We start from the raw sequence: 492,922 nt of genomic DNA on the forward strand, positions 1-492,922 counted from the left end.
TACTGCTAGTGTCATGTCCCATCGCCCGGCAAGGAACTGGCACTAGTAGTGATGCGACTGCTACCAGTACCATCATCGTCCTCGGTGGACTAGAACCGAGCACACTCAGCACTTTCCCAGAATCCTTCTCCTGAGAGTAGCCTGTCGTCAACGTCGACGCCAGCATCACCCTCACCATCATTGCTAGGAACAACAACAACATCTAAACCATTATCACCAGTACCGAACAGCAAAACCATCAACATCACCACTTCCAATGTTATAGCCGGTACTATAACAAGGGATCGAAATTCAATAAGAAGGTTAGTAGCTTGGGTATTACATCCTTTGGTTTTGTTTAATGTACGGAAAAATCGAGTGCCACATCGTTAAGCTTTGATGAATTAATTAAATTACTTACAGCCGGTCGGAGGCTGGTGTAGGATAGTATAGATTTAGATGACCTTTCAATTCGCAAAACATCCTTCCAATCAACGAAAGTTTATTAATTAAATCAAGAAATAGACCTAATTAATGTAAGTTTTGCCGCTTCTAATTTGCTGACTTGAGTATGGATTCATATAAATGATTTTGAAAATAAGACCTGATTAATTCTTGGATATTTTGTTTCCCTATAGACCTATGTGGAGTAAGTCAAGCCAAGAATAATAATAAGAGTTAAGACAAAACGCTTGCAACGACTACCATGCCCAAGTAGCAATTTAAGTTGTATATTATAAGGGTACTATAAAACAACAACTACCCAAGTAACATCTCAATAGCCTTTAAGCTTTCATTATAATTTATTGAGGTTTTATAACGGCAATAAACAATCTAATTAGTTTAAAGACAGCATTTACTAGTGCTAAACATTCTTAATTTATATATTACACTCCTGCTGTTTTATAATATTTATAAATATAAAAGCAAAAACTCGCTGGTTTTAAAAATAAATTTAATCCAGCACTCTAAACCATGATAAAACTGGATTCAATACCATTCATAAACCTACGAGATGTTTGTTTATGAGAGTAATGATACAATACTCCATAAACGTAAATTATCAATATGAATGCAATCATAAACCCATCTGGTTTCAGGTGAGAGCAAAAAGCATTTACTGTTGCTTTCTAGGCTAAATAAAATGTATCATAAAATCTCTCACCACTCTGTTTGCACATTGAACTCGGAAAGATGGATCCGGATCGAGAAAAGCTAAGAAAAGTCAAAACAAGTGGTACTTTCAAGCGCAAAATCAAACAAAATTTGTTTAACATATACAATAGTGATTTGACATCCTGTCAATCTAAATACAATCGAAATCTACAGCATTTGTCATCTAACCGCTCCGTTCTACCACCATTTCAGTCACCTCGATCTGTTAATTCGATTGAGCCTGTAATAGGATGGGTCACTCAGTTGCTGATCAGGATAAAATAGTGGTCAATAAGCTTCGTGACCCCTCTGGCAACCCACATTAAGAAGAACTTGATGTTCAAAGTGATGAAGAGAGTGCCAGTAGAATAGAAAATGAAAAACATGATTTTTCAAGTGATGAGAATGAAATGTTGGCCAACATTCGTAACTGTTCTTCGAACATGGGCCGTAAATTTCCACATCAAACGCAACGCTTTGAAAGAGCTACTAAGCATTCTAAACATCAGCCTTTGTAATGTGCTACCTCGAGATCCTCGTACTCTCGTGAAAACTCCACAGACTGTTTCTATCAAAAATATCGCGGGAGGGCAATACGGGCATAATGGGCTCAAATCTCGCATTAAAAAAGGTTTTCAGGGAGAACTTTTTTTTTATGATTTTTCAATGAACATTTTACGATGAATTTGATCTGGCACTAAAATCTAAACCAATATAAGAATATCTTTTTTTCATTTTTAAGCATTGCTAACTGACATGATTCAATACAAGGCTGCAAAATGTGTGTCGATGCATGTTGACATGGCTAGTTCTCAGCAATGCAATGACCAATCGTTATGATTCAGCCACTAATCGAAAGATATGGCTATCTAATTTTATTTTGAATAGACAGAAACCCAATTGACCTGTGGTTGGCCAACCGGAACGCAAAAACCCGGAAAAGTCCCGAGCAAAATGCGTGTCGATTCATGTTCACATGACTGGTTCTCGGCAATTTGGTTACCACATCTTAAGATTGAGCCACTACTTGAAAGGTATGACTATCTACTTTCAAACGGAACAGACAAGGAACCGATTTGAGTTGTGGGTGGCCAATCGGAACGATAAAACCTGTGAAAGGTGGCTCTGTGGAAATTCGGATTCACCGGGAAAATGGTCAATTCCTGAAAGTAGACCTAGAGATCCGCGATTTTTTTTTATTAGTTTCATACAATCATGAGCATAGAGGAAATAAACCTTCACCATATGGATTCTGCAACCAAGTGGTCCGAAAACGGTCCTGTGGATATCCGGAGTCACCGGAAAAATAGTTATTTCTTCAAAGTAGACATAGAGAGCCGTGTTTTTTTTTCCTAAATTTGCTTACAATTATGAGCATAGAAGAAATTTGTCATCATCATATCAATTCTGCTACTGGGTGGCCGGAATACGGTCCTCTAGATATCCGGAATCACCAGTAAAAAAGTAAATTCTTAAATTGCATACAATCTTGAATATAGAGGAAATATGCCATCAACCTATCGATGCTGCTTCAGGGTGGCCAGAAAACGAGCCTCAGGATATCTGGATACATCGCGACAGCGAAAATCGAGGAAAGGAGGAGCGCATACTGAATTACAAAGAGACTTTGAATTATTCCTGCAAAAGGGCAATCAATCTAAGCAAATCAAAATCTTCCGCATACAACAAAAAGTAAGAGTTGCACTCGGTCAAACCTTAAATGGAAGTGTATTTTTTGCAATTTTCAGGTGTTTCAGCGTCACAGCTTGCAAAAACCGTATTATGTTTGCATCAATTATGAAGGAGAAAACTTATGGAGAGGAGAAGATTACTTATGCTATTCATATACGGAAAACTCATCAACATGTCGAGAAAAATGTAACACTTGCGGAAACACCATTTGCTCTGCACATCGATCATGCTATATTGAATATAAATGTAAGGAATGCTGTGAATGATGACACTGAGAAATTTTCGATGTGTTTTTTATGCATATAAGCAGATAATATTTTTTACTGCACTTTGACTATATGTTTTTAGTATTACTTCTACATGAAGTCAACGATTTACATAGTTGAAGATGCTAATTTCAAATAACAGACTGTAGTGGTAATTTTTATACGATAGATGGAGTAGATGAAAGCATAGAGTTGATAGTTCCGTTAGAGTACGGCAGTGTGAAGATTGTATATAGATATTAGACAAGCGAGCTAGGATAACTTTTTAAGGAAGGTACAAATCGGTTTTTTCATCTCTCTTTACCAAACTCCCCCTTTGGAGAGGGATGGTGAGGGGTATATGTCCTCTATACTCAAGAGTGTATGTATTTTGGAAAAAATCGCGAATCTCTAAGACTACTTTTGAAAATAGGTAACTTTCCCGATGAATCCGGATATCCAGAAAGGTGTTCAATAACCACCGGGGGACCAAGTCAATATGCCACTGAGATATATCTTCTCAACTAAGAGTTCTTCACATTTCCTAAAAAACGCGGATCTCTAGGTCTATTTTCAGGAACATACCATTTTTTCGGTAAATCCGGATATCCGTAGGACCATCTTCTAGCTATCCATTAGCAGAATAGATATGGTTATGGCATATTTTCTCTTTGCTCATGATTGTATGCAATTTAGAAAAAAATCGCGGAACTCTTGGCCTACTTTCACGAATTGACCGTTTTCTCGGATATTCCGGATATCCAGAGACCCCTCGGTGACAGAATCGATATGGTGAAAGCATATTTCATCTATGCTGATGATTGTTTGCAAATTAGAAAAAATCGCGCAGCTGAGCGGTTCCATATCATTAAAGCAACGAGCTCTCTAGGACTACTTTTAAGAATTGACCATTTTCCCGGTGAATCCGGATATCCAGAAAGGGATTTAATGGCCACCGTAGGACCAAATCAATATGTCACTGAGATATATCTTCTCAATTATGGGTTCTTCACATTTTCTAAAAAAGCACGGATCTCCAGGTCTACTTTTAAGAATTGACTATTTTCCCGGTGATTCCGGATATCCAGAGGACCGTATTCTGGCCACTCGGTAGCATAATCGATATGTTGATGTCGTATTTCCTCTATGCTAATGATTATAGGCAAGTTAGAAAAAATCGCGAATCTCTAGGTCTACTTTCTGGAATTGACTAATTTCCCGGTGATTCCGGATATCCAGAAGACCGTTTTCTGGCCACTTGTTTTTAAATCGATATGGTGCTAGAATATCTCCTCTATGCTTATGATTGTATGCAATTTATAAAAAAATCGCGTAACTCTAGGTCTACTTTCAGGAATTCACCATTTTCCCGGTGAATCCGAATTTCCACAGAGCCACCTTTCACGGGTTTTATCGTTCCGATTGGCCACCCACAACTCGAATCGGTTCCTTGTCAATTGATGCTTCCTTTTGATGCTCAGAGTTTCGTAGTAACGTTTAATCACACGACTCACCGTTGACTGCACGATTCCGAGTTGTTTTCCGATGTCCCGATGAGAGAGTTGAGGATTTTCCAGGTGCTTGCGCAAAGTCAATTCGCGACGTTGCTTTTCGGGTGACGCCTTTGTTTCCAACTTTCGAAAAACTGACAGCGATAAAAATACAGTGTAAACAATACACTTTGAACTACTTCTACCCAAATTTTCAAGAGAAAATACCCTAAGGGGAATTTTCTACAGCGTTTTTTCCGAGATGCATTTTGATGTGGGACACCCTTTATGCAGCCGATTTATGTGTTTCTGCAAATGTCTAGTAGGTATTAGAATTAAGTTTATGTGTCATTGCCATTTATTTATTGGTTTTTGTTTGTCTTGTCCCACCGTCTCGATGAGTCTCATCGTCGCCAGACTGGTCGAGCTGGTCGAACGCCAGACGCATCTAGAACCGCACTTCCGTTCATACTGGCCACAACGCTCTGATGAGACAACGAAACTCCACCCCAAGCTCTTCCACTGATCCTATCCTTCGACTATGTAGCCTTCTAAGCCGAGAGTATTCGGCCCAACTCCTTACAAATAAACGAAGATTACAAACTAAAACATATATACGTGTCTCATTCACTCCCCCCATTAATCATGAGCTTTAAAATTTTACAAAACAGTTTATTTTTACCAGAACATTAAATCTTAGTAGCTACGTAGTAATTGAGCATTTTCCAACGGTTCAGACCTTTAATCGTTTTAACGGTACGATTACCTTTATCCCAATCCCAAGCAGAGTCTCAATGGAACTACTGACTTCGTTGCACTTCGATTGATTGCTGAATATTTCGTATTTTTCTACTGCTTTTGCCTGCTATCGATGCTATTTGAGCCTACTTCACCTAACCTTCCATTTATAGTTAGTAAATTGGTAAAAACAAATTTCAATGTATACAATAATCATGGTTTTATAATAACTGTAAAGATAATACAAATTGAAACATTGAAATTCATTTTTCAGAACGCCCACAAGGACAACAAGAACCGGAAAAGGACATCCCACAGCCAGAATTGATGTAAATATGCACGAGAGTTGGGAGCAATCGTTCAGTATGTATACCCACATTTCGGAAGATACCTACCTTGTTAAGCAAAACCGAGTGGAGACTAAATTGTTGCCAGCCAGCCATCCAGGGACGAGCAGTCAACAAAAAATATGCAACATCCTTGTATAATTCATAAATGCAGCTCTCATCGTTCGCCAGTGAACGTTGTCGATGGAGCGAGTACCGACCCATTCATACATCGCATCAGTAGCGCCTGTGATGCGGTTGCTGGGTGGTCCGAAATGATGGAACAACTGACGATACCGAAATCGGAAGTGAAATTCATGTCACTATCTAACGGCATGATAAATCTTCGAAAAGAACATATGCCGTTGGACACATCAATTTAGTTGGGCCAAAAAAAACCGGGTGAAAGTGTGACACAATGTTGTTAGATATATGTACAAACTTTTGAAGCAACATACTGAGATTCAAATCACACGTCAAAATCAGGCAGCTCTCATGACAAGAATAAACACACTGTGTTATCAATGAACCCAATGGCAAAAGCAATCATCACCATGTGAAATCTGAAATCCTGATTTCCTGAAAAACAGACTTAGATAAAGTATCTTTCCAAGCAGTGTCCTCTTCCCAGAGTGCGTTGTATGTGTATAGTGAATTTTGTAAATATGAAAAAAAAGCAACCAGAACAATATGTAACACTATGTTCAACCATGCAGTTGAAATCAATAGCCGAAGGTGAGCCAAACGATAAGACACAGCATTTAGACAAACACACAGAGATAGACACATTGCATACATACATACATTACCTACATACACCAGTTCGAGGCATACACAAATGAGAAAGGGTATTGTGCATAATAAATAGATATGAGGTGGAAAATTAATCGGTAATCTAGTATTCAAATCTTGTTATTATTCAGCCTAGCTGCTGCCAGCTCGGCTGTGAAATGATGACAGTGCATGTGAGGTTGCTGATAATATCACAAACTGGACAACTTTGTTTACCGCCAGCGTTTTGAATTCATAATTGATATTTATGCAACAAGTCGTACATTCATTCAACGAACGAGACTTGCCCTATTGGACATTTACGACGAAGGCTGAAAAAATCGAATTTTGCATTTTTTTTTGCAAGCTCAAAAGAGTGCCAAAAAGTAGCACTTTTCGGCACTGATATTTTAGTTAGGAGAAGTAGGCCATTATGTAATAATTTTTCGCTATGGGAAATCATTCAAATTTGCATTGGAATTTGGCCATGTAATTTGTATTAAAATTACTATTTCGTTATTTTTCAATAAATCTGAGCACGGAAACGTTACTTCAAATCAAAATGACGTCCGAGACAAAGTTGCTGCAAAATAGTTAGCTTTTTTAGAAAAAACAATACATGGGTAAAAAATCAGAAATTTTGATAAGCTTAATTTTTTCCTTGATTTGTTTTCCATCGATCTTGTTTTCCGTCGATCTTGTTTTCCGTCGATCTTGTTTTCCGTCGATCTTGTTTTCCGTCGATCTTGTTTTCCGTCGATCTTGTTTTCCGTGCTACCGACGCCAGGGATGCAGCTCCCACATTTGGACCCTACCAATCGACCCATCAACTCATGACCCGGGGACCAACGGGTTTACTTCCCTTTCGAAGGAAGGCGTGATCAGAAATTGTATGCCTAATAACATCCCGGCGGTGCCGACTGGGATTGAACCCACACAGCAAAAAATAAATTTTAATATCACTTCAAAGTGGATGCACTTCAATCGTGTCAAAAATATGGTGTAATATTACTTGCCGAAAAGGACAAAATTATTATTAATACAGTGCATGAACTGACATTACGCTGATTTTATTGCATTTGTTTATTGTTGTGGCCATAAAAATTACAAGAGATTTTTGACATGGTGGAACTGCATCCTCTTGGATGTAATATTAAAATTTATTTTTTGCTGTGCAGGCCTGCTGGGGTGAGAGGTAATCATGCTTACTAGAGTCGGTGAAATCATTGATATTATTGATCTTTTCTGATCGATAGAACGGAAATGGGCGATTACGACGAAGTAGCGCTCTACCCTATGTCTTCAAATCTACAGGCAAAAAGTGTGCGCTTGACGTGTTCTTCTTCTCTCGCAGAAACGACAGTGCAAAAACTATTTCATTATGGACGACGCAGTCGACTGTCAAAATAAAAGATAATGGACTCCCTGTCGTAAAAATTCTCGTGTTTCTATACGTTCGCCCGACCAATCAGGCGCTGGTTCGCGTTTAACAGAAAATTGGTTCATAAATGTCCCCCTTTTGTCTCCTCTTTCTTTTACGGAAAAATGCACGTTGGCACTGAAAAAAATATTCCCTTAAAAATCCAACGAGACTTTGTGAGCGTGATGTTACAACGATTTTTGCCTTTTTTTTTTACAGTGTTTGTAGTGTGACTGAAAAAAATTAAAAGTAACCGCTAAAAATTATTGCAGATTTGGAATTTGTGAAAAATTTCCTATAAGAACTTATCAAGAATCTCTGATTTGAGTAGATCAAAACATATTGGTTAGTTGTATGTTGAGTAGTGTTGTTGAGAAGTGCAAAAATTGTAGTGTCACGCCGAGGGGAGCGACTCTATCTACGATGCAGAAAAGATTGTGTTTTGCTGTGGCTAGCTGCACGCACGCTGAGTAGATAGAAGGATGATTTATGTCGATTTTGAAGATTTCCTGCAAAAAGATGAAGCACGATGCAAGTAGATGCGAGAAATGAAAGATGATTTTTCGAAGATTGATTCGCTAGGGTGAGATTTTTTGAGCATCTAGAATTGAGATTTAGATGTGTCGCCCCCCTCGTGTCACGCAACATATTTGCTTATCATATGATTTTAAGATGCTAAAATTATAAAATATAAATCTTTATTGGAAATGTATCATACTTTCCAGATCTGCAATAACATTTGAGTGTTACTTTTCCTTTTTTCAGTTATAGTACAAAAGCTATCAAGAAATCAAACAAAAACGTAAATACATCCATGTGATACATGTGATACAGAATGTATCACAAGCAGCGTTGCTTCAACTCACTTCACTACAAAAAATGTTTTTCATCATTAAGTAACCAGTGGTGTGTCTGTCTGTCTGAGATTAGTGAGATTGTCGCGATTAGTGTTTCGTATTTTATGTATAACAATATGCCAAGGTTTGAATACAAGCTACCAACACCACCCATCGACCACAAAATCACCCACTGGACAGTACACAGCCACACCATTAAACCACAGGAAGATCATCTACCTACCTACCACCAGATGGCACTGTTTACTGGATTTGGAGGTCATTAGGAGGTGGCATAATAGGGCCATGATGAGGCGAAATAGGGCGGAAGGACGATGACTCATCGAGGAGGAGAGAGAATAGGTCAGCTGCCATCGTTGAGAATGATTTGATTGGCGATACTCAACAGCGATACTTCGTAAAGCAAGTTCAAGCAAGTTCAAACATCAGTAAAAAACCGTGAGGACGTGAAAAAAAGTGAAGAAGGAGAATGAGGTGCAGAACCATCCAGGACCCCGTAGTTTACCGCTGGCCATTCATCCACGGCGTGGTCAAACCCCGTAGTGTCCGTCGTTCGGCATACGGCGCGGTTAGACACGGAGCATCTTCCGATACGAAGGTATCCGGGAATACAAACCAACGGCCCATCGACCGTTAGACGCCACTAGTATAGTGAGGAGAGAGAGAGATCAAGAGCCGTCACGGAAAGTACCGAAGTACGCGACCGGCTTGCGAACCAAGTCGAGGGTTCAAAGTCGAAGGAAAGGAACCGACTGGACTGTGAAAAGTGCCCAGAAGGAAGCTGAGGAAGGTGAAGGAGTGGCTGTGGAAGGACCAACAGTGGGCCCGCACTGAAGAACAAGAAGAAACGTTAAGCGAAACGGGTAGGAGACGGGTAGGAATGTCTCTTAGCGTTCCGTATGCAAAGTTTTTGAAAATTATGCGTAAAATCCAAATAAAAAATAAGCAATTTCACCAACTTGTAAAAACCAACAAAAATTTCAAAAATTATAGATTTTTTTTTAAGAAAGTTACCAGCATACACTCTTCACCAAATATTAAAGCATTTTTTCAGTTTTCTTGAAAAAAAAAATTATAAAGATCGAAGGGGGGGTGTTTTGAGATAATCATCGTTTTACGTTTTTTAAATACTAATTTACTAAGTTTTTCTTTCAGTGATTTTTTTTTCCGCAAAGATAATTTAACTACCTAAAACTTTTTCTGATATGTCATTTTGATCAGATCAATAGTTTTCAAGTTATGATATTTTGAAAAAAAAATAATCAATTTTTTTATACGCCCTTTTTAAAAGTTACTCTGGAGGAAAAAATAATATTTAAATGAAAAATGCAACCATTAGTAGCAGCGAACACGTGAGCAATGTTTCATTCAAATCAGAAGGGGCGAGACAAAATTGACATTTTTTTTAACGATTTGAGCTAGAAATGCTCGTAAGCAAAAAAAAAACCGAAACAGAATAAAACCATATTTTCGACATTTTTTTCTTTAACTCCATATAACTTGGAACCAGTAGACAGTGGAAATTTAACGTCTTTGAAATAGCTGTTTATTTTGTCAAGATAAACAACTTTGCCCAAAACATCAAGTCTTCAAAACGTCAGAGAAAGAAGTTAGATTGTGGCACCATCTTTGCGGAAGAGTTTTGAACTATTTGTTTATGTCAATAGATGGTCCTTATTATGACGAGAAATTTTGCCGAAGACACCAAGTCGCGGAAATGCTTCGTTTCGGAGTTATTAATTTTGATCCGCTAGGTTGCATTCCTGACCCAGTGTGCAATGTAAGCATTAGACATTTTAAGAAATTGCGCTTGGTGTTTTTCTTGCCTGCTGTCCTCTGTCGCCATATTGTCATTATGAAAATGCCATTAGCCTTGGAATAAAATCCAAGAAATTTCAATAAAATAATGGCTAAATAAGAAATCCGAAATGATTTCCAGTGTGCATTGGTATGAATTTATGTATTGAGATCAATTTTCTGTAAAATTAAGGTAATTCCATCAAATTCATTTGATTTCTGAAACAATCTTTTTTGTTAACTTGAATTATTTTGGAGGCGCATTTATTTAACGCTCATATTATCTCAATATACACGATAACATTTCAAGCGCATATGTTTTGGAACTTCTAAAAAGTCATATATTTTCTTTAAAATTTTCACTAATGTCGCCATGAAACAAAATTGATGGCATGGTGATCTTGACACCAACACTCAAACATATTTTTACCGCTAAAGATTTCCATTTGGAAAAAAAAGTTTCAGCAGAACAGAACAACAACAAGCTAATTTATGGCGGTTGCTTTGAAGCCAATAAAAATTAAATTGGCTTTATAACTGATGTTCACCAAAGCGTAATAAAACTGCTTGGATACAATATTGCTCGGCAATATGATTAATTCTCACATAAATTTCTTTCGTCTTCTTCTGGAAGTTTGACCATAAGCCAAAGGTTTTTTTGTTCCACTTCTATTATAAGTTTTTTCCGAACTTCTTCTGGCTTTCCCTGGAAATTGCTCCTTCTGGAAATTTACTTCCGATTCCCGAAATTTTCTAGCTTCCTTTGGATGTGAAATTCGATTTTTGTTTTTCCGACAGTTTATTTAAATTTTCGTCAAGTTTCTCAATTCGTGTCTTGGAAGTTTCCCGGATGTTTTTTCCAACTTTTCTTTAAACTTTCCTCGAACTTCATCCATGAGAGCTTCTTTCGTCTTTCCCTGGATGTTTTTTTTTCAGATTCGTTCAGAAGCTAATTCAAACATTCCCCGGAGTTTTCTTCCGGAATTTTCCGATCATAGTTCAAAAGCTAAAATTTTGCTTTGCTTAACGGCTTTCTCAGTCTTAAAACACTGCAACGCCTACAATGTAATCTGCCCGACATTTTGGCCATGGGTTGTGGCCTTTTTCAAGGGAAAATATTGTTTGTCGTTATTGTCAATGTCGTTGTTGTGGCTGATTTTCCATATTGTGGGTGCATTTAATAATATTTAATTGAAAAAACTACTTGGTCACAATTGTGATCACCACTTGAGGACAACGATATTTAAAAAAAATAAATTTAAAAAATTAAAGAGTGTTTTAAGATCGAGAAAGCCATTATAAAACGCAATTTCCCTCAAGTCCCAGTCGTCACCATCGTTAAAATTTTCGCTTTCAAAAACGGCAAAATATAAAATTAATTAAATACTAAATACCGATAAATTCAGATTTTTTAATACCTTCGATACCGATAAGCTTTAAAACAATCTGGTAACGCTGTTGGGCGTAAAAAGGGTCATGGGGTGAAACAAGTTGAATAGAACAAGGGAGATAGGTCGATGTTTTCTGAATCATCTTGCCCCTTGAATGCTGCACTTTACAATATCCATTATGTTTTACTGAACAGGCATCGAATGAAATTCCATAATTGCTGATCTCACCTTGCTTGAGTCATCCTCATCCGTTTCACATCGCGCACTTACCTCGAATTTGTTTGGAAATCTGTATGTTAATAGAAAATCTTTGTGAAAATAAATGAATGAACAATTCACTAACATTGCCTGTTGTTGAGCTCCAGACATGGACACACAATCCGGCACACGAAAAGAGCCACCAACCGGCCGAACCACCAGGAAGCGCTTAACATATTAATCTCAGTCCCAAATAGAAATCGTAAAATATTAGAAACATTTTAATCCTACCCATCAAATGAAACCCAAAAAAATCATTACTGCCAGTAAATAAACTTTTTTGATGAATTTACTGACTTATTCATCAAAATACTGAAAAACTCAGCGAAAACAAATGTAAACAAATAAATTACTGATAAAGACAGCAATTTTTTTATGACTTAAACAGTAATTTTTGACAGTTCAGAGTTTTTCTGCGATTTACGGAGTTTTCAGTTGAATTAAAAACTACTGGGTTGATTACTGAAAACTCTGAGTGTACATTCCCTGAAAATTTCATGACAATCGGTTGAGAGACTTATTTTTGACGAATACTACTAAGCGATGCAATTTAACTGTGGACACCCTTTAATACATTAAGCTAGTCTATTTATAATTTACAAAGCTGTGTGTGGAAAGTGCTTTCATTCTCACTGGACAATCATGTGTCACCAAGCTTGATAAATGCAATCCTACGCTGGGATGTATGGTGGAATTGCCGCATATTTCCGGGATCGATACTAGAAAGCAAACTAAATTAGGGTAAACGCACCAATAGTGGAGGTACGTTAGTGTAATGTGTTCCTATAGTGACTTATGGAGGCTCCATAAGCCACTATAGGAACACATTGCACTAGCGTACCTCCACTATTGGTGCGTTTACCCTACCATCATCCGAAAAGCGAGCGCCAAAAATCCGCCCCCAATTAACCCCACATTGAATGGCATTCAGAAATCTTAAATAACGGTATCACCCCAATCATATTTGCGTATCCAACAGGCCCTGGAAATAGTCGAATTTGTGAACCGTGTGCAAACATCTTGTCCCATCTTTTTCACCTTCTAAAAACGCTCATCATATAGCGACACCGAAGCACATATCGGTATGCTGTAGCACATGTTTTAAAAGCCTATACGTGGACGACCTACATTGCGCTCCAGCATGGCTCCATCGAGAGATCGAGTTAAAACGACGACATTCTGAGCAAATAAAATTAGATCTCCGTGAATGGGCAAAAGTTTCCATAAGCAATATGCTGTTTTTTCTCCTTTCTGCCGGTTCAAGTCAGCAACAACGTAGGAACTGTTCCCGTTCGTGACCAAATCTAAATCAGTGTTGGGATGGGTATAGGCGGATGGCACACTCTCTGGTCTCCTCAAATGGCCCAAGCCAGCAAATGTCTCCGATCTACATCCATAGGTAGTGTTATGCCATGAGTCGACAGCTGTCGCACCATAGCAACCTACATATGCAAGCAGTGCCGACTATGTTGCTGGGGGTGTTGTGCTATATCGAATTAAATCCGTTTGTATATTTACACAATTAAGAGTAAACTTCTTCGGCTGGAGTGGCCTCCACTTTGGGGAGGTGAAATACCCGACGGCAGCTGCGTAGACCAGATAATAGATTCAAAAGAGCACACATCGTTTTCCAACTGATAGAATTTCCCTCTCTAGAAGCGAATGCAGATTGAGAAAGGTTTTGTTGCCGATTATCACTCGTTAGCAAATATTTGGAATAAATAACAATAAAGACCAGAACGACAGCTAATGGATGTTAATTTTATCAGGAGCAATCTATTTGCTTGTCCACTCTGTGGGACATTGCGATCATAGTTATATAGATGGATACTAGTCATGAGAAAAAATAAATTAAATGTAGGTTGGATCATGAGAAGTTGATCTTCCAACCGTGCTTGCGTCAAGTGAACAGATATATCCGTGAGGTGGATGAAGTGTCATTTAACTTTTTCAACTGATGTTTGCTTGCCTCCCCTGCCTTAGATAGATTGGCTTTAGATGCCATTGGGAAATCAAACATTAACATTACGTTTCCTTTTTTCCATATCATATACGGAAGATGTGAACATGGCGCTTGTGTGTTAATCAAACTTGGTTCCGAAGTTCGATGAACAGTAGCATATTGATACAATGAATATGCTACAACTCGATATTGAAAGAACCATCGAGTTATAGAGCAACAATCCCATAGGAAATCATCATCAGCCAAGAAATTCATTTTTACTATGGTTCTGTAACTCCATATCGAGTTAGTGGACATCAACTTATGGAAAGTTGATTGTATAAGGTACACTGGGAGAAGAGGAATCATTGCCTTGTGTGACACAAGTTTAATTTTTTTTTAATAATTCGTTTATTTTTCCAGGCTCATTTTCTGTAGCTTTGCGGAGCCGATATTCATTGTTTAGATATTAAAATTACTTAAAACTAACGTTAGTAAAGCGGGGGCCGATTACTCGCGGCTATCTCGAGGTTAGGGGTAACAAATTGTAACAAATGGGTGGCAGGGTAGGGATTGTGAACACAAGGTTTGGAGAGCAATGTGCTCTTGATCTCGAACTAAGCGACACTCTGATGAAAAAGACAAACATGGGGGTACACCGATGGGCAGCTAACAACTTGGGAGAACACAAGATGACACTAACTACTAAATCCTCAAATCTATCCGTTTTAAAAACACATAAATTAAATTCAAATAGTCGAGGTCTCGGCTCGCCAAGACATCTCTAACGGGTATCGCGGGTTGTTTTCCTCGGGCCCTGAGGGATGTAGATAACTCAGATCTGGCAACACGGTGTAAGGTACATGACCAATAGAGTGATGCAAAATTTTCGCTCCACAGCGTTCAAACGGTTTCAAATCGGGTCCTGATTAGCCTACGAAAGTTTAAACTCATTTTATAAGAAACTGACTTTGCACAAACTAGAGTCGGTGTATAATGAGTCACGCCAAGAGTGAAGCCAAGTCTACCTATTGAACTGTCAAACCGGCTACCTATCGTGCAAAGTAAACAAGCATTACGATGCTATGAAAGGTCCACGAAAGGTATTGCAATTAAATATTAAATATAGCCGAAGAAATGATCATATACACGCAGTGAGCATTACATTTGTCATGCGATACGTTTTGTAATGATCAGTAATGACAATTTCTACTATTTTTCCTTAAGATAATTCCACAAAATCACTGATATAATGATTTACTACAGCCGTTATTTTTTTTCCTCGCTAGAAGTCATTTGAAGTTGATGCAAAAGTCCTCTGTTGCCAAGTTAAAAGAAAGGGAATCTTTCGAAAACCGTGATGCGAGTTCAACTGTTTTTCTCTTGGCGTGACTCATTATACACCGACTCTAGCACAAACCATTTGAAGTTTATATGGAAATTACTATGGGAAAACAAAACTTTTTGCTCATTGTCTTCTAGCCTTTTTACATATTGTACTGTTAACCAATTCCCATAAGAATTTTTATCAGCTACAACTTTGCAGAAAATCATTTTTCAGCCAAACGGCAAATTAAATAGTTATTAATTGTTTAAAAGACTGATAATCTTATGGCAAGATTAAGCAACTGTATTGTGGGCAACACTGTATTCTGCAGTGTGACATAGCAGCCATGATTTTTGTCCTCTATTCTACGCGCCATAAACAGCATTGTTGCCTGCTGAACAGTTGATTGAGCATAATCATAAGACATCAGTGACTTGAATCATTAATAATTTTTGTTCCTTACATTTGATCGAAAAGTGGTATTTAACAAAGTTATAGCTGAGAAAATATTTTCAACAAGCTCAGCTATCATTTTCTAAAGTAGAGTGAACTGGTGAATTTTGAGATCGATATGAACCGAAATTATGGTTTCTCCATAGTAATTCCCATATAAACTTCAAATGGTTTGTGCCAAGTCAGTTTCTCACTAAATGAGTTCAAATTTTGGGAGGCTAATCAGGGCCCAATTTGGAACCGCTTGAGCACTGTGGAGCGAAAATTTCAAATGTTGCATCTGTCTAATGACCAAACAACATGCTCGATATCGTGATAACCACTGCCACACGCACATAAATTGCTGTCTGAGAGCCCTATTCGATAGAAGCGCGAGTCTAACGAGCAGTTATTGGACATAAGCCTTGATATAACGCGTATAAAGTCGCGGCTCATGTCCAACCCTTTGAACCATGGTTTGTTCGACACCTGTGAGGGAATAGAATGTTCTCATCTTCCCAATTCACCATCATTCCATTTTTGTTGCCAACTGATGAGGACTTGCTGACGAGCAATGGAGAAAAATTCGTTGAAGGCGATTTGTCGCTCAAAAATATCGCCCACCTTAGCCAATGAGTCCGCTTTCTCATTACTCGGAATTGAGCAATGAGATGGGACCCAAGCTAAGGTGATAGTATAGGAGCAGTTAGATAAAGCACTCAGTTTAGATCGTATTTCAGGCATGGATTACGAGGAGTGCTTCATCGGCCTCATTGAACGAATAGCCTCCAATGAGCTAAGACTATCCGTAAAAATGAAATAATGGTCAGAAGGTAGTGAGGCAATTCGCTCTGCTGCGTAAAATATAGCTGGGAGTTCCGCAACGTATACGGAGCATGGTTTCTGCAGTTTATAGGAGGCGCTATGAAATTGATTAAATACACCAAATCCAGTAAAAACATGGGTGTGCTCCCCACCAAGTTTCGGTTATTGTACAAAGAAAATTAATCCTTTGCTGGCATTTTTGTTTCACATACGCAATATGTTTTCCCCACGGGCTTTTGGAATCGAACCAGACACCTAAATACTTGAAAGATATACTTTGAGTGATTGTTCTACCCTTTAGTTGAAGCTGTAACTGTGCAGGATGATGCTTCCTAGAAAAAACAACCAACTCAGTTTTCTCCGGAGAGAATTCGATACCCAGCTTCATAGCCCAAGTAGACAAATTGTCTAAGGTATCTTGCAATGGTCCTTGCAGGTTCGGTGGACTTGGCCCTATAACGGACACAACCCCGTCATCTGCAAGCTGCCTTAGCGAGCAATTTTCATCAAGACAACCATCAATGTCTTTTACATAAAAATTATAAAGAAGGGGGCTTAAACATGAGCCCTGGGGGAGACCCATGTAACTAATTCGTGAAGTTGTCGAGTTTCCATGAGAGAAGCTCATATATTTCTCAGACAACCAGTTGCTCAAATAGTTGTTCATAATTGGTGAAAGCCCACTATCGTGGAGTTTATCCGATAGGACATCGATATAAACAGAATCAAAAGCCCCCTTAATGTCCAAGAAAACTGAACCCATTTGCTGTTTTTGCGCATAGGCCAGTTGCTGCTTAGGGCTACAAAATGGTGAGTGACAATCTGGAAGGAGCGATATACCTAGCTCCGGTCCTCACAAGTTCCTACCTCACGCCTCCACGAGTCATATGATCACAAAAGACTGCTAGCTGAAACATGGACACAGCTGGTTGGCGTAGCCTGGGCAATGTTGTCAATCCGACAATAGCAGAGTGAGGAGGTGCGACGCGAACACTGGCGCGGTAACCATAGCACGGTGATAGAGGAAATGCTTCGCCAACCCGAGCGTCTGTTCACCATGGAGGTGCGGCTCAAACAGCGTCTGACTGGCATCCAGCGGCTGAATAAGAAATGCTCTTCCCCGGAAGCTACACCTAAGATGGCAGCCCCATCACGGCGGATAGGAGACCTTAGGCCAACCACCTACTGTCTCTGAAACCTTTACAATTGTTACAGAAACCAACAGAGAACCAGTTGAATTTCAGTTGAAAGCAACGCAAGACAGTCGCTCGTTCCTTTGCCTCTCCGAAATCCAAATTGCGTATCTGAAAGCAAACCATTCGACTCGACCCATTTGTCTAGACGAAAAAGAATCATTTTCTCCAACAATTTCCGTATACAGGACAGCATCGCGATGGGACGGTACGAGTTATAATCCGACGCGGGTTTACCGGGTTTTCGAATGGCGATAACTCTTACTTGCCTCCAATCATCCGGAACAATGTTGTGCTCCAGAAATTTATTGAATAAGTTCAACAAGCGTCTCTTCGCGACGTCGGGGAGATTTTTGAGCAAATTGAACTTGATTCTATCCATTCCTGGAGCTGAGTTGTTACACGAGAGGAGAGCAAGTGAGAATTCCACCATCGAAAATGGAGAATCTATTTCGTTACTACCCGACGGACTATCACGACCGTTGGTTTGAACCGACACCGAATCCAGGCATACTTTCCGCGCGAAGCTGAATATCCAATTGTCTGAGTACTCCTTGTCTTCGTTGACCGGTGATGACGCGTTTCGCATTCTCCTGCCGAAATTCCAGAGCGTTCTCATGGAAGTCTCTCGTGACAAACCGTCAACGAACCGACGGAAGTTTTCTCGAGGTCGGTGTACCGCTCGAAGTCCCCGACCTTACCGTGTTTGCAGAAACGTTTAAACGCGGCGGACTTCTCGCTGTTTGCGTCGGTGCAATCCTTATCCCACCACGGAGTGAGAGGTCGTTTGCGAACGGAACCACCCTGAACTCGTTTCATCTGTGCTTGAGAAGCGCAGTCAACGATAAGTCGCGATAAAAAGGAGTACTCGTCCAGCAGAGGGAGTATCTCAACCGATTCAATACCACCGAGAACCGTGGCCGCAAATTTTTGCCAGTCGATGTTTTTTGTAAGATCGTACGCGATGTCAACCGAGCAAGTGAAAGATGAACCATTGGTAATAGAAATTTTGATTGGCAAGTGGTCACTACTGCAGGGATCTTGATTTACTTTCCACGAGCAATCCAACGATAGTGAACTCGAACTGAGGGAGAGGTTTAATCTACTTTCTCTTGCTGGAGGTTTGGCCACTCGTGTTACTTCCCCAGTGTTTAGAATTGTCATATTGAAGTTATCGCAAAGGTCGTATATCAGGGTTGAGCGGTTGTCATCGTACAGTTCCCTGTACCGTGGGAGTTAAAATCTCCTAAGATCAACCGAGGCTCAGATAAATCTGAGCAGATATCTGAGAGACCTTGGCGAGAAATCGCAGTTCTTGGAGGAAGATATACTGAGGCTTTTGCCTCGAATATTTACCTGACATGCAACAACTTCAATGCCTGTCACGGGAGGCAGATCGATTTTATGAAAGGAATGGAGTTTATTAATCCCGAGAAGCACTCCTCCATACGAGTCTGCTCGATCAAGGCGAATAATGTTAAAATCGTGGAAAGGGAGATCGGTGTCTGAGGAAAGCCATGTTTCACAAAGAACAAATGCATCACAAAGTGAGTTGTGAAGTAAAAATTTGAATGTGTCAAGTTTCGGTATAAGACTTCTACAGTTCCACTGAAGAACAGAGATCATATCCCCGACCTCATTCGGAAAATTATCCATCAAAGGATATAATCGATGCAAGGAAGGACCACCTAGAAGCTAGTTGCTTCAAAAGAGTTTTCACAAATGGAAGCACTAAATTAATAATGTTCCTAGTTGAGTCAGAGACGTTGAATATATTGAAGACGCTCTCCACAATTCCAGAAAACGTGAACATGGCATCATGTTCTTGCTGATTATTCTGACTGAAAAACTGGGATATCTGAGGTTTTAGATGATCCCGGAAGTGGCGGAAAGTCCTTGTTAAAATTACAAGATTTAAATCCCGGTGGTGGAGGTTTCGGTACATTTCCGCTACCTCTTAAATTTGTCAAGGTAGGGTGGGAGTCCATACGAGAGGTCTTACGGGGATTTTGAGTGACGTTTTTTTTAATCGCTTTCTCGTGTTGCCTTTAAAGACAAAGGGACTACCTACACCAACCTCTGAGTCAGAGCCCTGATCATCGTCTGGCAAACTGGAGTATGTGTTTTTGGCAAGGACCATTTGCATGCAGCTCGCCACATTGATCGCAGCTCGGTTTGTTGGAGCAGAAGTCAGCGGTGTGACCAAGTTGCTTGCATTTTGAGCAGTTCATTACCCGCGGTACAAACAAGCGTACAGGCAGTCGAACCTTCCCAATTACGACGTAGTCAGGTAGCGCCGATTCTGAAAAGGTCACACGGAACGAGTCTGACAGAGAGTACGTTTTTTCCGTGCCAATAAGAGACACTGATTGCATTTGGATGCAATCCAGAATCTTTACTTTCGGAAGGGGACGGTTTTTAAAAATACCGAAGGATTCGGCATGAAGGAAATCTTCGCAAGTTAAACTCGCTTCGATGACGACTCCTTCGATTTCTACGTTGCAACTGGGGATGTAGACTCGATATTCCATCGTAAAAAGCTCATAGGCAACAATCCGGTTTGCCTGCTTCGGGTCATCAACGGTAACGTGCAGTTTGTTTGGCGTCACCTTTAAGATATCGGTTACGGCCGAAAAATGTTTTGTCAGATCCTTCGAAATCCGAGAAATATTCAAAGGTTTTTGTTTGGACCGGAAAAAAACAACCCACGGACCTTTTGAGCCGCTTGGGTAAGCTTTATGGCGGGGGGTCGCAGAAATTTTTAAGAGAACGGTTGGAGTAGGGGGAATAGGTGGACGAGGGGGCAATGGTGGAGAAGGGAGGGGGCAGGTGTGCAGGAGGCTGTTGTTTAGACATCACCTTTGGGTAAGCTCCAGTGCTCGTTTTGGGGTCCAAAGTAGAGTCCCCTGAGGTATCAATTTTATCTTCAGTGAGAAGCAGATTTTCTAATGATGGAGATTTAACAGATAACGGAGATATCTGCTAGCGAAATACCCCCGCCATCATTGGTTTCATCCATATCCAAGTCTTAGGTACCCCCGCAACAGATTTCGACATAAACAAGAAAAATGAATATGCGTAAAGAAAACAAAAAAAAAATAAAAAATAAAATAATAATAATATAAAAAATATAAGAAAAAAATTTATCCCGAAAATATAACGGTAAAATAATACTTAATCCAAAAGAGCAAAAACAAAATGTGCCAGGAAAGTTAATGAACACCATAGGGAGATTAATCAAACAGCAAAAAAAAACAGTAAGTGAAAAAAAAAAAAAAAAATGAAAACTTTTTCAGGAAAAAACAAAAAGGTGTCAGAAAAGTTAATCAACACTTTAGGGAGATTAATCAGATTGCAAAAAAAAATTGCAAGTGAAAAAGAAAAAGAAAAAACATGAAAACTTTTTCAGGAAAAAAACAAAAAGGTGTCAGAAAAGTTAATCAACGCTGTATGGAGATTAATCAGGTTGCGGAGAACGGAAGATAACCGTTTGTTACTTAAAGGCCGGCGCACAACGGATACGTTTTCAAGTTTTTTGACAGTTAGCCCATGCATTATCCAGTCGGTGCTTTGTTGCAAACACTCGAGGGCAACAATAGAATCAACAATCAATACGAAACTAACGATTTCAAATTGGCTCACTACTTGACTAGCCTATTGGTCCCAAGCAAATCGACTAACGTACCCCATTCTAGTATAAATTCCAGTACTACACTATGTTTGTTTTGATTCGCTATGAAAGTTTGACAGATAAAATGAGGCGTTAGTGGATTTTCTTATGTTTCGAGGGGTGAATCGATTAGCTTGGGACCGAAGATAGTACCAGAGCTGAGCCAAAAAGTTGAGTTCGTTTCTTAAGGACCTTCTGGTCTTAGAGTTACCTCTATGATAGAACCATAGAGGTAACTCAGAGAACCATAGACTAGTAGGTCTCTAAGAAACGTGCTCAACTTTTTGGCTCAGCTCTGGTACTATCTTCGGTCCCAAGCTCGGTTCCAAGCTAATCGATTCACCCCTCGAAACATAGAAAAATCCACAAACCCCTCATTTTATCTGTCAAACTTTCATAGCGAATCAAAACAAATAAAGTGTAGTACTACACGGATAGAAATCTCCTTATACCTTTTGGCAAATTTCCATTGCTGATTATTCATAAAATGTATAAGTCAACTAATAAGCAGACGCCTTGCACAAAGTTAATAAAGATCATGTGTCAAATGAAATGTATAAGCAGTCACACATACCTTTTATGCATTCTAATAGGACCTATGTGGTTTGTCTTATGGAATGTATAAGGCTGATGCTACCGGGGACCAACGGCTTTACTTCCCTTCCGAAGGAAGGCGTGATCAGAGATGTTATGCCTCAGAACATGCCGGCTCCGCCAACTGGGATTGAACCCAGGCCTGCTGGGGTGAGAGGTAATCACGCTTACCACCACACCAACGGCGCCGTTAAATTTATTTTTCGTCAACCGAGATTTTCGGTAACTTTGAAAGATTGTGGGCAACAAAAAGAACTCGACAGTGAGCATGCATAAGGGCGAATACGCGATGATCGATTCTCTTTACCGATTTTATCTTTGCATTGCTACAGCTAAGCGAAACAATTTTCTAGAATTTGTTCAATGCAGAGTAGTAACAGGTTGTATTGGCTATCAAAAGCAATAGCAAACGCACCGAGAAACGTTAAATCTAGCAAGTTATTAACAAAAGAGAAAATCGACGAAGAGAATCGATCATCGCGTATAGGCCCTTATGCATGCTCACTGTCGAACTAACAACAGCTCGGTTATTCCTCTTTGAACCGAACAGACTACCGAGCGTTCAGCAGATAGAAACTCGGTTGAAATCAAACCGAGTTCGGTAATATTTTCTAAGTGTGTACACGAAACGAAAATCAATTATTTAATTCATGTGTTTCACTTATACATTTTTGCCAAAGCATCAGCCTTACATTCCATAAGACAAACCACATAGATAGGACCTATGAGAATGCATAAAAGGTATGTGTGACCGCTTATACATTTCATTTGACACATGATCTTTATTAACTTTGTGCAAGGCGTCTGCTTATTAGTTGACTTATACATTTTATGAATAATCAGCAATGGAAATTTGCCAAAAGGTATAAGGAGATTTCTATTCGTGTAGCATGACAATCATTCTGCAGAGAGTATTACGCATTTCAACTGAAGGCCCTAATAATTTTCATCCTCTAGCCGAGAGGAAAATCATTTGATTTCAATACAACCGTCATCCGATTTCGATGTTTCGTTTTGAACGGTCGGTCTAGGGTTTCATTCGATCAGAGGATTGTGTTTGTGTACAGTGTAGTCATTATTGGGTATTTTGCGGTTACCGTGTAGTAAGTGTCTCGGCTCAAAAAGCGGGCTTTTTCTACTATCACGGTCAACTACCGATACTCATCTGGGGGCAACTCCGGCGTAGTTATACGTTTTTCTTGAATTATTTTGGGCAATTGCCGAAATTCTTTCAAAGACATTGCTAAATTCTATTTTCTTGTGCATTTCATCCATTTCATACCAAAATTTCGCAGAGATACTGCAGTTTAAACTTTATTTTTGTCATGTGACCGGTAATCGGTATCATCCCGGTACGGAAGGCAAAAATAACATGCGCGCGGGATTGATAAAAACCAAAACAAAAAGGTCGTTTGACGTTTCCACTGTCAAGACAAGTTTTTCACTTTTTCAGGATTGAATCAATCGCAAAATTTAAGTACGGATTAAAATCGCGTAAATCCTGCTTAAATTTGTTCGCCGAAATGTTGTGAATATCATAAACAGCAACAGGGAACGAGGGTGATAGTTTATGAATCGGAATCGTTGTGAAAAAGCTCGGGTTTATCGGGAAATTGGATTCGGAAAATTTCGCCCTGTTTTGAAGTGATTGTGTTGAAGAAAGGGAAGGAAAAAAAAAGTGCCATGATTTTGTTTCGACCACGACGACGGAATAACATCAAAAGGATAATGAATCTGTTCCAGATTTTACCGGCGCTGGCATTGGTCGCGTTATTGGTAGATTCGGCATTGGCTACCGGAAATGGACCAACCGTTGCAGCTGGTTTAGTTACGGACGATTTATCGGCTAGCAGGCAGGATCAAGAGCAGCAGCAGCAATCGATGTCCCAGCCCCAGTCGGAAATGAAATTATGTCCACGCATGTTTCGGCATGTCTTCGATGGATATGTTCCTAAGGGTGAGTGTAGGTTGCATTTGTCGAGGGGAAAGGATAACAGCCTTCCGAACAACGACGGATGGAACCAGCGGGAAATCGTAGCTGTTACTGAGGATTGCTTTGAACAGTAATGCTCACCAACTGCTGCTAGCTAGCAGCCAGTGGGTGGCTTGTTGATATTTTATCGATTAGTTAATGGTTGTTTACGTTTGGTTTGAAGCACATCATATGGGTTTAATTTTGCTTGAGAGCAGTTCATTGCGTGTCCGCTGTGTCAATGCATGTACATATTTATGTAGAGGATATTTTTATTGGTTAGCATCCATGTTACGCTAATGCCGCGGATACACTTAGATGACAAACTATGAGCATGATTTGTATAATAATTACGAGCACTATACAACAACTAAACAAGTGTGACCATGAGGGCTCATAATTTATTATACAAATGATGCTCATGTTCATAGTTTGTCATACAAGTGTATCCGCGGCATAAAGGTCACGAGTTTGAATCTCTTCCCTGGACTAAATGACCTATTGTGTGTTAAAGTGACCAATACTAAAAAAGGATCTGAGTCCAAAACGCAAACCGGTTGGATATGAGTTTTTCCAATTTGAATGAAACATTACTCAAATATTCGCTGCTACCAATGGTTGCATTTTTCATTTAAATGTGTTTTTTTTTCACAATAACTTTTGAAAAGGGTTAATACCCCCTCAAATATACAATTCTTTGCTTCGCCGACAACCATTGTAAGGCGTTTAGCATCAAAATTGAGGAAGTGAATCTATTGCATCTCGAAATCAAACGCATTATTTTATTCTGCAAGCGCCCTAATCTCGATATTTGTATTTCATTGGACAGAAATAAAATGGATGGGCAAAAGTCTAGATGAGGAGAGATGATTGATTTGTATAGCTGTATTTTACTGGCAATAGTTAAATCGTTTTTCAATCGACATAGAATTCTTGATGACATTGTCAATGTGAGAGTTGAACTTAAGTTTGTCATCAATAATCACGCCAAGATATTTAATCTTTCGAACGCGATCAATAGTCTCATCATCAATTACAACAGAGACGTTCTCATTTACTCTATTCCGCGAAATTACCATAAATTTAGTTTTACTTGTATTCAATTTCAATTGCTTATACTTCAACCATCTACTTAAAGAACGCAAATCTTCATTTATGTGTAAAACGGCATCATCTAAATCCTTGAATAACACAGTATCATCTGCAAAAAGATTAATGTTGCAAAATCGTAAAACACGTCGCAAATCATTAATATACATAATAAATAACAGGGGCCCTAATACTTCCCCATGGGACTGGAAACAGAATCATCTGTCAGACAAATTACATATTGCACACTCTGTCATATCTATCCACCTATACACATAAACTTTACATGCAACACTACAGAGACACAAGTAATAACAAACGAAAGCAGAAATTTACAAAGTCGCAGCTTACTAAAGGGTGCCAATAGCATGCCGGCGAAGGAAAAAAACACAAAATTGAACAAGAACCAGCTGCAGCAGCAACCGTTCTCCTACTTATCCACTAAATGATCACTACGGGGCATGCGTAGGATCAATTCTACCGCGGCACAAGCACAATTTCACACTTAATTAATCGAATATTTATCACAGCACTGCGAAATAAACTATAACCAATACCATAATCAAGTTTGCTGAACCAGTTCTATACACGAAAAAGTGAAGGAATATTATTTGCCAATACATTTCAACCAATATGCCCGTATAAATTTTAAATCATAAGCGCCAGCTCGTGTTACATCCCAGTGAGCAGAAATTTTCAGAAAAGGGTTTTCTCACCTAATAGCACATATCTAGGGGTTGACCCGTTGAAAAAAATGATAAAAAATTTCCCCCATGTAAATGTGGGCCAGTCTAAGGAACATGGTATTTACATGCTCAAAATATTATCAGCAAAAAACTTACGGTGCGCACCGTTCGATTTGACTACAAATGTAGTGGAAAGCAATCGAAGAAAATGGTTTATGTCAACAATTGCATAACGCATGGTAGATTCAACCATTATAACGATTACTAGCAGCCGATAATCTCAACTACGGTTAATGGTCAAAAATACTATTTAATTTCTGGCAAGTGCATGGTAATTTTTAGTGAAATTCTATAGAAATTGTCGTAATTTCAACTATTTTATGACATGGTAGCAATAAACATAGTAGGGGTATTCACAAGGTGCATCGTAAATGCGTAAACTTCCATTACACTTCAATGGACCCTGGTATTTTTACGACAGTGTGTATGTTTACGATGCGCGTAGTGAATACCCCTAGTTCTCTTGCACGAATTAGATACTACACAATTATGCTCAGTGTATGGAATGGCGTATAAAAATTGTATGCAGATCTTTTATTTATTTTTTTAATAAATAAATTCGACAGTGAGTACGCATAAGGGCGTAAACGCGATGATCGAATCTCTTTATCGATTTTCTCTTTACAAAGCTACACTGCCTATAATCCCATTTTAGTCCCATATGGAAAAAGTATGCATTGAGAAAATGGTACTTGAAGTTACGAAGTGCGAATCCCATGTAAATAGTTGAAAAATCATAGTATATTTATTAATATTTTTTCAAGTTAAAATTAGCTGCATTAAAGCTTGCATGTTATGTTACATCTGCGAAAAATATGGTAACTTGAAAAGCAGAAATGTAACTTCACCTCTGGACGATTTAATTTATGGATAGGACTGATCACGGTATACATAACAAGGTAGGCTACTCTCGACAGTAAATATAAAGTTTGGATGTAAACATATGACGTCATTCCTATCTTTGGGCAGCGCTGACCGTAGTAACGCGAATCGTGAAGTGCGGGTTTGATTTCTTGAAAATGGTGAAGTGCGCTATTATTAATTGCCAATATTATGAAGGGAATAAACTGTGTTCGGTACAGTTAAAGTATTTTTGGTTTCTACGTGAAGAAAATTTGAAAGCAGTGTGGTTGAAAGCCTGCGACAGAGATTCAAATTCGCAACAACATTTGAAAATTTGTTCGGAACATTTTTGTGAGCAGGATTACAGGCTGATGGATATCTTGTTGAACACGGAGTAGCCAATTCGAAGGCTGAAACCAGGGGCCATTCCTAGTCTGAAATTACCATCGCAGAATGGAATTGTTCCATTTTTAACTTTGCAACAGAACTCCGTAATAAGGTTTAATTAAACTTAAACATAAATTGACCTTAACGATATCTTCTCCTACTCTCAGCCTGCAATCGTCAGAGGAATACACAAATGCCTCATGGGAATATTCTCTCCATGCTACCTCGGCTTTTATTGAAAAGATGTGGCTGTTCACCCGGTTATGTTTCATGTCGTTGGTGTCCAATCTGGTAGTTGTTCAAACGGGGTAAAGGGTGTCCACGATGAAATTGCCACACTATGAAATTGCTCTAACTTTTTAACCGTTGGGTAGAATTTAATGAAAATTTGGGTGGATTTAGTTCATAGTGCATTATTTACATCCTGCAAGTTTTAAAGTCCTGTGATCAAAACTCGCGGAAATGGAGTCGAAAGAACAGCTCGTGCGTGATAAAATCTTGCGCATTCATTACGAGAACAAGGATCTCTCGCATCGTTCCATCGCTAAAACGTTGGGAATCGCGAATTCCACGGTGTCGCGTGTGATTAAGCGGTTCGAGGAACGGTTGACCACCGATCGGAAGCCCAGAAGTGAAGGAAAAAGTATTCCGTACAACACCAAAAATCACAACCGCGTAGTTGGGGCCTTCAACCGAAATCCGAACGCCTCCGTTAGGGATGTGGCTAAGAAGCTGCACCTAAGCCGAAGTTTTGTCCAGAAGGCCAAAACTAAGGCTGGGCTTCGAACGTTCAAGGTACAAAAGGCCCCTAATCGCGACGAGAAGCAGAACAAGTCCGCCAAAACCCGTGCCAGGAAGTTGTACCTCAACATGCTGACGAAAGTTGAATGCTGCATCATGGACGACGAAACATATGTGAAGGCCGACTTCAAACAGATCCCCGGCAACCTGTTTTTCACGGCCAAGGATAAGTTCAGCGTTCCGGAGCATGTCCGCTCTCAGAAGATGTCCAAATTTGCGAAGAAATTCCTGGTTTGGCAAGCCATCTGCACGTGCGGGAAGCGGAGTGCACCTTTCGTGACCCAGGACACGATGAACGGACAGGTGTACATAAAAGAGTGCCTCCAGAAGCGGCTGCTTCCTCTCCTGAAGGCCCACAACGTCTCAACAATCTTCTGGCCGGATTTGGCCTCATGCCACTACTCCAAGGACGTGCTGAAGTGGTATGCGGACAATAAGGTCAATTTCGTGCCGAAAATGTTCAACCCTCCCAACACTCCGGAGCTCCGCCCCATCGAGAAGTACTGGGCGATTATGAAGCAGCACCTTCTTAAACGACCTAAGGTAGTGAAGACAGTCGAGGAACTGAAGAAAGTATGGGTTTACATGCAAAAAACGGTTGATTCACAGGTTGTGCAGAATCTTATGGCCGGGGTTAAGGCCAAGGTGCGGGCATTTGCGTATGGACTGTAAATAAAATACGAGTAAAATGGTAAAATGAAGATTAATAGTTATTTCTCAATCCCTGAAAATTTGATGGCAATCGGATGAAAACTCGAATTTTGCGAATCAATTTTGTGTGTGGCAATTTCATCGTGGACACCCTTTAATCAGTAGATCGACAGTTTTTAAAAATGTAGCTATGTGATACTAAAACATTACTTCTAGGAAACTTTTGGAAAGTTCTTTTAGAAGCGAGAATTCGGAGTTGAAGAAAAAGAGAACCGAAGGAATGGCAATGGCAGCGGAAGCGGAACGGCAGCGGAAGCGGAACGGCAGCGGAAGCTGACCGGCAGCGGCAGCGGAAAAGCCCGATCTGAGTAAGCCTGCTTGTCGGATTGAAAACTAGTTAGAACCAAATCGACTTCGGTTAGGCTTTTTGATGTCATTTGTGACAACTGTCAAACTTTCCGTTTCCGTTCCGCTTCCGCCCACATTGCGCTTGGGCCTTAAGGCATACATCTTCCTGCTGCAGAAGTCCAAAGTATTGAATGGCAATGTTTTCAAGATATTTTCAAAGGGGCAGCTGCGAAAATTAAGGGATCCTCATCAGCGACGGGTTCAGTGGACACCAGATGACATATCTCATGCAATATCGTTACATGCTGCTGGTACCAAAGCATACCGATTGCTTTGGTCACGAGGATTTCCTCTACCTGCAGTTTTGACTCTCAAGAAATTAGCAGGGAAATTAAAGATATTTTGAAACAAGTGCTGCAACGGCGCCGGTGGTGGTGTAGTGGTAAGCGTGATTACCTCTCACCCCAGCAGGCCTGGGTTCAATCCCAGTCGGCGCCGCCGGGATGTTCTGAGGCATAACATCTCTGATCACGCCTTCCTTCGGATGGGAAGTAAAGCCGTTGGTCCCCGGTTCATGAGTTGATGGGTCGATAGGTAGGGTCCAGGTGTGGGAGAGCTGCCTTCCTGGCACGTCGGTAGCATTGGTGCTCAGCACGGAAAACAAGATCGACGGAAAAAACAAACCAAAGGAAAAAAAAAAAAGAAACAAGTGCTGAACCTTTTGGAAAACAGTGAATATTTCGAAAAAGAACGGGTTTGCGTTTTGTAATTCGATGAAATGAAAATCAAATCAGTTTTGAGTACCACGGGAGTTGCAATACAGGTTTGAAACCATCGAAGTACGACCAAGTAGGAATGGCTCGAAGTAGTCGAGTTGTTGAACCTCCAGCCAAATGAACTAAAGATTTGCCATAAAATCACGTTAATCCATTTGGATATCAAAGATGCTGCCCGTCAAAAGGTAAAATACGCGGTACAGCTATTATCAAATTCCGTCTCACAGACAATTAGAAGAGCTGTAAGTTGAGGCGAGATAACATCTCAAGATGCTTTTAAAACTAGTGATTTCATAAAAAAATAATGAATGATTGGTTTGATTTATTCAGTTAATCGTCGGCAACGAGGGTTATGAGAGAAAGGCTTAATTATTCGATCATACAAACCAAAAAAACATAAGTGATTCAAATGAACTGATTTGCATCTACGAGTTCCAAATAAATGTGCTCTTCTACCATGCCAAAAGGGTATTCTCATGAACAATGCAGCACTGCCCGAGCAAAGCTGAACATCAAATTGAAATCAAAATTTGCTGTTATGATGTAACTTATTTTGAATACTCCAGTTGATCTCATTTTGGTTGACTTAACGGTTAACACAGCAAAAATGAGAGCAAAATTTTACACTGTTGAAGCAAACGGAAAACTAATCCTGCTTTCAATGAAATCAATTTGATTACTGATTTTGCATTCATAATGTTTAACTGAATACGGGCCTAGAGTAAATGGTTACCATTCATGTTTCTCAAGCTGAAAGACTTAGGCTCCAATCTCACCGCGGGCAAGTCACGAATGACCTAAAATGTGTTAAACAAATCAGATAAACGATAATCATTAGTTCAACGACAGATGAATTTCAATTAAATTTTAAACAAGACGTAAACAGCAGAACTTCAAGTTAAGTTGCTTTCATTTAAAACGTCTTGACTGCATAATGAAAGCACAATATGATATCAGACTTATGTCGCAACATTTGAAATCAAAATGAGTTTTCATTATGATAGGAACTGCACACTTTAATATCGATTTGCTTTCATTTTGTTAACCGACTTTGCTCGGGTGGTTGGTTTGTCAGAATGTCTCTTGCCGTAATCCCTATTCTTAACAAGAAGAATACAACAAGATGATCTCGAATGTTTCTTTGGTACCATACGCTCAAATAGGGGAATTATATGATCATCCAACTGCCTTAGAATTCACCTACAGGTTGAGAAACAGCATTTTAGGTAAAATGACTTTATACTTTTCGTAGTGAAATATATTCTCACTTGAAGTAACATCCTTAGTAAGCCTAGACAGACTATGCTAGATTAATAAGTGTACCTAATTAATTATGCGAAAATTTAAAAAAAAATATGTTTATCAGGTCGTTCTGATGCAACTCAACAAGTAAACAACAGTAACGTAGAGGAAACAAATGAAGAGTATTATGAGCAGCAATTTACTGGTTGTTTGCTACGAAATATTGCGAGTCATGAAGTAAAAGAGACTGGATGCGAATGACCGCTAGACGACAATATTAGTGCTGATTTGGAACAGGAAAATGATTCATCACACTGCTAAGAGTTTGAAGAGGATGCGATTGAATATATTGCAGGATATGTTATCAAAAATCTCAAACTTAAAATGTCACCACCGGACGAATCCGTTTTCCGGGTGGATCAAGTTTCCAAAGGTGGTTTGATAAAACCAGACCGTAGTTTTACCATCAAGATGATGTCATTAGACAACGTATTCAAACGAGTTCATGGTGACACGTTTGATGTAGAGAAAAAAGCCATTGAATTTTGTATGAACACATCTAAGGATGTAGATTTACCAGATAATGCTAAAAGATTGATTTTCAGAACACGCTTGTATATCCGTATCAAAAGTCTAAACCGTAATATTGCAAACGCTATGAAAGCAAAGAAAAGGAAAATGAAAAAGATCGTTGCTTAGAACACTCTTCACAGGAAAGAAGAAAATGTTTGCCATTAAGTAATTAATTATGAAACCTTGGAAGAATTTCTAACATGCATCGTACTGGTGACGTACTTAATCAACATAACCAAAAATATAACGGTCGTTTAGGATTATAATGAGCTGACTTTTCATCGGAACTACACAAATATATAACGGCTCCCTAGAAAAATAAATCATTATTTCAAAACGGTTAATCGTTTGCAATTCCATCATCAAACATCATAAAAACCATTAGTGCAGCATTTAAATTAAACGTACCAGACACAAATCACTATATTTTCCAGGAACAACATATTTCATGCATAGAATACAACATAAACAAAATTTATTCAATTCACTAACTACGCTTCTACACTGCTTCCTCTTCCGCTTGTTTTCGAGATGGATAGCAATGACGTCATCACGCAAGTGTCATTTTCCGGAATATCTCATCTCTATTAGTGTACACCGTGTGACTGATATGCGATTACTTTGCTTGATGGGACAAACTGACTTCATGTTGTTTTCACATTTTCCATGATCAATGTCCGTAGTTTTATAGCATAATATGAAAGTAAATGCCAATCGATGGTGGATAGCGTTGTTATCTCAAAATTGGTGAAAATCCATATGGGACTGATATGCAATTAAAGGCAGTAAAGCTAAGCGAAACAATTTTCTGGGATTTGTTCAATGTAGTGCTGTAACAGGTTGTATTGGCTATCAAATGCAACAGCAAAGGCACCGAGAAACGTTAATCCAAGCGAGTTATTAACAAAAGAGAAAATCTACGAAGATAATCGATCATCGCGTTTATGCATGCTCACTGTCGAATTGCCAGTTCCTCCACTACTGGCACACCCACTCTATAGGTCTTATTCCGATACACACCGTACAACCGCCAATAAGCAGAACTATTGTAACATCTGACTCCGTTCCATTCCAGGTAATCGCGAAGCGGGTAACTACACTGAGTTCAGTAATGCCATGGACCTACAGTCCTGCGTGGACGAGTGCTGCGCCCTAGGAGATAACTGCAACACGGCATTCATGTTCAACCGGACGTGCTACCATGTCAAGTGCCTGAGCAATGAGCTATGCATGCCAGTGGTAAAGAAGAAGCTATCGACCACGTTGAAAATGGTGCTGGTTAATCCGGTCGGCGAAGAGGGCCGAACCTGGGCCGACATTCTGGATACGCAGGAAACACGTCTGTTCGGACCGGAACTGGAGCGAGTCGAGGGCAATATCATGAACAAGTTGAAAACGATGTACAACATGCAGCGAAACCGCGAGGAGTTGTCGGAAGGAATTTACAAGTTACCATTAGCGAACCCGCTGGAGTACGACTTAGGAAAGTATCCGGAGGCTTATATGAACGATCCGTACGGCGACGATCCCATTATGGCGGCGTCCAAGTTCTATCCGGACGACAAGGGTTGCACGGTGGGGATCGATAGTTCCTGTCCTGAACATGAGGTTTGTGTGCGATTGCCCCAGTCATACGGTATGGGTGAAAGAGTGTGTGATTGTGCAGAGCATTATAAGCGGAACAGTAATCAGCGGTGCGTGAGAGTAGATATACCGCAAACTCTGACGGCTCAGAAGCTCATTATGAACAACATTCATAGTGAGGCTGGAGAAATTGACGAAGGTAATACCGAGCCAGCCCTGTCGAATAAATTGACCGTTTCCGTAATTTCGAAAGATGTTCGTCTCCCGAACAATGAGGCAATCTTGACGGCTTACGTGATTCCGGATGAGGTTTCCAATCAAGATAAGTACACATACTCTTGGTCTTTGATTTCGCAACCTTCCAAGGGCGACAGCAATGCTACGATTACGGATCAAACCAAATCGCAAGCAAAGTTGTCCAAGCTTACCGAAGGACTGTACCGGTTCAAGGTTACCGTAACCGGTCGGAAAGGCTATGGCGAGGCTTATCCAAACATCACTGTCCTTCCGGAGCAGAAAATCAACAAGCCTCCAGATGTGGTGATAACTCCCACGGAACAAACCGTGAAATTTCCCAACCACAAAGCCATCCTGGACGGTAGTGCTTCAAAGGATGACGACAAAATAACCATCTGGCAGTGGGAACTTGTCCAGGGCCCGCTTGGTTATCAACCGGAGCTGCCAGCCGACAGCACGCTCCAGTTGAACGACCTCACCATGCCCGGAAAGTACACCTTCAAGCTAACCGTGATCGATTCGGAGAAGCTTTCCAACAGCACAACGGCCACGATCGAAGTGCTGAAGGAGATCGACTACCCACCGGAGGCGAACGCCGGCCAGAATGTGATTGTGTACCTTCCGAACAACAATGTCACACTGAATGGGTCGCTCAGCAAGGATGACCACGGGATTATCGCTTGGGAGTGGACCAAGGCCAGCACGGATCAATCCAAGGCGGTCGATATGCAAAATACCAGGACGCCCTATTTGCAGCTGTCTAACTTGGAGGAAGGAGTCTATGCCTTCGAACTCAAGGTAACGGACGGAAAGAACCAGAGCAGCACTTCGATTGTGCACGTGTTTGTTAAGATGCCCACCAATATGCCACCGGTTGCCAATGCGGGAGCTAATTATACGGTCACTTTGCCGCAAAATTGGGCAACCCTGAACGGAAGCGATTCGAAGGATGATCTACGGATTATGAGTTGGAACTGGCGGCAAATTAGTGGACCAAATACTGCATCGATCCTGAATGGTAACAATTCGGTAAGTGCCACACGGAATTCCTGCATTGATCCCTTCTAATGCGTTTTGTATTGATTCTAGATAGGAAATGCTACCTCGCTAACCATCGGTGACTACATCTTCGAACTCACCGTAACGGACGAGGTAAACAACAATGCCACCAGTCGGGTGAAGATTACAGTGATTCAGGAACGTAACACGGCACCGGTTGCGAATGCCGGCGGGGATCAGAGTGTTACACTGCCAACAAATGCAATTGTTCTGAACGGTACCCGCTCCAACGATGATCTAGGAATAGCAAACTACAGTTGGACCCGAGAGCCGGGTAGCTTAGCCATCGGGACCATCGTGGATGACAGCGATCGGAAGCCCGTGTTGATTGTAAGTTCTGCATCCATAGCACTACATGCTGCATTTCTTTCAACTTCATCAATTCTTTAGCTCACAAACATCGTTCCTGGTCGATACGTCTTCAAACTAACGGTCTCCGATAGTCAAGGGCTTTCCGGTTCCGACACGGTCAGTGTAATCGTTCATCCGGACCCGCTCGTCATGAGCTTGGTGGAACTGACGCTCACCATGGAAGCAACCGTCTTGACTCAGTCGGAACTGGACTCCCTGCAGCAGAAATTGGTCCTCTTGATAGGTGATAACACCGCTCGGTTACACATCCGTGATCTAAAAATTGAACACAAAACCAGTCAGGTCGTAATTGTGTTCTACGTCGAGAGACACGTACGTCTTCAAAACAAAGCTGCATTCGATTTCCAGGCTAATCTCGTTTACTTCCAGGACAAAGATCAACCGGACGTCATCCCCGCACTGGAAGTGGAGAAAATCCTCAAGGAAAAATTCTGGCGAGACTACACCATTCTCGGAACGTCCGTGGCCGGTATTCGGACGGCCATCTGCCAGAACGACTGCTCCGGCCACGGAGTGTGCAACGCAGAGACACGAGACTGCATGTGCCAGAGCTTCTGGATGCCGGATATCTTCTTTTTCTGGGGTGTGGCCGAAGCGAATTGTGGTAAGTAATCACCCCCACGGCGCATCGGTATTCCTTAATTGTGATGGGTTTTTTTTTTCTCAGATTGGTCGATCCTGTACGTCATCATCGGTGTGTTCATCGTGTTCCTAATACTGTCCGGCATCTGCTGGGGAATTACGTGCCTCTGCCGACGATCGGTAAAACCACGCACAAGAAATAAAACCCAAAAGTACTCCCTACTCGGCACGCACGACGATGAATTACCCACGTGTAAGTATGCGCCGTTTTTGTCAATCAAATTCCGCGACATAGGAATACTTTTTTTGTCCCCTGGCCTGGGGAATTATGCATGCAACACGGCCGATGAGATTTGAGTTGATGAGTCGTAAAATTTAGGAAAATCGAGGAAAATTTTACAACACGGCCGCAGAGAGTTACTCAAAATTACGTCGAATTCGACGCAAAATTGCAAAAAGTTACCAACGATGTAGTAAAATACGCTACAAGGGGAGGGAACTGTGCTTCAAGAAACTTAAACAAACGTTAAACTTTTGTCTAAGCTGATGAAACACCAACTTTAGACCCCGATGAGTTCCTGCACTTGCACTGCGATTTAAAAGTAAACTGAACTCAAATTTGGGTTGATCTGATTGGCCGCTTGTAAAATTTTCCTTGCTTTTCCTCAACATTCTGCTCAATTATGATGAAAATCGACGAAAATTTGTTTAGTATACTAATAGAGTCTTTCGAGCCTCCTCATATTCAAAAAGATTTTCCTGGAAAATCGAGGAAAATTTTATTCAGCCTGAATAACCTACAAGGCCAACTAAACAAACTCAAATTTGAGTTTCTTGCACTCAAATTCGCAAAAACGGTTATCGACGGTTAAAGCCATTGTTTACAAATGCAATAACGGTCACCAGCTTTCACTCTGCCAGCAATGAAAACAAAACTTCTCAGAGAACGAGTCTCTTTTACTCAGTTGTAAATCACTTTTACTCATTCGTATAGAGACATTTCTAAAAGCGTAGGCCACTCAACGCATGAGTAACATACGCTTTTATAAATGCAGGGTGTCGACTACCTGGAAAAACCTGGAAAGTCAGGGAATGTCAGGGAATTCTATTTATGATCTGGAAAGTCAGGGAATGTCAGGGAATTTTAGTGTAGGTCAGGGAAAAAAAATATGTTGATCACATTGCAAAAAATCATGTGTGGGACACATAAAAACAATCTTTAAAATTTTCTCAGTGCATGACGTCAAAGGTTTTTGGGAAGATCCCGGGCATCAGATCTGCTCGCTGCGTTTATGGACGCCCTTGCCGGTATCTCTTCGAACAAGCTGCTGCAAGTGTCCATGAATGAGCCCAATGTGAATTGAAGCTACAGGTACAAAAAGGTGGCGAGAAACTGATAGATCTGGGATGCTGTGCACACTTTGATTATTTTACCAAAATCTGTGAAATTTTACCGAAATCTCAACAGCTGAACGTTTGGTAAAAAATTTGGTGATTTTTCACAGATTTCCTGTAATTTTTCAACGAATATCTGTGAAAAATCACAGAAAATCTGAAAAAAATCACCGAACTGTTTACCGAACGTTCAGCTGTTGAGATATTGGTAAAATTTCACAGATCTCGGTAAAATAATCTTAGTGTGTGGGCTGTATATTATGCATAATGCATTCAAGGATAGTGTTCGTACACTCAAAAAATTTCACACGTTTGATGGAAGTGTTTAAACACTTGATTTTCTAAATGCACAATCACATTTGCTTTAAGTGTATTTCACCTTGGTTCAATGTGTTATACACGTTAATTTATAGTGTTTCAAACTTTGAAATGTTGAAAATCTTTCACTATCTATTCAAGTGTATTGCACATTGAATCACGCTACTGTTCAAAACAGATGGATTTAAAGTGTTTTGCATTTCAATACGATGTGAATTGCTTGCTCAGAAAGGTAAACATCGATAACAAGAGTTGTGACTTTATCCTATCAACCTGCCTCATATATGAGAACAACCGTGGCACAGTGAGATCGAACGAAGACTCCGGCAGCAGCATACCCCTAGAGTTCATGATCGAATCCCAAATCAGACCCATTAAAAATATATGTGAAAGCTCTGGTGTTCAGGCATGGTTCATAGCATAAGATTCACACATGAAATGGATGTGTTTCACAATATGCGCAAAATTAAGTGTGAGACACAGAATGATGACATGTGGAATTTTTTGAGTGTAGTATCAGTTGGGATGCTGTCAAATATTTGCGTGGTATCTACAATATCTTCAAAGATGTACCAGCAAGACGAGCGTTTATCACGATGTATTCTGGATCTACCATATTCCCGCTAAAGTTTTGCGGTGACCGATGGTTGGAAAATAGTGCTGCTGTTCAGAGGCCAATCAAAATTACACCGCAAATACGAAAAATTTAATCAAGGCGTCCAGAAAGAAAAAATCGAACCAACGACAGCTTCCTACCAAGACGTTAAAAGCGGTTTGAATGACTTGCTACTGATGGCTAATAGCAACAATCAATACGAAACTAACGATTTTAAATTGGCTCACCATTTTAGTAGCCTATTGGTCCCAAGCAAACGATTAACGTACCCTATTCTAGTCGAAATTCTAGTACTACGCAATGTTTGTTTTGATTCGCTATGTAAGTTTGACAGATAAAATGAGGGGTTATTGGTTTTTCCTATGTTTCGAGGGGTGATTCGACAAGCTTGGGACCGAAGATAGCACCAGAGGTGAGCCAAAAAGTTGAGCACGTTTCTTCGGGACCTACTTGTCTTAGAGTTACCTCTATGCTAATAGTACGTTCAGACTACAGATTTATAACATGTTATAGCACTATCTTGACGGTGGTTTCTGTGTTGAAATTATTTGACAACTGTTATAACATGATATAACTCTGTAGTCTGAACGTGGTATTACGCTAGCTTTCTTCAAATCAGTTGCTGTCGAAGTTGAGCCATTTCAATGTGAATCTCAGAAGGTCAACCCTATGGTGCTTTTTTTGTGCAACGCGATGTCTCAAATGGTTAGAGGCATTATGGAAAGGTTCATTAATATTGATCATCTGAACATCTGATCATCTGCACAGGTAAATACACATTTGATCAATATGATCGCAAAAATGAACGACGGTACGTTTTTTGGCACAGGTCGGCGTATTCAGAAGTATTGTTGGTTGTGAAAATGATTTGCTGCTTATCGCATGGCAACGCCAATGCAGAGAGAGGTATTTCGGTAAATGCAGAATATCTTTTTGAAAACATGAGGGAAGAGTCAAGGCCCAAGCGCAATGACAGCGGAACGGCAGTGGTAGCGGAAAAGCCCTATCTGAGTAAGCCTATTTGTCGGATTGAAAACTAGTTAGAATCAAATCGACTGCGGTTAGGCATCTTGATGTCATTTGTGACAATTGTCAAACTTGCCGTTTCCGTTCCGCTTCCGCCCACATTGCGTTTGGGCCTTCAGTCGTAGCGCGACGTCAGATCTATGATGGTGCTACTCATGCAGGCGGGTTGGAAAACTTACAAATTTTGAATGAACTTATTCAGCGAGTTCGAAAAATCGCATTCGCTTTCCATTGAGACAAGGATCGCCGTATGAAAGAAGTTCTCGATTCCGAGACCTCAAAATGCTCAAATAGAAGCCGACAGTTTGCAGGAGAAAATTGTTCTGCTCAAATGATAAACATTTTTAAAAGTAATTCGAAAATAAACACAACACTTGCTATTTCTCGTTGTAATGTGAACTCACTGAGGGAATAAAATGTTAATGATAATTAAACTTAAATTATTTTGCCATGTCTGCGGTTGTCATATGGAGTTCCAGAGAGTACGAAACTGACTAATGCATGAGCAGTCCATCCTCAGGTTCGGTTGCCAAAGCAAGAATAATCACTGCTCTGTTATTTTACAATAATTTATATGTTAAGAGAAAGGATCGTCTACGGGTTGATTTTTATTTGGCTGTGAAATTATGAACACAAATTGAGAGCTTGGTGACATTGATTAAATATTCCTATTATTACTTAGTAACGAACAGTGAGTCTAGTTGTGAGCAGTAGTTATTCATTATTATATTATAATATGTATTTATAACCCTAGACCTATTCACATCCTTCGTAGGTAGTCGGTCATATGTTCTGTAAAAATTGTGTTAGTATCAAGTTCTGTTGTACGTGCCATGAGTATGCAATTGTTGATATTTTCGAAAGCTTGCCCTGCAGCTCATTTTAAACTAACCTTAATTTACACTACGGTATAATAAATCACATCACGTTGTAGCTTCTTAGGTTAAAATAACAAAGTTTTGTGGACTGGAATTTTTCTGAAAACCGACTGGAAAGTCAGGGAATTTTATTTTCGACTTTGAGTCGACACCCTGTAAATGTCTCCATACGAATGAGTAAAGTGACTCACTCTTTGAGTAAGATTCGTTTTCAGTGTTCGGTTTTGCGATTTTGAGTGAAAAACCACTAAATTTTGAGGGGATCTCATCGACCGTGTATGTAGCCGTGAACAATTCTCTACCTAGCAAGGTTCATCTCTTTGCTAACCAGTTCGCCATAATTTGTGAAACCCTACAATGGTGTCATGACAGTACACGGAGAAAAAATACAACCCAAAATTTGAGTTCTTTTTATTTAATTTTGAGTTTAGCCTCTCACTTGCACTCGTTATTGTTGTCAAAAAAGGTACGAGAGATTCGACCCAACGATATAGTTCAGCCCAATAAGTTACTTTTGAGTAAATTGCGTATTCTCAAATTTGCATAAATTAAACTCAATTTTTGGGAGATTGATTGATTTGATTGGTTTTTGGTAGAATATACTTTAGGAGTATGTATTATTTTTTTCTGGTGTTAAATGAAAACTACTATATGTGATTTACTCAAATTTGGGTTATTGGGCTAAACCCGTGAATTGAGGGAAATGTACTTAATTTTGGGTAGTTTTTCATCTCCGTGTACAGTTTGTCTACACAGAAATTCAAAACAACCCAAAATTAAGTTCTTTTCACTCATCTCCGGCTCAAAGTAGTTTGCATTTAAGCACGGCAAAAAAAATTACCCATCGCTAAGTTATTTTCAATTTTTTCTACCCAAAATTAAGTTCAATTAACTCAAATTTGGGTATATCGCATATTACTCAATTTTGGCTTCTCGTACGGAACTAGATGGTTGAGTCGAATCTTTCGTTCTATTTTTGACAACAATAGCGAGAGAAAATGAAACGGGCTGAGGTGAAATAACTCAAATTTGAGTTTAAAAAACCCAAGCGGTGGGTAGTTTTGTTTTTCTATGTACAAGGCGAATGAGAACAGACCAAATTTGAATTACTCAATCGCCAAAAGTGCAGGAACTCAGCGATGAGTAAATTTGCCTCATGTTTTCTGTGGAAAACCTTGAAATTTGGCAAAAAAATTTACTCAGTTCAGCAATAGCACCAATAGAATCCAACAGAATGAATCCAATCTTTACATATCAGGCATAACATTTGATAACGGCACAAAAGCATTTGTAAACAAACTTTCTAAGGCCCTTTACACGCGAACCAAAGTACGCCCACGGAAACCAATACCACTTTCGGAAAAGTGATAGTTGCCCCTATCCGATGATGTTGTTGGTTTGCATGGGCGTACTTTGGCTCGCGTGTAAAGGGCCTTAGAAAGTTTGTTAACAAATGCTTTTGTGCCGTTATCAAATGTTATGCCTGATATTCTGGAATTTGTTCCTGAACAAACTGGATAAACTTGAGGCGAATTTACTCATCGCTGAGTTCCTGCACCATGAGTAAGCAAAACTCAAATTTGGGGTGTTCTCATTTGTCGTGGAGTAAAATTTTCTTCGATTTTTACATGGCCGTTCAATCTACTCAGCGAAAGTTTGACTTTTACTCAGTAGAAGTTATTCTCTCTCTCTCTCTCTGAGTGAGATTGAATGGCGGTACAGGAAAAAAAAAATTGGCTCTGAAGAAAATCAAGACAATTAACCATTTGTCAAGCAGTTTAGGCGTGACCAGTATTTATACAAAACTGGACCAACTAATTTCTATTTTTTATGAATCGCACAAATGTTGGCTACTTTTCTCGAGGTTCTAGAAGAAAAAATCTCAAAATAATGTTTTATTTCAAAGTTCGAGTGGTAGTAAACTCATTTTAACTGCTCGAATGAAGTGGTTAATTATTACTCCTAGACTGAGTAATACCCCGAACAGACTATGGCTTATTTCACTGGAAATCCTATATATGAGTGCTCATTGCAAGGCAGCCTATATTACATTATATAAGCCATAGTCTGTACGGGGTATAAAAGGTCCAGAAAATGTTTGAAGAAAAGCTAGGAACATTTCACTCCATCTATGGCCCCTGGCAGAATGAAAGCTGGTAACCGAGCTAACCAGCAAAAGGAATAACAATTCAGTGCTAACATTTCAAAGGACCGCAATTGCATTTGTAAACAATGGCAACAACCCTCCAAATTAACAATACTAGCTGGTAGAAGAAACATTCCTCTACCTGCGGGTGTCATTAATTTTCATGAGTTAGCTCTTATTCGAGAGAAATTTACAGTTAAAGCCATTGTTTACAAATGCAATTACGCCCCTTTGAAATCATGGCACAGAATTACTACTACAATCTTTTGTCCGCTCGGTCACCAGCTTTCACTCTGCCAGCAATGAAAACAAAACTTCCTCAGAGAATGAGTCTCTTTTACTCATTCGTATACACTGTACACAAACATCATCCTCTGATCGAATGGAACCTCAGACCATTCAAAACAAAACACCGAAATCGCTTTTTCGAATGATAGCTGCAACAGGATGACGGTTGTTTTGAAATTAGATGATTTTCCTCTCGAATACAGGATGAAACTTGTTATGAGAAGGGATAGGGCCTTCAGTTGAAATGCGTAATGCTCTCTGCAGAATGACTGTCATACTAAATGGAAATGCATATGGTATTGGTTCAGCCCCATAACGCAAATCATTCAAAACGATGATGTAAATAATTCTTTCGAACGTCATTTGCTGATCTGAGCTGACAAACGAGGTGGAAGCATATGCATCGTTATCAGAGCTGTTACGAACATAGGTAAAGGATGAAAACCAATGTTTAGCTAATTTGTGGTGAAGGAGGTTTTCTCCATCACGAATTTTTTTAGTATCCATAATGGAAAGGCTTATTATGGCTATTCAGGATGGAATTGTAGATAATCAAATTATAAATCTAATTAAAAGCACTTGCATGTCAAACTATTCTTAAATGTTTGTCCTTTGAGCGTCGTATGTTTTATAGCTAATTTTCAAACGAAAATCATCCTGTATATGGATGACAGTCATATGGATGTTCATCACCTGACAACGAATTCAACCATAAGAAAATCATCCGAAATTCGAATGCATATTGTTAAAGGGCTCGAGCAATGCAATAATCATTCGAAGTTTTGTGGATGTTTTGTTTCAGTGTAGATACATGCACATGAGTAACCTACGCTTTTATCAATTTCTTTACACTGATAAATTGAACTATTCCCATTTTGCTTGAAATTTAATCAATTTGACATTAAACTCCGTTTAATCATATCTAATGATTACAAATTAATTCTCTCTTTCTGAAATATAAGCATCTGATATTAATCCTAGTTTAATCATGGTTGTTTAGATTGTAGATTATCTTTTTTTGAATAAATGTCAATCATTTTTGATTCTATTTTAATAATTTTTGATTGAATTTTAATTTTTTGACGTAGGACTACGTCTTTGATTTCTATATGGGGGTACACTTTGTGAAAACCGAAAATGGAACATGTAACAAATTAAGAAAGATTTTGAACGTTAATAACTCAGCTGCCCCTGGTCCAATTTCAATAACTTTATCACCAATCGATCAGTAATATGGCTACGCATTGATAAAAATGCTTCCGAACGTTGATTTTCAACAAGAAACTATTGAAAAACTGGTAAATGTTGAGCATTGTCCAAAAGCGTCGAATTAACTAACAAATCCACCAATTACCTACATGCATATGCTGCTTCCCCAGCACAGTCGTCAGAGAGTAGTAAGTAGACGAAACAAGTCGAAGTGGCATTCGCCTCCGATCCTCGGGCGCGTGCGAATAGGGAGCCATGTTCAGAACCAAACGCAAATTCTTCGAGATAACCACCATCCGTCGTCTGGCTCGCCGTGGCGGTGTCTGACGTATCTACGGTTTGATTTACGAGGTGTGCTGAAGGTGTTCCTGAAAAATGAGATCCGTGATGCTGTCACCTACACTAAACACGCCAAGCGTAAGCGGCCATGGATGTCATCTACGTTTTTGAAGTGACAGAGACGCACTCTGTTTGGTTTCGGAGGTAAATCATCACCAACATTGGAAACAAAACGGCTCTTTTCAGGGCCACCAATCTTATTACAGAAAAGAGTAGGAATAGAATTCATCTGCCTGTTTGTCCATATTCAGAACCACCGACCACACAAAATGCTCATGTTATCAAACTGGAAGCAGGGATACAAATTATTTTGATCAACCTTGATCAACTTTGAATCGCCACGGTCGGATATTTTCGATGGAAGAAGCAACAATCTAGCATCTAATTCGACGAAGACGGCAGGAAACATTTCTGGATCAACAATAGAATAGGGCCCATCAGCATTTGTAAACAAACCGTTCCAAAGCCTCACAAATCGAAGGCCGCTCACACAAACCAACACCAACATCTTGTAGGTAGAAGTTTCCCCTATCCGATGATGGTGTTGGTTTGTGTGGGTGGCCTTCGCTTTGTGAGTAAAGGGCTTTGGAACGGTTTGTTTACAAATACTGATGGGCTCTTTTCTATTGTTGATCCACATTTGTGTAGCCGAATATTTACGAAAGAGAGTGTCGATGAAGAGAATCGATCAATGTAGATAGGACCTATTGAAAAGTGACGCGAGATTTGTTTTCCGTACTGAGCTCCAATGCTACCGACGCCAGGGAGGCAGCTCCCAGAGATGTTATGCCTTAGAACATGCCGGTGGCGCCGACTGAGATTGGACCCAGGCCTGCTGGGGTGAGAGGTAATCACGCTAACCACAGACGCCAATATCTATCACGGCGAATGAGAACGACCCAAATTTGAGTTTAGTTATCTCAGAAATAAGAAATAAAGTGCAGGAACTCAGCGATGAGTAAGTTTGCCTTATTGTTTCCCAGGTTTTCCAGGGAAAAATTCCCGAATTTGAGAAAAGTAAAGATTGGATGCACTCAGTCTGTTTGTACTACTCCGAGACTGAATAAAATTTTCGTCAATTTCCTCATTTTCTGGCAGATTTTTGAGGTTTTCCACACGAAATCATGAGACAAATTTACTCATCGCTGAGTTCCTACACTTTTGGCGATTATGAGTGAACTAAACTCAAATATGGGTCGTTCTCATTCGCCGTGTACGCAAAAAGAAAATAGCCAGTGTCGCTACTTGATAGCAAACTACTTATAATGGGAGGAGTCTTTGTAGCTTTTATACCACTTGGTTGCACATTATTCTGCTTTAACCTAAAAAAATATAAAGCAACGCTGCTGTCTGGTATCAGCTCATTTTCGCTTCGGACGGCGTGGTCAGCAATAGCAGCAGTAGGTCGTGGCAAAGGAGATGCCAATCGTCATCGCAAATTCTTCGAGATAACCACCATCCGTCGTCTGGCTCGCCGTGGCAGTGTCTGACGTATCTCCGGTCTGATCTACGAGGTGTGCTGAAGGTGTTCGTGGAAAATGAGGTCCGTGATGCTGTCACCTACTCTAAACACGCCAAGCGTAAGTGGCCATGGATGTCCTCTTCAATAAAACGGCCCTTTTCAGGGCCATCAAGCATACATCAGTAAAGAGTTGGAATAGAATTTAGCTGTGCTTGTTTGTCCATATTCAGAACCACAAGCCCCCAACGACCACACAAACTTGGAAGCAGGGGTGCAATTGATTTGGATTGATTCTCGTAATCAACTTTCTTTTTGAAAAAGATTACTACAAATTTGGATCGCCTACAATTCAAAAACGGAAAGAGTTGAGATAATAGATATTTCAGGCATAACATTTGATAACGGCACAAAAGCATTTGTAAACAAACCTTCTAAGGCCCTTTACACGCGAACCAAAGTACGCTCACGCAAACCAACAACATCATTCGCGTGTAAAGGGCCTTAGAATGTTTGTTTACAAATGCTTTTGTGCCGTTATCAAATGTTATGCCTGATTTGATCAATTAAAAGAACTTAATGCTCTTCACATTTATTCCGTCCACTAGCGGTCCTACGTCAAGCTTCCGTTCGTGCCCCTAGGCACAGACCCTTCTACTTTTTTTGATTATATATCAGTATTGAAAAAGACTAAAATTTAATACTGGAAAGATTATTTCGATTTTAATCATGCATGACTACTGCCGAAGTAATCATGGCTCGGACTCAATAAGGTGAAGCGGGAATCTGCAAGCTTTTTTGATTTAATTTATCTTTGAGTGTATACGAATGAGTAAAGTAATTCACTCTCTGAGAAAGTTTCGTTTTCAGTGTACGGTTTTGAGTGAAAACCCACTTAATTTTGAGTGATCTCATCGACCGTGTACGCAGCAGTGAACAATTCTCCTTACCAAGGTTTATGTCTTTGCTAATCGGTTTGCCATAATATTTATGAAACCTTACAATGGTGTCATGACAGTACAGTTTGTGTACATTCTGTTAGCATTCGGTTATCCGTGTACGATGCGAATCAGATTATCGTGGGTTGCACTGTACTGTGACCGCTTGGTTTACGTTTCGAATCGTTTATTTAAGTTTATGAACATTTCAATCTCTTAATCGACTTTCTCTTTTGATAACCTCGGCTATACCAACAGATTTCACGATATTTTGCAACATATTGCTGCGGATACACTGGCATGACAATCTATGAACATGAGCATTATTTGTATAATAATTATGAGTAACCCCAAAAACCCCGCGGCAATAGTTTGATAAAGGAGATTCTCATCTAGCATCCAAAACATCAAATTCAACAAAGAATTTTGTAGGTACATGAGATTTTTCCTGTAATTTTTACCATTGTTGCTAAATGAAAATTTAATAAGAAGCGCACTGCCACTGTTAAGTTTCATAGGATTTTGCAACTTGGATGGAACACCCCAGGGGATATGACTAATGTTGGCATATGGATCTAAGATTGGGCCCATCTCTAAAAATCTGCTATTTATCAATTTTATCTAGATGAACACGTCATTGGGACTGTAATAATGGATATTTTTGGTCGCTATTGAAAATTTAGTCGATTGCTAAATTTATGTATGGGCCCAAATTAGGGGTATTTAGGCCGACATTACATCCATTTCCCCTATGTAGTTCATTCTGATCCTTCTCTCGGCGGGGGATGAAATAATGCTGAAATGACAGAATAACGGGATAGTGCGTAGCTCACGTATCAGGTCATGCATCGCTAATGAAATATAGCGACCGAGGATGACCTCCGTAGTGTAGCTCTTTTGTAGTTACTCTGGTCTCTCTTCAATTGTCGAATAAATCTTTCGCCTTTTACTAAAGATTTCCGTGGAGAGGGACACTCTAATGAGTCTAAATTAATTTTTATATCGTCTCGATCCTTAGCTGGGTCGAGCATTATCCATAAATAAAAATCAATTCAGTGCTAACATTTGAAAACGGCGCAAAAGCCATTTGTAAACAAATGGTATGTGGGCCCTTTACTCACTACTTGAAGTACACCCACGCGACACAACAGCAACATCGGGTAGGGGAAATTTTCCCCTTCCTGACGATGCTGTTGGTTTGCGTGGGCGTTCTTCGGGTAGCGAGTAAAGAGCCCACAAACCATTTGTTTACAAATGGCTTTTGCGCCGTTTTCAAATGTTAGCACTGAATTGGATGATTGCCGTATTTCTACATTATCACCAGCATGATACAATCTTTCCTAAGTAAATTCACTTAATTTCCACTTTCATCCTAGTGGAAATCGCACAAATTCACCATTTTCCGAAAAATGCAGCTGCACAGGAGGTAACCTCTACCTGTGGGTGTAAACTTGTTGTGCCTAATTTTCCATGAAAACATCTCCGATCCATACCGAAATAATAACAGTTAGTTTGCAAACACGTTTTCTTACACGATTCAAGCAAAAGTTTCCACCGGAAATTATTATTTTTTTATTTATGTACCGATTTGCCCCCAAAATCGTCTGTTTTACTTGGAGAATTTGGAAACTATCCTCGTTCTAGTAGTTCTCACTTCGAAATGTAGGTGGCGAAAGCTTGGAAAAGTTTCACTGCAAGACGCCAATTGGTGAAATCACCTTTGAATATCACACATTCCGTGAATTTCAAAATTTGATCGCATACTCTTAGAAGAATTAATTTATAAATGGATGAAATGTATTATTCGTGGCTTGAACGGATGCTTATTAATTTATTGCTATAATTTTGGTCTTCATTGGAGAAGCCTGTATGAAGTTAGATTTATTTTAGTAGGGTTAATTGCCCTATTTTCAGCCTATTAAGCACAACCCGCACCCGCACTTAGTCTCCCTTAATCTAGCGCAGTTTAGCACCAAACGGAATGTTATTATTACTGATGGCTTATGGCTTCCACATTTATTTACCTTTCCGTACGTACCGTAAGATTTGATATATATAAACTCAGGCATAACATTTGATAACGGCACAAAAGCATTTGTAAACAAACTTTCTAAGGCCCTTTACACGTGAACCAAAGTACGTCCTCGCAAACCAATACCACTTTCGGAAAGGTGAAAGTTGCCCCTATCCGATGATGTTGTTGGTTTGCGTGGGCGTACTTTGGTTCGCGTGTAAGGGGCCTTAGAAAGTTTGTTTACAAATTCTTGTGTGCCGTTATCAAATGTTATGCCTGAACTAATCGTTGAGATATTGTCAAAAGTCTAAGGCCGCGGCCAGGGTAGACGCGACGCGACCAATTCAAAAGAATCTTATTATTTATTATTATTCCCTGCGTGAGTCGCATCGCGTGTCGCGTCTACCCTGGCCGCGACCTAACACTGCTTCTTGACGCCAAACTCGGCCTACGGATTCTAAACTCGGCCTAACGCATTGAAACGCCAAAGAATTCACTTCGGCCTATGCGATGAAGATAAAACGTGATTCGGCTGGAGCGCTTCTTTTGTTTTTGGGAATAATGGGTGCAAACCTTCATATCACGCGTTCTCATTAACTTCGTTCCGTAGCTTATTAACTAAAGTATCGTACCAAATGCATAATTGACTTGTTAACTCTGAAATCAAGGATTTATTTGAAGTTTTCTGCTCGATAGGCCCAAAATGGGCGATTAGGCCGAAGTAGTTCTCTACCCTATGTGAAACGCTCGATTTTCAACTTTCTACCTAATGGATGAATTTTAGTCAAATTAGTGGCAGATGAATGATCTTTATTACGACTAAAAATGAATAGAATTTCAAAAAGTTATGTTCATTTTATTTCAAGAAAATAAAGGTGTTTTCCTTAAATTGCCCTAACTTTTTGTAAACTCAACCAAATATGCCTAATACTTAGCCAATAATTGATAAATGTATGTTGAGTCAGCTACCAAAAAATCAGGGACGTATCTTTTTATTTTGAGCTTTTACAGCGGTTTTTCTAAAATTTAAGTACTGCTGTGCGATCAATTTTGAGATACACTGTATGTACATATTTAGCTGCGCTTATACAGATTTTTCTCAATATTTTGAACAGATTACAGATTTTTCACATAAGCGGAATATATTTCTAACCCTGTGAAAAAAAAACACTAATTTCTCGAGAATCGTAACACACCCACGCAAACTAACAATGCCATTCGATAAAGGAAGTTTGCTCTATCAATTGATGGTATTAGATTGCTATGATTCTCGATAAATTTGCGTTTAAACCATTGTTTACGTTTGTTTGTTCCGCCTATTTCGATTGTTGGTCTAGTATTCATTCCGATCAATAATCGTTTCTTCCTTATGAGCAGCTGCAAGCACCAAACCTAATTCGCATTTTTCACGCAATATATTTCTCGATAACTTTTTCAAAGGGACGTATCAGCTTTTGTAAACAATGCATTTGATCGTCGATTTGGCGTAACTGGGTAGCTCGCCCACGCATGCTAACACTATCATCAGATAGGGGAAATTTTCCATTCTATGTAAGAATTATCATCTACACAACACTCCTTGAATTCAATCTCTGCAATGCTCTTCAAATTATTAATAGCTCATGCAGTATAACCTAGGAATTCTCCGGAAATTTCTCCGAAAAATTCACTTGGAGTTCTCTTCAGCATTCACTTTGTATTCTCCAGAAATTCCTATATTCCTTGAAATTTCGTTGGAATCATCCTCAGAATTCAATTCCCACAGAATTTTCCTCGGAATTACACTGGAAATGCTCCTCAGTAAGAAATCCTTTGGAATTATTCTAAGAATTTTCAATTAATTCATGTCAGAATGCCCTTTGAATGTTACTCCTTCCCTTGGAATTCTACTTATTTTGAAAGTTTCCTAAGAATTCGCATGTAGTGGAGTAACAAATTCCATAGATTTATCATTAAAAATTATTTGGCATTCGAGTCAGAAGCCTCCTGAAATTCTGTTCCGAGTTCTTTTCCAGGAATTATTTTCAGATTTAATTGTGATCCTCCGTTTAGCATACAACCGAAGTATTCTCCAAAAATTCCCAAGGATGTATTCTCTGGATTATTTGTCTTTCTTCTTGAAATTGTCCACAGAATTCCTTTAAAATTCTTCTTCGAATTTTCAGAATTCCTTAAAAATTAAGTTCCGAAATTCGTGTTAATTTTCATTCAAATTTCTTTCGAATCCTATTCAGAGTTTACTTGGCGAAGAACTACCATAGAAGTAACTCTAAGACCAGAAGGTCCCGAAGAAACGTGCTCAACTTTTTGGCTCAGCTCTGGTACTCTCTTCGGTCCCAAGCTAATCGATTCACCCCTCGAAACATAGGAAAATCCACTAACCCCACCAACCCCACAATTGCACTTGATGTTTTCCTCACAGTTATTCCCAGAACTCCCTTGGAATGAGTTCCTTAGAAATTATCATCCAATTTCATGAGTCTTGGAAATTACGCAAGGTCCTTAATCTTGATGTTTTTAAAATCTTGGGAAATACTTAGGAAATATGTTCCTGAAATTTCTCGTATTATCATTATTTGAAAGAACAGAAATTCTAAAAATGTTTGTTCAAATATAAAATTTGTGAAAAATTTTCATATGCCAGAGCCTGAAAAAAAAACAATTCAAGTCTCTAAGTTTTTCATTTTTTTTCCTGAGGATAAATCCGCTCTGGATCTATTAAACTTAATGAGTGAAAGAAAATAACGAGGAAATTAAATAGTAGCATAATAAAATGTATTGTATTCTTTAAAAAAATCTTAAGTAACAAAATTTGAAGATTCCCCGAGGATTCTCGGTTTTTAGGATTTTCCATAGTAGATACCGCGAGTTTCTATAGTAATTTTTCTTCATCTTCTTCCTGACATGAGATTAAATAATTGTTGACAATTGGTGTCTAATATTAAATAACTTTATTTATCCTTCTATTATTTGCTGACTATTCTCTTTTTCAAACAACCAAATTTTCGTCGCGAGTCAAGAAATAATTTTCCGGAATTTGGGCTCATGACCATTCCTCCTAATAACCGCTCGGCCTAATGGTCATTCGGCCTAATGACCATTCGGTCTACTGACCTTCGGGCTAATAACCCAGCATCCGCCCTGAGCATTCAATATAACCAGGGATGGAAAATCATTTACATTCATTTCGTGAATTCATTTAAATTCATTTGCCTCTAACTTTTTTCATCAACAAAAATTCCATAAAATAGAGTTTGAAGGTTTTGTAGGCTTTGATATTAGGTACATTTTTTGTAAACAACTTAAATCTGTATCTCTTATGCATGATGAATCAGAGCGATAAGAACCCACCTTTGTTTTTCAGTGAATGTAAATTGCATTCACTGAAAAACAATAACATGTTCTGCCAGGTCTATTTCGTCATGCATAAGATATACAGATTTTAGTTATTAACAAAAGTTGTAGTACAAAAGCTTTATACATCATTTTACGGTATTCTGTTGATGAAAAAAGTTAGAGGCAAATGAATGTAAATGATTTTCCATCCTTGAATATAACCTGTTTGATATATCTCATGATAGGTCCTGGCATAAATTAAAGCAATGGGCCATTTTCCCGAAACACCAGGAGCATGTTCGGATGTGGTTGATGGGTCCTGGGTACTCAATTTGATCACCAGTAATCATGTCTTACTTTTTTTTTACCATCAACATCAAGGCATTCAGAAGCTCTACCTTTGACATATCGAGTTATAGAATCAAAATAACACTACATAGATCATCGGCCAAAGCAGACATCGACTTGTAGAAATATCGACTTATGGAGAGTACGATACATGGAAAAATTAAGAAGCCGCAGAATCCATCGAGTTATAGAATATCTAGTTGCGGAGGCTTAATTGCCCATAATGCAAGTCAGTCCCATCTGTAAAAAACTCTGGAAATGAGAAAACGGCGTTCAAAGATTTTTCGAGTTTTCTGATATGACACTTTAGAGGGATAAATTAAAAAATAAACGTACAACGTGATAGAATGCATCTATGTTTACCCAAAAATATGAAATATTGGAAAAATATCGTGGGACTGACATGCGATTACATTTAACATCAATGAGAAAAATAACCGCAAGTCAGTCATAGTGCTTTGACGAAGTCGTTATTATCGATAATATCGATATTGGTCATTGAAAATATCAATATCGGTTCGATATCGGATTTTGATTATCGATATCGGATCCATTACCGAGGTTGCAATCCTTGGCAGAAGCTTCAGTGCCGCCTGGTATAAATGTGGAAATCTGCTCTGCTGCTGCTCCCAGTACCGAAAAATGTCACACGTCATTGATTCGATTCCACTCCTCATGTCAATTTCCTTGCGAATGGAGTCTGGCGTTCGCATTTTTACCCTTCGGTTGTTGTAACGTTGAACCACAGACAAACAGACATAACACTCACAATCACATTCATCGCAAATAATGTTTTAGTTGGGAATGTGCTTGCATTTGTCATGGTGGTGCCACTGAAGCATTGAGCAAACCACCACATTTCGAACTTATCAGTGATGCCAGTTCTTTTTCACGTCTAGTTAGTAGATGTCAGCTCTTGAAAATGATAAGTGGTCAAGGTATCCCACTGGAGCCACATACCACATCTGACGAATACAGAAAAAAAAAGTTGTTGAATATTACATCAAAAGTGCTGCACATTAGTCATTCCGTTCCTTATATTACGCTGTACGATTAACACAGAATTCGAGAGCAAATCATGTTGATGACTGTAATACTCTATCAACTTACCTTATCCCTTACCCCTTTTACCAGTTATTGATGTTCAATACTTCATCATGAATTTCATTGATTGATACATATTATATTGTTTGTGTACACATTAAAGTGATGAGCGGTGGTAGAAAGAGAACTAATTAATGATGCATTACCCTGTTTGAAAACTTATTTCCAGCAAAAGAAAAAGCACAGTAAACAAACAAAACAAATCCCTGAAAAAAAGTCTTAGTTTCTGTGAATTTTTCCTACGGATCCGTATGTCTGCAGAATTCAATTAATTCTATAGATCTAAGGCAAATTTCGTAGAACCGACATCACTGACTTCCATCTGTTTTGTTTTTATTCAACACAGCTGAAGCGTTGACAGACCGATGGAAAAGCAACTGGTGAAAAAATTGCATGAACGAGGGATGCTCTGGTTGCACATCAATGCTTGGGAATGTGGATGATAGATGGTGTTAGTGCGCATGCAAAATACGCTTGACGATATTTTTCGAAGAATTTTCTTCTAAGAGTTATGTCTGTTTGTCTGTGGTTGAACCATTCCTTCGTGGTAACTTCATACCCCATTATCGGTAGGGATCTTCCTCGGCGGCTCCTCGCCAACAAAAACCATGTGGATGATTATTTCCGTAGCAGCGTTGCGTTCATCAGCACTCTTGAAATGAACATCTTTAAATCGAGGATCCAGAAACATATTTGGTCCATAAACAGGCGAGGCTCGGTAGCTTTCAAATCGGGATTGGATTTCTCTTAACAATGATGCTTGGAGGTTTCTTCCAACCGACTTACTGTCGCATAATCTTAAAAGCTCAAATCTTCAGTTACTTCATTAAGGGGCTGTAGTAGCTTGATGACTTCCTCCAGATTTCTTTTTCTCTCCAATTAACCAATTCTGAGGAGCGATCTTGGCCCGACATAATGATCTGTATGAAGTTGTACAGCTCTAGAAACCATTTAACCCACATCTATGACACAAACGTCATTCCCATATACTTTGCGTGAAGCCGAAAAATCCTGGTTCTCTGGTTCGATTGAACCAGAGAACCAGGATTTTTCGGCTTCACGCAAAGTATATGGGAATGACGTTTGTGTCATAGATGTGATTTAACCATGATAAACTCCGAGTTCCATCTGGTAGGCACAAATGAAGTAATTTTCAGAGGTGTTCTTTTAGCATAATCTTCAATCTGTAGCTTTTGCAGTTTATCTTTTGCGATTGTTGATCTCCGAAAAAAGCAACTATCTTCTTCACTTTATCTATCAGTTCTGATAGAGCGTTTGTAGTTTCAATGGATTTTTTCGCAACGAGACTGATTGTTACACAGCTAATATGTTTATCTTCAGATAATGTATCCGCAACAGATTTTAACATATTAGACGCATGGTCTGTAACAATCATGCCCACATGTTCTTTGGGTTTAAGAACTTCCTCAAAGCAAGTTGAAATGTATGCACTATTTGTGCCGTTCATTCATGATATAAACGCCCAAGTCAATCGTTTGAAGGGCTCAAAAAGTGCAAGTTACTCCCAAATAGCTCCTAGTAGTATGGCTATCAGTCCAGATGTCGGCAGTAATGGTCAAGTATTTATCTTGAATTTTTGTTTCGACACACTCGACCACTTTCGAATACTTGTCGTCAACTAGCTTTGTCATGAGCTTGCGGTTGGGAATTTTGTATTTAGGTGCCAGAATTTTCAATAAATTAACAAAGAACTCGTCTTCTACAATCGAGAACGGTTGATAATCTTTCACAATCATGAATGCGATCGCTTCGTTAATTTCTCTGGTTTTCGGTCCATTAAGTTCCCATTATTAATAAAATAACACGAGCTTAATAATCGTACTATAATATTTATTATTTGATAACTGGTTCTGCGTCATATATATAGAAGGAGCATACTACCATTTCGAACTCGAAAAAGCGATCCAAGACTATTAGCGATCCAAGATATATTAGACAAGAACATTTGTAAGACGGGCTTCAACGTAGAGTCGTGTTCTTTCTCTGTAGTACCATGAACAAGCAAATCATCCATATACACGATCACCACTTTTATCCCCTTGAACAACGACGTATAATATCTCTTGGAGACCAGTTTCATCCCTATCATCTTATATTATCATGCATACCGAAAAACCTGGCATAGTGGGAAAAATGGTTGGTATCAGCAAATAATCTGTCAAACTACTACAACAAACCATACAATACACAACACGATTTCTCGAATATTCTACGGAGTTCTTGGAAGATCTACGGTCCTTTCAGATATTTTACTGACTTTTTAAGTACTACGATTTTATAAAAAAAAAAAAAAATAACATAAAATACCTGTCCAAAGTTGCGTTTCTTTAAACATTCGATCTATTTTGGATGCCGATGTGGATGGTTCTGCAGATGCGAAGCTTGTACTGGGAGTAGGAGGTTGAGCCAAATCTTGTTCCTGATCCTGACACTTGGACGCATTTTACGACCGTAGCGTTTTGTCCTTCTGCGGATGCTTCTGGAGATGAATTTTCAAATTGGTGGTACTACCGCGACGTGGAACTTCTGGACCGCATATTTTACACTTAGCGGATACTGTGGACGTTTTCACAAAATAATTCCAAACTTCGGACATCTTCAACGAGAATTACATAAATATGTAAATGACTTCCGATGACTATGGAAGCAACAAAAAAAACTATACATTAAAACGAGCACGGAACAGAAATCATAACAGTCGCTAGGGTCGCTAGTTCGTTTCGTCTGTACACGAGGAAGTCGAAAAATGTTGAGATTAATGATTCATTGATTCCCTCATAATGTGTATTCATCCTGTATTTATCCGATATAAATGGTAGAGTAGTGTGTCAATAGTCTTCTCTTTCATTACTGCGTAATTAGCGTTGACGTTGACGGCATTTGCTCAGCCGGGAAACTCTCTTTTCACCAACTGTTTCTTATTGACGTGTGAATGAAAAAAGCATAAATCTTCCCTCCTTCATTTTCTGACATAAAAGCGCCATCAAAAAGAGTAATGTCATCATCGCCAATATTATAAACAGTGCTACCAGCAAACCGATATTAAATTCAGATTATCGTCGATATCGGATTTTGAAATATCGTTTATCGTATCGATAATTTGATCCCTATATTTATCGATAATATCGGATTTATCGATGTCGTCACAGCACTAGTCAGTCACAATTCTATGACGATGCTGCATTAGTTTAGCACAGTATTGAACAGTAGAAAGATACCATGGTCCCATAGAACGGTATTGAATGTTTCTGGATTTGTTTCACTGGTTCCAGAGCAGTGATCGGAACATATTCCGCTGAGTATGGCCAGTATGGGTCTTCATCAGACCAGAGCTTTTCATAAACATGCCAAACCCACCATGCGATAAATCAATACACATGAGAATTTGAAAATAAGATCAATAAGAGTCATGATGAGTGACCAGCACCATGTTGGCCATACCCGGACATGTTCCGGGTATCCCCGGGGAAGTGGTAAATCCTTTTTGAATCAAAATCCATCAAGCTATACATCAAATCACATGATAGTTCAAAGCCATATCCATTGACGGTTAAACTGAGTATCATAACAACTATATTGGCCACATTCGGACATGTTCCAGATGCCCTAGGAGAAGTGGACAAAATTTGTCTTGACACAAATCTCATGATGCGATGTGTTGTCTAACATTTTTAACATGTATTTTTTTTCTAATGGGACTGACTTACGGTTACTTTTCGCTGTGGGACAATTTGACTTGGTATTGTTTTTCATTTTTCTTGAAGAAACCACCTTTTTTCAATAGCACATCTCAAAAAACATAGAAAGATAAACTGAATAATGATGTAAATTCAAAATTGATAAAAATGCAGATGGGACTGACTTGCGATTACCGGCAATAACTGTAGAATTTTTTTGGCGGTTACCGGCAGTATAAGAAGTATTTAGGACTTCATTTTGTTTAGATTCCTGGCACCTTGAAAAAAATTTAAATTTATAGCTAGACAAATTTTCAAAATATACTGATTTAGCAAATTTTTGTTATTTTATACTTATTAAAAAGTGTGATAAATTGAACGTAATAAAACAAACTATTGACTCCTAGAACTAGATTTCTCTTCGATTGGAATATTACCAGTTCATTCAAGATTTTGCGCTCCTCTACTTCGAAACCGAACAATCGGTATCAGATCTTTATTTGTAATTATCCGTAAATATTGCCAAAGCAAATAAGCTACACATAGAACAACATTAAGCATTAATAGACCTTTTGTTGTAAAATAATGCCCCTGAAAATAGCAGCAGTTCTGTTAAAAATTAAAGCATTTAATTTCAGAAATAAATAAATTACTATAGTAATATTCAAACTATACATGCACTACTCCATGTGTCGCATCGAAAATGTGAATTGCCGTAATCGATTTTTTTCCCTTCAATTTCCAGTCAATCGCGCCGAGACGGCGCTATCCGATTCGGAAACCGACTCGGACGTCCTGTTCGAAAATCGTTCGAAACAAAATGGCATGCGCACCCTGGGATTGCCCAACGGAGACGCTCGGAATGGTCACGTCAAATACAAAACGCGCCTTGGTCGACGAATCAAAACCTAAATTGATTCCAAACAATGGTTGGATTGAGAACAACGTTTCCCCTAAACAGTGGGCGAAGCCTATAAAGGGTTTGTATAAGCATTTTGATCAATGGAAGCTATCAAAGCAAATCACTTTATGGCCTTGTGCTTTGATTATTACTGCAACACTGCGAAAGAAAACGGAGATGGAACTGTGAAGAATAAAAATTAGCATTTAGATAGTGCCCTTACTTATCATTTGCTTAAAGTAACTATGTTGATATAAATACTTACCTTGTTTTGCTTGTGATTTTCAATGGTAGGATTTCCTATTGTTTTACATATATGTTGCCGTGCGTACTGGTAGGTTAAACAGGTGATTTAGACTAAAAGTATTCTTCAATCGAGGATAAAATGTGATTTTGAAAGCCATCGAGTAGTTGTAGTTTATGGGTTTGCAGATGTGTGCAAAGGTGATCATTACAATGCTTAGAACAATAGACTGTGACATCACAGAAGTAGCATTGCTTAGGCAAAGAAATGAGTATAGCCAAAATTACACCAGTTTGATACATTCCCCAGGAGAGAATTAAGCATTCGGAAAATGTCATTATTTATTGCACTTGTGTTAGACAAAATATAAATTGAACAGTTTTAGCATGGATTTTATGATTTATTTAATACTGTATGCATACAGCATTCCAAGACTGCAAGTGTTGAACGAAAAAGATTCAATCGTTCGCCCTTGATTAAAACCCTGTAATTAATAGGCTGAGTAAAAAACGAAGCAAAATCAGTGAATTGTTTGAATGAACACCTAAACTTCTAGTCCAAACTAAGTTTGTTACGTAAAACGATTGAAGATTTTATGTATTAAAGGAAAATAATAACCTGTAAGTTGTCCCACATTATTCTCTTAAAAAATGTGTAAAATTCTATATAATTTTCATGTTAACTGAAGCTGTATTGTGTATTAATCCATTATTGGTTTGGTTTATGACCCGTGAGCCAACACCCGTTTACCACTATGTACTTACTGATAGCGAACAAAAAAGAAGAAGAAGCAAATACACAAGAGCCGAAACAATTTGTAATGAAAGAAGAAGTGAACGTAAGATGCTAGTATTATTATACAACTATTGAAACCTAACAAATTGAAAGATAATAAAACGTATTTTAAAAACCGGCTAAAATACAGTAAACAGTGATGAACAAATCTATTGATAGTGGCTTAAACTTACTTATCCGAAAGCAGGAACAGTTCTGTGTAAATATTACAGCAAAGTCTGATTATGAAATTCCGGAGAAGTAGGAAGACAATAGCAGCACCGGTGGTGTAGTGGTAAGCGTGATTTCTTCCCACCCCAATGGTTAATCGTTTGGGTCATGGTGTTTTGTTCCCTATTTTATTTGCCTCTATTTCGCTCTTAGATCACAACGTTCCACTTTCTCCCTTCCCCAAACTATTATGGATGAAAAAGAGCACCCATCCCATCAGGTAATTTCTCGCGAGCGCAATTCAAAAGATTTTCTAAGACTGATCATGATTTTTATAGTGTGAATAATGAGAATTGTATGAAGAAAAAACGATCCCAAAAGAAACTTCCCTAGCAATAAAACTATTACTCTGTGCTAATCTGAGTTATTTCAAAATGGGAATCCACAAACAACATAGTCAGAAACTATACCCGATCTGAACAAACTGTACCGAAATCAGAAATCAGAACAGCTAAACTACTCGGTAAGATTTTGGCATTTCTATTTAATTGTATTAAGCTACTTTATATCAAGCTCTTTTCAATAATGAATAATGCAGAACAAGTTTAAAATTGTTCTAGAGCCAAATTGGCTTTGAAAGGAAGGTCAAACTACCACCGAACAGCTCAGCCGTTCTGAATCCTTCAAGTATGAACATTATGCTTTCCCTAAGCGTTCCCTCCGCGCTCTGCCTCTGTTAACCCAAAACCCCAAACTGATTCAAAGATTATAATATAGAGAGTATAAAATAAAATATCCACCGGCACTGTATTGTCCATTCAGAAATCATTAGACCCCAACCCACTTACTTGGCCAGACTTCAGCATCAACCGGTGGGCAGTGCACTCTACACTCCAAGTTCCCTTTGTTTCAAATTCATCTCAAAGCTCATACTTTACCCATTGAGTGTTATGAACCATGATGAACCAGCCTCTGGCTGAAAGTCTCGCTAATAAAGATAAACTAACCCATTGGCAAATCAATGTTGGCACTCGTGGAGAATAGACGAACTATGAAAGTGATGATGGTTTCAAAATTTTCCACGGGGAGGTATATTTACGAGTGCAATCTTAAAATGCTTTTATTTTGCAAATGGAGCATTCTATTTAAATTTGGTTGCTGCTACAGTGGTTTCAAGAGAAAGCAGTGTAGTAATTATTGGATAGCCGGGAAAAGGTTGAAAAGCGCTTTTTAAGTTCACACGCAACTTAACAGCACGATAACAGCTATATAAAAGTGTAAATGGATATTAGACTGATACAAAATCTGAAATTTTCGCTCCACGGTGCTCTAACGGTTCCAAATTCGGGTCCTGATTAGCCTCTCAAAATTTTAACTCATTTGATAAGAAACTGACTTGGCACAAACCATTTGAAGTTTGTATGGAAATAACTGTAGGAAATCCTAATTTTTATAATGAATAAATGAAATGAGTAATGAATAAATGAAATGGGTAAAGCATTTACATTACGAAAATTGTTAGTTGGGATGTGCTTTTTAGTAGCTTTATGTCTCCGGATTTGATAAATCGTCAGTCGTAGTGACTTATTCTGGTGTTCGAGGAACCTTCGTCGAGTTTGAATTGTTATAGCATTAACTTGATCACAAGTGGTTTGTTGTTATATGAGGGATTCGGCTGTTTTATAGCGAATTCGTTTATTATTCAGTTCTAACCTGGATCAGGTATCAGGATTGGGTCTGCTTGTTTTCTGACAAACGTCAGTTTGCTCGTTTGTTTTAAAACCTAGCTCAGGTTGAGGTTCGCACTGACAAAAAGTTCGGTTTCGCACTGATAATAAACGAATTCGCTATTAGACAGTTGTTTTTATTTTCCAGGTTCATTAAGGTCATATTAAGGAGAACTATAGTCACATTGTTTACGTCGTCGGTGCCGGGTTTAAATGAGTACAACAATAACTCGAATATAGATAAAACTTACTGAGTAGAACATCATGAGTTTAATCTCAAGCCCCTCCATATTCAAGATTCTAGAATCGCTTTATTTGTTAATTTGATTACATCACAGACAAACAGACACAACACTGGCAACTTGTTCATCGCACACGCATTTAACAGTCAATCTATAGTTGGTAGTTGGCAGTATCGCCACCTGTGGTTCGCATAGTCAATAACCCTTGCGTTTGACGTTTACACACTACCGCCATCTGTTCAGCGTACTACCCATCACAGTATACTCAACAGGTGTAAAGTTGAAGTTTGTTTTGATAGTAACACTGCTCATTCGCAGCCGGTTTCTGATTGTTTTAGTCCATTCAAAGTCACTTCACTGAAGTTATTCGTGTACCTCTGTAAACTCTAGTTTTGTGAATTTACGTGGAAAGTGGAAATCAGTTGATTCGTGTTGACTTTATTTAGTTTTACCGTATATTTGGTGTTGTGAAATTGCCAGTCATCCATAGAATTTTCTGTTTGTTGTGCTAGTGGTGTTGCAAAAACCACCTTTCGATCGTTCGTCTAACATTCGACGCGCCACCTACATCTGGATTTAGTAATCTGCTTATTGGGCATTTTACGCGTATAGGGCATTAATTCCGTTCAACGAAATGACCAGTACAAGTGCGTGCGACCGCTGTGCCAAAACAGTGAAACCGGACGAAGACCACATCGAATGTATGGGGTTCTGCGACCAAGTGTATCATGTGAGATGCATTAACTTGAACTTGCCGTTCGTCAGGATTCTTCGCGAGAAAATCAATTTGTTCTGGATGTGTGATGAATGTAGCAAGTTGATGAAGTACGCCCGATTCAGAAACACTGTTTCATCCCTCGGTAACGTAATTTCGACGGTGATAGGTAGTCAGCTGACCGGCTTATCCGAGCTGAAAACCGAAATGGCCAAAAACAACAATCAGGTCGCTCAACTCACTCACATAGTTAATGCTGCTACCCCAGGTACATCTGCTAGACCGAATCATGATCGCCTCTCAAAACGCCGTCGAGGTGATACGGAAACACCGACTAAACCGACTACTGGAACAAGAGTCATTGGAACTAGCGATACGCTCGCTGTCAATGCTCCATCAAGCCTGTTTTGGGTTTACCTTTCCCGGTTTCACCCCAGTGTTAAGAGAGATGTGGTTGAGAAACTTGTTCGTGATGGACTGCGAACGACTGAACCAGTTAAAGTCGTCTCTTTAGTGAAAAAAGCCACCGACCCACTATCGATGAACTTCATTTCCTACAAGGTCGGCATTCCAATGAAACTAAAAGAGAACGCTTTGAACCCTGAAACTTGGCCACAGGGGATTGTATACAGAGAATTCGAGGATACTCAGGTGAAAAACAATGTGTGGCTACCTCCTGATATCCCAGCACTCCCTGCTGTTCCAGAGACTATTCCGGGTGGCTCTCCAACGGGCACACCGTTTGGGACACCAGCACCTCTCGATATGCCAGTCCCTTTAGGTACACCCAGTATAACAGTCACCCCTTAATCCCCTCATCTGACGAATCAACAATGCCCCCGAGACGCACCGTAGAAAGTCTGATGGAAGCCCCCGATCGCCCCAACACAGTCCCGCCTACCGCCGCCTTCGTTCAACATAGTCGTCTCGGCCCTGTAGTTGGTGGTGGAAAGGGGGTCTTCCACCATGCTTGCATAGGCAAGTACCTCTGTGATTTAAGTTTATCGTTGCGTGATGAGTTCTCCCATACTCAGGTTATTCTGACCCCGGTCCAAAGCGAATTTTCGGTGATGCCCTCTGAAAATCTATTGAGGCAAATTACTTCTCAACCAGGACGCAACGTAGAAAGCATTTTGGGAGTCCCCAGTTCCTCTAAATCAGTCGCGCCTATTGCAGCCAGCGTTCATCCAAGTCGTCCTGGCCCTGAGTTTAGATGTGGATTGAGGGTCTCCCAGCCTGCTATATTAGGCAAGTACACACTTACTAGCGAACTTTCACTGCCTGATGATGATCATAATTCCAGTGCCTTCAACTCACCTCAAACATCTGCCAGTCGGCAACATGGAGCCACCACAGTCAACTGCACTCCGGGACGCATTCTTGCCGTCCGCCCTGAGGAAGCCCCTATTCCACTCATCGCAGTCGAGCCCCTCCTGCCAGCAACCAGCAGTTGTCCCGGCCCTGCGTTTGAGATGGGAGAAGGGATCTTCCACATTACTGTTATTGGCAACGGCCCTACTCGAACATCCTTCCTCCGTCAAGTGACATTTACCAGCTCCCAAATGCAACTACACGCTGAACCTTCCGTTGTTCCCGAACAGCGGAGGTCGGACATAACGATTCACTATCAGAACGTTGGTGGTATGAACGGCCTCGTGGAAGATTATCATCTGGCCGTCATGGATCACTGCTACGACATTTTAGTTTTGACCGAAACATGGCTCAATTATTGAACCATTTCAGACTATGTCTTTGGTGCTGGCTACGAAATATTTCGCTGCGATCGAAACACGAATAATAGTAGGAAAACTCGGTTATCGAGGACGATTCCTGGAACAGGGTTGAACAAATGTGGGTGGCTATTCAACTTGGTGATCGTCAATTGCTACTCTGTGCAGTGTACATTCCTCCAGATCGAACCCGTGACTTGGAGCTTATTGACGCACATTGTCGATCCGTCTTGGCCGCTTCAGACAAAGCAGGCCCTTCCGACGAAGTTATTGTTCTTGACGATTTTAACCTACCGAACATTGCATGGACTCCAACCCATAGTGGTTTCTTTTGTCCTGATCACGAGCGTTCATCTTTCCACGTAGGAACCATCCAGCTCCTGGACAGTTATAGCATAGAAGTAACTCTAAGACCACTGGGTCCCGAAGAAAATCATTATTATTTTTGGCTCACTCAGTACCAGAACAACGGTCCCAAGCAGTCCCAAGCTATTTCACTCACCCCTGCATGTTCTGCATGAATCCACACACCCCTGATGTTATCTGTCAAACTTTCATAGCGAATCAAAACAAACATAGTGTAGTAATAGAATTTCAACTAGAATAGGGTACGTTAATCGTTTGCTTGGGACCAATAGGCTACTAAAGTGGTGAGCCAATTTAAAATCGTTAGTTTCGTATTGATTGTTGGTTATAGTACCGCAATTCTGTCACAAATCAATGGCCTGTTGAATGAAAACAACCGCACCCTGGATCTCTGCTTCGTGAGTGCTCGTGATACAGCTCCTTTCCTCTCCACGGCACCCGAACCTTTAGTCAAGGTAGTGCATCATCACCCTGCTTTAGTTATCGTGATCGAAAATAATATTGTCCATGATTTCACCAGCACTCCAAACGCTGTGTCATATGACTTCCGTAGAGCTGACCATTGCAGTATCGTCCATGTGCTGTCTAATCTAGATTGGGAGCATATTTTGGATCCTGTAAACGTCAACATTGCTGGACAAACCTTTTCTCACGTCTTGGCATATGTCATTGACAGACACGTTTCCAAAAAGATCATCCATATCGACTCTCGCGTCCCGTGGATGACGAAAGATCTTCGCTCGTTGAAAAGAACTAAGAAGGCTGCTCTCAGAAGATTTACTAAACTCCGCACACTGCCACTGAAATGCTACTATGTCAGACTCAACCACGAGTATAAGCGGTTAAGTCGTCTCTGTTTTCAACGCTATCAAAGGAAGATTCAACGGCGGCTAAAATCACACCCGAAATCCTTCTGGAACTTCGTAAATGAGCAACGCAGGGAAGTCGGCTTACCCTCTTCCATGATTTTTAATGGTGAAACTGCTGGAAATCAACAACACATTTGCAACCTGTTCTCAGCCAAATTTGCTAGTGTGTTTGAAGCCGAGCAACTCTCCGCTAATATCATTACTTCCGCGGCCAGTAATGTTCCTTTGATCAACCAAACGCTCAGCATGGTCGAAGCCACTACAGATACGATTTCTAGAGCAGCATCTAAACTTAAGACTTCAACTAAGGCTGGACCCGATGGTGTTCCGTCGATTATTCTTAAAAAGAACATCACTTGTCTTTTAGATCCACTGCGCCGCATATTCCAGCTCTCTCTTTCCAGCGGCATCTTTCCGTCTTGCTGGAAGACTGCGGATATGTTTCCTGTTCATAAAAAGGGAAGCAAACGCGACGTAAACAACTACCGGGGAATCACGTCGCTGAGTGCTGTATCAAAACTTTTTGAATTGGTTGTCATAGAGTCCCTAACTGCGCATTGCAGGCAATATCTAAGTACAGATCAACACGGATTCATAACTGGGCGTTCCACAACTACGAACCTGCTGTGCCTAACGTCTTACATCACAGACAGTTTGATTGCTCGGACCCAAACGGACGTTATCTACACAGATCTTACGGCAGCCTTCGATAAGCTGAACCACGAAATTGCGATCGCTAAGCTTGATAGGCTAGGGATCGGTGGAAATCTTTTGAGATGGTTTCGTTCATACCTCACGGAGCGCCAATTGACAGTAACTTTGAGTACTTGTCGCTCAGCTAGCTTCTGCGCAAAGTCCGGTATACCTCAGGGCAGCCATCTGGGACCATTGGTATTTCTCCTCTACTTCGACGACGTTCACCATGTTATCACAGAGCCACGATTATCGTTTGCAGACGATCTGAAAGTTTTTCTGCGCATCCGCTCACTCGCCGACTGCCGTTCTCTCCAAAATCAGATTGACATCTTTGCTGACTGGTGTAGTCTAAACCGACTGGTGGTCAACCCACCTAAGTGTACAGTTATTACTTTCTCACGCAAGAAACAACCGATTATTTTCAACTACAAACTACTACACAGTAAAAAAATATGAATATTACACGCAACGTAAATTATGCAAACATGTAAATAAATAGCAACGTAATCTTTTTGTACACATAATTTTGAGTAAAAAATCACGCACACTAAAAGCCATCTTTTTTTACTTAAAAATATATCGTTCTTGGTTGAATTTTACCCGAATGTAGGGCTTTATCATCGGCATGTAAAATTCAATCTTCAAACATGTAAATTCCCAGGAACCAAACCATATGTTTACACACCAGTGTAATTTTGAAGCAACCTTCATCTAAATCTGAACATATTTTTTTTATCAGTCGTGCTTCGTTGGTGTCAATCGTTCTTCAAACGCGCGTCGCGTCATGTAGTGAAAAAAATGTCCGCGATCAAGTGTAATTTTTGTGAGTTGCAGATTTCTGATATTGATTATTTAATCCGTCACTTGCGCGTCCACAAACAGTGGACAATTACAGAGTGTGCTTTTTTATGTGGAATTAGTTTTAAATCGTTTCGCGCGTACAAAAACCATTTGCGACACCGCCATTTTCGGATGAGAAATCCGATACAGAAGCTGTTCGAATGCTCCGTCAATTCATGTGGTTTTATTGAAGCTGACTTCAAAATAATGATGAAGCACTTGAATCAGCATTTGTCAGCAGGGCAACCCGTTTTTTGTCCCTTCGGATGCCGAAAAGAAAAGCCTTTTTTCACCGTCAACAGCCTCAAAATCCACAAAATGTATTTCCACCGGAATGGAAATTCGAGAGGAATTGATAAAAGCAAAAGTTCCAAGTTTCAAGAGCCTTTTTTATGTGGGGAAGACCCTGTAGTGATAGATTCCGGAAGTAACGGGGAAGAAATGGCGGAGAGTGTTGGAATAATTGAGAACAATGATCCTTCGAGCAAAATCGTTTCTTTATTTGGATCTCTTTTCCTGAAATTGTTGTCGAAAAACCATGTTACAGATACAGCTATTCAGGAAATCGTTTCCGCTTTAGGAGAAGCTGCCATTTTGCAAGCTGATTTCCACAAAAACTGCTCTGATGTAACCGTCAACGATTCAGTTTGTTTTGAAAACCAACAATCATGCGAAACAAATCTTTTTAAATACATGTTTGGTGCCAAAGGTGTTTTCCGGTCATCGTACATGCGGAAAAAGTTCTTTCGTGACAACTACAAATTCGTTCCTCCGATTCAGGTGTCACTCCAAAGAGATCAAGAGCACAAGGAAAGTTTTTATTTCTATGTACCAATCTTAGAAACTCTGTGTACAATGTTGGACGATAAGAAGACGTACGAAGCAGTGTTTCGCCAAAAACCTAAAATTCAGGGTAATCTACAAGACTACGACGATGGTTTAAAGTTTAAAAAAAGTTCATTTTTCAATCATAAAACTTTAAACATTTTTATCTACCAGGACGCAGCTGAAATGGTAGTCAATGCCCTCGGCAACGCTACATCTCGTCACAAGCTATTGTGTGTTTACATGGTGCTGGGTAACTTGGACCCACATCTGCGTTGCCTCACCGAAAACGTCCAACTTCTTCTGTTGTGCAAAACCAAAGACTTTTCTTGTTTTGGAGGAAACCGAGTCTTTCGAAGATTCATTGAGGATATAAAAGTCTTGGAAGATGAAGGCATCGTTGTACACGGAGGGGGTTTTGCAGAGAGGGTTTATGGGTCAATTTTTACCACTTTGAATGATAACCTTGGCGCTCACCAGCTTGCTGGTCTTGTAGAAAATTTTTCCAGTAGTTCCTATTTCTGTAGAAGTTGCTACGTGGAGCTGAATGAGTTCAAAAGCGATTGGGTCCAAGAAGCTGAATTTAGGACACCCCAGACTCATCTGATAGATCTTAAAATGATCGAAAATAATCCATCCAGTGTTCCATATCGAGGTGTCAAAGTGAATAGCATTTTTGATGAATTGAAACACTTCAAATTTTTTGACTTTGGAGCACCTCCCTGCGTTGCACATGACTTATTTGAAGGTTGGGTTAACTACGACTTGTTCCTCATACTAAAACGTCTGGCTAAGGAGAAAAATATTTCGGCACATTTCCTCCAAGGCCGAATTAACGATGTTGCTGCAAGGCTAAAATTAAATACAAAAATATCTATCGATTTTTCCAGAAAAGCCAAAAATTTTAAGGCAAAAGCCTGCGATATTTGGCATGTTGTACAAATAGTTCCTTTTATATTTCTTAAAAAATCAGTTGACCATGATTATCCAATGCTAAAGATGCTTATCTTGATTAAAAATATTACGGATATTGTCACATCACCTTTAGTGTCTATAGACCAGACTTTCCTGTTACACTCCTTTATAACGGAATACTTAGAGCTGAGAAATACACAGTTTGATACTCCTGTTCGGCCAAAGCACCATTTCACGACACACTATCCTTGGTTGATTCGATCGCTGGGTCCTCTTATGTCCTATTGTACACTGTTTTGTGAGAGAAAGCATTGCTTTTTCAAGCGGGCGTTGCGTAGCACACTAAATTTTAAAAATGTACTGAAATTCTGTAGTGAGCAGCACCAGTACTACCAAGCTCTTCTACATGGACAAACAAACAGATTTGAGTTGAAGTTTTTGGTTAATAGCTTCGTGGAAAGCTATGAGTATCTCCCCCAAGATGTACAGCTTCATTTACATAATTTTGCACTGATAGGTGACCAGTTCGTATACGCCGAAGACGCGGTGTACCGTGGACATAATTATTCACGAGGCACTTATCTGTTTTTACATCATGACGATTTCGGTGAATGCTTTTATGCACTTCATATAAAGCTAATTTTGTACAACAAGGTTGAGGGTCAGATTTGGTTTTTTGGAAACAAACAAACGGTAAAGCGTTTGCCGGAAAAGGGGATCATGGAAATTTCAATGCATTTGTCGGTGGAAGAGACGATTGCAAAAAACATCAATGATATCGTCGATCCAACTCCTCTTACGGTCTTTCATGAAAACAACAAACACTATTTGTTTATAAAACACACCATACCTATAGCATAACTGCAACCAAACATCTACCACAGCGACATGGATAAACTTGTGATCTTCAAAGTCTGCGATGCTGCACGAACAACTCGTTTGGTCATTGCTGCTTTTCCGACACTCGACAGTTTACTTGAACAAGGTAAATATCTTAAAGAAAAAAAATATAGAATCTGTTAGTAACAATACTTTTATTTTCCTTCGTCTTTATATCTAGGCTCAATTGCTTTGCAAAACGATGTAGTCAGCGTATACACCGAAGTTGAAGGATGCCGTATCACGTCTGACTTAGCACTATCTGTGTTGCATTCCAATTTATTAATGCTACTCGGAATGAACGAATCGTGGAATCCTCAGCAAATGCAGATCATCAGTTCGCCAGAGCAGGTTGCCGGTACGTAACACTTTATTTATTCCACTTTACTTACTTGCACCTAGTACACTTCAATGAAATTATAGTATTGTGATGCTATCATACAGATAAAATTCTTCTTGTGCTGTGAAAGCCCAGAAAGTAAACAAACACTCACTGACTATATACTTCAGGTTCAACCTAGAGTGCTCTTTGTTTGTGTTAGTAAATATCGCAAAATATCAGGCCTAACATTTGAAAACGGCACATAAACATTTGTAAACAAACTTTTGTGAGCCCTTTACTTGCCACCCGAAGTACGGCCGCGCAAACCAACAGAATCATCAGCAAGGTGAAAATTTCCCATAGTACTTTTGGTTGCGTGGGCGTCCTTCGGGTGGCGAGTAAAGGGCCCCCAAAAGTTTGTTTACAAATGTTTATGTGCTGTTTTCAAATGTTAATCGAGATTTTCCATATATGGATTCCATATATGTATGCACGGCCAATCATACCAACTCAGCGACTGAGATTAATTGACTCAGAGAATTTTCTTTCTATACTAAATTTACTTAGATTTGGAATAAACTGCATTTACTTATAGCTTGTGAGTAACTGTCAATTAATCTTAGTCGCTGAGTAGGTATGATTAGCCGTGTACGATTTGACCGATTCGACCGATTCGACGGTTCGTTTTGATACGTCAACTCACGTTGTCAGGTCTATTACTATGAGTCTCTATAGTGTGGACTAGTTGCCTTGGTTACCGTTGTGTTGTTGAATTTGATCGACATGACGTTTGATGTTTTTCTCGTTGTAATCAATTTCGTAGTGCAGATCTCCCAAACGTGCAGTAATAACTCCTGGAATCCAATTGTCCATTCGACCATTCCCAGGCTGAATACACGGAATGACGAATCGAATGCTGCTCGTTGTTTTTCGTCAATTCTGCAACTGATATCCTGCGGTCTGACGAGATCTAATCGTGTCCGGATACTTCGGTCCAAGAAAAGCTTCGATGGACATTCCCCGGTTTCGCTGTGTGGTGCTTTTCGGTATTGGTGAAGAAACTCGTTGATGTCCGCTTTCAAGGAATTTTTCGTTGTGCTCATTGCCTTGAGAGCCTGCTTAGTTTGTCGATAGTTTGTGGAACTTCACTCCACTCTTCTGAAGAAATTCCGCAGCCGTAAACTGCGGACCGTTGTCCGAAATCAATGTGATTGGTGCAGAATATGCAGAAAACAAATTGTCGAGCAAGTTGATGGTGGCGGCTGCTGTTGTCGAAGTGATGAATTTAAATTCAACCCATTTGCCATAGGCATCAACGATTATTAGCAGCATTGTGTCCGCCACTGGGCTCGCGTAATCGATATGTACACGCTCCCATGGACCGTTCGGATACTCCCATTGATGGCGGCTGAATCTTGGTGGTACAGGTGCGTGGCGAGCAAACTCCACACACGAACTTGCTGTTCGTTCGATATCTGAATCAATACCTGGCCAGTAAACGAAGGATCATGCCAGACCTTTCATTTTAACGACACCCAGGGGTGCTACGTGTAGATCGTTCAAAATCGCTTGTTGGAGAACCGATGAGACAGAGATTACTCTGTCCTCGAACAGTAAACAGTTTGCTGCTAGTGTGTATTTCACTTCTGGAGCCTTGTATTCTGATTGCGCAAGGTTATGACCTGACTCCAGTTCTTGCACAATTTGTCCGAGATAAGAATCTTTCCGTGTCTCCCGTGCTATGTGGTCAGCTCGCACTGGTAGTTGCTGTATTCCATGTAGAGCAAGCTGGTCGAATTCGTCCTCAACATTTCCTCCCCCGTGGACAGACAGGCTGTTAACTCCGGATTGCATTGATGTGCTGGATATTCGGGAACTGTAATCAGCGTTCGTGTTCTGGTCTGTTGGGTTGTAAACAATATCGATGTTCAAATGTGCCAGATAATCAGCGTAATTCGCCATCCGACTGATGAAAAGTGTTGGAAGGGATTTCTATGGATGCAAAATTTGCGTGAGCGGCTTATGGTTCGTTACCAGGGTAAATTTTCGGGCGTACTGATAATGGAAAAACTTCTTCACTGCCAATGCGATAGCGAGAGCTTCGTTATCGATCTGAGGGTATCTTTACTCTGAGGTGAACATCGTGCTGCTCGCATATGCTATCGGCCGTTCCATTCCGTTGCTCAGTCGGTGTGATAACACCGCACCTAGACATGTTTTGCTAGCATCAGTTGCCAGAATTAGTGGTAATGTTGGGTCATACTGCATCAGAACTTGTGGTGAGGCTAGAACATCTTTCAAGTCTCTGTACGGCTTGTCAGCTTCAGATGTCCATTTGAACATATCCCCTACAAGTATATCACGCAAACTTCTAGCTCTAGAAGAAAGATTTGGGATAAATGCAATATAATAAATAGGTAGTCTCACCCAAGAAAAGTTGTAATTCCTCTGGATTTGCCGGTCGTGGTACATCCCTGATGGCTTCAATGTGCTTATCCGATTTGTGCAGTCCGGGACGATCGATTTTATCATCCAGACATTCCAGAGATGCTATGGCGAAGACGCACGCCGATCGGATGAGCCGCAGTCCATTTAGCCTCAATGTGTCCATAGTGACCGTGAGATTGCATGGGATTGTCGAAATCGTTTGCGAAAACAATTATATCATCGTAGAAGCTGACGACGACGTTGTCCAAGGCTTGGAGTACTGTTTCCATGCGCCACTGCCAAATTGCAGGAATATTGCAGCTCCATAAACTGCTCGGGAAGAACGTATGAGTCCATGTGTCGGCGTGTCAAACATTAGCATATGACTATACTATTCATCGATTGGAAGGCGCGTATAAGCGTCGGTGACATCCAGATGACAAAAAAGTGTAGCTCCTTTCATTCTGTTGAAAATCGTGTCAATTCTAGGAATCGGATGCTCATTCACTATCATCCTCGGGTTGACAGTGGGTTTATAGTTCCCAGTGATCCGTATGTTGTCGTTCTTCTTAACGACGATGTGGGTCGGCGATGACCACTCGGAATAGTCTGCTTTTTCGAAGAATCCAGAAGCGATTTTTTTGTCAATTTCTGCAGCATACCGATCACGTAGTGCAAGATCACGTAGTGTGAGCTGGTAGTAAATTTGTTTACAGCGGTCATTACCATTTTTTTTAAATAAATTTGGCATATTGGGACTCGAACCAAGGAACTTTAAATTCCATTTTATTTTTGTATTTTGAGTCCTCTACCACTACTCCACCTGTACTTACTAGTAGATGACGGCTTAGACGTGTAGTGATGATATCTACCCGCAGACAAGCATCAATAGTTTTCAAGTGTTTATTGTTTTTGTATTAGTGTTGTACTATGTTGTAATGTTTTTATTGTTTCTCTATTGATATATTTTATGTTGTTTTAATTTTGGTTTACTTTAAATTGTATTGTATTGCCATAAAACCTATTGTACATTTATGGTATGAGTTAAACTTTTATTCGCTTAAAAAAACTCTGTGTACTCGTTGCATATGACTATTAAAAATGAAAAGATATAACATCTTTTTGTAACAAAATGCGAAGTTTTCAAAAGTTTCACGGTACTGTAAATGTACATTTAAATTTATTGTTAACCATAACGTTTATAAAACGGTTATAATTTTAACCATAAATTGTATCACATGTTTTATCCGGGATGTGCATCTTAGCGTGTAGCCATTATGGCAGAATGCATAATTTCTGACAGATTGTATTACCTCCCTCTCTACTTACCTTGATTCAGTCTGTTTTTTCTTGTTTTGCATTTCATTATGCCACCAAAGATTTTGACAAAAACTTGATCTTTTCATATACATTCGAGTATACATTTGGTTTTATTCACTGAATAAAGTTGAAAACATCCTTTGAAATTTTTAACTTTTTTCCTCGTGAATAAATTTCAACAACTTTTTTACCAACTTGTATGGTAATGTTTCAACTAAAAATATAAAATAATAGAATTTCATTTCGTTCATATTTCTTCAAGAAATAACAATTTGAAAATGGAGGAAGAATGGGAAGTGTTTTACTAAAACCAGTCAAACTTCAAACAACCTCAGCCAATCAAGCTCAAAACTATACAAATAACCATTGCATATATGGTCAATCAGCTTTCAAAATTTTATAAGATTTGATGCACGTTACTATATGTCTATATGTGACTAAATGTCAATACCGGTTTATGTATTCTTGTCCGACTCTAAGAAAGGTAAAGGTTCATGGTGACAGTTCGTGACAGCTTGCATTTGGTTCGTTTTGACATTAATATGTTTCGAGTCTGTGTCTCCCTCCCAGGTCCATACTAGCGAACTTCGATTTTGTGCTTTAGCGAAAATATATATTCACGCTAAGATCAGTTTACCCAGACGGTACAAAGAGATGGGTAATTTTTTAAATCCAAATATGGGTTCTTATGATCCATAAATGATTTATTTTTATGCAAACTTGACCTAAATTTATCCATATTTGGGTTAAAAATTTACCCATATCTGAGTTTGTGCAGTTTACGCCCGATTTGGGTAAAGTAAACCTACATTTGGGTTATCTGATCTTAGCGTGTAGACAAAACTGTACGTCTTACTTAGCCTATATATATATGTTTTTTTTTTTTAATGTTTTGAATGTTATTAAGTTTTTTCTTTTTCATTTGCTAAATAGGTGACACTTCCTTGAACTCGATTCCTTATTCAAATGACGAACGGCAAACATATGATCAAAAGGTGGCTCCGTCAACTATTTCCTTTATCGAATACTCCTGAACAATCGGTACCGACCTCTGTAATCGCAGCCCCCGATTTTATTGCCATGGATTTGCCAAATAATATCGAGGAAGATGAGCGAAGTATCTCGGAGCAGAACACAATAATTAATACGTTGATCAGCATAACTTCTCCTGGGAGTGAAATTGTAGATTTCGAACGACAGTCCGTCATGACAAACGAGAAGCAAACAACAGAATTGAGTAATATGCAAAGAGAATCGTCTGTGGCCACATCAACCATAGCTGAGGGAACCGATGTTCCTCAGGCTGAGATATCGGAAGCAGTCGATGAACAGTCGGAGTCTGAAGCTAATTCAGATCATGAAAATCAATCACCGAACAAATCACGCAAAAGGAAACACGACAGCAGTGGAGTGAAACTTCAGAGGAATACAAAGAAGCATGCCGCAACTGAATTGAAGTTTAGATCGTTCGTCATTAACTGGGACAAGATAAGTGATATTCTGCTGATAAAACTGCAAAATTTGCAACAATTTAAAAATACGAACACAGGAAAGCCAGTTCCACAGTCACTTCGGTTTTCAAAACAAGATCTGAGTAGTTTTTTAAACGAAGTTGTAAATCAACTGAGACTGATAGATACTGATATCCGTGCCGAAACCATGGCGAACGTATCGAAACAAATTTTGCATAAATATACTTGTCTCGACTTTTGTGACGACGATGGATATGGAGGCGGCCAAGGGTACATCGAATTAAAGTATAAAATGATTAACAGGAACAATTATCTCAACCGATTTAACGATGAAGAAACGTCAAAGCCACCTTTGCCTCTGAAGAAGAAGCGGAATATTCGTGCAGGAACTGATAAAAAATATTGGGAAAAGAGCTCTAAGGAGTGCACCAAGGAACTGTACTCGAAGCTTTTGAGGGACGAGCCTGATCTGTTAACAGATGAAGTTTTGGAACAATCGCAATCATTTGTGAGACACATGTTGGATGAGCAAGGCGAATTGAACTCTATCGTTGCCCAACTACCAGTACTGAGGCGACGTAAGCTACTGAACTTCCATTTCCAGAGAGCGACAGGTGTAGACGTTAGTTGCCTACGAAACTATGTTGCTTCCAAACGGGAAAAAATAATCGATTACTCTTTAACTCTCCGTAAACGCATACAAATCAAGGACGATATTGAGCTGTTTGAATTTCTTTTTTCGCTTGTTGGGGAGCAGATTGAGCAGCTTGTGATTAAAAAGGAGGTAAATTATATAAATTTTTGTGATAACTTTTCAATAATATAGATTTCCCTTTTACAGATTGGAACTCGTATCAAAGATGTCGTTTTGGATGGTCCTGGGCCGGTATTAGTTGCAATAGGTAAGTGTCAACTGCAGTTAGCATCGTTTGAAGCATTTTGCATGGTTTATTAAAACAATCTCATTGGAAACCATTCCAAGTATTTTTTGGCTACAATAAGGACAGCAATAGTGCAGTCCATTAGCGCGTCCGTTTTCCAAGCCGGATGTCAAGGTTCCGGTTCCGGTTCCCGATACAGTGAACACGTGTAAGTGTATTTGATCAATTATGTTCATCGACTTTTTCTTTCATTAATAACTGAGCTGCAAACACAATCCTTGATGCGTTTTCGTTATGGATGCTAGATGAGAACCTCCTATATCAAGCTATGTGGCAGAAATAACGTGAAATCCTTTTTTAAATCCGTGGTTATCAAAAGAGAAAGTCGATGAAGAGAATCGATCAAAGTCACTTACACCCCTTTCCTTCTAACTCCCTCAATTATCTTAATATTGAGGCATGCAAATTGCACGACTGTATTAATTGAAGGGGTTAGAAGGAAATGGGGACTAGTGACAATGCAGACAGACATGAGAAACTGGTAATAATCGATACTTGATTATTGTCTTATACAGTGCCGTCCCGTTTTTGGCAACACGACCTCATCAGCTATTTCTTTCCTCAAAATTGTTCTTGTACTATTAAGATAATTTTTCATGAAATACAAAGTATCAAGGATCTCCAAATAATGGTTCAATGAAGTCAGAAGTTTAACAAATTGTTAGATGGTTTTTCTAGAAGAGAAAAAAGACTAAAATCATTTGTTGCCAAAAACGGGAAGGCACTAATAGTAATATTTTAATTTTATTTTGATTGTTACTTGCATCGTTTTCTATCTGACCCCACTATATCAAGGTCCTAAGTAACATTGATCGATTATTTTCATCGTCTTTCTATTTCGTTAACTATTTAACTACAAAACCGTTTCCTGCCGTGTTTGTCGTATTAAATAATAGACAATAGCTTCTTTGGTTGAACTGTGTGTTAAAAATAGCTGGAAATGCCTTTTCAAAGCCGTGGGGATGCAAAAAGATAATCAACGTAGAGAATCTGTCAATCAGGTCTTTACAAATGCAGTAGTCGAAAAGCTACCTTTTGATAAGTGTCCTGTTTGGATCAATCTGTGGGTTCACCTTATTAGAAGTGCTCCATTCCTGCCGCTTAAAGTTGTCATTTTAAATCAAGTCAAATTCTAACCTTCATCAAAATTAAAAATTGAATAACTTTACTATTTTTTCACCCAACAAATATTCAGTCGGTATCAAAAAAGTCTTCTTATTGTGATTCATGCCTTAAGACTCGAAATAGGACACATGGATCACGAGCTATTCAAAAATTGCTTGGGGTACCAACGTGAAATAGCGTATTTCACGTTGGTACCGCCAAGGAATCCTGGAATATTTCTGAAATCATGTGACGTTCAACGATGCATGAATCAAAAGTAAAAGAATCAAAAGTAAAAGACAATTCAACCAATATGTTGGAAAAATAATAAAAGCTATTCAATTTATAATTTTGATTGATCGACTTTTAGGCCGGATAAAAGTTAATCTCTCAATGGTCTTCGCTCATGGAAATGCTTATATGGCTATAAAAACACTTACCTCCAGAGATATTGTTCGATAAACCAAAAGTTGAGCGTCGGTTTTTCAGTTTTGTAAATCGATATTTATAACAGTGATACAGCGTTAGCATTTAGGACATACTCAGAGAGTGACATAACATTGTTTCTTATTTTTACAGATATTGACGGTGGCAAAAGTATGTATTACGTGTTTGCAGAACGGACGAGGCTATCCGAAGGTACTACGGACATTGTCACAGCTTTGCAAGACGTCATGACTGTACACTTTGTTCACAATTTCATGTATATGAAATGTGTTTCAAAATTCCTCGAGCTTATTCAGGAGTACTTTTTGAAAATTATTACGCTCTCCGGATCAAAATCGAATGCCGTTCGAGTTGGCCAACGACAACGTGTCGTGAAAAAGGTCATAACTGCATTGTCTAATCATCGAATTCCACAAGCTGAACCGTTAAATATTTTATAATAATGATTTGATGACTGATTCTGTAGATGCTTGTTTTTTTTTTGCTACATCAGTTTTTTTTAAGTTAAAATAAGTTCTTAGGAGCAAAATAAATATAATAAGTAATAAAAACATAATTCCAAAATTGTTCTTGTTTTCTTAAGAAGCATTCCGAAATAAATCATTTTGGGGGAGGTTATTTTAAGAACTTTAATAAATAAATAAATATTCAATAAAGTTTTTACACGCTTTGTAATTGAAAAATAAAACCGCATTGAAAATTCAAGCATGGCGTAAATTTAGGCTCATGTGTAAATTTAAATCGAATAAAATTTAATCTTAAATCTAACTTTAAATTTACATTTAGATTAATTTTAAGGCAAATGTAAAGTTAAAATTGCGTGTAAATTTATAGGAATAAACACGGTTCATAAGTGTGCGTTAAAAAACATGTAAATTTACAAAAAAATTTTAACTGTGTAGGCACGACTATCGAACGGGTGCACTGCGTGAAAGACTTAGGCGCTTTTCTAGACTCAAAGCTGACATACTCACACCATATATCGTATGTCGTCGACAAAGCGTCCAGAACGCTTGGCTTTGTCTTCAAGATTACTAAGAACTTCACGGACATTTACTGCTTGAAATCGCTCTATTGCTCTCTCGTACGATCTACGTTGGAATACTGCTCTGCTGTCTGGAGCCCGAACTACAATAATGGGGCCGAGCGAATTGAATCTGTTCAACGACGTTTTCTTCGCTTCGCGCTCCGTAAGCTGCCTTGGAGATACCCACTTCGTCTTCCAAGCTACGAGAATCGCTGCCAATTGATCAATATCGAGCCCTTACGTATCCGAAGAGATGTTTTCAGAGCCTTAACCGTCGCCGATACTCTGCAAGGAAGAATCGACTGCGAAGCAATTCTGCAACAAGTGAACATTAATGTTCAACCTCGATCACTACGCAACAGTCTTATGCTGAGACTTCCACTTCTTCGAACTAATTATAGCATAGGGAGCGCTATTTACGGCTTGCAGCTAGTGTTCAACCGAGTAGCGTCGATGTTCGATTTCCACTTGACACGGAATATGCTTCGCCGAAGATTCTCTGCCTTTTTTGCTGACCGAAGGCGCTTGATACCCAACAGCTAAGTGTAAAATTTAATTTTTAGTAACTTGACAATGCTTTCCAAGTTATTTTCGTTTGTAACTGTAGTAACTGTAGTATATGTATGTCGTCTGTATAATCTGTACTTTTTTTACAACACATCATTGGGACTATTTCTAGTCTGTTGATGCAACCATAACAAATAAACAAACAAATAAACAGATCCCAAGTAACCAACAAGCCCGTTAATCGCCCTTTTTGCTATATAAGGCTGCTATACGACTGATATAAAGTTCGGAAACCCTATATTTACCTTATATCGCAAAAAAGGGCGATTATCGGGTAGTTAGCGGGCTTGGTGGTTACTTGGGATAGCGGTAGTGTTTTAGTGACGATGTTTTACATTGAAAAATATTCAATGTGTTATGTCTGTTTGTCTGTGATTACATGTTAATAACAACAACTGAATCACACGTTAATGTGTTGAATTATACAGCCATTCCATAGCAAAACGATACAGTGGGTCTCAGAATTTCGTAAAAATTGGAAGTTTTGTGCTTATCGCAAAGTATTAGACCCGTTTTTTTTTGTCATTAGGGTGACCGTTTCCATGTTAGGGTGGTCCGAAAAATCGGTTTTTTTTTCAAAAATTTATATCAACCACAGGCCGATACTCTAAGGAAGCCTTAGCGTGAGACTTCAAAGGCACAAATGTCAGCTTCCACAAAGCATACAAATTTGAAATTGCTACTCTCTGTTTGTAGTAGCACAGCAAACAAGGAGTAGCAGTTTCAAATTTGTATGTTTTGTGGAAGCTGACATTTGTGCCTTTAAAGTTTCACGCTAAGGCTTCCTTAGAGTATCACCTTAAAGATTAACATATCAAATAAAAGATAATTAAATATACATTTTATAAAAAAAAAATATATTAAAAAAGGGATCTTGTATTGTAAAGCATGTGTTTGTATTTGATTTTATGGTTTTCATGGCTTGTAGACAGAGGGTACAATATGTTTTTTAACTGACAATAACGGAGTAGCAAACATCGCCGGTCAATCATGCTCACAAGTTACTTCAGGTACGAACAAACTTACATATTCTCAAATTTTATCACACAGCATATATACAGATACCTACATACCTATTCACCATAGAGAACAAACAACGATACAAAACCAGAATATCACCTTCTATGAAAACAAACAAAAATATCACCAGTTAACAAATTATTATTCGCAAATCATGCCAACGCCAAGTGCACCTTCTGATATAAATATGCAGATACCTCTCCAGATGTATGTACAACCCCGAAGGACGGCGAGACCTGCCTCTTGTTTATCACCCAAACTGCGACGCGTGTCTGTCTGATGGTGACGACAACGTTGACTTTTTTTTCTCACAAGATACCTAACAATTTATACCTCTCTTCACCTGATTGTTTTTAACCCCAACCGTTCGTAGTTGTTATCACGTAGTCCAACTATCTACCGAAAGCCGGCAATCCCGGTTTCCGATATTATTTGCCAAACACCGGGATCACCATTATTTGCATAAAGCTAGTATCCAAGCGAGAGTCAAATAAATAGCCAAACAACAACCACAATCAACAACCGGCAGCAGGAATCCGGTTTGATTAGTTTTCAGTTTCAGGTAATCTCTATATATGCGACTGGAAGAATTCCATCCAAACTGAAATCAGGACTGCACGGTGATCAGTGCCGAACCCGGCAGTGGCGCGATCAGTCGGATTTTGTTCTTCTCTTTCCGTGGCAGGTTCAAAGTGAAACGTTTTTGTGGCCTTTATCACTTGGTGCAGTGTGTTTTAGTTTAGTAGGGAAGCAGGTGCTGGTAGTGGCCTTTCTTCGTTTGATAAGAAACGATGCCAGAGTATACGGTGGGTTACAGATAAGAGGCTGAAGTTTTCAAGTGATATGTTATTTAGCATTATTTGATGTTAACACACAAATTTACTTAAATTAAAAATAACTGTAAAATTCTGGAAACGACATACGCAGAACATTTGATAATGTTCGAGAACTCAATCAACAGACCTATTCTGCGCGGCTGGTGAGGGTGACAGTGAAGTGACAATTTTCATCCCGAGTGAGGTGACTCTCCATTTGATTTACTCAAAGAGTCACCTCATCCGAGATGACAATTATTGTCACTTCACAAGGGACAGCGTGTCACCTCACCTTACTCGCCGCGCAGAATAAGCCTGTAAACCTGTTCATCAACATGTTGAATTGATTGTGCCCGGTCAAGATCTAGGTATATACGAGTAAAGATTTAGTTGACTGGATAGTGACGAGCCCCTACTAGGTGCTGTGGTTTTTTCAACAGCAAATGCAGTTAAATAGTACGAAATCGTACATTTTCTCTGAAGTAAACTAGGTTTAACAAGGTCTATTAGATGTATAATCCTAAATTTATTGCATAACACATGTGTTAAAGTTAAAAAAAAATACTGACGATGTATCTCGAATGTTTCAAACCGGTTCTCTCTTTTCGATGATAATTTATTTTGTTAGAAACATGAGACATTCAATAAAAAAAAACATCTCGTGTTATTGATGTGTGATGTGTGTGCCGATGATCTTGGATCTTATAAACACGGCATTTGATAACGTTTTTGTTAGCTGCAGCTTGTCTTTTGTGTAGGAATGGGAATTTGAGCGGGGTTCTCTCTGTTTATATTCTTTAGCATGACTATGATTGCCCTGAAAAGAATCTTTTGCTATGAATTTTAGTTGGGACATGTTCAGAAATTTAACTCTTTTGGAAAATCTTGGAGGCCCTGAAAAGGGACGATGGTAGTATAGGCTTAATCAGCAAATCGGACCGGACAATCCTATATTTTTCGGTTCAATGATTGGGCACTCGCAAGAGTCTCGGCCCGTCTGCTGTTGGGCAGGGGTTGAACTGGTGTCTGCACTGGTTAATATCAGTGTCCACCCAGTAGTAGTAGTAAAATTATGTTTATTTCTGCTGATTATGGTAGTACATTGATTTATCATTTTAATTGATTAGCCTACCTGGCTCTTCATCTTTGTTTAATTTGATATTCTAATTTAATATTTGAGTTTTTCAACTAGTTTACAGAATATCCCTTTGGGGATGTGTTTTATTTGAATTGAAAAAAGTGATGACCTACCTAACTACGAGTATAACTTAACCTAACGTGCTAGATCACGTATGATCTAATGATTTGATCTCAGACAGGTGTCACTGAACCTTTCCAGGATGAATTCTCTCCGTTCTTCTAATGTCTGAATTCCAGCCAGGAGGTGGATCTCAGAATTTCTAGTCCGCGGGGAACTGTTTAGGACCATCCTAAGGATCTTGTGCTGGATCCTTTGGAGTTTAAGGTGATGGCATTTTGCGCAACTCTCCCAGATTGGCATACCGTACTCGATTACAGGAAGGATGATTTGTTTGTAGACAGCAAGCTTATTTTTCAGGGACAGGGTTGACTTCCTGTTGATAAGTGGATACAACGATCTCATCAAGATGTTGCACTTGGTTTTTGTTTTGTCAACGTGCTCTCTGAAAAGAAGCTTGCTGTCTAGTGTTAGCCCGAGGTACACGACCTCTTTGGACCATTCCACCACTGTGCCGTTCAGGCAGATCTTGTTATTCTCCGACGGAACAAGTCTAGGAGATTTAGAGTGTGGAAAGATAATGACCTGGGTCTTTGCCGCGTTGATACGGATCTTCCAGCTGTTGAAATATTCAGACAGGACGTGCAGGCCTCTCTGAAGTTTGGCAGTCAGAGCTCCGATGACCCTACCCTTGTAGACCATGGATGTGTCATCTGCGAACAGAGACAACGATCTACCATCAGGGAGAGCCGGGATATCGGAGGTGAACAGGTTGAATAGGATGGGGCTAAGGATGCTTCCTTGTGGAACCCCGGCACCGATGTTGAAAGCATCCGATGTGATGCCATTCAGAGAGACTCGGAACGTCCTGTCTGATAGATAGTTGTTTATGATCTTCACTAGGAAGATTGGAAGACCGTACTGCTGCAATTTGAACACCAGGCCATCATGCCAGACATTGTCGAACGCTTTTTCAACGTCCAACAACGCCATGGCAGATGTTTTCGAAATGTTTTCGAAACAGACTTGTTCCGTCTGAGAATGTTTATCACTCGAGTCAGCTGGTGGACGGTCGAACGACCTTTCCGAAAACCAAACTGTTCCTCGAGTAAGATGTTCTTTTGTTCGGCAGATATTTGGAGTCGGTGGTAGACTGCTCTTTCGAACAGTTTTGATAACCCTGAGAGAAGGCTGATTGGTCGATAACTTGAAGGAGAGGACGGATCCTTCCCAGGTTTCCGGATGGGTATGACTTTAGCTGACTTCCAACACGAGAGGAAGTAGCCAAGTCTGAGGCAGTGATGGTTGTAGAATCTGGAACTCAAGTGTTTGAGTTCCAGATTCAGGATGTTGTCGAAACCTGGGGCCTTCATGTTTTTAGAAGATTTGATATAGGCCAATATAGGCGTACTCTCGGATTCCTCTGGAAAAATGTTAGGAATCTGATAAAGATTGGTTGCATTTTCAGCAACCTCAGATTCATGAGGGCTGACGATGTTTTGTCCGAGATTATGGGAGCTGACAAAGTGTTCGCGGCAGCCTTCTCTTCAGGAGTTATCAGATGAACCACTGGGTCGCCGGGACGATCCAGTGGGGTCAGTGGGGGAATGGGCCTAGGCTTGTTTTTAAGATTTTTTGTAAGTTTCTAGAATGTTCCGTCTTGCAGCGATGGCCACTCCTCCACCTCCAGAGCAGGTGCGATCAAGTCTGACGAGCCGGAAGTTGGGAAGGAATACGTTCAGTTCGGGCTTCAGATGCGTCTCGGTGATGATAGCAATGTCGACCTCCTTGGTGTTGAGGAAATCAAGTAGCTCTCTATGCTTGTTCGTCAGTGAGCAAGCGTTCCAATTTGCAATTTTTATAGCTTCACGGTCCATACTTGGTGACGAGTGACAAGGCAGCATGAAGCTGTTCAGATCGAGTCTTGCAGGTGCGCAGAATGACGATCACCTCTGCCACCAGCGTTACTAGTTCCTCTGATGTTAACGGAGATTCGTCAACTGAATCACCTGAGGCAACACGCGCATACGATAGTCCAGGCGCCGAGACAGAAGCTTGATTTGGCAGAGCTGCAGCAGCAGTGAGGCGATGCTGAGCTGAGAGGCGGCTCGTTGACTGTTGTTGAGAGGTAGTGGTGGAAGATTTGGGACCAGACGACGAGGATGGATTGCCGGGTATTGTTCGTCCGTGATGGCTGGTGGTGCACGTTTATTTCGATGCCGGCCTGGCTGGTTGCTAGTAGCCACCGTCTTCCTCATGATGATGAATTCCGTTCGCTTGGGACAGTCCCGAGTAGTGGCACGGTGAGTTCCGCCGCAATTCACGCACTTCGGGTCGGTGTCATCAGCTTGAGCACAGGTCGCCGTCGAGTGGGCCATAGCACACTTGTAGCAGCGTGGTTTCATATGACAGTTCTTCGTGCCATGGCCGAAGGAGAGGCAACTTGTGCATTGGGTCACATCACGGTGTTGCGGCTTGTAGTATTCCCAGTCGATAATGACCTGAAACAGGTCACGTATGTTGCTCTTGAGCGCAGCAAGGGTGGTGGAGCCCTTCGTGAGGTGGACCAGAAACAGTTGGTCACGATAGTTGGTATTGGGCATAGGCCGTCGATTCATTGGGTGTACTGCCTCTGGTTTCAATCCGAGCCTCACCAGCTCATCTTTTACGGTAGCCGCTTCGTACGACGGCAGACCACGTAAAACAACCTTCAATGGTTTCATCGAAGGCAAATCGTGAGTGTAAAACTCCACTGTGCTGTTCTTAAGCAGGTCACCGACCGACTTGTACTGCTGTAGGCTGGAGCACATGATCTTTGTTCCAACGCTACAGATTTTGAATCGCGGGAACAATTTGCGTTTTGCCAGCTTATCCCTAAGCTGGGCGACGTCCTTCATCGGGATAAACAGCGGGGGAATCCGCTCCTTTTTCGCAGTTTCAGCGGCGTCACCACCGCCATTTTCTACTCCGAGCACCAAGAATTGGTTGCTCTGTAGCAGCCGATTTGCTGCGTCATCCGAAGCAGCGCTGGGATCCGTTTGGGCCTTCTTGCTAGGGCCCTCCGATGCAGGAGCAGTGAGGTGGGAGGAGAACGAACATCTAAACAATTAGTGAGTAAAGAGCTCTAAATTTAACGTGACAGCACTGGTAGTAGTTGAGCTTAAGTTAGGCTTCATGCTACAAAAATCCCTGTAATATCTCACACTAAAGTTTATGTTGCAAGGTACATATTTGATGAAATTCAGTTGTTTGATTTTGCGAGACAGAAGGGGGTCTTATGAAGGCCACATTCCCGAACGCAAGTGGATCATGGCGATCACGTCAAACTATAATGCCTAAAATGAACCACATGCCCCACACAACCCCTAGAACGGCTCTCCATGCTGAATCGTGAGTCCTCCCTTTTCCCATATCTTTGCATTCAAAATAATAACCCAATGCAGGTCAATTGAATATGCCTAAATGAATTAGTTACAATGATAGTAGGTATAAACAGTAATGACTAATTGAACAAAATAAATATTTACCTGTTAATAATGATTGAGATTGGTGAAAAGTAAGGGAAGTTGTTAGTTGATTTTAACCATCACAGAGTTTCATAATAGCGCGATGGTATATTATTATGATGCTGATTAGACGAATCCTGCGAAAGCATCATCCTGTCCATGTTGATGAGATGACTGTGCGTTTCTGTAGCATTATTCAACATCTAATGTTCCTCTCAAAAGACGACCAATTTCCCCAGCTTGGAGTACTCCTCAGCATAGAGTACTGAAGCCTGAGCGTAACGCAGTACAGAGACAACTACGTCGTCACAGAACAGCTGACTTCAAGCGTGCCAGTATCGCTTACATTAAACTTAACAGTGCCTTGTACAAATCGCACGTCCTCAGAGTCCAGTGGAATTTGCGGCGTAACCCCCGAAATTTTTGGAGCTTTGTCAACAGCAAAAGGAAAGATTCGAGTATACCGTCCTACATGTTACTCGATGGGATAGAATCCACCTTTCTTAGCGAAGCGTGTGAGATGTTTTCTAAACACTTTGCTTCTGTTTTCGATAAAAATATGATGTTGAAGCTGAATCTGCTACCTCTGATACGCCTAGTGACTTAGTGGAAGTGAGCACATTTGAAGTAACTCGGGATATGGTACTTTCAGCAGCAAGGTGACTGAAAGCCTCACTTTCTCCTGGTTCAGATGGAATTCCGGCAGTGGTGTTCTGCCGTTGCTCAGCTGCCTTAGCAGAACCTTTAGCAGCCATATTTAATGCATCCTTTGAGCAAGGAAAATTCCCAACATTGTGGAAGCAGTCGTATATGTTTCCTGTTATCAAAGCTGGCAATAAACGGGATATTAAGAACTATCGAGGTATCACCAGCCTTTCGGCAGCGTCCAAACTGTTTGAGATCATCTTGAGCGAATTTGTCCTGAATCGCTCGAAGAACTACATTTCAACTGACCAGCATGGATTTATTCCCGGTAGATCGGTAGCTACTAACCATTTGGATTTCACCAGTAAATGCATCACCGCGATGGAGGATAAGGCACAAGTCGACGTCATATATACTGATCTGAAAGCTGCGTTCGACAAAATCGACCAGAAGGTTTTGTTATGCAAGCTTTCCCGACTAGGAGCGTCTGAGCAACTTAGGTCGTGGTTACATTCCTACTTGACTGGGCGAACTCTTCGAGTACGACTAGGATCTTGTGTCTCTTCTACGTTTATCAGCACCTCTGGAGTACCTCAGGGAAGTAACCTGGGTCCACTTTTGTTTACATTATTCTTCAACGATGTAGCAGCTTTGTTGGGAGTTAAATGCAAGCTTGTGTATGCAGATCATCTTAAGCTATACGTCATAGTTCACTCGATTGAGGATTGTCATCGCTAGATTTGTTTGTGGATTGGTGCCGTCGCAATAAGCTCATCATCAGCGTTCAATAGTTTGTTGATACCAGAACAATCGGGATATCGGGAAGGTCATTCTTGTGAAACCGCGTTGAATTTGGTATTAGCGAAGTGGAAAGATACGACTGTTGCTGTTTTTTTTGGATCTGAAACGCGCTTTTGAAACAATTTCTACGCCCTTATTGTTAAGATCAATCAAGCGCTTTGGAATTACGAGTGCTGCATATAAATGGTTTGAAAGCTATTTGTCTGATAGAACTCACCGGACTGTTCTTAATGATTCTGTTTGCAGTCCCGTGGGGAATAACCTTGGAGTGCTCCAGGGAAGTGTATTAGGGCCCCTGTTATTTATTATGTATATTAATTACTTACGACGTGTTTTACCGTTTTGCGAAATTAATCTTTTTGCAGATGATACTGTGTTATTCATTGCAGCTAAAGATTTATATGATGCCGTTTTACACTTGAATGAAGATTTGCGTTCTCTAAGTAGATGGTTGAAGTATAAGCAGTTGAAATTGAATACAAGTAAAACTAAATTTATGGTAATTTCACGGAATAGAGTAAATGAGAACGTCTCTGTTGTAATTGATGATGAGACTATTGATCGCGTTCGGGAGATTAAATATCTTGGCGTGATTATTGATGACACACTTAAGTTCAACTCTCACATTGACAATGTCATCAAGAAAATTGCCAAGAAGTATGGAATTCTATGTCGACTGAAAAACGATTTAACTCTAAGGTGAATCGTCAACTGAGATTTATTTCGAAGATTGCACGAGATTTCAAAGACCATAAAGGCACTCCCCCCTATTCTGCGAGTCACGTGACTCTCTCTCACCGGTGAGGTGACTCTCCATTTGATTTGCATGGAGAGTCACCTCACACGAGGTGACAATTGTCACCTCACCGGTGAGAGAGAGTCACGTGACTCGCAGAATAAGGGGGACTATATTGCTCTTTAGTTCAGCCTATACTTGAGAATGCATCTGTGGTCTGGTCTCCATATGAGCTAGTGTGGAATCTCCGAATAGAACGTGTTCAGAAAAGATGTTTGAGGTTGGCTTTGCGCAGCCTGCCGTGGCGCGATCCAATGAATTTACCACCTTATGCAGACCGATGCATGTTATTGGACCTGGACACATTGGAACACAGAAGAAAAATGCAACAAGCCTTATTTGTAGCGAAACTGCTTTCACAATTAAACTTCCGTGTTCCTCAAAGGATGTTGCGGCAATCATCCTTACTACAACCAAGATTCCATCAGACTGCATATGGATACCATGAGCCAATGTCTGCGATGATTCGGGCATTCTCCGCTGTGGAAGAAGCAAATGAATTCGGAGAAACATCGAACCAATTTCGAAACCGATTGAGAAGATTGGGATTAATTTTGTAATCTGTTTATCTGTAGCTTTTTGGTGTATTATCCAAGTTTTATTCATTAAGACAACTACTGTCAGATGAATTACAATAAATAAATAAATCCTCGTCGTTAGAGAAACCTCTGAAATCCGGGATGTTCAGTTGATCATCGCTACTTGAATCACTGAGAGTATCTTCCGAGTCTTCGTATTCTGATTCCACCATTTCAGTAAACAATCTTGTCGTGGCTGTTTTAAACTCGCTTCATTAGCCACCACCAGTTATTAGCCACCAGTCGTGTAAGCGGTCACGGTAGTCGACACATTTTCTGTGATAATTGACTGCCTTTGCCTCCGAGACTTGCAAAGCAAGCTATCATAGTACAGTACCAAACTAAAATGTCGTATGACAGGCTCTGTCATACGACACTGTCGCCGATGACCGTCACGAATGTATGTATTTTAGTTTTTCTCATAATAAGAGCTGTTAATGGTGTGCTTGTGTGAATTCTGAAAATAGCAAGCAATGATGTCCTAGTAATAATATTTCTGATCAGAAATGGGTTGATTTACACCAAATTGAGGAATTACAACGAAATCACACATTTCATATGATAGCTATTTTGATAATTTTCTTTTAGCTCGAATGTTATTCTACCGCTCGTGTTGTGTGAGAGAGACGACGGTAGAGCATGAGTGTTCGAATACAAACAGACTGTCGCGCACGACAACGAAGCGAGTGTAGTAAAAAACGGCAACTGTTTCAACCCCTGTTAGCCACCTATTGCCAATAATCCACTGAACGACCGTTTCCTTCTACATCAAGCCTTACGCTGGTTTTCCATGTGAAGCATGGTCTTCCATTTTTCTTCTTCTCCAGGATCCCATATAAAGGGCATTTCTGATAATCTCTTATGATGGTTCTGTTTTTATGAAAATAAAATGATGTTTTATCCCTCTATTATGGCTATATGCTGATCCAACGTGCAGATAGTTAATATCGTTGTCTTCTTCAAAACTTCATCGTCTTGATCTAAAGAAAAGAAAATCGCCACTCGATCAAGCCAAATTCAAAGGTAGTACCTGTGTGATGTCGAATTTCAAAAGTTTTAAACCAAATAAAAAAACATATTTTTTTGCAGCCATTAGACTCAATTATTTAGAAAAACAATTCATAGTTAAAATCATAATTCTAAACTACACAATTATTTAATTTTGGCTAGTAGTTAAATTCCAACAAATTTTTGGTCCGCTACATCACAACTGGCATCACTAGTTTGCATCTTTCAAAATGTAAAGATACAGAAAAGCTCTGAGACCTAGTTGCAGTTAAGTAATCCTCAAGGTTATGCCAATGCTCAGAGTATTTGATGACATTCAGTTTTTTAAAATAAATTTCTTAGTACCTACCTCCATCAAATTTGAAAAAAGTGACCTCAAAAACGGTATTTCATAGAAAGAGAGAGAGATAGAAAGATTAGTAATTTCCATTTAATTCCACTACCCCTTATTAACTTATCCTTGACAGATAGGCATATTCCGTCTACAATGTGCAGACTTCTACAGTGTCTTGTACTAATACTCGACAAGGTATTTCATAGCCTTATCCAATTTCCTTCCCACAGTATCTCTCCGGTTTCGGATCGCACTTCTCCTCGGAGGACCCGCGCTGTCCGAATGCGCTTCCAGAGGGACAAAATTCTCCGCAGAAATGTGCCTACGGTCTGTATGCTGAACAGCTGTCCGGCAGTGCCTTCACTGCCCCTCGAACCGAAAACGTCCGCAGCTGGTTGTACCGGGTGCGCCCATCGGTGATCCATCAGCCGTTCGAGAGGTACGACGTTGCACCGTTCTTCCGGGGAAAATGGGACGAACAGCATCCGAATCCTAACCAGATGCGTTGGAATCCTTTCGACATTCCTGGTGCCGATGCGGAGGGCCAGGTGGACTTCGTAGCAGGACTGCATACTGTTTGCGGTGCCGGGGACACCAGGAGCCGCCACGGGCTTGCAATTCATGTGTTTCTGTGCAACAGATCGATGGAGGACAAGGCTTTCTACAACAGCGATGGGGATTTCTTAATTGGTAAGTTTGATTGGCGGAAATAGTGGCTATGGAGGTTTTAATAATGGTCATAATTAGTTCCCCAGCAGGGTCCGTTGGATATAACTACCGAGTTTGGGAAGATGCTCGTCAAACCGAATGAAATCTGCGTCATACCGCAAGGCATTCGTTTCAGCGTGGCAGTTGAGGGACCAACTCGTGGCTACATTCTGGAAGTGTACGATGGTCATTTCAAGCTTCCGGATCTGGGGCCAATTGGGGCGAATGGGCTTGCTAACCCGAGAGATTTTCTCACACCAAGCGCTTGGTTCGAAGATCGTACCGTTCAAGGATTCAAGGTCGTTTCCAAGTATCAGGGTGCGCTGTTTGTGGCGACTCAGAACCATTCGCCGTTCGATGTGGTGGCATGGCATGGGAACTATGTTCCGTACAAGTATGATTTGGCCAAGTTTATGGTCATTAACTCGGTCAGTTTTGATCATTGCGATCCGAGCATCTTTACGGTGCTTACCTGTCCGAGTAATCGATATGGGACAGCTATCGCAGACTTTGTCATTTTCCCGCCGAGGTGGTCTGTGCAGGAGAATACCTTCAGACCACCGTACTATCATCGTGAGTATTCGGCGCCAGATTACTGTTGAATGTTTAAAATAATTGATACAAACTTTTCCAGGCAACTGCATGAGCGAATTCATGGGTCTGATCTTCGGGCGTTATGAAGCCAAGGAAGGAGGCTTCCTACCAGGTGGCGCCTCACTGCATTCCATGATGACGCCGCATGGTCCCGATCGGAAGTGCTTCGAAGGTGCTTCCAACGCGGAGCTCAAACCGGAACACATCGCCGACGGAACACAGGCCTTCATGTTCGAATCGTCGCTCAGTATGGCCGTCACCAAGTGGGGCGAAGAAACGTGCCAAAAGCTGGACGCAAAGTACTACGAATGCTGGCAGGCGCTGGAGAAGAAGTTTAAGATTTGAACAAATTGACACAAGGGCAGGGATTTCGGCATGATCCGTAGAAGCTTCTAGGAGTAACATTCACGGTACGAATTTCTCAAGGACAAAAATCGAATTTAATTCTCGGTCTCACTTTCTTTCTCAGTTTTGTTTTGAAGCAAATTTATAAAATTTATCTTTGTTTTACGGTATCTCTTGATTCGCTGTTAAGGTTCTACAAAGGGTCATTATTTTGTTTACTTCTTCTTTTTGAAATATTCTTCGATCATCATTTTCTAAATGTATTGGTAAAATTCATTGGAAGTGCATGTCCCCACGCCTAAACTGCCATTTTTTTTATAAATATCAACTGGTATGGTGAGGAAAACTTAACCATCTCTTTTCTTCCTTCATTTCAATACAACAGCAAATGTGATGTCACACTATCTAGTGGATAAGAATGTAGCAGACAAAATATAAGCACTGCCAGACTGCGCTGTATGCAAGTTTGTTTACACCCCTGAGCGGGAAAGTGTATAACAGGCTACGTGCACTGCTGCCATCAACCCTGTTAGTGTTGAATTCAATCTTCTGTGACTTTTTTAATTGGACCGGTAAAATGTTTTATGTAAATGGTCATTTATGTTTTATTTAATCAGGTTTTAAATTTATCCACCATTAAATACATCCACTCATCTATGTTAATAAGGCAGACTTCGCAGTTAATTGTTTTAATAAACTTAAATTCATTGCTAGAGGAAATACATCTGGCACCGCTGTTTCAATGATACTTTCACGATTGCTAGCAAAGCAGTAAAGTAGAAATGGTTTTCTTTGTGATGAATTTTGTTCACCAAGAGTTTTGTGAAGCAGTTGTTTTGAGTTTCGTGTATTCGATTGCGTTTAATTGTGCTATACTTCGAAGAACACAAGTAAGTAAATACAGTGAATGTGTTTTCCCCAGGAAATTTTCGTGTTTTACCCACGAAATACATGTTTTAAATTTTCGTATTCATAATATATGAATGTATGTGTAAACTAATGATGATGATTTTATGATATTAAAAAAAGAAGAAGAACACAAAATTACTTACCCTTTGTAGAACCTTAATACTTATAAGAGTTTAGCACACCGTTTGTTTGTGTGCCTGCGTGTGTATGTGTGGTTGCATGGTTTGTTCACTTTACAATTACATTGTTCTACGTTAAGAATACACTTCCGCGTGCGGTTCGCTTAGTTTGTCGCGTCTCGTTACCATTTGAACTATAATCTCAAGAACGGTTTATTATTTTTTTAATTATAATTATTCCATAGCATTAGGTTCTAATCACTTTTGTCTTCTGTTTGTTTAGTTGTTAAGATCAATTCAATCAGCAATATGGTGTTAATAATAATCACACATTCTTAAGGTTCAGTAATCTCCGGTAAGTTTGTTTTACTTTTATTCGATTATATTACACCTAGAAGTAGCTTCACTGTGAGAAAAATAAAGCCATGGTTTCGTGCTTATTCTCAATTTGTTATTCACTTTTTGTGTGTTAATGTATATGCGTGTGTTGCGTGTGTGTCGGTGTGTTTGTCTCGCATGTGCAATTTGTTGAATTTCTCTAATTCTAAAATAAACAGAAAGCTCGTAAAAAATAAGAAGAATGGAACAACATCCAAAAACCTGCGCAGGTTAATGCTGAGCTGCTGACTGTAATCACCGGTAAGTGTGTGTGTGTGTGTGCATGTGTGGGTGTTTGTGTAATTCAAAGGTGCTTTTTCTTTACGGAATTTATTCCCTATTTGCTACAGATAATCGGAACAATTGAATCGATACTTCTCGGCCAACTTCTACTCAATACAGTCCTGTGTGTATAGTTTTCCCTATTGTTTCCTAATCATATCGCTTTGAAAGCTACTGTTTTCTTCTTTCAAGTTTTGCTCATTCCGCAATATATAAATCCTTTTTTTGTTTTCAAATGTTTATAGAAAAATAAACTGACTCCATCATCTTAGTTGTCGAATATATTTCGCTGATGCATTCTTGATTTTTGATGCCATCAATTATAAATATATAAGTACGTGTGTTCGTCTGTGTTAGTGTGTTCGCTTGGCTCTGTGAACGGATTCAATAAAGCTTTCTAAAAGAAAAAAAAAGTGTGTCTAAAAGCCCTAAGCTGCCTTGGCGCACGTGTGTATCTATCTGAAAATGGACAATGCTCGTTTCTTGCTTTTTCATATCATTTCAGTTGCTCTCTATATGTCTGATGTACTCTCTCATGTGTGCGGTTTTATGGGACATAGCGAAACGATGGTCAAACCATACACTCATTTGGAACTTGCAGCGGGGAATGGTGTGTTTGAGTGCGTGTGTGCGTGCGCGCGCGTGTGTGTGTGTTTTTTTGTGAGTGAGTGATGGACGCAAAAAGTAGCAATAGCTTCGAAAAATAATGGTCAACACTTTAGAGCAAGAAACAGCATGTTAACTTGTGTAGAGAGTGCAGAAAATGTTTGCAGGTTCGCTTACGTAGACGGACTTTAGAAGGTGGCATAAATTCTGAGATAGATTCCAGATTTGCATGGAAAGAAACGTCAACTTACTAATTGAGAATAAACTAAACACACTACAATTTACTTTACGATACACATCTAAGAGGGTAAGTTTTCATAATGCATTTAAGAATTATTATTAAATGTTCATATATTTTCTGTTCAAAACTGATCAACGAGTAGTAAAGGCTTAAAAACATAACGTGTTATACCTGATCCAAAGTTTGTAAACATTGTAAACTGCCCATGAAAGCATAACAGTCACATCTGTGCTTGATTTCCTATCCTAATGGGACAGTTATACGTTTATGGGTAGTAAAGTAAAATACAAATAAGCAATAATTTTAACTATTATTTGAATAATTATGTTTGGTAACGTAGGTGTCACTCCAAACAACTTCCATTCCAATTTCAATTGAATTTCCAAAATCCATTCCTCTACCTAGTAGTAGTTCGTTAGTTTTCCAGTTCTCGTATCGTGAGCAATGCACACTTATAGCGAATTTGTTTATTATTCAGTTCCAACCTGGATCGGGTATCAAGATCGACTCTGGTTGCTTCCTGACAAACGTCAGTTTGATCGTTTGTTTTTAAAACCTACCTCAGGTTAAGGTTCGCACTGACAAAAAGTTCGGTTTCGCACTGGGTTGGAACTGGTTCCAACCCCGATAATAAACAAATTCGCAATTAGAAATAACTAATTTTACACGCGACGGATTCCATCTTTGACATAAAGGATCAGACGTAAACAAATATTCCATGTAAAATTAAGTGCTCCGAGACTGAAAAGTTCGTTACTGGACGAAAACAACTTTTGATTTAGTTGAGTTTCGCGTCTGCTATGACTCAATTTTATGTCAAAATTGACGTTCGTATGTGTCAGTCTCAGCACACCTAAATTTGCATGATTTTTTTTTTTCTAAAGACGTTTTGTAAACAAACCTTGTAAGGCCATTTTCTCGTGAACCAAAGTCTGCAAAGGCAAACCAACATAATGAACAGGTAGGGAAAATTCTCCTCTACCCGATTGTGGTTTAGGTTTGCGAATGAAGGTTGCGGTTCGCGAGAAAATGGCCTTACAAGGTTTGTTTACGAAATGAAGTTAAGGCCATTTCAATTGTTGGTCTTGAATTGTCAAATTTACGTTAACGCAACGCAAACGGATCTAATGTGGGTGGCCCTTAAGTGTGTGGGATCATCACCATCACTCTATTTTATGGGAAAATACTACCAGCACCGGGAACCTTGACTAAGAAGCCCGCATTATTGCCTAAGGATATGGTTCACGGAAGCCTTATTTCAGGCACACAACTGAGGATCTACAAGACGCCGACGTAAGCAGCTCAAAATGTTAGAGTACGGCGGAACAAAAGTTCGACCTTAGTTGAAAAAAAATTATTGTCGCAAGAGTTGGAAACCGAAATAACTCACTCACGAAAATCGATTTTACTCTCGTTCTGTACGTTAAACATCATTTCGCATCTAGTGCGCATTATAGCGCATAATTCAAAGAATGCAGCGCACTTGATGCGAAGCTATGTTTAACGTACAGAACGAGAGTAAAATCGATTTTCGCGAGTGGGTTATTTCGGATTCCAACTCTAGCGACATTATAACGTTTCAAAATACCAAGCACTTACACGGCCAATGAGAACGACCCAAATTTGAGATTAGTTTACTCATAGATCGCAAAAAGTGCAGAAACTATGCGATGTGTAAACTTGCCTCATATTTTTCCAAGGCTTGTCCAGAAAAAAAATCCCGAATATGGGAAAAGTAAAGGTTGCAACCAGGGCTGGCAAATGTCATGTTCAATGAAAGATTTCACGCGATATTTACAGAGATGCTGCTGTCACTATCATTGGATGAGAAAATCAAAATCTCATCGAATTTGTTGTCATGACAGAACGTGACAGTGTTGTGATCATCGTAATTAGTAGCTCATGTAATGCTATTAAAGTTACTTGTACCGAGGAAATCTTAATAATATATTCACACTACCGATTACATGCGGTTGTTTGCTTAAATTTATCTAAGGCTCTGAACCATTTGGTGGATTATTTTAACTTTTGGTTAAAATTTGACAGATGGAAAATTATCGATTAACCCTGGTTATTTCTGACAGACAAGAAGTTAAATTTTGACAACCGTGGCTCGAAAACCGGTCGATCGACAGCACAGGGATTTTCGAACATAGAAAATAACTTTCGAAATGTCACTTTTAACCACGAGTTAAATTTAACTCGGCAAATGATTTACAGCCTAAATCAGTTAGAAATGCACAGCAAAAAATAAATTTTAATATTACATCCAAGAGGATGCACTTCAATCATGTCGAAAATCTCATGTAATTTTTATGGCCACAAAAATAAACAAATGCACTAAAAGCAGCGTAATGTCAGTTCATGCACTGTATTAATGATAATTTTGTTCTTTTGGAAAGTAATATTACACCATATTTTTGACACGATTGCAGTGCATCCACTTTGATGCGATATCAAAATTATTTTTTTGCTGTGTGTTGATATCAAAACCGTATAAGAATTATTCGCATGAAAGCTAATGATAGGTAGTTTCGTCTTGTGATAGTGAGAGGACCTGTTTTCTCATCGTCACATGACGGTCGTGATATTTACCAGCTCTGGTTACAACCATTGGATTCACTTAGTCTATTGGCACTAAATACTCCTAGACTGAGTAACATTTCCGTCAATTTTCTTCATTTTCCAGCAGATTTTTTAGGTTTTCCGCAGGAAAACATGTGGAAAATTTACTCATCGCTGAGTTCCTGCACTTTTTGCGTTTATGAGTAAACTAAACCCAAATTTGGGTCGTTCTCATTGGCCATTCAAGTAAATTGAAAATCATATAGTTTTGCTAGAGTTCCAAGAATTTTTCTAAAGTTCGTAGAACTTACCAGCAGGCTTGCTTCCACTCACTTGCTACAAAAAATTGTTTTCCGGAATTATGAAATTATTAGATATTATAATGATAGTTAGTAGTTGTAAGTCACAAGATAAGGTTGTAAACTAGGTGTTTGACACATAAAACCTGTCATTATTGCTTTCAGTGCGTCGCAATCAGCGATTTTACGATTCGTGAGCGCTCACTCTGAGTGAACGCTCACGAGTCATAAATTCGCTGATTGTGACGCACTGAAAGTGAAACTGACAGGTTATATGTGTCAAATACATGCCTTCCAACCTTCTATTGTTTCTGACAAGTATAAACTTTCATAATAGCATCCAATCAATGATGCCATAATTCCGAAAAAAAATTTTTATAGCGAAGTGAGTGGAAGTAACCCTGCTTACCAGGAGGAAGCTCGCAAAACGTCCCTAAAATTTTACAGGGAATTTACTTAAAGTTCGTAGAACTTCTCTAAAGATCGCAGTATTTCCCAGAAGTTTGAAAAACTTCTCGACGGCTTGAAAGTTTGCAGAATTTGCCAAAAGTTTGTAGAACTTCCCTGAAGTTGAATGAACTTCTATGAAGGTTGTTGAACTTCCTCTGTTTCTCTGAAGTTTGTAAGAATTTTCAGTGCTTCCCAGAACTTTATTGAAGTTCATAAAAATGTCCATGACTTCGGAGATCTCCATTGAAGTTGGTAGAAATTTATATGTGTTCTAAGAAGTTCTCTAAATTTCGCAGAATTTCCTTAAATTGCACGAAAATATCCCGAAGTTCGCAGAACGCCCCTAAAGTTTGCAGAACGTTACTGATGTTCAGAGAATTTCTTTTGGTTTAAAGAAATTGCCGAAAAAATGTAGAATGTCAATAAAGTTTGAAGCAGTTTCCTAGATTTCTCAGAATCTCTTTGAAATTGGATTTTGCATAACTTCCCTACATAGCTTTCCGGATGTTTGCTAAATGTTCCTAAAGCATGCATATTTTTCCTGAAGTTCGCAATACTTTCCTTACATTTGAAAATCTTAACTGAAGTTCATAGGCTGAAGTTTGCAGAAACGCCTTTTAAGTTTGCACAACTTTCCTAAAATTCATTGCAGTTCCCTGAAGTTGGCTAAACTTTTCTATAGTTCCCAGTACTTCCTTGGGAGTCCCAGAACTTTCCTGAATGCTTGCTTAGAAAAAAAACATGGGAACTGTATTGAAGCTCTGGTACTTAATACAAAGGTGACACACAACTTCTTTTTCTTCTTCTTCTTCTTCGCATTTCAAGCTTATTGCTTATCGCATATTAGATTATTGCGTGCAATCAACTTAGTGTTCTAGATGCATTTCCACAGTTATTAATTGAGAGCTATCGATACCTGTACCACCGACAAACCTGTACCATTTTTGCATTAGTATGATTGTGTGGCAAGTACAATCATACTCTATGTCCAGGGAAGTCGAGAAATTTTCCAACCCGAAAAAATCCTAGACCGGCCCATGAATCGAACCCACCTACTCGGAAAACCATTGCACAGTGGTCCAGGATTGGAATTTAGTAAGACAAAAGTCCATAGTACTTTTGTTTTAGGATTTAGGAAGACACCAATTCAGTGGTTTTTTTTTCTTAAAATTATCCTTCTTTTGGTGCCTTCAAACATTAGGGTGATCCTTTAATTTTTTGAAATCCAAAAATTAACTTTCTTATTTAAAAAAAAATAAAGACACGCATTATTCAAAGAAGTTAATTGAATTAATTTCAAGCAACTTTGTTGAAAAAAGTTTTTTTGTATCTCTTACCGTTTTCATTTTAGAGATTTTTTTCTGAACTGCGTTAGGGTGCACCCAAAAAAATCAGTTTTTCAGCTCTAACTTTTTTATTTCTAATTTTTCGTAAAAACTGTTTCCTTAAAACTTAAAAAGTACCAAAATTGATGAAATTTTGGGTATGGATTCCATTTTTAATGCAGATTACGAATATGCATTTACCTCAATACCCTTAAAGAACCCAATTGGCGATATCTGTCGAGGCGATTCATTGGTACAGATGATAAGTCCGGTTCAGAAACAAGGTTCAATTGTTGGCCGATGATAAAATGTCCGGGTGTCAAAGCCTCGCAGGAATCAACTGAGCTTGAAAGCGCACACAAAGGTCGTGAGTTCAAGCATGCTTCAATCTGGGTTAAGACAGTGGTCAACTCTTTGAAACTCAAAACGTTGGTTCCCAGTACAACGCGCAAGTGTTTTTTCATGCTTTTTACTGCTCCTTCCCAAATACCGCCCATGTGGGGGGCTGACGGTGTGATGAAATTCCACTGTACTCCCAAACTGCTCACGTATTGGTCTACTTCGGTGTTGAATGTAGCTGACGCCAAAAGCTCCTTTAGCTGGCGATCGGCACCAACAAAATTTGTGCCATTATCAGACCACAGTTGACTGGGCAAACCACGACGAGCGCAAAAACGTTTCAAAGCTGATATGAAAGTTTTTGATGATAGATCGGTAGCCGCCTCCAAGTGCACAGCTTTTGTTGCAAGGCACACAAAAACTGCTATGTAGCATTTAACGGTTTTCACAGATCGCAGTAGGCTGGCCTTTATTGTGACAGGCCCAGCATAGAGTCGGTGTATAATGAGTCACGCCAAGAGTGAAGCCAAGTCTACCTATTGAACTGTCAAACCGGCTACCTATCGTGCAAAGTAAACAAACATTACGATGCTATGAATGATCCACGAAAGGTATTGCAATAAAATATAAAATAAAATTGAAGAAATGATCATAAACACGCAGTGAGCATTAAATTGTCATGGGATACGTTTGCTAATGATCAGTAATGAGAATTTCTACTATTGTTTGATAAGATAATTTGACAAAATCACTGATATAATGATTCACTACAGCCGCAATTTTTTGTTCTAGCTAGAAGTCATTTGAAGTTGATGTAGAAGTCCTCTGTTGCCAAGTGAAAAGAAAGGGAATCCTTCGAAAACCGTGATGCGAGTTCAACTGTTTTTCTCTTGGCGTGACTCATTATACACCGACTCTAGCCCAGCATAGTCCACGCCAACGTTTTCAAATGTTCGACTGGTAACAGTTCGCACCGCAGGCAAACGCTTCTGATTGTAAATTAACAGGGACTGATGGTTGAGCCTCGAGTTGAGCAGCGTTTGCATTCTCGTCCAACAGCCGGGAATCATTTGCTGACCACTTCCGAAGATGAAAACCTGCTTCCGATGTAATTCGAACGATGTCTTTCTTCAACGTGAGTGCGTCTTCCAATGTTGCAGCGCCAGAGAGGAAATCATCAACATAAAAGTTTTTCAGCACTCGATCAGCTGCTACTGGAAACTGCGCACGGGAATCACGGGCAGCTTGTCGTAAGGATTCGATAGCCAGAAATGGCGCACATGAAGTCCCGTACGTAACTGTCAGCAACCGGTAATGTTCAATGGGTTTATCGGCTTCCGCTCTCCATACAGTACGCAAGTAATCAACATCGTCTCTGTGTATCCATATCTGTCGATACATTTTTTCCGCATCCGCAATAAAGGCGAAAGCGTAGCTACGAAAACGGGTGAGGACGACAGGCAAGTCCTCGGTGACCTTCGGTCCAGTCAACAGTTTCTCGTTCAAAGAAATTCCGGATGACGATTGACACGAGCCGTCAAACACGACTCGCAATTTGGTTGTGACACTGTCTTGCCGCATGACACCGTGATGTGGAAGGTAGAAACTTTTCTCCGGCGAAACGTTAACCTCGTCGTCTGGAATCCTCTCCATGTGACCACGATTAAGGTACTCGGTCATGAACTCACCGTACATCTGTTTGAAGCCTGGATCTCGAACGAATCTCCTTTCCATCGCCTTCAACCGCTGGACTGCTGCTGGCATCGATTCACCTAATGCAGGTTTGCTTTCGTCGAACGGTAAACGCACTGTAAATCTACCAGTTTCATCACGTCGATGCGTAGTATTAAAGAAATCCACTGCTTGCTGCTCCTCCTGTGTCAAAGGTTTCGGTCTGTTGACCTCTTCAACTTCCCAAAATTTCCGGAGAACCTTGTCGATGTCCATGTCCATGCTGAGACTGATGATGGCCGTGTTGCAATTCACCTCGCTGGCGTCGAAAACTTGACCGGCAACAATCCATCCAAAAGTTGAGTTGATCGCCACTGGAAGTCCCGATCCATCTTTTACCTTGCCATCTTCCAAAATAGCCAAGAAAACATCAGCTCCAAGAATAATATCGATTCTGCCGGGCTTGTCAAAATGTGGGTCCGCTAGCTGCAATGTTTCCAAACATTTTAGCCGTTCAGGATCCAATCGCTGGTTTGGTACGATCCGCGGGAACTTGGACAGCACATAAGCCTTGACGTTGACCACCGAATTGTAGCAAAAGCGAGAAGAAATTTCGAGGTCGACAACTCCTCTGGTGGTTTCCGATGAGCAGCTTGCGATTCCGGTGACAATCAGATTAGCGTTGCTTCGCTGCAATCCGAGATTGGTCACGCAATTCTCCGTGATAAGTGATGCTTGTGAACCGCTATCAATCATCACTCGTACTTCCTGGCACTGACCATCAATTTGCTTCACTCGTACTAATGCTGTTGGTAGTAGGCCGATGACAACTGATGGTTTGGTCTCAGACAATTGAAACATAGTTTCGCCTGCTGCACTCGTTCGCGCCTTTCGTTGACAGAAGATTCCTTGAAGACGGTGCACTCATAAATCCAATTTTTTCCAACAATTCAATCACAGGGTTAGACAAAGTTATAATGGAGCGCATGCATGTGATTTTGATTATCGTGAACAGCCGTAAGCAAATCAATTACAAAGCATACCATTCTTACGCAGAAGAAACTCGTAGGCTATATGTTATTAAATATGGATGGTATCCGCTGGCACCAACGGTCCATAAATTATTGATTCATGGACCTACACTGATCAAGCACATCATACTACCAATTGACGAGTGCACGGATGGATTTGAGTTCACTCACTCGACAAAAAGTGACACAACAGCGGGGCCCTGTTTACTAAAAATGAACATATATGTGTTCATTTTTAGTAAACAGGGCCCCGCTGTTGTGTCACTTTTTGTCGAGTGAGTGTACTCAAATCCATCCGTGCACTCGTCAATTGGCATGTGCAGCGAAGAAGCGCAGGAAACGCGTAATAAGTCGATTAGGAAATTTCGAGAATTTCAAGCACGAAAGTTCAATAGGCTTGTTAATATTGAAGGTGTATTTTTGAGGTTGCTTTTGACATCTCACCCCCTGATTTCCCTTAGAAATAGAGCTTCACCAAATCAATCTACTTTAGAATTACCAGATAATGCGAAATATCTGCTGGTGAATTAGATTAGTATTATTTTTAATTTTCATTAAATAAATTGATTAATTAATAAGGAATAATAACACTTAGATAAGAAACAAAAACATAACATACATAAACTCGAACGAATACTGAACACGACGTACTCAAATGATGGTCTCCTTTCTAACCTACTTGACAACTTTCTATATTACAAGAAGCTAACATTTTATTGACCGGTCATTTCATAACCTTTTCTTGACTGTTTCCTGTTAATTTACAATTTTACATAAAAAGGTATTAGAAAAACTTTTGCAGTTTAGCAAGACACACGTTTTTCTTTTAAAATATCGTTTCCTCTATTTTAGAAAGATTTATTACCAAATTTATTTGCAAAAGTGAGTGAACTTAAATAAGTTTAACTTAAGATAAAGAAAAAAAGTATCTCCAGTTTTCTCATATAATATACACTAAAGTATGCCCTTTCAAAATATGGCTAAAAAATGTCTGTACGTCTGCCCCATTTTGAGTGGTTGACATTTGAAAAGGGCCTATTTTGTATAGAAAATCTTCAATATATTTTGATAGTCGAGAAATACAGATTTTATTTCTTGAGCAAAGTTGTGTATTTTGACGAGTTCTAAAAGTTTTTAGGAAACAGTTTTTACGAAAAATATGAAATAAAAAAATAAGAGCTGAAAAACTGATTTTTTTGGGTGCACAAACTTCACTGAAGACACCAAACGCCTAAATCCTAAAACAAAAGTACTATGGACTTTTGTCTTGCTAAATTCCAATCCTGAACCACTGTGCATTGTCTCTGACTCAGCCTGTGTGTTGAGAGCATTGGAAGCATCCAAAATCCGTCACCCGTGCGTACAAGTAATTAGGACAGTGGTCGACCGGAACACAACCTTGTAGTCACTGTGGAATCAGAAGAAACAAGCAAGCGGACAGACTGGCAGCTTTAGACAGAGAGTCTGCCCTCACAACAAGAGAAATCCCTGCAGCTAATTTCAAGACATGGGTCAGACGTGTAGTTTGGAGTGCATGGGGGGCTGAACGGCAGGAGGATAGAAGCTCCTTCCTACGAAAAACTAAAGGAGAAACTGGCGAATAGGAGTGTGTCAGTGACATCAAGCTAGCCCACAACAAACCAACAAACTTCCACATTCCCTGTGATATTTGTGCAGTACATCTATCAGTTGAGCACTTATTATGAACCTGCCCGAATTATCAGCAATACAGACAGATTCAAGGCTTAGTTTGCAGTCTACAAGACGCTCTTTGTAACGAGCCAAATAGAGAGGAGGCTCTACTGGCTTTCGTGAAGGATTCCGGAATCTACAATCAAATCTGATGGACATCATGCTACAATGCCACGTTTTAACCAAGGCACATGATAGCAGACCCACCCAATGAACCTGGACAATGAACAAAACATAAATTAATCACGACACCTTGAAGAAGAACCTCGCTACGACACCGGACGACGACTAAGGAACTATCAATACTTGATATTTTGTTAATTTGTTACAATGTTATTACAGGTATACCTCGATATAACGTAACTGTCCCTTTAGGCTGTCATCGTCCATTTCTCACAAATATCAACTCAATCCTCGACTCAATCATACAAACGAACATTACCAATAGATGGAGGATTGTCTCATCTATCAGATGGTGTTTTTACTCTGTGAGAAAACGAGGCATACCTGTATGTCAATTTGTTACAATGTTATAACCAACACTAGGGGGAGGGGGCACTCATTTGAAGCCCTCTCCTCTTTTAAAGAGGTGAACCAGCCTCTATAAAAATGCAAAAAAAAAATGGTAATGGAGATAAACATATAAATCCGGCGATTTACGTTCCTTTTCGTTGATCCCCTCCTAAGCTGTAGCCCGTAGCCTCGCGTATGCCGCGAGTATTCGCCCCCCCCTCCAGCTGAATTTAGTTTTAAGAAACAATGTAATACGCAAAATAAAATGAATTACGGCTCCGCAAAGCAACAGCAATTGAGAAATTTAAAGCTAAGGTATAAGATGTGCATTATGCCCCTCCTTCCCCAGGTAGTATTTGTCATCCTGGCGGTAGAAAGCTTAATTCAATGAATTAAATAATGAACTTTACCGAAACGTTAGTTTTACGTTCTAAATAGTTGTTGTGTGTATGTGTTATCATTGACATGCTTTCACAAAGTAGGTATTAATCAGGTAAGTAGTTCATATTTTACAAATTTCGTTACGTTGCTCAAAGCAAGCCCGATTGTCGATTTAGTTTTTTTTTAATTTTTTGTATGTATTTCATAACCGTCAATAAAGGAAACAAAAAGAAGCTATGCTTCTAAACGATTAAAATTTCATTGTGTTCTACACAGTCCGATCAGAGAAGGAAATGTATGCCTTCATGTGACAAACAACTCCTAAAAAACACAATGTATTAAAGTCACTATGTGTGTTGCACCTAAGGCAAATTTGAATAAAGCTAAATTATGTTGATTCGAGTTCTTCTCTTAGTCTCTGGGACTTTGTTCACACTTAAATAATGGTAACCTGTTAACATTCAGAAATTCGTAAGCGGTATCCGTAGTTAGTAGTTTGTAATGTAATACTTAATTTGAAGGCAAACATGATTTCTTTTTCATGGTTTATAGGTTCGTTCTTTTGTAGCAATCGGCATCCAGTGCTGTGCGGTTGCAGTACAGATAGAAGACATGGACTAGAGCAAGAGAGCTAAAACTCAACTAATACGGTATTTAATGACTAAAACAATGATTGGACTCCCAGATTGCACATCGGTTCCATTTGGTCAAAACAGTTGAAAACGAAAATCTCATGGAACTGATCTGCTACTTACTAAGAGTCAGTGGTGGATGATTTGAAGCACGAAACAGAACAAACTATTTGCTTATAGTGACGAACTGCTTGATTACAACTGTGCTGTGTAAGCTATTTACTAGTGTTAAAGTTTATTGCAGTATTGGTTTAGAATTAGACTAATTGAGTTAGGTGTCTCCGTGTGAGTGTTACTCATTTTGTGTGATAGTTGTTGCTTTTGGGTTATAGTTATTCTTGGATGTGTTTTGGTAAGTATTTCACTCTTGTTCTGCTCTAAATTAAGGTTTTTACTCTTCCTGTTGTCGTTCTAAGGTTAGCTAAGTAGTTTTTGTTTGTTCTAGACTAGGTAAAATTAATTGATAAATTCTTAAATTAGCGCAACTCGAACAAATATCAGGTAAACTTCTACAGCACGTCAACGGTCGGGCGGGATTCTATGGGATCGTAAAACTTTACTCGCCTAGAAACGGGAAATTCAATGACATAAAAAACATTATACTTGAAAACTCTAATGTTCGCTAGCGATAAAAAAGCGATAACGTAGGTACAGGAGCAAGCCGAAAAGGGTTCTTACCTGGTACTGTTCTTCTGTTTCGATGAGTCCCTTCACTGCCACTACTTGATACTGGGGAGCCCTCATGGCTGCCGAGTTTTTCCGAATCAATCGAAGCGAATCCTGCGAAGAACCAAGCGCGGCAACCTGTCGAGGGCCATGGCTTGGATCCAGCACCAACAGAGAAAGTCCTGAGGTACGTTGTTCGATACCAATGATCGTTCTCGAGTGGCCTAAAATCAAATTTTGACCAAGCATTACTAACAATTGGTCAATGAAGTAACCTAGTCAACACAACTACCTTGATGCTGCAAATACAACGGCGGCGTGTGGATCCTTGGCTCTTCGAAATAACGCAAAACCCAATTGAATAACTCCGGATGGCGCCCGTCGGGCGAGGTTGGTCGATGGAAGTCTACCAACTCGCAACGGATCCGAAGCCACGATAGGACGGTAACGATTTCTGTGGCACCAATCCATTTCCGAGTGTTGTACAGCTTGCAGCCCAACTGTTCCGAGCCCTGGATGTCGAATCCCTGCGCCCAGGCTGCTTCAACCATACGCTGCAGCCGCGAGATGCTCGGCATAGCCGTGCGTGCTGGACCGTGTGATCCCCACGCCGAATACAATGCTTCGTTGTAAGCGGTGTTCTGTTTGAAACGAATATTCAAAATGTGGTTCATTATTAGTGCATACCTATCATAATTGAAAACTCACCTGTAACAGCGACGAAAGCATCATTTGCAGATTCCTATAGCCACAGCCCCATCCCTTATCTCCGTAGCTGGAAGCATAATGGTCAACGCTCGAGCAAACGTACGTCTTCAGCACATTCGGCGAAGACGATGACAACGAGAGCACACGCGGCGAAACCGATTTCGTGCAGGACGACCCGTCATCAACTCCGTGCGATTCGGCCGCTCGCAGTCCCACTTGCCGTTCGTAGTAATCCGCTACGCTCATCTCACCGGCGTACACTGCCCTCTGCATGGCGGCCGCCGATTGCTCCCGAAAGTTGCCCTGATCGTCCATGCCGTACTGCGCGCGAAGCATCTCGAACTCCCTTTGCTCGCGTAATTTTTGTGCTTGTTTCTCCAGGTCCGGTTCCTTCGAGCTCGGATTCTGTGGACTCTTGGTAAAGTGTTTTTCGATGTGAATTTCCATATCGGCTGTTTTCATGTGGTCGAACGAAATACCGCAAACAGGACAGAGACTTCCGGTGAGGCTTCCGTTCACAGTTGCGGCAGCCGGAGTCCCACCATTCGGACGATCTGCTTTGGCCGGACTCAGGATATCGCGATGTTCTATGTTTACGTGCAGTTCCAGATCCGATCCGGATTCGAATGTTCGCGCACAAATAGGACACTGTAGCGCGCTTAGTGTATCTACGTGAGAATTTCCGCTGGCTCCATTGTTTACGCTTGGGCTCAGCGGATCGAAGTGCGATCGATTTATATGCTCTTCCAGAACTGTTGGGTTCTCGGTCGTGTAGGGACATAACAAACATTGCAGCGGACTGGGTTTCGTAGTGGTAGTTGCGATAGGTTTGTGTGATTTGAGCTTGAGTCCTAATTGCGATCGAAGCGGAGATCCTTGGCCACCTGCACCTGTCCCGTTGGCACTGGTAGTGCCACTAGCGCCAGCAACGACTCCACTGGTACAACCTGCACCACCACCATTCATAACTGCCTCCTTGCCGTCGTTCACCATATCACAGCTTTTGTTGCTTGTACTAGTTATCGTCACCTCAGGATGCTGCTGATGATTGTTCAACAGGTGCTGTTGATTGACCTTACTGCTAGCACCTGACAAATGGTTATTGCTACTACTACTGGCACTCATACTACCGTTACTAATTCCATTCTGTTGACTATCGATACTGGACTTGCTACTAGTGCTTGTCGCCGAAGTGCTCATCGAAGAACTGATTTTGCTATAACTACTGGTACCGTTGAGCAGCTGCTGTCCGTAGGAGCTTGTAATTGCAGAGGAACTGCTCTGAACTGCACCATTGCTCATGCTTGCTTTGTTGTTGGTATTTGAAACCGGTGTAAGAAGCTCGGATGTTATCGATGGAGATAGTCCACGGCAGTCAGAGATGGAATCAGAATCGCCGTCAATGCTGTAAAGAATCTACCGATTAAACTTCATAAAGGATACATTCTACGTGACGTTACAACGGTTTTCGCCTGTATTTTGACTGTAACTGACAAAAAAATATATATGAAAAGTAACTCCTGGATATTATTGCAGAAAGTGCGTTGAATTTCCTATAAGAATTTATCTAGAGATTCTGATTCGAGTACCTCAAAACGTTTTGGTGAGTAGTTGTGTAGTGTAGCTGAGTTGTCCACCAAATCATTTTGAGCAACTCAAACCATAAACTCTTGGTCAGTTATTATAGGAAATTTATCACAATTTCCAAATCTGCAATAATATTTGATGGTTACTTTTATTCGTTTTCAGTTACAGACGAAAAATCAGTCAACAACGTCGAACATCCTGGTAGAATGTGTCAAAGGTATCTCTTTCAAGACCTACCTAGGCGTCTGATCGTCAATGAAGCTCATCAGCTCATTCTCCGGTGTTAAATAATCCAAATGGGCCTGATTTACGTGCAGTAGCAACTCGGCCGCAGGTACTCCACTGAGCCCACAGAATGGACATTGAGCACTGCCCTCCACATGGCACTGGCGGGTGTGTTCTCGCATGGCATCATCCGATAGGCCCGACATGCCACAGATTTCGCACGAGTGCTCCTGCAGATGAATGCCGTTTACTGCAGCTGCTCCCGCAGCCGCCGGCATCGGCGATCCTCCAGACACTTCCTTGTTGATACTGTCCTTACTACTACCATGGTTAGACATTTCGTCTGGAAATAAAATCGAAAAATACTTTACTACCCCCATAACACAATTTCATATCAAAAGAACAACATTGAAAGCACCGCAATGGTATGACCCTGCCACGCCACTTGGCCCTCCTATTATGAAGACCCTATAGCACTTTTTAGGTTAATCAATAAAATAAAATGCACAACATATCTCACCGAAATGGCATATATGTGTGTGTCCCGGCTGCTGGCTGGTCGCGGTATGCTCGCAAACTTCGGAAAGCATGCTATAACATCAGCAGCCTCAGCAGCAGCAGTATAGCAGTGGCGAGTGTGTAGTATTGAGAAAGAGAGAACATAAAACACAGCCCGTGAAATGTGCTCCCGAGTGAGGAAAACTGATCGCAAAGGTGTCGCACACGCCGCACTGAAAGTGAAATGCTGAAGTCCATAGGCGACCTACGGATCCTTCGCAGACTACGAGCTATGCTACGAGGCTGGCGACGTGAGGCCATGAATGGAGTAGAGTGGAGACGACTTCTTCGGACAACAGAGGACAGAGGACATAGCCTGATTGGTATGGTATTGTATAGTATCACCATAGAGGTAACTCTAAGACTAGAAGGTCCCGAAATAACATGCTCAACTTTTTGGCTCAGCTCTGGTACTCTCTTCGGTCCCAAGCTAATCGATTCACCCCTCGAAAGATAGGAAAAACCAATAACCCCTCATTTTATCTGTCAAACTTTCATAGCGAATCAAAACAAACATTGCGTAGTACTAGAATTTCGGCTAGAATAGGGTACGTTAATCGTTTGCTTGGGACCAATAGGCTACTAAAGTGGTGAGCCAATTTAAAATCGTTAGTTTCGTATTGATTGTTGGTATCACCGTTCCATCTTAGCATTCCTTTTGGTATCACTATTGGCATGACTGGAGTCCAAATCCAGAATACTCCGGGCAACACATCTAGCAACAACCGAGGACAACCCCAAATAACTCAATAGGCACGTCTAAATAGTGCCTCTATGCTCTCGAGCAAAAACCAAATGATCCAATATGCAATTTTACTCGGCTCCGTAGTTTTTTTTTTAAATATGAGGCTTACCGTGTGAAGTGCCATAACTTCACGCGTCACCTAGCTCCGTGCATTTTTTCAATAATAGACCACTTTGTCAAGCAGTTTTGGTGTGACTTTCTACCAGCGATTTCACAAAACTGGAACAACTAATTTCTATTTTTTATAAAACGCACAAATATTGGCCACTTTTATCGTGGTTCTAGAAGAAAAAATCTCAAAATAATGTTTTATTACAAACTTCGAGTAAACGTGATTATAACTGCTCGAATGAAGTGGTTAATTTGTAGTGTATTGTGATATTTTCTAAATTTATACTTTTCTCATACAATAGACTAACCAAAAATATAAGAGATGAACTAGCCTATGGCTAAAAATCTCTATAATAAAGAAAAAAAAAACAAAAATACCTATCGAAATTTCTTTTTTTTTGGGTATCAAGCTGGAGCTACGTGACAGCTTAGTTTTCAAGACTTGACCCATTTGAATAATTTTTGCTTCTATCTTTGACAATACAGCAGAAGGACTAGCCTATGTTGGCCGCTTGAACACTGGATTCCGTATGTATTGTTTCAAGATAGTTATAGAAAAAATACTGTGACGTGTGCGCGTAGATACATCCGCGTAGTAAACCGATTGAATAAGTAAATCCGTTCGAACGAAATATCTAAATTATGTAAGTTACGAAAACCGCGCGAATTCCGAAAGCCGTGCGAGACAACCGAAGCGAGAAAAAAGGCTTATTATCATTTAAAGAGTGCCACCAAAATAAATGTGATAGCCTATGTTGGCAAGTTGATTAATTTTGGTTTCCTCCCTAGATATTCCACTTATTTACTACTGAGCTTTGTATCAAATTAGTTAATTTAAAGAACGTATCAATCATTTCAAGATTTCGCGACCGCACCGAACAAATTCTATACAACATAAGCTCAAAAGCGTTTGACAAGCTCTACCGAATTGCGTATCACTTCTGCGTGAGCTCCGTAGACGTAGGCGCGTTGAATCCGACAGTCGGCAAAGGTTTAACCTGTACCAACACCGCTTAAGGAACGACCTCGAGTTAGTAAAACCGTTTAGAGCTAAACATCTAAATTACGTAAGATACGAAAATCGCGCAAATTGTGAACTCCACGCGAAACCACCGTAGAGAAAAAACTGCTTATTATCACTTAAAGAGTGCCACCAAAATAAATGTGATAGCCTATGTTGGCAAGTTGATTAATTTTGGTTTCCTCCCTAAATATTCTACTAGGTCCGATCATTTTCGGTATAAATTTTTTTTTTTTTTTTAATTTTTCACTGATTTGTAAACTTTTACCGAACAGTTCCGTAGTTCAAAAATTACCAAATTACGGAGTCCGGGTTTAGTGGATATACATAGAAATTAACTTTCACCCAACATTTATTCATACTTGCTCATTTCAAATTAATTTTCAGGATTTTTAGAATAAATAATGTTAAATTATGATCTATTCCAGGCCTACTCTTAAGTTCTCAGAATGATGTAAGAACTAGGTGATTAATTATAGCTTCCAATATTATTTTTGATATCACTGAACTCTCCTGTTTTGTTAGAACAATAATGTTTACCTAATGTTACCCATACATATAGGGGGTTATTCCGAGAGTCGAAGTGATTTTTGTCACTATCGAAGTTAGAAAAGTCACGTCGTGGTGTCGTGACTCTCTATGCAAATCAAATGGAGAGTCACGTTACCACGTGGGTTATTCTGCGTGAGCTGTAAATTTGTCATTCAAACACCAAATTGGTATACCAAATGTTGAAACTTTTTGACAGGACACAGAAAATACACAGGACATGTACTTCCAAATTGATCGAATTTAATCAAATCGATTGTCGAGTGCGCGGAATTACTACACGTGTGGAATACCCCACGTTAACGGTACGGAGTTTCCCAAATAGAAACTACCATGCTGATGTTTTGGTAAACATTCATAAATGCAAATCATGCATATTATAATTAATTTACGTTACATGTAGGTATGTGAAACGCTGATAGTATTTATTTTATTTTAAAGTTACAAAAAATAACATGGTTATGCTTGTGATTTTGTAGAAAATGTACATCCATATAAACGAAGCCTGGCTGATTGGTGACTGTAAAAAGATACATTTTTTATTTAGTTTGAAATCGATTGCATATCACACACGAAAATTTAAACAAATGGCAACACTGCATGCCTCACAGCATGCGCGAAGGTGCTTTGTGAGTTAGTCGATCTAAATGACGTACGTTCTCCCTCCTCTTGGGTAGGGGAAGAATATTGACAAAGTGAAATGAAAATCAGTTGTTCAACAATACTCGTCATCAATTCATCGTCATCAATATTACCTCTTCAATCATATTGTCAGTATTTCAATTTACTGTCAATATATTGACCCGTGTAACGAACGCTTTAGCGTATTGTCATTAATGTTGTCAATGTTTATGTATTGATAATATTGTAAGGAAATTGACAATACAATGTTTGTCAATATATTGACATGTGTAATGGGCGCTTTATGCTTCGCTAGCTGCACGTTGGCGAACGCTGTACTAATGTATGCACAAAGCTTCTTCATGTATATTCTCGAACATGTCGACAGTGAGCATGCATAAGGGCGAATACGCGATGATCGATTCTCTTCATCGATTTTCTATTTGCATTGCTACAGCTAAGCGAAACAATTTTCTAGAATTTGTTCAATGCATAGTAGTAACAGGTTGTATTGGTTATCAAAAGCAACAGCAAACGCACCGAGAAACGTTAAATCTAGCGTGTTATTAACAAAAGAGAAAATCGACGAAGAGAATCGATCATCGCGTATAGGCCCTTATGCATGCTCACTGTCGATGTGTGCTTGTGTGATGAGATATCTAGATTCAAAGTATTTTTTTTTAATTCGAACAACTACCTGTTATCTTGCATTGTCGATTATTGCAACAGCATTTGCACGGGTCCTGGGAATTGCTTTTTCTTGGTTTGAGGAAACTGTTTCTGCACTGTTATAACCGAGTCAGAGGTCAGCAAAAGTCGATGGAATACGTCCTCGATTTTTGCAAGACGACTGAATTGTCGAGGATGGTACTCCCGATATGTTCTGATGGATTTGTTTCGTCGCTCTTGCGCCTCTTCGGATAATAAACCAATCGGAATATCACAATGGCTTATGATTGTCGGGCCATGCACCAAGACCCTGTGTACCGTAGGTGACAAAGTGTAAACACTATAATAATGGACAAACAACCTTCTAGTCTCTTCTGCGTAGGTTTCGAACGCCTTTACTTCGATTTCATGCTTGCTAGATACCGCACACAGAATTGTAACAAATCAACGAAGGATATCCTTCTCAATTCCTGCCGTTCCCAGACAACCAGAAGTCGTATAACAATGTACAGAGAGTATCGTAAATTGCTACAGTTTAAGTCAAAATCGCATATAAGAATGGCATACCTTGCATTATATTTAAGTTAAATCGTATAGAATGCAAATTTCCGACCTATATGCGATGACTTCCCTAATAAAAAAATAACCATAAACGAACGATAACCCAAATCATTGAACTATTCCACAAATGGTTTGGATGATACCCAGAACACGTCGTTAAGCAAATTAACCATACAATTTTTATTAGGGTTATTTTTCCGTCGTACTGTATCACAAATTAAATCGGATTACATCGTAAGACTTTTCAAAATGAATTTGTTATTACAGATTAAATCGTATATGATGTTAAATCAACTCGTTTAAAATTAAATTAAAATATGCACGTATATGGCCTCCACTTTTGTACGTATAAGCCATTTATTTGCATTCTATACGAATTGTTTGTTTGTATATATGTTTGTATATCACGAAAACAATTCTGAATATACGTGCATTCTGGTTGTCTGGGTTGTTTCTGGATTCTGAAATAATCATCTGGCGGTGTTGCCATCATTACTATTACCTGATGAAATGAAAATGTATTCGTAATGTAAGGTAACAAGACGATAAAATGAAATTACCTCCAGATGGTAACGGTTCACTTATTCTCAGTCCTATTTTCTTGAACTCTTCTTTTATTGTAAGATCATTTTCGCACAAAAAATCGCAAAGCATCGTCAGCAGTAAATCATTCGATCTCTGGTTTGGCACTTGATTATTCTTTGGCTATCTTCACAAAAAGATTTTTTGGTCTTGCACCTACATTTTTCTTTGGACTATCGTCCTGAACTTTGAAGTGGGAATCCAGTCATTTTGTATATTTTTGGAAAAACAAACGCTTGTTGCGACAGGGCTTGGCATAACGTGAATCAAAGTCTGCTTTTAGAAATCTAAGCGATTTGTGAAAGGACTGTTCAAAGGATTCACTTTCGGGACAAATAATTTTCTTTTTCACATGCGATGCCAGATCAACGAGCGATATTTTTTGGAAAATAATGTCACGATTTCCCGAACACTCACGCTGCATACTTTTATTTTCAATAATGAAATAAATACCTTCTGAACAATTAAAAATCGAGGGGGACGACTCTATCTACGATGTAGAAAAGATTGTGTTTTGCTGTGGCTAGCTGCACACACGCTGAGTAGATAGAAGGAAGATTTATGTCTATTTTGAAGATTTCCTGCAAAAAAATAAAGCACGATGCAAGTAGATGCGAGAAATTAAAGATGATTTTTCGAAGATTAATTCGCTAGTGTGAGATTTTTTGAGCATCTATAATTGAGATTTAGATGTGTCGCCCCCCTCGTTAAAAATAACCTTCCTTCTGCCATAATTATCAGTTATATACTTCAAAATAACACAAACTATAATCCACCGGAAGAGTCAACATTACTTCGAAATAACAGAGCTTCCGTTTTCGTAATTACATTTTCAGTTGGTCAATCAGTAAGTAGTACATGTGTATTCTCATTTCAACATTAGATCAGTGCACGAAGATTTGCTGCACTTTTCTCTCATCCGTAAATGTTGACAGTTTCGGCTTCCATTCGTTGCCATCTCTTTTACTCAGAGAAAAAAAAATTTGGAGCTAAAAAGCGAGGTTAGGGACGGTGCACTGCTCTATCAACTATCATCATCGACTTTTGTCACACACACACATGTTCTAGAATGAACATGAACATGAAGAAACTTTGTGCATACATTAGTACAGCGTTCGTCAACGTGCAGCTAGCGAAGCATAAGAGACATATTGCATCGTTTCTATCGCATGCAGCCAGCAAGCCGTGCGTTGGCGAACGCTGCTGGAATAAACATTGTAGTCTATGGATTCAGATATCTCAAATATATAAAATTATATGTCCGGCAAACTTTCACCTTTGATTGACGATAAATGGTACATTTCAGAAAGTAAATGACTTTTTGCTAAAACTTGCTACTTTTCGAGAAACCGGATTATGAAGATCATGGTAATTTTCACTATTTTGGCTAATATTTCGCTTGTATGGACCCAAAACATTGGGAACTCTTCCTTAAAACTTGCAAATTATCCGACTTAAAAGATGCACGGCGTAAAAAATGAAGGATTTGTCGTTTGTATGGAAAATAGTACAAAAAACGTAAATTTCAGTTAAATTTTACAATATTCACTATATATTTGTTGTTTGAAGACCTAAAACTTTGAGTTCTTCGGCAATTTTTATATTTTTTAATGTTCTACAACTTTGTTGAAGACACAAAACCTCTAGCATGTGAAATAAGAAAGTTAGTATCGCAGCACCATCTATGCGGATAAAATTTGAACTAATTTCCATTACCAGATGAAGGCGCATGTTAAACCGAGAAACTTTGCTAAAGACACCATTTCAATATAATGCAAACCCAATGCGCTAGAGGTTTTGTCTTGCTAATTTCGGTTCCTGGCCCAGTGTGCAATGTTATCGGCGTTATCAACGAGATGTTCAATGGAAGCTTCGATCTCACCCGGAAACTTTTTGGAATTATGTGAATGAGCAAAGAAAGGAGTCTCGCCTTCCATCAACTATGGTACTGAACGGCGAAGTAGCTTCATCCCCTCAGGACATTTGACGTCTGTTCTCAACCAAGTTTGCGAGTGTATTATCGGATGAGAACCTACCTAACGAGCACATTTCTCTATAGCAGCCAGTAATGTTCCAATGTTTGGTCAATCTTTGACAGTTATCAACATCGATCTCGCTATGATAACTAGGGCGGGTTCGCAACTGAAGTCTTCATTTAAGCCTGGACCTCACGGAGTTTCTTCCATCTTTCTCAAGCAACACATCGATAGCCTGGTGGCTCCTCTCTGCCTTCTGTTCGAAATGTCCCTCTCCAGTGGGGTGTTTTCTTCCTGCTGGAAATCAGCTGAGATGTTTCCAGTGCATAAGAAGGGATGCAAAAGAAACATCGACAACTATCGCGGCATCACATCGTTGTGTGCCATATCTAAACTGTTCGAGTTGGTCGTTATGGAACCATTAGCCTCCTGCTTCAAGCAGCACTTGAGCGAAGACCAGCATGATTTCATGGCAGAGCGGTCGACTACTTCCAACCTTCTGTGTCACAACTCATACATTACGAAGAGTATGACAGACCATATGCAAACAGATGTCATCTACACTGACCTATCAGCCGCCTTCGACAAGTTGGACCATCCTATAGCGATCGTCAAACTGGATTGGCTCGGTATAAACGGCAGTCTCCTACGATGGTTCGCATCCTATCTATCTGATCGTCAGTTGGAAGTTGCAGTTGACGACTGCCGATCTCCTTCGTTCCCTGCCACTTCGGGTATTCAGCAAGGTAGCCACCTCGGCCCGTTGATATTTCTTGTGTATTTCAATGACGTCAATTTCGTCCTCGACGGTCCACGACTGTCGTTCGCAGCCGACATGAAAATCTATCTCCGAATCCGAGCCATCGCTGACTGCCACCTTCTCCAAGTCCAACTCAACGCTTTTGCTAATTGGTGCCAACTGAACCGCATGGTTGTAAATCCAACAAAATGTTTAGTAATCACGTTCTCACGAAAGAAACATCCAATTACATTCAGTTATATCCTAGAAGGCGTGACGTACATCGTGTGAATCGCATTAAGGATCTGGGAGTCATCTTATAGCGAATTCGTTTAATATCGGGGTTGGAACCAGTTCCAACCCAGTGCGAAACCGAACTTTTTGTCAGTGCGAACCTCAACCTGAGCTAGGTTTTAAAAACAAACGAGCAAACTGACGTTTGTCAGAAAACAAGCAGACCCAATCTTGATACCCGATCCAGGTTGGAACTGAATAATAAACGAATTCACTATTAGATTGTCAACTCACATACAGCCAGCATATCTCGTACGTGATCGACAAGGCATCCAGAACGCTCCGCTCCACATTCAGGATGGCTTAAATTTTCACGAACATCTACTGTTTGAAGTCGCTTTACTACTCCCTCGTCCGGTCGGTGTTAGAATACTGCTGCCCTGTATGGAATCCTAATTGTACCAAAACAGTGTACAAAGAGTATAGTCTATTCAACGACGATTCATCTGGTTTGCCCTTCGACGTTTGCCTTGGAGGGATCCTCATCGCCTTCCAAGCTACGAAAGTCGGTGCCAGTTAATTCACCTGGATCCTTTCTGGAGTCGAAGAGATACGACAAGGGCTCTGTTTGTGACAGACATTCTACAGGGCACAATCGATTCGAAATCCACGTTAACGTTCAACCACGAGCACTCCGTAACAACGCAATTCGATACCTTTTCGTCATACAAACTATAGTTCGTATGGTGCTATCAATGGGCTACAAAGGGTTTTTCAATCGTGTTGCTTCCTTATTTGATTTTCTCTTGGCACGCGAGACGCTGCGTCAGAGATTCCGTGATATATTTTTAAGAACTAGGAATTAAGTTGGACTTCACGGCCTTTGCAGCTTGTTACTTCTTGACTATATTGTGTTTCCTAGTAGCTACGAATATCAAGTTAAAAAAACTCACCAGCTGCAATTCTATTTTTTTTTTGCTTTACATCCGAACGCGACCCGAAACTACCGCCACTGCCAGCAGCGTGTCTGCCATCGATGAAGACTGTGCAAGACATGAGACATGAGGTATTCAGCAAAAAGTTCAAAAATTCATCCGAAAAGCTGACGAATAATGTTTCTTGTATTTTTACCTTAAATCTAATTTAAAAAAAAAATACAAAATGATACACTTAGCGTTTTTATTTCCTCTTGGATAAATGACCCATTTCGTACGACCAAATCCTAAATGGAACAGACTATAAATAATCCATTTAGTTGCCGAATGGAAAAGAATTTGTACCACCAAGGTTATGTAAAATTGACAAAATTCTGAATAGTACTGTTATAGGTACTAAACATGTTAAATTTCTCATGCAGCACGTGGGACATCCATGCGAAGCTCCACGGGCATTAGCAATCGCAGGCAGAAGGCAGAAAGCTGAATCCCGCATACACTCGTATGGTGTGCGCCACGAGTAAAGAACCTTCACCATCATTCGTGGAGAAACTTCAAAAAGTGTATTGATTTATGCTTGTTGGATAGCAGCGCGGAGGCCTCCTATGCTGCCATGCCATTAGAATGGTAGTACATATACCACACATAGAAAATGATAATGCTAATCGCAGCCCAATGGATCGAGGAATGATTGCGCCTCGTGTGTGGGTCGTCACCGCCCTCACGCCACTGCCACTGTCCTCCTCTGACGTAGATGATAAGATGATATAGATTTTCAGGTTCCTGCAGCCCACTGTTTTCACGTTCGAATCGAATGAATTACGGCCTGCATTGCAAAAAATATTGCTGCCGAAGAGGAAAGCAGCGCTTCGTGCAGATCTTTCTATAAGCATAGAGGAATTGTTTATCGATTGAATCAGGATTGGTTCACACGAAAAAAAAAGCAAGGAAGTGGTCTTTCGCTGCGCCGCTCATGAATTGGTACCTGAGTTCGATTTTTTCACTGGGGAAAAGTCAATAATCCTTCTTACCTCACCGCACTTGACTGCAGGTCACTGGTTCAGGGTTGGTTTTCAGTACGACGACAACAGACCAATGGTCCAGGAACGGTAATAGCTCATTTAAAAGGCTATATGTTATTTCCAATCAATTGACCACGAGGAACCTTCGTTATCCGTCTAATTTTATTGCTACACTGCTATCCGGTGCTCTTTTCAATCCACTGAAGAACCAGTTCAAGGAACTCTTCTTATATCACAACACACATGCACAACTATGTATATTTGACCTCTTCCCCTGCGCTATTTTCCGATCCTTTTTCACACTCGATCTACTCGAGTGTGGTTCCTGATTTTCACCATTCGGAAAAGCGAAAATTCCAATTCCACTCGCTTCTTAAACAATTTTGTCAGATAAGTGCTGCTTAGTATTACGCCACCATCACACCACACACCATCAATTCCTGTCAAATGTAAGGTAACGCGATAGAGATCCTTTCCTTCCTGGATGTGTTCGGTATCGATGAGCGGAAAGAACTGAAAAGTCTGTATCACTTTGCTCTCCCCACGGTCGGTCGTCGCGTGTGATGCTAGATGCCATGGATGAATATGGATATGGGTATTCTATTACCTATTCTCTCTTCGGCGATTCTGATGCGAGATCTCTTTTGTGGCAGAGATACAGAGCACTCTGGCTCGGCTCACATCATATCGCGGCAGGATAAATAGTTATGAATGAAAATCCTCAGCAGCTGGTGTTATGTCAAAATGCGGGTTATGTAAGGGATGACAGTCTTTGTAGTAAAACCATCAGTTCATCCGATAGATGTCAACTGCAAGGATTCATTTTGTAGGACGACAGGACTGCGTTATCTCGTTACTGATACGTTTTAAATGATTCGAATTTTCTAAATTGAACATTACGGAGGGAGTAACTATTGATAGTTAAATTTGAGTTATTCGTTCTCTAATAACGAAGACAAATAAGGCAGTGTTCATAAAAAATCTTGTTAAATTTGTTCAAATGTCGTAAATACACTAGCCAGGAGCCTTCCCGAGATGTTCGGTATGATTCTGGCTACCACGTTGATGGCCTTCGCTGCCTTCTCGTAGGCGTATTCTACGTGGCTATTGAAGCCAAACGGTCGTCGACCATCACTCCCAGGCATTTCAACACCCTCTTCTAGTTTATTGCGTGCTCCCCAACGGTAATTTCTGACCGCTGCAGCGCTTTAAAGTTACTGATAAATACCACCTCGCTTTTGTTGTGGGCTATCTGCAGCTTCGCTCCATGCATTAGGTTTCCAATCATTTCCATCTATTCCAGCGTCTTGTCTGTCACCGTAAGACGACGTCGTCCGCAAAGCCAACGATCTCAACTCGTTCGGGTAGCTTCAGTGTTAGACCGCCTTTTTAAATCACGTTCCAGAGCGTTGGACCAAGGATGGAGCCTTGTGGAATTCCCACCGTGATCCTAATCGATATCTGTCCCATATTTGGCTCGTAGATCTGAACCCGGTTCAGGATGAAGCGTTGGCCTTCCAGCTAGAGCTGTTGAACGCATTCTTGACGTCGATCGTTATCACAGCGTAATATCGATCTCCTCTCCACTTCTATTTCGACGCCTTCTCGGCTCTCTCGACAACTGTACGAATTGCATCCATTTTTGCTCTTCCTTTTCGAAATCTGAACTACCTCTCCAACAATTATTGCTCACTCTCCGTGTATTTCATCAGCCTGTTTAGAATGATCCTCTCCAATAGTTTTCCGAGAAAAAAAAATCGAGTTATTTATAATAAATTTTACTGGGTATGCGGATCATTCCTACACAATTGACCACAACTTGACCAAGCAGTTTTGGCGTGACTTTCTACCAGCGATTTCTCAAAACTGGCCCAACTAATTTTTTTTTTATGAAACTCACAAATGTTGGCTACTTTTCTCGTGGTTTTATAAGAAAAAATCTCAAAATAATGTTTTATTTCAAAGTTCGAGTGGTAGTAAACGTCATTTTAACTGCTCGAATGAAGTGGTTAATTGGTAGCTATCAAGCGGTGCTATAGAATGGTATCAAAAACCAATTTGTTTACATTTGATTATAGGCCCCTTTCACATTTTAAGCGAGATATGCCTTGTTCTTTATTTTTCCGATGCAGATCAGAGCAAATCAGAGTTACTCCAACAATCAATACGAAACTAACGATTTTAAATTGGCTCACTACTTGACTAGCCTATTGGCTCCAAGCAAATCGATTAACGTACCCGATTCTAGTCGAAATTCTAGTACTACACAATGTTTGTTTTGATTCGCTATGAAAGTTTGACAGATAAAATGAGGGGTTATTGGATTTTCCTATGTTTCGAGGGATGAATCGTATAAATACATCCAAAGAAATTTGAAACAGAGTTCCATTCGTGTTTCAAACCCTCGCAGAAAACAGAATAGTCGAGCAGTTGCAAATCTGGTGCAAAATAGTGCTCGAATAATTAAACTGCAACCTTAGGCCGTTCGCAATGCTGAGTTTCAAAATTGTTTTAAACGACTTGACAATTCTATAATTTGAAACTGTCAAAAATAAAACTGCAACACGATCAGCGCAACGCACAGTTCTAAAAGATGTTTGTAATCACCAAGTTCCATAAAATTTACTGTTCTCTATGAAGTTCATAGAGTTTTTTTGTGAAGCTCTTCGAAAAATCTTTAAATACATACAGAAATTTGAAACAGAGTTCCATTCGTGTTTCAAACTCGCTCAGAAATAAAACAGAATAGTCGAGCAGTTGCAAATCTGGTGCAAAATAGTGCTCGAATAATGAAACTGCAACTGAGCATTGCGAGAGGTGCGTTTCTGTTCTAGTTTCAAATTGAAACAGTCCTTATAAAATACAACAGCATTGCGAACGGCCTTAGGCCGTTCGCAATGCTGAGTTTCAAAATTGTTTTAAACGACTTGACAATTCTATAATTTGAAACTGTCAAAAATAAAACTGCAACACGATCAGCGCAACGCACAGTTCTAAAAGATGTTTGTAATCACCAAGTTCCATAAAATTTACTGTTCTCTATGAAGTTCATAGAGTTTTTTTGTGAAGCTCTTCGAAAAATCTTTAAATACATACAGAAATTTGAAACAGAGTTCCATTCGTGTTTCAAACTCGCTCAGAAATAAAACAGAATTGTCGAGCAGTTGCAAATCTGGTGCAAAATAGTGCTCGAATAATGAAACTGCAACTCAGCATTGCGAGAGGTGCGTTTCTGTTCTAGTTTCAAATTGAAACAGTCCTTATAAAATACAACAGCATTGCGAACGGCCTTAGTATTACGAGGGGTGCGTTCTAGTTTCAAATTGAAACAGTACATATAAAACGAGGGGGACGACTCTATCTACGATGGAGAAAATATTGTGTTTTGCTGTGGCTAGCTGCTCGCACGCTGAGTAGATAGAAAGAAGATTGATGATAAATCTGAAGATTTCCTGCAAAAAGATGATGCGCAATGCAAGTAGATGCGCGAAATGAAAGAAGATTTTTCGAAAATTAATTCACTAGTGTGAGATATTTTGAGCATCTACAATTGAGATTTATAGTACGTTCAGACTACAGAGTTATAACATGTTATAGCGCTATCTTGATGGTGGTCTCTGTGTTGCAATTATTTGACAACCGTTATAACATGTTATAACTCTCCAGTCTGGACAGCGTTTTAGATGTTTCGCCCCCCTCGATATAAAATACAACATCATTGCGAATGGCCTAAGAGAATCTGCCAATGATATTTACGACCTTATGCATTATTCCGCTAGGATTGAGCAACTTATGAATTTTCTGACAAGCAAATGAACATTTCAAAAGATCCCATCGGCTTTGATCGATTCTCTTCATCGGTTTTTCTTTCGTAAATAACTCTGCTGTAAAAACATTCCCTGTCGTTTTTGACGTTTTGGACGCTAGATGAGAACCTCATCCATCAAACTATGTGACAAAAATAGCGCGAAATCTGTTTGCATAACCGTGTGTCGATGAACAGAATCTAAAGCAGATACGACCTTTTTAAGAATAATTCATCTATAGTTGTTTTGGTTCGCTTCCCATAAAATTTCCCATATACCTACACAGCAAAAAAAAAATGTAATATCGATCAATGTAATTCAAGCTGATGTATGAAATAATGATGTAATAGCAAAAAGCAGATGCAATATTACATCAATGGATGTAATTTTGTTCGCAAAATCGATGTACATCGTACAACGTTATATTACACAACCGATGGATTGACCTGGTTGCAGCAGTTTGGATGTAATATTCAACAACTTTTTTTTTCTGTGTAGATAGAGCTGGAATTAGGGCGTAACAGCTTTTGTAAACAATGACTTCCCTCGATGATTTCTAGAAACTCAAGACTCGCCCAAGCAAATCAATATCACCATCAGGTAGGGGAAGCCTTCCCATACCCGATGGTCATAATCGAGAGAAGTCATTGTTTACAAAAGCTGTTACGCCCTAATTCCAGCTCTATCTAGATACAAACTTTAAAGGTCTCCCGCAAATCCACATTGTAATCAAATTTGGCACAGTTCATGTTGCCAGCAAATTAAGATTAGAAATTTTAGCAATCCCGGAATTTTTGGTGGGTTTGTTTGATTTTCTTTATTTAGGAGATTTTCAACCGTAGACTCGCTGGTTCATCTATCGAGGAATTTTGATAATTAAACAATTCTAGGAAAATATCTGCTGTCTAAGTAATGATCATTTTAACGGAGTGATCTCTTCGGCTCAATCGCATTCGGTTTGCTTCTACGTTTGAAGTCGTTAAAATTTGTTTATGTTTTAACTAGAAATACTCAGAGGGAGAGATAGGCGGAGAAAACAAAATACAATTCGGCAGCAGGGGTTTGTACCTAAATTATCTTGCAACCCTTGCTAGAAGCTAGCATTTCACATGGCTTTTATTTTTGATTCGATTTACGTGCAAAATAATAATTGATTGCATCGCAATATTTTGCACATTTCTCGGTGCCATTAATTAACCAACGAAGATCAATTAATCAATAGAGTTAGAATATTGTTTTTGATTCCAAAAACTAGTTCAATTTGAGAAGCACACAAAACATAAAGGTGATTGAATTTCTGTTCGATTGCAATACTCTCAAATTTATTCTAGTAAAAATAAGAAATCATCGGAAAAATTCTAATGGGAATGTTCGATTGGCTCAGATTTAGACAATTCTCGCGTCACTTTTCAAATAGACCAATGTAACATATCCACCATTTTGAGAAAATCGAAGTTGAAGTTCGACAGATAATTAATTTAACTGTTTAAAAACAATACATTTTGCAATACTATTTTTAACGTAGCCAGTGTATAATAACGTTGAAAATTCAGAAGAAACGGTAAAATCACAAATTTACTTTGAATGTCATGCTACAACATAGAAAAAACCACATAGGACGTTTTGACAAGTCGAGTTGTACATCGGAAATGTTACATTGGACGATTTTTCTCAATGACATAATCAATCAGTGTTACATTCGACGTTTTGTCTACATGATACTAGATTCCCTTTCACAGATTTCAGAGTATAGCACCTAACTTTAGATTGGCCCCGCCATTGGAAAATGAGCACTAATCATGTTAAGCAGTCCGAATGACCGAAGTAACAATCATGTACCCATCATTTCAAAGTGTACATTGGACAATTTTTTACCTATGATTATCTTAAATAAATGAAAGTGAATTTGGATGGATGTTTTTGTATGATATACAATGATAGAAGAGCAACAGTTTGTATCACTTAACTCGGTTTGTTTACATTTGTTACATTGGTCTATTTGAAAAGTGACGCGAGAATTCATTTGGCTCAAAACATTCTCTCCGCCCATCTCTCCCTCTGAGTATTTCTAGTTTTAACTACCTTAAAAAAGTTTGCTCAGATTTATTTACAGGGTTTTTATGAAAGGTTCTAAAATTTTCTTCAGAATCATTTCCCTTCACAGAATTATTTTCAGAAGATCTCTAAAGTAAATTTGAGAATCTCTCTGAGAATCGCTTGAATATTTCTTTGCAACATTACACAACATTATATAGAAAATCATCCTAAGATTAGCTTCGAATTATATTTAAAATTAGTCTGAATTCTCCTTAGAATTTCCACCTCTTAATTGTCTTACAATTCTGTTTATTTTTATCCTGGAGCTCTCCTTTATATTCTTCAAAAAAATCACTTGGAGTTCACTAGAAATTTTTCATGAGATGCCTTTGGAATTATTATGGAAATTCTTTTAAAGCTCTTCTCAGAATTCCTATGGAATTCAATTCGCTTGGTATTTATCACTGGATTTCCTGGTAACCCTCTTTAGAATTAACTTGAAATTATCATTCAATTATTTTTTTTAGGAAGTCAATACTCTCGGAATTTACTTATCATTACAACTCTTTTGAAATTAATCTCAAAACTTGTTTGGAATATTCAGTTTAGAAATGGACCTCTTCACAATCGTCATAAAATTTCCCACAACTACCTAAAGATTCTACTCTGAACTCATACTGTAAACGAGTTCTAGTTAAATCTCTCTTAGACCTCTTCAAAAAAAAATCTGTTGTTATTATTCTACGAAATACATTCTCAGATCTTCAGATTTATTTCTAAATTCTCTTCAACATTCGCTTAAAATATTTAGTTCATCAAAGTGACTGTATCCTGAAAATCCAGTCCAAGGGTATTGAAATTGTTTAAAGGTTCGGAATCCTACTTTTTGCCGATTTGTCATCGAAATTAACTTCTTTTTCCCAATTTCCCGGTTCACTGGTCACCCTGACAGTTGTTGGGGACCTGAATACAGATTGAAAGAGCAGTGGAGAACAGAGGGTTGTAATCCGCCATACAAACTTGACCCACCCTAATGCTCATGTTTTCTAAGTAGCAGTAGAACTTGCATGCTAGATATTTAATAAACACTAATGTCAGCTTGTATCGCTATTTTAATACAGACACATATTTGCCTATACGTAACACACAGACAAAACTTGTTATTTGGTTATTTTTGTTATCAGTAAAAAAACGAGAGGAGAGAACGCAGAACATAGCAGCACCGACGACGAAACCAACGCACTGAGCTTAGTACGAAATCAAAAGTGAGTTGGACCGGTTGAGTGTCTGGTAAAACGGGTCTACTTTCAAACCCACACATTCGACCTGGATATTGTGATGCAACTGGACTTATTTTGATTGCCAATATTGACTTTAGCTTCCTTTTTTAAACGCCAAAATGGCCTTACGTATTTTGTCCCACCAACTACGGAGCTTGGGTAAAATTAGCAATGCCCAAAGAGGTGAGTGTGAAATATTACCAAGTTCAAGGTCGGTCATAATCACTAGTTTTCCACCCACAGCTTTCGCCTCATCCAGCCACCAACGTAAGTATATGAATTATTAGAATAATTTCCGGTTACGCACCGAGCGAGGATTAATTATCGTCTATCTGAACGAGCCCCCCCGGTGGACACTGCTCTCAGCTCTGCTACTAAGCGAAACGCAATCCAGCGGAGTATGCGCTTATCTTTCGCCCCATTGAGAGCGCAATCACTGTTTGAAAAGCTACGACGACGTCGACGATTGGGATGGGAACAATTTGTGCAAAACAACCTGACTGGTAGACGATAAGATAATGTCCTTTACTTTGGAGATGCTTCAGTAGACTTACTTTTGATTCCATCTGCTGTAAATCATGTGAAGTCTATTTCTGTACTTTAAGCTACCTTCAATTGGGAGGATCCACTGAACTTGGAATCACAACTAAAGGAGGATGAGATTGCCATCCGGGATTCGTTCCGAGTGTACTGCGAGGACAAGCTCATGTCCCGGGTAATTCTGGCCAACAGGGATGAAGGTAAGGCGGAGTTAGGTGACCATAAATGTTGACGCAACTGATCTCGATTTACTTACTCTTTGCAGTGTTCCACAAAGAGATTATGAAAGAGCTGGGATCGTTCGGGGTTTTGGGTTGCACCATCAAGGGTTACGACTGCACCGGCGTGAGTAATGTTGCCTACGGGCTACTGACCCGCGAGGTCGAGCGCATCGATTCCGGTTATCGGTCGGCCTTTAGCGTTCAGAGTTCCCTCTGCATGGGTGCCATCTATGATTACGGAAGCGAGGCACAGAAGGAAAAGTATCTCCCTAAAATGGCCAAGGGTGAACTGATCGGTTGCTTTGGCTTGACGGAACCGAACCACGGCAGTGATCCTTCTTCGATGGAAACGCGAGCCGTGCACGATCCGAAAACTAAGACCTACGTGCTGTCGGGTAGCAAGACGTGGATCACTAACTCACCAGTGGCGGACGTGTGCATCGTGTGGGGTAAAACCGAAGATGGCAAAGTTCGAGGATTCATCGTCGATCGTGAGCAGAGTTCGGAGGGACTGTCGACGCCGAAGATCCAGGGAAAATTTTCGCTCCGGGCTTCCGATACCGGAATGATTCTGATGGATGAGGTCCGTATTCCGGAGGACAACATTTTGCCGAATGTTTCCGGAATGCGAGGACCATTCGGTTGTCTGAACAATGCCCGCTATGGAATTGCATGGGGTGCTCTGGGGGCGGCGGAAGCTTGCTTGAAGGTGGCCAGGCAATACACGCTGGATAGGAAGCAATTCAAGAAACCACTGGCAGCGAACCAGTTGATGCAGAAGAAGATGGCCGATATGTTGACGGAGATCAGCTTGGGACTGACGGCTTGCTTGCATGTGGGTCGTCTGAAGGATCAGAAATTGTAAGAGCCTCCATGTGGTAGTTCTTAAAATGATCGTTGACAATTTCCGTTCTAATTGAAGGCACACGCCGGAGATGATTTCGATGCTGAAGAGAAACAACGCTGGCAAGGCGCTGGATATTGCCCGTGTTGCCCGGGATATGCTGGGTGGCAATGGCATTTCCGATGAGTACCACATTATTCGACACGTTATGAATCTGGAAGCCGTGAACACGTATGAAGGTAAGCAGCATTTTAAGTATGCACCCATATTCTTGTCTTCGTTCGGACCGTAAAAAAAATGTTTGGAAAAATGGTTCGAAAGAAAACAAGAATATGGGTAATAGTCACTATATTCAATATAGAGTAAGTGTACCAGTTTTGTCACTAGTGCTTTTATGTGTGGCCCTAGGGTCTGAATCAAAGTGAATGCAATTTTCATGGTTTGCGTAGATATATTGTAAAATATATGTTCTGACCTTGTATCAAAATAAATTTAGTGAATATTGACCAAAACCTAGCTCACTTACCCTATAGTGACTATTTTAGGTGGTTGCTCGCGGGACAAGGAATGATTACATTTTCTTTTCAGGTACCCACGATATTCATGCTCTGATCTTGGGACGAGCGATTACCGGTATTCAGTCATTTGCTTAAGAACGAAGTCTACTTTGGCAACAATGTGATACGATGTGAGCATTTTTAAATAATAAAGAGCGTGCAAGAGCAATGTTAAGAATTTTAATGCTGACAATTCCACCAGTATTTTCATTGAAAACAATAATAGGGTAAATGTTGGCTTCGGCACCCATTGACTGTTTTCGGCAACCTAAATTTAAACGTTAATTTCACTATGTTTTCCCATCAACGCACTTCCCTGAATGTGTCCAAACGATTGTTTAGCCTTTCAGCTTCAATCTGATTATATTTGAACGATCGAGCAATCCAGTAATGCTACATTTTTCTTCAAATAAAGCATACGCACTACAAAATGGGGTTGATTTCGAGTTGCCGATAATAGAACAGCTGGTTAACACGCAGTTCTAATGGGAAGGTTGCCGAAGAAAAAGAGGCTGCCGACAATAGTCACACTCACCTGAGAAGTTTGGAGCGTTGTTAAATCGCTTTCAAAACGTTTTGAAAAATTCTGTCGATTGGAATGGATAGAGAAGCAAGCAGCAGTCGAATGTAAACAAACAGACACATCATATATGTGCGTGACGCTGAGAAAATGCTAGTAGAAGTGCAGACGCTGCTTAGATTGACGAGAATACGTAAATTCCCCTACCTGGTTTGTTAATTTTCATGATTGTTACAAGGTAGAGAAAACCTCTTCTCTTCTGATATCCGAGTCAAAAAAAAAGTAAGGTAAGTTGCAATTTCCAAAATATTTAGTGAGTCAGGGTATTTATTTTGAACCTTGTTGGTGTTAGGTGATTTTTTTTTCGAGGTTTTACCAAATGCAGTCTGAATAGGATATTATCTCGGTTGGGCTCTCTATATAGTACACAATACTGACAGACGACTCGAGCTATGGTGCTCACTAGGTCACTGTAGCTTTTTAGCTCGTATTGCGATTACACAATCAGAAACATGTAGATACGAGAGATCAGATATCAAGAAAAAGTTTCGAAGTTAGACAATAAGGTAAGTTAGGCGTTCCAGAGACGAACCAGCACAAGGCTGAAAGTATCTTTAATAAAGAAAAAAAGGTAAGTTAGGCATAAATACTTAATGGTTTTAATGGTTCTTCACTTTCTTCAATATTGTGGAACAGTTTTCATTTTGTGATTATTGTTGTTTTACATCAACAGGCTGGATGAAGCCCCAATGATGTTAACCTTATCAACTATAGCAAAAACATACATTCAAGCATAGTCACATAGCACATAGAGGCAGTCTTAGCATAAGGTTATTACAAAGCGGTCGGGGTTGAAAATTCAGGTCAATTTGCCTCAGGATAGCCTCGCAATCTGTCCTTCCTTGCAGGATATCGGCCACGGTTAGGGCTCTGCTTGTGTCTCTTCTAGTCCGAAAAAGTTCTAGGTCGATAAGTTGACAACGGCTTTCGTAACTGGGTAATCGAAACGGATCATTCCAAGGCAATCTACGCAACGTAGTATTAGTAGTAGTAGTAGTAATATTCTTCTTTATTTTTGATTTGATATGTGGTTTACAATTGCAGGGCTGTTACAAGATTTTCTAAATTTGATCCGCGACAAAATAATCCGAGACAAAAAAAACTGTTTTCATTGCCTAAAAATAGCATTTGTACACTACTACATGGCATTTCAAGCTTATTGCTTATAGCATATTAGATTTTTGCCTTAGTGTTTTTTGAAGTACTTACACATTTTAATTGAGAGCTTTTTATGTCTGTACCATCCTATGAACAAGGAAGTAGAGAATTTTTCCAACCCGAAAAATTAATAGACCGGACGGGAATAGAACTCAGTCGCCTCCAGCATGGACTTAGTTTGTAGCTGCGCCTTTACCGACTGAGCTGAGTATCGTTTGTAACCTTTGAATTTAAAAAAAAATAACATTGTATCATAGTTATTGATGTATGGTATAAATTCTGAGTAATTAGTGAACATAATAAAACACCCTTAAATTATGAGATTCTATTTAATAATACCGGCCTAGATTTGATGAAATATTATTTAAAAAAATGTAATGCATTTTCATTTGAAATGCACATTTTTTTGAAAATTAACCAGGGACGTATTTTGCTGTCCTAAATGTTGTAGTAATTTGGCTCTAGTTTTCTCAATTTTTAACCGATTCAAACCAAACACCCTGCACATAATCGAGAAATTATCAGAGTTTCAAAAGTCACAATTGTTGGTCCCATCGCGGTTCTGTATTTACACGGATGTTCCTTGGGGTCTGTCCAATGGTGAGACATTTTCATGATATTTTTTTTTTTCTAATATGAACCTACCTCTTTTCGCTGTCAAATCATAACCGAATCGTGTATATGTGACTTTGTGGATCATGCGCGACTTATTATTATGTATACCGGAAATTATAGGTTTTCCAAATCGTTCAGAAATATTTCCAGACAACGCACAGTGTCTATGTGGATCATGCATGATCTATTTCCGAGTAATCCAGATGTTCAAAATTCTTCAAATCGTCCTCGAGTTCAGTTAGTTTGATCTACTAGATCAACCGAGATTGGGACAATGTCTTTAGTATCGAAATATTTCCAGACAGATGCACAGTGTCTATGTGGATCATGCATGAACTATTGTCTTGTATACCAGATGTTTTAAGTACTCCAAATCGTTCTGAGCCTCATAGCCTAGTCAGTAAAGGAACGGTATTACTAAGCCGGAGGCGGCGGGTTCGATTCCCGGTCAAGTCGAAGGAATCTTTCGGGCTGGAAATTCGTTCTGGAGTTCAGATGATTTATTCTACTAGATCAACCATGACTGGGATGAAGTCTGTACACACTTAATCTAGCTCGGTAAAATCTCCAACAGCCGATTACTTCGGCAGTAACTTTTGCTGATATCTTTGCAAAATATCAGTTTGTTAGCTGATATCTCAGTAAAATGTTATTTGTTAGCTGAGTCTCGGTAATTGTTTTACTGAATCTCAGCAAAATAAATTGCAGAACAACCCTGTAGTATCAAAATATGTCCAAACAGATTCATAGTGTCTATGGATAAAGTTTGATTATGTCCACGTATACCAGATGATCTAGGTTCTCCAAATCGTCCTGCAGTTCAGATGATTTGTTTTACTAGATCAACAAAGACTAGGATAATATCTGTAGTATCGAAATATCGATTTGGAAATCCTAGAACATTTGGCATACGCGGAAATAGGTTGGCATGATCTACATAGATACTGCAAATTTGTTTGGGCATATTTCGATACTACAGATATTGAATTAGTCTTGGGTGATCTAGTAGAAAAATAATCTGATATCCAGAATGATTTCAGAACCTATAACATCTTGTATACGTAGCAATAGGTCGGGTACAATCCACATAGACACTTTGAATCTGTTTGGACATATTTCGATACTACAGACATTATTGGAGTCTTGATAGAACAAATCAACTGAACTCAAGGACGATTTCGAGAACCTAGAATATCCGGTATACATGGCAATTACTCGCATATATACGATTCGTTTGTGATTTGACAACGAAAATGCTATGTTCATATTGGAAAAAAAGGAAAATGTCTCACATTGTACAGACCTCAGGGAATTTCCATGTAAATCCGGTGTGACTTATGGAATTGAGATCATTTTTCGATTATTTACAGGGTGTTTGGTTTGAACCGGTAAAAAATTGAGAGCCAACTGAACAACAAAATTGATGACAGCAAAATAATCCGGGACGGAAAGGTTACAATGAATTCCACAATTTTTGTGACAGCACATCAGTCCCTTCGCAATTTTCGCAACATCATTTAATGTTTCCGCGATTTTCGCTACTAAAAGTTCAAATCCGCGACAAATCCGCGAATATCGTGAAATCCGCGCCTGTTGTAACAGCCCTGCAATTGCTAATACAGGACAAGAGGTTAGTCAGAAGGGCTCTTCATCTTTGGTGAGCTTTTTGATTTAATATTGTACATGTCGTGTTTTACTGTGTAATGTTTTTCAATTTTCTTCTTGTGAAATATGTTGTTTGAATGTTTTAATTTGTTATTCTACCTACTTAACCTAACTTAACCTAACGTGCCAGATCCCTGACGATCTGTTGGTCGGATCGCCTACAGCTATCGCTGAACCTTGCTATGGAGGCAACTCTCCGTAACTCCAGTGTCTGAAGACCAGCCAGGCGGTGGACCTCAGAGTTTCTAGTCCGCGGTGGACTGTTGAGGATCATTCTCAGGATCTTGTTCTGGATCCTTTGAAGTTTAAGGTGGTGGCTTTTTGCGCAACTCTCCCAAATTGGCATCCCGTATTCTATTACGGGAAGGATGATTTGTTTGTAGACAGCAAGCTTATTTTTCAGGGACAGGGTAGACCTCCTGTTGATGAGTGGATACAACGATCTTATCAAGATGTTGCACTTGGTTTTGGTTTTGTCAACGTGCTCCCTGAAAAGAAGCTTGCTGTCTAATGTTAGCCCGAGGTACACGACCTCTTTGGACCATTCCCCCACTGAGCCGTTTAAGCAGATCTTATTATTTTCAGACGGAACAAGTCTGGGAGATTTTGAGTGTGGAAAGATGATGACCTGGGTCTTTACCGCGTTGATACGGATCTTCCAGCGGTTTAAATATTCAGACGTCCAGGCCTCTCAGAAGTTTGGCAGTCAGAGCTCCGATGACCCTACCCTTGTAGACGATGGATGTGTCATCTGCGAACAGAGACAACATATCCGGCATATCGGAGGTGAACAGGTTGAATAGAATGGGGCCAAGGATGCTTCCTTGTGGAACTCCAGCGCCGATGTTGAAAGCATCCGATGTGATGCCGTTCAGAGGGACTCGGAACTTCCTGTCCGATAGATAGTTGTTTATTATCTTCACTAGAAAGATTGGAAGACCGTACTGCTGCAATTTGAACACCAGGCCATCATGCCAGACATTGTCGAACGCTTTTTCAACGTCCAACAACGCCATGGCAGATGTTTTCGAAACAGACTTGTTCCGTCTGAGAATGTTTATCACTCGAGTCAGCTGGTGGACGGTCGAACGACCTTTCCGAAAACCAAACTGTTCCTCGAGTAAGATGTTGTTTTGTTCGGCAGATGTTAGGAGCCGTTGGTAGACTGCTCTTTCGAACAGTTTTGATAACCCTGAGAGAAGGCTGATTGGTCGATAACTTGAAGGAGAGGATGGATCCTTCCCAGGTTTCCGGATGGGTACCCTAATAAAAATTGTATGGTTAATTTGCTTAACGACGTGTTCTGGGTATCATCCAAACAATTTGTGGAATAGTTCAATGATTTGGGTTATCGTTCGTTCATGGTTATTTTTTATTAGGGTATGACTTTAGCTGACTTCCAACACGAGGGGAAGTAGCCAAGTCTGAGGCACTGATTAAAAATCAGTGCCAGATGGTTGTAGAATCTGAAACTCAAGTGTTTGAGTTCCAGATTCAGGATGTTGTCTAAATCTGGGGCCTTTATGTTTTTAGATGATTTGATATAGGCCAACAGTTCGTCAGCCGTAATCCCGGATTCCACTGGAAAAATGTTAGGAATCTGATGCAGATTGGTTGCATTTTCAGCAACCTCAGATTCATGAGGGCTGACGATGTTTTGTCCGAGATTATGGGAGCGTTGACCTATAGCGGCAGCCTTCTCTTCAGGAGTTATCAGATGAACCACTGGGTCGCCGGGACGATCCAGTGGGGTCAGTGGTGGAATGGGCCTGGGCTTGTTTTTAAGAATTTTCGTTAGTTTCCAGAAGGGCTTTGCACAATCTGGGAGAGAGCGGATCTTGTTAGCAAACTCTTGATTTCTGAGGTCCACCATCCTGGCTTGGATGGTTTTTGTAAGACGATTGCAATGGGTGGAATCGGTTGACAGATGAGCCTACTTCGGCCACCACCGAATAGTGGTCCGAACTCAGCTCCTGAAGGGTCACAGGTAGCGAGATGTTGTCTCCCATGTTGCTGATGAGGATCTCATCAATGGTGGAGTGAACACCAGACCGGCTCAACCGGGTGGAAGAGTCCGGCGCTAATATGGTGTAGCGAGCCTCTTGCAGGTCGTCGTTCAGGATGGTGCCGTTTTGGTTGCGTCGACTATTGCCCCAAGCCTGGTGTTTGGCGTTCAGGTCGCCAGCAATGATGTACTTTTCGCGCCGTCGAGTTAGTTTGATGATGTCCCTCCGCAGGTCTGCTGCCGACCCGTCCCTGATGGTGACTTGCTTGGGGCAGTAGGTCGCAATGATGGTGATAGGGCCGACAGGAGTGGAGACTTCTACCCCTAAAGCTTCGATGGTTTTCAGCTGGAAGCCCGGCAGAAGCCGACAGCAGATGTTTCTCCTTACAGCAATGGCAACTCCTCCTCCCCCAGAGCTGGTTCGATCAAGTCTTAGAAGCCGGAAGTCAGGAAGGTAGACGTTTACCTCCGGTTTCAGGTGGGTTTCGGTGATGATGATGATTGCTTCTGCCATGATGGTAATAAGTTCCTCTGTTGTGAGTAGCTCTTCGTTTTCATGTGATGGTGGGGCATCATCTTGACGCCACGATAGTCCCGGTGGAGGAGACGAAACCGTTACCGCATAGGACTGTAGGTTCGGATTAGCCGGATGGTTTGGCACCTCAGCAGTTGGCGGGACCGATTCCATGAATTCCGCACGCTTCGGACAAGAGTTGCTGGTAGCTCGATGTGCTGCACCACAGTTGGCGCATTGTGGATCGGCGGTCTCCATGCTCTCGCATTCTTCGGGTGCGTGTTGTTTGCCACATTCGTTGCAGCGATGAGCCATGTGGCAATTTTTGGTCCCATACCCAAACATGAGGCAGTTTGAGCATTGGGTGACGTTACGGGGGCGAGGTTGGTAGCGTTCTCACTTAACCACGAAGTGAAAAAGCACCCGAATACACAGCAGGTCCTTCAAACACGTTGTGTTTTGCTCGGACCAAATACAGCTGGTCACGGTACTTGCGGGAGGCGTCGATTCATCCTGAAGACTTGCGATTTCCATATCGGGTAGACCACGCACGACCACCTTGAGCGGCTTGTCCTCCTCGACGTCGTGAGAGAAATACTCCCATTTTTTTTCTGCTTCAGCAGTACTTCAACGTCCTTGTAGTCCTTCCTTGCTGGTACCATCAGCATGATGCCTTCAGTGCACAGGCGCATGGTGCACTTCAAGAAGCCTTTCGCGATGTAGTACTCGATGTTTTCCCGAAGTCCAGGCGGGAATCCCTTGACAAAAAAGGGTGGAAGTTTCTCCTTCTTCTTTATTTCCGGATCATCACCATTTTCCAGAATGGCGTACCGGTTGTTGGACAGCATCTTTTTCGAGGCCGACTGATCGTTAGCGGTTTCCTGCCGAGGACGCTTTCCGGACGAGCTTGCGACCGCATCACCATGCGGCGGTTTTCCCATACTGGGATCGATGTTTCGCTTATCACCGCGAAAGGGAGACGCGAACGGACTGTCACAAAACTAATACTCAAGAGAAAGAGAGAGCGGAAGAAACCGGACTGGACTGCTTGACGATCAAGCAGCGAATCTACGTAATTCAATTCTCTCGACACCATTGTTATAGTTTGGGTTCCAAACCGCTGAACAATAAAGGGCGAACACGAAATTATTGCGACACATTCAACAGGGCATAACTTTTTTACCATTGGGTAAAAATCAACCAAATTTTGCACACTTTCTCATTGATGTGTATTGTGTACATGCTGTCAAACTCGAAGTCGTGTTTTTCGATTCAACGAAAATGGAGGTGAACCAACGCGAGTTGAGAGAACAAATTCTTTCCAAACACCTGGAATTTCCTGACCTGTCGCACCGGCAGTTGGGAAAAATGTTGAACATTCACCATTCAACCGTCTCCAGAGTGTTGAAGCGGTTCCAGGAGCGGTTGACGTTGGACCACGGCAAAGGAGCTGGAAGAAAACCGGGACCGGAGAACAAAAAGACGGAGGGAAAGGTGAAGCGGATGATTAAAGCAAATCCCAACGTCTCAAGCCGTGATTTGGCTAAAAAGATCGGCATGTCGCAGAGCTACGTCCAGAATGCAAAGAAGAGAGCTGGACTACATACATACAAGGTACAGAACTTCCCAAACCGCGATGAGCGGCAACAATCGACGGCTAAAACTCAGGCACGGAAGCTCTACGAGAAGATGCTGACAAAATATGGCTGCTGTGTGATGGACGACGAAACGTATATAAAAGCCGATTTTAAGCAAATTCCGGGGTTGGAGTTTTTCACCGGCAAGAGCAAGTTCGATGTGGACGACAAATTTAAGAAGAAGAAAATGTCGAAGTTCGCCTCCAAATAACTCTTTTGGCAGGCCATCTGCTCTTGCGGACTGAGGAGTGAGCCTTTCGTGACAAAGGGCACAGTACACACAGAGTTTCGATTACCGAAGCCGGTAAATTTTACTGGGTTTTTCAACAGCTGAGTTTTCAGCAATCAATTCAGTAGTTTTTGGTTTAACTGAAAACTCGGTAAATGGAAAAATCCCTGAAATGTCAAAGATTACCGTTTTAGTCAGTTAAAAAATTTCTGACTTTTTCAGTAATTTATTTGTTTACATTATTATTGCTGAGTTTTTCAGTATTTTGATGAATACATATCAATGAGTAGTAAATAAATTATTTCGGATTATTTAAGATTTTTATTAGGGGACTCAGGTTTATTTTGTTTAGAGGCATAATAGCAATGATGCTGTTTAAACTTATCTTGAGCTATAGTCCAGCTTAAGCACTCAATACTTCCTCGTGGTTCAGCCGGCTGGTTGCTTTCTTGAAGTGCCAGATTGCGTGCCTAAGTCTGGAGCACTGCTACACACAATTGAAATTCTTGGCCGCAAATTCAATGGAACATCTGGAAGTCGATGTAGGAATGCAGAAACTGCCGGATTTCGTGAATGATTCTGCACTCCTGCGTTGACTTCCAGTCATTTAACTTATTTTCACAAACATGTTGCTGTTTTCACACACATATTTCTGAAGTCAAGTGCGCGAGGTGGAACGAAGAAGAATGACGTAAAGGAGTCCAATTTACTAGTGTGACCAGTAATTTTGGAGTTTCGTTTGATGAATGTTTCAGTAAAACATAATTGGTACTGAAAACTCGTTGTTGTATTTAACTGAGTTTTGCTATTTTCCCGTAAAACTGTTATTTTACGGTCAATTCAGTAATTACTATTACCGCATTCAGTAGTTTCTTGCAAAAACTAATGAACGTCAGTAATGTTATTGAGAACAGCTGAATGTTCGGTAGTTTTTGTGATTTACAGTTCGAAAACCGTAAAAAAAAATTGCCGAACAAGGAAACCGTGATTAAGTGTGTAAATGGCGAGATCTACAAATCTGAGTGCCTCGAGAAGCGCCTTTTGCCGTTCTTGCAGCAGCACGACGAAGCTCCGCTATTTTGGCCAGATTTGGCATCATGCCACTATTCTAAAAGTGTCCTGGAGTGGTATGAGGCCAATTCTGTCCATTTTGTTCCAAAGGACATGAATCCGCCAAACTGTCCGGAGCTGTGCCCGGTGGAGCAGTACTGGGCAATAATGAAGCGGGAACTTCGGAAGAGCAAGAAGACAGTCAAAGACGAGAAGGACATGTTAAGAAAATGGAAAAAAAAAACTGAGAAACTGGTACCGGATGACACTTTAAAGACTTTGATGGAGGGCATCAAGCGAAAATGCGTTCAATTTTACACTCAAGGCTCCATCGATTAACTTTTGTTTTGATTTTTGAAGTAAATATATGTATAAAACTACCCTAAAATTTTGGTTTGATTCTAAACATTATAAGAAAATTGGCATGACATTTTCGGTGTCGCAATAATTTCGTGTTCGCCCTTTACTCAAGCGTCGATCGAAAAAGCGAACAATAGAGAGATTTTAGACAGTAGATATCAGTGAAGTTTTTAGCTATCCTAAAAATGAACCCTAAAGTTCTTGACGCCTTATCGACAACATATGCTTGAATGAAAGCTGCGAATCCAAGATCACACCCAAGTCTTCCACCTGATTCACCCGTTCGATTGTCGAGCCAAGCAGGTCATAGCTAAATATTATCGGTTGTTGTTTTCGTGAGAACGTAATAGCGGAGCATTTGGCTGGGTTCACTACCATTCTGTTTAACCTGCACCAACTAGCGAATACATTCAGCTGACGTTGAAGAAAGTGACGGTCAGCAATGGAGCAGATTCGTAGGAAGATTTTGAGATCATCTGCATATGATAACCAAGGAACTTCGATGACCAGATACACGTCGTTGAAATACAGTATAAAAATCAACGGTCCCATGTGGCTTCCCTGAGGTATACCTGATGTGGCGAACAAGGTAGCTGATCTGCAATCCCCTATGGCAACCTTTAGTTGGCGACTGGTAAGATATGATCGAAACCAACTCAGAAGATTACCGCATACACCAAGTCTGCCGAGTTTAGCAATCGCAAAAGCATGGTTCAACTTGTCGAATGCTGCGGATAGGTCTGAATAAATAACGTCTGTTTGAACCCGATCCGACATGCTTTCGGTTATATACGATGTGAGACACAGCAGATTGGTGGTTGTAGAGCGGCCGACAGTAAACCCATGTTGATCAGCATTCAAATACTGCTTGCAATGGGACAGCAACGGTTCCATATTCACTAGCTCGAATAGCTTCGAAACGGCACTTAACGATGTAATTCCTCGATAGTTATCCACAATTCGTTTCCTTCCTTTTTGTGGACGGGAAACATGTGCGCAAATTTCCAGCAAGATGGAAATATGCCACTGGAGAGAGACATTCGGAACAGGCGAAGAAGCGGAATTAACAAGCTAGCAATATGTCTCTTCAAAAATACAGATGGAACTCCATCAGGTCCAGGATTGAAGGATGACTTGAGCAGAGTCGCGGCTTTAGAAATCATCTCAGCATTAAAATGAATTGCACCCAGCGTTTGAACATTTACTGGAACTCCTGGCAGCCAGGTTAATATGGTCGTCAGTTAGTGTCTCATTAGTGAATACACTGGCAAACTTGTCGGAAAAAAGGCGGTATATATCCTGAACGGTGGCAGCAACTTCTCCGTTGAATTCCATAGACGATGGGAGGCCGGATTCCCTGCCTTGCTCGTTCACGTAGTTCCGAAAGGATTTCGGGTGTAGCTTAAGTTTGCGCTGGACGCCTCCGTTGGAAACGTGAAAAGCATTCACGACTGACTCGCTGGTACATATGATTCAGCCTCACATAAGTAGCTCTGTCGTCTGCCAGGGAGTGTGAGACACTTTGTGGTGAGTTCTTTTCGGGACGTCTCTGTCAATGAAACATGCCAAGACATGTGAAAAGGTTTGCGCTGCAGCCTCAACGTCGTCTGGATCAAGGATGTTCTCCCATACCATGCTAGACAATACATCTATCATGCTACGGTGGTCACCTTTACGGAAGTCATAAACCGTAGCAGAATAATCGTCGAAATCACGCACGAGTTTGTCCTCAACAGTGACAATTAGAGGAGGGTGATGTGGAACTAGCTTAGTTACTGCACAAGGAGCCGAGGAAATTAATGGAGCCTTGTCCTGTGTGCTCACGAAGCAGAGGTCCAAACTACGATCATTTTCGTTAACTACATAGTTAATTTGAGAAAGCATCGCTGCGCTGTAGTTGTCGAGTGTTGGAGTGGCCGCAATGGCATTGGAAAAAGAACTCGGATCGGGAAGTAATAAAACACGTGTGTACTGAACGTGAACAACAAAAGGAATGACAGTTTTATTCAGCGGAAGTAATACAGATGATAACAAACATATGTATCATGGTTTCTCTCTAGTTGATGAAGTTGTCGCCGCTTGGGGGGCTCAACACTCCTCCTCAACTTCAACAGACTTTACTCCGATAGCCGCCCGAAGTTTCCCTAGCTTCACTGCTGCCAGCGGCTTAGTCAGGATGTCCGCCTCCATAAGTTCTGTAGGGCAGTACTTGATGGACACGACACCGTTTGCCACAAGATCCTTCACGAAGCAGTATTTGGTGTCAATGTGCTTCGATTTTCGTGAAGCGCGTTCCGTAGCAGTGAGAGCAATGCAGCTCTGGTTATCCTCATGAACTGCAATGGGATACGCCATGGACACACCTAGATCAGCCATTAGCTTGCGCAGCCACTGTAACTCCTGCAGACAGTCAGCCAAAGCAATATACTCAGCCTCGGTGCTGGACAGCGCCACGCTGGTTTGCTTTCGGCAACACCATTGGATGAGTCCACCACCAAACTTGAACAGAAAGCCAGTATTGGATTTTCGGTCCGTCACTTCACCCGCCCAATCAGCATCTACGAAACATTCCAGCTTCAGTTCCTCGTTAGCACCTAGGTATAACTCGTGGTTGATAGTCCCCTTCAAATACCGAAGCACCTTTTTGGCCTCGATCCAGTCGGCCTTCCCTGGTTTGGATACATGCCGCCCAAGGACAGAAGTAGCGATTGAAATGTCCGGACGACTGTTTATGGCAACATATAACAACGCACCGATTAGGCTTTGGAATTTATCCTTCTCCGCAGGCTCATCGCTCTCCTCCTGCTGTTGTTGTAGGTAACCACTCGCCATCGGGACCCGTGATGTGTTAGCCTTCTCCATTCCAAATCGTACGAGTGTTTTTGATATGTACGATTTCTGGTTGAGAACATACGCACCGGCTTGTTTTCGGACCTGAATTCCAAGAAGCACGAAAGTTCTCCCAACTCGGTGATTTTGAAGTTCCGCGCCAACACCTCGACCACTGTTTGGTATTCCTGCTCCGTGTTGCAGGTGATGATGAGATCGTCTACGTATAGTAGCACATACACGTAGCGACCGTTGATCTGCTTCATATAGAGACATGGATCCGCTTTCGACTGTTGGAATCCAATCTCCTTCAGAACTGCATCGATTTTTCGGTTCCATACGCGGGCAGCCTGTTTTAGCCCATACAAGCTGCGTTTGAGACGGCATACCCTGGTTGGATCCTCGGTCTCGAACCCAGGAGGCTGTTTCATGAATATCTCCTCCTGTAATTCGCCATAGAGATATGCTGTTTTAATGTCGACGTGCCTTGCCAACATTTTCCGGCTGCTAGCCACTGTGAGAACCGCACGGAAGGTGGTTTGTTTTACCACTGGTGCAAAAACCTGGTCGTACTCGCTGCCAAACTTCTGGCAAAACCCTTGAGCGACGAGCCGGGCTTTGAAACGAACGACGTCCCCGTCGGCGCTTTCCTTGCGCTTGTACACCCATCTTGACCCGATGGCCCTACTACCTGTAGGCAACTCGACGACGTCCCAGGTACCGTTCTCCAGTAATGAAGCCATTTCTTCCGCCATAGCCGCCTTCCACTTATAATTCTCAGGACTAGCCATCGCTTCTGCATAATTTCGCGGTTCACACGCCACCTCTGCAGCTAATCCAATTGTATCTCGATATCTTTCCGGTGGTACTCCGATGTTCGTTCTGGCAGAACGTCGCAAGCCGCAAGGAACTTCACCTAGCTCTTCCTGACCTGATTCGTTATCAACGCCTAGAAAACGACCATCGCCGCCTTCGTCCGAGCCGTCATCACATCCGAAAAATTCTTCTTCCGACTCGATGCTTTGGTTGCGCACGTCATCTCCCAGTTCATCCAAAGGAACCGCGTTATTGGGCGTACTTCCTACCTGTACGAACACCTCTTTGTCCACACCTCGTTTGATTGCCTCCGACTGGTCGCAGGTAGCATTATGTGGCTTCGCTACGTTGAACTCCAAAAACTGAACATCTCGGCTCACTACAATCCGGCCGGTACACACATCCAGTAGCCAGTAAGCCTTATGCTCGGAAGAGTATCCGACGAAGGTGAGTTTTTCAGCTTTAACCTCGAACTTCTTTCGTTTCTGATGGGGAATCCAGGCGTACGCAGCACATCCGAAGATCTTCATGCCCTTCAGGTCATGCTTCCTGTCGAACCAAAGCTCGAACGGAGTTTTGTCGACAGCAGCGGACGGCAACCTATTTTGAATGTAGGCGGCCGTATTCACCGCCTCTGCCCAGAAGCGTTTGGGCAGAGCCCTGCATCGAGTAGCATACACAAACCCATTTCGTTGAGGGTCCTGTTTCGCCGCTCTGCCACCCCATTCTGTTGAGGAGCATACCCAGCGGTGTATTCAGGCTTTATTCCCTCCTCGGCATAAAATTTACGGATACTGTTACTGATGTACTCACCTCCTCTGTCCGAGCGTATGGTCTTCGGCTTCTTACCTAGCTGGTTCTGGGTGAATCGGACGTAGTCACGAATCCTACCTTCAACCTCCGATTTTTCCTTGAGAAAATACACCATAGTGTACCTACTATGGTCGTCGATCAACTTCATATAGTACCTACAGCCGCCCGGAGTCTCCGTCATCGGACCGCAGACGTCGCTGTGTACTATATCGAGCACCTCCTTTGGCGTTTTCTTAGCTACCTGTGGAAAAGACGGCCTAGCCATCTTTGTCTTGACGCAGCACTCGCACGTCGCCCGGATTCCACATTCACTGACGCACATTCCAGACACCAGACCCTTACGCACCGCTTCCTTGATGGCTTCCAGATTCTTGTGGCCGAGCCGGCGATGCCACGTATGTTGGCATTTATCAGTGTGTCCTTTGTCACTCACTAACAACGAACGCACACTGGCCAGATTCAACCGATACAGGCCACCTATTTTGTCCGTGACCGCCACGACTTTCTGTCCGTACATCAATTGACACTGTTCCCCGTCGAACTCAGCACGCACGCCCTTGTTCGAAAGTTTTGCCACCGACACGAGATTGCTTTCGAGCTCCGGTGCAAAAATCACTTCCATGAGCGTTACCAAAACGTTTTCGCCGCGATCGTTCACGCACTGTATGGTACAATCCCCGATGCCTTCCGTGCGAAGCATTTTTCCATCCGCCGCCGAAATAGTCGGTCGCGCACTTTTGTCCAACCGAACGAACAAATTTCTGTCGTTGGCCAAATGCGACGTCGCACCGGAATCAATCAACCACGCACTCGCACCGAAATCACCCGACCGTACTGTGGTATCCATAAGATTGAAGATATGTTTTACTTCAGTGTGTATAAGAGGATGAATAAAGATAGACGTTGTAATTGCTGACAAGGATTCATAATCTTCATTATATATAAGAAATACCAAGCAAATTCCAGGATATCACATTGGCGATCCTGCCTTAATATATGAACCATCTAATGGAGAATAAGGTTTTGAAATCAAAAGTAGTGATCTATAAGTGATTCGATATTCCAAAAATTAATCTAATAGTGAAAAAAAAAATAAAAAAAGCTATGAAATAACACAGACATGGATGCCAGTTCATCAAATATCAATATGCTCACGCTCCAAGCCAAAGAAAGGTATGTTGAAAAATGAATAAATAAAAAGGATACTTGCGCCGAGTTTAGCTTCAAGCCAAGTGGAAAAATATATAATGCTTGCGCTGAGTTTAGCTCCAAGCCAAGCGGGAAAAAATAGATTTGCGCTGAGCTTAGCTCCAAGCCAAATGAGTAAATAAAAAGAATACTTGCGCTGAGTTTAGCTTCAAGCCAAGTGGAAAAAAATAAATAATGCTTGCGCTGAGTTTAGCTCCAAGCCAAGCGGAACAAAATAGATTTGCGCTGAGTTTAGCTCCAAGCCAAATGAGTAAATAAAAAGGATACTTGCGCTAAGTTTAGCTTCAAGCCAAGTGAAAAAAAATTTATTTACGCTGAGTTTAGCTCCAAGCGAGAAAGTGAGACTTGCGCTGAATTTAGTTCCAAGCCAAGTATATATATATACACATATATGTAAACAAAAAAAAAACTTTATACAATTTTTGCGGAATATCAATTGGCAACACTTGCTAAGCTAACAACACTGGGGTAAACAAATGCGACGCGTATCTGACAGAATGGAACGTGTTGAAACGAACCACATAGCATCCATATCGAGAAGAAAGAGAAAGCAACAGTCATAAGTAATGAAGGCGAGAGCAGGCGCAAGCATGCGGTGTGGTTGCTGTATAATTGTTGGTCGAGTGTGAAGCCATTCAGACGGAGTCCGATGTGCAGTAAAGTTTTCTGTAATTTTTTTTTCGATTCGTTTGTTCACGGTGTGCCGAGAAATATTGTTAATCGGGTTTGATTGAAAGCATTGAAAAGTAATGCTCAAGTCATGTGCTTCCTAAACGTTTACAAACTAAGTTGATTGTTTTTGGTTTTCCAGAGATGAGTGGAGTTTGGCAATAGACCGATGTTTCGTCAGCCGATGACACCGATGGTGAACTTAATGTGAGAGCAGCAAAAATTCCTAAGCTTGCTTCCCGACAGAACAACGTAAAAGAAAAATCGGAATTTCTCACAGGGTCGTGGCCACTAAAGCAGTTTGATGGATCACTGCCGACAAACAAACGAAAGGCAGAATGGATCAGATATCGGGATCAATTTGAGCGTATCGTTTCCTGTAAGGCCCAGGTTGATGCAAATATGAAACTTACAGCGTTGAAGATTTTTGCTGGAGATTATCTGCTAAGCGTTATTGAAATGCAGCAGAAAACGGTGTTTGATTTTGCTGGAGATATTTACCAGGCTACGGTGATGGCGCTCAACAAATATTTCAACCAGACTTGTGACACAACGATGGAACGTATCAAGTTCCGGGACATGCGTATGGATGGTGCGGAATCGTTTATCGATTGGGTACTACGTTTGGAGAATCAAGCTAAGTTCTGTGATTTCGAACAAGAACAGCGAGTGGAAGAATTTATTCAAGCGCTATTGCGTCGCTCAAAACCAGGAATTGCAGAGAAGTTGTATGAAATGTCGGATTTTTTGGGAAATGATTTGGAGCGTATCATTAACTATGGTAAACATTTGGATTACATAAGAGCGGAAGCGAACGAGGTTAAAATGCCGATGCCGGAAGGCCAGGGTTCCAATACATCGCAGCAGGAAGGAACTTATGCTATTGAAGTAAAACCAGTCAATGCGCTGCATTATCGGAAGCAAGGAACGCATGGTAATCAGGATATCGGTGAACGGTCACGCAATATGTCCAGAGGATTCAGGTCGAACAATTTCAATGCCCGTTCCAGAGAAAATTCAGATCGTAGCTGCTTGAAGTGTGGACGAGTTCATGGTCCGAAAGAATGCAGAGCGTTCAGGGTCAGGTGCTACAATTGCAAAAAAGTGGGCCACTTCGCAGAACTGTGCTTTTCGTCGAGAAATAGTTCGACCAATACAGGTAACCGAATGAGAACGGGACGGGACGAGGAACTGAAGCATGAAGCTGGAATAATAAATCAGGTAGATAACGAGGAATCTTTTAATTAAATCAGTAATAAACTCAATAAAATGACTTTAGCATAGCATGATTACTTAACAACCGAAATAAGAATATTGTCAAAGGTGATGGAATTACAAAATCATGTTTGTTTAATTTATTTTTTTTTGATATTCACCTTGTTACAGTTAATCACTGGAAAAGCGAAGGCCATAAACGCAACGGATGATCAGAGATTTGTTCGGTGTACGATAGGATCGGAAAATTTCAAGTTTTTGGTGGACTCAGGTGCCACTGTTAATACAATCACGACCAATGAATGGGAAACGATAAAACGGAATTGCCGGACTGTAATTCAGGACGTTGTGATACAGCCGGAAGAGGTCCTCAAAAGCTATGCTAATAGCAGACCTTTGGAAGTGGAATGTTCCTTCAGAGCGTTCATTGGAGTAACAAACGGATATCAAACTGCACTTTTGGCTAAGTTTTTCGTGGTCAGGGGAACGCAGCTATCTCTTCTAGGCTACGAAACCGCATACCAGTTGAATTTGATTCGTATTGGATATGCGCAGGTGAATGACAGGCATATCAATAGTATTGAACATGATAAATTCAGTACAACATCATCTGTAAACTTTGGGGAACGATTACACAATGATTTATCAAAGAAAAGTATCGCTAATGACGTGGAGTTTCCAAAAATTCCGATCACTGGAGTTCGTTTTAGAATCGACCATTCCGTAGCACCGAAGAAGATTATAAGATACAATATACCAAAAGCTTTTGAGAACGCCATGAATGAGAGGCTACACGACATGGAGGTTAAGGGGATTATCGAGAGAGCGGATAAAGAGCAGGATGTTATATCTTACGTGTCGCCTCTAGTGTTAGTTCCGAAGGGTGCTAATGATTTTCGTATCGTCGTGGATTATAGAGCGGTTAATAAGGCCATCATTCGAGAACCGTATCCAATGCCTTCTTTGGAAAAGATTTGGGCAGAAATTCCAAATGGAGGTGGTACGTTGTTCTTTACAAAGTTGGATTTAAAGGATGCATATTTTCATGTCGAGATTCTCGAGGAAGTACGGCATTTTACTACGTTCATGACGGCAAACGGCCTTATGCGGTTCAAAAGATTACCTTTCGGACTGTCATGTGCTCCGGAGTTATTCCAACGTGTAATGGAGACGCTTCTACTGAACTGTAAAAATATCGTCGTCTATCTTGACGATATTTTGATCTTCGGGCGTACTTTGGAAGAACTGGAAATTTGTGTTACTGACGTCAAAGATGTTTTAATGAAGAATAATTTGACAATCAATGAGGCGAAATCGGTGTATAACCAGACTTCTGTGGATTTTCTTGGGTTCACGATCGATGGTTCAGGTATACTACCGATGCACAATAAAATCTCGGATATCAAGCTTTTCAAGAGTCCAAAGGACTCGTCGGAAGTACGTAGCTTTTTAGGTATGCTAACGTTCATTAGTCCATTCATTAAGAATTTCTCTCACAAGACCAAGCCATTGCGAAATCTTCTAACATCAAATTCTAGATTTGAATGGAATGAGGAGTATCAAAAAGTGTTCGATGACCTTAAAGATGAAGCCGAAAAGCATTTGGTCAAACGAGGATATTTCGATGAAAAAGATACGACTATCCTTTATACGGATGCTTCGCCTTGGGGCCTTGGAGCTGTCCTAGTCCAAATAGATCTAAATTCTGGACAACAACGCATCATTGCGTGCGCATCCAAAAGCTTGACAAGTGCAGAGTGTAGATATCCTCAATTACATCGTGAGGCACTTGCCATCGTTTGGTCCATGGAACGATTTGTCTATTACCTCCTTGGCCGTCGTTTCATATTGCGTTCCGATAGTGAAGCTTTGATGTTCATGAAGAAGAACAAAGGTTGTAAAGATGTAGGAAAAAGAATTATGTCCAGAGCGGAGGGCTGGCTTCTCCGGACAGACCATTTCTGTTATGATTTTGAGCACGTAGCAGGTTGTGATAATATAGCCGATGCCGCTTCGAGGATTGGTATTCAAAGAGATGACCCCCAATACGGTGCAGATGCAGAAGCTCACGAATTGTGTTCGGTTACTGCGAATCCTGGCATAATCAGTGATCAGCTCTTAGCTTTGACCAACGGACAGGTAAGAGACGAGTTGCTGAAGGATGTTGAACTTCAGACAGTAATTAGTTGGCTCAACAAAGGTGAAAAGTGGCCTGCTGAGATAGCGAAATACCAACCGTTCCAAAGGAAGATGTACCTGCAGCGAGATATGCTGATGAAGGAGGAGAAAATGGTGTTACCTTCAGCACTACGTACAAGGGCTTTGCGCATAGCTCATCGAAGCCATCCAGGCATGTCTACAATGAAACACATTTTGAGGCAAGGTTTGTGGTGGCCTTGTATGGACCGTGAAGTGGAAGAGTTTGTGAAGAGTTGCCCTGAATGTCAGTTGGTCACGTTGTACAGCCATCCACCGCCTATTACGATGACAGAGCTGCCGACTAATCCGTGGGAATATGTGTCAATAGATTTCTCATCGGCATCTGATTTACACAACTGGAAGGCATTGGTTCTAACTGATAATTATTCGCGTTTCCTAATTGCTATCCCAATGGAAAAAACTGACACAGAGGCTGTCAAGAGGGTTTTGAAAAGAGTTTTCAACACATATTATATTCCCAAGACGCTGAAGGCGGATAATGGCCCACCGTTCAACAGTGTGGAGCTTAAGGTTTGGCTCAAAGAAACATGGGGAGTGAAGATGATACACAGCACGCCATTGAATCCAACTGAAAATGGACTGGTTGAAAGAAGCATGCAAGGCATAAACAAAATTACGGCAATAGCAAAGCTTGGAAAGCAGAACTGGAAGGAAGCCCTTGCTGACTACGTAGCTGCATACAATTCATGGCCTCATCATGTGACGAAGGTTCCACCTGCTGAGCTAATGTTTGGGAGAGTAGTCAGAGGTTTTCTACCAGATTTCCGTACGGACATCAGACATAAGGATGATGGAGAACTTCGCGACCGAGATCAAATTGCAAAGTTTGATCGCAACACACGAGAAGACAATCGTCGCCGTGCTCAGGAATCCGAGATTAAGGTTGGAGATATTGTGTTAGTTGCGCAGCAGAAGAGAGATAAAGCAGATACTGTTTATAAGAACGTGTTATATAAGGTTGTGGATTTGGTCGGGGCTGGACGAGCGACAGTTATGGATACGTCAACGAACAAAACTTTCGATCGTAGTGTTAAATTTCTTAAAAAGTTTGTTCAGCGCACGGAAGAGGATAATAACAAATCTGATTTACCAGAGGAAGCGGTGGAAACTGAACGAGATCACGTCACTCAGGAATTACCGGAAGTGGGATCAGCAAAACAATATCACAAGGAGAATTCCGAGGAAGAGCGGCGTAGGGTTCCACGGCAGATTAGACCACCAAAGCGGTACATCGATTCAGTGATTCTAGGAGATGACGGTATCAAATAAATCAGTAATCGAAGTTGCTATTTTTATGGTTATAGTTTACTATTTCAATACTATTTGTGTAATGGGAGGATGTGGTATCCATAAGATTGAAGATATGTTTTACTTCAGTGTGTATAAGAGGATGAATAAAGATAGACGTTGTAATTGCTGACAAGGATTCATAATCTTCATTATATATAAGAAATACCAAGCAAATTCCAGGATATCACACGTACCATAAACGTAAACGACTCTGGGTCGTCTTCGCGCACTGTTTTTACTTTTTCTTTGCTCTTCTTCTTCGGATTTTTCTCCTCACTATTCTTCGTCGCAATGAACGCTCTGCAGTTCCGTTTGCGGTGTCCTTGCTTACCGCAATAGTAGCACGAAACATCAACAGATTTTTGCTGCTGCTGGCTGGATCCAACTCGTAGCGCCTGCTCCTCCGTTTCACCTTTCTGCTTTTTCTGCTTTTCCGCCTCGTCGACGAGCTTCACTTTAACCAACTCAAGTGTGAGGTCATCTTCGTCCCGTGCCTTCAACGCTGTTGTTAACGGATTGAACGCGTCCGGAAGGCCACGAAGGATCAGCGCCACTTTCAAGCATTTGGTCATCTCGAAGCCCGAATTCTGGAGACGAGCGTAATGCTTCTCGATGCCGGCAAGATAACTTTCCATATCATCACCCACTCGGTAATTTTGGTTGGTGATTTGCTTGAGCAGCGTCACTTTCTGCCCCAGAGACGTTTTGTTGTGGTGCAGCTTGAGTGCATCCCACGTCTCTTTCGCTGTTGCTTTGTCGCGGATCAAATTGTACTGACTCTCGTCCACCAACAGCTGAAAGGTGGCGAGCGTCTTTTCGTCGCCCTCTCTCCATGCACCGGTCACTGGATTCGGTGCGACTCCCGGGTCGACGTATTTCCACAGCTGCTCTCGCCGGAGCAGTGCCGTGACGGAGAAGGACCACGCCGGGTAATTAGAGTTATTCAGCTTGACAACTCTTGCCCACTCCATTCCGCGAGAAAGTTCTGGAAAAACACTACCGTTTTCTCACTCGCGACTTTCACGGAAATAATAATTCGACTCGAACTAAAGCAACCGAAAAACGAACCCGAACACTTCCCGCTAACGATCCGTAACGAAACCAACTGGGCCCATAACCTGTTGGAGTGGCCGCAATGGCATTGGAAAAAGAACTCGGATCGGGAAGTAATAAAACACGTGTGTACTGAACGTGAACAACAAAAGGAATGACAGTTTTATTCAGCGGAAGTAATACAGATGATAACAAACATATGTATCATGGTTTCTCTCTAGTTGATGAAGTTGTCGCCGCTTGGGGGGCTCAACATCGAGAAGGCTAATCGCTCCTGCGTGAAATGTAGAGCTAGCAGGATCTGGATACAGGAATCCCCTATGAGATGGACTTCACGAAACGCCTGGCAGATTGAAGTCACCAAAAATGAATATCTCATCAACTGGAGTGGCACTTTCGATAACTGTGAAAACTGACCGACAGTGAGTATAGATGAGTTCATTGTCCCGGACTCGATCAGGTGGAATGTACAGAGCGCATAGAAATAGTGTGCGATCACCCAGATTGATGACTGTCCAAACCTGCTCAAAATAGTTCCATGAATCGTTCTCGATGGCCTTTGCCTCCAACCCGTCACGGACAGCTACAAAGACACCTCCACCAGTAGATTTACGGCTGATAATGATTATATGATATGGATTGAAAAGACTAATAAACTTAGCTGAGCTTTTCAGAACGATAGTTGGAACAAACGGCACCTTATAATCGTACTGCATTAACTGATTGTCAATTGATTGATTGGCATTAATTATTAGGCGATTAATTATCCTGACACCCTGACATGACTTGAAAAATAAGCATAACCATAAGCATCGGATTCAGTTTTTTTGAGTCGGCGCATGAACTCAAGCTAATATTGCATCCCGAGCAAGGCCGGGTATACTCAGCTAGTTTTACATAATTTGGGGTCCGTGAATCGGAATCTGAAATCATGATTTTAGGTGAAAAACAACAAAATATGCAGTTTTTTCGTAAACCACAACTTTTGTTCTAATTCAGATTCTTCTTCAACGAACACAAATCAGGTATAATTCGAAGGGGGCGACTTTATCTAAGGTGCAGGTAAAATTTCACTTTGCTTTTATGAGATTCGTGCACGCTTAGTAGCTGAAAGAAGATTGATGAAGATTTTGAAGATTTTCTGCAAAAAGATGGACAGCAATGCGAGTAAATGGATTTTACGCGTGGCTTTCTCAACTTCGACCTCCACTGCAAACAGCACGGTATTTCAACAATCAAGAATAACTATTATTGCGCATCCACTTACCGAAACACTACTCTAATCCGTGCGCCCTCCGGATGGCAGTCACTTCGTCCATCTCGTTCAGCATCACATAGCCATTTGGTTCCATCGAAACGCTAGCCGTTCCCGAACTAATACATCTCACCTCGCTCGAATAGTCATCCAACTCAGCAAGAGGGGCATTCGCACGGAGAACCTTTTGCTGCTGTCCCCTGGAGGTCACATCCAGCACCGTGCACCGCCTCCGTCCCAGATCCGCTATGATAGAGTTCAGGTACTCGGATGGCATGGCTATTTCCAGCAGCATAATCGGTTCCATCAAGCGGACATTTGCCGAAGAAAGTACATGTCGTACACACTGCGCCGTTGCTGCCATTATGAAGGTATCTGCGGTTCCCTTGCCTATGGTCAAGTGGTGTAGAGTGATCGCAACATTCATTAGCTGACCGCCCAATTTTGGACCTCGTTCCAGTGCAGCGATAGAGCCCTTCTTGACATAAGACAACGGACGTGGTCGAATCAACTTAAGATTCTCTTGAGCTTCCGGAGAGTTGTCCAGACGAAACTTTACATCGCTCTTTTTGGCATGAACGGTCAGTTCCATTTGAACAAATTGTTTGTGTCCAGCAATTTCCTTCTCAGCCGTCCAGCTACCTCGACATGGCTTTTCAAGAGTTTCTTTGTAAGCGATTTGAAGCGCACCCAAGTCTACATCGATTTTGTATTCCGACATAATCCTCGATTTGATTATCTCTAGGTGGAGCTTACCCATGCCACCGAGAACCGTTTGCATCGTTGTTTCGTCATATGTCACCCTCAAACTGGGATCTTCTCGCTGAATTTCTTTTAGGGCACTGTCCAAAGCAGCTTGATAAGCCGAAGATGGTGGTTCTATGGAGCAGAAATAAACCGCATCCGGCACCAATGTCTGGAGCGATAGTTTGTTAGCGAGAACCTCGTCCAAATCACTATCCTCTTCAACGCCTTCAGACACATTGAGCTTTTTGAAAGCAGTTCGCAATGAGGTTGTATTCGATACTACAAGATCCCCTGTCACCGTCGATTTTGGTCCCGCACAGAGACCAATGTTACCCGCTCCGATGGACGCGACTTCCCGATACTCATCAGCCCAAGGGGCGTAGATCCTTTGAATGGTTTCGGCAGCACCTTTGGCGGTTACAATTTTTGCACTTTTCTTTAGCGTGCCGCGAAAAACACGTATCAAACTAAGCGGCCCACGTTGCTTGTCGTGGGTTACTTTCGACACCTTTCCTACAAACTCCGAACTGAAAAAAAAGACATTACAAAAACTGAACATTCGGAACAAGTTAATCTGAAACAAACCCAAAGCAATTGTAGATATGATTCCGCTCATTTGGTGCCGGTAGATACCGTAACACGGCATCCATCAACAACTGCACTCCGATATTTTTGTAGGCAGACCCCAGAAGAACTGGCACAATCTGTTGCTTCATCGTACAGGACCGGATCGCGTTGAGCACCAATTCCGGTTTCACATTCTCCATGCTATCTGCTTCGATGATTGCCTGAGCCAGCTGATCGTCCATCCCCGATAGGGAATCAATGGTTTCGTACAACTTGTCCTGAGCGTTGGCCAGCTCTGATTCTCCCAGGGGAATACTTTTGTACATTCGACCACTGGAGTTTCTATCCCAAACGACCTGCGTTCCGGACAGTATGTCAATAATTCCTAAAAAAAAAAACTTCATGTTACCACATCGGCCAACTATAACAAATCCCTCAATGCCATACCAGCCAGCTTCCCCTTTTCCATAAGCGGAAGCTGTATGGGCAACGGAACAATGCCCAGCTTCTTCCTTAAATCTTGCAGGCAGCCTTCAAAATCCGCATTCTCCTTATCCATCTTGTTGACGAAAACCACCCTCGGCAGATGGTGCCTGTCTGCCTGGTTCCACACCGTAACCGTTTGTGCCTCAACTCCAGCCGACCCGTCCAGAATTACAACCGTCCCGTCAACGGCCGCCAATGACTGTTCCACTTCCATCGTAAAATCAATGTGACCCGGAGTGTCCAACAAGTTTACCCGGTGATCTCGCCAGTCGAAACTCACCGCTGCACTGCAAATTGTTATGCCCCGTTCACGTTCCTGGACCAGAAAATCCGTGACCGTGTTACCATGATGAACTTCACCCAGGACGTTCGTTTTTCCGGAGTAGAACAGCATCCGCTCGGTGGTGGTTGTTTTACCTGAGAATGCCGATGAAGGTTCTATGTTTCGTTCTTGCTATTTTACAAACGTACCTCCATCGATGTGCGCTAGGATTCCGATGTTACGTATGTATTTCTCCTGAAGGGCAGCGTCGGACACGCTGTGATTCCATCGAATATTGACTGCATGTTGCAGGATCCGCTTGATCCGGTGAGGAATAGAACTGTTGCACAACATGCTGGCCGGCTCAGCTGTCGTCTTCGGTACAGACTGAACGGCGAAACAATAACCGGCCTCTGTTTGTGTTTATAAACATTATCTACACTGAACGAAATCATCCTCCTGTTGTAGAATGAATTCGTGTGTTTCACTTATACATTTTTGCCAAAACATCACCCGAAAAAAAAAATTACAGAGAAATTTTCAGTGGAAACAATGTTCTAACATTAAAATTTATTGTCGACAATATTGCGGATTCCGCACCTGATTAGACTCCTGCGCTAAAAATAAGTACACAGTATTATTTTCGCACTGGTCATAAAAGTTAAATATGGAGCTTCTTAATGCTTTCTAGAGCTTTAATTCAACAGCGTAGCTTGCTAGCAATGTTCTTAAGCTGTTACTGCTTTCAAATAAGCCGATTTTTTAATTTTCTGGCATGTGCGAAAATATTACTGTGATTGTTATAATGTTGTACCCTTCCGAAAACGGCAAAACTTCTACCTAGCTTTATCAAGAGCAAATTTTCATTACGTCGAATGTAACAAAGGTAAACAAAATAGTTTTCGATGTTACTTAAGTCACCCAATTTCTATGGAGATGCCGTTTGACTTAAGTAACAGCGCTGAGAAAACCGTGAAAAGTGTACGTTCGTCGTTTTGCTTTCTCATTATTAAAGTGAATAAATCGATCTGTTTGTTGCTAAGATGATTTCGGTGGTCCTAAAATGATGAATGAGCTGCACGTAAGGAGACGTAATTGATAATTCTCCCGAATATCCTGGTAAATACACTTTGACTTAAGTAACAATAGGGGCCACCAAACGACGTATAATAACTTTTGACTCAAAAACCAGTATTTTTTAGCATGAAAGCTAGCGATTTGCATTTGTATGATTAAAACCCTGCTAAATATGTTAAACATTGCTATCACTATGAGATTATATGTGTTTACTTGAAAATAGGAATAACTTTTCGGTCATCAAAACAAAACTTTATTTTTCTCGGATTGGTGCGGATGTTACTTACGACATAACGAAAATATACTACCATTCTGTCAAAACTACTATGCTGACTCAAACGGTATAGTAGTTTTGATAGAAAAATTAGTCAAATTAAATGAATTTCGTTTCTGCACAAATCTATTGGTGGGAGTATTTAATTTAAACCATCAATATAGTATTTTTGCCAATGGATTTTGTTTCTGTGTATGAATTATGGTTCTTTGGAAGCGGACCTTACAAATAATGAGTTGTTAAGAACCATTACCATTCAAAATTCTTGTTTTCTCCATATATTTTCGGGAGGAGGACTATATTAGAACCTTTTAACTTATGGTTTGAGAACATTAATGGTTATGGTTATGGTAGTCAGTAAGGTCCATGAATAGTTTTGTAACATCGATCAACTTTATGTGGAATATATCGCGAATTGGTTGCCTGTAAATTACTGATTACCAATTCACGATATATTCCACGTAAAGTTGAGCGATAATACAAAACCATTAATGGACCTTACTGACTATCATAACCTTAACCACTAATGTTCTCAAACCATAAGTAAAAACGTTCTAATATAGTTCTCTTTTCGAAAATGTATGGATTGTTTTCTCCATACATTTTCGAAAAGAGAACTATATTAGAACGTTTTTACTTTGAATTTTGAATGGTAATGGTTCTTAACAACCCATTATTTGTGAGGTCCGCTTTCAAAAAACAATAATACATAAGGTTAAAACTTTATCACACAAACGTTCATGTAAAGTTCCATAATCATTTCAGTTAAAGTTTAGGGGGGATTATGAACAATTTATAATTATTGTCGGTAAGGTCAAGTTATGGTTCGCGTTTATGCGGGTTTCCCGTGCTTTTCTTACGGGAAAAGTAAAGTTACGCTTTTATTCATTCGACCTTAGAGCAACCGTACCAGTCGTTGCCATTTGCGGAACTATTTTACTTACGCACAGCGTTTCCATTTTGGCTTAATCACTCCTCTCCACACCGGTCGTTGCTATCAGAGTCTAACTTAAATTATGAAAGGTAACTTAAATTATCCGTTTTCCACATCGGCAAAACAAACTTTTGACGTTTATTCAAAATAGCAACCGTCTGATGCGTTGCTACCAGGTTGCTAAATTTATGAACTCACTACTTCCCAAGGTGTGGATTGCTATTTCCCCCACCTGAATAGCAACCCCCAGTACGCAAGTAGCGTTATAGTAGAGGTTGGTAAATGTGCCTTATTTACTCATTGGTACAGGGTATAACCATAGAGGTAACTCTAAGACCACTGGGTCCCGAAGAAAATCATTATTATTTTTGGCTCACTCAGTACCAGAACAACGGTCCCAAGCAGTCCCAAGCTATTTCACTCACCCCTGCATGTTCTGCATGAATCCACACACCCCTGATGTTATCTGTCAAACTTTCATAGCGAATCAAAACAAACATAGTGTAGTACTAGAATTTCAACTAGAATAGGGTACGTTAATCGTTGTCTTGGGACCAATAGGCTACTAAAGTGGTGAGCCAATTTAAAATCGTTAGTTTCGTATTGATTGTTGGTATAACTAGTTTGGAGTAAATTGTTTACATTTGCAAAATTTCATAACAATCGGTTCAGTGGTTATTGAGATGTCATCGAAACAAGAAGAAAATCGCCGGAGAATTTTGCACGCCGTCATGGAAAATCCGACTGTGACCATGAGATGGATCGGAAGACAACTGGGAATCACCCATACAACTGTGTCTCGGGTGGTAAAATCGTTTAAGGAATCCCAGACGACCGAGCGGCGGGTTGGAAGTGGAAGAAAATCGAAGACAGCTGACACTGTGAAGGCCCGGAAGGTGTTGGATTATTTCAAGCGTAATCCGAACCTTTCGTTTCGCGACGCGGCTCTGAAGGCAAAGTGTTCCGCCTGGTTCGTTCAGCAAACCATGAAACGAGCTGGGCTTCGTGTATTCAAGGTCTGGAGGGCACCGAACCGGCGTGATCAACAAAATACGGCGGCCAAATCCCGCGCAAGGAAGCTGTATCGAGAGTGGTTAACGAAACCGATGTGTGTGGTTATGGATGATGAAACCTACATCAAGGCAGACGCAAAGCAGATACCGGGGCTGGAGTTCTACGTTGCCAAATCACGGTTTGATGTTTCGGAAGACATAAGGAAGAAGAAAGTGGACAAATTCGCCAAACTTGCTCTGGCAGGCCATATGGCAATGCGGTAAACTGAGTAAACCGTACATCACAATGGGTACCATCAACAGCGAAATTTACCGCACCGAGTGCCTCCAGAAGCGTCTGTTGCCCTTCCTGCGGTCCCACGGAGGCGAGACATTATTTTGGCTGGACCTGGCATCATGCCATTACGCGCGATCGACGTTGGATTGGTACAGAGACAATAACGTTGTTTTTGTACCAAAAACCGCCAACCCCCCCAAATTCACCAGAGATTCGTCCGGTGGAAAGGTTTAGGGCCATAATGAAGGCCAAAGTTTGAAAATCGTCCAAGGTGTTTAAGACCGAGCTGGAGTTGAAGAAAGAATGGATGAAAGTGACCAAAAAGATCGGCTCCACCATTACACAAAATGTAATGAGGGGTCTTAAGGGAAAGGTGCGGACTTTCAGCGATGGAAAGGAAATTGAATAAAGTAATTATGCCGAAACACAATCCATATGTATTAGTTCATTCCCTGACAGTTTCATGAAAATCCGACTTAAAATAAATTTTTGGCGAACACTTTTGTCTGGTGCATTTTTTTCGAGTACAGGCCTTAATTCAAATGGTTTTTAAAATGCCTTTGCAAGCCAGAGACATAACCTTGTATATTTTCACGGCAGGAGAAACAAACTATAGCACAAGATGCCTGCAAATAAAATCATACCGTTAGTTTCAAATACTTACAAAAGATTTCAATCAAACGTGCATCCTCCTGTTGAAGATGCTCCAGAACTTTTTCCATTTTTACTAAAGTTTAAACGCTGTCCAGACTGGAGAGTTATAACATGTTATAACGGTTGTCAAATAATTGCAACACAGAAACCACCATCAAGATAGCGCTATAACATGTTATAACTCTGTAGTCTGAACGTACTATTAGCCTCCAGTTTAGCACACGTCCGACGTATAGTCACCGACAAACCGACATGAAACTAAAACTTAACTCTTGATCGAGAATCCATAACGGCGGATTCAAATGTGCAGCGATCCCATCTGTCAAAACCATAGGAATTTGTTATCTAGATAAAAATAATTTTCTCGGAATAGATTAGACACGAACCAGCGTCGTCGGATAGGGGAAACTTTCCCCAACCCAAATATGGTATTAATTTGCGTAGGCGAGTCTTGAGTCACGAGAAAAAGGCTTTCCGAAGTTTTGTTCGCAATAACTGATGTGCTCTATTTTGTTGTTTGTCGTGATTTGCTCGATTGGTGCCGCTATTTGACAGCTCAATTGGTTCCCGAGATTCTATCCGCCAGACTATGAATATAGCGACTATAGTCCGACGAGCACACGCGAGAAAAAAATGGCTGCCTAATTTTAGGCTCAGCTTAGAGAACCGAGTTTTCGGTTAAAATTTCCGTCGCAAAGTTGAGCGCAAGTGGAACGTTTGACGTTTAAGCGTTTAACGTTTAACACGTTTTAGCGAATATTCGGTTAAGTTTACCGAGTTTCTCGGTTTTCACGTAGCGAATTCGTAAATGTCGATACATTACCGTACTTTTCGGTTCAGTCTTCGTTTCTATCTGTCAAATTTATACCATTTTACCGAAATTCGGGTCTGATTCGATAAATACGCCTGAAAAAATGTGTTTAAATCATTTATTCGGTTTCTCGTTGGTAACCGAAGAGGTTCGGTAGAAAATTAAACTGAGTTCGGTATTATTTTCTAAGTGTGATATCTATAGTTCCCATGTTTCCAAATTTTGAATGACTAAACCATTTGGATGAATTTCTGCACAAGAACGTGTGTATTACCAACACCCGACCAACCATTTCGTTAATTTTCTTTAATTTTCTATACATCGATCTTCAAAGCCATTCATAAGAAAAATCGATAGCGATCGTCACCATTTCATGAATAATTGTAAAGATGCTAAAAGTCTAATCGTGAATCATTTATAAAGATCTTTGTCAAAATATTGCTACCAATCGTTACCAATGTTAAAATATCGATTGTGTTGCCAGATCAAAATATCGATTTCTGTTGTAAAATCAAAATATCGATACTCAACTGCTGATTTCGAAATTAAAAGAAATTTAGTATGGCACCTTTAAAGAATACTATCTTCTCGACTATCTTATGACCGATGAAGAAATAATCCTAAATGTAAGTATCGATCAATAAAGATTTTTAAATGTGCACATCGAAATCATAGAAAATTTAAAGTAAAGAATTGTCGTATTAATTCTTTATTTCTGTATAAAGAACTTTGAAGAAGTTTCACGAACGGTTGGTCGGGGCAATCAATTCGAAACTAACGATTTTAAATTGACTCACTACTTGACTAGCCTATTGGTCCCAAGCAAATCGATTAACGTATCCCATTCTATAGTATAGTATAAATTCCAGTACTACACTATGTTTGTTTTGATTCGCTATGAAAGTTTGACCGATAAAATGAGGGGTTCGTGGATTTTCCAATGTTTCGAGGGGTGCATCGATTAGCTTGGGACCGAAGATAGTACCAGAGCTGAGTCAAAAAGTTGAGCACGTTTCTTCGGTACCTTAAAAGTGCACGTTTCCGTCAAATTGTTTTGATGTCTTGGGAGCACTTATTGCTTGCATCATAAGGAAGAAGTGCACCGAAGACACCAAGACGATTAGACGTAAACTTGCTGTTTTATTACACTTTTTAATATAAGTGAAAACGCACTTATTAGTCCGATTTGGTGTGAAATGCGCAATATTTTTATTTGATTTTTTTTACGGATTTATAACCACTTTTCCCCAAAATGGGTGGAATTGTACACATTAATGAGCCTTTCAAGTTACCGTGCATACAAACCACTGGGCAGGTCTGTATAACAGTTTCCCATCTGAAAAATTGAAAGCTGTCAAAATTCAAAACACAAAGAATCCTTCAAGAAAAACACAAAGCAACCCCTTATTTGCGAAAGAAAGAGAGAGAGACAGAAAGTTGAGCGAGAGAAAGACGAAACTCGTCTCCTTCTCAAAGAGCTGAAAAGCCATCATCTGGTTCGCATCGATCATCACGAAATTTTAGCATTACATTTTTTTTCGGTCCTCGGTGCAGAGTGAAAACGAAAAATTTCCAGTGGACATTGTGGCAATTGATTTGGAAAAGTTAAAATTTTGGAAGTGCAAGCGCTGCTCCGCCGCCAAGAAGCATTCAAAATACCCCGTTTTCGCCAGAGGTAGGTAAATGGCTATTGCGTTGCTTTTTTTTCGCTCAGGATGTAGGAGACGAAAATTTCGATGGGGACGAGTCATCGATCGTACATTTTTGATTTCGATAGGTATGTGGCTTCTACTATTCGAGTTTGACCACTACTATACCTCGTGAAAGAGTGATCGTGGGATGGCCTTCAGCCAAAGTCACTTCGCATTTATGTCGTAGCTTCCCGGCGTTTCGATTCCATTGCTAAGGTCAGGGTGTTGTAAGAAGATAAATTTGATTATGTAATCTTGTTATCCTGAAAAATGCGGAATGGAATATGTTCTACTTGGGATAATTCAGGGAAAGTGACAACATAGACGAGTAGAAATAGATTCCGATGGCAAGGAATCGTGCAAATGAGTCAGGGGTGGTATTTTGGGAAGGGATTGTAAAATTGCTGGCGCCGTTGGAATTCACTTTCATCACTCTTGAATGAAGATTTTTTTTTTTTTTTTTTTTTTTTCTTTATTAATGAATGAAGATGACATCAGCTGATTCCTCGCGGGATCCTAATTTAAGAACTATGTACTGCTCTTTGATTTACTTTTTGGCTCGCAAGACAGTTGCAGACAGCTTGTCAATCGCGTTTCATGTAGTTTGCTTTAGTTACTTTACTTGCTTTTCTTTCCAGGTATGAGCGATAGGAAAATCAAGAAAGACGAAACTAACAAGGAAATCATCAGTATGAGTGAAGCTGCTGGATATCTGGACCGCTTTGTCGGCGATGTCAGTAAGAAATCTGCCACCAAACAGATCCTTATCGGTGCTGGAAGTGGATGGTAATTTGTATATTTGTGTACTTAAATTCTGGATTCAAATAAAACACGTTCTTTTAGGGCAACCGGATATATCACAATGAAGGTCGGGAAAATGGCAGCGATTGCCGTCGGTGGCGGAATCATTTTGCTGCAAATTGCCAACCAGCAGGGCTATGTTCAAATCGATTGGAATAAAATTCACAAAAAGGTAGACAAGGTGACCGACAAAGTCGAGGAAGCCGTCACCGGTCAGGGACCGAGTTGGGCTGACAAGGTAAGAAAACACTTCTTTATCTACTCTTAACATTCATGCACCAATAATTTCCCACACAAATCACGATCGGAGCTTTTCACCTGCATTCCTGCAAGTCAAATTAACTGCACTTCAGAAAAAATTCATCTCCAGCGAATGAAAACATTCCTCCCACTTCCAGGTAATCAAGATCGCCAAAGATAATACCTATCTGGCCACAGGTTTCTTCGGTGGATTCCTGATTGGTATGGCTTCTTCCTAATTTTCCACGACATTTGCACACACCTACACAAACCGAATCTGCAGGCCAGCCAATTCAAGTCACTACTCGGCTGCTGCTGCTTCTATCAGAGGCAGAAGAGTAGCGAATATCAAATCTTCAAAACAAAAAAAAAAGCGACTAGAAATGTTTATAGACTGAACAGGATTCTTGAAAAGTTTGATTAACAGAATCAAAATTTCAACAGAAGCAAATTACAGAGATCTACGAGGGAGAAAAGATAGGGAAACACATTTTCTCATCTCTGAATTACCGAATGCGAGAGTGTCGCTATGCAATGCAAAATAGTTCTTAGAGAGGTACGATTAATTTCAGTTGAAATTATGTCCAATTCCTTATTTTCAATAAATCTTCTTATCGGTGATAAGACAAATCTTCATTTTCACATTTCTTTCATTTCCCCTAATGACAGCCAGACTTTCTTCTGAAATGCAGATAGCGGCACTGTAGCGTTTTCATTTTAAGGCTGTTTTTAAACATTTGTTTAGTTTTATTTTCTTCAATTTCTTAAAATTTAACTTCATTTGAAATTCGTTTTCCAGATGAGCAGTTGACAATCGTTTAGGGATCGGCTCTATTGATGTTTTGTTGTTGCGATAAACCTTTTCAACTATAGTTATAACCGTTTCAAAAAAGATGGTGTGCACTTTTTTCGTGTACAAAAGTCTGTAAAACGATTCCAGCGACCTGAGCGACAGATTTAGCGTATTCATGGCCAATGAGAATAACTCAAGCTGAACATTGCATTAAGTCCTAAGTAATATTGATCGATTCTCTTTCGTTAATAACTTGAGCACAGAACCATTTCCTGTTGTGTTTGTCGTGTTACATGCTAGATAAAAGCTTCTTTTATCGATCTGTGTGCTGAAAATACCTGGGAATGTCTTAACATGGCCGTGGAGATACAAAGAGAAAGTCGACGAAGAGAATCTGTCAATGTTACTTAAGACCTAATGCAATGTTCAGCTTGAACTCAGAACGAGAGTCACTTCTACTCAGTTGTATGAGAAATTGATGCTTCTTATACCCCGGACAGACTGTGGCTTATATCATGTAATATAGACTGGCTTGCAATGAGCACTCATACATCTAGATTTCACTGGAAATCTTTTCACTGGAGCAGTCTTGTAAGCGGTCACGGTAGCCGACACATTTTCTGTGATAATTGACTGCCCTTGCCTCCGACACTTGCAAAACAAGCTATCATAGTACACTACCAAACTAAAATGTCGTATGACAGGCTCTGTCATACGACACTGTCGCCGAAGACCGTCACGAATGTATGTATTTTAGTTTTTCTCATAATAAGAGCTGCTGATGGTGTGCTTGTGTGAATTCTGAAAATACTATTTCTGATCAGAAATGGTTTGATTTACACCAAATTGAGGAATTACAACGAAATCGCACATGTCATATGATAGCTATTTTGATAATTTTCTTTTAGCTCGAATGTTATTCTACCGCTCGTGTTGTGTGAGAGAGACGACGGTAGAGCATGAGTGTTCGAATACAAACAGACTGTCGCGCACGACAACGAAGCGAGTGTAGTAAAAAACGTCAACTGTTTCAACCCCTGCACTGGAGTGCTCATTGCAAGACAGCCTATATTACATGATATTAGCCATAGTCTGTACGGGGTATTAGACAATCATAATTCATGTCGCTTTTCAATAGGTCCTATCTACATTAATCGACCCTTTTCATGGACTTTCTCTTTGACATGCAAATACAGTTCGTGCTATTTTCGCCACATAATTTGCCAAAAGAAGCTATTAAGGGGACTAGAAAATCATCACTAATGATACCAATTTCAGTGAAAAATTCGACTGATTTTTAACCAGGTTCCATATACAGTCAAGTAGCCAGTCACCGTCGCTTCTCCATTCACCCTGTTTTTTAAGTAAGTTCTATAACTTTTGCGAAATAGTGTGAAATACTACATTTACAGTCGAAATTCACTGGTTGGACCTTTAATACCTGGGCTGCTTTTTAATTGGCCCTCCGCATGACCCAATTTAAAATCAACTACTGTATGTCAAAATGTCATGTCAAATTTCACAATCAAACAAAAATTCTTCCAGGGGGTGAGCATATGCGTTTAGGACTGCAAAGGGGAATCAACAAGTAAATCAAACAAGTCGATGCCAATTTGACCTGGGCCCAGGATAAAGCTTAAGTAAGCAGCGGCCCATGATGGAAAGCTTTCGCGTTGGGCCTTTGCACCACTGAAGGTGCTCAGGATGCTTAAGTAAGGTATCGTTGCAAAATATCTATTTGTTAGCTGAGTCTTGGTAATTTTCTTTAACTGAGTCCCAGCGAAATAAAATGCAGAACTAATCGGTTGTTGCAATCTGGGCAATACAAATTGAGTGTGTGAAGTATCTGCCCAATTTAGAAATAATTTGGTAGTTCTTCCTGGTGTGATCCAACCGCATATAATGCGTGATTTGGCAACGTTTCTCGTTAGACATGAGCTACTTTAATGTTTGAATCTATTGGCGTCTCTCTTCTTGCAAGATTTTTAATTCGCTTGCCCCGCTAGATCTTCGAACATTGTTACTTTGGCGTCTCTCCCCTTTGAGGCGAGATTTCTCATCTGTATGCTCAGATCGGACCTTGTCTGTCCAATGTGGGTGACCCTTTACTCCTGTGGGCAAACATGGCGGGCTATTCGTTATCCTTTCATCCCATTGGAAAATCAATTGTCAGTCTGTGCGTGCCGTTAACGCGACTCGGGTTGGCACTCGTTAGAGAGCTTTTTCAAATTCTTTCAGTTTCTCGTCTGTTTCGTCTTATTTTGCTTCCAACTCGACTTGCAAACAGGAATATTTGATTTAGAGATAGGGTAAGGTGGGGTTACATGGGTCAGCTAGTGTATTTAATAATGCATTTGTTTATCAATATCAACAGGTTTGCTACATACCCATGTTGCCCCACCTTACCCTATCTCTAAATCAAATAATCCTGTTTGCAAGTCGTGTTGGAAGCTTTCTTAGAAGATTGTCCAGAATAAGATAAATTTATCCACATGTCCAACCAGTTATCGACTTCAAACCTAAAATAAAAGTGCATATCGTATGACTAAAAGCCGTCATCGTTAATCAGTTCGTACGCTTTTCTCTGTTGGGTTATGTAACAATTTGTAGGTTTTGGAGACAGACGATCTACGATGCAGGAAAGAGTTTTGGTGTGGTTAGTTGTGCGCACGCTGAGTAAATAGAAACAAGATTGATGACGATTCTGAAGATATCTTGCAAAACGATGATGCGCGATGCACGACGATGCGAGAAATAAATGTAGATTTTTCGTAGATTTATTTGCTAGTGCGAATTTTTCTAGCATCTAGAATTGAGCTGTGTTCCATTTGGAAAATTTTCACTTAAATTTGACACTTCTAAAATAAACTAAGATATTCCAAAATCCCTCTGTTGTTGATCGACCGATTTTCGAGAAAGTGCTGGAACAGCAGATTTATTTGAAAATGGAACACAGTCTTAGATGTGACATCTCCCTCGAGTTAGACGGCTTTCATCTTAGCTCCAGCTCCATAGTGGACAGACGTCGCACATCCAGGCCTCCTAAGCAGGGGTTAAGTCATTCTGCCACCTTGTGTCTGTGCTTACTGTGTTTCATGTGTGTTTTTGAGTGCCGGAAAGTGTTTCTGGGTGTTTCATCCTGATGACCGAGCTGTCAAAACTTCAACCGGAAAAATATACTTTCTGGCAACCATATACTCAACCATAACATAACGCTGAAAATGACAGACTCCTTTGCTGTTATTTGTTTAATGAAAAAGCAAAACCGACGGGAAGGTTATTTGGAGCCAATACGACCGCAACTCGGAGTGAGACAGGCCCTGTTGCTGCAGGAGGAAGACGAATGGGCACGTGCCACCCAGGAACAAGGACCAAGCAATGGGTGCAATTTGCAATTAATTGGTGGGGCCGTGATCGGGCTGCTGCTGGTGAGAACCTACGATTTACAATGAGAAACTGTTCCGTTGCGTTTGTCTTGGTTTTCTTGCGAGACATTTACCTTTTTTAGGATCTGTTTCTCCTGATGCTGCTGCTTTCGTGGATCCCAACCGGTTTCGGATTTCCTTTTCTTTGGATTTCAATCCAGATCCAGAATGTTTTTCTTTCCCAGCAGTATAGTACGATGGTTTTTTGGTTTTTTTCTTTCTCAACAACAAAATAACAATCGAATGTAAACAGTATTTGCAGTGGTACCAGAATTGATTAAAAAAATCCTTATCATGCGACTTAATGGTGTTTGTGGGTGTTTTAAGTGTGTCGAAGTGTGTTTTTGTGAGTGTTAACACAATGTGGCAGAATGACTTACCCTAAGTCTTAGTCGAGGAGATAGAGAAAATATTTTGTTTTGCAATCGTGAGGTGCCTGCACGCTGAGTAGATAGAAGAAGATTTTGCAAGGGTAATCAACTCTGCACACTGTGCCGAAACACAGCATGACACACTGTTCGGAACGTTAGGGCACTCGTTGACAAGTAGGTCACAACAAATATAATATAAAACGGCATTGTTTACTCCAATGTAAAGCCCAATAAGTTCGTGCCATGCCCCATTTCGAAAAGTACTGTAAGTATTTTCTGCATCATGAATCCATTCAAACTAAAAAAAACTCAGTTCATCTCATCCGATTCACAGCAAAAATCCCTGCGGCTCGTCCAGAGTCCAGAACAGCTTCAATTTTTCCTCGACACCATAGTTTCACAGAGGTAACTTTGATAGTTTGGTGGTTTGGCGATAGAGTATTGTCGATATGGCAGTCAAGACGGCCGTAACGGGTTACCTCCAACGAGAGTTGGTCAAATGCCTAGAAGATCTAGTTGTCCAATACGACGGTTTAGTTCAGAATGCGGTCGGCGAAATCGTTGAGGATTTGATGCAACAGGCTAAACTGTACCGGCTGCAGAGCAAATTATGAAAAAAGTTTGTTTGTGGTTGTTGAGCAGACTTTCGGAAGAGTTTCTGTGAGTAGGTTCTACCTCTATGGTTCTACCAACAATCAATACGAAACTAACGATTTTAAATTGGCTCACTACTTGACTAGCCTGTTGGTCCCAAGCAAACGATTAACGTATCCCATTCTAGCAGAAATTCTAGTACTACGCAATGTTTGTTTTGATTCGCTATGAAAGTTTGACAGATAAAATGAGGGGTTATTAGTTTTTCCTATGTTTCGAGGGGTGAAACGATTAGCTTGGGACCGAAGAGAGTACCAGAGCTGAGCCAAAAAGTTGAGCACGTTATTTCGGGACCTTGTAGTCTTAGAGTTACCTCTATGGTTCTACCAACAATCAATACGAAACTATCGATTTTAAATTGGCTCACTACTTGACTAGCCTATTGGTCCCAAGCAAATCGATTAACGGACCCCATTCTTGTCAAAATTCTAGTACTACACAATGTTTGTTTTGATTCGCTATGAAAGTTTGACAGATAAAATGAGGGGTTATTGGATTTTCCTATGTTTCGAGGGGTGAATCGACTAGCTTGGGACCGAAGATAGTACCAGAGCTGAGCCAAAAAGTAGAGCTCGTTTGTTCGGGACCTACTAGTCTTAGAGTTACCTCTATGGTTCTACTCTTTGTTCCAAACAGCCCTTGAAAAAAAAAATAATAAATCGATAAGAGTTGAGCTACATTTACAAGCTTGTTATGCAGAATAACTTATAAATGTACTTCGGCTTAACGTCCTTCAGCCTAACGTACTTTGTCTCAATGACCCAACACCGAATAAATAATAAAGAAAGAAAGCTTATCGTAGGGGTTTTCGACCATATTCGAATTTCGGGTTTTCCGAGGATCTTCCGGTATCTGTAATATTTCTCATCGTCCTTTGAGTTTTTCCTCGGATATTCTTTCTTGTCATTCACCTCTATTCTATGAATCGTGTTATTCTCTATCACTAGTGTGATGACGTTAAGTTTGTCTCCTCACTAGTGATAGAGAGTCACACGACTCACAGAATAGGGGTGACTGGTCGTTGTCATGAGAAATCCACAGGACTGGGAAGGGATATCCATAGAGTTTTGAAGAAAAAAAAGTCACAGTACGGCTGGGAGATGCTGATATGTATTAACCCCAAATATTCCATCAGGTCTGGGCTGATCAACGATTGTCTATGCGCAGTAAGGCCTGTACTCGAAAAAAATGCACCAGACAAAAGTGCTCGCCAAAAATTTATTTTAAGTCGGATTTTCTGGAAACTTTCAGGGAATGAACTAATACATATGAATTGTGTTTCGGCATAATTACTTTATTCAATTTCCTTTCCATCGCTGAAAGCCCGCACCTTTCCCTTAAGACCCCTCATTACATTTTGTGCAATGGTGGAGCCGACCTTTTTGGTCACTTTCATCCATTCTTTCTTCAACTCCAGCTCGTTCTTAAACACCTTGGACGATTTTCGAACTTTGGCCTTCATTATGGCCCAAAATCTTTCCACCGGACGAATCTCTGGTGAATTTGGGGGGTTGGCGGTTTTTGGTACAAAAAACAACGTTATTGTCTCTGTACCAATCCAACGTCGATCGCGCGTAATGGCATGATGCCAGGTCCGGCCAAAAGAATGTCTTGCCTCCGTGGGACCGCAGGAAGGGCAACAGACGCTTATGGAGGCACTCGGTGCGGTAAATTTCGCTGTTGATGGTACCCATTGAGATGTACGGTTTACTCAGTTTACCGCATTGGCATATGACCTGCCAGAGCAAGTATTTTTTGGCGAATTTGTCCACTTTCTTCTTTCTTATGTCTTCCGGAACATCAAACCGTGATTTGGCAACGTAGAACTCCAGCCCCGGTATCTGCTTTGCGTCTGCCTTGATGTAGGTTTCGTCATCCATAACCACACACATCGGTTTCGTTAACCACTCTCGATACAGCTTCCTTGCGCGGGATTTGGCCGCCGTATTTTGTTGATCACGCCGGTTCGGTGCCTTCCAGACCTTGAATACACGAAGCCCAGCTCGTTTCATGGTTTGCTGAACGAACCAGGCGGAACACTTTGCCTTCAGAGCCGCGTCGCGAAACGAAAGGTTCGGATTACGCTTGAAATAATCCAACACCTTCCGGGCCTTCACAGGGTCAGCTGTCTTCGATTTTCTTCCACTTCCAGCCCGCCGCTCGGCCGTCTGGGACTCCTTAAAGAGACACAGTTGTATGGGTGATTCCCAGTTGTCTTCCGATCCATCTTATGGTCGCAGTCGGATTTTCCATGAGGGCGCGCAAAATTCTCCGGCGATTTTCTTCTTGTTTCGATGACATCTCAATAACCACTGAACCGATTGTTATGAAATTTTGCACATGTAAACAATTCACTCCAAACTAGTTATACCCAGATTTTCATCAATTTTTACCCACGGATAAAAAAGTTATACACGGATAAAAATGGTGCATTTTTTTCGAGTACAAGCCTTAGTATAGGATTCATTGGAACGGATTAATAAAGTCAGTCTGTTCCGCGATTTGGCAAGGGGGGGGGGGGGGAGGATGCTGTCAAATACGAACAATCGTCGCCTACCTCACATAACTGGTTCCAAACGTAAACAAGCCATAAGAAACCTACACACTTAATCTAGCTCGGTAAAATCTCCAACAGCCGATTACCTCGGCATTTACTTTTGCTGATATCTCTGCAAAATATCTGTTTGTTAGCTGATATTTCTGCAAATAGTTATTTGTTAGCTGAGTCTCGGTAATTGTTTTACTGAATATCAGCAAAATAAATTGCAGAACTACTCGGCTGTTGGAATCTCGGCGAAAAAAATTAAGTGTGTACAGGGTTTGTTTACATTTGGAACCAATTTCATACAAGAATGATCAGTAGCCTAATTTTACAGCACGTCCCACCCCAGCTATTTGGACGATCCGGTCATTTTGCAGATGCATCTCTGTCATCATCCTTCTATTGAACTTGTTCATCATAAGAGGCCCCGTCGGTGATTGGTGGCCTAACAATCGGTCAACTGGAAGGCCATGCTGAATTTCGAAAATTTTACTCGCGGCAGAGTGAGTTTCGGTACGCTCAGTGGTGTCCGTTTGACGACTCTAAGCAATTTTATGTTTAGCAAAGCTCATTGTGCAAAACAGATTTCCGTAATTCCAAATGCGGCTCATCAAGAGATTACGGGCTATCTTCTTGCATGGATGGCTTTGGGATCACAAACGTCATTTCAATTTCAGGGATGCCAAACTAAGAGCCCATGCATTAATTATGTCACGCTAAATCGTGCAAAAAATTACCCCCTCCCACCCCCTATCGTGACGTTTTTTCTATACCTAATGCATTGCTTGTCACAAAATCTTAGACCCCACCTCCCCCCTTAGAGCGTGACATAATATATGCATCAACCCTAATGGGATATTTTATTGACACACTTCGACCTACTTCGGCACATTGTGCATACCCTGGCCTAGCGTTTGGCAAAGCTAAATACTTTGAAACAGATGTATATGTGCAGAGTTGAATACCCCTTGAGATTTTGAAGATTTCCTGCCAATAGATGGACCACGGTGCGAGTAGATGCGAAAATGAAAGATTTCAAGTAGATATATTCGCTAGCATGAGATTTTTTGAGCAGCGGTTGAGATTTATGTGACGCTCTCCTCGATCTTAAGTACTTACGAGAGATGAATCAGCCTAAAGGGTGTCCACGATGAAATTGCCACACTATGAAATTGCTCTAACTTTTTAACCGTTGGGTAGAATTTAATGAAACTTTGGGTGGATTTAGTTCATAGTGCATTATTTACATCCTGTAAGTTTTAAAGTCCTGTGATCAAAACTCGCGGAAATGGAGTCGAAAGAACAGCTCGTGCGTGATAAAATCTTGGGCATTCATCACGAGAACAAGGATCTCTCGCATCGTTCCATCGCTAAAACGTTGGGAATCGCGAATTCCACGGTGTCGCGAGTGATTAAGCGGTTCGAGGAACGGTTGACCACCGATCGGAAGCCCAGAAGTGAAGGAAAAAGTATTCCGTACAACACCAAAAATCACAACCGCGTAGTTGGGGCCTTCAACCGAAATCCGAACGCCTCCGTTAGGGATGTGGCTAAGAAGCTGCACCTAAGCCGAAGTTTTGTCCAGAAGGCCAAAACTAAGGCTGGGCTTCGAACGTTCAAGGTACATAAGGCCCCTAATCGCGACGAGAAGCAGAACAAGTCCGCCAAAACCCGTGCCAGGAAGTTGTACCTCAACATGCTGACGAAAGTTGAATGCTGCATCATGGACGACGAAACATATGTGAAGGCCGACTTCAAACAGATCCCCGGCAACCTGTTTTTCACGGCCAAGGATAAGTTCAGCGTTCCGGAGCATGTCCGCACTCAGAAGATGTCCAAATTTGCGAAGAAATTCCTGGTTTGGCAAGCCATCTGCACGTGCGGGAAGCGGAGTGCACCTTTCGTGACCCAGGACACGATGAACGGACAGGTGTACATAAAAGAGTGCCTCCAGAAGCGGCTGCTTCCTCTCCTGAAGGCCCACAACGTCCCAACAATCTTCTGGCCGGATTTGGCCTCATGCCACTACTCCAAGGACGTGCTGAAGTGGTATGCGGACAATAAGGTCAATTTCGTGCCGAAAATGTTCAACCCTCCCAACACTCCGGAGCTCCGCCCCATCGAGAAGTACTGGGCGATTATGAAGCAGCACCTTCTTAAACGACCTAAGGTAGTGAAGACAGTCGAGGAACTGAAGAAAGTATGGGTTTACATGCAAAAAACGGTTGATTCACAGGTTGTGCAGAATCTTATGGCCGGGGTTAAGGCCAAGGTGCGGGCATTTACGTATGGACTGTAAATAAAATACGAGTAAAATGGTAAAATGAAGTTTAATAGTTATTTCTCAATCCCTGAAAATTTGATGGCAATCGGATGAAAAGTCGAATTTTGCGAATCAATTTTTGTGTGTGGCAATTTCATCGTGGACACCCTTTACGGCTGAGTCTCTTAAATAAAGAAAACCAACTTATGGCCTGACGGAGACTGTTTTCGGATGTGTCGCATTTTGAAGAAATGTGTTCAGGATTGCTTATTTCAAATTCGCAACCACTTATCCATTGGATCTATTGACCATCCGCCCATCCGTTATCTACAACCTACATCTTTTCTTGCTTTTATTATCTGGCTTCATTATTTCTCCGCGCACCACTGGTTAGACTTCTTGGATTATTTTCTGCAATCTCTTGTGCTGCCAAAATGATATGAAATTCAACATCTAAAATAAAACACCTATCTTCTTTACAGGCCGAACGCTTTGTAGACCGCAAGATGAACCAAGCCGAGGATGTTCTGAAGAAAAAGACTAAGAAGGCCCACAAGTGGTACACCAACTTGATTGGGGACGATACCGGTTGCAAGATCAACGATCTTCATATATTCGTGTGTGCCTTTGCGGCAGGCGTTGCACTTGGCATCGGAACTGCCTAAACCTTCCACCAACAACAGGCTGAGAACCAGAGCCTCCGGCGCAGCCCTGTAATCCCATACCAACCTCCCGAAAACGAACAACACATTACGAAGCAAATAAACGCTACTTTTCGTCCGAGCGCGTTGCGAAAAGCAGATGGTTATTAGGCGGAATGGAAGCATGCTAACCAAAGTCATCTCTAATCATTATAGTCGGTTATAGCGAAAGGAAATTGAATTTTGCAATGAGACTTTGTATCTTTTGCTTCATTTACTAATATGTCACCCCTAAAAAGAAACTGTGATTAGGATATTGGATGAGTTTCCTTTCCTTCATTTGTCAATCTCATTTTCTGTTACGTAAGAATCTTGTGAAACTAGTTTCCGATCCAATTAGTAGCTATTTTTTTAATAAGTTAAATGTATAATCACTTGGGAGATGACCAATGCGCACATGTCACATTATATAGATCAATAATAGCATTGAAGATTTCATATTTTACCATCAACTGCAATTTTACCCTACCGAATCCGCATCCAGGTGTACTTAAAATTTATGCAAATCAATCACAGCATGCAAATTTAACAATATTAGACCGAAAGACTCACTATACTGTGCCGCCAGTCATCACATGTAAAACCGTATAGGTATTCTTACGGCAGGAATGCTCGAGTTTAGTTCCATCATTATCGTATACTTTTAAGCGCAATTCTGTGTTTTTCGTCTCGTATAAGCATCTTATTTGTAAAAGAGTTAAATGAAGAAATGGAGCATATAATAAACGGATTTATTGAACAAACAATGAAAAAAAGTTGTTTTCGATTTCACTCATCACACCTCAATTTCCAGCCAAATAGCCACCCTCCAAGGGCATACAATGCCCATTGATGTAGACCGACTTGTCGCTCAGTAGATACACAATCGGTTCGACTACCTCGTTGACTTCGCCGAAACGACCTGAGGGGATTTTCGCAATCAGTGGACCGGCTTTGACCGGATCGCTCCAATTTTCACGTCCCATCCGAGTGAGAATAACCGTAGGATTGACACTGTTGACACGGATTTTCCTCGGTCCCAGCTCGAGCGCCAAACTCTTGGTCATGGAATCCAGCGCAGCTTTGGTCATTGAATAGACGCAGTGACCTTGAAACGACTTCAATCCCGCCAACGAGGACACATTGACGATGCTAGATCCGGGACCCATCTTGGGGATCAAAATTTGACACACGTTGAACGCTGCCTTGATGTTGATGTTGAACGTACTGAAAGTAAGGAGCAGTTCTAGGATTTAAACTTCTCATCGCGTAGGTCGTCTTATTTCGGCGTACTCATCAAAGTCCTTCTCAGTAAGCTCATCATAGGACTTGATGATGGCAATTCCAGCGTTATTTACAAGCCCATCTACTCTATCGATCTTCTCCAGGGCAGTTCTGGTAGCAACCCAATCACTCAAGTCCACCTGCACGATCTCGATGGACGGACATTCCTTTTTCAGCGCCGCCAGTGGACCGGGCGATCGCGATACTGCTATCACCTTTGCACCTATCTTGTCCAGAGTTTTGCACAGTTCATTGCCGATTCCTGTTGGTCAATCGTTATTGTGTATGAGTAAATACCTACGTAAAAGTATGAATCAATTATATTCACCTTGTCCTGCTCCGGTAACCACGATTTTTTTGTCTTTAATACACAGCTCCATTTTGTAGTGATATATTCAGCAAAGTAGCGAAATGAATGAATTTTGATTGCAATGTTCTCAGCTTGCAATAATAATCTTATCAAGCCGGTTATAAACAAATCCAATGTACACATATAAACTACTCATATGTTTCACTGTTTGAATCTTCTCGGCCTGGTTTGAATGTATTGTCATGTGGTTAGCACTACGGAATGCAGAAGTGGCGTATATGCTCATTTTATTTATATTCCATTCATTGCAATACACTAGACTGATGCAAAATTTGAAATTTTCGCTCCACAGTGCTCAAACGGTTTCAAATCAGGTCCCGATTAGCATCCCAAAATTTAAACTCATTTGGTAAGAAATTGACTTGACACAAACCATTCGCCCGTACCTGGAGAGAAATTGATCCAGACTACATTATTAGAACCTGCCGTGCATTCCGGAAGCGTGTGGAGGCCGTAATTGCAGCAAGTGGAAACTCGATCGATTATTAACATAGTTTAAGGCTCTGAGAAACATCCCTCTTTTGAATAAATAAAAACAAAAGTCGAAAACGAAATTTTTGAGAATTTTTTTAATTTTGACATTGCTCAATGGTGCAAACATTATCACGCATACGGTAGTTCAACAATCTCTACATTTGGCAACGAGATCCCGGATCGCGGATGGATGGTTTGGAAAAATCAGGCAAGACTACTGCTCAATGTCCAATGTTGTATGGTTCCGTTGGCCATTTTGATGTGCAGCATCCACTGTTCTGCATCTGTGGAGATCTTCGATTGGCCAAACGAAATGAAAACCGGTCCGGTTTGTACCGGACTAAATGAAACCCATCTGGACCGGGCGAAATCGGACACGTCTGGATGTTCAGCCAATTAGCGGTGTTATCTGTCGGGTATTTTCCGACTCTACGATCCATATTGAGAGCTCTTCGATTAGAACCTGTACGGATCGAACTAAACAACAAATTTGGGAGAATTCACATAACAGAATAATTGAAAACACTTACCTTCAATCAATGTTGCAAATTTTCGCATCAATGAAAACTCAGTACCAGTATTTGAGAGATACAACTCACTATGTTAATTTCCTACCAGGCTCTCACTACGAATAGTACAGAGGCAATAACAGAAATATTCCGACTCAGCTCAGCGGGAGAACAGACAAATGCTGAGAATGTGTTCATCCAACCAGACTCTCTCTCTCTCAGTCATTGAGCTTAGTCGTTCTGATTCACCATGAATCTAACTCGAGCTCTGAGTCAGAGTGTGCTGATAGAGACAAATTGAGTCAGCTTGAGTCTACCTGTTCGCTGAAGCAGTTGTGCCTTTGTAAGTTGTTTTATCTTCAACTTTGTTTGTACGCGTGTGATGATGGCAAAACGTAAGCCGCTAAAAGAGCCAGTGTTGAGCGTAGTGAAGGAAGTACCGACGGAGGGAGGATCAGTTTTTCGGTGCAATGCTGATCCCGACGCCAAGTGCACTTATGAGCAAAAAAAAATTCTTAGCGGGAATTTCAAGCGACACATGGTGTCCCACCACGCTGTGGTGGCAAAAAGTTTGGGGTTTTGCCAAAGTGAAGATGCTGGAGAAGGGCCATCTACGAAGAAATCCCGTGCGAGTGGTAAATTATTGGTTGACACCAACAAAACCAACGTCATTCTAGGAACGTTGCAGCTTGTGACAAGCCATAGCTTGCCACAAAGATTCCCGGACTGGAACGGTGCCAAAACTCTGCTTAAACCACTATATCAGGCAGCCGGGGTACCCTTTACAAGAGTGTTTATTTCAAGCCTGATTGAGAAAGGGGCAAAGGAAATACAACAGCTCATTAGTAAGCGTCCAAAGGGGTGACTGTTGAACCTGAAAATAGATTCAGCGTCACGTCGGGGTCTCCACATTTTTGCAATAAACGCACAGATCATGGATGAGAATGAGAATATTGAAATCATTCATTTGGGTAAGTACCGAGAACAATTATTTTTAAAACTGAAAAAGAAATTTAAAACAATCTATTGCGATTTGCATTACAAAAAACGTAACATATGTGGGGAAAGAGTGATTTTTCGTTACTTATTATTTGTTTGTTTTTGTAAACAAAAACGTCAATCACCGATTTCTCGTGAATGATAGCTCAATCTCTCGAATAAACTATACCATATGATAGAGATATCATTCCTTTACCTGATCGTGTTATTAGTTTTCTAGGCTGAACTTTTATTTGCGAGAAATCGGGGATTGAAGTGTTTGTTTAAAAAATCAATTACGCCCAAATCTCAAATCACTCCGGATTTGTTGGATTAAAACAGAAAGTGCCCATCTTTCCCTCACTGCCCTCAAGATGCCTCGTTAGCGCAAAACCGTCCATTTGTTGCAAACTATTTCGCCTCCCCGCAGAAAAATTTAGGTGAACATTGCTCAATGGGTGAAGACAGCAAAATCTGCATCAGTAAGAATAACAACAATAAGCTTCCCCAATAAAACTGAACGCGGACTGCGGCAGGCAGAGAAAAAAAAACTCTCTTTCCCTCTCTTTGTCGTGTCTCCGTATCCGTACATAATAACCAGTACAATCTTGCTCAACCATTGTCTCAGTCAATCAGTGATTCAAGCCACCTGAAACTCGAGCGGCACTCACTCAGTAACCGAGTTTCCTCGGTATCGGCTTGGATTTGTGCATTTCATAGAATGAACGGATAAAGGCGTAAACGTAAAGGGCACTCTTTCGCTCTTCTCTTGAAGCGGTAGGTGACTGATGAACAGAGACAGTTTTGGTTCGTAGTTCTCTCCCGTGGAGATTATTGTCGGTTTCAAATCGCGGCTTCGCTCATCAATCAGCAACATTGCCTTCAATCAGCATGAACAAAAAATCACTTTAACTGTAGGCGAACGACTAGTCAAGGCAAACGCAAACAATGAATTGCCAGCAACAACTGCAGCACTGACCGAAGTGCTGTTATAATTTTCATCCAAAAATAAGTTAAAAGTACTCAACCACAGACAAACAGACATAACACTCGCAAGTAGTTCAACGAACAAGCATTTAACGGTCAATTTAAACGTATCATGGTTGGTAGTACCACCACCTGTGGCGCGCATAGTCAATTCCCTTGCGTTTGACGTTTACACACTACCGCCATCTGTTCGGCGTACTACTACCACAGACAAACAGACATAACACATTGCATATTTCTCACTATAAACCATCGTCGCTAAAACATTACCGGCATCTGTTGAGTAAACTGTGGTGGGTACTACACTGAACAGATGGCGGTAGTGTGTAAACGTCAAACGCAAGGGAATTGACTATGCGCGCCACAGGTGCTGGTACTACCAACTACGATACTTTTAAGTTGTCCGTTAAATGCTTGTTCTATGAACAACTTGCTAGTGTTATGTCTGTTTGTCTGTGCTACTACTACCCACCACAGTGTACTCAACAGATGGCGGTGATGTTTTAAAGTGAGAAATATTCAATGTGTTATGTCTGTTTGTCTGTGACTCAACTATTCATCATGCTGTGAGATCATGCCAATTGAGTTATTTTGACTAAAATTTGAGTTTATTTTCACTTCAATTCGTACCCTAATAAAAAATAACCATAAACGAACGATAACCCAAATCATTGAACTATTCCACAAATGGTTTGGATGATACCCAGAACACGTCGTTAAGCACATTAACCATACAATTTTTATTAGGGTAGTGCGATTGCTTTGAATGAAACATCTTGAAAACTATTTTAGGAGGTTTCTTTAGAATTATTGATGGTGTACTTTTAACAAGCATCCATAAAACAAACATTATAGGAACAATGAAAATCATTACAAATAATTAAATAATATTTTTTGCATTGAATTTCATCAGAAAAATAACTCAAATTTGAGTTCATCTGATATTACTCATTAATTGAGTAAATTTCAACCAGAACTTGTTTGAGATTTACTCATCGGTGGACCTCAAGTGGTAGAACCAACAATCAATACGAAATTAACGATTTTAAATTGGCTCACTACTTGACTAGCCTGTTGGTCCCAAGCAAATCGATTGACGCACCCCATTCTAGTCGAAAATCCAGTACTACACTATGTTTGTTTTGATTCGCTATGAAAGTTTGACAGATAAAATGAGGGGCTAGTGGATTTTCCTGTTTCGAGGGGTGAATCGATTAGCTTGGGACCGAATATAGTACCAGAGCTGAGCCAAAAAGTTGAGCTCGTTTCTTCGGGACCTTCAAGTCTCAGAGTTACCTCTATGCTATAACCAATTTAGCTATAACCAATATAAAATCGTTAGTTTCGTATTGATTGTTGCTATAACGGTTTTACTTAATTTCGGGTTGTATAAACTCAAGCTTTGGGTAAGTTTCATTTTCTGTGTAAGCAATTCGCCCCTCGGCGCTTCGCACCATCATCATCATCATCATCATCAGAAACGAACGCGCAAAAGGTAAACAAAAGCGTCGAATGTCAAGCGCTTTGAAAAGACCAACAAAAATATTTTAGGCTCACGCCAAACGAATCACACTTCATTCTGTAGAATTTATCGAAAAATAATCGCGATATTGCTTTTTAAATTCGTCAGAAAGTAACGCAGAAGCTAAAATGCAAGTGAACGGCTTGGTACGACTGCTCAACTCCTCGCGGCTATGCATCAGCTCCAGGTAAGAAAGGAAACCCCCCCTCCCACAATAGCTTTCTGGCCCTAGGTTATGTGCCGACTGTAAACCTTCATTTTCATTTCAAGAACTTCCCTACCGTCATATCAGCTGACTCCTGGGCTCAAAACCTCGGCAAGTCTGTCGGGCCTGGCAGCTTCCGGTTCGAAGCTTCCCGAGAAGCCGAAGCGTCCAGTCAATGCTTACATAAGATTCGCACAGAGCATTCGCTCAACCCTCCATGCCAAGAATCCCAAAGCGTCGCCGACGGACATTTCCAAACTGGCTGCCGCCCAGTGGCAGGTGCTGGACGCGGTCTCCAAATCGAAACTAGAGGATGAGTTTAAGAAAGAGCAAGCCGTCTGGTTGCAGCAGAATGCCAAATATCTGAGCCAGTTGACCGACCAGCAGAAGGTCGAAATCCGTCAGGCACGGGTGGAGAAGACTGAGGAGAAAGCAAAACGAGAGTACCGGAAGAAGGTGAAGGAACTTGGGAAACCGAAACGACCTTCGAATGGGTTCTTTCTGTTTTGCGCCGACATCAAGCCAAAGAATCTAAACAAGGAGGAAAACAAATCACAGATTAAGTTGATGGCGCAAAAGTGGGCCCAGCTGAGCGAAGCCGAAAAGGCCCCGTATACAACCCGTGCGGCGGAGGCGCTGGTGAAATATCACGCGGACATGAAGCAGTGGGAGGAAAAGATGATCGCTCAGGATCACTTGGATGTTATCCGACGAAAGCACATCATCCTGCCGACGAAGAAGGAGAGCAAGCCCCGAAAGCAATAGGAACTCGGGTGTCCCTATCCAGAAGCAGTACCATCAACAACACCGAAATCGGCAGTAGTTGTCGATAATTCAACCCCGTTACAACCACCACCTGCAGCGAGGAGGGTTGATCGGAATTCCGTTGCGAAAGCACCGATCACGAAACCACTGGATAGGGATACGGGCGAAGCGGCTAGAGACGAAACAGTAGGGGGCAGTACACCTGATAGTAGTAAAGGTAGCGGTAGCAGTAACGTTAAGACGAGCGTGGATCCGAGTGGAGGAGATGATAAGCAGCAGCAAAAGGGTATTGTTCATAAGCTGAAATCGATGTTCAAATTTTGACACTGGAACCGACGGAAGGATAGAGTTTTGCTTTTACTAGTGTTATGGTTGTATTTCTGATGGAGGTGTTTCTTGTCCGAGTTGCATTTCTAATATATATTTTTTCCGTGAGCTATCCTTCCGATGACGGGTTGAAGTCTAATGGTTCAGTTTCGAGTTTGCATTCGAGTTTTACCCTTGCGTAGTGTTTAAGTTTTGTCAATGCCATACCATCTACTACCATTTGGTAGGTAAATCATTCGCTGAATAAAACTAACATTTGTAGTTTAAAGTGTTTGTGTTAACCTTTTCAGCCTCGCAGTCCGAAACTATAAGCACTAGAATATGATCTACCTACGATGGAACACCGCTCGACCTCCATTCTCCGCTTTTTTTTCGAAATTTATTCACAAAATGAGTTCTAATTATGCGTTTAACCGACTAATTCACTCGTTTAATATTCCTGCTGATCATATGTAACCATGTGCACTATTATTTCACTGATTATTGTCGAAAAAACTGGTCAATCTCAATTCTTCTTGACCTTCTTCGCATTTCAAGCTTTCCCTTGATTTGTTTTCCGCCGATCTTGTTTTCCCTACTGAGTACCAATGCTACCGACGCCTACCTGGACCGGGGACTAACGGCTTTAATTCCCTTCCGAAGGAAGGCGTGATCACTGATGTTATGCCTCAGAAAATGCCGACGGCGCCGACTGGAATTGAACCCTCACATTTGAAGCTTACTGCATATTAGCTTATTGCATATTAGCTTATTGCGTGGATTCCTTCCTCAACTTAGTGTTTTAGATGCACTTCCACAGTTATTGATTGAGAGCTTTCGATGCCTGTACCATTTTTGCATTAGTATAATTGTGTAGCAAGTACAATCATACTCTATGCCCAGCGAGCTCGATACATTTTCCAACCCGAAAAATACCTAGACCGGACCGGTGAATTGAACCCTCCAGCATGGTCTTGCTTTGTAGCTGCCCCTTTACCGACTGAGATAAGGGAGGCACGATGTATTTCAGATTTCATGGATCTTCTCTAAAGCCTTGGCAATTCGCTGATGTTCTCGAAACTTCATTAAAATTTATGTAATTGGGTTGTTTAGAGGTATTGAGGTAAATATATATTCGTTATCTGCATTTAAAATGGAACTGAATTTCATAAATTTTGGTACACTGGAACTATTTTAAATAAGTACGATTACATTAGCAAAAGTCACCATCTTATAGCCCCTCGGTGGGACTTTATATGGGAGCGAGCTGTCAACGAATAGCCCTCATATCACATAATACCGTTGCTCAAATTTGTATATCCATTTAAACCCGGAACCAACGACAACAACGAGTTTCGCAAAATACACGATACACAAGCGATTTTACCATAAATCTCTTTGATATGTAAGGACCTGGGACCGCGTTTTTCTGCTCAGTAAGCAGGCCACTGTAACCGACGATCTTTCAAATCCGAAAACTAAAAACTACGAAAAAGTACTTAGGCCTTCATTAAGTTCCACTTTCACGCGACGTTCAATGACGGGGTCCTATCCAGGATTACATATGAAAAATCCAAATCTGGCCAACGCCCACCCTAAACCTAAACCTGTTCTAATCCACCTGAAATGACTAACGAATGGAAGACTTTGACTACCCAGCCATGCAATAGTCTCATTCCGTGCCTTATGGCAACTTGATGATTATATTGCGCTCATCTTTTGGCACCACCCAGGGGAGACTTGGTCCTGTACCCAATGCTTAACTTATCTCCATTCCACTCAGCTACTCGCAATTTCTTGTGATATAGTGGGCGGAATATTATTATATGAGACAATTCAATGCAGACGTCTTTCCAAATTTGGCAGATCGACAGGTAATCGGTGAGTTACCACGATAGTTGCTATTCAACAACTCGACAACGTCCCATCGTCAACGCCTGCTATGAGAATTTCCCATTGCAGACGCCAACGAAATGACGTCCCTGGTTATCGCCTGGTACCTTATAGCACGATGCTAGGAGGCGAACCGGAAGAATCGATGAGCTACCTCTCCCCCTGTCCTAAAAACATTTAAGCTTCCATGAACTTCTAAACTTGCTAATGTTCATGAAACTTCCTTAGCTATCAGCACTTCCCTTAAGTTCCATAGACTTCTATGAAGTTCTCGAAATGTTTCTGAAGATCTCAGCGCTTCTGTAATGTTTTCGAAGTTTTTTTTTCTGAAATGTCTGCAACTTGAAGTCAAAACGAAATAATTAATACAGTTTCATGTTAGATAGCATTTCTAACCAATTCTAAAAATCGCAAACTTCGCGTATGAAGCAACATAAAAACACTTTGAATGTAACAGTTTTATCACAGACAAACAGACGTAACTCTTCATTGTGTATCTTCGTGCACGCATTTAACGGTTGATTTGAATATTATGAGTTACGCGAACTACTCGCCGCAGCGCTGGCATCGGATCACTTTGACGTTTCTGTACATTCTATAGAACTTTTATGCAATATTGTTTGCGAGTTAGCGAACAAGTTTGTTTTCCGCGAGAAGCCCGAGAGATGTCGTTACTGAGGTTCTATGTTTTGAGATACTATGTTTTCAAAGATAACTTTTTCAAAGAGTTACGTCTGTTTGTCTGTGGTTTTATGATTTACACCGAAGTTCTCAAGATTTGACTGAAGTTCATGGTACTGCCCTTCAATTATCGACACTAATTCATAGCTTCTTCAATAGTCTAGACTTTCCTGTTGTTATTAAAACTGCCCAAAAGTTTTTTGAAATTCCTTAAAGTTCTCTAGACTGTCTTTAATTTCTTAGTACAGTCAACTTTGGGCAAATCCCATAGCCCACTCAGTGAAAGGCTTTCATTAGTTGGGCTGAGGTGTCAAGCTAAAAATTGATTGAGTGATACACCGCGATTGATTATTGTCATCCCAATCCTTGAGCAACTATCCAAATTGACCACTTTATCAAGCAGTTTTGGCGTGACTTTCTATCAGCGATTTCACAAAACTGGACCAAATAATTTATATTTTTTATGAAACGCACAAATGTTGGCTACTTTTCTCGAGGTTCTAGAAGAAAAAATCTCAAAATAGGGAAGAGCGCTACTTCGTCGTAATCGCCCATTTCCGTTCTATCGATCAGAAAAGATCAATAATATCAATGATTTAAACGTGCACAAATCAATTATAGGTTTGTTCCGATGCGCTAGCTCATTAGCTACAACATAAATCCTGTTAGAGCGCATTGCATGAATATTTACGCTCATTGTTCTCAAAACAAAAGAAGCGCTCCTAGCGAATCCCCTTTTTCTACGTTTATCCGTAGGACGAAGAAAATCTAATGGCGTTTCAATGCGTTAGGACGGAATTGAAACTCGTAGAACGAATTTAGAATCAAGAAGCAGTGCTAGATTTTAGACAATATCTCAACAATTTGTGACTCTTTATCAAATCCAACGGTACGTATGGAAAGGTGAATAAATTTGCAAGTCATATTTGACAGAAATATTACATTTTTTGTTTAAACTCGTTCAGCAAAGGGAGGTAAAACGCGGGTTGTGCTTAGTAGGACGGAAATTAGATCAAAAACCCTAATGTTTTATTTCAAAGTTCGAGTGGTAGTAAACGTCATTTTAAGTGCTCGAATAAAGTGGTTAATTGTTCATCCATGACCCTCGAAAAGGAATCAGCACTGTCAGAAATGACGTTTGACTTCGATTTAGGTGGGCTACAGCCCAACTAACGGGAGACCAACTAAAACGTAGCCCACTTAAAGATAGCCCAACGAGCGAAATTCGACTGTACTTTTTTATAAGGCTTCGCAAATTTTCCTAATGTTTTATAAACTTTATAAACGCTCACGGAACTTTATCTTAAATCACTATTTTTCCTGAACTTATCTGGACATCCCCGAAGTTTTCTATGGTTACCTGAGGATCTCTAAAGCTGTTTAATGTTCCGGCAAATTTTCTGATTTATATTCATAATTCTCTGACGCTTTTGAAGGTTTCGGATCAACCATAAAATTTTCGGAATATCCCATATTTCCACGGAACTCTTTGTAAGTCGCTGCACATATCCTTAAGTTAATGGGATTATTCTGAAGTTATCTGATCGTCCTTGAAGTACCTGGACCTTCGCTGAATATCATGAAAATATCTAAAACTATCTAAAATTCTTAGAAGTTCTCTGCAATTTCTTAAAGATATAGGTATACTGCCTATAATCGCATATCAGTCCCATATGGAGTTTCGTCAATTTTAAGATAACAACGTTATACACCTAGGGGCATCCCACTCTAAACTTTGTATTTTTCCTAATATACATATAAAAATCTTAGTGATATCTAAGATACCCAAAAATACTTAAAAATACTTAAGAAATATCTAGCGTTAGTTTATTTGCTATGTCAATTTAATTTGCTTGTTTATCCAATGTCAGGCGTTTTGTGTGGATATTGGTTAATTTGTTAAGCAATTAGCATTCATTTGATTAGGAGCGTGATTAGGTGTCCCGGACCATTTTCAGTGTAATCTGTTCACCATGTACCAGAAAGAATTAATTCTGATAGGCATTGGAACCTTTTGTTGTTACTCGTTCGAGTTCCATCATTTGTATAACCAATCTAATAGTGAATTTTGTGTTGTTCTTTTTCCGCTCGGTTCTTGGCTGTGTGACTATGACAATGCCTGATAAGAACATAATTGGATGTACAAAACCATGTGACCATAATATCACCCATATTCTAGTTTACGTCCGGATAGCATTTGAACGAGAATATGGGGGTATTGCGGAAACGCAGATCTCTTAGCTTTAAACCTTCTAAACGCAAAACATGCTTATTACAGTAGATAATAAACCATAAAGGCCATTGGACACAGTATAAGCAACAATCAATACGAAACTAACGATTTTAAATTGGCTCACCACTTTAGTAGCCTATTGGTCCCAAGCAAACGATTAACGTACCCTATTCTAGTTGAAATTCTATTACTACACTATGTTTGTTTTGATTCGCTATGAAAGTTTGACAGATAACATCAGGGGTGTGTGGATTCATGCAGAACATGCAGGGGTGAGTGAAATAGCTTGGGACTGCTTGGGACCGTTGTTCTGGTACTGAGTGAGCCAAAAATAATAATGATTTTCTTCGGGACCCAGTGGTCTTAGAGTTACCTCTATGGTATAAGCAACATAGTCAGAATTAATTAAATGAACGGATTTAGTTTTCTTTATTTTCCTACGTATAATTTAAACAAGTAAAACGTTGAGTTCAATGTGATTTAATAATAACATTATTTTTTCAAAAGGAGAGTCAAAAGGGCCAAAAGCTTCCGGTCAGAAACGAATCACGATCATTCCCATTCAACACCCGATAGATCGACAAACTTTTCTTCCTGCATTTGCTCAGGTCTGCAACACGTTTTCACGGCTTCAGATCCTCGATACTGCAAAAACAAAATCGTAGTCAGATGATTCGCTGCTAGGTAGGTCAACGGTAATTAAAATGTTTAAAAATAAGGTGAATTCCGTCCTGAGCGATGTTTCACGCGCAAGGCGAGATTTTGCGAAGGTACGAGACGGAGAGAGAGAGAGAGAGAAAAGTACTAGTTGTCTCTCTTATGCCATCGCAACCGGTCAACTAATGCACACTCATATCTGAATATACCAATACTCATCATCGCAGGATCTTTGTGCACCAAAAGGGTATATGTGAGCCAATACACACTTTGAGTTCAGTCGATCGGTAAACACCGTTAAACTTGTACTGAAAACATCATTCTTTGTAAGTAGCCCTTGAAGCTTTTTTACATGCTGAATCGCTGAAAAATATAAATTGAATAATACTAATTTATACTCATAATAAAAATACTTAACACTCCTATTTTTATAAATACAAGACGACCGACAACAACAAGTCAACAACAAACACATGCACTAGCAACCGGTCATTAAAAAATAAGTGTTACTTCGATGGAAATTCATAGCAATGGTATAAAATACTTAAAAATACTTAAGAATACTTACGCGGGATTTACAAATATTTTATTGATATTAGATATGAAGTTTAGAGTGGGATGCCCCTAGTTATACACTATTAATTGGCATCTTCTTAAATATTACGTGATAAAATTACGGACTTTGATAATGAAAAATGTGAAAACAACATCAAGTCAGTTTGTCCCATCATGCAAAGTAATCGCATATCAGTCCCATCCTGAAATTCAAACGTCCAGAGGTCAAGTTACAGTTCTGCCTTTTACATCACCTGATTTTTCGGTGATATAACAAAACATGCAAGCTTCATTGCAACTGATTTCAAGTTGAAAGAATTGTCAATTAATTTACTATGATTTTAAAAATATTTACGTGGGAATTGCACTTTGTAACTTCAACTGCCATTTTCCCAATGCCTACTTTTTCCATATGGGACTGATATGAGATTACAGGCAGTATAGTGCTTGGAGCTTTGTTGATGTTCTTTAATCAATTAAGGTAAATTATCGTTCTTAGGGGCTGTTCATAAAGTACGTAGACTAGTTTTAGGGGGGGGGGTTGAGAATTATCCACGACCCATACAAATTTTAAAATTTTTGTATGGACAATTGTCTACGCAGGGGGAGGGGGGGGGTCAAGAATCCTAAAAAACTGTCTACGTAGTTTATGAACAGACCCTTAGTATTTCCGAAATATGTACTCTCAAATTTTCCGGATATTAATATAACTTTTATAGCGTTCCAGAAATTCTCTCGGTGCTTTGCTGAGGTCTCCAGAAATTCCCTGATTTTCACGAAACTTCTTTAAGGTTTCTACAGTTTTCTTGAAATTATTTGAACTACCCTGAAGCTCTCAACTCTATGAAAGATCTTGGTCCTGCTCTGAAATGGAATTCTCGTTGTTAGCAAGCCATATCAAAGTTGTAATAAGTCACTGCCAGAGACTAAAGAGCCTGGATTTATATAAATTCAGGCTCTTTACCAGAGATTATAAATCATTCTTATACTAACTACCAAACCAAAAGGTTGTATATTTATTTCATTGCATACGCAACAAATATTGGCGACGAGAATTTTAAAGAAGCTACGCAAGAAGAAATGTCTCCGGAATTTGAAGCCAATCTTTTACGGATCCTGGAGAACCAAGGTCGACTTCTTGAAGCACTCACAGTTTCCCAAAACACAATGGCACAAGCTAGCTCAAGCAGTTAAAAACAACGGAAGTGGGGACGGTAATACCAACAATCAATACGAAACTAACGATTTTAGATTGGCTCACTACTTGACTAGCCTATTGGTCCCAAGCAAATCGTTTAACGTACCCCATTCCAGTCAAAATTCTAGTACCACACTATGTTTGTTTTGATTCGCTATGAAAGTTTGACAGATAAAATGAGGGGTTATTGGATTTTCCTATGTTTCGAGGGGTGATTCGACTAGCTTGGGACCGAAGATAGTACCAGAGCTGAGCCAAAAAGTTGAGCACGTTTCTTCGGGACCTACTTGTCTTAGAGTTACCTCTATGGTAATACCAACAATCAATACGAAACTAACGATTTTAAATTGGCTCACCACTTTAGTAGCCTATTGGTCCCAAGCAAACGATTAACGTACCCTATTCTAGTTGAAATTCTATTACTACACTATGTTTGTTTTGATTCGCTATGAAAGTTTGACAGATAACATCAGGGGTGTGTGGATTCATGCAGAACATGCAGGGGTGAGTGAAATAGCTTGGGACTGCTTGGGACCGTTGTTCTGGTACTGAGTGAGCCAAAAATAATAATGATTTTCTTCGGGACCCAGTGGTCTTAGAGTTACCTCTATGGTAATACCAACCGGTGGAAACAAACGATTTTCAATTGGCTCACTACTTGACTAGCCTATTGGTCCCAAGCAAATCGATTAACGTACCCCATTCTAGTCAAAATTCTAGTACTACACAATGTTTGTTTTGATTCGCTATGGAAGTTTGACAGATAAAATGAGGGGTTAGTGGATATTCCACTGTTTCGAGGGGTGAATCGATTAGCTTGGGATTGAAAATAGTACCAGAGCTGAGCCAAAAAGTTGAGCACGTTTCTTCGGGACCTACTAGTCTTAGAGGTACCTCTATGGTAATATCAACCGGTGGAAACAAACGATTCCAAATTGGCTCAAGCGAATCGATTAACGTATCCCATTCCAGTCGAAATTCTAGTACTACACTATGTTTGTTTTGATTCGCTATGATAGTTTGACAGATAAAATGAGGGGTTTGTGGATTTTCCTATGTTTCGAGGGGTACATCGATTAACTTGGGACCGAAGATAGTACCAGAGCTGAGTCAAAAAAGTTGAGCACGTTTTTTCGGGACCTTCTGCTCTTAGAGTTACCTCTATGGTAATATCCGAAGGGCGATCAACTTCATAAATCAGCTGAATTGTAAATACACACTTCGGAAAATACACAAAAAATACGTAAATGCGTACACGCTTAAACTAAAATACCCTAATAAAAACATTCAAAAATACCTCGAAAATACTTTGTACATGAAAAATTCATTTCAAAATGACTTTAATACACTTTAATTCACAAAACTTAAAAATTCATAAATACGAAAAAAATAAAAAATACGCCTTTTCAAGTCGGGTAGATAAATCGAAAATACTCAAGTTGACAGCCCCTCGGTAATATCATAGAGGTATAGAATGGATATATACACGGATAGAAATCTCCTTATACCTTTTGGCAAATTTCTATTGCTGATTATTCATAAAATGTATAAGTCAACTAATAAGCAGACGCCTTGCAAAAAGTTTATGAAGATCATGTGTCAAATGAAATGTATAAGCGGTCACACATACCTTTTATGCATTCTTATATGACCTATATGGTTTGTCTTATGGAATGTATAAGGCTGATGTTTGGCAAAAATGTATAAGCGAAACACATGAATAAAATAATTGATTTTCGTTTCGTGTATATATATATAGAATGGAGTACGTTAATCGATTTGCTTGGGACTAATAGGCTAGTCAAGTAGTGAGCCAATTTAAAATCGATAATTTTGTATTGATTGTTGGTAATATCATAGAGGTAATATGCGGCCAAGCCAGCAACATCGGGTTGAACCGAACCGCCAGTATCAAAGTGAGTTCCTGATCGAGTCGTTGTCAAGCGGAATCACAGAATTTTGCTACGATGTGGAAGCTGGAGTTACCTTCATTTGTTAAATACGAGGACCTGTTCGCTGAAGATGCTCGAAGTCTGGATGGACCAATCAATGTCCGACTCTTACTGTGGAACCTCAATACTGTAGCTCACAAGAAATACCTGAGCTTCATACTTCCGAAGAAGCCGAAGGAAATCGATTTCGACGAGACCGTCAAGATGTTGACATCCATCTTTGGAAGACACACATCGCTCTTCATCAAGATATCAGTGCTTACAAGTTCAGAAGAAGCAATCGGACGGTTACTTTACCTACGCTGGGGAGTCGTGAATGAGAAATGCGAGGAATTTAAGCTGAACGAAATTAACGTGGACCAGCTCAAGGGCTTGCTGTTGGTTTGTGGTCTGAATTCATCAAAAGATGCAAATATTCGGACGTCCCTGCTGTCCAAAATCGAGAGTGACAATCCTGCTGCGCCGATGACTGCCATCGACTCCTGAATTTTAAGAGGGACGACACTGATTGAGAAGACGGGAAACAAGCCAACCCCTTATTTGCAGTGAAGCAGTCTCCAAGAGCCAATAGCAACGCCCAGCCCGTTCAGCAACAATCCGAAACTCCGAATTCGCCGTGTTGGAGATGTGGGGAAATCCATTATTCGAAGCAAAGTTGCAACCTATCACAATCACGATCGTCAAACAGCTGATGGTAGTAACATAGAGGTAACTCTAAGACTAGTAGGTCCCGAAGAAACGTGCTCAACTTTTTGGCTCAGCTCTGGTATTCCCCCCTATTCTGCGAGAGTCACGTGACTCTCTCTCACCGGTGAGGTGACAATAGTCACCTCGTGTGAGGTGACTCTCCATTTGATTTGCATGGAGAGTCACCTCACACGAGGTGACAATTGTCACCTCACCGGTGAGAGAGAGAGTCACGTGATTCGCAGAATAAGGGGGATTATCTTCGGTCCCAAGCTAATCGATGCACCCCTCGAAACATAGGAAAATCCACTAACCCCTCATTTTATCTGTCAAATTTTCATAGCAAATCAAAACAAACATTGTGTAGTACTAGAATTTCGACTAGAATGAGGTACGTTAATCGATTTGCTTGGGACCAATAGGCTAGTCAAGTAGTGAGCCCATTTAAAATCGATAGTTTCGTATTGATTGTTGATAGTAACGCTTGGTACATTCCTATCAATGTGCTTGTCGAAGCACTCTCCATGACCATCCATCAAGTTGACGAAATAAGTAAAAAGCAACTAGTGTACCCTAATAAAAATTGTATGGTTAATTTGCTTAACGACGTGTTCTGGGTATCATCCAAACCATTTGTGGAATAGTTCAATGATTTGGGTTATCGTTCGTTTATGGTTATTTTTTATTAGGGAATGTCGTCAGCGGTGGTGATTCATCACCGATCTGGTCATTCCCGACTATCATGACACTCATCTGTGCTCGTTTTGAAGTAGTTGCTGCTTTGCTTGCTTATGTGAGTGTGTTGGTGCGTGATCCCAACAGCTTCCGTTTAATTTTGTCAGCATGAGTCGGTCACAGGGAAGGACATTGTGCTTGTTTCAACTCCAATCTATACGGAAGAAGAAAAAGCACAATTAGACAACATCAAAGACGCAGGGTATCTACTCTGTGAACCAAGTCAGCATCGCAGGTAGAAGGAAATTTATCACTATTCAACTAAACGGAATACCACCGAGACTACATTTGGATAGTGCTGCAGACTTCAGTGTGATTTCAGCGAACGTCTACAAGCAACAACCACCGGGTAACCGCCATCCATCAAAGTAGTGAACGCTTCTGGTGACGACATGGACCTCAAACTGGATTTTTCCTGTACCACCACGCTCAACGACTTTGTCAAGCAAGAAGGGTGTTTCGTCTCCATAGCAAACGATCTGAATCTGTTTGGAACTAATAGCGAATTCGTTTATTATTCAGTTCCAACCTGGATCGGGTATCAAGATTGGGTCTGCTTGTTTTCTGACAAACGTCAGTTTGCTCGTTTGTTTTTAAAACCTAGCTCAGGTTGAGGTTCGCACTGACAAAAAGTTCGGTTTCGCACTGCGGACCCTGTACGAAAAAAAATGTGTCGTTCACACTCAAGCCGATTTTTCGTCAAAAGCGATATTAAAGTTGAATTGGACCGTCTACAAAGCCTAGGGATCATCTCATCGGTCTCTTATTCGGAGTGGGCAGCTCCGAGCGTGTCCGTACGCAAACGTAACGGCAGAGTGAGGATCTGTGCAGACGACTATTCCACTGGACTGAACGGCTGGAACCATCTGTTGTAATTGCCTCAAGATATTTTCGCTAAACTGGCCGATAAGAAGATTTTTACACAGATCGATTTGTCGGATCCCTATGACCATAGCAAAAACAATAAAATTTCTGACCAAAGCACATTACTGCCATCTGGCTCCGTGTTCGTGGGAAATATTTAGCTAAGACATGAACCCGCATGCAAAAGTTATGAATTGGTTCGTGTCTGATCTATTCTAGACAAATTATTTTTATCTAGATCAAAAAATCATATGGTTTTGACAGTTCGATCAGAATTAAGTGTCATGCAAGGGGGGCGACACATCTAAATTTCAAGTCTAGATGCTCAACAAATTTCACACTAGTGAATCAATCTTCGAAAAATCTTATTTCATTTCTCACATCTACTTGTATCGCGCATCATCTTTTTGCAGGAAATCCTCAGAATCGTCATCAATCTTCTTTCTATCTACTTAGCGTGCGCGCAGCTAACCAGAGCAAAACACAATCTTTTCTGCATCGTAGATAAAGTCGTGTCATGTCGGTTTGTCGGTGCCCGTACTCCTGGATGCGATTAAACAGGCGATCAAGCAGCTCGATGTGTTTCTCCAGTGAGCTGCTTGCCACAATGATGTCGTCCAGGTAACAGCTCATGTCCTCAAAGCCCGCAATCATGCTGTCAACAATGTGTTGGATCTCACCAGCTGCAGTCTTGACTCTCGGTGATAAACGATTGAACTGGAAAAACTCCCTCGTGCGTGTTAATTGTCAGCATCTTCCTCGATTCCTTCCAGACATCTACTTGAAGATAGGGCACCGACAAACCGACATGACACTTAATTCTGACTTATGCCCGAAAATCGTAAACGGCCGATTTAAATGTGCAGTGACGCAAATTACCGGCATTATCGGATAGGGGAAACTTTCGCCAACCCAAAAATGGTGTTAGTTTGCGTAGGCGAGCCTTGAGTCACGAGAAAAGGGTTTCCGAAGTTTTGTTCGCAATCGCTGATGTGCTCTTTTCTGTTGTTGGTCGTGATTTGTTCGATTGGTTCCGCTATTTGCGGAGATTCTATCCGCCAGACTATGAATATAGCGACTATAGGAGCCAGATGTCAGTTGTGTGGGTTGTGTGCTTTGGTCAGAAAATTTATTGTTTTAGCTATGGTCATTCGTGTCGGTTTGTTGGTGATCGAGTTTTTCGGATTCGTCATTTGGCGTGGACCCACCGACAAAGCGACATGAAACTTAAACTTAACTCTTGATCGAGAATCCATAACGGCCAATTCAAATATGCAGCGATCCCATCTGTCAAAATCATAGAATTCTTTGTATCTAGATAAAAATGATTTGTCCGCGATAGATTAGACACGACACATTTTTCGCGAACACGGCGACAGATGCCAGTTTTGTGCTTCGATCAGAAATGTCATGGTAATTTGTAAGGTCATTCATGTCGGTTTGTCGGTGGTGGAACCATGTGGAACTGCCCGTTCTCTAACCGCTAAATTCCAGGAAGTCTTGAATCGGTTCAAGGTTTTCGGCTTGAAACGATGACAAGATCCATTAACCTACTTTAACTATATGATGGATGAACGACATGTTCGTTTGATGTAACGAAGTGAAGATTTTATTCGAAGATAAGTCATGGCTAATACTCTTTGGTTTTGTGGACGATAGTGCCACCGACAAACCGACATGACACTTAATTCTGACTTATGTCCGAAAATCGTAAACGGCTGATTTAAATGTGCAGTGATCCGAACTGTCAAAACCGGAGGATTTTTTTTATCTAGATAAAAATAATTTGTCCAGAATAGATCAGACACGAACCAATTCATATCTTTTGCATGCGGGTACATGGCCTAGCTAAATATTTCCCGTGAACGCGAAGCCAGATGTCAGTAGTGTGCTTTGGTTAGAAATTTTATTGTTTTTGGCCATGCATTTCGGTTATAATGCTATGATCGCAATTGGTCGTAGAGCAGTGGAAGAAGCTTTTGAGCCTTTTAAGAGGGAGGCAACAGCAAGGATTGGGCACACGCTTAACTCTACCAAAACGAATGTTAGTTCATGATCGCCGATCGGAGAACTAGCAGAATAATTTGTGTATCTTGGTATAATGCTCACGATCTTACCCGCGAGGTGAAGAGATAGAATAGGATAGGACTGTTACGGATTTCATAACCAGCTGATGTTCCGTAGTTCATACACGAAATCAGTTTGAAGTTGATACTTTTGGTGAAGGATGACTGTTTATCTCTTTGACGTAAATCCAACGGTCTTAAATAAGTAGGAATTATACAACCAGTGCCCAGGAACGTTCGGATGACTAACGGAAAGCCTCATTTTTTTTTTGCATACGACATAATCCAAAATGTTCGCTTCAGTTCATTTAGAATCCAGCGTCATAAGCATCATAGCCAGTAGGCTTATCCCGTTATTAGTCCTAAGCTTAGTATCGAGTTAACTTAGTTTAGTATATATTGGTTTGTTTTGTTCTTCTTCTTCTCCATCTTCTGCCCAACAGCATACCAACTACTCCTGACGGGCCTCTTCCTACCGGACTGGGAACAGTTCCTCGACGAATTCACGTAACAACGAAAACTGAATGTGCTTTATGTTTATATATTGACTTGAAAATCGTCATCAATTGCCAAAGATTAAAAACCAAAATCAACGAAAACAAAAATGTTTCAATAATTCCCTCCCTCTCCACCACGATCAAAACGAATAAATAAATAGTTCCCTAAGACTTACCCTTGTACCGACGATTGGCGCCCTACGAACCGACATCCGGCCCTTTTTCCAGCTGGTCGTACCCGAGGACATACCCCAGCTCGATCCCCAGCACCAGCCGGCTCCACAGCAGGTGCGTCAGGACGAAGAAAAATACGAAGAACGCCACGTCCTTCAGCACCTTGTTGATGGTTTGGATGAACTTGAGGATGATTTGCGAGTACTTTTTGGAAATTCCTCCCAACAGAAAGATGACATCCAGAAAGGACGTCCTGGTTTCGTAGGTTTTCAGCAGGAAAACCTCCACCATTTCCCAGCCGAGCAGCAGAATAAAGACATTGCCGCCGATCAGGTGTTGCTGATCGATGGCAAACAGCAGATAGATGACTATGGCCATCACGGCCAGGTGGACCCGGGTACGAAGGAATTTAACTAGTGCCGTCTCCGGTACCGGTGGCGGTGGTGGCTGAGTGGGCATAGGGCCACTTTGATCTGCACCGAGAGGCAGGTTTAGGAGGGAAAATATGTCACCATTGGCCAATGGGAATCCTCCGGGTAAGGCAGTGGCGAACGGTTGCCGTTCCGGCTGCAGGTATTCATCGCGCTCGACTTCCGGGTCCGGATAGATGACCTCCGGTGGTTTTACGGTGAAATCCTCTGAAAATAGTCATCGGTGATGATTCGGGATCACAAGGGGGTGAAATCTTCTTACCTGCAGGCGGTTCATTGTGTTCTCGACCTGTTATCTTGGTCAGCCGATTGTTGGAGTTTTCGAGGATGCGTTTTCTTCGTGCCTCTCGGCGCGCTGCTAGCAAATCGACTGGATCCGAGTTTTGCGCTTCCGGCACTGGTTCCGACGGCTGGGCTTCCATTTATAGGAGAAAATGGGACAATTTCTGTTATAATTATTTTTCTAATTTCTGACCGAGTGACGACGTCGGACGATGATTATCTTGGTTGTTTTCATGAAGTTCGACTTTTTGGTCCGATTTTTTTTGTCGATATGAAAGACATATTGCGGTACGCAGCCAGATAGCACGGCTCGCATCTCGCAAGGCGCCCGTAGAACAGTTTCAGCTGTCATTATCACTCTGCACACTATTTCAAAACTTCCACAAATTTTGGGTAAAGTCCACCTAGATGAATTAAAACTGAACCTATCCAAAAATGAGTAATCTAAGCTGGAGTGACAAGTTATCAAATGGACAACATCGACCTGAATCCAATCGATGTTGTTCATTTGTCAACTGGTCACTCCCAACTTAGTTTACCAATTTTTGGGTATGTTCAATTTTGATCGAACTGAGTGTATCCTACTCAAATTTGGGTTGTTTTGAAATAGCGTGTCTGGGATCTGGAAGCGTGCGCTTGTGTTAGTATATACCAATCGTCGAAGAGTTTTTCAGTTTTCCAAAGTGTTTTTCTTCGTACGCGGATCGGGAATTTGTGGCGAGTTTTGTGCGTTTATCGTGGAAAATAGTGGCCAAATCGTTTCGGTAATCCGGTTTCGTCGGTGCGAATAATGTGCTAGCTCTCGGACGCGTCGCGGTTTGAACATTCTAGCGTCGGAAGTGATGATTTTGGACGAGATAAACATCTCCACCCAGGAGCTGCAAGCGTTGGCTTTGCTCGACAGGTTCGTATCGTCGGATCTTCCGCGAGCTGGGACGGAGCCCGGTTATGTTTGTACCGAACGTTTCCGGGATTCGATTCAGTTGGCGATCAATAACTGAGTATTGAATTATTATTCTAATCACCCAAATTGTTTATCACTCTCTCTTCCAGCCGCCAATATGGATTCCTCAAGCTATCGGCCTTGGAAAATGAGAAGAAAAAGGTTCTTGTGTTGAAGGTAATCGTAGTTTATTCCAACCCCAGCCAGTCCCAAAACCCTAACCGGAAAAATCTTACATTATAGGCCGTCAAGTACCTGGAGCGGATGTTGATCCAGGCTCAGAACCAGAAGGAGCAACAGAGCAAAGCCTCGACGGATGGAGCGTCATCCGATTCGTCGTCGCCTTCGGAATCGGACGTGAAAATCAAAACCGAACTCAACTCCTCTGGCGGTGGCGGCGGCGGTGGTGACGACGGCTGCGGCGCTGATGACGCGATGAAGGTGGATGAACATCTTCCCGCAGATATCATGTCCGATGTGGACATGAAAGATCTGTCGGAAAAGGTGGTGAAGACCGAATCGGGTGAAGAAGACGCGAAAGTGACGGGGAAGAGTTCGGATCCGGTCGGGGGGGATCGGACGGAATGCGCGGGTGGTGGTGAAGTGGCAGTAGCCGTGGTGAAGGATATCAATATCGATCCGAAGACGTACTGTAAGCTGGGTCATTTTCACCTGTTGCTGGAGGATTACGAGAAAGGTAGGTTTCGGAGACAGAACTGCGTGCGCGCGCGTTCCGAAAGGGGTTTTTGTTCAAGTTCAAGGTCGTTCTAAAAATAGATACCGGTTTTCGATTTTAGCACTGTCGGCTTATCAGAAGTTTTACTCGCTGAAAAGTGACCACTGGAAGGATCCGGCGTTCCTGTACGGGCTGGGACTGGTGTACTTTCACTATAATGCATTTCGATGGTAAGTGAGATTTGATTTGCTAGTCTTTTTAGTTGCTTGTTACATCGAGGGTACTTTATTTATATTGTTTGATTGGGACTTTTTTTTGTCTTATCGTGGGTTAGTTGAACTTTAAATTAGTATGCTTCTATGCATAAGGTGCCTCTAACCGAGTTAACTGGCATGACATTGTGCTACTGCACAGGCTTAGATTATAAAAATTAAAGAATAGTGCTAGGATTTGCAGTAACGGACTGATTTGACATTTAGGCGTAACTGTAATTGTAAACAATTACTTCAAGCACTGATTTATCGCGAATAAACGTTCAATCTCGCAAACTAACTACAGGATTCAGGGGAGTGATTCTTCTAGCAGTTGGTATAGTTTATTTGCGAAATCGAACTTTTATTCGTGAGAAATTGTGATTGAACTAATTGTTCACAAAAACAGTCAGACAATGTCGGGAGCTATAAGATGATCCATGAGACGTTTCGCAGTTGACCTGACAGTTGAAAAGTGTGTGAGTGATCAGGCGTAGCCGATGCTAGATTTATAAACAAAGCTATTTTCAACGGGAAAGATCTGTCAGTTCAACTGTGAACTGTCAAAACTTCACGGTAAACAAAAAAATCAGCTGACGACAGCTGTCTCATGGAATGCCTTATTAACAAAAAAATTTCCCATACCGGGAATCGAACCCGGGCCTTCTGGGTGAAAGCCAGATATCCTAGCCACTAGACCATATGGGATATGTTTGTATGGCATTGTGGTATGCTATAGGCTAAAATAATAAATATCAATTTCAATAAAATTTTCTAAATTAGATGCATAGACGCGTGGACAGAATTATTTAAGATACTTTAGACCCCACCGTGTAGACAATTCTAAAAAAATGTGTATGGACTGAGTACACTCGCGAACCCTTCCACCATAAACTATCCACATGAACTATGGACAGCCCCAACTATCAATAAATCACATCTAATCGATCAACTGATTTCAAGAGATTGATTGCCATTAACAACAATCAAAGATCTGCATTGTATATTTTGAAATATATCCTATGAATAGTTTTACTGAATTTGAACGGGGACACTTGTCCACATTTAGTCTAGATTGAAGAAAGTTCTCAGGAAGAGCCAGGGATGATTGAAGATCATGATTACAGTACAATTCTTTACTGTGTAGTAATTTTGTTACCGTACCGAATCTCCTTGACCTGTTCCGATTGTCCATCTCGTGTGGCATTTTTCCATCAAGCTGGAAATTTGTGCATATGTTCCCTCTTTATAAAAAGGGTAGGGGTAAGAGTGGCATAGTGAACAGGTGGGGTATAATGAGCATCCCGCAGTTTGGCTCTGGATCTTCAGCTGCATGAAACAAATCAACTGGTAGTAGATTCAATATCATTATGATATTGACACCGACAAACCGACATGAATGAACATAGCAAAAACAATCAAATTTCTGACCAAAGCACACTACTGACGTCTGGCTCCGTGTTCGTGGGAAATATTTAGCTAAGTCATGAACCCGCATTCAAAAGTTATGAATTGGTTCGTGTCTGATCTATTTTGGACAAATGATTTTTATCTAGATCAAAGAATCCTATGGTTTTGACAGTTCGGATCACTGCACATTTAAATCGGCCGTTTACGATTTCCGGGCATAAGTCAGAATTAAGTGTCATGTCGGTTTGTCGGTGATATTGATCCTACCACCAACAAATTTGTTCCGAACGGCCGGAAGTTCAAGCTGGTGCACGGGATGTTCACTATGCCCCTCTTACCCCTAGTAAATGGGACGTGGATAATTACATCGTTGTGCGAAATTTCTAATCTATTCGAGTTAGTCATCATAGAGCCTCTGCTCTCCCATTGCAAGCAGTTTCCAAGCGAAGATCAACATGGCTTCACATCCTGTCGATCTACTACCACGAATCTACTGTTTATTGTTTATTTGGTTCTACATCAACAGACTGGTTTTAGTCCTAATGATGGATTAAGCAATACTAGGAAATATAGTCAAGAAGTAACAAGCTGCAAGTAACAAGCCGTGAAGTCCAACTTAATTCCTAGTTCTTAAAAATATACCACGGAATCTCTGACGCAGCGTCTCGCGTGCCAAGTGAAAATCAAATAAGGAAGCAACACGATTGAAAACCCTTTGTAGCCCATTGATAGCACCATACGAACTATAGTTTGTACGACGAAAAGGTATCCTCAGCATTGCGTTGTTACGGAGTGCTCGTGGTTGAACGTTAACGTCGATTTGTTGTAGAATAGAAGGACAATCGATTCTGCCATGTAGAATGTCTGCCACAAACAGGGCCCTTGTCGTATCTCTTCGACTCTAGAAAGGATCCAGGTGAATTAACTGGCACCGACTTTCGTAGCTTGGAAGGCGATGAGGATCCCTCCAAGGCAATCGTCGAAGGGCAAAACAGATGAATCGTCGTTGAATAGACTCTTCTCTGTGGTAATTGGGATTCCATACAGGGCAGCAGTATTCTAACACCGACCGGACAAGGGAGCGGTAAAGCAACTTCAAACAGTAGATGTCCGTGGAACTTTTAGCTATCCTGAAAATGAAGCCGAGAATTCTGGATTCCTTGACGATCACGTACGAGATATGCTGGCTGTATGTGAGTTGACAATCTAAGGTGACTTCCAGATCCTTAATGTGATTCACTCGATGTACGTCAACGCCTTCTAGGATATAACTGAATGTAATTGGATGTTTCTTCCGTGAGAACGTGATTACTAAACATTTTGTTGGATTTACAACCATGCGGTTCAGTTGGCACCAATTAGCAAAAGCGTTGAGTTGGACTTGGAGAAAGTGGCAGTCACCGATGGCTCGGATTCGGAAATAGATTTTCATGTCGTCTGCGAACGACAGTCGTGGACCGTCGAGGACGAAATTGACGTCGTTGAAATACACAAGAAATATCAACGGGCCGAGGTGGCTACCTTGCGGAACACCCGAAGTGGCTGGGAACGAAGGTTATCGGCAGTCGTCGATTGCAACTTCCAACTGACGATCAGATAGATACGATGCGAACCATCGTAGGAGACTGCCGTTTATATCGAGCCTATCCAGTTTGGTGATCGCTATAGGATGGTTCAACTTGTCGAAGGCGGCTGATAGGTCAGTTTAGATGACATCTGTTTGCATATGGTCTGTCATACTCTCCGTAATGTATGAGTTGTGACACAGAAGGTTGGAAGTAGTCGACCGCCCTGCCATGAAACCATGCTGGTCTTCGCTCAAGTGCTGCTTGAAGTGAGAGACTAATGGTTCCATAACGACCAACTCGAACAGTTTAGATATGGCACACAACGATGTGATGCCGCAAAACGGCGCCGGTGGTGTAGTGGTAAGCGTGATTACCTCTCACCCCAGCAGGCCTGGGTTCAATCCCAGTCGGCGCCGCCGGGATATTCTAAGGCATAACATCTCTGATCACGCCTTCCTTCGGATGGGGAAGTAAAGCCGTTGGTCCCCGGTTCATGAGTTGATGGGTCGATAGGTAGGGTCCAGGTGTGGGAGCTGCCTTCCTGGCACGTCGGTAGCATTGGTGCTCAGCACGGAAAACAAGATCGACGGAAAAAAAAACAAACCAAAGGAAAAAAAAAAGATGTGATGCCGCGATAGTTGTCGATGTTTCTTTTGCATCCCTTCTTATGCACTGGAAACATCTCAGCTGATTTCCAGCAGGAAGAAAACACCCCACTGGAGAGGGACATTTTGAACGGAAGGCAGAGAGGAGCCACCAGACTATCGATGTGTTGCTTTAGAAAGATGGAAGGAACTCCGTCAGGTCCAGGCTTAAATGAAGACTAGTTATCATAGCGAGATCGATGTTGATAGCTGCCAAAGATTGACCAGATATTGGAACATTACTGGCTGCTAGAGAAACGTGCTCGTCAGGTAGGCTCTCATCCGAGAATACACTCGCAAACTTGGTTGATAACAGATGGCAAATGTTCTGTGTCTGACATCGTAAATCACGCAAAGTATGGTTGAATGGTCACAGACAGACGTCATCTACACTGACTTGTCTGCTGCCTTCGATAAGATAAATCACGCCATCGCGGTCGCCGAATTGGATAGACTCGGGGTTAGCATAAATCTCTTGAGATGCTTTCGCTCATATCTCGCCAATCGTCAATTGGTGGTAATCTACGGTGACTGCCACTTCGACATTTTCGCAGCTACGTCAGGAATACCTCAAGGAAGTCATATGGGACCGTTGACGACTATCGTATAAATACGATCTCAAAATCTACTCACGGATCTGCTCGATCGATGATTGTCGTCAATTCCTCCAACGAATGACGGTGAATCCTGCGAAGTGTGCAGTCATCACCTTTACTCACCTACTATGCTCTCCGGGAATCCATTATTGAACATGTGAGCCATGTAAAAGATCTAAGTGCCATTCTGGACTCTCAACTTACATCCAAGCAACACATCTTGTACGTCGTAGACAAGTCGTCAAGGACATTGGGCTTTTTCTTCAGAACTGCTAAGAATTTCTCCGACATCCATTGACTCAAGTGACTGTATTGCTCCCTGCTACGTTCCATTCTAGAATATTGTTCTGAGATTTGGAGTCCGAACTACAACAATGGTACTGAGAAAGTAGAGTCGGTTCAACGCCGCTTTCTGCGATACGGTTTGAAAATGGAGAGACCCGTTTCATTTGCCCATCTATGAAAGTCGCTGCTAGCTGATTGACTTGGAGCCTCTTCGCACCAGAAGAGGCACTTCAAAATCCCGTTGGATGGTAAAATTGATTGCACCGCAATCTTGGAGCAAGTAAATATTAACGTCCAACCACGAATGCTTCGTAACAATGTTATGCTGAGAATGCCACTACATCGGACAAACTATGCATTCAACGGTACAATAGGCGGACTGCAGCGAGTATTCAATTCGAAGACGTAAATCGTCAATGATCATGTTTTAATGTTTTGTAGTTTTAAATTATGACTTTAATTTTAAGTTAAACCATCGAGTCTGTTGATGTTGACAATAAACAAATCAATAGATAGGTACAGTCAAATTTCGCTCGTAGGGCTATCTTTAGGTGGGTTAGTTCGGCTGTAGTCCACCTTAATCGAAGTCAAACGTTATTTTTGACAGTGCTATTTCTTTTTCGAGGGGCTCATGTATGAACAATTTGGATAGTTGCTAAAGGATTGTGATGATAATAAACAATCGGTGTATCCCTCAACCAATTTTCAACTTGACAGCTCAGGCCAACTAATGAAAGCCTTTCACTAAGTGGGCTACAGGTTTAGCCCAACGAGCGAAAGTTGACTGTACCTGCAAATGGGTCTCTACGATTGTACGAGTTTTCCCCGAAATACGGGAATATGATTGGAGACTTAACATTTATTTTTAATATCAATTTCAAATTAAATTCTGAAGTCCGATATCTCAACTATTTCACTTAGAATCTTGAATATTTCTTCAAGCTTGGAATTCTGAACTTTTCCTAAGTAAGGGATACCAAAAATTAAATCTGAGATCTAAAGGGCAAACGAAATTATTGCAACACTTTCAACTGGCTGTATCTTTATTCGTACTAGGCGGAAATTAAACAAACTTTGCATAGTTTCTCTTTGAAGTGTATTGTTTACATCCTGTAAATTGCGTTATTGTCTGTTTCGATGCGGCTAAGATGGAAGTGAGTCAAGATAGGGGAAGGAAAGCCACAAGTAGGGTAGAGAACTACTTCGGCCTAATCGCCCATTTTGGGCCTATCGAGCAGAAAGCTTCAAATTAATCCATGATTTCAGAGTTAACAAGTCAATTATGCGTTTGGTACGATACTTTAGTTAATAAGCTACGGAACGAAGTCGATGAGAACACGTGATATGAAGGTTTGCACCCATTATTCCCAAAAACAAAAGAAGCGCTCCGACCGAATCAATTTTTATCTTCATCCGATAGGCCGAAGTGAATTCATTGGCGTTTCAATGGCGTTCCAATGCGTTAAGCCGAGTTTAGAATCCGTAGGCTGAGTTTGGCGTCAAGAAGCAGCTTTAGACTTTTGACAATATCTCAACGATTGGTTTCTCTTTATCAAATCTTACGATACGTACAGAAAGGTAAATAAATTTGGAAGTCATCAATAATAATAACATTCCGTTTGGTGCTAAGCTGCGCTAAATTAAGAAAGATTAAGGGTGGGTTGTGCTTAATAGACCGGAAATGGGGTATTTAACCCTATCAGCATCAAAAGCCAATGCCGAAATCGATCAGAGCTATCGAAAACGAAAATCTAGGCAAAAATAATGACAAACAGAAAGCTGTAGTAAACATAAACAACAACGGTGAAACGTCATTTAGTGTATACGTTAAAGTTACACCACAGACAAATAGACATAACACTCGCAAGTTGTTCATCGAACAAGCATTCAACGGTCAATATAAAAGTATCGTAGTTGGTAATAGCGCCACCTGTGGCGCGCATAGTCAATTCCCTTGCGTTGACCACAGTGTACTCAACAGATGGCGCTAATGTTTCAGCGACGATGTTTTACAGTGAGAAATATGTCTGTTTGTCTGTGGTTATACTGTTATTTTTTTACTTTGAAGCTTTCCGCTTGTCAGTTAATATCAATTTGAGCACTTTTTACACCGAATAATACTTCAGATCAAGTTGTACTTCCCCTAGGAGTCATGCTAAAAAGCGTGAAAAATTTTGTACGCTTACATGGAAAATCCGTAGTTGTCCCATGGTGCTTTAAAAAAAATACTGCATATCAATAGATCAACCGAATCAAGAGTTATAAACAGATTCAAGGACCGGTTGACATTGGATCACAAGCACGATGCAGGAAGGAAACCGGTAGCAGCATTTAAGAAGACGTAGGGAAAGGTGAAGGATAATTTCAACCGAAATCCCAACATTTCAACACGTGATGTTGCCAAAAAGATCGGTGTTTCGCAAAGTAACGTACAGAAGGTCAAGGCAAGAGCTGGATTACATGCATTCCAGGTTCAAAACTTCCCAAACCGCGATGAACGCCAGCAAACTGTTACCAAAACCCGCGCAAGGAAGCTCTGCACGGAAACGTTTCTGTGTGATAAATAATGAAACATATGTCAAAGTTGACTTCTAACAGATACTATAGAACAGGAGTTTTATACCGGAAAAGATGAGTTCCAAGTGGATGATCGTTTCAAGAAAAAGAAAATGTAGAAATTTGCATCAAAATACCTTATTTGGCAGGCTATCTGCATCTGTAGAAAAAGATGTAAAATATTCGTCACAAAGGGCACCATCAATGATGGCAAATTTACAGAAATGAAGCCTTCCAAAACGTCTGCTGCCATTTTTGAGGTAGCACAGTGAAAAACTATTGTTTTAGCCCGATTTAGCTTCACTATTCTAAAAGCGTGCTGGAAGGGTATGAGGCTAATTCGGTGCATATTGTCCCCAAGGACATGAATCCACCGAACTGGCCCAATCGAAACCTATTGGGCCATGATGAAGTGGGAACTCAGAAAGGCCAAGGAGAGACAAATGGTACCGAATACGACTGTACAAGCTCAAAGAATGTTCTTCTTCTTCTTCTTCTCTATTTGAGCTATCATTTGACAGCTCCTGGGAAAGGGCAAAGTAACAACGACTATAAAGCCCTATTGATTTATCTCTTCGTAGCGTATTTGGTTCACGCATGGGTATTTAGCTCCAAAAGACAGGTGTCGTTAGTGTTCGGATTACCCAGTAGTCTCCAAACGAACCGTACACACCCCTGGAGTCACCGACGTTTCAAAATCGAATCAAAAAATTGTTAAGAAAAAAGAAAAATCGACTAAATGTCCATTTTAATTTCTCCTAGAAAGGTGCAAACTTCGACGTAAAAATTCAAATCTCTGCTGTTGAATAATTCAATTAAAGTACGGAATCTATTATCGAATGAATATTTTGCTCGTATTCGTCCAAATCTACAACAGTGCAACACAATATGCTCACCATTTTCAGGCTCATCACAAGTTTCACAATTTTCGTCGTCAATTAGCTTCATTTTAGCCTTCCAAACTTTTGACCAGTCGTGACCAGTTAGCAATCTATTCAGCAGCCTTATCTGGTAGTTGTTCAAATTTTTATTGTAAAACCAAGATACGTTTTCGATTGTTTGTTGAAAGTTGAAAAATGTTTTTCCCTTTGAATCAGAATATTCCCGATACCACAGATTTGTTTTATTGTGCATTTTATTTTTAAAAATTACAAAAGCATCTTTTAATAAAATGCAATTGGATATGGTTCTTTTCTCAGTTAATCCTTGTTTAGCTAATCTGTCTGCAATCTCGTTCCCTAGAATATTTACGTGACTTGGCACCCATTGAATAATTGTTTTCCATTCATAAGCTTTGGTAACTATTTGATTTATTAGTTCAGGAATCTTGTTACTATGTGATCCTGTTTCTATTATTTGACACGCTGATTTTGAGTCTGTGTATATAACTGCATTTGAAATTTGATTTTGTTCTATTATGGTTAAGGCTGTATCTATTGCAATTATTTCAGCTGTAGTAATGCAAGTTTCGTTATCCAGTTTATAAGAGTATCTTTGTTTGTTGTTTGAATTATATATTCCTATGCCACAAATTGAACTATCTTTAGAAGCGTCTGTAAATATTGCAGGTTTATTTTTATATTTCCCGTTCAATAATCCCAACGTTATCTGTTTAAGTTTAATTGGATTTGTATTCATTTTAGCAGAGGTAACTCCAGGTAAAACTGATTCTATGCTGAGTTGAATATTTCTATTTTGTACATTCATAAGAGGTGAAATTTTATTAAAAGTATTAAGTTCATCTATGTATATTGACTCCAGGTAGGTTAAATCGGTACTTTCATTTACATCTACACGTTTTAACTGGTCAGCAATTGGGTTTTGAGTATGAATGTACCTGGCTATTTCTTTACAGGCAATGAATTGGTGTCTAATTTCTAGTGGTTGTGATGCAGCTATTGCCATTAGAGAATTGATTGGGGTGGTTTTAGTACATCCTGTAATTTTACGTAAGCATTGATTATTTATTGTTTTGAGTATCTGTTTATTGGTTTTGCTAGCGTTATTGTAAATCGTTGATCCATATTCAATTACACTTCTGAATATTGATTTATATATGGTTATCATGGTTTCCGGATGTGCACCAGTTTTTACACTGTTTATTACTTTTATCATGTTAAGACGATCCACTATTTTTTGTTTTGTATTTTTTATGTGTATACCGAAGCTCAAATATCGGTCTAATGTTATTCCTAAGTAAACGTGTGAATTGACTGTTTCTATCTCTTGGCTATCAGTTTTTACGGATAATCTATTGTTACTGCTCTGGAATAGGATTATTTTAGTTTTTTGCGCGTTAACGCTAAAATTTAGTTTATTTAAATTTTCTATTAGTATGTTTGTTTTTTCCTGGACTTTTTTATTCAACTCTTCCAGATTTTTGGCTTTTATTATTAAACCGAAATCATCGGCATATTGCACTAAGCAGGTATCCGAACTAGCAATGCTATGCAAAGATGCAGTATATATGTTAAACAAAGTGGGGGATAAAACATCTCCCTGCGGTAAGCCATTTGATATAAAACGGGACAAAGTTTGGTTTTTCGTTTTGAAAATAATTTTTCTGTTTCTTAGAAATTGAACAATCCATGACGAGATTTCTTCTGGAATTTTAAAATTATGCAAAATTGGCTCTAAGATGTCGGTTTTAACTGCGTTGAATGCATTAGATAGGTCAATAAAGACTATTGCTGTTAACATTTTGTCTCTTTTGTTGTTTTTCACGGAATTTATTACATAGTTTAAACACGTTACAGTTGAGGTGCCTTTACGAAAACCAAAAGATGTGTCCGGAATTAACTGATTAGTTTCTAAATGTTGAACTAGTTTATGTAAAACTGCAGAGTTTATTAATTTTGTAAATATAGGGACTAATGAAATCGGTCTTTTACCTTCCATTGTGGCTTGGTCTTTACCTGGTTTTGGTATTGCGACTATTTTAATTGTTTTCAATGTCATTGGAAGATAACAGTCTTTCCAAATTTTATTCAACTGTGTAACTAGACCAATTTTAATATTAGGTTTTAGATCTTTTAACATTGAGTAAGATATCAAGTCTTCACCTGGAGAACTATTTTTCTTTTTTTTATATAATATATCATTAAACTTTTCTAAATCAAACAAATCATAGTTTATACTGAAGTTTGAATCAATATTAAAGTGTGATTCATTTACGCCAAAATGTTTATCTAAGAAATTGTCCGCCATTTTTTCATCTTCGTATAATATATTGTTAGTTTGGTTTCGTTTTCTTTTACCAGTTAACCTGCCAATTTTCAACCATAGTTCGCTAGAATTCATCGAAGGATTAATTTCTGCCACAAAACTTTTAAAACTGTTATTTTTCGCTTCTTTTTTTAATTTGTTGAAAATTGCTTCTTTTTTCTTGAAAATTATAAGGTTTTCGACCGATGATTTTTTATTGAAAGAACTTCTTGCGACTTTCTTATCTTCCCATGCTTTGCTAAGTTCTTCTGACCACCAGTGTTTGGGAATGTATTTATTTTTCAATACATTTTTTCTATGGATATCTGAAACTTGTTTTTGAAAATCTTCAATACCTTGACAGTTTGCCATTTCAATTTGATTTAAATCTTGTCTTATTTTCTTATAGTTGTAGACTATTTTAGTTTTTTCAGGAGTACCATTATTGAATTCTATTTCGATTAACAGATGATGGCTTCCTATACTATAGTCAAGGGCTCTCCATGTGAAGTCAGTGACTAGGTTTGGTGTGCAAAGAGTGAGGTCTATTGATGTAGGGTTTCTACCTATTTGAATCGGGACAAAAGTTTTTGAACCATCATTGAGTAAAATTGTATTATAATCATTTATGATATCCATTACAATCTTTCCTTTTGCATCACTGGTGTCATTACCCCATGCAATATGATGGGCATTGAAATCCCCTGCAATAATGGTTTTATTAAACTGCTTTAAAAAGTGGAATAGATTGCTTAGATCTGATTCTAACTCTGTTTTAGTTATAGACGGAGCTATATAAACTGAAACAAGAACCGTATCCAACGCGTAGATTTTAATTGCTATTGTTTGCACAGAGTTCGAAGTAGTGGGTAAATCAACTATATTATATCCTAAGGTGTCTTTAAGAAATATTGCACATCCTCCGTAATTATCTGGTCTAGATTTTAAAAATCTGTGGTATCGGTAAATGTTGTACTTACTTGTATCTTCTAAATCTGGATTGGTCCATGTTTCTGAAATGAAGGCTGCTGAATAGTCACCAACCCCCAAGACTCGTTGTAATTCATCTTTATTTTTACTCAAGCTTTGTATGTTGCACTGTAAAAACTTGAACTGAGCCATTTCTGTAAAAAAATAAAAAATAATAACAAAAAATCAATCTATATGACATTAATTAGACATCCAGCTGTCAACGAAATTTCAATTTATGACTTGGTCAAAATGTAAATATTTTTTTGAACATTCTTTGATTCTTTCTTTCGTCTCCTCGGTAACATCAGGGATCTGAAGCAGTGCCGTGTAGAAAGTCATGAGTTCTCCTTGCACGTTCCGATACGCAGCCTCCTGTGCATCTTCTTTCGCTTTTTTGTACATCGATTGACATTTTTCTGCACTCGTGGTAGCGTAAGGATTGTTCAATCCGGTTCCGCAAATTGTGTCTGATAGTTTACTTGTTGTTGGATAAACCACGGAGCTAGACAAAGAGCTCGCCTCCATATTTCTGCTGTTGGTCGTACTGTGCTCTGTTTTCTTCCTCTTTACAATCGTATGGCTGTGACCTTGATACTCCTGATTCTGTACTCCGTTGCTGCGTGTTGTTTTGTTTCTGTTGGTGTTTTGCTTGTGCACATAATTTCCAGCTGTCATTTTTGCGAAACTTTCCGGGATTGTAGGGTATTCGTCAGCGTTCGCTAACAGTTCGTATTTGTTACTTGATAGGATCGTTGGTACTAGTTCCCTTGCTTCCACGTACGTTAGGTTTTGTTTTGCCATCAATCTCTTGATTCCTGCTTCACGTGGAACATATGCGTGGTATCCTCGATCGCGTAGCATTTGTTCTCCAACCAGTAAGTTGGCTTGCATCCACGAACTGACAAATACAATAATCTTCTTTCTTCCCAAATACTTCATTTCCTCGATGTAGTTGCGATAACGTGGCAGTTTCCTCAATAATTGTCCAACTGAGAATTTGTTAATCGTTCTTGATTTTTCCTGGATCTCGATGTAGATTCTGTATGGTGCTTCATCATCTGCAGTGTACAGGTATGACTCATGCTCGTTTTGGTGTTGGTTGTCGTCCATTTTGTTTTCGCCATCTTTCCTTGGATCTTGCTTGTCGGGGGGCTCAGTACCCCCGCCGACTGCAGCCATCTTGTAGGAACTTGATCACGTTTCTTTTTCTGTTAGTTTCTGTTCTTGAAAGCACTTATTGTTTTATCAATTCACGAGAAAAAGTTTTTCACGACTTCAGCGAGAATCCACAAAATTGTTCGTTAGAAAATTTCACTTTCAAAAAAAAAACTCAAAAATAACACCGGATTAGCGTAAGTAACAACCTTCCGCAATGGCGTTAGCTTTCCGAATGAAGAATGTTGCAATATATGTATCTGAGCTAAATATATGTATAGAATCACCCTACAAATTTGGTTTATATCTGATAAATACGTCAAACTTGAGAACAAATTAAACATTTTATTAAATGATTCCAGTAAATTCCCAAAAAAATCCTAAGCCTCAGACAGGTGTTTTTTCATATTTTTTTTTTGCAATCTTATAAAGTTTTTTTATATAAGGGAAATGGCTCTAATGTTGGCCTATGGATCAAAGATTAAGCCCATCGCTAAAAAATCTGCTATTTATCAATTTTATCTAGATAAACGCCTCATTGGGCCGGTACTAATGTATATTTTTGGTCGCTATTGAATTGCTGAATTTATGTATGGGCCCAAATTAGGAGCATTTGGGCCGACATTACATCCATTTCCCTTATTTTCAATATTTTTGTCATGCCACAGAATCTAGAAAATTTATCCATGTCTGGAATATTGAATTTGTGTACGGCGTATAGGTAGAGGATTTCTACGAGTTTGAGATCTCCAGGCCAATAATAGGATGTAATTATCGCGTAAGCAACATGCATAGGCGTAACTACGATATAGGATTAGGGTGGAGGGGGCGGGGGTAAATGTCCCTAATTGACAAGACAAAAACCATAAATCATCAATAGTAAGGGAGGATCAACAAAATGTCTTAACTTCTGCATTTAAAAACAACGGGTGGCGAAAGACGTACACTCTTTCAGATTTTAAAAACTGAGTTTTTACAGAAGTTCAATGACAATTCTCATAAAAGCTATGACTTTAGAGATTGATTTCAATAAACCAATTTCATAGCATCTTGAACACTTTTTATGACTTCAGGAACTGCGTAGAAGTTCTGGAGATTTTCTAGAAGTGCAACACTTTTTATATGAGTTTTGTTATTATGTAAAAGCTCAGTGTACTTCATAGAAATTAAATGAACTTCGTATGATTTCACTGAACTTCGTAAAAATGCAAATTATTTAGTCAAGAGCGTAGCCAGGTTTCGAATTATGAATTTGTATAAAAATACAACATGTTTATAAATATTGTATCCAGGGTGCCAGAACCTTTCAAAACTATAGGGATTGTCTTCAGGTTTAAAGATTTTTTTTGTCGTAATAAAATTAAGTTAGTTTTAAGTCCTACAATCCTCTGATTTTCCAATCCCGGATCTTTTTAATTTCCCTAGAAACCCCTAACAACATATTTTTAAAGTTTTCTCAAGAATTTTCTTATTAACAAATTTCAAGTCATCTCATTCAAATTATTGATTAAGATGACGGGAATCATGCTCAATAACATTGAGAAGAAATCCAGAATTAATAATTAACCAGGGTGGAGAAGCGATAAATTGGTTTTACGAATTGTTTAAGGAATCTAAAACTTGCAAGAAATTAAGATCCAAAGAATAGATTTTTTTAAGTTTACGAACTCATGTTTTGCTCGATATCTGAATTTTATTTTCACCAGACAGTGACAGATTTGTAAAATTCGGAGTTCAATATAATTTGAAATTTTTCCTGCTTCAATTTTATTATGTTTTCCACCCAATTGTGATCATGTAAAAAATATATATTCACAAGTAAAATTTTTGACACACTAGAAACAATTTGGATTCTATTTGGAATTCCCTTCAAACTTTCACCATCTACTGAATTTTTTGAAATTCACTCTACAGTGTTATTGATATTCTCGCATTTCTTCAGTTTTACCTACAAGCATTTCTTCAGTTTTACCTATAAGCATTTTTCTGAAACCTCTTGAAATTCACCTCTGACCTGCTAATTTTCTTGAAACTTTTCTCAGAACTTTGTTAAAATTTTGCTTAGAATGTTGCAAGCGTTCTCCTTAAAATCCCCTAATATTTATTAAGAACCCATTGAAATTATCTCTCGAGCTGAAAATTTCTTTAGAATTCTAGCCAATATTGTCAATCTTTGAAGTGCCAGACTGTTGAAAAACAAGCCAATTAGAAGAACTTTGGAAATATTTAAATATGTCAGATTCTTGGGAAAGTGTTAGAGTCATTAGAGTTTCATGGAAGAGAAAAAAATCAAATTTAAAAAAAATTAAAAAAAAAACAAAAGATTTTAAAATTTTAAAATCTGAATAATAATTCTCAGTCCTTTAACAACCACAGTAGTAGTCTGTAGTCTGTAAATATCAAAAAATAAATGTTGATTTTTTGTCGAGTTTACTGAAATAAGGACATCACTAAAAAAACTAACTTCAATCAGATTCGGAAACTCAAACAAATGTGGGAGATAAACATAAAAAAAATGACAAAACCTAGTTAAACTAAATATTTAAACATTTTCTAGATACATAAAATCAAAAAACATATTTTGTTGCTATAGTTATTTATCATAAGTAAATTATTGAAAATTGATCAAACTTGTTGGTCGCAAACAACCAATCACGTGCTTGATTGTTATGACTATCGAGACAGCTGAGAGATACGAGCCGATTGTGAGGTTATAATGGCATGTGCCGGTTGTCACCGATGTCAATCATACAAGGTCTGGAACTAAATATCCTAAATATGGACCAGTTAGGTCTGTGCCACAAATGGGAAAGGTCTGAAACAACAGGCAGCTTGCTGGTGTTAGAAGCAAAAAAGTTGTAAACATTGCTGAGCCAGTGAATGACGATGTCACGGCAGCACAAAATTCCAGACTGCGAATGGCAGACGTGTCGTCACAGAAAACAGCTGTTCCATGTAAAAAGATAAACATTTCGATGAGATACGAACACCACTAAACATTTCCATATTTCACTAATTCCAATATACCGGTTCGGCCAGACCTTGTATATTTGACATCGGGTTGTCACAACGAGGAGATATATTCAAAATTGAGTAGTAGAAAGTGAAATGAGTGAAAAATTATAAGTTGAATAACAGCTTTCGCTTAATCAAGCGAATAAAACTATGCCCACGCAAACCAATACCACTTTCGGAAAGGTGATAGTTGCCCCTATCCGATGATGTTGTTGGTTTGCGTGGGCGTAGTTTGGTTCGCGTGTAAAGGGCCTTAGAAAGTTTGTTTACAAATGCTTTTGTGCCGTTATCAAATCAGTGCTAACATTTGAAAACGGCACAAAAGCCATTTGTAAACAAATGGTTTGTGGGCCCTTTACTCACTACTTGAAGTACACCCACGCGACACAACAGGGTAGGGGAAATTTTCCCCTTCCTGACGATGCTGTTGGTTTGCGTGGGCGTTCTTCGGGTAGCGAGTAAAGGGCCCACAAACCATTTGTTTACAAATGGCTTTTGTGCCGTTTTCAAATGTTAGCACTGAAATGTTATGCCTGATATGTTTCTTCGGCTCAAAAATGGTTTATGGCTCATAATTATCTTAAACCTTTGAAATTATTTGATCTTTCGGAAAACTCTCCTCAGAATACCTTGGAATTCTGTGCTAAATTTTCGTGAAACTTTCTTAATTTAATTTAAATTTTTCGGCATTTTTCATTATTTACTTTTCATTTTCATCAGAACATGATTCCTTCGGCATTTTTCTCGGATCTTGCTTAAAGTTTTTAAATTTTTTGATCGACCTTCTACGATTATGTTGAAACTTTGCACAGTTGTTTGTAATTGTCCAACATGCCATTTTACATATTTGGTTCCCTAGTTTTGTACACGACTAACACTTGAAAAGGGCTTATGCAAAAATGATACGCATCAATAGAAAAATATATATATATATTGCGAACGATTTGTTTGATTGAGATGGTTCTTAGAAAAAGTAGCGGACAAGTATTTTGCCTTTCAAGAAAAAATGTACACTGTAAAAAATTAATTATTTTTTACAAAAAAAAAAAAAAATTTAAATTATCAAAAAAACATATTTTTTAAATTATTTTTTTTTTAATATTTATTTTGTAGTTTAGGTAAAGTACAACCTATTGACACTATGTATTTTCTGGGCAAATCATAAACAAAAAAGTTATGAATTATTGAAAAAATAAGCATTTTTCAAAATACTACCAATGGTTATCGAATATCTTTGAAATAGTGTTAATATTAAAATACATTAAATTTACAACAAAAAAGCTCATAATGCTTAAATTGCCCATGTTGTTATTTTCGAGATACTCGTAGGTTAAACTTCACTTATCGCATAATTTGAGCAATTTTCGCTCTTTTGAGATGTTATTCGTGAGTGTCCAATCTTGAAAGTATTTTGACCAAAAAGCCCAATTAATTTCCTTAAACTTTGCTGTTCACAGTTTTTTAATCATACGCATGAGTTAAGATATAATTAATTAGCTAAACTAGTTAGCCCTATATGGGGCCAAACAGAAAAATACACTTTTGGAAAATACTTATTTTTTCAATAATTCATAACTTTTTTGTTTATGATTTGCGCAGTGTCAGTAGGTAATACTTTATCTAAAGGGTGATACGGTCAAAATTTGGTCAATATCAACTTGACGTATTTCTTTCAATTTTGCATTTAAAAAACCTGAACACCCCTCATTTTGAAGGTGTGTGTGTGTAGAATGTTGCTCCTATTTTGATTTTGGAATTCACTCTTCAGTTGTCAAAATGCCGTCCAAGCAAGAAGAGCAGCGTATCAAAATTTTGCTCGCGCATCGCGAAAATCCGAGCTACTCGCACGCAAAGTTGGCAAAATCGCTAAAAGTTGCCAAATCAACCGTTACAAATGTAATTAAAGTGTTTGGGGAACGTTTGTCGACAGCCAGGAAGTCTGGATCGGGGGGAAATCGAAAACCGGAAGCCGCTGAGACGACAAAGAGAGTTGCCGGTAGTTTCAAGCGAAACCCTAACCTCTCTCTCCGAGATGCCGCAAATAAGCTGGGTGTATCGTCTACAACCGTGCATCGAGCCAAAAAACGAGCCGGACTATCGACTTACAAGAAGGTAGTGACTCCAAATCGCGATGATAAACAAAATACGACGGCCAAAGCGCGATCCCGGAGGCTGTACACGACGATGCTGACGAAGTTTGACTGCGTGGTAATGGACGACGAAACCTACGTCAAAGCCGACTACAAGCAGCTTCCGGGACAGGAGTTTTATACGGCAAAAGGAAGGGGAAAGGTAGCAGATGTTTTCAAGCACATGAAACTGTCAAAGTTCGCAAAGAAATATCTGGTTTGGCAAGCCATCTGTACCTGTGGCTTGAAAAGCAGCATTTTCATAGCTTCCGGGACTGTCAACCAAGAAATTTACGTGAAAGAGTGTTTGAATAAACGTCTGCTGCCTTTCCTGAAGAAACACGGTTGTTCCGTACTGTTTTGGCCGGATTTGGCATCTTGCCATTACGGTAAAAAGGCCATGGAGTGGTACGCCGCCAACAACGTGCAGGTGGTTCCCAAGGACAAGAACCCTCCCAACACGCCAGAGCTCCGCCCAATTGAGAAATACTGGGCTATTGTCAAGCGGAACCTAAAGAAGACCAAAAAAACTGCTAAGGGCGAGCAGCAGTTCAAGGCAAACTGGCTTTCTGCGGCGAAGAAGGTGGACAAGGTGGCTGTACAAAATCTGATGGCAGGGGTCAAGCGTAAGGCCCGGCAATTCGGATTTGGAAAAGCGGAAGCCTAACTGAATATTTTTCCTGAATTTTATACTAATTGAACTTGAAAAAGAAATTTAATTTGATTTTTTAAATAAACGATTTCACCGATTTACACGCGTTTTCCCTTGACCAAATTTTGACCGTATCACCCTTTAAACTACAAATTAAATTAAAAAAAAAATTTTTAAAAAAATATGCAATTTGAGTCATTTTTAATTTTTTTTGATAATTTTGATTTTTTTTGTTAAAATTTTTTTTTTTACAGTGTATATTTTTTCTTGGAAGGCGCAATACTTGTCCGCAACTTCGCCCAAGACACCATCTCGATCAAACAAATCGTTCACGAGATATATGTTTTTCTATTGATGTGTATCATTTTTGCATAAGCCTTTTTCAAGTGTTAGTCGCGTGCAAAACTAGGGAACCAAATATGTAAAATGGCATGTTGGGCAATACCAAACAACTGTGCAAAGTTTCAACATAATCGTAGAAGGTCGATCCGAAATGATTTGCGAATCTGTGTGGAACTGTCTTGTGAATCTTCCTCAGTATTCCTTCGAAATTATTATCAGAATACCATTTAAATTCGGTCCATATCTCGAAAACTATTAGACATAGTAAAACATTATATTTTCAACAAAGTTTCATATTTTGAGTAGTTCTACAGCTTTGCCCAAGAAAGTGTCCTTCTATCGCTTTAGGGGAAAAAAGTTCATCTGAAGGCATTTTTTTGATTAAGTTAATAGTTTAAACACAATTCATTAAAGTTCGTGATTTTGCCATCTCCGACCACTGCCTCACCTGCATCGTTCCGGTTTTCACCTGGAAGTGACTCATGATGTGATGTATCCAATGTTATACTTGTAAGAAGGGTCGGATCTCACCATAGGTGGTTAAATTCAGGTTTTAGCTTGCTTGTCGCTACGCTCCTCTAACTTAGAAAACCACGGGCAGGGTAATAAGCTTAAATAACTAAGCACCCAGATGCAGGGTTTGACTAATTGAGCTGTTGTCAAAGGTTTGGGGTGCATTTCCCAAAAAAAAAACAATTAAAAGTAACCCCTTCATATCATCTACCCACTGCTGTTTCTCGGCTTGCCTTGAACCAATTACGCTGATTTTGTGATTAGTGTCAACCATAAACTAGTTATCTACAAAAAAAACCAGCTGGTTGAAGGACATCCAAGAAATAACGGTGGATGGACGGTACCACCCACCGCATATATGGAGAGGCTACTGTATCTCTTTTCCTGTTGGAAGTTGTGACGTCACAATGTTTACTCCTATCGTTTCTGTGTGTTTTATTGTTGGTCAGTCATTGAAAGGTAGGTGGCTTTGTCCGTTTCCCAAAAATAAATCTTCACAGCAAATGTGATAAAAATAGAAGGTCAGTGTGGTACAGAAACAATCAATGTATTCCTACTGCTAGCCAGACAGCACCATTCGAGAGATAAACAAACCGGTGTAAAAGATGTAGATAAGGCGGAGAAACAGAATAAAAAAAAATGGAAGGTAAAAGGTAAAGAGCAACATGACTCATCCAGCACACTCCTCCGGCGAAAGAGAAACACCGGAGGAACCTGCGATGAGACGGGTTAACTTTGTTGCTTATGGGTTTGGTTGCGTCTCCCAGCGTCTGCTGGTCGAACAAGAAAGATGTCAATGAACTCAACGTCACTCGGCGAGCAGAGTGCGCGTTATCGAAACAAGTTGATTTCGGGTCTGGTTGGGAACGGATTGTTCTGGGGGTTTTTGTGTCTTCAGTGGAATGCGGAAAATCATCGTAGGAGAAATTTTCGCTTCTGATGCCGTGCCAGGGTACACTAATATAAACCTTACAATTTGAAGTTCTTTTAAGTTTTGTTTTGTATGGAAGATATGTGAAATCTTTAACAAAAAATTTAAAGTTAATGTATCGTAACATGTGTATTTTCTTCAAATTACATTGCACAGTGGGCCAGGAATGAAATCTAGCAGGGAAAAATAATAACGCTCTGGGATAGCACCGAATTGAGTTGACGTTCATAGTTCAAGTTGGCGCAGCGATACAAACTTTTTTATTTCGCAAGAAATTTTAGTCTTCGGCAAATTTTCACAATATTTTACGTTCTACAACTTTGCCAAAGACAGCAAATCTCTATCTTACGAAACATAAAAGTTTGTATAGCTACGCCATATCTGTGGCCAAAACTTGAACTAGTTTTATCCAATTTGGTAGACCTAATTAGGAATTATAATTAATCCAAGAAACTTCACGCAACTCAATTGGATGCAATCCCAGCGCGTTTTTTTTTCCCGGCTAGATTTAATTCCTGACCCAATATTGTACCTAGAAAATCATCTAGTGAATGTTTTCAATGGCACGTTATACGGTAGAGTAAAGTAAAGCACGCAAAAGGCAGTTAAACGAAATGATAGACCAATGATTATGAGTAGGATTGAAGCCTCTAATGAATGCAAGCTTACTAGAAAAATATTGTATGCCGTATGCGTGATAATGTTTGCACCATTGAACAATGTCAAAATTAAAAAAATTCCCAAAAATTTCGTTTTCGAGTTTTTTTTTTTTATTTATTCAAAGAGGGATGTTTCTCAAAGTCTTAAACTATGTTAATCATCGATCGAGTTTCCACTTGCTGCAATTACAGCCTCCACACGCTTCCGGAATGCACGGCAGGTTCTAATAATGTAGTCCTGAATCTATTTATCTCCAGATACGGGTCAATGTTTGTCTGAGGCTTGCTGTACTCGGGTGGCGTTTAGAACAGGCCTTGGCCTTCATGACTCGCCATATTGAGTAATCCAGTGGATTAAGATCGGGGCTGGATGGTGGCCACAAATCCTTCGCCCAGAACGGAAGATGTTCCTGCAACCACTTCTGAGTGCGGTTCGAGGTGTGGCACGGAGCCCCATCTGGTTGAAATACAACATTTGGCTTCGGACCGTACCGGGTCCATTTTTTTTTGCCATCGGAAGCCACCAATCCAAACACCATAACGCTAGCAGGATGCTTGGTCAGATACACGTTATTGTGCTCGTCGGCCACGTCTTTTACCGGAAGAGAACTAATATACCGGTCGGTTCTGGAATTTGATACGGGTTCGACGGTAAACATGCTCTCGTCGATGAACAGTATTACCGGATTTTTTCGCCTAAGAAAGTTCAAGATTTTCTTGCATCGTTCGACTCGTAGCTCCCGGATGCGGTTGGTAATCATGTGACTTTTTTTTCCGTGCCCTCGACTTCGTCCCACAATCTTCCTTTACGATCTTCCGTGCCGTAAAGTCACTGATCCCGTGTTCCTTTGCCATTTTCCTTATTGAACGCACTGGATTCACGCAAATCTTCCTTTTGATAGCTGCGATAAACCTCGGAACCCGAGCTGACCTCGGACGACCTGTGGCCACCTTCGCGGATAGTTGTCATTTCTTTTCTCGGTCTAAACCCCTATTAAAGGTCCACCGGGACACTCCCACGGCGATTGAAATGTCTTTTTGCGACATTTGCGCGTGGGACAAATCACGAATACGCTGCTACTTTGTCATGGACGACAAAGTCCTTGATTAATTTCTTTAGGTTGTCGTTCACTTTTTTTCACCTGAATATGCACAGAAAGCGAATTATTCCCACTTCTCTCAATTTCTATATGGGGATTTTTATCACTTCCTACCAGCGGAACAGCGCCATCTCTGTGAATAATGGTCGAACAAAATGATTAATTTGTTTAACCCCTACAGTAACCAATGGCGCTACGCAATGCAATCCAATTTTGCGTTGAATTAGAGTCAGGTACTGAGTTACTTTTATCAACCGTGTAGACTGGGTTATTTTTTTTTCACGATTTTTGTCATTCGAGCAGATTTTTAAGAAAAATTATACTCATATGCCCTTTTCAAAAATAAGGCTGGATGCAAAATGGTGATATGGAGATGCAAAATGGCATTGTCGGTCATAAGGAACGTTTCTGCAAAATTTCAACCGAATCAAAAAATACAAAAATAAACCGATTTGCGAATTAATAATTTTGTCATGCTTCTGCATTCATGTTCCATCAGATGTCACTGCTTTTGTTTGCGGTGACATCTATCGGAAACTACACACACACTGTTTTCCTATAATTGTTCACAGAGGACACTGCAGTGCAAAACATGTCTGGTACCTCTATATATGCTTTTAGATTATTATTAGAAGTCCCTTCTTTTTTACACATTCTGCACACAAAATAGCGCACCCCTCACAGAATTTCCCGCCGATTTTTATGAATGGGGCGGGGCATAAAGTATCTTTTGTGGAGAATATGTAAAAAAGGAGGGACTTCAAATGTTAAAGTTAATGCATATATAGAGGTACCAGACATGTTTTGTACTGTCAGGTACTCTATTTTGTAATCTGTGAAAGGGAAATCACAAATCGAGTGTCAACAAAATACATGACATGTGGAGAGATTTAGGTCATGAGAGCAAATTTTCTCTCTCAAATTTGAATTTTTGGCTCTCTGGGGACTGGTACTAAAGTAGGTAAAACTGTATGGTGAAAAATCATATTTAATTAATTGTAGCTTGTTTAACAATAATTTCCGGGAAAAAACTGAACGACCAAGTCCCTGATTAATTTCTTTAAGTTGTCGTTCACTTTTTTGACCTGAATATGCACCGAAAGCGAATTATTCCCACTTCTCTCAATTTCTATATGGGGATTTTTATAACTTCCTACCAGCGGAACACCGCCATCTCTGTGGAAAATGGTCGAACAAAATGATTAATTCGTAGGGAATTGCTCATCTTGACTAGATAGAAGTTTTCTGTATTTGGATAAGTTGTTCAAGACTTATTGGATGGTGTACGTCACATTAGTATTATTTTTAACTTCTTATTACTAGTAGGGGAAACGCAGCAGTATTGGCCATGTTCCTATTTTGGTCACCTTTTGACGATATTTCACGTTCTTTACAATTTTGAGATGTTCAGTTGCGTTCAGTTTGTTGGTACAAATCATATTCATCGGCGTACATAAACATTTCGACCACAAAATGCACGAATATTGCAATTTAATCGGTTTTCTGCCCAGGTGACGCTAGTGTGCAATTTTACATCTTATTGCTTGCTTTAACTGGACAGTACGACTAGATGAAAGTTTGCTGTCTTCATTAAAGTTGTTTTGAATGACAAGACCTATCGTATCTCATTAGAAAAAAAATCACTAACCACTAGTGCCATTTGATACTAAAATGGCTTGCTTAAGTTGACATCTCGACTAGATAGAAAGTTGCTGTTAACACGACCTATTGTATACTGCACAGCTTAGTTCTGAATTCCCATACCGGGAATACGATTTGACTTATAATTACTTGCTTTAAGTTGGAGGTTCAACTAGACAGATCGTTGCTGTTTTTGTCAAAGATATAAGATTAATACGACCTTTTGTATGGTGGCTAGTTTAGTTGAAAATTTCTTCACCAGGCAGCACTAGTGTACGAAATGACTTGCTTGCCAAGTTGTTCAGGTGCACAAGAGCTATTGGTCGGTGCACAGTTTATTTCAGAATTCTGTCTCAAGGAAAGTAAGTGTGCCTTTGAAATATTTACTTCAACTTTCATTTCTGGATTGCTAATGAGAACTATGTGTCCGACACATATATATCATTTGTTTATCACATTGCAAAAAATAATGTGTAGGACACACCAAAATAATCATTGAGTTTTTCTTAGTGTACAAAACAACGTATCATAAAAAACAACACACTGAAAAAAAAAATGTTATGAAAAAATGAAAAATAGAAACTTTGCTATTTAACAAAAATAGTACATTTTGAAGATTTTTTAACCTAGATTCCGTCTCGCACGCTGAGCCGGTCAAGTCGCATCGGTCTCGTTGTACGACACTAGTTTTTGAGTTTTTGAGTTTTTCCCCACGCGAGGGTTTTTTCTCGCCAAAGTTAATTGGCATAGTGTTTAGACGACTAGTGCGCGAGTGAGGAAGCCGTTAATCATACGCCGAGCGCTTTGATTACGGTCCAGCTTTAACATCAACATCTGTAAAATCATCACCACTATCGGCCCATTGATAGCAACAACGAAAGCACGTTAAATTGCCTACCGAGGCGAAAGAGGCATACCAGCTGCAAGGCTATCGACCCAACAGCCGTTGGGGAATACAATAGCATCGCACCAGTCATCTGCCGCCTCAGTGCAATAGGTATACCGTGTCGCTTTGTTTTCACCAGTATCGCATCTTCCCGCATGGTCCAGTATTAGATTAGGCTGGGTCATAATTAGGGTGATCCAAAATCTTGTAAATAGTATATATCTATAATTTTTTTTTTTCTTGATTTTTTTTTTCTCGTACTATTTTTAAGTAGAGTATAGTTAGGGTGATCCAAATTTTTTTTTTTCAGTATATATATATTTTTTTTTCTATTTTTTTTCTTGGTTTTTTTTTTTGTTTCTTTAATATTACTCTTTAGTAGAGTAAAACTATATCAATTTTTTTTTTGTTTATTTTTGCATTTTTGTTTTTCTATTTTTGATATTATTTGAAATTACTGTAATTATTTGTAAAATATTTACCAAAAACACCATTGCGGCGATATTTAACCGCAATGGATGAAAATGATAAAGGCGGGGGATGGTCGCTTTCCATCTCAGACGACGAAACTCTTAATTCCACCTCACACGAAAGTCTCGAGGAAGTTGTGGAAATGGAAACCCTTGACGTTCCAGTTGACTCGCTCTCCAGCAAAAATACTGGAGCATATCCCAAGAAAAGGTATCGCCCACAACCCTCTCCCCCACCATCTCCTCCTCGTCCACCTGCACCCCCCACACCATTGCCCCCAAAAACCTCTGCGCTCCCCCGCCTAAAGGCTTACCCAGAAGCCTCGAAAGGCCCATGGGTTGTTTTTTTCCGGCCCAAACAAAAACCTTTGAACATTCCGAGGATCTCTAAGGATCTAACAACACATTTTTCGGCCGTTACCGATATTTTCAAGGTAACACCAATAAAACTGCGCGTTACCGTTGATGACCGGAAGCAGGCTAACCAAATTGTTGCGTGCGAGCTTTTTTCATTGGAATACCGAGTCTACATACCCAGTAGTGAGGTAGAAATTGAAGGAGTGGTCACCGAAGCGAGTTTGACTAGTGATGATTTCTTGGGTCCCGATTCCTTCGGAATCTTTAAAAACCGTGCCCTGCCGAAGGTGAAGATATTGGACTGCCTTCAAATGCAGTCAGTATCCGTAGTAGGCTCCAAAAAAACGTATTCCTTGTCAAACTCGTTTCGTGTGACCTTTTCGGGTTCAGCGTTACCTCACTACGTCGCTATTGGCAAGGTTCGTCTTCCTGTACGTCTGTTTGTACCTCGGGTAATGAACTGCTCGAAATGTAAACAACTTGGTCATACATCGGACTACTGCTCGAACAAACCACGCTGCGATCAGTGTGGCGAGCAACATCAAGAGGGCCCTTGCGGTGCTCCTCCAAAATGCGTGTACTGCAAGGAAAGCCTACATACCCTGACTGACTGCCCGAGGTATAAACAGCAGGGAGAAAAACTTAAGCGGTCTCTGCAAGCTCGCTCCAAGAGAACTCTAGCAGAACTCTTGAAGAATACCGCTTCATCTTCTCAGACCACACCAAAAAGCAGTAACACGTTCTCCATTTTGCCAGTTGATGATCTAGACTCTGACTCAGAGGTCGGTGAGGATAGTCCGTTTGTCTTTAAAGGCAATACGAGAAAACGAGCAAAAAAACACACCACCGAAAAGCCTCGTAAGGCCACTCGTACGGACCACCCTTCCACCTTGGAAAAATCAAGAGGTAACGGAAATACACCGAAACCCATTCCACCGGGTTTTAAACCTTGTAATTATGACAAGAACTTTCCGTCACTTCCAGGATCATCTAAAACCCCAGATGTCCCAGTTTTTCGGCCAGAAAAGCAGCTGAATAATCAGCAAGAACATGCCCCCATGTTCACGTTTTCTGGTATTGTGGATAGCTTCTTCAGTATATTCAATGTCTCTGACTCAACGAGGAGCATTATTAATTTAGTGCTGCCAATGGTGAAAACTCTTTTGAAGCAACTAGCTTCTAGGTGGTCCTTCCTTGCATCGATCATATCCTTTGATGGATAATTCTCCGAATGAGGTCGGGGATATGATCTCTGTTCTTCAGTGGAACTGTAGAAGTCTTATGCCAAAACTTGACACATTTAAATTTTTAGTTAACAATTCACTTTCTGATGCATTTGCCCTTTGTGAAACATGGCTCTCTTCAGACAACGATCTTGCTTTCCACGATTTCAACATTATTCGCCTTGACCGCGCAGATTCGTATGGAGGGGTGCTTCTGGGGATCAACAAGCTCCATTCCTTCTATAGAATCGATCTGCCTTCAGTGACAGGCATTGAAGTAGTTGCATGTCAGGTTAATATTCGAGGTAAATGCCTCAGTATTGCCTCAGTATATCTTCCACCGAAAACCGCGATCTCTCGTCAAAGTTTCGCGGATATCTGCACGGCTATGCCGGAGCCACGGTTGATCTTGGGAGATTTTAACTCTCACGGTACAGGCTGGGGGGAACTGTACGACGACAACCGCTCAACCTTGATATACGACATGTGCGACTTCTTCAAAATTACAATTCTGAACACCGGGGAAGCAACACGAGTAGCCAAACCTCCAGCAAAAATAAGCAGATTAGACCTCTCACTTTGTTCGAGTTCACTATCGTTGGATTGCTCGTGGAAAGTAATTCAAGATCCCTACGGTAGTGACCATTTGCCAATCAAAATTTCTATTACCAATGGTTCATCTTCTACTCACTCGGTCGACATCGCGTACGATCTTACGAAAAACATTGACTGGCGAAAATTCGCGTCCGCGGTTCTTGATGCCAGTCAATCGGTTGACGTACTTCCTCCGCTGGACGAGTACTCCTTTCTCGCGCGTGTCATCATCGATTGTGCGCTGCGAGCACAGACGAAACGTGTTCCGGGTGTTTCCGTCCGCAAGCGACCTCCCACCCCGTGGTGGGATAAGGATTGCACCGACGCGAACAGCGAGAAGTCCGCCGCGTTTAAACGCTTCCGCAAACACGGTAAGGTCGGGGATTTCGAGCGGTACACCGACCTCGAGAAAACCTTTAAGGACTTAATTAAAGCAAAAAAACGCGGATACTGGCGTCGGTTCGTCGATGGTTTGTCGCGAGAGACTTCCATGAGAACACTCTGGAATGTCGGCAGGAGAATGCGAAACGCGTCATCACCGATTAATGAAGACAAGGAGTACTCGGACAGATGGATTTTCAGCTTCGCGCGGAAAGTTTGCCCGGATTCGGTACCGGTTCAAACCAACGTTCGTGATCGTCCGTCGGGTAATAACGAAATAGATTCCCCGTTTTCGATGGTGGAATTCTCACTTGCTCTCCTTTCATGTAACAACTCAGCTCCAGGAATGGATAGAATCAAGTTCAACTTGCTCAAAAATCTCCCAGACGTCACGAAGAGACGCTTGTTGAACTTATTCAATCAATTTTTGGAGCGCAACATTGTTCCGGATGATTGGAGGGAAGTAAGAGTTATCGCCATTCGAAAACCCGGTAAACCCGCGTCGGATTATAACTCGTACCGTCCCATCGCGATGCTGTCCTGTATACGGAAATTGTTGGAGAAAATGATTCTTTTTCGTCTAGACAAATGGGTCGAGTCGAATGGTTTACTTTCAGATACGCAATTTGGATTTCGGAGAGGCAAAGGAACGAGCGACTGTCTTGCGTTGCTTTCAACTGAAATTCAACTGGCCTATGCGCAAAAACAGCAAATGGGTTCAGTTTTCTTGGACATTAAGGGGGCTTTTGATTCTGTTTGTATCGATGTCCTTTCGGATAAACTCCACGATAGTGGGCTTTCACCAATTATGAACAACTATTTGAGCAACTTGTTGTCTGAGAAATATATGAGCTTCTCTCATGGAAACTCGACAACTTCACGAATTAGTTACATGGGTCTCCCCCAGGGCTCATGTTTAAGCCCCCTTCTTTATAATTTTTATGTAAAAGACATTGATGGTTGTCTTGATGAAAATTGCTCGCTTAGGCAGCTTGCAGATGACGGGGTTGTGTCCGTTATAGGGCCAAGTGCACCGGACCTGCAAGGACCATTGCAAGATACCTTAGACAATTTGTCTACTTGGGCAATGAAGCTGGGTATCGAATTCTCTCCGGAGAAAACTGAGTTGGTTGTTTTTTCTAGGAAGCATCATCCTGCACAGTTACAGCTTCAACTAAAGGGTAGAACAATCACTCAAAGTATATCTTTCAAGTATTTAGGTGTCTGGTTCGATTCCAAAAGCACATGGGGGAAAGCATATTGCGTATGTGAAACAAAAATGCCAACAAAGAATCAATTTTCTTCGTACAATTACCGGAACTTGGTGGGGAGCACACCCGGAAGATCTGATCAGGTTGTATCGAACAACCATCTTGTCGGTTCTAGAGTACGGTAGCTTCTGCTTTCAATCCGCGGCGAAAACACATATCTTGAAGCTGCAACGAGTTCAATACCGTTGCCTCCGAATCGCGCTTGGCTGTATGCACTCGACGCATACGATGAGCCTCGAAGTACTCGCGGGTGTTCTTCCACTGACAGATCGTTTCGCGGAGCTTTCCTTTCGGTTTCTTATCCGTTGTGAAGTAATGAACCCATTGGTAATAGAAAACTTTGAGAAGCTGCTCGACAGAAATCCTCAAACAAGATTCATGAGTCTCTATTACGATTACATGACGCTGGTGATTGGCCCTTCTTCATTCAATTCCTCTCGTGTTTGCCTCCAAGACTTTTATAGTTCCTCTGTAAATTTTGATCTGACCATGTTGCAAGAAATCCGTGGAATACCAGATCACCATCGGTCGATGGTTGTTCCCTTAATTTTTGCAAACAAGTACCACCATATTAGTAACAATAAGAGTTTTTTCACAGATGGGTCAACTATAAACGCTTCCACTGGATTTGGAGTATTCAACGAATTTCATAGCGCCTCATATCAACTGCAAAAACCCTGTTCCGTATACGTTGCGGAACTAGCAGCCATATTTTACGTAGTAGAGCAAATTGCCTCACTACCATCTGATCACTATTTTATTTTTACTGATAGCCTTAGCTCGTTGGAAGCTATTCGATCAATGAGGCCGATGAAGCACTCCTCGTATTTCCTGACCGAAATCCGAGCTAAATTGAGTACTTTATCTAACTGCTCCTATACTATCACCTTAGTTTGGGTCCCATCTCATTGCTCAATTCCGGGTAATGAGAAAGCGGACTCGCTAGCTAAGGTGGGCGCTATGGAAGGCGATATTTTTGATCGACAAATCGCCTTTGCGGAATTTTTTTCAATTACCCGTCAGCACGTCCTCACCAACTGGCAACAAAAATGGAATGAGAGTGATCTGGGAAGATGGTTACATTCTATTCTCCCACAGGTGTCGAACAAGCCATGGTTCAAAGGATTGGACATGACCCGTGACTTTATACGGGTCATATCAAGGCTCATGTCCAATCACTACTCGTTAGACTCGCATTTCTTCCGAATCGGGCTCGCAGGCAGCAATTTGTGCGCTTGTGGTAGTGGCTATCACGATATCGACCACGTGCTTTGGTCATGCACCCTACATTGTGTTGCTAGATCCGAGTTATCCGCATCCCTCAGGGCCCGAGGAAAACAACCTATGCGGCCCGTTAGAGACATCTTGGCGAGCCGAGATCCCGATTATTTCAATTTAATTTATGTGTTTTTAAAACGGATCGATCTGAGGATTTAGTAGTTAGTGTCATCTTGTGTTCTCTCAAGTTGCTAGGTCTCCATCGGTGTACCCCCATGTTTGTCTTTTTCTCCAGTATGTCGCTTAGTTCTAGATCAAGAGCACATTGCTCTAAAAAACCTTGTGTTCTCAATCCCTACCCTGCCACCCGTTTGTTACAATTTGTTACCCCTAACCTCGAGAAAGCCGCGAGTAATCGGCCCCCGCTTTACTAACGTTAGTTTTAAGTAATTTTGTACCCAAACGATGAATATCGGCTCCGCAAAGCTACGGCAAATGAGCCTGGAAAAATAAACGCATTAATAAAAAAAAAAAAAAAAAGATTTTTTAACTTATGTTTATAGCGGCGCCGATGGTGAAGTGGTAAGTGTGATAGCATCTCACCCCAAGGCCTGGATTCAATTCCAGTCGGCATCGCCGGGATTTTCTGAGGCATAAAATCTTTGATCACGCCTTCCTTCGGAAGGGAAGTAAAGCCGTTGGTCCCCGGTTCATGAGTTGATGGGTCGATAGGTAGGGTCCACGTGTGGGAGCTGCCTCCCTGGCGTCGGTAGCATTGATACTCAGTACGGAGAGCAAAATCGACGGAAAACAAATCAAGAAAAAAAAAAACTTATGTTTATTTGAAAACTTATCAAAAATGCTAACTTTTCTGATATTGGACACAATGGATAGGGGAAATGGCTCTAATATATACTGCCCATAATCGCAAGTCAGTCCCATCTGTAAAAAACTGGAAATGAGAAAACGGCGTTCAAAGATTTTTCAAGTTTTCTGATTTGACACCTATTTTGGAGGGATAAATTTAAAAATAAACGTACAATGTGATAGAATGCATCTATGTTTACCCAAAAATATTGGAAAAAAATATCGTGAAATTTTTATTTTATGGCCAAAATCTGAGTGGGACTGACTTGCGATTACATTTAACGTCAATGAGGAAAATAACCGCAAGTCAGTCACAATTCCATGCCGATGCTGCATTAGTTTAAGCACAGTATTGAACAGTAGAAAGATACTATGGTCCCATAGAACGTTATTGAATGTTTTTGGATTTGTTCCGCTGGTTCCAGAGCAATGGCCGGAACATATTCCGGTGAGTATGGGTCTTCATCAGACCAGAGCCAAACGTGCCAAACCCACCATGCGATAAATCAATTCACATGAGAATTCAAAAATAAGATCAATAAGAGTCATGATGAGTGACCAGCACCATGTTGGCTACACCCGGACATGTTCCGGGTATACCCGGGGAAGTGGTAAATCCTTTTAAATTAAAATCCATCAAGCGATACATCAAATCACATGATAATTCAAAGCCATATCCATTGGCGGTCAAATTGAGTATCGTAAGAACTATATTGGCCACATCCGGACATGTTCCAGATACCCTAGGGGAAGTGGACAAAAGCTATATTGAGACAAATCTCATGATGCGATGTGTTGTCTAACATTTCTGATAATTTTTTTTCTAATGGGACTGACTTGCGGTTACTTTTCGCTGTGGGACAATTTGACTTGGTATTGTTTTTCAGTTTTCTTGAACAAACCACATTTTTTCAATAGCACATCTCAAAAAACATAGAATGATAAACTGAATAATGATGCTAACTCAAAATTGATAAAAATGCAGATGGGACTGACTTGCGATTACCGGCAGTATAGGCCCATCGCTAAAAATCTGCTATTTATCAATTTTATCTAGATGAACTAGTCAATTGCTGAAATTATGTATGGGCCCAAGTTAAAGACATAGGCCGACATTACATCCATTTCCCCTATTCTAAAATTGGCCGAAAAGGTAAAACATAAACATTTAGTAACGTTTTTGAATTTTTTAATGCAATATTTATGTAATTTGTGCATTGGAAAAGATTTTATGGAGTAAAACAAATGTTTTCTTTTCTTTTTTTCTAAAAAGGCATTTCAGTTTCCAACAACTTTGTATCAGCCGTCATTTTGATTAGATGAGCTGTTTTCGTGCAATGATTTATTAAACATTCGAATACGCCATTTTGAAAAATTAGACGTGAATCGAAATGGCAAAATTCCAACACAAACTTGGATCATTACCCCTAGCGAGCAATTAAGCGAAGTTTCATGGAATTCGGAGAGGATAAAGTAAAATCGATTCGTCAGTTATCGTAGATTTGCTCTTTATCTAAAAACAGGAAGTGGTTACTTATATCTTTTAGGTGAAATTAAATTTTACATAATGAAAAATCTAATCCCATCGATCGTTAGAATCCAAAGAGACATTTGTACAGCCTACACAAAGGCGTGTTTTATCATAATTAATAACGCATCATGTAATTGTGTGTGAAGTCATGTGATTCATTCCAGAACTAGGTTACAGGACGGTCCACATCATCATGTACTACAAACGGATTATGGGACTGTTGAGCAGCTAGTTAATTTATTTACATACAATCAACCGAACGCCTCATTAAATCATGCGAAAATGCATGTCCTACGCTGGAAACCATTCCTGGATGGCAATGTAAAATGAACCTAAAAAAAAAAACTAAGTCCAGGATCGCGTGCCAAGTGGGCATCAGCACGCGCCAGACGGTTTTATTCGATTATGCAGTTTACACTAAACAAAACACACATTTTATTATGCATGCCGGTTCAAAGTTGCAAAGCCGCCGCAAAACGTTCTGCTGCAGTAAAAGCGTGTTTGGAAATTGTGCTGCAGCGCTTGAAAAAAAAAAATAATAGTGATTCGACAAGATATTGATACATGACTGCTGCACCACCAATAATGGTGTCGTTCCCTGTCGATATGCCTAGCTCGGTAAAATGCAGTGGAAATGCCTTAACAGAGTGGCTAGCGGCGGCGGTCAACGTGTTGCGTTTTCGTCGATGGCACAGGCGAGAGGCACACGCTTAACTCTTTAATAGAACTTGTTTTGCGAACTGGGTGTCCGTGGTAATGGGCTGAAGTCGTCGAGAGTGGTTTCAACACTGAACGGGCCAAAATGCAGCTGCACCTAGAGTGCATATTTGTGCGGTGAGTCACAGAGGACATGTGAGGCGTCGTCGCTATCTATGCCCACATGGGATTGTGCAATTCGTTCGGCTTAACTGAACCATTGTTCATTGGCATCCTTAGGAGCAAAAAAAAAATCCATCATCGGACAGAAACCCAGACGAGAATTATCCCCTTGTTCGGTTTCGATTTGCGTTTTCATTTACAAAAGTCAACGGCTTTTCCCTTTGGTGGATGCGAATAACCACCACCGACCGGCGGCGAGACCGACGCTGATGATGACGACGATGAAAATGACTACGACCGGCTACGACGCCGACGACGACGACGACGACGTCAACAGCAGCAGCAGCAGTGTATACAAAAACGGAGAACACATCCGAGCTAAGGACTTTGAACCGCACCACACCAAATTCTCGCACTATGTTCTGTCTGTCTGGCGGAGGTCTGTTCGTTAGCATTCTACCCATATATAGCTAGAATGTATCCTTATACCAGCACGAAGCTGAAGCTGTCGGAAAAGCTGCGGACTCTCGACAGGTGGTGTGAAGGCAAAAAGGAGGTTGGAGATTCCCGTCAAAACAAAACATTTTCGCAATGTAATCGAAACAAAATATTCCGACTCCGACACATAAAACACAAGGGCTTTTATCGTCGCCGCCGCCGCCGTAGCCGTCCTCCACCGACGACCGGCCACCATCCGCGCCGGAAAAGGGGAACAAGTTCGTTTCAGTTTAGGTACCACACACTTTCGATAGTCAGCTCTGTGTAACGGATGGATAGATGGAATGTGTTGTCGGTGGCGCAGAATCGAATCCCATCCTCTTGTCGTTCTCGCTACCTATCTAGGAAAAGTCTCACACAGTCAAGTCGATGTCCTTTTTTTCGGATTTTTTTTTTATGTGTGACTGGTTGAAAGTTTCGGGGATCCGGACGGATGGCGTTTGTTCATTTGACTGGAGCATTCACATGTCTGCAGATTTTACTGAAATGCGACGTCATTCTAGCTTGGGTAGGTATGGAAAATGAGAGCCAGGGAAATGCTGATGCACTTGGACGATTGTGTACTGTATACATACCACACTGTACCACAAGAAGCAACGTCCTGATAGAAGGCGTAGTTGGGTTATTTGCCTCAGTTAGGATGGATTAAATTTTCTATTAGGCTAATTAAAGTCTGATGGAAAGCAGAGACTACATAGCCATATCTTAGAAACACGAAATCTTAACATTCTTTGCGTTTTCTACAAGGCGTTATTTAATTATTTTTTTTTATTAGAGGCTATCCCTAAGATTAGTACCGTAAAACGGGAGCTAGTTGCAAGCACCGATAAACCTAAATATTTTTCCAACCATATGTTTGGCACCCAAACAAATAGCTCTCAAACCTGTACTAGCAAATGCTTTTCTAATGTACGGATTCAGTTTTTAAATTGTTTGGTTTATTTTTTAGAATTAGAATAAGTTTAAAAATGCCAACTTTCATTTCTGGGATGAAGTTGTTTGTACAAGTTTTTATGCAATGCAATATTCAGCAGTTAGTATTTATGCTTGATTTGTGTTCGCTGAAGAAGAAACTTGTGTTAAAATTTCAACGAAAAATGCCGTTTACGGAAAAAGCTGAATATTTTGGCAAAATAGTTAAAAATGCGCCTAAATTTAGACAACCCACATAAGTTTTTAACATAAAACCATTTGTATGATACTAAATCGTTCATATTAACGAAATCTGATTGCAGCTTTGCATTCAGTGACCCAAAATTAAGTACAATAAGTAACAAATGCTAATTCTGACATAGGAATTGATAAAACTTGTATATTTTATCACTTCCATAAAAATTGTACATTTGAAAACGGTGTAGTGATCAACTTAACCCCGTTTTACGTTACTTTATGGTATGAAAAATACTCGCTGGATGTTTCAGCTCATTTGTTTGCAGCATAACAAAGAAAGGAAGTTCATCTCTGCTTCGAAAAGTACTTCAGAGTGCCACCTAGCGGTGGAAAGTACGCTTTTTACACGAAAAACCAGTATTAATGATAGGCACAAAAGGCCTATCTGGTCTGGAAACTGTAATGATCCATACCAAATTTTCTGGGTTGATAATTTCCCATTTCTGTGTCAGCTACCATGAAGTCAGCTTTCATTAGAGTGCCTCTTGTACTCATTGGTTCACTGGATTACTCTGGTTTGCAGCGAGAACACAAATAATTGGGCATATAGTCTTGGTTCCTGACCCTGCAGCTGACAGTCCATCGACGATTTTTTTTCGTACGATGAAAACAAAAATCTAGCTGCACAAAGAAAACGATCCTATTGCTAGTCTCGGTTCTTAAAATTTATTATTTTCTGTTGTAAATAACAAAAATATTTTACAAGATGCAACTTAATGTGGTAGCCAGAAGATATTTCTAATTAATAAAAATTGAAAAGTTAGCTGATCACAAACGTTTTGTAAAATGCTCTATAACATTAAATCAAGGATGATTTTTCATAGCGATGAATGTGTTTTTATATAAAAAAATAAACGTCGCTTCGACGAAATTCTCAGTATTCTACGTAAACTAACACCACCTCTCTGATGGTGGTGTTGGTTTGCGTGGGAGTGGTTAGAATTTCACCGAATTTATGTTTGAGTTTTAGTTTAAAAAAGCGCATTCGTCGTTTCATCATCACAAAAAAAAACTAAAATGGGTCAAAAGAATATCAAAAAGGTCTCCACGTTTAGATTCACGCATGGAACTTCGCGGAAGGCACATGGTGAAACAAGATAATTCGGAATTTCTAGGGACACTAAAGTTTCAAGTTAATGTCAACTGTTACCTTACAGTGGTTACACAATTACAACATCTATTGAATCCTGAACTTAATAGATAAATGCAGACAGGATCTCTTGAAATGTTAATCTAGATGTGTCCAGTGTAATATATTATTTTACTTTTTATTTAGAAGCCTACCAACTCACCCCCACACCAAATAGCTCTCATCAAGAGCCCCCTGGTAATGGACTCCTCGTTGAGATTTTAATTTAAAAATAAATTTAAGAATTAGAAGGAATAGTAACATATGCTGATCATTTGGAGGAGTGTGTGATGAGCTATCTGTAAAACAAACAAAGTTAATAATGTTGAGATGTTCCCAGTAGAACCATAGAGGTAACTCTAAGACTAGAAGGTCCCAAAATAACGTGCTCAACTTTTTGGCTCAGCTCTGGTACTCTCTTCGGTCCCAAGCTAATCGATTCACCCCTCGAAACATAGGAAAATCCACTAACCCCTCATTTTATCTGTCAAACTTTCATAGCGAATCAAAACAAACATTGCGTAGTAGTAGAATTTCGACTAGAATGGGGTACGTTAATCGTTTGCTTGGGACCAATAATATAGTCAAGTAGTGAGCCAATTTAAAATCGTTGGTTTCGTATTGATTGTTGGTAGAACTAAGTTCCTTTAAAGGGATCCATTACCTCTAAATATAAATTATTCAAAATGATAATGTATACAGCTTAATAGTAAGTGTAATACAATGATAATAATCAGTGCAACTCTTATAATATAGTTTACGAATTTATATCAAGATTTTTGATTTTTTGTTTACTTGATTTTTGATTTGTAATGTTGTTTCAAACTGGTTTTAAATAACAATCGATTGTTCAAATTTTTCAAGCGTTCCGGAAGTACGTTACATACAGATGGACCATAAAAGGAGATTCGTATTTGACCAAGGCATGTAAATGCCCTCGAACGAATTAAATTATTTGCATACCGAGTGTTGTGCTCATGATTTACGATCGGTAAGATGAGGTTACGATGCATGCTCGGGTTTTTTAGCGTATCGTATATAAACAAGCAAGACTGCAATTCACACAAGCCACGTAATGGGAGAATACTGTGAGTAGAATACAATTGTGGTAGACGAAAAATGATTTTTAAACATTGATTTTGCAATACTTGAAGCTTTTTGATCTTAGCTTTGCAAGCATGTCCCCAAACAATGATTAGGTATTGCAAATGAGAGTGTATACAACCATGATAATACGTTAGAAGAGCACTCCTAGGCACAAATTTGCTAACACGATACATTAAACCACAAAGAGACGAAATTTTCCTTTGGACGTGTTCTATATGATCACCCCAAGAGAGCGTAGGATCTAACACCAAACCTAAATAAATTGTTCGTACAAATTTCAGTGAGCTTTAAAACAACAGTTCGTATTAAGCAGGATTAACTGTTAAGCTAACGGTCATTTCAAAACGTAGTCAGAAATTATACCATTTTATACCAGATTAACCTGGCATAAACGGACACGCTAAATATAAAATGATTAGAGGAAGAAATAATCGATGTTGATTTTTCAATCGTCAGAGTAAACACTTTCTGGGTCAGCGTTTGCATGAAGTTGGTGTTCCTTTCTTTGAGCACAAGCTAACGAAAATGTGCTTGGAATATAATGGGAAATTGTAGTAAATAACCCGACCTTATTAATGGCTTATTCAGCTCTTAATCAGTTCTAATTGTTTGTTGGGACGGTCAATCAAATTATAGGCAGTACTTCTTTTTCGTCATCATTATATTTATAGTTCATTTATTTCGCGTTAGCTTTACGGAGTTGGTCTTCCACATTACGAACTGATCTTTTGTCATAACTTGTCAAAAATATAAATATTAAATATTCAGAAGTTTCCGATCCTCTAAGCACAAATCTGAATTATCTTGGTAAAAATTTGATCTAAGGGGAGGTACTCATTCAAATGGCCAAAAAGTAAGCAAAGTTTGGCATTTATTTTTTTCCTTTGAAATCATTTTTAAATTTTTGTTTAGCTTTACCCTGAACTTCTCAGATATTTTTCAGAATTCTCCTCTTCTGGTTTTCTTTTCTTTTAAATTCTCCTCCAATTTTTAAATTTATTTCAGAATACGATTTCCTTGGTATTTTTTTTTTGCTGTAAAGTTCTCTTCTGAATCTCCCTCAGTATCTCATTGAAATTATCCTCAGAACACCTTTTAAATTCTGTTTATATTTCTCTTGAAATTCTCCTGCTATTTTCCTCACCTTCCCTATATAATTCTCCTTATAATCACTCACGAATTCTCCTTGAAGTTTTCCTTACAACTCTTCTAAAAATTCCTTTTGGACTTAATCCCAGAATTATTTCTGGATTCTAGTAAGAACTTTTTTTCTTCTCAGAATTCGGTATAAATAATTCAGCATTTTGTTGGGATTGTCAAAATTCAATAAAAAATTCTTCAAATTTAAGAACCCTCAACATTGTTGCAAGCTTTCAAATTTTGTTTTCAAATCTGAGATCTTGAAAATTTTTCAAAATTTTTAAAACAAATGTCAATCCATCGGCACCGTGCTCTACTACATTCAAATCTAGAATGTTGGTAACGAACGACCAGTTCAATGCGAATTGCAGTATGGTGCAGCCATCGCTATTCGCACTATAACCGTGGATGTTTTTGTTTTGGTCATTTTTTGTTATTGTTCTGATTGTAATTAGTTTTGGATGTGATTGATATTATGTATTGTGATGACTTTGTATTTAAACCAAAGAATATTAAATAAAATATAGTTAGTTCGTTATGAGTCCCCGAGCAGGCAAGTTGCCTCTCGGGGCATAGAAAAAAACCGTGTATTTAATTCTACCGGTGTGTCCATCCGAACAGCTAGAAGAGCACAACGTAGGGTCGCACTTATCTTAGACGAAACACCTAGATTGACAATACAAATTAGGAACTGTACTTCGAGTGGGTTCACCGGACAATATGGGTACATATTTTCGGAACGGGAACGACGAGTAAAGACCGGAAATCGATGAGTCGCGCCATTTTGGAATCCAAGATGGTGACTACCGGTTTATGAAAAACTGTCGAATATCCTATGGGTATTTTCAAAACGGGAACAACGTGTAGAAATCGCAAATCGGTGATTCACGCCATTTTGGGATCAAATGGCAACTTCCGGTTTATCGGTTTGTGAAAAACCATCTAATTCTATACAATATAGGTTTTCTTTCTGAACGAGAACGACGTGTAGAGGCCATTTGGCCTCTAGGCCAAGGCCGAAAATCGATGGATGACGCATTTCTATTGTGCGTGTATGACGATGATGAATGATGCATTGGATTGCATAATGCATAACAATCATATGAATGTATATGGATGCATTTTGGAATACATTTACATTAGAAATTCCATTCCGGGATGTCCCGGGATGAAAATCCCGGAATTGTTACATTTGTTTTTTAATTTGAGACTCTTTTACCACTTTAAATCTTTCTGGAAATCTTTCATGGAATATCTGAAGCAGAATTTGAATCCAGAACTTTCACATCTTAAGAAATATATCTCTTCCCTTCGTTTGCCATTCATTCTGATTTTTCGAAAGAATTGCACACAGACATCACTTTTTTTTTCTTTGATTTGTTTTCCGTCGATCTTGTTTTCCGTGCTGAGCACCAATGCTACCGACGCCAGGGAGGTAGCTCTCACACCTGGACCCTACCTATCGACCCATCAACTCATGAACCGGGGACCAACGGCTTTACTTCCCATCCGAAGGAAGGCGTGATCAGAGATGTTATGCCTCAGAACATCCCGGCGGCGCCTACTGGGATTGAACCCAGACCTGCTGGGGTGAGAGGCAGACATCACTTTTTGTATATGATCGTTGTACAAGAAGCACTCCCACTCGTGAAAAATACGATCTAGCAGTGAAACAAACCGTGAAAATTTTGATTCAATCAGGTTGAGCGTCGTGAGATGTCCATCTCCATCATTCATAGTTGACCGAAAACCATTGAAATGCATTGTTAAGATTGTTGGAAGTACGTAGTACTACTCTCAACTGATGAAAAGACGGAGTATTTGCAGTTTTTAGAGTCCTTCCTTAGATTAGCGAGCGGAATTTTGCAAAATGCTTACTGCTTCTGGAGGAACTTCTATATGTCACCGACTTCTATCTTGGCTTCCATAGCTCTCCCTGGCTGTCATTCGTTACGTCCGTGCATTACCTTTACCCGTTAGTATGTAATCTATGTTATCCTAAAGCACGGCAAAATAGTTTTTACAAATACATTCATAAGAGAAATCATCCACCATAATCATCAAGATCTGCACGGACAATTGTAAAATTTGGCTGACAAACATATTTAATATCACGTCCCATTAGGGAACTTCTTAGGTGTCATTGGATTTCAGAGAACTTCATAGAAGTTCGTACTTACTTACCAATCAGGCTAAGGCCTTAATGTCCTCTGCTGTCCGAAGAAGTCGTCATCGGCGAAGCCAAGAAGCTGGATGGACTTCCTGAAGATCGTGCCACTGATCACACCTTCTAACGCGATGTTGAATAGCAGATACGAAAGTCAATCGCCTTGCCGTAACCAGGGCGTCACAATATCAGCTTCAATCGACCAAATAGATGCGACGAAGAGACTGCTGGCTTTCTTTTTCTGTTAAAGTCGAACAGCTTCGCAGCATTCTAGAACCTCAGTCGGCGTGCACAAACAAATGTTCAATCGCTTGTCTCTCTTTCTCCCGTCGCTCCATTGGTCTTCCTTTCAAGCTTCGTCGAAATGGATGAGCGAAAGAACGCTCGAGTTTGATAGTTTTCTCTTTCATGAAACACATCAACAGAGGTTTCATGACGTATATGACGGAAAATGAAATAACACATTTAAAGCATTTCTCACGTCAAAACACTTGAAGATTACACGTCATATTTCTAATTTATCTTCCATCCATATATTTATCTAAAAAAAATGATCGAAAACGGGACCTAACGCATTTTAAACAAATTGAAAGAGCGGTGATAGAGTGTTCGTGAAAGGGGATTGAAAGCCATAATGAAGTTCGTTTAACTAGAAAATCGACGTTAGTTACATTGAAAGCTATGAGCAAAGCAACGACGAGAAGTTCCACAGCCAGCCTTTCCTTTTAAGCGTCCTTCTTTTTTATTTTCGTTTCTTGCTGATAGTCTAGCTAGGCGTTATAGAAATGAAGCGTCGAACACGTATGTATGAGAGAAGCAAAACACGAGTTCATTTTAGAGCTTCGAAATTGTAGAGCCCTGGCCGTAACCCCCTTCGAGATTCAAAGGGACTCGAGAGTGTTTCCGATACTCGAACAACGCACATCACTCGATCCATCGTCGCCTTGACCAATCGCGTCAGTTTATCCGGAAATCCGTACTCGTGCATAATCTGCCATAGCTGATCTCGATCAATTGTGTCGTATGCGGATTTGGAATCGATGAACAAATGATGTGTGGGCACCTTGTATTCGCGGCATTTCTGCAGAACCTGCCGAATCGCAAAAAGTTGGTCCGTGGTAGCGCGGGCACCCATGAATCCCGCCTGGTATTGCCCCACGAACTCTCTTGCAAATGGTGACAGACGGCGGCATAGCATTTGGGAGAGTACCTTGTAGGCAGCGCTCAGCAGTGTGATCGCGCGGTAGTTGCAGCAATCCAACTTGTCGCCCTCTTTGTAGATTGGGCATACGACACCTTCCATTCACTCCTCCATATTGCCGTCCTCCCAAATCTTGGCAATTACCGAGTGCAGTGCTCTAGTCAGTGCTTCATCACCGTATTTTAATAGCTAACTTGGTAGTTGATCTACACCAGTTGCTTTGTTGTTCTTCAGCCGACCGATCTCCTCCTCAATTTCTTGAAGATCAGGGTTTTATTTTCACGAATAAAAAATCATGAAATTATGGTCTGGAAACTGTAACAATCCATACAAAATTTTCTGGGTTGATAATTTCCCATTTCCGTGTCAGCTAACTTGAAGTCAGCTTTCATTAGAGTGCCTCTTGTACTCAGGTTTACTCATAGTTTCACTGGATTACTCTGGTTTGCAGCTAGAACATAAATAATTGGGCATATAGCAGGGTGTCCATCAAACCGGGAAAACCGGGAAATCCAGGAAAAAAACCGGGAATTCGGATTTACCGGGAAAAAAACCGGGAAAATGCGGGAAAACCCAAATTGCACCGGGAAAGATTATATATACTCATGCCAAGTAACAATTTTGATTTTATATTAGTCTTGTAGGCCAGAATTCGGTCTTGAAGAATCTTTTAAACCTTAAACTTGTAATGTTATTTGGAATCAATCAACTTTATAGCACATACCAACTTTCATATTATTCGTTTCTCTCACTCGCAATCTGTTCGCACCCGGATCAAGCGGTGATTTTGTCGTTGTTCCTACTAAGATATCTAAATTTATAGAATTTCATATGGTGTCATTGGAATGCATATGGTGTCATTGGAATGCATATGGTGTCATTGCTTGAATTCTTTTGCTACAGTGTTCCGAGTGAAGTAGTTCTAGTATAAAGGCTCAGCGAGATAGAGAAGCAGATTCATGCCGTCTCATAGAGATAAATTAAACATTAATTTCTGCACTTTGTGCTAACCAGATTAGGACATCTTTGAATACCGAGGTTAGTCTGTAAAACATAAAGATCTGAATCCATACCTCTCACTCCAAAATCATGAGTTCAAATCTCACCCGGATAAAGCAGGAATGATCCGAGAGTGTGAAAATTACTATAAATAAAAAAATACTTTCCTTGAAATTTTGCTAAGCATTCGAAAACAACCTTCTTCTTGGAATCCTGTAAAGATTCTTTGGATTTTCCTTGCATTTCTCTTCTCAATTCCAATCCCCAATTGAGAATAACATATTTTGACCTTACTATATATTACATACTGTATTCTTTAGGCAGTTAAGCGAAATGTGATGGTACTTGAGGTATTTTACCATATTTAACTGTTTCAATTAAACTGGGAAAACTAGGTTAGACAACTGGAAAAAAACCCGATAAAAAAACAGGTTTTGAAATGTTTTTTTTTTTAAGATTTCGAAAAAAATAAACTCTGGTTCCGATATCTCTTCGTCATCTTGAAAGTTTTGCTAGCCTAATATGTTTAAAAATTGTCTAGGGAACTTTCCAAGCGCTAGAGATATTTTCAAAGACCTGAATTTCGATAAATCTTTGAAGGCCGGAAGCTTTAGTATCGGTAAACATCAAAAAATCATGTAGTAGAAGCTTCTTTTCCAAGCCCAAGTTTTTTTCCAAGTCCATCAAATTGTATTTTCTACAAGTCCGGAATCAACAAATTTCCAATCCCAGATTTTAGATAAATTCTAAATCATGAAATCTTTTCTATATTTTAGAAACAATATTTTTTTCGCACTGTGAACTTACATTCTAACATATCGTAAATTATTCTACGCTTTCTTAATTTGTTTGAATTAAAGATCGCGAATTTCTAAGTACCAGCATTAAACAAAAAATGTCCAATATCTCTAAAATGTATACCAGAATCTTACAACGTTTTTGAAGATCGAGATTTTTCGAGAAAATGTTCGTCGTTCCAGAATAATGATAATTATTGATACGATTCAGATGCGAGATCTAGGTTCTAGAGATATGAAAATTTGTCAATGTTTTAAGTTTTACAGTTTAAGTTTTTCGAGATCTTTAAAATTGCTTGTCTTAAAATTGAAAAATTTGTCGAAGACGTTAAACATTTTTCTATGCGCCTCATTTTTTTCAATTTCAAGATTTCCTAATAAATTTCTATGTTCAATCTTTCACATCTCGAAATTCAACCAATTCGCGATCTGACCCTAAATTCAACTTATTCAACGGTTGGTTTCCAAAAAATCGTGGCTGAAAAATGAGTACTGTGTGAGGAAAGGAGGTTACAATTAATTATCCAATACTGATTTTACGGAAACAAATTTATAAGATGCTTCAACCATTTGTTTTATTAAAAAAAAACTTGTAAAAGGCTCATGGTGGTTTGGGAATTTATAATATTTATCAAAGCGGATCGCATTCAACGACAGATTAGATCCATATCTTTAATATCTTTCCGATCAGTAAATGTCACTAGTGGTCACATCGTGTGGCCTAGGGAAGTCGAGAAAATTTCCAATCAGAAAGATTTCAATTTCAGTTATTTTATTATTTTTATTTTTTTGACAATATGTTCAGCCATACACTCAGAAAATCGCACACATTTATAGTGGAAAAATTTCTGTGTGAATTTCACATTACATTCATGTGCTCACATAACTGTAAATCTAACCATAACATGGCAAATAACTTAAAATTCATGTGATCATGTGATTCATCCTCAAATTTTATGTGGAATTCATTTGAATATCTTTATTTTAATTATTGGAGAAATATTAAGTGTCTTCCCAATGGACATTATACAGACATTATGTTTCTGCGCATGTTCTTCGTGTTTTTCACCAGTTAAACATGCAGGTTTTGCAATCTTTACAAAATTCTACTAGTTATGTAATTTTTTGTTCATGAAAGTGTGAAAAATCGAGCACACTCAAAAGTAAGTTGTACACACTTTGTACGTCAGTTCCTTTTTAACATAATTCACGAACCCACCAGTTTATCATTTACCATTAAGTAAGAAAAGGATTATAGCTTGCATCATTTATCAAAAAATGCTGTATCATTCAAAACCCGAAGACGAAACCGCAGGCTTGGGCCATCATTATTCACTCGATGCTTTCACGTGCGCATACACATCGAAAGGAAAAAGATTAGCAACGAAATGCGAAAAGAAAAACAGCCATAATGAGGTCAATAATCGTTTTACGCACCCAGGAGAACGGCCTTTACTCAATTTCCGGTTCTCAGTGTAGTGAATAATGGTTTTGCAACCACTCTCGGAAAATTATGTACAGCTATGGCATTTTGCGAATTAATTAAGGCATGAGAAGCAACGGCTTCGGGATTTATTAAAAAGCTTTCCTTTCATTTACTAGAATTACCCATATCCATTGGGATGGAGTTGGAAACCGATATGCATGCGTCTTTCTATGTTTGATTAAAGCATGGCACCTCCACACCTGTCCCATCGGGTGGCGATGGCTGCATTGGGATAGAGAAAAGTGGAAGCGCGAGGAAAATGATGCCTACGTGCAGAATTCTAACTTCAGAATGGCTGCTGCACATTGCCCCGAAGCTCGGGCGATATCTGCGCTTCTTTCATTCTTTGGCAGGAGGTGGACCAACGGACAATCGACGACGGACTGACGGTTGCCGTCCGTTGGCTAAGCTAACTTAGTGAAGCTGGATGCTTTCGGGCTGTCTGGCGGCTAGCTTGAAAAGCAGATGGGGTTGTGGAGGAGAAATAATTCCATTGACGCCGATTGCACGCTCGTTGTGACGATTGACGACGTGCTGAGTTGGATCTTTAAGCGGCAAATCGGAAATGATGATGGGAGACATATTTTAGATCAACAATGGTTGCAAACAATTGCAATAAGTTCAGGTTTAGTACAGGACCAAACTACTGAAATTACCTATGCGTTTTACAGAAAGTAGATTCGAGCAATACCCTTCTCACCGAGTCAATCACCCTTTCGTTAATTTTAGACGAAAATAAGATGTTCCGCTGTTTGCAAGGCATAACGTCGAATCCACCCGCACTGCAGGTCATAAATTCGCCGTTATGCCGAACTTGCCTCGTGGTGGAGCGTCTGATTGTAGCAGCACGTGGTGGAGCACATTGAATCCATCCGACCTCTACACCACGCTAGTTTACTACTTCCAACTTTTCTGTATATACATACACCCTCAAAACACCCACCCATGGCGTCGTCCTTGTATAATATTAGCACCAAGGGGAGGATAAGCTTTTGAAGTACCACGCCGCAACTCTACAACCGTCAAAGAAACGTGATGGGAAAGGATAAGCAAGCAACCTGCTCCAATCTCCCATCGCATCATCAGCGTCAGGACACGGAAGGAAAGCGAAAAAAGGAAATTGTTTCCCGACAAGGAGTGACGACCTTTCCCGAGTGAGAGACATCATCAGGATGATGAGCTGAACATTTTCACAAATGGAATTATGCAGAACCGCTCGTCGTGCGATGGGAGGAAAATTGGAAAACTATATCAAAGTGGCAAGCTCCCTGCACAAATGAAGCAGTAACAGGAAATTGAGATAAACATTAAATTGAAATGCATTTTTATTGCAGCCAGTGCAAATTCAACGCTTATCAGCATAATAATTACAGACGACTTAACACCAAACGAGCAAGTGTAAATTCACGAGCCTCATTTGTCGTAGCATAATATAATCGTGTCACATTACCAATGCAAAAATATGCAATGTCCTCCAACTTGCACCCTATTCCTGCGGTTAATAACGCTAATAAAAGCAGTAAATGATATATGATACCTGATGACCACCCTACTGCTCCTCCGTTACTTTGGTATAGTCCACGACCATTTCGCAAAAAAAAAAACTTAAACTCATAAACCAATGATTACCATATTCCTATAAAACCATATTAGCCTCCTTAAAAAAAAACTTAAACGGTGCCATAATACAGGCAAATAGCCACCACAATCGGCTGCATGCGATCTGTTGGCCAGCTAGTATGCACTTTCACGTTGCATGTATGCATTACTTTCTCGCCACCATTCTCGTTTATCCATTTCACACTGAATATTAAAGACGTCTTCCTTGGGGGGGGAAGCAACACCTGCCAGCTCTGCAGTTCATTGCTTTGGATGAGGGTCGGTCATTTTTCTTTATGACCGCTCATCAACTGAACGAGAAAGGTATTTTTTTTATCAATTCAGAATAGTCGTATCAATTTGATTGATTAGTATTTTTTTTCATTAAATATTCTAAATCTCTCTGCAAACGAGACTATGCAATGATCTAGTATCTTCCCTGTGAAATGATCGGTAAATACTAAATAATACATGGGGCTATAATTGATCAAATTGAAATCTAAATTTGATGTTGTGATTTCGCTGATAATGATTACTCAGGTCGTGTCGTTTTGGTCGTTTTAACGGTTAAAATATCAAAATTGAGAGCAAACAAATCTTCACATTGAAAACTATTTCTGCTATCAGTGAGAGCAAACTGAAAACTCAATTTGATATCAATTTTTCCTGTTGATAACAAAACAAGTATTCAATTTGATGTTATGCTAAGGCAATGAAAACAAGCCCGCAACAATATATTTTTGAAGAGCAAATGTACAGCAAAATGAAAACAAATTTTTGTATTAAATTTGTCAATTGCATAAACTGAAATCAACTTAGAATTTCAGTTTGATGTTGATATCAAAACTTAATTTCAATTTGCTGTCATTTTGATGCTGGACTTTGCTTGGGAATACTATCATAGCGATGGATGCATCCGTGATCCATGTTATAGCATTAGTATTAGCATTAACAAAGTTGCACAAATTCGCAGCTGGTACACTGCCTAGAATCGCATATCACTCCCATATGGAAAAAGTGGGCATTGAGAAATGGCCGTTGAAGTTACGAAGTGCAATTTTGTTGGAATCCAATTTTGACTGACAAAGGGGCGCGCCTTTGGAGGGTGTTCCATCCCAACACTCCGAAGGGTATAAATAGCGGGACGTTTCAAATAGCAATAAATGCAAGAATGACAACTGTAAAAAAATCGTATACACTGGAGTCGCTTTTTACGCGGTTTTTTTTTTACACGGTTTTTTTTTACGCGGTTTTTTTTTACGCGGATTCCGGAATTTACGCGGATTTTGGTTTTTTTTTACGCGGATTTCAGAATTTACGCGGTATATCGCTTTTTACGTGGTTTTTTCTTGCACGGTCTTTTTTACGCGGATTTCGGAATTTACGCGGTTTTTTTACGCGGATTCCGGAATTTACGCGGTTTTTTTTACGCGGTTTTTTTTTACGCGGGACGTATCACCCGCGTAAAAAGCGACTCCAGTGTACTGAATCATTTCTCAATAGTAATGGAGTAGTACGACATGCACTAAACTAAAGACACGGGATATACTAAAATAGATCAAATTACTGGTCGCAGTGGTGTTAGGTCCCGAACAGAGGAAAAAAAAAATACGAAGTGCAATTTACATGTGTTTGAAAAATCGTAACCAATTTATTGATAATCTTTTCGAGTAATAATCAGTTTGTATGTTTTGTTATATAATGATATGGAACTACCAGTCACTGTAGCAAGACAACTGTAGTAAACTTTGGACTATCATCGCTGTTTGTCTTGATCAAGTTTATTAACCTCTAATTGTTTTTTTTTTATAGTTGAAGATGCTAATTTCAAATAACAGACTTAAGTGGTAATTTAAAGAAGTAATACTAAACATATAAGAAGTAATACTAAACATACAGTCAAAGCTCTAATTATTCTCAACCTGCCATTGTATGAAGGGCCAAAACCTGTTTGGGTAAATCCGTGGGCAACATTACCCGTGTGCATCCATGGGATAAATAAGAATCACCTTCCAACAACCAGATCATACAACCGGTTATTAAACAGGCCATCCAACAGGAGGACCTCCCTTAGCTCAGTCGGTAAAGGCATAGCTACAAAGCAAGACCATGCTGGAGGTGGCCGGGTTCGATTCCCGGTCCGGTCTAGGAATTTTTCGAGTCGGAAAATTTTTCGACTTCCCTTGGGCATAGAGTATGATTGTACTTGCCACACAATTATACTGCAAAAATGGTACGCTAAATGGTTTAAATGCGAAGAAGAAGAAGAAGAAGAAGAAGAAGAAGAAGATCCACCAAGAGGATGCCCCAATAAGTGGGGAAAAGAGCCCGCACTCTATTCACGAAATGTTAAAGACAGAGAGTTGGCGTTTCCACTCTCCCCATCCATTTCGCTTCGATCGGGTGCCGGACCCTCCCGTACTCAGTATTTAATGGTTCGTATAATAATGGAATCAAAGTTAAAAAAACATAAAGGACAGATCTCACCCAATATGTTGCAAAGGAATCCGTGACATCACGACGATTTCGAAGAGGTCTCATAGATATGCTGCTGCTACTTCTTCAACCGGTGTTAAAAACAACACTCTCGCCTTTTGTTACTCACACAGCAGTGGAAACCCCCCAAAAACCAAGAAACATACTCTAGCTGCTCCGACTTGAGGGATCTCAGCAGAGATGGACCGATGCACCGATCGAATCAACTCGCGTCCAACGCCGAAATCAGAACCGAAAACGTCAGCTACCGAAAAAAAACGCAACGGCCACGGCACACTGCGATTGCATTTGTGAAACACAACCTCAATGGACAAACACGTGCTTTTCGTCCGAGAGATGAGTCATAATAGGGTAGAGAGCTACTTCGTCCTAAAGGGTGATACGGTCAAAATTTGGTCAAGGGAAAACGCGTGTAAATCGGTGAAATCGTTTATTTAAAAAATCAAATTAAATTTCTTTTTCAAGTTCAATTAGTATAAAATTCAGGAAAAATATTCAGTTAGGCTTCCGCTTTTCCAAATCCGAATTGCCGGGCCTTACGCTTGACCCCTGCCATCAGATTTTGTACAGCCCCCTTGTCCACCTTCTTCGCCGCAGAAAGCCAGTTTGCCTTGAACTGCTGCTCGCCCTTAGCAGTTTTTTTGGTCTTCTTTAGGTTCCGCTTGACAATAGCCCAGTATTTCTCAATTGGGCGGAGCTCTGGCGTGTTGGGAGGGTTCTTGTCCTTGGGAACCACCTGCACGTTGTTGGCGGCGTACCATTCCATGGCCTTTTTACCGTTATGGCAAGATGCCAAATCCGGCCAAAACAGTACGGAACAACCGTGTTTCTTCAGGAAAGGCAGCAGACGTTTATTCAAACACTCTTTCACGTAAATTTCTTGGTTGACAGTCCCGGAAGCTATGAAAACGCTGCTTTTCAAGCCACAGGTACAGATGGCTTGCCAAACCAGATATTTCTTTGCGAACTTTGACAGTTTCATGTGCTTGAAAACATCTGCTACCTTTCTCCTTCCTTTTGCCGTATAAAACTCCTGTCCCGGAAGCTGCTTGTAGTCGGCTTTGACGTAGGTTTCGTCGTCCATTACCACGCAGTCAAACTTCGTCAGCATCGTCGTGTACAGCCTCCGGGATCGCGCTTTGGCCGTCGTATTTTGTTTATCATCGCGATTTGGAGTCACTACCTTCTTGTAAGTCGATAGTCCGGCTCGTTTTTTGGCTCGATGCACGGTTGTAGACGATACACCCAGCTTATTTGCGGCATCTCGGAGAGAGAGGTTAGGGTTTCGCTTGAAACTACCGGCAACTCTCTTTGTCGTCTCAGCGGCTTCCGGTTTTCGATTTCCCCCCGATCCAGACTTCCTGGCTGTCGACAAACGTTCCCCAAACACTTTAATTACATTTGTAACGGTTGATTTGGCAACTTTTAGCGATTTTGCCAACTTTGCGTGCGAGTAGCTCGGATTTTCGCGATGCGCGAGCAAAATTTTGATACGCTGCTCTTCTTGCTTGGACGGCATTTTGACAACTGAAGAGTGAATTCCAAAATCAAAATAGGAGCAACATTCTACACACACACACCTTCAAAATGAGGGGTGTTCAGGTTTTTTAAATGCAAAATTGAAAGAAATACGTCAAGTTAATATTGACCAAATTTTGACCGTATCACCCTTTAATCGCCGATTTAGGGCCTATCGAGCAGAAAACATCAAATAAATCCATGATTTTAGAGTTAACAAGTCAATTATACGTTTGGTACGATACTTTAGTTCAAAAGCAACCGGATCAATTTTTATCTTCATCCGATAGGCCAAAGTGAATTCAATGGCGTTTGATTGGCGTTCCAATGCGTTAGGCCGAACTATCAATTCGTAGGCCGAGTTTAAGGTCAAGAAGCAGTGTTAGATTTTTAACAATATCTCAACAATTTGATTCTCAATATAAAATCTTAAGTACGAAAAGGTTAATAAATTTAGAAGTCATTTGCAGTGAAAACATTCCATTTTGTGAAAACTAAATCCACTCGAAAAATAGAGACAAAGGGCGGGTTGTGCTTAGTAGGCCCAAAATTAGATCTAAGCCCTATGAAAGTGATGCCAATTGATAGTGAAGAGCGTTGTTATCTCAAAATTGACAAAAAATATGGGACTGATACGCGAGTCAAAGCAGTGCATTAAACATATGGCTAACAATTCCATGGTAATCTAATGATTAAAGTAGGTTAAAATTTTATGCTTGTTAGATAGTCTGTAGTGAATTCCTAGAGAAAAAAAATATTATTTTGAGGGAATTTCAAGAAGTTGGAAATGTTGAGCACATTTCCAAGGAAACTATGAGACTCCAAGAAAATCTGAAAGAATTTTCCAAACGAATACGTGCGTAGAAAAATTCTTAGATATTTACAAGAGATCCTCTTAAGGACATATTAAGTAAAATTTTGAGGTGACATCCAAGGAAATTGTTTCTTCTTCTTCTTGGTATTCTTCTTCTTCGCATTTCAAGCTTATTGCTTATGGCATATTAGGGTATCGCGTGCTCTCAACTTAGTATTCTTTATGCACTTTCACAGTTATTAATTGCGAGCCTGTACCATTTTTGCATTAGTCTAATTGTGTGGCAAGTACAATCATGCTCTATGCCCAGGGAGGTTGATCAATTTTCCAACCTGCGATTTTACGAAAATTATACAAAGCGCAACGAAAATTTTGTAACTGTATCTCTGGTTATCATAACATTTTTTTTTTATAATTACTTTATTTGTACAGGCTCAATCGAATAAACTTTACAGAGCCGAGTTATCCTTTGCGTTATACATTATTACTCTCTTATATTTAAAGTTAAAGGAACTGGACCGAGTACTATCATAACATGTACGAAGGCATTTCGTACGAGCGTACCTCTACTGTTTATTTCCAGAAATTAATTGAATTAATATTTTGGCCCTCCGTATTATCGACGAGGGCATAATCATACAAATATCAATCACTTCATCACTTTACATATTAGGTGGCCAGCCTCCATTCACTTCCGTGCTTAGTAATTTCCCTCTGGTCCTCCATTGAAATTCCACCTCCAACCATTACCTCACCGCCAACAACAGAAATGTGAATTAGCGAGAACTTGAGAAGAGTAGCAGTCTGTTGTTCTGCGCGAAATTCAGTTCGTGTATTATACGAATAAGATGTAATTTTAGCATTGTGTCAGAGGATAAGCAATACGAATGTTTCGTACATTTCACGAAAAATATAAAACACTACGAAAACTTGTTTTACGAAACGGGTGTAAGAGAATAAACGAAACAATATTTTCAGTGTAATCATCCCTAGAATTCCTCTACAATTCCCCTCAAAATTTATTTGACATTCTCATCATAGTTCTCAATTCAGTGCTTCGGAGTTCCAGAACCCAAAAATGTTGCCCAAATCCAAGTTTTTTTTTTAATCTGAGAACTAAAATACGCCATATTTGAAGTAAAAATTCTCGTTCAGATCAAGAATGAGAAAAATTGCCTCAAATTATTGAATTTTTTTCATGAAATCGTCAAATTTTTTGTTAAGTCTAATAATTTACATGTAACTTGTATAAATTTCAAAATTCTGAGATATTCAAGAACATTTCAAGTTTCGGACTTCATAAAATTACCTAAATTATGCTATTTATTTATTTTTTCGAATTTCTTGAAATTTACTTTGTGTTTCAGTGGGGAGTGTTTCTCCGGTTTTCTGCATTTAAAGTAAAATGCCGCGTTTTTTTTTCGGTGATATCAATTGCTGAAATCAATCATGTCATACCATATTTAGCAGTGTTATATGAAACCGGAAAAATATGTTGGGCAACCGGCTTAGCCGGGAATTTAATTGCTTATAATCAGTGGCCACCCTGATAATGGGAAATTATTTGCTCCGGGTTATGCAGCAATACTGCATTGATTTTTCACTTTTGAACTTAATGAAGACAGCTTTCTCCTCCGCAATCTGGTAAGTTGCTTCCATTTCTAAGGGATTCACATCCAGTGTCTCGACAAAAGTAGCAATTTCGTCCATGATGGGCTTTGCACTTCCATTAGGAAAGTCACATCCAATCGTGTTCTTCACTTTCACCAATTATTTTTTTTTCATCGGTGGCAACAAAACTAGCAATTTTGTACAAAACAAGTCACATCCAGTCAGTAAATAAACCTATTGTCATACTAACCGTTTTTTTTGCCAACGGAAAAGGTTCCCATTATATGAAAAAACATGCATTTGATTATAAACAGCATCTTTTTTAACACACACGTACCCATGCACATCGTAAGTAACCGCACTTGCACAAACATTCGAATTACAGTTAGGGGGACCAAATGTCGAATGGTTAAAAGCTGAATGAAAGCTAGAAGGAAAAGAGGTCAAATGGATAAAGACCAGTTCCAGGCCAAATAGTTAGGATAAAATTGACGATAGTTGTAGGGCTGGTAGTGAGTCACTTTTTAGCGACTTGGTCACTTTTTTCAAGACAGTCACTAATAAGTCTCCTTTTATAAGGCCAAGTCACTAAAGTCAGTTTTTCTTGTAATCAGTCACTATTTTAAACTTTTCTAGCATTAACATTTCAAGATTTATCATTATTTGCTTTGTGGCGTTTAATCGTCTTTCTTTATCTACAAAGTGTCTACTATTTTTTCAAAATAAAATTACCTCTCCAAGTTTTTCCAGAACTTTAACTGATAAATGTTAGGCTTATAATAAGAAAGCTTTTTTTAAATGCGTTTAAAATAAGTTTTTTTTTGTAGATCAAAAACAACAGCAATTGGCTTAAAATATGAGGAACTTACTGGAAGTTTAAAGAACCTCAAAGAGGTTAGTCTTTGTCAAAAAAGGTTAGTCTTTGTCAAAAAATTTCAGAAGTTCCTAGAATTTCAGAGAACTTCACAGGTGTCAAGAAAACTTGAGAAATATAGAAAACTTGAGGGGTATTGTGCAAATTTTTAAGAAGTTCTAAGCACCTCAGAAAAGCTAGATCGAGAGATCTTTGGGGAATTTCAGATCTTAAGAGCAGTTCCCGTAACTTTAGTTCAGACTTTTGGAGAAGTTTAAAGATCTATAATCGTAAATTTAAAAAATAATAATAATATAGTTCCATGATGCACTGGAAAAAAACCGAGAACCCTTGTTGCGAGAATTCCAGGGAAGTACATAGACTTTTAGTGAATTTATGAAAACTTCAGAAATAATTCAGCAACTTCACTGAAGTTCAGAGAATTTAAAGGTGTTTACGGGAATTCCATTTATTTCCGAGCAGCACCGAGATCTTCAATCAAATTGAGAGCTTTAGGGAAGCTTCGAGAACATCAGGACAGATCAGAGAATCAAAGGGCAGTTCAAATAATTTCAAGAAAATTGTCGAAACCTTGAAGAAGTTTCGAGAAACTCAGGGAATTTTCGGAAACTTCAGCAAAGCGCCGAGAGAATTTCTGGAACGTGATAAAAATGATATGAACATCCGGAAAATGTGAAAGTATTTTAAGGGTGTTATATCATGGAGATTTCATGGAACTTAATAAATGCGAAAATTTAGCTAAGTTGAGTAGCGAACATCAAAGTTCCATTAATAAAAAAAAAAATCCAATGCGAGAATTTTTAGCAAGCAGCGGTATCTTCAAAAAATTCAAGAGAACTTCTAATAAATTTAGATATTTTTAGATAGTTCCATGATATCATGAAACTATTTAAAAATATCTAAATTTAATGGATTCATTGATATTCAGCGAAGTTCCAACTACTTCAAGGAAGATCAGATAGCTTCAGAATAATCCCCTTTAACTAACTAGGGTATTTCAAGAATTCTATTATTGATTCGAAAACGTCTTAAGCGTCTATAAATATATCTCAGAAAATTTGCCGGATTATTAAACTAATTTAAAGAACTTCAGGTAAGCATAGAAAAGTTCAGGGAAAATTAGTGAGCGTTTTTAATGGTTAAAATACTTGAGAAAAGTTGTCGATGCTTCAAGGCAAATCAATCAATTACAGTAAAGTTGCGGGTTCTTAAAAAATACTGATAAATTCAGAACAGTCTAGAGAACTTAGAAGAAATTCAGTAATCATTTAGGCAGTTTTAATAACACCAGGAAAGTCTAGACTATTGAAGAAGTTTTAAATATGTATCGATAGTTTAAGAGAAGTTTCAAGAACTTCAGAACAATGTTGAGAACTTCAGTGAAAATCATAGAACTATATTAATTATATCGTTCTAATTCCATGAAATCTGTGGAAGCACAAAAGTTCCAGAAATTAAGAAAAACTTCGAAAACTTCACAGAAGGGCAGTGATTTTCATAAACATTTCGAGAACCCCATAGAAATCTATGGAGCTTAAGGGGGTATTCCCGATCTTTTTTTTCAAAAAATCAAATTTTTTTTTTCACGTTTTTTTGTACTTTAGACTATATACTTTCATCCCCCCAAGCCGTTTTCCGATCAGCGAATTCGGTGTCCAGGCATAGCTGACTAATGGTAAGAACCCCCAAAATGGTTTTAACTAAAGTCAAAACTTTAAACGCGTTTTTCTCGAAACCACATTTTTTTTATCGGGCGAAGATTTTTCTCAGAAACTATAAAAGATATTGACTTGAATCTTTACGCATTTTGTTCCTTATTAAATTCTTTGGAGCTTCTCCCACTTTCAGCCAAAAATATTAACAGTTAACATTGTTTGAAGCACCTTAAAGCTGCAAAAAAGCGGGCTTGCCTGTTTTTTCATATGGCCGCCATTTTGGTAATTTGCAAGATTTTTTGCTGCCAACGGGAGAAGCTCCAGAGAATCTTATGCAGATTATTAATCTCATCACGAAATCTGTTTCAGATGAAGCCGTTCCAGAGAAAAGTCTTCGCCCGTCCAGGCGTTTGCGGCGAACAGGGGTCTGTTTGCCGCCATTTTGTGACGTCAATAATGTCTTTTTTTGTGTCGAAAAAAATTTATTTGTAAACTTTAATGTTCAATAAACAAGAATCCCAAAGAGTTAGGCGCATTACTATTCATTTTCCTTGAAAAAAAATTAATTGAAAAACAGGCCGAAAAAAGGCAAAAGATTGGGAATACCCCCTTAAGAGGAGATCCGTGAACTTCAGGATTTTTTATGTACAGTAGTAAAATGTGGCAGCATTTGAAAGAAGTTTAGTAAGCTCCGAAAATTGGAGGAATTTCAAGGGGCGGTCAGTTCCATTAGTTTCAGAAAATTAGTGGGAAATTTAAAGCAGTTCCCAGATTGTCAGATAAATTCAGAGACATTTAAAAGTTAATTGAGGTATTCATAAGTTCAGAAGTTCGCTGAAGCTTAAACATTTTTATGACGGTTCAATTAAATAAGTCCTATAAAGCTTAGGGAAGTTTAGGAATTTTATTAGAAGTATTTCGAGCATCAGGCTAGTTCTCAAACTACAAAAAAAACTTCAAGGTGATTTCATTAACTTCAGGAAGCATCTGGGAAGTTTCAACAAGTTCTGAAGACCTCATAATAGTCCATTCCATATTCAACGGAGATTTCTATTGAAGTATTCATCAAAATTTCGATGAAGCAATCCTCCGAATTAAATTTTCTTTTAGTTTTCCTTGGAATTACCTTGAATTCTCCCGAATAAGAATCCCTTTGGAAAGTTTGTCCGAATATTCATTGAATTCATCTCACTCTTTCCCTTGGAATTCTACTCACATTGAAAGTCCCCTAAGAATTCATTTGCATGTCTCCTCACCAGCTCCTTAGATTTCTTCTCATTATTTGTTTGGGAAATTATCCTGGATTTATTTTTTCCGAATTCCTTTGAAGATGTCCTGGAGTTATTCTCAGATTTAATTGTAATCCTCTTTTTAGTATTTTCAAAAAAATCCAAGGACTTATGCTCTGGATTAGTTTTCTCCCACAAACTTTATGAAATTATCCTCAGAATGCCTTTGGAATTTTCCTCTGAAGTTCACAGGAGTTGTGCTCCTCAGAAATTCGTAAGAGTTTTAATTAAAATTTATTTTTAATTCAATTCAGAGTTTCTTGAAATTCTATTCAAAACCATCAGGCTTCACATGAAATCTAAAATTCCTCAGAACTACCTTCAAAGCAGACTGCATTTGATGTTTTTTCTAAAAGATTTTTTTCCCAGAACTCCCTTGGAGGTCCTTACAAATTATAATAAAATTCCGCGATGAAAGGCTCGCAACTGTGCATGGAATTCGACTCCAGATTATTGAAAATTTCTTGAAGTATTATAGCTTTTTAGTCCAGAACTAGATCAAATTTAAATTTTCTAAGAAATATGGTTGTTTTAAAACCAAAAAAAAAAATCATTTCAAGCCTCTGTTTATTTATTTATGTATTTATACTGTAGATTAATCCACTTTGGATCTATAAAGTTCAATGTGTGAATGAAAATAGCTAGGAAAATCAAATGCTTGTATTTTAAAATTCATTATGTTCTTTAAAATATCCTTAGTAAGAAAATTATTAAATTCTCTGAGACTTCCAGGTATTTTAAGGAAAAATTAAACTTCCTGAGGAATCCCGGTTTTCCAGGTTTTTGCAATTAGTAGACACTCTGACTAATAACGTGGGTTTGCATAAACTTTCTATTGAATCTTTCGCTTTAAAGGTTCATATCGTACATAAGTGTTTATGAGATACTTATTGAATAAGTCTAAAACATCAAACATTTATTCAATGTGCCATCATAACCGACTACTTTTCTTCTCTTAGGTCACTTTTTAGTCACTATTTTTACAACTATAAGTCACTATGTGGTCACTTATTTCATCAACATGGTCACTAAAAGCACTATTTTTGACAGCAGTGATCGCAACCAGCCCTGAAATAATTGAACATCAACTTAATACTTTAAACTTTCTTGTTAACAAGCTTTTCTATATAATTTTTGCTGCACAGAATATGATTTAGAATGTTGTTTCCTGTGTAGAAATCGCATTAAAAAGGGTGCTAGAAAAAGTTCAAAAATTTGACCAAAAGTTCTTGTTCAACGATTTTTGTCAATGTTCAAATGTCCATGGTTTTAAGTATTACAAAAATTTTCATTTTTTATGAGTTTTTTTTTATATATAAAAAAATAAAGCTATTCATTTTGAGATATTTAAGTTTTAAAAACTTTTTTGGAATTTTTTCTCAAAATAACAACAAAAAAAAATGCCATGTATATTTCTCCCAGAAAGACATAATTTTTCTCTTCAACTTTGTTTCAGATGTTATTTCGATCAGAAGTGACGTTTTTGTGCTTCAATTTATTGTAAAATATTAATGACGCCATTTAAAACATCCAAAATGGCCGAATTTTTCCTAAAAATATGAATTATTGCATATAGCACATAATCATGCAAAGTTTTATGCAAATCGGAGAAGGTCGAGTTTTTCCGATTCATCATTTGGCGTGGAATGGCTCTAAAGTGAAAAAGAAAGTTGAATGAAAGCTTGAAGGATAAAAGGTCCAGATAATAGTCGAATGGACTAAAGGTCGAATTATCTCTCTCTGTGGTTTTAGTCTTTTTTGGATCATGAGTTGTTCTTTGTGTCGGTTTGTCGATTGTGAGATTACTGTTGAGGTTTTGTTTATTCAACTGTTTGTCCTTTTTGGCCTTTTAGTCCTTTTAGAACGTTTGTCCTTTTCAACAATTATTCCCTTCTTGTGTCCCTTTAAGTTTCATTTGACGTTTTGTCGATTCGTATTTTTGTCTCTTTAAGGTTAAATTAAGCTTTTGGACATTCCTTCTTACTTTCTATTCGAGCCTTCGCACGTCGATTTTTTCATAAATTGCACAGATGGGCCATATTCACCGAACTGACTCGATTGGAATACGAAACTTGACTCCCACCTTCTTTTATATTTTCCTTTTGAAGGAACTCAACTCTCAGACGTTCTGGCGCCAGACCAGATTCTAAATCATCAAAATAAAAATACCGTAGCTTGGAATTCAAGTCTTCAATGTCTCGTGCTAATCTTTCTTGGAAAGCACAAATTGTAGCAATAAAGATTTATGATAACGCAATTTTAGATGCTAAGGCTTAGCAACACTAGGAAAAGCACAAAATAGTTTTCTCACTTAAATTCGCACCGGAACCTACGAGCATTCGTTACCCTTATCAGACGTCGTGGCCAGGGCAATAAAGCTATATAGGTACATTTCACAATTTATGTTTATGAAACTCTCCCGCCTGTAGCGCGAAATCCCCGTCTGAGTTGCTCCCAGAAGCCAACAACCTCGTATTTTTTCCCGGGTCAGCCAGTGCAGCAGGATTCTAATCGAATAGAAAGTTCTGCCATTTTTTTCTGCTACACATTTTCACCCCACCGGGCTCCATCGAAAGAGGAAATTGAACGTGTATGGTGACGAAAAAATCAAATCATAAGAAGAAAGTCCAGCGGAAAAAAAAACTTGCGAGCTTACGTCTCTGCGGCTCCAAGGGAGGAAACGCCCAAACACTATATTTATTCAATATTTTTCCCTACATACGTCGTTCACTCCGTATAGAACACGCTCTGCTTGGCATTCTGGATGAGCCTTCATCGTGACGTAGATACCCACTTCCTCCTACGGCGTTAAAGATTGTGGTGGGTGAACTGGGTGGTGGCGGAAATTCGCTTATCTGTGGAAAAAATATCGACAACAGGAAAAACGGGAAGCTTCCTTCCCATTTCGGGAGTTCGCCCTGGCAGCGTGCTTTCGAGGGTGGATACGAGCGACGAACGCGGGTGCGCGATGAAGTATGCTGAATGTTTTATGTACATACTTATGTACAAATGAAGGAAGCCCGGGAAGGCTTCCTCCTTTATGTACTACTACTTTTGCTTGCGTTCAAAATTGCTACTCCCGGAAAGCTTTCCTGGACTCCGGGAAGGGGATGGAATTTTTCGGTTTCGCAGAAAAGTGAACGACAACATGGATCCTCGTGGAAATATGTATATACGTACGTACATATCAGCCTCCTAGAATTTTTGGCGGTTGCAGTGTTCGGTGGGTGGTGGTTGGTAGGTCGGGGTTCGGGTCGGAATGGGAGAAAGCTTTTCATTCAAAATTTATCGTTCTTATGTGTTAGCTTAGGTTGAATTTCGGGAAGTTATTTCACTGAAGAAGTGAGGAATCGGAGACGATGGTAATTTTTCAATGATGTGGAAATTTAAGCGAAGATTTAACGCGGAAATGTGTTTCTTCACCGTTGAGTTTGTTTGAGATGGATTTAAAATTAAAAAATATATGTTAGTTACGCTTGATTTTTGTTGAGCTGCAACTATGAATATGTTTACACTACACGAAGAATGATGGAGTTTTTGTAACAATATTGATTTTTGACGGTTTCTGTCCTCAGCATTACGATTAGAATCAAACCACCTCCATAATTGAATCCACTAATAGATGTTTCACTTTTTTTTTCTCTTTTCAGGTAAGTTCTGCCGAGCAATACTGAGCTTCATGGAGGAATGAATGTGAAGTACTATTCTAATACAGGCTTTAATTTTTTGTTCGGAAAATGTTTGTACTTGAAATTAAGCTTAAATGTTAAGCAGCCAAAATAATGTTTGGTCTTATTGCTTTTGTTTGTATAATCGACGTAGTAATTGAAGCAGAAGGGAGGCCAGTTATTGTGACCGGCTACGCTAAGAGGGGGGCGTTAAATTGGCCAACAGGAGACGGGCCCGGTATCCATGCCTCTCACGCTGAAATCAAATCTCATCCCCGTACGAATTACCTAAAATGTGTTAAAGAGACTATCGGAGTTCCACGCCAAATGACTAATCGATCAGACTCGACCTTCTCCGATTTGCATGAAACTTTGCATAATTGTTTGTTATGGTCAATCATTTACATTTGCGCTTAAATTCGGCCATTTTGAATCTTGCAAAAAACTCTTCAACAAACAACTCGAAGATGTAACTTCCAATCAAAATGACAAAGTCATAGCAAAACATAATTCCTCTTTAGATAATATAAACGGTAATAAAATTCAAGTAATTTTGAGTAACAAAAAAATTAAACATGATTTACAAAAAATAAACCTTTTCCATAATTTGTTGATTAATATTTATCAAAAAGCGTATGGAAAATGCTAACTTCTGTGAAATTTTGAAGTTCAACACTGACAAATTAACAAAATTCACAAAACGACAACGTTTGGTTAAATTTTTGAATTTTTTGTTTATTAATTTTTTTGTTGGAATTTTGCAAATAGGGTTTTTGATCTAATTTCCGTCCTACTAAGCACAACCCGCGCTTTTCCCTCTCTTTTCTGAACGAGTTTAAACAAAAAAATGGTATATTTCTGTCAAATATGACTTCTAAATTTATTCACCTTTCCATACGTACCGTTGGATTTGATTAAGAGTCACCAATTGTTGAGATATTGTTTGAAATCTAATACTGTTTCTTGATTCTTAATTCGTTCTACGATTTTCAATTTCGTCCTAACGCATTGAAACGCCATTAGATTCTCTTCGTTTTACGGATAAACGTAGAAAAAAGGGATTCGCTAGGAGCGCTTCTTTTGTTTTGAGAACAATGAGCGTAAATATTCATACAATGTGCTCTAACAGGATTTATGTTGTAGCTAATGAACTAACGCATCGGAACAAACGTATTATAGATTTGTGCATGGTGAAATCATTGATATTTTTGATCTTTTCTGATCGATAGAACGGAAATGGGCAATTACGACGAAGCTGCGCTCTACCCTATTATTTAGACTTTCAAAATCGTTTTCGGTGCAAAAATTTACAAAAAGTTGGAAAAATTAACTTGATGGAGTTCCTTTATTTTCCCATGTATCGCACTCGCCATAAGTGGATTTTTCTATAAGTCGATGCCTCCTTTGGTCGATGATCTATGTAGTGTTATTTTGATTCTATAACTCGATATGACAAATATAGAGCTTCTGAGTAGTTCATTAACTACGTAGACAGTTTTTTTTTTATTCTTGCCACCCCCTCCCTTCTCCCCCTGCGTAGACAACTGTCCATGCACAAATTTTTACATTTGTATGGGCCGTGAATAATTGCCCCCCTCAAACTCAGTGGCGTCGCGTAACCTCACTTTTTACCTGTTAAACAACTTTGCAAACGTTATTTAGGGTCATTTTTACATTCAAATCAGTTTCAAAAGACATAAGGTCTTTTAGTTTTACTGATTTGTATCCATTGGAACCAATATTGTTTTATTTGTTTAAGTTTTGAAAGTTGTTGAACAGGTAGATTGAGGTTAGCGCGCCACCACTGCTCAAACTGTCTACGTAGTTAATTAACAGCCCCTTATGTGATGTTGATGTTAAATTCAAAGAAGCTTTGAAAACATGATAATATGGAGTACCCAGAACCCATCGACCGTATCAGAACATGTTCCTGGTGTTTCGGGGAAATCGTGGTCCGTATCAGTGCTGATAAAAATCATTCCTTCTACACTCAACTTAGCTGAAAATGAAGACAACCTTAACAGATAGACCAACTACTTGCATGAATCGGAATTTTGACATGTAACAACATTCTCTTGATCAAGGCAACCTCTGAGTATCGTAGTCAACATTTGTTTTTCTTCATTCGTGACTGGATGTTCATTATCGCTTCCGTTGTTGTCAATATTAATATTCGTTGATTTTGAGGTAATTATTTTCATTTTACACAAATATAGCGCTGAATTACGTTTCGTCTTAATTTGTTACACACAAACCGATGGTAAATTATTACCTCATGCTGAAATGATGATAAGTCGACATTATTCAAAATAATCATTTTGCCCAAAATGAAGTTGATTATTTTGCTTTTGAGGATCATTTCTGATTTTGACAATTTTGAGTTGGATAATCAGGCACTGGAGAATATCAACAAACGCGCATTCGTTGATGTTTAATGAACTCATTTGTTCATTTCGCTCGTACGTAACAGCGAAGATTTTCAAAACAAACGCAATTCATCTACACTGCACACTTGGAAAAAATCGTGTAAATTTACGTGCTCTAAGAGTGACATATACGAGCGTCAATTTTAACATAAATTTAAGTCATAACAGACGCGAAATATAGCTCAATCAAACGTACTTTTCGTCGAGCAACGAACTTTCAGTCTCGGGGCACTTAATATAACATGAAATGTTTGAAGTAATGACATTGGGTTGTTAGCGGAATGCTTAAATAAAACAGCAAAAAAGGTTATCTTCCATTTAACTCCACTTAATTAAATTGGTATCCATGAAATGTTTGTTTACGTCTCATCTTTTATTTTTATGTCAAAGATGGATTCCGTCACGTGTAAAAATAGTTATTTCTAAGTGTGTGGATTGAAACGCTACTCCTTGCATGTGATGGTAAATGATAAAAACAGACACTGGTCCGTAACTTTAATTTCTACCACAATTTATCATGAACTATATCAAACAGGTTACATTGAATGCGCAGTGTGGATGCTGGATTATTAGGCCAAAGGTCTTTAGGCCGAATGGTCACTAGGCCGAATGCTCCCTACTTGAATGGCAAATAATGATAAATCAATGGAATTAGTTACATCACTGTGAGCAAGTGAATTCTTAAAAAACTTTCAAAGTGAGTAAGATTTCAAGGGAACGAGTGAAATTCAAAGGGAATTGTGTAATGAATTCATTGAAAATTTTGATAATACAGGTATACCTTGATATAACGTAACTGTCCCTTTTGACTGTCATCGTCCATTTTCACAAATAACTCAATCATACAAACCAACATTACCAATGAATGGGCGATTGTCGCATCCTGTGTTTTTACTGTGCGAGATTGAATGGCCGAATACCGGAGAAAATTCCATGGGAATTGAATTCCACGAACGAAAAATCAAGGAAAATTTCAAGGGAATAGAATTGCAAGCATGAGATAATTTTGAGAGAATTCATAGGAGAGTTCCAAGGGAATCCTGAGGAGAATTTCAAAGAATTTATGGGAGTTCTGAGCAGAACTTAAAATAAATTTCTTGAAAACTTCCATAGGCATTTCTCAATAATACAAAATGATTGCTGAGGAGAACGACAAGAGAGAGAATTTTCTGGAGAAATCTCTGGGGAATTCCTATACTATAGGTAACGCTGCGTCAATGATTAATTATTTGACGAGCATTGCAGATTTAATTGAAAGAGTGTCCTGCAGATGATTTTCAGAAGTATTATGGACGTAACGTAACTGTCCCTTTTGACTATCATCGTCCATTTCTCACAAATAACAACTCAATCATACAAACCAACATTACCAATATACTGATGGTGTTTTTACTGTGCGAGATTGAATGGCCGTTTGCAAGAAAACCGACGATGAAAGTCAAAAGTGACAGTTACGTTATATCGAGGTATACCTGTAATTCCAAAGGATTTCTCACTGAGAAGGATTTCAAGGTAATTCCGGAGAAAATTCCATGGGAATTGAAATCCAAAGAAGCTTCGAACGAATTTTCAAGAAACATTTCAAAAGAATTGAATTGCAAGCATGAGATTTGAGAGAATTCATAGGAGAGTTCCAAGGGAATCCTAAGGAGAATTTCAAAGATTTTATGGGAGTCCTGAGCAGAACTTAAAAGTAATTCGTTGAAAACTTCCATAGCAGGGCTGGTAGCGAGTCACTTTTTAGTGACTTGGTCACTTTTTTCAAGCCAATCATTAAAAAGTCTCTTTTTTAAGCCCAAGTCACTAAAGTCACTGATTTTTGTAATAAGTAACTACTTCAAACTTTTTTAATCGTGAATTTATTTCAAGATTTATCATTCTTCTGGATAGGCCTACATTTTGTTCTATGTTTGAACAGTTCGAAGTTGACGACCTGGCGTAGAGTTTTTTTTAACGTTTAATCGTTCTTCTCTATCTACAGGATATCCACTCATTTGGCTAAATAAAGTTCCCTGAGTTTTTAAGGTTTTCCATAACTTTGGCGGATAATTTCCAGGTTTATAATTAGAATGCTATTTATGAAATCGATAAAAATAAGGTTTTTGACGCAAACGTTTTTAAGACATGACAATCAGTTTTAAAGAAACAGCTTTACTATCAAATCCATTGAATGTTGAAGTTGAACACTTACTTCATTTTAGCAAGTCTAAGATCACAACATTTTTAATGTCTTGTCGTTTCGTACTAACAAAAATGTGGAAACTTCAATGAAGTTCTATTGATCTCAGAAAAGCTAATTCTAGAGATCTTTGGGGAATTCCAGAGATCTTAAGGGAAACTTTAGTCCAGACTATTGAATTGGTTTAAAAATCTTTAAGCGTGAGCTTAGACAAATTCAGGATTGTTCCATGGGGGTGCTGAAATAAAATCAAGAACCCATAAGATGTTCCGAAAGATTCAGAACAGAGACCTTCAGAAAATAATGAAAACTTCAGAAATATATCAGGAACTTCACAGAATTCCAGGGAAGTTTAAAGGTGTTTACGAGAATGCCATTTATTTTAAAGCAGAACCGAGATCTTCATTAGGGTTGAGAGTTTTAGGGAAGCTCCGAAAACATCAAAACAGATCAGAGAATTAAAGGGCAGTTAAAAAAAATCAAGGAAATTGCAGAAACCGGAATTTCCAGAAACTTCGGTTTGCTCAGAGAAAATTTCTGGAACGCAAAAAAAAATATATGAAGATACGGAAAATGTGAGAGTATTTCAAGGGTGTTATATCATGGAAATTTCAAGATCCAAAGAAAATACGAAAATTTAGCTAAGTTGTTTAGAGAACATCAATGAAGTTCCATTAATTAAAAACAAGGCGGGAACTTTTAGCAAGCATCGATATTTTCAACAGGGCTGGAAAGCACCTCAGAGGGTTAGCTAAGCAACTTTGTGCACGCATCTCACAACACTCGACAAAGAGTGTGTGGTTCTCCCATTTACTTCGCACACACTTTTCCACTTAATCTGCGAGAAAGCGATCTACACAATGAGCGGTACACTCCGTGCGGCGCAGGGAGCGAATATAATAGATACAACAAGCGCTAATGTCTTCTTTGAGTTCTTTGCAGACTTAGCTTACCACGACTACATGCATAGGACATGAAAGAGGGCATAACGAAGAAGAATTTTGTCTTTTTGCAGGGTTTCCCATTTGCAACCCTACACTAAGTGGCGCTCTTTGCGTCGGAGCCGTCGGAGCGATGGCTACACATTGAGCTTTCGTTATTTCTGGGCGTGTGTCTGTCTCTCTTCTCCGCTGCTTTACACTAGCGCAGGGTGAAAGACAAGCAAACTTTGTGTTTGCTTGATTCTCACTTTGTTTATTTCAGAAAATCAGTTCATTGCGCGCATTGAGTGATCAGATGGCAGCCCTGATTTTCAAGAAATTCCACAGATCTTCTAAGAAATTTAGATATTTTTAGATTGTTTCATAATATTCAGTGAAGTTCCGAGTACATCAGAAAAAACACATTAACTTAAATGAAACGTGTAGCGACTTACCAAGAGTTCCTTAGAATCATGGGATATTCCGAGAATTCTATGATTATTCCGAAAACTTTAAAAGCTTCAGAGAATTATAAATATATATCACAAAATTTACCGGAACATTTATTCAATTTAGAGAAATAAAGCAAGCATAGAAAATTTCTTGCAGGGAAAATTAGTGATTTAAGGCAAAGTTCCGTGAGCGTTTATAAACTTTATAAAAATTGTGGAACTTAAAGGCAATTAAATCAATTCCAGTAAAATGGTGGGTTCTTTTTAAAAAAAATACTAAGGCAGGGCAGTCTAGAACGGAAATTGAAAAATATTTTGGGCAGTTTTAAAAACATCAGGAAACTTTAGACTATTAAAGAAGTTATGAATTAGTTTCGATAATTTGAACTTCAGACAAATCTTGAGAACTTCAGTAAAAATCATAGAACTATATTAATTAATTCGCTGCGAAAACCTAAAGAGGTTCCTTAAATTTCAGGATAACTTCGATAACTTAACAGAAGTACAGAGATCTTCAGAAACATTTCGAGAACTTCATAAAAGTCTATGGAACTTAAGGGAAGATCGGAGAACTTCAGGAACTTTTTTGGACATTTCAGGAGCATCTTAAATAAGTTTAGTAAAGCTCCAAAACAAATGAAAGTTCAGTTCCATTAGTTTCACTAAATTGGCGGGAAATTTCAAGAAGTTCCCAGATTTTCAGAGAACTTTAAAGATGTTAAGAAAATTACTGAGGTTTTCACATAAGTCCAGAAGTTCACGTAAGCTTAAACATTTTTAGAACAGTTCAATTAAAGTCACGGTAGTACAACAAGCTTAATGAGAACTAAAAACACTTTAGATAAGTTTCGAGAAGAAAAAAAATCTTCTAGGGAGAACAAATATCCTCAGAGCAGAGATATCCCAAAGCAGGGAAATTACATAAATTTTAGAAAAGGGAATTGTCAAGTACTTATGAAGACCTCAGAATAGTCCATTCCATATTCAACAGAGATTTCTCATGAAAATTCGCTTGAAATTTACTATCTTAGGCTAAGGCTTCACATTAAGTCTAAAATTCCTCACAAGCATTATGAAAGCAGATTGCAGTTGATGTTCTTCTATAAGATTTTTTTCCCAGGACTCCCGTGAAATAAGGTCCTTAGAAATTATAATGAAATTCCATCAGTCTTAAAACTGTGCAAGGAATTTGACTCCAGATTCTGGAAAATTTCTTGAAGTATTATAACTTTTCAGTTCAGAATTTATAAAATTTGTGGGAAATATGCATATTCTAGAACCAAAATAAAAATCATTTGAAGCCTCTGTATTTTAAAAATGTATTTGTTACTAAAGATCAATCCATTCTGGATCTAAAAAGTTCAATGTGTGAATGAACATAACAAGGAATATTAAATGTTTTTGTTTTAAAATGCATTCTTATTAAGAAAATTATTAAATTTCCTGAGTAATGATAACAGGTATTTTCAGGAAAAAAAATTCCCTGAGAATTCCCGGTTTTTCAGCTTTTTTCAGGTAGTAGAAGCTTGGAGGTTTGGTCATAGACTTTCTATTGAATCTTTCGCTTTAAAGGTTCCTATAGTACACATTTATGAGAATATAATTGAATAAGTCTAAAACATCAAACATTTATTTGGTATGCCATCAGAACGATTAATTTTCACTAATTTTTAATCACTTTTCTACAACTATAAGTCACTAGTAGGTCACTTATTTCTTCAACATGGTCACTAAAATCACTATTTTAGACAGTATTGATCGCTACCAGCCCTGCCATAGGCATTTCTGGAGAAATCTCCGGGGAATTCCTATACTATAGGTAACGCAGCGTTAATGATTAATTTTTTGAAGGGCATTGCAGATTTAATTGAAAGAGTGTGCTGCAGATGATTTTCAGAAGTATTATGGAGTAAAATTTAAGAAGGAGGTCTAAGATGAACTCTAAACGTATTCTGAGATGATTCAACCACATTTTTCAGGATTTACTGAAAAAAATCCAAGATGATTCCAAAATAGATTTTAACGTAGGACTACGTCTGTGATTTCTATATGGGGGTACACTTTGTGATAATTAAAAATGGAGCATGTGACGAACTTATGAAATATTTTGAACATTAATAACTCAGCTGCCCCTGGACCAATTTCAATAATTTTATCACCAATCGATCAGAAATATTTTTACGCATCAATAGCAATGTTTTTGACTGATGATTTTCAACATGAAACTATTCAAAAAGTAGTAATGTCCAATGTACAAATAAAAAGTGATAATGTTATCACTGTTTTCATGAAATAAACGTTCTTCCCAAACCCAGTCGTCATAATCGAGTACCATTTGGTTGCACATCATTCTGATTTAACCTGAAAAGATATAAAAAAGCGCTGCTGTCTAGCGTCAACAATTAACGGAAACAGATTAAGCGTAGTTCCGATGTCACCACAAATGACAGCAGTGACATCTTATGGGAAATTAGAAGCTGGATAAAATGGTTCATTAAAAACCAGTATACAATTTGAACCTGGTAGTTAGTTATAGAGACCTGGAAAAACCTGGAAAAGTTAAGTAATTTCAATGAACCATTTAGTCAAAGCTATTTTTCACATAGATGGCGTTGTTCCATTGATAGTAAGTAATAAAAATTCCCATGTAGAAATTTGGAAAAGTGGAAATAACATGTTTTTGATGCATACTCAAGTAAAAAATGTTGACGACAAGCTAAAAAAATTCATTCGTGGACTTTATTGTTCAGTTTTTTCCTGAACATTAATGTTAAACAAGTTACAATTAAATTAAAAAAAGTTGATGCCCGTGCCCTTTTAACCGAGAGCCAAAAAATCAAATTAGAGAAAGAAAATTCTCTCACTCGATTTGTGATTTCTCTCTCACAGACTAAAGAATACAGTATCAGACACTGCAAAACATATCCGGTACCTCACTACCTCTATATATGCATTTATATTAACATCCGAAGGCCCTACTATGTTACATATTCTACACAAAAGATGCTTTCTAAGCCCCGCCGGGAAATCCTGTTAAGGGCGGGGCTTAGAAAGTATTTGTTGTACAGAACATGTATAAAAGGAAGGACTTCGAATGTTAATCTAAATGCATATATAGAGGTACCAGACATGTTTTGCACTGCACTGTCATCTATGAACAATTGACAGAAAACAGATTTCCGATGGATGTCACCGCAAACAACAGCAGTGACATCTGATGGAAAATGAATGCAGCAGCTTTGAGACTTTAAGTTGCCCCTCTTTGTTTTCGTATCTGTAAAAATCTGTGTAATTCAAGGAATTTTATTAGGGCTTTTGAGTTGCCACCCTGAAGTGTGAACTATGTTTACGCGCAACGCTAGTTTGAAGACGTATTGCTTTAAAAATATCTTTCAAAGCATATTTAGAACCATTGCAGTACTTTTGATCTGTTTTGTATCAAAACTATTAATCATATTCGCTACTCTTACTCAACCGCATGTTTCCTCATCTATAAAACACCTAATTTGCACTTAGCTCTTTAAAAAAAAACGGTAGCTAACCCACGCCACCCACCTTAACGATTTCTCAACTTGTGGTCTGGGACAAACGAAACTCCATAACCGTTCGTGGCACATCTGTTGCGCTCCAGTCATTCTGCTCCGTGCACTTTTGTTGCATCATACTCATAAAGTGCACCTCGCCGACCGTACCGAGGGAGATTTCTGGCGAAAAACTGCATCATGTGCTGCATCTAGCAACTCGTGTCGCCTATTATTCAATCGTGCTCTCGTTTGGGGCCTAGGTAATAGAAAGGATAATCTGTATTCACCACCACCAGCAGTGTGTGACACCGCCGCCGTCGCTTTTCGTGGTAGAGGCTTGTCTTCGTGCGGTGGAGCCAGCCGGCAAAAGCGAACGTGACCGACCACGTTCATCATATTTTTCATTTCTTGCGACGCTTGAATCAAGGATTACCAGCACCACCACGCCGGGCTGCATGTGCTGCTGCATCGAGTGCCTATTCGCAAAACGATAGATAGATCCATTAATAGCAAATGAATGGCGCTTAGACCGAGCTCGTGCCCATGTGTGGCAGTAGGTATACCGAGCTTCAATAATATCCAATTTTCAAAGAAACCGGTTCTTGCCATTTCGATGCGGAGCCGTGAGACCCGTTAGACAGAGCGAATAGCCCATGGTCTCGGCTCTCGGCTCTCGGCTGCAATTATGAAATCAATCCAGGATAATAAATTTCCATGCCATGCACTGCACACCACACATCCATACGAACGCATCGCCAGCGTAGCACATGTGTGCCTGCCTGCATTCTCAGGGCAAACGACTGACGTAGAACCTCGAAGCCTCGTTTTTCGGGGAAAACAATTCATCCAGACGTCGGTCGAGTTGGAATTAATTTGGCCTTTTCGCCCCTTCGCTCTCTTCCTTGACTTCTATATATCGGTAATTATCTATGCATAATGCAGTGCAGGAAGGCAGCACGCAGACTATAATTTTGCGCACCCGTACGCTACGGCAAATCCTTTCCAAGCTGCAAGCTGAACATTTTAGATTTATTATAAACCGACCGCCACTCGCGGATGAACAACCAAAAATCAACACCAAGGTCAATGTAATCCACAAGGTCAGGGTTTCCTCCGAAACCCGAAAGGCGAATATGGGCGCGAGCGAGCGAGCAGGTTGCACAACGACATGCAGTGGCTTGTATGCATTTTTTTTCTCCCTGTTCTGTCTACCGCGCTCTGCAGTTCGAGACGTCCAAATTTGGCGAAAAAAGGAGCAGAATAAAAAAAATCAGACAACAACCGAGAGCTGCTGCTGTTTTATTCGAATCGGAGGCCAAAAACTGCCGACCGATCATTAGGTCGGTGGCGTTGATAATGCATGGGATACAACAACAGGCCCATAACCATAATGCTGGGCGCAGGACAAGGCAGCAGCATGTGGCAGAAGCTAACTAGGTACACTGACTGGGGGCAGCAGGTTGGTTCGACCGAGTGGTGCATGTCAAATTTAGGGTGTTTTTTTTTTCCCTGCACAAAGTGTAACAAATTAGAGAGGAATGAAGATTTTTGTTTGAGATTAGGAGACATAACAGAACATGGCAATAAGATTTTTTATGAGCTGTTTGGGAAGTTCTTGGGAGTTCAACAACGCGGACTTATCGAGTAGATCAACTGTTAAAAATCCGGATTAGGTCCTCTGTGTGACCCAGTAGTGATGCCAAATTTATTTGAGGGTCTATTCCGTAGATGTCAATTTTTAAGTGTCCATTGTGGGGGTATTTGTTCTACGCTAGCTGGCCAAAAGTCGATTTTTTAAAATAAGCCAAAATAGATTCTGAATCAATGCATTGTATGCTTCAGAGGTAGGGTAACAATTAGAGCTTCCATTTCCCGGTGGTTTCCACCATCCCGGGATTCGGGAAATATTTATTTGATAGTAATAAAGATAGTAAATTGTTTTAATATTCGCACGTTTGTAATTTATTTTAACGATGTTCTGAAATGTATGTTTCATCTCCTTAGAAGAATGATTAAAAAAAAAAATGAGATTTCTTCAAAACTAGGGACACCAGGCTTAACGACATATCTTCATTTTGAAGACATTTAAAATTCTGTGAAGGAATTTTTTTCATGCAGACATTTTGAAGACATTTTATGATATGTGAAGTTGTTTCAAGACATGCGGAAGCTGAAGCAGACTTCCGATGGATTTTTTTAAATTTTAAGCTGGCTTATGAAGATTTTTGTTTAATAAATGAAGTTTTTGATTTCATATTTTAAGGTTCTTCCTGAATATGTTTGAATAACTTGATCCAATTGAATATTCACAGGACTTCACGGAAATATTCGATTAGCTGGAGATCTTTTGAATACACTGGAGTCGCTTTTTACGCGGTTTTTTTTACACGGTTTTTTTTTACGCGGTTTTTTTTTACGCGGATTTCGGAATTTACGCGGTTTTTTTTTACGCGGATTCCGGAATTTACGCGGTTTTTTTTTACGCGGATTTTGGTTTTTTTTTACGCGGATTTCAGAATTTACGCGGTATATCGCTTTTTACGCGGTTTTTTCTTACACGGTCTTTTTTTACTTGGTTTTTTTTTACGCGGATTTCGGAATTTACGCGGTTTTTTTTTACGCGGATTCCGGAATTTACGCGGTTTTTTTTTACGCGGTTTTTTTTACGCGGGACGTATCACCCGCGTAAAAAGCGACTCCAGTGTACTTCCCGATCAACGTTCTGTTTTGGGAGAATATCGTCACAATAATACTTGATCAACCTGAAGCCTTGAAAAATATCCAGAGGACTTTATTGAAATCTTCGATCATCTGGAGATCTTTTAAGTACTCTCTAACAGATCTGCCATCTTGAGAAAGCCAATTGAATGTTTGACCAGTTTAAGATCTTCAGATTTCCTGATCAACCTGAATTTACTAATATCTGATCAACCAGTAATCTCGAGAGACGTTATTTTAATTTTACGAACAGTTGAATATCTTAAGAATAATAATTGATCGACCTGAAGTCTTGAAAAATATTCTGAGGTCTTTAAATCTCCGACCAGTTGTATATCCTTTAAATATTCTCGATTCAAACTTCCGTTTGGGAATGTTTTAAAAAAAAAGTCTTTTGAATTTTTGAACACTTGCATATCTTCAGAACATTACTTGATTAAGTTGGAAAGTCTTGAATAATATCCAGAGATATCATCACAAATCCATCAAAGTTATACGATAATTCGTGTACTTTCCAGAAGTTTCTTGAACTTAAACTCAGTTCCATGAACTCAAAGCCTATATAAAGTTCCCTGAATATGTAGAATATTCTACGAAATCCTGGGATTTTTCGTCAACTTCTTCGAAGTTCCCAGTACTTCAAAGATTTTTCGCTTACATCTTTTAATTTTTCGATAGGTACAACTGAATTTCTGCCCAACTTGCTGAACTTATACGTATTTCAAATAATTAATGCGATGTTCCGTAATCATCGTCCACGAAGTTGTTTAACATTCTACGAAGTATCCTGAAGATCTATGATGGTCTCTGAACTTTTACGAAGTTCCACGAACTTCTATAAAGTTCTCTGGAATCAAATGAATGTCTCTTGACATCTAAGAAGTTCCCTAATGGGACGTGATATTATGTCCAAATTTCACAATAGTCCGTGTAGATCATGATGATTATGGTGGATGATTTCTCTTATGAATGTTTATGTAAAAACTATTTTGCCGTGCTTTAGGATTACATAGATTACATACTAACGGGTAAAGGTAATGCATACCTTTCAACGTAACGAATGACAGCCAGGGAGAGCTATGGAAGCCAAGATAGAAGTCGGTGACATATAGAAGTTCCTCCAGAAGGAGTAAGCATTTTACAAGATTCCGCTCACTAATCTAAGGAAGGACTCCAAAAACTGCAAATACTGAGTCAGTTGAGACTAGTACTACGTACTTCCAACCATGCTTGGCATGCACAGTTGTACACACCAACTGCTCATTTGTTAATAACTTTTCACTCAGTTGTTGAAATTTAGTTTTCTTTATAGTAATTGATAGATTACTATCATAGTCTACTGTAAACATGCAAAGAGCAGGTAAATCTTATCATTTGAATGATCACCAATGTATTTTACACTTAAAGTCCGATATGTTCAGCGAGCATTTCTCACTTCATTTTTGCAACGCAAAATCAAATACAGTTTATTACTAGAATTAAAAACTCATTTTTTACGTAGCTATAACAAGTTTAAACTCTATTCTATCGACTGCTTCAAACAGAACTATGTTTCGTCAACTCTGTGCAAAGTTATTAGCAAATGAGCAGTTCGTGAGCAATACTGTGTATGCCAAGCATGCTTCCAACCATCTTAACAATGCATTTAAATGGTTTTCGATCAACTATGAATGATGGGCATCTCACGACGCTCAACCTGATTGAATCAAAATGTTTACGGTTTGTTTCACTGCTAGATCGTATTTTTCACGAGTGCTTCTTGTACAACGATCATTTACAAAAAGTGATGTCTGTTCGCAATTCTTTCGAAAAATCAGAATGAATGGCAAACGAAGGGAAGAGATATATTTCATAAGATGTGAATGTTCTGGATTCAAATTCTGCTACAGATATTCCAAGAAAGATTTAAAGTGGTATAAGAGTTTAAAATTAAAAAATCCCGGGGTACACGCGATCCCGGGATTTTTAAATTAATTTCCCTGGATTCGGAAATCCCGGGAAATGTAACAATCCCGGAATTTTCATCCCGGGACATCGCGGGATGGAAGCTCTAGTAACAATGCCCTGTACTCATTATTTCTTTTTCTAAACTGACCGCGTCGTGGCGTCAGTTCAAACTTGCCTGTTGTTGAATCGTTGAATCTATAAAATAAATGTATCGTGTTAAAAAAATGTTGACTTATCCTGTAATATCCTGTAACGCCGTATATGAGGCATTAAATGCACATATGTATAGAAGATTATAGCAAAAAATCAGCTGCGATCTTGCGAGAAATTGAAAAATGAAGATGGCGTGTCCATATAGGTGAATTTTAAAAAAAAGTACACAAATGCAGTTATTGACATTTTCATTCATTATATGGTGGTCAAGGCTTTGTTTTTTGGATGGGGAAGGGGGAGGGGGGGTTTTACCTTTCACGTGTATTTTTCATGTTTCATAATTTCATCAGGTGCGTGTGGATATGGATTCTGATACGAGTGTGTTCCAAAGTTGAGAATAGTTTGTGGATCCAATACAAACATAGTTTGGCAGAACCCAACTCCATCTTCACCTCACTACTGTCGCCCAATCCGCATTAGGCTTATCAAGAAATCATATCATATGAAGAGATCAGATATATTAAAAATGAAATTAATTCGCTACGGTCAACAAAAGTTACATTAACTGGCAAACAGTTTACTATTAGACATACTTTTATGCTCACTATGGTTGATGGAAAAATGTGTAATACAGCAGCTGAAACGACATCAACGATGAAATGTCATGTATGTGGCGCAAGTTCAAAGGAATTCAATAATCTTGGCGTTTAAAAGGAAGTCAAGACATATTCTCTTAAATTCGGAGTATCCATTTTTAGTGCCAGGATTCGCATTTTCGAGACAATTTTACATCTTTCTCACATGTTGCCGATCAAAAAATGGCGGTTAACTGGCAATGAGAAGCAAATCGTCAAAGAAAGAAAAGAACACATTCAAGAAAACTTCAGAAAGAAATTGGAAATCCTTGTGGATTTTCCAAAACCAGGCTTTGGAAATTCGGATGGAAACACTAGTCTAAGATTCTTTGCTGATCCGGAAACCGTTGCTCAAATAACGGAGTGGAGATATACGTTCGACTGTATCCATGGTATCCGATGACTCCAATTCTGCATAACATTTTAATCCACAGCTATAGAACATGCACTGCTACCAATAGGGCAGTTTTCAGAAGAAGCTATACAACATGGATGTACTGAATAGACTGCTGCTTAGTTCTGATCCTGCAATCACAGGTAAACAACGTAATGATTATCATACGTGAAAGTAAATAAATATTCTTTTAGGATTAATAAAATCCCGCGAAAAAGTCAAGGGTTTTGACGACAGAAACATTGCAAATGTTGATCCCAGAGGGCTTCATGCAAGAAAGCGAAGATCGGCTGGAAAAATTAGAGATGGAAGAAACATATGAAACAGACGTTTCTAGTGAACAAGAAAATGTCTTCTCAAATTCAGAATGAGGTTTTTTTTCGTTTAATTTCATTTGTTTTTTTTTTTACTTGTTGTTTTGTTTTTGTTTTTGAATTGTTAACTATGTTGTTGCTGTGTAATAATTGATGCAATATAATTATTTTCTTAAGGTGAAAGTTGATGGAATCCACAAATGGCCGCTATTTGGTTTATTTTGCTTTACCACTTCGAATTTATGGCGCCACAAATCAATTAACCAGAAATTGTTATACAGAACCAAACTCTGGTGAATTTTGCGTGGACGAAAAAAATAAAGTAAAATAAGGATATTGAAATATTTTGAATTTCAAAATGCTATTATTTTAAACATTGTTAACCATATCGCCAATTTCCGCAGAAGTTTCAAAAAGTTTGGCCTTTTGTTCACGCAAAATTCAGCATATTTGTGGTTCTTCAAAGTTACAACATGTCAAATTTGAAAAGTTTGTAAACAAAGTTCGGCCTTTCGTGCTTTTTTTATTGACCGCAGGTGTAATTAAATTAAAAAAAAATATTATTGTCTTTTTTGACGAAGCAATTTTATTATCCTTAAATAATACGATATATGTGCGAGTGGTTAAATATTTTTGGCCAGCTAGAATTAATAAATACCCCACTGTGCGTCGCCACTGTTTTTGATAAACTTTAAGGTAAACATTGGTTTATAAATTTAAAAATTTTCCTTTTTTATTGAAGTTTGTAACAGTTTTTTAATTTGGGCATCAATTCATTATTTTTTTTTTACAGTGCGTAGTTTTCAATCCAGTTTCATACAATTTTGTCTCAGACATCATTTCGATTAGATTAACCGTTTTTGTGCTATGATTTATTGAAAAATATCGAAAACGCCATTTAAAAAAAATGAAACCCGAATTAAAATTGTCGAATTCCAACACAAATTTGGTTCATTGCCCCTAGCGGACAATTATGAGAAGTTTCTTGCAATTCTGAGCTACAGCTCTTATCTATATCTACAGCTGTTCTTCTTTAAATTTTAGACAGCTGTAAGCTAAATGTTGAGATACATTGTATAATTAGCATTTGTTTGTTCCAAAATCAAAATTACATTTCATTTTAACCTAGGTGCTCCAGCTACTACAGTAACTTACCAGTTTTAATTTTTGAATTGTTATGATATATATCTAATTGTTTTTACATTGTTCCTGCCTTCGCAATTCAGTATTTTAAACAGATTTTCTATACCTGATAGTGGTCTACCACCCATTGTAGCACGAAAACTAAGTCCGATAGCAGTGGACTCTCTTCTCTGTTTTTCTTGATCAAGCTTAATAACCTCTGCTTGTCCTCAACACGTCGCTGGGCCAAAAACGGATTGGATGGATTGATAGGCCAAATCGCCTATACGCATCTACGGGACAATAAAGAATCTCCTTTCAGCAACATGATCGCATGATTGGTCATAAAAAAACAAGAAGATGCCCCAATGAGTGGGGAGAAGAATCCACCCTTTATCCACGAAATGTTATCAACAGGTAGTTGGCATTCCCACTCTCCCCGTCCAAATCGCTTCAATCGGGTGCCCTGAGCCATTTCCCCTATATGTTAAATATATAATGAATATTCACTTCGTTGGTCCCCGGTTCATGAGTTAATGGGTCGATAGGTAGGGTCCAAGTGTGGGAGCTGCCTCCCTGGCGTCGGTAGCATTGGTGCTCAGCACGGAAAACAAGATCGACGGAGAACAATTCAAGGAAAACTTATGCGAGTCGATTGTTATGATTATTGTCAATAATACTTACATTTCGATGAAGATGATGCTACCTATTTTACGTTTTGTGTGATACTTATCATCACAGAAGCCAACTTTGAATCGTAGACCAGGTCCATTAACATAACACTCGTTCCGAAAAGGGGCTCTATGGTACCACTCATCCTATATAGTAATCTTCTTCTTCTTCAGGTTCGCTCACCACCCGGAATGAATGCTCGGTGCGGTTAATAATATCAAATAGTGTTACATGCAAACGAAATAGTGATACAACCAGGATTAGTTTTTTAATGTGATAGTTTCATCTGAATACCCAACTAACCATATCGTATCTCAGTGACATTGTCTCACTCTGAACCTACAGGGGTTGTGAGAAATATAGGGTACTAGCAAAATTTTGTCCAACTTTGGACTGTTGAAACTTCGTTGAATATTGTTCGATATTTAATCTTCAAGAAACATTCGACTGGAAAACTAATCAAGTTTTATGGTGAAGCAATGGAAGTGACCATGGTTACCGGATACCGGAGATATTCCGGGTTTCCTGAGGGCATGTCTAAATTGCTAAATTTGTGATGAGTTTTTCTCAGAGTGTCCGTTACTAATCTGTGTTTTTTGTTCATACGCCAAAAATAGAACCATTTCCAAAGCAAATGACGTACCAAGAGCTAAAATCGGCTCAGAATCAACCGAGATATGGCCATTTCCCTGGAATCGGTCCTGAGGGAGGGTTCTGAGTGCGGTCAGTTCTTTCATTCACTCAAAACATGCCATGTGACACCTCTTTCTTCATGGTTTCTTACCAATAGGCTTTCTATAGACTTTAAATGGAGCATTGACCACATTGGCCACTTCCGGAACCACCGGAGTGTCCTCGGGAGAACCTGTAGTAGGGTACAAATTCATTTTTACAAAAATCATGCCGTGTGACACCTCTTTCTTCATGGTTTTTCATCAGTAAGATTTCTTAAGACTTTAATTGGATTATTGACCACATTGGCCACTTCCGGAACCACCGAAGTACCCCCGGGGAACCTGAAGTAGGGTACAATTTCATTTTTATGCCAAAATATGCCATGCGACACCTCTTTCTTCATGGTTTTTCATCAGTTGGCTTTCTATAGAATTTGAATGGAACATTGACCACATTGACCACTTCCGGAACCACTGGAGTACCCCCGAAGGCACCTGCAGTAGGGAAAAATTGCATTTTTACATCAAAACATGCACAGCAAAAAAAAGTAGTGTAAATTTCCGTTACTGTGATGCTCATAAACGGAGCGTCATACATCATACAAGTTTAGATTATAGATCGTGTAAATTTATGAAACATGTCATGCAATATTCCATATATTGTATGCAACTGTCCACTTTTATTTGCAACATATCTTGCAAGCTGCTAGTTTACGTGAAAAGGAAGATTACATGTATGAATGTTTGCATGCATGGATGTTTACATTGCCAGTAAAATTCAGAATTTTTTGGTGTGTGCCATGCGACACCTCTTTCTTCATGTTTTTTTTTACCAATAGGCTTTCTATACACTTTAAATGGATCATTGACTACATTGGCCACTTTCGGAACCACCGGAGTGCCCTCGGGGGAACCTGTAGTAGGGAACAAATTCATTTTTTTCAATAATCATGCCGTGTGACACCTCTTTCTTCATGGTTTTTCATCAGTAGGATTCCTAAAGACTTTAAATGGATTATTGACCACATTGGCCACTTCTGTAAACACCGAAGTACCCCCGGGGAACCTGCAGTAGGGTACAATTTCATTTTTACACCAAAACAAGCCATGCCACACCTCTTTCTTTATGGTTTTGCATCAGTAGGCTTTCTATAGCATTGAATGGATCACAACAACTGGAAAACAGGTTATCAGCTGATTTTCGAAATACTAATACAGATGCAAGTCAACATCAAGGCTATGCTATGATTATCTTGGTCGCAATGTTCATTGTTTACATTTTTCATAACGAATCGCAAAGAATGAATATGCATCTTTGTCTTTTTCTCTTTTTCAATCTGATCTCACTACATACTCGCAGAGTGTGAGTATAGTCACATGAACACAGAAAAATGCAAAATTTGAATATTATGTAAGGATGAACTAAAATGCACCCCTGGAGTAAAATGCCTTGTTTTTCGTTGCTTTCCCATTTGAGTGAGGAGCGTGTTCCCACCATCGACGTCTGTAAAAAAGTTGGAAAAACTTTTGATTGACGATTGACCTATTGAAACAATTCATAAACCGTTCGATTCAATTCCCAGACGAGTCCAAGGCTAATCCTTGCTTCCGAAAAAAATCTTTCTCAATGTTATTATTGAATTTTCATCGGTGTATACGAAACTTTTCATATCTTTTCATATCGTCACATATTACATGTTGACGAAAAGTAATGAAAAAAGAGCTGTCATACGGCATGTATTGGTGTAAAAATATAATTGACCTCTGCTATAGGTTCTCCGAGGGCATCTCGATGGTTTCTAAACTGGCCAATATGGTCAATAATCCACTTCTACAGAAACCTTTTTTGATGAAAAATCATGAAGAAAGAGCTGTTGCACGGCACATTTTGGTTCAAACATGTAATTGTCCCCTGCTAAAGGGATCCCTCCCCCAGAGACATCCCGGATGTGCGGAGAGCAGTCAATCTATTCAATGATCCAATTCAAGTCTTTAAAAAGTCTTTTGATGAAAAACCGTGAAAAAAGAGCTGCCATTCGGAATGCTTTGGTGTAAATATGCAATTGTCCCCTGCTACAGGTTTCCGTGGGGCCTCTTGGTGGTTCAGTGAGCGGGAAATGTGATCAATGATCCAATTAAAGTTTATAGAAAGCCTACTGATGAAAAACCACGAGAAAGAGCTATCGTATGTCACAGTTTAGCGTAAACATGCAATTGTCACCTACTACAGGTTTCCCGGAGGGCATTTCGGTGGTTCCGAGGCGGCCAATGTAATTAATGATCCAATTCAACTTTATAGAAAGCCTACTGATGCAAAACCATGGAGAACGAGCTGTCACACGGCATGTTTTGGTGTAAAAATGAAAATGTTCCCTACTTATGGTTTCCTGGGGGCATTCCGGTTGTTCCGATAGTGGTCAATGCGATCAATGATCCATTTAAAGCCTATAAAAAGCCTACTGATGCAAAACCATGAAGAAAGAGGTGTCGTACGGCATGTTTTGGTGTAATAATGGAATTGTCCCCTACTACTGGTTCCCTCGTGGGTACTTCGGTGTTTCCGGAAGTGGCCTATGTGGTCAATGATCAATCAAAAGTTTATGGGAAGCCTACTGATGCAAAACCATGAAGAAAGAGCGGGCGCACGGCATGTTTAGGTGTAAAAATGCAATTTTCCCCTACCACAGGTTCCCCCGGGGGTACTCCAGTGGTTCCGGAAGTGGTCAATGTAGTCAATGATCCATTTAAAGTCTATAGAAAACCTACGGATAAAAAACCACGAAGAAAGAGGTGTTGTACGGCATGTTTTGGTGTAAAAATGCAATTGTCCTCTACTACAGGTTCCCCAGGGGGGTAGTTCGGTGGTTCCGGAAGTGACCAATGTGGTCAATAATCCATTTAAAGTCTTAAAAAATCCTACTGACGAAAAACCATGAAGAAAGAGGTGTCACACGGCATGATTTTTGTAAAAATGAATTTTTCCCCTACTACAGGTTCCCCGAGGACACTCCGGTGGTTCCGGAAGTGGGCAATGTTGTCAATAATCCATTCAATGTCTATAGAAAGCCTATTGGTAAAAAATTATGAAGAAAGAGGTGTCGCACGGCATGTTTTGAGTGAATGAAAGAACTGACCGCACTCAGAACCCTCCCTCAGGACCGATTCCAGGGAAATTGCCATATCTTGGTTGATTCTGAGCCGATTTTAGCTCTTGGTGCGTCATTTGCTTTGGAAATGGTTCTATTTTTGGCGTATCAACAAAAAACACAGATTAGTAACGGACACCCTGAGAAAAACTCATCACAAATTTAGCAATTTAGACATGCCCTCAGGAAACCCAGAATATCTCCGGTATCCGGTAACCATGGTCATTTCCATTGTCCCGCCATAAAACTTGATTAGTTTTCTAGTCGAATGTTTCTTGAAGATTGAAAATCGAACAATATTTGACGAAGTTACAACAGTCCAAAGTTGGACAAAATTTTGCTAGTACCCTATATTTCTCACAACTCCTGTACATATAAAGTTAATTGTGATTATATGGTTACTTGGGTACTCACATAAAATTTTGTGCAAGTACCACAAGTTCAACAACGCCCAACTATGGACAGCTCAATGCTATTGAATCAGCGAACACCAACATGATTATCTGCTAGGAAACACCAAAGAATATATAGAGATAGAAACACCAAAGAATATATAGAGATAGCGTTAGCGTTGTTATGATATAAATATTTAATAACTTTTAAAACAGAAGTCGAGTCAATTTGCATAGTACAGGGTGTGGCAGAAAGCATAAGCACACTTTCAACTTACCGCCATTTCTACCCCGATGAAGTTTATCAGCTGTTTGTCGATATGTGTTGTTGTTTACTTATTTCTCAACAAGTTTGTTAGCATTAGCGTTAGCGTTAGCGTTGTTATGATATACTTCGTAGATTGGATACTAGCGACACTCACGTCTCTTCTGAAATTCTCAGTTAGACTACATTCAGGAATAATGCTGGGGAGTAAACATTGGTTCCAATCTAAACAAGAGTAACATAAGCATGACTGCCGCTATTCCCGGCCACTCCCATCTTTACCATAACTAGGGATAGGGAAGGAAATGTTGACGTAGTATTTACTTAACGAGAGGCCACCGACTTAGCGACACCCTCATAAGTGCTACAGAGTTGAAGGGTTGGGTGGGGTATTCGGTTAGGATTCACCTCAAGTTGGCGATGCAACCAAAAGTATGTATTGTTTATTTGTTGTTCATTTAATCTCTCGATAGCCGGCTATCGAAAGAACATATTCATTTTGTTTAGTGATCATGAATTTTAAGAGTCATGACGGAGAGGTTGCGGATTAAACCCATGATTTTCTGCTCAGTAGGCAAAAACGATCCCTCCAGAGTCATCGAGCATCTCAGAACCATAACGCTTCGCGACAATACAGGACTACGTTTTCGCTTGATATACGAATAGTTTCCGAGGTTAATGTTCAATATCAAATATACAAATGAAGGTGGCGATTTATTGTGCTGTGGAAGAGCTTGGGGTTAAATCCATGATTTTCTGCTCAGTAAGCAAAATCGATCCCTCCAGGGTCATCGAGCATCTCATAATCCACAGCGCTTCGCGTCAAAGTACGAATATATGGATGAACTGTCTATTATTGAATAACTATTATTTACATGAAAGAAATAAAATATAAACTACAAACAAAACGTGACTACTAAAATCTCAAAAAGATATTCTCACAAATATATTGGTTGCGAATCTGAAAACCATTAGACGCTATAATGCTACTCTGCACATGTTAGACACAAGAAAAGGCCAAAAAGTAAGCGTCCGAAACACAAAACCCGCCAAATCCACTTGCAGTCACAATCAACGATTATAAAACCGCTGACTGCGAGACTCTGAAAGCGAAATTGACAGGCTCTATGCGTCAAACACCCGCCCTCGAATCTCCTCCCGCATCCCACAACACAAATCTCCATTACAACATCTAACGAATTCAAAACTCCGAAAATCACTCATCTATAGCAAGAGAGTGGAAGCAACCCTGCATGCAACCATTCTTCATGATACACTTTTTCAGCCTATCTTTCTATTAGGCCTGTGGACATGCGATAGCTTCGAAACTTCTAACCAAACTGGGTAAATTTTCAGATCACAAAAAAAAAACTTGAAAAAAAAAACTTTCAAAGGTAATTACAAGTAAAATAAATATTGATTATTTTACGCAAAAACGAGCAAGTAATATTAAATCTCTTGTATCATATGCTAATGCAAATTGACTGTAACAAAAATAATATGCTTAAATAAAATAAAATATTAATAAAATTATATGCAAAATTTACTAGAATATTATTACTTTATTGGTGAGAAGTTTCTAATAAGCCCTCCCAGTTCCTCTGTATACAGAACAAATCTGATACTATAATCAGAATTGCTCAGTCTGCATGAAGCAACCGATTTCATCAAGGAAGTTCTATTAACAACCTAGAGTTAATCGTTTGAGGCATACTGAAGCATTAAGAAGGTGATATGTGTCACTAAAGGAAATCATCATCATTGCAAATATAAAGAAATTAAACATAACCCTTTGCTTCAGTACCGTCAATCTCCATGTCCATGGGGAGGGCAAAGAATATATAGAGATAAAGCTCAAAAATACAGTTTTATCTGTACTACCAGTAATAAACATCAAGCTGTCCCATATTGGACCCTGTCAACGCGCGGTGCCTGTACGGTAATGTGGGCCATCAGAATGGTTCATCGGTTACGAAGTGAAGTATTTCTCAAACTGACGTGATACATTTCTAAATGTTTCAACTTTATCCTAACGTAAACTTCACATATGGTGATAGCCCGTCCACACCCGAAACCCATCCCCCACACAAAATCAAATACAAAGGTTTCTGTATGGCAAACATGTCCAGACATAAACGAGAATATGGGTATACAGCTTCACTATCGCAACTACGGGTAATCATCGAAAGTACTTGCATTTTACTCAGGCTCTTTTGAGCAAACTGCAATCACCCTCTCATACTCGAAATGTGCCACGACCAACCTGGCACTACGATGCCCAATACGCTCTCTGAGCAAAGCGCAGGGTATAACAATTTACATCTTAAAACTAAATCTTATCCAAGTATCAAGGGAATGAATCGTTGCAATTAAAGATTGCAACGATTTTTGCCTGAAATTATTACTTATTTTTTTGGTCATTTGTTCTAAAGTCTCAACATTCGAAATTATATGTACTTCGGTAGTACTGTACCAGGGAGGCAACTTAAAAATCATCTTCAGAACTTTTTTTCTGAATCCTTTAAAGTGCTGTTTTCCTGGTATTATCCTTATTGGACGGTAGCTAGAAGCTACAGCTCGATTTTTATCCGGCTTCAAAATTGGAACAACTTTTGCATTTTTCCATTTATCAGGAAAGTATGTCAAATGAAAACACCAGTTAAATAATTTTACCAAGACAGACAAGGTACTCTCTGGGAGTTTTTTGATGAGGATATAGAAAATTCCATCATCACCTGGAGCTTTCATATTATGACACTTTTTAGTTATAGATCTTACTTCGTCCAAATCAGTCCCCCAGGAATCATCAAAAATATTTCCCCGAGAGAAAATATTCAGATAATCCCGAGCAACCTGATTCTCAATAGGACTAGTAAAACCCTGTAGTAATCACTACTAAAGGGAATAAGACACTTGTTGTTTAGTTACTCGCTGATTATAAGCTGCAATCTGCGATGTTTATTGCCGAGGCTATTTATAGGGTTGTAAACAATAATGATAATGTACAATCATCAGATTCTGTTCTTTGTTTACTTTTGTACATGTCCTCATATATCTACCACTACATTTACTGTTGACGTGTCAGAACCGCGTTGTTCACTTGCTGACACTGAAACAAATGTAACAGACTCCAACTGGAATTATTTGAATTCCGAATTGCTTAGCAAGTTTCTGAGCTTTTTCCGAATTTGTGATCAACATTTTACCACTTTCTTTAAGCGCTGGAATAGGCTTTTGAGGTTTTTTCAAAAAATTTGTGAGTTTCCAAAAGGGTTTGGAACTCGGGTCTTATTTCGAATCGCTTTTTAATTTGTTTTTGCATATCCCGCCAGATAACTTTTATGGTAGATCGATTCTTTGATATTACCTCCTACGGGCATTTTTCAGACTGATCAAGAGCTGAAGATCATCGTCTATTATAATTGAATCGAATTCAACCTAGCATTTTGGTACTGAGAGAGCTCTTGCTTCAACTATAGAAGTAGTCAGAGATTGAAGAGGATTATAAATTTCATCTTTGGTTTGCAAAGGAATGTTTGGATCAATGCTATATTCCATAAATGTTCGATTTTGTTCCCAATCAGCTCTATGGTAATTGAAAGTAGAGCTGTTGGGATTAAACATTATTTCATGGGATATTTCAAAAGTTACTGGAAAGTGATCAGAGCCGAAGTCAGAACGGGTAACCAATTAGCTACAAAATTGACATGAGTCAGTTAAGACCAAAATGAACGTTGACGGATTTCTTACTGAAGAAAAGCATGTTGGGCTGTTTGGATATTGAATAATGTAATAACCTGCATAACAATCATCAAACAGAATATTACCATTGGAATTGCTTTGAGCATTATTCCAAGAGCGGTGTTTTGCATTAAAATCACCAATAATGAAGAATTTAGACCTATGACGGGTAAGTTTCTGAAGGTCACGCTTGAGTAAATTCTTTTGCTGGCCTACGCATTGGAATGGCAAATAGGCAGCTATAAACGTAAGTTGTCCAAATTTTGTTTCAACAGAAACTCCCAAAGTTTCAAAAACTTTGGTTTCAAATGAAGAAAAATTGGTATGTTTGATTCGTTTACGAACAATGATGGCAACGCCACCACAGGCTCCATCAAGACGATCATTTCTATAAATGAAATAATTTGCGTCCCTTTTAATCTTATGGTCAGGTTTAAGGAACGTTTCAGTTATAACGGCAATATGCATGTTATGAACTTTCGAAAAGTTAAATAGCTTCATCTTTAAGAGATCGAGCATTCCAATTTAAAATATTTAATGATTTAAAATCCATTGCTGAATTTCAAAGTCATGACGATATTGATCGCAAATTTTACTCCAGTTTGAATATCATCAAACATGGAGCTAGTTTTAAGCATATCAGTAATCAGTTCAATTCATGATTTCTGTAAAAATTCCATTTTAGGAGCAGTATTACTTACTAAGTCAAAATTTTCAACATTTCCTTTAGAATTACGTTGGTTAATATTTTGATTTCTACCCGCTGCAATATAAGCATAGGAAGCTCCATTTACTCGCTGAACATTGTTAGCAGCGAGGGGAGTAGGTATAGATGAAACATTTGAAGCAGGGGTGATATTTGTACCTACGGGTACGAATGTAGAATTTGTTCCTCGCTGACCGTTGTTAACAGCAGAGGAATTTTTTTACCTGTTTGGAAACGTGGAGCGTTTCCTACCTATCGCTTAGAACGAGATTGTAGGATCGCTTTGCGAGTCTTACATTCGCAAAAATTGGATTTGTGGTTTTCACCACAATTTGAACATTTAAATTTCTTAGGATCTTCCTTCACATGACAGTGGTCCTTTGCGTGAAAGGAATCTCCACAATTCATGCATTTTGCTGGCATGTAGCAATTTTTTGTTCCGTGACCTCATCTCTGGCATTTACGGCACTGGGTGAGGTTTGGGAAATTTCCTCCAGTCTTCCTGAAGTGTTCCCACTTCACTCGGACATGGAGCATAAAGGGTGTCCACGATGAAATTGCCACACTATGAAATTGCTCTAACTTTTTAACCGTTGGGTAGAATTTAATGAAAATTTGGGTGGATTTAGTTCATAGTGCATTATTTACATCCTGCAAGTTTTAAAGTCCTGTGATCAAAACTCGCGGAAATGGAGTCGAAAGAACAGTTCGTGCGTGATAAAATCTTGCGCATTCATCACGAGAACAAGGATCTCTTGCATCGTTCCATCGCTAAAACGTTGGGAATCGCGAATTCCACGGTGTCGCGAGTGATTAAGCGGTTCAAGGAACTGTTGACCACCGATCGGAAGCCCAGAAGTGAAGGAAAAAGTATTCCGTACAACACCAAAAATCACAACCGCGTAGTTGGGGCCTTCAACCGAAATCCGAACGCCTCCGTTAGGGATGTGGCTAAGAAGCTGCACCTAAGCCGAAGTTTTGTCCAGAAGGCCAAAACTAAGGCTGGGCTTCGAACGTTCAAGGTACAAAAGGCCCCTAATCGCGACGAGAAGCAGAACAAGTCCGCCAAAACCCGTGCCAGGAAGTTGTACCTCAACATGCTGACGAAAGTTGAATGCTGCATCATGGACGACGAAACATATGTGAAGGCCGACTTCAAACAGATCCCCGGCAACCTGTTTTTCACGGCCAAGGATAAGTTCAGCGTTCCGGAGCATGTCCGCACTCAGAAGATGTCCAAATTTGCGAAGAAATTCCTGGTTTGGCAAGCCATCTGCACGTGCGGGAAGCGGAGTGCACCTTTCGTGACCCAGGACACGATGAACGGACAGGTGTACATAAAAGAGTGCCTCCAGAAGCGGCTGCTTCCTCTCCTGAAGGCCCACAACGTTCCAACAATCTTCTGGCCGGATTTGGCCTCATGCCACTACTCCAAGGACGTGCTGAAGTGGTATGCGGACAATAAGGTCAATTTCGTGCCGAAAATGTTCAACCCTTCCAACACTCCGGAGCTCCGCCCCATCGAGAAGTACTGGGCGATTATGAAGCAGCACCTTCTTAAACGACCTAAGGTAGTGAAGACAGTCGAGGAACTGAAGAAAGTATGGGTTTACATGCAAAAAACGGTTGATTCACAGGTTGTGCAGAATCTTATGGCCGGGGTTAAGGCCAAGGTGCGGGAATTTGCGTATGGACTGTAAATAAAATACGAGTAAAATGGTAAAATGAAGTTTAATAGTTATTTCTCAATCCCTGAAAATTTGATGGCAATCGGATGAAAACTCGAATTTTGCGAATCAATTTTGTGTGTGGCAATTTCATCGTGGACACCCTTTAAGGCTAGTTTTTTCTAAGACCTTGAAGTGAACTAAATAAAAATTATTGGAAATCCCATTGCGCGAATCGCCAGGACGGGATTTCATTTTCATTTTGATTACTTGGGCTGGCACAACTCCAAGTAATTAGGCCAGTTCACCTTTGATCTGATCCAGGGATTCACCACTGGGCACCTTTCAAGACAACCTTGAACAGACGTTCAGTTTTGGTGTCATAAGTGAAAAATGTGTGTTGCTTCTCAGTAAGATACGGGAGAAGCCGTTTGAATCCGTCCAAGGTTTCAATCAATACACGGCATTCACCCCGACGACCAATTTGAAGCTTCAATTTAACGATGTTCTAAAGTTTCATGCGAAGAGCATGGAAATTGGAAGTGGTGATGACAATAGGGGGAATCTTTTCCTTCTTGATTAAGCCGGGAAAGTTTACTAGAATTTAACCTGGATGATTGATCATTCTCAAATGGATTGCTCAGTTGAATTTCATCGGAAGGGGAATCATGCGATTGCCCTTTTCCTCTGCGCTTAGGCGCCATGGTGGCAGAACCAAGTTTCTCCAAATCGACTTCCAACCAGTCGGGTAGGGATCCAACAAGGATCGAAGAGGAATATGAGTCAAACAAGGTAGACATTTTGCAGGTTGAGCTCTGAAAAATGCTGTTTGTTGTAGCTTTAGGTACCAGTAACTTTCTTTTCAGCAAAAAGAAAAGTGATCCGTACAGCAAGAGAGCACGATGTGGACTGATCCAAAACGCCATGATTCCTGATTTTTCACTTCTTTGTATTTAGTGTCATTCCTAAAAATATTATTTTGCAAAATGTCGCATTTAGATTAATGGCATTTTGGAAATCACATTTTTAAGCAAATAATTTTCTGGAAACACATGACTTCCAGGGAAGCCCTTAAATAAATGTCCTGAAAATTCGCATCAAGCTACGTGTTTTTTTTTTCATTTTTGATTTATATTTTTTGAAGTTATAAAGCTTTGGGTTTTCGTTCAATACTTCTATGCGACTAGACTACCATGCGTCGTGACTATGTTACAGTTCGCTATTTATAGACGGAATAATGGAGACGCATGGCCATCTAGTCGCATAGGAGTATTGAGTGAAAACCCAAAACTTGATAACTTAAGTAATTATTGAAACCAATCGGTTTTTGGACCACCCTAACATGGAAATGGTCACTCTAGTGACAAAAAGATGGGTTTAATATTTTGCGATAAGGAACAAAACTACACATTTTTACGAAATTTTAAGAATGGAATTTCGCAAAATGTCACATTTTCGATTCATGGATTTTTGGAGATCGTTTTTTAAGTAAATAGTTTTCGGGAAACAATCTCCAACCTTAGGCAGAGAATATTCTCATGTCTCTGTTGTGTGGTAAAATAATAGAGCAGAGCATAAATTTTACATTCTACTATAGAAATGGGTCATTTTCATAGAGTGAAAATCTCAGCATGTCCTGTGACTCCTGTGTGCTTTACCACGTGTATCACGTGGTTTGATAACGGTTAAGCTAGCAAAAGCTACGAACGAAATGGAACCAGGAAAAATTAAAACAATGACGCATCCATGAATAATGAAAATTCATTTTCCTATGTATTCAAACACCTCCATTCCATGAAAGTTTTGCCGCCGTGCAGATCCATCTCACCGTTTGTTCACTCGATCACATTCTCCAACCGTGTTTCGATAAAAATATGTACACATATTTTTTTTTATTATTTTGCTTTGCTGAATTGTTTATTTACATCGCATTTTTTTTCCGACGACAAACAAAAAGACGCTACGCTTTCCCGAGCACCCAACCCACGTTCCACTCCGGTCGGAGTTTTCCATCCAGCGTGTATTAAGTTTGTTGTCTGAGTTGTTGTTACTTTTCCTTTTTGCGCCATTCACTACTCTTATGTATCTACGACGCCGTCATCATCGTCATCAGCAACCCGTCGGTACATACCTACAACCCATGTATCCCCAAAAGTGTGCGCCGGGACCGTCGACTCTGCAGCACTGCTGGCAACGACCGAGCTCCCCAACAACAATGAGTTACACAGGAAAAACGGCTACAGGAAATGGGTGCCTCCTGGTGATGGGTGATGGGTTAGGGGGGATTGGGTAGCTGCAGATGGCTGAGTGCTGCGTGGCACCACGTTGGATAAATATATATGTGTATGATTTCGTTTCCCTGGGTATCCACATTTTCCTGGACTTCTGCGTTTTTCCCTGGAACAGCGAGATGGTGCCATTATAAGTTTTTACGAGTTACTTTTTCCACTGCTGTTTCCGAGTTGGCTGTAGAAGTGCGCGCGCTTTTCTGTACGATGCGTTTTTCCAGCGTTGTTATCGTTGTTACAATGGGATCGAAATGGGAAAACGTGCCCTTTAGATAGCGAGAGGAAGCTAATTGCGTAGCACGTGCGTCATATGTCTACTTTTAGGATTTTCAGAATTCTTAGCTGCAATCCTTACCATAATTATAGTAATTTGATAAACAATCTATGGCGTTTAAGTTTCTGCTGGTAAGTAATGATTGGAAGCTTAATTAATTTTATGCGTTATCACTTTGTTTGATTACACTTAACAGTTTAATCCATATTAAGGTTGCCGTCCACATGGCTGAGTTTCGCATAAAAGATCGACAAAGACCATCAAAGGTTACTAACCTCGCTCACAGGTTTAGCTTTTCCCCCGTCGTCCTTTTCGATACGCTTGGTTAGGAAGGAACTGCCAAGGCTGCACGATGATGATGCCCTTGTTGTTGCTGTTGCTGCTATTGGTGGGATTAATCCGGTTGTTGTCGTGCAATGGCTTACGTCCTACCAGCCACATGCCAACACCCGCGCTATTCGGGCGATTCGGTCACCGTTTTCGCTCCTCGTTCATTGTAGGTACATCTTGATTCCGTGTGTCAGCGACTGGAAGGATATTATCACTTCCCCGTCGTCATCGTCGTCGTCATCCGATCTGTCGCTTGTTTCGTGTCCTGTTTGCTAGACTAACGTACGGACGCGTTCATTCCTACCCCCCGGTGTGTGTGACTGGGAAATGAGATTTATGTATGCAAAATGTTTCGTCCACCCCAATATATGCTCTCTTCTTTGCTGGTGGAAAGCTCCTTGGTAAGGTGTGATTGTTCTGGGTTGGCCACGATAGAATAGTGGCAGTGTTGTCAGCGTGAATCTATTTAAAGTATGATAATTTTTCTTGCAGTGTGTAGGATCCGAGAGTCCAATCGATGCCTACATTTTGTTACAATTTTCGAACAATTCGAACGTGTTATGCTTCTATAGAGCTTTTTGACGTTTAATCGTTTTTCTCTATCTTCATTAGACCTGTTAATTTTAACAGAATTGTTCGGGATGCACCGGGTCAACCGTGATTACTTTTCGTTATGCTAATTTGATCTTCAGTGCAAATTTTCAGCAAAATCGGTGATGATTTAGAGGTGCTTCAAGTAAATTTTATGTTTTTAGGTAATTTACGGCTTATACTTGTATCTAGAGACTGAAACAACGAAAACTGCTGTAACAACTTTCATAGTGAAGCTTAATGTGTTATCTACCAACTTTGTGACTAGAGGTTGACTATTCAAAGTGATTTTATTGAAATGTGACTTAGCTTCATGCTCGAAGATATCTTAAAAAGTGAAGAATTTTAAAGTATTTGTTCTACGAACTTTCCACCGATATGCTAAAAATATTGTAGTCTACGGCATAATTTTCCTTATACTGTTCTAGAAATTTCATTCAAAGATAGTTTTCGTGTAGATTCCATAGATTGAGAAATAAAAATCAGAAAAGAAATCGTTATAGTTAAAATTCACAAGATTGGCTCTGTTAAATTAGATTGACAGAACATAGTTGCATTGCTTTTCAATGACGACCGATGACTGATTTCATTGATAGATGAGTTTTTTAGAAATATGAATCCTCAGTAGACGTGTTTTTTTTATCAAAGGCAACTCGAGCCATCCAAAATGTTCGTTATTTTATAAATTGCTGTTATTTGCTGATCAACTATAACGCAACTCTGGGCTACATATTTTTGTTCTTTACGATGGTAGTGAAAAAATACCAGAAGAACTCGTCTTGCGGATGGTAGACAATTACTATCAAAATGCGGTCTTACCATACAAACTCGAGGAATTGTTGCCCTTTCAACATCTTCCATTTTGAATCATAAAACTATAGTCAAAAGGTACAACACAATAAACATTTTATCTTCCGCTATCCAAAAAGACTCCTCAACCAGAACGGGAGCCGCTTCCAGTGGTTTCATTGTATGGCAGATCCGCCAACGGGGGTCAGAGCGCTTCCATTGCAGCAATGGACCCAAAACGTGGTCAGCACTCACACATTCATCACGAAACGGTTGCATTTCAAAGTCGACGACGCATCGACAGAAAGAACTGCTGATGAAGAACAATGAGGAGGACCACACAATAGTTGCTGCCGAGTAAGCAGACGATCGCGTGACACACATTGAGAGTGGTCTGCTTCTGTTGACAGCCGAGTGAACACTCGTAATTAATTTTAATGAAAGATTAAAGATTTTTAATGAAGTCCCATTATCTTCACAACAATTTGAGGCACTATACAGAAGTTCTGAGGAAATGCTGAGAATTTCAGTGAAGCTCCATGAACAAACTGTGGGGACATAAGGGAAGTTAACATGTCATCCGAAAAACTGCAGGATACTTTTTAAAAGTTCTTAGAATTTCAGAGAACTTCACTGGGGTCAAGAGAACTTGAGAAAAAATGTGGAAACTTTTAAAAAAGTTCTGAGTACCTCAGAAAAGCTCCCTCCCCTTGGCTAGTTTTTAACTTGGAAGTTGGTGGGCGGTCCTAATCTTATGCTTCATAGTGGAGCGTTGGAGACGGTTGGTTTAGGTCCGGCATCGTTGGCTCATGCCGTGGCAGAATCAGTGTTGCAAAATCTCGACAATACACTGTGATATTGACAATTCTGCTTTGGTCACTCATTTGAGTTAACAGTCATAGTCAAGGCAAACCATGTCAATTGTCAATGACAATGCTGTCATTGACGAACATGTGTAGATTTTTATATTTATTAAATTTGTAACGAAATTCAATGACTTGAGCAACACAATTACATGGAGCCGTCAAAGTGAACAAGCATCTACGCCCTGAACTACTTGGATAACAATAATGTGACACAGAATGTACGAAATTACACTTTTTGTTACGAGATGAATCTTTGTCATTGACGAAAAAATGAATGATATTTTAACGAAGATTTGTTTGAGGATCAAGTCTGTCAGTGACTATGTGACGAACAATTTTGTCAATATCGCGCGAAAGTCTGTCAATGACAATGACAAATCTCAGCACTGGGCAGAATAGCGTCATGAGCATACGATGAGGATTACTGAGCTTCCCCTCTCTGATGCATTGCATGAGAGAACCAAAGATCTAGTCTAGCAGTGATAGTATCACACTTGTTACTCCTTTTTTAAAGAGCCGCGTCGTACTACACTTACGTATAGGCACTGACGTTGGGTGCGATACTGGCGGGTTTTGCCGCAAATCACTCTTATTTTATTTTTATTTTTTACGCAGATAGATTTATTTAGGTTTGCAAGGGTATAATTCCCTATTGAAATATTTCAGAAAGTCTCCAACAGTGCTCCTTCTACTTGCGTGACAAGCTTTCATTGTTGTTTTCATTGAAGTAGGTATTACTGAGGGAACAATGTTAAACACCATTTTTGTACATGGTATTGTAACTAAGCTTCATTTTGATTTGGGATAAATGTTTGAACTATGGCTCGAGATTTCCACTGTGGCGTGCTTCTATTGTGACATACCCATATTTATTTTTGTGGTGTGACATAGTGAAACGTGTGAGCGTAGTTGAAGCATATACCCTATATAATTTAAAAATCAGCTAGGAAACTAACTTCAAAGTGAAGCATTTTAGTCACTTGATGGTGTCACCTGGGACGAACTAATATATAATTAATATAGGTCAAAGGCCAAAACAACTTGATACACGTTAAATTTTAGATTACATACACAAGTGTAGGTACTTAATAAAGCATGTGTTATAATTGATTAGGTAGATTAGAAATTTCAATTATTTATTAAATTAGGCTAATGAGATATCATAATCATAAAACGAACTTAAATAAGAAAATTTAGATAGCATAATAACATTAAGTAGATTAAGAAAAGAGTTAGGATGCGGAGGGTCCGCTTAGGGAGGCAACTAGCCTTTAAAGCAACTGACAACTAGCCCTAGCCTTTTCATATATTGTCTGTTTATTTTGATGGTTGCTTTAAAATATCAATTTGGTATATATGTGAAAGGATGAATCAGTGGGAGATGGATTTTCAGTTTCTTTACATTTTGCAGCACAAATCTAGTACTATGTGTCATTTCCTCAAAACTCCCCAATAACCGACCTCTCCAATCCCTTCCCATGGCGTTCAAGTGGTCCGCATAGACTATTCAGTCATTACTCTTCCTTGATCCTCGGCTTTGGATTGACTTGCGCTCCCATTGCCCCACCAAACGCTGCAAAATGAAAATGAAAATGAAAACAGAGTGATGCTTTAATTTATTTTAATCTTTTCAATTTTAGATGTACAGTGCATGGTCCTTAAAAGAAAATATCGAAGATGCTGGACTTTGGAAACAAATATATGTAAAATACGAAACTGAATTATTTTTTCCGGGGTTTTAATTTTTCGTTGTTCAAAATTCTCATGATATGAATTCTAGAATTAACTTGGAATTCTGCTCTGAATTATCTTGAAATTGTTCTGAAATAAACCAGAAACACTCCTTTTTAAATCATTCTTCTCCACAGAAATCCATCCAAATTAATCTAACAATTTATAATGTTTTCATGTCAGAATAATTCTGGAATTTTGCTCAGAACTTCTCCGTCGAAAACTGTGTGGGAATCCTTCTCAATATTTGTTTGAAATCAACACTTTGAATTCTTTTAAATTTTACTAAAAATTTCAGGGTTTGTCCCCTAGATTCTATAGATTGTTCTGTAATCTTTTATAACCCTTAAAATATTTCCAAGTCTCCGAGCGTGACAATTATGACTCCAGGACTTAGTATGATATTATTATTTTTTAAATCCGTTACCTAGAAACATTTTCGAAATCTCACATTTTAATTATGTTTTATACAAATCTTGCATTACGACGATTGTTATTAATCACAAATTTTGAAAAAAAAAAAGTTCTAGTTTCAGACTCTACACAAATTTGAAAGCCCCAGAATCTTGGGAACCTTCTTAAATCACATTTTTATCCTTTCAATAAATTCCTTTCAACAAGTTCTTAAAAATGCGTTCAGTTTCGTTTTTTTTTTTTGTTGAATATTAACAACCGGGAATTTTTGAAGATTTGAACCGGGAAAACCGGGAAAAAAATCGGGAATTTAAAAATGAAAATTCACTGGCCACCCTGATAGCTCTATTTGCTGCATAATTTTCTTCAGTTGCCCGTCTTATTGTTATTAGAATTTAATCACTCAGCAATATTTCAAATTGATTTTTGTCGGTTCAATTTCAGCTTTACATGCATGGGCATTAAAAAAATATTTTGAAGATGCTCGACCTTGGACTGAACTGAATCTGAACTATTCTTTTCCAAGGGTTTAATTTTTCGTTTTCATTTCATAATCAAAATAACCATGCAATTTTATTCAAAATCGGAAATCTCTCCAAATTCATCTAACAATTTCTAAGGACTTCATGTCAGAATAATTCTGAAATTCTGCTCAGAAATTCTCCTTCGAAAATTATATGGGATTCCTCCTCAACATTTGTTTGAAATCAACACTTTCACTGCTTTTAAATTTTACTAAAAAATCCAGGGTTTGTCCGTAAGATTCTATAGGTTTGTTCTTTTATTTGTTATTTATAACCCTTCAAGAGCCTTGACAATTATGACTCAAGTATGATTTTTTTTTCAAATCTGTTATCTTGAAAAATTTTCAAAATCGTTAATTATTTTTTTTTCCAAATGTTGCATCACGAAAATTTTGAAGAAAAGTTCTAGTTCCAGACTCTAAACAAATATCAAAGCCCCAGAATCTTAGGAATCTTCGTAAATCACTTTTTTTTTTATTCTTCGGTAATATTCTTCAAGTATTGGTCTATTGGATGTGGGTATTAGATTTCATGAACCATGTTTAGTTTCACGTTGAGTGAGTTTCAACGTCAGTAGTTTTTTTATATTTTTTTTTTCGTGTTTAACTTTGTACATCTGTACTGACGCTTTCTACTCTCTATAAACAATTTTCACTCTGCCGTAATCTAACGGAACTATCAACTCTATGCTTTCATCTCCTCATCTATCGTATAAAAATTACCACTTTAGTGTGTTACTTGAAATAAGCATCTTCAACTATGTAAATCGTTAACTTCACGCAGAAGTAATACAAAACAAATAGTTAAAGTAAATTCTAGGGCTTTGAAATCATAAGATGTAGAGTAATTCGGGGCAAAAGTACGCACGGGGCAAAAGTACGCATAGGCCTTTTTGAAATGTTCGAACATGAAAACCTGGCCACACTGTATGGGTTCGACACATCATTCGACCAGCTGATCACAGGTGTAAACATAAGTGATTTGAACGTAGTGGCGTGAAGTTATGAGGTAATTTATCTAATTTGTGTTTTGTGCAGTTTTGATCTAATTTTCAACATTTTGGGAATTATGTTTTGACCATTTAAAGTTTAGAAAAAAATGGGTATAAAAATGCTTAAAATATCTTTACTCTATGATTGTTTGAGAGGTGCAGTCATTCCGTTCAAACAGTTTCATAAGTTTTGTAATAAATCGAATCATTGATAAAACTGCATGTGGGGCAAAAGTACGCACAGGATGTCGCATTGAAATGGTTATGTTTTCGTACAGGAACTACAAGCGCAAAACCAGTTGGCAGAAATGCACTTCTCAGATGCTCTGGACCCCCCCCCCCCCTAAGTGCATCACGTACTTTATGTATGACGCCTTAAAGATCGACCTCCCGGGTCCCCCCGACCTCCCGAATTTCAAAGATTATTTTATCCGTTTTGCATGGAACCTTAATATGTTTTATATAAACCTTTATGGAAACCAACAAACTACAACTCTCATCACCCTCCCTCCCTCACGCTTCTGCCCCTAAAAAGAAAACGTAGTTTTTGGATGCTCCCTAATCCTGGTTGACCAGAGAGGAGGTACAGTACTCAAGAAACTATTTGTTACAACCATTATTTGCGACAAATACATTATTTGTTCAATGCGTACTTTTGCCTACGGGGCAAAAGTACGCATTTGACTATTTTTAAAAACTGTTTCAGTTCTCATATTACACAAATATTTTGGTAATTTCCAGTACTACGTTTGAAAGGTAATACAATACTTGCTCGCATGGTATTTGCCTTGCGTTCAATAGTTAACTTACTAAAAAAGTTAAGTGCGTACTTTTGCCCCGCATTACTCTATCAAGCTTAAAAAAAGTGTGAGTTTTCAAAGTATATCGAAAGATCAATGATTTGTTTGGAATACATTAAGTGACTCATAGAGTTCAATTTTAACTTTCAGCTTTAAAAATACTTTCTGTAATTTTGCTTCATTTTTTCCACAAATAACTACCGAAAATTTACAGTTGGCCGCCTTTTCAAAAATGAGTTCAATTTGGTTTTTTGTTGAATATTAACAACCGGGATTTTTTAAAGATTTGAATCGGGAAAACCGGGTAAAAACCGGGAATTTTAAAATGAAAAATCACTGGTCACCCTGATCTTCTTAAATAAATATAGTAATAAATTGCCTCTAATTCTCATTTGTATCAAGTTAATTCTATCTCAAACAATTCTGTCTTTGAAATCATAAAATGTATCGAGTTTAAAAACGTGATTTTTCATAGTATTTCGAAAGATCAATAATAATAATCTGTTTTGAAGTAACTCAGTGTGTTAAATGATACTTTCAGCTTAAAAAAAGCTTTCTGTAGTTTTGCTTTTATTTTTCCCACAAATAACATCCGCAAATTTAAAATTCGGTTCCATACTAATTCGTTAAACCATTTATTCTTGTATTTTTTTTTATTTGGATGAAAATTTGCAGAAACGTTCTTTTTGTCCAAAAGTCCCATTTTCCATCTTCAAACCGTAATTTTGAATCAAGCCTTATTTTTGAAAATGGCCAATAGAAATATTAAGCTAATCTTCAGAAAACTGTTGCTCGAAATGGTTTTTTCCGATCGGTTTGGTTGTTGTAGGTCATGGCTGGGACTATTCGATAAAAATATGTACAAACACTCTAAAAAAATTGCACCACATAAAAATGAAAGCTTAAAAATTATGTTTCTCAAAAACGGATATTTGTAATTTTTTTAGATTTTTGATAAGGTATCAAACCCCGAGATGGCATCTCTTTCCAGGGCTGAAAGCTTCAACCCACCAGGCACTCGTTTCCTCCTCCAATCGAATCTCCTCCGCTTATCGAATCTATTTTGACGGAGCAGTTGGGCGCGAGATGTACACCAACGAACGTATACCTATGTACCTATCTAAGCTACATAGAACAACCAGACCTGCAACGGACCTTCCACCATCCCACAGCTAGCGACGCCTTGCTGTGAAGCTGACGGACGGACGACTACAATGATGATGATGGTGATGATGCGGGAACCGCTACACAGTGCTAGAAGCACGAGACTTGTACCTACTACTGCTTCTCTTCACCCGCTGGTTATGCTCGATCGGGTGGGTGGCAATCCCGGATGGGTGGTTGGGAAACAGTGGCCGGGGTGTGTGTGTATGTGCGTATGTATGGTCCCTAACCCGCAAATGGTTTCCCGTCACCAGCATTACTGTCGTCGTCGGAGCAGCAGTACATGCATACATGTGTGTGTGTGTCTGTGTATGCTGGATGTTTTTGTTGTGCATTGATGCCGTAATAAGCCATCGTCACAAGTTCTGCTCTGTGGGGTCTGCCTCGGGTGCGGAGAAATGGAGGTAGAGGAACATTGGGAAAAAGAATGTTGACTGATTTCGTTTGGGGTGGTGGTGTCGGTGGTGTTGGTGTATGCTCGAAGACGGAGTTGTGTTGGTACAAGCTCGGAAGCTTTATGCTGCCTGCCATACACAAACTCAAGTCTCTTTTTGGTCGGTCGGTCGCTATCAATAGTCGCACTCGCTGTTCAGTTCAGTTTTCGACGGTCGGCCAACGCGTTCGGACGGACAGGACGGCGCGTACTTGTGGTGTGTGTGTGTAGTTCTCGCCTAGCCCTGGGTCAGAGAGAAGGTTTTTCTAAGGAGTTCTCAATCTAGGAATTGAAACTGATATCGGATTGGTACACGCTAGTGTTCTGCTGAAGGGTTTATGTGGAGCGATAAACGTGAAAAGAGAAAATAGAAACGGTGAATAAATACCAGCTTTTACTGATGGTTGTTTATTTCAGTCCAAAGCGGAGTTCACAGAAGAATCTGATAGCTTTTTTTCTACTCTGTTTTACGCGAGTGGGAAGAAGAGGTTGTGCACCGTGTCAGGGGGCGAGAAAAGGTGTATTGGGGGAAGTGAAGCATTAGAGGTGGAAATCGTGAGATGTCGACAAGCATAGAGCATAGTGATGAATGTGATATGTGTTCGGAAGAGAGGAAATGGCAAGGCGGTGAAACCGATGTGTTCGTTAGTTTTATTACATGTTTAGAGTGTTAAGTTATGCTGCTATCTCGGGTATTCTGAACTGCCAGATCTTGATTATATGTACGATCGAAGAAAATCCCAACGTTCAACGGTATCGAATCGAATTGTAGTAACTTTAAAGGTGAATTCCATTGCCAACCAGGAAAAACCTTTAAGAAGTGTAGAAAATAATCCGTGTAGTAAAGTAGTGAAGAAATTCTCCGTATATTATTAATTCCGAGTGTTGTTCAAGCACACCACTGCCATCGCGAGTACGAGTGTGTGCGTTATTTTGTGGTGTTTTTCATCAATGTGAATACTTGTGCTCGTTCTATACACACTGCCAACCAGCCAGCCAGCCATCATTCACCACTAGAAGCAGACTCTCTTTCTCTACACACAACATCGAAACCCGAACCGTCACCATCGTAGTGAAGTGTGGAATAAAAGAAGTACATGTGCTCGAAGGAGAAAGAGAGCAAGAGAATCGACCTCGCGGGATACGGCAGGGTTGTATCGAGAAGAATCGCTGAGCTGTGTGATATCTGCGAAAATTACACAATTTTATCAATGAAAAGTGATTCGTTCTCTGAATAGTAAAGAAAACACGAAAATCTACCACCAGTGATTAGCGGTTCCCATTCAGTGTAAGCAAAGAAACAAACGGGGAGTAATTGAAAGCTGCCATTTAGACATCGTTAAAAACGATTAAAGTTGATTGACAAGTGTTATCGATTCTGAAACAACGTTCTCGGCCGCGGCAAAAACAATTAGACAAGGTAGGGCTCAACCACTAGTTGAATGCATAAGTGAAATAGTAATTTGTATGGCCTGCCAAGTGTGTGTTAAGTTGTTATTTTTGCAGTGCTCAGTTGGCTTATATTTTACAAACATATGTCTATTCAACTGCGTCTTCATCTTCTTTGGTTATTACGTCCCAATTGGAATTTTACGGCTGCCCTCAGCAGCACACTTGAAAATTGAGAGCTTTCTAAGACGGTACCATTTTTGCATTTGTATATTGTGTTGCTAGCATTATACCCAGGGAAGTCGAGAAATTATTCAACCCTGTTAGACCGGAAATTGATCCCACCAGCTCCAGCATGATCTTGCTTTATAGCTGCGCCTTTACCGAGTTAGCTGAGGGAGCCCCAAAGTCATAAATTATACATAACTCAAATCTAAATTCTGTACAAAAATACCTGTTACCAGAATGGGCATTAACTTGAAAAATGTATTTGAGTTAATTTGTGGTGATAATGCAATGAGGTACAGAGAAAGGTGAAGCGGATCGTGAAATATTGTTGTATTATTAATCCACTGTCACTGATTGCTTGTATCCTACGGTGGTTTCACTCACACAACTTAACCGATTGCATCTCATTGGTGATGATGGTCTTAGAAAGCCTAGTCAGTTAAGGCTCGGTATTATCAAGCCGGAGGGGTTTGATTCCCGGTCCGGTCTTGACAATCGGGTTGAAAATTGTCTCGACTTCCCTAGGCATAGAGTTTCATTTGTGTGACAAGCAACAACATATAAATGGATGCATTGGTTGGTAGAGAGAGAACAGTACTAAGTTGGAAGCAGGCTCAAGCTCGTGTAAGAGCGTCGACTCCAGAATGAAGAAAATGCATTGTAGAATTTGAGGTCTCGAAACTAGGTAACAGGACAAATATCTCGCTGAAGATGATGTTAATCGATCAATGTAGATAGGATCTATTGAAAAGTGACGCAAGAAATGTCCAAACAACATATGTAATCTTTAATATTAATATAACTCATATGTAATATCATTACACACTTAGAAATTATTATTTTTACATGAGACGTAATTCAGCTTTGATGTAAATCATGGAACGTAAACAAACATGGCATGTAAAATTAAGTGTCCTGAAATTGAAACATATGCAACTCGACAAAAAGTGCGTATGATTGAATTGATTTTCTCGTCCTGAACTGATTCTTATGTTAAAAGAGCCGCTTGCATGTGTCGATCTCAGGGCACTGAAATTTACATGTCTTTTTCGTAGTGTGTAGTTATGAGTTAATTAAGGTCTGCGGCTTTTGAGTAGTCTCCGCTGAGGTTGCGGGACTAAAAGTGGAAAGACAGAAACTCGGAAGGACGAAAAGTCGAAAAGAAAAAGATTGAATGACTAAACTTGAAGGTAAAAATCTCTAAAATAAGCTCCAAAAGCTGAGTTAAATGTTTTGAAACCGATTTTTAAATACTTTAAATCACTTACAATGAGTAAAACATGAATTCCAACTATTTTCCGTTCAATCTTTTAAATATGTCGAACCGGAATCCCTTTATGAAGAGCTTTGAGTGTGTTGGTTTATTTCCTTTAAATTTCGTTATAATTGCTTATCTTTTGACAAATACGCGTATTTCGTCTACTACTTGCAGACTTCATCAGTGCCAAGTACTCAAAACCACCCTGTTGTGGTGTTGAGTACTTGGCACTGATGACGTCTGCAAGTAGTAGACGAAATACGCGTATCTGTCAAAAGATAAGCAATTATAACGGAATTTAAAGGAAATAAACCAACACACTCAAAGCTCTTCAAATTTTACGTTCTTTGAAAGCTGCTTATTCTTTAATACATGGTTTTCAAACGGATAGCGCCGGTGGTTGAGTGGTAAACGTGACTGCTTACTCACCCCAGTGTGTCTTAGTTCAATCTCAGCCTAGCTCGGTGGGATTTTTCTGAGGCGAAACAATCTTTGGTCACGTCTTCCTTTGGAAGGGAAGTAAAGCCGTTGGTCCCGGCCCATATGTTGATGGGTTCGATGGGTTCCAGGTGTGGATTCACCTTCCTGGCACTTGATTGCCGTCAGTTATTTATCACATATTGGCAATCGTCGCTCGTCGGTGGTACTCGATTGCGGAACAGAGAGCGACGTCAAATAAAATAAAAAACTAATCGATAGAAAGGTTTTCAGACGACTTAGTGTCCATGAGGTATATTGGTTTTAGTATAATGAAACACTTTCACTAATACAAACTATCAATTCAATGCACCCTTCTGTAAAAGACACTCATGCTTTAACATAAAAATAGAAAATAGAATAGAAGTTTATGAAACTCGACCTTTTGCCCCTTTAGATTATTTTTCATTTGTCATTCAGACCATTTCTCGGTGAACATTTAAAAAGGTCCTATCTGCTTTGATCGATTCTCTTCATTGACTTTCTCTTCGGATAACCACTGCTATGCAAATAGATTTTGTGCTATTTTTACAACATAGTTTGACAAAAGAGGTTCTCATCTAACGTCCTCAGCGTTAAATACAACAGGGAAAGTTTTTGCAACTGAGTTATTAACGAAAGAGAATGTCGACGAAGAGAATCGGTCTATGCAGATAGGACCTTTTGAAATGTTAATATAGATTTGTCTCTCGACCTGTTGTCATGGATTCAGTATCCATAGATCTTACATGGGAAATTTAGAAGTTACGTAGAGGCATGTCATGTACAGGGTGATCAGTAAACCGGGAAAACGAGAAAACCGGAGAAAAATCTGGGAACTAGAAGTCATTGGGAAAATCCGATAAAACCCCGTGAATTTCGATGAAAAATCGGGAAAAAATATACTTCGTCTTCTTTTCGAAAAAAATAAAAGATTTTGTACCTTAAAAATGTTTCAAGAACCTTGGGCTAGACTAGACTCTCAGGACACAGTCACTTTGAAGAAATATGAAGGGGATTTTAGAAGGTTTTTCCAATAAACTTTTGAGCAAAAAAAAAATGTCCAACACAACATAAACTTTGTAAAGCTACATGTAGTACTTTAATGTATTTTCTGAAGTGGTCTCTCACCCCAAAAGGCCTGGTTTCAATCCCAGTCGGTGCCGCCGGGATTTTCTGAGACATAAAATCTCTGATCACGACTAGAACTGCAAGTCAATTGTGAGTATTCCAGGATCCGTGAAAAATACCTAGGCAATATAATTTTGAGGGTTGAATTGCAAAGAAATTCTACGAAGAGTCTTAAAGGAATTCTGAGAATATGTCTAAGTCTTGAAATGAATTTGTATGGAATTTATTGAGAATTCCAAGTGAATTTTCAAATTAAATTAAAGAAGAACTTCAAGATAATTTTGATCGAAATTTTAATTGCATCGGTGAGATTTCACACAAATTTAAAGAAAAATTGGAAGGAAGTTACAACGAATTCTTAGAAAAAGTTTAAATGAATTCTGTGTGAATTGTTAGACTGCTATAAAGAAATGTTTAAGGGAGTCCCTAAAAAACTCAAATTTATTTTAGAAGAATTCTGAAAAGAACTCTGTGATGGCAAATTATTCTAAAGGAAATGCTTGAGAACAATCCATAAAAAATCTTGTATAATTTTGAGTAAATTTTGCTGCTGTCTTAGTAATGACCCATTTAACCTAGTGATCACCTGGACTCAATCGCATTCAGGTTTATGCTTAATTTAAATGTATATGGCCGGAAAAATTTCATTTTTTTTAAACGGGAAATCTCTAATAGGAATTTGCTGGTCACCATTTATTTAAAAATCCACTAGATGTAAGGAACAAGTCAGAAATGAGTACATACAATAAATACAGAAGAATACCTTCAGAAAAGTTTATGAACTCAATAAATCAAAACCCAGGACCCTCCTGTAGTCATAAGAGCCATATTTTTTGTGGGCTTTATGCTCATGCAATTATCAGCGTATTGAAAGAACAATTGCAGCTCAATCTATTGTCAGATCGCAGGCATAATTATTCGTGTGCTATTCATTAGAGTGATGCAAAATTTGAAATTTTCGCTCCACAGTGCCTAAACGGCTTCAAATCCCTCCCTTATCAGCTTCCCAAAATTTGAATTCATTTGAAAAAAAAAACTGACTTGAAGTTTATATGGAAATAACTGTGGGAAGACCAAACATTATGTTAATTATCTTCTAGCCTTTTTTCCATATTGCTGTGCCCACTTCTGCAGGCAGTCTACTACATCTCGGCCATATTTATGAGGCGAAACTTCCATCAATGATCAAATTTAACTAAAATCGAAAATAAAATCTTCCTAAAAGAGGTCCCAAATGGACCGAAACGTCGGACAAAATTAAAATAACAGAATTTTGATTTTTGTCGAGACTGAAAAGCCACCCTAAATGAATATCATTTCCCACTTGATCAACAGCAAGAACTTCCTTTAGACATTCAAGGGAAACTCCTGCAGCATCAGTTTCTTGATTGAATAAATGATTCGGTCTCTCGAGTCCAACTCGAATGCACCAACATTGGAAAGTAGTGTTCTGGCTCTAATTACTGTTTTGAATTATTTAGTTACCATTTCATCTTCATCCTCATTGGCAACATCAACGGCTTCTAAATATAATTTTCACGCTGCAACAACTTTATTCTGACTCCACCTTGACTGACAACCACAAAACTTCAACTTCATAAGATTGATTAAGATTTTGAAGATTTCTTGCAAAAGGATGCAGTAGTAGATGAGATTTAGATGGATTTAGATGCAAGAAATAGCAGAAGGCTTTTATTAGATTGATTTGCAGGCGCGAGAATTTTAAGGCATCTAGATTGCTGATGAAGCAACATAATATATTCGCAATTGCTTTTGGGCTGAATCCTATATGTATACCGTAAACAATTCAGTCAACATTTCCAACTAAAATCATAGTCACATATTATATTTTCTTCAGCTCAATTCCCCCTGCTGGGATGGCTGAATTCCCTCGTGGGGGAGAATTCCCCCCAGATTGAAAACCACTGATCTAAGCAATGTTCTTCTTCATCTTCTTCTTCTTTTTCTTCTTCTTCTTCTTCTTCTTCTTCTTCTTCTTCGTCTTCTTCGCTTTTTAAGCTTAATGCTTATCGCATTTTAGCGTATTGCGTGCTCTCAACTTAGTGTTCTAGATGCACTTCCACAGTTATTAATTGAGAGCTTTCGATGCCTGTACCATTTTTGCATTAGTATAATTGTGTGGCAAGTACAATCATACTCTATGCCCAGGGAAGTCGAGAAATTTTCCAACACGAGAAATTCCTAGACCGGACCGGGAATCGAACCCAGCCACCTCCAGCATGGTCTTGCTTTGTAGCTGCGCCTTTACTGACTGAGCTAAGGGAGGCCCCAAGCAATGTCTGCACTACTATGGGGATTTGCACAGCGTCTTCTCCTCATCCTGGTTAAAAGTATGGTCCGATTAAAATCTGACCGCATAGTTTATGTTATAGCAGCCTCCTATTTTATCGGTTCTGAAATGTTTTGATAAAGTGCTCCTCTTAAAAGTATGCTTTAATGACGTATTTTGACATTAAATGCATTCGACTTGGAAGTAAGGTTGAGGAAAATTAGTAAAATGAAAAAGTCTGCCATGGAGAACGTACAACGAAATCGTATGTGATTCATTGCTCTTGATGGCAAAGGCCGAGGTTAGCAACTGCTCTATGCATGATTCATTATTCGAGTTAATTCACATTTCCTGGTTAATACCCAGCGCAAATTTCAACAAATCTAGACCAACAATTGAAATAGGCGTAAACAATGGCTTTAATCGCAAGTTTCTCGAGAATCAAAACACATCCACGCAATCTAACATCACCATCTGATAGAGCAAACTTCCTTCATCGAATGGTATTGTTAATTTGCATGGGTGTATTTTGATTCTCCAAAAATTTACGATTAAAGTCATTGTTAACGTTTGGTTGTTCCGCCTTTTTTAATTGTTGGTCTAGAAATGATCGTCAATAATAGATTAAATTTTTACTTAATCTAATCATTTCATTTCATCAAACCCTGCACCGCAACGTGCCACAGCATTATGCAACCATCGCCATAACACTGCACCCTTCCGCACCAAATCGCCACTCATTAACCTTGTAGTAGCCAGCGCGCTGCCACCGTGGAATAGAACCCTGGCCCTCTCGCGGAAAAGTGCAATCCAAGCACACTCTGAAGTGCAATTTTACAGTTTTTGTTTTTTGCTGCTGCTGCTGCTGCTGCTCGACCTGCTTCTTCCGTTCGCTTCGCTGCGCTGCCACGGCTGTCTGTCTGTCTGTGTGCCTGATGATGTCTGTACGCGAATTTATTGGCATCAATGTGTTTCATTCTTTGTGTTCCTCTCTGCTGTGGATTCTCGTTCTTCTGGGTTGATGTTGATGCTTTTGTTTTTTTTTGTATGCTTTGGCTGATTTTTTTTTTGTTGCCACAAAACCTCTGTTTTGGATGTTGGATGTTGAGTGTTTTAGACGAGACAGGCCCACCTAAACTAAACAACCGCCCCGCCGCGCCGAATCGCCCGTCCGCCCGTTCGGCCTTCAGCTCCCAAGCTCGCTCGCGTTGATCCACTTTTGAAAACAAAATGGAAGCGAATTCAATAGTTCTAATCCGGCAAGGACCGTTGGATTCGCGCGAACTCTGTATCATGTTTCTAATACGTGGTGCGACAGTTGGTCGGCCTCGAAGGTATATTAGAGGTGCTCTCAAGCAAAGGGGTGAAACTGTCATTCTCTGACAAACATCCTCATTTTTTTTCCTACATCGGAGCTTATCGTGTGCCATGTGAGTGAAGGCCTACCCTAACAACATCGTATTCAGCGCGTAGATATGTGACGTAGAGCAGCGATGATGGTGATGATGATTGTCGGTCGTACGGAGCTCAATCTACACTTCGAAATTGGAGGCCATGTGTGTTTTGAAGCGCGCGACCATTTGTGGAAGCGCCCGTTCGACCTTACTCGCGGGAATATTACTACTACTGATTTGGATGGTGGTGTGAATGACGAATGTGGCTTGATTAGAGTCCGAGATGATATTGAATGTTTGAATTGTGAATTTTTCGTACGATAATTGACGGTGAGGTGAATGACAATTGTTGGACCGTTAACTGGTATGTTACGTGAGATCAGTGAACTGATAGATGGTACATGTTTGCAGAAAAATGTCTACTTGACAGAATTCCCTGGGAAAGCCTGGAACTATCGGGGAACCGGAGGAATATGGTAATTCTACTAAAAGAATTTTTTAGACTCTGTAAGTGGTCTTAACTAGAGAACTTCATAGGAGTTGTTCATAAACCACGTAGACAGTGGGTGGCAATTGAATGCGGTTCATACGAATTAATAAATACATGGACGATTGTCTACGCAGGGAAGGGGAGGGGGTCTACAACTTCCCATAAACTGTCTACGTAGTTTATGAACAGCTTTAAATTCAAAGGTCCAAGTGACCACACAGAAAAAAAAATCTGGATTTTACTAATGAAGTCCATGTTCGCAAAGTTCCTTTTCTTGAAAACTAGCAACTTGCAAGAAAACTGCTTACAAAGGTGGACGGTTGCTTACAATATTTGAAGTATTTCATGAAATGTATTATAACTTTTCAGAATATATAATAATTTTAGGTATGTGATATATCGAGTTATACAGTTTATTTCGCTCCGAAACGGAATTCCGCGGAATATTTTCAGGCTGAAAGTATTTTTACTTATTTCGTTTCATCTCGTTTAAATCCGAAAATGTCGAGTTGAAATACTTCATGTTAACGAAATTCTACGGAATTCCTTTTAACTATAGTAAAATCTAAAAAAGACATTTGCAAACTTATATTGTACATCAGTGCTTTCAAACCGGGAAGGAACTGGATCATCTTATGGAGGGAATTGTGCATGAGTGTCTTTTAGGTTTTAGAAGGAAATATTGGCTAAATTTTTGAAGGTGATTCAGTAGTCCCTTTTGCAATTACGAATATATTATGTTGTTTCATCGGCAAGCTAAGTGCTCTTAAACAAAGGTCTTAATATCATGATCCGTGGAGTACTTGGTGCTCCGTCAAGCCTCGCAGGGTGCAGTGGAGCGTTTATAAATCTTGTGATTTAGCTTAGTGAAATAAAAATTTATATCAATAATGCACCTGTTGTTTTTTTTTAATTTGGGATGCGTACCAGCCAAGGATAAAATCACACTGAATTACAACATGCAACTCTACAACGATTTTGATCCTATTTGAACAGCTGTGATTAAAAATTCTTAAACAAATTCCACGGCTGTAATATCTGGCACGTACTTTGCGTGGAATTCTCGTTTGGTGCGGATTTCGCGGAAAAGCGTATTAAACAATTTTTTTCCGTGTTGGGGTTTTTTTTCCCCTGTTCGGGACGTAACACTACTGCGACCAGTAAATTGATCTATTGTAGTATATCCCGTGTCCTTAGTTTAGTGCATGTCGTATTACTCCATCACTATTGAGAAATGATGAAGTGTTCGATTTTTTTACAGTTGCCAATCTTGCATTTATCGCAAGGATTCGACTCTAATTGAAAGGTCCCGCTATTTATATCCTTCGGAGTGTTGAAACACCCTCCAAAGGCGCGCCCCTTTGTCAGTCAAAATTGGATTTCTTAGCAACAAACTTAAGGTATGACACCGATAATGACCATGCATCAGAACCCTAGTCTTAACCAATTCAAACTAGGGAACAACGAATAGAAGATTAGGAATCACATAGATGAAGACAACTAACTCATTTTTTCCTTGTGTCAAGATCATCCTCGGTAGACAAAGCCGTGTCTTGTCACTATCAACAAGGCATAAAAAGTAACAAGGACTAAGATGTGTTCCTTGGATTACTGAAAAATCCTGTTCCCCTAGTTTGAAGTAGTCAGGACTAGGAATTGGTGGTAGATCTTACATCCCGTAACGTACCACGAAAAGGTGATCTACCCACGTTACGGGGCGAAACGACCGACATAGATTGACCAAAAGCATTTTCCCAGCCAGATATTTTATTACAACTGAAATGTACTACTTGACTGGGACCTGCATTCCAAAATATCAAAGGGATCTGGCAGCCCCTTATCCAGAAAAATACGCCTTTTATTGAAGATTGCTGCACAAGAGCATAGTAGGCATTAAACAATATGAAACCATATTTATAGCTCTATCCATATCTTTCAGTAGCTCGTTGCTCAAACCTTTGTAGGGGTAAGAGGTGGGACCATCATCATTATCATCATCATCATCATCTTATCAATAAGTTCAGTTTTTGCAAGAGATTGATCTCCGAAAAAATCAATGGATTGTGGATATTTTGAAATAAGCTTTATGAGTATGGGATGTTGTGTTTCGTATTAGCAATCTTTAAGAACAGTGCTGATTACTGTTTATATTCTAAATTTTATTAAAAATTTCACAACAGAGTTATCTACAAATAGATCAGAGTAAGGAACGTTATCCGAAAGAGTCATGCAATGAATGATTTATTCATACAGAAATCAATAATTCATCTTATTCGTGGAACTTGAGTTATTTTTATAGCGAGTAAATTTGCAGCAGAACTCTAAATCCTCCGCAGCTTCTGAAAGTGCTGAAACATAGATTTTTGAAGCCCCTCCTAAACTCCTAAAGAAACACTTCGAGATTCTAAAGTTTTGATAATTCCGAAGGTTTGTCAGTACCTTGGGGTCAATGTGACCCCAGAACATTTTCAAAATCTTGATTATTCACAAAAAAATAATGCTTGTTTATGTCTTATTAACACTCCGAATACGGTGGGTAAAAAACTTTACGCCGACTACGAAGCCTCCGAAAAGCGTTATGGGTTTTGCAAGTGGCTTAAGATCTATAATTTAGGTCAATGGGCACAAATGTTCATAATTAGCCAGAATGCAGTCATGGTTCGTATATATGGATCCTGGAGACAACGGAACGGTCCTCGAAAGATCCGGAACATCAGTAAAAGTGGTCAATTCACGAACGTAGTCCTAGAGCTCCGTGTTTTTTTTTTTCGAAAACATTGATATGTGATATAAGAAATAATTTGGGGTCGTGACATAAACATGGACCTGGATGGCCATGGTACCGTCCTCCAGAAAACACGGAACATTCGTACAAGAGGTCAACCCACGAAACTGATCCTCCGCGGTTTTTTTTTGTGAAACCATTACTGCCGGTAATCGCAAGTCAGTCCCATCTGCATTTTAATCAATTTTGAGTTAGCATTATTCAGTTTATCTTTGTTTTTTGAGATGTGCTATTGAAAAAATGTGGTATGTTCAAGAAAAATGAAAAACAATACCAAGTCAAATTGCCCCACAGCGAAAAGTAACCGCAAGTCAGTCCCATTAGAAAAAAAAAATACATGAGATTTGTCTCAAGACAGATTTTGTCCACTTTCCCAAGCGTATCTGGAACATGTCCGGATGTGGCCAATATAGTTCTTACGATACTCAGTTTGACCGCCAATGAATAGAGCTTTTGATCTAATTTCCGTCCTACCAAGCACAACCCACGTTTTACCTCTGTCAATGATGACTCCTAAATTTATTCTCCTTTCCATACGTACCGCTGGATTTGATATAGAGTCACACATTGATGAGGTATTGTTTAAAATCTAATACTGCTTCTTGATTCTAAAGTCGTCCTACGAGTTTCAATTCTGTCCAAACGCAATGAAACCACTCCGGTGGCATCAAAGTCATTCAAGAACACTTAGCTTGAAGCCAATTTTTTGGTTCTTTTGGTTCGATTATATGTCAGTTATTGACAGCTGATGTAAACATTAGGAGCTTCAGCTTGGTTTATGCGATTGGTATCGTTGTGGTAGGTGAAAATTTATAAAGTGCGTGGAGTTTTAAATGGTTGTTTCGGTGTATTCTCGATGTAATTATAAGAGGGAAGTGCATGAAAGCGAATTCACGGTGGCTTAAAGAATCAATGACTGTGCTATTTATGACCGTGAGTGGATGGTAACGTATGAACCAAGCTTAAAATCACTATGACATCAACGCCACCATTACTACTGACGGCAGCTTTAAGAACCAATGGCCGTGCCAGAGGATTGATTGAAACGCCATTAGATTTTCTTCGTCCTAGGGATAAACGTAGAAAAAGGGGATTCGCTATGAGCGCTTCAATTGTTTTGAGAACAATGAGCGTAAATATAAATGCCCTCTTATAGGATTTATGTTGCAGTTAATGAACTAACGCATCGGAACGAACCTATCATTGATTTGTGTGTGATCTTTTCTGATCGAGAGAACGGAAATGGGCGATTAGGACGAATTAGCGCTCTACCCTATGGCTTTGAATTCGCATGTGATTTGATGTATCGCTTGATGGATTTTAATTTAAACAGGATTTACCACTTCCCCGGGGATATCCGGAACATGTCCGGGTGTGGCCCACATGGTAATCATCACTCATCATGACTCCTATTGATCTTATTTTAGAATTCTCATGCGCATTGATTTATCGCATGGTGAGTTTGGCACATTGATGAAAAGCTGTAGTCTGATTCGAATATGTTCCGGCCATTGCTCTGGAACCAGAGGAACACATCCAGAAATCAATAACTTTCTATGGGACCATGGTATCTTTCTACTGTTCAATACTGTGCTAAACTAATGCAGCATCATGGAATTGTGACTGACTTGCGGTTATTTTTCTCATTGACGTTAAATGTAATCGCAGATCAGTCCATAAAATAAAAATTTCACGATATTTTTCCAATATTTTTGGGTAAACATAGATGCATTCTATCACATTGTACATTTATTTTTAAATTTATCACTCCAAAATAAGTGTCAAATCAGAAAACTTGAAAAATCTTTGAACGCCGTTTTCTCATTTCCAGATTTTTACAGATGGGACTGACTTGCGATTATGGGCAGATTAGGAACTGTGATATAAGATAGAATTTCGGGTCGGGATATAAACATGGATCCATGGCCATCGAACCATCCTCCGGAAGATCCAGAACCTCCACGAAAGGGGTCAATCTATGAAACTGATCCTGATCCAAGAAGTGTGATATTAGAAAGAATTTGGAGTCGTGACATAAACAATAACCTGAATGACCTTGGGACTGTCCTCCGGAAGCTCTAGGATCAGTTTTATGTTGTTCCGGATCTTGCAGAGTCTTGCAGAGTCTCATGGCCATTCAGGTCCATATTACGTCACGACCGATTTTTTTTTCTTATATCACAGTTCAAAGTGTTTAAAAAACCCGCGGAGCTCTATAACAGTTTCATGGATTGACCACTTTTACGGATGCTCCGGATCTTCCGGAGGCCGGTCCTATGGCCATACAGGTCCATGTTTATGTCACGACCCCTAATTCATTCTTTTATCAAAGTTCCACGTTACACGCTTTTCGGAGGCATCGTATTCGGAGTGTTAATGTCCTATTATTTGAAACATACTTTGATTTTCGAGTAATACACGTGAAGAAATTTCGCATTAAAATTTATTTATTACTGAAGTACAGACAGAGGGTTAAATTGCAAATGTTTCCAGAATTTATGATATTTCGGGACTTCCTAGAAATCCTCGAGTTGCAATAGTTGCATGTCCATCTGAATTATCTTCAGTTTTCAGAATTTATGTAATTATGAAAATGCTTTTAAGTTCAAGATTTCCCAAACGAACGATGATTCCTCTGGAAGATCTGGAATACTTTTAGTTCAGATATAAGAATGAGCTTGTAGTTTTGATCAGAATGTAGATCCATGACTGTCCTCCCAAAAATTTAGGGTTAAATCAATTGATTCTAAAGCCCAAGACGTTCCTTCCTAAATTGGATGAATACAGTTTGTGCTCATTCCCGATGCACAGTATGACCAAGCAACATGTTCAGAGGACGAAAAATGGGTTGAATCAAATTACGTGGATAAGCTTTAAGATGATTTCATGACCATATTCCAACAGTTGATGAAAATTCTTATTCTGAAATTTATTCTGACAAACAAATTTATATAATTTTTTGTCTATATTTGATTACACAGAATTCGTTTCTTTATTAGCCTTTGCACGTGACGGAATTTTAGATTTTTCCTGCACCAAGTTATTTAAATGATAGCCGAGTACCATTGTACCTTGTCACACTAAACTTTTTCACTTTATTTTCCATAACATACTGGTAGCAGTTAAAAATTGGAACTGAATTTGTTTATTTCTTAGGATTTTTAAATCCTGTTAAATTATAGAAAAATTTTAAGGGAAGGGTAGGTGGGTTTATCAAAATCTTAAATAATCTTATAATGGGGGGAGGGGCAATTAAAAAAAAGGAAAACATCCCTTACGTCATTAGTGCATGGCCCCTTAGAATATTTCCAAGGAGTTGTGAGGTGAGAAATAAATTCAGAAGATTATTTAAGCATAATTCCAACGGAATTCAGAGAGCATTTCCAATTGAATTTTGAGGAAAAATTCAACGGGAGATCGAAGCATGATTACACCAGAAAACGGGATAAAACTTAATGAATGCCAAAGAATATTGGCTAGGAATTGTGAGGAGAGTTGCAAGTGAATTTTAATGAAAATTTTAAACGAATTCTGAGAATTATAAGGAGAAATCGTCAAAAATTCTGAGGATAAATCCAAATTAAATTTAAGATGAGGAATTTTGAAGAGATTTCCAAATGAAATCCTTGGTAGAACCTGAAAGAAATTCCATCGAGTATTACAATGCGTATGAGTATTCATATGAGAATTTCATGAAAACTAAAAGTGGAGTTGCATGAGAATTCTGAATCATGTTTTCAGGAATTTCTGAACAGATTTCAACACTAATTTAAGAAATAATTCCATAGATGTTTTATAAGAATGCTAAGAAAATGCCGAGAAAGATTAAAAAAGAATCAATAGTATACTGAGATGAATTTTAAGGTAATTATGCTACAATTATTAGAAATTTGAAGTGAATTGCAGAGCGAATTTCAAGAGTTTTCTTTAGATAATTTCTAGAGTTTTTGAAGAAAATTATTATATTAGACTATTGCCATAGAGAGTCGGAGTCCCAAAATGGATTTCTTGGATTATATTAAATAAATTCTTGATCAAATCCTACGAAAGAAATCCTATGAAAGTGTCCAAGGTAAATCTGACTTGGAAAAAAACTGAAGATTCTGAGACTTCAGATAAGTTTTTACTTTAAAAAATTGACATCTTACATGAATATCCCGAAGATGGATTAATAACAGAAATATTCAAAATACTGAACTTTTTAACAAGGCTAAATTAAAATATATCACATGTCTTAGTAATTTTTGATATTCTACACTTAGTTTATCAGTTTAGTACCGTAGTTTTTTCTACCGAGCTGGGCTGTGCAAATCTCGGCAAAAATAAGTTTCACTGAGATCTCAGCTAAAGTGACATTTGATTCGGTATTTATCCATAGGGTAGAGAACTACTTCGGCCTAATCGCCCATTTTGGGCCTATCAAGCAGAAAACATCAAATAAATCCATGATTTCGGAGCTAACAAGTCAATTATGGGTTTGGTACGATACTTTAGTTAATAAGCTACCGAGCGAAGTCAATGAGAACGTGTGATATGAAGGTTTGCACCCATAATTCACAAAAACAAAAGAAGCGCTCCAATCGAATCAATTTTTATCTTCATCCGATAGGCTGAAGTGAATTCATTGGCGTTTCAATGGCGTTGCAATGCGTTAGGCCGAGTTTAGAATCCGTAGGCCGAGTTTGGCATCAAGAAGCAGTGTTAGACTTTTGACAATATCTCAACGATTGGTTTATCTTTATCAAATCTTACCGTAAGTACAGAAAGGTAAATAAATTTGGAAGCCATCAGTAATAATAACATTCCGTTTGGTGCTAAACTGCGCTAGATTAAGAAATACTAAGTGCGGGTTGCGCTTAAGAGGCCGGAAATGGGGTAGTAAACCCTATCTTGCTACGAGAGTTTCTAGTAGGCTGTTCAGTTGGGAATCGATTCGTTTCGTGGCGGTTATTTTGCACAGATATAAACCTTGTTACTCTATAGACATGTGAAACCCTTCTCGGTAGGATGGCTTCAGTTTACTGTGGAACTTCATGTCAGCTTTTCAATTGAAATCAGTTGATTTTGTATTTCCTAGAAATTTATCATTCGAAACCCAAAATCACATCGATATTTTCCAGCTCAATGAATAAGTTCAAATTTCGATAGAAATGTGTACCAACCAACCAGTAAATGGTTATCTCCTTGTTCGTATCGTTTTCCCCATCTATCGATATCTCCCCCTCTTAGGAATCCAGAAAACCCCATCTAAGTTTGAATTTTCCACCAACCGTCATATCATCGCACAGAACTTCCAGCTCAATGATGACGATCATCGTAGTTCCCCATTTCCCGCATATATCCACTGGGGGAAAATTGCACACTTGATAAGATCAGCAATGGCCTATAGCTCCGTGATGCAGCCCCTGTACATATCGAATGCACAAGTGCATGCATGCTGCTTGAACCTGTCACCATCAGATAACTGCATTCCACAGTGTGGTTCGTATACTAAATAGTCTTTCTGTATACATATATATAAATACGTGTAATCCCATCCCAGGCTCCATGCTAGTCGAAAATGGACAGACTTGGTTCGAATCACATATCACCGGAACCGTCACGAGATACGGGAAAGTGGGGTTACATACATGTTTCCCCCCGACCTCCAACGGAGGCGACGAGTGATGGGGGCCTTACGGAATTTTCTTTTATTTTTCTACACCCTTCATAAATTGCCACTATACAAACAGTGTGTGTCCTACACACTCACACTCTCGTGGGCGATGTTTGGCTCTGATGGTGCGATGTTTAAACACTTCACACCATCACCGTCATCGTCATCGTCATCATCATCGGGGACGACGACGACGACGACGACGACGATGGATGCAGTTTATAGCAATTGCACTACAACAACAAAACCGACGAAGAGTGCACCACGAATATAGGTCAAATATTTGTTACAAACTCGACTGTTTGTTTTTGTTGTGCTTCCCTGCTGATCTCTCCTCCATTACCATCCATCGACGCGTCGTTCGCGAGGATCGTTAGCCGCCTCACAGTCTTTCGATCTCAATATGTGTTCAATCATCAGCAATCGAACCACATTCTCCTTGGTTCAATTCAAACTGCACTTTGTTCAACTTGCACAATTTCCGTACCTACCAAGTGCAACTTACTGCCATCCGAGTCGGGGTAAAGTTTTAGATTTCCAAAGGCAACTCACTACCACCAACACAGAAGCGGAATCGTGGTGTGCTGCAGACAAAGTGCAATTGCACATTTGCTTAGACGTAGCTGTACATGCATATAGCAAAACAGACAAAGCGGCCATGGCGATGATAGAAAGCAAACCGTTTCGTGTTTGCCATGGCAGAAATAGAAACGGCGACCGACGTCGTTGGTTTAGTCTGTACATATAGCTAGATAGGTATACCTACTTCCAGAAGACGAGATGATCGCACACAAGTTTTTAGGTCGAGGCAACAACCGTTATGGCGCTGCTGCCGTTCTACTACTAGGGTTTCAAGGAAAAGCTAGCTGAGGCCAATTCACTTGGAAAATTAGATCATCGTGCCAAGTGCGTTTGCAAGATATGTCCTTTGTTCTAAATTCGAAACCCAAGAACCCGACACACTCGACGCGCTTATCGAGAAGCTTTTGAGGTCAAATTCTACTGCTCAGAATATGTCACATACGGGTGTTAGCTTAAGTACGTGCCATACAACCGTATACAGCTGATAGAGTTTTGTAGATGGGGAAGGGAAAAGGGAGAAAGTGCCGTTGTATGTACAATCAGCCTTTCCCATTTGTGTATTGCAGATAAGGCGTCAAAGTCAGTTATCAGTTAGTTGCTAGGAATTTGTTAACAGCTCGTGTTCGAGGAAGGTTGACAACTGGTTCAGTTCAATATCAGATGCATGAGCTTTTTGAGGGGAAATTTGAAAGTCCCTAAATCTTAAACAGTCATTACCAATGGAATCCAATGGAAATGGTAGAATTGGTTTGTTTATTTTTCGGTTGAGTTGTGACGATCAAGGATGGATGAAATGTAAACAGATCTATTTGTGATTGGTATACAATGCCCAAGATAGGCGTGTACGCTTAGAGGTCTATGAACTGTGGATGTTCACTTGTGGAGATTGAGAATCAGGGATTAATTTTCCCAAAGTCTTAAGAAAAGAAATCAAAATCATTGAATCATTTTGTTTTAAGCTCAGATGCTTCGGAAATTTTTGAAATTTGTTGAGATTCTGGATTATGAACGGTTCTGAGACATCACATCGGATTGTGATTTTTTAGATTCTGACTTAGAATTAGACTTAAGTGACATTCCCACGCAGACCTTTAAAGTAGCGTATCTTAATCTATGAGTCTATGAGTTATGACAACATATCAATTTTCTTATATTATGAATCATTCATAAAGAGCTTTTGGTATTGGTTAACTCACTACTAAATACTGAGACACAAAAAAATACCGATTTATAGCTATTTCTCTCAATTGACTTAGGGTGTCCCTAAAGAACTGTTTTTGCTCTATTTTTCAAATTTCTCAGCAAACTTGTCTTCAGATAACTTTTAAACTTTTAAAGACGTAATCTTTGCCGTACAGAACTTGTCGATATCTTTTTTCGATTGTTTTTCTAATAGATGAAAGCAGTGAAGATCAAATTATTTTCTTCTAACCATATCTTATGTAAGAAAATGCCAACCCTCTCTCCTCCTGTTGTACAAAAAAAACTGTAGTTTACTTAAATCTTTGGTTTTAATTAGTTAGGTAGGTTCCGATCCAACACATTGTAGTTTCATTTTTATACCTGTGATTTTGACTTTTATACGTAGGGGATGAGTACTTAAGGGGGTTAGATTTTGAATAGTTCTTTAGTGGGATTGACACTGATGAAGACTGCACATTTTAGTCGAAATACGTATCTGTCATGGATACCAAAATTAATTAATTGGAATTAAATGTAAGATAACATTTTTTGCTGTTTTATTTTACTGTTAAGAGGGTTTTTATGAGAGCTCCAAACAAATTCCGAGGGTTTTGAATTCTGAGGAAATTAGAAAGATAATTTCAAGTTAATTCTGAAGAAAGTTCCAAGGGAAACTGATAAATCCCAAAGGCTTTGAATTTTTAGGGAATAGTTCAAAATGAATTCTGAGAAGTGTTTTATCGGAATTCCTAGGATAGTTTCAAGGGTATCCTGAGAAAATTTCTAGAGATGTCTAAAAAGAATTCCAGGTGATTGTAATTTTGGAACATTATTGCAAGACAACTCTGAAGTAAATTGCATGGACATTTTAAGAGAATTCCAGTGAAAAAGTATGTAGGATTATTGAAGGAAGCTGCAGGGTGAATCATAAACAATTCAAAGAGAATATTAGCATAAATTCCTTGAATTTCGTCTTCTGCAGAGAATTTCAGAACTGTTATAAAGACATTTTCAAGAGACCAGAGAAAATCCCAAATTTTATAGGTTTTATGAAAAGACAGGGCTGGTAGCAGGTCACTTTTTAGTGACTAGGTCACTTTTTAGTGACTTGGTCACTATTTTGAAGCCAGTCACTAAAAAGTCACTTTTTACTCCAAAAAGTCACTATTTCTCTAAAAATAGTAACTAAAGTCACTTTTTCACTACTAAAATAGAGTGAAATTTAAAAATATCAACAAAATGTTTAAAATGGGTACTTGGCTCTAAGGAAATCTACAGTAGTTTTAACAAAGTTAAAAGATATTTGTTAAAAAATTGAAAATTTTAACCAGGGTGACCAGTGAACCGCAAAACTTTAGAACACCAGGAAAAATGTTGGGGAAAATATACCTCCTTTCCCAAAAAATAAATTGTAAACCTTGGACACTTTCCAAAGGTATTTGTCTGTGATATATTTTCAAAAGTCTTTCAAGGATGATTAAGAATTTCAAAAAATCCGAAGTAAATTAAAGCGAATTTTAAAGGATTCTAGGTATAACACCAAGATATATCAGATAATAAGCCAGGTTTACCTACATAGTTAAGCTTGGCTTAACAAATACGAGCGTCGCCTTTGATTATTGTTTAAATTATTAGAGACGCAAAGTTCAGCTCCGAAACAATTTTGGAAATAATACCAATATAATTGAAAGTGAATTTTAACGAGAGTTCTGAGAAGAATGATTGGATGAAGATTCTAGGTCCAATTCTAATAAGAATTCAAAATTTGTTCTGAATTTTTACTTAAGTGATGATAATTCCATAAAAATCTCATGAACTCCTAAGATGGTCTCTGCGGATAGTTCTAAAAGAATTCTGGGATGATTTCTGAAGATATTTCCAAGAGAATTCTTAAAAGTTCGAAATAAATTCCGATAAGAATTCCAATGGAATCGAATTTTGTGGGTTAAATCTCAAAGGAATTCTGAGAAGATTTTCAAAGTTATTCTGTGATGGATTTTTGTTTTGAGAATTCTGAGGAAATACTATGGGAATTCTAAATTCTAAGGAGAATACGAATTGAATTTCCAATTGAACGCAGGGGAGAGGTCCAAGTTTATTCTAAGCAGAAATTTATGAAATGTCTTAGGTCAATAGCATGGAAATTCTAAAGAGAATTCAAATAAATTTAAAATTGATTTATGGAAGGAGCCTTCAGGGAGTGAATTTAACGATTTGCATAGTCGGAGATGCTTAACGTCAAATATTAGATTTAAACTGGAGATTTTATACGATAGATGAGAAGATTAAATTATAGAGTTGATAGTTCCGTTATAGTACGGCAGTGTGAAAATTGTATATACAAAGTAGAAAGCGAGCAAAGGACAACTTTGAGGAAGGTACGAATCGGGTAGTTATTTACGTCAGATGGCGATTTGAGTGTGAAACAATCGATAGAACTGTTTCCGCACATCGGAGGTACATGAGCAATCGTTTGGCGATCATCCCTTTTACCAGTAGTGGCAGGGGCAAACACCCCTCACCATCCCTCATTAACGAATGAGCTTGGTAAAGGAGATGCTCTACCCTATTCGTACCTTCCTCAAAATTGTCCTTTGTTCGCTTTCTACTTTCTATATACACATTTCACACTGCCGTACTATAACGGAACTATCAACTCTTTACTTTCATCTCCTCATCTATCGTATAAAATGTCCACTTTATTCTGATATTTGATGTTAAGCATGTCCAACTTCGAAAATAATCTATTTCCAAGAATTTTGTTGATTCTTCTGCAAAACATTTTAAGAGTGAAATATTACTTTTCTTAAAGCTTATTTGCCTCTAAATTTAAGAGAGGGGGAATTATTCCAAAAAAGTTCTTGAGATCATTCTGAAGAAATTCTTTGAAATCAAATCACTTCAAATGCTCTTCACAGGAGATTCCATTGTGAGATTCGATTAAATTAGAAGAATTTATGAAATTTGATTGTAAGTTCCATGTCATAAAAAGTTTATTTCAATATCAAACCGTGTTCGAATTTCTAAGTTAGCACATAAATGGTTACTTATTTAGTATTTACAAGTCACTATTTGGTAGCTATTTCCGTAATTTTAATCACTAAAGTCACTACTATTATATCGCATCAGCACTACCAGCCCTGTGAAAAGGGAATATGTAAAGGGATATGCTTCTAAAGGAAATTTTAGCGAATTATTGTTTTCGGTTTCGGCCAACTTTTAAACGTGCGACCAAGGCACATGCTGTAGAGTCAAAATCAATGGTCAACCAAAAATGGCAATACAATGCACAATGGTCTGAAAACCACATGAATACCCTTTGAGCGTAAAAATTCCGTCAAATCGCCAATACAACCAAGCAAACAGATGAAGATTTTATAATTAACAAAATGGCGCTAGAATGCCGCAAGATAAAGAGATCAAATCAATAAAAAAATGACGAATACCAGACGAATGGAGATTTCTAATCAATTAAAAACATGAAATTGTCAAACAATCTAAAATGAACTAACTAAATGCTAGAAAATACATCGGATTAACTTACAAATTTGGGTCATTCTGGAGCGCCAAAATGAACTTAAAACGCCAATACGGCTTGAAAATCTCTAAATAAATTTGAAAGCGCCATCATGACCTTAACACGTTGAATCGAACGTAGAATTGCCATCGTAGAATCGTGCGTAGAATGACTCATTTCTAAATGGTAAATAAAGCCAAAATTGTCAGAAGGGTCCCAAACCACCGTCTTTGAAAAGCCAAAATTGTCAGAAGGGTCCCAAACCACCGAAGTTGGCATTTAAATAGCAAAAATGCTTTGAAAATGCCAAAATAGCGTGGACCTATAGATTGGGAACCGCTGCTGTATAGAGTTTTGAACGAATACTAATTTTGAAGACTTCGAACGCATACACAAATTCAAGATGCAAGAAAAATTCTGGTGTCTAAGTAATTACCCATTTGAAGTAGTGCTTCATTCGGTTCAATCGCATTCGGTTTAATGCTTGATCTAAATTTGAATGTTAAAATGCTTAAAAAATTTAAAATTTATAGCATAACTGGGAAAATTACCAACATTCCGCGAAAAACGGGAAATTAGGAATTTGCTGGTCGCCATCCTAAAGCCATGCTTGATGTTGACGAATATATATTATTTTGGCGATTTTGGGTCTTAATGGTTTTGACGTTTTATAAGTTATTCTGAAAAAAGTTTCAAGGGAAACTGAAATATCCTATGGGTTTCGAATTTTTAGGGTATATTTCCGAAGATAGTTGAGAAATTTTTAGACAATTCTAGGTTATTGTAGAAAATTCCAGGTTATTGTAGAGAAGTACTCTAAGATAATTCGGATCACAATTACAAGACAATCCTGAGGGAAATTACATGTAAATTTTAAGAGAATTCCAGCGAATTTTAAATATGTTGAATTATTGAAAGAAGCTGCAGTGAATTGTTGGATGGATCATAAACAATTCGAAGAGAATCTTAGGATGAATTGGAATTTTGACATTGAAAATAAGGATCGTGATTTTTTTTTTTGAGACTTCTGCAGAGAATTTCTTACATTCTAGTCACAGATAATCTCAAATACTATAGATAGATGTTTGAAAAGACTTCTGTGAAGGAATTTGATGCTAAAATAAATTCTAGAGAATATTCCTGTAGTTCTGAGCGAATACAGAAACATTTTAAAAACTTCGGACGCAGAAAAAAATTCTGCTGTCTTAGTAATCACCCATTTACAGTAGTGCTTCATTCAGTGTTCACTCGGCTGTCGACAGAAGCAGACCACTCTCAATGTGTGTCATGCGATCGTGTGTTTATTCGGCAGCAATCATTGTGTGGTCTTCCTCGTTGTTCTTCATCAGCAGTTCTTTCAGTTGATGCGTCGTCGACTTTGGAAAGCAACCGTTTCGTGATGAATGTGTGAGTGCTGACCACGTTTTGCGTCCATTGCTGCAATGGAAGCACTCTGACCCCCGTTGGCGAATCTGCCATACAATGAAACCACCGGAAGCTGAACCCTATCTGATAAAGGAGGCTTATTGGATAGTGGAAGATAAAATGTTTATTGTGTTGTATCTTTTGACTATAGTTTTACGATAGTGAACAAGAATCCTCGGCTCTGTAAAGTTAATTCGGTTGAGCCTTATCAAATAAATTAATAATAAAAAAAGTAGTGCTTCATTCGGCTGAATCGCATTTGGTTTAATGCTCAATATAATGTATATCGCATAACTGGGAAACTTACCAAAATTATGGGGAAAAACCGGGAATTACGCTAATCCACCGGGATTTGCTGGTCGCCATTATTGGCATTAACATTAAATCTATCAAATGAAAATCGCTTAAAAACATAATTGAGCGTACGCGTAGTTTTTCACACATCCTTTATCCTGATGAATGTGGGCGTCTTAGTGGAATACGTGTATAAAGAAAGAGAGAAGGATTAGTAATTTACATTTAATTTCACTAACTTACTAGCTTATCCTGGACAGATTCCCGTATTTTGTCTACAATGTGCAGACTCCTTCAGTGTCTTGTACTATTACTGTACGACTTTTAGTACAAGACACTAAATTAAATGGAAATTACTAGTCCTACTCTCTTTCTTTATACATTCTTTGCAAGTCTTGAATTTTCTTAACCCATAGATAACTCATAGAATGAGTAAAACTTTCATCGATTTTTCAGGAAAAACTTTTCGATTATGAGAAAAATTGAGAGAGTATACTGAGTAAAATTTTCTTCAATTTTCCTCATATTGGAGCAGCTTTTTTTAAATAACCGTGCACGTCGTAGTTGCTACTGCGTTACTGATCAGAACTAGTGAAATTGCACAGAGAACCACATCGATGGAACTTAGGATTAGATTTCCATCTTCAATGCACAAGTTCACTGATTCTTTCTATCTATAGATCAGTACCGACGCCAGCCACGTCGTCACGGTCTTTGGGGAGGGGAAGGATGATTAGTTTGACAATCGTTGTTCCTGGAGACCATGTTTACCTCAGCATCTCCACAATTGCCACGGGAAGGATAGTTGTGCTAGTGGCTAAGGTTAGTTTTAGATCAGGATTCATTGTGGGAGCAGACTGTTTGTAATTTAAATCTAGTGGGGATAGAATAAGGCATAGTGAAAACTTACAAGGCAGGGGACGAGCCAAGGATTGACCTCCCGACCTTCTACTCAGTAAGCAGAAACAGTAACCACTGAGCTACCGAGCCTCGTATTTCCTCGTATTCGAGCAGATTTTTGAGGAAAAGTGAGGAAAATTTTACTCAGCCCACAGAGTATCCTACGTTTTTGTGATTTTGAGTGAAAAACAAATCAATTTTAAGTTGATCTCATCGGTCGTGTATGTTGCTATAAATAGCAAGCATAGGATTCCACAATTGAACAGCATGCTTAAGAGGCGCCTCGAGAAGATTGGAGTTTGTAGCAGTTGCTTGGCTAATAAAATCAATATTAGTGCAATCTATAATCTGCTTCCATTTTGAAGGATCGGCTCGCGAGCACGCTCGATAGAATTTATGCTCAAGGCCTCGCATAAGTAAACTTCTCGCAATTAAATTATATTTGCAAGTAAATAAAGGTTTAGAATTAATAAACCGGCATATTTGCACATCGGTTTACATCGAATCGTTCCGGAACTCGAATCAACATTTATATGTAAGTAGCCAGAAGCGATTATGCGAAATTTACTTAATGAATCAATTCGGATAATCCGGCTAAGTTGATGGTTTAATTATATACCAGTTCATATTAATTTTATTGTTATTCGGCGCAACAGCCAACAGTTTCGAAAGCAGTTCCATTCGTGAGTCAACTATTAAAGCTTGATTTATTATTCTATCAATTTATGTGAAGTAGCTTGTCGTGCTTCCTTAAAGTTTGAAGAGTTGGAGCACTCAAAAATACTGAATATAAAATTCTAATCATGACTTTCCTTTCCTTTCATTTGCAGGTGAGTTACACTTAAAAATCGCCACAGAACATCAGCTTAGGTAACTAGAAACGAATACAAAACACAAGATTCATCAAGTTGCACATCCTTCCTCAAAGAGCAAATAACTAAAAAATAAAAAAAAACTTCATCCAGGTGAGCCACAAATCGTAAAACCTGTTTCCGACTCAACTTGTTTTAGCTGCGAACCAACTTACTCATCAAGTACCCGGTCTCCGTAAACACACCATAAATAAAGCTGCATAAATTTGGCACGTGCACCATCGAATTCGGATCATATCCGTTGCAATAACAACATCGATGCATCCATCTGAGTCCCTTCACTCTGCTCGGCTTATGCAAATCATGCGCAAATCGGGCACCCCTTTCAAAGCCGAATCCGTACTTGATGCACTCGTATAGCTACTGTGCTTTTGCAGAGCATTGCATCGTTGGCGTCGTTGTCGTCGTAACGGCAAACATATTACAACATGTGTTTGCTTACTCTTGTCCACACACTTCACCACACGAGAACGAGCAGAAACAGAGAGAGGGACCCTAATTAAAAATTTTGCATTGCACCATTGCGAGCGCGTCATCCTCCCCCTTCTTCCAGGGCTGAGATTTGTGAGCTACTTCGGGGGGTACTCGGGCCGGTCTTTGTCGATTGGTATTCCAATCGAGCCTATCAAAACAACATGATCTCCGATGTTGTACGTCTGCAATCCGAGTGGTGAACAACGATTTGCGGCGAGTTAACTGTAAGTGGACACAACTTCGGAAGCGTACATGTTCGTATAGACTGTTTCAAAAATGTAGGTACGCGGAAGTACTGTTAGAAACTACTTTAGTCTGCGTTAGGGGTATCTTGACGTTTGTAAGGCATTTTGAAGATTACTTAGTGAAAGTTGATACATGATTAAAAGTTCTTCATGTTTGGAAATTACTTTCAATTGTAAGCCAAAGATTGTTACTATTTTTACCATATGTTTATTTTCGATCGTTTAGAATGCGAAACGTTTCAAATTTTGGTTTTTCTTGCATGCTGACCAAATTTTATTTTTTGTAAGTTTAAGATTATCCGTTGATTTGAAAAAAAAAAAACATTCTGTATTATCAAATTGTGGTTGAAAATTCTCACTCAGTACTCATTATTCTCGGAACAGTCTATACCCAAGTGCGTTTCCGAAAAAGTGCGGCTGCCACGACGACGGGGAGGGTATGTAAATTCAGTTAATTTAGCATACACATAAACAGCACTTGGCTGAATTAGACGGAAACGCGGCTTCATCAAACGGCAACCGCGAGAAGTTACCGTGAACATGCCGTCGCCGCCGCCGCCGCCCTCATCGCAGCCAAAGAAGTTTGTTTTCTTTTACTTTCCCTTCTGGTAGTGGCCTCCGTTTAGGAGAAATCGGCTTCCCGCTCGAGCTAGACCTAGAAGCTCACCTAGGAGAAGCGCGCAGTTCATTGTGCTCCAGCGGTGGGGTCAATGAATTTCCAAGAGTCTTCTTTGCTCACGTACCAACGTTGTTTTACCCGTATGCTTCTTCTTGTGAGCGGTGGGATGGGGGGATCGAGCGTACAACCTATTTCGATACGCTCGAGTAGCAGTGTACAGTTGGTGGACTACGATTTCCCATGGAAAAGAAAATTCCCCTGTGATCGTTCATGATTCGAATGTTGAAATATTTTTAGAACACCGTGCTGTGACGCTCAATCATATGTTATGCCGTGTAGGTACACTTCCTGAAAGTAGATGATCGATTGATCACGTGTGGATCTCCATCACCTTCTCCGAGAAGACACACACACACACACTAATTTAACGTCCCAGTTATGGTGGCAGTAGGTATTTACGTGATCTCATGAATGCCACATCCGGTCATTTACGACAACGCTCGCTGTTCATGTGTGGGATTTTACGTAATTCTGATACGTACTTACCATCGTCGTCATAAAGCGAGTGTACTGGAAACGATGATTTCATAGGATTCCACACAGCAGAGATTAGCATAGATCGCCTATGCAATGACGCTAGCAGTAGCTTTGATGGCGGTGGATACTTCCTGTCTTCGTCATGTTCTCCCCTTCTCGATCGTCATCTGTCGGTCAATGAATGGGATTTTACAACTTTTCTACGAGCTCGATACGCTACACCCTTGCGAGAAAAAAAACGGCCATTTCCAGGAATGGGTTGTTCATTTCTCGAGAAACGCCACTGATTAGTCACTATAAATCATCGCTCCTCGAACGGTCGAACTCACGGAGCTGATGATGAATAAAATGAGTCAGGATGGAATTAGAATTAGAGAAACACACATAGGTAGGTAGGAGGATACAAGGACGGGCAACCATGTGCTTAGACAAAACACAACATCTGTGGCACATATTTGAGTGAGCTCTGCTGCCTGGTGTTATTGGACGAAGACAACGACGACGACGATGGCGTGGGCGACTTACTCACGGACGGATGAACTGACTTAGTCTCGTGAGTTTGAAAGGTACACGGACTATGGTTGTTTGCAATCTCGTCATCCCTTATACTGACTCGTTTGTATTATTCCTAGTGAGACTTGGGAGTGCCACCATCACCACTGTACCTTACTGTAAGCGGCAGACGGACTGTCAAGGCAGACTGCCGAGTTTGTTTTGCTTGAAATGGGAGGTTTTTTTTTCGGATGGTTTTATTTTTTTCCTATCTTTGCACTAAACAGAGGGAACTGCGTGAATGGTATGATGGTACGGAGAGTCGCAGTAATTGGATAGGATGGTATTTTCGAATTTGAACGTTTTGCTAGATGAGTGTGTCAACTGTTTGCTGACTGTTGCTTTTCGTTAATCTAATTAGGGAAATGGTAAAAGTGGATAGTGTAAATCATGAATTATGGTAGAAAGAATTATACTGCATCAAGGATTTTCGACAATTTGAAGCAGTGCGCAGTGGGCAAAAATTGACAAAACCGTGACTAAATTGAATATCTCGGCTGACAAACGATTTCAGTGAACATGTTATACATATTCTTAAAGAAAAAACTCTGCTGAACCGATTGGTGGTGATTTCATTGGTCGGAGACTTTTGCCTGCCGAGATAGAGAGCCGGGATCAACAAGAGTTCCCGGTAAAAAAGAGAATGCCATTATCTATCGACATAGTTTTGCATCTTATTTTGGGCATATCACTGGAAATTGATAGTACCGTAAAACGGGTAACATTGATAGTGTTTTTTAAGTATATTCTGAATATTTTTTACAGTGATTATTTTTTTTCAAATTTTATTATTTTTAAACAAGTCTGGTGATCCTTGAGTCAATTCGTTTGACGGAAATTAAATCATTTGCACTATTTTTTTTAGTCTTGTGACCGAACATCAGTATTTTGATTTGGAGTTACTTTGAATGTAGAAGAATACCTCTCACCATCCTTCTCCAACGGGGATGATCAAACCGATTTGTACCTTCCTAAAAAGTTGTCCTTGCTAACTTTCTACTCTCTATATACAATGTACACACTGCCGTACTCTAACGGAACTATCAACTCTATACTTTCATCTCCTCATCAATCGTGTAAAAATTACCACTTTAGTCTGTTTTTTGAAACTAGCATCTTCAACTATGGATTTGATATTTTGGGATAAAGCAGGGTAAGGGCGTATCATGGTTCTCCGGATGATTTGGATTGAACGCTGAAGATTTAAACAGTCCGGGAAAACTGCGATGTGTTTTCCTAACAGTCTATTTTAAATTCAAATAATAGCATCTCACTTGGTTGGTTAAAATTGGTATTTTAAATCGAAAAATTGAACAATTGTCGAAATTTAGTCGCGATTTTGTCAATTTTTGCCAACTGTGTAGTGGAGTGGTCGTTAAAACTTAGAGGAGAGGCAATCAGGGGAGATGAAGTGCAAAAAGTCAGTAAACTAATGCTTTTGTACTTTGCAGATCATGTTTATTTCTTAGAAATCTGAATTGGATTCTTCATGGCAGGGTGATTGGTTTGGAGATACATGGAAAAAATGTCTGAAATGCGATGACACATATTAAATTAACATGATGGTTTTCAGAACTTCTTGTAAATCTTTGCGAACTTCAATGTCGCAATACTTTGAGGCTACAAATTATCTGCATTGACGGACCTTAATATTTTCCTGAATAGGTTGGGTGTAGCGCTAGAGGTTCAAAATATTCCGTTAACTCGCTACCCAATGTCGCAACACTTTGAGGCTACAAATTATCTGCATTGACGGACCTTAATATTTTCCTGAATAGGTTGGGTGTAGCGCTAGAGGTTCAAAATATTCTGTTAACTCGCTACCCAATGTCGCAACACTTTGAGGCTACAAATTATCTGCATTGACGGACCTTAATATTTTCCTGAATAGGTTGGGTGTAGCGCTAGAGGTTCAAAATATTCCGTTAACTCGCTACCCAGAAATATTGAAGACAGATATTGTAAACCGGAATTCCCAAAAAACCACCAAAAGTAAAAGCCTACCCAAGTAACAATTCAACAATTCAGCAACCTTTTGACATCCACTCTGATTCATAATTGTTTTATAATGGCAATGAACAATCCATTTAGTTTAAATACAGCATTTAAAAGTGTAAAGCATTGCTGGCGAATAATTCAGCTTTTTGCTTAAAAGACCTTTATAATCTGGCGATAAAGTCAAGAATTTCTTGTTTTAAAAATTAAATCAGCTCTCAATCCATCCATAAAAGTGTTCTGTAAATGAATCACTTCATAAGCAATTGTTTATTAATATCTTGATAAAATACTCTATAAACGTGTTCTATCCCAAAGCGCCTGTGTTCAATACCAGCTGGCGGCACCGGGATTGTTAGAAGCATAAAATCTTTGATTCCTTCGGGAATTTAAGCCGTTGGTCCCCGGTCTATGAGTTGATGGGTCCATAGGTAGGGACCAGGTGTGGGACCTGCCTCCCATTGAAAAACAAAAATAAAAAAAACGTGTTACATCATTATTAAAGCAACCATAAAACCACTCGGTTTCAAATAAGAGCAAAAAGCATATATTGTTGATTTTTATGCCTTATTTATTATAGTATGTAATAAAATTTCCAATTTTTTAAAACCTTTATTAAAGAGATTTTTAGACCCGGGCTAGTTCATTTCCGGAAATCCCCAATTACTCTGATTACAAATTGAACTTAAAAATTGATCCTCTTAGTGAACAAAACCAAAGTTTATGACAAGGAAATTTCGAATGTTAGACGAAGTAGGATGAAAAATTCAAGCGATTTCAACGACCGAAGGAAAGTCGATTTCAGCTAAATGTACTTCTTTAGAAGAACCAGCACGTCCGGCTGAACCGGTACCACCATCGACTGAGCATCTAGCGAAGAAGAGTGAAGTGAACATGGCCCTCGAATTCATAAAACATTGTCGAAGGTGTTTGCATCACGTTCTGACTGGTGTTGACCATCTGCTATATAAAACAGTCTAAAAACAGACCAGCCTTCTCCAGACCTGGCGAATAGATGACGATCGGAATAAATTGCATCAGTATCGACAGTAAACCACTGACAGTAAGCGGAGATTGGCTGGTTTCCTATCCATACCACCGATTTTATTCAGTGAAAAGGTAAACTCTTCGAAAAAACATGATTCAAGCGTACATAAACTGCATCGTTTGATGGTGCACTTCGGAATCTATCCGGAAGAATGGGATCTTTTTCGGGAACGATTGTGGAAGCTTATATGGAAAAAGTTGCAAAACGGGTAGCTGAATAGCTACTTCCAATACATCGGGAGAAAATTGCCTGGAAGAACACTGGAGTAAAACCTCGTTGCAATGATCGCACAAAGCACCTATCGAAACATACACAAAATTTGACGTTTAGCTTTTTGCAGGCAACTTTATATGTATTGTTTACAAACAAAAAAAGAACACAAAATCAAATATCACCAACGAACACGATCACGCTTGATTTTCGTAGACAAAAATCAACATGCCAACAACTGCGGTTGATATTGCAAGCTTTGATATCGCAGCTCGGAATATCAAGCTAACAAAACTCACAAGCTGCAAATCTCACCACAGTGTGCTGTTGAGTTTTGGGATTTTCGTTTTACATCCGAAAGCAACCGAAACTTCCATAACAGCTGGCAGCAGTTGCTTCGTGTCTGCCATCGGTGAAAAGAAAAAAATAGATAGCATTATTATACCTTCTCTTTCTAAGAAAACGAGGTGCAACGGAATCATTTTTGCGTCGATTCAACTCTCAGCCTCAACTTTACTCGTTATGAATAGTCTTGCAAATACAAAGGAGCTTGTAAAATCAATATCAAGCATGATTTTTTGCTCAAATATCACACGTAATATTGAGAGCGTATAAGAGCGGGATAATATAAATTTGCTAATGATCATGCCATCACTGATTGTGATACATTGGTCTTGAATCACGAAAACCGCTTATAACACTTTAGCTCTCTAGTCTAAGCATGGCATACATTTTTTCATAAATTATTTTGAGATTTACGTTTATTGGTGTTCTGTTATTTAACATTTCGAAGAGAAATCTGCTTTTGTTGGAATTCCCTTTTACACTTCCTAAGAATTTCTTTGGAATCCTTCTTTAAATTCCTTTTCAGTTATTTTGAACATAAGATTCCTTAGAAATTCCAGACAACCAGACGTTGTATAACAATGCACAGATAGAATCGTAAAATATTGCAGATTTAGTCAAAATTTTATCGCATGATGTTCCAGTTTCATCGTATGTAATGCACCTTTATACGATGTACTATTAAGTTTTCATCGTACAGGAGTGGTGCAAATTAAATCGCATAAACCCGCAAGACTTATGAAACTGGATTTGTTATTACAGATTAACTCATATAAGGGAAATGGCTCTAATGTTAGCCTACGGATCTAAGATTGGGCCCATCGCTAAAAATCTGCTATTTATCAAATTTATCTAGATGAACGCGTCATTGGGACGGTACTAATGGATATTTTTGGTCGCTATTGAAAATTTAGTCGATTGCTGAATTTATGTATGGGCCCAAATTAGGGGCATTAAGGCCGACATTACATCCATTTCCCCTATGATATCAAATTGAATCGCATAAAAAGTAATTTTACATGTGCATGTATATGGCGTATACATGCATTCTGGTTGTCTGGGATTCTTCTGAAACAAATGTTTGAACTCAATTTTCTTTGCAAAAGTTAAAAGATACTAAGTAGCAAAGCACAGATGATCGGTAGGACACGTTTTTGTGAGAAAATTTACGAAAAAATCTACGGTAGCCTGTGGGATTTGAACCAACACATCCCATTAAATCTCTTCTCATAAAGCCCTTGGAATTCTAGGATGAATTTGAAAATAGACGCATCTGCTTTTGTAAACAAAGATTCCAACGTCAATTTGTCGAAAGTCATGTTTGGGAAATTTGACCCTACTTCAGCATTAATATTTTTCCGTGGAATTCTTTTCTACTTATCTCTTCTTCCGTGGAATTCTTGTATTGAAAGAAGTGTGTGAAGAATTTCTTTAATTTTCAATTATTCTCAGAACATGATACTTTTATTTTTTTTTTAAATTCCTTTGAAGTTATTTTGTGATCATTCTTCAGTATTTATTTTTAATTACCCTCCAGAACACCCTTTAAATTGTGCTGCTCATTATTCTCATTGAATTATCTTGGATTTCTTCTTTAAAATTCATCTCCTATTTGCCTCACGATTCCCTTACAGTTCCGTTCAGAATCACATCGGCATTTAATTCAGAAGTTCATTTCTTTTTCAAAAAAAGCTCAGAATTTCTTAAATCTTAAAATATTGAACTATTTTAGATTTTTTTCCCAGATTGTTTTTAAGAATCCTTTTTAGTGTTAATTTAAAATCAACACCGCAATTCCTTTAACATTTATCGAAACATTCCTTGAAATCTTTGGAAATTCTTCTTTTAAATTTTTTGGGTGAAATTTAGATTCTTGGAAATTTTTCACAATCCCTCATTTTGAGTATTTTTTTTCTTTATTCACAAGACTTTTATTAGTCACAAAACTCGAAAAAAAAAATTCAGATTAAGACTCAAATTAAATATCAAAACCTAGAAAGTATTGTAAATCTTGGATTTTTTTTCATTTTCTTTTTATATTTCTGTGACTACGGAGTGTTAAAATATTTTCTTGCTCCGAAATCTCCAAGAATTTTTACTAGACTAATTTTATTCAAGTTCAAGATTTCTAAAACAATTTCTTAATTCAAAATTGGTCACATGAAAATAGCCTTGGATCTCTTATCATACCTTGAAATTCTCTTAGGAATTCCCTTGAAAATCCGCTTTGAATCTCCTCGGAATCCTCCATGGAATTCGATTCATATCATCCTGATAATTTAATTCCTTTGAAAATATTCTTATAATCAGAATTCTCCTTGGGAATCCTAGTATTGTAGAATATACTAGATTAGACTAGAAAACTCTTGCCAAGAATCCTCCTGAGTCTAACATATTTGTATTATGAAGAGCTTTGAGTGGGTTGGTTTATTTCCTTTAAATTCCGTTACACCACTGGTGGTTGAGTACTTGGCACTGATGAAGTCTGCAAGTAATAGACGAAATACGCGTATCTGTCAAAAGATAAGCAATTATAACGGAATTTAAAGGAAATAAACCAACCCACTCAAAGCTCTTCATAAAGGGATTCCGTTAAGAGGTTCGACAAATTTAAAGGATTGATATTTGTATTGAAATTATTCTCAGAACACCATATACAATCAGAGACGAACCAGCCCACGGCTAAAAGTCTCTCTAATAAAGGAAAAAAGCCATATAAAATCTGTTAATAATTATCTTTGAATTTTCGCCAAAATTCTCTTGGAATCATCCTTAACATTCACTTGCTATTCTCCTCAAAATTACATAGGAATTCTTCTTAATGTTCTTTTCACAACTCCTACAGAATTATTCTAAGAATTACCTATTCAATTAAGAATTTCCTTTCTTCTTCCCATAATTTCCTTGGAATTCATCTCAGAATTTCTTATGACATTATCTCGAATTTTGAAGTAAACCTTCTCTGCATTTTTCTTGAATTTACACTTTAATGCCTTTCAAATTCTCCTTAAAAATCCATTGGTGAGTTCCACGGTCTAAAATGGCTCAAAAACTGTCCACGTGGAATATGTCCATCTTAAAAAAAAACCCTACAAAATGATCTTTCAATCGCGAAAATTGGTCCCAAAGGACAAACGACATCGTATTTTAAGCCATTCAAGGGAATTCAAAATAAACTAGTTAACCGACTCCAAAATCTGTTCAACCTGTGTATGCAAACTGATTAGTACTTTTTAGAAGTTACAGACGTAACAACTTAATTTGCCTTAGTCCGGGAATGAAAAGTTCTGAGGTGGTTCGAGGTGGAGTTCGACTCGTGCCCTTTCAAAGAGTTTGCCTATACCGGGATCTTAAATCTTTTGTTGAAACTACAACATCTTAAAAACCATTCAAAGTCTCAGTGTTTTAAAGGTTTTACCAAATTCTGAATCTTGAATTTATGTCTCCGGAATCTTCAAATATTTTCAAAGTTTGAATCAACAAGATAATTTCTAGATTTCAAAAAGACAGTTCATAGGCAGTGGCGTTGCGTAACCTTACTTTTTATCTGTTAACAAATGAAAAATAAGCTTAAATTGATACACATAAATACAACTAGAAGACTCTGTGCAAATTAGAACAGATTTGGATACAAATATCGATATAAATTCCGTTTAAGAAGTCGGAGAACAGGTAAAAAGTGGATTTAAGCGACGCCACTGTTCGTAGGATCATTTGGGAATTTTCGCAATAATTTCCTTAGAATCATTCCAAGATGTGTTCAGAGTTGCTATCGGGAATCCTTTGCCCCTCGCGCGCCGCTAGCACGCCTCTATTGTTGGGAATCAACAATATTTTACAGTGGTTTGTTTACACTTCTATAGAGGATAACTGTTGCAAGTTTGATCAAAGTAGTCGATCACGTTCAGAAATATCGTCAAATGGAACTCGAAAAAAGAAACAATATTGTGCACAAACATCTGCAAAAACCGGAGTAGTCCGGTTCCAAGCTGGCTAAAGTGCTGATGATGCCGAAACCAACAGTTTGTCGAGTGCTCAAAACCTACAAGGAAATCCTGGGTGTGGAAAGGAATCAGCAGACCTACGAAAAAACTGGAACCATGGATCGTCAGCTGCGCAGCAAGGTGTTGAGGTGTGTTAAAGCCAACCCCGGTCTTTCGATCCGAGATCTGACCAGAAGGTACAACGCCAACTTTCAACCGGTGCTGAACATCCTTGCCAGGGAAGGATACAAGTCGTACAAAGACAGTAAACATCAGAACCGGCACAAGAAGCAGAATTCCGTGGCTGAAAAGCATGCAAGGATCTTGTAGGACCGTGTTTTGACGAAACACAAGGGCTGCACATTGATCGATGACGTCATTGAACATACTTCAAACTCGATTTTAAGCAGCTTCCCGGTCAAAAGTTTTACATCGTGACTGGACGCGCCGGGAAGATTCAAGTTCGTGTTTGCCGACAAGTTCGCGAAGAAGGCCATGATTTGGCAAGCGATTAGTTGTTGTGGCCTAAAAACGGAACCATTCGTCACATCTTCGACGATAACATCCCAAGTTTACATCGAAGAATGCCTGAAAAATCGTGTATTGCCGTTCATCCACAAGCATAGGGGCAAAGTCATCTTTTGGCCCGATTTGGCCAGCTGCCACTACTCCAAGGTGGATCTGGAGTGGTATGCTGCCAACAAGATCGGTTTTGACCCCAAGCTAATGAATCCTCCGAATTGCCCGGAGTTTCGACAAATCGAAAAATACTGGGCGATTTCAAAGCAGTGACTTCGACGAAGCGGCGGGGTAGTCAAGGACATCCAGCAAATGCGGGCAAAATGGAAGAAATGCACTGATTTCGTGTCCGTTTCCACTGTGCGGGCGCTGATGGGCTTCATCAAGAGGAAGGTTCGAGATTTCGTTTGAACTGGAGAAATGTAACCATCTAATCCGTAACTTTAAAGTACTGTAAAGCAGCCATTGATGGACTTATGGTATATTATGATTCTCTTTGGCTTTTCCTTGCAGTTTTCATCCATAAGAGCCTTCGTAAATATCTGCATACCTCTTTCAGAATCCCCATACAGGAAATTATTTAAATTGTCACTAGAAATATCTTAGTATTCTCAATAAGTCTTGCGAGAATGCGCTTAAATTTTTCTCCATAATTCTCTTAAAAAATTATCCTTTGAAAATTTATGCTTGGATTATTTCTAAAAATAACGATGGAGTTCATCTTGGAAATCTCAACAGGAATCATAGAATTCTCGCCGTTGACCTTCTTCTTAGAATTTATCAAGGATTCTCCTAGGAATTTCCTAGCAATTCTCTTATAAATTCCCTTGAAAACTACTTGTTTTGATCTCACAACTATAGACCGCATTGCTAAGGGTCTAAAGCTATGTGAAAAAGCTGTGTCTCAAGTAACAGTTTCACTTTTATCATGCTCTTGTAGAACCTCGATAAAACTTATAAAATGTTCCTTGGGATATTTTAATGCTTCAACCAAACCGGCCACCCTGAAGCTGTCCTGTGATCCGCTAGCCAAACACGGTGCGTATCAGCGGAGAACATTGAAAAGCTGCTGGTCTTCATCAACCTACGCCTGCGGTATATAATTCTTGATTGGTTACCTCACAATTTGATCTCGAATGCTGAGCTCCATCGTCAATGTCCGATATTCACAGATATTCGAGAACGTATGTAAGTGGAGGTGGAAACATGACATTACGAAGGGATCGAATCTAGGGACTAAATCTGCGGCTTGAGCGCTCGCGTGACCACCCGTAGTTGTCATACTAATACACTCAAGTTACACTTTTTTTAAGCGCTGTGTCGCAATTTACACGGTACGTTTGTAGCAATTTCTCAATAACGATCAACCCATCAACTTTTCAAAAAGTCACAATTCTTGGTGTAAATACATAAATTAAAAAAAAAATGCTTTAAATACGAATGGCATCAAATGATTTTTTTTTAAATATTTTATCGTGTGAAAAATCAAAATCTTGATAGGTATTTTTTTGCACGGTCTTTTTTTACGCGGCACATATCCCCGGAAAAAAAACCTGAGTGTATTGGCAGAACAGCTGTACTTGCACATAGAACCAACTTGCACATAACCCGCAACGTACAAGTACTCGTAATTCCATGCATTTGATATCACCGTTTCCTGTCACTCTTTGATTTCCCATACATCACCCAGGGGGCATAAACTTACTGTTCGACACGACACCTAACGTCGGAAAATGCAACCAACCTGCATTTGATTACAGTCAAAGGGTGAGTCAGTTGCAATTGTTACACCTGAAAAATCGAACTCTATAACATTAATTGCAATCAATGAAAAATCGTATGCACATTACTTAAGCCTGTAGATATCTATGGGAATACGAAATTAATAGTTAAAACAAGTTTTGTTTTAAAGCTTTGAAGCATCCCTCGTTATTGGCTAAAAGTCGTGTCTCCGGAATGACAAATGAGTGAACTATATTGTTAATGTAGTCTACTAAATAAAGGGGAGAAACCCGCACTTATCGAGGAGTGATAACTTTGATAATGAAACGGTATGAAATATAATTACAAACCGATTGACTTTGATTTTGTTTCTATTGCTCGGGATTCCTTGGATGGAGGCAGTTCAAATCGCGACTTATTCCGTTTCCAAGAACACTAATAAGGTTTTACTGGATTTTTGAATAGCGGAACTGTTCGGTAAAAGTTTAAAAATCTGTGGAAAATTAAAAACAAATGTTCCGAAACTTCTAAAGAGCTAGTTCTGTTAACCCCATTTAATGATAGAAAATAAAATTTGCCGATTTTATCGATACCTTACGGATAACGGTCATACGAATTTATACCGACTTTTCAGTAATTAAAAAACCCAGTTAAAAATACTGACTCCTATAAAAAAAATCCAAGCGTGTGAGTGTTGAATTTCTGGAAATATCGAAGGTATAACAGCTCCCTTGGCAGCTGTTGAGAGGCTGTTCATAAAATACGTAGACAGTTTAGGCGGGGGGGAGGGGGTTGACAATTATCCACGGCCCATACAAATTTTAAAAAAATGTATGGACAATTGTCTACGCAGGGGGAGGGGGTCAAGAATCCCAAAAAACTGTCTACGTAGTTAATGAACAGCCCCTAATTTGCCTACAGGGAGACAATTTGTAAAATTATTTTCTTAACAACAAAATATTTCATCAAAAGTATTCTATAACTTTAAGAAATTACAGTCAAAACACATACGTAACCTTTGGAAACGAACGGAAAATAAAACCAGCGTTCTTCTTCGACCAACTTTTCACGCCTGTTTTCGCATTCTCAATCGGTTTCGAGAGAGTCATTGTCTCGTGTTAACCTTGGAAAGTCGTTCACTTCGGTGATCTTCTATTTTCACCTACACCGATCGCAAGTGCGACACACAACGGCGAGGTGGATGTAATCTTTCGGACGGAATTGGCTCCGTTTTACTCAGCCAAATACCGATCCGTCATCGTTGGGCCAAATTTGTATTAGAAATGCCATTTCACTCTGCGACTAGAGTACACATTACTCAATATAATTGTTTGTTTCAAGCACAGCAAAACAAACAATCCTTATGAAATCAATTAAATACATCTCCACATACAGAGAAGGTAAAACGATGATGCACCGATGAGGCCGAGATCATCGCACTTTAACACACGCGAGAGCTCGGTCGCGCATAAATCTTTGCCTTCGGTGGACCTGTTTTCAGTGTCCTCCGGGGCGGCGCACAAGATCTCTTCACCCCGCGCAGACTTGCAGAACGAACTTCTTCGGCCATTAAGGGATGCTGCTGCAACCCGTCCGTCGCTGCATCATCGTTCTCTGCAGTCTGTTTTGGTTGTTTGTATGGAGCTCGGAAGCATCTTCGGGGGAACGTGAGTCGCATTTTTGCAAATAAGAACTCTGCCATTATTACTGGCCCGGCGGACGACGAGAGCTTCTGGCTTCTACTGTGCACGACCTGCAGAGCTTCAAGCATACAAAAAGGAATTGTACCATATTTTTGTCCTTCTTCTCTATGCTTTGATTTTGGACCATTTAGTTTTTGTTTGCCGAGCCGAGACGAAGATGTTTGTTGTTTATTCCTTGAACCGGTGGTGGCAGGAGGATGATGATGATGAAAATAACGATGATACTCGCCGGCGGCAGGAAGAACGACTGGGCAGACCAAATATACGTATTGCGCAGATTGTATCCCGAGCGGTGCACCGACTGCAGCAGCAGCAGCGGGAGCAACGGAAAACCGGATTTCTTGTTTATTGGTTGCTTTTTGTACCTGCATCTTCTTTTATTGACCCGGGCGGTGCGTTGCTAAAGTCGTCCGCTACGAGGTGGACACACTTGGTCGGAAGAATGGGGAATGTTATCAAAGAAAAACAATTCCACGCTATGTCACCTACAGGGTAAGCTCGGATCGGTTGTGGTTAGTCCTCGGTAAAAATAAACCGAGATGAGGGTAAACAAATAACCAAGTTTTAATTGATTTCATGGAATGAAGAGGGGGCTTGTAGGGTAGAGAACTAGTTCGGCATAAGCACCCATTTCCGTCATAGCGCAGGTCACATTTTAGGGGTATGTTCACTATTTTCAAGGCAGTCACTAAAACGCTACTAAAGTCACTATTTCTTAAAATTTAGTCACTGAAGTCACTTTTTGCGTTATTGGTCGTTATAGGTCATTCGTGAATTCTCTGGGGTGAGATTTGAATTCGTGACTTTGGCGTGAGAGGTATGGATTCTAACTACTACGCCGCGGTCGCCCCGAAACAATTTATTAAATTGTTTCTTAAAAACTCTGGATATCTTTGCAAATTTGTCAAGGATTTGCTTAGGTTCATTCCAAAAAGTGTTCAGAAATGATTTTACTTTCTGGATGTTCTTCAAAAATCTTTTGATTCTGCTCGGTATTCCCTAGAAATTTTCACCACAACAGTTTCGAAATTCTGTGCAGAATATTTTTTTAGGAATTCCTTCCAGAGAACTTTGGAAATTCACGCTTAAATTATCATAGTATTGTTAATAATTCTCACGGAAATTGGTTTCTTTTCTCTCCATAATTTTGATTATGGATTCGCTTACGGAAATCTCTTGATATGTAATTTAGAATAAGGAAATGTACTCTCCCAAAATTTCCTTGTATTTTATTTCAGAATTATTCTCAAAATGTCATTAAGAGGATCTCTTTGAATTATCTTAAAATTATCTTGACACTCTCCTTATTTCCGTTTGGAAATATCTTCAGATTCTCTTGGAGCACTCATAGTTTAAAACACAATTTATACCATCTTCAACCATAGGTAGCTCAGACTGACCACTTAACACTACACCCAACCGAGGAATGTAGAATTGGCTTACATATGTGGGATTCATCATCAGAGGATGTTAGTGGAGACCGCATGAACCGAGGATGCGATATACCTAGCTGCGGTCAATGCAAGAAAATTGGAGACCGAAAAATGTAGAGTGTATTAGTGAGTGTAATTTGTTATGTCGAAAAAAATAGGAAACAGATTGCCGAATGGACTCGAACCACGAACGTTGCGATTATCAGACCTGTGCTTTCTCCACTGCTCTGTCCATGCTTCTGATTATGTATAGCCTAAAAGCAAACACGAAGCGCTCATTTTCGCGCACGCGACTTCGTATGATTTTTCTGCTGGAGAGATTCATGGCAAGTGTGTGCGTCGTTCTTCAATGTTCTACAATGTGCGTCGTTCTACAAGCTTACTGGTATAGTCGAAAGCGTAGATAGAACACAAAATAAAAAAGACAAAAAACCATTACATCGCCTGCATGGTCAATTTCTAACATTCTTTGCGATGCTCATGAACAGAGGATGATAGGAAACGGAACTTACATTCATTGTAATAGATTTATGGTTTGCGTATAGACAACGGACAACACACAACGCCCAGTAAACCATTAAGGAAATTTCCTTTTTACGAAAAGTTCCACGGGTTGGAGCGAGAGTAGAACCCTCACTTCATGGCACTCACAATACGTCTGAACGACGCGTGACACCGCTAATCTCATGACCACGAAACCAACAAGAACATGGGAACATGCTGAAAATTGATGGTCAAAATCTCCCGAAAAATCCATTCCTTTAAATCCTCATTCTCGTTCTCATTCTCATTCAAAATTCTTATAAATTCTTCAAGGAATTCTCTTAAAACAATCTTCAAACTAGCAATGTAGATCGAATTGTTTTTTAAACAATTCCCAAGCTCAATCTATCAACTACCCTCAGTGTCTATCTAATTGTGGGAAAATATATACTTCACCCTCTTTTCTAAAAACAAATCTCGAGTAACATTTGAAATGGGCCTATATCCAAAACGTAAACTAATCGGGTTTTGATACCATTCTTTAGCACCGCTTGATAGCTACTAATCGTGTAGAAAAGTTCCGCATAATCGAGAAAAATCATTAAAAATAACTCGATTTTTCGAAACGGCCGATCCGAAATTTGTTGATTCATTAATAGGCCCGCACGCTTAAACGGCCAACCATTCATTTATTTTATTTCATTGATAAGCCTAGTGACGTAGAAGGGCCGATGATTGAAAAATTTCAAACCAAAGCTAGGCCCTACTGCTTGAGGCAGGGCCGATGATTTGTTTTGAATTTATTTGACGTTGCGAAAAGGCTTAGCAAAGGGCGTACCATTTCTGATGACAAGCACAACGGCTTAACAAAAAGGGCCTATCCATTGAAAGATTCACAAAAAGGCTTATTAATTTATGAAATTGAATTGTTATCGATTTTCATAAATTTTTGAAAGCTTTTCACATATTTTGTATACAACACTGCGATTCAGTTACTATTGTTATTGTGATATATTGTTGCCTAAAATACTTCAGTTTTCTTAAATATGAATTGAATAGTGGCGGAAAAATTGCAAATTCATTTCGTGGTTTGCTTACGTCTTAGAAATAGTCCCATTTCAAATGTTGCTGTAGAAATAAGGTGGACTTGACTAGATTTTTAGGATGCAGTCACTTAGAAGAACTACTAAGAGGATTTCAGCAATTTTGAGGAAGTGTCATGAATCTGATTGAACCACGTTGTCCATAACGAGCTAAATGCAAAAAAATGCTTTGTTTCAAAGGCCATTTTGCGAGAATATTGCCATGTCAATTCAGCGAGAATATCTGGGGCATTAATTTCGTTGGTCAACGAATAAGCCGAATACGAATACGGCTTGCAATTTTCAGGGTATCAATTTCCAGTAGCATCCCAAGTAACATTGCAAGCTTTATGGAGGTTATAATATCATTCCACAAGTCTAAATCATGATCTAAGAACTCTCACAAAACCAAAATTGTTACTTGGGATACAGCGATGTTCTTATGGAGGAAGATTCAATCCCAAGTAACATTGCAGGCTTTATCGAGGTTTTATAGCATCCTACAAGTCTAAATCATGGTCTACAGAACCCTCATAAAACCAAAATTGTTACTTGGGATGCATCGCGCCAAGGCAAGTGCTGGAGAGCTAAGCGTACACATTTTTTTCTGTACAGCCTCGAAGCGGTCGATCCAGTTTCTGCTGTATGGACACCATATTACCACCGCAGATTCCAACACAGAGCGTACTAGAGCACAGTAGGGGGATTACAGGTAAAGTGAATCAGCAACCTAATCCTGAGCTGCTTGTTAGATTTTGCTAAAGCTATCATCACACTGTTTGACAAAACGCCAAATATTTGGCAAATTTGAAAAAAATATATTTGACCATAGTATAATGGCCAAATATATGTGACCAATTTTTGCTATGGCAAATATTTGACGTGTATTTGACATTTCAATTATTTGGCATTTTGTCAAATAGTGTGATGCTTTTTGTTATTGTTTGTCAAGCATGTTTGCTCAATACTATCAAATAATTTATTTGACACTCTGAAATTTCTTGAGTAGCAAACATCAACAAATAATTGTGCAATTACTGGTTCTCGAAAAAAAAAATCAATTTTTTTGTGTTGTGAGCATTTTGATGATGGCAGAAGACTATTCCGGTGCTACTTTCGACGATGTGGAGAGTGTTGGAGCTCCAAGTCCAAGTGGGACGTCGAAATGTGCACGAAGAATCCGGAAAAAAGTGACGGCAGAGTGGAGCGAGGAAACCACTTTAACCTTGATCGTAGCCGGTTATAAGCCGCATGGTTATAACAATGGCTATAAGTTGTTGAAGAAGTCAAGATCTTTTCGCTGGTGGACAGTAGTTCAGAGCGTTCTTCCTTCGTGGCGCTAGTATACATGTGAATATCTCACTTATAAAATATCTCTTGATCCTGACCAGATAGAAAGTTACTGTCCAAGACAAAGTTGTTCAGGATGTTAAGATCTTTTCGTTGGTGTTCAGTAGTTCAGAATTTTCTCATTTCTTGGCGCTAGTATACATGTGAATATCTTGCTGATTAAATATCTCTAGATCCTGACCAAAGGTTGAAACAGTTGACGTTTTTTACTACACTCGCTTCGTTGTCGTGCGCGACAGTCTGTTTGTATTCGAACACTCATGCTCTACCGTCGTCTCTCTCACAAAACACGAGCGGTAGAATAACATTCGAGCTAAAAGAAAATTATCAAAATAGCTATCATATGACATGTGCGATTTCGTTGTAATTCCTTAATTTGGTGTAATTCAAACCATTTCTGATCAGAAATAGTATTACTAGGACATCATTACTTGTTATTTTCAGAATTCACACAAGTACACCATCAGCAGCTCTTATTATGAGAAAAACTAATATACATACATTCGTGACGGTCTTCGGCGACAGCGTCGTATTACAGAGCCTGTCATACGACATTTTAGTTTGGTAGTGTACTATGATAGCTTGTTTTGCAAGTGTCGGAGGCAAGGGCAGTCAATTATCACAGAAAATGTGTCAACTACCGTGACCGCTTACAAGACTGATCCTGACCAGATAGAAAGTTACTGTCTAAGACAAAGTTGTTCAGGAAGTTAAGATCTTTTCGTTGGTGTAAAGTAGTTCAGATTTTTTTCACTACGTGGCGCTAGTATACATGTTGGTCATTCCAGCTCAAGTGTATACACCACCGGTGGTCAATGTCACCGACTTGAACCAAACTTTGCCAAAACGCTTATTTTGACATTCTGAACAAACGACTGTTTTGGTTTTGCTCTTAAGTGCCTGGATCCATCTGGGCTACAACCCTGGATTTTTGAAATTTTTAGATATGTTATCTTTAAGAAGATATTACTCAACAACCAAGCAAGTTATTATTGATCTTGGTACGCAATATTAAAAGTATTTTCTTTAAGATTTTTATAGGTGTACTGACAATACAGTAACTACAGTAAACAGAATGATTTCCGGATGGTATTCAAGCTATCAAAATATGGGCTGGGATCCTTTATTTCAAATTTTCACTACTTTTTGGAAAACTCTTCTGATGCTACCTACCTTTAAGAAATGTTGCTTCAAAACCAGATAGATGGCATCCAGGACTTCGGGTATGATATTTGAAATAGATGGCTGTGGGATGTGAAAAAGATACTGAGATTTGAGCTAACAGTCACAGTCAAGGCAAACCATGTCAATTGTCAATGTCAATGCTGTCAGTGACGAACATGTGTAGATTTTTATATTAGATATTTATATTTTTTATAATTTGTAACGAAATTAAGCAGCAACACTATTACATGGAGCCGTTAATGTGAACAAGCATCTGCTTGGATAACAATAATGTAAGGCAGAATGTACGAAATTACACTTTTTGTCATTGACGAAAAAATGAATCAGATTTTGACGAATATTTTTTTGAGGATCAAGTCTGTCAGTGACTATGTGACGAACAATTTTGACAATATCGCGCGAAAGTCTGTCAATGACAATTACAAATCTCAGCACTGGTCTGGATGACTGTTTTTTAGCCAACAGGGAGCAGAATTGATGTACTTCCTCTATGCTCAAGATTGCTTGCAGTTAAAACAAAATCACGGATCTTTATGACCACATATACTTCCCGGTGAATCTGAATATCCGAAAGGGCGTTTTTCCCCTATTTCCCCTATTTCTTTTTTTGTTCAAAATTGTATGCAATAAAAAAACGTGGGTCTCCAGGTCTCTGCTTTCAGGAATTGTCCATTTTCCCGGCGATTCCGGATACCCAGAGGAATATTGTATGGCCACCCGGTATCATAATCGAATATGGTGATGGCATGGTTCCTCTATGCTCATGATTGCTTGCAATTCAGAAAAAAATCGTGGATCTCTAGGTTTACTTTCAGAAACTGACCATTCTCCCGCTGATTCCGGATATCCAGAGGACCGTCACTGGCCACTTGGAAGTAGAATCGATATGGTGATGGCATATTTCCTCTATGTTTATGATTGTATGCAATTTAGAACAAGTCGCGGATCTCATGGTCTACTTTCAGAAATTGTCATTTTTCCGGTGATTTCGGATACCCAGAGGACCGTTTTCTGGCCACCCGGTAGCAGAATCGATATGGTGATGACATATTTCCTCTATTTTCATAATTGTATGCAATTTAGAAAAAAATCGTGGATCTCTAGGTCCACTCTCAGGAACTGACCATTTTCTCGGTGACTCCGGATATCCAGAGGACCGTTTTCTGGCTTCCCGGTAGCATAATTGATATGGTGATGGCATATTTCCGCTATGCTTATGATTGAATGCAATTTAGAAAAAAAAACGCGACCATTTTTCCCGAGAGGATTCCGCAGAGCCTGTCATGGGTTTTGTGGAATGGTCAATCACAAGTTCAATCGGTTCCCTGTCTATTCCATCCGAAAGTAGGAAATCGTACCTCAATGACTCAATTTTAAATATTTGTTTGCCAAATTGCCAAAAACAAGTCATGTCAACAGGAATCGACGCGAATTTCGCTCGGGAGTCTTCCAGGTTTTCCCGTTCCGGCTTACCAGCCATAGGTACAATCGGGTTTCAAGCTGTTTACAGCCTTGGGGTTTGCCAGGTAGTTGAAAATTACAAATTATTTTTATCTGTGTGGATATTTTTTGTTGCTATTGAAATATTGTCAAAAAATGCGTTATTTCAAAATTTATGCATGGGTCCAATATTAGGGACACTAATGACCAACATTGGGGACATTAACCCTAGCAAAACGGGAAAAAATTCGGAAATTCCGGGAAAAACAGCGAAATTTCTAAAGATTTGCTGGTCATCGATGGTTATCCGATCTTCTCTAAAGCTACTCGTATCCCAGCCGACACTGCACATTATTCAACTCATTTTAAAAGCCATTTTTGAGTTACGTTTACTCACTTCTTGAATCCCGTTTACTCCGGTTTTACCAAGGTAGTGAAATTCTACTCAATTTCAAGTTAGTCTCAGCCGCCATGTTTCCAATTATGGCCTATGGAATTCCCATAGACCATAATTGGAACACATCACAATAGGAACGTATAGCCATAACTGATGCATCTATCCTATTAATCGTCTTTTTGGTCTCGGTAATATGCTTTTCATTTTTAGGAATTGCTACTAATTCGCTAGTGTATGACTATTTAGTTGGGGGTCACATTGGATGCTGATCTGCTTGCAGGCGCATTTCATTTGGAGTCTGTTAAGCAAGAGTACATTCCTGGCCACCCCCAGAAATGTACTCAACAAAGCATAGATTGTCATGCAACTTCATGCAGAAAGCAATTCCTCGGTCTCCGGTCGTACGAACTATTTCGCCACTATCATTCACGCTCCTAGTACAACGCAACCGCACTCTTAACGATTGCACATAGAGAAACCACAATTTCACAGTTGAGGAGAGATACTATCGCGCTCATTGCACCGACTGGTTTGGCACATATGCATAGCCCCCGAGGAAACAACATCAGCAACAACAACAACAACAATAGCTGATGACGATGAAAGAAAGGCAGACGTGCTGCTCTGGCTCGCCATATAGTGGTAGGTCCAGTTTGGTCCGGTCGGTTGGTAGCCGTAGCCTTCGTCATAGCCGTCGGTAGGGTCAGGTGGAGGTGGCAAGAACCGAGAATCATAGACAACAGCTACGACGCGAGAGAGGCCATTGCCCGAACCATCTCCAGCAGTCGAGCCGAAAGTCAGTCACTTACACAAATGTAAATAGCAACGTTAAAAGCACCACTGCATGTCCATTCGCTGTGGCAGGCTACTTTTGCTAGTGGCGAGAGCTTTTAACCACCAGGGTGTTCCAAAAGAGATTCAGCAGCGAAGAAAGAGAATAACGATAACAATAATAAAGTAACGCTAAAACTATACGTATCGGGTCGCTAAGAAACTGGAAATGGTACTTTGTGGCAATGTGTGCGAGTGGGGGGCCACGTGTAAGAGAAGAAGGGTACCACTGAGTACTTTGAACTTGGATTTCGAATGAATGAAGAGGTTAAGCGAAAAGTTTAGTCTCAAGATTCAAAAAAGACAATTAGTGGGACTTTCTGAAAGACCAAAGCATTCCCTCACGTTTCAATAACAGTAGAACATCAGTCGAAAACGTCAGATCGTCATGTTCAATCAACCCGAAAGGGGGTAATGTCCTCGAAGATCAGAGATATTCAACGCCGGCGGGTGCTGATTGATATTTTCGCAAAAATGTGCTACGCCAGCTGCATATTAATTTAAAAATCCTGCAGTCGCATTATTACGCTGCCCTAGATGGCAGCAGTAGGTACTCCATTTTTTTCGGTGTATGTGCCTTGTTTGTGTCTCGCAACAGAACCGGCCGCGGTCGGTCGTGGACAATAATAGGCTTGACTATTTAGAATTCAGTGCAGGTCCGAATAAAACACAAAACGTTGCACCCGCACTCGCGTTGAGTTTGGTCGGTCGGTGGCGCTCTTCTTCTGCCACCCACTGGATTCGCAATACCTGCGGTCCCAGGGCCGGACGACGCATCGGAAGGACCGAATTCAACCAGAACGGGGCAATAAATAACGTCGCTTTGTCCATCGTCCGGCTGCTCGGGGTGTGCTGGCTGTGGGGGCGGCATTTTGTCGTATGTATGTACCTTTACCAGCTCAGTAGTCAGTAAGTACTCGCTGCCTGGCTTGCAAATTCGACGATGGTGGGTGCGGTTGATCACACATGCATACGATAATAGGTATGCACCCCCGGCCAGTTGCTGCAAATTTACGGCGGGCAGTTGCCCCGTTTGTGCAAATGGTAATCGTCGTCATGGTCTCTGCCTCTCGTATCGTAAATTTGCTCGGGATTAAATCAAACGTCGCTGTGCGTGTCCGGGATTCCGAATGGTGGGACTTGACTAATTGGTGCTGTTGTATGGTGTTTTAGGTGGATTTGTGAGTGAGATACAGCACGGGCATTTCAATGCACCGATGAGCGATAATGTTCGCTTTCCAGACAGAGTGTAATAATCTGATGGATCGGAACGTACAAATAAGTATATGGCGATTAAGATGAAGTTTCCCCCGATAAACTGGGTTGACTTTGTAGATATCTTGTACAGCAATCCATTTTCTCTAGTTCCATTATATTAATTAGAAAATATCGATTTCTAATCAAGTTGCATTAAGTAAATAATGTTGGCATGATTAAAACCATAAGAAGTCCATAAACAACGCTATTCGAGACGTTAGTCTCGAAACCGCACTTCAATATTCTTCTATTTAGCCAACCATACTTATTTTTTTGGTTTATGAGATTCATAAGAACACTGTAGGACTTGTAGATCTTAATTATTCATTTAATCCGTCAGGCTTTCAGAATATATACATAAGATGTTCAGAATCAACCAATGAGCTATCCAAAGATGTTCTACAGGGCCCCTTTTCTAAACCTATAAGTTCAGTCATGAGGCCTGTGTATTGCCTAGGTTGATCCATAATATTTGGGGACTTGACTTACAAAAACTCTAAGTTGACTTCTGTAGCAGAGCTGCAAGATCTTAAACCTTATAGGTAAGAGAACTTAAACCATAGTCCATAATACCTTTGAAGTTATCTCATCCGATTTCGATGTTCAATCCAAGAGATTTTGTGCATATCATCTGACCTTTACACTGAAGGAGATCGAAGTAGGCCGCGCTACGAAAATGGTGTGTTTTTGTTTTGCTGCGTCGTTTTCGTTCTAGTGAAAATGTTATGAATTTACAATTTCATTTTTAAAAAGTGTTAATTTGGACGTACAGAAGTGATGTTGAAAAGAGCATTAAGTGAAAATTTTCAAATTCTTATCCGTTGTATGTGGTGCCAACTGTTCTTACCTACGCGTATTTACGCTCAGCTAAGTTTATTTACGTTTGCGTTCCTCTGTCGTCGATAGGAAATATCCATCTAATTCAAGACGATCATTTCCAAACTTACTAAATACGCGTCAATCAAGTATTGCAACAACTGCTGGATTGAAAGTTTTAGTACAATATCAATGGTGTATATTTGCATCGATAATGTATTGGAGCGGGGTTTATCATGGGTGAAAATAGCTTTGGAATGCTTGCGTTCTTGAAATGGGCTATTGTAGCTGCGGTACAGCTGTCACCTTCTAACTCCCGAGTTCAAGCTTCTTGCATTCATAAAAAATGATTGCAGGCAGATTTTATCCATAATGCCACTGCCAGACAGTGGGAATTAGGCCAAGGGCGAATCTAAATTCTAATCTACGATTCCACATACTATTAATAACCTTTTACACATGAGAAGCTCATATCAATCAGAAAACATTTTCAGGCGCAAAGGAACAACAGGATCGAGCTGATAACGTTTCTTAATTCCAAAATCTGAAGCAACGCCGGCTGGGCGTATCCTATGGCTTACCCTCCATATACTAACAAAACTCCACCCTTCTCGTGACACTTGTGAGGGGTCGGAGAGTTCTCTTCATCTCTCTTAAGTAAGTGTCGGACTAACATTCCTCCCCTCTTCCATAATAATCCCCAGATGCTAGGACGTGGCCAGGACAGCTCTGGTCTGTTGGAGGGAGACACATCCTTTATCTAAGGGGTAGTAATTAATCATAAATTACTATCTAACTGCAGCGGATGATGGTGGGTCTCCTTATTAACAACAGTTTGGAGCTCGTACCACCTACGACATTGTGCAGCCTGGTTTATGCTATGCTATGCTATGCTATCATCTGACCTCTACACTGAATCCACCAAGTCCGTTAACTTATCGTGTTGGGATTGTGCGATTGTACGATTTTGATGGCGGCCCTCGGATGGGTGAAAGCCGAATCTAACGAATGGTGTTCTCGAAATACATTTCCCGCAACTGTCTCCTCATTAAACACCTCTCTGAAAGCTTGATCCCAACTCCATAACTTTCCCCGATTCTCGCATTTCCTCCTACACTTAATTGACTTCTATGAATTCTGTCACCCACCATTTGAACTTTAATGTTATTTGTTCGCCATCGAACTGCTTGTTATTTGACTCACCCACGCTTTTTTATTCGACAGTTTCTAATTCAAAACATGACATATTCTTTAATGTACATCATTCTAACCTACTTTCCCGTACTATTCGCCGGTGAAAAGTTGAGTCATAGGCCCTTTAAAGTAAACCATACCTCCTCTTCATTTGATTACCTGATTTCTAGGGACAGTGAAAATTCGCGATTCCGCAGAATTCGCGATTCCGCGAAATTTGGCTTCGGCCGCGACATTTCTTAAATTCCACGAAATGCCGCGAAATTGGTTGAAAATGTCGAAAGTCAATCAAGTACTGAAGAAGCTGCTTGATAAATCAATCCTCATTACAGAATCCATCAGAGAATAGCTTTTGGACGATGGTTGAAAGTCTCTTTAATACAGTAACGAGGGTAGCCAGCAAATCGAAAAAAAACCCCTGTAAAATCGGGAAATAGGGGAAATGGCTCTAATATTGGCCTATGGATCTAAGAGTGGGCCCATCGCTACAAATCTGCTATTTATCAATTTTATCTAGATGAACGTCTCATTGGGACGGTACTAATGGATATTTTTGGTCGCTATTCAGGGAGGCCAGTGAACCGGGAAAACCGGGAATACCGGGAAATATCCGGGAATTTGAAAAGTAACCGGGAAAAACCCCGGAATTCGATGGAAGAACCGGGAAAAATAAATTAACCATACCATAGGAACAAATTTTTATCCCAGAATTTTTGAATTAACCATTAAAACAGAGTGATTCTTTGATAAATGAATGTCTTACTTAGCGGCGCCGGTGGTGTAGTGGTAAGCGTGATTATCGCTCATGTTCTGAGGCATAACATCTCTGAAGGGAAGTAAAGCCGTTGGTCCCCGGTTCTTGAGTTGATGGGTCTATAGGTAGGGTCCAGGTGTGGGAGCCTGGCGTCGGTAGCTTTGGTGTGGGTCTGGCGTCGGTAGCACGGAAGACAAGATCAACGAAAAACAAATCAAGTGGAAAACATTGTCTTGCTCTTTTTGCTGCATAATTTACTTAAGTTTCCCGTCTTAATGTTTCAGTAAAATTACAATTAGATGTAAAGTACATGGGCCTTAAAAAAACATTGAAGATACTGGACTTTGGAAACAAATATTTGTAAAATCTGAAACTGAACTATTTCTTTCCTTGGTTTTAATTTTTCGTTATTGAAAATTATCTTGGCATGAATTCCAGAATTAACTTGAAATTCTTCTCTGAATTATCATGAATTCTTCTGAAATTAACAACAAAACACTCCGCGTAATAATTACCGTTGAATTCTTTTTGGAATTTCCTTAAAAATGAAATTTCACTTACTCAAACACAAATATCTCTGGCTGTAATGAATCTATATCAATTATTTGAACGCCAAATTAAAGGTGAGATTTTTTTTTCGATCAGCTGAACATCATTTGTCAGAGAGATTAGTAGCATTGTTTTATTTATTTTTATGTTCTGCATATTTCCAAGAAAATTGCGTTTCAACATAGTTTTTAAGCAAGGTAAATACAAATGTTTGTAGTGGTTGTGCCACTACCAAAGTTGTTGTGTCCGAAAGTAAAATTTTACACTTTTAATTTGGCATTAAAATAGTTGATAATAGCTTCATTGCAGCCGGAGATATTTGTATTTTAGTAAACAAACTTTTATGAGGTGAAATTGCATTTTTTATCTGTATCTAGAAAAGATTTTTCTGACAACATTTTTGGAATCAGCACACGATTTTACATGAGAAATGACCATCAGCGTACAAAGTTCAAATATACTGTAAACTAGTGTTATTAGCAATTTTTTTTGCAATGCATTTTGTTGGAGCTCTGCGATGAACTTTCGCACTAGGGTTGAAATTAGCACCAGAACACTTTTAGAACTATGTGTCTTGTTGAATTTTCATCATAATTATCTTGGAGTTCTTCTTAAAATTCATCTGTCATTTTCCTCACGATCCTCATACAAATCTCATCAGAATCACGTAGGAATTTTCACAACTCCTTTTGAAATCTTCATAAATTACCTAAGAATTTAATTTAGAACTTGCATTTTTCTCCACATAAATCTCTCCAAATTCATCTTACAATTTCTAATTCAGAAATTGAAGATAATTCAGGAATTCTGCGCTTCTTCGAAAATTATGTGGGATTCCTCCTCAATATTTGTTTGAAATCAACACTTTGAAATTTTTTAAATTTTACTGAAAATTCCAGGGTTTGTCCGCAAGATTCTATCGATTGTTTCTGTAATGTGTTATAACCCTTAAAATTCTTGCAAGTCTCAGAGCCTTGACAATTATGACTCACCGACTCATAAGTATGATTATTTTTTTTTCAAATCTGTGATCTTGAAAAAATAAAAACTCTCGCATTTTAATTATTTTTTCTCCATATCTTGCATCACGAAGATTGTAATTTATCATAAATTTTGAAGAAAAGTTCTTTCTAGTTTCAGACCCTACACAAATGTCAAAGCCCCAGAATATTGAGAATCTTCTTAAATCACATTTTTTTACCATTTCAGTAAATAACCTTTCAGTAATATTTTTCAAGTATTGGTCTATTGGACGTGGGTAATTTTTTTTTTTCCTTTATTAACGAGACTTTCAGCCTTAGGCTGGTTCATCTCTATGGACGTGGGTGATAAATTTCATAAACCATGTTTAGTTTCACGTTGATTGAGTTCCATCGTCAAAAGGTTTTACATATTTGTTTGTGTTTAACTTTGTACATCAACGCGGGTACTGAAAGGTTTATATTCATGTTAGTATAGACAACGGAGTGAAGACACATTTTCTTTATCCAATATCCCTAACAATATTTACTCTAATCAACTCATTTGTATCAAGTTCATTTTTTCTGAAACATTTTTTTAATCAAATCTCTTATTTTCACAATTCTGTTTTATAACCTATTCATCCAGATAGATTTTGACCTAGTGACATTAATCTCTGTTTCTCAATAAATTCTAGGGCTTTGAAATCATAAGATGTATCGAACATAATCAAATAATTGTTTTGAATACATTAAGTCATTCATAGAGTTGAAATTATACTTTCAGCTTTAAAAAATAACCTCCGAAAATTTACAGTTGTACACGTTTTTAAAAAAACGTTTTAAGTTGAATATCAACAACCGGGTCATTTTTAAGATTTGAACTGGGAAAACCGGGAAAACACCGAGAATTTCAAAATTAAACTTCACTAACCACCCTGGCTATTGAAAATTTAGTCGATTGCTGAATTTATGTATTATGCCGACATTACATCCACTTTCCCTATCCTGGAATTTGAATAGTAACCGGAAAAACCCCGACAGGGTGAAAAACGTGGGACCAAAGTGAAAGATTTGCATCCTGACCGGCTGCTCGCTTTCGCCTTGACCTAATTTCTGTCGACTTTCTTGTTGGGATTTCGCCGCCATGAGCCCCATGAGTCTGCCTCTGCTACGATGTCCTGCCGAATTCCATTCCAGCGCTTGCTTGAAGATTTCGTTTCCGCCCGGTGAGTGGCCGACCCACCTCCACTTACGTTCCCAAGTTTCTGCTCAGTTAAAATTGGGTTATTTCCTGAATGATTCCGGGTTGGCTTAATGATGATATTAAAAACGTTGTAATTGTCCTCTGCAAAGGCTTTAAGAATCGATTCCTCTAATTCCAAATCATCCCAATAATGATCTTTTGTTGAGAAATATCGAGCTACACTCGAACCAATCAACGGTTTCACGCCACCAATCCACGGAATCAGCTGTTTTGATCGGTAAACTGGTAATATAAAGACAACTCCCATTTTCCGGCGAAGCCTGCGCAACGCAACCTTGAACCAGGTTACAAAGCTGTAAGCCAAAGAAAGAAACATGCAAAACACACCGTCCGCGCTCCAATCAGGTCCGGCCACCGTCCGTAATTTACTCCTATACAAACAACCCGAAAAATCTTTACGCACCCTCAAACTACTACAACCACTACCTACTACTCGCGGTCGTCGGTGCACGCATATCCATTGACCACCAATTTATCACGCACCTCCAAAATGCACCCTGATCCAAGCCCCGACAGAGTGTGCTAGGTTGCAGGTTGCGCCGGAAAGGAACGGGCGGCCTCCGGACTTGAGACGACGACGGCATGCAGTCGCACGCACTGGGTCACGAAAGTTGTTTCGGTGTTTATTATTAAATGTAGAAGAGTTCAATCAACTCTCGAACACAACCAACCAACCAACCACCGACCACCACCATCATCTCGGGTGGGACCCGGTCAACCGGTTCGACGCTAAGCAAACGAACACAGCCGCCAGTCAGTGTGGATGGAAACAAGTTTCTTAAGTGAAGCGTAACTGCCACCCGCTCCATCCCGGGTGGCTCGGTTGGCAGCGGCGGCGTGGTGCGGAGTGGCCACGAGGACCGGCTTATTTTCGTCTTTCTGGTTCCTACTTGTGCATCCATGGTGGATCGATGACTTCAATACAGGCGAACCGGTACACTACTACATACAACCGCGAGCGACGCGTCCAAGTCGCGAATTCCACGTAAACAACAACATTTCTCATTTTTTGGCAAAGTCGTGACGCGCGGATTTCATCGATGACACATTGGCGCTGCCGCCGCTGATGTTTACCCACTTTGGACAGTTTTTCGCTCTGCTTGGCATTATCTTCTATCTTCCCATTTTTCAGCGGTTGGAATGTCGGTTATTTGCCACACTTATTGGCCTTGCTCAGGTAAGGAAACGAATAGACATAGAGATAGGCAGAGAGGGAGAGATAGTTTCATTTGCATAAAATTAAAGTGAAACCGGATTCGGGACGTGCAAAAAATGTGCTGAAAACCGTTGGTCCCCTCTCCTAGGAGGCGGGCGTTGCGACGGCGGAGCGTTTATCTTCGGGCGGTTACGTTGCTAATATTTTGCACGGACACACGAGATGTAGTTCGTTGAACCCGTCCTTTCTCTAGAAGGGGTTTGAGATTGGAATGGCCTCGTGATATTGCGGACAAGTAGTTCATAGTTCAAAGGCTTGGTGGTGGAAATTGTCAGCATTTGTGACTGCCAGCAACATGGAAAGAAAGCGTATTTGTTGCAATAGAAAGTGAAAGTTGCGATGTGAGTTGCTTCAGTTGTTCGTTTAGCTTCTTTCTGGTTATTTAGTTCCATTATGCTCGCCCTTAGGGTCTAAGGTTCATTTTTTTAAAGTTGCAGTCTTAACAGCCAGGTTTCATTGAAAAATTTAAATAGTGTGAATGGCGAAATACCGGCCAAAAAATCCTTAAATGTTAATCCTTGACTATAACCTAGGCAATGGCCCTCCATATTGTATATGCCCAACCGGTTTTATAAATATGTATTATTCATCAATACCCTACCCTGTATGCATGAAAAAAACCCAAACTGGGTCTTTTAGGCTATATGAACCTCTTTGTAGATGGTCAGTTCCTGAGGATATCGTGCGAGCCCTGGTTGATTCAATAGATCATATGATCTGAACTTTTGAACGTTCAAAAGTTCAGATCATATGATCTAATAAATCAAACAGGATACGCACGATATTCTTAGGAACTGACCATCTTCAAAGAAATTCATATAGTCTTAAAGACCAAGTCAGGATTGCAGCCTTTGCGTTAAAATCAAACGCTAGGAAAATATTTCACCGAATTAAAAAACTACAACGGACAGCCCAATGGGGTTGTACGAACAGTTGACGTAGGACTACGCTCACATATGTTAACTATTTTGAACGAACGTTATTTAAAATTCCCGATATTATTATGACATCCGTGAATTTCTTCCGAAGTGTAATAATTGGTCAGTGTACAGACTACAAAACAGAATACCAGACACTGCGAAAAATTTCTGGTTCCTCTATTTATGCATTTCGATCAACATCCGAAGTCACTCCCCGAAAAAGACGGTTTTGTGTGAATTTTGTTCAGGCGGGTTTTACTTCTAGAAAATTTATGAAAATTAACTCTTTACGAGGAATTATTTGTGTCGCCCTGAAAAGGACGCTTTTGGTTTGATACGCATCGTCGTCTGTCGAGTGTCAAGCAAATTACCGGTTGTTTGCCGATGAACAACACACACTATATCGTGACGCCACTTATCACAGTTTCGTATTCTTCTGGATTACCGGGTTGTTCGATCTTTGTCGTGGGTGAGAATTCTGAGACCTCCACGGATACGGTGAGCTAGTTTGAGGATGGGTGAGCTTCGACATGACGATAACGTGCTTGATGGCGGTGGCCCACAATGCTTTCTCATGATGAGCAACTGTACCCAAACAGTGACAGTGTGGCTTCATCACTGCTACTCTGTCTAGAGCGCTCTTGCAGTCAGCTTTGGCAGCAAGCTGCTTGTGGAGCCTTTCGAACACGTCTGAAGTTCGAAAGGAAATGCGGCAACGGCTTGATTCGTTTGGGACCTACTATGTGATGTCTTTGTTAGGGAATACACCTTATGGTGTCAGCAAATGTATGGGAAATTTTGATGCTACAAATTTTAGTTAAATTTCTTATTTGTTTAACTATTTGCACTATTTGTACTATATGCCACAAAATTGATGGAGTAAGCCCTCGTCGAATGGCATATTGCATGACATATTTCACACTAATGCTTTGGAGATATATGCGTTCAAAACCTGACCCTTTCGTTACATGCTCATTTTTCGTACTCACAAAGTGTACCCCCATATAGTAAACAAAGACGTAGTCCTACGTAAAAAAAATACGTTTCTTACGTGGTAAATATCAGAGAACTTCAGCCAACTTCCACTAATTTTATTTATTTCAGAGAAGTTCAGAGCTCATTAGATCAATTTAGAACTGCAGGAAAGCTTCGAATACTTCAGAGATGTCCGAAGAGCTTAAGGAAATATTCGAACCATTCAGATAAGTTTCAAAAACCGAGAACTACAAGATAGTTCTGAACTTTGAGGATGTTTAAAGATCTTTGAGGGTAAGTTTCAATAACGTCAGGAAAAGTCGTGAACTTTGAATTTGCAATGAATTTCACTACACTCAATTTTAATAATTTTAGATGAACTTCAAGAAACTCCAGAAACTTCAGGTATGTTTAAAGGTCTTTTGGAAAGATCAGAGAGCTGCGGGAATGTTCTGAAAACTTCAGAGAATGTGGGAGCTTTATGGAAGTAACGAAAATTTCTGGAAAATTTCGAGTACTTTCGGCCCATTTTTTTCCGTGTTGGGTATATTCATCATTGCAACCGTTACTTCTATTGTAATTAATATTCCGGGACATTTGGTTTACTTCTGAATTTTTCGCTCAGGAACTTTACAGATATTCCAAAAACAAAGTCCAATAAACTTCAAGGTAGTTCAAAGTAGTTTGGATCATCAAAACAAGCGGGAACTTTAATGAAGTTGATGAAGATAATGTTGATGGTCCACCTCTTACCCCTTTGAGCTGGACGATTTATCTTAAAGCTAATTAAGTATCATCTTAACCAGATTAGTTAACAAAAAACGATCAGGTTACAATTACAGATATAGATTCCCTCAACAATTTTCAGTTGCTTCACAGCGATATAAATGTGAATAAGCTTAGGCGTTCACCTTTTTGTCCACTTTAAATATTCACAAGCATTCCCAGCTATCAATAGTTCATGAATAATCAACGAAGTATTGTAATGTACTAAAGGGTGTCCCACATCAAATTGTATCACTTAAATACCATAACCGTACACTCGCACCTTACGCTCAACTCCGCTCATTAGGTTCTGTACAACATCTGGGTGCAGCTTCTTCTGTACGGAAACTTACTTTTTCTTCATGTCTTACTCAGATTTGACCTCTTTGGGATGCTTCCGTAGTGCCTGATTCATAATAGCCCAGTATTTTTTGATGTGCCATAGTTCCGCTGTGTTGGAGGGGTTCATGTCCTTGGGTACGAAAGTGACCCCGTTGGCTGCGTACTACTCCAGGACAACATTTGAATAGTGGCACGAAGCTATATTCGACCAGAAGATCGTAGGCCCCTCGTGTTGCTTCAACAGAGAAAGTAGACGCTTCTGTAGACACTCCTTGAGGTAGATCTCCCCGTTTACAGTCCCGGTAGTCACGAACGGCGCACTCCGTTTGCCACATGAGCAGATCGCTTGCCAAATCATTTATTTCTTGGCAAACTTTGAAAGTTTCTGCTTCCTTACTTCCTCCGGAACATGAAACTTGTGCTGGGCGGTGAAGAACAGCGGAAGCTGCCGGAAGTCCTCCTTGACGTAAGTCTCATCATCCATGATGGGACAATGAGGCTTCGTCAGCATCTGGGTGTACAATTTCTGGGCCCGTGGCTTTCTCACCGTATTTCGCCGTTCGTAACGATTTGTAGCCTTCTGCACTTTGTACGTATGCAGTCCCTCCCGGTCCTTGGCTCTCTGAACGAAAGACTTGGACAGATTCAACTTTTTGGCCACATCCCTGACCATTGGGATTCCGCTTAAACGCTTTCACGACACGCTTGTGATCCTGATCACTAATAGAACATCCATTCTGACCGCATTTCTCCTTCCGTTCGATACTCAGAGTTTCGAAGTAACGTTTAATCACACGACTCACCGTTGACTGCACGATTCCGAGTTGTTTTTCGATGTCCCGATGAGAGAGTTGAGGATCTTCCAGGTGCTTGCGTAAAATCAATTCACGACGTTGCTTTTCGGGTGACGCCATTTTTTCCAACTTTCAAAAAGCTGACAGCGATAAAAAATATAGTGTAAACAATACACTCTAAACTACTTCTACCCAAATTTTCAAGAGAAAATACCCGATGGGTAATTTTCTACAGCGTTTTTCCCGTGATACAATTTTAGGTGGGACACCCTTTAGCAATCCCGCAATCTGATGCTATTTTCAGCAACGTTAAGAATGCTCACGAACTCCTGACATTCAACCAGAAAGCTTACTCCTAATTCTAAGCATCTTCCAAATAACCTTCAAAATTCATTTTTTATATCATATGTTAAATTCAGTCCTCTATATCTGTAATATGCGCGGGATATTCAGAAAATATTGATATTCGCATTATAAAAGTACCATTAATGGTTTAACATCAGAATTAAAATTACGAAAACCTTCAAAAAGTTTTGAGAATATCATGGAAATTCCAAGAATATTAATGAAGTTCCGAAAACATCAGGTTATATCCGAGAACTTAAAGAACCTTCAAAACAACGGGGAAGTTTTAAGATCTTTTAAGGGTTGGTTGCGAAGGCTTTGGGGAAGGGGGAGAGGTGGCTCATCGATTCTTCCGGTTCGCCTCCTAGCATCGTGCTATAAGGTACCAGGCGATAACCAGGGTAGTTGATGGATAGCTCGATGACGTCATTTCGTTGACGTCTGCAATGGGAAATTCTCATAGCAGGCGTTGACGATGGGACGTTGTCGAGTTGTTGAATAGCAACTATCGTGGTAACTCACCGATTACCTGTCGATCTGCCAAATTTGGAAAGACGTCTGCATTGAATTGTCTCACATAATAATATTCCGCCCACTATATCACAAGAAAGTGCGAGTAGCTGAGTGGAATGGAGATAAGTTAAGCATTGGGTACAGGACCAAGTCTCCCCTGGGTGGTGCCAAAAGATGAGCGCAATAGAATCATCAAGTTGCCATAAGGCACGGAATGAGACTATTGCATGGCTGGGTAGTCAAAGTCTTCCATTCGTTAGTCATTTCAGGTGGATTAGAACAGGTTTAGGTGGACGTTGGCAAGATTTGGATTTTTCAGATGTAATCCTGGATAGGACCCTCTCATTGAACGTCGCGTGAAAGTGGAACTTAATGAAGGCCTAAGTACTTTTTCGTAGTTTTTAGTTTTCGGATTTGAAAGATCGTCGGTTACAGTGGCCTGCTTACTAAGCAGAAAAACGCTGTCCCAGGTCCTTACATATCAAAGAGATTTATGGTAAAATCGCTTGTGTATCGTGTATTTTGCGAAACTCGTTGTTGTCGTTGGTTCCGGGTTTGAATGGATACACAAATTTGAGCAACGGTATTATGTGATATGAGGGGCTCGGTGGCCTTAGAGCAACCGTTTTTGTTTACTGAGCAGAACATCATGAGTCTAATCTAAGGCCCATCCACATTCAAGATTCGTCAATCGTTTTATTTGTTAATATGACTACATGGTAATAACAGCAACTCGGTGATTCAAAAGGTGCTCGTCTGCCTAGTGGCAAACGTTTTTGCTTACTGAGCAGAAGACCGTGGGTTTAGTCCCAAGCTCCTTCGCGTTATATGATCGTTAGGACATCAATTCAGCTTATCGTTTACCAAAACGAACCCTGCTGCAAACCCAACCCTCTTATCCAACATCCCAGTGATTCCTCGTGGAAGTGCAGAGGTGTTCTCGGCTTCCATCAAAGCGAGTGTCATGTCAACACAATCCTTCCCATTCCTTTCTTGACCTGTGTTCGGGCGCGGCCGGCGCTGGTATTGTCTAATTTAAGATCACCAGTTTTTACACATTGAGGATGATTGCTAGTCCCAAGCATCGTCTATTGGTTCTCTGTGTAATTACAGCTGATCTGGCAGTAAAAACCTAAAGATGGTCCAGAGAAATTCAGAGAAGTTAAGAGAATTAAAGAAAAAAAAATCGGAAATCTCACAGGAGTTCCTAAATGTTAGCGGAAATGTCGAAAACGTCGCTAAGATCTTTAGGGCAGTTTCATTAATTTCAGGTCATTAATTTCAGGGTGAAGAAACAAACCAGTCATGGACTGGAAGTCTTTATAATAATAATAACAATAAAAAAATAAACTTCAGGGCAATTCCAGGAACATCATCAGAATAGTAACGTAACAGGGTGGTCCACAAAATTACTAAGAAGTTTAAAAAAGTTCCGAGGAGCGTAAGGAAATACCAAGGATTTTGTGGAAGAAAGAAATTCAGAGAAATTATGGATTGCCTCTCGCTCTCACCCCAAAGGCCTGGGTTCAATCCCAGTCGGCGCCACCGGGATTTTCTGAGGCATAAAATCTCTGATCACGCCATCCTTCGGAAGGGAAGTAAAGCCGTTGGTCCCCAGTCCATGAGTTCATGGGTCAATAGGTAGGGTCCAGGTGTGGGAGCTGCCTCCCTGGCGTCGGTAGCATTACGGAAATCAAGATCGACGGAAAACAAATCAAGGAAAAAATAGGACAAATTCTGAAAAAATCCGGGCACTTCAGAGAAGCTGAGAGGCAATTTCATCAGCTTCAGGGACGCTGCAGAAACTTTTACGAAGTTCTAGGAAGTCAATGTAGCTTCAGAGAAATCCAGACAGTTTGAGGAAAATCGTAAAAACTTTAAAGAAGTTCCAAGAACATCAATAAAACTAAGTCTAGGGATCTTCAATGAAGCTCAGAGATCTTATGGGCAGTCTCAATTAATTCTGGGAAGTCAAGAATTTCTGACCTGGTTTCGAAACATTTAGGACAGCTTCATAAACTTCAGGAAAATTTCGGGAAATTTTCGATAGTAGATAAAAAGTGCCGGGAATTTCAGGGAAGCCCAGGAGTGCAGGAGTTCCAGAGCTTAGAAAACTTTAGAAATATTTCGGAATCTTCATAGAAGTTTAAAAATTTTCTGGAAAGTGTAATGAGTTTTAGGACAGTTCAATTTATTTAAGGGCAGTAATTATTGCAAAAACTTCAGGTTATCTTCAAGAACACCAGAAAAGACCAAAGATGGCAGTTCAATTGACGTTACAGAAGTTCTGAGAAACTCAAGTCATTTATGAAAACTTCAAGAATGTTCTGAGACCTTTGGGGAAGTCCATAGAACTTTCAAGTAATTTAGGGATTTATAGGCTGTTTCATTTAGTAGTGCTGCACCGAATATTTGACCGCCATATTATTCGACCGAATACTTTGACCGAATATCAGGCTAACGAAATTTCATCCAATCGTTTTGTCGGCTACTCATTTGTAAGAAAATGAATACCGATTACCAACACTATTCGGTGCAGCTCTATCATTTAGTACATTTGTTATGGGTGTTATGAATACTTCGAGGAAGATTGAAAAACGTCAGAGCAGTTCCATTAAATAATTGCAGGAACTTTCAAGAAACTCCGAGAAACTTTTTGTGGAATATTCCATGAATTTCAGGAAAATTTTCAGGTCCTCAGGAAAGTTTTATAAATATTAAGAAAATTTCTGGATCGTCAGAGAACTTGTGAGAATTTCTTGAATATTAAGGAACGAAAACTTCAGGCACGTCAAGCGAAGTTAAGAGATTTTAATGGAAGTTCCATGAGTTTCAAGGGATTTTAGGAAACTTCAGGGAAATAACGGGAACTTCAGGATAGATCAAAGTTAAAGTTCTTTCAGATCGATTAACGTTTAGAAAATTGAGGGAACTTTTAAAAAGTTCTGAGAAGTTCAGGGAAGTCTAGAGAAGTTTAATGAAGTTCAGAGATCTTTAGGTCAGTTCGAATAACTTCAGGGAAACTCCAAAAACATCAGAAAAGGAAGTTTAAAGATCTTGAAAAATCAGTAATTTTCCTATGGACAAGACCTATTTTGTGTTAAAAAGTTCTGCTCAGAAGTCGCTCTGCCTGGTGAGCGCTAGTGTGACATTCATTTTGAATTGTTTACCCCCGGATGGACTTGATAGAAGGTTTCCGTTTTCAGCAAAGTTGTACAGATGGATATGACCTATTTTGTGGTAAAAAGTTCAGCACTCAATTCACTCACCAGGTTCCACCAGGCTCGTGTAACATTCATTTTGAATTGTTTGCCATAACTTAACATTTTGACTTGATGGAAGGTTCCCGTCTTGGGTAAAATTTTTCATATGGACTCGACCTATTCGATGGTAAACAGTTTAGCTCACTATTTACTAGCCTAGATAGAAGGTTTCTATTTTTGACAAAGATTTTAAGATGAACTTAAACAATTATATGGTAATCATCGTATTTTAGAATTCACTCACCAGAGATCGCTTGAGTTTAGCTTTGTTTATATTGTTTGGCTCTATTTGACATTTCAACTAATTAGAATATCGCTCTCTTACAGCTATCTTGCTCATACAAAAATAATTCATTAGTTGCTAACTCTGTTTAGATGATTCCTGTCATTCACATTTAGAAATAAATACGCAATTTAAATTAAGCTTTTGTTTACATAAAAATGTTTTCTTAAAAATAAGATAAGGTTCATATCAGTCACTTTTGACCATCAATAGTCTAAGATAGGTCTTGTCCATCTGAGCAACTTTTCCCAAGACGGAAACCTTCTATCTAGTCCATTTGTTAAGTTAGGGTAAACAGCGCCGCCTGGTGAGTGAATTCTGAACTGAACTTTTTCTTTAAGATATGTCTTGTCCATCTCAACGACTTTGCTAAACACGGGAACCAACCATATGAGCAGGTTCTGTAGATATCGTTATATATTATACATTAAATGTGTATTTAAAGTGGCGTAACTTGATCATTTTCAGTTTAGCACCATCTAGTGAGTAAATTATGTTCTATAGTTTTGAAAATCTTATATTCCTGAATATCTTTGCAGGAGAAGGCAAGATCCTATTTGGCAAGGATATCGTGATATAAACATCTAACATCAAAATTTGCCACTTCATTGTTTTAACTAGTTCGTTTATTTGGAAGGCTCAATCGCGTTAACTTTACGGATTCGATAGTTCATTGTTCTTTGTTTGTAACAAAATTCACTAAATTCTATGTCTAGTATGAGTTGGGTCAAATACTCGAGGCTTACCCGAGGTTAAAGAGATGTCGAAGGATAGGATCAGGGGAAGAGCTTGGGGGTAAGGTTTCGTTGTCTCATCAGAGCGTTGTCGTAAGTATGAACGGTAGTGTGGTTATGCCACTTCATGGCATTCATTCCCTGTGAGATATCCACCCCTAAAATAAACTTTGATAATTTAAACTAAGCTACTTTACAAAACAATTGAAATTTTCTAAAATCTATAGAACCTTCGCTGAAATATGACAATTTTCATTTGGGGTCAAATTGAGCCCAAGGTAAGTTTTTTTTTTGGCACAGATGAAGGGTTAGTTATTCTTCTTCTTTGATTTTAGTACGTCGCTACTGGGAATTTACGCTGGTATCCAACTTAGTGTTCTTTGAGCACTTCCACAGTTGTTAGTTGAGAGCTTTCTAAGCCTGTACCATTTTTGAATTAGTATTATTGTGTGGTTAATAGTCAATACTGCATGCCCAGGAAAGTCGGGAAGTTTTTGTTCCCGAAAAAATCCCAGACCGGACCAGGAATCGAACCCCCAGCTGCCTCCAGCATGGTCTTGCTTTATAGCTGCACCTGAGCTAGGGGAGTCCCCCAGGCAGTTGTTAATTAAATGACCTTAATGAATGAAAAGCTGGCAAGTGATTTTACGATAAGAACTATTCATTTCTCAGACATCAAATCGTGAGGATAGGGAAACGAATTCAATGGCGTGGCGCTGTTGCATTCAACATTACACTTTTGCAGGTGGCATATCTGCCTTAACTTTTTCGCCAAATAATCATTTATTTGTATTTTCACTCATGAATAAATAACTCATAACTGATGGCATTTTCGTTTTTCTCTTTCCCATTTCAGGTAAGCCTCAATTTCTATGTAGAAGCGCAACGCTAGCATCAAATCGAAATGTGTTAATCTGACTGGTGGTGGCTTCTGGTGTCGATATAGCACTAACGACAAATTCGAGCGCAGTCTCGTACTGAAAGTTAAAATGCAATCCCTTGCACAATTTTTTAATTCATAAATCTAGAATGTCATTTGAAGAGGACGCAATTAATATCTGAAACATTTTCTCTTACAAAAATTTCCTACGAAATAACAATTTTACTCTAGAATCTAGAGCTAGAGAAAGATTGACTGTATCAAATGGTGTTGCAGATTTGCGTGACTACCCAAGCACCATCTTTAGTTTTATGAAGATTTTAAAGCAAGCTTCAAGCCAAAAATAATGACAAAGACAAAGTTAAAAGCCTTCTAAAAACTAGAAGATATCGTCCAACTGATTCACCTGAGAACTAGTTTGTACATCCGTAAAAAATCAACACCCAATAAAATGCTTCTGAATCATCGAATCGCACCATGGAACTGCACTTATCCCTTCAATCACAATTGTGCAGCTGAATGTTTGCCCTATCCACTTGGGTGCTGTGTAATCAGATGGTTCCCGTAAAAACCACAAAAATACAACAGAAAATTACGTCGCCGGCCATCAAATTCAATCAAACCGCAACAATTCACCAAACAACCAACGACCGACCAGCAGAGCCCAGGCTACTGAAAGCAATCTTCGTCAACCCGTATCGCAGTGGCAGGCAGTGAATTGGCGTCAAAAACCGCAGAATCATAAATTATTGAAATTCGTCATAAATTACGAAATTTGACTGAAGTATGTTGCGCTCTATTCATAGCTAGGGGAGGAAAAATAACCGCGCAATTGTCGATATAGGCCTCGGATAGTTTCTTGGCTTTGTTGTGTGTCGATCAGTTTCAGTGGTGTGTGCAATTCAAACCAACATACCGTCCGTAGGTATTTGTTTATCGATAGGACCACATTTTTTTTTTGGCAGAACGGTAACTGCCAGGAGCGAGCAAACAAGACTGTTATATGGAAGGGAGAAACTTTCGAATGAAGGCAGCGGGAATCCTTTCTCTTCTTGCTTTCCTGTCTAATGTGCTGCTAGACGGTTACCGGTAAATATTTAATGTACTAACTGAAAAGGGGTTTTGAATTTCGGCTTTAAAATTTAAAAGGATCTCCGAATGTCATCTATACGCAAAAGGTATACGCACATTAGACGAATGTGTACAGCCGTGTGTGTCCTGACGGGATGTTTTTTATGTAGGAAAAAAAAACGGCTAGCAGTCGAATTAAAAGGGGTTCCAGAAGCGGCGTTAGAACGCGTCAGCAACAGTTGAAAGTCGTTGAGATTTGTTTATTGCTGGCGGAAAGAATGTCGTTACCAACTTCCGAATGGATCAAAATGTCTGAAAGGGTACGATTGTTACGGTTTTATCGATGCGAGATCAATCTTGATTCATTCCAAGAAATCCTTGGAAATTTCTTAATTTGCTCACAATTCTGGTTGGAACAAAGGAGGCAGCAAAAATGAGGAAGGCGACCTCTACGACAGATGCACCAGTCGCGAGCTCCTCTTTGCACACGAAGCTTAATTTGCAGACATTAACTAATTTCGAACATGCTATCGGATGCAGTTTCGTACCACTCGAGCAGACGACCAGGTAGAAACTGTGGAATGAGCGAAAAACTCACACCACGTCTATAAGCAAGCCCAGCAACAGACAGCAGACGACCGACAAGGATATGCAAGGTTGCTTTTTTGCCAGTGAACGATGGTTCTAAAACAGCGAACAGCAAACGGGGAAGGAGCTTACGAAACGACATAAAATTGGCTATGCGGGTGCAGGTTGCAACAAACGGGGAAAACATAAATCTTGCATATTGTACAAAGGAAAGTACGGAAGGATGTATACCGACCCGGGTATGGGTGGTGTTGTGAGTACTTTCGGTCTGCTATCATTCGATAAACTCGTGAAAGTTTGGACTGCTGGAATGAACCAAGGTCTTTGGGACGTAAGCGAAACAACAACAATGTTGCCCGAGGTTATTTCCGCAACCAGAAGAGTAGCTAGCTCGAGTATGCTTTTCAGGCATGTGCTTCCGTTTCCTGTGTGTTTGTGTGTGTGTGTGTCGAGAATTTTCAAATGTTTTCCGAATTCGGTATAAGGATTGCAGTGCTATCTCTACAGGGTTCGAGAGGATATTCACAATGATCGTAAATTGAATTTGCTTCAATAGAGCTTAATGTACCTTGATTATAAAAAAATGCCCTGGCATTATCAGATATTCCATCCTAACATTGTGTCTTGATGAATTTCAATAAATAAATGAAAATAAATGTAATGAAATTGATTAACCTAATATGTGCATTAGGGTTGGTCAAGTGGATCACAACCTCCTGCTCCCCACTGCTCTTTCGATCTGTACTGAGGTCCCCAACAACTGTGCCAGAAGTTAGGCCAGAACTTTACGGGACCTTCGTGTGACATTATGTTGACCCAATGCACTAGGAAGGTTAACTCAAAACGCTCCTCAGAAATGCTCTGGAATTCTCATCAGAAATCCCTTGGAATTTTCTGAATTTTCCTGAAACATTCCTAAGGATTTCAAGTTAATTTTGCTACATTTTTTTTTGGAATCACCCTCAGAATATGATCCTTCTTATATTTGTCTCAGAACATCATTTAAATTCTCTTTATAAATCTTGTTGAGTTCGCCTTAGAGTTCTCCTCACGAATAAAATTCAACACACTTAGAAATGACCCCTTTTTTCAAAACCTAACCTGGTTTAAATAATCGAGAATTGTCATTGTTGTGAAGTTTTCATTTTTTAAGCTTTAAAACTAATTAATTAAATAGCCTGATTTTTACCGAACAGTTCAGTTGTTGAAAGTTCGGTAAAAATTACCAAAGTGGATAATAATTTCTATGTGTGAAGTCTCTTCAGAATTACCCAGGAATTCAATTCAGCACTTCTTTTCTTCCCCCAGATATACATTGGAATTCGCCTCAGAATTTCATAGGACTCTCAAAATTATGCACAGAGCTCATTTAGAATTTTCCCAGTTTTTTTTTTGTGATTTGTCCTCAGCGTTTCCTTTGAATTAACACTTTAATTCCTTTTAAATTTACTCGGTATTCTCGGCAGAATTCTATAAAAAAAATCTTTAAATTGTTAGATCCATGAAAGTTCTTTCAAGTTTTAAAGCCTTGGACAATTTTTCAGGGTGAAATCAGGGATCTTGATCTTTCAAGATCCCACGTTTTAAATATTTTCTCAGTCCAAGATTGACTTTTTCTTAATCTAGGATCATGAAGATTTTTATAATGCGCAAATCTCGAAAATATGTCATAGCCTAAGACTCCAAACATATGTCGACGTCAATCTTGGAGCAAATTTCTAAAATCCCAAATTTACTGAATATTTTTCAATAAATTGCAGACGTCGAGACCTGTGCACCAATGTTCTTCTAATTTTAACTCACACATTCAAGCCAGTCTGCAAATACGATACACTTCCAAGGCTTAGCAGACTGCTGTTCCCGTGTTGATCCCTTCAGCGCGGGCTTGTTTGAATGTTTTAATTAAGTCTAGTTGCGCAAACCGCCATGTATTGTGGATTTTTTTTTTGTATATTTCAAGCATGATTTAATTGTATTTCCAGGTAATAGAAGGTCTGGCAATCACTTTACTTAAATCAGGCATTTGACCATTCTCAAGCTTGCCACTCGCCACCAAAAAAATCTCGGTGTCCAGGGTTTTGAATACTCATAAAGTATTAATTTTTCATGAGCTTTATTTAAAAATAAATTATAAATATTGATGATTAACTATTGAAATATTTCAGCTTTTATCACTTTTAAAAAAAATTTATTCAAAATTTCAAAGAAAAAAATACCGTGTTTATTTTTTTTCCAAAATTACTTAACTCTTTTAAACAACTTTGTCTCAGGCGTCATTTAGGCTAGAAGTGACGTTTTAGTGCTACACATTATTGAAAAATATTAAAGACGCTATTTTGAAAAAAAAAAATAATAATACAACATCAGATATGGCCTAAATTATGCAAAAATGATAATAATTGCCATAATCCTAATTCCATAACACATAATTCTAGATAGAGCTGGAATAAGGGCGTAATAGTTTTTGTATACAATGCCTTCTCTCGATGATTTCTAGAAAATAAAGACTCACCCATGCAAATATACATCACCTCCCCTACCCGATGGTTATTAGACTGATGCAAAATTTGACAATTTCGCTCCGCAGTGCTCAAACCGTTCCAAATTGGGTCTTGATTAGTCTCCCAAAATTTGAACTCTTTTGGTAAGAAAATAACATGGCACAAACCATTTCATGTTTATATGGAAATTACTATGGAAAAACCATTTTTTTTGTTCTTATCCACCTAAAAATTCACCATATCACTTTGCTTTAAATAATGTAAATGTTCTCAGCTACAATTTTGTTGAAGATCACTTTTCGATAGAATGTAAGCATCAAAACTTATTAATGATCCCGATATCTTAGGATTATGCTCAATCAACTTTTCAGCAGGCAACATTGGTGTTTCTGGTGCGAAGAATAGAGCTAAAGAATCATGACTACTATGTCGCACTGCAGAATACAGTGTTGCCCACAAAACAGCTGCTTAATCATGGGATAAGTTTATCAATCTCTTAAACAAATAATAACTATTTTAAATTACGTTTGGCCTAAAACTATATTCTGCAAAGTTGTAGGTGAGAAAATTTTCCATAAGAATAGCTATTGATCTTTTAAACAGTGCAATATGGAAAAAGGCTACATGACAATGAACAAAAAGTTTGGATTTCCCATAGTAATGTCCATATAAACTTCAAATGGTTTGTGCCAAATTAGTTTCTTACCAAATGATTTCAAATTTTCGAAGACTAATCAGGACCAGAGCTTAAAATTATTGACTGCCTAGGCTGAGTGTGAAAGCACTGCACTATTCAATCCATTGCTCTGTGCAGACCGTTTGTACCAAACGGTAAAGGACGAGGCAATGAAAGAGCCAACAAAAACATTCAGTCACTCACGAGCAGGCGACGCACACCGTTTGCCGCTCACACAGCATGTAATTGAGTCATTTTTCCATAGAAAATGCACGCTCAGTCATTCAAAACAAATATTGGGTACCATCACGGCAGAATAAACGTGTTGACTGAGCTACTGACTGAGTGCTCGGCTGTCAGTGACTCGTTTATCTCTGAATCATTCAGACTCTCACGAGGCAGTGACTGATGAGGCAGATGGCAGTTCATATTCATAACAAAATGACTCAATGAACCTGACTGTTTTGCGCACTGATCAGGACCCGATTCGGAACCATTCGAGCACTGTGGAGCAAAAATGTCAAATTTTACATCAGTCTAATGGTTATGTTGGATTGCGTGAGCGTGCCTTGAATTCCTAGAAGTCATTGTTTACAAAAGTTGTTATTCCATAATTCCAGCTCTATATAGAATTATGCAAAGTTTCATGCAAATCGGAGAAGGTCGAGTCTTATTTTTTTATCCTATTTGGTGGAACTTGACATTTGAAGAATGACATGTTTAACATTACTTCAATGACACACTTTTACACAGTTTATTTTTCCCCATGTTTTGGCGAGAAAATGTGACATTTCTTATTTAGTTTCCTATGACTTTATCTCAGACGTCATTTCGATTAGATGAGTTCATTTCATGCTATGATTTATTGAAAATTCTATTCCATCTATGATTTATAGAAAAATTTAAAATACGCCATTTTGAAAATTAAAGTAAGAGTTAAAATGATCGAATTCCAGAACAAACTCCAGTGAAGAAAACTGCGATGTTTTATGGAATTATGATAGGTAAAATCTAAAATATCTTTATTTTCCCGCTATTTTTCCTGGAACTGCTCATACTTACAGTTTTTTTGCCCAGTTTCTGTTTCAACAACTTTAAGTTAGCTACATGCATAAATGATGTAGCATTTTAGTTGTTCAAAAATATGCTACTTCATTAGATTGTGTTTCCTCCAGCCATTCACCACGTACATTTTTTCTGCAGAGATGTCACAAAATGTCACAAGATTTTCTCTATAACATTTTCATGACATTTACCACCTCCAGTGCTGCAAATTATCGACCATACACTTCATTATTGACAAAACAGCTTGCGTCACTCACTCGAGCTGACAAAGATCATCAAGGGAAAACATATAAATTGTCAGTGATAATACAGTCAGTGACGACCATGTAGAATGTTTCTTATTACCTAAATTTGTATTGAAATTAAATTAATTATGCAAAATAAATCCATGTAGCCGTTAAAGTGTACAAGCATCTACGTCCGTAACAGCATGGATAACAATAATGTGTAAAAAAATTGCATGAAATTACACTTTCTGTTGCCAGCTGAATCTTTGTCATTGCCGAAATATTGCTTTCAATGACAATGACAATTCTCAGCACTGGTTTCCTATTTCCGTGCAAAGGCAAGTGGCTCGTATTCCGGAGAATGTTTTTTAAACGGATAAATAACAAGTAAATAAATATTTCTACAGCCCCTAAAGAATGTCCAAAATAGTTCGAATTGTAGAAGCAGCGTTTATTTTTTATTTTTTCAAGATTGAAAAATCTCTTCCAACGCACATCATTTGATCAATATCAAATTTGAAGAAATATTTAATGAAAAGATATGCATTTTATAAGTTAAATTTTGGCTTATGGAAAGGAGGTTATAAAAATTTAGTTACGTCATATTTAAACCTGGCTTGTTTATTTAGCCTAATGGCGAAGGTTCTGTGAAAATTAAATTCAATGAAATAATGGGAGCAAATTAATTGCCGACTTGTTTTGCAAACCATTCCCATTAAATTTAGTTGTTTTTGTTCTGGAATGCTCCGAGCTAAAACAATTTCCAATTACCTCAATTCCACAATATCCAAACAGCATGTACCTGTGACATTAATTCGACATGGAGGAAAACAAAATAAGAAAAATTCTTAAAATATCCATTGTTTATGCAACAGCCAATTACCACCGGTTCGGGATGGATTTCCGGAATAACTTCCTGGTGGACAGTGTATTAATTGTGTTTTAGAGAAATACTGGCTCGGTCGCGAACATTTACACGCATCGTATCCAAAACAAGCCAAATGTTATTCGGCGCTGGCATTCAAACAACTGTGGAAAAACATTTCTGCTAAAGCAAAAAAAAGAAACAGAGAAGCCAATCAGCGGCGAAACTGGGCCACCGTTATTTACATGCAAAATAATAACATCGTTTGGAGGTGCACCATTCACCGAATGATCCGCAGAGGGAAGGAGATTTGTATTTTTATTACTTTCTTATTATACTGTCAGTAGCAATCGTCGAGTGAAGGTGCCGTCGCGCGTAGGTGGTGACGACGGCCACGATGGATATGTATGGCAAGAATGATGAGAGGGGTTTCTTTTGTGCTTAGATTGCACTTCTTCAGTATAAAATGCTAATACTCACGCCCTAGCTATAGAGTGTGGAAAGTAGGGCAAACCCGACTGCATTTTTCTCTTTTTTTTTCACTCTTCAGTGAAGGGTACGTGAAGCGTCCTAGGTGGGTGTGGTGCTCTTCTTCGATGGTGCCAAGATGAAGTCTTCGTAAAAAGTCGATAAATGCTCAAAAAATTTAAATTTAACAAGCAACATGTTCCACGCACGTCTTCTGACCACGGATCATTGTTTGCGATAAACAAAATTCGATTGTAATTCACCATTTCCGCGAACCATCTACTTTTAATCCCCTTTCGAGTGAAACGACTGTAGCAGTTTTGGCTGAACAGTTTTTCCCCCTGGCAGTATGTATGTGTTTATTTTCAATGACCTATCACAGCTAGCAGGCTGGCTGGCTGTCGCCATATAATCTGAGACCGTACCAACTGAAAATAAAACTACAAAAGAGACCACACCGGGCCGAAGGCCGCGGGCAATGGGAAACTATTTTTACCGAAAACTTTCGGCCGTAAATTTTTTGCACTTCCACCACCCTTCCTCTGCTGTACCACTTCTATCAGCTTCATACCTATCCATTTCCCGTATGTACATGCACACTATCTAGTGATAGCAGTAGTACATCAGCAGCATGGTTAAAAGGGACCCACCAATACCAAGTCACGCGCCACAACAACAAACCCGACTTTGTAGCGAAAGCATAAATTTCCCGTCGGTGTATGGGTTAGCGGAGTACGGTGAACGTGCCCCCAACAAACAGAGCTTCAGCATAGCTTTTCCTACCAACACATGCGAGGGCCCTTGCCTGCCATATCGGTCATAATATCGTCAGTATTAGTACCCAGAGTAGCACCAGTTCCGCGAACCAACACAAGGTACCAAGTCTCGTATCACTGCGAGGCCATTGAGACGTTCCGTGGATGCACGTAGACACCGACTACTCCTCCCGCAGTTGTCGATGATGTTGGGTATGTGTGCGGACGGTCGCTCGTTCCCTTCCTCACGTGCCTAATGTTGTTATTTAATACCCGTGTTCTGCTGGGAAGTATGGGCAGAAAGCAGAGGCAGTCACAGTCAGCCTGTATAACGGAGCGGTGGAGGTGACGGCCGGGAACGTCTCGTCGTTCTCTATACTGTATAGATACCTACAGATGGAGGACGTCGATGGTCGAGTACGACAAAGCTACGTTGAGGGTGTTGCGCGGCGCAGGGTGGAAAATGGTGCGCGGGAGTTTCGGGAAATCTGCCTGCAAATAAGGAAGGCAATTGTGCTATGGAGGGAGAGGAAGCAATAAAACCAAATCATTTATCAAACTTAGGGCACGGTCCGGTATGGTGTGGTACTATACGTACGTACGTACGGCGCGGAAAAGGTGCGCGAGGATAAGGGAACCGGGGAGGAGGCAATAGTGCCGGATACGGAAGCTGGAAAATATTTTCGATGGCTGGGAATGGTCCACGAGAGAAGAGGGTGGAGATGGGGGGCGAAGAGGAAAACTATTAAAGAGAACAAAAACGGCTGGATTCATACAGAACTTGAAACGGAGTTTTTCAGGCTAGGATGATGGCCTCTTGAGCGGTGGTGATTGATCGATGGAAAAATGCTCCCTGTCTGAATAGGGGTGTCATTTATCGGATTATTTGATTAAGCAAGATATTTTCAAGATGTTAAAGCTCAGCTTTTTCCATAGCAATGTCTTTTTCTGAAATGAGCGTGTAAAGCAATTCATGAAAATCATTAACACATTCAACACTGTAAATACAGTTCATAACAATTTTATAAGCTAGGGGAAATGGATTTAATTTCAGTCCGCATCGTGCTCTCTTGCCGTGCGGATCTATTTGCTTTTTGCTGAAGGAAGTGTTACTACTACCTAAAGCTACAACAAATTTTAACAGCACTTTTCAGTGCTCAACCTGTAAAAATTTTCTACCTTGTTCAACTCCTCTTATTCCTCTTCGATCCTTGTTTGGACCCTACCCGAGGTAATCCTTCTTGGATATCGATTTGGAAAATTCCTCTTCGATCCTTCAGATTCTTATAGTAATCTGCTTGGAAGTCGATTTGGATAAAAATTTACTGCCGCCATGGCGCCTAAACGCAAAAGAAAGGGGCAAACTCTTGACCCCCCTTCTGATGAAATTAATTTGAGTAATCAATTTGATTTGCTCACGGATGATGAGAATGATCCATCATCCAAGAAAAATTCTAGTAAACTTTCCCGGCTTAATGCCAAGAAGGAAAAGATTCCCCCTATTGTGATAACCACTACCGATTTCCATGCTCTTCGCATGGAACTTTTGAATTTCGTGAAAGTTAAGTTTTCACTACAAATTGGACGTCGGGGTGAATGCCGTGTATTGGCTGAAACCTTGGACGGATTTAAATGTCTTCTCAAGTATCTTACTGAGAAGAAGCACAAATTTTTTACTTACGACACCAAAACTGAACGTGTGTTCAAGGTTGTCATGAAAGGACTGCCCAGTGGTGAATCCCTGGATCAGATCAAAGATGAATTGGCAAAATTACTTGGAGTTGTGCCACTCCAAGTAATCAAAATGAAAATGAAATCCCGTCCTGGCGATTCGCGCAACGGGATTTCTAATGATTTTTATTTAGTTCACTTCAAGTCTAGTGAACTAAACAACCTTAAGGCCTTAGAAAAAGCTAGCCTTATGCTCCATGTCCGAGTGAAGTGGGAACACTTCAGGAAGACTGGAGGAAATTTCCAAAACCTCACCCAGTGCCGTAAGTGCCAGGGATGGGGTCACGGAACTAAAAATTGCTACATGCCAGCTAAATGCATGAATTGTGGTGATTCCTCTCACGCAAAGGACGACTGTCCTGTGAAGGAAGATCCTAAGAAATTTAAATGTTCAAATTGTGGTGAAAACCACAAATCCAATTTTTGGGAATGTAAGACTCGCAAAGCGATCCTACAATCTCGTTCTAACCGTCAGGTAGGAAACGCTCCACGTTTCCGACCAGGTACAAATTCCTCTGCTGTTAACAACGGTCAGCGAGGAACAAATTCTACATTCGTACCCGTAGGTACAAATATCTCCCCTGCTTCAAATGTTTCATCTGTACCTACTCCCCTCGCTGCTAACAATGTTCAGCGAGTTAATGGAGCTACCTATGCTGCTATTGCAGCGGGTAGAAATCAAAATACTAACCAACGTTCTAATGGAAATTTTGACAATTTTGACTTAGGAAGCATTACTGCCCCCAAAATGGAATTTTTACAGAATTCATTAATTGACATGATTTCTGATATGCTTAAATCTAACTCCATGTTTGATGCTATTCAAACTGGAGTAAAATTTGCAAATAATATTGTCATGACTTTAAAATTCAGTAATGGATTTTAAAGCATTAAATATTGTAAATTGGAATGCTCGATCTCTTAAAGATAATGAAGACGAGCTATTTAACTTTTTAAGAGTTCATAACGTGCATATTGCCGTTATAACTGAAACGTTCCTTAAACCTGCCCATAAGGTTAAGAAGGACGCAAACTACTTGATTTATAGAAATGATCGTCTTGATGGACCCTGTGGTGGCGTTGCCATCATTATTCATAGACGAATCAAGCATAAAATTCTTTCTTCATTTGAAACCAAAGTTTTTGAAACTTTGGGGGTTTCTGTTGAAACAAAATTTGGACAACTTACGTTTATAGCTGCCTATTTGCCATTCCAATGCGTAGGCCAGCAAAAGAATTTTCTCAAGGGTGACCTCCAGAAACTTACCCGTCATAGGTCTAAATTCTTCATTATTGGTGATTTTAATGCAAAACACCGCTCATGGAATAATGCTCAAAGCAATTCCAATGGTAATATTCTGTTTGATGATTGTCCTGCAGGTTATTACACTATTCAATATCCAAACAGCCCAACATGCTTTTCTTCTGCAAGAAATCCCTCCACTATTGATTTGGTCTTAACTGATTCATGTCAACTTTGTAGCCAATTGGTTACCCATGCTGACTTCGGTTCTGATCACCTTCCAGTAACTTTTGAAATATCCCAAGAAATAATTTGTAATCCCAACAGCTCTACTTTCAATTACCATAGAGCTGATTGGGAGCAGTATCGAACATTTATGGAATATAACTTCGATCCAAACATTCCTTTGCAAACCAAAGATGAAATTAATTATGCTCTTGAATCTCTGACTACTTCTATAGTTGAAGCAAGAGCTGCCTCAGTACCAAAATGCGAGGTTAAATTCGATTCAATTATAATAGACGATGATCTTCAGCTCTTGATCCGTCTTAAAAATGTCCGTAGGAGACAATATCAAAGAACACGCGATCCTGCCATGAAAGTTATCTGGCGGGATTTGCAAAAACAAATTAAAAAGCGATTCTCTGCCCTGAGGAACAAAACTTTTGAAAATAATATTTCTAAATTAGACCCGAGTTCCAAACCCTTTTGGAAACTCACAAAAATTTTGAAAAAACCTCAAAAGCCTATTCCAGCGCTTAAAGAAGGTGGTAAAATTTTGATCACAAATTTGGAAAAAGCTCAGAAACTTGCTAAGCAATTCGAGAGTTCCCATAATTTCAGTTTGGGTCTTACTAGTCCTATTGAGAATCAGGTTGCTCGGGATTTTCTGAATATTTTCTCTCGGGAAAATATTTTTGATGATTCCTGGGGGACTGATTTGGACGAAGTAAGGTCTATAACTAAAAATTTTCAAAATATGAAAGCTCCAGGTGATGATGGAATTTTCTATATCCTCATCAAAAAACTCCCAGAGAGTACCTTGTCTTTCTTGGTAAAATTATTTAACAGATGTTTCCATTTGGCATACTTTCCTGATAAATGGAAAAATGCAAAAGTTGTTCCAATTTTGAAGCCGGATAAAAATCCAGCTGAAGCTTCTAGCTACCGTCCAATAAGTTTGCTTTCTTCAATAAGTAAACTTTTTGAAAAGATAATTTTGAATAGAATGATGCTTCACATCAATACGAACTCAATTTTTGCAGATGAGCAGTTTGGATTTCGCCATGGGCATTCAACTACTCATCAACTCTTAAGAGTTACCAATTTAATTCGTTCAAACAAATCTGAAGGCCACTCAACTGGAGTTGCTCTTCTAGACATAGAAAAAGCATTCGACAGTGTTTGGCATGAAGGTTTGATTGCTAAATTGAAAAAGTTTAATTTTCCACTTTATATTATGAAATTAGTTCAAAATTATTTAACTGACAGAACTCTTCAAGTAAATTATCAAAATTCCAAATCTAATCGACTACCTGTTAGGGCAGGAATTCCTCAGGGTAGCATTCTTGGGCCTATATTGTATAACATTTTCACTTCGGACCTCCCTGATTTGCCTCAGGGTTGCCACAAATCTTTGTTCGCTGATGACACAGGCATTTCCGCTAAAGGAAGAAGTCTTCGTGTTATTTGCAGCAGACTGCAGAAAAGTTTAGATATTTTCTCTTCTTATTTACAAAAATGGAAGATTTCTCCCAACGCTTCCAAAACTCAACTTATAATATTTCCACATAAGCCTAGAGCTTCGTTTTTGAAACCTAGTAGTAGTCACATAGTCACTATGAACGGAGTTCCAATTTCCTGGTCAAACCAAGTGAAATATCTTGGATTAATACTTGACCAAAAATTAACTTTTAAAGATCACATTGAGGGCATTCAAGCCAAATGTAACAAATATATAAAATGTTTGTATCCTCTTATAAACAGGAAATCCAAACTTTGCCTGACGAATAAACTTCTAATATTTAAACAAGTTTTTAGACCGGCCATGCTTTACGCTGTACCAATATGGTCTAGTTGCTGCACTACCAGGAAAAAAGCACTTCAAAGGATTCAGAACAAAATTCTGAAAATGATTTTGAAGTTGCCTCCCTGGTACAGTACAACCGAAGTACATAGAATTTCGAATGTTGAGACTTTAGCACAAATGTCCAACAAAATAATGAATAATTTCAGGCAAAAATCGTTGCAATCCTCAATTGCAACGATTAATTCCCTTTATACTTAGATAAAATTTAGTTTTAGTTTTTAGTTTTAAGATATCAATTGTTATACTGACATGCAGGTTAAAAAACCTGTTTAAAATACTGAATTGCCAAGACATGAACAATGTAAAAACACTTAGATATATATCATAACAATTAAGGCTGGTACGTTACTGCAGTAACTGGAGCACCTAGGTTAAAATGAAATGTAATTTATTTTGAATTTGGAACAAATAAAGAGTTAAAAAAAAAAAAAAAAAAAAAAATGGATTTAATTTCGGCCTAAATGCCCCTAATTTGGGCCCATTCATAACTTCAGCAATCGGCTAAATTTTCAATAGCGTCCAAAAATATCCTTTAGTACCGCCCCAATGACGCGTTCATATAGGTAAAATTGATAAATAGCAGATTTTTAGCGATGGGCCCAACCTTAGATCTATAGGCCAACATTAGAGCCATTTCCCCTATCCGTTGAAAATTAAAAGTTGAATTTCAAAAAATCTGCTAGATGAATCCCTAAGAAAATGCATACAATATTCTAAATATTTCGTCAATGGTTCTTCTATACGGCCGATAAGATCGACTTAAAATTGAGTGGTTTTTCACTCAAAATCGCAAAAAAAAAAACTAGGTTACTCATAGACTGAGAAAAATTTTATCGTTTTTTTTTTAAATCTGCTCGAATATGAGGAAAATTGACAAAGTTTTACTCAGTCCAGGAGTATACTAATAGACTTAGTGCAGAGCTGGTAGCAGCTCACTTTTTAGTGGCTAGGTCACTATTTTCAAGTCAGTCACTAAAAACTCTCTAAAGTCACTATTTCTTAAAATGTTGTCACTAAAGTCACTTTTTACGACCAATAATGAGAGTTTAGATTTTATAAAATTACATCAAATCAAAATCACAACTTTCTATATCTTATGGTTCATGAGTTATGATTATTTAAAACAATCAGGTTGCCCCTAGAAAATCGGCTTTCTTTAAATATCTTTTTATACGTTTACTTCTCATAAAAACTTTGTTCTAGACACTTTTAGAACTAACTAGCCATTGCTGAAAATATGATTTTTTTTTTTAATTAAAGTAAATACTTTAAACTAAAAAACCCTCTCGCAGTTTTTCCACCAAAAATGAAGAAAAAAAATCTTTCAAATGGAATTAAAAGTGAGAAAATCGGTTTGCTCCATTTAGAGATATTCACAATTGAAAAGAGTCATTTTTTTCAAAGCAAATCTCCTTTAACTTTCTAATCAAAAAAGATAGCAACCTGGTTGCTACAGCAAAAATATGCGTCAAGATATTCAAAGAAAACTGTTTTTTAGTGAGTTTCAATATATGACTGACAGCATGGCTTCCTATGGGCAAAAAGTTAATAAAAAAAATATGTAGGGGAAATGGCTCTAATGTTGGCATATGGATCTAAGATTGGGCCCAACGTTAAAATGTGCTATTTATCAATTTTATGTATGCTGAATTTATGTATCGGCCCAAATTAGGGGCATTTAGGCCGAAATTACATCCATTTCCCCTATGTATTTAGATTTCAACCTTTTTTTCCAAAAATATCGATTTTTTTAGGGGCGTAAACAGAAAACATGTTTGGTTGGCCAATTCGCTTAAAATTAATGCTACCACTACAGCTTACGATAATCCATTAGTAAATGTAAGCTGTCAATTTTAATCTTATCACTACTGACAGCATGGCGCCACCTTCCTATTGGCAACAAGTTATCTAGAAGAAGAAAAATATATGGAGATTTGAACGTTTTTAAAAATACGTCGATTTTGAAAGTGAAATCAGAGAAAAAATATTTAGTAGGTCCCGGTTTTCTGGATACGAAATAAATAGCCGTAACTTTTTTTTTACTTGCGACATCTGTTGCGAAAATCAAGCTTACTAATATTTAGATTGCTTTCAAATTGGTGATCTTACTTGTGTTCTTGAAATAATCATATACTTATCACACATTTTCTGAGGTTTCGAAAAAAAAAAATGATTTCAATGCTTAAGATGTTGAAAAATGGTCTAGCAAAATTATCAAGCTCTATACTTCTTTTCAAAGCCTAGAATTTTGAAAAACCTTTGTACCCCGGTAACTCTACACCCACCCGGGCGATGTAAGATTCGCTTACAATTATGTGGGATTCATCATCAGAGGATGTTAGTGGAGACCGCATGAACCGAGGATGCGATATACCTAGCTGCGGTCCAATGCAAGAAAATTGGAGACCGAAAAATGTAGAGTGTATTAGTGAGGTAAATTAGTTATGTCGAAAAAAATTGGAAACATATTGCCGACTGGACTCGAACCACGAACGTTGCGATTATCAGACCTGTGCTTTCTCCACTGTTCTCTCCATGCTTCTGAATATGGATAGCCTAAAAGCAAACATGATGCGCTCATTTTCTCGCATATTCGACTTCGTATGCTTTTTCTGCTGGAGAGATTCGAGGCAAGTGTGTGCGTCGTTCTTCAATGTTCTACAATGTGCGTCGTTCTACAAGCTTACTGGTATAGTCGAAAGCGTAGATAGAACACGAAATAAAAAAGACAAAAAACCATTACATCGCCTGCATGGTCAATTTCTAACATTCGTTGCGATGTTCATGAACAGAGGACTAAGAACTAACATTCATTGTAATAGATGTTTGGTTTGCGTGTAGTATATGTCAAAACATGGTGCTGAAATTCATGTCACAGCATCTCGAGTTCTTTTCTAAGTCCATTGAATTGTATTGTATTTAGGGTTTCCATTATCGGGAACAATTTCCCGGGATTCCCAATTCCAGGGAACAACATTTTAGATTCCCGGGATTGTTCATAACTTACCTTCGATTCAGCTGAACTGACAGATTTTTTTCACAGACTGTAGAAAATTTCTCCTCAGAATTTCCTTAAAGTTTACTTCAGAATTTTCTTGAAATTCTTATCAGAATTATCTAGGAATGATGTTTGGAATGTCTTTTCAGTTGGAATTCACCCCAGGTTTCCCATAGTATTGTCCTAAAATTACATTGGAATTTTCACTAGGATTTCATGGAACTGTTACTCAGAATTCTCTTGAAATTCTTCTTTAAGTACCCTCGAGAGTTGCAATTTCCTTGGAATTATCTTCGGAATTCTTTTGAAACTCTCCTTAACAATTGATTAGAACTTTTTCCCGAGTCTACTTGGAACGGTACTCAGAATTCTTACGAAATATTTTCAGAACTCCCTTTAAATTACATTCCCGAGCACAAGAAACTATAACTAATGAATACCTAATTCTGACCTGATACCAAAATTTGGTTCAAAGTGTTTTTATGTTACTTCATACGCGAAGTTAACGATTTTCAGAGTTGGTTGGAAATGCTAACATGAAGCTTTAGTGTGATGATTTATTAGCTAGAGAATGATCTTTAGAAGAGGGTAGGTGGATAGTTCCGTTAGAGTACGGCAGTATGAAAATTGAATAGAAGTTGAAAATGAGCGAAGGGCCATTAATGCGACAGTTTTTCAAGATAGACGCACATTTTTGCCTAACCCGTACGATGTACGCGGGGACTTGAAGTATGTCTCCAAGTCCACAGGCAAAAATGTGCGTCCCTCTTGTTGCTCATAAACTGACTGCGGCTGTGGAATAGTTCTAGCGACGTTTTCATCACTACCTAAAGCCCCACGTTGCGAGAGCATTTCCAGTCGATGGTGTGTTATAATGCAGTTCTTCTTTACCCAACTATTGTGTTGCTCCTCTCGTCATGACCAACGTGATCATCTCAGAGAGAAAGCAGTAGGGTGGTTGTTGCGTGCTGTACCATCATCAGCATTGTTGACGGCTACTCCCGCCTTGAGTTGTTACATTCAAAGTGTTTTTATGTTACTTACGCGTATGAAGTAGTAACATGTTAGCATTTCCAACCAACCCCAAAATTTGGTGTTGATCAGTATGACTGACATAAGAGGTAAAATGCCAAAGAATAATACCAAAAAATTGCATGCAAATACAAAAGTTGATATTTGCATTCCATAAGAATACCTCTCTGCAGTGATGGAAAAGTTCGCGAAAACTCACTATGACTCGCGAACTTTTCCCTTGGTGAACTTCGTGAAATATCGCGAACTTTTCCAACACTGCTCTCTGGTATTATTTTGGTATTGCATTTCCTTTATTTGGAATTGAAATGGTATTGTGAGAACATTTTTTTTTTGGTATTCTACCTCTTATTTCAGGCTCAACCATACCAATTTAAGGTATCGAGATATTCGTTTCTGCTCGAGCTACTACTCGCTTTGGATTCCATTTCGAAATTCCTTTTAAATCCCTCAAAGTTTTAAAGAAGTCTCCTAGGTGTTCCTATGGAGCTATCTTCAAACTTGCTTGAAATTCAGCAATGTTTTTTTAGCTTTCGTCAGAATTAGATTCCCTTGGAATGTTTTCATGGAGCTTTCCTCGGAATTTCCTTTGACCGATTTATTGACCGATTGATTGAGTGACAACTGGGACCCTCTTAGGCTGAGTATAACGTAGTTAAATTCATGTTTTTATGTTACTTCATACGCGAAGTTTGCGATTTTCAGAGTTGGTTGGAAATGCTATCTAACATGAAGCTTTAGTGTGACAATTTATTAGCTAGAGAATGATCTTAGATCGACTGGAAATGCTTTCGGCAACGTGGGGCTTTAGGTAGTGATGAAACGTCGTTAGAAATATTCCACAGCCACACGCAGTATTTGAGCAAAGGCAGACGTACACTTTTTGCCTGTAGATTTGAAGACATACTTCAAATCTCCGCGTACATTGTACGGGTTAGGTAAAGAGTGTGCGTTTGACTTGCACTGTCGAATTAATGGCCCTTCGCTCATTTTTAACTTCTATTCAATTTTCATACTGCCGTACTCTAACGGAACTATCTACCTACCCTCTTCTAAGATCATTCTCTAGCTGATTAATTATCACACTAAAGCTTCATGTTAGATGGTAGTTAAATTGTTACGTAGAAAATTGTGATCATCTTTATTTTGATTATTAGAGACAATGGTTGTAGTGATACCATCATTAAGTTTGTCACAAGGTTCTTTAAATTTTCCTTAGATTTTACTGAAATTCTCCTTTTAATTCCTCTGGTGAATTCCCCTTTAGTTTTAACAATTCTCTTGAAACACTTCTCCAAATTACCTGGAACTTTAAGTCGAATTCCTTCATAGTTATCATAGTCCAAAACATTATTATTTTTAAATCTGACATTTTTCAGGAATGTTAAAATCTGGTCTCGTCTAAAAATCTCGAAAATGTTCTTATGTGATTCTTCATATTTTTTTCAGTTCAAGATCCCACTATTAGCCCGTGGATTAAATCGTTTTAAAATAAATTTCCAAGTTCAATATATCACTTTATAATATACCGTTCAAGGACCGAATCTACTAAGTCCAGTACCGTTTGGCCTAGTGCTTATGGAAAAAAAAATACGTGCTACGTGAAAACTTGTGTAAACTAAATTATGGACTATGATTTGATGGAGGCGAACCAGCCCAAGGCTGAAAGCCTCCCTAATAAAGATAAATAATAATAATAATAATACTATGATTTGACAATTTGATACTATCTTGGAGACTAATAAAGAAATTCTGAAAGTTGATTTATATGAGTATTCTATTCTACCATTTATTGCTTTTTATGTGATACCGTGAAGTATGATGGAAATCCGGGAAATTAATTTCCAGTGGCCACCCTGTTATTAACATTTGTTTTGTTGAATATTTTTATTCCTTCCTTCCTTTTCAACTCTTATGTTTACATTCAACCATTTTCTTTCATTCCTGGAATTCCCGGGAAATACGTTTTCAATTTCCCGATTCCCGGGTCATTTCGAAACCCTTATTGTATTCGGAATCAAAAGATCGCCATGTCCATATTTTAGAAAATAAGTTCTAGGTTGAAGATTCTAAAATGTATTCTATATTTCAGAAACATTTAAAACTTTCTAGAACTATGAACATGCATTCTATATGTTCAACATATCGAAAATTGTTCCGGGTCACACAATTTTCTGAATTAGTTTGTCTTGAGATCTAGAATATTTAAGTCCCACCATTTAAAAAAATGATGTAAAGTCTCTAAAATTTATCTTGGAATCTTATTCTTGACGTAGGACTACGTCTTTGATTTCTACATGGGGGTACTCTTTGTGAAAACCGAAAATGGAACATGTAACAAAGTTATGAAAAATTTTGAACGTTAATAAGTCAGCTGCCCCTGGACCAATTTCAATAATTTTAGCACCAATCGATCAGATATATTTCTACGCATCTGTTAAATGTAAGACTTTATCATTTTTCAAAATGTCACGATTGAAAATTGCACGAATGTGCAATTGTTGCTTTGATAGTTAAAATTATAACCGATTGCCTGTGAAAAGAGATTTCCCTAACACAGATTTCAAAGTTGAATTAGTTATTCAATCACCGCGTGGTGAGTGGTGGTGTTCTCCAGTAGCAACGAAAGGCTGCCTGCAAGCAGCGAGCTTCAGCCCACATGAGCATCCATAGAAGGAGGAAGAAGCCGCACCGCTATTGATCGAAATCAGTAGCTCTTTGTGAGTCGCTGTGAGCCATCTATGCCAAGCGTGTCATACTAAAGAGTATAAACAGAGAGAACCCCGCTCAAATTCCTATTCCTACAATAAACACAAGCTCCTGCTGCAGTTAAAAAATAACATTTATTATATAAGACTACGTAGTCCTACGTCACCACTGCGTACAACCCCATAGGGCTGTCTTCCTTGTAGTTTTTTTTTACGAAAACCAGATTTGAAGTCCTAGATGCTGCCACATTTTTTCCTCCTGATCTTTCTATCTTGAAAGATTTTCCTCGTTATAGAATTATGAGATTTTTTCTTAGACTGCGATCTAGAAAAATTGTTCAGATCCCAGAGTTATGAAAGTTTGTCTAAGTTACACAAATTTCTATGAGTGCAGGTTGTGGAAATTGAGGTTAGAATTAATCCGTGTTCTTGCTGATTTAATTAATATTGATTTTTCGAGTGCAAATTTATCCATTTGTTATTTTAAAGAAGCATAAAAACTGCTCATGATTGTTTGTGAGTTTGTAAAATATCTTGAAGTGGGTCGCAATCAACAAAAGATTAGAACCATATCTTTTCGATCAATAAATTTTGGTCACTTTTTTATAGTTTATTTTAAAGAAGCATAAAAACTGCTCATGATTGTTTGTGAGTTTGTAAAATATCTTGAAGTGGGTAGCAATCAACAAAAGATTAGAACCATATCTTTTCGATCAATAAATTTTGGTCATTTTTTTATAGTTTCATAGACTATTTTCATTATTTTAGTCACTAAAGTCACTACTATTATATCACATACCCACTACCAACCCTGACTATCAGTGAAACCTCTCTCGATTTCCTTCATATTAGAATAGTTTTTCCTAAAAAATCGTAAGCGTAACCTACGTTTTTGCGAATTTGAGTGAACGAAACTCAAATTAGGGGCCACCCTAACCTGCATGTTTGAAATAATCATAACTCATGAACCATAAGAAATAGAAATATGACATCTTCAGCAAAAATATGCGCCATTAAAAGTTCTAAAAGTGTCTAGAACAACGTCGATCTTTTTATGCTAGTGAAATTAGGGTGGTCCATAAAATTGTTGACTTGATAAAACAATTTTTTTTATTATTTGAGATAGACCAATGCAGTGGTCTAAAACTTTGTTCTAGATACTTTTATGACGCATGCTTTTGCTGAAGCAACTAAGTTGTTATCCCTTTGTATTTAAAATATGTTCAAAAGTTGTTGTTCTATGAGTTCTGTCTAACATGAAATTTTTCACAGAAGATATCTTTCTTAGAACTTTTTAATGAATAATCTTTTAAAAGTTAAAAAGAATGTATTTTTTTGTTATTTAAGTTTAGTTTTTTTCTTTCTTGATTTATTTTCCGTCGATCTTGTTTTCCGTGCTGAGCACCAATGCTACCGACGCCAGGGAGGCAGCTCTCACATCTGGACCCTACCTATCGACCCATCAACTCATAGACAGGAGACCAACGGCTTTACTTCCCTTCCAAAGGAAGGCGTGATCAAATATTGTATGCCTCAGAAAATCCCGCCGGCGCAGACTGGGATTGAACCCAGGCCTTTTGAGGTGAGATGCAATCACACCACCGGTGCCGCTACTTTTTTTGCGAGTTTCAAATTAGCCGAATCTTAGCTAAAATGTGAATCATTGACTATAACAAACAGTAATGCAAAGTTTCATGTAAATTGGAGACGGTCGCATCAGATCTATTCGCCATTTGGTGTGGAACTGCTCTAAGTAAACATTTTTTACCCATCACGGTCAAATTTTCCTCACGAGTTTCCTCTCCCATCCAACGTTCCTTCTCCCGAAATCGCAATCGCGCGCACCTCTAAGAAATCCCTTCAAAAGTGCTACACCGATTCCGAAAATAGCGTCTTATCTATAATTAAACACAAACGCACCGAAAATGTATCGGCCGCATGCTAATTCACGTGCTTCCCGCCCCATCTTGAAAGACTGCTGTTTTAAAGCATGGCCATTATAACAACAACACCAGCTCGTTCTCTCTGACTCCGTAAGGAGCGAGTGTGGAGCAACGTGCGTGTAGAACAGCTGTCGCCGCCGTCGAACTTCTACTGCTGATGCTGGCCTGGCAATGAACATCTGTACGACTAGTTTTGCTGTTGAGCTGTTCCACGTCAACTGATGAATCGATTTTATTTTTCCCTCTCGGAATTCCATGAAACTTTGCATAATTTTTCACTATGGACAATTAACCGAGTTTGTGCCATGAAATTCGGCCATTTTGACTCTCGCCAAATTTTTCAAAATGGCGTGTTTGATATTTTTCAATAAATCATAACATGAAAACGGCTCATCTAATTGAAATGACGTCTGAGACAAAGTTGTTGGAAACTAGATTGTATTTTCAGAAAAAATACACACTTAACATAACAATTTGTCGAAAAATTAAAACCTGTTTGAATCTTCAATAACGAAAAAAGCTCATTTTTAAGATTTTAAACATATGTTGGGCACTTCAAAAATGACCGAAATCGTAGACCATCAACTACTATTAGTACACATTTTAAACTCTTTTAGTACATAAATATTCCGTGAAAAAAAAATTCAAAATTTGTATAAAAGAAAAACATGTTTTCCATTTCTTTCAATTTTGAAGTGTCCATTATGTCCATTTCAGAAGACTTAGCATTTTTAATAAGCTTTCAAATAAACATATGTTTAACAATCTTAAAAATGTATTTTTTTATTGAAGTTTTTTCATTTATTTTTTTTCTGCTAAGGCAATTCAGTTTCCTACAACTTTGTATCAAACGTCATTTCGATGAGCCGTTTTCGTGCTATGATTTATTGAATGTCAAATTAGCCATTGTGGAAAATTAGGCGTGAGTCAAAATGATCGAATTCCCGCACAAACTTTGTTCATTACATCTTGCAAACAATTATGTGAAGTTTCATGGAATTATGAGGGGTGAAATCTAAAATTTGCTTATTTTTACGCTTTCCGGCCTGGAAGTGCTCTGTTGCGTTAATTTGAAACTTCTCGTTTGAGTATTTCTTTTCTACAGACTGGCCGTAGCTTCTAGTTCTGATCAGGTCACTTGTTGCCATTAAACGTGTGCGAGTGTAGGTCGCTGTGAGCGGTAGTCCTCCATCTCTCAAAAGCATTAATATAAGAACGATTCTACGATTAGATATGCGTGTGGGACGTCGAAACCTCCGTCCGCTGTCAACCGTGTGGCAAACGTGGGAAGTTGCGTAGCGTAAACTTACCTGTAAATCGAAATAAAAGACGGAGAAAAAACTTCGATGTAGAATTGCTACTTGAAAGTAGAACCAATTCGAAGTAGAGAATGGCATTTTTTTTTTGCGCCTTGAATTTTAGTTTTGACACTCACCACTATTGTGGACAATAATGTGCGTTCAGTTCAACATCCGTCAGTGTGTGAATGTGACCCGACTCGGATGAGGAAGCCCTTCATCATTTCTTTTGATTTCAATTTTTCGTCTCTCATGCCTCTTTTTAGTTACACTTTTTTTTTTCACCATCAATGCACATACAACACGCACTCATATCGTACAGACACGTAGGGAGGAAGGTTTACGAATTTATTCGGCTTAGTTCAAGGTTTTCCCACATCCTCCTAGCCCTTCGACGGTTTCCGATCGCCGCCACCGTCGCACCACCACCAATTGATTTGAATTAGAAATCTAATCCACAGCAGAGGCAGCGTTTTCACTTCCGCTAGAACCGGTGTGTGTATGTAGGTATATGTGGCTTTCAACGGTGTTTGGTTCTTATGATAGAAAGAAGTAATCGTTACGAAATGAATGGGATGAAGTCATCTGTTCGATTGATTCACACGCAGTTTTGATATCAAAGAACGAAAGAAAATGTTGGGAGGGGAGTTCAACGAACAGAAAAATTTCACACGTGTTTGAAAAACTAGAATTGCTACTGACGACGGCGGAGGGTGGCGGACGATGCACCAGGGATTAGCTTATAGTACGACGGTGGCTCACGGAGGGTCTTTCAACTTGATGCTTCAGAGAGACTAATTCTGCGAGGGTGCCCATGCGTCACAAGGGTTATGACTTAAAGGGGTGGTGGATCGTCGTGCCGGTGGTGCGACAGCTGTCTCCATTTGACGAATGGCAATTGCGCAGCAAATGCTGAATATTCTGAGCATAGGTTTTTTAATCCAATTTCAGGACAAAGCAAAAGCATATCTTAAAGGTTGTCCAATGCAGTCTCATCAATTGAATTCCAAAATGGTATTTAAAAAAAGTTACATATTCAAATTTAAACTTTTATAATGTTTCTGTAGCTACCACAAGTTGCAAAAGTGTTTTGAATTCCTGCATAAGCTGGTCCTCGGGAGAATCCTGATCAACCGTGAAATTGTCCAATTTATGAAGATGATCCTTGAGCTCCGATATTTGTTCGAAAGGACTTGCACTTGTGATATAATCATTAATTCGGGATTGTAATTTGAATGTAGACTATGAGGGCCACTGTACAGTCTTCCGAAAGTGTTATGAGGTCAATTAATGAAATTGTTAGTGCAAGGCATTGCTTAATAACAAAAAAGATGCGTTCTCTGATAGTCATATTTTTTTGTGTCTGGCTTGACCTCGATCGTGTATGATTTATTGTTCGGTGGCTCCAGAAATGGCTATTTAATACGTAGTTCGTTCAGGCTTTTATTCACGCGAGTAAGGTACAATTTAAAAAAGAATTGATATTTAACTGAATGACCCGGGAGTAGTGATGAAAGTGTCATCCGCGCAGGATGGGACATGGGATGTGTCATAAGATGTGCCATGGGATGATGTAAATTGGTATTAAGATAGGGCGGCAATTACCTGAAAAAAACCTAAAATTATCAGTGAATATCAAAATACCTGGTAAATAATTGAACTACCAGGGCGTTTTGCCACCAATCAGGTAATTTTGAAACACTACACACTAATCCAAGCCTCCGCTGTTCGGTTAAATTTTAACTACGGAATTTGTTCGGTGAAAGTTTAAAAATCAATGAAAAAATCTAAAATAAGAAAATTTATCCAGTATTTGTATTTATCCCCATTTAATGATAAAAAAAATATATTGATTGCTTACGTATAACCAGTGGCGTCCCGTAACCTCACTTTTCACCTGTGCGCCAACTTTCAAAACCAGATTTAATGCGATATTGATACTCGAATCGGTTGAAAAATATACTTAATCTTCTAGTTTACTCGATATCTATGTATTGCACGCGATATTTTGATAATTGTTTAGGTTTTGAGAGTTGGTGCACAGATAGATTGATGATAAGGAAACTGCGTATAATGGTCATTTGAAATTTGACTGAATTTTTCAGCTGTCTTTAAAGATTTTACCTTGATTTGATCTAAATTCAGTGTGTAAGTTCAATCGAGATACTGAATCTGTCTCTGTGTTTTAGCTTGTTAATTGATGGTCTGTTATAGCCAATTTGTTCAACTTATTAATTTATGCCATTTTAAAGCAGCAAAAACTGAATAAAAACCCTTCAATTTTAGGCATAAATCATCTGTGTACCTTACGTCATTCATTTTGATGCACCACGCCTTCCACTTAACATGATTATAGTTGTCAATACATCTGCTTGCCCAGGAGCAAAAATATTAAAAATGAGCAATAGACTAGTGGAAAGTAGCAATTGAAAATTTAAAAGATGTAACAGAAAATATATTTGTCTCTGGTAAACCGCAAAAAAAGCAAAATAAATGAAAAAAGTTCAACAGAAAAATAACAACAATAAAACATCTTAAATGTTCCATAAATAATTGAAGAATTTCCATTTAAAATCTGAAAGTAGTAATACAAAAATCAAAATGTGCACTGAACGTTGTCAAAAGTTAATATAAATCTTCGTCCAAATTTGCTTTTAATCAGGCTTTATCAAGCGTTTTTTTTTTAGACATAGGAATACGTCTGTGATTTCTAAATGAGGGTACACTTTGTGAAAACCGAAAATGGAACATGTAAAAAAATTATGAAAGATTTTGAACGTTAATAACTCAGCTGCCCCTGGACCAATTTCAATAATTTTATCACCAATCGATTAGAAATATTTCTACGCATCTGTTAAAACTAAGGCTTTATCATTTTTCAAAACGTCAAGTTGCACGAATGTGCAACTGTTGCTATGATAATTAAAAATTTCATCGATTGCCTGCGAAAAGCGATTTCCCTAACACAGATTTCAAAGTTGAATTCCATCCGGACAATTCAACTGGATAGGATAGGATTCAAAGGAAGTTTTAATAAAAATTAATTGGAAACTTTGAGGAAATTTCCTAGAGAGTTCTGAGGAGAATTTAAAGAAATTAATGGGAGCATAGAAAAATAATACAGAGCATCCATTGGAATTTTCGAAGAATACTCAGGGTATGCTAAGGAGGTTTACGATTAATTTGTATGCAGAATTCCAGGAGAACTTCAAATTAATTTAGAAGAAAAATCAAAGAGACGGTGGCAGCTATGTACCTGGACAAATCTAGAAAACCTAAAATGAGCAAGGAATTTTGAAATACCTACCAGCAAAAAATCTGGGATTATCAGGGAATTTTGCCAACATTGAGAGAAATTTCAAATGCTTTATTGATTGATTGTATGTCCCTATGATTTTGTATTTTTATTAATATCTCAGAAAATTTCCAACATTTTCAAAACTTTGTTGTGCCCGAGATCTCGAATTTAATTTCTCAAAATAGTAAGTCGAGAAATGTTCCAACCTGAAAAATTCCTAGACTGAACTGGAAATCGAACCCAGCCGCCTCCAGCATGCATGTAGTCTAGTCGCATAGGAGTATTGAGCGAAAACCCAAAACTTGATAACTTAAAAAAAACCTACAAGGGAGACAGCCCTATGGGGTTGTACGCAATGGTGACGTAGGACTACATAGTCTTATATAATAAATGTTATTTGTTAACTGCAGCAGGAGCTTGTGTTTATTGTAGGAATAGGAATTTGAGCGGGGTCCTCACTGTTTATACTCTTTAGTATGACGCGCTTGGCATAGATGGCCCACAGCGACTCACAAAGAGCTACTGATTCCGATCAATAGCGGTGCGGCTTCTTCCTCCTTCTATGGATGCTCATGTGGGCTGCAGGTCGCTGCTCGCAGGCAGCCTTTCGTTGTGTACTGGAGAACACCACCACACACCACGTGGTGACTGAATAAACACTGTTTGGTGAGACTGCATGAAATTCAACTTTGAAATCTGTGTTAGGGAAATCGCTTTTCGCTGGCAATCGGTGATAATTTTAATTATCATAACAACATATCATCTCTGAATCAAAGACCAATTTCATGCCGCGACCGACTTTGGTTTTTGAAATTGAACCCCCAATGTTGCCTTAAAGTACATGGTATGTTAGATTTAAACATATATAAATAGAGCTGGAATTAGGCGCAACAGCTTTTGTAAACAATGATTTCTCTCGATGTTTTTTAGGAATTTAAGGCACGCAAACCAACATCACCGTCGTCTTTCAAGACATCATCGAAAGAAGTAATTGTTTACAAAAGCTGCCACGCCCTAATTCCAACTCTATCTTGATATGGAAACTGACATCCGATTGATGACCTAGACAAATGTCCAAAAACTACTCTTTTATAAATTTATGGTGGCCCTGAAAAAGACCGTTTTATCGTGTTGGTTGAGTAATGCTGAGCTATTAGGGTGTTAAACATAGATGAGGCTGGTGAGCTGTAGGTTGTTTGGAATGAGAGTGACGCACTTGGCATAGATGGCCCACAGCGACTCACAAAGAGCTACCGATTCCGATGCTCATGTGGGCTACAGCTTTCGTTGTTTACTGGAGAACAATGTTCAACGCCACGCGCCGCAAGCCCTGCTGCTGCCGCTGCTGCTGATGCCGACGACCGGACACCACCACACACGGTGTTTGGAACTGAATCCGTTCAGCGGTTGAGGCCAGGCTTGATAGCTAGCTGCTGGCGGGGAGCCTTTCGTTGTGTACTAGAGAACACCACCACTCACCACGCGGTGATTGAATAAACAACGTTCGGTGAGAACGGATGGAATTCAACTTTGAAATCTGTGTTAGGGAAATCGCTTTTCGCAGGCTATCGGTGATAATTTTAACTATCATAGCAACAGTTGCACATTCGTGCAATTTTCAATAGTGACATTTTGATTTCTAATCGATTGGTGATAAAATTATTGAAATTATTCCAGGGGCAGCTGAGTTATTAACGTTCAAAATCTTTCATAATTTTGTTACTTGTTGCATTTTCGGTTTTCGCAAAGTGTAGGGGAAACGCTCCTATAGTTGCGGTACGTTAGAAGCGTTAGGTTCCTATAGTTGTGTACGGAGTCTCCATACACAACTATAGGAACCTAACGCTTCTAACGTACCGCAACTATAGGAGCGTTTACCCTACCCCATATAGAAATCACAGACGTAGTCCTACGTCAAAAATAAAACTCAAAAACGAAAAAAAGAACACATCGCTGATTTTGTGATAGGGGGAATGGCTGTAATGTTGGCCTGTGGATCTAAGATTGGGCCCATCGGTAAACATCTGATATTTATCAATTGTATCTAGATAAACGCGTCATTGGGACGGTACTAATGGATATTTTTGGTCGCTATTGAAAATTTAGTCTATTGCTGAATTTATATATGGGCCCAAATTAGGGGCATTTCGGCCGACATTACATCCATTTCCCTTATATATTTTGATTTTAAGTGCATTTGGCGCAAACTTATGAGTCTAGCTACTATTTTTTTAATAATGCAATAAATTAATTATTAAATAACTGAACCACCCTAGTAAATAATCCCGTAACAAAACAAATGCCAAGTGATGGTTAAATGCTACACAATACGACCGACACATGTAAGCGACTTAAATGACATACAATTCGTTAGTATTTTACAATGAAGTAAAATTGTAATTTTATTCGTTCAAGTTTGTTGACATTTAAAATTATAATTTTTATTTCAGCTGCCTTCGGAATGTTGCGTCGAATTGTTGTATGAAAAGAGATTTACATTACAGATTTAACCAAATCCGCAATTTGGTGCAGGTGAATTCTGGCACAACATGAGAAAAGATCCAATGAACCAAATGTGAACAATGACTTTAAACGCCGATGATTCGTGGTTTGTAAATTTTGAGGTATTTTTTATTCTTCTGGGTTCTTGCGTTTGTTTCTAAATCCAGGATGTGCAATACAAGTCATGAGTATTGAGGATCTTATCCAATGATATCCGTGATCTTGAAAAAGAAATCCTTAGTCCAAACATTTTGAAAATGTTTAGTATAAAATCTTAAACATTTAATTTTACAAATTCTAGAATCTTAAACATATTTGGAAGTCTGATTTTCCATCCTCTAGATCTGAACAATATTCTGTTGCCGTGATATGTCTAGGAGAGTTAAAAAATAATAGTTCTAAATTTTTCCTAATCGTTAAAACACAAAATCTTCAGAAATTTTTATGGGTATCTCTGTAGGAGTAAGATTTTAAAAATTAAGTCTAATTATTGTTCATCAAATCTAGATGTTTTTAACAAACCGGAAAAACTATCATGGACAACCGAGAAAAACCAAGAAAAGCCGGGAATTAAAAATCTCGATAACTTTTTCCAAGGGACGTAGCTGCTTTTGTAAACAATGCATTTGATCGTCGATTTGGCGTAATTTGGAAAAATTCCTGTATCTGATGGTAGTGTTAGCATGCGTGGGCGAGCTACCAGTTACGCCTAATTGACGATCAATTGAATTGTTTACAAAAGAAGATACGTCCCTTCGAAAAAGTCTGGACCAAGAAATGAAATAGGCGGAACAACCAAACGTAAACAATGGCTTTAAACGAAAATTTCTCGAAAATCTGAAAGAGAATACTTCCTTTATCGAATGGAATTGTTAGTTTGTGTGGGTGTGTTTTGATTCTCGAGAAAATTGTGTTTAAAGCCATTGTTTACGTTTGGTTGTTCCGCCTATTTCAATTGTTGGTCTAGAAGTAATTGAGTTAGGGAATAAATTCAGTCGTCATTATGCTTTGAGGTATCATCAAGGTTTTGAATTATTCAATAAGTCCACAAGACTTGTAATGAGCCCAAATTTTTCTTGAGCGCGTCGCTCGGAACGATTTTGTTTTCTTCAAAAAGTAACTATCTCACGAGGATGTGAATGTTAAGGGTAGGTCGCTGTAAATTATAATTTCAAAAGTACTCTTTGATGTTGAATATGACTGTGACTCCTATTCCTATTGAGTTACTTACATACCGAAAATAAGACTAGAAAGTAATTTGATGTTCATGAAATTAGATAACATTCGTAGGCGCTTCAAATTTTCCTTATCTACTGAACACACCTCTTCCCAGTAATCCATTGTCATTGATATGTTATCTATCTCCATGCCGTTTTTGGACGAGGCACTTGCCTGCACACCTTCCGTAAAAAAAAAAAACGTTGACGATGAAAAACTATGTCAAGATGGATGTGTGTGTTTGACAAACCATTCAGTTCCCGTTCCATTGTTCAAGGCAGACAACTGCGCTTGTAAATGCATATTCTTTCACGCGAATCGTCACGCGTTTCATCAACCTAACTGTTGTTTCCGTGCAATGGCCCTTCACGTTGATAACAGAAATACCGACTGCTTGCGGGTGGTGGCATCGTTACTGAATTGTAAAACTCCGTGTAAGTACCGCTACAATTTAAAGCACTTCCGTCAACGTCGTCGTCGTCGTCGCAGTCATCGTCAGTTCGCCACTGTGCGGTCAATCAACTGTACTGCGGGTGCCAAAATAGGGAACGGGAAGATATGCTAGCAGACAGTTTGGACAAGTACTGCTGCGTCCATAATTCATTTATCGATTGTCGTCCAGTCAGCGGACCGCCGGAGCATGCAATTTCCCATGCCACAATCTACCACACCGTCATAACTTTGGCACGGTGCACGTGCACATGAGCATCGTGGATGCGTGCAAACGTATTGGTGTGTGGCGTTCTAACAAAGAAACGAACCCTGCACGTATCCACACACCAACCAACAAACCAGAGAACCAGGGATGGGTATGATCCGCGAGTGCGGATGCAATGACCATAAATAAACACACAACATTAACATAGCACATGGAAAGTGAATCCGAATTGTTGTAAACAGAGGATATCCCCCCTCTTCCTGCTTCGTCCAACGATTCTTGCCTTGCTGCCATGCACAATTCAGTCAGTCACTTGTTGGTGGTGGTGGTGGTGGTGATGGTGGTAGTCTGGCTATCCTTTTTCCTGTCTGTCACACATTATGCAATCGATAAAAATATGCGGGTCTTCCCCCATACGGTGGAATCAGAATCGCAAAAGAGGGTGAGCAATTCTATTTAATTATATATGCCAAGCTTCCCACCGCCGACCCATGCACAGAGAAGTTGTTGCAGCAGCACACGCACAAAAAAAAAACTGGAACAGCCACACACGACAGTAACTTAAAAATTCACCCTTTATGTTTCAAACATCCAACACGGAACTTTTCCAAGACGGAAATTCAATTATGGCCAACCAAAGAGGCGACCATCATTTAATTAAATGCGCGTAAATTTGTACCGTTTAAGAACTGTTTTACCTTGTTAACACTTTCGAGGCCACCCGAAAGCTACCTGCATAGTAGCTAATACAGCCGTGATCCAGATAAGTCGGCTGTCGTGTGCGTGTGTGTGTGTGACTTGTGTAATAATAGCTGAAATTAATGGGTTTCCTCCGTCGTGCACTTTGGTGGTGCACTTCTGGTGCAAATAAAAGTTGTGTAATAAGAAAGAGTTGCCCACCAACTGTTTGGTACGAAGGAAGGCACACATTCAGAAGGGACATTGACTTCACGTCAGTTCGGTTGGTAACAATCGCCTGGTAATGAGTGTTGCATGTTCAAGCTCAATTAGCATGGGTTATATGGAAAATGGTACTACAAAACTGAGAACTAATATTACTGTCTCACGTGACTTGCTAAGTTGTTGAAATATATCAATATATTTCACCAACATAGCCAAGCACGTGATGATTTGTGAAATTAGCTGGATAGAATAAAGAATAATGATACACATAACCTAAATTCCGACAAAATAAATGCTTATCGCAAGTGATCATTCATGTTTGGTGATGGTTGTCAAGTTTGCGACTCAGGCAAGACAATGTTGAACGGAAAAACGGAAATTCCTACAAATTGGATTAAGTTGAAGTCAAACAAAAGTTTTCTGGGAAATGTTGCCACAGCTTGAACTCGAAAATTTTATAGAAGAGCTTCGCAATATAAACAGATTTGCTTTTCATTGGATTTTACCATGTACACGCAAACCAAAAATTTATTACAATGAATGTTAGTTCCATTTCCTATCATCCTCTGTTCATGAACATCGCAGCGAATGTTAGAAGTTGACCTTGCAGGCGATGTAATGGTTTTTTGCCTTTTTTTATTTCGTGTTCTGTCTGTGCTGTCATCTACACAAGCAAGCATTTGCCTTGATTTTTATGTATAACATGGCAGAACGACGCACACACTTGCCTCGAATCTCTCCAGCAGAAAAAGCATACGAAGTCAAGTGTGAGAGGAAATGAGCGCTTCTTGTTTGCTTTTAGGCTATCCATATTCGGAAGCGTGGAGAGAACAGTGGAGAAAGCACAGGTCTGATAATCACAACGTTCGTGGTTCGAGTCCCAGTCGGCAACCTTTTTCCATTTTTTTTCGACATAATTTATTTCACTCACTAATACACTCCACATTTTTCGGTCTCCAATTCTCTTGCATTGGACCGCAGCTAGGTATATTGCATCCTCGGTTCATGCGGTATCCACTTACATCCTCTGATGATGAATCCCACATAATTGTAAGCGAATCTTACATCCACCGGTTAGGTGTAGCACAAATTTTGAAATGAACGCATTCTTACATTCTCTGACGATAAATGATACTGAAGTGGACAACTAACTGTTCGAGGATTCATGATTTGTGTACAGAACGTTCACGAGGCGATTTTTTTAGCACACTGTATTGATGCATGAACGTTACCTTACACGTAAACCAAAAATCTATTACAATGAATGTTAGTTCCGTTTCCTATCATCCTCTGTTCATGAACATCGCAACGAATGTTAGAAATTGACCATGCAGGCGATGTAATGGTTTTTTGTCTTTTTTTATTTCGTGTTCCATCTACGCTTTCGACTATACCAGTAAGCTTGTAGAACGACGTACATTGTAGAACATTGTATAACGACGCACACACTTGTCTCGAATCTCTCCAGCAGAAAAAGCATACGAAGTCAAGCATGCGAGAAAATGAGTGCTTCATGTTTGCTTTTAGGCTGACCATATTCAGAAGCATGGAGAGAGCAGTGGAGAAAGCACAGGTCTGATAGTCGCAACGTCCGTGGTCCGAGTCCAGTCGGCAACCTTTTTTCTATTTTTTTCGACATAATTAATTTCACTCACTAATACACTCAACATTTTTCGGTCTCCAATTTTCTTACATCGGACCGCAGCTAGGTATATCGCATCCTCGGTTCATGCGGTCTCCACTAACATCCTCTGATGATGAATCACACATAATTGTAAGCAAATCTTACATCCCCCGGTTGGGTGTACCTTACCAATCAGGCTAAGGCCTTGTTGTCCTCTGCTGTCTGAAGAAGTCGTCTCCACTCTATTCGATCCATGGCCACACTTCGCCAGCCTCGAAGGGTCCGCAGGTCGCCTTCTACTTGGCCGATCCACCTTGCCCGCTGCGCGCCTCTTCTTCTTGTTGGGTCGCTTTCTAGAACCATTTTCACTGGGTCGTCGTACGGCATTCTTACGACGTGCCCAGCCCACCGTAGTTGCCAAATGTTTGCAATGTGGCTGGTGCAATTCGTGGTTTATTCGCCTCCTCCACGTTCCGCCATCCATATGCACTCCACCGTAGATGGTACGCAACACCTTCTGTTCGAAAAAACCAAGGGCGCGTGGTCCTCCACGAGCATAGTCCAGGTCTCGTGGCCGTAGAGGACCACCGGTCTAAACAGCGTGTTATAGACAGTCAACTTCGTGCGGCGGCGAATTTTATTCGACCGGAGCGTCCTCCGGAGTTCAAAGTAGCCATGATTCCCTGCCACAATGCGTCTTTGAATTTCTCTACTGGTATCATTTTCGGCGGTCACCAGAGAGCCCAAATACACGAACTCATCGACTACCTCGATTTCGTCACCGTCAATCTGAACTCGGGGTGGGAGGCTGACATTGTCTTCCCTACAACCTCTTCCTTTCATTTGTCTTTGATGCGTTGATGGCAAGTCCAATCCGTCTAGCTTGAGTCTGATGTACGTTTCCGCCATCGTCTCAAAGTTCCGTGCCATGAAGTCGATCGGCGAAGCCAACAAGCTGGATGGACTTCCTGAAGATCGTGCCACTCTTGTCTATCCCTGCTCTTCTGATCACACCTTCTAACGCGATGTTGGATAGCAGACACGAAAAACCATCACCTTGCCGTAACCCCCTTCGAGATTCAAAGAGACCCCGATACTAGAACAACGCACATCACTCGATCCATCGTCGCCTTGACCAATCGCGTCAATTTATCCGGAAATCTGTATTCGTGCATAATCTGCCATAGCTGATCGTAAAGAGATCCTCTCCCTCTTATTTACAAATGAAGCTAAATTTATTTTTTGCACAATTTTAAAGTTTCAAACAAGAACGAAAGTTGGAAATCTCGAAAAATGCTTTGAATTCAAATAAAATCATCAGAATCATGACAACTCTTCGCATGGCATGGACTGAATGGGTTATACAGAATGTTAATTGGGAATTTTAAGGTGAATGTAAACATGGTATTCTTCTTCTTCGTTTTTGGATATGGCTGCCCTCAATGTTGTGTTCTTTAAGCACTTCCACAGTTGTTAATTTAAAGCTTTCCAAGCACATTTTTTACAATTTTGCATTTGATTATTATGTGGCAATTCAAATGATAGCCTAGTAAGCCGCGAGTATTCGGCCCAACTCCTACTAGACATGGAATGAAGTGAATTTTGATGAATGAACAATGAATTATTGGCTCCGTAAAGCTAACGCGATTGAGCCTTCCAAACAAACGATCAAGATAAAAAATAGCCTACACAGATTTCTTTGGAGTTCTTCTTAAAATTCCTTTGCATCTAATACAAAGTTTTGAACTCAATTCTCTTTGTAAAAATTAGAAGATGCTCAGAAGCAAAGTACACATGATCGGAAGGACACGTGTGTGTGTGAGAAACTGTGCGATAAAAATCTACGGCAACCGGTGGGATTTGAACCCACAATTCCTATTAAATCTCTTCTCATTAGAATTCTCCACGAGTCATATGATCACAAAAGACTGCCAGCTGAAACATGGACACAGCTGGTTGGCGTAGCCTGGGCAATGTTGTCAATCCGACAATAGCAGAGTGAGGAGGTGCGACGCGAACACTGGCGCGGTAACCATAGCACGATGATAGAGGAAATACTTCGCCAACCCGAGCGGCTGTTCACCATGGAGGTGCGGCTCAAACAGCGTCTGACTGGCATCCAGCGGCTGAATAAGAAATGCTCTTCCCCGGAAGCTATACCTAAGATGGCAGCCCCATCACGGTGGATAGAAGACCTTAGGCCAACCACCTACTGTCTCTGAAACCTTTACAATTGTTACAGAAACCAACAGAGAAAGACATCGAACTGATTAATGGAAGTCTTTCACGTTGGTCCTTTGTAGATCGAGGTTCATCTTTGATTGGACGAAGTTGCATCCATTTATAGACCCAATTTGAGTACAGTAGACCGACATGACATCCACGTATCTGGAATGTTTTCATGTTAAAATGGTGAGATTAAACAATTTTCAGTCGTGCCTAATCAATATCCAAATAATAAGAATATCTTACATGTTCACAGTGAAATATTGACGGCAGCTCAATCATTACGTAAGATACGTAATAAAATGTAATTGGAGCCTTCATATTAGACCGAGGTTAGGGACATATACCCTATGTGAAAAATAATTTTGACAATATCGCGCGAAAGTCTGTCAATGACAATGACAAATATCAGCACTGGTCTAGATGACGCACTGTTCTAATAAATATTGAATAATAGGAAATTTGGTATCGTTGGGCCCAATCTTTAGATCCATAAGGCAACATTAGAGCAATTTTGTGAAAAATGTCCACTCGAAAAATAGAGGCAAAGGGCGGGTTGTGCTTAGTAGGTCCAAAATTAGATCCTAGCTCTGTTTAATAAATTTGAACACTTCTATTTTTGCTGAATATCAACAGACGTGATTTTTTTTTAGATTTGAACCAGGAAAACCGTGTATTTGAGTATGATAATTCACTGGCCCTCTGTTAATGTCCATAGTCGTTTCAAAAAGCTACATTTGGAATCTTCAAATCTATTCATCTCAAACGACATTCGGTCAAATGGGATTCGAGCAGACGACCTACCGTTTCTAATGGGAACGCACATAATATTTTTTTCCAATAGCAGAATTATTGATTTTTATCTGAATATCTCATAACATAACACATTCTATGTGAGTAATTATATAGATTTCATTGCACACATAATGTTCATGTATCCCAGTCGGCGCCGCCGGGATGTTCTGAGGCATAACATCTCTGATCAATAGTAAAGCCGTTGGTCCCCGGTTCATGAGTTGATGGGTCGATAGGTAGGGTCCAGGTGTGGGAGCTGCCTTCCTGGCGCGTCGGTAGCATTGGTGCTCAGCACGGAAAACAAGATCGACGGTAAACAAACCAAAGGAAAAAAAAAAATAATAATGTTCATGTGATTTTGTGGTGTAATTTCTAATTATGAGAAATACCCAAGACCAGCGGAAAACATGCAACAGCAATCCTATTCTTCTAGAGACAAAACAGTTCACCAACCACATCGCCTCCAATGACTCAAACAGATCAGGTCAACGCCCTTGTTGAGTTCTCGTGAACGCTACCTTCTGTCCAGAAATTTCACTTTCTTTCATCTCAACATCTGGTCGGCGCAACCCACCGAAAAATGGGTAGTTTCTGCCAAACTTGAGACAGGAAACACCAAGAACTGCAATTACACTCTCACTTGTTTGACGACGAAACATTTCTAAAAAAGTAAAATCATCCACTGGACCCCTATAATTATGCCTTTTAGTTGTGTTTTCTCGTTTCGCTTGAGAATTTTGTTTCCAGGAAACCTTGAAGAACGCCGGAACACCTTGTTCGCCACCCGTGTTGATGTGTGATGACTTTCGTTTTTCTCTCGATAAAGGCTAACTCTCGTTTTCGAAAGTTGAGAGCATCAGCAACGATCCCCGGGAAGCAAATGCAATTAAATTCTTCAATTTCACATGTTGGACTCGGGACCGAGAAGGAAATAAGGGATATATGTAGCATATGTAATGTTGGGTGGAAGTGGAAAGTGTTCACTAAATTACATCATCCACAGAAAACGGCAATTAACCTTGCTTAAAAACCGTGCTCCAGCTTGCTAATCCCTTTTAGGTCACAGTTTGGCAACGGTGGAATCATAGCTAGGAGGAAAGCTCAGCCAAGCCTCCCATATTTACTGTGAAAGCTAGGAAAAAAAGCTAAACATTCCAATACATGCAAGATTTGTTTACATGAGGTCGAGCCCTTACCACTACACAGATGCCTATAGGAGTAGATGCAATAAAAGTATATCCCAAGTCAGTTGTAGGGATGGAAAGCTTTATGTACACATTCCGTTCTGGCAAAGGTCCCAGCGTGGAACGGGGTAGTAAAGTATCCTATGTAAGGTGTTCTCATCTTCTCGATCCGTGTGGGTTGGGGGCGGTGGAGCGAGAGGCAACCAGTCGACCTCTTCCGGGATAGTTCAGCGCCCTTTATGTGACGAACACATTGCTCCATCGCAGTTCCCCGATTCTCCCTTCGCATTGTCTGTGTTGGTGGAGCAGCGCTCCCTCAAACCAACGACCGTTCCCACATTTCCGTTTCGCTTAACATGCGTACATATTCCACAGTGCTCGCTGGCTGTGGGTAGGCCCACAACATCATTATTCGGGACAATATCGATTTTCCCACTGCTGATGTTTGTGCTCTGTTTTTCCTGCTGTTCGTTTGTTTGATCCGCACCCAACCACAGGATTTCACTGATACATAAGCCGCGGTTGGTCGATCGAATCGAAGGATACTGCGAAAGCGAGAGTGATGGGGAATGAATCCCTTGGACACCCCCCCCCCCCTCTTTCACAGAGTAAAGAAAGGGGAGGAGTGGGTGGTTAGGCTCTTCTCGTTTGCAATTGAGCACTTTTTGTAGCAAGTGGCTTTCCGTTGAATTTTCATTGTCAGCTTCAGGCGAATTCGATGCCACAGATGGTATCAATTGCTATATGGTCATTCACTTTTTTTTCCTGGAATAAAACTCTTTAACATTGAACGACATGGATGGTGATATAATCGAAATTTATTTCCCAGAGGCTGATGATAAAGTTTTGGCGCATGCATTCGATAAGAGGACCAACCCAGAAAGTCTAATCAGTTTCTGAGTATTTTTGTGACTGTTATGGCTCAAAGCTCAGTTCGAATAGATAGTCGCTCGTTGAACGAGCGGAAGGCCTTTCATGTATGTCACGGTCATTTCATTCAGTTGCGACGGCAACAGTGCTGTTGCTGCTGCATCAACAAGCAAATGCAATTGCATTTTTACATTCAACCGCCACAGCACACAGCCTAACTAGCCCCTAGATGACTATTAAAGTGAACGATTGTTGGTGCACAACAATGTGAGTCGTCTCGTGTTTCATCTTCGATGTTACGGAATCAGCAGCTTTAGTCGTGGAGCAGCGTTCTAACTAGCTTAACTAGGACGGAAAATCTCACTTTAAACCATGACGTTTCCACTTGGCGACCATGTGGTCGAGTTGTATGTAGCTCAGCTGTTGTTGCTAGGAGTGATCTACACTCTGCTGGTCGTCGGATGGCTATAAAATGGTAATTAATGCAGTCGAGCCGAGTGCAAACAAAGTGCTGATGACGGAGAGTGCAAGTTTGCGATGAATAAAATGCATAATGGAAAAAAAATCTCAGGTTGGCAAGAAAAGGAAACTGTTAAAGGGGTTTGAGATTAGCAGGGCTGTTACAACAGGCGTGGATTTCGCGATTTTCGCGGATTTGTCGTGGTTTTGAACTTTTAGTCGCGAAAATCGCAAAGGGACATATGTGCTATCAAAAAAAATGCGGAATACATTTTAATTTTTATGATTTCCTTTTTATCGTGTATTATGATGTACAGAGTAGAAACATTCAGAGGGAGAGATGGGCGGAAAAAAACAAAATACAAAAACACCTAAGTAAGTCACCATATAAATGTCACTATTTGGTCACCATTTCTGTCATTTTAGACACTAAAGTCACTACTATTGTAGTGAAGAGAGGAACTGAATCGACTGGATGATGATACAGCTGATGTAGAGAACGATGGTTTGACCGTGAAGGAAACAATTGTGAGACGGTTGCAGCAGTGAAAGTGTGCAGCTCCCAGAACTAGCTCTGCGTCAACGTCAGCAAACAATTTGACAAGAGTTATTAAACAAGAGTTTGCCTTCTACGATACTAAGGGCAAATATATGAAGATGACTTACGATAAACCTTGTACTGTACATCCTACATCAGTGGACTCCGAAATAGCATTTTCGGTCTCAGGAAGCTTTGTCACTAAGATCCTCTTTCGGTTGGTAGATAATAAGATAAACGCTCTTCGCGATCTTAAATTTTACTTTAACGAACAAACCTAGTTTTGAAAAGCGCAGTTCTAACTGAATCATTTACCAATAAACACTTTTTCTTAAAAATATGCAGTTTTTTGTAGTTCCTCCTAATTCCGGTTTTACGGGTATTGGATTTTTCAGTACCGGAAAACTGGTTTTAGAAATAAGCCTCCGGTATTGTCAACCCCAAGCAGTACCAACCCTGCTAGTATACTAATCCATAAACATAAAATCAATGAATGATTCAACGAAACGCAATTTAACGATCGTTAATCAATTCGTCAATGGTTCTCACATTTAACGGAAACGTTAACATTAAATTAACGTAGTTGATTAACAGTTAACGATTTAACGAAAAGGTACGCATCTCTGCACACAGTGGCACAGTAATTAAATCTAGCAGGATAAAATAATAACGCTCTAGCATTTCATCCAATTGAGATGACGTTTTGAAACTTGAACTATTTTAATCCACCAAATTGTAGTCCTAATTAATCCAAGAAACTTCACTGAAGATGTCATTCCAATTGGATACAATACCAGAGCGTTATTATTTTTCCTGCTAGATTTTATTCCTGGTCCACTGTACACTGGGATTTAATGTTTGTGGCCTTACTACTTTTGAACCACTCTAGCGGCAAAACAAAACCACGTAACGATTTAAAACGCTATCCACTGAGCAGCTCACAACTATCAAGTAAATTGGTCAACGATTTTTTTTAAATCGATGGAACCTTAAAAACCAGCATTTTTTTAAACATGTTAAGCATAACTTTGGCATCAGAATTAAAAACAATAAAATGTCTGCATCGTCAGATCTATTTGCTTTTTGCTGAAGGAAGTGTTACTGCTACCTAAAGCTACAACAAATTTAAACAGCACTTTTCAGTGCTCAACCTGTAAAATTTCTACCTTTTTTGACTCTTATTCCTCTTCGGTCCCTGTTTGGACCCTACCGAGTTAATCCTGCTTGGATATCGATTTGGAAAATTCTTTTTCGATCCTTCGGATTCTTGTAGAAATCTGCTTGGAAGTCGATTTGGAGAAACTTGGATTTGCCTAAGCGCAAAAGAAAAGGGCAATTGTTTGATCCCTCTTATGATGAAATTCAATTGAGCAATCAATTTTATATGCTTACAGATGATGAGAATGATCCATCATCCAGGCAAAATTATATTCAAACATTACCGGCTTAATGCCAAAAAGGAAAAGGTTCCCCCTATTGTTGTAACCACTCTACGCAAGAAACTTTTGAATTTCGTTCAATTTAAGCTTTCAGTGTATTGGCTGAAGTACCTTACTGATAAGCAACACACATTTTTCACTTACGACACCAAAACTGAACGTCTGTTCAAGGTTGTCTTGAAAGGTCTGCCCAGTGATGAATCCCTGGATCAGATCAAAGATGAACTGGCAAAATTACTTGGAGTTGAGCCTGTCCAAGTAATCAGAATTAAAAATGAAATCCTGTTTTGGCGATTCACGCAACGGGATTTCCAATGATTTTTATTTAGTTCATCAAGTCTAGTGAACTAAACAACCTTATGGGATTAGAAAAAGCTATGCTCCATGTCAGAGTGAAGTGGGAACACTTCAGGAAGACTGGATGAAATGTGCCGTAAGTGCCAGGGATGGGGTCACGGAACCAAAAAAAAATGCTACATGCCAGCTAACCCGACCAGAACGTTATAACAAAATTATATCATGATTATATCAACTTCTGTTATACATAACAACCCTTGATTTAATCTTGTTTTAAGAGCTCTGTGGTGAAATGAGGAATAAAAAATCATCATGGTATTTGATATAAAATTGTTACACAATTTGTTAGAATAAAATTTAAAACAACATTTTAACTAAGTTTGTTAGCACTACTAGCACGGGAAATGGAACGGTTGGTTTTATTTTAATTTTTGTTTTGTTTTAGTCTTGAGCCGGTAGTAGAATTTAAATTTATTTAAGAACTACGGAAAAGTTTTTCACATGGAATTGGGCTAATAGGGTTAATGTCCCTAATGTGAGCCTAAATGTCCCTAATATTGGGCCCATAATTTATTTTCGAAGGCAAGCATTTTTTTGATAATGATAAACTAAAAATCAAACATATTCATTTGTATTGTCTAGATGATGCATTGTTCTACGAATAATTGAAGAACGGGAGGTTTTTATTAGATTCATAGGCCAAAGTTAGTGCTTTTTCCCCTATTTTTTTACAGCATTCTCTTCTGATTGGGATGCTAAGAATTAAATAAATCATTACAGTCAACTCTCCTTTACTCGATCTCTCCTTAACTCGATTCTCCCTAACTCGATGGAAATCCAGGGGCCTCATTTCGCAAATCGAATCAAACAACCTATCCCAAAGCGACTAGGCTACTATATATTGATTCCGTAAAACCTGAAAATGTTACGTTGGTGATTAAGAATGCACAACTAGCATTATAAAATTGAAATTGTCACTGCCAGACGCTTCTGATCAAAACGCTTATCTAGATTTTAACTATCTAGGAACTATTGCGCAATAATAGTTTGGACCAATGATATGTTCGCTCATGAACGGAATTCAAAAACATAAATTATCAGTTCAGTTGTGTTCTTTGAATTTTGGCGTGCACCTTTTCAAATAAATATTGTGCAATTTGTGAAAATCAATATGTTTTGATGATACACAAATTAAAATGATCAATGGAAAATTGTAACACTAACCGTCGAACATAAGCAATCAAAACTAACTTCGAATATATCTTTAATTTGCAATGGTGTGGGAGACAGATCTCAACGCATAACCAAACAAAATGTGCAACTAACTCTGTATTAGAATTCAAATAGTGCATATGCAATCAATGAACCGCTTTCATCTCATTTTTGTTTTGATACATATACTTACATTAATTACTTTCATATAGCTAAGTTTAATGCTTATGCTACTTTAAAATCAGAAAAAAAAAAATTCTTATTAGCGAGTGCAATGTAAACGGCAATATTAGAGAATTATAACAAACTTTGTTACAAAAATATTTAGCCTCCCTCCGTTTACGTCAGTGCAGCAAGAGTGCAGAGAGTGAGAGGTGTTGGGAACACACGATTTATTTTTAACTCTGTTGCCGGCGCCAGCGAACTAAGAAGGCTCTGCCTGGCATACGCAAAAGGTTAGCTTGCATCTACTCCTTCGTCAATAATAGATTTAGACTAGATGGTAACGGCACCAGATTTCCCACTAGCCAAGATTGTTAAATGTCTGGGTTCGAATCCCTGTGGCAGCTATATAGACGCTTTTTGTGTTTGTTTTATTTTAACAATGGTCAGCGTGTAAATGAAGGTACCTATGATGCTATTGTAGTTGGAAGAAATTAAAATTCTAGCCTACATAATTCTAACGGAAATTTTTATAATTTTGACTTAGGAAGCATTCCTGCTCTTAAAAAGGAAGTTTTATAGAATATCGTCATTACTTTGAAATTTAGCAATGGATTTTAAATCATTAAATATTTTGAATTGGAATGCTCGATTTCTTAAAGAGAATGAGGACGAGCTATTTAACCTTTTGAGAGTTCATAACGTGCATATTGCCGTTATAACTGAAACGTTCCTTAAACCTGACCATAAGGTTAAAAGGGACGTAAATTATTTCATTTATCGAAATGATCGTCTTCATAGAGTCTGTGGTGGTGTTGCCATCATTGTGCATAAACGAATCAAACATATTTTTTTTTCATTAGAAACCAAAGTTTTTGAAACCTTAGGAGTTTCTGTCGAAACAAAATTTGGACAACTTACGTTTATAGCTGCCTATTTGCCATTCCAATGCGTAGGCCAGCAAAAGATTTTTTCTCAATGGTGACCTTCAGAAACTTACCCGACATAGGTGTAAATTCTTCATTTCTGGTGATTTAAATGCAAAACACCGGTCATGGAATAATGCTCAAAGCTATTCCAATGGTAATATTCTGTTTGATCATTGTTCTACAGGATATTACACTATTCAATATCCAAACAGCCCAACATGCTTTTTTCAGCAAGAAATCCCTCAACTATTGATTTGGTGTTATCTGATTCTTGTAAACTTTGTAGCCAATTGGTTACTCATGCTGACTTCGGTTCTGATCACCTTCCAGTAAATTTTGAAGTATCCCAAGAAATAATGTCTAATCCCAACAGCTCTACTTTCAATTGATTGGGAGCAATATCGAACATTTATGGAACATAGCTGGAATTAATTATGCTCTTGAATCTCTGACTACTTCTTTAGATGAAGCAAGAGCTGCCTCAGTACCAAATTGCGAGGTTAAATTCGATTCAATTATAATAGACGATGACCTTCAGCTCTTGATCCGTCTGAAAAATGTCCGTAGGAGGCAATATCAAAGAACACGCGATCCTGCCATGAAAGTTATCTGGCGGGATTTGCTAAAACAAAGCTTTTGAAAATAATGTTTCGAAATCAGACCCAAGTTCCAAACCTTTTGGAAACTCACAAATTTTTTGGAAAAACCTCAAAAGCCTATTCCAGCGCTTAAAGAAGGTGGTAAAATTTTGATCACAAATTTGGAAAAAGCTCAGAAACTTGTTAAGCAATTCGAAAGTTCCCATAATTTCAGTTTGGGTCTTACTAGTCCTATTGAGAATCAGGTTGCTCGGGATTATCTGAATATTTTCTCTCGGGAAAATATTGTTAATGATTAGGACGATACGATCTATAACTAAAACAAAATTCAAAATATGAAAGCTTCAGGTGATGATGGAATTTTTTTATATCCTCATTAAAACACTCCCAGAGAGTACCTTGTCTTTCTTGGTAAAATTATTTAACAGATGTTTCCATTTGGCATACTTAAATATAAAAATTCAAAAGTTGTTCCAATTTTAAAGCCGGATAAAAATTCAGCTTCTAGCTACCGTCTAATAAGTTTGCTTTCTTCAATAAGTAAACTTTTTGAAAAGAGAATTTTCAATAGAATGATGCTTCACATCAATACAAACTCAATTTTTGCTGATGAACAGTTTGGATTTCGCCATGGGCATTCAACTACTCATCAACTCTTAAGAGAAGGCTGTTCAACTGGAGTTGCTCTTATAGACATAGAACAAGCATTCGACAGTGTTTGGCATGAAAATTGAAAAAAAGTTTAATTTTCCACTCTATATTATAAAATTGGTGCAACATTATTTAACTGACAGAGCTCTGCAGGTTAATTACCAAAATTACAAACCTGAACGACTACCTGTCAGAGCTGGAGTTCCACAGAGTAGCATTCTTGGGCCTATATTGCATAACATTTTCACTTCGGACCTCCCTGATTTGCCTCAGGGTTGCCACAAATCTTTGTTCGCTGATGACACAGGCATTTCCGCTAAAGGAAGAAGTGTTATTTGCAGCAGACTGCAGAAAAGTTTAGATATTTTCTCTTCTTATTTACAAAAATGGAGGATTTCTCTCAACGCTTCCAAAACAAAACTTATAATATTTCCATATAAGCCTAGAGATTCCTTTTCTAAACATAGTCACTATGAACGGAGTTCCAATTTCTTGGTCAAGTCAAGTGAAATATGTTGGATTAGTACTTGACCAACAATAATTTTTAAAGATCAAATTGAGGTCATTCAAGCCAAATGTAACAAATATGTTAAATGTTTGTATCCTCTTATAAACAGGAAATCCAAGCTTTGCCCGACGAATTTCTAATATTTAAACAAATTTTGTAGACCGGCCATACTTTACGCTCTTCCAATATGGTCTAGTTGTTGCACTACCAGGAAAAAAGCACTTCAAAGGATTCAGAACAAAGTTCTGAAGATGGTTTTGAAGTTGCCTCCCTGATACAGTACTACCGAAGTGCATAGAATTTCGAATGTTGAGGCTTTAGATCAAATGTCCAACAAAATAATTAATAATTTCAGGCAAAAATCGTTGCAATCCTCAATTGCAACGATTCATTCCCTTTATACTTAGATAAGATTTAATTTTAGTTTTAGGTTTTAAGATGTCAATTGTTATACTGACATGCATGTAGGTATAGCAAACCTGTTTAAAATACTGAATTGCCAATGCAGGAACAATGTAAAAACACTTAGATATATATCATAACAATTCCCATGGACTCCCCTTTTTCATGGGGATCGCGAAAACTGACTAGCTTCCCGAGCAAAGTCTGAGATCAAATTGAAATCTAAATTTGATGTTATGATTTCACTGATTATGATTACTCAGGTTGTTGTCGTTTTGGTCGTTTTAACGGTTAAAATAACAAAATTGAGAGCAAAAAAATCTTCCTGTGACATCATATTGAAAACTATTTCTGCTATCAGTGAGAGCAAACTGAAAACTCAATTTGATATCAATTTTTCCTGTTGATAACAAAACAAGTATTCAATTTGATGTTATACTAAGGCAATGAAAACAAACCCGCAACAACAAATTTTTGAAAAGAAAATCTACAGCAAAATGAAAACAAAATTTGGTATCAACCCGAGCAAAGTACAGCATCAAAATGACAGCAAATTGAAATCAAGTTTTGATATCAACATCAAACTGAAATCATAATTTGATTTCAGTTTACGTAATTGACAGATTTGATACCAAATTTTGTTTTCATTTTGCTGTAGATTTTCTCTTCAAAAATTTGTTGTTGCGGGTTTGTTTTCATTGCCTTAGTATAACATCAAATTGAATACACTCAGGTCTTTTTTTACACGGGGGATACGGTCCGTGTAAAAAAAAACCGTGTAAAAAAAAACCTACGAGATTTTGATTTTTCGCATGCTTAAATGTTTTTAAAAAATCGGATTTTGATGCCATTCGTAATTAAAGCATATTTTAAAAATTTCTGTATTAACACCAAAAATTGCGATTTTTTTAAGTATGCCATTCGATTACAAATAGCTTGAAACGGATAATGTGATTGGAATCAAGTCGATATGTTGTATCGTTGTCGAGAAATCGTTAAAAACGTACCGTGTAAATCGTGGAAAACCGTGTAAAAAAACCGTGTAAAAAAAACCGCGTCAAAAAACCATGTAAAAAAAGACTTCAGTGTACTTGTTTTGCTATCAACAGGAAAAATTGATATCAAATTAAGTTTTTAGTTTCTCCCACTGATAGCAGAAATAGTTTTCAATGTGATGTCACAGGAAGATTTGTTTGCTCTCAATTGTGATATTTTTACCGTTAAAACGAACAAAACGACAGCAACCTGAGTAATCATTATCAGCGAAATCACAACATCAAATTTAGATTTCAATTTGATCTCAGACTTTGCTCGGGAAATCTGTCAATTGCGTAAACTGATATCAAATTATGATCTCAGTTTGATGTTGATATCAAAACTTGATTTCAATTTGCTGTCATTTTGATGCTGGACTTTGCTCGAGTTGTTGTCAACGACCGTATATGCGCGTAGCCAAGTGCCAAGCTGAGGGCAGGTTACAAAATTTACTATTTAGTAATCTTGATTAGCTAAGCGCTGAACCCTTCTTTGCGGGGCCTGCTGGTGCAGCTTCAATCTTTCACGAACCATTTACTCCAAGCTAGCGAAACAATTGATGAGCATGACAAACAGAGAAACCCTTGTTCCACCAGAGCAGGTGAAGATTGTCCTCGTTTTCCGCTTTGATCCTTCGCACGACGAAAGGGATTTAAAAAGGGAGATACTCGCTCGCGAGATACATCCTTTATCTGTGTCGTCGTCGTCATCGCCGTTGCTCAAAGCTGTATTTGTGTGCCAGCAGGGAACAATATGCATCCTCCGTAAAAAACCTCTCCTCCTGTCCGAAGAAGAAGCAGAAAAAGAAACAAGGGTGCAGTCGAGTCGACAGATGGTCTGCATGGGAGGCAAAGCACCATATGAAGCAGCAGGTTTCGAGGATTACTGTGTGGAAGGAATACAAGCAAGCAACCGATTCGAACTCGGTTGGAGATCTCATCGTATAGTTTTGAAATAAAAATCGGGTGCGTAAAACTTCAAATAAAAAAAAAAAGCAAACATATGCAAATCGAACGAAATTGCCCTTTAGGTGTGGCAAAATGATAATAATTCTCGATGATTGCGATCTGCTGTTATAGCATTACAGTTGTGGTGGTATTAAAAATGATCAATTTCAATTACGCTTACGGGACTGTCATGCTTGCAAAAATATTAGGTTGCGAATTTCCTTTTTGGTGTTTTTGTCGGAGTTGTAAACGGTAGCAAACGGACGCACAATGACCGACCACAATGCACGATTGCAACTGCATCCCACTGGAAATGATGATAAATGATTGGGGTTGAGGACGCTCGCTTGCTTTGCCTTGCAGTGCTCACTGCTCAGTGACCGCAGCAGGAGCCCCGAATTTGACCACGCTGACAGGCAGGTCCAGCTGATAGAGGGCAGGCTCGTGCTCAGGAGAAAACGAAAAACACACAAGACACGAAACTTGCACCGGGTGCAGCCTGTCAGCTATCTGCTGCTGCTGCTGCTGTTGGCAGCCGCTGCACTTTCTCCTCCGCGACGACCACGGCGACGCGCACCCATTTGTTTCAAACTCAATTTACACGATCGTCCTTCTTATGCACTTTTCTGTTTTTTTTTTTCAGGTCGATAAAATCATTCCAACAATTGCTGTACGTCTGTCCGGACTTTACGCGTGCCAATGAGGTTCACCTGCGTCTTGGGCTTATGCTTAAAGTGAATGGAGATTACGAGCAATCGCTGAAGCACCTGCAGCTCGCCTATTCCGACTCGTCACCGTGTACATTCGGCAAACTTGAAAGTGAGTATCCGCGGTGGGGATAGGGAGGGTTTGTAGTTTTTACACGCAATCTGAATCCAAGGAGATACCAGTTTTATTAATGGAGATGAAAAGGTTTCTTGAGAAAATGATGGATTATGACGGTTGAACTCCCTTGAAAAAGTTAGCAGCCATTGTCGAAACGTGAGGAAAATAGTCAAAGTAATCTACACTGGGGAAAAAGACGCATAAGTGCATTCAAATTCTGTAGCTCTTTTGTGGGTAAAGTGGGTTCAATATAGTTAGTTATATTTGCAAGAAAATATCTCAAGAATCCAATAGAATCGGTTCAAGTTAGGGTTTTAAATGATTTTTATCCTAAAACCTCTGTTTTTTAGTCTCAATATAAAAAATGTCCTCTCTGGGTATAGTTTTTCTAAATCTTAGTTTTAAAAGTAACCAACCCGCTTTTTACCGCTCTTTTTCGAGTGGATTCCATTTGACTTATGGAATGTTTCTTATTTTTACCTTACCATATGAATTTTATTAAGATTGTTTTTTAATCATTTTATAAAAATTTATTGTTTACATTTTGTTTTAAATACAACACTGCTTCTTGATTTCAAATTTGACCTACGGGTTTCAATTTCGTACAAACACATTGGAACGAAATTTGATATTCTTCGTCATACGGATGAAGGCAAAAAGGGAATGGAAAAATAGATTCGCTTGGAGTACTTCTGCTGGTTTTGAGAACAAAGAGTGTAAATATTCATATTCTGCGCTCTTAATGGCTTTGTGGTGTAGTTTTTGACCTAAAATATATAAAACTGAATCGTAAACGCCGAAATTATAGATAAATAATGTTTTACCCTACCTAGGAAATTCAGAAAGTTTTTCCCGATCTTCAGCTTTTATTCAGAATTTTTAATCATCCTTGAAGGCAGGGTTAAGTGAGTTAAATTTCATTTTCAAAAACCCCCGACTGACCAAAGATTCTGAATCCCGATACCAGACAATCTTGAACTTCGAAAATTTGCCTAGCTTTCAGCGTTGGTAGCAAGTCACTTTTGACTTCCCGAGTAGAATAGGATATCAAACCAATAGCAAGTTTTGCTATTAAAAAAAGAATATCAGATGTTCAATTCGTTATTGGTTTGATCGGAATAAGAGTTAAAATATCAAAAATAATAACTGAAAAGCTATGAATAATAGCAAAATAAGTTGCTGTAATGTCAAACCAACAACAAAGATTTTTGAGCTGCTGATGATGATGATGATGGTCCCACCTCTTACTCCTACAAAGGTTTGAGCTGGACGATTTAAGATAATTTTTTTTTTTATATTATGGAGACTTTTTTTTTTAATTAATCTACTATTAAATTAAACATTAAAAATCCATCATCACCATCGTGGCGAACAGAAATAGTTTTTGTAGTGCTACAATAATTATTAAAAAGTCGTTATGACACCTATCCATATAAAATAATCCGTTAGAGATAACTTCAAGGTACATAATTTGTCACTTCATAAAAAAAAAATCACTGGATAACTGTTCAAAAGACAGTTTTAACGTGTGAAATGCAATGTCTTTTAAATTCAGTAAGTGTTGCTGAACGTTTGATATGTCTAGACATCGAATTGAAAACATTTATTCCTTTAAAATATCATGAATTTTGTGAAGCACAAGTCAAAAAATGTCGTGTTCTTATTTCAACCGCGTTTCTAGTATTATGAAAGTCACTTCCTCTTTCAATTCGATCACACAAATATCGAGGCAGCAAACCGTTAACTACTCTAAAAATGAACACCATCGTCAAATATACTATTCTTTGCTTCACCGACAACCATTGTAAGGCGTCTAGCATCAAAGTTGAGGAAGTGAATCTATTACATCTCAAAATCAAACGCATTATTTTATTCTGCAAGCGCTGTAATCTCGATATTTGTGTTTCATTGGCCAGAAATAAAATGGAAGGGCAAAAGTCTAGATGAGGAGAGATGATTGATTTGTATAGCTGTATTTTACTGGCAATAGTTAAATCGTTTTTCAGTCGACATAGAATCCCATACTTCTTGGCTATTTTCTTGATGACATTGTCAATGTGAGAGTTGAACTTAAGTGTGTCATCAATAATCACGCCAAGATATTTAATCTCCCGAATGCGATCAATAGTCTCGTCATCAATTACAACAGAGACGTTCTCATTTACTCGATTCCGTGAAATTACCATAGTTTTACTTGTATTCAATTTCAACTGCTTATACTTCAACCATCTACTTAGAGAACGCAAATCTTCATTCAAGTTTAAAACGGCATCATTTAAATCCTTAGCTGCAATGAATAACACAGTATCATCTGCAAAAAGATTAATTTCGCAAAACTGTAAAACACGTCGCAAGTAATTAATATACATAATAAATAACAGGGGCCCTAATACACTTCCCTGGAGCACTCCAAGGTTATTCCCCACGGGACTGGAAACATAATCATTAAAAACAGTCCGTTGAGTTCTGTCAGACAAATAGCTTTCAAACCATTTATATGCAGTACTCGTAATTCCAAAGCGCTTGATTGATCTTAACAATAAGAGCCTAGAAATCACTGGCGTGCACATGGTGGGGCACATTTACAAAATTATGATATAAAATAGCTTGATTTCTTGATAACTTGATTTGAAGGTAATACCAACAATCAATATGAAACTATCGATATGAAGTTGGCTCACTACTTGACTAGCCTATTGGTCCCAAGCAAATCGATTAACGTATCCCATTCTAGTTGAAATTCTAGTCCTACAATATGTTTGTTTTGATTATCTATGAAAGTTTGACTGATAAAATGAGGGGTTCGTGGATTTTACAATGTTTCGAGGGGTGCATCGATTAGCTTGGGACCGAAAAGAGTACCAGAGTTGAGCCAAAAAGTTGAGCAAGTTTCTTCGGGACCTACCAGTCTTAGAGTTACCTCTATGGTAATACCCCGTACAGACTATGGCCTATATCATGTAATATAGGCTGTCTTGCAATGAGCACTCATACATCTAGTTTTCACTGGAAATCCTATGTATGAGTGCTCATTGCAATACAGCCTATATTACATGATATAAGGCATAGTCTGTACGGGGTATAAAATAACTTCATTTCATAATATAAGGGCACTGAAAACCTTTTATTGCATCAATTACTTTGAGATGGTGCCTGAAAATTGCTTCCCCAAGGTGCAAACTTCAATGAAATGTTTTGGTCAAAAACATTTTTTGGTGCATACAAAACATTTATGGTGTAAAATTTTTTTTAAGGTGTTTCATGGAGGGCTAAAATTGGAGCGTAAATTTAAGATTGATAAAATTCAATAAAATTTCAAGAAAAAGCTTTCTATTGAATATTTCTGGTGTAAATATATCATCAAGGTGGGAATATAGTGGGATAATGAATAGCACTGGTGGAAAAAATGAATCACGCTAAAAATTTGGAGGTGCAAGTTTAACTGAAAATTTCTGGTGGAAAGTTCGCAAAACTGTGGTGAATGTAGAAGCAAGGTTTATTAATTTTTCTGGTGCAATTTGCATCGTTCTGATGAATGCAAGCTTCATCGAAAATTTATGGTGGAAAATTGAAGAGGCAAAACCTGAAAATTTCACCACAAAGGTGCATGGTGAAACAAACTTCACTGACAATTTTTGGTGCACCATTCTGGTGAATTGAGGAGCATGTTTTATTGAAAATTTCTGGTGCAAAATTTGCATCGCTCTGATAAATGAAATGAATAACAAAATTATGGTGGAAAACTTGCACTGGTAAATGAAAGCATAAGGTTTATTTATAATTAAGCTATTTTAAAATTTCTGGTGGAAAATCTGCACCGTTCTGGTGAACGGATGGGCAAGCTTTTCGGAAAAATTTTGGTTTAAATTTGCATTCTTCTGCTGAATAGAGAAACAAACTTTAATAATAATTTTTGGTGTAAAATTTGCACCATTCTGATGATTGGAGGGAATATGCTTTACTGAACATTTATGATGAAAAATCTGAAAATAGGGGTAAGCTTTATTTGATGAACAGCCTGCAACATTCTGATGATAGGAGAAGCAAGCTATATTGAAAATATTTGGTGGAAAATGGAAAAAGTGTTCAGAAGATTGGCGAAGCAATTTTTACTGAACATTAACGGTGGAAAATTTGCATCGTTCTGGTCAATTGAAATTTTCTGGTGTAAAATTTGCTGGGGGCAAGTTTGTATTGAAAATTTTTGGTGTTAGATTTGCAACAATCTGCTAGAGGGGCAAGTTGAAATGAAAATTTCTGATGTAAAAATTGCACAGTTCTGTTGAATGGAGGGGCAATCTTTATTGAACATTTCTGGTAGAAGAACTACAACGTTTTGGTGAATGGACGAACAACTTAAACTTGACTTCCGAGAAGAACCTCAAGGTTATTGATTTCTGAGGACAGTTCCAAAAGAAAAGATTTCTGGGGATGATTCCATGAAAATTCAGTGAATAATTTCTAGTGAATCCTGCAGATAGTTCTAAGATAATTTCGAAAAGAATACCGAAATAATCAAATTTTGCATTAATTTCCAAAGGGATGTTGGGGAAAATTTCAAGGAAATTCCGAGGATAATTTCAAGATCATTTTGGGAAAAATTTCTTGAGAATACAGAGGAAATTCTTCTGAAACTGTAAGGGGATTTCAGTTCCAAGGTATTATGAGAAAAAAAAAACAAGTTCTTAAATATTCCGAGAAGAACCTCAAGGATATTGAATTCCTAGGACAGTTCCAAAATATTTCTGGGGAGAATTCAAATAAAATTCTGCGGATAATTTCTAGTGCATCCTGCAGATAGTTTCAAGATAATTTCGAGAAGAATTCCGAGAAAATCAAATTTTGAGTGAAATTCCAAAGGGATTTTAAGCAAAATTTCAAGCGAATTTCGAGGATAATTTCTAGAAACGGGTAAGAATTTTTGAAGGATTTTCAGTTATAAGATGTTCTGAGAAAAAATCATGAGGAGTACGGGTTAGGCAAAAATGTGCGTCTATCTTGAAAAACTGTCGCATTAATGGCCCTTCGCTCATTTTCAACTTCTATTCAATTTTCATACTGCCGTACTCTAACGGAACTATCCACCTACGTTCTTCTAAAGATCATTCTCTAGCTAATAAATCATCACACTAAAGCTTCATGTTAGCATTTCCAACCAACTCTGAAAATCGTTAACTTCGCGTATGAAGTAACATAAAAACACTTTGAATGTTCTAAATATAATTCCAGTGAACTTCTGAGAAGAATTTCAAAAGAGTTCATAGAGTTCTAACAACTTTGAAAAGAACCTCAAGGAATTCTGATGATGGACTTTTTCGCAACAGTACAAAGTTTAAAGACAGCTTTTGGATTCCCTAATTGAAAAGTGGGTATTAGTTTGCTATAGAACCTTGATCGATTGTCGTCTCACTAAAAAATCCTCTAAGAATCTTCTCTGAAAATTTCAAGTCATTTGTTGCCGTGGTTAAAAACTTACAGCTATTTATGTGTGTTGCAATAAATTCGGGTTTGTCCTTTATATCATCTCTAAAACATATTGAACGTTCGGCATCATTTTCTGTCACCCTAACTGGCGGTGCTTAGTTACAGGGTTGATGGCTGGCAGCACTGCTGGAGTACCACTTGGCTTGTACAGGACAAAAACAGCAATATACTTTTATGAAGAGCTTTGAGTGTGTTGGCTTATTTCCATTTAATTCCGTTTTAATTGTTTATCATTTGACAGATGTGCGTATTTCGTCTACTACTTGCAGACTTCATCAGTGCCAAGTACTAATCATCACTGATCAAGATTGGATTGATCAAGAGCAATATACTGTTTGTTCACTGCTATGCGCACTGTTTGAACCTTGTACTTGTCGACGCAGTGTGCATGCGAAAGGAGAATGCGATTCTTATTGGCCATTTATGTCGGTTTGTAGGTGCTATTACCACCATATGACGTGACTTCAGCTGAATCCAACCACCAAGGCAACAACATTGCAGCAAATGTATCATTTCAGTTAAAGTCCTACTATCGCAACCATTTGACGAACCGATCGTCATCAACATCGTCGATGGGATTAAATTGCCAATTTCCATTGGCTGTCTGAAATTTTTTTTTTTTTTTTTTTTTTTTTTGGGATTTTAACCGTAGAGGCGGTCATTCATCCCTTATAGGCTTTATTGTACAATCCAAAGTAATAACTAATTCAATTTCATTTACAGTTGATTCAGTAGGTTGGTTGTTCTCAAAAATTTCACTAGTTTCTTCTCGTTTTCGTCTTCGTTGTTCAAAATTATACCGATAGTTGATCCTAAGCCGCATTCTCTTCGCTGATCATCGAAAGCTCTACAATCGAGCAGTATGTGAGGTACAGTCAACGGTTCCCCACATGTTGAACAAGAGTTGTTGTCACGGTTGAAAAGATGTTTATGTGTTAACCTAGTGTGTCCAATGCGCAAACGACTGATGGCTCGTCTTTCAGAAGCGTTATGCCTGTCTGGCCATTTACTCGTTGTTGCCTTCACGATCCTCAAAAATTTTGTACTATTCCACCACTGATTTTCCCATTTTTGACTAATTTCAAATTTGCAGCATCTTATTGCATCCTCACTAGGGATGCCGATGTGAAAGAATTCTTCATCTCCGTCTGCCTTTGCCAATGCGTCCGCTCTCTCATTTCCGGTTATTCCCACATGGCCAGGAATCCAGCACAGTGTGACCGTTTTCCCTTTTGCAGCCATTTCTATTTGTTGTATCCAAGTGTGATTTGATTGGCCCTTCTCTAACGCTGATAGCACGCTAGCCGAGTCTGTAAAAATTACTGTTGCTGATGCATCTGTGCAGATCTTGATAATTGCAAACCAAATTGCCTTAGCTTCTGCGGAAAAGATGGAGCATTCTTTGGGTAACTTTTTACTGTAACCTGTGTTGCCAACCGCTACACCGGAACCAACTTTGTTGCAATCCACGGACCCATCCGTAAATATGTGCTGATGGATGAAGTAGTTATTGGAGCACAACGATAGAAATAGCTGTTGTGCTTTGGCTGGTGGATCCCCAACTTTGAAATGTTTTTTGATTGTCCAGTCTAACTTTAATCCGGGGTCATTCCATGCTCTTTCACCTACTCTACACAGCGAAGAAATTTTTGGGAACACCTTACCGGTAAGTTTCTCATATTCCGCTTTAGCTCTTTCGATAGATGGAAAACAGCTCGTAACTTGTGCGTTAGTATCTTGAAAAAGCAGATCACACCTTTCCAGTAACCGGACAGCTTTAGTAACTACGTTGAGGACTACGGTATGTTCAAATGGTAGTTGACCTGCTTCTGCCATGATGGAGTCCACCGGACTTGAACGGAAAACGCCAGATGATTCTCTTATACCCGAGTTGTAGAGAGGTTGTAACTGCTTCATGTTCACCACGCTGCCGCTGTTCACTATGCTCATTCCGAAAAGCAATTTTGGAAGAAGTACTGCATTAGTAACCTGCAACATTGTTTTCCGTGTACCGCCATTCATTCTGTTTCCTACAATTTTAAGAAAATTGAGAACTGTTTTCGTCGAACACCGAACTGCTGCCGAATGTCTTTTGAAGCTGAGGCGTTTGTCCATAATAACTCCGAGAATTCTAGTGTACTCTACTTCTGGAACTGTAGTTTGGTTGATCATTATTGCTGGAACGTACGGGTGCTTACGTTTTTTACAAACATGCATGTAGCTGGATTTTTCAGCTGAGATGGTCATTTTTGTTTGATCCGCCCAAGCTCCCAGGATTGTGGCAGCTTTTTGAAGTTTTTTACGTACTTGTTTGGGCTCAGAATCGATAGCTAACAGCATAACATCGTCAGCATATACAAATATGTATATTTCGCTGGGTATTTTTTCAAATACCGTTTCCATTAATACGAGGAATAGCGTGACGGAGAGTATCGAACCTTGCGGAACTCCTGTTCCTTGAGTTCGGCGAGTTGACTGCGCATTTCCCACCATTACACAAAAGCTTCTGTCTGTTAGGAAGTTATTGAGAAAAATAATCATCCTTCCAGATATCCCCCAGCTCCTTAGCTTCAAAATGATTTGGCTTCTGTCAGCTTTGTCATACGCCTTTTGCAGGTCTATCGTTAGTAACTCACAATGTTTACCCTCTTCGAACGGTTGACGGATAGTCTGTTCGACTGACGCAAAGTACGTGTCCACTCCTCTTCCTTTACGAAAGGCGAACTGGTGTTGATTGAAGAATTTATGCTTTTCAATGAAATCAACTAACCGTCTGTTTACCATCCGTTCGAAGATCTTGTCGAAGCAGCTGAGTAGGGTGATTGGGCGTTGATTTCCGAGTTTTTTCGGATCCTTTCCAGGTTTAGGCAGTGGAACGATAAGGCCTTCTTTCCATGACTCCGGAAAAGTTCCTGAACACCATAAATCGTTGATTGTCTTTAAGACTTGTAGTTTTATGCGGAAAGGTAAATGCTGCAACATCGGATAACTGATATTGTCGGCTCCTACTGACGTGTTTCCACCTTTGTTTAGAGCCCATAGAAGTTCGTCTAAGCTGAAAATGCTGTTGTACTCAGCAGAGACGTCCAAGATTTGATCCACGTCTATCATGGAGTCAATTGTGGAACATGGTTCAGCCGGTTGTGAGACTGATTCGAAGTACTTCGCCAAATGTTCTGCTACCTGCACAGGCTCTTCAATTGTTGTTCCCTCAATAACCAAAGTATGTCGATGATGATTCCTTTTTCCACAGAAAGCGTTCATTTTGCGCCACATTTCACTAGCCGGACATTGTGGGTTGAATCCAGATACAAAAGCGTTCCAAGAGTTCTTTTTCGCGTCTCTGATGATTTTTCTCGATGCATTTCGTGCCTGCTGAAATTCGTTCAAGGTTGCTTCCCTTCGAGGGTCATTTTCGTTCATTCGTTTGAGCTTTCGAAGTTTCTTTCGTCTCGTTCTGATCGCAGAGTCAACCTCCTTGTTCCACCATGGGACAGCTCTCCTACCAACTTTTCCGGATGTTCTTGGTATACTTTGCTCCGCTGCATGGATAATATGTTCGGTTAGTTCTTCGACCGTGAAAGAGTGGTCTCGGGGCATTTTTTCGAGGAGGATACTTTCAAATTCTCCCCAGTCTGCTTGACCGTGCAACCACCGCCTACGACGATGGAGGCTATCTGTATCCATGGTAGTTCCAACAAGCACTGGAAAATGGTCACTTGTGCGGTTGTCTTCATCTACTTTCCATTGAAGCCGCGATGATAGATCCATTGATGCGATGGATAGGTCGATTGCGGAGGTGTTTCCAGTACGAGGATCTTGTCGAGTGTGTTCACCGGTATTTAGAATGGTCAAGTTGTGTTTTGCAGCGAAACTCTCGATTATTGTTCCTTTGGCATCGGTTTTTGCACCTCCCCAGAGTGTGCTGTGGGAGTTGAAATCTCCCAAAAGAACAATGGGAGCTGGAAGTTCGGTGATTAACTGGTCCAGTTCGTCTTCTAGTTGCCGTAATGGGAAGTGACATGGGATGTATACGGAGGCGTAAGTAGCACGTACAGGGTGATCGACGCGAGCGGCGACAACTTGTAACGACGAGTTCAAACGTAGGAAATTGTGGGGTACCGATTTGTGAACGGCTAAAGCCACGCCATTTTGGGAGGCCGACGTAGGTCCTGGCAGAATAACCCATTCATATTCGGCACGATGGAAGCGATTCATCAGTTCAGTCCGAGACAGACGAGTTTCTTGCACAGCTATTATGGTAGGTTGGTACTCTGCTACAAGAAGTTGAAGTTCTGCATACCGTTCCTTGATGCCATTCACGTTCCATTGAACAGCAATACATCGTTCTTGTGAGCTACTTGATGGACGGGTTGTAGATGACGATTGGCCGCGTGCGATATCATGTTGATGTGGACTGAATACGCCATTCTGCCCACGACTTGGCTGCTGATGAGTCTGTGCTGAAACGTACAATGCATCGGTTGTCTGTTCGTTTAAGTGAAAATTTGGAGTACTTGCCTGTGATAGCAGGCCCCCCGCACCAACTGCTGCCAAAGGCTCATCAGAATGTTCTGGAACATCCTTGGTCAGGGTTGGTGCAGGGATAGGCCTTGGGTTGTACAAACCCATTGAATCGCTGAGGTTGCCATTTCGTCTCTGTTGGGGTCTTGGGCTGCGGTTGAAGTAAGTCGTTTGATCATATCTCGCTGTGTGGTTCATCGTTTCTGCTCTCATTGATAAGGTAACTGCTGTTGAAGTGTGAGAAAGTTCATTCCTGTTACTGCAACTAGAGGGGCCTGGTTCATTGGCACTGGTAGATTGAAGGCGATCGTATTCCTCGGCATTGGCCCTTGCTTTAAGCGGTAAGGCTGAAGAAAAAGTGTCGGACCGTGACTTAGTTACATCAAAAGTAGGCTGATCTGGAAATTCCGCTTCCGGTGGATATTTTGCTGTCCTTGAGTGTCTTCTTTTGTCCATCCTTCCAGGGGAATAGGTGAAAGCACCCTTGTCCGTCCCTCTACTGTCATCCTCAAGCTGCCTTGTGTTTACTGACTCTAGCATAGCATGCATAGTAACTGGATTTTGGTTTTCTCGAGGATATGACAGGGAAAAACCCGGGGAATATGCCGGTAGACATTTTTGCGTCCCGGAAACGATCGAAACTCCTGAGCGCCGAGGGTTGTCCGCTGGTTCCGATTGGGGTATGGCTTTCGCACCAACGGGGCCCCGACTACCCAGGGGTTCCGACGTCTGCTTCATCCTTTCAGAGGAAATGGTAGGCTTATCCGTCAGCGTCCCTGTATTGTGCGATTTCAGTGATGTGTGTATATTGATTGGTTGTTGGTCTCTGGTATCTGTGTTTTGGTTTACTTGGTGTGACTCCTCGTCGATGAAGATGTTAACTGTAGTTGATGTAGTATCAGTCATTGTAAAGATCGAAAAAAGGTGAGCTGATTGTTGTGCAAAGTGTGATGACGAGGAGAAGAGTACGGCATTCGGAATCAGCTTTGCATTGCTGAATCGTCTTCGGACGATCCAAAAAGATCAATCGGCATAACAGAGGTGTTGTCTTTGTCCAATTTGGAATGTTTTTTCTGAACCTTGGTTTTTTGGGAAACATTGACGTTGTCCGCAATAGACGAGCACGATTGTTGAGGTGATTGGTGAGATGATCGGCCACTCGAACGCGATCGTTTTGCAGATTGGCCTCGCGTGCCTGACCGCATGGCAGAGCGTTCTCTGGAGCGATTGTTTGGCCTTGGTCTAAGAACCCGTCCTCGGCTGCGACTTCGACTTCTGCGTTGCTTGGGTGGTTGTTCTTTTTGTTGTTTTGGAGGAAGTGTGTTGTCTTCGGAGGATACGATGGTTGTACCACCCACTGGAAGAGCGGGGAGTCCCTCACTTATGGTTTCTTTTCCAGTCTCTCTCAGCAAAGCGATGTATTGGCTTTTCATTTGGTCGAGTTGAGTCTTGGTGGTCTCGTAAAGGTTACGATAAAGGTCACTTTCTTTTCTTTGCCTTTCAAGTTCAGCTTGTTGTTCCTCGAAGCGTCTCTCCCAGTCTTTCCTCTGCGCAATCAATTCCTCGTTTTGCTTGTTTAGCCTGTCTTCCATCATTTTGGCGAAATCTTTGAACTTTTTGTCATTTTCAGTGTCGTTTTTCTCCTTTTGTGCGGCACTAGACTTAAGGAGCTCGTAATGTTTTTTGGCTGCATCATATGACAATCCACGATCCACCCTGAGCTTGGCGATGTTGTTCTCTGCTACGTAAAGTGGGCATCTTCGGCTGGAAACTGGGTGCTCGTCGGTTTTACACTTGTAGCAATTAGCAGGCAAATGGCAGAAAACTCCTCGAACAATTACATGTTCCTCTGAGCATGTTCCACACACATCTTTCTTTGAGCAACGCAGTTTAGTGTGCCCGAAATCCCAGCACTTGTAACATTGCATAGGAGCTGGGTAGTAGGGCCGTGTCGTAACTCTGATGAACCCAAGATACACGTACTGTGGAACGTTGGTGCCGGCAAAAGTCAATATCAGCATGGGAGTGTTAATCCTTTCCTCTCCGTTACCTTTCTTGGTGATACGCCGTATCTCTACAACTCCTTGGCCACCTAGGAGATCCATGACAGCCTGGTCAGATAGCTTCACCACATTTTGGCAGTGGACTACACATTTCACAAAATTGTGTATTGGATGCTCTTTGATACTGACAGGGGTTTTGTCTGTCAGTTCTTTCATCTCTTTGAGCTTCAACACCTGGTCTAACTTACGTACTTTGAGTACGTAGCGGGTTCCCCGGTTCTCGAGAAAAGCTCCTTCAATTTTTCCGCAGCAGTTAGTAACAGAAGCACAAACGATACCCGGGTTCTCAGGCAGCTTGGCGGGTTCCACCGCCTGCAGTTGGAGAACAGTTAATTCACCACCTTCACCTGTAGGGTCCATCCACGCTGGAATTGTCCGTCCTCTGTACGATCCATGAAACATATTACCAGCAATCGAAGCTCCTCCGCCCGGATCGGGGGGGATATCCCATCCCCCTTTCATGGTTGGGAGATGATATTCGTTATTGTGTCAACGAGTGTTGACCGTGTTTGCTTCAGTTATCCAATGTTCCGGGTCTGTTTACTGTTTTTATTGTTCGAAGCTTGTTTTGGTTTCAAACAATTGATGTTGTGGTATCGAGCGTAGAACTCTCTTGAGAAGCGAGACGTAACTCAAGAGCACCCCACTACACTCTCACTGCGTTACAGAATCCGTCTATTAATCTATCGAGTTTTATGGCTAGATCTGATCTCACTTGATTTTCGATCGTATCGGTGATCACACTACAACTATCAAGATCTGGTGAATAGACGGTATCAAATATTCGCGACAATTGTTCGAGGTAACCGATTTTTGCGACTGGAAAATTGTGAAAAATGTCCACTGTGGTGTAAAGAAACACAAGATTCGACCACTTTCGAATGAACCTGGTGGCTACGGTACGGTAAGTGGCGTCCAATTTTGGATTAGTTCCGAAATACGCGAACGAGAAGAGAAAAACTTTCTACAATCAACGCGCGCGTGGAGTATCGAACCGATGCTACATATACACTGGGCTGTCTGAAAGTAGTTTGCATTGAAGAAGATGAACCACAACCGGAGCAAAAAATAAATAAAATTAGCTAGATTGAACAGTAGGGAAATGGTGGGAGGTGGACAGCACTATACACCACGCACTTTGGAGTACTCCCTATCCCCAGATTAAATGCACCATAGGCATTGTTTCAAAAGCGCGTTTTACATCTAAAAACAGCAACAATCGTATCTTTGCACTCCAAGTTATTTTTCCACTTCGCTAATACCAAATTCAACACAAGTCAATCACGCACTATTTTATCTGTGGATTTGAGGACATACCTCAAATCTCCTCATCCATCAATGTATGAGCTAGGTAAAGAAGTGCGTGTTTGATTGGTATTGTCTCATTAATGGCCCTTCGCTCAATTTCAACTTCTGTTAAATTTTCACACTGCCGTACTCTAACGGAACTATCAATATATCCTCTTCAGAACTTTCTCTAGCTAATAAATTAACGTTTTAAAGCTTCATGTTGATATTAGCATAGCATTTCCTCCCAACTCTGAAAATCGTAAACTTTACGTAAGAAGTAACAAAACACTTTGATTGATTATTTTTAGCTAAACGACATCAAAGGTATATATACATATTTCAAAGCACACGAACATTTAGTTCACAATTCCGTCAGCTTTTAAATGTTAATTATTAACGCCTACAAAGCTCAAATAGGAAAAAAATAAATGTTTATAGAACCATCCGGCATTCTGGTACATTATTACGCTTTAGCAAAGATGCAGCCACCTGACGTCATTGCCAACACATCCATTTGAAGTTTTAATCATTGAGTGATGTTGGTATGAGAAAATTTAACAGCTGTCTTTTTGATATGTTGTCTTCGATTTAACTTCAAGTCTTCAATATATAACTGTTACATTACGACCTTCACGAAACCTATTATTTTCATTAAATAACAGCTGCATAAATTAGCACATCGTAAAACGGGAATGCAGCATTTGGTTGACACCCAAATGCTGGAAATCTTCCATTCATACTATTTCAAGTGCCCCAGTTGGGGTAGCTGTTCAATGTATTAACCTCCCAATTAACAGAACAAAACCATCAGCTGGTGTCCTGAATGCGTCGACCATTCAATTCCATATCGATGAAAATATGCTTTTCAAACCGGATCGAGAGAAAGAAGTCATCTGTCGCAAATTAACCGCTAGCAGGCAACATTCAGGTCCAACTTATAGACGCAATGTTCGAATCGGAAAAGATGCGGTCAGCATCATTATCATCATCACCATCTTGTTTCGACATACGGTAAAACTGGAAAACAGACGACTGTGGCCCGGTCTCACTTGTTAATAACAGCTGCCGATATCCCCATAATTTCTCACCGTAAGAAATTATCATACCTCATGCTGCTGGGTTCACATCTAGCCGGTTCTATTCGATTTCGTCGATAAATTACCCTCCGACCTCTCGCCGACCGATCAACTGTGCCCACCAGACAGGTGCTCCCAGGAAGATTAATGAATTCCCAGTGCATTGCGATGCCCTCTGACCTGATCTAGACTTACATTACAATCTAGCGGGCGATTCCCATCGCAAATGCTTCGGAGTTTTTTCCCTAGAAATCTACCTGCCTGAAATTTCGATTATAAAATGCAAAATTGTTGACGAAGGTCTGAGAACGAAAAAGGATCCCTCTAGGATTATTGCTGCAATTCGGGATCACCCGCCCGAATTGAGAGTCAATCAGGCGCATATCTTACCTGGCTGCGCCTGTAGCTCGGAAAGGAACGACGACGGGTACAAATGTGATTGATGCTAGAAGAAAATTGTTCTGCCGAGCCAGTTGATTTTTGACTAGTGAACCTCCCGGACGTGTTTAATAGTTTCCGAGTGACGATGATGTGTGATGGTGGTGGATTCTTCGGCTGGGAAGGGACGAACGACGGTAAGAGAAGGATCCGTGTAAAGAGGAATGGGAATCGAAGGAGAGATTTTTTTTTCCTTCTTAACAATAAAATCTGTCTTCATTTGTACGGCGGGCTTCTTCTTGCTCGTTGTTTCTTCTCGGAATGCTTTATGAGGACCGCAAGGATACATCGGGAGGAAATGTGCTTCCTTGCAGTGGGTATGAGACGCTAGTCTGGCCAGTGGATCTGTGAACGTAGGGCCGGAGAGTTTGAGTTAATTTTTGTTAAGGATCTCAAGTGCTGTTTTGAATGGTTCGTTTTGATTTGCTAAATCATGGAAACTATGCGGAAGTAATGTGAGCATCCTCGAGAGGGTACAATTTGGGCAAACGGTCGAAGGATCGAGTTACATGGATATGGTAGGAATGTGAACTATTCTTGTAGTTCTTCAAGAAGTGCAATGTGCGTGATGGTCATTGGTTTTGGTTGCTATTGGATGGACTTCGGGGAAGTGTGGAAATTACAGCTTCCTACTGCTGACATTTCATGAATAGAACAGAGTGTCGACCACCTGGAAAAATCTGGAATATCAGGGAATCTGAGGAAATTTTCTTTGAATTCAGGTAAATATTTCTTAATCCTTATTCATAACTGCATTAAAACTATACTAATCATGTAGGAAAGTGAAATAATAAATTATTTAGAAGGCATGGACTAGATCTTTTTTAATTTAGAGATAAGTTCTTGAAATGCACTGTTAAAAAATCTGAATATTAATGATGATTTAAACATCCATGCGTGTAAACTTGTATTTCTTTTCACGCAAAATAGCATCTAGCAAGAAATGTGATATTCAAATATGGACAGTTGCATACAATGGACAATGGATTTTTTTAATTTAATGTCTCATAACCAGAGGCGTCGTGCCTCATTTGTTTACCTGTGCACCAAACTTTGTTCGTTATAGCTTACCACCACATATTACTTTTTGATTTATTTTTCAATGCTCCATGAATCCGAGGGACATATTCACAATTACTATATTGATCACTACCTAACGTAACATTTGAAGGGTCTATCATCTTGTGTAAACAAAACTTGTATGGCCCTTTTCGCGATAACCGAAGTAGGAGGAATTACAAAACTTAACTAATTCTCGTTTTTATCACAAGGCTAACTCTTTCGACTGAAGTGTAATGAAGAATATCCGTCAAACACTTCCGAAAACGAAACAGTTTCAAAATCTTGAGAAAATTCATGAAGTCCCCTGGGTAGCAAACTTGAATTGATCAACTCTTTATTCATCAGAAGAACACTATCAGAAAACAGGGGAAGCTTATAAGTTTTGACAGCCGGTGCGGCGCAACCATCGGTAATTGAGAGATTTACAGCTGACAAGGCAGTGAGAGCGAGCCTTTGCGCTCTCTTTCTCCATTACTCTCTTTGCTTGCAATCAGATATCCAAGTGCACAGCGAGAAATGCACGCTTTAGGCACCGATACATCACAAATGTTCTTCTAATTTAAACTCACACATTCAAACCGGTCTGCAAGTATGCAAACGTCGAAAGCGTACCAGACTGCTGTTTCCGTGTTGCTCCCGTTTGACGCGTGACTGCTGAAAGTTTCAATTACAGTTAGTGGTGCATGCCGCCATGTATTGTGGAAAATTCTCGGGAAAATTTGTGGTATGTTTCAAGCGGTGATAGAAGATCTGCTTCACAAACTTATCACCCGCCTACCAGAAAAGCTCGCTTTTAGGTGCACTATTTAACGAGTTTTGTCATGGTAGTGATATCGAAATGCTTAGAAATCAATGCATTAGGGATTAGGCAGACCATCTGAACTGAATTTAATCCTTTTTTAAGGTGATTCCTTGTAGAGTCCACAAATGGCCGCTACGTAGGCTATACATGCACTTCCACTTCGAATTTTCAATTACACACATCTCGGAAATCGGTGCCCCATTTCACCTGAAATTGCTACTTCATGTATGCTGCAGTGCAGCAAACGTGGAGTAGCAATTTGAATGGTGCACTTGTCGTAGAAGCTGATATTTGTGCACTTAAAGTTTCGAAGTGGTTCCGAGAATAAGGATGTCACAGCGATTCACCTTAAGCAAACCAAGGTCGAAGATTTAATTGAGCCACATTATAAAATAGTGTTTTCATGGTCACTTGTGGTCTGGAGTAAAGAAGTACAGCTATAATGTGACCATAAAATCTATATAAATCAAAACGCATTTTTTTAATCATTTACACCTGTGTCGTGCACAGGTTGCACATGTGGACGCGACGCCACTGCTCATAACATTACATGATCATTAATGTTGTTTTGTATTATGTAACGCTCTATTTAGGGACCATCCATAAATGAAGGAGTATATATTGGACCAATTTTGCCCTTGAATTTGTGATTCCCTAGTTTGAAATCCTTGCCACCTAGAAAGTTGCTGTCTTGAGCGAAGTTGTTCATTGGATCAAGACCTAATGATTGGTGGACAGAAGTTCGGAATTCTCTCACTACGCGGCACTAGTGTGCTTGAATTTGTAATTTCCTAGTTTATGTTATATCTTGAAATCCTCCAGCAACTTCCTAAATAGCAAAGATTTCAAGATATCACATAAACAAGGAAATCACAAAACAATGCATACTAGCACCGCGTAGTGAGAAAATTCCGAACTTTTATCCACCAAACTTTAGGTCTTGATCTGCTGAACAACTTCGCCGAAGACAGCAACTTCTCAGATGGCAAGGATTTCAAAATATCGCATAAAAAGGAAATCACAAATTCGAGCACACTAGCACCGCGTATTGAAAAAATTCCGAACTTCTGTCCACCAACGATAAAGTTTTGATCCACTGAACAACTTCGCCGATAAAAGCAACTTTCTAGATGACAAGGATTTCAAGATATCATAAAAGCAAGGGCATCATTAATTCTAGCACCGCGTAGTGTTCCGCGTAATTCCAAACTTCTGTTCGCCAACCTTTAGGTCTTGATCCACTGAACAACTTTGCCCAAGACAGCAACCTTCCATATGTCTAGGATCGCGAGATATTTCATGCGTGAATTCGATTTACGCGGTACGTATTACTCGCGCTCTTCGGGAGGAGGGTGTAGTTCTGAATATAATCCCAAGGGAATCCTGAGTAGATTTCATAGGAAATTTCCAACATCATTCTGAGGGGTATTTCAAGGTAATTCCAAAGATAATTCCAAGAGAGCTCTGCCTAAGGGATTATTAAGTAGAACTCCAAGGTGAGTAGAATTCCAAGAGAAGAATGAGAATCCAAAGAGAATTTTGGAAAGAATTGAATGACAATTTCATGATCGTATTCCCAAGGAATCCTAATGAAAGTTTAATTGACATTTCCAACAAAGCTTTGAGGTAAAATTTGAAAAAATCACTTAGAAGAGTTTTATGGTTATTTCTATTATCATTTTAAGAGAAATCAAAGAAGAGTTCCTAGGGAATTCTAAGAAGCATTTCAAGGAATTTACCGGACTGCTTTTAAAGAATTCTGGGTTGAAGTTAGAGGAAATTCTGATGCAAATTTCAGGAGATACTTGGTGAATACTGAGGAGAGTTTATTTCAGGGGAAACATCATCGGGTGAGGGAAATTTTCCCCTTTCCGATAATAGTATTGGTTTGCGTAGGCGTACTTCGGTTCGCGTGTAATAGGCCTTACAACTTTTGTTTACAAAAGTTTTTGTGTCGTTATCAAATGATACGACTGAAATACATTTTCTACAGCGTTTTTCTTTGTTTGCTGTTTTTCCAGATGGGACTGATATGCTTTTATGGGTATTGTATCACCTAGGAAATCCCAAAGAATTCCCCTGAAATAAACTCTCCTCAGTATTCACCAAGTATCTCCTGAAATATCAATGGAGTTATCATCGGAATTCCCTCTAATTTCAACCCAGAATTCTTTAAAAGCAGTCCGGTAAATTCCTTGAAATGTTTCTTGTGCCGATTTCTCCGTAAGCTCTTATGGGTGGAACAACATAGTTTTGATAATTTTCACGAAATTTTCTGAACAAAATATGTTATTTTTAGTGCATAGTATAAAATGCTGGAAGTTTACAGTCGTTTTCAATGGATAACTAATTGCTGACAAAAATCCATATGGGACTGTTATGCTTTTATGGGCAGTACAGTGTACCTAATTAAGCATTTTAAGGAAAGTGTATAGTGAATCAAAGCGCCTTCTGGAGATAATCTTTATAGTATTATGGAGGAAATTGTAAGGGAATACCAGAGGGAGTTCTAAAACAAACTCAGAGGAAATCGTTAAGAAATCCTGTGAATAACTCCAAGAGTACCAAGATGATTCAAATATAGATTTTTTTCTCGATTTCACGTAAGAAAAATTAAGGTAAACAAAATTCGAAATTTTCTATTTTAAATCTCATCCTTACTTCAACTTTCTACAAAGTTTGCTGAACTAGTATGAAGCTCGATGCACTTCTAAGAAGTTCGCTGCACTTCTACTCCTGAACATTTATGATTTTCCTTGATTTTCTGTCAAGTTTCCTGAAGTTTTCCGACGTTTTCTGAACTTGTACTGAATTCCAGGACCTATTTCAAGTCCGTTAAACTTTAATAAAGGGCCCCGAAATGAAACAACATTTCCTTGCATTTAAAGCAGTTTTCCAAAGTTCTAAAAAGTTCGCTATACTTCTGCAAAGCTTCCTGAACTTTTAAGATTTTCTATGATTTTCTGCCAAGTTCCCTGAAGTTCTTGGACGTTTCCAGAACTTTTACCGAATTCCAGGAACTATTTCAAGTCCGTTAAACTTTAACGAAGGGCCCTGAAAATAACAGAAGGTCCTGGAACTTAAATGAAATTCCTAAAATTAAACTAAGTTTCCTTAACTTCCACGAAGTTTTCCAAAGTTTTATAAAGTTCGCTGCATTTCTACAAAGTACACTGCACTTTCTGAACTTTAAAGATTTTCCTTGATTTTCTGACAAGTTTTCTGAATTCTACGACGTTTCTTGAACTTCTACCGAACTATTTCAAGCCTATTAAAATTTAACGAAGGGCCCAGAAATTGAATGAAGGTCCCGGGAAATTAAACAAATTTTTCTTAACTTCCACGAAGTTTCTCGAAGTTCTACAACGTTCACTGCACTTCTACGAAGTTTTCTGAACTTTTACGATTTTCCTTGATTTTCTGCCAAAATTTCCTGAAGTTCTCTGACGTTTCATGAACTTCTACTGAATTCCAGAAACTATTTCAAGTCCATTAAACTTTAACGAAAGTTCCATAAATTAAAAGAATTCCTGGAACTTTCATGAAGTTTCTTGACTTCAACGAAGTTCTACAAATGTCGCTACACTTCTATGAAGATTCGCTGCACTTCTACGAAGTTTCGTGATCTTTTGAGATTTTCTTTGATTTTCTGTCAAGTTCCCTGAAGTTCTACGACGTTTCCTGAACTTCTACAGAATTCCAGGAACTAGTTGAAAAACTGCAACGAAGGGATTTTGAAGATTTCCTGAAGAAGATGAAGCGCGATACAAGTAGATTTTTTGAAGATTGGTTTGCCAGCTTGAGATTTCTTGAACATCTAGGATTAAGATTTAGATGTGTCAGGGGGATAAACTGAGTTTCTAAGTTTTAGAAAGTTCGCTGCACTACTACGAAATTTCTTGAACTTTTAAGATTTTCCTTGATTTTCTGCCATGTTCCCTACGACGTCTCCTGAACTTCTACCGAATTCCAGCAACTATTATAAGTTCGTTAAGCACTAACGAATGGCCCTGAAATTAAAAGAATGTCCCGGACGTTAAATGAAGTTTCCTGTCATTAAACAAAGTTTTACAAAGTTAGCTGCACTTCTATGCACGCTGCAGTTTTGCGAAGTTTCCTGTCCTTTTAAGAGTTTCCCTGATGTTCTGTCAAGATTCCTGAAGTTCTACGTCTTTTCCTGAACTTCTACTGAATTCCAGGTACTTTTTTGAATCCGTAAAACTTTAACGGGGGCCCCGAAATGAAAAGAAGTGCCCGAAGTTTCCCAAAGTTCTACAAAGTTTGCTGCATATCTACGAAGTTTCCTGAACTTTTCAGAGTTTCCTTGATTTTTGCCAAGTTTCCTGAAGTTATAAGACGTTTTCTTAACTTCAAACGAATTCCAGGAACTATTTGAAGTGTGTTAAACTTTAACGATGGGCCCTGAAATTAAAAGAAGGTCCCGGGCGTTAAATGAAGTTTCCTGAAATTAAACAATGTTTCCTTAACTTTACGAAGTTTCTTAAAATGCCTACGAGGTTTTCGCAATTTTGACGTAGGACTACGTCTGTGATTTCTACATGGGGGTACACATTGTGAAAATGGAACATGTAACAAAATTATGAATGATTTTGTACGTTAATAACACAGCTGCCCCTGGACCAATTCCAATAATTTTATCACCAATCGATCAGAAATATTTCTACGCATCTGCTAAAGTTAAGACTTTATCATTTTTCAAAATGTGACTATTGAAAATTGCACGAATGTGCAACTGTTGCTATGATAATTAAAATTATAACCGATTGCCTGCGAAAAGCGATTTCCCTAATACAGATTTCAAAGTTGAATTCCATACGGTCTCACCAAACGTTGTTTATTCAATCACCGCATGGTGAGTGATGGTATTCTACAGTACACACCGAAGGGTCACCGCAAGCAGCTAGCTATCAAGGCTGGCCTCAACCGCTGATTGGATTCAGATCCAATCACCGTGTGTGGTGCGTAGCGTTAAACATTGTTCTCCAGTACACAACGAACGAGACAACGAAAGGCTGCCTTCAAGCAGCGAGCTTCAGCTCACATGAGCATCCATAGAAAGAGGAAGAAGCCGCACTGCTATTGATCGGAATCAGTAGCTCTTCGTGAGTCACTGTGGGCCATCTATGCCAAGCGCGTCACCCTCATTCCAAAACAACATTCAGCTCACCAGCTCTGTGTTTAACACCCTAATAGCTCAGCATTACTCAACCATCACGACAAAACGGTCCTTTTCAGGACCACCATAACTTTGTAAAAGAGTATTTTTTTGGATATTTGTCAAGGTCATCAATCGGATGTCAGCTCCCATATCAAGATAGAGCTGGAATTGGGGCGTAACAGCTTTTGTAAATAATGACTTCTTTCGGTGATGTCCTGAAAGTCAAGGCTCTCCCACGCAAATCAACATCACCATCAGGTAGGGTAAGACTTCCCCTACCCGACGGTATTGTTGGTTTGCGTGGGCGTGACTTAAATTCCTAAGCATCCTCGAGAGAAGTGATTGTTTACAAAAACAGTCACGCCTAATTCCAGCTCTATCTAGAAATGTTTAAATCTAACATACCATGTTCTTGAAGGCAACATTGGGGGTGCAATTTCATAAAACCAAAGTCGGTCGCGGCATGAAAGTGGTCCGATTTTGATCCAGAGATGATGGATTTGAATTCTTAATACGCCAATAGGATTTTTTTCTACGATTCTGTTAAAGTTAAGACTTTATCATTTTTCAAAATGTCACTATTGAAAATTGCACGAATGTGCAATTGTTGCCATGATAATTAACATTATCACCGATTGCCTGAGAAAAGCGATTTCCCTAACACAGATTTCAAAGTTGAATTCCATCCGGTCTCACCAAATGGTGTTTATTCAATCACCGCGTGGTTAGTGGTGGTGTTCTCCAATAAACAACGAAAGGCTGCCTGCAAGCAACGAGCTGCAGTCCACATGAGCATCCATAGAAGGAGGAAGGAGCCGCACCGCTATTGATCGGAATCAGTAGCTCTTCGTGAGTCGCTGTGGGCCATCTATGTCAATCGCGTCATACTAAAGAGTATAAACAGAGAGAACCCCGCTCAAATTCCTATTCCAACACAAAACACAAGCTCCTGCTGCAGTTAACAAATACGATTTATTATATAAAACCACGAAGTCCAACGTCACCATTGCGTACAACTCCTTAGGGTTGTCCCTTGTAGTTTTTTACAAAAATCTCCCTTAAGTTGTACGACATTCTTTGAAGCTCTTCGAAACTACCTGAATTGGTATTAAATTTCCTTAATTGCTACGATGTCCACTAAGCATCTACAAAGTCCCTGACATTTTAAGAAGTCCAATGAAGTTCAGGAAAAATCTCTGATCTTCAGCCAAGTTCCCCGAATTTCTTAAAAATTCTACTTCGGAACTTCAGCAAAATTTTCTGAAGCTCTACACAATTCTCGGCATTTCTGTTTGAAGTTCACTGAAGTTCGCTGAGTTCCTACAAAGTTCGTTGAGCAGCGTTTGAAAAGTTTGCTGAACTCATATCAAATTTGCTGCAGTTCTAGTAATTTTCCAGAACTTCTACGCAGCTCCCTGAATTTCTACGAAGTTTTCTAAAGTTCTACGAAGTTTCTTGAAGATCTATTAAGTTCCTTGAAATTCTACAACGCTCCCTGAACTTTTACGAAGTTTTCTGAAATCAAATGATGTTCTCTTAGCTCCCACAAATTGCTCTCGACTTTTAAGAAGGTTCCTGAACTTCTGCAAAGACTCAGTTTTATAAATATGAAATATTGAATACGGTGCGGTGTGAAATGTCGGCGTTATCGCTGAAGATTTTTTTTTCTAAATACACCTGAATTTTCTGACACTTACAATGGTCAAGCTCCCCATCTTTAGCACCCCTCGATAATTTTCAATCTATCACGATGTCATTAGGGACTGTTGATAAACTACTTAATGGAAAGTGGGGCAGTTTGGTCACTTTAAGAAAATCATCACTAATATTTATTGAAAACTAGAAAACCATCGTGTCATATAAGAAAGCAATGTCCATTTATATACCTGCTGAAGGAATATTAACGATAAGTCATAAGAAACTACTGTTAGACCTTATTTTCTTATTCGGAAATCTTATAACATTTCTGATATTTTGAGCAACTTTGTTCGAATATTCGCACTAGGGAAAATTAATTTTTAGACTGAAATTAAATGGGTAGTTCAAGTAGGCTTCAAGCATTGCCCCATTGGCGAAATTGTCATACTTCCCCCCAGAACGTTTTTGAGAGGTTTTAGACAAACCCGTTAAAGTGTCTATGTGAATAGTTCCATACAGAATTTGTACCCTTTTAAAATTGATTGAAGGGGCCATCTCTTATCTCAGTTCATAAAGTGAGATCGTTGAATAACTTTCTCATGGCGCGTCATAAGATCGATTCATTAAACTAGCTTAGAAGTGCAACGCAATAGCAATCAATCATAATGATTTTTCAAATTTCAAATTGAGAAAATGTACAACATGCCTTTGCGCTGAATTCCAGTCGTGCCATTTACTCATAGGGGGAGGAGGGGCATAGTGAACAGGTGGGGCATAGTGAGCATCCCGTAGTTTGGCCCTTGATCTCTAGCTGCATGAAACAAATTAACTAGCAGTAGGTTCAATATCATTATGATATTGATCCTACCACCAACCAATTTGCTCCGAATGGCCGGAACTCCAAGCTGCTGCACGGGATGCTCACTATGCCCCTCTTACCCCTACATCACAATTAATCAAACCATATCGGCCGATCGACTCTCTACAGTCACCATTTCTGCATCAGTTCTAAACAAATTTTGATTGGCCACCTTCTCGTTAGTGGCCATCGCTTCTTACTCTATCCCAAAGAGATAGGTACCTATCTTGATTTGCACACGCGACTTCGTCATTCACTAACACGTAGTGCCAATAATAATAAAAAAAAGAGAAATTAACAGTTAATTCCGTCTCGGCATCACGATCTTTGTCTGCTCTGGCCTTTCTTTATTTTATTTTGATTTTGTACGATGACTATACCAACTGCTACCAACCTACATACTCCGAAGGAGCGGTCGTTGTTGTTTTGTTATTGCGGTTTCAATACACCTTCCCCGAAATGCCTCCACTCGCCAAGAGCAGCAGACACATCTTAAATCAAAGCTCGATGATGTTAATTCCTTTCGTCTGCTTGCTGTACTGCTGCTTTCTGTCTTCTAAGGAGGTTAACGGCTTCGAGTTACCCACCATCGTTGAGCGGAGAGGGAGGTTCTTTGTGTGCGGGAGAATATCGTCAAAATAAAGAAAAACAAAGATGCCATCAGCCAGTCAGTAGAGAAGACTTTTTTTTTCGGGCAAGAAGTCGTAAAAAAAAAGCGAACTGACCATTAAGGCTCATCATTCATGCGTCTCAAATTGCAACGCGTTCTCGGATTTACTCTCGCTTATGGGTGAGGGTTGGGATTGAGTGCATTTTGCAACTCCATCCGGTGTCGATGGCTCCATTTACTTAAATTACCCATAATCAAATATGATAAAGAAACGTACTGATTCCATAATCGTTCTCTCCAATTGCAGTTCGATTTCACATCGCGCATCTTTATGAAGTCCAGCACAAGTTTAAAGCTGCAAGGGAAGCCTACGAACAGCTACTCGGTGACAAACAGCTGACACCAGCACTGAAGGCCGACATCTGCCGCCAGCTAGGATGGATGTACCACAGCGTTGAACCGCTCGGGGAGAAGGCCCAGCGTGAACGTTCCGCCATCCACTGTTTGCAGAAATCCATCGAAGCCGAACCCAAGTCCGGTCAGACCCTGTATCTACTCGGACGGTGCTTTGCCGGAATCAACAAAGTACACGACGCATTCATCGCCTATCGTAACTCGGTCGAGAAGAGCGAAGGCAACGCGGACACATGGTGCTCCATTGGGTGAGTTCCCCAACACGGTAGACTCTTTTACTTATTAATTTAAAGTTCTTGCTATTTCTCACGTTGTAGAGTGCTCTACCAGCAGCAGAACCAGCCTATGGATGCATTGCAGGCCTATATATGTGCCGTGCAATTAGATAAATCCCATTCAGCTGCCTGGACCAATCTCGGCATTTTGTACGAAAGTTGTAACCAACCACGAGACGCCTATGCGTGCTATCTGAACGCCACCAAAAATCCGGACGGACAGCAATCGACCGTAGTGTCAGCCTTATCCACTGCCAGTAGTGCCAACGCCGGTGCAACAACAACTACAACTACGACAACAACGGGAGTGAACGCTACCACCCCTACAGCTTCCATAGGTTCCGGTTCAGCCGCAACCACACCAACAACAGTAACAGCATCATCCTCCCTGTCGTCATCAGCGGTTGCAGTTGGACGTACCGGAACTAGCCTTACAGACTCGGCGGTGACCGCCAGCGGTGGTGTCAAACCGCAAAGCCTCGCCCAGAGGATCAAATTTCTCCAACAGCACTTGGCACACGCACCTATGCCGAGTATCACTTCCAAACGGCGGCAGCTACCGTCGATCGAGGAAGCGTGGAATCTGCCAATTTCGAACGAAATGAGCTCTCGTCAGCAGCAGCAGGCGGCCCAGGCCCAGCAACGACAGTTCCAGAAAGGATATGGACAGGTTAGTATTTAGTGATAGTTCTAGGTAATAAGGTACTATTTAGTAAGAATGATAAAACTCTGATACATACTGACAAACGATGAAACAAACTAGGTAGCAAATTTGAATCCTCTGCTTCGGCAAGTAGAAGCAGTAGACATGCTCTTCAAAATAGATTCCTGCTGTTCAGCCATGAATCCAGTCTGTAGTTTACCATTCCAACACGGCTGAGTTTACCAAGTTTAATTTCACCGAACTCAGCTGTCACGTTTCATACGGCGAGCTCCGCGCTCACGTTGATGCTGTCGCTATGCCATTTCCTATTTAAAATATGCATTCGTAGCGAACGGTACAAATGACACGAACTGTACTGGTGATGACTAGTCCACGTGAAACGAATGTGGAATTCACGCGCCAACTGTTCATTTCCGGTGAAGTGAATATCTATACCGTCGTGTACCGACTCTCTTGAGAGAGCGGAGAGGCCCTGTGCAAGCGAAAATCTCTTAGTTCACGGCAGATCAGTACAGGGTTGCCAGTACTGAGGGAGTCAACGGGGGGAAAGAACTCGATACAGAATTATAATTCTGACATAATTTTTTTTTTTTATTTCTTTATTATCGAGATTTTCAGCCGCAGGCTGGTTCATCTCCCTTATAATTGTGTTGTTTTTTCATGAATATTAGCTTGAAATGTACAAAACACATCTAAATGAAACAATCAAAACACGTTGAAATGAAACAAACGGAGGGGTCTCAAAATGTTGGGTCCGAAATTTTAAACGCTTTGTTGTTGTTTGCTGGAAGTGGAGTTTAGGATTTATTCTACGTCTACACTGAATATTTGTAGTGATAAGAAATATAAACGCCCAAGTGTCGTATAATTTCCAACAATTTGACTTGAGGGCACATTTACTCATGAAAACGGTGTTTTTTTTCTTCTGTCGGCATTGGCACCTATTAATTTCAATGTATTTTCCCATCGAAACACTTCGCTGAAAGTATTAACACGATTCTTTAGTCTTTCAGCTACAGTCTGATCTCAGTTTTACGACTGAGCAATCCCGTTATGCCATATTTTTGTTTAAATGCAATCAGTGCACTATAAAATGCGATTGATTTCGAGTTGCCTGGTAATAGAACAGCTGATTAACACGCAGTTCAAATGGAAAGGCTGCCAACAATAGTCATACTCACCTGAGAAGTTTGAAGCATTCTAAAAACGTTTTCAAACAGTTTTGGATAATTCTGTCGATTGGAATGGATAGATTAGTAAGCAGCAAATAAATTTAAACAAACGAACATGTCATGTGCGTGACGCTGAGAAAAATCTAATAGACGCGCGGACGATGCTTAGATTGACGAGAATACGTGAATTTCCCTATATAGTGGCAAAAACAATATGTGCCAACAAACATTAAACCACTCAAAGGCACCAGTACCATTGAAACGCTTGACTTCGCGCAGTCCTTAACCTTAGTCTTCTTGAAGCGCTTATACAGTTCTGAATATTGAAAGTTTTGCCATTTTTAAATTCAGGCTTTATTCTTGGGCGTCTTCTTTGTTGGGCCTCCACTAGCCGGCCTGCGGCTCAACTAAATAACATCTGGATTTTATAAAATCTCACATCCAATTATAGTAAGGTCGGCCAAAAGTTCGATGTGAGGTTTTCGAAGCCAGTGCAAAATAAAACTCAGTGTTTTGGCACTTGGTCTTTTAGAACCAGACAATACTCAAAAACATCACAAAAATTGGTTAGGTTTTCGAAGAGTTGCATGTAACATTTGTTTCGAGATGATAGATCATAACATTTGTACCATCTTTGAGAACGTAGAGCAAGACAGCAATAATTTTAAGATGCATTTAGCATTTAGGAGTATCTGACTTTTATGTCATCAGAAAGCTGAAATTGCTTATAGTGGAGCAAAAGTTCGAGACATGTCCCAATCCCATAAAATGATTCACAAATGTCTAAAAGCCATTTATTTTCGCTGTGACAAAATTGTGACCATATTGTGCAAATGAATTCTTGACTCGAGCTTCTGCGACTTGCTTGAAACTTTGCATAATATTTTTTGTTTTAAACAATCATTCACATTTCTGCTAAAGCTGGCCATTTTGGATCTTGCAATTTTTTCACAATGGCGTCATTTTTCAATAAATTGCAGCACGAAAACGTCACTTCTGATCGAAATGACGTCTAAGACATAATTTTAGCGAAAAATGAAGTATGTTTTGGAAAAATATTTCTCATTGTTAAATATTCATAATTTCTTTAAAAAAAGTTGATTAAAGATGCAATCTTTTGAAGTATTGAAAACCTTGGCAAATTGTAAAAAAAAAATCCTAAAACAACAACTTTTGGTCAAATTGTTGAACTTTTTGTTACCTCACTTTTGTAAATAGTTTTTGCACGTTTTTGCTCAAAAAACTATTTAAAATGTCTTCGATATTACCGTGCTGTGTCCTAATTCCGTTCTCCTAAAGCAGTGAACTATGTTTAAGTGCTCTAAAACAAAAGTCTTTTCGTATTTGAAAGCCACACTTTCGCTATATTTTGTTTCATTCTGTTTATTCAATAGTAAAAAAAATATGGTTAAGTATATCACTGCACTTCTGCTTTGATAATGCATGCAAGCTAAATCCGTTTTTAATCCTAATTCCAATCAGCAAAAATGGCCTTGTTTCTTATTCCGTTAATTTGTGTGCCTGATTCCAATCATCCCAAATTATTACCATTACCAATAGGTCTAAATTAGTAGAAAATCACATTTTACGTGGGCAATAGAGTGATGCAAAATTTGAAATTTTCGCTCCACAATACTTAAACGATTCCAAATCGGATCCTTACTAACCTCTCGAAATTTGAACCCATTTGGTGAGAAACTGAGATGGCACAAACCATTTGAAGTTTGTATGGGAATTACTATGGATATACCAAGATTTTTGTTCATGTCTATTTAATAATTGACCATATCGGTCTGCTTCAAAATCTTTCATGCTTGTAGGAAATTTTTCCAGCTACAACTTTGCCGAGGACCACTTTTTGATTAAATGCAAGAATCAAAAGTTATCAATGGTTCAATGTGCTGATGTCTTATGATCATGTTCAATCAACTGCTCAGCAGGCAACATTGGTGTTTCTGGGGCGTTGAATAGGACACAAAAATCATGGCTCCTATGTCACACTGCAAAATACAGTGTTGCCTACAGAGCAGCTGCTTGATCATGTCATAAGTTTACCAATCTCTTAAATAATTAATAACTTTTTCCTGTCTCATTTTACATAGAAACAATCTTCATCAAAGTTGCAGCTGAGAAAATTTCATAAAAAAATGGCTATCGAACTGTTTCGCAGCTCAATATGGAACAAGACTAGAAGGCAATGAACAAAAAGTTGAGATTTCCCATAGTAATTTACATGTAAACTTCAAATGGCTTGTGCGAAGTCTGTTTCTAACCAAATTAGTTGTAACTTTGGGAGGCTAATCGGGACCCGATTTGAAACCATTTAAGCACTGTGGAGCGAAAAAGTCAAATTTTGCATCAGTCTAGTGGGCAAGTTAGTAGTGTTTTATTAATTATAATATATAAAAATACATTTAAATTCATGTTTAAATGGTAAATCATATAGAATGGATCAATAGTTCTTCTGTTTTTTAAGTTGCTTTTTTGTCAGGACTTTAAGCTTCAGTGGTTTATTTCTCTGCCTTTCGTTTTTTTTTCTTTTGTTTTTCCATTTCCACTTCTTTCGTTGGCGTTCTCGAGTTTTTCCACGTACAAACGATAAGCTTGACTGGTGGTCACAGAAGGTGGTGAAAGCTTCTCCAGGCGCCGTTTAGTTGGGGCTTTCTTTGACGCAGATGGCATACAAAATGATTCATCAAATGCATCATGTGGTTCTCGATTTTCTTGTTGCGAATCACATTCCATCAAAGTTTCCAAGGTTGGCAAAGCCAAATGAATGGTTGTTTCTACAAATCAATAAAACATAGGCAAATTGCAACAACATCCAAGCTTTTAACATACCTTCGGATGTCATTTGTTCGAATCCGTGAAATACTGACTCAATCAAGTCATTAGGTGATGCATTCAGCGTTGCCCTAGCCTTTGCCCACACTTGATAGAGGTTCGTATCAATGACTGCTCCATGCCATTCTCCAATGGAATAACAGCTTTAGAATACGCTCAATTGATAAGGCGTTAGAAAAGATTCAAGGCGATTCGTGACGTATTCATCAGTCAAATCAACTTCCGCTGATTTCGTAGGTGGTACCGATGATTCCGTAGTAGGTGCCGTAGCTTGCGTTGTCGGTTCTTCACTGCGTCACCCGATAAGAGCTGAATAATTGACGGCATTGGGCTCATACGGGTATAGGCCACAACGCCGTTTGTCAATGTCGATTGCAAGCTCGTCATGCAATCTACAGCTCGTTTCAAAAGCGGTGCGATTTCTTTCCGTGGAAGCATTTCGCCATTGATATCGATCCTCCATTCCACCAAAACTTGATTCCAATAGTTTTTGAGCGGCCGAAAAAAGCTGACGTCCAGTGGTTGCGTAACTTGGGTGGAATTTGGTGGAAAACATATCAGAATTATGTTCTTTTCCGTGCAAAATTCTGTCGTTTTGAGGGAGACGTGGAACTTATGTCCATCGAGAAAAAATATTACAGGAGACGATGTTTTCTGCTGGACGAGCCAAGGGTAAAAAAACATCCCTGTTCATCCAATCCGATTCCGTTTTCCCAGCGGCCCATCCTTCAGGCTAGCTCTGCCAAATCTCTCTTGACATTCGGGATTTGTACGGATAGAACATTAGCGTTGTGGCTAACTGACCAGCAACGTTTCCACAAAACAATGCAGTGTAAGATTCTCTATCGGAGGTTCCCACTTTTGCGTGAACGTATTTTTCGCCGGAACCAGCCAAGACAATTTCCTTGGCGGGTCTCGTCCAGGTCGAATATTTGTTCAGGGTTCTTAAAAAACATCGAAAAACTTTTCATCCTTAAAATATTTATGAATTTCGGTGAACCATGAACTTATTTGCGGTTCAGTCCGATGCTAAGGGGCTCGGTACCCATCGTGAAATCTCCGGGTGACGATTAAGAAACCAATTAATCCATTTCCGACCAGGAACAGTTAGCAACTAGTTTTTCTCAACAGTTGTAAGAACTGTAGCTTTTTCTGGGCTTGCTTTGGAATATTTTCCCATGACCCTTCACGCAGTGTTGAATTTGGAACACCGTACAATTTGGACGCTTTCCGGATGGGACATTCAGCTTTCACCTTCGCTACAGCGGCATCCTTTTTTTCGATCGTACTGCATATTGTTATGGTCAGTGATGGAAATCAAGCGAGCATGATCCGATTTCCAGTTTGTTGTAAACTATACAGATCGTGATCTGTACAAACTACGACCAACGATTAGTCCTCTTCCACCTTGAAAATATGTTATTACTTAGGCAACTCACAGATAACAAATATATCGTTAGACTGAGTCAAGCTCAGAGAAGTGAGTTACCATTTTCTCTCATTATATCCGCAAATCGCAACATGTGCTTATTTCACGAGACGAGAGTGAGTGTCTCCCTGTGAGTAGCATTCTTTGGCAGTTTGGGGTTACAGAGCAATAGCGAATTTGTTTATTCCCAAGTTGAAACCAGTGCGAAAGTCGACCCGTGCCAGGTTATAAAAACAAACGATCAAACTGACGTTTGCTAGAAAACAAGCAGTCCCAACTTGATACCCAATCCAGGTTGGAACTGGATAATAAACAAATTCGCTATAAGCAAGCATCCGCAGATAGGGACTGACCATCGGTAGGGGAGAACAGCCCATAATGCACCCCTGGGGTAAAATGGCCCCGTGCGGTTTTCCGTTGCTTTCCCATTACTAATTCTGGAAATATCATGGGCCAGAATGTAAGTTCAAGCACTGAACTAGCAATGCTGATTGTTAAATTCACGAATTGACAATCGGGAAGCTATGAACAACAGCGCAGGGCCATTTTATCCCAGGGGTGCTTTTTGAACCATCCTACCCTAACTTTTAACATGAAGGCTGAAAAGGGGCGATGTGCGGTTTCTATAGGTGATGAGGATGCAAACAATTCGACTCTTTCGATCTCTCAGATTCGAATGCAGCAACAGACGTGACGTAACGTTTGTTGCTGTATTAGAACGCGATGAGAATGAAAGAGTCGACTAGTTTCCTTGCACCTCACCTGTAAATAGCGCACATCTGGCTCGGTACCCCAGCAAAGTCCAGCATCAAAATGACAGCAAATTGAAATCAAGTTTTGATATCAACATCAACATCAAACTGAAATCATAATTTGATATCAGTTTACGCAATTTACAAATTTGATACCAAGTTTTGATTTCATTTTGCTGCACATTCGCTCTTCAAAATATTTTTTTTTATAATGCGTTTATTTTTCCAGGCTCATTTGCTATAGCTTTGCGGAGCCAGCTCTTCAAAATATGTTGTTGCTGGTTTGTTTTCATTGTCGTAGCATAACATCAAATTGAATACTTGTTTTGTTGTCAACAGGAAAAATGGATATCAAATTGAGTTTTCAGTTTGCTCTCACTGATAGCAGAAATAGTTTTCAATGTGGTGTCGCAGGAAGATTTTTTTGCTCTCAATTTTGATATTTTAACCGTTAAAACGACCAAAACGACAGCAACCTGAGCAATCATTATCAGCGAAATCACAACATCAAATTTAGATTTCAATTTGATCTCAGACTTTGCTCGGGTAGTTCATCTGATTCTGTCCTACAAGCGGGTTCAATTGAGATGTTTTTAAATATAGTAGAGGATATGAGGTTCAGCTAAAATCGCTTATCTCAATACATGTAACTTTTTATCAACATAGTTGACGTTGCCCGCATACGCTGAGTTGGAATGCTAGTTTCACTTTGTCACTTTCAAACTGAGGCCACCTTCAAGCATGCCATAAAAGTGTATGCCGCTCAATCCGCAATTATAGTGAGTTGAACACCGAAATGAACCGTATAAACTAACCACAGCGGAAAGCGGGATTTCTAATTAGGGCTGCTATGGATAATGAATATGAATACAAGCAGACACCATCCACACAAACGTCAGATTTGGGTCTCAAAGAGAAGAGAGCGACATTTATCTTGACGGTGGCTCTGTAACTTCATTTACTCCTACAGGAAAATCACATAAGCTAATGTCAGTCTGTTTATGGAACACGGTGAACTCTTCCTTTCTTTTTCACTCCACCGAAAGGACCAATTCCGTCAACGTGAATACATGCGTCTTTCCTAATTCACAGACTGAAAAAGCAAAAAAAAAAATCATGATCATTATGGCGATGATCATGATCTAATCACGGTTGTTCATCAGTTGTACATAATCCGAACAACTTCTTGTACTCAGCTGTACGCATTGAGATCTATAGTTTTTAGCGCGTACTCACAACAAGCCTTGCGTAGTATAAGTAATGTATTGTGACTGCACACAGCAATGATGTTGTTATCGTCTTGCTCTCTTGAGATCTCGGTAACTCACTGTTCGAAATGCTCTCTGCGTATTAGTGTTAAGAGTCAGATTGCATCGCTAGCTTATGATGATGCCAATAAATCTTATAGCAGGTGTGTGCGTATTCATTGATCGCTTCCATTTGTTTTCATTTTTTGACATCACTGGTTATGGCCGTTTTTTAACCCATCTCGAAATCTGTTGACTGGAAATAGGAACAAGTAGACTCTTAAGGATTCTTATTCTGGTCAAGTGTATTTTCCACTTGTGCACAATTCATAGAAATGTTACCTGTGGTGTCCTGTTCTGATGCTTTAAAAGAGTTTTTGCCTTATTTTTCACTGTAGAAACTTAAATCCTTTGACCGCCGTTCTTAACAACAGCGTAGCTAAGGAAAACAACAAATATGGCGACTGGCAGGACGACGAACAGTATTTGCTTGAATTTGCATAGTTACACGCGACATACGGATATGCCCTTCACTTTATTTTGCCCTGATAGAATCATCAAAAATATGTAAAACTAAATCACTGATGTTCGCGACAAATGTTATTGATTTTAAAGATTTTCATTTACGTGAACGGAATTAGGCGCTGATTGGGATTAGGGCGCATCACGATATTTCCTATGTAAAAATTACATAAAAAGCCGTACTTAAAAGTAGTTCAAAAATTTGACCAAATGTTTTTGTTCTACGATTTTTCTCAATGTTCAAGTGTCCAATGTTTTCAATATTCCAAAATATTGCATTTTTCATGAACTTTTTTTTAATTATTAATATTGAACAGTTACATTTTAGTTAAGGTAAGGCTTAAAATTTATAGTTTTTTTACTCGATATTACTTTATAAAAAAAAATAACCGTGTATATTTTTCCTAGAAATACTTTATTTTTCTCTACAACTTTGTCTCAGGCGTCATTTCAATCAGAAGAGACGTTTTCGTGTGACAATTTATTGAAAAATGTCAAAGACGTCTAAATGGCCGAATGTAAATATGTGAATGATTGCCCATAACAAACAATTATGCAAAGTTTCATGCAAATCGAAGAAGGTCAAGTCGGATCAATTCGTCATTTGTCGTGGAACTGCTCTATTGCATTAATTGTGGAAAACCATTATTTTCGGGTGTGTTTCGTTGTTCGCCGAGTTATTACAATATCTGGGCACAAGCACGTGGTTTCTTGTTGTTCTTCACACAATGGGGCAAAAACTTCCATTAAGTTTGCGAAATTTTGCCCCAATGCTGAAAACTAAAGTTCGTTTTGAAAAATCGTGTGAATGAACTGATAATTCATCAAATATTTGGTTCCATAATTGTTTTCATTGTTTTTTTGAAAAGTGAAATTATTCTTTTATTTGGGGCGAGACGAATGCCCCATGAGGGTAAAGTCTCTAAAAACAAAAACAACATAGGATTTAAATTTTCTAGAAAACCTGCAGTAAACTTTATTGTCACACTTGTAAGTTTTCATGCGCTACATAAAAAACACTTTTGAAATCAGGCATGACAAATCATTTACATTAATTTCGTGCATTCATTTTCATTCATTTTCTTCTAACTTTTTCCATCAACAGAATTCCATAAAATGATTCAAAAAGCTTTTGTAGATTTTAATATTAACTAAAACTTTTGTAAATAACTTAAATCTGTACCTCTTGTGCATGACGAACTAGAGCGGATAGAACTTTCAGTCAATGTAAGTTACATTCAGAACAATGGTAGGTTCTGTTCGCTCTGGTACATCATGCATAAGAGATACAGATTTTAGTTATTTACAAAAGTTGCAGCTATTATTAAAACCTACAAAAATGTTATGCGTCATTTCACGGAATTCTGTTGACGAAAAAAAATTAGAGGCAAATGAATGAAAATGAATGTAAATGATTTGCCTTGCCTGATTAAAATACGATTTTTCTCTATTACTTTTTGAAATTGAAGTTTCTAGTAGTCTTTTTCGCATGTAAAATCATCGTTTTTTTCTTCAGTGAATTAGCGTGACTACTGGAAGGTTACAAAAATAAACGTTTTAAGTTTAAACTAAACTCTCCAATAGACAAACAATTTTTGTTGATTGGTGTTTGAATATTAGTATGGTTGATTCAACTGCGGTTAGTTTTGTTCGTGTTTATAAATAATCAAATACTGAGTTTATCCATCAATGCGCTTCTTATGTCTCAAATTAAATTAAATAAGTCTGCTTTACCCATTGTCAGTATGTATAATTACAGTTGTAGATCGATTTTAACTTGGTGTTACATTCATAAATATTTCATTTCGACGAGATGTTTAGTTACCTTCTGCATAATTTTGCTTAAACTTAATAGACCTAAAATACAGCATTTTCTATTATTTACCGCTAAAGTTAAAACAATACAGCAACAAAACTTACTGAAGAAAAATATAATTATTCATGTAGCCGTTACGTGCGTGACGGGGTACCCGGGAATAGCACGGTGTTGAATAAAAGCATAACAATTCCTCACGCACATAAGGGTTAGAAAAGAACACATTTTACTTTTATTGATAAAACACAATTCTTTGACTGAGAAAACTTTCGAGTTGACAATTTGCGAAGAGAATTTTTTGCTTTAAATTTGAAATTATGAATTCTTAATTTTTCATCCCGTTTTCCTTAAAAAAATAACACAAAAGGAATGTTATTGAGAGTGTATTGTAAGGTATACTGTTTATTGAAATATTAAATTATCTAACCAGTAGGGCACACAGCAATACTGCTGCAATGTGACGTTTTGGTATGTATTACATTATATGAGAGATTATTATTATATTCCGATACACACTTCGTTCAGTGTTCCCCTTAATAAAAAAAAAATACCACACACGAACCATTACACAAATGATCGATCCTACTACCGTACGTACACTTTGTAATTAATTGTTATTAAATAATTGTCAGAGATGTTATTGGGATTGAACCCAGGCCTGCTGGGGTGAGAGGTAATCACGCTTACCACTACACAACCGGCGCCACTCAGGATCAATTTGATTTAAACAATATTTTATTTAGCAATGGCAAAGGTGGGTGATTTCATAAATAGTATAATTTATCTATTCTATTGGTCCAGACTTTTGGAGAAGTTTAAAGATCTATAATCGTAAATTTAGAAAAAATTCAGGATTGTTCCATAATGCGCTGAAAAAAACGAGAACCTCTGTTGAGAGAATTTCAGGGCAGTACAGAGACCTTGTTGCTTGATTTCGTATCCATATGGGACTGTTATGCGATTATGGGTAGTTTAGTGAATTTATGAAAACTTCCGAAATATTCAGCAACTTCACAGAAGTTCAGAGAATGTGAGGTGTTTACGGGAATTCCATTTATTTCCGATCAGAACCGAGATCTTCAATGGGGGCTTCAGGGAAGCTTCGAGAACATCAAGACAGATCAAAGGGCAGTTCAAATAATTTCAAGAAAATTGTCGAAACCTTAAGGAAGTTTCGAGAAACTCAGGGAATTTCCGGAAACTTCAGCAAATCGCCGAGAGAATTTGTGCAACGTGATAAAAATTATATGAACATCCGGAAGACGTGAGAGTATATTAAGGGTGTTATATCATGGAGATTTCAAGAACTTAAAAAATGCGAAAATTTAGCTTAGTTGATTAGAGCACATCAACAAAGTTTCATTAATTAAAAAAATGCGAGAATTTTTAGCAAGCGGCGATATATTCAAGAAATTCCAGAGAACTTGAGCAAAGCTCCGACTACTTCGAGGACGATCCGATAGCTTCAGAATATCCCATTATTTTAAGCAAATTTGCAGTGACTTACAAGGAGTTCTGTGGAGTTATGGGGTATTTCAAGAATTCTATGATTGATCAGAAAACGTCTGAAGCGTCAGGGAATTATGAATATATATCAGAAAATTTGCCGGATTATTAAACAAATTTAATGAACTTCAGGTAAGCATAAAAAGTTCAGGGAAAATTAGTGAGCGTTTTTAATGGTTAAAATACTTGAGAAAATTAGTTGAAGCTTCAAGGCAAATCAATGAATTTCAGTAAAGTTGCGGGCTCTTTAAAATACTGATAAATTCAGAACAGTCTAGAGAGCTTTAAAGAAATTCAGTAATCATTAAGGCAGTTTTAAAAACACCAGGAAAGTCGAGACTACTGAAGAAGTTTTAAATATGTGTCGATAATTTAAGGGAAGTTTCAAGAACTTCAGAACAATCTTGAGAACTTCAGTGAAAATCATAGAACTTTATTAATTATTTCGTTCTAATTCGATGAAATCTGCGGAAGCACAAAAGTTCCAGAAATTTAGAAAAACTTCGAAAACTTCACAGAAGGACAGGGATCTTCATAAACATTTCGAGAAATCTATGGAGCTTGAGAGGAGATCTGCGAAGTTCAGGATTTGTTATGTAAATTAGCAAAATGCGGCAGCTTTTGAAAGAAGTTTAGTAAGCTCCGAAAATTGGAGGAACTTCAGGGGGCGGTCAGTTCCATTAGTTTCAGAAAATTAGTGGGAATTTAAAGCAGTTCCCAGATTTTCCGATAAATTCAGAGTCGTTAAAAGGTTAATTGAGGTCAACAAATAAGTTCAGAAGTTTACTGAAGCTTAAATATTTTCAGGATGGTTTAATTAAATTCAACGCAGTACAACAAGCTTCTTTAGAAGAAGCTTTGAGTTTTGAGAATTTCAGAAAAAAAAAAGAACCTCAAAGCAGAAGTCACATAAATTTTAAAGAAGTTTAGAGAACTTCAGCGAATTTTTAAACCTTTAGAGGAGATTCATGTTCGTTTTGTGAAATTGAGGAAAATTTTATAAATCCTTTAAAATTCAGAGAAGTTTGAGAATTTGATGAGAAGTATTGTGACCATCAGCACAGAACAGAAGGGGAAGTGCAAACAAATCGGTGAATCAAAAAGTGCTCGTTTTTCTGCTCAACGAGCGATGTGTTGTGGTAGCGTTCCACACGGGCTTTCTATGTGCACTCACACTTTCATAGCATGCTGCCTATTTTAACTGCAGGCCGAAGATGCCTTCTACCGCTAGGTGCGCTAGTGTTCGCAAATGACAAGTGGAACCACTTTCTGATTCGAAGTTCCACTCCTGTGCCATCAGGCTAGTTTTTCAAACTACAAAAGAACTTCAAGGCGATTTCATTAACTTCAGGAAACATTTGGGAACTTTCAACTAGTTTTGAAAACCTCAGAATAGTCCAGTCCATATTCAATGGAGATTTCCATTGAAATATTGCTCAAAATTTCAATGAAGCTATCCTCCGAATTCAATTTTCTTTTAGTTTTCCTTGGAATTACTTTGAATTCTCCAGAAAAAGAAACCCTTTGGGAAGATTCTCCGAATACCGTGCCGATTCAAATTTCGGACACTTAAACTCGAATTTCGGACACTTTTAAAAGTTGATTATCTCGGTCGAATATGATCCACATGTCTTGTAAATTTTAAATTTTTTTGACTAGTGCCCTCCACGATCATCTAACATTATTACCGTGGGGGACCGAAATCCATACAGCATCGAAATCCGTACACCTCATACAAAAAGTAGGCGTTTTGTATGAAATGTACGGATTTTGATTCATTTCTTAGGTGTACGGATTTCGGTTCGCCACGGTACTTTGTTTCTAACTGGATATAATATTTAATTAAAAATGAAAGTGTCCGAAATTTGAATCGTCCGAAATTTGAATCGGAACGGTATTCATTGAATTCAGCTCACTCCTTCCCTTGAAATTCTACTCATTGAATGTCTCCTAAGAATTCGTTTGCATGTCTCCTTAGATTCATTGCAGTTTCTTAGATTTCTTCTCATTTTTTGCTTAGCAAATTCTCCTGAATTAATGTATTTAAATAAAACCATGGACTTATGCTGCGGATTAGTGTTCTCCCACAAACTTTATGAAATTATCCTCAGAATGCCATTGGAATTTTCCTCTGAAGTTCACAGGAGTTGTGCTCCTCAGAAATTCCTAAGAGTTTTAATTAAAATTTACTTTTAATTCAATTCAGAGCTTCTTGAAATTCTACTCAAAACCATCAGGCTTCACATGAAATCTAAAATTCCTCAGAACTACCTTGAAAGCAGATTGCATTTGATGGGTTAAAGGTCCATGTGTTAGTTCATGTAAAAATGTCCAGAAAGCATTAATATACACCTATCTGAGGAAAGTAATAGCTGATGGAATTGTGTTGCGAAAAGCCGGGTAGGCACTACACCTGGAATTTTGTTGAAAATTACAAAAAAAAAATCAAGGAATATCATGGAATTATGTTTTTTTCATTAAGTCGACTGTCTGAACTACCTTGCAACATGAGTTATCCTGGATGTTTCTTTCGACATACCTCAGAAATGTCTTCAGACTTTCTTCCGAAATGTATTTTGCCTTCATCTGGGAAGACTCTACCAACTTCTGGCTGGTGGTGCTTTTTAGCAAAGAATTTCGAATACTTAATTTTTCCAAGTTCCAAAATAACCAAATTGTAGAAAAATGTATAAACTCTGCAAATATGATGATGTGATTTTGAGAGAATATCGGCAACACTTCCTAGCTCCCACTGTCTCCGAGTTCATTAATGGTTCATTTTCTCCCGTTTCTCTCGGGTGGGAGCCGAGCGCTACCGTTAGCACCGCCTGCGCCGCGCCCGTGTGCCGAAGCCGATGCCGGTATTTAATCTCTCATTCATTTCATTTCAACCGCCACTCCGGACGGACGTGGTGCGTGCATATTCACGCCGGTGCTATTAGATATTAAGTAGCTTCTTAGAAGTAGTCAAAATCATTCAATAGTTGATCGAATTTATAATTTGTGTAAATAATTCTGGAAATAGTGACCAGCTTCACACCCGGGGGAATTACGTAAGTAGAGATTTCTATGTAATTTCGACAGAAGCCACTTATTCGAGACCATGAGGAGTAGCGAATCAAAGATTGAGGTTATGCTACCAGCATGTGTGTCTGCTGCCTGCTCTGAAGGTCAAAGCCCTCTGCTGCTGCTGTTGCCTGGTGGAGAGTGACGACAGAGCGCACGTGCTCCCAATTTTTTCGGCCGCTTATGTGGTCGCTGAACTACCCGGTTTATGTGGTCGTCGTGCTCTCAGCCTGGCTTCGGCGTTATGTACCTATACTTTTCTCTTGAGTGAACGATGACTGGGGAGTAATTTGGTCGTCGTCATACTAACTGGTGTGGCATCCGGTAAATCAAATGCCTCCCATTGATTTTTCGTTTGATGGGAGGTTCAATCCGTGATGCTAGAGTAATCCATGTGGAAGGGCAGTTTTCGCTAACACCACCTACAACTCATACGGTGGGGCTAGATAGTAGCTGCCTCTACAGATCGATTATTTAATTATAAGTGCGTCATAATCTTAGATTTTCCTGAATCCTAATCGGTACTAACAAGATGTTTATCGTTCCACTTGTAGGGTAATCAAGCACCATTCCCTGGCAACAATAATGCAGCAACGAACAAACGGTTCAAACAGGAAGATGGCCGACCGGCACAGCTTCCGAACTTCTATCTCAACCAGCAGCAGTTGGAGATGCTTCGGTATCTGCAGCAGAATCAGACCAATCTTAATACCCAGCAGCAGAGTCTTCTGCAGCAATATGCCCATCAGTATCGTTTGATGCAACAGCACCAGCTTCGTCTGCAGCAGGCCCAGCAACAGCAGCAGCGGAATCAGCTTGTACCGGGATCGCCCGCGACATTCCAAGGTCAAGGTCAACAACAGCCGGCACCCCTGGCCGGTGGAGGTGGTGGTTATCCCCCACAGCTAGCCCAACTGCAGCAGCAGCAGCAACAGCAACAACAGCAGATTCTAACCGGCAATGGCAACTTTGCCGCGATCAGTAATCAGATGTTCAAGACCGCGTCGGGAACGTACGGAGGCGGATTCCAAAGTCAAACCAGCGGTGGTGCTGCCTTTACGCAGATCTCGTCGACCAATCAGTCGGATTTGGGTGAGTGGATGACTTTTTTTTTACTGCCTATTAATACACTGGGCGAGATATAAGTAGGGTAATTTGCCAATAATTGCATACTGATTTATCTTGTTGGAGCAGAATTTATTAGTTTTTCAAGAATTAAAAGCGACATGAAATTCTCACCCATGTTGAGGAAGATCACCATTTAATGCACAAAATTAATCCAAATTTACCTGTTGGGGAAGGAGGGGCATAGTGAGCATCCCGCACTTTGACTCTGGATCTCCAGCTGCATGAAACAAATCAACTGGTAGTAGGTTCAACCACCAACCAATTTGTTCCGAACAGCCGGCAGTCCAAGGTGGTGCACGGGTTGCTCACTAAGCCCTATCTGTTAACTATGCCCCTCTTACCCCTAAAGCCGTCACAAATGTTGGATCAGACTGTTGAAAGACTAATTCCGAAATGCTGAAAATGTGCTGCCAGTCATTTTCAATATAATCCATTGGCAAATTGCTCTACGAGACAACAATGTTTCGCTCACTTCTAAACCAATGTTCTCGTTGTGAACTGCTCTTTCCATTGGACGTGAGCTTTTCACTCCATCAAACATTGGGACATCAACGAATGCGTCCGGATGGACGTTGGATCATTCAAAAGGATTCTTTCACAGCTTGGATTTTTCCCAGAACGATTCCGACATTTTTCAACATCCAATTGCAACAACCCCATCAACCATACTTCTTTTACTTAACATATTCATCAAAACAATTCTCCCCTCCCCCTCACAGACCAAGAACTGCAAGCCCTCCTATCATCCAAGGACGACACGGCCAATTTCGCCGAAACACTGCTGAAGCAGTTCGGCTCCGACGATTTGGACATCAAGGACATCAAACCCCTGGATCCGCAGCAGAATGGCACTGCCCTGCCCGCCGATTCCACCTCGTCCCGACCGGATGGGGAAAAGTCACCGACAATTAAAGCCGAAGCAACCTCATCTACCGGAGCCGGTTCCACTAGCAGTAGTTCCAGTTCGGCGGTGGCTGCCGCGGCGAAACGTCACCTGCTGGCCAAGCACGACATCAAGCTGGAACCGGTCATAAAGATAGAAAAACTAACCGAGCCAAGCACCAAACCCGGTTTCTCGATCGATATGACGGCGAAGGAATTGCTGCAAGCGGCCAAGAAATCCGACCTGAAGGACGTTCCGGCCATCTGTTCGACGTTGGCCCTGGACGCGGCACCTCCCGCCCCTCCAGAGTGTCCCCCGCAGCGATTGACCCGCGAACAGTTGCAACCCCCGACTCCATCCGTGTTCCTCGAGAACAAGAAACATGCCTACAGTCCACAGCTGCAGGAATTCTGCCTAAAGCATCCGATCGCTGTCGTTCGGCAACTGGGCGCTGCCCTCAAGCTCGATCTGGGACTGTTTTCGACCAAGACCTTGGTGGAGGCTAACCCGGACCATAGCATCGAGGTGCGGACGCAAGTTCATCAGTCGTCGGACGAGAATTGGGATCAATCGATGAAGTCGAAGGTGTGGGCGTGTATTTCGCACCGATCGCACACGACCATCGCGAAGTATGCCCAGTACCAGGCTTCCAGCTTTTCGGACAAGATCAAGGTAAGATTTCGGGGTGGACATTTCTTAACAATCGGCTTAACTTTTATTTTCAAATGATGTCCAGCTTATAACTTTCGTTCTACTGAACTTTCAGCCTGAAGAAGCTTTTCTTTTAGCTCTGATGATTTTTCGCGCTTTCCATCTTCATTCCAAATTTCCCAGCATTTTCTAAGCGAAAAATTTCTGCCAATTCTTTTACAGGAGGAACGGGACAAGCTGGCCGGTATCGTGAGCACCAACTCCGATTCGGATTCCAAAGATTCCCTCACCAATAGCAACGGTGCCGGGTCGGGCAATGGCAAGCGGAAGAAGTGCAAAAATAGCAACAAAATGCTACGTTTCGGAACGAACGTCGATCTCTCGGACGAACGGAAGTGGAAAACGCAACTTCAGGAGCTGCAAAAGTTACCCCCGTTTGCCCGGGTCGTATCCGCTGCCAACATGCTGTCGCATGTGGGTCATATGATCCTCGGCATGAATACGGTGCAGTTGTATATGAAGGTGCCGGGAAGTAGAACGCCCGGCCATCAGGAAAACAACAACTTCTGTTCTATTAACATCAACATCGGTCCCGGGGATTGCGAGTGGTTCGCCACGCCGGATTCGTACTGGGGTGGAATCCAGGCGCTGTGCGAGAAGAACAACATCAACTACCTGCACGGTTCGTGGTGGCCCGCGCTGGAAGACCTGTACGCGGAGAACATTCCGGTGTATCGGTTTACCCAGCGGCCGGGTGACCTGGTGTGGGTGAATGCAGGGTAAGTGCTAAAATGGCTACTTTTGTGGAATAATTTGCTAAATTTCCCCCACCCTTTTTATTTTTTATCAACAGTTGTGTGCACTGGGTGCAGGCCATCGGATGGTGCAACAATATTGCATGGAATGTTGGTCCGCTGACGGCGCGGCAGTACGAGCTGGCGATCCAACGGTACGAGTGGAACAAGCTGGAAAGTTACAAGAGCATCGTTCCGATGGTGCATCTGAGCTGGAATCTGGCCAGGAACATCAAGGTTTCCGACCCCAAGCTGTTTGAAACGGTCAGGTGAGTTTCATTTCAGTACCTAGTTTCTCGTTACCATGGTTTTTTACCATTCGAATGATGAACAACCCATATATTATTAACTTTCGTTCTACCGAAATTCCCGTGTAGAAACATATTTAACTGATCCTTGACTTGAAATATGATACCCCTAGAAGATTGTATTGAAGCAAATTCTAATACAAAGTATTTTTCTCCTAACAGAACCTGTCTGATGCAAACGATGCGGCACTGTATGCAAGTGCTGGAGTTCGTCAAGTCGAAGGGCGTCGAAGTTCGGTTTCATGGGCGCGGGAAGAATGAAGCGTCCCACTACTGCGGTCAGTGTGAAGTGAGTATGAATGTTTTACCTGGTGTTTTCCACATGGTATGATCGTTGAACAAATTGATACACGGCGGGTGGATCCTCACGAAACTAGAGGAGAACATCTATAATAGTTGTTGCATTACTGTCAGGATTAAGAAAATTCCATGGCAATCACTCAAATAACTTCCCAATCCATTAAAAACAAAATAGTTACGAAATTTGGACTGCCTGATTCTAAATCTGATACTACAATTATTCTTCTGCAAGTGTTATCGGCAGTGAAAATATCGAAATCAAATTTCATGGCATTCAGTTATGATTCCTATGATTTTTTTGCTTTAGCAAGATTTGCACGATGGCTATTTCTTCTCGTTGCTTAGAAATGTCTTGAATTTGAACCGTAATTTGTTATTTAGCAACGAATTAATGAATCTCAGTTTTGTGCCGGCCACTTTCAATCTAAAATCAGAGGGGGTGTTATTCCGAGAGTCGAAGTGACTTTTGTCATTAGTGAAGTAACTTTTGTTACTTCGTGGTGACGTAACTCTCTGTGCATGTCAAATCCAGAACAACATGTGAAAAGGGCATACAAGCTTTTTGTAAACAAACCTTTGTAGGCCCTTTTCTCACCAACCGAGGGTCGCTCACGCAAACCAGCAATATCATCGGGAAGGGGAAAGTGTCCCCTACCCGGTGATGTTAAAGGTTTGCATTGGTGTCATATGGGTGGCGAGAAAAGGGCATAAGAAGGTTTGTTTACAAAAAGCTTGTATGCCCTTTTCACATGTTGTTCTGGAAATGGAGAGTCACGACGTGACTTTTCTCATTTCACTAGTGACAACAGTCACTTCGACTCCGGGAATAACCCCCATAAATCAGTGGTATATACAGAAGGGACAAGAAAAGGCAACCCCACTTAATACATTTTTTCTTTAGCGCTCTACCCTAGTCTTACTTTTGTTGCTCTTGATGTTTTTTTTATCTATGGAGTAGCAATTTGAGTAGTGATTCATAGATACGTCGACATCCATTTCCTTTACATAAATTGCCTATATTGAGTATTCTAGCTCATCATTGTAAACCTGGTTAGCAACCGGTGGAAACTAGCGATTTTAAATTGGCTCACTGCTTGACTAGCCTATTCAGCATATTGGTCCCATGCAAATCGATTAACGTACCCCATTCTAGTCGAAATTCTAGTACTACAGTATGTTTTGATTCGCTATGAAAGTTTGACAGATAAAACGAGGGGTTCGTGGATTTTCCTATGTTTCGAGGGAAGCATCGATTAGCTTGGGACCGGATAGTACCAGAACTGAGCCAAAAAGTTGAGCACGTTTCTTCAGGACCTTCTGGTCTTAGAGTTAGGGGAACTAGGGGCAAGAAGGTCACCTTAACGATACCGCGTTTTTATATGTGATTCCGTGAATATTTATAGGAGTTGGTTAATCGAATTGTAAGTTTATAACCTTGTCTCCATGTATCATCTTTAAAAATAAAATTAAACCCCATCAAAAAATGTTAATGATTTTTTCAAAATGTCATGTCGAACCTGCTCTAAAAAATGCTACGGGGCAAGAAGGCCACTCTTATGGGGCAAAAATACCATATGTCTAAAATGAAGTGAAACTGATAAATGTTCATTTCTAAGCAACAAATTACTATTCTTAGGTATAACAGCAACTGCTTTTATTGTTTATTCCACTAAAATATTGACTTAACGATATATTTTTGTATATCTAAAACATATAAACCATGTGCGTCAAAGATTTAAATGGAAACTATTTTTGATACTATTTTATACAGTTTGTTTTCCAAAATTTCACGAAAACAATATATATTGGAAACATAAATGCCCAATTGTGTTAATTTCTGAAGATTTTTGTACAATTTAATACATAAATGTAGGGGTGGCACTCTTGCCCCGCATAAAGGAATATAATTTTTGATTAATTAAACAAAATATTTAATAATTTATTGTTATTAATGTATGAAACAACCATCAATAGTGATGTCTCAATGCAGAAATTATGAAAAAAATAAATTGGAAATTCCGAAAACCTTATTTTATGATGCCTTATTCTTATAAAAAACTAGCTTTTCAATGCATCAACACAAAATGATTTTTTGCATTTTTTTTACGACTTCGATTCGGACAGAACTTTTTAGAATGCTTCATAGCTCGTAAAATCACTTCTTAATGAAGTTTTAGTAGTGAGATGATGTGCTTTTGCAATTCAGGTGGAATTACTTACAAATTTAGGAGGTGAAAACCGAGGAGGGCGACACATCTAAATCTCAATTCTTGATGCTCAAAAAATCTCACACTAGCGAATCAATCTTCGAAAAATCATCTTTCATTTCTCGCATCTACTTGCATCGTGCTTCATCTTTTTGCAGGAAATATTCAAAATCGACATAAATCTTCCTTCTATCTACTCAGCGTGCGTGCAGCTAGCCACAGTAAAACACAATCTTTTCTGCATCGTACATAGAGTCGCCCCAGCTCGGTGAAAGCGCTGTTTTAACGATTTCACACCGGAGGAATCCGCCCGCGAATTGGGTTCTTTAATTTTGAAAAATATCTGAAAGAGCTTCGAATCATCAGAAAGAGCTTCGTTTTTTGAGCACAGCGATATTTCTTTTTCGAACCCATACAATGTCATCTCGATTTAAAGTTTTAAAGCAAAATAATAACTTCACTGTTTCACACTAAACTTACAAACTGACAGCTCGCTCCCATACAAAGTGACACCGAGGGGCGCTAATAAGGTGATTTTTGCAAATGTAATCGTACTTATTTAAAATAGTTCCAGTGTACCAAAATTGATGAAATTTTGGGTTTGGGTTTTGATGCAGATTTCGAATATGCATTTACCTCATCCAAGTGACTTTTGATTAACTGCCCTACCCATAATCGCAAGTCAGTCCCATCTATAAAAACCTGGAAATGAGAAAACAGCGTTCAACAGTTTTACAAGTTTTCTGATTTGACACTTAGTTTAGAGGGACAAATTTAAAAAGAAACGTAAAATGTGATAGAATGCATCTATATTTACCAAAAAAATATTCGATAAAATTTCGTGACATTTTTATTTTATGGCCAAAATCTGAGTGGGACTGACTTGCGATTACATTATTTAACGTCAATGAGAAGAATAACCGCAAGTCAGACACAATCCCATGACGATGCTGCATTAGTTTAGCACAGTATTGAACAGTAGAAAGATACTATGGTCACATCGAATGTTATTGTATGTTTCTGGATTTGTTCCGCTGGTTCCAGAGCAATGGCCGGAACTTATTCCGGTGAGTATGGGTCTTCATCAGATCAGAGCCAAACGTGCCAAACCCACCATGCGATAAATCAATTCACATGAGAATTCAAAAATAATATCAATCAGAGTCATGATGAGTGACCAGCACCATGTTGGCCACACCCGGACATGTTCCGGGTATTCCCGGGGAAGTGGTAAATCCTTTCTAAATCAAAATCAATCAAGCGATACATCAAATCACATGAGAATTCAAAGCCATACCCGGATAAAAATAACCATAAAATTACAATAAAATACCAATAAAATACAATAGATTCTATTGTTGACAATTAATCTTATTGTAATTCTATTGTATTGGCCAGATAATCAAATAGTCACCACAATAGGTTTACAACAAATTCTATGGAATCAAAATTTTGCACAATAAAAAAACAATAACATTTATTGTTATGAGATCAAATTTGTTAGAGAAAAAATTGATTTTTTTATGGTTACGGTAACTAACAACCCCCCTTTTCGATTGTAAATGTCTCATAAACAATAGATTATATTGTACATAACAATAAGTTCTATTGTATTTTTATTGTTTTTAACAATAACATTTATTCTTGCTACAATAGGTTTTATTGTATTGTAACAATATGTTCTATTGTTTTTGTAAGGTAAATTTTTATTCGGGTATCCATTGGCGGTCAAACTGAGTATCGTAAGAACTATATTGGCAACATCCGGACATGCTCTAGATACCCTAGCAGGATGGCCAGCAAACCGGGAAAATCGGGAATCCCGGGAAATATCCGGGAATTTGAAAAGTAACCCGGGATTTCGGCGAGAGAACAGGGAAAATAAATTAACCATACCATAGCAACAATTTTTTACACCAGAATTTTAGAATAAACCATTAAAACAGAGTGATCCTTAACCAAATGAATGTCTTGCTCTATTTGCTGCATAATTTTCTTCAGTTTCCCGTCTTATTGTTTTGAGAATTTAATCACTCAGCAATATTGCAAATTGATTTTTGTATTCTCAATTTCAGATGTAAAGTGCATGGTCCTTAAAAGAAAATATTGAAGGTGCTGGACTTTGGAAACAGATATTTGTTAAAACCGAAACTGAATTATTTTTTTTCCGGGGGTTTAATTTTTCGTTGTTCAAAATTCTCATGACATGAATTCCAGAATTAACTTGGAATTCTGCTCTGAATTATCTTGAAATTGTTCTGAGATAAACCAGAAAACACTCCACGCAATAATTAACGTTGAATTCTTTTTTGGATTTCCTTGCATCCCCTTCTAAGAATTTAATTTTAATCCTTCTTAGAATGCCCTTGAGCCTATCCGGAGACTTTGATTCTTTTGAAAATCTCTTCAAAACTTTATTTTAACTCTATTCAAAACAGCACAAATCTTTCGAAATTTTATTTAGAAACCCCTGGGAGTATTTTAAAGAATTTCTTTCTAATTATCAGCCTTTTTTTGCAATCAATTCTGTTGGAGCTTTGTGATGAATCTTTCGCACTAGGGTTGAAATTATTGCCAGAACATGCTAAGAACACTGTTTCTTGTTGAATTCTGATCATAATTCTCTAGGTATTCTTCTTAAAATTCATCTGTTTCCTCATGCTCCCCATACAAATCTCCTCAGAATCACGTAGGAATTTTTCTCAAAGTTTTGTTTTTCACAACTCTTTTTTAAATTTTCTAAAATTACCTAACAAAACAATGTGATTGGAACCTTCGCACAAAACAGAGAAGCGACGGGGCGATCCATGAATGAATAAGCAAGACAAACCATCAGCATCGTCAGCAGGATCAAGCTCGCGCGTGACGTTTTTCTTTTGGTATTTCAATTCGTAATCTTTTGCGAAAATTATCGATAATTGAAAACGGATGCTATTCGGCAATGTCAACTATGCATTATCGCAAGAACTCCATTATGAAAGTGATTGAAAATAAATAGTAAAAATATTTCTAAATTGAGAGTATTTCTAAGACGTGTTGGAAATGCGTGCATTTGTGAAATAATAAAAAACCATTCAAGTGTGTGTATGTGTAAGCCAATTGAAGGATACTCTGTGAATGTTTCAGCCTATTTGATGGAGGTTTTCTGATATATCTGGATATTTTTAAAGATAAATGGAACTATTTTAGAAATCACCCACCTTTGCCATTGCTAAATGAAATATTTTTCAAATCAAAAGGTTCCTCAATTTTCACATGTTGTTTCACAAGTATTTGAGGATATTCTGCGAAAATTTCAGCCTATTTGATGTAGGTATTCTGTTTTATCTTGGTATTTTTAAAGATAATTAGATAAATTGAACTAGGGGAATTTACGTATTCTCGGCAACCTAAGCAGCGACCTTCTTTCTATAGCCTTTTTCTCTAAGGAACGCACACATATGCAGTATTGGTTTGTTTACAATCTTTTGCTGCCAGCTGCTCTAACAATTTCAGTCGAAAGAATTGTCAAAAACTGTTTTGAAACGGTTTTACAAAGCTTCAATCTTCTCTAGTGAGAGCGAGTATTGTCGGCAACCAGTTTTTCTTCGGCAACCGTTCCATTTGAACTGCATGTAAATCTGCTGTTCTATTATCGGCAACTCGAAATCTGCTACAATTTGAAGTGCGTGTGTTGCATTTCAATAAAACCTTGTTAGATTGTTTTTTCTCAGTGATAAAAATATAGTCAAATTGAAGCTGAAAGCATAAATAATCGTTTGCATGCATTCAGCGAAGTGTTTTCGTAAGAAAATCCAGTGAAAATAGTGTTTCAATTTGGGTTGCCGAAAATAGTCTGTCATGCCGAAGCCGTCATTTCCCCTATATCTTCAAATATTGTAGAAATCATCCACCTTTGCCATTGATCAATCAAATATTTTTTAACCCATCTTCAAATTTATCAAGTTGTATAACAAGTATTTGAGTATATTTTTTAAAATTTCAGTCTTTTGATGAAGATATTCTGATATATCTTGGTATTTTTAAAGAAAATTCCACGAACTTCGGCATAACTTTCCTGAACTGCGGCAGAACTTCCCTGAACTTCGGCAGAACTTCTCTGAACTTCGGCAGAACTTCTCTGAACTTCGGCAGGACTTCATTGAACTTCAGCAGGAGTTCCTAGAACTTTGACAGGCCTTCCCTGAACTACGGCAGGACTTCCCTGAGGTTCGGCATGAGTTTCCTGAACTTCATCAGGACTTCCCTTAACTTCAGCAGTAGTCCCCTGAACTACGGCAGGACTTCCCTGAGGTTCGGCAGGCCTTCCCTGAGCTTCGGCATGAGTTGCCTGAACTTCATCAGTACTTCCCTGATTTCCAAGAATTGAAATGAAAGGACTTCAGCAGCCCTTCCCTGAACTTCGGCAGAACTTCTCTGAACTTCGGCAGGCCTTTCCTGAACTTCGGCATGAGTTTCCTGAACTTCATCAGGACTTCCCTGAAATTCAGCAGGAGTTCCCTGAACTTTGACAGGCCTTCCCTGAACTACGGCAGGCCTTCCCTGAACTTCGGCATTAGTTGCCTGAACTTAATCAGTACTTCCCTGATTTCCAAGAATTGAAATGAAAGGACTTCAGCAGCCCTTCCCTGAACTTTGGCAGAACTTCTCTGAACTTCGGCAGGCCTTTCCTGAACTTCGGCATGAGTTTCCTGAACTTCATCGGGACTTCCCTGAAATTCAGCAGGAGTTCCCTGAACTTTGACAGGCCTTCCTTGAACTACGGCAGGACTTCCCTAAGGTTCGGCAGGCCTTCCCTGAGCTTCGGCATGAGTTGCCTGAACTTCATCAGTACTTTCCTGATTTCCAAGAATTGAAATGAAAGGACTCCAGCATCCCTTCCCTGAACTTCGGCAGAACTTCTTTAAACTTCGGCAGGACTTCCCTGAATTTCGGCAGGACTTCCCTGAACTTAGCAGGACTTCCCTGAACTTCAGTAGAACTTCTCTGAACTTCGGCAGTAGTTCTCTGAACATTGGTAGGACTTTCTATGGTTCGGAAAAACTTCCCTAAACTTCAACAGAACTTCTCTGAATTTCCGCTGAACTTCCCTGAACTTCAGCAAGACTTCCCTGAACTTCGGCAAGGCTTCCCTGAACTTCGGCAGGACTTCCCTGAACTTCGACAAGGCTTCCCTGAATTTCGTAAGTACTTTCCTGAACTTCGGCAGGACTTCCCTGAACTTCATCAGGACTTCGCTTAAGTTCTGCAGGCCTTCCCTGAACTATGGCCTTTAGGCAGGATCTAGCTTGACCATCTGCTGTATAACGGGATGAACTAGCCTATGGCTAAAAATCACGGTAATGAAAAAAAAAACCTTCCCTGAGCATTAGTAGGGTACCCTGTACTTGGAATCTTAGAATAGAAGTTGTCATTTAAGTAGTAGAATTATTATAATCATACAATAATATTGTTTTACGAATATGTTTAAAATTTCAATACTTCCTATTTTTCTAATTTGCAATGCTTGTTGGTATTGGTACATTTCGAAATTGGGTGTGGATTCAGTATCAACGGAAAAGCATTAACTGTCACCTTAATATGCCTATGAGATTGAAAAATTGTTCTTGAATATTTCATCTGAACATACCTAATCGATAAGATAAGAAACTCCGAAGTTATTTCAGTTTGAATCTTTACTTCTATTGATATGAGTGACCTATAGCTTTTAGTCTAAGAATTAACTTTAGTGAATCAAGAATCAAATGAACTTCGATCGGCATCATTCTGTCATTTGGTATTCAGGAAACTCCCTTACTGATTACCGCTATGGCAAAATTTATTTTTCAAATGATGCTAGAACAATCTGGGTTCCGAGGCGTTCTCAATCTTGCCGCTTCTGGCTTGGCTGGGGTGCGTGAAATTCAGACATTTGCTTTCTATACTAAAGTACATTGGCTATCCCCATTTAACCTTCCATTAACGAATGCCTATTCTTCCTTTCGTTTCCCCCACATTATAGGTGGAAGTGTTCAACGTCCTCTTCATCCGGGAGCAGGAAAAGCGCCACGTGGTGCACTGCATGGGCTGCGCGCGGAAGCATGCTCCCAACCTGCAGGGTTTCGTCTGCCTCGAGGAGTACAAGATGGCCGAACTGATGCAGGTGTACGATGCCTTTGCCCTGCACATCCCTCCTCCGCTTCCAATACAGCCGCCACTGTCGGCTTCGCCATCGATCCAACAGCAACAGCAGCAGCAGCAGCAACCGTCATCATCGTCGTCTACGGTGGCGCAACAGCTTGCAGCATCCTCGTCATCCATCACCATCAGTTCGTCTTCGTCCAGCTCGTCGATCGGGGGTACGCCCGCCAGCAGTAGTAGTCAACAACCAACCGCGGCGGCCGCAACGCCCATGCAGGTTTCGTAAGGTAACACAACTGCTTCTGTCTTCTGCACCGACTACTACCAACTAAGGTTTAGTTCAATTTCACCAAAACTCAAAAGACTTAACTACTGATCCCTCCCGGAAGAGACCACGGCGACGACGACGATGAAGCAGAGGAACAAAGTCGATATGTGTAATTTGTAAATGAATGACTTCTATTTGCTTTTCTGTACATATCTAAATTGTGTATTCTACTCTATGGAATATTGCGAAAAATAAGAATCCTTGCTCTAGGAAAGGATAAGCTGAGCCAAGAAAAAAAAGTACACTCGTAATTATTTATATGCAACCAATCACTGCTCTACTGAATTCTATATGCTCTTAATATATATATATATTTTATGGTAAGGTCCAAATAGTAAAATGGAAGCGAAAAGGAATGGTTCGTAAGCCGCAGGAATCCTCCCGTTTAACCTAATAAGTAGCTTAATTTATTCTAGCCGCAAAAGAGGAGAATGCCTAGATTTCATTCGGTGGAGTGTTTTGTGTTGAATTGGGTCCGTTCGAGCTTAAAGCAGCGCAAGTGATTGGCTTTTTATTCACACTCACAAAGAAATATTTTCCTACACTCAAACAAAAATGACCCGCAAAAGTGAACGATATAGTTTTTGGTTTATTTGACGAAAACGGGAAAAAAATGAATACAAAACAGTCCTCAGGAAATATAACAAAACAAAAATTAAATAGTCTTAACAACCGGAAAAAGAAGTGTGGTGTAGCGGAAACGGTAATAAGTAAGTTAACATTTTGAAGCAAAGACACGATAAATTTATCTCACCACACCACACACCAGCCAGCAGCAGAAGAAGGCACAAATATATATTTCTAATAAAAACAATGAGTCATCGAAATGCAAAACACATTTAACAGAACGATAAGAAGCAACATTCACATAGTTCGTCGCGCGATCATCAACACAGAACAAGACGATCACACAAAATCACAATCATTCGCTCACCCACCATCGCTCACCTAACACCCATGTACCGTTTCATGTTTTTTTTTTCGACGTTTGGAGTCAGATCTTCGGAAGTTAGGAAGTACCAAGGTTGCGAAACAAAACGGAGTTTAGGATACGTGTTAGTAAATAACGTCAGTTTTGGTAGCGGATGTATCCCGGACATCCAGAAGAGCTGGGAACTCGCTACTACTGTTGTGGTAGTTGTTGTGTGATAGGGATGGTTCTTGTAGCCAGTTTGTCTGGTGAGGGTGCGTTGCACGGTTGGTACCACCGGTTAGGTTAGACAGGATTTATTTCGGGTTTGACATATCGTTGCTTCTTGCTACGCTCTCTCGGTTGCAGTTGGATCTGTCATGGGTCGTTGGAAGGTCTTGGTGTTGAGGTTCTCTAAAGATGGCCTAACGAAATTATGAGAGGTCTCTTCGAATGCTTGCGTAAAATGTTAGGCACTAAGTACTTCTTTTTAGGGCTTGTTCGATGAGAAGTTTTACGAGCATCTAGAAACATTCAATAAGTGTTTTGGTAAATGCTCAGGAAGAATTGTAGAGGCTATCTGCTTCTAGTTGGCGTAGTTATCAAGAAGTCTACTGCCTATAATCGCAGAGTACCTTCCTTATGCGTTCATCCAGAAGTTCTACATTAGACTTTCACTTCGGCACCCATTGACTGTTTTCGGCAACCTAAATTTAAAAGTTAATTTCACTATGTTTTCCCATCAACGCACTTCCCTGAATGTGTCCAAACGATTGTTTAGCCTTTCAGCTTCAATCTGATTATATTTGAACGATCGAGCAATCCAGTAATGCTACATTTTTCTTCAAATAAAGCATACGCACTACAAAATGGGGTTGATTTCGAGTTGCCGATAATAGAACAGCTGGTTAACACGCAGTTCTAATGGGAAGGTTGCCGAAGAAAAAGAGGCTGCCGACAATAGTCACACTCACCTGAGAAGTTTGGAGCGTTGTAAAAACGCTTTCAAAACGTTTTGAAAAATTCTGTCGATTGGAATGGATAGAGAAGCAAAGCAGCAGATGAATGTAAACAAACAGACACATCATATATGTGCGTGACGCTGAGAAAATGCTAGTAGAAGTGCAGACGCTGCTAACATTGACGAGAATACGTAAATTCCGCTACCTACATGTTCCTGGGTGATTGCGAATAAAAAAAAAAACAGAAATGTCATCAATTTCGATGACACGATGATTTCTTCTGGACCTTGGAATAAATGTACAAGACTTTGATTTGGATTGCATTTTTCAGGATACTGTCACTGAAGAAATGTAATGAGAATTTTGAGGATGAATTCTGGAGATACCACCGAGTTATTTCAGAGAAGAGTTCCAAGGGAGTTATGGGAAGAATGCCAAGCATGTTTGGACTAGACAATTCAAATGGTGATACAGCGAGAACCTAATTAAAACCAGCCTTCTGGAGATAATTTCAAGAGTACTATGGAGCAAATTGTAAGGGAATACCAGAGAGAGTTCTAAGGCGACAAACTCTGAGGAAATTTAGAGATGATTCGAAGAAAATTCTTGTAAAAACCATGGAAAACTATGAAGAATTCCAAGAGTATCAAGATAATGCCTTTTTGTATTTTCATTCATTTGGCTCAACCGAATTAACTTTACAGAGTCAAAGTTTCTTGTTCTTTATGCAATACATCTTAAAACTATAGTCAAAAGGTAAAACACAATAAACATTTTATCTTCCGCTATCCAATAAGCCGCTTCCAGTGATCAATGGATGCAAAACGTGGTCATCACACTCATCACGAAACGGTTGCTTTCCAAAGTCGACGACGCATCGACTGAAAAAACTGCTGATGAAGAACAATGAGGAGGACCACACAATGGTTGCTGCCGAGTGAACAGACGATCGGGTGACACACATTGAGAGTGGTCTGCCTCTATCGACAGCCGAGTGAACACTGCAAGATAATAGTTTAAAAAAATCAAAAACCTGAGGCTTCGAAAATTTTAATTTTACAGGTATCTCAGCTTAGAAAAGTTTCCTTGATTCTGGATTAAGAAAAATCCAATCTTCATTATTAGGTTAGCTTTTTTTTTAACATTCAGGACTTATCAAATGTCCTCAGACCAATATTCTGGGATTGAAGACACATTGCAAGTTTTATCGAGGTTTTAAAACATTCTTCAAGTCTGTATCATGGTCATCATGGTCAATGACAGTGCTGCAAAATTTCGACAATACACGGTGATACTCAAAATTCTGCTTTGGTCACTCGTTTGAGCTAACAGTCATCGTCAAGGCAAACCATGTTAATTGTCAGTAGCATTTTTGTCAGTGACGAACATGTGCTGATTTGTTTATTAGCTAAATTTGAAATGAAATTAAATGGCTTGAGCAAAACAATTACATGGAGCCATTAAAGTGAATAAGCATCTACGTCCTGAACCGCTTGGATAACAATAATGTGTCTCAGAATGCAAGAAATTACACTTTCTGTTACCAGGCAAATCTTTGTCATTGACGAAAAAATGAATGAGATTTTGACAAAGATTTTTTTTAGGATCAAGTCTATCATTGACTATGTGAAAAACAATTTTGTCAATATCGCGCAAAAGTCTGTCAATGACAATAACAAATCTCAGCACTGGTCAATGATACCATGATAAAACTAAAATTGTTACTTAAGTCAGGACCATGAGAAGCTTTCGATATTCATAACTAAGAGAAATATTCGAATAGCATATTTTATAACGTATTGTAAATGAAGTTTTCATTGATAATCTGGAAATTTTCCTTGAAGTCATGAAAAAACCTGGAAAACTGGGAATTTGATTAAGCGAGTAGACAGCCTGGCACGAAGAGTCACCTTACATGAGGTGACAATAACCGAGGCACCTCACTTTTCTCGCGGCGCAGAATAGACCACCTAATTAGTATTCCAAATAATTTCTGAAAAAAAAATCAAGAGTTAAGGAAAGTTCCAAAAAAGTGTGGAGTGAAATGCATGAAAATGTAGAGGATGATTCCAAATGAATCTCAAGAAGAGTTCAAATGGAATCCCGAGAAGTATACCGAGGTATCGAATTTTCAGGGTACAATGCCAATTGGATTCTGAGAAGAGTTTTGAAAGAATTTCGAGGATCAGGCCAAAGGAATTCCGAAAGGAATTTTTGGAGAACTCTGAGGAAATTAAACTCCCTTTTATCTGTGAGTGTGTGGCATATTCCGATAGTCGAAGTGACTTTTGTCACTATTGAAGTGAGAAAAGTCATGTCGTGGTGACGTGACTCTCCATTTGATTTGCACAGAGAGTCACGTCACCACGACGTGATTTTTCTCACTTCACTAGTGACAAAAGTCACTTCGACTCTCGGAATAACCCCCACTGTCTCTAAAGAGGCACTTAAGTCACGTTCATGCAAATCAAATCAAGTAAATCCCCCTTATTCTGCGCCGCGAGTGAGGTGAGGTGACTCGCTGTCACTAGTGAGGTGACAATAGTCACCGCGAGTAAGGTGACTTTCCATTTGATTTGCACGGAGGGTCACCTCACTCGTGGTGACTTTTGTCACCTCACTAGTGACAGCGAGTCACCTCACCTCACTCGCGGTGCAGAATAGGCCTCAATTTTCAGCAGAATTCAGAGGAGAACTCAAACATAATTCTGAGCAAAACTTCAAGACAATTCTGATTGATTCTAAGGAGAATGCATGCGGATTTTAAACATAATTATGGAAGCATAATTCAGCGAATTCTCGGAAGAATCATAATAAATCCCGAAGAGCATCTTACAAAAAGTGGTCTTCAGCAATGCTGTAGCTGGAAAAATTTCCTACAAGTACAGTTGAAAGCTTTTGAAGCAGACCGATATGGTGAATCTTAGTTTTACCATAGTAATTCCCATACAAACTTCAAATGGTTTGCGCCGTCTCAGTTTCTCACCAAATGGGTTCAAATTTTGAGAGGTTAGTCAGGATCCGATTTGGAATCGTTTAAGTATTGTGGAGCGAAAATTTCAAATTTTGCATCACTCTAATCACCATGCTAGCCATCAATCGCTGATTAGGACACAACCACATCCCATATTAGCCCAATGTCATTCGACGGTTGGGACGGTTTTGAAACTATTAAACTGTCAGCTCATTAAATCATTAGGGAAAATGCATAAATGACGTAGCATTTGAAGGGAGACGGGGAGGTTTTCAGAAGTGGTAACTGGCCCTGTATTGGGTATAGCAAAATACGCTACGAGGAGGGCGGGGTTTACAATTAAATGGATGGTCCCTGAATGGCAAGGTTTTTCTGCCGGACAGGGGAAAGTGAGTGTAAATCGAATTCATGACGTTTTGAAGTGCCAGCACACAGGCCTTCCAATCGATGCCTCTCCTAACCCATCAATCGTTAGGATTTACAGAAATTTGATAATTTCACCGCTAGGTGCGCTAGTGTCCATCAGTTAAAGAGCTTCAGTTCAGGATCTGAAGATCCATTTCTGTTCCTTGACTACTGCATGGAAACAACTCGGAGCTGCCTCTGCCGCGTTTGCATAAGACAGCGTGTGAGTGGCCAATCTTCTTGGTATGCCGTCTTTGGTAGAATCTGGAATGAGCCTACACATCTATTGGAAGTTCTATTACCCTCATTACCTGTACAGGGACTCTTGCTAAGGTCAAATGGACGGAATCTTCTAAGAACCGTTTGTAAGGGCTTAAAATGATTTTACAGCGTTCGTTCACGATTGGTAAATCAATACCTGGAGTGAGCTCCAAAATGAAAAATATCAGAAGTAGGTACTTGAAGTCCTCCGTTGAGGTCCAATAGACGGAGTTTCTCCACTCCCTTTGAATCAAGTTTTCGAATGTGCCTCCCTAGATCGTTCCGATAATCTACCATGAACCACAATCCAATCCAGTACTGCAACGGGTCGTAACAAGCGAGAATAATGAATTCATTCGGGATAGAGACGAGACAGACAAACAACACACGTGCACACTCTGGTACATTGATCTCATTTGATTTTTCGTTTGTCAACATTGGATTCTAACACGGATATAATGAAGTAACAAGTCGGGAAACAATGCGTAAAATTTTGTCAATTTTTCGGACAGACTCCCTTTTGGTTACAGAGTAATCGAAATTTCTACGGATAAATTTACATTTTTGGTTTAGTTAGCATAATTCAATTCGTCTATTACCTAGGTGTTGACGTGACCACTAAGTTATACGGACTTGTGTGTGTATGTGTGTGTGTGTAAATCAATGGAGTTTCGCGTTAGTGTATGTGTGTGTGTGTGTATGTGTGCGCGCGGATGTAGTAGATAGAAGGAGGGTGAAGCTTGTAGCAGGGAAGTAATTCGATGATAATCCATAAGGTGCTTTAGTTTCGGGCTAAGATTCTTAGCGCGCATGTATATTCGTATGTCAGTGTGTGTACCGTATGTAGTGAAGTATAACCAGGAAATGTGGATAGGTGTGTCGAATATAGGAAGCTATATTAGCATTAGGGAAGGTGAAGTGCTTCGGTAAGATTTACCGAGGTGACTTAGCTCGATTTAGAATCGGTTAGGAAAATAATATTTGTTTTAGCAAAGGTAAAACTCCCGGAGGGAAGTCTAAATAGAAAAGCTTAGGTTAAGTGTACCATCGTGTCCCGGTTCTAGGTTTAGTTTAGCAGAGGAAAGAAGGTAGACAAGGATTCACACGGATAGAGCATGGTTTTATGTAGAGGATTTTCTCATTCATCTTCACCACCCTGCGTACGCCCATTTCGAACACGATCATCAATTTCACCCGTCACTTGTGGATGTGAAGTACCCGAACGAAGCGACGAGCGATCCCGCGCAAAGCCATGTTTTTTTCTTGGAACAAAATTTTTCGTAACCCTTCGAACCAAAATTGCAACTGGAAGGTTGCTCCTCAAAATTTCTATAGGTTGTTTTCAAACAATAAAAAAAAACAAAATCAACTTAACAAACAGGGTTGATATCCCGTCAAAGGGAGCCAACCAATCGCCAGAGGAACGAGCATTTTCTCTCGGAGCAAATTGTGTATAAAGCATGTTTGAGGTTATAATACTAATCGCTAATAAGGAATGACCAGTATATCACTGCCAATATAAACTGAATTAATTCCTGCATAGCGATGCGATACGGATCCGTTATGAAAATGCGGAATTAATTCGTACTCACAGAGAATGAAGCGAAAACCACAGAAAGAGAGATGTCAGAATGAACGAGAGAGAATGAGCTAACAAAAAAAAAAAAAAAAAGATGCCAATTCTTATTGGAATAGAAGCGCGTGTACAGTTGAAATTCGCAACTCGTGTGTAAAAAGTTGATTATTAACCCACTTAATTCTTATCATTAAACAATTATCAAACAATTGGAAAATCTAATCTTAATCGACATTTTTCGCTTGTAAGAAACGTAATAACAAGAATGAAAAATCTAAACAAAAATGAGAAAACAAGATTGAAATCAACAGCTGCGCTTGGTACCAAGCCGCGGAGGAACAAAACAAAAAATAAACCAGGAATTTGTCGACACGAAACAGAAGAAAAAACATGTCTTTCAGCGTAACATTATAAGGGAAATACTGCAGGATTTTTGCACTCATTCAATCACACCCACCCACAGCAGATCACAGCTTTCCAAATCCATCGTTTTTTTTTCGACAGCTCACACCGAAAGAAAAAAAAAACTCCTTTCCCATTTTCCCCACACATACACACACACTTAATCACAACCGCGCCAGCGCCATCTTGAAACGTCTTGAAAGAGGTAGTACTAGACCACAGAAACAAAAAGAAAAACTCCGCGCTACAGGCGCCTTTTGTTTTCGGTGTGTTTGCTGTTTGTAACGACGTTCGTTTTCGGTTGTAAATAAAGGAAACAATTTCGAATGTTTCTACAAGAGAACACAGAAAAAAAAAATAAGGAAAAACTTACCTCAAAGAAAGAAAACAAAAAATTACGTCTATGTAAATATGGAACAAAGCAGAAGAACACAATAACATCAAGTAAATTAAGAAGAAGAAAACAAGAACAAAAAAAAAACAAAGCAAAGCAAAAAAAAGTTTACAACATTGCATTGATTATTTTAGTAATCAATCACACGACAGTTTTTAGTGTAGCGTTTAAGTGGTAGATAACAGAGAGAGAGAGAGCGAAAGTAATCTTATTTAATTGAAATATTATTTATCATCAAAAAAAAAAAACAGCGGGACAAATTGTGTGTGTGAAGTGTGAATGATAATTTCATTCGCACTGGGCATTGCAAGGGAGCATATTATTAATTGTATTAAAACAATTTGTTTGCATTCAATTTACACACACAAATAAGAAGAAAACAAAAATGTGAAAACAGATGTAATTTGTAAACACTAAGGCGAAGCGAGCAACATCGGAAACGAATGTACAGACGGTTTTGTTTCGTAACTTGAATCGGCAATACATTATATTGTAGTAAGAATGATGAATCATTAAAATCCAGTTGAAGTTCGATTTCGTGAGAAAAGAAATTCCCTGCATTTAGACCTGCATGCGCCTATGAACATAGTCTCTGCGGCGGCGTAATATGTTATTTTCTGCCGGCGCACAGTGGTCTAAAAGTGCCAAAACGTGCGTTTTTTAGTTTATGTGAAAACGGTCCATTTAAGCCATATAGTGTCTTCGGAAAAGTTTGTGCACTAAAAAAGCCCCTTCTTTTGAGCATAGCCATTTCATGATTAATTCACCTAGCAGGGTGATGAAAAATTTACTTTTTTTGTTTGTCGATATAGCAAAATTGCGTCTTCAGCAACGTTTTAGACAATATTAAAACAAAAATTTTTTCTCAAGACGTCAACCCTTTGTCTCTTATGTTTACAGAGATATGTCATTTTTTTGATAAGAGTCTTCAGAAAATCATTTTTTTGCTAATAACTTTTCAGGAAGCAATTTTTTGACATTAGTATGTTCTACACAAATGTTTGTTTATTAAAAATACACCATTTTGTCTTGGGAAGCAAGTCCCTATCTTCAATATTTTTTGAGATATTCAAGGTTTTGATCCAAAGTTAGCACTATTTCCAAGGCCAATAGCTCGAAGTTGGGCAAAATTGGGCAAACCAGGTTGATTACATTTGAAAGTACACATAAAATGCAGCCCAATGCATACCAAATCATAAGTCTTCTTTAGTATTCTCTGCCGATCTGCTTATTACAAAACTATAGGGTCACGACTTCCCGTCAATTGTGTTACTGTTTTTCTTTTTTTATGAACATTTAAAACAACATTACTACCTCAAATGATTACTACCTATATCTTAGTATAGTTATATTTCATCAACCATTTCATACAACACCAAAGAAAAAAAATATTCATCGCTACCCATTTCGTCGTCACGTTCAGAATTGTCGCTTACTTCTGTTTCACCATCGGTTCATGTATCGGTAGATGGAACTAGAAGAGTTTGAGCATCTTCGGACAAAAGCAGTTTTGCTTGTTTTGGAAGGGGTCTTATTGTAGAAATTATAGCGGGTCAGATGATTCAAGCAGACGGTTCAGAAGGTCAACGTTTGTTACTGTTCGGGAGATTTTTCGTGTATGGCCCATGCGAAAGCGCCTGATGTCTTTATTCCTTGACTCCTGGGCCTCCTCGGATAACTGCCCAATTGGCACAAGAAAAGATTGTATGATCGTCGAGCCATGGATAAGTATTTTATGCACCGTTACAGGCAAATAAAACCACGGGTATTCTTCCACGAGCATCAGTGCCGTTTGCAGACAGTATTCATCAAATTTAGTGCTTTCGATTTGGCATCCGGATGCCAATGCCTGCAATATTGACTTGCAACGATATAGCAGTATTGGATTCAGTCCCGTTATTTCCGCAGATTTCTCCCACCCTCTAAAAAAACGCCGAGCGGTATTACCGTCATTTGATGTTCCAGAACCTCCAGACCTCGGCTTATCAATATGTAAACCCATTTCCACGCGGAACTTCTGTAGAATAAGTTTTTTTCGTTCTCTCATTGTATCACCGTCCGGTCCTTTGGCCTGCCACTTTTTAAAGTCCATGCGATAAGCCAGGTGTATAAAATACTCAAAAAAACGTATCCATGCATGAAGCGTGGACAGCCCGAACTGAAATACTTCTTCGTTTGCCGTACGCTCCTTTACCTGAGCTATATTATTCATCTGCGATGGAACAGCACCGCAAATGTAGCATCTCTGTGATGACTTCGTCAATGTAACTGCATTACATACCTTCCCGTCCACCATTGTCATCAGCATTTCATATCTATAGTGCAAAAAATTCTAACAGAACAAGATCTCAATACTAAATATAAAATCATACCTTATTACGATTGTTCGTCCATTACGTGAGATTGTTGTTGGATTCAGTTCTGAAATTTGCTGTTCCACGTAAGCTTTTTCCAGTAACGAAATCTCTGCCGTTTCAGCAACGAATTGTATACGGAGAGGCCGGCAATATCTAGTTGAAGAGGGTCGTGGGTTTTGAAATAAACATTTTCCTCTGGTATCTGCCTTAATAGGCACATGGATGTAATGAAGACGTGTGAATCAGAAAAGGACCCATCATCACCTATAACAGTAGTAGTATTTACTCAAAAATAGAGGCTTATCATAAAGTTCTGGCATAAGTAGAAAGGGGATACACCAGAATATATCAAAATATTGGTCGTGGTGGTATTATGCCTCCAACACAGAAAAAAACCTCACCTGTAAATTTTTGCTTGAATTCATTATGCGATGAGCTGCCGTCGAATCCCCACTTGATTGTAAACACAACGTTGAGAAGCTGAAGTTTGGTAGTGTTTCGGAAACCGCTTCAAAAATTCTAGTGGATGTGTGGTCAACCAGTTCTTGCAGTTTAATTTCGGCAACAGTTTCAGTCACGGTTATTGCATCAGGGTAGCAGTTTTTTTTCGCCGTCAGAATTGTATGATATGCTGGATATATGTTCGCATTCCTCACCTTAGCTTCTTTTTGAAGTTTTGTGTACTGCGACTTTGTTAGGTTAGTATCCAGCATCATCGCCAAAGCCTCTTCTGGTGTATATTGTACAATATTGAGTTTGGGGGATGTTTTAAAACTCGACAGTACTTGTTCTGCTCGCGAAGGAGTTGCCTGAATAACGTCTCTGATGAGTGCAGCTTCGTATTTTCTTCCGGATTCTCGAAGCTTCATCTGCGCAGCAAAGCAAAGCTCATCTGCTTCATGTTCGGCCCGCAATTCGGCCGTTTTTTGCCGTTTCACACTGTCTGTGCTTTTATAAAAAGGCAATACTTTTCGGCCAGGTCGTTGAGAATTGGAAGAAGATGGAAGCTTAACACGTATAGCTTGAGGCAGTTGTACCGGATTATCAAAGTATGCCTTATTATAGCCAAAAACATTCTTAGCTGTGCGATTATGTTTGACCCACAGCTTTTGGAAGTAGTGACAGATGCTCTTGACATATGCCTCTACTTCTGAAACGACATCTGGCATGATGTTCATATCTATTTTATGAAGAGCCATAACCTCGGAGGCTACGCAGCCCCATTTTGTATGTTGGTTCCCTGCGGTTCTCCTCCAAAGATTAAACAACTCACGTTTGTCAATAGTTTCTAAATATTTGAAATAAAACACATATTCACATACACATACACTTTTTAAATAGTGATCAAAACAAATTGCACTTACCTGAACCAACCAAAAAAGATATTTCTGAGCTCATTATCGCAATTAGATACTACCGCTCACGTTCAAAAGCAACAGACACTGGGACTCAAATAGTGGGAGGAACAAGGACCAATGTTCGTTCAGTTAACCGATTATTACAACAAACACCGAGAATCACATTCCGGGAAGAACAAGGACCACTGTTCGTTCAATCAATCGGTCACTACTACCGACACTGTGAATCACCTGCCGGGGGGAACAGAGACCAATCGTAGTTCAGTCATTTTTTTATCACTACAATAGACACTGGGACTCACCTGCCACGAGAAGCAAGAACCACTGTTCATTCAGTCAACCAATCACTACAATAGACACTACGAATCACCTTCTTGTGTTGTCAACCGGTCACTACAATTTAGAATTTGGAATCAAAAGTTTTATCACACGCTGCTTTGCAACGCCTACTCTTTTTTTGCATGCCTACTTCGATTTAACCGAATTCGAATTTTCTTCCTTCAACACCAACAGTAAGTGACGTATGAAGTAGCAGCTCTTTGTACAAATGCAATAAAACGATTATCTGAACACGGGTTACTATAGTTTGGTAATAAGCAGATCGGCAGAGAATACTAAAGAAGACTTATGATTGTTGTTGTACCAACAATCAATACGAAACTAACGATTTTAAATTGGCTCACCACTTTAGTAGCCTATTGGTCCCAAGCAAACGATTAACGTACCCTATTCTAGTTGAAATTCTATTACTACACTATGTTTGTTTTGATTCGCTATGAAAGTTTGACAGATAACATCAGGGGTGTGTGGATTCATGCAGAACATGCAGGGGTGAGTGAAATAGCTTGGGACTGCTTGGGACCGTTGTTCTGGTACTGAGTGAGCCAAAAATACTAATGATTTTCTTCGGGACCCAGTGGTCTTAGAGTTACCTCTATGGTTGTACTGCGCTTCCTGCAGATCGTTGTTCAGGATGGTGGCGTTCAGGTCGCCAGGGATGTTGTATTTTTGCCACCGCCGAGTCAGCTTGATGATGTCTCGTCGAAGGTCCGCTGCCGACCCATCCCTGTTGTTGACTTTTCTAGGGCAGTAAGCCGAAATGATGGTGATCGATGGTCAAGCGATGAGCCGACTTCAACCCCGATGGCTTCGATAATTTGGAGTTGGAAGTTTGGCAGCAGGTGGCAGTTGATGTTACGCCTCCTCTTGCACTTGTTCTGTCGAGTCTCAAGAGCTGAAAGTTCGATATGTAGATGTTGACTTCCGGCTTTAGATGGGTTTCGGTGATGATGGCAATGTCGACCTCCTTGGCGTTAAGGATGTCAAGCAGTTCGATATGCTTGTTCTTCAGCGAACAAGCGTTCCAATTTCCAATCTTTATAACTTCACGGTCCATACTTAGTGACAAGGGACAGGGCAGCATGAAGCTGTTCAGATCGGGTTTTGCAGTTGCGCAGGATGATGATGCCTTTGCCACGAGTGTCACAAGTTCCTCCGAGGTAAATGGGGAATCGTCGACGGACTCACCTGACAGCACTGTCATACGATAAACCAGGGGCAGTGGAGGGACCTTGGTTCGGCTGGGCCGCTGCTGCAGAAAGGCGATGCTGGGCTGATCGGCGGCTGGGGGCCGCTTGCTCTGATGGAGAATACCCCCTCGTTGATTGTTGTGGGGAAGCGGTGCTAGGCTCGGGACCAGTCGACGGGACTGGATTGCAAGGTTCTGAGCATCAGTGTTGGCCGAGGGCGCACGATTATTTCGGTGGCGACCGGTCTGGTTGCCTGTTACCACCTTTTGACGAATATCAATGAATTCCGCTCGCTTGGGGCAGTCGCGGGTGGACGCACGGTAGTTTTTACCGCGGTTGGCACACTTTGGCTCGTTGTCATCAGTTTGACCACAAGACGCTGTTGCGTGGGTACCTCCACACTTGTCACAGCGTGGCAATTTTTCTTGCAATGGCCGTAAGAGAGGCAGTTAATACACTGCGTTACATAACGGTGTTGAGCTCTGTACGACTGCCAAGAGATGACCTGGAATAGGTCCCGGATGTTGTCCTTAAGTCCAGCAAGTGTGGTGGAGCCCTTCATAAAGTGGCCCAGCAATAACTGGTCCTGGTAGCTGGTGTTCGGCAAGGGTCGCCGATTCATCGGATGCACTGGGGGGGGGGGGGCGACACATCTAAATCTCAAATTAAGATGCTCAATAAATCTCACACTAGCGAATACATCTTCGAAAAATCTTCTTTCATTTCTCGCATCTACTTGCATCGCGCATCATCTTTTTGCAGGAAATCTTCAAAATCGTGATAAATTTTCTTTCTATCTACTCAGCGTACGCACAACTAGCCACAGCAGAACACAATATTTCCTGCATCGTAGATAGAGTCGTCCCCCTCGGGATGCACTGCCTCTGGTTGTAGACCAAGCCGCTCCAGCTCAGCCTTTACAATTGCCGCCTCGAATGACGGTAAACCTCGCAAAACTACCTTCAGTGGCTTCAGCGATAGCAAATCATGCGTGTAAAAATCCACCTCGTTGTCCTTCAGGAAACTTTCGATCGCCTTGTACTCCTCCAGGCTGGAGCACATAATTTTTGTTCCGACGCTGCAGAGCTTGAACCGAGGCTGTAGGTTGTGATCTGTCATCACAGTCCTAAGCTGGTCGACATCCTTCATCGAAGTGAAGAGTGGGGGAATACACTCCTTTTTTGTGATGGCAACGGTGTTACCACCACCCCCATTATCTTCCTCGGCAACTGAGAACTGGTTGATTTGTAGCACACCGTTTCAGCATAGAGGTAACTTTAAGACTAGAAGGTCCCGAAATAACGTGCTCAACTTTTTGGCTCAGCTCTGGTACCATAGAGGTAACTCTAAGACTGGAAGGTCCCGAAGAAACGTGCTCAACTTTTTGGCTTAGCTCTGGTACTCTCTTCGGTCCCAAGCTAATCGATTCACCCCTCGAAACATAGGAAAGACCACTAACCCTCATTTTATCTGTCAAACTTTCATAGCGAATCAAAACAAACATTGCGTAGTACTAGAATTTCGTCTAGAATGGGGTACGTTAATCGTTTGCTTGGGACCAATAGGCTAGTCAAGTAGTGAGCCAATTTAAAATCGTTAGTTTCGTATTGATTGTTGGTTTCAGCGTCGTGCATTGATGCTCCGGTCTGCGTACGGGCCTTTTTCGTAGGGCCCCCTGCTGCTGATGCGCTAGTACGCTGACGTACCATTTGGTTTTTGACGAGTTGGACCAAACTTGACAGAGCGTGTGACGATGACGGCACTTCCACGACCTCGAAAAAAAAAAAAAAACAATAACGATACAAACTAAAACCGAATAACTCGAGAAGGTGAGCGGGAATCCGAACTGAACTGAACAGCTTGAGGGTCAAGCAGATAATGTGAGAGTGTTGATGACCCTTCTGTATATTCGGCGTATCTTTTTATGCTGCCAGTTAGGCGTAAACAAAACATCTCACCGTTGCTTGACAGCTGCACGCTGTATTAAATGCGCCCGTATGCCACAATTCAGAGCTGTCACAAAAAGGGTATTTTCAAAAACTGAAAAGCGGGTAATTTTGATTCAACTTTACAACCCCGTCTTCCCCACTACTCTTTCACTGGGACGAAACTTGACAATCGGGTAACGATTTCGAGCCAATTTGCTGTCAAATCCGAGCCAGTTGCTGATTGGTCGATTTTACAGTAGCAAGCGTGGAGTGCCGGAATCAATGTTGACGTCAATGTTTTAGTTAGTTTAAATGATCTTTATTTCAGTTTAACTTGGACGATTACCATATAATTTTTTTTACTAAGTGATTCAATTGCTTTCTTCATCTTTAGGTATGGGCAAAATTTAAAATTTGTTTTACAGGATTAGTCCTAGACTTAGTACACGGTTGACCACCTTGGTGGGATTGGTTTGTTTTGTTTTTAGAATTTGAAGAGAAACTACTTAATACTACTATTTACAGCTTAAAACTAACCTACTCTACTATATACACTTAACCTACTATGTACAAATTGCTTATTAAAGCATGTTCAGAAAGATTGCATTTTTGAATAAATTTAGTTGTCATATCATCAATTTTGGAATCTACTTTGGGAATTTCTGCCTCTTGATGGAGGTCTGCTATTCTTGTGTCGAATGGACGATCTAGGATCATCCTCAACACTCTATTCTGTGCAACCTGGATTTTGTTCCTGTGGGTCTGAGCGCACGATTCCCACACCGGGGCGGCATAGAAGATCGCGGGGGCTATGATCTGTTTGTAAACAGCCAGTTTGTTTTGCCTTGAGAGGCGGGATCTGCGGCAAATGAGCGGATACAAACACCTAACCAAGGCGGAGCACTTAACTAGGGTTTTCTCTATGTGCGAGCGGAACAGGAGCTTCTCATCGAACAACATCCCGAGATAAGTAACATCAGTGGACCACTCGACCCTTGTACCATCCATTATTACGGTACAGGAGGGAGACGGTTTAAGTTTTGGTGATTGTCTGTGAAGGAACATGATCGCTTGGGTTTTCGAGGCGTTGATTTTGATTTTCCACGTGGTGGCATAATCAGTAAAGGCGTTAAGGCATCGTTGGAGCTTGTTCGTAATTTCACGAGGCATCCTACCCTTGACGGCTATCGCGGTGTCATCTGCGAACAGAAAGAACACGCAACCGTCTCCTAGAGGAGGGATGTCCGACGTGTAGATGCTGTAAAGCAGTGGTCCCAGCAGACTCCCTTGCGGAACACCTGCTGGGATCGGAAATTGTCCCGAAAGGGAACTATTCAACGACACCCTGAACGACCTTTGCTGGAGATAGTTACGGGTGATTTTCACAAGGTATGGTGGAAAGTTGGAGTTACAAAGCTTGTATATAAGTCCGTCGTGCCAGACATTGTCAAACGCCTTTTCGACGTCTAACAAGGCCATGGCTGTGGACTTGGATACAGCTTTGTTACTTCGGATGTTATTCATCACCCGCACTAGCTGATGATTGGTGGAATGCCCCTTACGGAACCCGAACTGTTCCGGAAGAAGAATGTCATGTTCCTCCACAAACTTGTTTAGTCGGCTGAGGATCAATTTTTCGAACAGCTTGCTCAGCGCTGAGAGCAGGCTAATCGGTCTGTAGCTTGACGGTAGTGTGGTGGATATAGTTGGTGTGAAATATAATATTAAAATAAATATATAAAAACTTGAGAGTTGTGTCAAGTAATGACACACTCCATTTGAGTTGAACTAAATTAGCGTGAAGCATGACAGATGTGAGGGGAATAACTGGCAAAGCAAGCAGTGCTGGATAAAGAGGAGAAAATTTGGAGGGTATAAATATGAGCTATGTAAGCTCGTTGACGACATTCTTGTAACTAACTTTGGCAGCGAAGGACATCAGCAGCAGCAGCAGTAACAACATCAGCAGCAGCAGTAATGGAAGCGAAGCAGCATCACTGATTTGTGAAGCTGTTGTACCTGATTAACGGGATGCTGTTTGTTCGAACATGGCTGAGGCTGGAAACCTCGGTCAGGTCACGACAGGTAGTGAAGGGTCTTTCCCAGGTTTGCGGATCGGGATGATTTTTGCCACCTTCCAGATGCTTGGAAAGTAGTGCAGCTCCAAGCATCTGTTGAGGATGGCAGCCAGCAGCGAGTGGACCCTCGGGCTGAGATTTTTCAACGCTAGGTTGAATATTCCGTCAAACCCGGGAGCCTTCATGTTTTTACTATATTTCAGCGCTGAGCAAATTTGTTCCTCTATAATCCGTTCTTCTGGAGGTACGGCACAAGGGGAGGTATCTAACGTCTGGACGCACTGCACAACCTGGTTCTCGAGTGGACTTGGGATTGTAGAGCCAAGCAAATGCGACTGGGCAATGTGCTCCCCAATTGCATTGGCCTTCTCTTCGTTGGTGATAAGCCGTTCGTCATTGACTCTAAGTGGTGGAATGGGCTTGGGGTGAGACTTCAGCACCTTGGCAACCTTCCAGAATGGTCTGGAACGGTCGTCCAGGTTCTGAACGAGCCGCCCGAAACTCTCGTTCCGGATTGAGATCATTCTGGAAGCGATCTGCCGATTCAGATCGACCATTTCGCATTTACACTGCAGATCCCCAGTCCGCTGAAACTGGCGTCTACGAACATTTCTGAGCCGAATCAATAGTTTGGTGTGGGAATCAATTAATCATTTTGTCAAGCTTCTGCATTCATGTTCCATCAGATGTCACAGCTGTTGTTTGCGGTGACATCTATCGGAAACTAGACACAATCTGTTTTCCTATAATTGTTCACAGAGGACACTGCAGTGCAAAACATGTCTGGTACCTCTATATATGCATTTAGATTATTATTCGAAGTCCCTCCTTTTTTACACATTCTGCACACAAAATAGCTCACCCCTAACAGAATTTCCCGGCGAATTTTATGTATGGGGCGGGGCATAAAGTATCTTTTGCGCAGAACAAGTAAAAAAGGAGGGACTTCAAATGTTAAAGCAAATGCATATATAGAGGTACCAGACATGTTTTGTAGTGTCAGGTACTCTATTTTGTAATCTGTGAAAGGGAAATCACAAATCGAGTGTCAACAAAATACATGGCATGTTGAGAGATTGAGCTCGTGAGAGAGAATTTCTCTCACAAATTTGAAATTTTTTGGCTCTCTGGGGACTGGTAGTAAAGCAGGTAAAATTGTATGGGGAAAAATCATTTTTATTTAATTGTAGCTTGTTTAGCATTAATTCCCGGGAAAAAACTGAACGACAAAGCCCCTGACTAATTTCTTTGGGTTGTCGTTCACTTTTTTTTACCTGAATATGCACCGAAAGCGAATTATTCCCACTTCTCTCAATTTTAATATGGGGATTTTTATCACTTCCTACCAGCGGAACAGCGCCATCTCTGTGGAAAATGGTCGAACAAAATGATTAATTGCTTGAAACTTACCCCTCACAGGAACTCGTCGAACGCACTCTTCGTCAGCCATGGATATGGCTTGATGGAGACCCTCCAGGGCCCGGTCGATGTCCTCCACTGTGTCGAGCGGTGGGTTGTCGTCGATGTGGCGGTCGACCACGCGTCGAAACTGGACCCAGTTGACTCAATGGTAGTCCTTCCGCTGGCACGGTGCAGGGGCCACGTTGTAGCCCAGCTCGGTCAGCACCGGTTGGTGGTCCGAACTCAGGTCGTTGACGGCAACCGGCTTGGCTAATCTGGTGTTTGCCAAGAACAGGTCCAGCGTCGATGGGTTGCCCGTCGGTGATGTGAAGGTTGGTTCGTCCGGAAACCAGACGGAATAGAGACCATGCTGGGAATGGTCGAATAGCAGGCGGCCGTTCTGGTTCTGCTGGTAGTTCCGCCAGGCCTCGTGCCGGGCGTTCAGGTCCCCTCCGATTACGAAGCGGGCATTGGTGCGGGTTATGATGGCAAGGTCGTTCTTGAACTGCTGTGCTGTACCATTGCTAACGGTACATTGCCGGGGGCAGTAGACAACGATGAACCGGACGTTTCCGGTCGATGTTTCCACCTCAACGCCGACGGCCTCGATGATGGAAGTGCGGTAGTGGGGTAGGGTGCAGTACTTGATGCCTTTCTTGATGATGACCGCGACACCGCCCCCCCTGGAGCTGGTGCGATCAAGCCGGACAATGCTGTGGTCGGGCAGCCAGAAGCTGTCACCGGTCTTGAGGTGGGTCTCGGTGAGAAGGCCCACGTCGATGTCGTGCTTGCGGAGGAAGTCTGCAAGCTCAATGTTTTTCGCCCCTACGGAGCGAGCGTTCCAGTTGGCAATCTTTATGGGTTCACGGTCCATAATTAGCGACGAAGGAGATGATAGCTTGGAGCTGTTGTGTTCTTGTTGCGCAGGTGCGCTTGATGATGATGGCCTGGGCCAACAGTGTGACGATCTCATCCGTTGACAGCGGAGAATCGTCTGTAGCTTCACCGGTTGTACCGGCCAATCCCGGAGCAGGGGGATCCGTCGATGGCCCGGAGGCTTGACCGGGTACTGCAGCGGCAGCCAACTGGGCAGCAGCCAACTGTTGGTTGAGCGGGAGCGGCGGCAACACTGGAATTGGCCGTGATTGGACCGGTGATAACGGAGGAAAGTTCTGCGCGTTGTTTTCTGGAACCTTCTTGCGACCGGGCTGGCTGTTGGACGAGGCCTTCTTCCGGATCTCGGCGTATTCGGCCCGCTTCGGACAGGCCTTACTCGTGGCCTTGTGGGCGGCACCGCAGTTGGCGCATGTGGGAGTGGCTTCCTCGATGCTGTCGCAGTTGTCGATCTTGTGGTTTTTGCCGCATTTGATGCAGCGGCTGGCCATGCGGCAATTCCTGGAGTCGTGCCCGAACAATAGGCAGTTCGAGCACTGAGTGACGCCACGGTGGGTCGGCTTATACCGCTCCCACTTCACTACGATGTGGAACAGTGTGCGTGTCGTCTGGAGATCCTTCACGGTTGTGGAGTTCTTCTCCAGATGGACCAGGTAGAGCTGGTCACGATACTTGATGGCCTTGCTGCGGGTCATCTTGTGGACTTCGACCGGTTTGAGGCCGTTCGCCTTAATCGCGTCCATTAAGGTGGTGGTGTCCATGTCGTGGAGCCCGCGCAGCACCACTTTCAGCGGCTTGGTGGCCTCGATGTCGTGGGAGAAGTACTCCAGCTTCATCCTGTCCAAGAGGGCCTGAACTGCGTTGAAGTGTTTTTCGGCCGGGACCATCAGTTTGTAGCCTTCCGTGCACCGTTGAATGGTGCAGCGAAGGCCCTGCTTAATGTAGAAATCCAGCTGCTCCCATAGCCCGGGAGGGAAGCCCTTCACATAGAAGGGTGGCAACTTAACTTTTTTCGGCACCGTCTCAGGGTCCGACTGCGGCTGGGCTCCGTTCTGCAGGGCCGAGAACGGATTGTTGCTCAGCAGCTTTTTTGCTGCTGATGCGGTGGCGCTGCTGTCTTCAGGTCTGGGTCGTTTAGTTCCGGGAGGCCCCGGCTGCGGGTCCGCAACGCCTGTCGGGATGGGCAATGGGGTTTTCTTCTGCTTCTTCTGGGCTGGCTCGGTGGTCGCGCCGTCTCCTGGGAGAGTCTGTTTTCCCGGTAAACCGGCACTCGCGTTACCGCGCGATTTCTTACCCATGGCTGGGTCAGCGAGAGCGTCACTACACAACGCGGAGCTAATTTGACTTGCGAACGAACGAACGAAACTAGAGAGAATTCAAATCGACTGAACTGCTCAACAGTCTGGCAGCGAATGTTTTTGTTGACGTCAATGGCGTTGTTAGTTGTTTATATTTGCGATATTAAAGTTGGAAAATAGGGTCCACGGCGTGCTTTAAGCGATGGATATTCTTGTTTGTTTATGGTTGTTTTTATTGTGTTAAGCAAAAATGATGTACGAGGTGCTAAACTGCGGTAGAAACTCCGAATCAAATTAAAATTAAAATGGAAGAATCATTCTGCAATCCTGGCATCATTGGTCAACTCCGTTAAACACCATGCACTAATTTTCGACGGGCATTCATCAAAAACATTAAGAAGAGTGAGAAGCTGGATTGCCAAGTCCCGTCCCGGCTCTTTCAATGCGTATTAGAGGTCCCCAGTAACTGTGCAAAATTTGAACGAATTAGGTTATAATTTCGATTTGCGGAGTTTTAAATTTTGTATGGGAAAATGAACGGGAAACGAACGATCCTACTAATTTGCTTACCAGAAATCTAAATATTGCTCAAATTTCTAGCTTTAGATTGAGAATACTATACAAAACAACGATGTCGAAACTTTGTACAAAAAGTTATTATTTTCCTTGGTAGGGTGATAGCTCACTTTCAATGAATCATAGGTTTTCGATGGATTCGATTACATTTCTCAGCACTATAAAATGCAAAATTTACCCTTATAAAAATACCATACCCGAACGATAATCGAAATGATACAACTATTCCGCAAATGGTTTGGATGATACAATGAACACGTCGTTAAGCATAATAACAATTTTAATTTTTTTTAGGGTAACTTAGCGGAAGAAACCATCTTTCTATGACGGCGATAATATGAACCACTGACAAACAGACATAGCACTCGCAAGTTGTTCATCGAACAAGCATTTAACGGTCAATTTAAAAGTATCTTAGTTGATAGTACCGGCACCTGTGGCGTGCATAGTCAATTCCCTTGCGTTTGACGTTTACACACTACCGCCATCTGTTCAGCGCACTACCCACCACAGTGTACTCAACAGATGGCGGTAATGTTTTAGCGACGATGATTTACAGTGTGAAATATTCCGTGAGTTATGTCTGTTTGTCTGTTTATGGACTATTGGGTAGTTCAACGCTAAATGACCAATCGATCAGACGCGACCTTTTCCAGTTTGCATTAAATTTAACACCATTTTATGTTATGGCAGTCATTCACATTTTTGCAAAGAATCGGTTATTTTGAAAAGGGGGAATAAAGTTCAAAATAGTGTATTCGATATTTTTCAACAAATCATAATTCGAAAACGTTAATTGCAATAGAAATAACGGCTGAGACAAAGTTTTTGCAGCAGATATCAGGAAAAATATACAGATAATTTTGGTAAACTTATCCCTGAAAGTGTTTAAAATTAACATGAATTACAAAAATGTCCCTCTTAAATATTTTCTATTAAAATGCTCAACTTCTGTGAAATTTTTCCAAATCATGGATTAACAATTTTTTGTACGTTTTTTGATTTCTGTAAAATTTTGCTTACACAATGATTTTGATAAACTAAAATAATATTGTACAAACAAAAACTCCAATTTGAATTTGGTAGCTAGTGTTATCTTGTGTTCTCCAAGTTGTTAGCTGCCCATCGGAGTACCCCCATGTTTGTCTTTTTCATCAGAATGTGTCGCTTAGTTCGAGATCAAGAGCACATTGCTCTCCAAACCATGTGTTCACAATCCCTACCCTGCCATCCATTTGTTACAATTTGTTACCCCTAACCTCGAGATAGCCACGAGTAATCGGCCCCCGCTTTACTAACGTTAGTTTTAAGTAATTTTGTAACCTAAACATTGAATATTGGCTCCGCAAAGCTACAGAAAATGAGCCTGGAAAAATAAACGCAACTTGATAATATCGCAGTAGTTAGGATTTGATATGTAAAAAATATCAAAAAACTATTTAAGTAGATTATTTTTTGTTATTAAAGATTTAAACACATTTTGAATATTTTACGAAAAATTTCTTGATTTTACTATCGTGTATGTTTTTCCTGAAAAGGAATTATTTTTTGCTATAAAATTGTCTCAGACGTCATTTCAATTGGAAGTGACATTTTCGAGTTATGATTTGTTGAATAATTCAAATACGACATTTTGAAGTTTTTTTTTGCGATATTCAAAATGTCCTAATTTAAGAAAAAATATGACCAATTATGAAAAGTTTCATGCAAATTGGAAAAGATTGAGTTTAAAATTCCTTTTTTTTTTGCTATTTAGCCTGGAAATGCTGTAATCTGAAATCGTCTAAAGCTGGATCTTTGTAAACTTGGTAACTCTGTCAAAGATAGCAAATCGACACTCGAGGTTTTGGCCACAAATACCAGCTTCATTGCCTCAGTGTGCGTAGCCTGACTTATCACTATCACAAGTTTCCGACTTTTTACCAGGCTAACAAATTTTGCCGAAAACTGATAAGTGCCGGAAGTTGTCATTACCTCTTTACTGCCAGTTTACCAAGTAGATAGGTATAAAAGGAACATATATCAGCAAGTGCAACATACCGATTTCATCAAATGCCAAAATGGTGTGCTCAAGAGCTTTCGTATTGCTGTGCAGTGCAGTTTTATTTCAGCAGGCTTTATGTTTTTTCGATCCACATCCAGAAGTTGGTGAGTATACATATTGTCTGAAATCCCGTTCAATACTAATTCAAAATATATGTCAATCTTATTTAGGAGAGAAACTTGCTCGTGAGTATCATGCTGGTAGTACTCGTGGCGCTACCTATCCGATGGAGTACGGTTTAGGGCACTACTTTGAAGGAGACATCATTCTGAAGCGTGGCCGTGCTGGACTCATATACAACGAGATGAGATGGCCGAAAGGAGTGGTACCGTATAAGGTTGCTGGTAGTTTCGGTAATGTCTTGGCCTACCCATCGGTGGCTGTTGTTTCATTGACCTGTTTTCAATTTTAATTCCATCAGCTACTAAAGACTGGGCAGTGGTTCAACGGGCGATAGACCAATATACGCTTATGACCTGCATCCGATTTGTTAAGCAAACCAAGGAACCATACTACGTTACCTTCTGGAATAACGCAACTGGATGCCACTCACACGTCGGTTTCTACGCGGACAACAACTACCATCAGATCAATCTTCAGACTCCGGGCTGTACGACTTACTCTGGAACTCCGGTGCACGAAATGATGCACACTTTGGGGGCCTTCCATGAGTTCACAAGAACCGATCGTGACAATTACATCACTATCAATCGGCAGGCTCTGCTCCCCGAGTATCAAACTGATGCGTTCTACAACGCTAACTTTGGCATCACACCGGCTCAGTATGTTTCGAACTATAATACCAGCTACAACTACGGTTCGGTAATGCACTATTCTCGGTATGCCGGTGCTGCAAGTGCCCTGACCCCGGTCATGTCACCGAAGAAGATGTGGTGTACCGATTTTGGCAACAATAACGGATTAACTGACACCGACATCCAATTGATCAATGCTATGTATTGCAATAATCCAAGTGTTATGTTTTGATGTAGCAAATTTACAGTTACAGTGAACTATCAAAGAATTACATAAAATAAATAATTTACAAGACAGGGTTTCGGTATTGTTACTGTTCATGGGCACTACCGAAACTGTCCGGTTTTTCCAGTTTTTATAATGTTCGACCTAATTGCTCAACACAACAACATTTTTGAAGATGGAGGATTAGGCCAGATGCCAACAGACTGAACGTCATTAGGCCGATAGGTCAAATGGTTTTTTTTTCTTTGATTTGTTTTACGTCGATCTTGTTTTCCGTACTGAGTACCAATGCTACCGACGCCAGGAAGGCAGCTCCCACACCTGGACTCTACCTATCGACTCAACAACTCATGAACCGGGGACCAACGGCTTTACCTGATCAGAGATTTTATGCCTCAGAAAATCCCGGCTACACCAACTGGGATTGAACTCAGACCCGGCGCCGCTTTGGTTAAAGGGATATTTTATTCGAAATTGAAATTTCTGTCAAACAGCATAAGTATTCTTAATATTTGTATGCTTTACCAGCATATTCCGATTTGCTATTTCCCGGATGTTTTCCCATGTTTTCCAGGAATTCTGGAAATTTTTCCGGTTGTGCGATTGTGCAAATGCGTTTGAGCCGTAAGGATCACTAAGTTAAATGAGTTATTACAAAGACAGAACAAATCAAGACCAACATGTGAAAAGGGCATACAAGCTTTTGGTAAAGAAACCTCTGTAGGCCCTTTTCACGCGGACCGAGGGTCACACACGCAAACCATCAACATCACCGGGTAGTGGAAACTTTTCCCTTCTCGATGATGTTGTTGGTTTGCGTGGGCGACCTTCGGTTCGCGAGAAAAGGGCCTACAGAGGTTTGATTATAAAAAAGCTTGCATGCCCTTTTCACATGTGGCTCTTGAAATTGTCAATGTTTTTATTGCTTTGAACATTCACATAGAACTTTTTCCAGGATTTGTTTGGAATGTTCTCAAGATGTTTTAAAAATCATTTCTCTTCACAGAGTTCTTTTCAGAATTTCTCTAAAATAAATTTGAAAGCGTTCCAGATATTCTTTGCAAAACAATCCGAACAAAACCATGGAATTCATCCTAACACTTGTCGGATGATTCCGCAAGTAAGCTAAACTTAACTACGTTTGTATGAGGAGTTTTCCAAGGAAATTATCAGGAGAGTTTCAAGGTATTCCGAAAAGAATTGCAATCTTATTTCGAGGACATTTCTAAACAAATTCTGATGAGAAATCTAAAAAAAAATGCTGGCGTTAATTTTATGGAATTTGTGAAATACTTAAACTAATTAGATTAGATTAGATTAGATTAGATTAGTTTTTGTTTTTATTAAAGAAACTTTCAGCTGGGATCGCAGTAATCCGCGCTTGAAATCTGACGTGTTTATTTTCGCTGCGTATTTTTCTTCCGCTGATTTTTTTGCATTAAACATCATTTGTTTGTGCTGTAATTGAGTTTTAACCGTTCATGAAATTGTGCTATAGTGGATTGCCTCCCGGAAGCCTAAGTTATAACGAGAGTCTCGTCACCGTGGGCTAGTTTGAACCCGGTTCGGTTGGCGAATTAGCCCAGGAAAGTGCTGATAATGTGTCCGTCGCGAGTTTTGATGATGATTCGGTAGTGGACGTTGCCGTGAACCAGCAATTTTTCCGCTTGCAGAAGTGCTCGGCTGCTGGTCTCTCGCATATGTCGGAGACTGCGAGCAATCTGAAGGGTGCCTCGATGGATACGCCCAAGACTGGACGGGCAGTAACTGGTGGCCGTGAACGGTTCCTGGGGAAAGCACTAGACGCGATCCTCCTCCCAGATGACCATGGCAATGCAAGAAAATTTGTTTTCGTTAAAGGAAATATTACGACAAAGGTAATTGCTATTACATACATACGTTTGCAAACAGTGACAGATAGCGAACATGAAGATCCAGTGGAGATGTCGAGCAAAGGTGCTATATCCTAGACAAATGGTAAGTTCTAAATTCGCTGTTGTTGCCGTCGTAGTCGCTGTAGGCAGTACCATTCGTATATTTAAAATAAACCATCAACCACTGAAACTACATGAACTATAGCGTATCTCTGTTGTTCATTACATAGGTACCAAGCGAAAACTTAATCATATTTTGTCGTGGAGTATTCTGGTTTTTAGAATCTCAATGATCCTGCAGGGATCGTTTTTGCTTAATGAACAGAATATCATGGGTTTAATTCCAACCTCTCCCACAACAGAATAAACCGCCATCGGTGGGTTCCGAGAGCATGTAGCGCAGTTAATAATCAAAAGCTGAATTGTGTAAACCATGAATTTTGGAAACGGTGTATGCGTGATCCAGTTTGTACACAGCAAAAAAATTATTTTGATATCACATCAAAGTGGATGCACTACAATCATGTCGAGAATTTCATGTAATTTTTATGACCACATAAATAAACAAATGCAGTAAAAGCAGCGTAATGTCAGTTCATGCTTTGTATTAATGATAATTTTGTCCTTTTTAGCAAGTAATATTACACCATATTTTCGACATGATTGTAGTGCATCCACTTTGACGTGATATCAAAATTATTTTTTTGCTGTGTAAGACATTGTTGGCTGCTTTCGGAGACGTCGTTTCATTTGAATAACTTTTTGTTAAGTAGGTCGTAGATTGCGCAACCGTTATTTTCTTAATGAGTAGAAGATCATGGGTTCCCAAGTAACATTTTAAGTTTTATGAAGTAATACAAAACTACTATAAAACAACATTCATAAAACCTTGGTCAAGGCTACTTTGCCATTGATGCATCCACCAAAACCTCATTAATACCCCGTTCACATTACAGCCTATATCACGTAATATAGGCTGTCTTGCAATGAGCACTCATACATAGGATTTCCAGTGAAAACTAGATGTGTGAGTGCTCATTGCAAGACAGCATATATCACGTGATATACGCTGTAATGTGAACGTGGTATAAGACTAGACTCTGTCTAGTTGGCCCATCCTGGAGAAGGTTCTGAAGGGTATATTTTCGAAGCTCTTCAAGATTGATTTACTGCAAAAAGGTTGTATGACGAACGTATTGAGAACCATTTGAAACCCGTATTTGAGATACAATAAAAGCTATTTGGCAACAATAAAAACCCTTTTAAAGCCATTCTCGCTAGCCGCTTGCTGAATCCACTAGAAAAATCATCAATCAAGATAGAAAAGGATTCATAAATATCATCCGATCTTAACAAAATAATTGAAATATAATCTGATCATATAAAAATCCTATTCAATTTCCAAAATTATCAAAATTGTTCTCATAAAGCGGCCTAGTTATAGGTGCCACATTAAATCTTATGTGAACTGTACTTGAAAACATCGAAAAAAAATAAGTCCGCCCTCGGAAAACGTTGATTCTGCTTATTATTTTTAATTGAGAAAAAAAATAGTTATTCTTCAGATTAATCATTAAGCTCAGCCGAGATATGTTTTATGATCATCGTATTTTAAATATCTGCTCATTGCTAAATTGACCAAAATAAAGTTATATCCAAGGAAATACACATTGAAAACGAAGATTGTAAAAATCAAACAAAATAATTGTAATATTGCGGTGGTTCAAAAGTTGGTTTTCATGGGCCATTTGTGAAAAAGTTGTTTTGCTTTAATGAAATCCCTAATAAATTCATAAGGTTTTAAAATGGCTTTTATGACGAAAACTTCCTGACTGAATTGTATTTATCTAAAGCCATTTTGCTTGATCCAAACCCGTTCAGATTTATGGCAGCATTTATGGAGGCAAAGTTGCCTGCAACAAGTTAAACGTCACAGTTTGTTTATCTTTCGACAGTTGCGTTGTTAGATCATTACAACGAGGTTTTACCAACCGGTGGAAACTAATGATTTTAAATTGGCTCACTACTTGACTAGCCTATTGGTCCCAAGCAAATCGATTAACGTATCCCATTCTAGTCGAATTTCCAGTACTACACTATGTTTGTTTTGATTCGCTATGAAAGTTTGACAGATTAAAAGAGGGGTTCATGGATTTTACTATGTTTCGAGGGGTGCATCGATTAGCTTGGGACCGAAGATAGTACCAGAGCTGAGCCAAAAAGTTGAGCTCGTTTCTTCTGGACCTTCTGGTCTTAGAGTTACCTCTATGGTTTTACTCCAGCGTTCTTCCAGGCGATTTTATCCCGCTGGATTGGAAGCAGTTACTAAGGAAATGTACGGAACTGTATTGCAACATTTCGCATGTATAATGGAACAGCTGGAAGCTCAATTGTTCCCGTAGAAGATCCCCTTCTTCCGGATGGTTCCAGAAGTGCACCATCAAACGATGCAGTTTAAATTAAGTACGCTTGAATGAAAATTTGAACCTTTCGCTGAATAAAATTACTGCTATGAAGCGGAAACCAGTCAATCTCCGCTTACTGCCAGTTTCAGTGGTTTTTTGTAGGTACAAATGCAAATTATTTCGTTCGTCCGATCTGGAGAAGGCTGGTCTGTTTTTAGACTTTTTCATAAAGGAGACCGTCAACACCAGTCAGAACGTGATGCAAACGTTAGATGCTCAGTCGTTGCTGAAATTGACTTCCCTTCCATCGTTAGCATCGCTTGAATTTTTCATCCTACTTCGTCTTCAAATTTGGAAACAGAGTAATTGGGGATTTTATGATACACTTTAACAAGTCTAAACAACAACAATAAATGCCTCATTTAAAACCAAATGGTTTTATGGCTGCTTTTATAATGATAGAACAACTTTATAGCGAATTTTATCAAGGCATTAATAAACAATTGCTAATGAAGTTTATGATTGATTTACAGAACAGTTTTATGGAGGGATTGCGAGCTGCTTTAAATTTATTTTTAAAACAAGAAAGATTTTGACTTTCTCGACAGACTATAAAAGGTTTTTAAAACAGCAATAAGCTGAATTATTAATCAGGAATGGTTTACACTTTGCAATGCTGTATTCAAACTAAATGGATTGTTCATTTCCGTTATAAAACCATCATAAACCAGACTGGATGCCAAGTAGCTGCTGAATTGTTACTTGTTAATTGTTAATTATAACCCAAGCTTCGTTACATTACTGAGTTGACCTAACCAGGCATCTATTTTAGAAAATCGTTTATAATAGAAATCGGTAAAACTATCCGGAAAGTAACATGTATACTTAGACAAATGTGACGAAATAACTACTTTTACGTGAGACGTAATCCATATTGGATGTAAATCATGGAACGTAAACAAACATTTCATGTAAAATTAAGTGTTCTCAAACCGAAATATAAGCAACTCGACGAAAAGGGCGTTTGATTGAATTGTTTTTCTCGTTTCTTTCAACTGATTCTTATGTCAAAAGGACCGCTTACATGTGTCGGCCTCAGGGAACCGAAATTTACATGTCTTTTTCGTAGTGTTTACGCCTGATCAGTGTTCGAAAAAACTCAAAAACTCAAATCTCATGCATGAGTTTATGCGCCTATGAGTTTTGCCTTGCAAAATTCAACGTCGCAAAAATCACCGATGAGTTTTCAGGTTAAAAAATTCATTGCTTTATATTTTGGCGTTATTCATTGTTATTACTATTGTTTGTGCATCAGGGGTTCGAAAACTAACACAACATGCATAGGCATGCTATCAATTGACGTTTCAGTGGTTTTTAAGAGTTTAAAGCTGGAATGATTTTTCGGCGTTGTGGGTGTGAGTGCGTGAATATACATGAGAATCTCAAGCGTGAATTTTGTTTGCCGCATTCGCACGAGATTTTATTCTTGCAGAGATTTGAGAATGATTTTCCGCCTGATCCGGTTCGGAAGACATGTTAACTACTTTCAGGGATTTCATGTCATTGTAATATCTTCTTGTAACCGATAATGAACGATCGTCGGGCGTAGCTTGTTGTGATGTAAGGGGCACAGTGGCCTTAAAGCGATCGTTTTTGCTTACTGAGCAGAAGATCGTGGGTTAGAACCCATGCCCCTTACATTACAGAGCGTAATGAAATTTGGCTAAAAAAAAAACTGGTACGTAAAAGAAGTAGCATTTGAGTTTTAGGAAAAACGTTTTGATTGGAGATCCACACACTTAGATTTTTTGCCGAGATGCCCAACAAACAATTGCCTATTGTAGAAATGACTTCTTGACGATTTTATTCAACTGCATGCTTAATAATACTTGTACTATTTTGAATAATAACTTCTGTTCAGGCTTTTTTCACACAAATCTGGAGAATTTATTCAACCACAACATCGAAATATTTGGTGTTGAATAAGGTATGTCAAGAAGCTTTTATTCGACTTACAAGAGTTGTAACAGAGCTTATTCGTTCAAATTTTTGATTATTCAGCGTTTATTAGACATCATTACTTCCTTAAACAGTGATGGTATAAAGATGTATTCAAACGCTTGATTCTCATGTGAAATAATGTTTAATTAGACACTATTATACATTTATTAAACGATTATTCTACTACAGGATAATTAATCCGAAAATAAAAACGGCTCAGAGCTGGGTTGTTTTCGTTAGTGATTGTTGTGTCATTATTTCTGTCGAAGCACGCACCCACCAAACAGATACTAGAAAATGTATTACATACATACATACACACATGTCGTTAGATGGGATTCGAACCATGTCATTCCGATCACCAGCCATTTGCCTTGCCATCTGAGCTATCCTAGAATACATCATATGGGTAAGCAATAAAAGCTTGAATCTGAATACCTATCAGCACTCCCAGCTGCAACTATAGCTACTTCAAGGATATGTGAGAATGATTAATTCATTCATAGTTGTTTTACATGAGACTCTCTCAAATTTCGATGGAAAGGATGCTGGGCTA

General features: G+C 39.5%; 14 protein-coding genes, 1 long non-coding RNA gene, 2 other non-coding genes and 2 pseudogenes across 20 annotated transcripts; 11 read left to right on the forward strand and 8 right to left on the reverse strand.

The window, feature by feature from the left end:
• Window positions 1-23,544: 23,544 nt before the first annotated feature.
• On the forward strand, window positions 23,545-58,568 carry LOC135711198 (dyslexia-associated protein KIAA0319-like protein). Its single transcript, XM_065233977.1, has 7 exons — window positions 23,545-24,059; window positions 32,606-34,380; window positions 34,441-34,740; window positions 34,801-35,094; window positions 35,152-35,386; window positions 35,450-35,617; window positions 57,222-58,568. Exons 1-7 carry the CDS (start codon window positions 23,786-23,788, stop codon window positions 57,386-57,388), a joined length of 3,213 nt encoding a protein of 1,070 aa, XP_065090049.1. The 5' UTR covers window positions 23,545-23,785; the 3' UTR covers window positions 57,389-58,568.
• On the forward strand, window positions 46,880-46,998 carry LOC135711417 (U5 spliceosomal RNA). Its single transcript, XR_010518482.1, has one exon. It is a non-coding gene; the product is annotated as a U5 spliceosomal RNA (small nuclear RNA).
• LOC135710850 (uncharacterized) lies at window positions 51,885-53,740 on the reverse strand (annotated as a pseudogene).
• Window positions 54,284-55,395, reverse strand: LOC135710861 (E3 SUMO-protein ligase ZBED1-like; annotated as a pseudogene).
• A 2,601-nt stretch (window positions 58,569-61,169) lies between the features above and the next one.
• On the forward strand, window positions 61,170-62,060 carry LOC135710956 (uncharacterized). The gene has a single exon (XM_065233685.1). It carries the CDS (start codon window positions 61,170-61,172, stop codon window positions 62,058-62,060), a length of 891 nt encoding a protein of 296 aa, XP_065089757.1.
• Window positions 62,061-74,658: 12,598 nt separating this feature from the next.
• LOC135710791 (uncharacterized) lies at window positions 74,659-76,871 on the forward strand. Its single transcript, XR_010518446.1, has 3 exons — window positions 74,659-74,695; window positions 74,753-74,813; window positions 76,536-76,871. It is a non-coding gene; the product is annotated as an uncharacterized LOC135710791 (long non-coding RNA).
• A 2,785-nt stretch (window positions 76,872-79,656) lies between these two features.
• hgo (homogentisate 1,2-dioxygenase) lies at window positions 79,657-90,528 on the forward strand. Its single transcript, XM_065234096.1, has 4 exons — window positions 79,657-79,823; window positions 88,929-89,388; window positions 89,446-89,979; window positions 90,041-90,528. The coding sequence occupies exons 1-4, from the start codon at window positions 79,809-79,811 to the stop codon at window positions 90,343-90,345; spliced, it is 1,314 nt and encodes a 437-aa protein (XP_065090168.1). The 5' UTR covers window positions 79,657-79,808; the 3' UTR covers window positions 90,346-90,528.
• An 8,631-nt stretch (window positions 90,529-99,159) lies between these two features.
• On the reverse strand, window positions 99,160-100,285 carry LOC135710964 (uncharacterized). Its single transcript, XM_065233697.1, has 2 exons — window positions 99,298-100,285; window positions 99,160-99,233 (listed from the first exon to the last, which is right to left on the reverse strand). The coding sequence occupies exons 1-2, from the start codon at window positions 100,283-100,285 to the stop codon at window positions 99,160-99,162; spliced, it is 1,062 nt and encodes a 353-aa protein (XP_065089769.1).
• A 3,842-nt stretch (window positions 100,286-104,127) lies between these two features.
• On the reverse strand, window positions 104,128-117,875 carry LOC135711081 (zinc finger-containing ubiquitin peptidase 1-like). Of its 2 annotated transcripts, none has more exons than XM_065233832.1 (6): window positions 117,297-117,875; window positions 106,977-107,307; window positions 105,153-106,557; window positions 104,737-105,085; window positions 104,457-104,668; window positions 104,128-104,342 (listed from the first exon to the last, which is right to left on the reverse strand). In XM_065233832.1, the coding sequence occupies exons 2-6, from the start codon at window positions 107,300-107,302 to the stop codon at window positions 104,298-104,300; spliced, it is 2,337 nt and encodes a 778-aa protein (XP_065089904.1). In that variant the 5' UTR covers window positions 107,303-107,307; window positions 117,297-117,875; the 3' UTR covers window positions 104,128-104,297. The 2 variants fall into 2 exon arrangements, with proteins under 2 accessions (XP_065089904.1, XP_065089897.1); XM_065233825.1 differs by lacking the exon at window positions 117,297-117,875 and adding an exon at window positions 107,485-107,604.
• Window positions 117,876-124,374: 6,499 nt separating this feature from the next.
• Window positions 124,375-126,741, forward strand: LOC135710796 (glutaryl-CoA dehydrogenase, mitochondrial). The gene is made up of 6 exons (XM_065233482.1): window positions 124,375-124,593; window positions 124,654-124,677; window positions 125,016-125,150; window positions 125,216-126,032; window positions 126,094-126,254; window positions 126,604-126,741. The coding sequence occupies exons 1-6, from the start codon at window positions 124,530-124,532 to the stop codon at window positions 126,666-126,668; spliced, it is 1,266 nt and encodes a 421-aa protein (XP_065089554.1). The 5' UTR covers window positions 124,375-124,529; the 3' UTR covers window positions 126,669-126,741.
• A 22,984-nt stretch (window positions 126,742-149,725) lies between these two features.
• Window positions 149,726-152,206, reverse strand: mRRF2 (mitochondrial ribosome recycling factor 2). The gene is made up of 4 exons (XM_065233494.1): window positions 152,026-152,206; window positions 151,516-151,971; window positions 151,087-151,453; window positions 149,726-151,028 (listed from the first exon to the last, which is right to left on the reverse strand). The coding sequence occupies exons 1-4, from the start codon at window positions 152,168-152,170 to the stop codon at window positions 149,774-149,776; spliced, it is 2,223 nt and encodes a 740-aa protein (XP_065089566.1). The 5' UTR covers window positions 152,171-152,206; the 3' UTR covers window positions 149,726-149,773.
• A 6,172-nt stretch (window positions 152,207-158,378) lies between these two features.
• Window positions 158,379-170,562, forward strand: LOC135711109 (FUN14 domain-containing protein 2). 2 transcript variants are annotated; one of them, XM_065233859.1, is made up of 4 exons: window positions 158,379-158,531; window positions 159,186-159,333; window positions 159,391-159,586; window positions 159,747-160,224. In XM_065233859.1, exons 2-4 carry the CDS (start codon window positions 159,188-159,190, stop codon window positions 159,825-159,827), a joined length of 423 nt encoding a protein of 140 aa, XP_065089931.1. In that variant the 5' UTR covers window positions 158,379-158,531; window positions 159,186-159,187; the 3' UTR covers window positions 159,828-160,224. The 2 variants fall into 2 exon arrangements, with proteins under 2 accessions (XP_065089931.1, XP_065089924.1); XM_065233852.1 differs by lacking the exon at window positions 159,747-160,224 and adding an exon at window positions 170,119-170,562 and having other exon boundaries at window positions 158,389-158,531.
• Window positions 170,563-170,737: 175 nt separating this feature from the next.
• On the reverse strand, window positions 170,738-172,046 carry LOC135711098 (L-xylulose reductase). The gene is made up of 3 exons (XM_065233841.1): window positions 171,929-172,046; window positions 171,610-171,862; window positions 170,738-171,543 (listed from the first exon to the last, which is right to left on the reverse strand). The coding sequence occupies exons 1-3, from the start codon at window positions 171,978-171,980 to the stop codon at window positions 171,120-171,122; spliced, it is 729 nt and encodes a 242-aa protein (XP_065089913.1). The 5' UTR covers window positions 171,981-172,046; the 3' UTR covers window positions 170,738-171,119.
• Window positions 172,047-176,451: 4,405 nt separating this feature from the next.
• TFAM (mitochondrial transcription factor A) lies at window positions 176,452-177,953 on the forward strand. Its single transcript, XM_065233504.1, has 2 exons — window positions 176,452-176,627; window positions 176,711-177,953. The coding sequence occupies exons 1-2, from the start codon at window positions 176,569-176,571 to the stop codon at window positions 177,408-177,410; spliced, it is 759 nt and encodes a 252-aa protein (XP_065089576.1). The 5' UTR covers window positions 176,452-176,568; the 3' UTR covers window positions 177,411-177,953.
• A 13,913-nt stretch (window positions 177,954-191,866) lies between these two features.
• LOC135710823 (uncharacterized) lies at window positions 191,867-192,813 on the reverse strand. The gene is made up of 2 exons (XM_065233517.1): window positions 192,602-192,813; window positions 191,867-192,546 (listed from the first exon to the last, which is right to left on the reverse strand). Exons 1-2 carry the CDS (start codon window positions 192,759-192,761, stop codon window positions 191,933-191,935), a joined length of 774 nt encoding a protein of 257 aa, XP_065089589.1. The 5' UTR covers window positions 192,762-192,813; the 3' UTR covers window positions 191,867-191,932.
• Window positions 192,814-193,295: 482 nt separating this feature from the next.
• On the forward strand, window positions 193,296-463,243 carry LOC135711155 (histone demethylase UTY-like). 2 transcript variants are annotated; one of them, XM_065233900.1, is made up of 13 exons: window positions 193,296-193,525; window positions 193,675-193,741; window positions 193,808-194,261; window positions 194,362-194,470; window positions 408,126-408,301; window positions 433,640-433,994; window positions 434,064-434,691; window positions 449,594-450,131; window positions 450,887-451,722; window positions 451,924-452,480; window positions 452,555-452,764; window positions 452,966-453,092; window positions 461,312-463,243. In XM_065233900.1, exons 1-13 carry the CDS (start codon window positions 193,464-193,466, stop codon window positions 461,714-461,716), a joined length of 4,524 nt encoding a protein of 1,507 aa, XP_065089972.1. In that variant the 5' UTR covers window positions 193,296-193,463; the 3' UTR covers window positions 461,717-463,243. The 2 variants fall into 2 exon arrangements, with proteins under 2 accessions (XP_065089972.1, XP_065089982.1); XM_065233910.1 differs by lacking the exons at window positions 193,296-193,525; window positions 193,675-193,741; window positions 193,808-194,261; window positions 194,362-194,470 and adding an exon at window positions 294,104-295,360 and having other exon boundaries at window positions 461,312-463,238.
• On the reverse strand, window positions 195,128-195,199 carry TRNAE-UUC (transfer RNA glutamic acid (anticodon UUC)). The gene has a single exon. It is a non-coding gene; the product is annotated as a tRNA-Glu (tRNA).
• On the forward strand, window positions 333,899-370,175 carry LOC135710867 (uncharacterized; the record flags this gene model as incomplete). Its single annotated transcript, XM_065233570.1, has 3 exons — window positions 333,899-334,174; window positions 334,233-334,253; window positions 369,552-370,175. Coding segments are annotated over exons 1-3 (921 nt in total), but the record flags the coding sequence as incomplete, so codon positions are not given.
• A 22,145-nt stretch (window positions 463,244-485,388) lies between the features above and the next one.
• Window positions 485,389-486,092, forward strand: LOC135710981 (astacin-like). The gene is made up of 2 exons (XM_065233720.1): window positions 485,389-485,458; window positions 485,527-486,092. Exons 1-2 carry the CDS (start codon window positions 485,410-485,412, stop codon window positions 486,090-486,092), a joined length of 615 nt encoding a protein of 204 aa, XP_065089792.1. The 5' UTR covers window positions 485,389-485,409.
• The last annotated feature ends 6,830 nt before the right edge of the window (window positions 486,093-492,922 follow it).

Source organism: Ochlerotatus camptorhynchus, unplaced genomic scaffold (assembly GCF_037179485.1).
Source record: "Ochlerotatus camptorhynchus isolate MF236.1 unplaced genomic scaffold, CSIRO-AGI_Acam_v1.1 ptg000037l, whole genome shotgun sequence".
Classification (NCBI taxonomy): domain Eukaryota; kingdom Metazoa; phylum Arthropoda; class Insecta; order Diptera; family Culicidae; genus Ochlerotatus; species Ochlerotatus camptorhynchus.

Excerpts from the sequence above, each read along its gene's own strand:
- LOC135711198 (XM_065233977.1), top strand. The coding sequence starts at position 23,786 with ATGATTTTGTTTCGACCACGACGACGGAATAACATCAAAAGGATAATG. Across the intron at positions 35,095-35,151 it reads TGTTCTACGTCGAGAGACAC|GACAAAGATCAACCGGACGT; the intron begins GTACGTCTTCAA and ends GTTTACTTCCAG. Across the intron at positions 35,387-35,449 it reads TGTGGCCGAAGCGAATTGTG|ATTGGTCGATCCTGTACGTC; the intron begins GTAAGTAATCAC and ends TTTTTTTCTCAG.
- LOC135710956 (XM_065233685.1), top strand. The coding sequence starts at position 61,170 with ATGACCAGTACAAGTGCGTGCGACCGCTGTGCCAAAACAGTGAAACCG.
- hgo (XM_065234096.1), top strand. Across the intron at positions 89,389-89,445 it reads CGATGGGGATTTCTTAATTG|TTCCCCAGCAGGGTCCGTTG; the intron begins GTAAGTTTGATT and ends GGTCATAATTAG. Across the intron at positions 89,980-90,040 it reads CAGACCACCGTACTATCATC|GCAACTGCATGAGCGAATTC; the intron begins GTGAGTATTCGG and ends AAACTTTTCCAG.
- LOC135710964 (XM_065233697.1), bottom strand. The coding sequence starts at position 100,285 with ATGATTGATAGCGGTTCACAAGCATCACTTATCACGGAGAATTGCGTG. Across the intron at positions 99,234-99,297 it reads TGTCGTCCTCACCCGTTTTC|AGACGATGTTGATTACTTGC; the intron begins GTAGCTACGCTT and ends ATGGATACACAG.
- LOC135711081 (XM_065233825.1), bottom strand. The coding sequence starts at position 107,554 with ATGCTTTCCGAAGTTTGCGAGCATACCGCGACCAGCCAGCAGCCGGGA. Across the intron at positions 106,558-106,976 it reads ATTGACGATCAGACGCCTAG|CATTGACGGCGATTCTGATT; the intron begins GTAGGTCTTGAA and ends GATTCTTTACAG. Across the intron at positions 104,669-104,736 it reads GTTGTATTTGCAGCATCAAG|GCCACTCGAGAACGATCATT; the intron begins GTAGTTGTGTTG and ends ATTTGATTTTAG.
- LOC135710796 (XM_065233482.1), top strand. The coding sequence starts at position 124,530 with ATGGCCTTACGTATTTTGTCCCACCAACTACGGAGCTTGGGTAAAATT. Across the intron at positions 125,151-125,215 it reads TCTGGCCAACAGGGATGAAG|TGTTCCACAAAGAGATTATG; the intron begins GTAAGGCGGAGT and ends TACTCTTTGCAG. Across the intron at positions 126,255-126,603 it reads AGCCGTGAACACGTATGAAG|GTACCCACGATATTCATGCT; the intron begins GTAAGCAGCATT and ends TTTTCTTTTCAG.
- mRRF2 (XM_065233494.1), bottom strand. The coding sequence starts at position 152,170 with ATGTTGTGCAACAGTTCTATTCCTCACCGGATCAAGCGGATCCTGCAA. Across the intron at positions 151,454-151,515 it reads GGAAAAGGGGAAGCTGGCTG|GAATTATTGACATACTGTCC; the intron begins GTATGGCATTGA and ends TTTTTTTTTTAG. Across the intron at positions 151,029-151,086 it reads CATATCTACAATTGCTTTGG|TTCGGAGTTTGTAGGAAAGG; the intron begins GTTTGTTTCAGA and ends CTTTTTTTTCAG.
- LOC135711109 (XM_065233852.1), top strand. The coding sequence starts at position 159,188 with ATGAGCGATAGGAAAATCAAGAAAGACGAAACTAACAAGGAAATCATC. Across the intron at positions 159,334-159,390 it reads ATCGGTGCTGGAAGTGGATG|GGCAACCGGATATATCACAA; the intron begins GTAATTTGTATA and ends ACGTTCTTTTAG. Across the intron at positions 159,587-170,118 it reads GACCGAGTTGGGCTGACAAG|GCCGAACGCTTTGTAGACCG; the intron begins GTAAGAAAACAC and ends TCTTCTTTACAG.
- LOC135711098 (XM_065233841.1), bottom strand. The coding sequence starts at position 171,980 with ATGGAGCTGTGTATTAAAGACAAAAAAATCGTGGTTACCGGAGCAGGA. Across the intron at positions 171,863-171,928 it reads GGTTACCGGAGCAGGACAAG|GAATCGGCAATGAACTGTGC; the intron begins GTGAATATAATT and ends ATTGACCAACAG. Across the intron at positions 171,544-171,609 it reads ACTGAGAAGGACTTTGATGA|TACGTTCAACATCAACATCA; the intron begins GTACGCCGAAAT and ends CCTTACTTTCAG.
- TFAM (XM_065233504.1), top strand. The coding sequence starts at position 176,569 with ATGCAAGTGAACGGCTTGGTACGACTGCTCAACTCCTCGCGGCTATGC. Across the intron at positions 176,628-176,710 it reads CGGCTATGCATCAGCTCCAG|AACTTCCCTACCGTCATATC; the intron begins GTAAGAAAGGAA and ends TTTCATTTCAAG.
- LOC135710823 (XM_065233517.1), bottom strand. The coding sequence starts at position 192,761 with ATGGAAGCCCAGCCGTCGGAACCAGTGCCGGAAGCGCAAAACTCGGAT. Across the intron at positions 192,547-192,601 it reads ACACAATGAACCGCCTGCAG|AGGATTTCACCGTAAAACCA; the intron begins GTAAGAAGATTT and ends GACTATTTTCAG.
- LOC135711155 (XM_065233900.1), top strand. The coding sequence starts at position 193,464 with ATGATTTTGGACGAGATAAACATCTCCACCCAGGAGCTGCAAGCGTTG. Across the intron at positions 193,742-193,807 it reads AAAAGGTTCTTGTGTTGAAG|GCCGTCAAGTACCTGGAGCG; the intron begins GTAATCGTAGTT and ends CTTACATTATAG. Across the intron at positions 434,692-449,593 it reads TCCAGAAAGGATATGGACAG|GGTAATCAAGCACCATTCCC; the intron begins GTTAGTATTTAG and ends TTCCACTTGTAG.
- LOC135710981 (XM_065233720.1), top strand. The coding sequence starts at position 485,410 with ATGAGATGGCCGAAAGGAGTGGTACCGTATAAGGTTGCTGGTAGTTTC. Across the intron at positions 485,459-485,526 it reads TAAGGTTGCTGGTAGTTTCG|CTACTAAAGACTGGGCAGTG; the intron begins GTAATGTCTTGG and ends TAATTCCATCAG.